Here is a 576,716-nt window from a genome sequence, read left to right as displayed (position 1 = left end):
TGCTAGGCAGCCAAGGAGAAGATAATAGGTATCAGACAAGGTATATTTGTGTTAATTAAAATTGAAAACAGGCAAATTTTCCCCATGGATCACTTTTGAGGATTGAGGCCTGTGTACAGTCATTCTACATTCAGAATTTAGAATATTTTTTAAACAAACACTTAGAATGAACTCTACTAAGTAAGGAACTATCAGCATTAACAGAAGCAATCCTGACAAACAATTATTTTCATTTTAGCACTGACAATTATGTAAATGTGTCTGGAACAGCAATGGGCACCTAATTATGACACCTAATTATGCCAATTTATTTATACACCACCTTGAACAACATTTTATTTATAACTCTCCCACTCATTCAAAGACAAGATAAAGTAAGGGAGAATTTCGTAGATGATTGCTTCATCATTGAAACACAAAACACAATATGAACTATTTGAACTTGTACATCCATATGCGCACCATGTCCACATTGTATTTTGTTTTCTTCCTTTTGCAGGTTGTGAAGGAAGACAATTCATGATGTCTTCACATTTGATATAAATACTACTTTGACTGGCAAATAGCGGGTTCCCCCTTTCAAAATTACCTCTCAAATGTTCTTTTTGTTGAGGGAACACACTGACTGTGGTCCCAAAATTACTTACATTACACTCAAGTTTGATGTCATCTTATTCTTATTGTTGAAAATTATTTACATCAGAAATAAAGAGTCATGAAAGTGAGGTATCAGAGAGAATTACTTATACTAAAGGCACATAGCCCACAGAATTTTAAGTTCTCTGCATGAATACATTTTGTGTCCCTCATCTTGAGTTTTTATCACGTTACGTTCTACATTTGTGCATTGGCAAGTTGAAAGTATGTTTTCACAAACAAAATAGCTGAGGTAATTTCAGCAGCAGACGTTGGTGTAAATGAACTTAATCAGAATGAAGTTTTCTCAAAAAGAGCGTTTCATCAATGTTTTTCAGGAACATTAACATCACTGTGTAGATGCCAAAATCTGCAAAACTTCAACAAGACAAGATGGATAATAACAGTTTTCATAAAGGGTAACTATTCCTTGGTTTCTTTGTGGAAAAAAAAAGGGGGGATGAATAATGAGTAAATAGCCTTTTAGGCACTGTTCTTCACTATGCAGTTCAGCAAAGAGCTGGGAGAAGGTCAACTATGATTGTAGTGATCACATCAAGGCTAATGATGGGGAAGTCTTAGGCAGTTCAGGGGTTGGGTTTGGTGAATCATTGAAAAATGTGGATGTCATTTCAAAGTTTTTTCTCTACTTCTCTGGTTTGGATTAGGTTGGGATTCTAGAACTTTAAATTAAAATTTCTTAGAAAATTCCCAGTATTTCCCTCCTACAGCAGGTTGAAATTTCCAGAATTTTGTGATTTTGAAGAATTTTTTTTATCAGAAATTAAATTTTTTACCTCCCCATGAAAATGTTTTATGAAAAATTTCATCAGAAAATTCATAGCTGGATGAAATTTTTCAACAACTAAAAAATTTTAATATTTGATCAAATTTTTGAAAATGTCCTGCAAATGTTTGCTTTCACCAACTCTATTCTTAGCAGTATCCAGGATCCCAACAGACCAGGCGTCTCAAACACGCGGGCCACATGCAGCCTGCAGAGTTATTTCCTGCGGACCGGCAGCCAAGCTCCCCTCCCATGCCCCTCCCCAAGTGTGCCACGCCCCACTCCTCCGCCTACCTCCCAGTGCTTCCCACTGCCAAACAGCTTAGGACTTTTCAGGAGGGAGGGGGAGGAATGGGGGTCTGGCGCGCTCAGGGCAGGAGGAGGAGGAGAAGAGGAAGGGGTTGGAATAGGGGCAGGGAGGGGGCGGAGTTGGGGCGGGGACTTTGGGAAAGGGGTTGGAATGCGGGCAGGGAAGGGGTGGAAGGAGGCTGGGCAAGGGCGGGCCCTCATGGACTAGACGAGCAGTCTGAGGTATGAAGTTCAGCATTTATGATTCTTTGCTGTGAGTAGTTGGGAAGAATGTTTGTTAAAAGTGGCAATGTATTTTGTATGAATAGTTACTTTAAAAAGTTCCTACCATTACAGCTATGTTGATAGACTGTTAGTGTAGATCATCATCAGTGTTACTGACCACATAAGGAATAGTTACAGGTGTTTATATTTTATTAAAATCCCTCTTTGCATTACAGTTTTAAAAAAGTTAATATATTGCCTTTTAATAGCATACTATATTACTCTTCATTTTTTTCATTTTTGACTATACTTTTGTATCATTGTATGAAAAGGTTTCAGAGATGTGGCCCTCGGTACTAGTCCTCATGTGGCCCTTGTGGTGATTTGAGTTTGAGATCCCTGGGTTAAAATATGGCTTATACATAAGGAGATGTATAAAAAGAAAGAAGCAAATGACTTCAATACAGTACTATGATTCTCAACAAAAACTAGAGGGTAATATCCTACAAGTGCCATGCATTCAGAACCCCTCACTGATGTGTCTGAGAGTATACCTACTTTCCAATGGGGAGGTGTATTTCCCAGCTCAGGTGGATGTACGTGCACTAGCTTTGCTTGAGCTAGCATGCTAAAAATAGCACTGTGACCCTGGTAGCATGGGTGTAAGCAAAGGCTATCTCCCCCAGGTACATACCTAGGCGCTCTAGTGGTGGTATACCTGGGGCAGCTAGCCTGAGCCACTGCCCATGCTGCTGTGACCACACAGCTATTTTTAGCACCCTAGCCTGATCAACTCAAGCTGGGAAGTGCACATCCCCACAGCAGTGAAGATGTACCCTGATTCCCACACAACAAAGAAATGTAGAATATACCCAATAATTTCTGCTCTAGAGCTGATATTTTCATAGCTGCCTATGGGGATTGGATGCCGGTGGAAATTGGGTAAACATAACAGGCTTTGGAAAATTCAGCCTATTATTCTAGCCTTATATCCTTTGTCTCACTGAAATATTTATTATTCATTTCACTGATCTGAAAAGGAAAAGACAAATAAAAACAAAATTGCTATCTCCGCTTTAGGAATTCCTTCAGCAACAAGGAATTTTTAAATGTGCATTCATTTGGCTGTGGCATTATCTTAAGACGATTATACAGAGTATGAATGTTTATTGTCTGACTTTAAGATGCACAATGTAAGATTAACAATCACTGTTTTTTCTATAAATGCTTTATTTCTGCTATTGTGTTTGTGGAAACAGCTAGATAATAATTGATTCTGTGACAGGGATTGGCTAATTTGCCGACACTATAGTATAAAACACATTTATACAGTCAATTACTCCCAAGTGCATGGCCTATTTGCTTTATAATTTCATAAACTTGCCAGCAATTTAAATAAAAAAGTTCCATTAAATTATCATATCATGTGATGGAATGATATTGCCAAGTATATTAAACCATGTGTGTTCAGCCAGAATTAATTAAATATTATTACTTTTTTCTTATTAACACATTGAACCTACCCTTCCTACTCGCAACTAGAAATAGAAGGCTATTAGTGAACAAAGTAAACTTAAGGGCAAAGTTTAAACATTTTCCTGAGGGTGTTTCATTAAGATCTCTAGTTCTTTTGTTTAAACATTTGCTCATGGTAAACGTACTTGTATTGTGAAAATATTTTATGTTCCTAGATATGAATACTGGAAAAGTTTAAGGAATAGTTTTAATCATATTATTCAGACATTTAAAACAGATCATATTTGATCTCATTTTTAACCCATCTAGACAGTGCATTATTGAAATAATCCAGAATATATTCAGATTCAGTGTTTGTTTCAGTCTACAGGTTTATTTGTGATCATGATTTGATAGCCTTGTGTGCCCTTGTAGGAAAAAGTAAATATTGAAGATATTGGTATGGCAGCTATCTTAAATGTTCCCTCCCTCCACTGCCAAATAAAATAAAGCAAAGCAGGGGAAATACTGTATATACTCAATCATAAGCTGGTTCATTTATAGGCTGACCCCCCCAAGATGGATAAGTAAAAATGGAAAAATTTTATGACCCATTCATAAGCCGACCCTATAATTCAGGGGTCTGCAAACTTTGGCTCCTGGGCCATCAGGATAAGCCACTGGTGGGCCAGGATGGTTTGTTTACCTTGAGCGTCCGCAGGCACGGAGGTAAACCTAAGTAAACAAAGTGTCCTGGCGTGCCAGCTGCTTACCCTGATGGGCTGGGACAGCAACTGGTGGGGAAATTTTTTGTGGGGGGAGAAGCTGGGGGTCAGGGGAGTAACCCCTGTGACCACCCCCCACATGACCCCACCACTAGCCTGGGACCCCCACACTCTCCCCATCCCATCCCTTCCCACCTTCTCTGGGGAACGCCAGGGAAGGATGTCTCTCGCCTGGCCGGAGCTGCGTGGCCACAGCCTGCTCCGGTGGGCCAGACCGGGCAGTACAGCCTCAGCATGTTCCAGTAGGCTGAGCCAGGTGGCACGGCTGCTCGGGGGGGGTGGGGGGGGCGAGCAGCGCGGCTACAGCCTGCCAGCCCCAGAACTGCAGCTGCTTAGGAGGCTGTGGGGAGAGCAGCGTGGCCAGAAGGGGTGAGACTCTGGCCCTGCCTGTTCCCTTCTGGTTCTGCTGGCTGTGCTGCCTCTCCTTGCCCCCTCCGTTGGGGGGAGGGGCTGTGTCCCACCTCTCCCTCTCTATACCCATTCATAAGCCAACCCCCTTCTCTGTTGCTTCCCTTTTTTACTAAAAAAAATTCGGCTTATGAATGAGTATATACGGTACCTGTTTCATATTGAATAAATTAACAAGATTATCTCATGGGAATTTACTTTAATAATATGGCACTGAACAATAGGCATTAGCCTTTTTTATGGCACCTGTTTCATCTCCTGCAAGGCAGCACATAATGAGGTCAACTGGTTTGCCATCTGCCCACTTATTGAATAACAATATAACAAAAAAAAACCACTACCACACACAAAACTTCTTCTCTTCAGGTGTTATGATTTCACATATTGTCTGCACTCTTGTGGCTTGTAATCACAAGGGATCATTTTAGGGAAAGCTTTATCTTCTCCTTATTTTTGTAAAGACTTTTAGAAAACCCCAAATTTAAAACATGCAGCTTTATAATTACTAGAGTGCATTTAGTTTAATAAGATAGTGTGTTTGAAAGTGGATAAGCATATCTTTAACAGCAGTCTACCAGGAATCAGCAGAAATAATTACCATCAAGATTTAATTATGTCAGACAAGAGTATCTGTCCTGAATAACAGTGTAGACAGTAGAAATTGGCATTGCTGTACATTCTTAGTTGATCCCTGTATATGTCTTTTGAATATAGTGTTAGTTATTCTGCTGTGACTGACTTTAAATTAATGTAACTGAACACATCAAAGCAATGAAGAGAATTATATGTGATAGAGAAAGGAGGAAATATAATGGAACAGAAACTTTTAGACGAATTGGACTTGATTCTTCTCTCAGTACAAAGGTGTAAATCAGGAGAAACTTTCACGGAAGTCAGTGGAGCTATCTTAGTGGAAAAAGTGGAGTAAGTGAGATCAGAATAAGGCCCACTGCATCTGGATATAACCATATCTTCCTTCCCTCTTCACCTTTTTAGTTTTCGTCATGAGATCATCTTTGAGAGTCACTTTTTAAACAATTGAGGTTGTGATGAGATTTTCCCTTTTTAGTAAAACTTTCTCCAAAGCATCTCCACACTCTGGGAATCACTCTAGCTTGTGTAGATGCCAAACTGAAAAATGTGAGGTTTTTGATTATTCAAGTGACTGGTGTTTTTGAGAGAGGCAAATCTGTAATCTGAGTAAATATTACACACTATTATTAAAAAGGGGGGAAAACAAAACAAAATTGTGCTGGAGTTAATTAAGGCTTCAAGAAAAGCTTGCTTTTATTGGCAATTTTAAATTTATTTACTTTTTTACAACAAGAAAACTAAAAATTAAGAGGATGGTTGGCAGCAATATTGATATGCTAATGGATAAACATGCTAATTTAGAAAAAAAACTAATCAGCAAAGACATTACTAATGGAAATGTACTGGAAAATGGCTAATGCTGTATGCAAACCTGGTATCTGCAGAATTAAGAACTCCTCATTTTGTATTTATAATTGTAACTTGAAAGCTAAGCTTTGATCTTCTCTCTGTTTTGCTTCAGTTAAGCTTTAGAGACATTTCAACTGACCTGGCCTGGTACCATGAAACCTGCTCAGTCACTATATAATTACACAACTTAAATTAGTCAATGTTCTGTTGACTAATACAAGAACTAAAATCTTACATGTTTTCTGTTTAATTTACCAATATCTGCAGACAAAGAAGAGCCCCTTCAAATTAAAAATTGTACATGAGAAAGGCGGAAGTCTACTTACCTAATTTAGGGTGTGGTGGAATTTCTCTGTTAAATTCATGTTCTATATCTCAATATTTGAAAGTATGATGAAGCAACATGTGAGCATTAGGGGAATGATGTTCAGAAACACTCAATATTGGCCTGATTCTGCTCCATTGAAGTCAATGGATTTCATTGGGAGCAGTGTTAGGCCAACACGAAACTTTTGAAAATCATACCCCACAGTTGTATTGCATTCTTTTCTAAGGATGACATGAGACTACCCTGCAAACCCTTGGACATCTGATGAATAACACTGAAGTGCCTCCCCTCCTGTAGTGAGGGTGGGGTTAACCACTATTCTGTTGACACAACATGAATAACTCCATGTCCTCCTTGGTGGTTGTATTTTCCAGGGAAGCTGCTACTTTATCCTCCTTCATCTCTCTCCTTTAGACTCAATTCTGTTACAGTTCCAACAAAGCATTACCAGCTGACAGTTAGTGAGTGAAGATTTATGTATGATAATTTACTTGCTTTACTGTTACACTGTCCTTCCTCTCCTTCCCTTCCACCCCCATTTGTTTGTCTCATCCAGTGATAGTATCCTGTCACAACCTGCATGGTTAACTCTTCTCTTTTCACTGTATATCTGTACAATACCTATTAGTGGGGACCTGAGCCTTGACTGGTGCCCCTACGTTCTAATGCAATAGTAGCAATAATAAATGCTGATTCTCCAGGACTGGAACATCACTCTGGAGATAGCATACTCTGGAATTGTGTGGGGGGAGGATGTTTCAGCTAGTGAAACTGGTGAAGTAAAGGGCAAAGCTCAAACAATCAAGGTTTAGTTCAAGTAACGCCACCAAAGTCTATATACTTGTATACCAATCTGAAATTCATCTGAGCTTGGAAATCTTTTCTCCTCTTCCCCGGTACTCCTCCAAACCAAACTATTTCTCTTCTCTACCTCAGTTACCTAACTGCACCATCTCTCCCAGTAATCTCCTCTTCTCTACATCCAGTGACACCCATCCTATCCCTTTTCATTCTTTTCTTTCCTCCTTCAATTTCCAGGAGTTCTGCCTTTCTTTGCTGAATATCCTGCTTTAACTTCATGGAATACTTCATATAAATTCAGTGCTCTATGACTATATAGGTCTTCATGGTTAACACCAGATAGAGAACCTGGATTTCTTCTCCAAAAGCAGAGTTCACTGCCACTTGAGCTAAAGGAGTTGAAAATTTTAATACTACCTGGATTTCAGAGTTTTAAGGCAAATAGAAGACTATACAGTTGCAAAGTATTTGACTAGGTGTGGTATTATGTCTAGTATGGTACACATACTTATTACAGTACCAAATATCCTGCAGGGTCTCAGTGAGTCTAGGCTGGCTGCTGCCATCTTCTGAACACAACAACCCAAGAAATGAGTAGTAGGTCTTGTCCAACACCAGTTTCTTAAATGATCTTTCAAGAGATTTATAGAACAATATTCAGTGCTTGGAGATGTGCAAACTTGTAGGGCTCTGTTCACAATGATGTTCAAAACGAAACCCTGTGATTTTGTTTGTGAGGTGTTGACATTGAAACAACCTTTATGTTCACTAAAAAGGTCTGATTTCTGTGATCCTCAGACTGCAAGGGAACATCCTAATTCCACTTTCTCTGAACCATCTGGTACTATTACCATCTTTAGTGGTCTCCTCCCTGCTCTTCTGCTTCATCAGCCTTTGGGGGTGGGTGGGTGCCAGGTGGCCATTTCCATCTTTCCTTCAGAGTTTTCCAAGCAGTGCAACTGCCCTCTTCAATTCAAAGAGCATGAGGAAGGCTACCACTATGCATCCAGGCATGTAACCTCATGAGAAGGAAATCCTTCCTCTCCCATTGCAACCAGCATGTCTCTAAAGGGATGCCTACGTGAGAGGTTAAAATTTGCAGCACTCAGGTTAAATGTAGTTAAATTGGTGCATAGATCTGTGTGGACATTCTTATTTTAGAGTGAATGTGAGATGAAATTGCCATTGTTGTCCCAAAGAGCTATTTCAGCACTAAGAGAGGGTTACAATAGTAATAGACAATTAATATAATAATAATTGACAGTAAAATAATTACAATAATAATCAAATTAAAATAATCATGTATTTGGACATCCCCAAACAAGGTCATTCCTGCCCATCCTGTATTAATTTAACTCAATGTATGATTTATTAAAAGATGAGCAACACATAAAATCTCCCGTAAACACATGTATACTGTAGTAAATCTGTGGACTAAACTATTCTTTAAGTTTTCTGCTTATCATTTTACCAACACACAACTTTATTCAGTTTAACTTATTCAAACTTTCCTGACTAAAATGGTTTTTGAGACAGACCATTAATCAAACTTGCATCTAGTAGATTAACTGATTTAATATTTTACCAAAGAACATCATATTTCATTTACTGTAATATTATAATAAATTACCCAAATGGTGTGTGGAAAAGTTTTACATTTGGGGGATGAAAACCTCTGCAATGACTATACATAACATTAGAGTTTCTAACTTCTAGATTATTCCTTAACAAGAGCATTTTAAAGAAATCAGTACCTTTTGTCCCTATTATAGAGGGATTACCGTGGTCTAGTTACAGAGAGCTCTTTTTGCATATTATGTAAATAGACACACAATCACAGTTGTAGCTAATGTAGAAGCAGTTTTAAAGTATTATCTTTTCTTTCAGAAAGTAGTCCTAATTAAGAACTGTATGACTAGATCTTCAGGTGGTATGGACCTATATTATTTACTCTAGTTGAGGAATTGGTTCTGAGTTCTATATAACACCTATTCGTTCCTGACTCAGGTTTTGAAAATTCCCATATTGACCAAATGAACCGTGAAAGAGACTAAATGCAATGCTTTAATTCTATAATGCTCTGATTATACTACACCACCTTGGTAAGTGTTTTCCCCATAGAATAGAAGGGAATTGAGGCAGAGAGAGGAAACTTGTTTTTAAAAAATCACCACTGGGTATGGTAAAATTCACCACTCTTCACTGAGGCACAGGAAATCACAACCACTATGACAGTGGATGATGTTAAAATAGGAAGACCTTACGCAGGTGAAGGCAAGGGGATGGAACTAGTTGGTGAAAGGATGGTATCAGTAAGTTCTGGTATGGGGAGCTGGTTGAATTTATTGGGCCAGAGTTTCAAATGGTGGAAATTGGCACAGGTCCATTGAAGTGGCACTGTTGCAATTTACACCAGTTGAGGGCCTGGTCCACTAGCTTACAAGAGTTGGATATTGAACTATGCTTTTAAAAAGAATAGAGTTAGTGAGCCAGTGGGAGGAAAGTAGGCTTCTTCAGCTGGTTTGCCAACAAGTACTGTGAGAGAGGAGAGAAAGTATTTAGAGGAGGTCCTACTGATGCTTGCAGGTGTCTGATGTCATAGTTCGTTATAAGGGAAGGTTAGAGACTGCTGTTTCAACTTGTCCTTTAGCCCTAAAATGTTCCATATTTGATCTCTGCTCAGAGGTGATGTTTTTTTGTTTCCTCTCTCTGCTTCAGTTTCTCATTTTTAAAATGAAGAGGGTCCTTGTTCTAACAGGGAGGTAGAGAGGAATGTGAGGATAAATTCATTAATGTTTGTGGGGTGCTCCTGTGTAACTGTCTCCATTTAACTCTTGGAATAATGGAGTCAGAAAACAATGCACATAATTCTCCCTTTGTTTGACCTGCTTTAGGTGTTATGCAGCTTGCTGTGGTTGAACTTGCACAGACTTTCCTAACATTAAAATATTCTAGGAAGCCTGGTACCTCACACTGGGGAGAGGAGAACCAACATCCAAAGAGACCACATGATCTAGAGGGTTTAGTTCAAAGAAGGGAGAAATAAACTTCTGATTTTATTGCCATCTCTGCTGGTGACTGGCCTTAATACTTTCCACTTTAGGCAAGTACTCATACAATCCTCAGTTGCCCTTATGGGCAAATACTATCTCAGTGTAATAGAAGGAGGCACTGAAACACAAAGAGCTTAACTTAAGACTTGCTCAAGTTCACACAGGAATTAAATCTAACCAGGATGAGAATCCCTCTGCAAGTCTGTGCATCATCTAGTATATCACAATTCCACCTTCACCAAAACAACTACTTAACTTCTTTCTATTTTAGTTATCCAGTCTGTAAAATGGGCATATAGTAATGATGTATAAAGTAAGGGTTGCAAATAAAGTACTTACGGGCAATAATCAGATTTACGCTCACAAATGCTTTTTCCAGGTGAAAAATGTGAGCACAAACTACATATAATGAAAGCCACACTAACTTGTGCTTCATGAGAATGCAGCTCTTCTCCTGTTCACTTCTCACTTCCAGGGTCCCCAGTGTGAGTCTTACTTGTCCCCATGCTCTCCCTATACAATACTACAGTTCCATGATAGTCTCCTCACCCTGCTTTTTTCATGATGGACCAGGGGATCTGAAGAAGGTGAGCAGGGCTATTAGGGAAGTCTAATGGGTCATGAGGAGGAGGCTAGGGGAAGAGGATTTTGGTTGGGAAGGTGCATAGGTAGGGAGGGAGCCAGAGCTGTGCAGACAGTGTGGGGTGTTAGAGATACTTGTGTCTCTGCACAAAGGTGTTAGTGCTCTAAGGTCTCTCCTGATGCTGCTGGCTCTGCTGCTGAATGCACTGAGGCAGCAGCCCCATGGGGAGGCCTTGAGGGACCAGTGCTTCAGTGCAGAGAGACTTGGCTATCCCACTGCTTGTACCTGGTGTGATGGAAAAGCAAGGTTGAGAATCTTTGTGATGAGGCACTAGTGCTTGAAGAACTACACATGGCACTTCTGTTTCAGCACTGGGGAGCCCTTTCAGGCATTAGTGTCTCAGGGCAGAGATGCTGGAGTCCCACCGCCCCTGTCAGGTTTTCCTTCCACAGCTGCAATTCCCACCCCACCATCTGCACACAAGCATCTTCCTCTCCTTGCTACCTTGCTTATCTCCCTGCTCAACCCTATATCTCCCAGCCATTCTGTTTCCCACCACCCCCACATCTCTGATCACCACTCCGTGGCATCCCAGAACTCATCTCTTTATTCCTGCTACGACAAGTGTGTGCACAGCATGGCCCTGGGTCAGGAAGGCAGGCAAGCAAAACAGGAATATGGACATAGCTGACAAATCTGAGCAATCCCATCAGCTAATCTTGGCAAAATTCAAAGAGAGTATCCTGAACAGGGGGGAATAATGCTATGTGTTTAATTTTAAAAGTTCAGAAGTGTCCTGTGACTGAGATATTGTAAGAGAGAGAGAGTGAGCGAGAATTTGGAATTTGTGGGGACTGTGGTGGTTAAGCTGCAAGAAATGTAATATAAACAGTGCAACATGCCAAAAGAGGATCATTTTAAATGTTTCCTGTGCAAAGGTCAGTAAAGATTTCAATGAAAATAATTAAATAGGAAATTTAGTTGTCCTCTAAAGAGTTGTTGTGCCAAGTTTGGAGACGAAATTTCTTTAAAATGTGAGACAGAGGGATTTTATTTTAAGTATTAAGTTTTTATTTTATTTTATGTACAAATCTCAGCACAAACTTAACTGTGGAATTACTACTACTGTTTCCATAACAAATTTCAGTGACATTATAAGGAGAATGATTAAAGAATGAATGGCAGCTAAATGATTGTTAAAGGATTGTTTAACCTAATCAGAGAAAATGAGCATTAGTGTAATAAAGAGTGTTTATAAACAAGCAAAATATCACCCACAAAAATGTTTTCTCAACTCCCTGACACATTTCTGAAGGCTGAGATGACATGGGGCCTGCTCTTGCTCCCACCTGAAAACAGATTTTTGCCATTGGCATCTATGGAATCAGTATTGTGCTCCAGGTTCGGAGTTATGATTTATGACATCTTTCAATGGTACGCTTTTTACAAAACTCTGAGGATCATTTCAGCTGAAAAGATGCTTTTGACTTTATCTCATACTTCGTAAGAGCTGGAAAATGATCAAAGTAATGAGTTATATACCACCTCTTTAAAATGTTAAGAGCGCATGGCTCTCTCTCTAGTCGTATGAGTATTTTAAATAAACATTGCTCTACTCCTTTTTTGGGAGGTAGATTTTCATACGTATAGACATATATCGCTAAAATATATGAAGTACAAATAGCTGTAAGATGTTTATGACTTTTACACTATATTAGGTGTTCTAACCTTTTTAGAAAATGGATATAATTTGAGGAAAAAGTGTGCAGGGAGTGTTTAGTGTTACATTAATTACAGAGAAGGCTCTCTTTCATTCCTCCTTTGGAGACATTCTTTGAAGATTTGTGTGAGATGATGCATATAGTATTGTGGCAATAATGAACTTTATATAACTGGAAACTCTGAGAAGATAGTTTCAGAATTTCAAACATAAACAACACTAGAAAATCATTTGTATGCTTGTTTCTTTGTCTCACATATACTGAAAACATTTTTTCCTTGCCGCTAAGTGGCACTGTGTTATTTGCATTATGCTGTTCAGGTCATATTAAAAGTCCATTGGGCCAAATTTATCCCTAATATAGCTCCAGCAAAGTCAGTGAAGTCGCATGTGAAATAAATTTGTCCCAGAGTTTTACAGGTACCTAAATTCTACAGCATTGTTGTAAATTTCCATTGTGTGGGCCAGTATAAAATAAGAATCAGTTAATGTTTAATCTTGCAAGCAGCTGACCCTTTCATCTTGTATTTAACTGTTTCATTATGATTTTTTCCTACCAAATTAACCTCTATTTAAAAAGGATCATCTTATCTATTTCAGTAGGTCCCTCAGTAAATTCTGATTTAGAAATGGAAGAGCTGTGTGTTCAGCATTTGTTCCCATTATTAAAAGAGAAAAAGGGTGGGGGGGAAGAAGAATAACAACACTACTGTCTGCAATAAGGAATTTGAATTTAAAAAGAAGTGCAAGACAATTGGCGTTTTAAAAATGTTTGAGTTATTCCGGCAAAAATTGTAGACTTGTAAAAAAAATTTCAAAATGTTCATTTTGTCCGGTATCATTGATCAATTATGCCCCGTTTCCCTGCAGTGATAGGAGTTTAAACAAGCGCAGTAGAACTTTAAAACAGCGTTAGTCACTTTTATCTCTGACTCAAACACCTGCAGCCCAAAGCACAGAAATGTTTCTAGTTCTGCAATTACCATGTGCCTTTAAATAGAGCTATCTAGACCAGAGACATAAGGCAACCCTTTCCCTCCTCACATACATATAAAAATTATCACTCAGTTGGATGTTAAAAGAAAACTGCAGCTTGTTTCTGAGCATTTGGAAATTAACGTAGAAAGAAGCATCTTTCAATCCTGTATATGTAAACTGTGAGATTTATCTGAAAATAAAGGGCCAAATTCTGCCTGCAGATCCATGTGCATATCTCTCATTGACTTCTCTGGGATTTAGGCACATGTACATAGGGTCAGAATTAGGCCCAGAAGTTGTTAAGGTAGTTAGGATGACCGTGGCTAAAAGCACTAGCCTGGAAATCAGGAGACCTAAGTCCTATTTTTAGTTATACAAAGGAGGCAAGTCACCTAATCTCTGTTCTTTCCATAAAAACAAAATAACAGCAACCAACACTCAACAATATTCTATAATAATAGGCATTGCCACTGAAGTGTCACAATGATTAGCCATAGTGTTTTGGACCAATATTGTATTTTTTTAAAATACGCATCTGTTTCTATCAGTAAAATGGGAATAACTACTTTCTTGCTGCCCACAGATGTTGTGATGCTTAATTTATTAATGCTTATAAAGTGCTTTGAGATCTTTGGATTATTGATACTGTGGAGATGCAATGTCTTATTATAGTTAGCATCCCTCAGTTTCCTGATGATGATTGTTATATTACTAAATAATTAATTTTTCATTAAAGTTTCTAGTCTCCACCATGGAGTCCTAAATGGCTGATGCCAGAAATGATATCTCCTTAAAAAATAAAAGGTATAATAGTAACTGCTGGAGTCAGTGGATACTGACACTTGTCATGTGATGGGTGTGTGTATATATTTAGTTTTGTAATACTGACTTAGGTCATGTGATTAACCCAGTAACTAATATCTTCCTGGAACTCTGGAATGTTTCCTCTGTGCCAAACACTTATGTTTGCAGCAACTTGTAATAAGACTACCAGTTTTAATGATTTTTTTCCCAAATATTTTTCAAAACTCACATATGAAATGTACTCCCTACGGAATTAACATTCAGAATGCTCTGATAAAAGAGGGGTCACCATTTTTTAACTATTCAGTTATAACTCCAGTAGGGTGAATGGAGGCTGGAGGTAAATGGTGTTTTTAAAAAAAATTTCTGAATGTAGTGCTTCTGAAGAATGCCAAATTGAATCCCTGAAAATGTCTCTTTTGAGCCATAGAACAGATACAGCATAGACAGTGTGGAGTTTTCACACACTACCCCTCCATTGTACCTTTAACTTGGACGCACCAACTTTCGGAATAAGTTCGGTTTCTAGGCCTATTCATACCTGAGCGAGAATCACGAAAGAAGTCTTTTAGTATCAATCATGGTGTGGTGTGTTTGGGGTTTTTTTTTTGGTGATTTATGTATATGTCCATTGGGAACTAGCCTGAGACCACCAAACAAACCACCAACAAAGGATAGTGTTTTTCATTACCAACCTGAGCTGGATTTGAATTGTCAATCAAAATGGGGAAGGCTGTGTAAGTTATTACCATTTCTCTGAGCCCCCAGGCCCCCAAATATTATTATTGCATGTAAGGGTCAAATTCTGCCCAAACATATATACACACAACTCCTATTGATTTCAAACAGAGTTGCATGGTGATATATCATCAAGAAAAAATTGACTGTAGGCATGATAATAGATGAATTAAAGAGTTTCTGAACCAATTTCCAAGAGCCTTGTCTTTTAGTACTATTAGTAGGTAATAATTTTCAGATGTGGATGCCCAGAATTAGGCATCTAAGTCTAAGTTTAAGCATCTGAATGAAAGCAGCCTGAGTTTTAGAAGTACTCTTCAGCCAAGCATGAACATTTTGGCCATAAAATATTAAACTTAATATAATATTGCAAATAGTAAGGGAACAATTAAGTGGCAGGAGCCTAAAGATGACAGTTCACTTTAGAAACACCTTGAAAAAAATTGTTTTTGGTCACTTGGGACATATGGCTTAGCAGCTAAAAGTTGTTCTCAGTTGCATCTGAACAACCCTATGTAAGTTTGTTTAGGAGATTTGCTGATAGAGTGCGAGTTTCATGAAGAATCTTGGTGTCACTTTTGACTGTGCTCTCTCCACGGAAAACCATATGTCAAATGGGGTATGAAAATGTTGTGCTATCTCCAGATGCTGCATCATCATTTACCTCAGGACAACTTTGCAAGAGCAACAGTTCCCTTCATGACCAAGCGGCTCAATTATTGTAATTCTTTCTGCTCAAAGTCTTTCTAGGGTTGCTCCATCACTTACAGCTTGTTCAGAGTGCAGAAGCATATTTGTTCACTGGCTTGAGTTATTGAAATCTTATTATGCCCATCCAGCATTCTTTACATTAGCTGCCTGTATACAGGAACACTGACTCAGAAATTGCACTATAGGTTTTTTAAGTCATTACTAGTGATAGTTGTGCTACATTTTAGACCTGCTCCTTAAGCTTGGAACTGACTGACATCTGTGTTCACACACCACCTGCTATTTAAAGATCCCACCATGCATATGACATTTTCAGTTGATAACCTGTTTGCTGTGGTGAGCCAAAAAATAAGGCTCTCTCTTCCCACTGAAGTCTTTCTCTTTTTTGTGCCTTCCCACTTGTTAAAACACCTTAAGGTTGGTTGGTTGGTCTTAAAGTTGCTGCTAAAATGACCATGATTTATTGCCTTCCCTTCCACTCTCTTTCCCGTTTTAAAATTGTAACCCCTCATTTGTATTTGTGATTATACTTTAGGAGACTGTATTTGCTCTTATTGTGTAGTACAGAACCCCACACTTGCCTGAAAAAGAAATGAGTGTAAGGACTACTGGGTTCGTCCAATAACTTTGTATACTGCTCCCAGCTAAAGACCTTGGGGAGCTGCAAAGCAGAACAAAAGTAAACACAATATAAATAAATGCCATTCTCTTAAAATACTAGCATACAAATGATATAACTTGTCATACATCCCAGCATAGAAATTGTATTATTTTTTCCAGCCTGCCCTCAATATAGCTTCTTAGCTTTGTACTCTCAACTGCAGTGAAAGCAATATCTTTCAGCTTCCATGTGTAAGGACTCTGTAAAAACTGAGAAAGGACCTCTGGATTTGGTCCTTTATTATTATAAATAGTAGCAATAATTGTTAAATAAAAGCAAAATTTGGCTGCTTTACTCCAGACTATACATTTATGCCCATTCACCTAATCACATTTTGCCTTCAGATGCATATATAGGACTGAAGTCATTGGGAGCCATGAGCTTATATCTAGGAGCAAATTTAAATTATTCTAATCAAAAGTCATATAGACAGTACAATGGGGTAAAATGATGGGCCAGATCCTCAGCTTGTGTAAATAAACATAACTCAGAATACTTGAGTTTACACCAGGCGAGGATCTGACCCCATGTGCGAAAAAATAATTCCCATATGTAATTTTTGATAGTTTTTTTAAGAGAAGAAATGTTTCAGCACACAATTGCTGTCATCTTGCAGACAGGAGATGATGCAAGGTATTACTCGAGTTTGTTGAGTGGTAGAGGGTGAACTGGCACACCACACTATCTTCAACATTACATCGTATTTAAAACAAAGAACTTATCCCTCATTGCTTACAGTATTCTGACATGACTGCGTGCCATAGGCATTATCTCACATCTGCGGTACAACATGCACTTATCCCACTGGTTATATGTGGTAACAAGAGTCTTACAGAGAATACATTACTTGTTTGCTGAGATTATATATCTCGGAGTGCAGAACGCTAGGTTGCACCAAGCCTGTGAGGACTCTTGGAGTTATACTCGTGATTTACGCAGGCTGCAGCCTACACACACCTACAGCTCACCCATACTTACAGAGATCACAGAAACCTAAGTAGATAGCGTGGTAACCTAAATATGCAACACCTGGGGTTTTTGCAAGTTTTCTCAAGCCTTTTTTAACCGTGCTGCTATACTTTTTTTCTTCACTTGACAGGTTGGCTGACCAACGTATACATACAACTGCTAGACATATGCTTATCATTTGCATCAGGGCCAATACCTCCTACACACCCCTACATAACCAGCAATGACCTACATAAATCCCCACACATGTTGCTTTTGAATAATCTGTGTCAGTCTGCAGGTGCTTGTGCACTAGTCAATAAAGCCTGGGTTCTTGACAAAACTCATTGTGTTTCAGATCCTTTTAATTTACAAAGCTTGATGAAAAACAGATTTCTCTATATATTCTTGCAGGTACTGAGATCCACTTATACTAGGGGCTGCAGAGAATGTGCACACTCCTGGTCATTAACGGGACTCACTAACTACTTCTGAAACAAAATTAGGGCAGGTCTTTGCTACCAGGAGTGATCCGCTACTAGAGCTTTTCACTACAGTTGGTAGTAGAAAGCTAAGAAGCCATATGCTCGGGTTGTTGAAAAAATAATACATTTCTATACAGAGATGTTTTTCTTTTTTTAAAAAAAACCCCTATTATACAGTTTTGTTAAAATGCTAAGACTTTCTTGCGTACTGAGGATTTTACAGCAATTTTTTAAAAAAATTGTTGTCTAAACTAGTGTTTCACAAAAACATAGGAAGCTATTCACACTGGGCCTGATCCATGTCTGGTGTGAACAGGCATAGCACCACTGATTGTCAATGGAGTTGTATCATTTAAACCAAAGATTGGACCCAAACAAGACAGAAAATTTCTTTCAGTAAAGAAGAAACAACTATCAGTGAACCTTTGCAGCTGTTATAACTGCAGCAATTACATTTGGTTATATGATCTAAATTCTCTCTCTCTCTCTCTGTTTAACCATACTGATTTATCCAGCCCTACTTCTCTAACCACGGTCACTACTAGCGTAGGTCAGATATAATTACTCTGTCACTTCTGGACCTGTGCTTAGAAGGAAGCCCAGACAGTTTCCACTGCTCTCAGTAGATCCCTCAGTGCTAATGGGCTTAATTTTCAGAGCTACTGACCGTCCAAAGCTCCACTAACTTCAAGTGGACTTACAGATGAAAAGCACCTATGAAAATCAGGTCTTATACAAATACTTCATCGCTCCGTGTAGAGGAGAACCAACAGGGGGTGAACTGCTGCATGGTTGCAATGGAGATATAGTGTGGCTGGTGGGGCATGCTGAAGCCAGCAACAGTGAGAGAGGTACCTACTGTTTCTTTCAGCAGCAGCCTTTGGAGTTGGTGAAGCGAAATCATGGAGAAGTGAGGGTGCATAGACAAAATGAAGAAACATCTTTCTTAGTGTGAAAATGTCTTCTTTCAGGCAAGAAATTGTACTCACTCTGGCTATACTAGCAGATTAGACATCCTCTGCATGTTTTATTATTTGAACTTTTCTCAGAGGCTAAATGAAAAAAGAATAAAAAACAATTGTCCAACAGGAGCATAATTTTCACGTGTGCAGAGCTTCATACACAGAAAAAGTGTCAATGACCAAAATATCTCACCACCCATTGGCAGGGCTGAAAATGTTCTAGCCAACGTTCTTTCAGGTGTGCTAGTTAAAAGTGAAAATACAGCAGACTTCATTGCTGTTCCCTTAGGCTGATCTTGAATATCAATGAATTCATGTGCTGTCGTCAAGTTCACTTTATAAAAAAGATTTTTATGATAGGCTCTAGTGGGATTGAGAAACAGAATACAGTTGCCTGGTGCCAAATAATAAGCAAAGAGCTTAAAAATGAAAACATACATTGTTTCAAAAAGAACATTGTTAAGCACAAATTCTTAGCTTCCTGCTCAACAAAAATAAAAAAAACAAAACTGACAGCTAGGGCCAAACCCTGCTCCCACTAAAGTTAATGGGAGTTTGGACCCTATCCTGAATTTCAGCTGTCATATTGCATTTTGTATTGTGTAAGAGATATGGTAAAATAATCTCTGAGTAACCACTAGTAAAATGGAATTATTTTTCTTGTGCACTGAATATTCCCTTATTTAAAATATTTGCTCCATTTTTGTGCTTTAAGATGTCACCCCCTTCATTGTTTCTGTGTCAAACTGTATATACTCAGAGAGCCTTCATCTGATGGACTCTGTGCATTACAGGGAACATATAAAAATGTATCACTTGGCTGTAAATTTGCACATTTTCAGTGACCAATCTCCTCTCTCTACAAATATATTGCATTTTCCCTTACAATAAATATGTTTTATAATGGCAATATGGTGCTGTAACTCAAGAAGGTGGTGTTGCTCAGCTTCTCTTTGTCATGCAACTTGCACTGTATTCTAACGGCATATGTTACATCTCTATCATGAATTATTGTTTGAGTATGGCACATTTGTGTCTATATTTAGAAAACAACCCTCTGCTTTTGCACAGACCCAAGAGCCATGCTAGAATGACCATACTGGATAATGGTTTCTGTATTATGAAACAGTTCCTTATGGTGCTTCATACTTGGGTTTTGCTTCCTAAATTCTTAATTACCAATCCTTAACTTATATTGGTGTCTGAGGAATAGTGCCTCGTTGTGTTGAAATAACTCTTCAAGCTGTTTCAGTCCATAAGGAAAATATTTTAGGTTGAAAATATACAATTCCAGAAAAAAGAATATACAATTCCCCAAACTCCACAAATGGGGAACAGGTGTATGTAAGAATAGGGGACTGTGTACATTTTTAGATTGGCTTTATACAAATCCAATAAAAATATTAAATAAGGAGGAATGAAATAATATACTTGGGACAAAGGAACCCTCAATTTTTTTGACTTCGTTATGTGTTGAATATACTTCTGAAACTCTGACACCTTTTTCTGTGTTATGCACTTTTAAAGAACTCTGCCAGTTTGCATAGACAGCAGGCATTTTCTTTTCAGAATTGCTGTAGCCTGTGCCAAAAAACAAATGCACTGTGCTCTCTCTCGTGGAGACTTTATTTTTGTTCTTTCCTAATCTAAAATGAGATTGGAAGTAGGTAATTGCTCTTTCTTTATGGGGTAAAAACCATAATTTATAGCTTAAATCTTGAATGACATCAATGCTACAACTTTATCTAGACTCAAAAAGTTTATATTAATACATTGTCACCCTTTCAGCAGGACTCTTATCCTTATCCTTGACCAGTGCATATTTTCAGGTTGAAAGTTCTTCTGTGCATTGACTGCATCTTTACTTTTGTGTCTGAATAGTTCTAAGCATTTTGATACGAAGCAAATAATAATTTGAGGTCTCCATAAGCTGGGGTCCCTTAGCCAGCTGCTTGCTGTCTTCAAATATAATAAATTATGGAGCTTCCCTGGACTCTTGGTTAGTGGCATGCATTCTGGAGCATCTCTGATATGGAAGATGTAGAACTCCTGAGAACTGAAGAAATGATGTGCTCAGAACCTAGCGGAGCAAATGAGAGACCGGAGACCTTCCCAATGCAATACTACCAAAAATAAGATTGCCTATTGGCAAAAAGAGATCAAGGGTCAGTTTGGATACAGGGAGGTCTGGGACTTGTTGGGGTTTGTGAAGTTTGAATTGGATTGGAAGATTGGATCAGGGAAGAGTAAAAACATCCAGTTGGGTTGGAAGGGATTCTGGGGAAACAGGAAATTTTTATAAGACCCAGACTTTATAGGATGTACCAGAACTGAACCTTTGTGAGGATCAACATTCACTGAGTATTAAATTCTTTTAAAATCATTCTGAAGTTGAATGAGTTCACCACTCATAGCAATTAAAACCAAAGAATGCAAAAGACTTTGAGCAATAATAATTAATTTCTGAGATACATGGCTAGAGAGAAGATTTTACAACTGGCAAGAAAGAAAATGGTTCCCATTCTAAGTATGGAAATTAGCTATAAATGCTCTGTGTACTAATGAAACTCATCAGTGTGTTCAAAGAAAAGGACACACAATACCCAGGTCAATTAAAGGTTGCCTTTGATAACAAAACAGAAATATTTACAGATTCGAAGAAGCTGGAGAAGTTTATTAAGACTCTGGATAAAATCAGAATAAGCAATGAAAAAAATCCGCTGACAGATGAAATCAGGGAATTATGAAAATTAGCTGAAATAACTGATTTTACACAATGTTGAAAAAATGCTGAAGAATCCAACTGCCTGAATTTGGACTTGGCTCAATGGTTGGAAATAAGAAAGCAGAACTAAAATTCAGAAGCTTTAAGTGCACTGATTATCATAAATTTGGATGGTATCTAAAAGGAGCAAGTCTTTATTGTATACATGGAATTCCAGGAACTTTGAGGTACATGTGAAAGGAATGTTCACCCTCATTCTTTCAAGTCATGGGTGAAGAGCAGGTGTTGGGTGAAGAGAAGGTCATTTTGCTTCATGAGCAATTCAGTAAGGCTTTAAGAAACATCAGTCTTTGTAAACACAGATACAAAACACAGTGATACAAAAGAAATCCCAGAGACATTGGGTTATGTTTTCAGATATAATATAGTGCAGTGTGTACAATACATGTGAAAAAGATAGTTAAACCTTGATATTTGTTGTTGGGAAGCCCTATACTGAATTATTTATTTCTTCATGGGCTTTTCCATGGCACTCATCTTGGCATCATCTGAGTGCTTTGGTACATTAATGGATTTATCCTCACAAAACCCCTGTGAGCTAAAGTGGTACTGTTATTCCCATTTTAACAGATGAACGACTGAGGCAAAGAGAAGTTAACGTCCAAAGCGAACACTAATTTTGAGTTCCCAATTTGAGATGCCTATAATCTGTTTTTTTTTTCAGAGAACTCAACGTTTTATTGCACTTTATTTGTTCAGAGCACAGCTCCTGTTGACTTCAGTTACAGCTGTGAGTGCTTAACACTTTTTAAAATCGGACTCCAGGTGTGTTATCTAGCAGCTCTGTGCTCTTGGGGAACCAGAGCCCAGTACCCAGCCTGTCTGAGTCACAAAAGACCTACCCCCCCAGCCTCTGCTTGAACCAAAGACTTACAAAAAAAACAATGAAAAGGCAGAGGGGGAGACACCTAATCCCCTGGGATAAGGGTGACAAAATTAAGGAAACTCCCCTAACTTCATTTGCATTGAAGATGGGACAGTGAGGCATCTCCATTAGCATACAGAATGGAGAACAGAGATTCCAAGGCAAGAACTGCACAGAACTCTGGGACCAGAAAAACAGGGAAGCACTGCATGATGGGGGATTTCTGCTCCAGATGTTAATGAACCCATGCCTGCACACACCCAGCTCAGTAGTTATCAGACAAATTTTAGTAATAAATCCTTTATTGGTATCCAAAATAGTGAAGCTCCCTAATTGCATTGTGAGCTCCCTCCAAGGAACACTGCCCATAGCTGGTCGTTCCTGGCTATTGTCTAGCCTGAACAAAACAACTTTGTTATACTCCCTTGAGCCATCACATAAACAAAATCTAATGTTCTCCCTTGAACCATTGTTATTTCTCTAAAAAAAACCCTACCCATTCTCAAGTGTTCTGATGCCTGGATCCAAAATCTGCATCAATTCCATTGGGACTTCATCTTCCCCTGACTGATCATGCTGGGGGCTCTGCCTGTCTGCAGCACTCTGGATCCTCAGCTACCACCACCACCTGGGACCTCCGATTGATTCAAGCTTCATGAAGTGGTGAGACCCCAGCTCACTCTCTCTCTAGATATAGCTTTCTGACCCTGACTTGTGTGATCAGTTATAGTTTTCTAAACCTGACCTTTATCATCAAATTTAAGTTAGATTTAATATTATAACTTTTGTTTGTTTGGCTCCCCTATGGTTATTACCTGGCAATAAAAAACTTTCATGGTTAAGCTGGTTGCTTCTCTCTCTCTCTCTATCCCTCCTTTCCTCCTCCTCCCAACCCCCCGGGGTGTGTGTGTGTGTTTTGGTTTCCTCATTCGTTCTGCAGCAACGCTCCTCGTACCTAAGAAAAAAGATCCCTGCAGTGCCCAAAAATCCGGTGGGGTTTGCTCATCAAGTGGGTTACTACCAGAACAATTGTAATGTGAAAGTGAGGATAGAGATGTGCTGAACCTGGGACATATAAGGGTGACAGATTGAAAGTGCTGCTCAACCCAGCCTGCTCATGCGTATTCTATCCCAGTGTGGTATCCATGGCATATGAGGGTGACAGCTTGGAAAGGCTGCTCGACCAGCCTACTGAGTCTAGGGACGATACAAGGGGTCAGCTTGGGAGTGCTGAACCCAGCCCTGGGGAACCTCGGTCCTGCAGAACAGTGCCATTGGGAGGAAACTTGCAGCAAGGAGAAGTAGAGCTCTGTATGAGAACACAAGTGACACAAGCAGTACATTGATAGAATTACAGAACCCCTGTCCCCAGAAGAGTAACCCTAATAAATGAGCATACCCCAAAGTAACGGGCAAATCTGGTGACAGGTGTTTCAAGTTGGGTACCCAGAATCACCACATAGGAATGCTGACAGAGGCAGGGGTAGAATCCAGTTCTTCAAGGCAGCATTCAATTACCTTAACCATGAGACTATCCTTTCTCTTCCTGAAATCCTGTGTGTTATTCACTACACACCTTCCAGCTTCTGCAACAAATGCTCCATTAGCTCTGATACAGTCCCTGACTATAGTCCATCCTGTGCCCAGAATGAGGCATGGGTCCTGTGGAAGGAATAATATGTGATTATGATTTAAAGACTGTATCAGAGTGCACAAAGGCAATCTTAATTCTGAACTCAAAGGTTTTGAGTGCTTGCCTTGCAATCTTAATATTCTTTTAATGTAGTTTTTGTAATTTCCTAGTTTGTTTTTTTAAAAAGCAAATTAAAAAAACAAACACACAGAGAAATTTCATATTGACTCCCAGGGTTCCTCAGCAGGTTTGGAGCCTTTAGGTCCACTGTACAGACCTCTATCACCTGAGCTAACAGAGTAACAGGAGTAATAGGTTAGCACCCTCTATGTGGAAAAGCCACTAGAAGGATACAAAACAAGCATTTTGCCAGTGGGTTTCCACAGCTATTTGCTGACAGCAGAAGGATGTTGAGACTCAGGAATCCAAGGGTCTATTCTAGGTTCTATGAGGTGGTTGTTCTCGTGGTAACAGACACTCCTGCCCCTGGTGCTTCCAGCTTGTCTTCATCCCAGTCCCAGTCCCTCCTTTCCCCACTCCTCTCCCAGTCTTAGTCTCTGTTCCTCATCCCAGTCGTCTAAAGCCATCCCCATTGACCATAACATACCTATAACATTTTAAGTACATTGTGGCACCCATGTGGTCTTGAATGAGCTTATGGAACTACTGTGCTTTGGGCTGGTCTTCACTACAGGGAGATCGATGCTGCTGCAATTGATGATGCAGCAGGGATCGATTTAGCAAGTCTAGTGAAGACCTGCTAAATCTACTCCAGTTGACCCCTGTACTCCACCTCTCCGAGAAGAGTAAGGGAAGTCAACCGGAGAGTGTCTCCCACAACGCAGTGCAGTGAAGACACCGGGCTAAGTCGACCTAAGCTATGTTGACTCCAGCTACATTATTCATGTAACTTAGGTCAATTTACCCCCATAGTGAAGACAAGCTCCAAGATTCAAGCCCTTAAAATATGTCACCTTTAGAAGATAAATAGCGGTGAGATGAGAACAGACTTCTTTTTAATATTACATTTACTATTTAGATGGCTTTGGCAGATGACTGCTTCATGACAGTCAAATATAGTTTTTCTTTTGTTTAAGTAACAATGTAACCTTGAATAAATCATTAAAGTGATACTATTTAAAATACAGCCATTTTACAGGGTGTCATTATTAGCTGACAGAACTCCACCTTTTGCGGTGGCCATACCTGCCTTCAGCATGTTTCTTAGGAAAAATTTGATATGAGAAAACTGAGGACCACTGATAACCCTCATTTCTCCACAGTGGAGGCCTCAGAAGTCTTAATATCGATATAAAAGGCCTGAATGTCTGTGGGGCACTTGTAAATTTGTAAGCTTTTATATAAAAGTATTTGAGGTCCTTTTGGTGACCTTTGGTAGAGAGGTCACATTTCTAAATTGAGACATTTTTGTACTCAGCAACCCATAGTGAATGAGTATTTTTAGCTATTTCAGAACCAGAACTAAATGTAGTTTAAAGTGCTGTAGTCTTTGTGTGAACATTTACTTTTAATTAACAAAGCAAAGTTGTGTGCTACCAGAAGTTATAGTCTAAGCTAGCAGAAACAAGTAACAATTGTTATTGTATTCTTGTATTCCTAGTTAAGTTTCCAAGACACATGGTAACTTTATACCCTGATGCAGAGACAAATTTATTTTATTTGGTTTCAAATGATAAAAGCTCATAAATTTATGTAAAGTGTAATAAAAAGGAAAAGTTGTTGCCATTATCATTAGAAGTAGATTTAACACATTGAGATGAACTGATTGCTTTTGACAGCCCAGAAGATATTTATACTTTCACTGAACTTTTTATGTCAATTTTTCATCACTAAACTATTTACTCTCTGTGGTTCAGCTAGATTTTGACTCCCTTGATTGTTCATATGGGAAGCAGATGATGATGTTCTATTTAATTTTCACTACTCCTGTGTGTGTGGTATATATTTTTGAGTTGCTTGCCAAGACGTATTCTGCTCATATCATATTATTTTAATTCTCTCTTATCCTTAAGTCTGTATTTATTTTTATTAAAAGTAAGAAGCCTTCCCTGAAATACTAAGAACATGGCAGCACAAAAGAAATTCCTTAGAAAAAATAAATAAAAAAAACCATACACACACACACACTGTAAGAAACAAAGACCTGGATAAGTGAAGGTTGTCTCTCCTGCACTGCTTAGTGATTTTAAGGCTTGATCCAGCACTCAAAACTCCCACTGTCTTCTGTGGAGTTCCATAGCACACTGAAGCTCAGACTAAGGAATGTCAAATTGCACACACCTGCCAAATAGACCTGGGAGAATACTGCAGTACATTTTTAGCAAATGTTTGAATTTTTAAATTAATCTGTTTCAGACATCCTTGTGTCTCTTTTGTTTGTTTTCCCACAAAATTAAAAAAATTGAGTTTTACCAGCACTAATATTTATAGAAAGAAAATTTCAAAATGGTGTGAATGCATATTTGCAGAAATCAAATTTTAAAATTGTGCACATAAGTATTTGTGCTAGAAGGGCTTTTATATTCATCCAGACAGGGAGTTCAAACAAAACCACATGATTTTACATGACAATCACAACTAAGCTGGTGGAACACAGGGAGCCTAATGGAACCACAGAGGTATCAGAAGGCTCTGAGAGAGAGTACTGTGTCTTCCAGCTGACCCCACTATTAGCAGTCAGGTGGGGTATTTTGAGGATGCTTTGTCCATAACTATTGTTATAGTAGCTCCTAAATACACTCTTCATAAGCATTGTTGTCACAGGTTACTATGATTTACAGATGACTTGCAAAATAATGAAATGAAATGGAAGACAACCTAGAACAGTAGTGGCAGAAGTCCTGATCTGAGCCCAGTTAATAGTCTTGTTGAATGTGTGGCTATCACAGCATCTGCAAAGTCATGCATGGCAGAAATGCTCTAGGTAGCATGTATCTTAGATACTTTGAGCTGTCTCCACTTGGAGATGGAGACTAGTTTTCTTGCTGTGTGTGATTTGTAGGGGGTTACTTTGCAGATAAAATCATTCAGTCAGACAGTTTGAGTCTGTCGGTTCAGTTCTATCAAAAAAAATCTGAATAATCAGAGGCATTATTTGTAACAAAAAGGGTTTTTCTGCTTGCCATTTGGCCTGTGTTGTTTGCTGGGGTTCTGGAAGTGCTGTGGATGCTTTGTTCTACTCCTCATGAACTGGACCCAAGTCCATCCTGGCTGAGACTAGCAGAGACAGAGTGACCCCTTTACTGACAGAGATTGACTGCACCGCACCTTTAAGCGGGGTGTGTGTGTGTGGGGGGGGAATTTGGCTGGCTGACAGAATGAAGGGAACAGTGCTTTACTGAGGGGAGAGGCCAAACTGCTGCAAAAGGGGACAAGGAGTCAGTGTGGCGTGCTGACTCATCACCTGGGAACTAGAAGGGCAGAAGGGTTTAAAAGGGGCAACCCCATGCGGTGAAGCCACCTTTTACATGAAGCGAGAATGAACTAATTGATAGAACTGGTCAGGAATTTTTCATCTGATTGTTTTTTCACTGAAAAATGCCAACTCACTGAAACCAAAACTGTTTGCAGTAAAGAGTCAATTTGGACAAATTTCCCAACTCAAAAAAAAAAAAAAAAGTGAGGAAAAAAAAGTTTCAAAATTGTCAAAAGGGGAAATTTCAACATTTTCAAAACAAAATATTTTGTTTGAAAAGTCTTATTTCAAAATTTAACTTATTTGTATAAATTAAGTTGGTTTTTTTAAATGAAATGTTTCAAGACTATTGAAACAAAATGTTTTGATTGACCTGAACCAATTTTTTTTCTGCTTAGTTAGATTTTGACTTTTTGTCCTGAGTTGGAATGGGGAAAATTTTCCAAATCTCAAAAATCATCGTAACAGGAAAACCATTTCCAGACCAGCCGTCATTGTGACTATTGGGGATGGTGCAAAGGTGGTGCACAGTGTCCTTTGGAAATGCAAGAGAACATGGCCACATATGGAGGTGACATAAAATCATCTTCTCTCTGCACCTGGCTAGCTACGTTGGCTGTTTCAGAAGGGATGCAGGACCATAGTCTTACCCTCTTGCCAACTACTGTAGAGATACCAGTCTTGTGTAGGCCACAGGGGAGTTCCTTTCTCTTCACTCCTCTGCACATTTTATGCTGGGCCAGGCAGTCTTACCCACCCTGAACAGAGATGTGCTGAATTACCCTATTGAAAATAATGAGCCAGATTTTGATCTCAGGTATAACAGCTTCAATGGAATTACTACAGGTTTACACTGGTAGAAGTGGTACCAGTATCTGGCTCACTGATGTTTTACGATAGGTATGTCTGAAGTAATAGGAATGCATCAACCGTTGACCAAGGAGTGGTTTATTCAACCTGAATTTTCTTTAGAGTATATCCCCTGTTTCTGTTTAAAGAAAGCAAAGTCTAAACTTATGTCATGCAGAAAGCTTCCAGATTAATGAGAAGAATGACATTTTAGATATGATTATATTTAGTAGTGTTTTAGTGTGTAAATGATGTTCCAGTTCGTTTATTTTTCTGCTTGTGAATTTTAACAAAAAATCTGGTGATAGTTTTCGAGTCCATGGTACCTATAGAAATTGGGCACAGGTGATCATAGTATTAGAGGTTTCAGAGTAGCAGCCGTATTAGTCTGTATTCGCAAAAAGAAAAGGGGTACTTGTGGCACCTTAGAGACTAACCAATTTATTTGAGCATAAGCTTTCGTGAGCTACAGCTCACTTCATCGGATGCATTCAGTGAGCTGTAGCTCACGAAAGCTTATGCTCAAGTAAATTGGTTAGTCGCTAAGGTGCCACAAGTACTCCTTTTCTTTTTGCATAGTATTAGAGTTTAGTATTTGAGGTAGTGTTTTTCTACTAACATAAAACTTGCAAATATCACTATAATTTTTCATTAAAATGTGATAGCAAATAACCAGTGAAGAAGAATGCAATTTATTTGTTAGAGCACCACAAATGATAGCTGTTTCCAGTATTACCAACCCCAAACATTCAAAAATCATGATTCCACCTTCCCCCCTCCAAAAAACCCCATGAGATTGGCTTAAAAATCAGTTATGATATTTTTAAAAATATCATAAATGTTGGTACCTTTTTATTTGCTTATGGATTTTGAGCCTTTAGGCTGCACTTCCTTCTCATTTTCAAGCTTTTCTTTATGCATATGAGGGATAGAAACATTTTTATTTTAAAGGATTTTAAAGCTGAGATTTACAAACAATATAATTATTCCAGTGTTTTCCTAAAGCCCCAGATGTTGGAAGTCATGAGACATGCAGTAAAATCACTAGAGTTGTCAGCATTGGTCTCCCTAAACAAAGTCCACTGCACTTCTGGAGCCTGTTGCCGGGCGCAATGTCACTATAAAAACAGACCTGGGCCATTACAGGTCTACTCTGTCATGGCCCCTTTAAAACCTGACTGAGGAAGGTTATGTGATGAAAGGACTATAAAAGAGTTGCCCTGTGGCTCATCTTCCTGAGTCTCTCCTTGGTGGTCCACAGAAGAGGTGTGGGAAGAGACTTATAAGGACAGCTGAAAAGCTGGAGAGAGTACCTCAAGGAATGGTGGTGTTTGACTAAAAAGACAGCAAGAGTGTATGGAAGAAACCCAAGATAAAAGATTATTTGAGTCTTTAGGGCAAAGGGGAGTGAGCTCCATGTCAAGAGGTCAAGGGTTGTTATTTCAGATATAAGCAGATTCAGGATGTGCTCCACCATGACATCTGGTGGTGAGGTGTGGCAAGTTGTGGAAAAGAACTTCAGGGGCTGATCTCATTTGCATAGGCACACCCACCCTGCCTAGAATGAGCCCATAGCTGTCCAAATGGTCACTTTGGCTGCTGTGGGATCCCCAGTGTTTCTGTTATTGGGGCAGGAAGAATAAATTGTTATTATCCTGATTATGGGAATCAAGGACAGTGGAACTGTACTTGGCCTTTTGTTATGATGGAGGGACTTGCCATCAACTAAGTAGCACTCACTAGGCAAGGGACATGGGTTCCAAAACTCTGAATTGAGAGAGGCTAGAGATGGGTACTAGTATCTGGTGGTGTGGGCCCCTTTGTGAGGGCCTGAAACATCAATTGCACCTCTGTCTCTCTCCACTGTGGAACATCAGAGCTAATTTTGGGTCTATTAAGAGTTTAGCTACAGGTGCTGAGCTGAATTCACTTTGGCCTTTTGGTGCACCAGCACTGAGGCCCCCACTACTACAAGCTGAAATCACAGGGGAAATTATGTGTTAAGTAGTGGGGAGCCTGAAGATCTACTGCGGAGCGGAGTGGAGCAGTTTGTGGGACGGCGGGAGCTGCTTGCGGAGTGGAGCGGTTTGTGGGATGGCTGGTGGAGCGGAGCAGCTTATGGGGCAGATCGGAGTGAAGCCCTATGGAGCTGCAGGGCTTCAGATTATGTAAGGTGCCCCTTACCTCTACCCCTCCCCCGCCACACACACAAACATTTTCACCCAGACTGGGGAGTAACACTCTGCAGATGAACTTTTGAACTCTGGGGCTGGACTTTTGGGTTGTTGGACTTCTTGGACTTTGGGTGATTTTTGGGCTGCTGGACTCAAGAGACGTTTGGGTTGTTGGACTCAAGAACCCGAGGGAAAGGACATGGCCCAATTTTCTGGGGTGGGTCTTTGCTCATGGTTTGGTTGATGAACCCTAGTTGTGTTTTCCCAATTTAATGCTGATGTCGTTTACCTCATGTTATTAAAGACTCTCTGCTACACCGAGACTCTGTGCTTGCGAGAGGGGAAGTATTGCCTCTTTGAGGCACCCAGGGGTGTGTGTAAGATTTTCCCAGGTTACTGGGTGGGGGCTCGAGCCAGATTTGCATTTGCTTTGATGAGAGGGAACCCCTGTGTACTGAACCCAGCCCTTGCTGCTATCAACTCGGCCTGGCAGAAGGGGTACACAGGTAAAGACTTAAGGCTGTGGGGAACAGGAGGAGGACTGTTTGGCCTAGGACTGGTGGCCTAGGACAGGTGGTGTTAGCATTAGACCTGGTGAGTACCACTTCTCAGTGTTGCCAACTTTTGAAATTTTAATGAAAGTCATGTGATATCTTGCGTAAAAGTTCAACTTCTGTAGACAAGTGTTTGTGTGAAAAGCTCATCTTTCTTTTTTTAAGTAATTTTCAAACTCTCATAATTGCAGAAGAAAGCTTGAAAATGTGACTGGAGTGTAACCTAAAAATTCAAAAACCAGAAGGCAAATAAAAAATTCCCAAAGATGTTATTTTTATATCTTGTGATGTTTAAGACAATATCTTTATTTTTCAAATTTTATTTAAGGTTCCAAGCTAGAAATTCTTGAAAGTGTGGGAAGCAGCCACCTTTGACTCCCTGTGTCAATGAGGGAAATGAGGTCAGACAAGGGAAGAAAGACAATATTGTCTGGGAAGGCATTGAATCCAGTACCTATGGGGCTGTGTAGGGCTGAAGCAAGTAACCCTTTATAATAGGGAGTAGCCCCAGAGTTGCTTGCCTTTGAAAGCTAATGGAGAATGCAAGGTCCAATAACTATGGAGATAAGCTTGGGTTGGCTAAGGTCCTTAGACTGGGTTTTTAAGGTCAAACTTTTTCCTGACTGGACCCAGTCAGCTGGCATCAGCAGAAGGGGGTGAATATGCAGAAATGAGGCTAAATGTCCTCTACTTATTTACAAAAGAAAAAACTGGTAACAGAATAAAGTAAAATCCTCTTTACTTAATGTGAATCTCTGTCTCTGGTGATCAAGTCCTCTGTGTCCAAAGATAATTAGCACTTTATAATGCTAATTATTATAATTATGTCTGTGAAAAAAATCATTAGGGGGTAGGTCTGTTCAATGATTTTCAATTGCCCCCGCTACTCAGAAATCAGGTCACTTTTCGATTAACTTGCTGTAGGAGCTCAAAGATGAAAACATACTTACAGACAATCGTTGATTGTTTATTCTCTCATTTCTAACATCCTGGAAATTATCTGAAAAGCCAAATAAAGAAAAATAAAATATTAATGTGAGAAAATTACATGAAAACTTTCAGGTTCCAGGGTACTGAGATTAAAGAAATCATTGCATGCTTTGCCATTTCCGCACTTTATGCCAAAATAGTATTAGAAAGCTCCCTTATAGATTTTCTTCTGTCTCGTTTTTATTCATATTACCACAACCAATTGGGAAGGGAGGGTTGAGATAAATTTACGAGCAACTGTAAAAAATATAAATGTGGGCCAGTAATAAAAAATTACAAATGGTGTCACCATACTGACTGGAAATTATCAGTTGTATAGTAATTTCCTTTTTCCTCCATATCACTAGCATGTCTACAAAGGCTGGTTTAGCAGTCCAAATCCTTTCCACATTGACTTGAAATTGTTTTGCAAATTATATTGTGACCAGTTTACAGGTTCTTATATTCTCACATTTGAAATAATTCAGTTTTCACCTGGTCAAATCTTGTGCATTCAGGCTTTAGGGAAACTGAGAAGAGAATCTGGAGTGAGGAAAATTAGATCAGTTTGGTCAGGAACCAGGGAACTGAGGGTAGGGTGTTGCCCCAGGGGTAGAGTTGAGAGGCCATTAGATGAGAAAGTGGGGGAGATTAGAATAGGTGAGCTGGGTTATAGGAGAAGTGGAGGAGAAACTTACTTGGGGAACCCAAGTTTGATCATTTTGGCCTAAATGACCTGCACAAGGCCACACAAGAAGTTAGAGACATAGCCAGGAATTCCTCAATGCTCAATCTATTAGACAAAGTTGTCTCTCCAAAATAGACAATTTTTTAAACTATCTGGAGATTTTATTGAAGCCTATATTATGTTACTGCTTACAGTCAGATAGACACATAGGGGTTAGAAGAAATTTTTTTTTCCTGATTTTATAAGCTAGATCAGAGAATTCAACTAAAACACAGCTCCTCTTTTAAAGAAACAAAATGAATGTTTCTTTTTAAGCTCAGCTGACTGTCCTGGTCAGATGAGATAGGCGCAGCCAATCAAGGACATAAGAGAAATTCCATGGATTTCTGCCATATGACTTAACCCTTGTTTCATAGTCTCATGAACCAGGCTTGACATAAAATATACCACAAACAATAGCCTGACAAATAAACATACAGTAAAAAAAGAGTACAGAAAGTTTTTGTTGACAGTTCTCAAGCATGTACACATTGGAGCAAACAAGTACAGGTTTGCAGAAGCAATTTGAATTTGAATTAAGGCTGATTGAGTACTTTTGCAGCTTGATTCAAAAAGTTCCTACAGCTCAAGAAGCTGGCATAAATAAAGAAAAGTTATTGAAGAAGAAAACATTGCCTTCCCAAGGTTGTGAAGAAAGATCCTCAATGATAAGGTCTCCATATGGAAATTAGCCCTTCACACGTAATTTGACATCTTAAAAGGAAAAGCTTCCCAGGAGAAAGCAAGATCACTGTTACATAGTTTGAGCTCTTCGAAAGGGAAAGACTTTAGTGAATTTTGAGAAGATGGCTATTTCTATGAATTTTCAAAAGATTATATTTCTTTCTCAGAAAGTGTCAAACAAAAATCTTAATGAAATATCTTTGAAGGCCCTCCTTCCAAGAACGTACACCACTGTTTGGTAAAATGTTGTAGTAAAATATGTTGAAACCCAAATATTTATGTTGAAGGGAAAAAAAGTCAGAAGAATGCCAGTCTAGCAGCCAGTTCAGAAAACAGTTTAATTGTCTAAGGTCAGGCTAACCAAGACATAGGATTAACATTACTATACTTCCTTCCTTGTGAATTGGAGGAGGTGGACTGATTTAATTTTGTATTGAGGCCTGTAATAGATTGGGCCTATTTTATAGCACCCTTCTCCTATCAGATCAAGCTTTATTATGCCAGTCTGCTCACTCCCTGAGGCAACCCTCATCTGTGCTTCTCAAGGAATCAGGGAAACTATCTTCAGCTGGGGCAGCTTCTTTAATTGCATCTTCTTAACAAACACAATCCTGCCCCCTACAGACTCTTACTTCCAAGTCTGTGCAAGCATATCAGTCCCTTACCCAAGTCAGTCTCACACACCACACCATAACACCCATGTAATTCCCATAACAAGATTGCTTGGCTAAGAGCCTCAGTCCCCAAGTGCTCCCCAAACAGTCTCCCCTCATGTATGTTTGGTTTTCTTGAGCAGTTCTTTTCAGCAGTAACTCCAGTAGCAGCTCCTTGGGAGCACCACCAAGGAACTTCTGCTTCCTGGAGGAAGTTGTAGTCCCCTCCTGCTTATTCATTCTGCCGTCTTTTATAAAGGACAGCTAATTAAGTTCCAACTCTTTCCTCAGGTTTCATTGCAGTAAAGCACATTAGTATGTGCTTAATTTTAAACAACATTGATGGCAATGGAATTACTCATCTGCTTAAAGTTAAGCATATATTTAAGTGCTTTGTTGGATCAGAAGCCATTCACCTAGGGCAAGTCAAATGACTCTCCTGCAGTACAAATTAGTTGCAATTCCTCACACTATTATCCTGTCGATATTGAGGTCAGAAAGTGATGTAAGTGCATCAGGCAGTCAGCCATTTAAAATTGCCTTGAGCAACCCTGCGATCCGATTCTGCCTTATTTTTAAACAGCAGAAGGAAGCAAAAGTCAGAGGGCTGCTTTTCTGCTTTTTTAAAAAAATGTCTTTTGTAGCTTTGACTAGAGTGAAGTAGCTTGGCTAAGCTAGTCTCTCAGTACAATGGAGTTGATGAACATGAAAGTCATTTGTGTTGTCAATCACAAACATAAATTTGTTAAACATGGTATCACATTTAAGCCATGGAACGGAGAGTGTGAATAAAAGAGTACTATCCCTTTAAAGGACAGGCTGGAGCCTGCAACCTGGGGATAATCAAGGAGCTTTGTCCTACTCTACCCTGGGGGCTAAGTCATATAAACAAGAGCAGAAGTGGAGCGGGAGAGAGGAGTAAAAGTCAGGTGATCTGCAGTGGGTGGCAGTTGCTCTCTTGGGGACCTGCAGCTGCAGACAATCCTAAACTGACTTAGAGAGTTGGATATGGACTGTAAATTTAGGAATCCTGAACCAGGGTCACGATGACCTGTTTGTTATAATTATTCCTGTTCTGGAAACCTGATTAAAAAGGGACATGGCATTATGTTAAAAATGTGCTGTCTTCTTCTTATTTATTGTTGGCCTACAGGAGAAATGAAGTTGTTGGTTGTTGGCCTACCTGGAGAAATGAAGATGGGGTGCAGTGCCACACTGGGCCACAAGGGGAGCACTCAGGGGTGCCTGCATCTTTACAAGTCACCATGGTTTCCAGCTAAAGATGTCTTGGTTCAGCTGGCTCAGCGCCATTTTTGTCTGCTGAAATGATTCTGCTTTTAAGTTCCTGATTCAGAGAAACAAAATGACCAAGAATTCCGTATCTTTCCAATAACTGACAGAAATCTCTATGGCTGTCCTAAGCATAGGCAATTTTTTCCTCTATATATAGGTTTTTACTATGTAGTCCCTTACGAAAGCAAATTCTTAACAGACCGAAATCTTCGCATCCTTAAGGAAAATGAGCATTCAAAAGTATACTTTCTGATAATGAAATGTAATAGACTGTGGGATTCTCATCCTAGAGAATTGATAGGAGCTCAACTGTGATGATTTGGGGAATCTATGTATAGCTTATGAATCCTGTCTGATACTGGGGGCCTTTTATGTGTATCTGTGTCCGACTCAGACTCCATTCTGAATGTGGATCTTGGTGCTTTCTCTGACCTTTTATCTCCATGTCAGACTGAAATCAAGGAATGGTGGCATTAGGCTAACAATAGAGTCATTAAACCATGATGCTGATCTATTCAAATAGAGGCACTCTTGGACAAAGAGTTATCTGCCATCCAGAAGAACCAATCTGTTCAGGTAGGCTGACAGCTAAACAATGGATCAGATGCTGATGGATTTTGATCACCTGATGAGGCTGTACAGAGGTGTCAAGTATCAGGGGGCAGCCGTGTTAGTCTGTATCCCCAAAAACAACAAAGAGTCCGGTGGAAACTTAAAGATTAACAGATTTATGTGGGTATAAGCTTTTGTGCGTAAAAAACCACTTCTTCAGATGCATGGAGTGAAAATTACAGATGCAGGCATTATATAATGACACATGAAGAGAAGGGAGTTACCTCACAAGTGGAGAACCGGTGTTGACTGGGCCAATTAGATCAGGGTGGATGTAGTCCACTTCCAGTCTCTGTAGCAAACCTCGTTGCCTACTCTGTCCCCACATCTACTCTAGCGACACCATCAGAGGACCCAACACATCAGCCACACCATCAGAGGCTCATTCACCTGCATGTCTACTAATGTTATATATGCCATCATGTGCCAGCAGTGCCTCTCTGCTATGTACATTGGCCAAACCTGGACAATCCCTACGTAAAAGAATAAATGGACACAAATCGGACATCAGGAATGGTAACTACAAAAGCCAGTAGGAGAACCCTTCAATTTTCTTGGACATTCTATAACAGATTTAAAAGTAGCTACTTGAACAAAAAAAGGCAGTAACAAAATTTAAAGAGAAACAGCAGAACTAAAATTCATTTGCAAATTTAACACCATTAATTTGGGCTTGAATAGGGACTGGGAGTGGCTTGCTCACTACAAAAGCAGCTTTGCCTCTCCTGGAATTGACACCTCCTCATCTATTATTGGGAGTGGACTACATCCACCCTGATCAAATTGGCCTGTCAACACCGGTTCTCCACTTGTGACGTAACTCCCTTCTCTTCATGTGTCATTATATAATGCCTGCATCTGTAATTTTCACTCCATGCACTTGAAGAAGTAGTTTTTTACCCACGAAAGCTTATGCCCACATAAATCTGTTAGTCTTTAAGGTGCCACCGGACTCGTTGTTGTTGTTGCTGTACAGGTGGTTACCTGACAAAGGAGATGGAGATGGGAGATTATAAAAGAAAGGGTTTATCTCCAGACATTTGGAGAAGAGACAAGAAGCTTGAGCAGGGGAATAGAAGGGCACTGATTCCAGAGGTCAGAATCCATGAGAGAGTCTACAGTACTACTCAGAGGACTCTGTCCTTGCCCAGAGAACTTTCCAGAGTGGTGAGGAAATGCATATAGGTATATTCATGGAGACCTGGGAGAAGGATTGGAATTTGGGGGGAGCCTGGGCTGTTATAGCAGGGATAAAGGAGAGACAAGGCAGAACCTACCTAGGGAGGAATCAAATCAATATCTTAGATGTCTGTATACTAATGCAAGAAGGATGGGGAATAAGCGGGAAGAATTAAAAATGCTCGTAAATAAACACAACTGTGACATAATTGGCATCACAGAGACTTGGTGGGATAATACACATGACTGGAATATTGGTATAGAAGGGTACCGCTTGCTCAGGAAAGTCAGGCAGGGAAAAAAGGGAGGAGGTGTTGCCTTATATATTAAAAATATATACACTTGGATTGAGGTTGAGATGGAAATAGGAGACAGATTTGTTGAAAGTCTCTGGGTAAGGATAAAAGAGGGTAAAAAACAAGTGTGATGTCATGGTAGGGGTCTACTACAGACCACCTCACCAGGAAGAAGAGGTCGATGAGGCTTTTTTTAAACCACTAACAAAATCATCCAAAGCACAGGACTTGGTGGTGATGGGGGACTTCAACTACTCAAACATCAGTTGGGAAAATAACACAGCAGGGCACAGACTATCCAATGAGTTCTTGGAATGTATTGGAGACCATTTTTTATTTCAGAAGGTGGAGAAAGCTACTAGGGGAGAGGCTGTTCTAGACATCATTTTGACAAATAGGAAGGAACTAGTTGAGAATTTGAAAGTGGAAGGCAGCTTGGGTGAAAGTGATCATGAAATGCTAGAGTTCATGATTCTCAAGAATGGTAGGAGGGAGAACAGCAAAATAAAGACAATGGATTCCAAGGAGGCAAACTTTAGCAAACTCATGGAGTTGGTAAGATCCCATGGGAAGCAAGTCTAAGGGGAAAAACCATTGAAGACAGTTGGCAGTTTTTCAAAGACACATTATTTAGGGTACAAGAGCAAAGTATCCCATTGCGTAGGAAAGATAGGAAGTATGGAAAGAGACCAGTCCCTGGCTTAACCAGGAGATCTTCAATGATCTAAAAATCAAAAAAGAGTCCTACAAAAAGTGGATAAACAAACTAGGGAAATGCAACCTAGATGGAGCTACTATAAGGTGGGTGCAAAACTGTTTGGAAAACCATTCCCAGAGAGTAGTTATCAGTGGTTCACGGTCATGCTGGAAGGGCATAACGAGTAGGGTCCCGCAAGGGTCAGTTCTGGGTCCAGTTTTTTCAATATCTTCATCGATGATTTAGATAATGGTATAGAGAGTACACTTATAAAGTTTGCAGCTGATACCAAGCTGCAAGGGGTTGCAAGTGCTTTGGAGGATAGGATTAAAATTCAAAATGGTCTGGACAAAGTGGAGAAATGGTCTGAAGTAAATAGGATGAAATTCAATAAGGACAAATGCAAAGTACTCCATTTAGGAAGGAACAATTAGTTGCACAAATACAAAATGGGAAATGACTCCCTAGGAAGAAGTACTGCGGAAAGGAATCTGGGGGTCATAGTAGACCATAAGCTAAATATGAGTCAACAGTAACACTGTTTCAAAAAAAGCGAATATCATTCTGGGATGTATTAGCAGGAGTGTTGCAACTAAGACATGAGAAGACTGGACTAAATGACCTCTCGAGGTCCCTTCCAGTCCTATCATTCTGTAATTATTTTGCCTAGATCTGTGCATTTTCCATGCTATACAGATAGCATAGAAGTAATTGTGTTTAGAATCCTGTGCAAAGTCTATATGTGTGTCTGTTTGCTTTCACTATGGCATATCCCTGAAGAGTTAAACTATAATCACTGAGCACCTATATGTCTGGAGATCTGGGAAGGGGTGTGCTTAACTTATAATGGACTCAGCATTAGTCCCCAGGGCTAGGCAGTTGGACCATAGAGTCTCCACTCTCGGAAGAAGGTGCGAGACAGAGGAGCTGCACCCTGAGAGTGTGACTAGAGATCTCAGCCAGGGGAAGAGCCTGGATTCTGTTAAGACTCGAGACTTAAAGCACATCACATCCAGTCAGGTGGGCCCCAAACACAATAGCCTGGGGAGTGTCTGGCCAGGGGGAGCTCTACTAGGGCTGTGTGTGTGTGTAACACCATCAGTTCAGATATAGACAAAGCATTAGAAAACATACAGTTGATTCAGAACCAATCTTCCTTTATAAGGAGTGTGAACTAGATGATGTGATAAGTCATTTTCATTTCTAACAGATATGGAGGAGCATGAGGTTTGGACAGAAACATCCCGCAGGAGAGGATCTATTAACTGGGATTCTCTATATCCTAGTAAAGAGGAAAGGATAGAAGTTGATAAAGTATAGGTTGGAACTGAAGAGAAACAGTCAAATGAAAAAGAGTCCCATTCAATTACATCACATGAAGGCAGATAACTAAAAAGTGACAAATTTTATAAGTGCTTGTCTACAAATGCGAGAAGTCTAAATACTATGATGGGTGAACTTGAGTGCCTGGTATTAAATGAGGATATTGATATAATAGGCATCACTGAAACTTGGTTGAATGATGACAATCAATTGGACTCTGTAATACCAAGGTACAAAATATATAGGAATGACAGATCATGCTTGTGTGGGAGTGGCACTATGTGTGAAAGAAAGCATAGAGTCAAACATGGTAAAAATCTTAAAGGAATCAAACTGTACCATAGAATTGCTATGGATAGAAATTCTATGCTTGAACAATAATAGTTTAGCAGTAGGACTATACTACTGACCACCTGGTGGTCAGTGATGGTGATTGTGAAATGCTTAAGGAGATTAGAGAAACTATAAAAATAGAAAAAGAAAAGGAGTACTTGTGGCACCTTAGAGACTAACCAATTTATTTGAGCATAAGCTTTCGTGAGCTACAGCTCACTTCATCGTGAACTGTAGCTCACGAAAGCTTATGCTCAAATAAATTGGTTAGTCTCTAAGGTGCCACAAGTACTCCTTTTCTTTTTGCAAATACAGACTAACACGACTGTTACTCTGAAACCTATAAAAATAGAAGACTCAATAATAATGGGGGATTTCAAGAATCCCCATGTTAATTGGGTTCATGTCACCTCAGGTTGGGATGCAGAAATAAAGTTTCTATTTACCATTAGTGACTGCTTTTTTGAGCAGCTAATCCTGGAACCCACAAGGGGAGAGGCAATTCTTGCTTTAAACCTAAAGGGAGCACGGGATCTGGCCCAAGAGGTGAATATAGCTGAACCACTCGGAAATAGTGACCATACTGTAATTAAATTTAACATCCTTCTGGAGGAAGGAAATACCAAAGAAACCCAGCACAGTAGCATTTAACTTCAAAAAGGGGGACTACACAATGAGGAAGCTAGTTAAATGGAAATTAAAAGAAACAATCACAAGAGTGAAACACCTGCAAGCTGCATGGAAACTTTTTGAAAAACACTATATTAGAGGCTCAAATTAAATATATTTGATTTAAATTAAAAAGAATTGTAAGAGGACCAAAACAATGCTACCGTGGCGAAACAGAGTAAAAAAAAAAGTGGTTACAGGCAAAAAGGCCTCCTTTAAAAATTGGAAGCAAATACTACTAAGAAAAATAGAAAGTAGCATAAACTCTGGCAAGCCAAGTGTAAAAGTATAATTAGGCAGGCCAAAAAAGAACTTGATAAGAGGGAAGGTCCTCTCGTAGATCTGTAACTGGTTAAAAGACAGGAAACAAAGGGTAGGAATAAATGGTCAGTTTTCAGAATGGTGAGGGGTAAATAGCTGTGTCCCCCAGGGGTCTGTATTAGGACCACTGCTGTTCAACATATTCAAAAATGATCTGGAGAAAGGAGTAAACAGTGAGGAAGCAAAGTTTGCAGATGATATAAAATTACTCAAGATATTTAAATCCAAAGCTGGACTTCGAAGAGTTATAAAGGGATCTCACAAAACTGGGTGACTGGGCAACAAAATGGCAGATGAAATTCAATGGTGATAGATGCATGCATATTGGAAAACATAATCTCAACTACACATATAAAATGATGGGGTCTAAATTAGCTATTACCATTCAAGAAAGACATTTTGGAATAATTGTGGTTAGGTCTCTGAAAATATCCTCTCAACCCACAGCGGCAGTCAGAAAAGCTAACAGAATGTTAGAAACCATTACAAAAGATTAGATAATAAGAGTAAATATCATACTGCCACTATTTAAATCCATGGTATGCCCACACCTTGAATACTGCATGCAGATCTGGTCATCCCATCTCAAAAAAGATCAATTAGAAATGGAAAAGGTACAGAGAATGTCAACAAAAATGATTAAGGGTACAGAACATCTCCCATGTGAGGAGAGATTAAAGAGATTGGACTGTTCAGCTTGGAAAAGAGACAACCAAGGGGGGGCAGTATGATAGAGGTCTATAAAATCATGACTGGTGTGGAGAAAGTAAATAAGGAACTGTTATTTACCCCCTTCACATAACACAAGAACCAGGGGTCATCCAATGAAATTAAGAGGCAGCAGGTTTAAAACAAACAAAAGGAAGTACTTCTTCATACAACACAGTCAACCTGTGGAACTCATTGACGGGATTGTTGTGAAGGCAAAAAAAACTATAAGTGGCTATTAGCCAAGATGGTCAGGAATGCAGTCTATGCTCTGGGTGTCCCTAACTTTTGACTGCCAGATGTTGTGACTGGATGACAGGGGATGGATCACTTAATGATTGCCTGATTCTATTGATTCCCTTTGAAGCATTGGCTTTGGCACTGGCCACTGTCTACTGGGCTAGATGGACCATTGGTCTGACCCAGTATGGCCATTCTTATATTCTTATGTTTTTAAGTTCGGTTGGCCAAATCGGTTCCCATCAACATCAAAAGGATCTATAGTGCTCAGCATCACTTAGCAGCTGACCCTTAAGTTCTGAGTATGTGGTTCTAAAAGTTATGGCTCTGGTGACACACGAACAAATATGACACAAGACTATGAGCTGTCTTGTGGTAAGCCTTATATTGGTGCACAGTTTAAGACATGGGGAACAAGGAGCAGTGGCTATCCAAAATCTCAGTTCTTGTAGTCACTTCATGCAAGTAGTGGAAACATTTAGCAACTGTAGCAACCCAAGAGGGATTGGTTAAGTGTGGGATACGAACAGGTCCCCACCTTATTCCACACTCACCAGAATTGCTGAGCCAGCATTGGGGAAGGAGATAGGAAGTGTATACTGCCTCAGTTACTGCAACTCCCTTTGTGTGCTTCCCTTCCACTTTGAAGAATATACATGTGTCAAGGTTCCTTCACCACTCTGAACTCCAGGGTACAGATGTGGGGACCTGCATGAAAACCTCCTAAGCTTACTTTTACCAGCTTAGGTTAAAACTTCCCCAAGGTACAAATTATTTTACCCTTGGATTTCCACTGCCACCACCAAACTTTATCTGGGTTCGTGGAAAAAAAACGTAGTTTGGACGCGTCTTTCCCCCCAAAATCCTCCCAACCCTTGCACCCCACTTCCTGGGGAAGGTTTGGTAAAAATCCTCACCAATTTGCATAGGTGACCACAGACCCAAACCCTTGGATCTTAGAAAAAGCATTCAGTTTTCTTACAAGAAGACTTTTAATAGAAGTAAAAAGAAATCACCTCTGTAAAATCAGGATGGTAGATACCTTGCAGAGTTATTAGATTCAAACATAGAGAATCCCTCCAGGCAAAACCTTAAGTTACAAAGAAGACACACAGACAAGAATATTCATTCTATTCAGCACAGCTATTTTCTCAGCCATTTAAAGAAATCATAATCTAACACATACCTAGCTAGATTACTTACTAAGTTCTAAGACTCCATTCCTGGTCTGTCCCTGGCAAAAGCATCAGATAGACAGACACAGACCCTTTGTTTTTTTCCCCCTCCCAGCTTTTGAAAGTATCTTGTCTCCTCATTGGTCATTTTGGTCAGGTGCCAGCGAGGTTACCTTTAGCTTCTTAACCCTTTACAGGTGAGAGGATTTTTCCTCTGGCCAGGAGAGATTTTAAAGGGGTTTTCCCTTCCCTTTATATTTATGACAACATGCATCAGGTACGATGCCTTTGGGAGCAGATGCTGGGAAAACAGAAGCACCCTTGTGCCTTCCACCACAGCATGTGGATAGTGTATCGAAGTAAAATAACTCTAAATGATGAGGTAAAACTTCTAGTGAAGGCAGATGGTAGCCAATCTAAAGAAAGAATTGCTTTTTCTATTCTCATTTGCTTCATTGAATGATTCTGCTGTTTCAGACTGGGTGCCCGTAGTTCAGGGAATGGACTCACTGCACATGAAAATAATGAGGTATTTGTTTTGTTTATATTTTCCTTAAAATGGAAGGAAAGTTGAAATTAGGCAATAATGCTCTTGTTGTTGCTCTAACTTCTTAAAACTTCCTTGTACTAATCTGTTAGTTAAATTAATCTCTTGGTTCCAGTGGTGCAAGATGGGTGGTTCGCAGGTGCAAGATGTGAGACTTCTAGCCCAAGAAATTAATAAATCTGCTAATTGTGTCATGTCTGTGATTTAGATTGGAATATATTTTGCCATTTGTTTAATAAACGTGTGTGCCTAAATACCATGTGGTTGTGGGATGGTCCCCTGAGATTCATCTTGAAGGTTGCCCAAATGTATCTCCTCTTCAACAGTGACCTACGTAGGAAGTGACATGAGACGTGTGGTGGTTTAATTAGAAAAATGTTGGCATCAGATTAATAATGTAGAATACCCTTTTCTTCAGCTTCTGTTTCATATAAATATCCCTCTTCAGAGCTCTAGTTCCATATGGCAATTAGAAATACTTGTTCACATGCTGAACCAGTTCTGCAGCTTTGTGAACAGTGAAAATGTTTTTTCTATGAGCCTGTAAGAATTAGCGATGGATAAACTTCTTCAGATAAAATACTACTTGCCCTACCCACCCAAGAATGTTCATCTATTTTTAGACCCAAACTGAGATAAAACTTTTTTGAAGTTCTGACATTTTTGTATAGCTTTGTATTTTTAATTCCAGTTTTTGTGAGCCTGTAAACATCTGGATACATGCCGGGAATGGAAGTGGCAATGGCCTGAAAAATCTCACGGGGTGTGCAGCCAACTTTGGCAGATTCAGTAAATCTAGATAATTTGAATGATAGTATTTAAAAGAATAGCAAATGATTTACAGTAAATTATTTATTCAACAAAATAATCTCTTTTGTCTGCTGTTGGAACATCCACAACCAAATAGTGATTTCCTTGAATTTTCTTATTGTTCAGAGAATTTTTGAGTGAGTTTTTGTTACTCTGTAGATTGATTGCAAACAATTCACAGTATTTGATACTCCAGTATTCAAAATGTTAGCTATATTGATTGGTCATGATTGGTCACATAAATCACACTGAGAAAAGGATAGTTAATATGTTGGTGGCCTTTACATGAGCACTAAGTGTTGCTACGTAAGGCTGGTGAACCTGCAAGGGTGGAAACTTTTTAATTCTACATCAGGATTGCCTACATTGTTAACATGGGGCATCTTTACAGGATCTTCCTGCTTTGCCAAAAACAAGTTATTCAGCCTATTTAAGTGGAAAAAATATATGGATGTCACCTCCCTTTACAGCAACATCCCTCACAATGATGGTATAGTTGCCTGCCTCTCGTATTTACAAGACAATGGAAAATCCTCAGATATCCACCCCAAATACGTAGCCAAACTCCTCCATTTCATCCTCACCCATAACAACTTTACATTCAATAACATACACTTTGTCCAAACCATGGGAACAGCCAGGGGTAATAGGATGGCTGTCCAATACTCCAACCTCTTCAAGGTGGCCAATGAAGAATAATTTCTGGACAAATGCACCATGAAACCAATGACATACCTGAGATACATTGATGATATTTTCATCCTCTGGATAGGTGACTTATACTCCCTGTCATGGATCCACAGGGCCAGTGTTCTTGAATAGCTCTGGAACAGTCCAGTGTGTCAACTCCCTTAGGGTCACACTGTTTCAGTGGGGTTGGTTTCACAACCTCCTGGGACCAAACCTCAGTGCCTTCAGCACTTCTGCTTCACACCATGAGCTCCTTTCCAACCAGCTCTAGTTGCAACCTTACCATCTAGCCCAGAACAGTTCAAGGTATAGCTAATCATAGAATATCAGGGTTAGAAGGGACCTCAGGAGGTCATCTAGTCCAACCCCCTGCTCAAAGCAGGACCAATCCCCAATTTTTGCCCCAGATCCCTAAATGGCCCCTCAAGGATTGAACTCACAACCCTGGGTTTAGCAGGCCAATGCTCAAACCACTGAGCTATCCCTCCTTGAGCAAGTCCACTTGAATTGGACACCTGAGAGACTTACACACCCAAAAGAAGCAATGCACCACCACGTATTCACAGAAGCCACAGCATCTTTTCCATTTCCTTGGCAGTTGTTCTACCAGGCACTTCCAAGATTCCTTTAGTACTCTTGCTAATCCATCACACGTACAGTTTACAGTACACAGTTCAGAGCAGTTTCACACACTCCCTTAGGTCTGGGCAGTTCGATTAAACTAGTGGGGTGCACATGGGGCATTCTCGTATGGCTCCCACGCCCTTTTGCCACCCCAAAACTTTTGGTTTTGAAACTGAGATGGGGGTCCTACTACTACCTCCTTCTCCTCCTCATCTTCCAGGGAGTGAGGAGGGTAGTGAGCTCACATTTCTCCATGTGTCAACTGTCTTGACTGCAATCTGGGGTTGTGATTTGGGCTGTCTTGGTTAAGAGAACCCACCATGGTCATCCTCTGTCTAGGTGACTCTGATACCAGCAACATCTTTCCAGCTGCTTCCCCTTTCCCGGGGGCCTTTCTCACCTCTGGACAAGTAAGTCATCCTGTCCTGCCTATGTCTACCCATGCTCAGCTGAGTTCTCAGCTACCACCATGCTCAGCTCTGCCTTTGCTTTGCCAGTGAGGGTAGACAGTGAGCTCACTGCTTCGGTCATAGCATCAGGGCCAGTGTGATTCACATCTCACATATGGAGATGTGTGGGGGCCGTCCCTCTGTCCCACTCAGCTACAGGGGTCTCATTACAGATAGGCAAGTATCTTGAGCGTAGCAGCTCTTCCTCTGTGTTACTAGTCAGGGAAAATCCTCTCCTTCCTGCTAGCCAAGCTATTGCCTGTTCTCTGACACCTGCATTCTCAGCCTTCTGGCTCCCTGGATTCAAATCTTTGGCCATTACAGAAGCAGGGACTGGATCCTGTCTTAAAGAGATACAGTCATTTCCCAAAAGGACCCCAACTACCAGCCACCCCAATCCCTCCTGTTTTTGCACAGGGATCTGAGTTGTAGGCAGGGTGAATGACTTCATATTCACCCAAGTTACACAGCCCTTCAGCATTTGATGAGGTTGCACCACACAGGGTCTGACAAAGATTCTCTCTGTTCCAGAGTCTCTCCACCACCATAAATGTCTTACCATTAACTACCACCTTCCTCTCCTGCTGGGGATCCGATGTGTCTGAGCCCCATAGAGTACAAGGGGACATGTACACTGGGGCCTGGAGTGGGAGCCCATCTGCCCCAACCCCATGTTCCCTGGAGGAGCTGGCTGTGTGACTGCTTTCCTCTGAAAAGTCGGTCGCACATTTCAGTCTCTGATCCTGAGTTACAGGCTGCCTTCATGGGTGGACAGAGGCTGGGTTAGCTCCCCTGTCCTGGGCATTCACCAAATTAACTCTTCAAGGATTCTATTTGGCCACCCTTTCCTTGATTTTGAGGCATTGTGCTCACTTGTGCCTTTTTTTCCCGCAGGTCTGTGCCCCATCGGCCCCTCCCCCAACTCTGGATATAGCTGAATCCCACTTCTTGGATGCCTCCATGGGTTCCCTTTCCCCAGACCCATACTTAGGCCAGTCCCCTTTGGGTCTCTTTTCATACCCTGTCCACAAACTCATTGACCAACCTGCCTGCACTCCACTAACTAGGCGTCCGATCCACTAACCACATTTTCAGGTTCTGAGGACAGATCTCATACAGCTGCTCCAACCCAACCAGATTATACATATACTCCAGTGTAGTGACCCCTGCACCCTTACCCCATTTGCAGAGATACTCTCCCATTAGGATGGTGACTTACATGTAGGTGACACCTAGGGTCTTTTGTACATCCTGAAATCTTGTCCTATACACCTCAGGGGTCAATTTGAACTTGAGCTCCAAAGTTTTTTTGAACAGTTCATAGTCATGAGTATCCACTCCATCTGGCTGTATGCCTCTAAGGCTTTGGGTCCAAGTAAGAAGTGATGACACAGTGGAGCCAATCCACAGGATCAACCTGGTTCAAATCACAAGTCTTTTCAAAGTCAGTGAGGTATGCATCAATATTTCTTCCCTCTTTCCTTAAACTGGGGCAATTATTTGGTATCTAGCTTCTCTGTGGAATTGGCATCCCAGGGCCTTTCCCCACTTACCTCCCAGTGAGTCCTCTTTCCCCTCAGCTTCTCTATCTCCAGTTCATGTTTTTGCTGGTTCTCCAGTTGTTCTGACTCATGCTTTTGCTGCTCCACAGTCAGCTCATTCCCTCTCCCAGTCCTCTGTCTATCTCCTTTGCTGTCTATCAATGGGGAACCAGGTTGTAAAGACCCGCTTCTGCACTGTGAACCAGATGTGGTGAACACCCTGCTGCTGCACCATCTGCTGCCTCTGCTATTCCCAGACTCTCTAGAAGCCCCATGTGGGTCTCAAACCTGCTTCCTGGACTGGTCGTCCTTCTCCAGATATGTGATCAACTGTTCCTTGTTGAGCTTCCCAACACCTAACCCTCTCTCTCTGCACAGGTTTGCAATGTTATATGCCATTTCCTTGCTGTTTCCTTTATCTTCCCTTGTTTTACCACTGCCAGTCACTTATTGTAAGGCATTTCTGGTACCTTCACTACCCACCCTCTGCTACCACCTATCATGGGCTGCTGCTCCCTAACATAATAGTACCTGGGGGCACCCCTTCAGTGTGCAACCCTCTTAGGGTCAAACTATTTCAGAGGAGTAAGTATCTTGGCTTCACCACCTCCTGGGACTGAAAGTAGGAGCCCTCAGCACCCCTCCTTCATGCCATGAGCTCCCCTCAATGAGTCCACTTGAATTGGACACCTGGGGAAGACTTACACACCCAAAGGGAGCAATGTATCCCCGGCTTCCTGACTCTGGAGTGACTCTCAGCCAGCCTTGTAAAAAGAGAAGGGTTTATTAGATGTCTAGCACACAGTGTAGAAAGTCCTTAGTCAACACAGAGAAATAGAAAGTTACAGCAAAATCCATCTGGGTCGGCCCCGAGCCCAGTCTCTGATGCCAGTCCAGTAGCGTCTCCTCTTCCATGAGCCCACAGTAACAACTACCAGGGGTCTCTCCTTAGTCCTTTGTCCTTCTTCCCAGGAAATATGGTCACCTGGCCATCTTCCTTAGTCCTTTTGTTTGCCAGCTGGTTTCCTGCAGAGAGTGGGCTCCTTGGTGGTTAGTTGCTAAGGACCCAATGTACAGGCAGTTATCTGGCCCCAGGCCCCAGACATCTAGGCATCAATCATGCCTGGACCTCTAGGTCTCTGCAAAGAATAAACAGCCTTTTCCCACCAGCTAGCTAACCATGCACCACATAGAGGAAACTGAGGCATGCACAATATTCACCTAAAATATTATGAAAAATTCCCACTTTGTCTCATTCCCTCATAGATTTTCACCACAACTTCACCAACCACCACCCACTCATTAACCTCTCTCTGGAACACTTCCAAACCAGCATCAGATTCCTGGACACCACAGTCAGCTTCAGCGTTGGAACCCTGCAGACAACTACATACAAGAAACCCATGGATCACCACACCTACCTTCCTAAACCATCCCAAACACACCAAGAAATCTGTTATCGATACCCAGGCACTCAGATACCATGGTATGAGGAGAAAATCCATTATATATCCCTTCACACACTCAAAACCACCTTCACCAAACAAGGACACTCCACTAGAGAAGAAGATTGCACCATGGAATGGGCCGCCCTGATAGATACCCTGATAGAACCTTCTTCAATACAGAAATAAATCCCACTCCGACTGCACTCACTTAGTTATCATATATCCCCTCACACTGGAACCCATATGGGGTATCATCAAACAACTACAACCCATGTTCGATGGGGACGCCATCCTGAAAGAAATCTTTCCTGAACTCACACTGCAGGCCTTCAAACACCGTCCCCCCCATCATCAGGGCCATCCCTAGCTATTTTGGTGCCCTATGCAGCCCCGCAGGGGGAGCAGTGTGGAGCCCCAGGCCTCCATGGTGGGGGGGCTGTGTTTGGGGTTGGCCCCAGGCCTCCGTGAGGGATGGGGGCTGGCCATGTGGTGCAGGAAGTGGAATGACTGAGCCCCAGCCTGCTCCACTCCCCGGCTCCCAGCCGTGCCACCAGCGAGTGCTGGGGGGCTGTTCCCCCCTCCCACCAAGCCTGGGAGCCAGGAGAGCGGAGCAGGCTGCCAGGTCACTCCACTTACCACGCGGTGAGTACAGGGTCAGGCCTGGCTGCAATCTTCAAGGGAGTGGGGGTGGGGCTGGGGACGGAGCAGGGTCGGGAAAGACACAGGGCTGCGGAAGAGCCAGAGCAGGGGCTGGAGCAGCATGCAGCTGCGCGGGGCATCAGGAAATTTGCTGCCCCAAATTTCCTGGTGCCCTACCTAGCTGCATACTTTGCATATGGGTAAGGACAGCCCTGCCCATCATCTATAAGCTTATCTTCAGAAGTAAGCTCCCCACAGACCAGGACGAACCAGCTCAAAATGGCACCAGACTCTGCCAAAACAACAGTTGCAAAACCTGCAAGGATGTCTCCACTGCTACAATGATCTACACGCCCCACAACAAACTCTTTCAAGATCCAGGCATTCTACATGTCCATATCACAACGTGTAACAAACCTTCCGCCCCCTGCTGCTTTTTCCTCCCTATGACTGGAGGTATTAATGGTCCACTTCACCTTGAAGGGTCCCTTGAAATGTGTTAAACAATCTGTTCCACCTTGTATTTAGCAGTGACACTTTGGGTTAGTTTCCCAGACCTGAAGAAGAGCTCTGTGTAAGCTTGAAAGCTTGTCTTTCTCACCAACAGGAGTTGATCCCCTAAAAGATATTACCTCACCCACTTTGTCTCTGGAAAAATATAGTCATATGCAGTATAACCTTAACAAAATCTGGCAGGGTAAAGGGCAATGAAGGTGAAACTGTGATGACATTCTTCATCTCTCATTAGGCTAGAGGTAAAGTTTGGGAGTATTCCAATTCTCAGTCCATTAAGCTTTAAATTTTCCTTTGCTCTTGCTTTTGTTCAGAATATGCGTTATCATTTTTTTACTCATTCACGTGGGCAAAGAACAGTTCTGAGGTTTCTTCAAGCCTCTTCCAAAGAGGAATGCTCTTGGTAGAATGAATTGTATAGGTTCGTGGAGACACTTCACTGCATTTCGCTGCTGAGGCTGCCACGAATTGGCTTGTCAAGCTCTGCATCCATTAAGAAGTGGGGACATGTATTCCATATCCCTCCTAAAGTCACCTGCTGAGAAATGCTGTGATACCTTCCTCACTCTGTTTGAGAATTTTTAGTGTTCATGAGCAAACTCTTGATTCTTGCATGATTCTCAAGTGAATAAACCTTGCTTAATTTTGCTTTGTATTGCTTCAGGACTTCATTTGAGAATTAAGTTCTATCTTTGAATTTTCAACCTCAGTAACCTGATTATCGATCAGAACTTATTTAGTTTGAGAGTTTCCCTTCAATTTTTTTGTTAAAGAAGTTAAATGTCTCTTGTAGAGTTTCAGATATGGTTCTCTTGTAGCATTCCACATATGGTTTAACTGCCATTTTGAAATCCATAACTATTGCCTGTAATGAAGCTGTTTCACCCTGCAGGGAGCTGCTCTCAAGAGGGGGAGAAAGATGGCAGCCTGCTGTCAGTGTTTATCAGTGTGCACAATTTAGAGAAAGTACCCCACAAAGGATTTTGTGTAGGTTGTTTGGTCATCTGTAAACACCTCGTAGTATTTGCAGCATCTTGAAAAGTTTTTGCAACAGGATCAGGTCTCATTCTAAAGTAAAAAACCATTAACTCTAACAGCAACAGAGCTGCAGGAATAGATCTTGCAGAAAACAGTCAGTTAGCTGATTCATAATTGTGAGTCCATAAATGGACATTTAAAATATTGTTGTGTACATTTAATATGGGGCATACTAAAGGGCCACTAGCTCCATATTAATATGGTCAAGCCCGGGGCAGGTTTCCATATAACAGGTTCTGCACCTTAGTCCTGACCTGCTGCATCTTTGTTAAACCAGTGCTGAGCCTCTGGAACAGAGGCTGTCACACATCCTGAACTGTATGTATCAAGTGGCACCAAACCATTGTTGTCATGTGGGAAGAAGAGAACACTAAGAAAGTAGGAAAGTCATTTCTTGTTACCATAAATCCATGCTCAAACCCATCTTTCAGGAGCTGAAAGGTTAGCAACTTGATCCTTTTAATCAGATTTGCATGAGCAGACCTTTGTGCCCAAACTGAGTTCTGTTGACATCGATGGGGCTGGCTATGCACAAGCATGAAGATGTACCTCTATAGATCTGATAGCAGAATCAGGGCCTGGGGGTATTAATGCATTTGTCCCTTTAGTTTCTCTCCTTATATTAAAAATGACAACAGAAAGCACCTTTTCTGCTTTATCCTAGCCACTAGTCTCAAAATCCTGGTACCTTTTTAAATAGACAAAGAGGGAAAAAAACTGGGATTCATTCTAACTCAGCTTTATGACTGAATGAATAGGAATTCAACTAATGTATAATCTTCTTTCTGGAAAGTGAGAAATATTTACAGTATATAATGAGATTTCATGTCAAAATGATGGTGTTGTGTTTTAATAAAGGCAGATTTGAAAATATTAGTTTTATTAAACAAAAAACAACATATTGTTAAAAATATTTCCATTTTCATATTTGCTTTTTCTATGGAGACCTTATATGAAAAGGCAGATTTTGAGCTAACTGTATTACTATGGAAATCAGTTCCAGCAGAGTAGAAATAGTACAAAATAATGAAAACATTAATACATCTTTACACATTGTATTATTCATCTATCAATTACTTTCCTTCTTGTGGTGTTCGCCATCCCAGGCTCACTTGTTATGATAGTCAGAAGGTTCCCCTCCCCCATCTTTACTCACTATTTCTTTCCTTGAGCTGAATGCCCCAGAATTAGGAATGAAAGAACATTTAAAAGGTTGTGTCATGCTTTCCAGAACAAATCTGGAGGTTAACGGTTTTGCTGCTGAACTTTGTCATGTATAAATAAATGTTGCATAAAGTACTATGGTTCTCATCTGGGAAACTTTCTTTATAAATAAGTCTCATTGTCTAGAAAGAGTCTCTGTTCTCCACTTTCAGTGTTCCGTCTGGTCTTCAGTAACTTCCAAACTGACTGACATAACTCCCGTTATGGAATCAGCTAAGACTACAAAAGTCATCTTTCTTAGTGCCTTAAGAGAGATTTTACTCAGGATCTCAATATGCAAATGTTAAGCGCTGGAAAACATCTCAGCGGTTCATTCTATTTGTATCAAACATTTGATCACTCAATGCCTTCATTAGAAAAGGAAGTGGGCAGTCAGAGTTGCTTTTAAAAAGGCTAGAAACTCTAGGTGGACTCCAAACAATCCCCATATTTAGCTTCCCCAGGTTTTTGTGACTCTCAGAACCTTTCTGGCTGGCTATTTCGTCCCTTGTTAGGCAACCTTATTCACGATGTTGATGAACAGTTTTTATTTTTTTTAAATTAATAATTAAAAACAAAAAAATTCTGTCAAAGAAAAAAAGGAGAGAGTGAGCTATGAAGTCAGTCAACCTGGCACTCACAAAGTAATAAATAGGTGGTGTGCATATGTATACTATTTTCTTTAGTTCAACATTTTTTTTGCTGCAGGCAGTCAGATAGAAACTGCTTATAGGACCCCTTTCATTGGCATGAAGCCAATCTTGTTCATTTTCTGCAGCTGGCATGAAAATAAACTCATTTTTTCAGAAGTGACCCCCATTATTTCAATTTTGTTAGCTCCCAACTAGTTGATGAGCTATAATACAAAGCAATGTAATTAATTTTTATATGGCATCTTTGTTAGATGGGTAATGGTGATCAGTGGTTGGGGAGGAGGAGTCAGTCATAAGCTAATGATGAAATAAAGATTTTCTGGAGAATAAATGGGGAAAGGAAATGGCTTCTGCTAGAGGGTATGTACCGTGCAGTAGGATACGGGAAAGAAAGAATGGCCCTAAACTGTGGCGAATCATGGGCCAAAATTGGAAGAGCAAAGTGAGTGAGAAAAGGAAGAGGTGTCTATGAAATCTGTGAGGTAGTGTAGCTCAAGCCAGTGGAGAATCTGGAAAAGGGAGAGTTCTTCTAAATGAGATGCAGAAATGTGCAAAAGGTGGTGAAGGGGATGGGTGTGAAAGGGTGCCATTTCTGGAGTGAGAAGGTGAGAAATTTTACTGTAGTATGCTGAATCCCCTGACGCTTAGCACAGGTATTGAGGGAGAAATGATTTAAGGAGACCGTTAAAGAGGAATTTGTAGAAGTCAAGATGAGATGATTAAGGCCTGCATGTTCCTCTCCACTAATGCAAAGAGTGGAAGCTGGCAGAACTAGGCTGTGGTTGTGGAAAATAGTTCCCTGGTTCAGTGGAAACCCCATTGCCTTAAGTCCATGGTTGGGGGTTACCCAGAGGGCATGTGCAGAAAGGGGAGAGCCAGGGGAAGTAGTGATATTTCATTACATAGTCCCCATCTAATATCACAATTCAAACACCTATCTGCATAGGAGTTAACCCTGCTTCAAACAGAACTAACTTCCACTCTGTACTCCTATGCAGAGGGATTTGTGCAGGGGTGGAAAAAAGGGCCACTTCACTCTTGATGACTTAGAGATCTATGAGTGCTAAGCACTTCTGAAACTCAGGCCATTTATTAACTGCCTAATTTTAGGTGTCCAAGTTTGGAAATGTTGGCTTTATTATTTTTATGAAACACTGAAAATTAACTTAAAATCTGCAAAATTAGGGTTTTTTAAAATAGAAAATGATCTTTCTGTGTCTGCTGATACTTCTGAAAGTTGACAAGTTGACAGACCTAGTGAATAATGTCCTTTCGTTATCTCCGGAACAGGTAGCAATACAAACTTCCCACACTGCCTCACAAATATATCTCAAACTTGATCCAGCTGTAGGAGGGAAGGTCGGTAGTTTGGTCTCTGGGCACGTTCAAGCAGTGGCCTCTCTGAGACTGGTGATTGTTAACAGATATGGCTCTCTATTCTGCTATCAGTTCTCCATGTACTGATGTATGTAATTTGCAGTGCTGCAGAAACAGAAATGATCAAAGCAAGGAGAATTCCAATAACAACACCAAACTTGTGAAGGTGAACCATATAAGCATCAAGCAAGTGATCTCCACTCCGTCTTGGGTCCTTATCATAACATAGGAACAAACACTGGTTTGAACTACAGACACAGACAAAAAGACTGACCTGTGACAGAAACAATCATTCAATCAATCATTCATTCTTCCCTGATGTCATAGAGTGCATCAGGGAATGACCTCTAAACAGAATGAAGAGAAGGAGAGAAGAGAAGCAACAGTACTGAAAGCAACAACTATTAGGGAGAATACCCATAACAGATGGAGAGGTAAGCTGGGTGACTGTCCCTTTGATGTGATTCCTCTAGAAATTTTGGCCATGTCCTTCAACCTGAAAGTCAAAAGGAGAAGAACCCCTCTTTAGCGTGCGGTATGAACTCTTAAGAAAAAGAGCACTCATTAGAGTCATTCCATTTAATACTAATATAGCATGATAGAGGTATATGGCACTTCATAAAGTTATTAAAGTCAGAGTTCCTGCCTCAGGGACTTACAGTATAAGGCCCTGATCCTGAAAATATTTATTCAGAAGAGTAACTTCATGCATATGAGTAGTCCCAATGAAATCTTTCACAAGAGTGAAACTTATGATTAATCTTTAATTAAAGATTATGTCATGTGATGAAATCTCCACGATTATGTCCAACCAAAATTGCCAACCTTAGTATGAAAATGTGCTCACTTAAGGGAGTGAAGCATGCATCTTGAGGGTTACGCTGTATGTAATATAAGATAAATTAATATCTACTGATCCTTGTGACATCCTGATTGTCACAGTCCTAAAAGAAGACCACATTTTGAAGAGACAACACAGACAAAAACAGCCTAAATAAATTTTTCGTAAACTCTCCAAAATATTTCCACGATAGATTTTCTGTAATTTATATGGCAAATGTATAATGGCATTCATCGGGTGATGTAAAGGTTTATTGAAACTTGTTTGTATATATTACTTTGCTACTCATAAATAATGAATCCATCCCAAACTCAGGTGGAAAAGTTATGAGTGAGTCATGGAAGCACCCCAAAGTATAAAGCCTTTACATTACCAATGAGGTAGGTGGCCTAGCCTCCCGTATTATTACAGTGAGTTTTGTTTACCATGTTATCAGTACAAGATTTACCACCAGATTAGATCATTGATCCACCAAGTATATAATCTTTTACCTGTGGGAATAGCTAATACCTGATATATCAGACGTTAAAACCAAACTTACCAAACAAAAATCCATAATGCATTTAGTAATGTTGTATGTGGTGATTCTGTCCTGACCTCTCCTGGTCATCTTATCTTAGTATGGATAGCTACATGGTTTAGGCCTGATTTTGATCTCACGTTGGTGTAAATCATGAGTAAATTCTATTCAAGTCCCTGGAATTACACTGGTGTAAAATTAGTGTGAGTGAGAACAAAATAAGAGCCTAGATAGATATAGATCTAGAACAAAAGTCTCAGCTGGTGTAGATAACTATTCATCAGAATCAAACCCCCAAGACAGGAAAAGAGGCAGAAAGTGATGAAAAGAGGGAGGCCAAAATTATGCAGGACAGAAACGCACAAAAATCCCCTTCCCCTATCACTGATTACAAATTATTATACAAGCTGAGTCCCATATTGTATACTTCATTTACAATAATTGTACAACAGCTGTGTAATAGGTGTAGTTTAGGTATGAGTGTTGCTCAGAGTGTAGCTTAAATGTCCACAGTGAGATGTTAATATGAATATGAATAGTCCTGACTGCATGGTAATTGGTAGCATTACCAGAGTGAATGGGAAAGCTACATATGGATGAATGGGTGGGGCGAGGAAAGGGTGCTGCACAAGAGACTAATGGTAGATTTTATTTTCGTATATAGATGCCTTTTTCTTTAAATAATTAGCTAGCGGCAGTAAAAGCAAATGGAAAAGAGGAAAGAGGAAGACCAGTTTCACACAATGAAGCTATATACTCATTGTATTAAATCATTCCAATTTCCCTCTATCCACCCCTATCTATCGATTCACCCCTATTCTATTTATAACGTGAACAATAAAAAGTTCCTATCAGAGTTAAAAATAAGGATTAAGGAATATCATAAAAATAAGACATGATTATACAAAATGCAGAGATATCAGTCAGAGATATCCATACTAGCTCTTCTTTTGCATGCACATTTCTGGTATGTGTGTTTGCAGTTAAGGTGTAACAAAATAGAAGGTGACAGCTCCCATGAGGAAATAATTTGTTAGGACTCCAGAGTCAGGACAATTGCATCTTAGACTTTCTCTGTTTTATTCTTCAGTTACAGTAATATATGGAAATTTTTCTTTTCTGTTCCTTATTTATCTGACTTTTATATATGCTCACGTACACAATAATCGGTCCATTCTGTAAAGTTGGATGTATAGTTATTAGAAAAATGATGGGGTCTAGATTACTTGTGTGCTTTGTATAATTTGTAAGTGAAAAAGCATGAATCAAACTTCAGGGAAGCAAAATGACTTAAAAAGCATTGAGAATAAATTGTAGAATGTTGTAATCAAACAATTGCATTGACACTTCATGCAGACTAAGAGCCTGATCGTGTAAATTCTTGCGCTTGTGAATAACTTTACTTCAGTAGAATTACTTAGATGAGTAAAGATACTAACATCCATCAGTGTTTGTAAGGTCAGGCCCTAAGTCATGATAATCACCTGATGTTGCTTTACTCCGTGCAGTTTACTTCTCTGCACTAGAAAGTGGCAAAAGATAAAACTGACCACCTACAACATTTAAACAATTATATTTGGTGTGAGTTACTTGGATGTACCTTATTTTATGTGTATCAAAATCTTTGTGTATCATGTTCATTGTCATTTCTTGTTTTACGAGAGATAATTTTCTATAGTACACACTTAAAATAACAAGCAGAATATACCAACATCATGTATCTATTTATAAATTCTAAGGAATAAATGCAGCAAAATCAATTACAATTATTCATGTTCTTGAAAATGACAGTATATGACAAGAAAAAGGGGTCACTACTTACTCACTCTCCTTTTCTAAGACAGTCTTTGTTTACCTAGTCCCCAAGTGTTAAGAGATTGCATGGTACATTTGCATAGGATAACTAACATATACCACACCATTTGCACGTCTGCAAGTACACGTGAGTAACCATAATTACACGTGACACCAATTACTCTATTACTTTGTATTAAATTATAATGGAAAATTCCACTAGAGAATTGAAGCCTAATTGCATCTTAATTTGCATAATTTTGCATATTAATTACATCTCAGATGAATAATAAATTTCAGCAGATTTTTAATTTATGCATAGACACAAAAACAAGTGAAGAAATAATTTAGAAAAAAAATAGCAACTATTACTTAGGGCATTCAACTAATTTTGCTTAGTTTAGCAAAACAAAACTTGGTTTGTTTAATATAGCATCTTTAGGCTGATTGCTGTTTATTGCACAATATGTCAGTCTTTAAGCAAAGAGAGAAGCCAAGCCTTTTCTTAATAATAATAAAAAAATGTTAATTCACAGCATTTTAAGTTTAGGGATTTTAAATTTTGAACAAAATGTTTCGAGGACAATGCTATTTAGCTAATTTGAGAATGTGTGTGAGAATTGTGGTAGATTTTTTTTTTACTTACTAAGCATCTTATTTCAGTTGCAGTTTTAAAATATGAAGGATTAAAAACAATATTAGAGAAAAATCTCATTGAGGAGGTTTCTCTGTTAATCAAATGCAAAATGTTTTCTTATTTAGAGACCGGGGTTAAGCAACTGCAATTTTTGTGACTATTAATTTGAGACAAAGGGCACAATTAAGGCCAGGAAATGTGTGGGTTTTTAAAACAACATATATTTAAATAATTGTAGCGGCATTGTGTAGATTCTAGAACAGTTTTATTGGCTAGACAAATATCTACATAATCAAGCCTGCAAAACACATGCAAACTATACCCCCAATCCTGGAAAAAATATTACATTCAGTGGGACTACTCATTTGTCAAGTTAAGCATATGAGTAAGTGTTTGTGGACTCAGTGACTATATGCCCCATTTTTTGGCTATCCGTTTCCACGCCCACATTAGCTTTTTTTTTTTTCTTAAATTAATTTTTAAAATTGTACTGTAGCAGTATAGGTGAAAAAGCCTACATATTTGGTTTACTTAATAAAACCATTACAGTCCATGGATATTTCACACTGACAAAATTGCTCCCATGAACTGAAGTCATAATTATCAGTCCACTTATTGTTCTTCAACCTAGTCTATGAAACTAAAGTCCCATTTCACTGTTAATTCACCTAAAACCCTAATCTAGTATTATTCCTTTTATACCTGCTGCCACAGTCAATCTGAAACTGCCTGCACCAAGGATAATTCTATTGAACACTTGCCAAATTATACAAAAGGAGTGGATATCAACACTCTAATAAATCAGGAGAGTGTCAAGATCAATAAATGTATTCCTCATCTCTATTGCTTAAAAAGGAGGCGGGGGGAACTACAAGAAGCATATATTTACCAACTCATTGTGTAGTTCTGTCAGTGAAACTGCTGGACAGAATCCAGAAGGAAGCTGTGTAATCTCCAAGAGGCCATTCTATATATCTTTTATCACATTAGTCTGGATTTTGCCAATTGTAATGGTCCAGGAGGTTGTAAACAAGAACACTTCATAGCATATGTTTCTGCTGCTCTTGTTACAGATCATCATTTTTACTTGCTAGGAAACAATTTGATCTGATGACTACTGGGCTGTTTTTATTTTACAGTAAAATATTTTAAATTGATGTCTCTCTGGAAAGTTCTCCTTCTCTTTAGAAAGTACTAAACACAGTGAATGCTTTCTTTTGTGATGTCCACTGCTATCGTGTCTGGTTCTGGTATCAGGCTTCTGTCACTTGGCTCCATCCATACATCACACTAAATCCCATTAGTAGCACCGTCTTTAGTACCCTTCTTGTTAAAAGTTGAAACAGTTTAGCTTTCAAAAATAGCATTCTAATGAGGATTGAGACTGTCCTTTTACTTTCTGAACATCCCATTTGGCAGGGTTCAGATAAGCAGGGGGAAATTGCATTGAATGAACTGAATTGTGGAACCAAATCCTCAACTGTGAAACAATGATTCCCTCTCATGGCCATTGCTAGCTACTGCAATTTGGGGAATTAATCTGACAGTTTTGAGATACTTTAAAAGAAAAATCGTTCATCATTCTTCATACCAAACAATATATAAATATATGCTATGTAATTCTAACTGAAACTTTCCCAAATCCCTTTGCAATGGATTTTAATCATATTGTGGGCATTTCTTGCTTGCTTGCTTGCTCAAAAAAAAGTGTTTAAACTTGAGATTTATTTAATCATACAGTTTTCAGAGCACTGTGTATTGATTAAAATACTCACCTTCACTTCAAGATGCATGTTCCAACTGAAATTCCTAATGTTTTATTAGTTTGAGGGATACATTAAGATAAGTAAATTGGGCAAATAAGATTGACAAGATTCTCCTTTCCTTTGTAGCTTTGCTCATTCCTGGCCTTAGGGTTCTAGTGATTGTGTTTAATCCTGCAAGACGGAAAAAGACAACTTAAATTTCTGGGATTTGAAGTGGAAATTAGGCTGCACCCACAGTATAGAAATAGTAATAAATATGGACAATTTTAACAATTTCAATTAATTTAAATAAATTAAAACCTCCATATTTGACAAGCAGTTTTCAAGCTGCTAAAAATCCAGTCCAATAACTACTGCTGGTCACAAAATGTGGAGGGAAAACTCTATTACAATTATTGCAGCATGTTTTTTTTTAATTGTCTGACCATCTGGAAAAAGGAAAAAGTCTGTGAAAGATTTCATGAATTTTTTTTAGGAATTTGTAATGAAAATGTTAAAATGATCCACCCTGCTCTACCAATAAGATTATGGGTAAAATGTTCTTTAAAAATAAAAAAAAAAGTTAAAGTGAAAATTTATTGCATATGGAAAATGTGAAATTAACATTCCAAGACCCCAGTCCTGCAAATTATCTCACTATTGCTCTACACATGTGTGAGGGTTGCATGCTACAACTTACTGGCTCAGAGATCTAGAGAGTATTTTCTACAGTTTGTCCACAGTACACAACAGCAGGTGTAAGTGCTTCTCAGACTGCCCTAGCAGTGTGCCTTATCTTTGTTCTGGAGGTACCACAACAAGGGGTGAGTCAGTAGTTAACTCATGGCCCCTGTGCAAAGAGTGACATTACAAGTATCAATTACTATCAGTTCTGAGGGTGCTTTTGTGATGAAGATGCCTCGCTACCCAGAAATGGGCTGGCCTGCCAACTCATTTCACATAAGCAAATCATGCTTAGTAGTGGATTATAATTTCCCTCTCTTTATATCGTAGTTCATTGGCTCTATTTCATTGTAGTACAAACCGTTATATCACAAACTATACAAGATAGACAGTCTCCAATATTACAGTAATGTTCTTTTTTACCATATTAAAACCATACTGAGACCATCATGTCTGTTGCCTCCTAGTGAAAAAGCCCCAAGATTAGTCAAAAACTTGATTCGATTATGCTTCAGTTGGGACATGATCTTACTGCCATAAATTGACTTCAATTAGACTTTTAGTTGGGGATTTGTCTGTTTTGTTTTGTTTTTAAGCTGTTACTTTGCTCTTCTCTCAATGCCATTAGACTCCAAAAACAGGGTTAGTCAGTGAGATTTGCCATGCATGTCATAACTTCCCTTGAAAGGTAGTATTTAAATGTATTATTTAAAACACTATATAGTGTTTACAACATAGTGTTTCATAAATGCTAGAGAAGCAGTGCGTGAAGTACAGAGACAAGGAGTTAGATGCCCTACAAAACAGTAAACAGTAGTGTAACTACAGGTATGGGGAATGAAAGCCGTGACCTGATATTCAAAAGATGCTAGTTGGCAGTCTGAAGAAAAGGAGTTCGTTTCTTATGTGGCGCTCGTAGAGTTTAGCTGTGCTGTAGTCTTTTTCTGACTTATGTAAAACCATTTTTGTTTCCCTTGTTTTAGCCATTGCACAAGAAATCTTGGAAATAAAAGTGGGCAGAAGAAGAAGAGCTGTTGACTAAAAATGTATTTGTTCATTTTTTCTTACCAGGCCAACTGAACTACTTCTCCAGGTTGCAGATTTGGAGAACCTAATCTATGACTTGAAACAATTAGCATAGTCACCGTATATTTTTCCTTTACTCTGTTTCACTTATTTTGACATTACAACCCTTACCTAACATTTAGTTCTGCCACATTTATAAAATGGAAAGGACATACAATATATCAGTAGGATCATATGCATATCTCTTGGCTGGCTGGATGTTTCTGTATATCTCCAGAGACCCTATAGGGTTAAGTTAACATAGTGAGACAAATTGGTCCACTGCTCTTATTTAAAGCAGTCCATGATTACTAATTCATGAGTGTGCTGTTTTCCATGCCTATTTCTGCTTTCCAATCTCTGCTTTGGACTGGCAAGATTTGCTGAGTAAGTCAACTGAACTGAACTGAATAGGTATTCTCATTTTTCTTCTACCTTCTTTTTAATATATAGCAACCCTGAATGTCAATCAAGAAGGTAAAGTATTGGGGCGGGAGGGGGAACCCTGGCCTTCATGAGACCAGCAAAGAAGCATTAGCCATAGAAAAGTGAGAACACCACAAGCTGATTCATAACTAGCAAAAATATTGTCTGGGATACTAAGCTGCTCACTAGACTCTTTGTCTCCCATCTTGTAGAAAAAGAGAGTTTAAAATCTGTGCTAAATTTTCAAAAACACCTTTAAAAGATTCCATTACTTAAAGTGATTTGGATAATTGTGTTCAGTGTTAGCCATTATTTAAAAATATAATTAGTTGCTGAACTCAGAGAAGGAGGGAAATTTCTGCAGGTGTTTCTCATTATTTGCTATGCATACAAAATATCTGCATAAATTACCATTATTATTCCAATGTATACTAAGAGACAATAAAGCATTAGCAAGCAAAGAAAAATGTTGTTGACCCACAATCTGTGATAGCAGCATGGATGTACAGTAGTTTTGGCCTTCAGTGCTTTTGATGCACATGTGCAATTGCATTCAAGATTAAAATTATAGTTTTGCACCTGTAACAATATTAAGCATGTAACAAAAGGTGCATCTGAAAGATACTGAAAATGCAGAAGACAATGTGAGAAAGATATCAGTATTTGCCTGAAAATGTTTTATGTGCCTGTATGCATAAATAGTAATGGTAGGCAGAGATTTCCTTTTTTGTTTGGTGTTTTATCCAAAGTAAGCTTCCCCCTGCACGTCCCAGCCCACTCCCCCATCTGCCTTTTACCGTGATGGAAATATCCAAGTTTCTCCCTTTTAATATCCCTCTGATGTAAGGGAAAGGTCTGGGCACTATTTACATGCATCAGACTCAGAGCCAGAAGTTCCTGAGGTCTAGTTCTGGTTTAGAGAATGAATTGCTCTGGAGCCTTGGGCAATTTTCTATTTCTAAGTCTGTAAGTGGGGATAATAATAATAATCAGAAGTGAGCAAACAGAGGTAAACTCCAATTATCTATATATTTTGCAGGCATTCAGATAATCCATTTCAGATAAATGAATTTTGGTTCCACCATGAATATCAAATATGAGGTTCAGAAACTATTTTCAGACAACCTGAAATTTTCATGAAAACTCAACCAAATAAAAAACTCTGAGGTTGTTCATTGCATTTTAAATTTCTTTTCCCATAAACACTCATACAAATGATAATTTGTTTGCTAGAATATTTGTAGAAAGAGAACTCATAAGAATTCAGCGTATATATTGTGCAATGAGAAATTTCTGTTATGAATCTCTTTGATTTCCCTCCTCAAGTTTGCAAAAGTTTATCAATCAGAGGGGTGAAACAATAGCATGTGACTTATGTAGTGAATAATGAAAAATAAATAGTCAAAGAACAGTTGAACACTAGGCCAGGTGGAAATATGTCTGCATAGGGTGTTCGCACAATATTAACTAATGAACAAATTATTAAATATCCTAGTTTTTGTGATTAATTTGTGAACAATAAAAGGGCAAGATTTTGCAGATTTTTTTGTAAATACGTGATTTATTTATACAAGCACCTCACCCCCCTCTCTTCATACTTACTTGCTTACTGACTTCACAGGGTGAGGATTAATAAATGTTTGTAAATCAGTTCAAAGTTGCCAAATAGCAAATTAAAAAAGACAAAAGTAGTTGTGTTTATATAAGGGCCAAGAATCAAGACTTTAAAAATTGGAGACTAAGGCTAGGTTCCTAAATCCATATGTGAATATCTAAATAATAATAGTTAATGTCATCATCATCTCTTTTCATCTTTAGACCTGAATGTGCTTCACAAGGGAGGTCAGTATCATTATTCCCATTTTACAGATGGGGAAACTGAGGCATAGGGTGAGGAAGTGACTTGCCAAAAGTCAGCCAGCAGCCTATTGGTGAGCTGGGAATTGAACCCAGGTGTCCTCAGTCCCAGTCCACTATTCCATATGCTTATAATGCCTCCATGGGTGATTGGCATTGTGGTCGGTTGTGGCCACCGAGGGGGCAGACCTCCTTGCAGAGCCCCTGCCACACAACCCCCATCTTTGTGTGCAGGTAGTGGAGTCCCCCTCGGTGCACCGGAGGCTTGTCCTGGTAGAAAGCACAATAACCAGACACCTTCTGGACTATGACAGGGGACTGGGTGGATCCCAAAGCGTTCGGCCAGCGCATGGGACTCTCCACCCTTCATACCTCCCTGCGTGTACTCCAGGAGGTGAGGGCAGCCTTGTCGCCCACCCTCTTGGGTTTTCCTTGAGCAGGTCTACAAGATGCCCACCCCCCATCCCAAATGCCCCCCCCTTCAACAACCTGAGCCGGCTGCGTGCTCTGCAGCTGGTTCGCTTCCAAACCGCATCAAGGGAACAACTGTACACGCTCATGCTCCACATATTTCACTTCCTCACCCTCGTGTCCTGCCCCGATACCAAGTGGCGGGACTATCTACCACCAGTAGAGGGTGAGGCACCCCAGTGGGTCTGCCTCTATTCCACCCTGGTCCCACAGCCCACCAAAGATGTTGGTTGGCAGCTCCTTCATAGAGCCATGAGCACAGGCGTGTACCTGGCGTGAGTCACCCACATCCCTGACACCAGCCTCTTTCGCGGCGACTTGGTGCATGCTATCTCCAATGCGCCAGGTTGCAGTCCCTATTCCGGCTCCTCCAGAACCTCCTGTTGAGGTTCTGGCTGCACTTTTCCCCACACGTGTTTATATGCTCATACCCTGTCCGTGGCCTCACGAAGTCACGAGACCTCCTTGTCAACCTCCTCCTGGCACTGGCCAAAGTGGCCATCTACAACACCAGGAGGAGGAGGATGGACAAGGAGGTGCTCTGCGACTGTGGGGCCTATTTCCGTTCTTCTCTTGTCTCACGCATCTGGGCAGAGTTCCTCTGGGCAGCGTCTTCTAGCTCCCTAGACAGCTTTGAGGAGCAGTGGGTGCTGTCCAGGGTTCTCTGCTTGGTGTCCCTCTCCAGATCCCTAGTTTTGAACCTCTGACCTCCACTCCCGTCCCTGTTATTTCTTAGTTGTCCACTGTGTTTAGTTAGATCCCAGATCCAGTGGTCCCTCCCGCAAGGCTGCAGAAGAGGCCTTTAGCCACGCAGCCACTGTGCCTGCCCGCCTCCTGGACATTCAATACGGCCCTGGGTGCCTGGCACTTTTGAAATAAAATCACTTATTTAGGCTCCTATAAAGATGAAGACACCCCTACTTTTTGTCCTACATTTTTGAAAATCCTCGCCAAGATTTTAAAAAAACAAGTGGCTAAACTTAGCTTGGTATATTCTTATTTAGACCTCTAAATAAATGGACTGGTTTTTATAAGTGTTGAGTATCCAGCAGCTTTCATTAACGCAGGCAGGAGGGTACATGTTAGGTGAAAGGACTGAGCAAATCTACACCTAGATTATCCACTTCAAGTTTGTTCATTCTTAAGAGGTTTACAATAACGTGCTTGGCATTCAAACAATACCATACACTTGATGTTTGTATATTGGGCCAAATCATAGCTGTTGGTAGATAACTTCTGTTACAACCACATGAAAATCACAGAGCTCACAAAAGATCTAAACCTTTCATTCACTGTTCACTAACATCTCCTGTGGCCATTGTGTCCCTTTCTCTTGACTTTAACCTGATAGAAGGGAATGAATAATTATTTCTTGAAAGCAAGCAGTTACTCAGAACAAAGAGTTACTCATGTCTGTTCACTTCTTATGTTACATTCCTATTCAGTTCATTGTTTCTTACACACACCCACTCACGTAAATGCACAGCTTATGATGTAGGAACAACCCCCTCCCCTCCCAAATAGAAGGGAGCTCTTTTAGGTCTCAAAATTCACAATAAGAAAAACAATTGGTTAAATACTGGAATTTATCCTGATTTGACAGTCAGACATGGAAGAGAGCTGCACAGATAGGACAACAGCATTTTAAAATTAGGTATATTTTTGTTTTGTTTTTCAGTTTTTAGCTTTCATGTGTCCGAGACTACTGTGCTTACTAATTGATGCAAAAACACCTCACTCTACTGTTACCTTGACCTCTCTTTTCTCTGCCCCATTTGCCTGTTTATTCACGTGGGTCTTGATCCAAAGCCAACTGATGTAAATGAAAAGACTCCCATTGACTTCAGTATTATATGTGCTATATAATCAAAAGCTGTCTCTTTTTGCAGCGAGTTCAGTCGAAGGTGCTAAATTAGCAGTTCTGGTGACTGAAGTCCTTTATCCACAGAATAGGAATGGCACAGACAAAGGCATACAGTCTTTTTCGTGCTGTAATGTGGCTTAGCCTGGAGATAGAAAGACTGCCTATGGGGGTAGGAAATTAGTTCATTCTCCAAGACCATCCTATTTGCATTGTTACAGTGGCTTTTCACTACTTTACATATGTTCATTGGGAACTGGACTGATACCAAGAATGTCTTTCATTCAGGTCAGTCATATACTTATCAGATGTAAACATTTTTTATGATTGCTAGTATAGGTCAAATTCAGATCAGTGATCTAAAAGAGAGAGAGTCCATATCAATTTACCAGTACCTGGAGCTATCATAGAATATCAGGGTTGGAAGGGACCTCAGGAGGTCATCTAGTCCACCCCCTGCTCAAAGCAGGACCAATCCCCAACTAAATCATCCCAGCCAGGGCCTTGTCAAGCCTGACCTTGAAAACGTCTAAGGAAGGAGATTCCACCACCTCCCTAGATAACCCATTCCAGTGCCTATCCAAACAAGGCACTTGTGGTCTCCAATGTTGCTAATTTCCTACAGTTTCCTATTAGAAGAGTACAAAAGTCTACTCACTGTCTTAAAACCAGTATTAAAATAAAAGTAAACATCATAATGAATCTTTATCATAGGAACACAGGAATTGTTATACTGGATCAGAATTAAGATCCACCTAGGTCATCATCCTGCCTCCAACAGTGGCCAGTACCAGATACTTCAGAGGAAGGTGTAAGAACTAGAACTGGGCAAAATGGTTTCACCAGAATTTTTTTCAATGAAACATGCCAATTTACACTGACTGAAACATTTTTCAAATTTGTGTCAAAATGTTTTGACTTTTTCATTCAAAATTTGAAAATTTTCTTTAATTTAATTTTATTTAAAAAACTTTTTAAAAGCTTCAAATCTAGATGAAACATTTAGTTTCAGATCAAACCAAATGTTTTGTTCAACCTGAAAATATATACAGCAAAAATTTCTAAAAATTTAGTTTTCAGGCTAACCTGAAATTAAAACCCTCTTTTCTCCACCCCTCTGCCCCCAGTATTATTAGCAATCCAAAAATCCATTATTTATATAGACAAATGTGGGATAATCTGCTGACCACATTAGATCTTTGCTCATATCTAATAATTACAGATTGGTTTAAGCCCTGAAGCATGAGGTTTAATATCTCTTCCAAAATTGTTATAATTAAGTATAACAGCTCTGGATATTCTTGTTATCCATATAAATGAGAACAGGCAAGAAAACAAGGAGAAAAGAGTTTATTCAAACTCCAGGGGAAAAAATATATCTTTCTTTCACCAACGTTTTTCCTAGTTCATTTATTTCTGTTTCTACATTTAAGGTAGACATTTGTCTTTCAGCGTTCTCTGACATCACTCTGGTTATCCATTGAAACATAATTTACTCCATTCAAAACCAGGCAAACTTTAGCTAAACACAGTGCTCCTGCTTCTACTCCCAAGTGGGCAAATTTCTTAAAGCATTTAATTTGCATATTTGGGCTTTATGGCCTGAGATACATCCAGAAACATTATAAACTACTTTTCAAATGGAAAATCTGTATTTCATTTTTCATGTCTAGAAAGACAGGGTTCCAATTCTGGACTGAGGAAAATGATATAATGAACTCTCTGATCTGCATTCAGAGGAGTCAGTTCATTTTTTAATTTGTCATGTGCATTTAGTTTGTTTAAAGTTTTTTTAATTGACAGTCCTAGTACAGCAAAGGCACTGAAAACATCAGCATACCCATCTCTGGTGGTGAGGGAACAGGTTTGACTCCTTAGCCTTTCAGTCCTTGGTCTCTTTGCTAACAAGGAGTCCAATTAGGATGTGTCAACACAGCAATTAAAAGCCCATGGATGGCCTGTGTTAGCTGATTGAGACTCGTGGGGCTCAGGCTGCGGGGCTGTTTCATTGTAGTGTAGACTTCCATGCTCAAGCTGCAGCCCAAGCTCTGGAACCCTTCCATCTTGTAGGGTTCTAGAGCCAGGGTTGCAGCCACATAGTTTTATGGAGGTTTAATAGAATGTTAATTAAGTATAATAGAATGTTAAGATACGGTATTCATCTTTAATTTTGTGATCTGAAATAAATGTGCCGTAGGGATGTGGGGGGCTATAATCTGATTATATGTAGGAACTTCATCTAATCTCAGGAAGTGCTTGATGAGAGAGAACAGTGTGTGTGGAGGAAGGAATAAAGCTTGAATGCTGCACGGTCTTGGCTCTCGCTTTTTATGCTCTTCCATGCAGGGCTACTATCCCATAAAACCTGAGAATATTCTCAGGGAGCCAGCAAGTGACCTGATTTTCCCCTTTTGCAACAGCTCCTGATTAAATTACAAGGTCAGGAAGTGCCCCCAGATACATGGCATAGAAGCTAGAGGTCCCTAGATAGGGGATGCTTAGAGGAGAAGGGTAAGGGCGAAATTTGGTCCCTCCAAGACAGCAGTGATGTGGGTCTATTGTAATCTGGTCCTGAGGGGTCAGTCTGAGACTATTAGTTTAAACCTAATCCTTCAAGGTTCATACTATATTAATTACAAGGTGCCATGATGTAACCTGCCCGGGGACTCCATGTTGCAGCCCAGTGACTCAGCAAGAGGGGAGACCAAGTGGGCTGGTAGTGGTGTTTTATGTCTGCATACCAACTACACACTGACAGTCGGGGCTAAAGAAAAGAGGATCAGTTTAGAAATGGAGAGGAAGAAAAGTGTTCGAGAAAGAGCAAAATAAGCTAAACAAAATCCGTATCTCACTCTAGCACTGAACAATCTTTATCCAACACCACACAAATCTCCCTCAAGCCCCTGGCAGAAATGTGGCAGGTCTGCACTTTTGCCATTCCTATCCTTGCTGACAGAACGAGAAGCGGTCATCAGAATCCTCTTTGCCCACAGAACTCCTGAGGCACTGCTTTATTGTTGTAGAGCATGTGAAGCAAAATGCCAAAAAAGCCTGATCCGGTGCCAGTGAAGTCAATGTCAAAATCTTTCCATTGACATTAATGAGCACTTCTTCAGGCCCAAGGTGCACAGCTACACAAGTCCGCAACATTCTTATACATTTTAAAATATATGGAATTCATTTAAAAGGAAATGAGAGAGGGTGACATTTTTTATATTAGTTGAGTAGTGACACTGTTACATTTGATGTGAAAATATTCTGGATGCAGCAGGTTTATGAATCGTACAATTTTCCTACACTTCTAGATCTACTTATGATGTTTAGAATGTAATACTACCAAAGAAGCATGAATGTAATTGCTATATTTTCCCTCTTACTTATTAGTGGAATACCTCAGATCAGTACATGGTATTTGGTATAGGTGACATTCATTTTGTGGGCTTCACTGGGATTTAAGTGATTCATCAGTCTTCTGCTGGCCGACTACACAGGAGTAAATTTCACCCCAAATTCATCCTTGTGCTACTTATGCAGGGACTGACGGGAAGTGACTTGTACCTCTCCAGTTCTGGGTTTGCCAGGGGGCAGTACAAAGTGGCGTCAGCAGGGTGAATTATTGGAGCTGGTACAAAGGCTATTGAAGCTGGTGGAAAGATTCCCTTTGACTTTAATGGGCTTTGTATCCAGTCCAAAAGGAATAATGTAAAACCTAATGGGCCAATGTTCCGCCATGTGATCCAAAGCATTTTGCTTATAAAAAGCTGCATTAGAAAAAGAACAGTTAAGCTATATGAAACTGAGTTAAAAGAATCAGTCATATTAGAAAATAATAAGTCATTTAAATGGTCACCTTTAAATAATTTGGGCCAGATCCTCAGCAGGTGTAAATGAACATAGCTTCACTGACTTCTGTGTCCCCTGGAACTACCCTAATTTATATCAGCTGAGGATCTGGCCCCATGTTTTTTTTCTAACCTGCCTTTATTAAATGTAAAATATTTTCAGTTACGGTTTTGGAGGGTTGAGTTGCCCCCCCCCCACAGAAAACTTTAAGAAGTTTCCTATTATCAAGTAAATTATATACATTTTTTAAAAAGTACAATCTTAGTAGGATTTAAATATGGAGGGCCAGATCTTCAGACTGCAGTGGGGAGTTTGAGCTGCTTTGGCAAAGCCAAGCAGCCATAATGCTGGCTTAACCAGCTGGTGGAAGAATCCTCCTGTGTGGGAGAATCCCAGATGGTATATTACTGCTGTAGCTGAGGGTGCACATAGGAGGACAGTGGGCATAACTCTGTTGCATGGTCCCTCAGTGTTAAAGATAGAATGCACATTGTGCTCTCCAAACTAGTTGTCTAGAAAAGGACTTTGTTTAAAGTATTGTGATTAACAAAAGAAATATTTGTCCTCTTCAAAAGAAAAAAATCCTTATAGTTTAAATTTGTATGTGGTATTTTAATCCTTGAGTAGTTCAAACATCATAGCTTGATGGCAGCATTGAAATCTATAATCTATAAAGAAATTGTGATCTTCTGAGTATTTTGGTGGCTTATCAGAGAACATAGAAGAACTGATGTATTTATTCTTTCTTCTGAGATTAAATGTAATTGGTTTAAAAAGATAATCATTCTTTTGTTTGAGTTTTATGCATTTCTTATGAAGAGCTAACATATTTTCCTGTAGGCTGACAAAGTGTACAGTCTTTTATCCTCATTTCCCAGTGGATATATACTTTATTAATTAACAAAGTATTATACTAGCACTTATTGTCTGCATTTAACTGTAGAAGGATTTTCTTCAGATTATGTTAATAGATTGTCTGCTTTATTTTATTTTTTTTTGCGTTAATTACAAACTTTTCTGTGATGTTGTCATAAGAGAATTGTTGCTATGAGTACAGGGGCCTTTTCGGGATTATTTTTTGTTTGACTGTTCTGAAATAATGTTGGCAACGTATTGTTACATACTATATATTAGACCTGGACTGAATTATTTACTGAGAATTATATTAATTGCAAATTCAGTCATTATTCCTGCTTCCTAACTGTTAGCGAACTTAACCTAATATGTATGAATCTACTCATTATTTATAAATACTCACTAAATAGTGCAAATCAGTTATCAGATCATTGCTTGTGAACTGTTCTGAGCTGCTATTTGCTGCTCATTATTTGTAATTTTTAATTGCCCACCTATGCCACAGGGTATCGTTATTGTTCCTGGACAAGATGACTGACTTTTTAAAAAAGAAGGCTGACAAATGGAGAAATAACTGTATATTAATTATGCAAGTCAGATTGCAGAAAATTGCATTTGTGAATTAAATAATTATATTTAACTATACAGTTACGGGTCAATAACTGTACAGCATTACTGAATTATTATTGGCTGAGACAACTCTATTTCAGTGTAACTTCTAGTGAAGTGAGGATTTTTGTTAATTTTTCTCATGTAATGATTTATTTGTTATATATCGTCTGGGGTAGAAGGGAGGGTTATGTTCATTATTTTGCTGCAATCCCCCCTACTTAGTATCTGGAGAGGTGTATCAAGGTGTTTAATTTTTGGCCAAACTTCCTTTGTAACAGGAAATAACTGACCTTGCCACTTCCTGACAGAGTGCATTCTATTCATTATTATTTTTGTGCACAGATAGATATAGTGAATGATCAGGTACTAATAGAGGCACCAGTCCTGCATGAGGAATCTCATTGGCTTCTATGGGACTCTGGTTGTATCAGTGTGTGCAGATCAGGATCCAGGATTAGAGCTAAAATAATAATGGAATTGCATTTTAAAACAAAACTTGTCTATTGCAACATTTCAATTCATATCCACATCCCAATTTTTCCCATGTCTTTCCGTTACAAAAACATAGCAGAAATGTAAATATTGGAACTGAACAAACAGTTGGGTTTTTTAGACTAACATTCTGAATCCAACATCTTGTGTATTTTCAACTAAAAATGTTATCTAAAAGCACAGGTTTTTTTTTAAACTTATCAAGAGCAGTGGCAGTTATATACCTCATAAAATAGATCTTTGCTTGGATCAAGATATATTAGTAGGCTGTTAAAATAAATCTTTCTTACATACCTCAGAGGGCAAAAAATTACTGAAGGGGTGTTGTTCCACCAACCATGGACTGCTATCCTTCCAAATACCTCTCTGTGACCTCTTCTTTTTTTTATTGCTTCAATTTCCATTTTTCCTGAATTATAAACATGCTAACATGCACTTCACTGCTGTCAGTCCATACAGAATGAGCTGCTAATGGAGCATTGCTCTGAGTAGCCCTAATTGTGTCACATAATGAAAACATCATAGACCAGTTAGCAATTTCTGATGAAGAGATGTCCAATGCTGGGATAGCTGAGGTGTTGGATGTCAGAATTGAGGTGTACGGGCACAGCTGTCTGGAAAAGCTTGTATAGCACTTGCCCACAGTAGGCCTGGCTCTCGTTGGTGCTATCTGTTTCTCCTTTTTCTATGCATTCATTTAATGCACACAGAAAAATATGGTGAAAATGGGAAAAATATGGATACACTGGCAACCATATGCATTATATAAACCAAAGTATTCCAGCTAAAGTATATTCAAATATAATGGTCCTTATTTGGTTTTTAGTGTCCTCATTCAGGCAAAACTCCCATTGAGTTCAGTGGATGTTGTTCTTCAGTAAAGCCAGTATAAATTAAGTCTCAAAATATCCTCTCTTGTGTGTATGTAAATGATCTCTCTCTCTCTCTCTCTCTCTCTCTCTCTCTGTGTATGGAGGTGATCTCTCTCCCTCTTTCTTTCTCTCTTTCTCTGTATGGGTGGATTTCACTCAGACCATGTGCCAGTGTGGAAGACAGAGGAAATTATTATATCACTATGTATATAACCATTTTGTATCCTGTTGAATCCTGATACAGTTTGTGTCACCTAAAAAAATTCAATTTATAAAGAAGCTTCCCAAGAGAGCAAACCAAGGGATCCACAAACTTTAAGCATTTTAACTGGTAAGGACACCAACAGTCCAGCCTAATGGAAGGTCAAGATTACAAAATAATCACTTGAGGACAATGAACCCTTCTTCCTCCTGGAGATTAGCAGGCCTTAAGGGACTGGAATATATGATGGATCCCTTGGACTCCAGGAGATGCAGTTTAGCATGTAAGACCACACATTCTCGCCCTGAAGATATCTCTTTAGAGAGTGATGGAAAGAGATGTGCCAAGTCACCAACTGAAAACACCATGTAAGGGAGAAAGTGAGATTGGCCCTACCAGACTGTTCTCTGAAGAAACTAGAAGCGGGGCCTTGCTAGCCCAGAGGACAATGCAGCCTGGGCCTCGGGCAAAGTGATTATGAAAATGCATTTTTTTAAAGCAAAAATACCTGGGATATTAAAAAAGCACTCATTGTTGGCTTAACTTTTTTCTACTGAATGCATCCGATGAAGTGAGCTATAGGTCACGAAAGCTTATGCTCAAATAAATTTGTTAGTCTCTAAGATGCCACAAGTACTCCTTTTCTTTCTGCTTTCATTGTAAGTCATTGAGAGTTTTACAGTTGAATTCAAAGGAAGGAAAGTTAAGGCAACTTTCAGCACTTTTGCAAATTGCACCCAGAAAAGAGTAATTGTGATCAACTTCTTCAGTCCTGATTTTTTTAATGAGTGGAGAGGAAGAGATAAGTATTAGTTGAAGTTAAGGGTTAGGTGGATACTTTGGGGCGCAGAAGTGTAGGGCAGGACAGGAAATGCAGGCAAGAGAGGATAGGCACTTACAAGAATGGATGTCAAACTCAAGAAACAACTGATCAGAGTTCTTCTACAGGAGGTAATTAGTGTATGAAAGTGGTGAGTAATGGTAACAATTTTCTCAAGTTTGTGTTTTATAAAAGAGATTTGTGTTTAAAGGAAAAATACTAACACTACAAAGAAGGAAAGAACCTAGATAAGGATGCCTGATGGATTTTGGTTTTGTTCTTAAACAAAAACCCAGAAAACAATTTTTTTTAGTTTGTTTCCCATTCTGAAATTTTAGAGTAAGTAATAGACCAAGATTAGCATCTGACCTGCCTCTAAATAACCAGGAACCTTTGTCACACTACATATCTAAAATTTAGTCCAGGCAATCCTTTAATAGGGAAGATTTGACTGTATAAGCCTCTTAGTATTGTGACAGCACACTGTTGTCATTTAGTTAAAGAACGGTGATGTAATGTGACTGGACTTTCTGAGCAAAACTGCAGATACTATTATTATCTATGGATAGCCTTTATAAAAATAGATTTGGAGGCATTCCAGTTCATGTTGTCAGTATAGACATAAGATGGGCAGTACCAGTTGACTGTTTTTGATAATGCAGTTTAATAGTTTGTTTGAAAGGCCCTCGGCAATTTGATTAGTGCCATTTGATGCTGCAGTGTCATCAGCATGAAGTGGAACAGTTCTGCCTGTAAGTGTCTGGCAGGAGATCCGAATTTCTGTGCATCAGATGGGCATAAGCATCAAACAGCATGCTATTGTACATTCCAGTTTAGATTTTTTTTTATAGCTTAAGAAAATTAATAATGCATGAGCATCCAATAGGCTTCCATAAGACTTTGCCTTCAAAATAAAAATACAAAATACAATTTGTAATAGTTTAAAAGTCTCTTCTGCATATTTCCGGGCATGTTTTCTGTTTCTTGAGGTGATAAGAGCCTGGGATGTAATCTTGGCCCCTTTGAAGACAGAACTCCACTTGACTTCTCTAGGGCCCCCATTTCACCTGTGCTTTGTAGGATGAAAAGTTGTAATGATGTTACTATTCCGGACGTTTCATAAGGTGCTGCTGGTAGATGGCATAGATTGTTGTGGTAAAAGAAGTTCTTTCTCTCCCTCAGGTTTTCTTCTGTTCCAAACATTAGGGATATAGTTCAGGTGGCTGTGGATTTATGAGACTTCAGTATCAGGTACACTGTTTATCATAAATAAAGACTTCTGTTACTCCATGGTCAGATATTATTATTACACTTATTTGTTGCTTCTGAAGAACAAGCTGATTGCGTGCATAAGCAGGATCTGAATGAGCTCTCCTTGGACATCTAGTGATGAGCTAGGGAAGAGGACATCAGGAACTGACCTTGTTTTCATGGGCACACCCACTCTGCATAGGTGCTCAGCATGATGGGACTGCTTTGCCAAAATGATCACTTTTGGCTGGTGTTGGATCACAAGTCTCTTTTATTGGGGCAGAGGTAATAAAGGGTTGTTATCCTTGTTGTATGAATGAAGGGCAGCAGAACTGTGCTTGGCATACCCTGATTGAGGGACTCACCCTCAACTAAACTGCACTCACTCGGCTGGGGACATGGGTGCCAAAGCCCAGTGAGCTGAAATCACTGAGAGCTGTGTTAAATGGTGGGACCTGAAAGCAGAGCAGTGAGTGGCTGGCAGGGTGGCCAGCAGATAGGAGCAGCGAGTGGACAGCAGGGAAGCTGGCAGAAAGGAGCAGCCAGCGGAGATGAGAAGCAAGCAAGCACCCGGACAGTGGAGCAAGCAAGGTGCCTTCTTGCCTCCCAAGCCTGGGTGGGAGGTGAACTCTCCTTTGCACCTCTGAATTCGGGGTCTGCACTGACCAAGGACAACAACTGTGAGTGGGATGTGGAGAAGGAAGGGGCACATTAAAGGAACTTTTGTTTGTTGGATTTAAGAACCTGAGGCAAAAGAACACTGCCCAACATACTCTGGGGTGGGTCTTTTGCTCATGGTTTTATGTTTATCAATCCTGCTTGCGGCATTTTCCCAAATTAATGTTGGGTTACTTCCCTCCTTTTATTACAAATTTCTTTTCTACACTCAGACTCTGTGCTTGTGAGAGGGGAAGTATTGCCTCTTAGAGGTGCCCAGGGGGTGGTATGTAATTGTCCCAGGTTACTGAGTGAGGGCTCGAGCCAGTCTTGTGATGTATTGTCGAAAAGAAACCCCTAGATCTTGAACCATGAACCTCTCCACATTTTCACCTTGCAATCACTATGCTGTGGCTGATCTGGGGTCAGTGCCACAAACCTAACCCTGTGAGTGACCAACTTTAAGTTGGGAGCGAGGGAGAAGAAACGATTCCTTCTCATGGATGATCACAGAGCTTTGTTTGAGTATAAAGAGTGAACCTAAAGACTGTGCCTTGAAAAACATATAATAATAGATTCATAGATTTTAAGGCCAGCAGGGGCCATTATGATAATCTAGTCTGATCTCCTTTTTAACACAGGCCATAGCATTTCACCAAGTGTATCATGCATCAAGCCCAAAATGTGTGGCTGAGTGAAAGCATATATTTTAGAAAGATGTACAGGCTTGATTTAAAGACTTCAAATGATGGAGAATCTACAGTCCCTTTGTAAGTTAAAATGTTTAATTACCTTCACTGTTAAAAATCTGCACCCTATTTCTGGGCTGAATTTGTCTAGCTTCCACTTCCAGACATTGGATAATGTTAAATGCAGTAATTGTCCTCCTGGAAGTTTGGACTTCAGAATGGTCCTGTCAGGAGAGGATCTCTCAGGGTAGAGATCATCTTCATATAAGAAGCTGTGTAGGTGGACTTCTTAAACCTGACGTAATTACAACAGTGGGTAGGTGGAACTAAGACTGTGTGATAGAGTGAGGGTAGTAGTGCTAGGTTGACATTGTCCCATATAATCAAATTCAGATAAAATATTGCATTAATATTTATGGAAACAGATTCAGTCTATGTGGTTGCACAACCAAGGAAATGTGGGGAGATTGTTTTCTAGTGAGTTAGAGCCCTTCATAAGTAATACACTTATTACCAGCTGTGAGATACCAGGGTACAGTCCACACTAATGAGGAGCTGTGTCACCCCTGCCCTCTAACTTGCTGTGCCCTTTATACTGCTTTGCTGCTGTAGCCTCCAGCCTGAACTGCTCACAAAAAGCCTCCAGTTGTGTCTGTGTGTGTGTGTCAGCCAGCCAGCCCAATCTTGGTCCTTACTAGTCTCAGTTATACTGAAGGGTGACCCCAACACACTCCCAGTCTTACATTCTCCCGCAGAAATGAGTATCCTGTACTGCCCAGAAGTCTCCTGAACAATACAAGTTTCACATAAAGTCTATTATTTCTTTAATAGAAATAATATGCACACAACATGCCATTTTAAATGGAGTTTCCCAAACACTTCCATTTAAACACACTGGATTAGATAAAACAATGAAAGAAGTCTATTAACTACACAGAGATAGATTATAAGAGAGTTCAAGTAATGAGGCATAAAAGTCAGAAATGTCTACAAGAAAGATAAAATGTAACCGGTGCCTAACTTAACAAACTACATTAAATTCAAAGTAAAGTTTTCTCACCACATGCTTTCAGAAGTCTTACTGACTGGGTCAAGACGCCTTCCTCCAGAATCCAACTTGTCGTGTTAAGTGCCATGAGAGAGAGAGAGTGGGGTGCCTTGGAGTGTTTGTCCTTCATTTTTATTGTTTCAGTGCCCCTCTGGAAAAGCACTTCTAGCTGGGTACCAAGAGACAAAAAGTCTATGGGGAAAGATGTTCCCTGCTGCTTTTTTTTTCACCTATTTGAGCTTCCTTTGTTTCCTTCCTGCTTGATGACTCTCTTTACTGCTTAAATGCAAATTTCAGCAGAGCACATATTGCTGTTTGAGATAGACCTGTGTCATAAATATAAAGGGAAGAGTAAACCCCTTTGAAATCCCTCCTGGCCAGGGGAAAGCTCCTCTCACCTGTAAAGGGTTAAGAAGCTAAAGGTAACCTCGCTGGCACCTGACCAAAATGACCAATGAGGAGACAAGATACTTTCAAAAGCTGGGAGGAGGGAGAGAAACAAAGGGTCTCTGTCTGTCTATATGCTGTTTCTGCCGGGGATAGACCAGGAATGGAGTCTTAGAACTTTTAGTAAGTAATCTAGCTAGGTACGTGTTAGATTATGATTTCTTTAAATGGCTGAGAAAAGAATTGTGCTGAATAGAATAACTATTTCTGTCTGTGTATCTTTTTTGTAACTTAAGCTTTTGCCTAGAGGGGTTCTCTATGTTTTGAATCTAATTACCCTGTAAGGTATCTACCATCCTGATTTTACAGAGGTGATTTCTTTACTTCTATTTACTTCTATTTCTATTAAAAGTCTTCTTGTAAGAAAACTGAATGCTTTTTCATTGTTCTCAGATCCAAGGGTTTGGGTCTGTAGTCACCTATGCAAATTGGTGAGGCTTTTTATCCAACATTTCCTAGGAAAGGGGGGGTGCAAGTGTTGGGAGGATTGTTCATTGTTCTTAAGATCCAAAGGTCTGGGTCTGTAGTCACCTAGGCAAATTGGTGAGGCTTTTTACCAAACCTTGTCCAGGAAGTGGGGTGCAAGGTTTTGGGAAGTATTTTGAGGGGAAAGACGTTTCCAAACAGCTCTTCCCCAGTAACCAGTATTTGTTTGGTGGTGGTAGCGGCCAATCCAAGGACAAAGGGTGGAATATTTTGTACCTTGGGGAAGTTTTGACCTAAGCTGGTAAAGATAAGCTTAGGAGGTTTTTCATGCAGGTCCCCACATCTGTACCCTAGCGTTCAGAGTGGGGAAGGAACTTGACAACCTGTTTGCCACCCTCAGTTTGGAACATGTGTTAATAACACCATTCAGTGGAATCTTATAACTTATATGAGGTTGCCACATATTTTATCAGGACAATACTGACCAGCAAATTATGAATTTTCAAATGATACGTTATAAGTGTAGTACTGTATTGTACAAAGATTATTACAATAGTGTGTGGGGTATGGACACAAGGGTACATTCTGTCACACCTGCATACTGTGGGCAGGGAGCTTAGCTAGCACAGGCAGGAAGGGGAGAAATAGAGAATCAGAATAAAACAGTGAGTGTAAAATGTGAGTAATATATTTTCTGGGGAAAGAAGCTGGAAATTTATGTGACTAATAAGGTAGCTAATTCCTAGCTTATAGGTTTATTAGTATCAATACTACTTATAAAATAAAAATATAAAAATATTTTTAATATTAAACATAGTAATTTTATTGCCCTTTTGGATTGTTTTCAAAAATACAGACAGGACACCAGAGTAGCTGGAATTTAGGAATCTATAAATATAACCTGTAGATCTAACCTGGAAGTATTTAGCCAGCAGTTATTCCTCTTCTTTGGCATGTTCCAGTGTAATAGTGAGGAGGAGTTAATAAAGTGATCACTTTGTCCCTAAATTGTAATGTCAGTTTGTGGATTGGGTAAAAGTGTTATGTTGTTCTAGTGGATAATTTCATGTCATTTATAATTTCTCTCTATAAATAACTGAAGAAGCAGTTTTGAGTCAATATGTAGATCTGCCAGGGTTTCATGGATTTAGATCACTTAAAAAATTAACCCCAAGCAAGATTAAAAATATCAGGGACAATGCAGAGCAGAGTGCCTTACAAAAAGGCTGCCTTTATAGCTCATCAGTGTAAATTTCTTATCAAAAAGCTCCCTGAGCTAAGTAAAGCTTACTTATTCATATGAACACCTGACTTATAAAATCAATCAAGCCCTGATATCAAAGATGTCTGGTTCTTGCATCTATTCAGGTTGATGCTTCCATTAACTGAACTTCATATCCTAAAAAGGTATTTCATTTTTAAATCTGCTATGCATAACTCATTAACATCATAGCCCCTCACAGTAATTGCCTGAAACTGAGTCAAGAAAATTGAGAAAGATGAAGAGCTGAATTAGCACTTAATGAAAGGAAAAAAGACAGACTATTTAAATTGGCTCCCTGGCTGCCATGCAGCAGCTATTCCCTGCTTTATGGAAAATGTACATTAAAAGTGTTTCTAGTTTCTAGGTGGTATTTACAGTTTGTAGAGAAGCTTTTATAGTGGGATGTCAAAAAGTGAAAAGCAGTGTTAAACATTTGTTTTAAACTGCAGTGCACAATATGCTACAAGCATAAAGAAAATTTCTAAGAAATATACATGTTGGCAATCATCTAATATCACACAAGATGTTTTTAAAAGTTTTCAAATATTTCTAGAGGACAGAACAGTAGCTCTTGGTAACTATTATTAACTATAGAGTTAACCTCCCGATTTTCTGAAGGTTTGAGATACCAAAAGACTTCTGAAGGTTTCCTAGAAGCAGAAGTGCAATGCGTAGCTTACATTGCCTGACTGGACTTCAGTTAATGTGGAGTGTCAATTAGTTCAAGGTTGGAATAATTAAGATAATATTATATTAACCTTTGTTCTTACTTTTTCTGGATTTCACCTGCAGTATGAGGGTGGGACCAGATCCTCAGCTGATGTAAGTCAGTATAGCTCCATTGAAAGTAACGGAGCTTTGGAGATATATACCAGGTGAGGATCTGGTCTGGTGTGTTTAGAGAGATCATTTGGGAAACAGACTAATAAAAGCTAAAAATCTTTTAACATCATGGGGAAAAGTGAAGGTGAGGAAAAGTTTTCTTCAGTATTACAAGATAAATGGGCCACTCCACAGGCATGGCTAAGCAAGAGGGTGCCCATTGGGAGCTAGTGGAAACTGTATGTGAAAGGCTTTATGAAAAACATTAGGTCATGTATGAGGTACAGCTACATCAGGATCATAAAGCTGTTTTTTGTCATGTATAATAAAGGCCTGAAAGGTTTTTTATTATTTAGAAGTTCAAGGCTTGTCTAGGCAGGAATACTCCATGATCACTGGAGATCTAGACTGAGATCCTCATCTCTGCTCCAACTCCTGTATAGCCACAAAATGGGCTCAAGTGGCATGAAGGAGGCCGTCCTTTTAGAGCCCCTTTATGCCACTTGGGTACAGGAACTGTGGAAGGCAGACCATAAGCACCCTGGAGCAAAACAAGACCAGAAGGGTGCAAAGGTGATTTAAAACCACGATAGCCTTCCTTCCCTGGGTAGAGGCACATCTTTGAATCTCACCATTCGTCAAATATGATGTCACACTAACAATGGTGATGTCACACTAACAAATTTTGGAAAATTGGAGAAATTCTAAGAGACTGGAGGACTGCCAAGATAGTTCCAATATTTAAAAAGCATGACTCAGGGAGCTAGAGACAGGTTAGCCTGGCATCAGCCCTGGTAAAATAATGGAACGGTTAATTTGATATCCACCAACAAAAAATTTTAGGCTAAAAATATAATTAATGCCAGTCAAAATATCCTATTTCTTTAAGAAGATTGCAGGTCTAGTTGGTATAGTATACTGTACTTGGATTTCTCCAAGGCATGTGACTTAGAACCGTATAACAGTTATGAAGGATTCATGCAGGGTTCATGCACTTGGCAACATTCAGGGCACACCCTGAGTGTTGTGGAGGAGCAGTGCACACATGGCTCCTCTCAAGGGCATGAACCTTGGAAACTCGCCCAGAGGACATGAACCATGGGAAGCCTCCCAGGACTGGGCTCAAGGCCCGAGAGCAAGGAATGCGGTAGATAGAAATTGGTAAATAAGAATATTAAACAAAGCCAGTGTATTCCTTTTATGTGTTAGAGTATGTAATGCGCAGGAGGAGGGAGAGAATAAAAGAGAGGGTGGAAAGCTGACAAGGCAGATCAGCCTGCTTGCTTGCTTAAAGCCTTGTTCTGTCTTGTATTTGGACCGCAACAACTGGCGCCCAACGTGGGGGCCTCAGCACTCACCTCACCCGGCAAGGGTTTCAGACGCGTCACTCATCCGCTTCGCGGATCCCGGTGAGTATTTTTCATCGTGGTAAGTATGGGAAGCTCCCTCTCTGCTTTGAAAGTGCAGCACCGCAGTGAGCTACAATATTTGCTGCGTAAGGCTCAGCATGACTGCCCCACTCAAGAACTCACTCTCCTGCTACAGGAGGTGAGTGCCCAATGCCCGTGGTACCCTGAAGCCGGAACCCTTAAGTTAGCGGACTGGGAGCGGTTGGGCCAGACATTGCACAAAGAGCCTCAGGCGCCCGTGCAGGCTTTACATGCCTGGCACCTCTGCTGTGACGCGATACAGCATGTCGCCTCGGAAAGGCCCTCCCTCGCACCAATAGAGAGGCTGGTGATCTCGCCACTCCCATCCGCTCCTGCAGCCATCCCCCTCCTGGCGATGCGACACAGCGTGTCGCCTCGGAAAGACCCTCTCCCGTGCCAATAGAGGGGCTGCCGATCTCGCCACCCCCGTCCGCTCCTGCAGCCATCCCTCCCCCTGCTTCGCCCCCAGTGCCTCAATTACTGCCGCCTCCTTTGTCTTCCCCTCTGGAGCCGGTGAATGGTCACCGTCCCCCCGTGGGGCCCCATGCTCTGGGGCCCCCCGGTGGGTCATCCGCATCTGCTCAGGAGCTTTCGCTGGTGCAACAAATGGTTCACGCAGTGAAGACTCGCCCAGATCTTATAGCAGAGGAATTAGCTGATCTGGTCTGTTTGCCTGGTGACCTGGCAGGATGATGGCCAGGGCAACCAGCTCGCAAACTGGGTCAGTTTGCCTTACTCAGTGATCAGAGAGGTAAAGAAAGCGATTCGCGAGTTCGGCCTCACTAGCACGTATGTACATGGTCTCCTTGAAGGACTAGGTACTGGGTACACCCTGGTCCCTGAAGATTGGAAGGCGCTGTTGTGCATGATGCTGACGCCCAGTCAGTGTGTTATTTGGCTTAGTGAGTATCGGCAGATGGCGGAACGCCAAGCCCAGATATATATAGCGCAAGGTGTCACTTATGAGCAGTTAGCAGGGGAGGGCCCATTTGCTACCGTTCAGATGCAGTCTCAACTCCAGCAGGCTGTCTTCCCCATTATTTCTGCCTGCGCCCAGCATGCTTTCCGGAAGGTCCCGGATTCAGGCAAGCCTACCAAAAGCTTTGCCAGTATCCGTCAGGGTGCATCAGAGTCCTTTATGGATTTTACCAACAGATTGCAGGAGGCTATCCTCCGACAGGTGGATAACCCTGCGGCAGCTCAGGAGATTCTATTAAAAATGGTGGTTGAAAATGCGAACGAGGTTTGCCGCCGTGCTCTCCAGGCGGCACAAGCCTCTGGAATTCTAGAGCTGTCGGACATGCTGCGGGCGTGCCAAAACATCGGCACACAAGCACATAAAGCTGGGGTTCTGGCCGCCGCCCTACGGAAAAGCGGGAAGGAAGGGAAGCGTTGTTATCGCTGTGGTGAGGAGGGTCACTTTCAGCGGGAGTGCCGCTTATTGACGGCGCCCGCCCGCCCCTCAAAGAAGTGCCCCAAGTGTCAGAAGGGCTGTCACTGGGCTAATCAGTGTCGTAGCGGGTCGGGAAATCGCACGACGGGTCCCCCCCGAACCCAAGGCCAAACGGGGGTGTTCTCCACTCAGACAACTGTTCCTCTGCCTTAAAATCCATTGACTCCATGAGGGCGGCAACTGCCGGAAGTGCAGGGCTTGATTTGATTATGCAGGAGGACGCTGATTTTCAGTTGCCAGGGGAGGTTTGTGCCATACCTACACAGGTGACGGGACCTCTCCCTGCCGGATTTGTGGGTCTGGTTCTCCCTCGCTCACACGCTGAGAAACAGGGTTTTTTTGTCATCCCAGGGGTCATTGACGCCGATTACACCGACGTTATTAAGGTTCAGGTGTGGACCCATCTTCCGCAGTCGCTCCCACGTGGACAGTCAATTGCACAATTGATTTTAGTCTCCTATCAGGTGTCAGCTGCAGAGGATCGAGCCCGGGGCAGAGGCGGCTTTGGATCGACGCTGTCTCAGTCGCCGCCTCACGACACGTCCTCTCAATTTGTTGCTCTAACAATGTTGCTCCGCCCCTTGAAACCTCAGTTAACACTTCTTTTAAATAATTTTCCTTTTACAGGGCTGGTGGACACTGGAGCTGACGTTACGGTGATTTGTGATCAGGACTGGCCGGTCAGTTGGCCAACAGTTCCTTCTAAAGAGTTGTGGGGGATCGGGGGTAGCAAACCCGGGCGCCAAAGTTTGTCTTGGGTCATGGTCTCTAAACCAGGAGGCCGTGCCCTTGCTATGATCTGCCCTTTTGTGCTCCCTGTCCACCTCAATATTTGGGGCCGTGACTTACTTGTAAAGCTGGATACCACCCTCGATATTAATATATAATGGCCCAAAACCCTCCCCCACCCACCTTGCCCTCCACATTACCATTGGTATGGCAATCCTTAGAGCCCGTATGGATTGACCAGTGGCCCCTCCCCCTAGAAAAGCTGAAAGTGCTTCATTCACTTGTACAACAACATTTGCATGCACAGCGCTTGGAGAGCTTTACTAGTCCTTGGAACTAGCTGCTGTTATTTTGGCCTTTCAATTTTTTGCTGATTGTCCCTTTAATTTGATTGTGGACACGCGTTATGTTTATCAGGTAATCGATCATTTACCCCTTGCCCTCATTACCCTTCAGATTGATGCGGACCTCCTCCACCTGTTTTTGTCCTTACAGTATCTCCTCACCACTCATAATTTCCCTTATTTTGTTGCTCATATTCGCAGTCATACCCCTCTGCCTGGGCTACTCACTGAAGGCAATGCATGCGCTGATCGCACGTTACGTGGTCAGGTAAATTTCCTTTTTTCTGACCCCATCGAAAGCCATTCCTTTTTTCATCAGTCTGCCTCTGTTTTGGCCCGACAGTTTTACATTCCTGCTGATCATGCACGTTCTATTGTTCGTTCCTGCGCCTACTGTGCTGCTGCTGTCCCTACCTTTTCTTATGCCGTTAACCCCAGAGGTACCGCAGCGAATCAGCTGTGGCAAATGGATGTCACTCACGTGCCACAATTCTGCCCCTATTCGTTTTTACATGTTTCCATTGATACCTATTCGGGATTCCTCTGGGCCACCCCACAGCATGGGGAAGCCAATCCCAAAGTTATTCACCATTTGCTAGCCTGTTTTGCTCTTATGGGTTGCCCGAGCCAGATAAAAACGGATAATGCCCCAGCCTATTGCTCCACAGCCCTCTCCACCTTTTGTGCCCAATGGGACATCCGTCTCAAACACGGGATCCCTTATAATTCCACAGGCCAAGCTATTGTTAAATGTGCAAATTGCACGCTAAAAACTTTGCTTGACACACAATTAAAACAAGGGGAGCTGCGTCTCCGAACCTTAGGAGACATTCAGCAATAATTGCATGTCCTTTTGTTTTCTTTAAATAATTTAACACTGAATACAGATCAGCAGACCCCCGCGGATTGGCATTTTCATAAGTCTGAGGTACTGGAAAGACAGCGTGTCTATTACCGTCAGCTGCCCGATCCGCAGTGGTTGGGCCCAGTACCTTCAATTTCTTGGGGTCGGGGATATGCTGCTGCGTCTCTCCCTGCAGGACCATTGTGGGTTCCGGCCCAGTGTGTGCGACCGGCACTGAAACAGCATGGCATGGCACCAGGGGCTGTCGAACCCCTTACCGGAGTTTCAGCTGACCTTGGAGGAGAATGCAGTGCCTCCCGGGTCGACAATGGCGGGACGGAGACGGAGGAGACGTAGTGTCCCAAGCCAGCCCGTGACATGGGGAGCAGTGAAAGCATTGGTCGCCGCGGCTCAACGAAGACTGGCAGCAAACCAACAGCCAGAGACTCCTGAGGCTCTGTTTGTGGCCATTGACATATAACCTATGGGAAAGATTGGCTTCAGTAGCAAATGTTACCCACTTTTGTTTATCTGATTTTGTAGCAGCTGAAGAATTGTTAGGTACGTGCCTTGTTCCAGTATGTCATCACCCTGAGGAAATAGGGAATGAGACAATGCTCGCTGCTTGTGCAAAACTCTCTTCCCAGTACTCTAGCATGGCTAATTGGGGCCCGGCCAACTACACTTTACCTTCTTGGGCTTATTTCTTGCAGTTGCTGTGTGCAATGTATTTCGTTTTTGTTAAGGCTTTGTCGAGACCCGCCCTGGCAGGCTCCACGAGTTATGACCTTCTCTGTCCGGGAGTTAATGGCTTGTAAAAGCAAATTGATGGCTACCATGAGATGGCCGAGCACAAATAAACAAAAAAGGAGGGGATGAAGGATTCATACAGGGTTCATGCACTTGGCAACATTCAGGGCACACCCTGAGTGTTGTGGAGGAGCAGTGCACACATGGCTCCTCTCAAGGGCATGAACCTTGTAAACTCGCCCAGAGGACATGAACCGTGGGAAGCCTCCCAGGACTGGGCTCAAGGCCCGAGAAGAAGGAATGTGGTAGACAGAAATTGGTAAATAAGAATATTAAACAAAGCCAGTGTATTCCTTTTATGTGTTGGAGTATGTAATGCGCAGGAGGAGGGAGAGAATAAAAGAGAGGGTGGAAAGCTGACAAGGCAGACCAGCCTGCTTGCTTGCTTAAAGCCTTGTTCTGTCTTGTATTTGGACCGCAACACAGCTAGATTAATATATTTACGTAATATGTAATTCACAGGACACACATTAGATGGATTAAAAACTACGTTACTTACACACAGCTCTCAAAATGTACTTGGCAATGGGGAGATATCAATGGGTGTTTTGAGCAGTATTCCCCATGGATATTGGTCCAAAGATATTCAATATTTTTATTAAGTTAGATGATGATATAAAATCTTTGCTGGCACAGTGTGCAGATAACACAAAGATTGGTGGGGTAGTAAATAATGAGGAGGACAGGATACAGAAACAGACTAATCTGAATCAGCTGGTTAAATGGTCACAATCCAACAAAAAGAAAAGGAGTACTAGTGGCACCTTAGAGACTAACCAATTTATTTGAGCATAAGCTTTCGTGAGCTACAGCTCACTTCATCAGATGTAGCTCACGAAAGCTTATGCTCAAATAAGTTGGTTAGTTTCTAAGGTGCCACTAGTACTCCTTTTCTTTTTACGAATACAGACTAACATGGCTTCTACTCTGAATCCAACAAAAGACTTTTTTAAGATAGCCAAATGCAAGGTAGTACATCTGGAAACCAAGAATACATGTTATACCTACAGGATGGGAGAGATTGTCTTGGAAAGCAGTGAATCAAAAAAGGATTTAGAGGTCACTGCAGATAACCGCAGTGTAGTACTGTGGCTAAAGGGGCTAATGCGATTCTTGGGTGTTCAAAAAGGGGAGTGCCACATAGAAGTAGGGAAGTAATCTTGCCTCTGTACACAGCATTGTTAAGACTGCTACTAGAATATTGTGTACAGCTGTGGTGTCCACACTTCAAGAAGAATGCAGAAATCATAGAGATAGTTCAAAGGAGAGCCACATAAATGATCCACCCTCTGAAAAACCAGCCTCATCATATGATGCTGAGGGAACTCAGTCTATTCTGCTTATTGAAGAGAAGGATGAGAGAGGACTTGATCACTGTGTCTAGGTACTTACACATGGAAAAGATGCCAGAGGTCCTCAGAGAAAGCCAGGAAAGCACAAACTTGAAATCCTGATGTTTCTAGGGTAGAAAAAAAACAAGCAAAATGTTTATTTAAAAATCATTTCAGACTTCTTTATAATCATAAATGAGGTAAAATGGGCACAAGCTCAATTTTTAAAAAATCCTGTACAGGTCACCTATAAAGCAGCTGCCATTAAAATCTTTGTAGTGAGAGAGAGAATTTGAAATACTGCCAAACAGCTAAACAAAAAATATGAGGTCCTGAACATACGTGCATATGAGCAAACCCTAGCCCAATTATTTCTCACAAAAAGGGAGAAAATAGCCCTGATTCTGATCTTACTTCATCAATGACTTTCCATTTATTTCAGTGGAATTACTTCTGATTTACACCAGTGTGAAATCCTTTATGTTGTGAATTATATAAAAATAATTATATTATTTTCAAGCCAGGTAAGTTTGCTACATTTCTTATTCAGATTGTATTCTTGTGCTGGAAACTAATGTATTGATTTAATAAATGGTGTAGATTTGCCAAGGTCTGCTTAAAAACAAATATAATCTAGACCATTGCATAGTCCAGGTAGGTATAATATCTAAATATTTAAAAGTATATGTGTGTAAAGTATCAATGAAGTCTGTGTAGAGGAAAGCTGCTGCAGAAATAACAAAGTGAGCAAACATTCATGTCTGACCTGCGGCTGTAGTTTGGCTTAGGTACAGTGAACTAATAGTATTGGGTTTATTTTAAAATACTTAGCGTTATTTGTGAGCCAGAGAGACTCTGACAAATTTGATCACAAATGTGCCTTATTACATCTGAGTACTAGCAAACAGAAGTCCCATGGCTGAAGTGTTTAAAGAGCTTCTCTTCTCCCTGAATCTTTTGCAGGCTCCCATCCAGTGCTTCCAAAGGCTATTTCAGATAACACTTGATAACGCTTCAGACTTTTTTTTATTTCTCTTAGGTAAACTGAATTATGAGCTTTGGCCATCACTATCACTGACCAGAGCTCTGAAAAGCTCCTGGAAAAATCAGCAACATAAACAATTTTTTAAAAATTTTTGGTGAAAGCTGCCTTCACAACTTAGCAATGAACCATGAGGCCTAGGTATTCTTCTGTTCTATTCAGATTAGTATACTCTACCTATCACCATGGTACCTGAGTGCCTTCCGACAGCAAAATAAGCATCATGACTAATATTTGTTGCATGTGGTTCTCTCACTCTTATTTTCTCCAGGGCAAATACTGCATATACATATTTTTTTTCTTTAAAAATATGTGTATGCTAATAATATACAATGTACTTTCATAAGGGAAGGCAAGGCAAGATCAATGAAGTTCACCTTGCACTTGAAATGGAATGTTGGCTAGGCTTTTTGTGGTTCTTTGATCCTGCAGTTCATTCCACAGTTTTGAATCAGCCCTTGAAAGTGCTCCGTCTCCTGCATGGACATGTTTTACCCTTGTCACAGCCAGTTCCATTGCACACAAGAGCAGTTTTTGGTCATCCTGGAGCTTCAGACAATCTTCTAGGCAATCCTGGACCCAGATAATTAAGTATCTTGAAGACAACTGAGGTCTTGAAGTTGTCACCTTCTGTGAGGAGCCAGTGTAGCGCGCAAAGGATAGGTTGGGTGTGCTTATGGTAACCCATGCTGCTGGGTCTTGGAGTAGTTTCAGTTTTGAGAGCCTATGGTTTCATGCCTGGGTAGATTGCATTGCTGTAGTTCATTCAGGAGGCAGGTCAGGCCAGGTCATCCTCTGCCAAGATGGGATGCAGTTTCCTAGCCAGACAAAGATGGTAAAATGTGATGCTTGTGGATGGTATGTGGAAGCTCAGTGAAATCAAGGAATCCAAGTGCACTCCTAAACTATGTTCCGACTTGACCAGTTCTGAGTATGCATCTTCAACCAGTAAGGATTACACCATGGCTGAGACCTCATCAAAAGTTTTTCCTCTGCCAGCCTGCATAACCTCCACCTTACTCAGGTTTAGCTTTAACTGGCTGTTCTTCAGCTATGAACTGATCTCAGATGAGCATCGGGCTAGCTTGGTGATGGTAGGTTGTGAAAAATAAATAGTGCTGTTTGTCTTCTGCATATTTTTGGCAATTCAGTCCATGATGTCTGATCAGCTTTCTTAGAGGTTGCATGTAAATGTTAAATATACTAGAGTGACTTGATCATTGTATGATTCCAACAGTGAGGAGTATGGTGAGGAAGTCACATTTCCCATCACTAATCATTGGGTGAGTCCCTCCAGGAAAGACTCAAGACATTCTGCTTCATCTGCTGGACTCCTGACACCTTCCTCAGACCGCACAGCAATATTTTTTTTTATCATCTATGTTGAGTGCTGTAGAGAGGTTCAGGAATGTAAGGATGGATGTCTGTCCATCATCCATCAGCACCACTCATGCTGTTTCTGTTCCTTGTCCTGGACAGACTCCAGATTGTCCAGAGGTTAGACAATTGGCTTTAGCTAGTTGAACATGAAAGAGGCTTTTTGATAGTGTCCCAGTGAGGAATGGAAGGCTTGATACTGAGTGTCAGTTAGCTAGGTCTGACACACCCAGGATGGGTTTTGTCAGTTTTGGTCTCACTGTGTTTTTGAAGAAGCAAGGGAAGATTACTTCCCTGAGTGAGGCATTTCTTGTCCTGTGGACCTTTTGGAACCCAAGCCCAAAGAAATTACATAAAAATTCCTTAGATTATATTTTGTTCTTCCTTCCTGGACCATATTTGATTTTCTGAAATTCCCAATTCACTTGTTGCCCCACATGTCTTCTCAGCGAGTGATCTGCCAAGATGGAGTTGTAGCATGACTCATAGCAGACATTGAAACCAATTATGACAATTTTTCAAAGGCTGAAATTTCACCCATACAATGAATACTTTTCTCTGTAAATACCCATTTTGCAGTTCAGTGAGTAAATTTGTGTCTAAAAATTTTGAGGATGCAACTTAAATGCCTGCTCTGAAAATATGCCCCTTTAATTTTTGTTAAGACACAATGGATTTCTTCATAGAGAAAAAGAAAAGCCCAAACTGAATGTAACTGAACAAACTAAGCAGTTTTTTGGAGTGGATAAAATATTGCCAAATAATTTTAAAAAATTTTGGAGCTTTGATTTCTTGAATCCCATATGAATCTCCATTAATACTAAATAAAATTGTGGACCCCAAATGTAAGTTACGGCTACTGTTTAGGGGGTCCCTGGGTTGGAACCCAGAGTAGTGGGTGGGACTGGATTCTCCCACTGGCAAAGTGGCCTAATCCCCAAGAAGGGGACAAGGCTCCTTTAGAAGCCCAAGCAAAAGGCTTAGATTTAAAGGGCCCCGAGATGGGGCTGAAGACCCTAATGAGGACAGACAGTTTGTTGAACTCTTTGCTACCCTGGAAGGGGTTTATTTTTCCCCTGTGTGACTTGGCTGGAGGGCTAAGCCATTCAAGACCTGCCTAGTGAGGTTGGCAACCTACAGGGGGTGCCAGGAGTAGGGGAAATAATTGCAGTGACAGACCCAGCTGCGAGGAGGCACTCAGGAGGTGAGTGCCCCATTGCACTACCTCAGAGAGCTTACAGTTGAAGTATAAGGTGTGACCACATGCAATACAGCAGGCCAAGCTAAGCCTAGCTAATGATGAGACAACGTGGTCAGCATGATAAGCAATGGTCGTAGCACACCAGCTGCTTAACCACTGAGTTTTTTGTAGGCCACACATCAGAAGGAGAGGCTTGAAGGGGACAAAGAGCCTATCCCTAGGCTTGGAGGATATATTTGAGACCACCTTCCATGCATAATGGCAGAGTGGAAGGAAGCAGTGTCCCAGAAAGGGCCATTGCAGATGAGTGTCAATGAGAACAGGCTGTGGGTCTGCTTTATCTTATACCAGGAACTTCTCTGTTCCCTGGCCACCTGCAGATCTGGCAACAGCCTTTGCCCAACACTTCCTGGCTCCTATGTTGAGCTCAGCTCATTTGGCACTGAGAACTGGGGCCATGGTTTTCAGTTTTGCCCATTTTCAGTTTAGAGCAAGATATTAAGGAGGAGATGTCAGAGACAGGCTGAAATATAGGCTTGAAAGGCCCCAGACAAATTAAGATGGGAAAAGCTGACATACAAATCAGCATAAAGGTGTTAATTGAAGCCATATTCTAGTTCTGTGTCAAAATTATGCTGCTTTCTCCTGTGTCCTGAACTTGATAAAGCAGGAGATTAAAATAGCTTTCCTTTCCCTGTGTAATCTTTGTTGTCCTCTTTGTAATGATGCATATGTATATGTGCTGTGATATCAGCATATCTTAGATTTATATGGAGGCATGAAAGGTTTTATGAAGAACTGGCTCCTTAACTCAGTCTGATTACCAAACTGAGATTCATTACTCTGAGTGATCCTGAAAGAAGGACTTTCCACAAGGTACCCCTCACGCTCAAAATAGTTAAATCACACTGGTCTTCTGAATTTTTGGACCCTAAGCACACAAGGTTGTGATAAGAGTGGTGTGTATGTGTGCATGCAAAAAGAGAGAATTAAACCTATATGAGTGGCAGCAAAAGTAAACTGAAATGCACATGCATTATGAAAACTATTATCATGTCCCCTCTTAGACATCTCTTCTCCAGACTAAACAAAACCAGTTTTTTCCAGTCTTCCCTCATAGGTCATGTTTTCTAGACCTTTAATCATTTTTGTTGCTCTTCTCTGAACTTTCTCCAATTTGTCCACATCTGTCCTGAAATGTGGCACCCAGAGCTGGACACAATACTCCAGTTGAGGCCTAATCAGCATGGAGTAGAACAGAAGATTTACTTCTCATGTCTTGCTTACGATACTCCTGCTAACACATTCCAGAAAGATGTTCACTTTTTTTGCAACAGTGTTACACTATTGACTCATATTTAGCTTATGGTCCACTGTGACCCCCAGATCCCTTTCTGCAGGACTTTTCCCTAGGTAGCCATTTCCCATTTTGTATGTATGCAACTGATTGTTCCTTCCTAAATGGAGTACTTTGCATTTATCCTTACTGAATTTCATCCTATTTACTTCAGACCATTTCTCCAGTTTGGTCAGATCATTTTGAATTTTAATCCTATCCTACAAAGCATTTGCAACCCTTCCCAACTTGGTATCATCCACAAACTTTATTAGTGCTGCGACAGACCCAGACCAGTGGGGTGCAGGAGTCTGGTAGAAGGCAAATATACTGGCCACTAGATGAACAGTTTTCTGTTCCCTGAGTGACCGGAGCAGGAGCTGCACTAGAGCAATCAAGAACCTGCTAGAATCAATTAAGACAGGGAAGTTAATTAAGACCCCTGAACCAATTAAGAACATACTAGAATCAATTATGGCAGGCAGACTAATCAGGACACTTGGTTTAAAAAGGACGTCCCATCAGTTAGGGGTGTGTGGGCAAGGAGTGAGAAGGCATGCTGCTGGAGGACTGAGAAGTACAAGTGTGATCAGGCTTCAGGAGGAAGATCCTGCGGTGAGGGTAAAGAAGGTGTTGGGAGGAGGCCCTGGGGAAGTAGCCCAGGGAGTTGTAGCTATCACACAGCTGTTACAAGAGACACTGTAGACAGTTGTAATCCACAAGACCCTGGGCTGGAACCCAGAGTAGAGGGTGGGCCCAGTTTCCCCCCATCCCCCTCAACTCCCTATTTGAGACAAGAGAAGGTGACCTGGACTGTGGGTCCCACCAGAGGGGAAGGTCCCTTGCCTATCCCCCGACCCACTAGGTGGGTCAGCAGAGACTGTGGGGATTGTTCTCTTCCCTTTCCCCATGCTGGCCAGTGATGAGGTTAGCTGAGTGAATGGCAGGTTTGAGCCACTAGCAAAAGTGGCCAAACTGAGGGCAGCCATGAGTCTCTGAGGCAAGCAAATCCACCAATAAGCGCAGGACCCACCAAGGCAGAGGAGGAACTTCGTCACAGTGCAGTCTCTATACCATTATCTACATCATTGAAGAAGATATTAAACAGAACCAGACCCAGAACTGATCCCTGCGGGACTCCACTCATTATGCCCTTCCAGCATGACTGTGAACCACTGATAACTACTCTCTGGGAATGGTTTTCCAACCAGTTTTTAACCCCCCTGATAGTAGCTTCATTTAGGTTGCATTTCCCTAGTACGTGGGTGTACACATCAGGAAGTGATCACTCCATATCAGATTTCTCAGTTCTTGTCCTCAAAGAAAACCTGTCCAACACCTTCAAAAGACAAGCCTGGGAACTTAAATTAATAACTCTTCTAGACACAAAATATCATGGGCTCAACTGAGATATTGTTTATGTTTATGGCTTGTTACAACAATCTGTAACCTACTAAGACTTATCTGCCCTATGACTGCAGAAGTGTTAACCGCCCACTTCATTTTTAACTGGACTCCTGCAATACGTGTTAACTCTTTTATGCTTAACCCTCTGTCCCATCTTGTATTTTGTTTTATAACTCTGATTTCCTTTTCCAGACCTGAAGAAGAGCTCTGCGTAGCTCAAAATCTTGTCTCTTTCAGTTCATCCAATAGAAGATATTACCGCTCTTACATATGTGTATGGGATTTAGCAAGGGGAACACACATGCTTCAGTTTTTTTCTAGGCTTCACATAGACCATGTCTATACTAGAGAGTTTACAGTAGCACAGCTATACGGATGCTTTGTAAGTGCCTCTGTAAGATCTCCCATGTAGCTGCTCTATGCTGAGGGGAGAGAGCTCCCCCGTTGACATAATTGTTGACTCTCCCCAAAGAGTAGTGGTAGCTATGATGGCAGGAGAGCATCTTCTGCGAACATAGTGCTGTCCACACCGGCACTTCTGTCAGTTTAACTTATGTCACACAGAGGAGAGTTTTTTCACAGCCCTGAGTGGCATAAATTATACTGACAAAAGTGCTGGTGTAGACATAGTCACAGAAAAAGGGTAGAGAAGCTGGTCTAATATAGAAATTGGAGTTATTTACCCATGAGAAAGGTTTGCCTTTTTTCACATAAAAGAAAAACCTGTCAGTATGCCAGTTTGTAAAGTGCTGTAGTGAGCTAAGTTTTTAACATTGATACTACAGGTCCTGGGTGTAATGTAGTATAAGGCACACTAGATGGTGTTCTTGCCACATCAGTGTCCAGCTAAGGAAAATGTTTTATCTAATATGCTGTGGAAAATCCCATTTTGAAAATAGCACTTCATTTTCATGAAAGAAGTATGACAAACATAATGTACTGAAAATCTTCACTGTGGGCTGGAAGAACAATGCATTCCATTTTTGTAATTACAAATCTGCAGTAGGGTTGTCAACACTCCAGGATTGTCCTGGAGTCTCCAGGAATTAAAGATTAATCTTTAATTAAAGATTATGTCATGAGATGAAACCTCCAGGAATACATCCAACCAAAAGTGGCCACCCTAATCTACAAGCAGTTGATTTTCCTGAACCTCATAAATCTTACTTAAATGGCAATCATTACAGCAATTTGTTCTTCTCTGTTTTCCTGTTTTTCTAACAATGTGTTTTAGGTGTGTGAGGCGGAGTTAATAATGGCTTCCTAGTTGAAATACATGACTCGCATTTTTCAGATGGAACATTTACATTTGTATTATATTGAGCAACTCTTGTTTCACATCTTGCTTGTCTTTACTGGTTTGTTTATACTGCACTTTCATTGCCATGATAAGACCATGCAGGGATGCTGCACATTATTCAAAATTTAAAACCAGTTGTGGGCACAGATAATGCCTAGTTAAGACCACTGTTGCATAATCCTTGTTTCAGACATGATGCTTGCACTTTTCCAAATATCAATATTTCTGTAAAGAGTGTGTCTGTGTGTGTACACAGATATGCCCCTTTAAAAAAAGTCTCTACAGGAGTTCCTGGTAATTACAGGCCAGTGAGTCTAACTTCAGTACCAGGCAAATTGGTTGGTTGAAACTATAGCAAAGAACAGGATTATCAGGTGCATAGAATAACACTATTTGTTGGGGAAGTCAGCACAGCGTTTATAAAGGGAAATCATGTCTCACAAATCTATTAGAATTCTTGGGGGCGGGGGGGTTAACAAACCCATGTGGACAAGGGCAATTCAGTGGATACAGTGTTCTTGGACTTTCAAAAGCCTTTGACAAGGTCTCTCACCAAAGACTCTTAAGCAAACTAAGCTGTGATGGGATAAGGGGGAAGGTCCTCTAATGGTCAGTAACTGGTAAATAAATAAAGAGGAAAAAAGGTGTACGAATAGCTGGTCGATTTTCAGAATGGAGAGAGGTAAAAAGTGGCATCCCCATGGATCTATGTGGGACCAGTGCTATTCAACATATTCATAAATGATCTAGAAAAGGAGTAAACAGGGAGGTCGCAAAGTTTGCAGATGATACAAAATTGCTCAAGATAATTAAGTCCAAAGCAGATTGTGAAGAATTACAAAAGGATCTTACAAAACTGAATGGCAGAGCAACCATTCAAAGCAAAATAGCAGAAGAAATTCAGTGTTGATAAATTAAAAGTAATGCACATTGGCAAACATAATCACAACTACACATACAAAAAGATGGGGTCTAAATTAGCTGTTCCCCCCTCCAGAAAGAGATCTTGGGGTCATTGTGGATAGTTCCCTGAAAATATCCGCTTAATGTGCAGCAGCAGTCAAAAAAGCTAGCAGAATGTTAGGAACCATTAGGAAATGGGTAAATAAGAAGACAGTCAATATCATAATGCTGCTATATAAATCCATGATATATCTGTACCTTGAATATTGTGTACCGCTCTGGTTGCCCCATTTCAAAGATATATTAGAATTGGAAAAGGTATAGAGAAGGGCAGCAAAAATGGTTAAGGGTATGTAACAGTTTCCATAGGAAGAGAGATAAATAAGACTGGGACTTTTCAGCTTAGAAAAGAGACAACTAAGGGAGGATATGATAGAGGTCTATAAAATCATGAATGGTTTGGAGAAAGTGAATAAGGACATGTTATGTACCCATTCACATAACACAAAAAACAAGGGTCACCCAATGAAATGAATAGGCAGCAGGTTTAAAACAAATAAAAGGAAGTACTGCTTCATACAATGCACAGTCAACCTGTGGAAGTGGTTGCCAACGAATGTTGTGAAGGACTGAACTATAACTGGGTTCAAGGAAGAATTAGACAAGTTCATGGAGGATAGGTCCAATGGTGACTAGGCCAGATAGTCAAGGACACAACCTCATGATCTGGGTGTCCCTAAGCCTTTGACAGCCAGATGTGGGACTGGACAACAGGGAATGGATCACTTGATAATTGCCCTGTTCTGTTCATTCTCTTTGAAGAATTTGGCACTGCTCACAGTCAAAAGACAAGATACTGGTCTAGATGGACCATTGGTCTGGCCCAGTATGGCCATTTGTGTGGGTGTGTATATGTACATAGATAAGAATGGCCGTGTGTGTGTGTGTGTGTGTGTTTATGTAAATGCTTATGTAAATACTTGTAGGTGTACCATCAGATATACACCCACAAGTATTTGAAAGCAAAGAACAAAACAATCATAGCAGCAATCTAGAGATGTTCCTGCTCCAGCAACCTAGCTCCAAGCTTTGCTGTACTTTGGGGAAGTTTAAATTCACACTTCACAGCTGGGCCTTATCTCTAGAATGGTTGAAACCAAAACCCTGGATCTGAATACCCCCATACTTGGGGAAGTTCAGATCCAGATTTAGATATGAATTCTGGTATATAGGGCCACCTCCATTCCTTCACTGAGAAGCAAACATGAAACATCTTAATAAGTAAAAATAGAAAAAAAGCAAATGAAAAGAAAAAGAATGGAGGAAAGGATTGATATTTGTCTCAACTGCACACACCTGAGAGACAGGCGGCAAGAGGGTTAAGAGAGAGATTTTTTCAAAGGCACAAATGGCAGTTAAGTACCCAACTGCCACTGACAGTCAGTTCCTTTGAAAATCTCTTCCCATACCCCTTATTAAGTGATGATGACCAAGAGAGCTGAAGATCAGAGCCCCACCACCTGTAAAGGCGGAGATCATGTCGTATCATTGATGGAGATACCAGGAAATATTAACGTAAGTCCATGTGAGTTAGAGACTTTAATGAGAAGAAGGTATGAAGATCCTTCTGTAGAGCAATTCAAGGGTGCTTAAACCACTCCAACACCCACTAGAGTATGTGTATATGTGTGTGTCTCTTTGTGTGTTACTGGTTGTTCCCCCAAGTAGACTACACCCTTTAAGTATATTGTTGAAACAGTGAGGGATCCCAGGGTTAAACCCGTGTCCTTCTAAAGCTGCTATAAATTTGGAGTTTTAGAAATCATTTTGTGTTCGTGCCAGACTGTCAAAAAACTACAGGCATTTTGTAAAGTGGGGAGGAAAATATATTTGACAAATCGAGCTTAATGCAATCTTCGTGAACAGCAAAGCTTAATGGGAGAAAGGTAGCCAAAAAGAAGCTCCCAGGAAATTGTACTGAGGGGTGTCTTCCTTAAAATCAAGATGAAGTAATAGCTGTTGTTTTCAGCAGACTTTGAGTTAAATTAGTCAAGTTAATAAAGGAAAAGGGATTCTCCCATCAATCTTTCCATAAAACCTTAGGAAAGATTATTTTTCTTAACTTACTCAATATGATTTAATTTCCAGTTATGGTAATTGGTGATTCAGATAAATCAAACCATTGACTTATTGATTGTATTCCAACTGTAATATTAATTAGATCATTGTAATGTACTCTTGTAAATTAAGTCAAGAGAAAGTTCACCTAGCTAACAGTATATTTCACTTAAACCTATATTCGTTTTATAACTCCTTGCTTAATCTTTTAATACATTTATAAAACACACACTGAACTGTTTATTTTCCAAATCTTCAATGGAAACAAAGTAACTTATGTAGGAGAAAAAAGGTATATTCCTTAACAGTCATTTCTGAGCTCATTCTATATTTCAGGACCATAAAATATAGCCCTATTATTCCTATAACGTGTATATGTGAGGTCAGACCAATGTGAGAACTGCAAACATGTGGGACAGACAAGATTGTCTAGACCTTTGCTGACTGTTGTATCCTTGCTTATGTTTTTTACATAAGGTTTTAAAGTGCTTGGCTTCAAAGTGGCTAACAGTGACAGGACAAATGTGCCACCACCTTGCTCTGTCATGGGCTGTTGCTTCCTAGTTGCTGGAGTCAATCTGATGTGCTTTCAAGTTTGACTTCAGTGCATCTTCATATTGTTTTTACTGGCCAGCATGAGAATGGGTGCCTTGCATTAGCTGACCATAGAATACGGTCTTGGGTATCCCCAAGTTGGTCATATAAAAGAGATGCCCAGACCATTACAGCTGAATTTTTTATTACCATGCTTTAAATGCCAGATATCTGACAATGATTAAGGATTTTGATATGGGGAATCTTGTCCCACCATTTTACCCTGCAGACAGACCACAAACAGTGCATAAGGATCTGATCAAGTTTGCTGCTGTGACAGCAATATTGTCCATGTTTTAGAACCGTATAGAAGCCTTGTGAGCACAACTGCCAAATAGATATTGAGCTTAGTGTTAATCTGACACCCCTGTCATTCCACAAGCAGTGTGAGAGCTTTCCAAATGCAGAGCTGGCCTTGGCTATCTGATGGGTAATTTGATCATCAATTGTGGCATTGTGTCATAGCATACTCCCTAGGTAGAAAAAATTCTCTCCAGGCTTGAGAGGAACATTGTTGATTTTAATAATTGGGTTGACAGGTGTGTCCCCAGCACAGGTTGGCACAGAGCTTCCCTTTTTTTTAAGGCTGATTGTGAAATCAAAATGATTGACTGCACAGTCAAAGCGAGCAGTTATACACTGAATCTCATCAATCGAGTGAGCAACCAGTGCAGTCATCAGCAAAAAAAAAAAAAAGAAAAGCTCCTTACTGAGTAAATCTGCCACTTTCATGCTAGCACTGAAGAGTTGCCTGTTGAATAACTTCACATCATGCAGAACTGGATAAATGCTACTCTATGAATGCCATGAAATGCATCCATAAGCATATGGAAAATGCAAAAAAGGATGGAAAAGAGTGCTGGGTGCCACTGGAAACAAGAAAGGGGTCTGATATCTCACCATTTTCCACCACTGTGGCCATCATCCTGTCATGGAAGGACTGAATAACAGACCTAACTTTTCAGGGCATTCAAAGATGAACAAAAGTTTCCAGCATCCCTCATGATTTACAGAGTCAAAAGCTTAAACTTAGTTGACAAACACCATATAAAGACTACAGTTTGCTCCTGGCACCTTTCCTGAAGCTGACAGGCTGCGATAATCATGTCTTGAGTGCCCCATCTAGACCAAAATCTACACTGAGACTCAGGGAGGATGGTTTCAATAAGGCAGATGTTAAGTTCAATGTGACCAGTGCAATAATTTCCCCAGCAATAGAGAGTAGTGAAATGTTGTGGTGATTATCACAGTTTGCCCTCTCACCCTGATGTTTACAAAGGTGGACAATGTTGGCATCACTGAAATTCTGTGGCACTGACTCTTCCTCCCAGATAATGTGGAAGAGCCATATGAGGTACCTCGAAGTGTGAGTAGTACACACCCTGCTTATAGCTCTTTGGTGGAATGCCATCTAGTCCAGAAGTTTTCCCTTGTGACGTTTGCTTGCTTGCTGTCATCTCATGATGAGCATTAGTGCAAGTTCTTCTTTTAATGGGCTTTGTGGAAAAGCATTAATTGCTTCCTCAGTAATGTCGGAAGGGTGGTTGAGAAGTGAACTGGAATATTCCATCCATCGGTCAAGTATTTCTTTTTTCAATCAGTTACATTATAAATGGAAGGTAGGTCTATAAATTTTCCAGTACATGCATTACATTTAGCCATGTACAGAAAGGTGTTAATTAGAGCTAAATATCTGTAATTTTTTTTCAATTAAAATGGTTATTCTGAGGCCATGAAGAGTTCATGCAGAGGAAGCAAATCTTTAAATATTCCAGATTTTTTAAAAAAATCTTGAGGGAAAAAAATCTCTGCTATGAGAAGAAGGCTTCATTTCTTGTTTGAGAGTGAACATTTCACACTGTATAGAGTGTTTCGTATTACAGATCTGAGCGATTGGGATTGGATGCACAAGCCACATGGTTATGTTTCTGATCCCTCATTAGATGAGAATAACTCTCCAGTGCAAATACTCACAAATTCAGAATTCTTCCTGCAATATTCTCTTAAAATTCACCATTTTGGTAAGCACTTCCAATATTCTGCTCACTTGCTAAAGTATTTGTGGAAAGCTAATGCACAGGTGGCATACACAAAGTTGAAGTTAATTTAAAATCTGTAATGAATATTTGCAGAAACATCTTTGCTATTTTTGAGCAGTTCTAACTTACATATATGTATAGTTTGTGGCAAGGCTGGTTCACAGTGTTCTTTAACATATAGGATACATCCGCACTGCATAATCCTTATGGAGGTGCGCTGGAGGGGCATAGAGTATATGTACTCTACACGGCCCACTAGCATGCGTATAATTAGCAATGTAGATGTTGATGCCCTGCTTAGATTAGTGGAGAAAAGACATGCCTGAAGCTTTAGGGTACATACCCTAATCCCTGCATGGCTCTCTACATGCCCACTCTGTGCCTCTCATGTCTACACTACACTTTTTAGCAGTGTAGTGTCCTGCTACCTCCCTAGTGCCGGAGACTTTTCCTGCTTCAGTGAAGACTTGGGCAGTGGGGAAAGGCTCCAGCTGCAGGGAACTGCTGGAGCCTTTCTCTGCTGCCTCCCCCCGCCAGAGCCTTTCATTGATGCAAGTAATGACACATTGAAGTGTGTACACAACCTGCTTTTCACTGCAGTGTGTAACTACTTATACCCTACACACTGCTGCCAGTGGTGTGCAGTGTAGCCATAGATGGGCTATATCAATACTGGCCTTTATGCATGTTGTTGTTGTTTTGGTTTTGTTTTAAAATAATAAATTTCCCCTTGAAGTCACATCGCAAGAATAAGTAATACTTTGGATGGACTTCTGAGGAAACACTGATGGCCTGGTGGGAAATTGGCTGATTTGCGTATCTGTAGCCTGATCTTATAAACTACTGAGCAATCTGCCCCCATTCTAGCAAAGCACTTAAGCTAGTTCTGAAATTTAAACATGAGTAGTCCCATTGACCTGTGAATAGTCTCATCATGGTTAAAATTAATCATGTGTTTAAATACTGCCCGGGTGCGGGCAGATCGCTCACTCAGCACCTTGCAGGATCAAGTCTTACGTTTTCAACCTCTGATTTGCTTCCCCCCTTCTGGCTGGCCATAATTCTAATTTGAGATCATGCGTGTACTTTACTGAAAAATGCAGACCCTGTGGTGGATCCTCTGTCACTGCTGGAAGTAGAACCTGAGTATGGACATTCCAGGCCAGTTACATCCCTACTTGATGTGGTTGGGACAGCAAGGGTGTCTGTTTACACTACATAAATGTGTGTGTGACTTTCTGTTTTAGGTATTGCTCTAACCCTCCTTGTCTCTCTTACCATTAGTCAGAATTTCAAAAGATGGTTGCTATTACAATATCACTGACATTTGAATATGCAAAATGTGAATTTGTGATATTTTTGAGCCATTCCAGAAGGGAATTCCACAAGCCAATCTGCAGGGAAAAAATGGATCCTTGAAATTTCACAGGAAACAAAATCTTGAGGCGTGGTAAACTACCTAAAATGAACTGGCTAAATATTCTTAATGTGAAATTTGATCAGTTTTCAACCAGTCCTAGTATTACTCCATGCTTCAATGCATGAAATGGCTTCACTTTTCAAAGAATTTAATGTTGATTTTTCAATAAATCTTGGAGCACGGGGGAAGTTCCAGAAGACTGGAAGAAAGCTAATGTTGTGCCAGTTTTTAAAACAGGTAAACAGGATGACCCAGGTAATTATAGCCTGATGTCAGTGTCAGACAAAATGAAGGAGCAGCTGATAGGGTACTCAATAATAAAGAACTAAAGGAGGGTAATGTAATTAATGCAAATCAACATGGTTTTAAGGGAAATCCTATCAAGCTAACTTAATATCTTTTGAAGAGATTACAAGTTTGGTTGATAAAGATAATAGTGTTGACATAATAGACTTCTGTAAGGCATTTGACTTGGCACTACTTGACATTTAAATTATAAAATTAACATGGCACACATTACGTGGATTAAAAACTGACTAACTGATAGGTCTCAAAATTTGATTGTAAACAGGGAATCCTCATTGGACAGGTCTGTTTCCAGTGGGGCGGTACAGGCAGGGGTGAAAGTAAAATGGAGTTCTTACTGGTATGGGGCCACCTCTGGCCCCCCCACCCCCGGATGGGGCGGGGCCTCAGGAGGAAGGGGCAGGGCTGGGGTCAGCATCCCCCAGCCAGTCCATTTGTGCTGGCTGACCCGCACCGCCCAGGGTTCCAGCGACAATTTAAAGGGCTCGGTGCTCTGGCTGCTGCTGCCACAGTAGCAGCCCTTTTAAATTGCAGTCCCGGGGCAATTACTTCTTTTGCCCACCCCTCCCCCACACCCGTCGGCGGCCGGGGGGCACAAAAGGAGCAACAACATTAAAGTGCTGCTGAGGCAATGCTTTAAGGACCCTGCTTAAAGCGCTGCCACGGCAGCACTTTAACGTTGCTGCCCCTTTTGTGCCTCCCCATCGGCGGCCCTGCTGGTAGGGACCCGGCAGGGCCACTGATGGAGGGCGCAAAAGGGGCAGCGACGTGGCAGTGTTTTAAAGTCAGCAGTATGGGCTGGTACTGGTGGCTACATTTTACCAGTACACCGTACTGGCCCGTACCGCCTTACTTTCACCCTTGCTTGCAGGGATTGTTTCTTGGCCCTATGCTATTTAACATCTTTATTAGTGAGCTGGAAGACAACATAAAATCATCACTGATAATTTTTGCAGATGATACAAACATAATGAAGAGAAGAGGCCACTGATTCAGAGCAATCTGGATTGCTGGGTAAACTGGGCATAAGCAAACAATATGTGTTTCAACATGGCTAAATGTAAATGTATACATCTAGGAACAAAGAATGTAGGCCATACTTACAGGATGGAGGACTCTATCCTGGGAAGTAGTGACTCTGAAAAAGATTTAGGAGTCATGGTGGATAATCAACTGATCAGAGCTCCCAGTGTGAGACTATGGCCAAAAGAACCAATGGGATCCTGGGATGCATAAATAGGGGAATCTTAATAGGAGTGTAGAGGTTTTTTACCTCTGTGTTTGGCACTGGGATGACTGTTGCTGGAATACTGTGTCCAGTTCTGCAGCCCACGATTTGAGAAGGATACTTATAAATTGGAGATAGTTCAGAGAAGAGCCACTAGAATGATTCAAGGATTTGAAAACATGCCTGATAGTGATAGACTCCAGGAGCTCAATCTATTTAGCATAATAAATAGAAAGGTAAGGGGTGACTTGATTACAGTCTATAAGTACCCACATTTGGTAAACAAATAATGGGCTCTTCAATCTAGTAGAGAAAGGTATAACATGATCCAATGGCTGGAAGTTGAAGCTAGACAAACTGAGACCGCAAATAAGGCATAACTTTATAATGGTGAGGGTAGTTAACCACTGGAACATTTTTTACCAAGGGTCATGGTGGATTCTCCATCACTGACCATTTTTAAATCAAGATTGGATGTTTTTCTCTGGGAATTATTTCTGGGGACATTCTATGGCCTGTGTTATACAGGTGGTCAAATTAGATGATCACAATGGTCCTTTCTGGATTTATAGTATATGAATCTATGAAAAACTGTTCTCTTATCACTGTGACACTTCCCAGAGGAATGGAGGGTTGTGAAGCACTTTGTTACCCCTGGCCATTAGCGTGAGTGTCTGTGCCAGCTGTGTATCAGCTTCCTGATTCCATCAGTTTCTGGCAACACAGGCGCTATAGAATCATAGAACATCAGGGTTGGAAGGGACCTCAGGAGGTCATCTAGTCCCACCCCCTGCTCAAAGCAGGGCCAATCCCCAACTAAATCATCCCAGCCAGGGCTTTGTCAAGCCTGACCTTAAAAACCTCTAAGGAAGGAGATTCTACCACCTCCCTAGGTAACGCATTCCAGTGTTTCACCATCCTCCTAGTGAAAAAGTTTTTCCTAATATCCAACCTAAACCTCCCCCACTGCGACTTGAGACCATTACTCCTTGTTCTGTCATCTGCTACCATTGAGAACAGTCTAGATCCATCCTCTTTGGAACCCCCTTTCAGGTAGTTGAAAGCAGCTATCAAATCCCCCCTCATTCTTCTCTTCTGCAGACTAAACAATCCCAGCTCCCTCAGCCTCTCCTCATAAGTCATGTGTTCTAGACCCCTAATCATTTTTGTTGCCCTTCGCTGGACTCTCTCCAATTTATCCACATCCTTCTTGTAGTATGGGGCCCAAAATTGGATACAGTACTCCAGATGAGGCCTCACCAATGTCGAATAGAGGGGAACGATCACGTCCCTCGATCTGCTCGCTATGCCCCTACTTATACATCCCAAAATGCCATTGGCCTTCTTGGCAACAAGGGCACACTGCTGACTCATATCCAGCTTCTCGTCCACTGTCACCCCTAGGTCCTTTTCCGCAGAACTGCTGCCTAGCCATTCGGCCCCTAGTCTGTAGCGGTGCATTGGATTCTTTTGTCCTAAGTGCAGGACACTATCTTTCAGGCCTCCACAGACCTCACTTTCTCTGTACAGGTTAGTAATAGGTACACACCAACCCTGAATCCTCCAAGTATCCCTCTGGAGCGCTCAGCCCCTGATCTACTGAACACTCTCACAGAACTCTCTGATCCTCTGTACCTGAAGGACCCCCACCACTCCCACGCAAACACCCACAGCAGTTTACAAGAATCATCTCAGGATCACCACTCGGCTGAAAACACGGCACACAGGTATATTTATAGTGAAAATGAGAATGTTTATTATCAAAGAACAGAGATTCAAGTGACAGTAAGAAAGAACATTGGAAACAAATGGTTACATATAAAACTAAATCATGACACACTTTCTAAAGCCTAATCCTAACACACAAAATATTCCCCTGTTTCTTACAAGATACCTTACTCCAAGTCCTTTTCCCAGCATTTTCAGATAGGATGGCTGGGATCCCCCTTTCATTAGATCGAGCCTCCTGGTAGCTTTTCTTCACAGATTGAAGGATGCCAGAGCAATTCTCTCCATCCCCAAGTATAGCAGAACAGACATTTGATCAATACCTGAAAAGAGGATTCCTTCCTGCCACTGTTTCCCTCTTTTTGTTAATTTCCTTCTGAAGTCTCCATAAGCTCTTCATTAGCCTCAGTATGATAATAGATTCTATTCTGAGATACACAATGGTCTACCACGGAGAGAAATATCTCCCGCCTGCTGTCTCAAGGCATGCTAACTTTGATTGACCTGGGTTTAATTACAAGCCCTAGAGAACACAATTTTCTGCATATATACATACATTTTGCAATGATTATGATGTGATTAGAAGTGTGACAGGCTTTCATTAGAGACCTTACATAATATCTTTTGGTGAACCCAGGGGATCCCCTGTGCCCTCTGCTACTTGGCATCCAGAGATCCTTGGTTCACAAGTATCCCTTATAGTTCTTAAACAAATGACATCCTCTCCCTTGGTTAGTGTAAGGTGAATATTTTGTTGATTTATGGCAAGAGATTTTTTTTAAGGTATCTTTACTTTTTCATATTAGAGCTAATATAAAGCAGGTTGTACTCTAAATGTTATTTAATATTTAAGGGAAATTAAGGAAGTGTTCTAACTTTATGATCATTATATTCATCCTATTACGATTATGAATCCAAAGCCCCTTGAAGTCAAAGGCAAAATCCCATTTTTTAAACTCTAATAAAAGGAATGTACGAAATCTTGAAAAGTAGTACCAGAATGATTTAAGATTTCAAGTGGCAGTGTGGACTAGTGGATAGAGCACTGGAATGGGACTCAAAAGACCTGCATTCTATTCCCAGCTCTGTCCCTGGCCTGCTTAGGTAAATCTGTTCAGCTCTCTGTGCCTCAGTTTCCCCATGTGCAGCGTGGAGATAATGCTATTGACTTCTTTTGTAAAGCACTTTGAGCTCTATTGATGAAAAGTGCTATATAGAAGCTAGGTATCATTATTATGATCTCACTTGCCCTTCTAATCTGAACATCCTTTTTTTTTTCTGTAGATGGTTAAGAAACCTGACAAATCCTACACATATTGTGCAATAAAACCTACAGAAAAAAATCAGAAATGGAAATATGTCAGTCTAAAATGCATTCCGTATGCATTCTGGTTAACTCTGGACTCTCATGTGGCAGATGCAGAGTAATTGTGCCCATGTTCAATTAGGTTCAAAGAGTCTTTGTCTTCCCTTGGAGAAGTGATCAAGTTTAGCTAACATGTGATAGACTACTTTTCCTAGTCAGTACAAAACTTTAGACCTTATGCTCACTTTTCATCTGTAGAAAATAGATTTTTTTGCAAGACAATTATTGATGAAAAAGGAAATTTGAGGAGGGAAGTTACAAAGTTAAAGACTGAGGGAATATTGTGCAGTAAGTATGTTTAACGCATGTTCATGCAAACGACCAGAAATACAGTATCACGTAGCTAAGTTTTGAAGCTTACAGAGCAGGTAGTTTAGACTGAGGTGTGAATTTTCCTGGCTTCTTCATCTTAATCGTATGGGATTTATAAACGTCATTGACTTTCTGTAAGGGTCTGATATAAAACCTGTTGAAGTCAATGGTTGTGTTTCCACTGACTTGAGTGAGCTTTGGATCTGGCCCTAGATTTGCAATAGTCTCGGGTCTAAACTTTGTTCACTTTGTCACAAGATAAAGATGCTCTCCACCAGGATGATAGATAGGCAAACAAAACATAACTTTTTGGGGACTTGTAGAATTTTAAGAATACATTCATTTCATAGTAAAACCCATGAATTTCTAATTTTTAACTTGTTTATACTGGATATTTTTGACCTCCAATGAGGAACTGCGCTAGTGTAACAATATGTTAGATTCTCTAGTCTGGGTTTAATTTTAGATTTATATGCTTAAAGTTCTTTGCTGATCTGATGTGTGTTTTAAACAGTAGGTGGCGCTTACCCTTTACATTAACATTAAATTGTAGGCTTGTTAGCATGTGCTATTGTTCGTGTAGGAAGTTCTTGGAGTTTTTTTCAGCCTGTGTGCATAACAATGATGTGCAATATTATCAAAGAATATTTTTTTCAAATTAGAAAAGTATATGTGAGGAGTACAGAACATTGTTTTTAAAACGTCTGAGTGCTGTATAATGAAAATATTAGAAAGAATCTGTGGGATTTGGAATTTGTCCCATAAAATTGAAAGCAGAACTCATGAATCAGGAAGGTTAAGTGAAATTAAATTATGGAGGCCTTTCCTTCAGAGTTGGATTTGTTCCAGATCTCTCAGACGGTCATTATGTGTTCTGTGTACAGTACCATGGGGAAGCAAAAATAATTAAACCTGAAAATTAGATTTAAATACTGTTAAAGGTATGACTCAAACCAATAAAAGCAGGGAAAGTCAAAGTTAAAATTGACACACCATCCTTAAATTGTCCTGTTCAATATCACAAAGTGTAAGGCTATCCACTTAGTGAGAACAAATGAAAAAATCAGGTACTTGCTTAATGGACTGGAGCTGAAGGAAACTTGAAATAGAAAGCAAGGGAGTGTAACTGATTAATTAATAGTATGAAAGTGGGTGGGAAAAGGACTGCATGGCAGTGCAAGGAGAGCAGAGACAGTATTTTGATTGTATTTATATGTCAAATATGCACAGTAGTTAATTGTGTAACTAAGGAGATACTGATTTGACTGCCAACCTGACTGAATTACTCTTGAAATACACTTTTCACCACTGTATTTGAAAAAGGGGCTTAAAGGGACTATGTGAGCCCCAAGGTTCATTTAGCAGTGCCCTCAGAAGAGGTGAACTTTAAAAGAGGTGACAAACATCTTTTGAATTTGTTGTTAGAATTTTAGTATAGGATTCTTAAAAGCTTTGAAGAGCCTCCTCTGAGGTATTGCTGCCAGCTAGGCCTGGTCTACATTAGAAAATTAGGTCGGTTTAACTACATTCACCTGGGGTGTGAAAAATCCACATCCCTGAGCAGAGTTGGCCCAAGTCCCCATGTACACAGCACTTTGAAATTTTCCATCAACCTAGTTACTGCCTCTCAGGGAGGTGGATTACCTACTCCTGTGGGAGAACCTATGTCAGCATAGGTTGTGTCTACACTGAAGTTCTAGAGTGGTGCAGCTGTGCCACTGTAGCATTTTAAGTATAGACAAGCCCTTAGAGTTTGAAGTCTACACTTTACTGAGGTGAGTGAAGCTAAAGAGGGGGCAGCGTACAAACCTCAATGACTTGAAGTGGAACTAGATTTGTTCCAGATATCTCAGACGCTATTTTTGCTAGGAATCAGTTTTGCTGCATGGATGGTTTTACTTAGCAGGAGCACATCTGTTTCCACTGTGATGACTATATCTTGCCAACAGAAAAAGAAAGGGACTAAGGCCTAGATTTTTTTAAAAAGATATTTAGGCACCGAAAGATGAAGATAGGTACTTAAGTGTCTCACTTCGTTAGGTGCTTAAATATATTTAAGAATCTGACTCCTAAGTTTGCTGCTGGTTTCAGATGACTGCTTAGATGTTCCACACTAATTAACCAATATATTTAAAAGCAGATTAAAAAAACAGTTTGTTAAATGTAACATGGAAACACAAATGGGTGCTAAGGCTCTGAGGCTCCAGATTCAAAGGATACTTAATCGTGCCTAACTTTAAGCACACAAGTAGTTCCATTAAAGTGAATGGGACTACTTGCATGCTTAAAGTCACCCAAGTGCTTAAATAAACTCCTGAATCAGGGCCAGACACGGTGAGTTTTATTGAAGTATTGGTATGACATTTCCAATTTATTGTAGCATTTATATTTCCAAAAGGAAACCCCTGTGTATTTCACTTACAATTACAGACCAAGTCCAAATTTGATCAAAGTCATTAGGAGTCGTTCTGCGGACCTCAGTGGCCTTTAGATCAGGTTTTCTCTCTTGAACTACTTGTTTTCACCTCGATTGCTTGTGCCTTCTTGATAATACATTATATGCACATTCAACAATAACACCAAATACAATATTACACTGTATTTCAAATGAAGCTTAGCTAATGCCATAAATAGTGGTTGGTGAATGGGAACAGTGCCGCTCAAATGAAATAAAACCTTCCTGTTCATGTTTAGTTTATATTCATTTATCATACATAATATAATCAGGAAATAAGAAAAAATAGTTCAAGAAGGGAGATACTGGAATAACAGCTTGCCAGGGCAGTATAAATATAGACAAAAAACAGATTGTGATAGAGCAAAACAAAAAGCAAATGAAAGAAAAGCAAAAATGGCACATTCAAAGGAATTACTAGGGTAATGCTGCATATTTCATATGAAATGAAACTATTTGGTACATGATGACAAATATTCTGCTCCAGATTACTAAACTTTTAAGCAAATAAAATGTATTGTGCAACAACTGGTTTAGGTTTTACCCCCAAACATTAAGGGTAGTTACAAAACATCTAAATTAAAAAATGGAAAATATCTGTTAAAATGTTTCATTTTTCTTTAACAGAAACAAATTCCACTACTTTTAAGTGTTATTGATTTGGAGAAGCACCTAAATGACTGACCGATTTAAGTATCACAGTGACTACCTGTTAAAATAAAATGAAATGTTTAGATAGGTTAGTAAAGTTTAAACTTTATGACATGAGCACACTATCCTAAGCAAGCACTAGACACTTGTATTTTTTTCTCTCCTGGGTTTTCAGAGTCAAAACCAAAAGCTCACTGAGGGTGTGTGTACACTCCAATGTAAACCCAGGATTAGTGGAATTTGACACAGCTGACCTGTGTCAGGGAGCTCTGGGCTTGAACGTCTACATTGCATTTTAATCCTAGGTTAAAATGTTTTTTGACCCATGCTTGAACCTAGGGCTGTGGCATCCACGCTGCGGTGCACAGACCCGAGTCTAAGTAACCACATCCCAGAGTCTCTACCTCCTTCCCTCCCCCTGAAATGTTGCCACTCTAGCCATAGAAACATGGTACAATATGAGAAAACTCTACTGCCCACACTGCACATTTCAGGAAGTTTGAACAGCCTGCCAACACAGCCTGCCAAGCAGTCATTTTGTTCTGTGCACTCCCAGCTACAAGAGCCAACAACATGAAGGAGGCGCCTTTTGATGGACGTCTCTTGCTTGTGCTTCCACTCCTGTATCAGGAAACTGACAGAGCATCCATGAGGTGCTGGTGGACTTTTCAGCAGTATTTTCTGTTTCACCAAAGGTACCTGATAGATTTCCTGATGGATCTGCAGGAGAAGGCAGCAGAGGAGGAGGAGTACCCTGGCACTGCAGACTCTCACTGGCAGATGCTGATGGCATAGCCGCTGATGACCCCTGCGTAGTCTGGTGCTTCTGGTGCAGGGCCACAAGTACAGACAGGTGGGACCATATCATCATGCAGACATATCATCATGTCACTGTATTTGTGACAGTTCTGCCACGGTTCCAAATGGAACTCGGGGAATACTCAGACAAGTAAGTGTTTGTTGCTCAGCAGAAGGGTTGCAGCATCAATTCATATTGTCAAGTAAGCTGATGAATACACCAGCAGGACTGGGTATGAAATGACTTTCCAATCTTTTCTATTCTGTTGGTGTGAAATTATTCAAGAGGTATACCTGATAATGATCTGCAATTGTTCTGCTTGCATTTTCATGTGGGAGACAGACCGAGTTTGGGGTAGAGCACCTGAGTGGTGTACAGAATGTTTATTTAACAAACCACTCAAATTTAGTTTTTGAACAGCATTAATTTCCTGTATCGCTCATTCATCAATAAGATTTTCTGTAGTATTTATTGTGGTATAATGGGTCTTCTCACATTGGTAAATGTCGAAGAAATGGGCCCCAATCAGCTAAGGTCTTGGGGCCAGATTTACAAAGATAGTTAGGCACCTACTGATATAGACTGCTGCCTAGCGGGATTTACAAACATATTTAAGTAGGTTAGGCACCTGAGTCCTATTGAAATCAATGGCAGTTAGGCACTTAACTTGCTTAGTCACTTTTGAAAATCCTACTAATCACCTACCTGGATCTTTAGCCACCCAAATACATTTGCAAATCTTGCCCCTAGTCCTTCTCCTGTTGAAGTCAGTGGTAGTTTTGCCATTGACTTCACCGAAAGTGGAATCAGGTTCTTGTACATTAGTATTTATTGACTGCAATAAAATCCGATTAATGGGAAAAAATAAATTCATTTTCTACTCTGTCATCCACAAAGAGCTGTATTAAATAAAGAAGGTACAAATATCAAGGGCTATCAAGGACTGAAGTTCAATACACAAGTGTTGGCTGCTGAAATTATTGCAGACACTGATTATGTTAAGAAAGGAGGTGGAGTGAAAATTTAACCCCAAATTTACATCAAACATTTCATGATTTTCTGAGTATTAATATAATGCATCTTAATGCTCAAGCAGAACTCAATGTTTGAGAGGTTGTATGTCAGTGCTCTATTATGGCTGTGGCTCTTCATTTTTAATAGTTGAATTACTGAACGTACAGCTTATAGAAATATAACAAACCACCCAGGAAAGCATCTTCACCAACTATCACAAAAATGTAAACAAAATAAAAATACTATACAATAAAATACCTGAAAGCCACAATCATATTGCTTATGAATATCTTCAGTCATATCCAGAACAGTTTGCAATATAGTGCTGTGTGTCTATAATAATATGTCTTTCGGTACAATCCCAGAGAGTATGCATAGCAATTCAAAATACCAACCCTAATGATTTTCTATTCACTAGTTTGAATTATAAATGCCCCTACCTCCTTTACAGCCATCATAGTCAGATGCACCCAAAATGGTGTTCATAAGCATCAGCACATATTCTACAAATATTTGTGACTATTTTAAAATGAATTGGCTTTAATTGTGTTTGTAAGTTTTTCGTTGTCACTTTCTATGAATAGTCTAGTAAACAAGCTTTACTAGCACAAATAATCTGCTCAAATTTTGAATTTTAATTTTAAACTCAAATGTATAATATGAAATTTGTGTTCTTGCTAGCTAGTTACACAAGTTAACCAAACAGGGATATGGCACTATACTATGTGACTTACAGCTGGTCAACACAATGTGATTTTTTTGCATATTCATAGTAAGCTGAGTGTGATCTACCTGCAGGCCGAGAACTACCTCCTGAAGAAATTCAGGAATAATTGAGCATGGGGGTGAAGCATAAATTAGAGAATTCCTTCATGTGTTCATGGACAATTCATGATCAGAACCCCACACGCAAACTCATTAAAAATCATGTTGTTAATTAATTCACTGAGCTCTACAGTATATAAAATAGGAGCTAAGTTTCAGAATGACTCCTTTGTTTATTCAGAAGAGCCCTGAGGTTTGACCATCCACCCTTTCTGCACACCTTCAAATTCTTTACAGAGAGGTTCTTGCCTGTTAAATGTATTATGATTCATTGTCTTCATCTCTAGTGATTTTCCTCACAACTACAGTAGCATTCAGCATTACTAACACGAAACGACATGTGGATCTAAGCCTTGACTCTGAAAGGTGCTGAGGACTTTGCCCCTGATCCATCAAGCACTCAAGCAGAAGCCTAACTTTAAACCTGAGTAGTGTCTCATTAACTTCAGTGAAATTACCCACACGCTTACTGTTATACATAGAATATCAAGGTTGGAAGGGACCTCAAGAGGTCATCTTGTCCAACCCCCCTGCTCAAAGGAGGTCCAATCCCCAATTTTTTCCCTAGATCCCTAAATGGCCCCCCTCAGGGACTGAACTTATAACCCTGGGTTTAGCAGGCTAATGCCCAAACCACTGAGCTACCCCTTCACCTGTGTGCTTAGCTGCATCAGATCCTGATAGCTCAACACCTTACAGGATCCAGCTAATGTTGACCATTTTCCCATTAGAACTTAAAATAAAGGCTAAGAGCCAGAATGTCCAGTACAATGCAGTTGCTTTGCACTGCAACCCTGGCAACTTTGGAGTGATGTGTCTGACTCTGTGAGGATCACTCCAGTGTAAGGGGGACCCTCCAATGATATAGACATGGTATGGAGGCTCCTTCACCCCACCCACTCCATGCTGCCAGCATAGATGTTATGGTTGGGACACTCCTATTTTGCGCTGTTCCCTGACTGAAGTTTTGTCCACAGGGGTTGTTTGCAGTCAGGGTATTTTAGAGTAGCTTCAAGGCACACAGTGGCAGCAGGTTTGAAGGAGCACAAAGTAAAGCTTTAGGTGGCTTTTGCAGCACACTGCCCCACAGCTGCATAGTATACAGTGCAGCTGGACCTCATGACCTAGGCCTAAAATAACATTGCATTGCCAGAAACTGAGCAGTAATACCTCTTCTTTCTATTTACAGTCAGATAATCCAAAGATGACCATGCATTTCTGTCAATTTTTGAAAAACAGATTAGGGTGGGCGTTGAAATCTTGTAAACAGCTCTAGCCCAAGAAAAATGTCAAGCTCTGAATTCCTGGAGTATAGTCTCTATAATGGAAATGCTGACAGATTCTTAATTACAAGACAAGGCCACACAAATGATGTGGCAAACTGGCAATGTGCTCTGTGCTATCATTTATTGCTTCTCTGGGAGAAAGCATCAGGATGCTGGCTGCTGGTGTTCTGAGGACAATGGCTTGTATAAAGGCTATTTTATTACTTTAATTTTAGTCTTCCTTTGGACTAGAAATGCTGGAGTACGCACATTTTCTGAAGTAAATTCTGTAGTAACCCCAAAACTGGCTATGTGACAGTAAATGTCATCATAAGTAAGAGATTCTTCTTGAGACCCATACCAAGAATATACAAGCTGATGTGCAATTAATAAAATGAAATAATAAAATACCCCCCGCACCCACCCCCACACCATTGGTAATTAATGTAACATGGCTAGGAAGCAGATTGTACATTATAAATAAGAATCTACAAGACTTTGCATTTACTGCAATGTTTGATGTATCATGTAGAATAGACTCTACATATATTGGTCCTGATTCTGCAAGCAGATGCTGGGCTGATACTTTCACGTATATGACACCATATTGTCTTCACTGAGGCTTTGTGTATAGGCAAGGGTCTGCTTGCATAGATCCAATTGTAGGATTGGGGCCATTATCTATAGAAATAATTGGAGAACTATAAAATGAAGGTTTCAGAGTAACAGCCGTGTTAGTCTGTATTCTCAAAAAGAAAAGGAGTACTTGTGGTACCTTAGAGACTAACCAATTTATTTGAGCTTGAGCTTTCGTGAGCTACAGCTCACTTCATCCGAAAGTAGCTCACGAAAGCTCATGCTCAAATAAATTGGTTAGTCTCTAAGGTGCCACAAGTACTCCTTTTCTTTTTATAAAATGAAGTGTTTTGTGGAAATAATTCTGCAGTAACTAATATAGTGGTGATACAACTTCATTTCATTTGGAATCCCATGATATTACAATTCATGGAAATAATACAATAGTCAATGTTATAAATAAGAATTAGAAATGTTGTCCTGGTCACAAGCATTCTCTTTTGTGTCATCACATACCAGCAAAGTGAATTGATACATTTCAGTCCTGTGGGCCTGATCCTCAGGTCTTCCTTAGATTTACTCAGCACAGAACCTAAGGAATGGAGGCTGAAACGGCATAAAGTCACCTCTGGGATCCCTGATCTTAGCGGTAGCCAGAGTGCAAGGCACTCCATGCCCCTTACTGCTGCTGCCAAGCCCCTAGCACACCCTCTTGCCTCTGTACCCTGTGAAGGGTGAGTCCGGAGAGGACTGCATACAGCCTGTTAAAGCCAACAAGAGTTGGATCAGGCTCTAAGTGCTCACCTGTATCCTATTCTTCCCATTTATGTAATGAAAACCATCTTGATGGTTTTTTCCTTATGTAAATAGACTCTTCACATTTTTTGCTTATCTTTGAGCTCCCTGAATCTCCTTTTGTTCCTTATCTTCACCCGTGTGCTTGGTTCACTTTTTTCACCTATGTGCTCTCATTTGTTACCTCTTCCCTTTACACTTTTCTGTCTTTTCCCCCTGACTGTTCCCAAGACCTGGAATGACAGATTCCTGTGCCAAATTCGTCCATTACATCCTCCCTCCAAACTTACTTTTTCCACCTTGCTTTCTTTTGTTGACTTCTCCTCCTGTGATATCTCCTCCTGCATTATTTCTCTTCTTAAAAAATCTGAATTCATGTTACTCCCTATATAATATGGCTCATTTTTGTTTCTTTGAAACCTTATCCCTTCTTTCCCCAACACGATCATTTGTCTCTCAGTCTATCCCTGTGTAATTTAGATTGTAAACTCAAGGCGTGTGTGTTTTAATCTTTATAAAGCATCATACAAAATATTGGTGGTATATGATTATTAATAATAATCAGAGTCAGAACAAAAGAGATTTATTTAAGTCACTTGAAAAGTATATTATGCCTACCAAATAGAAGGGTGGTAAGAGGTATGTCTGCTAATGTATCCAAATGAGTTCCTCTATTTTAATAGCCTCATGAGAGAGAGAAACTAATGAAGCTGTTATTAAGAAAGGAAGGTAGTTGAGTTGGGGAACACTAAGAAGCAGATGAATCAATATTAAGGTGATCTGTTATACTCTTGCTGAGCTCAGGTTACTCTGCAGTTCCTTAATTAACTAGAGTCTATCTTTTCTCTTTTGCAGCACTTGTACCTCAGTTGTATTTGTATTATACACCAAAAGTTGTTTGTGACATCTAATAAGTAAGTGTTTGAGAAAAGTATAATGATGAATTAATACAAAAGGGAAACACAAATATCCTAAAATGTGCATTCACACAGCCTGATCCAAAGCCCATGGAAGTCATTGGAAAGAATCCAAATGACTTCCCTGAGTTTTGGATAGGCCCCATCATGCACAATATGCATATTCACATGGTCTGTTGTACTCCACATGTGATGGGTGAAATCGTGGACTGTGACAGGGTGCTTGGCAAGAACTGCTGACTCAGCCCTCTGTCACGCCAACTCCCATTAAGGGAAGTAAATTGGAGCTGGCTAGAGAAAACCTGCGCCTAATTGGTGAAAGGGAGACAGCTGCCTGCCCAATTAGCCTGGGAGGAAGGGAATGGAAGCAGAGGGATAGCTCTTCCCTCCTGGGTGCAGATGCTACAACCCAATCTGTGTATGGAGAAAAGGTGGTGGGAGCACAAACTGTAAATAAATAGCACCAGTGGTTACTGAACGCCAGTGTCTCTGAGTGACTTTGTCAGCACAGCAGGGATAGGAGCAGGAGCCAAGAGGGCCCAGCAGCACCACCCTGCTACATGGACTCATTGACTTTAGTGGAAGTTTTAACATTGACTTCAATGGAAGCCAGGATGTGATCTCGTAACTTCTGGAGAATAACCTTTGCTTCAGGACATTCAGAAAAGGGTCTCTCTCTTTATTTTACTTCTGTCAGCCAGGAGGTATATCTTAGTAACTCCACCTTAAGGCACTGATACTGAGATATTGATATTGACATTCCTCTTGACTAACTATTTTTAACTGGTAACCTCTTCTCTTCTTCCTTTCCTATTCTCCCAAGTCCCTAGTTCTCCTTTCTCTAAATGTATTCTTTAAGAAAAAATAAAATCTGGCTCCCTCAGAGCTGATGACAAATTTCATATTTCTAAAATGATTCAAATGAATACTGTACAAATGGTTTCTTTCAAGCAGTTATACATAAGCTATAGCTGAATATGTAATACAAGGATCATCATCTACTGGTATATAAGAACATGTTTTACTATTTCTAAATATGTAGGTCCAATAAAGTTGTTGCACATTTTAAATGGCTGTTGGTATACTGCTTTTAACACAGGGTACTTAATCCCTTCTGGAAAGACAGTGTGGTCTGTCTCTTTCTTCATCATATACTCATCACCACAGTTTCTAGGCATTCTGCAATTAATTAATTGTACCCTGTTCTCATTAATCTTAAAGCTGTTCATGAAGATGGTATAAACACATTCTATACTATTCTTTATAATAAGCATATAACTTTTCCCATACTAATGCTAAAAATAATTCAAGGAATTGTTTAAGTAGGGATAACACTGTTTTATTTAAAGCAGGTCGAAAAATGCGGTTTTAAGTCTTAACATTTTTTAAGTTTTTATTTTCTTCAAAATATTTTATGGGAAATTTGATTTTTTTCAACAAAATTCTACATGAAATGAACATTTTCATTTAATTGACATTTTGTTTTGATTTTCTAAACCAAAACATAATTTTTTTAATCAATACTTCTTGCCCTTTTTCCTTTGCTCAGGGATGTTTAAAATGGAAGAGAAAGAAAGGAGAGGGATTTTTTTTTTTCATTTTTGAAAATCAGAACTAAATGAAAGCTTCAGTTAGAAACTAAACACATTTTTGTTTAATTTCTATTGTTTCACTGAGCAGCTGAAAATTTTGTCAAAATTGGTCTGTGAAACATTTGGACAAGGCTTCATTTTTCCATAAAAATAGATTTAATAAAATTTCATATTTTTCTACATTTTAGAATCTACCAGATGATGTATTTGTGTTACAATAATCAATATTTTAAAAAGGAAGAGAAAGACATTACATCTGCCAATACCTCATTGACGTGTTTAGGGCTCTCGGAGGTGAAATTTTAATAAGATACCAAGCACAAACCCAACATAGTTTTAAATTTGGTGATCAGCACACATACAGTCCACTTTGTCAATGATCAAATGCTTCATTACACCTTTTAAGGCATGTACATTTAAGTTAGTGAGATGTAAATTGTGTTTGACATACTGAGAATAATAGTGACAAAAATGTATTTGAAACACAAATGCTTCAAGAGCTAGCATTCACAACTTATTTACAGTAGGCAAACAATTTATTTACACAATATGAGTGAAACTAAAGACATTGATTACAAATGTATAATGGAAACAAGCTCAATTTTATGTTAGGAGCTTCCTTCAGTGAGATGTATACTATGTACCAGATCCTCAGCTGGCATAAATCAGTATTTTCACCAGGTATGGATCTGGTTCAACATCTTCTTACTATTAGTTGTGCCTCTCTGGCAAACCATCTCATCAGTTAGGATCTACATGTGTTTTACTGCAATAGTTACATAATTTCAAAATGTGATTTTTGTTGTTGCTAGTGGTTTTCTTGCAATAGAGAGAAATATTCTATTCAGTTTTTTTGTTAATCATATTATATGCCTATCAAGACATACATGCTTCATGGGACAATACTTGTTTCTGTATCATTACTGTTCATGAATATAAAAAGAAGGAAATATATTAGAAAATATAAATGGAATTGCCAGTGTCACTGCTTTGGATGGATTGCACCTTTGACCCCTCTTGGTCTCTCCAAGTGCACCCCTTCTAGGTCTCAGGCTGTCACAGGAGTCCCTCACTTTCCATCCAGGTGTTGGTTGGCAGTTCCATGTGTCTTAACTATGATCACCTTTGCACATGTGACTTGAGCTCATTTCTGTTTCCTCCAAGACTGACAGTGGTAATTCGTGACCAAACAGCTTCCTTAAAGTAAAGTGTTGTTTATTTAGAACAAAAGCATTTTAGAGAAAGCGTATCTCAAAACCAATAGAACGTACTGTATCTGTATCTATTCTTCCCTAAGGCTTACCATTCCTTGGATGTGGGAGGCACAATTCTTTCAGATTCCTCAACAGTGCCAGCCTGTGCCTGCTTGTCTGCCTAGACAGCTGCTCACAAGTGAACCCCTTGCTATTCTCCCTCTCCGAGAATCTTTTTAACTCTTTAGTCTTCTTTTGCTTTCTAGTCCCCCACCTGGCAAAACAAGGTTTACAGCTTTTGGAGACAAGATACAGAAACTTTTAATCTAACAGCTGGCTGCTATTGTCTTTCTAAGGTGTACCTACATATTCTTATCTGGGAAGCTTTCCTGTATAGTTCCCATTGAAATCAAGCACTATTGGCATATAAAAAACATCCACTAACCCCCATACAAGTGAGATCAGTACATTCACACTGGAAAATATTATAACCCAGAATAGAATAACTTCCCCTCACTGACCTGGTCACTGTACAATGTACATCCTATTATTGCATATTACTAGCCATAGATTAACCCATAGCAATTCCTACCATATTCATAACCCTATTACATTTCAGCTCCATTTTTTTCACAACCAGTAAATAAATCTGTATGTAACCATGCAAGACTGAAACACATTACAGGGCTTTCATGGGTTCAGTTGCTAATCTCATATTTTAATGTGAGACCTAAATTTCACATTTACAAATAAAACAAAATCTAAAATAGCAGAAGTAATAAACATCACTAATGTTATCCTGGGTTTCTCTTAATGAGACCTCCAAAGAGGTGATCACATTGCAAACTATGTTGAAGATAGCATCACAGTGGAAGGCTAATCTTTTTTATAGCTTTCTCCCCATCTTATAGCCTGCAGTAACTGACATGCCTCTGCTTATCAGAATCAGTCTGGGAAATCTTTAGTGTTCTCTTGATGAGTACAAGAATGGCCATTAAAATGTTAAAACAAATTAGCATTACCATAGTATTATAGATATTCCCTATACTTAGTACACTTTTCACACCAGAAATACTGATAAGTGGGTCTTATTCTGCCCTTTTTACACCAGTGGAAATCTGCAGTAATTCCACCAAATTCATCTGAGTTACATTGGTGTCAAACTGGTATACCTGATACAGAATCAGGCCCTGTATCGGTTGTATGCTAAAAATATTAGAAAAAAGAACAAATAATTAGTCCTAGTATTTGTTATCATGTAGCCAACTGAATCACTCAAAAATAGGCTCAGGCGGACTATGTTATGAACTACGATTCGAAGGCTGGTGTTTGGAAAGTGATCACACCTAAAGGTTAAATCCTGTGGTCAGGGAAGTTTTCATGCTTACTTCCCAATGTTCAGTGGATCTCTGCACACAAGCAGGGCAGCACAATTTCTAACAAATTCCTATGGATCTGGCTGTGAGAGGGACAGTTTTACAGATCTGCACTTCAGAAACACGTGTTTAGGGCTTAACAGCTAATCCTGTATCTAGGGGGATACTTAAGTATGATATCTTTGTTCAAGGTGTTTTATTGTGTCTGCTAAATATGGAATATGCTTGATGTCACTACCTGAAGTCATAGTGACAGATTCTGCTCCCCTACTCCCACTGAGTTGTACCTTACTCTGCTACCCCTTCATTTTAATTGGACAACTTCTGGAGAGAGGGTGGCAGAACTAACACATAATAATCTTCCTTATTTGGAACAGCATTTTTAAGCAGATTTTTTTCCTTTTTGCTGAAATTTCAGGATTCCAGCAGATAACTAGAAAGGATTATTCCTTGATCCCAAATAATATATTAAAAATATAGCACAAATAAGACAACATGCAGGATACTTCTCTGGATAGCCATGTTTATGTTCACCAGGTATTAGAAGGAAAGCACTGGGAACACTTCTAGCATTTATTGAACAGAAAGCATGGCATATTTTTAGCTGTGTGGAATGCAACAAGATCCTCCATGTCAGTGCTATCTTGTTGTATGCCACCATAGAACAGGTAAGTGTTGTGTGACATGCCTTTCATGTCAAGGAAATGCATGCCATAGGTCACTAAATGCACCACCCACTTCTGACCCTTCAGAAAAGCATTTTGTATTTTGTTCTTTTCTCTGATATACAGTTTGTTTTTCATAATCTGTTCCCATTTTTGCAACCTACACTTTGACCTCATCATGGCCACTATAAGTGTTTTCTTCTGATCTAAACTCGACCTGATTCTAGCTGAGTGTTGCTTCTTGTCTGTGCATTGCTGTGCTGTTGAAGATTGCTGAGTTCTGGTTTGAGGCACAGAAGTGCAATTTCCCTTTTAAACAGGCGGATCCTCATGGGAGCTGTGACAAGTTGTAGGTGGTTGTTTGTTGGTTGTTTTTTTTTTAGAATGATCTCCATTAAGAGGTTGCTCAGAATGATCATCAGATGCTTAGCTGCAGATATTTCATTAAGACATTTGCTTTCAAACATAAACTTATATACAAAAAACTATGTTAAAAGAACATGGAAGAAATAGAATTTGGTCATGTAGTTAAAGACTTTATGAAAATGCATATGCACAAGAGGGCTAACTTAAGGTTGTACAGGCAACTTTAATTCTCACATTTGCTAACTTTCGAGTGTTTGACTTGCCATCTTAATGATCTTTTAGTGCAGTGAAATTTAATTCTCTTGTGTGTCTAATTTCCTAGGTTTTTAGAAGAGCAAACTGAAAAATCAGAAATTCTATCATGTGGCAGCATATTGACATCCACTTTGTTCATCAGCAGGGTAGAAATCTTTAGGTCCACTGCACAGACCTCTGCAACTGGAGCTAACAGTTACTGATTGCAGCAGTAGGTTGAAATCATCTATGTGGCTCAGCTCTAGAAGGGAATGAGACACAGCCAGAGTGTTTCACAAATATTTGCTGACAGCAGAGGAATGGTGGGACTCTGGAATCTTGGGTTCTATTCCAAGCTGTGGATGGGAGTGTGCTCTCAGGGGCATGGACTCTTCCACCTATTTCCCCCATTCTTATAGTGGGAATTGTCGGGCAAAGGTGGTGGAGTAGCATTGTACATCAATGATAGGTAGAATGTAAAGAAATAAGAAGGGATGGAATGAATAAGACAGAGTCTGTCTGGGCAAAAATTACATTGGGGAAGAAAACTACTAGAGCCTCTCCTGTGATAGTGCTTGGGGTGTGCTATAGACTGCCAGGATCTAATCTGGATATGGCTAGAGCCCTCTTTAATGTTTTTATTGAAGTAAAAACTAATGGAAACTGCGTGATCATGGTAGACTTTAACTTCCCAGATACAGACTGGAGGACAAGTGCTAGTAATAATAATAGGGCTCAGATTTTCCTAGATGCAATAGCTGATGGATTCCTTCATCAAATAGTTGCTGAACCGACAAGAGGGGATGCTGTTTTAGATTTGGTTTTGGTGAGTAGTGACGACCTCATAGAAGAAATGGTTGCAGGGGACAACCTTGGTTCAAGTGATCATGAGCTAATTCAGTTCAAATTGAATGGAAGGATAAACAAAAATAAATCTGCAACTAGGGTTTTTTATTTCAAAAGGGCTGACTTTCAAAAATTGAGGAAATTAGTTAGGGAAGTGGATTGGACTGAAGAACTTATGGATCTAAAAAGGTAGAGGAGGCCTGGGATTACTTTAAATCAAAGCTGCAGAAGCTATCGGAAGCCTGCATCCCAAGAAAGGGGAAAAAAATCTCACAGGCAGGGGTTGTAGACCAAGCTGGATGAGCAAGCATCTCAGAGAGGTGATTAAAAAAAGCAGAAAGCATACAGGGAGTGGAAGATAGGAGGGATCAGCAAGGAAAGCTACCTTATCCCAGAACACGTAGGGATAAAGTGAGACAGGCTAAAAGTCAAGTAGAGTTGTACCTTGCAAAGGGAATTAAAACCAATAGTAAAAGGTTCTAGAGCCATATAAAGAAGAAAACAAAGAAAGAAGAAGTGGGACAGCTAAACACTGAGGATGGAGTGGAGGTCAAGGATAATCTAGGCATGGCCCAGTAGCTAAACAAATACTTTGCCTCAGTCTTTAATGAGGATCTTAGAGATAATGGTAGCATGACAAATGGGAATGAGGATATGGAAGTAGATATTATCATATCTGAGGTAGAAGCAAAACTCATACAGCTTAATGGGACTAAATCGGGGCCCCAGATAATCTTCATCCAAGAATATTAAAGGAATTGGCATATGAAATTGCAAGCCCATTAGCGGGAATTTTTAATGAATCTGTAAACTCAGGAGTTGTACCGTATGATTGAAGAATTGCTAACATAGTTCCTATTTTTAAGAAAGGAAAAAGAAGTGATCCGAGTAGCTATAGACCTGTTAGTTTGACATCTATAGTATGCAAGGTCTTGGAAAAAATTTTGAAGGAGAAAGTAGTTAAGGACATTGAGGTCACTGGGACAAAATACAAGATGGTTTTACAAAAGGTAGATCATTCCAAACCAACCTGATCTCCTCCTTTGAGAAGGTAACAGATTTTTTAGACAAAGGAAACGCAGTGGATCTAATTTACCTAGATTTCAGTAAGGCGTTTGATACTGTGCCACATGGAGAATTATTAGTTAAATTGGAAAAGATGGGGATCAATATGAAAATTGAAAGGTGGATAAGGAATTGGTTAAAGGGGAGACTACAGCGGGTCATACTGAAAGTTGAACTGTCAGGCTGGAGGGAGGTTACCAGTGGAGTTCCTCAGGGATCAGTTTTGGGACCAATCTTATTTAATCTTTTTATTACTGACCTCGGCAAAAAAAGTGGGAATGTGCTAATAAAGTCTGCGGATGATACAAACCTGGGAGGTATTGCCAATTTAGAGAAGGACCGGGATATCATATAGGAGGATCTGGATGACCTTGTAAAATGGACTAATAGCAATAGGATGAAATTTAATAATGAGAAGTGTAAGGTCATGCATTTAGGGATTAATAACAAGAATTTTAGTTGTAAGCTGGGGACGCATCAATTAGAAGTAACGGAGAAGGAGAAGGACCTTGGAGTATTGGTTGATCATAGGATGAGTATGAGCCGCCAATGTGATTTGGCTGTGAAAAAAGCTAATGCGGTCTTGTGATGCATCAGGCGAGGTATTTCCAATAGAGATAAGGAGGTGTTAGTACTGTTATACAAGGCACTGGTGAGACCTCACCTGGAATACTGTGTGCAGTTCTGGTCTCCCATGTTTAAGAAGGATGAATTCAAACTGGGACAGATACAGAGAAGGGCTACTAGGATGATCCAAGGAATGGAAAACCTGTCCTATGAAAGGAGACTCAAGGAGCTTGGCTTGTTTAACCTAACCAAAAGAAGGCTGAGGGGAGATATGATTGCTCTCTGTAATTATATCAGAGAGATAAATACCAGAGAGGGAGAGGAATTATTTAAGCTCAGTACCAATGTGGACACAAGCACAAATGGATATAAACTGGCCATCAGGAAGTTTAGACTTGAAATTAGACGAAGGTTTCTAAGCACCGGAGGAGTAAAGTACTGGAACAGCCTTCCAAGGAGAGCAGTGGGGGCAAAAGACCTGTCTGGTTTCAAGATTAAACTGGATACGTTTATGAAGGAGATGGTATGATGGGATAACATGATTTTGACAATGAATTGATCTTTAACTATTCATGGTAAATAGGCCCAATGGCCTGTGATGGAATGTTAGATGGGGTGGGATCTGAGTTACTACAGAGAATTCTTTCCTGGGTATCTGGCTGGTGAATCTTGCCCACATGCTCAGGGTTCAGCTGTTCGCCATATTTGGGGTCAGGAAGGAATTTTCTTCCAGGGCAGACTGGAAGAGGCCCTGGGGGTTTTTCGCCTTCCTCTGCAGCATGGGGCACGGGTCACTTGCTGGAGGATTCTCTGCACCTTGAAGTCTTTAAACCACGATTTGAGGACTTCAATAGCTCAGACATAGGTGAGAGGTTTATTGCAGGAGTGGGTGGGTGAGATTTGATGGCCTGCATTGTGCAGGAGTTCAAACTAGATGATCATAATGGTTCCTTCTGACCTTAATATCTGTGAATCTATGAAAACCTTAGTGTTACCGGCCCAGCTTCTAACAAGGATGTGTGAACTCCCCATTATTAAATATGCTACTGAAAGGGGTGTCCTTTAACTACCTGGGCCAAATCTTCAGCTTGTGTAAATTGGCATAACTCCATTAATTTCACTGGAACTACACTGATTTACACCAGTTAAGGATCTTAGTGGATCTAATTCTGCACCAGTTTACAAAATGTGGTTTACATGGGATATAAATCTAGATAAACTTTGGCTCAGATTGTCCCTCATTTGATAGATGTTTAATTGCAAGATGATCAGATGGATAAAATGTAAAGTATATTTATTATTATACATGTTCTATTGATATATTTAATTACAAATAAAAAAGTTCAGTGTTGGTAAAGAGCAGTGGTCACAGAAGTTTGCTTAGTGCTTCCCTGTGATACAGTAATGCTCCTGACAGGCACTATTTCAGATTACATTAGCTATTTCATTGCAGAAGAACAGCAGGTTGCCACTTCCTTGGCCTTTTCTAATATTTTCAGATTCTTACCTAGTGTTCTCTCTCCTCTTGGGGGGCCCATGTCAGGAAACAAGTAAGCAGGTGGAAAATTCAAGCACAAAAGGATGATGTAGGCAGACCTTTTCGATGAGTAATTAGATTTTTTTTTTTGTTAATTATTTTCAGTTGCATGGTTGGAGCAGTAGGTAGAGTCAAATGTTTGTGCTGTGAAAGCAGAAAGCAGCTCCTAAGTTGTTACACTGCAAGATGATTCATAATCATTCACAATATTCGTCAAGGAATTTGAGAAGGAAATATGGTTCATATCCAGCATGGGTTATTTTCTGTGGATCCAGACCTGGAGGAATAAGCAATATACCTGTAAAATTGTTTTGATCTTGTGAAACTGTGATCAAACATAAGGAAGGTTTCCTTGATCCCACCATGTACTCAGGGACCAGAGCAGCTGCACAGCCAGATTACTGTTTCTGGGTATGGTGATTTACCTCATGCGGCCCTCTGCTACTTCATACCAGTCTTGTGCAAGACTCGCTCATCATACCCCTGTTTCTGGGTAGTCAGTATTGCTTAATAGAAAAATATGTATGCATTAAATATAACACTTGTATTAAATTAGTGAATAGCTTATCTCTAAGCTTACATTTTGTATACCTTTGAACAATCTAAAGCAGTGGTTTTCAACATTTTTTCATCTGTGGACGACTAAAAAATTGCAAAAGGAGGTGCAGACCCCTTTGGAAATCTTAGACATAATTTGGGGACCCCTAGGTGTCCACGGACCACAAGTTGAAAACCACCGTTCTATGGTAATGACAGTCTTTTGCAGACCCCTTAGACATAGGCCACATCTACACTTTCCAGTAGAATCGCACTGCTGCAATCGATGCAGCAGGTGTCAATTTAGCGGGCCTGGTGAAGACATGCTAAATTGATGGGAGAGCGCTCTCCCATCAATTTGTGTACTCCACCTCCCCAAGAAGAGTAAGGGAAGTTGGCGGGAGAGCGTCTCCCATCAACCCTACACAGTGTAGACGCCGCGGTAAGTGGATCTAGCTACGTCGACTTCAGTTACATTATTCACATAACTGAAGTAGTGTAACTTAGATTGATTTACTGTGGTAGTATAGACCAGCCTCTCAGAGGTCTGCGGAGCACAGGTTGAAAACCACTGATCTAAAGCAACAAACTTTGCTTGCTTGAATTATACTTGTAGTCCAAATTGTAAACACCTGGTTAACCTGTGTTTACAGTGGGGAGACACTGATGAACCTAAAGTATAGCAATCTTATCTGACCCTAGTATATTATTTTTGGTGTAATCTTTCTTTAAGTATCTGCTTACACTATGAACTCAGTAAAATGCTCAATGGCACTAATATAAATAAAGAGAGAAAGGAATGGAATGAACTGTTTACCCAAAATAGTGATAGAAGCATATAAACAGAAATGAAAATCAACTCTCCGGTTACTCTTATTTTGCTATCTTTGATAGCAATATAAGTGAATGATCTTGTAAAATCAGCATCTAAGGATGTTTTCTACTCAACTTTAAATTTAATATAACAAAATGTAAAGTGAATTTGCTGATGGATAAGAATAAGATATAAATCCTTCCTTTGGGATTTTGTCTTTTCATGTACCCAGGAAAGTAAACAAGAAAAGAGGCTAAATATCTGAATACCTAGTATGTGCAAACAACCAAAGGTTTATATTTTAACTAAAGCAAAAGAGGTAATTCTCCAGGACCTGACAGCGGACTTTCATTTGTCTGCCCATCACATTCAACTCCCTTTTAAATATTCTAGGCCTCTTAGGGGCATGTCCACACTGCAACTGGGATGTGTGATTCCCAGTGCGGGTAAACGGACTTGTGCTAGCTCTGCTCAAGCTAGTACACTAAAAATAACAGGGTGCTAGCTCGACATATGGCATAAGTGGTGCCTCAGGCTAGTTGCCTGAGCTTGGACTTGGGGGGGCTTGGGCTTGGGCTACTAGCCACAATGTCCACACTGATGTTTTTAGTATGCTAGCTCAAACAGATCAAGTGTGAGTCTGTCTACCTATGCTGGGAATCACAGTGTAGACATACACTACTCTTTGCTTTCTTGACCTTCCTATTCTCAGCACACTACTGTTTCAAGCTGCTAATTTATCTCATTTGAGCTATTCCATACTTACTGCTTTCCTATCCTTTTGAAACCTTTTGCATTTTAAACTCCCATGTAAGTATCAGATTGACTTCACTGGGACGACTCTTGTTAGTAACAGGTTGTGGAATCAGCCCCAGTTGATTTCAGCCCAATGTGCAAAATAGAATGCCAGTGCCAGCATTAATGCATCTCCACCTCTTACCTGTTCTTTCCTGTATTCTACTACCCTCTAGTAGTTCAATGTCTATTTTTCATGTGTATCTACATTTTTAACTATTTGATCAGCTCGAGCAGTAACTGAAAGTTCTAATGGCTGTTCTGAGGCACATGAAATGAGTTTGTGGTCTAAGTCCAGTTCCTAGTTGTCCACCCTATAAAAGTCACGGTCATAATTGGCACTATTTTTATTACTGGTATACTACTATTTATATTATGGTAGCATCCACAATGTGCTATGCACTGATCAAGCATAAAGTGTGATACGCTATCTGCCTATATTCCCTGTCCTCTGCCCTGAAGGACTCATCATCCAGGAGACCTTTGTCATTTTCAGCTGAGAGGCCAAAGAATGAATGATATTAAAGATGAAATATTCTCTCTCCTTCATATGTAGTCTTTCTAAAACAGGGCAAAGGCACATAGATGATGCAGTTTGCATTGCAACTGCCAATGCTATTCCTCTAGCTAGTTGCTAGAGGGACTTCAGTCACCATGACACTCAGTCCTTCACCTTTCACCAGAAATGAATTCATGTTTGAAGCATGCAGGAGAGGTTGCCTGGCAGGTGTTAGTAACGTCTGTATTTTCATGTCAATATAGATTTTTTTTTAAAGTGACTTGGTTAGGCTTTTCAATGACATGATTTGTTTTTTTTTTATTTTTTCCCCTCGTTTTCATTATGCAATCATTGTGGATTATTTAGGGATCTCTGCTACCCTTCACTGAACGGGGCTGGTTCAGAAGATGCTGTGAAACCTACAGTTGCCCAGGCCCCACAGGTCATGGAGACCCTAAAACTAGCACAGTATTTACTGTTCCAGTGCCATGTGATGTGAAATACCATATGAGACACTATGAGCTGGAAGTGTTCTCTAATTATGACAACTTGACTTTTCTAGATAATCAAGACATCTGCCTGTCATGGTGCTGGCTGGGGCAAAATGTAGGAAACTGCCATTCATTATATTCTAACTCTCTCCACAAACACACACACAAGTTGTGGACAAATTACTTTGTCTCTCTCCTGACACCCCTTCTTCTCCACTGTACCCTGACTTGCCCGATACAGGAGTTTGGGGCAGATGGAGGGAGAAAGTGACAGACTGAATCTTTCCTCTTACAAACACAACTTGATGTGAGCTATTTCACAAATTGCAAGGGCCTCACATTTACCTCTACTTTAGCAAAGGGGCCTTTCTGGTGCCCATGGTAAGTATGTGAAACCTAGTTTGGACTGAGATCTGCACCTGACTTGGGAGACAATATTCAGCGATTAAGAGAAATGAAATGTTACTTTCAGTGTAACACCTATTTAAGTTGGAGTATATAGGCATAGTCTATGAGACCTTGGATACTTTCATCTTAGGGGCCAAAGAAACAATTTTGACACAGGGAAGTAACAATGGCTCAAATTTTCAGTTTGCATAGTTTTTAATACTAAGGTACCCTGCTTCTGCCTGGTGCGAATGAGAATCTACACTAATCTACCATCCAACTGAAGTTCAGTCAGTCAACTATTGTAGCTAATGATTCATCAGAATGTTGGAGGCTTTTAAGGTGACAGCAGGTAACTGTAGGACAGGGAGTCCCTCTGCTCCCATGTTCCATTTGAAAAATAAGCTGGGAGCTCCCTGTTGCTGAGCCCCAGCAGCACAGCTGGGACCCACCAGTGTTTCCCATGGGCTTCCAATACAAGGAGGATTGGACAGCTTAATGTAATCTCTGCAAAATACTGCTGTATTTGCAATGCCAAGGTGAGGTTGCCATGGGCAGGCTTTATGCTGTGCAATAAAATCAATGCATCAGCATCCTCTCACCCCATGAATCTTCCTCATCAATCCTCCTGCAAAGAACATTTTTGACCCTTTTGTGCTCCCACCCATGGTACTTCTCTTAGGGAGTAAGAAACCAGATCTTATCTGCATTGTCAAAAGGAAGGGGAGCCACAAAGAATTAGGAAATGACAGAAATAAAAATAGATGATGCGAGAGAAACACTGAAATGAAAGCCAGGGACCCTCTGTTTAATGCACAGGGATTTGAAAACCTACCCTTGCCTACCTCCTGGTCAACCTCTTTGGGGACTGAAAGAACAGAGAGATGTTTTGCCACCACAGCTGCTACAGTAAATGCAATGACTTTACTCTGGGGAGTAATACTAGGCAACAATCAAACAGCAGCACAGCCTGAGCAAATCACTAGTCTCCACACAAGAGTGGCTTTCATGCATGCCAATATCACTCCCTTCACTCCCCTTTTCTCTGTAGCACATAAACTTGTCTTTCTGTGCTATGACATGCATCTCCACAGTTTCTTTCCTTTTGTTATTAAAAGGGTTTTTTTTTCAGGTTAGGCAGAACTCCTGAATCATGGGTTGGGAGATTTTCAAAAAGAATCTAAAAACACTATATAGGAAAACAAAACCAACCTCTAGGGTCTAGAGTAGTCCCAAAATGCATACAACTCATTTGAGACTGTACTGCTGTTAGAATGTGGATAAACTCCTGATCCTATGGACCAGGGAGCATCCATAGTTTCATTTATTTATACATAAAAATCTTAAATGTTTATTCTTTCATCTAAATAGGATCCTGTGCTTTGTCTTGCAAAGTTACTTCCCACAAAATTATGGTTCAAACTATTCAGTGTGACACAAACCAAGGAAACAACATTTTTAAAAAAACCTTCACAATTATTTAAAAATGCAGTGTATAGGGAACTAAAATGCATTTCTTACAAGGCAGTAAGTGAGGTGTGCAACAGCAACAAGGAAGTCACTCTCTTTTTAAGAGACCAATAAGGCAAATTAAAGGAGAAGGGGGGTCTTGGTAAAAGGCAGACCTTTCCAAATCTTCCCAGTTTTTGGACCCAGCCCACAAATTGCACTACCTAAATGGAGAACCAGTCTAGCTTCTCCTATTGGTCTAAAGTGATTCACACTATGAGGCACCTAAGTGCAACAGTCCTGCAAAAGTGACAGTCCAGAACCCAGATCCTCCTAGATTCTACCAATTTTTAGCCCATCTCCCCAACTCTTCTACAGAAAAAGAGAAGAAATATAGACACCTCTCACGGTGGGGACAGGACAGGGGAGGGAAATTCAGGTGCCCAGTGCATATTGGTTCAATAGAACCACAGTTAGCTGGATCCTGTCAGCTTTTGCCTACGCCACCCAAGTACCATGGTTATCTATTTCCACTGCACCTGGCTCTGATGTCCTTGGAGCAACAGCACCACAGAACTCAGATCCAGTGTCCCAGGTGGACCCAGCTGGATTCAATTTCTGGATACACATTTTTGCAACATTGCTATATCACAATACATTGGGATTGAGACTACTCTCGTGGAGTAAGAGAAACTGCATACCCATTAAGTTTAGACAGTAAAACCAGAAGGGATGCAGCAAAAAATAGCTGGATCCAGCAGGTACTGTTGCCAAATTAGAGGTTTTGCAGCTTTCTGTGCTAGACTGTGTACAGGAGGAGGGAGTCAGACGTTTTAGGAGGAATAGTAGCAGCAACACTTATTCTCTCTTTTAATGGTACAATTTGTAGGTTTTGGCCAAAATTTAGCAGGCTTCCGATGCCGGGTTTTTGCAATACTGTTGCTCCTAGACCCATAAGTGTCTGCGTTTTTAAGGTGTAGTTTGGAATTGGGAGCCAGAAAATGGAAGGATTCAGGTATGTGTAACAATATTATTTTGGGGGAAATCTGGATTTTTGGGGTTGAAATGGAGCCTGTATTCTCGTGTTCTATTTAGGCAACAGAACTAAGAGGATCGAGGCCAAAAAAGCGCCTGGAAGCAGGTTTTTGCAGCTGTATTGTGTTAGGGTTCATTACAGCCTGGATTTTATTGGTGAGCTTGTTCTTTAAGCATTAGATTTTTTTTTTTTGACTGGGGGAGGGGTGTGACCGGCTGGCTCAGCTGTTACCTTTCCGCTAGAAGGTGGAGTATTGTCAGATGAACGCACACTCAACGTTCACCCCAGTCATTTGCAATCTGGTGCCCTTCGCATCTTCCTGACCCCCAGCCCACCTTTCCTCCTGGGACTACGCCCCCTCTGCCCAGGTGGCCCGCCACACACGCCAGCCCCCGGGGCTCCCCCCTCTGAGGAAGGGCTGAACAAAGCGCCTTGTGGGCAAACAAACAACCCCCGAGCCACGCGGCCGCGGCTCCCACACGCCGTGCCAGGAACGTCCCCCGCCCCCGCGCGCACACACTCACCGCCCCCCCCCGGGTCTCTCTCGCCAGCCAATCACGTGGAGGGGCATGGAGCGCGCGGCGGCTGCTCGCGGGCGCAGCCGGCGGGCGGGAGCTGGGGAGCTCCGGCAGCTGGTGGAAGAGGGGAGCCGCCGAGCTCTCTCGCTAGCCTGCGTGCGGCCGGGGGGACGGGCGCGTCCCGGGTTCGGCGAAGTCGCGGCGGCCCGCGCTCTCCCACCTGCCCAGCCCCCTTTGCACTTTCTTTGCGAGCCGCCCTCCCGGGACAAAGTTTGATGGAGAATTTCGCACCGCGCTGGAAAGATGCCGGTGATGAAAGGACTGCTGGCCCCGCAGAACACCTTCCTCGACACCATCGCCACCCGCTTCGACGGCACGCGTGAGTCGGGGGCTTGGGCAGCGGGGAGCGCTCCTTGGGCCGGGTGTCGGTCCGGCATTGCACGCACCCCTCTCCCCTGGTTGTGGCTGGGCAGCGGCGGGGGCTCCCAGCCCCTGGTGGGGTGGTCCCTGGTGTGCTGGGGCAGCTCGCCCGTTGCAAGGAGAGCGGGCTGCGCTTGGCGCCTCTTTGGGAACTTGCGGGGTTATTCCCGGACTGCGGTCCTGGCCGCTCCCCGCTGTTCTCTGCATGGAAGTTGTAGGCTCAGGCTACTGCTTCTTCCCGGGGCTTTCTGCCCCTCGCAGCCGCCCTCGTGCCGGCTGCGTGTTGCCGTGCAGCCGGTGCAGCCCCCCTGAGAGCAGGGGGAGCGCGGAGAGATGCAGGCTTCAGACTCCGGACGTGGCCTTGAAAGTCTTTTTTTTTTTTTTTTTTAAATCTCTTTGACAAGATTTAAGCTTTTAATCAGGTTTTGCGTTAGCCAGACAGCTGTGCAGGGGGGTTGTTGAATGAATGTCTGCGGCGGTTTAATGAATGGGTTTGGTGTCGGAGTTGTCATTTCAGGACCCTGGCTAGGTCCTGCTCCTCTCCCTTTGCGCGTAACTGACCCTCCAGCTGTTCCTGACTTAGTCTTTCCACTTAGCACCCAATTTCCTGCCCCCTTCCCTCCCCCTGGCTCTTACTGCTGCTCGGTCAAGCCCCGCTCAGCGGTTCCCTTGCGATGCGCTGCATCAATGTGTGGAGTTTGTTCAGGTGCGCGGAAATAATTTGCGACTGCAGGTGCTAGGCTGTAGTTTCGAGGCTGCCTGTGCCCAATAAGATGTTTAAATACACGATATGGGGGGAGAAAACTTTTCGCTAGCGTAATTTTTTTTTTATTGGGAGTGGGGGGAAATCCGAAATGATTCATGCTGGTGTGAAAATAAACTCTTTAAACTCATTTAACTTAGTTTTTCATTTTCTGTCAAGCATTTTGATATTTATATACCTTTAATCTTGTATCCATTGGCGTATTTTTATTACTATTTTGGTGTTAGTGTGAGATGATACAGTAATTGAGCTCAGTTCTCTTCAATAAATTGTAAAATCTCAAGACAGGATATAGTCACACAGATCAACTGCAGGGAAACATAAAATCGCGTTACAACTGTCTCTGTAGTCTGAGGGTAGCCTGAAAACATGATTAAAGGCTGCCTTAAATCTATATTTCATTATAAAGTAATTCTTAGAGTAGCTGTGCCTTAAAGAGCTATATCTATTTTGTTACTGTATACATCACAATATTCCAAGTCGCTTTTTTTTTCAGTTAGAGAGTTTACAATCAACTATCCAGGTGTTGTTTATTGGAGGTTAATTCTTGCAGATTTAATGTTGTAAGGTTTTTGAGATGATACGTTCACTTACTGAAAAAAAATAATTCCCCATTGCTGCCTGCTTAGAAACTCCCTACAATGGCTTCCAGTTCAAAGGACTGAACACACTATGTGGGGAATTTACTAAAAAAAAAAAAACCACTTTAGAGACCATTTATTTTGGGAGGTTCAAATTGGTTAAACTCCCTACTAGTGATATTTAGGTTTTTAATTATTTAAACATTGCTATAAGAATAATTTTATTGTGTGTTTTAAGAATGACACCTTAGTGTTTGGGATGTTTATTGGATTAGTTGAATTTTAAGACTAAGCACAATTTCTCATTAATTTACGTAGATTAAAAGAATTGCTGCTTAAATTTAGCTGTTCTGTTCAATCCCCTATACTCTCTTGCAGCAACATGTAAAACAAAAGCATTCAAAGACCTATATCTGGCAGTTATTTGAGTGTATAAGAGGTTGTTAAGTTTTGTATGAGACCTGAAGAAGAGCTGTGTGTTGCTCCAAAGCTTGTCTTTCTTGCCAACAGAAGTTGGTCCAATAAAAGATATTACCTCACCCTCCTTGTCTCACTAATGTTTTTGGAAGGCTTTTAATAAATACATTAAGTATGACATGTTAGTGAATACATTATGAAGTTATTATCAAGGGGAAAAAATCTACATGACTAACTTATTTTAAAATGTTTAATATTAGCAATTAATAAACTTTCACACACAGTAATACACTTTTGCACAAAGTAATGGGAAACATTTTATTGATGCCTCTATAGAGGAAAATCCCCATTGGTTTCAATGGAAGTTTTGCCTTGAAACAGGACTTCAGGATTTGGCTTCAATACCTGATAAACAGGCTTTATTTAGAAGACATTATCATGGACAAATATATTTCTGTCTTTTAAATGCTCCCAAAAATTCACAACAGAAAGTCTTATAGGCTGTGTATTACTGAGTGGGACTGACTGGGATGGGACTGTGTGTGGAGAATGGTACTATTTGGTGTAAGGGGGGCAGCATCTGGCTCTTAATTTACAGATCTGTAGTTCTCAACCTTTCCAGACTACTGTACTCCTTTCCGGAGCCTGATTTGTCTTGTACCCCAAGTTTCACCTCACTTAAAAACTACTTACTTACAAAATCAGGCATAAAAATACAAAAGTGTCAGAGCCACACTATTACTGAAAAATTGCTTACTTTCTCCCTTTGTCTGTATAAAATTTTAGTTTGTACTGACTTTGCTTGTGCTTTTTATGTAGCCAGTTGTAAAACTAGCTAAATATCTAGATGAGTTGATGTACCCCCTGGAAGATCTCTGCATACGCCCAGGGGTGCTCCTGGTTGAGAACCACTGAGGTAGAGAATACATTTTTGTGTTATTCAAATATATCAATTAAAACAAATGTCAGTTATTAAACTATATCTTTCCTTGAAGAATGATCATATAGCTCAAGTGCATAACATTATGCAATTTTTAAATCTGCAAAATAATTTTTCTCTTTGAGGCTAATTTGACATGATCTAGTTGGCTTTTTTAAATTTAAAATTAATTTGCAAAATACTTATTTCTGTGGTAGTTTGACATTTTTTTAAGCTATATGGGAAAAAATGCAGTTTTTATAAAGTCTAGGGCAAGCTCTGGGCCCAAATCTGCAATCTCTTAAGCAAGTGAGTAAGAACTCACCTGAGCATTGTAGTAATGTCAATGATACTGCTAGATTAATAAAAGTTACTTATGTGTAACTCTTCACAGGATCAGGCCCTGTGTTTTTAAATATGATTATACATTTTATTTTGGGGTTGGCATTCAATATTAAACACAGGATATGTTACATAAACTAATTTGATTTCAGAGGTGATGATCTTCTGTTATATTTTCCTGCGTGTTTTGATACAGTAATGTCTGTAGTTAACAGACCTCCTTTTATTTTAAGCCTTTGGGAAGGATATATTTTTGTTGTCATCAATGATAGACTAATCCACCAATGCATCTTTAATCCAGAGGAGAATTAATTCCAATTCTGGGCAACAGTGCAGAAAAGGATTCCAGAAAACACTGGAGAATATGCTTCACTTTGCATAAACTTTATGAATGAGTTTTCAACACAATATGTCTCTTGATTTTAATGTTGTACCAACTTACCCATATCATGAAATACACTGCGGGGGGGAAAAACCAAGAATCTAGAATATCTGTAGATAATGTGCCCCCACAAACATGAATGTTTAGTTTCATTATGTACTTTAGATACTCAGAACTTTCATGGTCATCATAATTTTAGTTGTATTATAATACCTGTGTTAGACTGAAATATAGACAATGATCATCAAACTATTGAATACATGTCAGTCACAGGGAGTCAGGGCAACATAGGAACTGCTTCATCCATGATCCCCTGACAAAACATTTATGCCCTCCTGCTACTTCACACACAAAGCAGGGCTTGCACGCCTGGAGAAATAAGCTGCACCCCTTCATGTGTGTAGTAGCGGGCATGCTCCCACTGCATGCCAGAAACCTCCTGATGTTTCCAATGTGGTGCTGTCTCTTCATATTGCCACTGTCTTGAGGCTTTGCTGAGTGGGCACATAAAAATGGCCATATTGGATCAGACCAATGGTCCATTTGGCCCAGTAACCTGTCTTCCGACAGTGGCCAATGCCAGGTGCTTCAGAGGCAATGTACAGAACAGGTAATCATCAAGTGATCCATCCTATCACCCATTCCCAGCTTTGGCAAACAGAGGTTAGGGGCGTTTCAGAGCATGGTTTTGCATCCTTGCCCACCCTCGCTAATAGCCATTGATGGACCTGTCCTCCATGAACTTATCTAGTTCTTTTTTGAACCCTGTTCAAAACCCACAATTTGAACCCCACAATCTAGTAACGCTCTCGGGAATTTCTCCATAAAATGCTTTTTTAAATTTGAAAATGCTGATTCATCAAAACCAAAACTTTTTGTGGGAAAGAGAGGGTTAGTTTTGACAAATGTTTTTAGGAAAAAAAAATAAGTTGAAAAAGAAAGCTTTGATATTTTCAAAACATGTAATTTTTGATATTTTCAACAAGAAAAATTCCAGTTTTCTGGTTCAAAATCTTTCAAATTTTAAGCTTATTATAGTTTGTTTAGTAATGGTTGACATCAAAACAAAACACTTAGATTTTTTTTTTCCAGATTTTTATCTTTGCACTCTTTTCAGATTTTTTTTTTTTGTCCTGTCTAGGATGGGATTTCTTCCCCCTCCTTCCCCATTTCAATTTTTCACTAATTTCAAAAACTGTTTCCCAGAAGCTCTACAATCTAGACTATATATTGGGAAAAAATTTCCACATCAGAGTGTGATGTAAACTGCCACTTTCCTGCGGAGCAAGGTTAAACTACATTCTAGTAAGTGGACATGCCTAACTAAATTGTGCAGAAAACACACTGCTATTTCTCAGTGTGATTTTACTCCCTAAAACCTCTCTCTAAAGATGAAAATCTGGAATTTTATAGTTGTTTTTCAGTGCCTTCTATATCCAATGTTCTCAAATTCCAAATTAAATGATTTCCCCCTGATTGCTAGCCCTGTAAACTGAATCTAGGATCTGAGACAAGCTTGCTCACCATTAACTGTGATAATGACCTCTGTAGGAGAACATACACCTTCAGTTACACTGTTTTCCACTTACAACTTGATTGACACGCATGCAGACTCATTATTGTCAACGTGTTTGTAAAAGTGTTACACATTGGAAATTGATAAACAAGGAAGAATAGGCTCCAAGGAAACAAGGAAATTGGTAAACAAGGAATAGGTTAGGTTTTGAATTGTTAGCAGGAATAAATTTTTTTTTCACTAAATGAGGCTACTAGGTGTATTATTTTTACAAATCTCCTATGCCACGCAAGAGGCTAAGGGAGAAAGGTTAAGGTTAAGGGAGAAGGTTAAGGTTAAGGTTAAGGGAGAAACCCACAGGCAAATGAAACTATGGCAAATATAAGAATCCTTGTGGAAAGGTGGCTGGGCTGTTAATGAGGAAGAAATTACCTGTCTGCTAGAATGGTTTACTGTTCCCAAGCCTGAAACCTGTTATCAAAGAGGATCTAAACCCTCAAAGATGTTAGAAGGGGCTGCCTAGTCGTGTCTCAGGCTGGCAAAGTCATATGAAGTGAGATAGAAAATGCAGCTGGGGCAGTCTGTTTCTCTCCCCTAGGTATAGGGTTAGCTGGCTGAGGGGAGCTTGCAAGGGTGTAAATCGTATCCATGTGAGTAGGCTTTTTATTGTGTTAACACATTTAGGAAAATGGGTTACTTTTGAAGAATTAATAAATGATGCTTTGTTTTGAAGATGCTATTTCTGCATCACTGCAAAGTATACTATCAGAGGCTTCTCAAGGAAAACTATTATGTACCAAAGTTGAGTTGGGCCTGTGTCATTAACATGGCAGGAAACCAGGTCTGTCACTGCAGGAGTGCCCTTGGGAGGGACTAAAAGGGGTCTTTGCCACAATTCACCCTGTAGCCATGATGTGAAAATCAATACACAGGATTTTGAATATAGAGAAAAGGCCAGATCTTGGCCCCAAGTCTGGCTGCTTGTGCTACTCTGGCACTGATAGCTGAGATGCCAGCTTAACCAGCTACCTGTGCATCCTCACAGTGCAGGTGAGTTGCTTGATGGCATAGGGTTGCTATGTTTGGCTAATTCCTGGCTGCTGTTGTCAGCAAACATAACTTCGAGCAACATTTAGTCTGACCTAAACTGTTGCTTGACGCCAGCCTGGATGCTTCAGGATCAAAAGGGTGTAAAGGTGACTTAAAACCACCTTTGCTCCCTTTTTGCTGAGCTGCACCAGCTACAGAAGGGCTAGTCCTGAGGATCTGGTGCAAGAAGCATATCTGTTACATAAAAATCACACTTGTTGCCTTTCAAAATAGAGCTGTGCTTTAAAGAAGGCTCTTTCATTTACATTAGATTCTGAGGTGATTTTTCTTAGAATATTTATTTGAATTAAGTTAATTTTTTTGTCGTGTTTTGTCTGGAACTAGAATTAATTTAGGAGAGTCATTCAGCAACTGACTAATTTTGCGGAATTTTATAATTTGGGGCCCAATCCTCAGAAGTGACCAGGTGACACCACACAACTGAAGGGGTGCCAAAGTGTCTCTAAGGTGGTACCTATCCCAACTCAGTCTAGGAGCATCTCCTTTGATCAGGTTCCCTGGTAGAAGGTACAGCAGCCTCGTGCACCAGGAGCCAATGATCTCAGGAGGTTATCATGGCAGACAGGGATGATCAGTGTGTACAGAAGCTCCAGCTATAACTATAGGTCTTTGCACTTCTAAAGCATCTCTCAAAGAGTTTTACAAACAATAACAAGTGAAACCTTACAGCATCACAGGGAGGAAGTAAATAATATTGTCCCTATTTAACGGATAATTGGAGAAAAGAAGCAATTTGAGTAAGATCCAGTAAAAAGTGAGTGGGAGAGTTCAGACTAAGAGAGTCCTGACTCCCACTTGTGTACTCGGACTGTTAGTCCACACTAGCATAAGAATGCCCATGCTGGGTCAGAGCAGTGGTCCATCTAGCCCAGTATCCTGTCGTCGGACAGTGGCCAATGCCAGGTGCTTCAGAGAGAATGAAGAGAACAGAGCAATTATTGAGTGATCCATTTCCTGTCATCCAGTCCTGGCTTCTGGAAATCTGAGACTTGGGTATGGGGTTGTGTCCCTGACCATCTTGGCTAATAGCCATTGAAGTTTTCTTATTCATTCTTGAATCCAGTTATATTTTTGGTATTCAAAACATCCTCTGGCGATGAGTTCCACAGGTTGACTGTGCATTATGTGACGAAGTTCTTCCTTATATTGGTTTTATACTTGTTGCCTATTATTTTAATTGCGTGATGCTTGGTTCTTGTGTTATGTGAAGGGGTCTCTCGAGTGGCAACAGCTAATTTAAACTCCATCATTTTGTATGTATAGTTGGTATTGTTTCCCAATATGCATTACTTTGCATTTATCAACATTGAATTTCATCTGCCATTTTGTTGCCCAGTCACTCAGTTTTTGTGAGATCCCTTTATAACTCTTCATGGTCTGTTTTGGACTTAACTATCTTGAGTAGTTTTGCATCTTCTCCAGACTTTGCTACCTCACTGTTCACCCCCTTTTCCAGATCATTTATGAACATGTTGAAGAGCACTGGTCCCAATTCAGGTCCCTGGGGGACCCCACTACTTACCTCTTTCCATTTTGAAAACTAACCATTTATTCTACCCTTTATTTCCTATCTTTTAACTAGTTACTGATCCATGAGAAGACCTTCCCTCTTATCCCATGACTGCTTGCTTTGCTTAAGAGCCTTTGGTGAGGGACCTTGTAAAAGACTTCTGAAAGTCCAAGTATACTATATCAACTGGATCACCTTTTTCCACATACTTGTTTACTCCCTCAAGGAATTCTAATAGATTGGTGAGGCATGATTTCCCTTTACAAAAGCAGTGTTAATGCTTTCCCAAAAAGTCATGTTATTCTATGTATCTGATAATTCTGTTCTTTACTTTAGTTTTAACCAATTTGTCTGGTACTGAAGTTAGGCTTACTGACCTGTAATTGCCAGGATCATCTCTGGAGCTTTTATTAAAAATGGGTGTTGCATTAGCTATTCTCCAGTCATCTATTGCAGAGGCTGATTTGAGTGATAGGTTATATATCACAGGAAGAGTTCTAAAATTTTGTATTTAAGTTCCTTCAGAATTCTTGGGTCCTAGTGATTTATTACCATTCAGTTTATCCACTTGGTCTAAAACCTCCCCTACTAACACATCAATCTGGGACAGTTCCTCAGATTTGGCACTTAAAAAGAATGGCTCAGGTTTGGGAATCTCCTTCATATCCTCTGCAGTGAAGACCCATACCAAAAATTAACTCAGGCCTTGTCTACACTATGGAGTTTTGTTGACAAGTTATGTAGACCCTCAAAAACATGCTATAATAAAGAATTGATATTGCATGTTCATACCTGCTCTCTCTGTCAGCAGAGAATGCCCACAGTTGGGACCCCATCATCAGCAGTGTGAGCAATGCACTGCGGGTATGTATCACACAGTGCAGTTCAACACCTTCTGCCGCTAGGTCTTGTGGGAAGGTGGAGTGGATTGTTGCGCATCTTGGGACCCAGGATCAATGTTCCATGATTCATTGTTTTCCATCCCAGTATTCCATGGGCTTCTGGCTTTCTTTCGCTGCATTTTTCAAGGTCCTTGTTTGCTGTGCACCCCAGCATTTTTGTGTGAAGGGATAGATCCCATACTGCTTTCCTATGCTCTGATAACTGTCATTAAAACATTGCAAATGGCATTGCAGTTAATCATGAACTGCCTAACTGAACAAGACTCCCAGATGCCTCACATGGTGTGTGTGATATGGATAGGAGCAACTTAGATTTCTTTTGACATTCACAGAACAGCCACACATGGTGGACCGTCACTTCTGGGCTCGGGAAACAAGCACTAAATGGTGGGAGGATTGTATTGTCATGCAGGTCTGGGATGACAAGCAGCGGCTACAGAACTTTTGGATGTGGAAAACCACCTTCCTGGAACTGAGTGCGGAGCTTGCCCCTGCACCGTGGTGGAAGGCCACCAGAATGAGACCTGACTTATCAGTAGAGAAACACATGGCAACCACAATGTGGAAGCTGGTGACTCCAGACTGCTACTGTCAGCCACAAATCAGTCTGGAGTTGGGAAGTTGACCCTTGGGGCTGTGTTAATGCAAGTGTGCAAGGCAATTATCACATCCTGCTACAAAGGACCGTGACTCTGGGAAATGTGCGTGAAATAGTGGATGGCTTTGCAGAATGGGTTTCTCTAACTGTGAAAGGGCGATAGATGGCACACATGTTCCAATTTTGGCACCAGACCACCTTGCGATGGAGTACATCAGTAGGAAGGGGTACTTGTCCACAGTGTTGCAGGTGCTTGTGGATCACCATGGGTGTTTCACTGACATCAGTCGGGGGTGGTCTGGGAAGGTGCATGACGCATACATCTTCAGAAACACTGGTCTATATAGAAAGCTGCAAGCAGGGACTTTCTTTCCAGACCAGAAGATTACAGTAGAGGACGTTGAAATGCCCATCATGATCCTGGGAGACCCGGCATACCACTTACAGCCATGGCTCATTAAACCTTACACAGGAAACCTGGATAGCAGTAAGGAGTGGTTCAACAGGCAGAGTAGGTGCTGGATGACAGTGGAATGTGCCTTTGGCAGATTAAAGGCGTGCTGTCAATGCCTTTATGGCAGGTTAGACCTCAATGAGGCTAATATACACATGGTGATAGGCATGTGTTGTACATAGCTTCACAAATAGCATGCAGAGGATGAAAGGTTTGCTCAGGGGTGGAGTGCTGAGGCAGCTAGATACCAGGGCTATCAGAGGGGCGCAGAAGGGGGCAGTTTTAATCAGGGAGGCTTTGAGGCAACACTTTGAAAATGAGAACTAGTAATTGGTACTGCAATGTTACATTACATCTAGTTTTCCGAGGAAACAATTGTGAAATTTGGGGCCTTAAAATCCAGTAAGCAAATGATGAAACTGCATGTGTATGTCTTGGTAGTGCCTGCTATCTCAATCTGTAGGACAAAAATAAAGATTTGTTATTCAAAAACTTTGCTTTTATTGCACAAAAAACACACACACGCACACACACATAAGCAGGGTTGGTGGGAAAGGAGGTAGCAGGGAAGGGCAGATTTTCAGAGTTGTGTAGGTCCAGCTAGCATTTTGGAAGTTGTCTGCCGGGGTGGAGTGAACGGGGAAGCAGAAGAGTCTGGGAAAGCAGAAAGGAATGTGCGGGTGGAGTTGGGGGAAGGGTGCATGGAAAAAAGTTCTGAATGTGTTGCAGAGGAGGGTGGGCATGCATCTGCTCAGTCTGCAGCATTTTTAAGAACTTCAGCATCTGTGTTCGCGCCTCCATGACTTTAATCATCTGCACAGTAGCGTCCTTAACAAACGCCTGATTTTCTTTTCTGTCTTGTCTTTTGGCTTCCCTCCACTCCCTGCATTCCCTTTTCTGTGCATTGGAGAACTACAGTATCTCCCAGAACATGTTGTCTTGCTCCATCTTGGCCACTTTCTTATCTGGTGGAGACGCTTGGCCAGTGTGCAGGCCACATCTGCAGAGGCACAAGAAACAATGCGCAGAAACATGATTAAGTTCACGCGCAGCATTGAAGCATAATCACTTTTCCTCACTCATCCTTGGCAAGCACACATCTCGGCAAACACCCAACTCATGGTGAGTGTTGGCTGTGGGCGAGGGGAACTCTACATAGGGAAAAGAGCACCCTGGAAGGGTTCTGGTGCAGCCAACTAGGGAAAAAAAATCTAAATTCTCCCACACTTTTCCAGAGGCAGGGGTCATTGTAGCAGGTCTCTCACTCCTGAGGGTAAGCGGGGAAGCAAGGGCACATCTACTACATGCTTGTGTCGTCTGCCCTGATCCCTATGCTGCTTGCCTGTGTGCCGCTTTGGTCGCTGCGCAAATCATTGCTGAATGGTGTGGGAAAGCTTCCTACAATAGGGGAAGGAACAAAACAGCTCTGCCAAGGAACCTTTGGCAGAAGATTGCCGAGTACCTCCAGGAAAGTTTCCAAGAGATCTCTGTGGAAGATTCCTGTGAGATCATGGCATGCATCAACAACCTCTTTCGCCATACTTATTAGTTGCACCAGGAACACAGAAACACAGCTAGCCTTGTACATTTCTATACCCTGAACCCACCTCCACACTACACAAACTACTTAACAGGCATCTCTTCTCCTGCTTCTTGCTCACTGGAGAGCAACTGCTGAGACCAGCTAGACCCCGCTGGAGTGGTAAACAGATCCTGGCTGCCTGCACTACTGAGCAACCCTGCTCTGAGCTCCACCTCTTCATCAAGGACTTTGTCCTTCAGGTTAGGTCCTCTTTCCACTGCCTCCAGGCCCACTGAAGTATCCACAGGGCTCTTGGGGGTGAGGTGGTGGTGCCACTGAAGATAGTGTCCAGCTACTTATGGAACTGGTAGGTCTTGGGTGCAGCACCAGAGCGACTGTTTGCCTCATCTTATGGTACACCTGCCTCAGCTCTTTTATCTTTGCTCTGCACTGCACTGTCTCCTGGTCATCCCCCTTTTTGCACAAGCCTCAAGAAATCTGCCAAAATTCCTATGGCTGAAGCCAAGATGGGACTGTATAGCCTCCTCCCCTCAAATACTGAGCAGATCCCAGCTGCTCTGCAGTGGTCCAAATGGGAGAGCATTTGCTGCGTGAAGCCACCTTGGTCACCTGGGAAGATGCAATGAGATCTCTCCACACTGAGCAAACAGGAAATGGAATTTCAAAAATTCCCCAGGGCTTTAAAGGGGGAGGTTGTTTACCTGGCTGCAGGGCAGTGGAGTTCAAACTGCTGACCAGAGCGGTCAGGATGGGCATTGTGGGACACCTCCCGGAGGCCAATTAAAGAGAGAAAATCAAGCACAGTGTCCGCACTGGCACTTTGTCGACAAAACTTTTGCGCAAAGAGCCCTACGTCTCTCATTGGGGTGGTTTTACTTTGTTGCCAAAACAGGGCTTTTTTGCCGCCAGTAGTCGCATCGTAGTATGTATGCATCTACTGTTTTGTCGACCAGAAGCTGCCTTTTGGCAACAAAACTCTGCAGTGTAGACAAAGCTTTAGTTTTTCCACAATGGTCTTGTTATCCTTGAATGGTCTTTTAGCACCTTGATTGTTCAGTGGCCCCACTGATGGTTTGTTTGGCAGGCTTTTAGCTTCTGATGTACTTAATTTATGCTGTTTGTTTTTGTGTCTTTTGCTAGTTGTTCTTAAAACTCTTTTTTTGGCCTGACTAATTGTACCTTTACACTTGCCAGTGTTAATACTCCTTTCTGTTTTCCTAAATAGGATTTGACTTCCAGTTTTTAAAGGATGACTTTTTGCTTTCACCCACTTCTTTTAATATGTTTAGCCATGGTGGAATTTTTTTGATCCTCTGACTTTTTTTAAAAATTTTATTATTTAGTTTGAGCCTCTATTAGGGCTTTTTAAATAGCTTCCATGTAGCTTGCAGGCTTTTCACTCTTGTGACTGTTCCTTTTAATTACCTTTGAACTAGCTTCCTCATTTTTGTGTAGTTTCCCTTTTTGAAGTTAAATGCTACCGCAATGGGCATTTCCCCCCCCCCACAAGGATGTTTAAATTTAATTACATTATGATTGCTATTACTGAGTGTTTCCGCTATATTTATCTCTCAGACCAGATCCAGTGCTCTGCTTAGGACTAAATCAAGAACTGCTTATCCTCTTGTGGGTTCAGGAGTAGCTGCTCCAAGAAGCAATCACTGATGGAGTCTAGAAATTTTATCTCTGCATTCCGTCTTGTGGTGATGTGTACCCAGTCAATATGGGGCTAGTTGAAATTCCCCATTAATATTGGATTTTCCATTTACAATCATTAGCATTTCACAATCACTGCCACCATCCTAGTCCGGCTATTCTTATTGTTCAAGCCTGGAATTTCTGTCCATAGTGATTCTATGGTACAGTTTGAGTCATTTAAAATTTTTACTATATTTGACTCTATGCTTTTTCCCGCACTTATAGTGTTACCCCACACCAGCGCAACCTACTCTGTCATTCCTATATATTTTGTATCCTAGTATTACTGTGTGCCATTGACTATCATCATTCCATCAAGTCTCTGTGATGCCTCTTATATCAATATTCCCATTTAATACCAGACACTCAAGTTCTGTGTATTTAGACTTACTTCTTGCATTTGTATACAAGCACTTGTAAGACTTGTCAATATTTAATTGTCTTCCTTAATGTGATGTAATTGAATGGTACCTTTGTTCATTTGACTGTTTCTCTTCAGTTCCTACCTGTACTTTATCAACTTAGATTCTCCCCTCTTTTACTAGGATATGGAGTATCATCTTTAATCCTCTCCTAAGGGATGTGAGTCTTCAAATCATGTGCTCCTCAGCACCTATTCACTTTTCCCCAGTCCTTAGTTATTTTTTAAAAACTGCCTCTTGTATGTTTTAAATTAAGTTTGCTGTACCTTATTCAGTTGATCACAATAGGAACACTCTATGTAGATATTCTAAATTGAATAGAATGATCAGAGTTCTTTACTACTCATAGTGGTTTTGCTGTAGAAGAATAAAGAATGATGTAGATTTCCAAATGGATGATGTCATGTTTGTTCCTGATACAAGTTCACTGAAGTAAATGGAGTTACTGTAGGGGTGGGGCTGGCCCATTATTTGCTTTGGAAGTTCTGGAGCAGATTTAAAAAATAGTTGTATTTCTAAATTACTGTTTTAACCTAACTTCTTGCTGTGAGTACTTGTAATAATTTTATAAATCTCATTCCTTTCACATGCAAAACAGATGTGCTTAGGGTACTGACCAACATAACAAAATGATTAAAATATGATAAAAACATCATAGTGCCTTCAGTACACATTTTAAAAAAATCCATGTTTGTGTGAGGTTATGTTGTGCAATTATAACTAATTTGAGACTGAGAGAGCATAATTTAAGTGTGCCCTGCTTTCATTTGCAGTACAGCACTACCTTGCCCTGCTGCTGAAAAAGAAAAGGGGGATGGGGAAGAGAAGTCAAATTAAAGTCTCCCTCTGTAAATCTCAAAGCTTGCTCTCAAACTGCAGACAAGGGGGAAAAGTTCCTTAATAGAAGGACAATTTCTGTTTTGTGGAGCTTCTCTACGCCAAGAAACGGTTGGCTGCTTTTGCGTTCCAGGACCTTGTAATATGACTCAAAGGCTTTAGAACAGCTGTTATACTTAAAAAAACAAAAAAAAGCTAGTATGTTCAGAGATGGCATTGACTGTCCCTTGAACACTCCTAAAATTTTAATCTAGCCTGTCAATCACTGCACAGAGAGTTAAAACAGATTGCAGTGTGGGAAAACTCCCTGTCTTCTCTTGTTGACCTTACACTCGGCTGGTATTTTTAACAAAAATCTAGTGTCTTGTGATCTTGCAATGAAATATGCCTTCTAAAATCTGGCTGATAGTAAGTTTCTGCAAGCTGTCTGTCCTATTTTTGGTGGCTGTTCAGGGCTGGAGTTAAGAAATCTTTAGGTCCTTTTATGAGAGTGCCCCCCCCCCACCATAAGCCTTTTAAGAAGAGCTAACTATCTGTCTTCAAAACTCTCTTCAGTAGTATTTTCAAGGATTTTCCAGGAATGTTTTCCATCTGACATTCTAAGAATAATAATAGTTCACAATAATCCCCAGGGTATAATTTGAATAGCCATCTCCTTAATGGAAGCATTATTTCTTTTTTTCTCAACACAAACTGAATCTGATAGGCATATATTTTATATAAAAGAAGAAAACCGCAGATAATAGGGAATGTCAAAAGAGTTGCCTTTATATTACACAACTTCCAGGTAAATTTCTCTCCAGTGGGATAAAAAGGCATAACTATTTCTATAGCTTTTTTTCTCTTCCTCAGAGGAACTTGGGAAATGTAATGAAAATTATAGGAAGAAAACTACTATCTGTTAATACAAAATGCCATGAAAACCCTGGGTCTTGGTCAATTTCCTAACTTGTTCATCATAATGGCAAATCCAAAAGGATGTGGCCTTCTTTTCTAGTGAGCTCCATCTGGATTGAGCTCTGGCAAGGTGCTTAAAATGGTCTGATTGCCAGTGACGGACAAACTGAAGATACAATCTTGTCACATCATTAAAGCTTTTGGTGCCCATGTGATCATCTGATGTGTAGGAACATTCTCTGGTATACACATGCACTTCAGAATTCATCGCCCTTCCATTTTTATATGTCCATACCAAGAAAGTTTCAGAAACTGAGCCCCTGATAATAGAGGTGCTCGCTGTGTTCAGCTTCGAATGGCTTAATTTCTGATCTTCTCCTGCCACTTGATATGGAGCCAGCTGATGGAGAAGATGAGAACTGAAAATGTCAATCCAGTGTTCTTCAGCCTTCCTTAGTGCCCATGTGTCACTTACATGCAACAGAGTTGGATAACTGGTTCTATAGATCCTCAGTTTTGTAGGAAGCTTGATGTCACAACATCCCTATGAAGGCCGCTGAAGTGCCTGAAACATAGCTGCAGTTTCTGCTATACCAGCGTCCATATCTTTCAAGCATTCTCCAGCACAGCGTATGACGCTGCCCAAATATTCATCAGCTACAACCTGCTGAATATCCCATCTAGACAGGCGAATACTGAGCTGGTTGTAATCTGGAGCTGGAGGCTGTTTGATGGCAATGACTTTGGTCTGCTGATTAATCCTGATAAAACCATGCATGCCACTTCTTGACCAACCAGACTGGCCATCAGCTGCAGTGATACACCAAACTGAGCCAACCAGAAAATGACAAACAATGGTGGTCAGCTCAATGTTGCTGATAGCTGCCTCTTCAAGGTAATCCGTCACCCAAACCATGCCAATATTGATGGTGACCGGTCATGGTCTTGCTAAACTCTCAAGGAGATAGGAAACCATGCTTTAGATCTGCCAATGACTCAACCACCACTTTTAGTTCCATTATAGAGATTTTCTGTCGATGACCCTACTGTCCTATGGATGTCAAAATGCTTCATCAGATCCCAGAAACTTGCTCAATGTACTGAGTCAAAGGCCTGAGGGAAGTTTATAAAAGTGCTGTGAGCAACTTATTAAATCCATCCATCTTCTCCAAATATTGTCTGGTCAGTAATGGAACAACCAGGGTCTAAAGCTACACTCAGCATCCCAGCCTTTGCCATAAAGGGTGTTGCTGATTTGAGATATTAATATGGAAGCAAGCACTTTTCCTGGGACTGATAATAGTATAAGCCTTCTGTAGTTGCTACATTTGACTTTGCAAAAAGAAAAGGAGTACTTGTGGCACCTTAGAGACTAACCAATTTATTTGAGCATGAGCTTTCGTGAGCTACAGCTCACTTCATCGGATGCATACCGTGGAAACATTTGACTTTATTGCCCTTTTGAACAGAGGCAGAATAACCGCCTTCTTCCAGTCATTGGGGATATTAGTATACCAGATGGCTTGGAAGAACCTATTGCAGCCATGAAATAATACTCTCACCTGTCTTCAGCAACTCAGGGGTAATGTTACAAACCACTGGTGCCTTTCCAGGCTTCATCTTGTGGACTGAAGTCCAGACCTCTTCTTGGTTGAAGCAAGATGGATTTACTGGAATTTCCTGCCCTTTTTTTCAAGTAGAAGAGGGACTGAAAGTGACAGACAATTGAGGAGCATCTTGAAATGATCTTCCCACTGATGCAAATGAGCCTGCAGATTATGGCTGATGCTGCCATCGTGATTCTGTACAGGAAAAGCTGATGCCACCTTCTCTGAAAACACCATGATGTTGAGTAAAGGGTGTGGAGATCATGCCTGGCAGCAGCCTGTTCTAAACTGGCTGTCTGGATTCCGTCTCTTCCCCCCCCCCCCCACCCCACCATGACTTGACAATGTTCCCAAGTCAAACCCATTCATCCTTTGCTTTTGTGCTCTACTAACATGTCTTTGAAGACTCAAATTGTAACTTCACTATTTCCTTCACTCCAACTATTGTGAGCATCTCCAGACTGATCCATGGATGACATTTGAAGGGCAGGCCCTAGCACCGAGCTCACAGCAGTCAGCACTGATGACTTGAAACTGCACCATTTTTCATCAGACTGAGGGAGAGAGACTTCAGTCCCTAATGTTTCAATGTGTTTATGCAATTCAGAACAGCCATCTGATAGCTTGGTTGTAATAAGAGCTTTTGGTTGAATCAGATTAATTTCAGCCCATTAACTGGCTGTCTTCAAAGTGCACTTCTGTCAGCAGAAACCAGTGTTAACATGGCAAATTACAAAGCTGATATGTAGGCAACATTTATTGTCCAAATAGCAAACTTTCTAGGAAAAGGGTTTTCAAATATGCCCAGTATAGACCTAACTCTGCTACCATTTGAAGTTAACAAGAATTTGACTTCCATTAAAGTTGAACTCTAGTAGGCCAATATTGAAGAAATTTGAAAATTTCCCTCTGAAAGCATTAACCATTAACAAAGGAACACTGTGTTTTCTGTTACATTTAGTGTGAATCATCTGGGATTACTCTGAGGTCATTTCTGATTTGCTCCAGACCCACATTGTAGTAAACGAGACCAGAATCTAACCCTAAGAAGTAAGAATGTGCAAAATTATCTGTTAACCTATTCATGTAACTTTTTTTCATTTTGCAAATTCTATGTATTGCTCCCCTTGTTTTTGGAAAGTTCTTTACCTAGTTCTGAATACAAAGCGATACCATCTTCAAAAATTAGAATAGTGAAATTTGGTAGCTAAATTAATCTTCCAGTGAACAGTACAGTGGGTATTGGTGTCTCCTTTGGTAGCAAAATATGTAATATTCAAACAATGCAAATCTAACACACTTCCAGTACATTCAGAATAGTTGATGGAAGAGGTGAACATAGATTTAATGTAGAAAATAACTTTATCAGGTGTTTTATTTTGGTTTCCCTTCAAGATGAACCTACTGAAATGCACAGATCTCCGAGGCTTGTGTGGCACTGAAATGTCTTATTGCTACATTGTTTGTTTTTCTTGTCTTTTTGAGCTTTCTGGAGAGACATCCTTATTCATGTCAAAATGTCCCTTCTTACCCAGTTCAGTGCGTGCGTGCGCGCGCGCTCTCTCTCTCTCTCGCGCTCGCTCTCTCAGATCCTTGAGGTATCTTATCATTTTGTTAGATTTTTTCCCCCCCTTCCCCCCAAGACAGGTTGATCCATTGAATTGGACTAGAATTTATCTAAATATCTGGTCTGATGAGAGAAACTTGCACTAATAGTGTTTTTTCTCTTCTCTTCTCTCTTCCCCTCCCTCCCCTGCCCCCCGAAACCCTGGAATTAACAAAGGTAGAGAACAGAAAGAGTATAATGTATTGACAGCTTTATATTTTAAGAGTGAGAAATTCTTAGAAATATGAACTTTTTAGTGAAGGATTCATATCTTCATTGGCTAAAGCACCTTTAGCCAACCATTAATGACCGTATTGTTTCAGAAGTCAGTTTAAATATAATGTCCCAGATTAAAATACAAAAGTATTGTTGATCATAGCTTTTCTTTTGCAGTCATGGACTGGTGCATATACATATGAAGTAATACCTAATGGTTTGAGATAACAGGATATGATGGTTCTAACATTTCTGTATCAACTATTTTCCTTATTCAAGTGTTGTGTAATAAGTCGGCTGAACTGTGATTCTTGAAACAAGTTTATCTGTGGCCAATACGAATAACTAAAAGTTTAGGATGGTTGTTTTTTGTTTGTTGTTCTTTTCACCTGTGAATAGGAGAAAAGAAAATAATAGTTTGAGAGACTAAGGTTATTGACTAGAGTATTGTATGTTTCAATAAATGAAAGTTCCAAGTAGGAAAGGATAGTTAAATATTAAAGTAAGAAAATAAGTTGTATACGTACAAAGATCCAAAAAACCTAACGGGATCACTGATCATTCTTGATCATACTTATTCCTGCCTTGAGTTCAAGGGACTGCCCTAGAAGACCTCTTGAGGTCCCTTCCAGTCCTACAATTCTATGAACTCGGAAGAAAATGTGTGGAGCCTGATTCTCAGTTACTCTATTCCAGCACTTGGGGCATGGGCAAATGTGGCATGAAGCCACTTCTGTGCTCCACGTATTATGGGGCTGTTCATGGGTCCTATTGTAAGTTAGAGTAGCCCAAAGGCTGCCCTAACTTATGCTCTGGCCCCCATGGCCACTTATGCAAACAATATCCATAGTACTCGGTATTCCTGCCGTGCTCCTTCCCTAGCCCTCCCTCAACACTCCCCTTACATGTGGGGCTGAAAGCAGGGTATGTACTGAATAAATGTATCTCTTTAATTTCTTCTTGTGCTTTTAAATAAATATCAATTTAAAACATGTTTAAATGACTGAACTTGGAGGAAATACTTGCAAACTATTCAATAGCCTTTGAATATCTTCATTTAGTTCTTATTGCTTACTCTCTTTGTGAAAGTGATTTTTCACTTGCAATTCAGTTACAGGCACAAATAATAGTTTGAACATTTACTACCTGATTTTGCACCCACAATCAAGTAGATGAAAGTGCAACTAGTGGAGGTGTGAATTATGCCTGTAGAAGGGAGGTCACCCTTCTCAAATTAACTACTTACTGTGCTCAAAAGTGAGAGGGATATTTTATTGGAATCTGAGCAAGATGTATTGAAGAATCAGTTCTGTATATATTGGATGATTAGTTAGAGGAATGATTGATTTGCAGAAGAGGGTGCTGTGGTCAGATGTGGTAATGTGTACAAAACATGTTTGTCCAAGTAGCAGAGGAAGGGTGCACCAGCTGGTAACAAGATGTGAATCACTAATCAAATTGCGGAGTGAGCAGTGGGCAGTGGCTTGGAATGAGCTAAAGAGGAATAACAATGTCAGAAGTCTCTCTCATGGAATATTAAGTTATAGTCTTCTAAGAAGTCAATTACAAGTTAGTGGCTGATTTGCTGGAGAAGCCAGCTAATGTTCCACTGTTAACAATTGCAAAGAGAACAAATGATTTTTTCTCAAACGTGACTAGTAGTGAGTTAGAGAAACAGGGTCCATAGGTATTGACTGATATTTCTATCACCTGTGCTCAAGATAAATCTTGATTTTGTTTTTTTCACATATTCATGCTTAAGCACTCATCTAATCAGTAAAAAGAAAATTCTTTGCAAAAAAATACTGTGCATTTGATATAATGTCCAACTCCAGTGACTTTGCACCAGTCTCTTGGAAGGACTAGTCTAAAAATGTGTTAATTGAGCACATCTGAATGATATTTCAAATATGCACCTGAAAAGTTCCTTTTAGTCCTGGTCAGGATCTCTGTACAGCCATGTCTCTTCAGTCCAAGACCATATATCCTTCCTGCACTAAAGTAGTGGACTGTGACCTGGGAAACATGGTCTCCTTTCCCAGCTATGTCACAGACTTCCTCTGTAGCTATAAGCAAATTATTTAGTGTTTCTGGGCCTCAGTTCCTCATGTGTAAAAAGAGGATAATAATACTTTGTACTTCCTTGTCTGTGTGTCATATCCATCTGTTCTCTCTCTCTCTCTCTCTCTCTCTCTCAACTAAAACTTATGTGAACCCCTTAGGGCAGGGACTGTCTTTTTTGTGTGTATTTTTGTACAATGTCTCATACATTGGAACTGGGACCTCCTAAGTGCTACTGTAATTCAAATTAATAATAATCTTTTCCCTCCAACCACAGGAGAGATCCGAAGGGCAATCAGGGAGTGTGAGAGAGGGTTGTAGGTTGTGGTGATGTTGATGACCTATTGAGACTATTCAGCTGGAAGTAAATCCATATCCAGGTGATTCACTTCCTGGTGTCAGGCAAATATCGCAAGCTGTTCTTGTGATATTTGAACCCCCTTTTGAAGAGGAATCAAAATGGGCTCCGGAGGGCTTTGGTTCTGGCTAGAACGCAGTCCCAAGAATTAGTACGCATAACTGAATCACCAACACTTAAGAAATATTCAGAGAGGAAAAACATTCTGATAAGTTTTTTAGTTTTGTCCATTTCTATCATGAACTAGTTGAGTCACTAATTTTTTATTGTGGGTAAACAGAGTTGTTGAAGTAAATGGTTTTTCTTACATAAGCACTAACACAGAGGGAATTTTACTGGGCCTGTGGAGCTGATATTTGAAGCTGACAGTAAATTAGTTTCCTCTTGACCCTAACAGTATCCTAACAAAAAAACAAATACTCCCCCCCTCCCCCTTTGCAATCATCTGCATTTGGTGCATTTTTATAGAGTGAAAAATGATTTGTTTTAATTATGAAAGAAAACATGCTTTAGTCTAAAAAGGAGAAATTGTTCATATACATTTCTTCCTCCTGAATAGATTCCCCTAATAATGGTTGCACAGACTATATGCTGTATTAGTTACTGTTATCAACAGGAAATCAGGTGGAGACTTTCTCTTGTGCTTTTGATTCAGAATATTTTGCTAATTTTCTTTTTATTTAATTACCTAAATGAATGTGGTGAGCATTACATCATCCAAAATGGAAGCAACAAATATACTTTTTTCCTATGTAACATGTTTAACCAATGACAATCATTATACAATTGTGGAAATGAATTTCTTCATGATGAACATCAGGAAAAAAAAGCAACTACTATATACAACAAAATTGTAGATGTACAGAAAAGGTAGGTTTGCCCAACAACCAGCTCTGGAAGTGGCAGGTGAATAGTAAAATTTTATCTTCCCAGTGAAATAGGGTCATTCCTGTATCATCACTTCTCACTCCCATTCTGCTTTAAAGCCTATTTTGTCTTTGACTCCCGTGTGGACAGGGTCCTTCCGCTGAAAGGAAGAAAGGGGATAGCAAGACAATTCTCTCTCCATAGGCTACTAAAGTACTGTTTATGACCTATATACCATATTGTATATATCTTGAGCTGAATTTTAAGATTTGTCTGAAACAATTACAAGTAAAACAACAGTTTGGAGATAATTCTGGGGCATTCTTGTAGGGATATGTTTGCTAATATGGCTGACGTGATTTTCCATGATCTGCTATTTGGAAAACACTTTCAGGGTTACAGTTAAAAATGTTGAGACATATTTTGGTGCCTTATTGTGTAGGAGCTGACTTCGAGACCTACCAATGATTTCAATAGGACTGTAGGAGAACAGAGTGTGAGTAATGCTGGCAGAACTTAAGCCATATTTAGTTGCTTTCACTTTGGCTTGACTTCTTTCTCTCCCTTACTTGCACAGCAGGTGCCCTCTGTGTGCCAGCTTGGTATGGATCTCCACGGAAGGCACAGGGTTTTCTGCTGGAATGGCAGGGTCTTGTACCCTTCCAGGGGTGCTCTATGGGTCTGAAGAATTGAGGAGGAACCAGAGCTTGGGCTGCTCAGGGAAGGAGTGGATGACCCAGGGCAGGGGAAGGAGACTGACACATCAACCCCAGATTTGTGGAGATGCCCAAAAAATCATATCTTATCATGCTGTATAATTTTTTCCACAAAGTCCCCCTCTCCCTCCACCAGCCTCCATGTGCATTTTCAGGGATTGTGTTGGGCTGCCATGGTGTGATAGGGTGAATTAGCAAGGGTTAACAAGCTATTGTGGACTCAGTCAGCCCCTCCCCGCTATACCTGAGTGCACTTTCAGGCTTGGAGAGGGAAGTTGCAAGGGAGAAGGGCCAGCTCAGTAGCTGCCTGGTTGGAAAGAGGAGCAGATTTTCTGTTCTCTTAGGGAGCAAGAAGGACTGGGTGGGCACGAGGCCAGGCCAGAGCCTTCCTCAGGGAAGATAGGTCTGGCACAGGACTATTGTGTGCTTTTCTACCAGAGACTGACTGACTGACTTTTGATCTGGGTAAGATTGCTGCAGGTGGCACCCTCTGAGGGGAGCGGCCGCTCTCCCTACCCCAAAAAACCCCCCTCAACCCTGTGGATTTTTGCTCCCCACTGGAGTCCACACTGATTTGTCCCAAGCCCAGAAGTGTCCTGATCAAATGAGGCAGAAAATGTGGGCAGCAAACTAGCTCCTGTAGACGAGAGAGGCCTGAGTGGTATGGGTCTTCAAACATACCGAGGCTGAGAGGTGGAGCAGATGCTAAAATGGATGATAGAAAACCAGCAGCAACTTCTGCAACAGATGGTGGGCAAACAGCAGCAGCTAGTTTGGAAGCTAGGTGCTCAGCATCAGGAGTAGCAGGCACAACAAGGGATGACTGTCTTGCAAACACTGTCCTGGGGTGTAAAATGCCATGCTGGCTTAGCAAGGGTTAATAAGCAGCTGTGGGCTCCATTAGCCCCTCCCTACTAATCCTGCATGTACTGTCAGGCATGGTAGGGGGTGGTTAAAGGGGGCCCCCTGATCTGTTGCTGCTGGGCTGGCAAGAAAAGAAGTTTTCCTATTCCAGCTCCTGGAGATAAGGGCTAGTGGGGACCAGCACCCACTCAGACTGCTAGCGTCTACAACCTCCCTGAGGGAAGGTAGGCTCAGCACAGGATTATTGTATTTGTTTTTCTGCATGGGATTACTGTGTGTGGTTTTTTCTAGCTGGACTGGCTTCTAGTCCAAACAAGACTGCTGAAGGTCGCACCCATATGAGAGGGATGACCTCCCTTAAGAACACTCTGTGGACTTTTGCATGCTACTGGAGTCCACACCATAATTTGTCCTGGTCCCAGAAATTCCCTGGCCACAAATGGCCATAGGTAGATCCTGACACTAATGCAGCTCCAACCCCCCATGCAATAAGTTCAATGGTTACTAGATTTCCAGCGATTAAGGTTTAACATTATTGTTGAGCAGAACATAGTGATTTCCTTTTATTTTCTCCTTTTAATGTTCAAATTATTGCACTAGTTTACATGACACTTCAATTCTTTGTGGTTCATTTATCATGGCTAACTTGTAGCTTCTAGCAACAGTTTGTGAATGGCACAATAAACTAAATACAAGAATAGAATGATTTTCTCTGAGGATTGGCTGTCTGCCGATTGTTACTCAAGCTTGGGAAACAGACAGTGCAAAATACATTGAAGTGAGTTTTTTTCGAAAAGCTTTTTACATCTATGAACAAGCTGAATCCCTACCCCATCTGTAGCAGAGCATGAAGATCCTGATCTAGGGCTAGATTAGAATTCAGAGTAGAGGTAGTCTTTCATGAGCACCGCAGAGAAGCACAATTGTCCCCCTTGTTCCAACAGATGATCTACTACTGGCCGTTATCAATAGCAGATTGGTTAGTGCATTTTGGGGCAAGGGGAAGAGCCAGATCTCTGGCCCCTATTAGTCCCTCACCATCCATCTGCTAAGCATGTGAAGAAGAATATAAAAGGGCTGGGCATTCCCCTTTTGGGTAAGGGAATTGTGGAACTAGGCCACAGGAGGCCCTAGAGGAAAGCCCTAGTTAAAGGATAGGTGCTTAGGCAAAAATTTTATATTTAATATAAAAAATATTTATATATTTATATTTTATACTGATAAAGCCAAACTGGAGGAGGTTTGTGATGGCCTTCAAATTGGTAGTATTAGTAGGAAAGGGGTGAGAGATTCCCCAAGGAGGGGGGTTGCAGCATCTGCTTATACATAGGCACCCAGAGCAAGGTCCAGGTACTCTGTGCGTGGGTTTTCATTTTCCCATATTCCGTGCATGGATATGCAGTCAAAGTCACAGTCTAGCCCGTATTGTTAGTAAGAAAAATATAATGGAATTGAATGAGCTCCTTGTTTTCCGACTCTCTGAAAATCTGGATCAATCTCAGTTTTAGAGTTAAGTTAGTCTAAACTCTTACAAATCTCATTCCGACATCTTTGGCAAAGGTATATGAAAAAGGGCATGAAGTACAAAATAGTGATTGGATCATCTGAATGTTTTAGGTGGTCAGGAACTATGGTAATAGATGTGATTATTTTAAAAGAAACATAAAACTAGATAGGACATTTCTCAATTACACAAGTGCAGACTAAATCTTTCATTTACTTATGAAAACACCTGGCAGGGCTTGTGCAATAAAAAACCACAAGTGTCAAAGCCATAAGTTATTTTGCACTAGTCACATTTGTTGGAATTATTATTTATGAGCACTAACAATATAGGACACCACTAGACTTAACTTAATCATATATTCCTTTATTAAGTCCAAAGGCCAAATGGTAGTCATACAATTGATCTAAACGTCTGTAAATGCCTAAACATTAAACATTTACAACACTCATGTAGTAACAAGCATTTATAAATATACAATCAACTTATATTCACAAGTGGACCAGACCAGAGACGAGTCCTCTCATCCTGCTTCGCCCCAGCATGATTGGACTGTTAAAAATTGTCAGATTCATAGCTGTCTCTATATACTTCAGCGAACAACTGAGATCACTGCCAATTGCTAGATTCAGTTAAAATCCAGTTTAGGGTAGTTTATCCTTGTTACTTTTCTCTTGCCAAGGCTTTCCCTTCTTATGTCCTTCCCCCTCCTACCTCACCAAGTTTTTTTCGCTTCCATTGCTCTTGTTTTCACAGGCCTTAGGCATTGTCTAGACTAGAACTTTTGTTGGTCAGGTGTGAAAAAACGCACCCTGACCAATGTTAGTAGGAATCCGTGTTTGCTAAGTATCATGCACTGACTTGCAGTGCCTGTTGCTTTCCTGGGCTACGGTATTTTTTACTTAATGGAATAATAAAGAAAGTTTTCAAAGCCAAAAAGTTCGTTTATTGAAAAGAAACACAACTGCTTGGGAAACAGAAAGGGCATGACACATCTGTGCTCTGTGGGACGAGGGAAAGGGGTGGGGTGGGGAATGGGACAATCGGAGATTTGCATATGTCCTGTTATCATACTCAGCCTTCCTATTTGGAGTGCCGTTCAATGAGTGCTGCACTTCAGGCTAGCTAAAATGAATGGCGATGGGGGTTGAGTGCAGTGGGTAAGGGTTGTAGTTTGCAGGGCTGGGTGGTGAAACTACAGGTGTTGGAAGCAGCTGGTGGTGATAAGAACCCAGATGTTGGGAAAAATGGGTTGGTGGTGACATGGGGGCACAAGGGAAAGCATTTTGGGACGAGGGTTGTGTGGGGGTGGGGCGGGCGCGGAAGTACTCTGCCTGCATTGCTATGAGCGCCTGTGTCAAGTCCGCTTGACTCCATGATGCTTAGCAACTGCTCCGTGCTCTGGTGCCGGCAAACCCTCCTTTCACTCTCCCATCACTCCTGCACTTTTTTGATTTTCATTAAGGGACTGCTGCGTGACTTCATGCAGCATGTCCTCTTTTTGCTTCTTCGTGGATGTTTCCTGATTCTTTCGCCCATTGCGGCTGGGATCTCAGGGTTTCATCTGTAAAGGCAAAATGCAACACTTAACAGAGGTAGCATTGTTGACACCAGACAGAGCAATGATTCACCCGTACTTAAAGACAAGCACAGTCTATACAATAGCAGAAATTACCCATCCCAAAGCGAGCACACACAACCCACAGGAGCCCCAAAATGGTGAGTAAGCACAGGGACAAGGGGGACTGATTGTTCAAGGCCGTACTGTCCTCTGGGGTTCTGTGCCTTGGGGAGAGCCAACGGCTGCAGGGGGCCCCTATATTGAACGCTATCCCCACATTTTCCACAGGAAGAGTTCATCCTGGAAGATATCTTGCTGCTGAGGGTGACCTGGGAAGCAAGGGAGGGTCTTCTCTTCCCCACATGCAGCTTGCCTGTGTGCAGCAATGGTCCCCCTGCCCGTCACGGCACAGTGGCACAGACATGTTAGCCTTACTAGGACAAGGAGTACAGTAGCTCTGACAAGGAACCTGCACAAGCGGATTGCCCAGCTTCTGCATGACACCTTTGAAGAGATCATTGAGGCCGATTACCGCGATGTGAGAGAGCACATCAATGCCCTATTCTGCATCTAGATATGCATGCAGCCCTAACCCTCCTCGCCCCAAGAGCCCGAACCGAACAACTGCCTTCCCAAAATAAGCTGGGTACCTCCTCTGCTGTTTGTTCTTCCGCAAGCACTGTCTGCTGCGACTGGCTATCTTCCTCCTGGCTTGAAAACAGTTCCTGGCTGCATGCATCTAGGGATGCTGGGCTGTCCCCCTCCTCCTCAGCACCCTTGCTCCCGCTTTCCTCCTCCTGCCTTGTTGAACTGGGCTCTGAAGTGTCCATGGTGGACTTTGGAGTGGAGGTGGGGTCGCCCCAAGTATCGCATCCAGCTCTTTGTAGAAATGGCATGTTGCAGGGCTGGCTCTAGAATTTTTGCCACCCCTGGCTCTGCCCCAAATCCCTGGCCCCTCCTCCTCCCCTGGGCGTGCCGCATATCCTCTTCCCCCCGCCCCCCCTTGCTTCCTGCAGCTCCCTCCCCCCCGCAACCCCCTGCCTTAGCTCACCTCCGCTCCGCCTGCTCCCCTGAACACGCTGCTGCTCTGATTCTCCCCCCGTCCATCTCAGGAGAGGGAGAGGCAGCGCGTTCAGGGGAGCAGGTGGAGCAGAGGCGAGCTGGGGCGGCAGGGGCATGCTTCTAGGGGCGGCGTGGCCAGCACCAGAATGCTGCCCCTAGAAATGTGCCGCCCCAACCACCTGCTTGTTTTGCTGGTGCCTAGAGCCAGTCCTGACCGGAGCGGCTGTTTACCTCCCACACTTTGTGGTAGGCATTCCACAGCTCCTTCACTTTAATCCTGCGCTGCAGTGCGTCCTGGTCATGGCCCCTTTCCATCATGTCCCTTGATATCTGCCCAAAGGTATCATAATTCCTATGGCTGGAGTGCAGCTGGGACTGGACAGCTTCCTCCCCCCAAACACTGATGAGATCCAGCACCTCGCCATTGCTCCATACTGGGGATTGCCTGGCGCATGGAGGTATGGTCACCTGGAAAGATTTGCTGAGAGCACTCCACGCCTGGCTGAGAAAACAGGAAGGGGATTTTCAAAATTCCCAGAGAATTTAAAGGGCGGGTCTGACGGTTGGTCACCTGAGGGCAGGGCAGTAGAGGTCAAAGTGATGACCAGAGTGGCTAGCACAGGCATTGTGGGACACTTCTGGAGGCCGATCAGAGCGCACTAAAGGACCAGGGCGTCCACACGGGTGCTGCTGCGCTCCAGCCGAGGCATAGCAAGTGTTCTGGTTCTCGCAGAGGTGGATTACAAGGAGTGCTCCAGCCGTGGAGTCTGGGCGCTGTACGTGCCTTGCCAGTGTAGACACCTCAGGGGTTAGGGTGCCCCGGGCTGCTTTAATGCGCTGTAATTCGCAAGTGTAGGCAAGCCCTTACAGCGGGTACACTAAAGCGCTTACAGCAGCGAAGCTGCATTGGTACAGCTGCGCTGCCGTAGGGTCTCTAGTGTAGCCATAGCCCTAAATCACTATAACTACGTCTCTCAGGGTGGATGTCGCCCCTAAGCAATGCAGTTACACTGACATAACCCCTGCTGTGGACAGCGCTATGTCGATGGGAGAGCTTCTCCACTGAAGCGCTACAGTGGCGCAGCTGCGCTGTGGCAGCCTTTTAAGTGTAGACCTGCCCTCAGTGTCCCAGTTAAAAACGAGGTGGAGCAGACTGTTTAGCATAAGTAGCTAACGCACATTGTAAGAGACAATTCAAGGAGAAGTGGCTGATTAACACCACCTGCCCAAAAAATAAAAAAAGGTGAACACTTTTCACAAAGCAATCACTCTATATCTGACATCTCAGCCCTCATCCACAAAGGAAACCTACACAACATCTTCCCAAGACGAGCCTGGGAGCTTAAATTCATAACTTTTGCTAGCCACTAAATATCACGGACTTAATAAAGACACTTTTATAGTCTGTTATAACAATCTTGAGACTTTTACTGTAAATGATACACACTTAATATTAGTTTATAGCAACTATAATGTGAGCCAGAGTTCTCCAGCGTTACTTGAACATAACGACTTTGGCAAGAGACATGAACCTTTAGGGCCTAATCTTGCATTGGTAGTTCTGAGCATGCAGCGAAGCTATAGGTGAACTTGGCAAATATCTTTGTTCTTCTTTGCTTTTTCCTTGGATACAAAACAGCCATCACTTTAAAAATTGAATACATGTCCTTTCTTTAACTTCCCCATGACTCCCACAGCAAATTAAGCAAGAGAAAAGTCCCAATGGAATATAGCAGACTCTGCAGGGGCTTGAATACTGGACACGTATAACTGAAAGCACCCCTGTATTCATACCCGACATGTAATTGTAATAATACTTATGCCTTGTGAGGTATTTGAAAACTAATAATTGCTGGTCATTGAATATCATGGTGAAATGTGTGTAGCAATGCAGTATTTAAAGTTATGACTCCACCTGTATGATGATAGTCTGTGCTCAAAATTTCATAGCCTTGGTTAGGCAAAAGGTTGTTAAGCAGCTCTATTCTAAACAAAGGCATGTGTATTTACCTCCTTTTTCATATAAGTAGTAAACAGGGACCTCGAGACAGTATGGGGAGGAGGAGATGGCAAGAGACTCAGCAAATTGGCCTTTCAGTAAAGGCAGGTGAGGAAAAAAGGCATGGAACCTCATGGAACAGAATTCTTGAAGATCACTCTTTAAAAATTTAACAAACTTGTATGGGAATTTATCACATAGAATTGTAAAGACCTCTCTGACGTTTACTGGTTTGACTACTTTCTGTCAGATATTTCTGAGGGCTGTATGTGCAGAGAATCTGGGAGGATGGTGTATGCTACCCTTTCTCCTAAAGGATGTTCTGAAAGGTTGTGGAAATTTGACAATTAAGGATAGGAAAACAGAGACTGACCCTCTGCTTGAACTGAAAAAACTGAACATTGCATAACCCAGGAGTCGGCAACCTTCGGCATGTGGCCCGTCAGGGTAATCCGCTGGCGGGCTGTGAGACATTTTTGTCTGTTGACCATCTGTAGGCTTCCAGAGGCTGCGTTTTGCCATTCCTGGCTAACGGGAGCTGTGGGAAGTGCCACAGGCTGCAGGAATGTGCTGCCTGCTGCTTCTTGCAGCTCCCATTGGCCGGGAACGGTAAACCATGGCCGCTGGGGGTGGGAGGGACATGCCTGCGGATGGTCAACATAAACAAAACATGTCTCAGCTTGCCAGCGGATTACCCTGATGGGCCGCGTGCTGAAGGTTGCTGACCCCTAGCAAAACCTGAAACTTCTGGTGGTAGGAATCTGCCTGTATCTCTAAATATTGGGACAAATTGTATTGCCATTCATCAAAAAGGTTGTCTCCATAAGCACATGTATTTTGATCACGTGATTTGTTAATGCTGAAAAAGGGTATAGAGTGGTGAAAAGCTAGCCGCCTTTGTCAAATCCTTAAGTTTTTTGGTTTTTTTTTAATGCATCTGTCTAAAACAGATGGATTTTGGGCTAATTTCATCGTATTAATTACTGCTGAATTTAACTGGAATAGTTTGTGCTTGAGGCTGCTTGCAGATAAATGATACTTAAGGAGTTATCTAGGTAATGAGTTATTACACAAATTTCAGTTAAATCAGAGATCCACGCTCAAAATGAAACAGGTAGGGATAGCATGTAGATTTGTAATACTTGGGTGGGGGCAGGGGGAATTTGCATCCATAAACCAACTTTATCTATCATCTTCTGTTTTACACAGAAATGGATGATAATTTAATCTATAATATTTGTTTAATTTTAAACAAATTCCTAATATATGGCCGGCTTATAATACTCTGACTGTCGTTGAATAGTACCTTACACCATAAGTATACTTGCAAAGTAAGAGACCCTCATTTACACTAAGTATTTAAATCAATCCATTTTTAATTTTATTTAATAGTTTCAGAATATTCCAAGTATACAACTGAAGGGTAGTTAAGTGATATGATGCAGTGGTTCTCAACCTTTCCAGACTACTGTACCCCTTTCAGGATTCTGATTTGTCTTGTATACTCCCATGTTTCACCTCACTTAAAAACTACTTGCTTACAAAATCAGACCTAAAAATACAAAAGTGTCACAGTACACTATTACTGAAAAATTGCTTATTTTCTCATTTTGTCTGTATGAAATATTAGTTTGTACTGACTTTGCTAGTGCTTTTTATGTAGCCTGTTGTAAAACTAGGCAAATATCTAGATGAGTTGATGTATCGCCTGGAAGGCTTCTATGTATCCCCCAGGGATACACACATTCCTGATATAATGCATTGATCAAGTACATTTTATTGCTTTTATATATTTTATGATTTTAAACAGAAATGGAAGAAATTCTGTATGTATAGATATCTTTCCACCCCCTTAGACACGGAAGAGCTGTCAGAGTTTATCATACATATACAAATGCAATTATTTCAGCACCACCAAACACCATACATTACCCCACTGCTCCTCATACTTGCTTCCCACAAGTAAACTGGAACAAGTACTTCAGAGAAGAGAAAGCAGAGCATCCCTGCTGTGTATTGACCTGTCACAACGGTTTTAAAAATGCCAAACACAAGAGAGCCTCACATTTTGCTATATTGCACATTTTGCAATTCTCACCAAAAAAAGGAGTTTTCTCCACTCTGTCAGCAAAGAGTTTTATAGCAGAGTGCTGCAGGGAAGCCTCATATTGCTAGGAATTCATTATTTTTTCCAAAAGATACTACAGTACATTTGCTAGCATACTATGGTGTACTATACTAAATAATTAAAACTATACTACAAAGTAAATCGTCTCTTTTTGTGATTCCTTATGTTTGGTGTTTGTGGGTTCACTTGCTTTCTAAGGTCCTGATGCAAAGCCAATTGTGGAAAGACTCTTATTGTGTACAGCATGTTTTGCATCTGGTCTTAAAGTTAAGTACATGTTTTCAATGTTTTGGTGGCTCAAAACCTAATCTGCTAAATTATATAATTCACAATAGGTCTCCCAATCGTTAGTGCAAATTTGCAAGGTACTATTGTAGTATTGTTGTAGCTATTACACATGTTCCTGTACACACTATAAATATATAACAACTATAAAGACAAGTAACGTAATACTTAACTTCTGTCACTATAGACTAAAATAGTCAAACCTATAGTTTAAAGTATGTAGAAATCCAGAGTTCATAGCTGGTCAGGTCTGTTACTTGAGTACCTCTGTGTCAATAACTTATTCTGAAATGATTGTCATTTAGAAAAAAAAAGAGTTGCTGTAAAATACCTAGACATCTGAGCTACATTCCTTCAGAATTGCCCTAAACTGTTAAAAATATTGTTTAGTTTTAGGTATTAAACTTGTCTTTTGGGCCACACTTTAAAAGAACAGATGCCTAAATTGTACATGCAAAACATGCACATATTGGTGCAAACATGAAACTGTGCATGTAAAATATGCTGCTATTCATGGAAAAGAGCTATTCTCTGAACAACTACCTATTTTTCTGAGTGCAATTACTTGTTCGACCTCTTGTGTGCATAGGGCTCAATCCTGCCATCTGTGAGGTGCTGAGCATTGTTAATTTTTTTTTGACTTCAGAATCTGATCAAACTCATAATTTAAAGGTGAAATGTCATCATTGGGGCCAGGAATTTCAAAGGAGCTTAGGGGAGCTACGTGCCTTCTCTCCTCCCCACCATTGGACTAACTCCCCTTAGGCTTCTTAAATCCTAGCCTTATTTATGTGAGTGATATTCTAGATGGGCTATTTTAATAACTTCAGATTTTGTTTATATCCTTGTCCGAAGATATGGGACATTTTTTTCTTTCAGTTTCTGTATTGAGATCCTTAACTCCCTCTGTATCTCAAATACCCAGAAAGAGGAGTGCATGTTTTCTAGGAGTCTACACCCTGAAACTTGTGCAAGAAGCATTCTTGTTCCTAATAACCATTTTAAATGGAGCTTGCAGTGAAGTAGCAAGATACTTGGAATCACATTCCACAGTCTTTGCTCAGGTTTCAGAGTAACAGCCGTGTTAGTCTGTATTCGCAAAAAGAAAAGGAGTACTTGTGGCACCTTAGAGACTAACCAATTTATTTGAACATAAGCTTTCGTGAGCTTTCACATCCGATGAAGTGAGCTATAGCTCACGAAAGCTTATGCTCAAATAAATTGGTTAGTCTCTAAGGTGCCACAAGTACTCCTAGTCTTTACTCAGTTTTTAATCATATAAAACTCTCTCATTGACAACAATGGCAGTTTTGTCTGAATAAACATAATGGGGTTTGTTTTGCAATGGCAGAGTGCTCTCTTCTCATTAGACTCTGCTGTACCATGTGGTATTTAAAGATTTTTGCATATAAACAGTTAGGTTTTTAAAAATAATTATATTTTTATCAATGATTAAAAAGGTGAATGATTGAATGTATTTGTATTCTAAAAGCTACAGCTGCCTCAAAAGTGACACTCTGTTTATACAACAGCTGGGAGCGAATCTCATTAGCAGGGCTTGAGTGAGGGTGCTAAAAATAGCAGTGTGGAAGTTGCAGCATCAGCGAGACACTTGAGTTAGGACCCTCCTTACCTCCAGGGTCCATGCTTGGGTGGCTAGCCTGAGCCTCCACAGGTTCCACATTCTGCACATCAGTAGTTTTAGCTCACTGGGGTGATCCCCACTAATATAAGCCTGTCTGCTTGGGGTGAAAGGCTCTCTCCCAGCTGCAGTGTAGACATACCCTAGAGATACAAATATAGATATATTTTAGGAATGTAGATTCATATTTTTCTTTCAGAATTATTCATAGAGGAAAATAGAGTTTTTTGGGGTAAGGCTGCATTTGTATTTAGTGCATGTGAAAGTTGAGTAATGAGAAATAAGGCCTCTCATGGCATTTTTCAGTACATTGATAAGAAATTAGATTATAGCTAGTGATTCATCATTGATGAATCAGCAAGTGATTTATAATTTATCACATCTTTTTCTATATACAACTTTAGTCTTATGACTAATATCAGAGATTTATTAACATGAATGACTTACTTCTACAGAGCAGAGTATGTAAAGTACTTGGCCAAATTCAAAATTGGGATAAAATTCAGATTTAGGTTAAAAGGAATGGAGCTGACCCATAAGGGAATTGCTGTGGCTCTACTGTGGAGGAGGTATACCATCGGGACTTGGGCTTTCCGAGTTGGGATGGGATATGATAGGTGCAATAGTGATCTGGGGGAGAGCTGCAGTCTACATCATAGGCCTCCTCAGTCCCATGGGGATCTGGCAATGTGAGATAATCTTGACCCTGTAGTAGTAATAGCAATTTATTTTTCCTTTCACCTCAACACACTGAAACTGAAGGAGCTACAGGTCAAAACCTGATGAGAGCATAGTTCTTGAGAGAACTCTTCCGCTATAGAGAGCGGAGGTGGAGTATGGAGTATCCTCCAAAATGCTCCAGCCCTCTGCAGATTAAGACCTATCCTATCCCAGGTGCTAAATGCTTACTGTGAGCTGCTGAACAACCCCAGTCTGATTGCTTAGACTCTTATGAGCCTGGGCTTTAAGGAATAAGAGTTCTGAAGATGTTATCATACTAACACAGAGATAACAATTTTTCAAATTATGATATTTCAGTGGGAAATGAAAGTCTTTGGTCCCTGGATAAAATCTGTCTACTTCGGGGTGGGCAAACTACAGCCTGTGGGCCAGATCCGGCCTGGCAGCCATTTTGATCCTGCCCTCGAGCTCCCTCTGGGGAGCAGGGTCTGGGGCTTGCCCCGCTCTGGCGCTCCAACTGGGGAGTAGGTGGGGGGTGCTCCATGCAGCTCCTGGAAGCAGTTACTGAAGTGAATTAATATTTTTCTGTTAGAGAATTGCAATTAAACTGTCAGAAGCCTGAAAGCTACATTTTTTCCACCCTAATAAAACCGAAGATTTCTGATTTAACTCTTTGATTACCTTCAGTGGCACTAGCCACCCAATTTGTAAAATTGTCACTGGGGCTCTGATTCAGCAATCATCGCCATTCAGCAAAGCACTTGGGCATGTCACTCAAGTCCCAAAGACTTGAAGCGGACTGAAGCTGGTGTTTGCTTTGCTTTACTTTTTATGTTTGCTTCTGAAAGACATGTAGGTCAGAATTTTCAAGCAAAGCAGCACCTACAATCAGGACCCTTTCAAAGGAGCACATCAGATGGGGGTGTGAGCACATTTGAAAAATGTAGGTGTGATGTCACAAGGGGAGCTGTTAGGGGCTAAGAACTTCCTGTCAGGAGCATCTCACTCCCTATCTAACACTTGCCAAAGAAATGCATGCAGTAGAAAAGCCTTAGTCAGCTGCTTCATTCTAACTAAGATGGTATCTGCAGGAGTCTCCTTGGATTTAAGGTCAGTTGGCTTTGGGTTGAAGGATACCTGTTTTATTAGGGCTGCCAGATCCTCCTCCTAGGAAAGTCTTGCTTTAGAGAATCTGGGCTGATTTATTTAGGGGAGATAAAAATTGGACCTTTATGTCTGGGTGTAAGAGGATGCAGTCAAATCCAGTCCAAAAAAAAAAAAAATCCCTCCCCACCCCAATTATGGTGTGGAGGGTTTTTAAGAAGTTGCATTGTTTCTAACATACCCATGTTATCTTCAATGGGTATTGTCAACATAATTAAAATAAAGGTTTTGAGAGGGAATCCCTTTCACCTGTATTTTTAATCGTTTCACTCTTGTTTAACTCTTTCTCACCATTTGTTGTTTTGCTTCTTTTTTCTCCATATACTTGGTTTTTCTTCTAAGTGAACATTATTCTATGTTTCTATCTGCAAAAATACAAAATGTATTTTTGAAAAAACTACTCACAGAAGGAAACATACTGTACTATTGTAATGAAAATACAAAGATACTATTTCCACATATCTCAATGAATGAAAAAAGTGTGTAGGATTGTGCTCTCTTGCTCTCATGTGGCCTGTTATATCTTTGAGGGAATCCTCCCCTCTTGAGAGTATTAAGTTTTTCCACTCCCTCTGCTGGAGATGGATAGTGGATTGAGATAATAAAGGCCCTAGTCCTTCAACTATCCCATTTGTTGCTTGGACACATGCTCCTAACTTAAAGCAAATCTATATATCCCATTCTGCCAACTGGGCAATGCAGGGCACTTCCAAAACATGGGACATGGAAGTATGCTGATCTCTGAAATATTAATTTTATTTCTTTCTGTCTCTGCTTTGATTGTTTACCCTTCCTCTTTCTTTATCACTTACTCCTCCATCTGCCCTTCCCTGAGCATTAAGCTTAGCCCTTCTATATAGATTTCAATTGGACTACTCAGAGAGCATAGAGTTAAACTTGTGTGTAAGCTGTTGCACAACTGGGGGTTTTAGTGTCACCCTTAAGAGTAAAATTCACTAAAAAAAAGGAGTTCAAAAATCTGTAAAAGTTGCATAAAAAGCAAATGTTTATCCACAGTATAGCCACACCTGCAAAAAAGTCCCAAAGGGAATAATTGTTTTACTAAAAGGAACTTCTGCTGTTCATGTTTGTTTACATATAAAACTTTAAACCCTCTGGGGAACCTTAAGTAGCCTCAGAGTATTGCAGCTTAGCAGCAAAGCTAGCTGTTCAAATACAAGTGGGTTCAAAATATTTAACGTGTGCTATCGAAGTTAATACTACAATTATAATTAAACGTCAGTAGTTGACAGCCACCAAATGAAAAATACAGGTTAAAGCCTGAGCCTCCTGCGATTTTTAACTGTTGGATTCCTGCCCAAGAGCAGCACTTTCCTACTGCCTCACAATTCCCAGTCAGATATTTCTGTTTAAAATCTTTAATACCAAAGAACATGTTTGGCATCCATTTTTAATAATAGGGTTGTGTGGTAAGTGTGCTGATTTCTGCTATTTCTTATGCACTTTGGTCGCAGCTTTTAGAACAAGCGCCATAAATATCAGAATATAAATAATCTATCACTATTCAGCTAATTCATAAATAATACATAAATCATATGTGAAAGTGCACGTCTCAGTAGACTTTCCAATTGTTGACAAACAACCACAACAAAACTTTGTCAATATAGTTCTCAGCTTTGCAATATTTAAAAGCTGTCAAGTAGATAAAACAAACGTTTGTATGGCGCGTGAAAACAAAAGTGCACCCTCAGGGATTACCTGCTGTAAATGCACGTCATGGTTATTGTGTTGATCTAACACTGCACAGGATCAGCATATTACTGTACTATTAGTAAATTAACTTAAGGAAGAGGCACTTGGAATATGTGCAGCTTCTCATTGTAGGACATGTACAGGTTTGCAGATGCCATTGCTGGTTAGCTTGTGTAAATATGTAACATATTTTAAATGCATTATGCCAGATGATTCATACAAGATTAGCAAAGTAGTATTTAGAAAGAAATATTGTACCATTTTAATATTGGTTGCAAATGTTCTACCCACTTCATTTTATTATACAACAGTTTATTGATTTATCATATAAGCATTTTTGTTCTGGTGTGGGACTATGGATTTTGATCGCTACTTAGTCAATATGTATTTTGATTCCTATACATGTTTTAGGTTACTTATTCTGAAATTTTCTTAATGAAAACAACCTCTTTGCCTATTTTCTCTTTATAGTACTACTACATTCTGCTTATTCCTGCTGCTGCATAATCGTGAATAATTGCAAAATGCTGTTCCTTTGAAAATAGGATGATGATTTCAAAGAGCATATTTTCATGTTCACATTTGTAACTAAAAGTTTTATAAATATTAACAAGAAGCAGAGAGAAAATGTGCATAACAAACTCAGGGGAGGGATAGCTCAATGGCTTGAGCACTGGCCTGTTAAACTGAGGGTTGTGAGCTCAATCCTTGAGGAGGCCATTCAGGGATCTGGGGCAAAAATTGGGGATTGGTCCTGCTTTGAGCAGGGGGTTGGACTAGATGACCTCTTGAGGTCCCTTCCAACCCTATGATTCCATGATATCCATGAAATGCAGAAAATATAATAAAAGCAGAAGATGGATCAAATTCTACCAAATCATATTATAGGATTTAGGACAAAATGATATATTACAGAATTATTTAGGGAAAATATACAGATAATGGCTGGGCAGGTATACAGACTATGGGATGAAAATAAAACAGAAACCAAAAGGTAGGATAACCTATAACGAAAAAAAAATCTATTGTTATGGGATTGTTTGGGTTTATCTCCTGATATTGCATTGATCGCTGCATGAAAGGATAGCTTCAAAACAATCCCTTGGTCCCCAGTGCCCCACTCCCCCATTCCCATGTACACACACTTATAATTCCTAATATGTGAATTGGGTTAATGAAAGGTCATAGGCATGGTGGGTGGGACTGCATTTCAGAAACGCCTGATTAGAGTTTAAACAACATCTAACTCATTATTTGGGATGACACTTCAGTGATGATTCCTGTTGATTTATTCAGTCTGCCAACACAAAACAGGCACCCATCCACATGGCATTTTGTTTCCTAACATTAGGATAGCCGTTCTAATTTGGAATAACATAATCTGAAGAACATTTATGATTCTGCTGATCAACCAGGGTCCCAACTGATAGTATGAAAGTTGTTGCACAACCCTGGATCATAATTTCCCAAATCATTACATATTACGTATTGGGCTCTCTTAGTTAGCTCTGTTAACTGACATTGAAAAAAATGGTTTCCAGAAGAGAGCAAGAAATGTTGAGTCATCTTGTAGCACACACATAATTAAGCAGGTATATGACATGCCTTTTATTCTGTCAACTGTGATATGCCACCAAATTATGCCATGTCTAATTTATGATGTGCCACTGCTGAAAACCAGAGCTGTAACATACCTTTTGCTTCAATGACATGCATGCCTCAAAATACTCCAACTACCTATCACATTTGGGTAATTCTTTCATTTTCACACGTGGTGTTCATAAACTGCTGTGAGAGAGAGCTATATCCATTTTAGATGATCCCTGCATTCTAAAATGTAACGATATGATCCCAAACTATTTTTCATATGTATTTAGAACTTTATTCATATGAAGTAGTAATTCTTACTGTTTTGAGATCCTGGATTAGATTCATAGATACGAAGGTCAGAAGGGACCATTATGATCATCTAGTCTGACCTCCTGCACAACACAGGCCACAGAATTTCACCCACCCACCCCTGCGAAAAACCTTTCACCTATGTCTGAGTTATTGAAGTCCTCAAATCGTGGTTTAAAGACTTCAAGGAGCAGAGAATCCTCCAGGAAGTGACCCATGCCCCATGCTACAGAGGAAGGTGAAAAACCTCCAGGGCCTCTTCCAATCTGCCCTGGAGGAAAATTCCTTCCCGACCCCAAATATGGCAATCAGCTAAACCCTGAGCATATGGGCAAGATTCACCAGCCAGATACTACAGAAAATTCTTTCCTGGCTACCCCCGCTCTCCTGCTGGTAATAGCTCACCTTAAGTGATCACTCTCTTGTTACAGTGTGTACGATAACACCCATTGTTTCATGTTCTCTATGTATATAAATCTCCCCACTGTATTTTCCACTGAATACATCCGATGAAGTGAGCTGTAGCTCACGAAAGCTTATGCTCAGATAAGTTGGTTAGTCTCTAAGGTGCCACAAGTACTCCTTTTCTTTTTGCGAATACAGACTAACCCGGCTGCTACTCTGAAACCTGTCTTTATGCGGGGTACTGAAAGCTTCTTTAATCAAGTGGAAAAAGGCATAACAAGAACCAATGACTGAAAACCATCAATGAGACCACAGTTGGACCCCAAACCTTTCACAAAATTGGCAGTACAATTTTAATTTCCCGAATTCATATGAGGTTCTTGAATACAAAAGCATTCTTATGCAGCAGATTTATTGTTATGAGTATTGCAGCTATCAGTATTGTAGTTTCATGCATGTCCAAATGAATGAGGTGAAGCCATGATGTTTTTAATTCAAAATCCTTTAATGCAACCAGATCCATCCAACAGACTTACCTGTCTCCCCTGGGATAGACTACAGGCAGCACACGCTTCAAGACATTTTCTTTAATTTTCCATTTTCCCCAACATCACTCTTTTACCCACCCACAGCCTAGCTAGTTTGCATACCTGTCAACCTGCCAGGGCCCAAATGTGAGACACAATGAGTAATAAGCAAAAAAGGGTGAGGGGTGCAAGAAAAAATTTCCTACAAAAATGTAAACTGTTGTGGGATTCATTCCATTGGTGCAAATAAGTTGTCTTCTCTACCCACCCCCACCCCCCATATCAGTTTCAGTATTCTTTTTCTGAGGTAAATAATCTTCAGCAATAAAAGTGGACATCAAATTTGGGTGGAATGTGAATAACTTTGGGACTAAAATGAATAACTTTTTTCTAAATGTGGTGCATGTGAGGGAGATGCTAGCGTTGGAGAAGAACCCCATTACAATATGTTACTAGCTAACTCTTTCACCACATTAGAAAGACTATTGAGAATATTGTTTTGTCTCATGTACTTGCACTCTATATATAGACTGAATTTAAGTGAGTCCAAATTAGTGTTGTAAATGGGGAGGGGTGAGGGGGAACTTGAACGCATTGTGCTGTACTAAGAGTGCTTCCTTTTGGCCAAATTGCATCTCTTTCTAGAGCTCCAGCTTCTGAAACATAATAAACATGTGCCTGGAGTCAAACACTCTGTGAAGCATGGAAGAATTTTGAAGAACATATGTTAAGCATTTCAGGCCATGAAGGGATCCAACTCTAATTTTAGGAAAAACATACATGACTCTGATAGAATTTTGTTCAGAAAGCCACAAGTCAAATGTTTATCATTTATTGAAGATATTGCCATTTTAAAATATATTGAGACATAATATTTTAAAATAGAGCAATTTGCTACAAAGATTTTTGCAAAAAAAAAAAAACACCCCAACCTTTGGTAAAATGCACATAATCTTATTACTTTGATAATGACAAGCTGTTGAAATATTCACTGGAATACAAATCTTATATTGCTGGCACTCAAAAAGTCAGCTAATTTAAGAAGTGATTCTGTTCCTGAAAAGTTTTGAATATTAAAGCTTCTTGTGACTCTTATTAGTAGGTGTCAGGGTTCCCTCCCCACTCTGAACTCTAGGGTACAGACGTGGGGACCCGCATGAAAGACCCCCTAAACTTATTTCTACCAGCTTTAGATTAAAAACTCCCCAAGGCACAAATTGTCTTTTGTACCTTGGATTAGGTAACACTGCCACCACCAAGTGATTTAGACAAACACAGGGAAAGGACCACTTGGCGTTCCTACTCCGCCCCCAATATCCCCCAAGCACCCGCCCCCCTTTCCTGGGGAGGCTTGACAATAAACAAGATGAGCACAGACCAACTTTGTTGTTTTTAGGACACACACACACACAAAAACCCAATCAGATTCTAAAAGAAACAGAACTTTATTAGAAAGAAAAAAAGTAAAAGAAGCACCTCTCTAAAATTAGAATGGAAGATAATCTTATAGGGCAATCTGATTCAAAAACAGAGGATTTGTCTCTGGGCCAAACTTTAGTTACAAAAAGAAAACCAGGAATACACCTTCCTCTCAGCACAGAGAAAATCACAAGCCAAAACAAGAATAAGCTAACACATTCCCTTGCTAGTACTGACTAATGGAGTTTGATTGCTTGCTTCCTTGATCTGTGTCCAGCAAACACACAGAACAGACAGACCAAAACCTTCCCTTCTCCCCACCCCAAGATTTGAAAGTATCTTGTCCCCTTATTGGTGCTTTTGGTCAGGTGCCAGCCAGGTTACCTGAGCTTCTTAACCCTTTGCAGGTAAAAGGATTTTGCCATGAGGGGTTTTATAGTACTGTATACAGGAAGGTTGTTAACATAGTGTCATAAATATAAAGGGATGGATATCAGTCTGAGTGGTTCCAAATATCACCTATGTTGTCATCAGCGCCCTTCTCCTCCTTGGTCTGCATGCATTCTTCTTTGTGTCTGACTACATTCCTCATGACATACCATCTGGGATAGAACCTGATCTCTTTGCTCTGTGCCTTTTTTGATTGAGACCTCTGAGTCCATATTCACTTTATCCTTCACTACCTCTCCTTGGATGTTTGAAGAGTTTTACATATTTTTAGGCTGCATGCATGATATCCATGCAGCAGTCCATAATACAGTTGTGTTTAAAGCAGGATTTATTAAGAGAGAACCATAAAAACAAAACAAATGGTTTTGCATATTAGACCTCATCTGAATGCCTTGCAAAGCAAAATGGGGTAACATGACCTGAGTTTACTTTCCACATAAGCAGGAATTTTCTTTAGTTACATTTAAAAACAGTCACTTTCTGACCATTTTTGTCAGAGATCTCTCCCTTCCCTGTCCTCTGTATCTCAAGAGCTGTTGTTCAAGTTCCTGGTCAGTGTTTTGGTTCCTTTGATAAGTATGCATTAACATCATCTCTCTCCCCCTTATAGAACAACATATAGTTGTTCTGGTTTATTATCATACCAAGCATTCTCCACTCATCCCTCTGTGGGTATTTTGGTTCATCAGGAAAGGAAGAAGAAAGTATTCAGGAATGCTAATAACCTTTCAAATAGTTAATTTCCTCCTCATAGCCCTGATACAGGAAAGCTCTTCAGCACATGCTTCAAGTCAAGCCGCTGCAGAAGTGTCATCTCTAAGAATTATCCCCTCCCTTAGGTGGTGTGTGGGGGAGAGGAGAGAAGTGGGAGGGGGAGAATTCTAGGGGACAATGGGATTTCAGCATATGTTTATGTGCCCTTTTGAATAGGTATGCTTTTCAAATTTGTGGCCCAAGCTTCTGGTCTGCCATGTGAGAGCCATTCCATTCAACTTTGTCTTTAGAAATGTAGCCTATAGACCTTCGTAACACATTCTCAACATAATTCTTCATATTATAGATCTCTTATTGACTGATATCAGAGCCTTTGTCACACCAAAATTGAGTTCACAGTAAGACGATCGTTAGAATTCTTTCTACCTTAAACAGTTCAATCAACTAAAATTAGGTTTACTTGTGTTAAACCATACATTTGGAATTGCCCAGAATGAAAATGTGTACACAAGTTAGCCCGATTGTGCAACTGGCTGTGTATTCTACTCTTATGTAGCCACAGCTCTGGATTTTGTATACTGTAAATGTGTACTGTATTTTGTACTAGTATTCTCTAAAGGCAAAATAACACTACTGCAGTTATGGTACTAATAGACTAAAATATCTGCACTCCAGATATTATCAAATGAAATTTTGCAAAATTGCTTTCCTTGCTATTTTCCCATTAATATTTTTTCCTATGTGGACTACATAGATTCCAATTCATCTCAGTGTGGGAGAAAGAGTGAATCTTTCTATTTGGCCTAGAAGGAGTTGGAAGGTAAGGTGGAGGGAAGAGATTTCTGTACGAGTCCCATGGGCTGTTTTGTGGTTGCAGAGGGTTTCTGAAGTACTTTCACAATCATTTTGATTTGGTGTGGTAGGAGGAGAGGTGTGGTCTGAATAGGTTTTAACCAAACTAGTTTTGTTTCTGAGAATTGTTTAGACTTAAACTTAAAGCAGAACAATGTGAAGACTTCTCTATTATGCCAGTTGCCATCTGCCCCATAGTGCTGTTTCAGCAGTTGAGGTTTGGCAGGGTATAGAGCCAAATACAACAAAAGCTTTTTTTCTCAGTCTTACTCCTATAGTAACTGCAGTGGAAAATGGTGCATGAACCACTCTAACATGTCTGCATCACCTGAAAATTTCTTTATACTGGGTGTATTCTCTTTTGGCTAGATAAGCCATTTCCACATAACTTTACATTGCTGGAGAAATGTAAAGATGTCTTCTGCACCATATAATCTGTTCTGATGACTCTTTAGTACCAAAGAAAAGTGAAACAATGGGAGATGATGATTAATACTTCCATTAAAAACACAAGCAAAGAAATCCTCTACCTTACAGATTAGGTGACCAATATGTGATTGGTGTACACAAATGCAGAACAGGTTTTTTTGTTAAGAAATAAGTTATACCTTCAGTAAGAGATCTCCAGAAAAGGAAAAATTAAGTTCTAACAGTTTTTGGTTGGGTGAGATTGGATGTCTTTTGGCATCAGCATCGACAAGAATTACTTAAAGGTTTATCTGTTGGCTATTGGAGAGCACTAAAAGAATATCTCATTCATCATAAATTCATGAGTGAATTTTGGTATGTACAGTTAGTCATTAGAAATCTGTCCTAAATTAGATGATTTTCTTGACTACTGTAATACCACACAAAGAGGATATGCACTCATTAAAGTTAGTCTTGTTCAAAAAAGAGAATTGGTAAATGTTTTTAAAAAGTGATTGAGATATAAAAGGTAATTTCATACTTTCGTCTTATCTGAGCTCCGATGTACTTGAAATTTTGGGGCAAGGTTCTCGTCTCCAGTTTTACAAGTGCAAATTCTGAATGACTCATTGACTTGTAAACTTCACTGTTTAGTGGAATTACTCGGGATTTACATTAGCGTAACTGATATAAAGTGTTCCATTCTTACAACGTGGGCATATAAGTATGAATCTAATTAGGAATTTGCCACCGTAGTTTGAAATATACAGGTTTTCACAGCATGGACCACATCCCAGGATTGTCTGGATTATATCTTCTCTCAGTGATAAAGGATAACATCTCTGTGGCAACTACAGCAATTACTTGTGAGGAAAAGTTGTGTTAAGAAAGTGTGCATTCATGCATTCTTAACTATTTTAATGGAGTTTCGCAGGTGGAAACAAGGAGGAAGAGTCTACCATCTGATTAACCAGCTCTCTGTGGTAACCTGTAAATTCTCCGAAGATCATTGGCAGCTGAGCCGCTATAGCTATTGGACTCAGTACATGGGGTAACTAGGTGGAATGTAATGGTCTGTGATATACAGGAAGGAGGTCAGACTAGATGATCAAATGGTCCATTCTGGCCTTAAACTCTATGAATCTATGAATACTCTGGGAACTACTGATAAACAAAAACTCACATCTGTGTGAGTTTTTCTGTGTACATTTTTTTTAAATGGTATGTGTGTGTACAAAGATATATTTAGAAAGGTGTATGTACAGTCATGAACCTGTATATTATGTAGCTAGTCTTAAATTGTTGTGTGTGTATATATTTTTTCTGCAAATCTAATATAAAATTTACCTCTGCTGGTAAATTTTTGAGTGCAGGTTCTAGGGGCTATGATTATTAATGATATAACCTAGTTTCAATTCAAACAAATGATAAATTAGCAGAATTGTATGAGTACTGAACACTAATGGAGACCAACGTACTTTTCTTTACATAAAATGTTAACGTAATTGCTATGGATCTCTATTTTGGAACACATGGAATTCAGTACAAGCAGTTCTCGTCCTCTGTATGACTCGTCCTCTATGATATATAAAACATACAGCATAATACTGTATTTACTTAAAGAAAACTGGTACTTAATATAGGAAACACCATTGTTTCCCCCATGGATTTCGTTTTTCAAAGAATGCAGCAGAATTTATTGTAGTGTATTTAATTACTGTCTTTTCTCTGCTACGTGTTCTAGACTGTCAGACACTAGATGCCATTGTAATTAATTACTTTGGTATTCAGGCTAGTTATTAAATGCTTTCTTATGAACTTTCCTTGGCAGTGTACACAGGCAGGAGCTATCTCAGAATGCAGCCAGTTGCCAGTTAGCGAGTTCAATAATACACTCTAGCCAATAAAGAAACACTTCATTCTCTTGAATTACTGTAAGAACAACACAGATGACTATAGCTGAGGAATAACTTATGGCAAATAATTTATTCAACAGTTTTAGCTCTTTTCTGCATATGAAATGTTCACAGTGAGATCAACAACAAATACATTCAAGGAAATCATGGTGTGTGTTTTTTGTTACAGATAAATATTTTTATACATTGATTTTTTTCCATTGTTTTTCCTCTATGGATTGATAACTAATAGTTTGCTATGAGTATTTCATACTCTGTGTTAGGCACCAGTCCTGCCATTGTTTATAGACACGACTAGCTTTAGGCATGTAAGTAGTCCCCTGGATTTCAGTAGAACTACTCATGTTTAAAGTTAAATGCATTTGTAAGCATTGGCAGGATTGGGGCCCAACATAGCTAAAATGTTGACCAATCCTAATGTGGAAACGCTTATCTGAGAAACTGCTCATCACTGTGAGTAAGGGATTAACTATCTGGTGCACAGTAATTTATGTGCATGGTACTAGCTATGAAGGCTGCTAAATGAGTTCCTTATCTGACTTCAGTGGCATCTGTGCCATTGTTTTAGAAAAGGGTTTTGGGAAGCCTCACCCCTTCTATGTCAAGAAGTGCTCCATCCCATATATAATTCCAAATCTTTTCTAAATTTGTTTTACTTGAACATTCATCTGAATAAAACTCAGTTACAAAAGGAGTAGGAGCATGGTCAAAACAATTTGGGCCAGATTTTGCCACCCATACTCTCATTCAGTAGTACCTTAGACCATGAATACTTGCATTAATTTCATTGGAACTCCAAGCAAAGCAAGCCACATGCTGGCTCTGCTAGGAGATTAATGATCTGTACGGAGCCCTCTGACTCACATCCCTAGACTCCTGTATTGTGGGTAAAAACCTGGGGGAAGGAAAGCAATTGTTGCTGGGTTGCTGCTATTTCTCCTGTGCAGATAGGCTGGTAGTGGGCCAGAAGTAGCAGAGAGTGGGTAGAGCGTTGACTTCACCTCTCTCTCTCCAGCCCCTGCATCTGAGTATCTACAGCCAGGGACATAAGATGTATCAGGAGAAGGGCTGACATAGCTTACTTTCCCACCACAACCCCACCCCAGGGGGAAAGCAGAAACCATATTTTGTGTCTGAGGTGCAACTCGTTCCACTTACTGCCTGGGGACAGTACAGCTACTGCTGCCTCTTACTCAGGATGGATTGAAGGGGCAAATCATCCTAATATGAATAAGGGTGGCAGAATCTGGGCCACTTGTTTTAAATTTGAACAAGCTGGTTACGGAAAACTTGTTGGGTTTTCATCAGTTACAACACAGAAAACTTCAGATGCAATTATTACCACATCTATTTTGTCTATTCAGTGAAAAATAAAATAATCATACTAATTCTCTGTCAAGATATATGTAGAACAATAATAAAGTAGATGAAATACAGTACTGATTTTCTCACTTTAGCTGATATGTTGCCTCCAAATGGCTTGTTATGATCCTAGAATTGATGTTGGAAAATACATAGGTCTGACTTAAGCATTACTTTGATAGTTGTGACTGGTAGGAAGCTACGTATAATTTTTCTTCATACCTCCATTGGTCTTGAATAGAAATGAACATAATCTGTAAACCATCATTGTTATCAGTAATATTAGAGGCAGCTATTAAAGAAGCTGGGTTTCTCAGAAGGTGATATTCACAGCATATTTCAAGGATATTTCTTTGTCTGAAGTCTCTTTTTATAGAGGCTGCAAAAATGTGAAATTCATGTCTTCATGAGGAACAGCTTCTTTTTAGAAAGATAAGCACAAATAAGTGGAGGAATAACTAAGTTTTCTTTTAACCAGCATGAACAAGATAGGCCAGCAGTGGAGAATATGAATATAGGAAATTACTAGAACAACCAAACAACAACTCCATCCACAGTCTTCACATTATTAAACAAAGTTCATCATTCAATGATAATTAAAAGACAAACGCAAGATAAAATAAAAATAGTTAAGGCAAGGCATTATTAGAAATTAAACTGATGTAATAAAAGCAAAGCCAGTAATCATATGACATTTTCAATTTAGTAAAGCTCATTCTTTACAGAATTACTCCACCTATTGTTAAACATCCATATTTTCCCATAAGTACAGTTCATTGTAGTTTATTTTTATAGGCTACCCTGATTCATCTTCCTCTGCCCTTACTCCACTCCACCTCCTCTTTAAAAAAAAAAATGGATAGTAAGTTTTTCAGAATTGTACATAGTATGATTTAGAATGAAATTCAGATTCACCCAGCTCTTCTGTCTGTCCTGGAATTGCTTCAAATTGAGATTTTGGATAGAGTGACTTAAGGTTGTTACTGCCTCCTAAAGAATGCTGGGAATAAAGGAAATTGCCATGTATACAAAAATGGTATCAATTAAGTAGATAACTCCTACTGAGATAACCAAAGATGTAACCTTTTTTGGCTTTACACTGGTATAACTTCAATGGAGGTCTGATTTATAAAAGGGTGAGATAAGAATCAGGCCCCATAACTTTGAACTTTCACTTAATCACAATTCAAAAGCCCAGACCTGCAAAGTTTTACTAATAAGAGTCAAGTCTGCTCATATGAGTAAGAGTTTGCAGGGTTAGGCTGCAAATGAAGTGACTAAACTAGTAGTCTCAATAAAATATCTTTCTAGATATTCTGAGATTTCTGGATTTGTTTTCTGACTTTGAAATTTTAGCGGATATTGTATATCAAGTATAATGAATCTGAGCATTGGGCCAGATCCTCATCAGATGTAAATTAATATAATACCAATGAAGTCAATGGAATTATGCCAGTTGACACTAGCAGAGGATCTGGCCCAAGTTTCTGCTTGATTTCCAGGGAGCGCTTTGGAAGCAGTCATTTACTTGTAACTTTCTGTGGCATATTCAGACTAAACAAGGTCACTGAGGTTTAGGACCTATGAAGAGTCATTGGATTAATCGAGAAACAAATTATAGTAGAATCAAACCCTTTTAAAATTCTCAGTATTCAATGTTTGGTAAATCTACTGGTATTGCCTTTTTGATGAGGAACGTAAAAGCCTCTCATTTTGGAAGCAATTATCCCTGCCCCACCACCCTGGGCAGGGCAAAGCCAAAGCCCAAAGGCTTCAGCCCCAGGCAGTTGGCTTGTAACCTGAGCCCTGCCACCCAGGCCTTCAGCCCTCAGCCTTCAGCTTTGGCCCCGGGTGGTGGGGCTCGAGCTTTGGTTTCGGCCCCAGCAAGTCTAAGCCAGCCTTAGCGAACCCGTTAAGATTGAGAACTGCTGATGTAGACTATTCCCACATCTACCATTCTCACTTCCTGAGTCTGTGGGTGTTGATGACAGTTTCACTGTGGGATTATGCTAAAATGTGGATCTACAAGCCTAACTTTAAGGACCCATTTTTGAATATTTTGGCCAAAATGAAGTAAATATTTTAAGAAATTACACAGCAGGTGAAGAAAATTTTTCTCTCCTCCCCCAAACCGAGTTATGTATTCGCTTCCCATTCTTTGTCCTACCTATTTCTCTGTCTTAGGTATCTCACTTTATCTAACTCTGTGTTATTGGCAACTCTAGGCTGTGGGATCCTGATGGTAGACAGGTCAGGAAGACCAACAGACCTGAATGATATACCACATTTGTCCAGCTATTGTACATGCATTGATGGCAGAATGTGCTTGTGTGTGTATGGGAAGGGAAGTGGTTGTGTTAAGGTGAGTAACAGTGGTGTGGGGCATGAAGGAAAGAGGTGGGTGGGAAGAGATTCCTCTTTTCTCAGAGGGAATGGGTCAGTCGACTTTTGTAAGTCAGATTTTGCTGAAGTTGAGTGTGTGTCAGGAGAGGGAAAATAAAGCATGGACAGATAGCAGTGAATCCTTAAAGTCTGTACTAAAATACAATTAATAGTAATAATGATACTCAAATCACACACACGTAAATAAAATTGCGGAGTCCCTTGCTCCTATAACTGTATAATTATTGGCCTAATTAAACACCTTATGCTATAGATTAAACAACAGTTTTAAAAAGTATTGATTTAGGAAAAAAGAATGGGATTAAGGTGTAATATCTCCTGGTTTTTCATCCTCCAACATAACGGGTTTACACATTGGTTGCCCTTATTTGTCTTTGGTTTCTTATTGTCTCTCTTATACATTTCTGAACTGATCTCATTGCTGAAATTAGTTTGATATTTTTGTCATCTCCTTCTGCAATAATACATGCTGCAGAACTACAATAAACAGTCCACGAAATTACCTTATTTTCCTTTTCTTTCCTGTAACTGAGTGCCAATAAGGCAAGAATATAAATGCACAGCTGATGCCACATAATCATGAATTCCACCTTTTCCCTGAGGCAGAAACTGCCCAGCTCAAAAGAGGGAGGGGAGAGAGAAGGCAAAGAGGAGTGATAGGAAAAATCTAATCCCTTGTTACTGTTTCACTTAGCACTATTCTGCAATTACTTTTTTAAAGTTAAGTATCACAACAGGAGTACCTTGAGGCCCCAACCAAGACTGAGGCACTACTGTGCTAGGCACTATGTAAGCATCTAGTAAGAGACAAGGCCTATCCTAAGAGGTTTCAGTCTAACTACACTGAACAAAAGGTGGGAGAGGGAACAGAGACAGAGATAAAGTGACTTGTCCATTGTTGTTCAGCAAGTTAATAGCAGAGCCAGAAATGGAACCTTGGTCTCTTCAGTTCCAGTTCATTGCCCTGACCACACTATTCCAGATAATCAATTTCCATGTCCAGAATTTATAGAGTAATTATTTAGAAAATGTGGGATGGGAGTCTACTTCAGATTAGATGCTTCCTTACCCTTTCAAAATTTCTCCTCACATTACCTAAACTCTGCAATTCTATTACTCGGATGAATAAAATGGGATTATTTTCTTTCCAATTCTGCTCCTTAAATGCATTTCTGACCTTTCTAATTATCACACAGATGTTTTGTAGGAAAATGTTATAACATTGAATACCTGTTTCCGCACAGCCCATTTGAAATGGACGGATTAAAAATAATACCTTTTTGAGCATATCCATCTGAATGCATTAGTTTCTTTTCTAAGTTACTCTTTGTTTTTTGAAGTTTTTTCTTTTCAAGATAAAGTTTCCACATTACTTAAATACTATTATGCATGCAAACCTGTCACTTTTGTAAAATGTTTCTTTACTTGCATGACTGCTATCTGAGTTCTCACTAGTCAGTGAAGTGGGACCAAGAAAATTTGTTTAAGGAAAGCTACCTGCAGACTTTTCTCCTAATCAGGAGCATTGTACATGCTCTAATTTAAAACCATAGGGCCTGATGCTGTTCCCACAGAAGTTAGTGGCACAACTCCCACTAGACGCATTTTAATAGTTCACACCAAATGTGCTTTGAGCTTATTCGTCAGGGAAGGAATTGACAGTAATTCAAACATTGTTACAACATTCGTGTGTGACTTTTCTGTACTTTATGTTTATGCAAAATGTTTGATCTCCTGATTTACACTGCCGTTGGGACAGAATGGAAAATTCTACTGAAAGCTTTTTAGTTTCTGAGGCATTTAAGGTTGGGAGTCCCATGATCAGTTTTCAATATGTTGATTCTAGTGCCGTTTGTCCTGGTTTCATAACAATTTGTGCTAGTTTAATCATAGAACTGGAAGGGTCCTCAAGAGGTCATCTAGTCCGGTCCCCTGCACTCATGGCAGGACAAATTATCTCAACCATTCCCGACAGGTTTTTGTCTAACTTGATCTTAAAAATCTCCAGTGATGGAGATTCCACAACCTCTCTAGGCAATTTATTTCAGTGCTTTAACCACCCTGACAGTTGAAGTTTTTTCCTAATGTCCAACCTAAACCTCCCTTGCTGCAATTTAAGCCCATTGCTTCTTGTCCTGTCCATATTTAGCTTGTGATCCACTATGACCCGCAAATCCCTTTCCATAGTACTGTTTTCTAGGCCAGGGGTGGGCAAACCTTTTGGCCTGAGGGGCACGTCAGGGTGCAAAACTGTATGGAGGGCCGGGTAGGGAAGGCTGTGCCCCCCAAACAGCCTGGCCTCTGCCCCCTGACCACCCCCACCCACTTCCCACCCCCCTCAGAACCTCCCACTCATCCAACCTCCCCCCCGACCCCCAGCTCCTTGTCCTCCTGACTGCCGTCCCGGGATCCCACTCCCATCTAACTCCCCTGTTCCCTGACCCCTGACTGCCCCGCCCCAGAATCTTTGCTCATAGCCCTGCTGCCTTGACGGAGCCAGCCATGCTGCCCGCGCGGTGGCATAACTGCAGGGGAGGGGGGATAGCGGGGGAGGGACCGGGGACTAGCTTCCTTGGCCAGGAGCTCAAGGACCGGGCAGGATGGTGCCGCAGGTTGGATGGGGCCCGCGGGCCGTAGTTTGCCCACCTCTGTTCTAGGCAGTCATTTCCCACTTTGTATGTGTGCAACTGATGGTTCCTTCGTAAGTGGAGTACTTTGCATTTATCCTTATTGAATTTCATCCTATTTACTTCAGTTTGTCCATATCATTTTGAATTTTAATCCTATCCTCCAAAGCAACCTAAGTTTCCTCTAGGCTGTGCGGCCACGTAGCTGCCTATTAAGCCCCATGCAGGGGCTCAGGGCTGCAGTGGGGAGAGGCACCTCTTCTCCAGCCCTGAGCTGCTGCAGCGAAAGAGGTCTGGGGAGAGTCATCTCTCTCCACTGCAGCCCTGGGGCAGCCTGAACCCCAAACCTCTCATCACTGGCTGCACCCTAGAGTCCACCTTCCCCTGCACCCAACCCTCTGCCCCAGCTCTGAGCTCCCTCCCACACTCCAAAGCTAAAGGAGTAACTCCATTAGATGTGAGTAAGCAGCAGACTCATGTTTGATTCAGGCCAGCATCTGAAGGGAAACGTGTTCCCTGTATTAAGCCAGTGTACTACACTAGCATAATAGGGTTCCTGTTGTTACCTATCCATTGTTGCTCTTTCCTGTGGTTCACTCCAAATTCCACTGAGGTTAATGCCAACTTTGATTGACTTCAGTAGGGGTTGCATTGGGCCCCTCGCTTGCATTGTCTTCATACTTTTTCAAGCTGCTGTAAATCTTGCCGAAACATCTTTTATTAAACTACTTCTTAAAGTGCTCTCTTTGCAATTTGCTCTTTGGGGAAAGTAATAAAATTGAGCCATACAGATCTCATTTTTTTTGTTTGTTTTTAGTGAACACATTGCCCTTTAATGTTTGCAGAAATCATTTAAAGTGACTGCATCAATGTAAATGTTAAAAAGGAAACATACTCACACTCAAAATCTGTCTTTAAAGTATCAGGCATTCAGTGAATCTAACTGTAAAATCTTCATTTGTGAATACAGAGAAATTGAGAGGCAGATTCTGTACTACTTCAGCAAGATGTAGTCAGCACAGGAGAGAGCAACCAGAGAGCCATTTATAGCTCCCTAATTCTGAAGCTACTGCCATTTGGCCATGGTCTAAATTAGAGCAGCCTAAGGGTTGCTGCGATTTATGCTATCTGGATATGATCCCTAAGGGTATTTCTATACAGCAATTAAACACCCATGGCTGGTCCAGATCAGCTGACTCAGGCTTGCAGGGCTGTAAAATTGTGGTGTAGACATTTGGGCTTGGGCTAAAGCCAGGGCTCTGGGACTCTCTCCCCCCCTCCACAGGATCACAGAGCACGGGTTCCCACCAAATAGCCCCTTAGCCCAAGCCCAGAGAGCCTGAGTCAGCTGATACGAGCCACAGCAGTGTAGACATTTAATTGCAGTGTAGACATACCCTTAGGAACCACACAAAAGCTGAGAATTAACAGAGTGAAAATATGGGCTGCCCTATTGCTAATGCACCTGTTTTTCCTCTCCATCGTGCTCCCTATGCCCGACTTTATTAAGAAAATAGGAACTGGCTTCCCTGGCTTTACACTAGCTGTGAGGTCACTAAGCCTTGGGGAAGCTTTAACTGGGCAGTTGTGGCCAGATTCGGTATAGCCTGAATGGTGCTAAGAGATCAGTTCAGGAAGGCGAACTCTAGCCCAAGATCTGACTAGATGAGGTTCTTTTTGTGTAAGTACTTTGCTAAGAAAAGAATGTTTGCAATTCGGTGATTCTGATTTTTAAAACTTAAATCTCTTTCTGTGCAGGGACTTTTCAATTACTCGTAGGAATCTTTCCTACAGTTCTTATCTAGTGAGTTCCTCAGTTAAACTATCACTTCTGAGACATGTCAATAAAAAACTAGAATGTTAGTGGTCACGTTTTTAACATTTAGGGCTAACAGGCAAACCCACAACAATACTTTTAACATGGATTTTTGTGTTTAATTTCTTTTGTATATTTTACAATAATATAGCCTACATTGACTTTTAATTTTATTGTAGTGGGTTCTTTAGACTTACACTGGAATGTGCAACTATTGTGTACTCAGATCACAACTGGCATTATCAGAAGTGTAGATTTGCATGTAATTAATTTTCCTATAATAAATCTCATATCATGGTGATGTTGTGGTGTTGGCACATAATGGTCAAGATTTGCACTGGAATTTTCATTGTAATCTCATGTTAACTGTATCTATTGGACTTGCATTGAAATTGATTTCCTACGTGGTCCCAACAGACTTGGAATAGCACATTAATGAAATTGTTGATATAACATGAACTCCCTAATTTAAGTGACTGGGACATTTTATTTTATTTTCAAAACACCAAAAAATGTTTGTCTATATTCCAGATGATGATTGTTGTCTTCATCGTTGTTATACTTTTAGTTACTACATTTGAACTCCATTTGCTCCACAGTTGTTAATCTTACTCATTATTTTCTTGGTCATGGTAAGAGTTTATAGAGGGTGATGAATACAAAATATGGGAATACAGTAGAATTGAGGCAGTATAGCTTGTAAATTATGGTTGATATAATTACATATTTTTAAATTAACTGTTTATAGCCATGGCTCAGCGTTCCACTAGACACACACACATTTTTACCTCTGTCTTAAATATATAGCTAGAATGCCAACAGAAATTTCCAAAAAAAATTCATTTGCTGTTGAGTGCTGGAGGAATGTGGGGTACCTTCCTGCTCCCCCAGTAGTTGGGCCATTGAGGTACTGGTCTTATTCTCAATGTAAATCAGAACATCCTTCAGGATACTCTAATTTATGCTGATGGCCAATAGTTACCTGGGACCATTTGGGCAATCCAGGATCAACCAGACTCAAGAGAACTATGATCACAACCTCTTTTCCCTGAATCAGCTGTCTGGAAAATGATGTAAGCTACCCTTCATCCTCCAAAGCTCCCCCCACACTGGAGAAATCCTCTAGTTACTGTGTATGCCAGCTTTAAGACTGGTCTGTGGCACTGGAGCATTGGCAGTCTCCCCTCGTGGATAGCAGAATTGAGCCCATAAAGTCCGCTACTGTAAAGGAAAAAGTCAGCTGAAAAATCATTCAAAATGAAATTAGTTATAATATTGAAAATACCATTCATAGAGGTTTTTTATTAGTCTGTTAAGGATCATTAGTGTGTTGAGTGCCCACAGATTCACCGTAGGCATCTGCTTTAAGCTCCCATTACCGGTCCTTACGGTTTTTAAATTATTTCGCTGTTAGCATTTTTAATATTGTATTTAGTGATGGTGAATTTGAGACTTAATCCGCTCACACACCTCTTGTGTACTATTGGAATTAAGTGGTGGCAGAAACAGTGAAGGGGCAACCAGGTTAGTAAGTCCTCAGTGGATGCTCTGGGTTCTAGAATGCTGGCATAAGAGAGATGTGGCCAGTGCAGTCTCACATGTGATATAGTACACCCATTGGAACATAGTGAAATGTTAACAAACAAACCTAGACATGCACTACAGGTGGAATGATGCATTACTAAATGCTTCACCATTGCATTAAGTACAACCAGGTTATTATAAATCCTGTCAAATAGTCCATTTTTCTTTTTATTTTGAAGTTTGAAGAAAAAATGTACCATTAATCAAATGATTCCACAGATCAGCAATTACACATGTAATTGCTAAATACACAGATCTATCCATTATACCCTATCTCATTCTCTTTGCTGTATCTAAGATGCCTATGTATCTTTTTCATTTGTACTCCCTTCCCTTTCATCCATGTTGCCGCTTACATTTGGAACAGTCTCTCACTATTTATTTATGAACCAATCAACCTTGCTACGGTTGTTGCCTATATAGGGAGAGTGTAAACAAATTAACGTTGTATTGAAGAGGTGTCTAAGAAATGACTTTCATGTAAAAATCAAATTGAGCAAGAGCAAATTTTCTTTCTGTGGTATGTATTGTCAGAAAATACATGTATCACTAACAGGCACATTTTTCATGGAACTTCATTTTCAAAGTTCTGAAGTTTATAGTAATTTCTAGTGACAAAAATTCATAAGACATATTTGTGGATCCAGGCCTTTATGAAGTTATTGGTGATTAACTTATTGGTATTGATATCGGATGCTTAAACAAAGTTAGTTTCTTAAATTTGCCCCAACGCTTTTGTCTGTGATTGTCATTGTGAACTCTTTTTTTCTGGATTGAGATCTGATGTCTATCATTCATAGGAAACCTGGACAATGTAGCCAAAGAATAAAAGCAGTGAGTTCAAGGGATAGATTCTGAAAAATTAGATTGCTGTGGTACATGGGAACTAGATTACTCTGGGCCAATGTGACAAATGTACATTTAGGTAAGTATGGTATAAACAATATTCTCAAATGAAGCGTCCAGAAACTGCTTTTTCTTGTGTAAAACCATGGGAGCAATTGTTATCACAATAATAATCTGAACAATTGTCTCAATGTTTTGTCTTTGCTATACGAATCCTGTCAAATCATACTGTGCTGTGAATGGCTAAGTCTTGGAACACTCAAGTTACCATTTCAAGCAGCACTACTTAGTTCATAGTGCAGAAGATGGAAATCTGACCATCAGTTTTGAAGTAAATACTTATTGTTGCTGTTTTGGTTCTTGCAACTTGTTTATTTATATCTTCTGCCACTGCTGTCAAGTGTGAAATGGATACATTTCTTAAGAGCTACTTAGTGATTTAGGAGGGTTTAAAGAGGATGGAAAACTTGGTGGGCCAGTCATCAGAGATAGTTGAGCTGACTCAAAATGAAGACCGCATCTTCCAATAAGCTTGTTTTTACTTTCAAGACATGAAATGAAGTAAAAGGTGCCAGAATTTTCCAAAACATGTAATGATTCATTTTCTCTGCCTCGTGACTGAGAGTAATTCTTTTAGACTGCTGAATTTTTACTCCCCAAATCCCTAGCAATTTAATACACTTCTTTAAAAAATATTTGTGGAATAGGTTGAATATATTTTAGAAACTAGTAATAATTGCTTAAACTTATTTAATCCTAAAGAAGCTATAGAATGCTTTTATGCATAAACATGCTCTGTAATTTGTCTGTTATCTTTGCATAATGATTTATGATGACTAGAGGCAATCTATGATGGTCCAAAAATGTGACTTCTGAAAGCTGAGTTGGCAAAATTATTTCTGCTTCCAGATGAAGTAAAGCAATATCTAACTCTGGGGCTCCTTAATATGTAACTGAAGTAGTGGGGATTATATCCTGTCCCCACAGAATGTCTCCATCTGTAGCTGCAAATGAAAATGCACCTTTGAGACAGCATAGCACAATTGGGAATTCAGAAACTGTGACAAAGTTCCTCCTCTGCCTTGGTGGGTCCTGCGCTTATTGGAAGATTTGCTCACCTCAGAGGTTCACAGCGGCCCTCAGTTTGGCCACTTTCGTGGCTCAAATCTGCTGTTCACTCAGTTAGCCTCATCACTGGCCAGCAAGGGGAAAAGGAAGAACAACAATCCCCGCAGTCTCTGCTGATCCACCTAGTGGATCGGGGAACAGGCCAGGGACCTTCCCCTCTGGTGGAACCCACGGTCCAGGTCAACTCCTCTGGTATCAAGTAGGGAGTTTGGGGGATGGAGGGATGGGGGGAACCTGGGCCCGCCCTCTACTCCAGGTTCCAGCCCAGGGCCTTGTGGATTGCAGCTGTCTGCAGTGGCTCCTGTAACAGCTGCGTGACAGTTACAACTCCCTGGGCTACTTCCCCATGGCATCTTCCCAACAGCATCTTTATTCTCACCACAGGACCTTCCTCCTGATGTCTGATAATTCTTGTACTTCTCAGTCTTCCAGTAATACGCCTTCTCACTCTCAGCTTCTTGTGCCTCTTGCTCCCACCTCCTCTCACGCACAGCACAAACTGAAGTGAGCTCCTTTTTAAACCCAGGTGCCCTGATTAGCCTGCCTGTCTTAATTGATTCTAGCAGCTTCTTGCTTGGCTGCAGGCCTTCTAATCAGCCTGTCTGCCTTAATTGTTTCCAGATAGTTCCTGATTGTTCTGGAACCTTCCCTGTTACCTTACCCAGGGAAAAGGGACCTACTTAACCTGGGGCTAATATATCTGCCCTCTGTCACTCTCCTGTAGCCATTTGGCCTGACCCTGTCACAAAACTGAACAATAGGCATGTTTGAAATTAAATATTCATGGTCTATTGACAACTTTAAATTAGCGGTTTAATGCTATTTGTCCGTACTTATTTTTACGGGCTAGGTAAATCAACAGTAGTGCAGTTTTACCACTTTATGAAATCACTTTTTCACTACTATGCTGAAATTATTGGCGTTAGTGTATAAAACAGAACAAATATGACCAGACACAAATGCGAAATACTACCAAGGGACTGTTCTTGAAATTCAAAAACAGTGATTTCATCAGGAGATAAGCAAAAAGTTTTTCCCTACCATTAGGAAAGCTATTAAATAAACAACACTTCAGATGATGTGAAAATCATTGTCATCATTGGTCAGGACATACCTTAATGTGACAATATAGTGCATTTCCACTGGCTTGAAAGGAATCAGAAAAGGCTTTTTATGTGTTTATATAAGGTAATATGCATTGCCATGTTTTTATTAAAGGATCTCTAATAGAATCTCCAACTGTGAAGTATGCAGTGAGTTTCTAATCCAGAATTTCCAAGACTTGGTTTAAGTCTGAAAAAAAAAAAGAATAATGCACTTTGTGTTTCTTCTGGCGTTTATCTAGAATTTCTGTGTTAAATCCTGGCCCCACTGAAGGTAATACAAAAACTCCCACTAACTCCAATGGAACCAGGATATTTCTTTCTTTTTCTTCTTTCCCCTCCTCCCCCCTGGTTTTATATTGCCACCCATCACAATAATATCTGAATGCCTTCCATGTAAAATCAGTGACAATAGTGAAGTCCCTACTGGATTTCATGGAGTCCTTAGCACTTCCCTTTTTGGGGTCAAAACTCTGCTTGAGGTAGTGGGGGGGTTTGGGTGGGGAGGAGTTGCTAGGTATGTGGGAATAAAATGGGTATTCACTTATAGTGGAAAGGCTTTCTCAAAGAAGATCTTACAACATTTCCAAAGACGGTCAGACTCTAGATTTGTCTGATAGTCTATGAAACAGGTTTCCAGGGAGGTACCCCTTGCAAAGCATGCTTCCTCCCTCTCATGTGCTTCATCGTGGGATATGAGTTCTGCATTGTACCAAGGGAATGCAGCTGTGGCAGTGGTTAAGACCAAAATATCTTTGTAGCCAGGGCTTGATCTGTTCCTTACTATGAAAATAAGGAACAAGGCCTTAAAATGACATGGGAAGCTGACTAGTAGCCAATAGAGGGACTTGAGTACTGGCCATACGTGCGCAAGAAAAAGTCAGAAGGAGCTTGTGCATAGTCTTCACATTCAGCTTCGGCGACAATGAGTCATTGTAATCCAGCCTGGTGGTGACAAGTGTGTGGATTACTATGGCCAGGGAGAAAGTTTCCTAACAAGCTGGAGGAGAAAGAAGTGTTCTGTGACCATATGGTTGTCGTCTTGATGATGGATCAGTACAAGCAGGCGGAATCCCTGGAACGATAACACAGGCATGCGCTCAGTAACAACAGAAGATGTGTTACTTACTGTAAGAGGGCACAGAGGCAGCTTCCCTCCTGAAGCTGTGGCTGCTGATGTTCCTTCCCTTAGACAGCAAACACCTGCCCCCCCCGCCAAGCTTCCTGAGTCAGGATGTCCTTCCTCTCTGGGAGGAGCCGATGGCCTTTAGGGTCTGTCTGTGGATGTGCCACACACCCAGACCCAGCCAGCACAGTAACCGTTACAGAGGACATTTCTGAAAACTGATGCTACCTGGTCATCCAGGCTTATCTTGATGTCAGACCCTGAGGATTCACACACCTTTGCAAATAGGGGCTGTAAGCCTTTGATAGAAAGTGGAAACACTGAGTTGGCCATCTCTTTGCAGCATTTCTCCTTTCCAACCAGCATCACTTGGTCTTGCTTGGCTCAGCCTGAGCCAGCTGCTCTTCATCCAGGAGCTGATTTCCTGTCAGCATTGTGACATTTTAATAATGTCTAATAGTGTTTAATAGTGGTTGTATCAGTTGAGAATGAGATGTATAGTTGAGTGCTAATGGCATGCTGATGGAAGCCAAACCCATGGCATCTCGTTAGATCTCCCAATGACCACAGGTAGATATTAAAAAGAAGGGGGATAGTATGGATCCATGTGGAACCCTGCAGGAGGGCCCCTCAGAGAGGAGGAGAAGTTACCCATCATTAGTCTGAGTTCTGCTGGAGAGGAATAATTGGTGCCACTGTAGTGCTGAGCCATCTACTCCTGCTTGGTCATATAGTGTTAGTAGCACCTTTGTTCCACTTTGTCAAAGGCTACAGAGAGATCTGGCAGTATGTGCATGGGAGATCTTACCTGTGTCATGGCCATGAGGAGGTTATCTTTTAATGCCACTGGGGCTGTCTGTACTGTGCCCACCCAGTGAGGCATCCAGGATGTTGGCTCATAGATTCATAGATACTAAGGTCAGAAGGGACCATTATGATCATCTAGTCCAGCCTCCTGCACAACGCAGGCCACAGAATCTCACCCACCCACTCCTGTGAAAAACCTCTCCCCTATGTCTGAGCTATTGAAGTCCTCAAATCGTGGTTTAAAGACTTCGAGGAGCAGAGAATCCTCCAGCAAGTGATCTGTGCCCTATGCTACAGAAGAAAGCGAAAAACCCCCAGGGCCTCTTCCAGTCTGCCCTGGAGGAAAATTGCCATATTTGGGGTTGGGAAGGAATCAGCTAAACCCTGAGCATATGGGCAAGATTCACCAGCCAGATACTACAGAAAATTCTTTCCTGGGTAACTCAGATCCCACCCCATCTAACATCCCATCACAGGCCATTAGGCCTATTTACCATGAATATTTAAAGATCAATTAATTACAAAAATCATGTTATCCCATCATACCATCTCCTCCATAAACTTATCGACTTTAATCTTAAAGCCAGATAGATCTTTTGCCCCCACTGCTTCCCTTGGAAGGCTATTCCAAAACTTCACTCCTCTGATGATTAGAAACCTTCGTCTAATTTCAAGTCTAAACTTCCTGGTGGCCAGTTTATATCCATTTGTGCTTGTCTCCACATTGGTACTGAGCTTAAATAATTCCTCTCCCTCTCTGATATATTTAAATAGAGCAATCATATCTCCCCTCAACCTTTTTATTTGAGCTAAACAAGCCAAGCTCCTTGAGTCTCCTTTCATAAGACAAGTTTTCCATTCCTCGGATCATCCTAGTAGCCCTTCTCTGTATCTGTCCCAGTTTGAATTCATCCTTCTTAAACATGGGAGACCAGAACTGCACACAGTATTCCAGGTGAGGTCTCACCAGTGCCTTGTATAATGGTACTAAAACCTCCTTATCCCTACTGGAAATACCTCGCCTGATGCATCACAAGACCGCATTAGCTTTTTTCACAGCCATATCACATTGACGGCTCATAGTCATCCTATGATCAACCAATACTCCAAGGTCCTTCTCCTCTTCCGTTACTTCTAATTGATGCGTCCCCAGCTTATAACTAACGTTCTTGTTATTAATCCCTAAATGCATAACCTTACACTATTCACTATTAAATTTCATCCTATTACTATTAGTCCAGTTTACAAGGTCATCCAGATCCTCCTGTATGATATCCCGGTCCTTCTCTAAATTAGCAATACCTCCCAGCTTTGTATCATCTGCAAATTTTATTAGCACACTCCCACTTCTTTTGCCAAGGTCAGTAATAAAAAGATTGGTCCCAAAACTGATCCTTGAGGAACTCCACTGGTAACCACCCTCCAGCCTGACAGTTCAACTTTCAGTATGACCCGCTGTAGTCTCCCCTTTAACCAATTCCTTATCCACCTTTCAGTTTTCATATTGATCCCCATCTTTTCCAATTTAACTAATAATTCCCCATGTGGCACGGTATCAAACGCCTTACTGAAATCTAGGTAAATTAGATCCACTGTGTTTCCTTTGTCTAAAAAATCTGTTACTTTCTCAAAGAAGGAGATCAGGTTGGTTTGGCACAATCTACCTTTTGTAAAACCATGTTGTATTTTGTCCCATTTACCATTGACTTCAATATCCTTAACTACTTCAAAATTTTTTCCAAGACCTTGCATACTACAGATGTCAAACTAGCAGGCCTGTAGTTACCCGGATCACTTTTTTTTCCCTTTCTTAAAAATAGGAACTATGTTAGTAATTCTCCAATCTTAACAGTACAACTCCTGAGTTTACAGATTCATTAAAAATTCTTGCTAATGGGCTTGCAATTTCGGGTGCCAATTCCTTTAATATTCTTGGATGAAGATTATCTGGGCCCCCCGATTTAGTCCCATTAAGCTATATGAGTTTCGCTTCTACCTCAGATATGGTAACATCTACCTCCCATATCCTCATTCCCATTTGTCCTGCTACCATTATCCCTAAGATCCTCTTTAGCCTTATTAAAGACTGAGGCAAAGTATTTGTTTAGATATTGGGCCATGCCTAGATTATCCTTGACCTCCACTCCATCCTCAGTGTTTAGCTGTCCCACTTCTTTTCTCTTTGTTTTCTTCTTCTTTATATGGCTATAGAACCTTTTACTATTGGTTTTAATTCCCTTTGCAAGGTCCAACTCTACTTGACTTAGCCTGTCTCACTTTATCCCTACATGTTCTGACCTCAATGAGGCAGCTTTCCTTGCTGATCCCTCCCATCTTCCACTCCCTGTACGCTTTCTGCTTTTTTTAATCACCTCTCTGAGATGCTTGCGCATCCAGCTTGGTCTACAACCCCTGCCTGTGAGTTTTTTTCCCCTTTCTTGGGATGCAGGCTTCCGATAGCTTCTGCAGCTTTGATTTAAAGTAATCCCAGGCCTCCTCTACCTTTCAGATCCATAAGTTCCTCAGTGCAATCCACTTCCCTAACTAATTTCCTCAATTTTTGAAAGCTGGCCCTTTTGAAATCAAAAACCCTAGTTGCAGATTTATTTTTGTTTATCCTTCCATTCAATTTGAACTGAATTAGCTCGTGATCACTTGAACCAAGGGTGTCCCCTACAACCATTTCTTCTATGAGGTCCTCACTACTCACCAAAACCAAATCTAAAATGGCATCCCCTCTTGTTGGTTCAGCAACTATTTGATGAAGGAATCCATCAGCTATCACATCTAGGAAAATCTGAGCCCTATTATTATTATTAGCACTCGTCCTCCAGTCTATATCTGGGAAGTTAGTCTCCCATGATCACGCTGTTTCCATTAGTATTTACTTTATTAAAAACATTAGAGGGCTCTATCCATATCCAAATTAGATCCCAGCAGTCTATAGCACACCCCAAGCACTATCCCAGGGGAGGCTCTAATAGTTTTCTTCCCCAGTGTAATTTTTGCCAAGACGGACTCTGTCTTATCCATTCCATCGCTTCTTATTTCTTTACATTCTACCTCATCATTGATATACAATGCTACTTCACCACCTTAACCTTTATTTCGTCTTTCCTAAACAGCACATACCCTTCAATACCTGTACTTCAGTCATGACTACTATTCCACCATGTTTCTGTTATCCCTATAATATCTGGTTTCACTACCTGCACCAGTAGCTGTAGTTCCTCCATTTTGTTACCTAGGCTCCTCGCATTGGTGTACAAACATCTTAATTTTTGCTGTATGGCCTCGCTCACATTCTGTACCCTATTAGGCATGGTCATTCTACAGCCAGTATCACCTATTAGACTAGTATCCACACTGCCCTTCCTCCTTATATACATTCTGCTACCCACGGCTGTATCCTTTCTTACTTCGTTTTCTTCCCTCTCAATGCTAAAATCCGGCATGGAGATTACCTGGACATCTCCCCCAAATTCCTAGTTTAAAGCTCTCTTGATCAGTTGTGCCAGCCTCCATCCTACAAGTCTATTTCCTTCCCTACTCAGATGAAGTCCATCCCGAGAGAACTGTCCTCTGTCCATCAATGCCTCCCAGTGGCCATACATCCCAAAGCCCTCCTTATAGCACCACTGCCTAAGTCATCTGTTGATAGTCATAATCTTGTCACATATTTGTTGCCCTTCTCTAGGAACAGGCAGAATCCCACTAAAGATCACCTGAGCCTTGATTTCCTTAAGCGTCTTCCCTAGCCTAGCATAGTCTCCCTTAATATTTTCCAGCGAGAATCTAGCCGTATCATTTGTTCCTACATGAAGGATAATTAGGGGATTCTTTCTTGCTCCGTTTAGGATCCTTTTCAACCTCAGGTCTACATCCCGTATCTTAGCACCTGGAAGACAGCACACCGTCTGTTCTCTGGATCAGCTCTGGTTACAGGCCTGTCTAGTCCTCTCAATAAAGAGTCCCCAATCACATAGACCTGCCTTTTCCTGGTGACAGTGCTATTCTCCAGTCTATCCCCTGTTCCCTCTGGCTGCAAGTTCTTTCCATTCCTATTCTCCCTTGTAATCCTCTTCAACCCATCCTGTATCCTCTTGGGGCTCATATTGACTTTCCCTTTTCCTATAGGACTAGCCGCTTTTCTCTTCTTCCTTGTCCTTCCACCTTCAGTGACTACCTGCTGAGCCCCTTCTTCATTTTCCCACTCTGCAAACCTGTTCTTGAGCTCTTTTTCCTTCACTAGCCTGTCTTTTCCTCTGCCTGTTTCTTTTAGTCACATGCTTCCACTGACCACTTTCCTCACCCAGTCTCCCCTCAGAATTCCCCAGTCCTGCTTCCATCTGCAAGTCTGAGCTTTTCCCTTCAGATACCTCATGTCTTTGCTCCATAATCTGCTCAAACCCCTTCCTAAACTCAACCAAACTTTCCACCTGCATCTCCAAACCTTGGATCTTTTCCTCGATCAGCTCTATCAGACGGCATTTCATGCAGACAAAACTCTTACCAGGTACCCCCTCCAGGATCATATACATACCGCAGCTTCCACACCCAATCATCTTCATTATGTCATATGGTGTCAGAGCTTGGAAGTTAACACTTGTGTGTTTTCCCCCACAAATGGGAGGTTAGAGATGGGATGGTAGTTGAGGAAATTTGGAGAGCAGGGTGTTAGCCTCTTGAGGATTGGGTGAACTTACATTTTTCAAGGAGTTTGATAGGTGTGCCTCTCTGAAAGAGGTTAAACAGGGTGGTCTTTCGCCTTTGAAGGGTATGGGCCTGGGGCAAGCCCACCCTATTCTGTTATCAGGCCTATTTGGGAAGGGGTCAGGTGATGATGATAATAAATGAGATTAGAGAGTTAGCAGGAGCTGCAGGAGGGAGGTGTAGGGGGGATTGAAAGGCAGACACACTCTTCCCTTCAGCAGTGAGAGAAATAAGGGGAAATGCATATGAGAGCTGTAGCCCATGGTGGGCTAAGGAAGTGTTTTTGTTTTGATTTTTTTCCCTAAATTTTATCTTTAAAACTGTCCTTTGAATGAAGTATGTGGAGAAAGAGTGGGGCATGGTACAGAGTTCTTTTTGGGGTGGAGAGGGATTCCACGAGTCTACAGAAACACTGTTTCCATTAGTAGTGGGCATCATTGTTCTTCCATGCCCCTCCAGGCTGGTAAAACCAGTGATCTGTTTCACAGGTTGTGGCTCTAATGTTTCAGGGCTTCTAGAAATCTGGTAGGTCTGATGAGGCCAAACTCAGTCAGGGATGGTTGGGTGGATAATCCATCTGGTCAAGGAGTTTCTATCACTCCCTAAATTCACTCATTGACTCACTCTCTTGTTTAAAAATATTATTTGCAAAATACATATCTGATTATGATGAACTATATATATATATATATATATATATATATATATATATATAATATAATGGCAAATATAATATGCAAAGTGTATATCCTCAGATGGAATAAATTATCAGAGCTCCATGGAAATTAATGGTGCTGTGACCATTAATTCCAGCTGAGGAGCTGTCTCCTTGTGAACAATATATTAGATCCCACAGATACACAGTAGAAGGACAGACAGTTGATAGGATAATTAAGAAAATAAGTCTTGGCAATAACTTCTGAGCACTGTTGACTGCTTGATAGTTGTTAGTAGTAATACTGTTGCTAATATTTGGCTCTGATTTAAGGAAAGAACTTAAGCATGTGCATAACTGTAAGCACATTTAAATGAAACGAGCACAGAAACAGTTTCCTTGTCAAATCTCTTTTAAACTTGCCCTTTTATATTTTTAGTAGTTTACATTTAACACAGTACTATACAGTATTTGCCTTTTTGGATGTGTGTGTGTGTGGGTCTCCACTGCTGCCTGACTGCCTACTTCCAGTTCCAAATGAAGTGTGTGCTTAACCAGTCAGTTCATAACTCTGGTGTTTATAACTCTGAGGTTCTACTGTATTGCTGTTTTTTTTAAGCCATTGTCTATTAAATCTATAGAGACACTGACCTATAGCTGTGGAAGAAAAGACCTAGAAAATGTAAGCAATAAATCTGCCTACTTTGCTTAAAAAAAAACAAAAACACTCATTCTCTGCAATGCAAACAAGCTCTTGAGAACTACAGTAACATGTCAGGAAATTAACTCCAGACCCTAACAAAGATTTTTTTTCAATTAACAATTCTTCTTAAAATTAGCATATATATAATGCTTTCTATCTTCAATGCACTGTACAAGCATTAGCTAATTTAATTTAAGAATCTACTATAATTATCTCCTTGCATTCACAAAACTTGGAGGGGCTTAGACTATGCAGGATACACATGGGCTTAAATATTTATAAATAATAGCCATGATAAAAGTTACAGGGTAGATATTACCAAAAACATTAAGCCTAAACTGATTATTTTATGTACAAAGTGCCTTCTTTCAGAGCCCTTAATGCAACATAATAATATAGTAACATAAGAACCACCTTGTTGAAATTTCCATTCAAAGGATTCAGTATAAAAATGCAGAAAAGGCAAGGTAATAAATATAAAGGTAAAAAACCCACCACCAACAAAATTGTCTCGTGACAAGCCTGAAAAGCAGGAAGAGACAGAGCCTGGGAGAATGACTTTATATCACAATAAAGCAAAAATATGATCACCTGCCAACCTAACTCGCCATGTTTGGATCCATAAAAGGTAAGAGTTGTCCTTGTGGGTATCTGCTTTGTGATAACACTTGCTTTGGTGGTCTTCACCACCAGGGCTTACTTGGAGCTTTGAAACCTCACAGAGACAACATCAGGGCATGATGTAGTGCCTTGTTGTTTGTAAAACCTTTTATTTGTGGGTTTGGCATGGAAGCGATTGAAATTTCATTTGTTTTAAGTGGTAAGAATTTTGTTTGTCAGTTTGGATTTTGGTTATTTAATTGGCTCATTTCAGTTTTGTCGATGTGTTTAAAGGAATGCAATAAGTTCATTTTGTAAGCTTAAGCTAACTTTAGCAAGGGGTTCTGCTTTTGTTGTTCATCTTAAAACTGAGTATGCTGTCGGTGTCATCTGAGGTAGCTTGAAGCAGACAATTAATTTAGGTCAGTGTTTTCCATCCTGGGGCATTATTCTGGTGTAGACCTCTCCGGGAGTCCCAGACTAGTTAAGAGGGGTAGAGAAGAGGGTCAGTCTGAGCAGGAAAAACTGTAGGGGCCTAGATTCACCCTGCACATGTGCAAAGCAAACCTCCTATTTTACTGGCAAAAAAAGCACCATTTGGCTCCTAGAAGGCTACTCACATATGCTCCTGTTTTACCATCTGGTATAACTGGCTGCAGTAGCAGCTAATGTATAGTGGAAGCTCACCAGCCCAAGCTTCTCTCCTTTGTCCACGGCCTCCAGCTCCGTTTCAGGTGGCACCAGTAGATGCCCTTCTACTGGTGCTCCTCAGAGCCAGTAATGAGGAGTGGGGTCAGAATTATCAGAGAGTAGAGCGGAGCACAGAGGAGAAGAGTTACAAGAACACTTGTATAAGAGTAACAAAGGAAAAGGATGAAAAAGGGGAGGTGAGGGGAGGAAGGGAATGTCAACGTGGAGCAGGAAAAAGAGTCCAGAAACAAACACAAAAAAAGTTAGAGAGAATAAAGTAGAGATGGCAGCAACTACTTCACGTCTGAGGGGACCTGAATATGGTGGGAGTCGAGGGTGGGAAAGCACCCATCCATCAGCCCATCCCAAGATGGGCTTTAACAACAACAAGAAGTTGGGAACTTCTGATTTGAGCCTTTTAACAGGTTGAGACCCACTGTAATGTGCTTTTATGCTGAAAGCTGATGCAAGATCACCAGGACTAATAACCTCTACTAGGTTATTTTATTTGGTGGAAACTAACAAGGTTGCTTTTTTTAGAGTGTGTGTGTGTGTGTGGCAACATCATGTTAAAATCTTGGAATAATGAAGCAGGACTATCCATCAATACAGTGGACTTCTGTAGGCAGGATGTATATGGGATGTGTCCTCAGAAAAGTGAGCAATGTGGCCACAATTCTGCTTCTTTAATAATTTGGGTCCAGTGATTCTCCTCTAGTGGAGGATGTCAAATCACAGACATCAGAACAAGTTCATCCCAGGGTTTATGCCAAATTCACTGGTGTATACCCAGACATAGGTTTCTAGTGAGGCAAATCTGCCGGGGCGCAGCTGCAACTTTCCATGTGTTGAATGCACAGGAAGCTAGCACAGCCTAAGAAGCAACTGAGCTAAGATGTATACATTATTTCCTGCATTACTTCCTCTGTTGGGGTTCCTGTGGATACCAGTGAAACTGATGATCCCCTCCCTGACCCCACACACCTGGTAGAAAACCTAAAGTAGGGCAGCAGAATAACACAACTGTCCTCTATTCTGAGTGAAGGCCACCTGGTGTTAAGAGGGATTACCTGTTACATGGTGGTGCACCAGGTTCAATGAATCTGGTCCAAGGTCTGAACTGATTAAGATGAAATTTGGAACTATATTACATCACATTGCAAAAAGATAGGACTCTCCCCAAAATTAAACACACATGGTTAACAATATTCTTCATCTGCTCAAGAAAAATTGTACATTCTACTTCAGCCTATCCTGATTCTATAGTTGTCTCACAAGTATAGTGTACATGTCATTATCTAATGACTGGAAGATGAAGCTAGACAAATTCAAACAGGAAATAAGGCGCAAATTTTTAACAATGAGGAGCAATTAATTGTTGGAACAATTTAAGGGTTGTGGTGGATTCTCCATCACTGGCAACTTTTAAATGAAGATTGGATGTTTCTCTAATAGGTATACATTCTAGTTCAAATAGGAGTTACTTTGAAAAGTTCTGTGGCCTATGCTAGACAGGAGGTCAGACTAGATGATCACAGTGGTCCCTTCTGGACTTCGCATCTATGAATTATATCTGAGTTGCAGGCACCTTTATACTGAGAACAGATGAAACAGGTGCAGTGGAAGAACTGCTGTGTTATGTGGCTATTGGGCAAAAAAGTTCTCCATTCATTTGAATCTTACGTTCTGTGACAATTCCGTCTCCACCATTGCCTTGCCCTGTGCTGTTACTGATGAATGAAAATGCTGAGTGCTCTCTCAAGTCTTTCTTTATTCTGCTACATACACTTGGCAGGATTTATATAACATGAAGCACGCTAGGTTTGACACTAATAAGAGAGAGGGGAAGAAGAGATGACCGTTTCAGCCATGACCATTTCAAGTCTATTGTTAAAGAATCTTATTGATTTGGTTAATGATGTGTGGTAGGGATCTGTTGTTTTAACAAACTGAACCAAAAGAATAATTATTCAGTAGATGATTGATATTGTGAGATCTGAACAGTTTCAGGTGTTTCAACCTGAAATTCTTCCAGAGCAGGAAGAGAGCACCAGTAATTCCCAATGGATCTTGGTTGCAAAAAAGTTTTTGCCTGCTTTTCCTAGTGTATTGCCATCTCTGTGGTGAAGCACAGAGGTTAAGCAAGGAAGTAGGGTTAGCTCAATAACATACAGATTGGAAGAAAAGATGCAAAATTACCTTTTTAAAATAGTCTCAAATATCTTGTGTTAGAAAATTTGCATCTTATTCCTCGACAGTTTAGGAGGTTGGAATTAAAATTTCAAACAACTGTGTGAAATATCTCCTCATTGAAAAGTCTGTTGGCAAATCTCTCAATCTTTTGCTTTGGAGCTACTACTGCTGTGGTTTTATTACTTCTAAACTTTCAAAGCTTATTAGCTTAACAAGCAATTTCCCCACAGAATAATCATGCACTCCCTACAGACACAGATGCACTAGATGACGAGAGACAAACTGTGAAGGAATAGAAACACATTTTTGAGATTGTCAAATATTTTCCAGACTGACATGTTGAAAGTTGTTCTGTGCCATCCTTTGCAGAGGGAAGGAACTAAAAAAACCCAAATTCAGCAAGAGAATAAATAGTGCGACATCTGTTCAAGGAGAAGCTATATGATTATGATAGAAGAGGAGGGGATCTAGGGGTCTGGAAACAAACTACATTAGCTGGCACTAAAATCAACAGCAACCTAAAATGCTTACATCCTTATTTACCATTTCACCATGACTTTGTGATTAAAAAACAATTATCTTTTAGTTAAAATGGTGAAAACCATTATTCCCTCTCCCTTAGTAAATATTTTCTGAAAGGCAGAAGAATATTATTTAAATCAGAGCATAATTTGCCAGCTGCTGGGGGGAAAAGCATCTATTTAACTGAAACATTTTTCAAAAGAAGTGAAATCTAATCTGTATTACCAGATTCCTATCTGTTACATTAAGGTAACTCCATTAAAGTCAATTGAGTTACTTTGGATTTACACTGGTGTAATAGAGAGCATGGAAAATTCTGATGATTTTTATTTGTAAGGAGGGTCACAATAGATCTGTTTCTGAAGATGGAAAAATTATGCTGTGACTAAAATGGCATTCATTCCGCCTCATTAAGAACATAATTCCTAAGGAGTTCAGGGAGAGGAAATTGTGATGAAGTTCAGGGAATATGTTTATTTTCTGCTGCTCCCTACTTTTTCATTACTTTTGCATGATAAGAGAAGAAAGGAAATTATTTAAGTTTTGTTCTTAAGCCTGGATGCACAAAAGGTGTTAGACACCTAAACCCTGGTCTGCACTACAAACTTATGTCTAGGTAGCTGTCACTCAAAGGTGTGAATTTTCGACACCCCTGAGTGACCCAATTATATCCCTCTAACTCCCGATGTGGACAGTGCTATGTTCCCAGGAGAGCTTCTCCCATTGACATAGCTACTGACTCTTGGAGAAGTGGATTAACTGTGCTGACAGGAGAAGCTGCAGTGTTGTAAGTGCAAACAAGCCCTTAGTTCCTCCTGCTGAAGACCCTCTAGGTGCCTAAATTCACTTGGTGCCACGGTTTTTTGCAGTACAGATCTGCTAGGCACCTATGTTTCTGGCTCTGAGCCTGTGCATTGCTGCTTCCCTTTAGGCACCCAGGTACCTCTATCTCCCACTTAAGGCCCCAAGCAGTTTACAAACCAGGGGAAGATGTGTGTTTGGCCACCTTACTCGCACGCATTGCCTGATCTGGTAGGTGTGCTCAGAGAGCACCCTCTGAGTCAGGCCCCACAGCCAAGTTCACACAAAACAGATGGAGGTGGAAGGGAGGGTAAAGTAATTCATTTAGGAGTCATTCCCTCATAATTTTTAGCCCAGCGGTCAGGGTACTCCTCCGGTTATGGGAGACCCCCAGTTCAAGTCCTACCCCCACCCCTGAAGTGGAGAAGGGATTTGAACAAGGATCTTCTAACTCTGAATGCAATAAACACTGTTCTGTGGGCTGTTCTGGTGGGAGGGGGGCAGTTCATCAATCTCTCCTGTCATAACAAGAAAACCAAGCCAGAAAATACCTGAGCATCTTGTCTTCTCAGAAGCTGGATGCTGCTGACTTAAGTCTGTTTTGTACAAAGTGGTTCATAAAAGTTTTGGATCTTCATCTAGCTGGGAAAACAGATCTACCTAATAATTACTTATCAGCAATTATTTGAAGGAAAAAAAACTTAATTCAATTTCTTTTCCCCCTTCATATTAATTGAGACTGATGCTATGAGAAATTAATCAAGGGGCTGCAGGGTTAATGGCATATTTAGAATGGCATGGCTGTCATTAGGACTCCATTTGAAATGAACAGATGTATTGGTTAAAAGGAGCAAGTGCTTGTTTCCAAATAAGCACAGATGCCAACAACTGGGCATTGAATCTGTTGTAACTAACTGCACTGAATCTGGAATGAGGTACAGGCTGGTGAAGAAAGTCAGCTAGCTCAGCAGTTAAACAAAATCTTTCATCAAGAGAGATATGTATCCAAGACTTTTCTTGAGCCTTAGCTACAGCAAAAGTTATTGCTAAAAATAGAACGGAAGGGACTTTGGGTTGCAACATGCCTGAAGAAGCTTCTTTTGACTTCACTTGTATCAAGTGAGAGACGTAATTTCAAAACTTTGTGGATTTGGCATTTGAACACTTGGGAAAGGATTGAAGTTGATGGACAATGGGTGTCTGATTTTCCACTGCCTTGGACCATATCCTCCTGCGCCTTTGTGATTATCGGAGGATTATCCCGGGGGGGGGGGGGCATAATCAGGTGGTAGAGAACCAGCTGGCTCTGTGCTGCCACCTCTTTCCTGGCACAAGGGACATGGCCAGGAAATAGGGGCTTGACATGGAGCCCTTGGCCTGATGGCTTTGCTGTAGCTGCGGAAATTCTCTCCTGGGGCTATGGGCAGCAGGGCTTGATCTCGAGCAATCCAGTGTAAGTTAGAGGAAAAATTGGGTCCAGTATTCACTTTTAACTGGAAGAAACACAATGTTTGGAACAGCTAAGATGGACAGGTTGATAAAACAAAAATCTAAAGCAAAAGGCATGTTAGTGGCCACACCATATGGATGGGTGTTCTGATGAGTACAATAGCAAACAACAATGTAGGGATGTGTATACTATACACTTACTGAAAATTGCTGTACTGTGGTGAATCAGTAAATACACAATTCCTTCCATCTGATTGGCTAAGATTACTTCATTTTAGCAAAACTGTAGAGCAAATTGATTTGTATTAATGGATGTTTCTGTAATGATTGCTACCATGTTACATATTCATAGATATAATTACTGCATAAAACTTAAATCAAGAAAATTCAGTTCACCTAAGAGTTCTGCCATTTTTTTTTGTTGTTAAGCCAACACTTGTGGGTATTATGCTATACAGCGGGACCCCATTGTAATGGGATCGCCAAGCCAGGGCTGGCTTAGATTTGCTGGGGCCCAAGACCAACCACCCAAAGCTGAAGCCTGAGGCCCACCACCTGAGGCCGAAGCCCGAGAGCTTTAGCCCTGGGTGACCGGGCTCAGCTTACAGGCTTGCTGCTGGGGCTGAGGCCCTTGAGCTTTGGCCTCTCGGCCCGGGTGGTGGGGCTCGGGATTTGGCTTTGGCCTCCCCACCCGGATGGTGGGGCTCAGGCTTCGGTCCCCACTCCTGTGGTCCTGTAGTAATTTTTGTTGTCAGGAGGGGGTCGTGATGCAATGAAGTTTGAGAACCCCTGTGCTATGATAGTTATGTGAGTAGCAGTCAGACAAAGCAGGTGGTTTGTTGCAATTGCTTTTTAAGATGCTGAAACAATGGGTCTGTACAGTAGCTCCTCACTTAGTCGTCCCGGTTAACGTTGTTTCATTGTTACATTGCTGATCAATTAGGGAACATGCTTGTTTAAAGTTGCGCAATGCTCCCTTATAACATTGTTTGGCAGCCACCTGCTTTGTCCGCTGCTTGCAGAAAAAGCATCCCATTAGAGCTAGCTGTGGGGGCTTGGAATCAGGGTGGACTGGCAGTTCCCCGCTCCCCTAAGTTCCCTGTGTGGCAGCTGCCTAGCAGGCTATCAATTGCCGGCAGTTCAGCTGTCCCTCCCCCGCACTGCCGTGTGCTGCTCCTGCCTTCTGCCTTGGAACTGCTCCTGGAAGCCTCCTGCTTGCTGTGCAGGGGGTGTGTGTCCATCCCCCTCTCCCCACCTCAGCTCCTGCCCCTTACTTACCCCATTTCCATAGAGCAGGAGGGGGACACGACAGGGCTCAGGATGGAGGGAGCGTGCTGGCAGCAGGGACTGTCTCAACTTGCTGATCTGCTTAAAAAGGCAATGTACTTAGAGTGGAGTCAGCATACTTAAAGGGGCAATGTGCATCTCTATCACACACACAGGGTGTGTCTCTGTCTACCATGCTGTCTCCCTCACCTCCATTTGTGCTGCCTTGTAGAGCTTGAGGCTACATTAACAGCAATGTGTTAACCCTTGAGGGCTCAGCCAAGTGCTAGTTCATCATTTAGCAGCAAGGCATTCCCTGGGAAATATCCCACCCTTTTCCACCCTCTGACTTCACCTCAACCAAGCTTCGCAATCATCGTTGCTGTGTACAGTATTACATTGTTTAAAACTTATACTCTGTGTGTAATATAATCTTTTGTCTGGTGAAAAAAATTTCCCTGGAACCTAACCACCCCCATTTACATTCATTCTTATGGGAAAATTGGATTTGCTTAACATTGTTTAGCTTAAAGTCGCATTTTTCAGGAACATAACTACAACGTTAAGTGAGGAGTTATTGTATTTAATAAGGGGAAGGCCTTTATACATCATATGATCTTTTCCTGGTTCTGAATGCACTTTATGTTCTTAAACCAAATATAGACTATGCAAATTAGGGCCTTAGGAGGTATTCGCAGTCACCACCAAGACAACAAGCCCAGATGCACTGCACTGTGCTTGACACACTGACAACATCATTGCTTTAGGCAAAAGTATCAGCCAATATGTTGTTAACAAGGTTGCTTAACTACCAACAATCCTGTGTCCTAGGAAATGTGCTGATTAACAAAATTAAAACACCAATAGAATGCAGCTGTCGCATGGCTGAGGCACAGGTACTTGGCTCTTCTTGGATAACAGAATTCTTGGAATGCTACATAATTTGCATATTCATTCTGTTACAGTCCTGGCTTCTGTTTAACATTTTACAGGGAAAAAAACTCATCCCAGTATGACCTTCTAGCATACAGCATCTTGTAAAGGTATAAATATTCTACCAGAAATATTGTTTTCAAATAAGAAAGCATATTGGATTTGAAGATGAGAAAATAGGTCATTTGACTCCTTCAATCTGATTCCAATTAGAGAAAGCAATTTAAGAAGGAAGATTTAGTCATTTAGCTTTAGAAGCTGTAAATGATTGGATCAATTAATATTGGCTCCCAGTTTTTAAAGTACAACTAGCAGTACTAAGTGTAACAATGAAAGATTAATGTGGAAAATTGGGAAATGTAACAATCATCTATTTACCAAAGTTAACCAGCCCATCTATTTTATAAATAATATAATGAAGAACATAGGCGTGCGTTTGGGGTGTGCCCAGGCACACGCTAATGTCTCAAAGAAAAAAAAAAAGTAGCTTTGCATTTTAATTTAATCGCATGATACTCTCTTTTAGTTTTAGAGTATGGATTGTTGTATTATGCAATAAGCACCGAATTGCATAATATAGATGTTGTAGAAATGTATAGAAAGCCCTCATTCGCTCGCAGCATGCGTCCCCACTACTGCTGCACCGCATTACCATTGGTCCTCCCTTCCCCCTCAGATTACTATTCTAGAGAATTCTTTGACCTATATAAGCGGCTTCGTCAGGTGTGCCCAGCGCAGTGTCTACAGTGTTTGTAATCTTTGTCACGTATACTCTACTGAAATAGCATAACAAGCCCGTGGCCTTACGTTTTAATTCAATCTTATGATACCCCCTTTAATTTTAAAATATGGATCTGTCCGTTCTTAAGATAAGAAAAGGAGCAGACAAACTGAATTATAATAAATGTGCTGATAGTAGTGCAAATACCTTGGACTGCTCGGTTAAGAACTTACATGAAGATAATGTCGCCACCAGTTCTAGTGCGTGCAATAAACTGAGTAATGACCAACAAACAGACTTTGTCTTTTAGTTCAGGTCAGTGTAGTTCCTATTCAAAGCTATCAAAAACATTCCATCTGATGACCTGGTCTGTGATAATCCAAAAAATAGATTAGAACGCCGCTCTCGATTATCTAGAGGTCCTTATCAGTCTAGATTGAGCATGTTTCCTAGAAGTAAAATAGGGAATAAAACAAAAGTTTTCTGTGCGATTGGAATGAAAAAGTATAGGTGGTTAGAATATAGCCCATCAAAGGACGCAGCATTTTGCTTTTATTGCCATTTTTTCTCCTAAATATGCAGCAAACAAAGGTCATACTGATCCAGCATTTATTGATAAGGGATTCAGAAACTGGCATAGGGCTAACAAATGTTTTAAAAACCACCAACTGTCAAAATCTCATGTGTTGAGCTGTTCTTCATGGTCAAGTTTTAATGACGGGAAACCTACTAATGTATTGTTGGATGAGAGCAAGCAGGCTTATCTGTCTAAACAAGAAGAACAGTGCCATAACCGAAGTGTAATGGAGCAACTGATTGATATTCTGTGTTTGGCAAAAGGTAGGAGACCATTCAGGGGTCACAATGAAAAAGCTGACAGTTCTGAGAGAGGTTTATTTCTAAATCTTGTCACTATGCTCCAAAAATATGATCCCATAATGGGAAAGCATGTGCAACAATCTCCTCGAAACACTACCTATCTGAGTAATAGCATCCAAAATGATTTAAATGTGGCCTTGCACAATGCTGTGCAACAAAAGACTGTCTTCACGAAATGGAAAAATGATCTCAATAATTGCCGATGACACTACTGACTGTGGACACCATGAACAGATGTCCGTTGTGGTGCGGTATTTTGAAAATGGAAAAACATAGTCCATTTGCACATTTTGTATCTGTTCAGAGACTTTTAACAGTTGATGCTCAGTCTGTTTTTGACCAGTTAAATGACGTCTTTGGCATTCTTAAAATTGACCATCAGTGATGTCTGTCTGTTTTGATGGCGCATCTACTATGTCTGGATGTACTGCGGGAGTTCAAATGAAATGTAAAGCAAGAAATAGTGAAATACTGTATGTACACTGCTATGCGCATTATTTGAACCTTGTCCTAGTAGATGCATGCACTTCAAGTAAACAAAACAGAACTGTCTTTTTTTTGGTGTTATTCAGACTCTTTATGCCTGCATGGAGGGGAGTCCTGTGCGACATGCAGTAATGGAGAGGATTTCACAAGAAGTAGGATCCCAGTTGAAGACTTTGAAGTCCCTGTCAAACACAAGATGGGCATGCAGAGCAGAAGCAATGACTGCTGTAAAACAAAACTACTCCATCATTTTACAAGCTTTACAAGAGATTATCGAAACAACTCGCCTTGCTGTCACTAAAACAAAAGCCAGGGGCCTTATCCATGAACTAAATTAATTAAAGTTCATCTTTGCCCTTCACATGGTGCACCCTATTCTCCAGATGGTGGTAAAAGTGAGTAAGGCTCTTCAAGCTCCAGATCTCAACTTACTTACTGCAATGACAGGGGTGAAAAGCTTGTGCAACTCTTTGGCTGCGATGAGAAGTGGCCCAGAATATTTTCAATCTATTTTCAACGACAGTGTGAAAATGCGTGTAGAGAATGATATATCAATTCCTTCAGTTAAGAAGAGAAAAATGTCCACTCGTATTGATGACACATTTGAGTCCCAGCATCACTTTGATACAAAAGAGGAGCAGGAGAGAATAACTTCATTTTACCAACTCCTAGACTCAGTGATTACTGGCATTGACCAGCGATTTGAACAGGAGACTTGTGAAAATTGTGACTGCAATGGGAAAACTGCTGAGCTTAGACATTGGCAGGGACAATATGACAATCATTGCCAAAATTTAAAGTGTCCTTGGATGAGTTGGAAGCTGAAGTCAGATTGCTTCGGGGTTATGACGGATCTGTTCCTAAAGGTAGCACTACGAACACCACCAGAGAGTGGCTTGATTGGCTAAAGGAATCGGATCAGTCTTCCATGTTCCAGGCCTTTTACAAATCTATTCAATGCTTTGCAGTCTTACCTGTTACAAGCTGTTCCTGTGAAAGAGCCTTTTCGAAACTAGCACATGTAAAAGACAAACTAAGTAGTACAATGTCCCAACAGCATCTCGACTCACTCATGATTTTGTACATTGAACAAGAATTGGCTTTGTCAGTTAATTACAATGATTGAGAATTTAAGTCCATAACACCTGATGAGCAACGTCTCATCCTCTAGGACAGGAAGATGAAGAAACCTTAATCTGTTTTGGTCAATTTGAGTTGGCTCATTATCTGGTTAAAGATAAAGATCATGAAAATTGACTGTATCTTTGTATACGCCTGGTTATCACTACAGCAAAAATTTGGTATTTTTTGTCTCATTTTTTAAGTTTGTATTTTTAAGTAAAGTTTTTAGTTGTTAACTAAACTAAACTTTATTTTTTTTAAATTAAGTTTTAGTTTCTTTAGTTTGATGAATAATGTCCTTTATGATTGAGAATTCAATAAATGTTCGCCTTTAAAAAATAAATAAATAAAATTTCCTGGGTGCACACCTTAATGAAATGTGCTTTGCATGCCTGTGATAAAGAATGTGAAAGTTAAATGTGCTTTAATCAAAATTTGCGATTAAATTTGTAGAGAAAAAAGTATGTAACAGAAAATCCTAGGGTCCTCAGTGTAACCAGGACTGTTGGATTTATGCTGTATTTTGCTCTCCACTTTTTATGGAAATTTGAATTTTGCATAGGCTGTTACCTAGGGTTTCAAATCTATGCTATTGGCGCAGATCTGATTGCACTCATGTGCTGATCACATCACCACAAGACTTGTATGGGGGTCATTGGTCCAAACTGAAAGAACCTGCTGCGGGCCACAAGGCCTTTCCCAAGGACAATAGAAGTAAATAAACGGGGGAGGGATCCTTGAGACTTGAGGAGGAAGGATGGCTGCTGGTTGGAGGAAGACTGTGCTGAGAGGGGGTTGTGTGAACAACCTCAGTCCATGATGAACTTGTATTGACAAACTGAGGTTCAAGAATAGGATGAAGCTCAAAATCATGATGATCTCAATTGGTTCAGGGTTTGGTGCAAATGTTTTACCTTGTCTGCTTAATTAGTTCCCTGTTTACTGAAGCAATCCAAAGACGACTATCATAAATGCACAGCACCCTTTTTCCAAAAATTAATTCTGCTCAAACAAGAGGTGGTTCTGGAAATGATAATGGCAATTTGGTTCACCACAGACCACTCTGATACATAATCTTTTTAGTTGCTTAAAGACAGTAGAGAATTTGAATGACCTCTACCACCAACAGTGATTGCTGAGAAGGAAACCTACATCCCACTCCCAAACCATGCAGTAGTTTGAGTGGTACTTAGGTAATCATTTCTCATTGTAGCAGACATCACAAACTGCCTCTCTTCCAGAGTAAAACGAGAACCTACTAGAGAGCTGACTCCAATTTCAGCTGCTGGTACCTTGGATCTCTCCCAATCAGATTTCAATGCCAGGATGTGGAGCTGAGACAGAACTGGTTATGCTGATGGATCACCTCCTCTTGTCCATGGACGTGGGGCGGACACACACACACACACACACACACACACACATATATATATATATATATATATATATATATATATATATATATATATATATATATATATATATATATATGTCCACCTCTGTCTCTGAAGCATTTGAAACTACTCATCAAATATCACTTTCCTCATGTTTGAGAAATGTCCAAGGTGACTGGAAATGTGCTGCATTTGGTCCACTCCTTTCTCTTGGGCTGTCTTCTCAAACTTGGAATGAGGCATAATAAGCAAGTGCACCTCCTCATCCAAAGCCCTCAGCTATGGAATTCCTCAAGGCTCTACCTTTCCCCTCATCTAATTCAATATCTTTATGAAGCTACCAGAGGGAGATTGTGTAACATAGGAAACAAGACCAGCAGCATGCCATCAACATGCATCTCTAAATCTTTTTCATCAAACATAAACAGCACCATCACCCAGTTTTCTCAGTGCCTGGCTAAAATAAACACCTGGATGAAGAGCAGCTGGCTAAAGATGAGCCTAGGCTAGGCTGCTTCCAGGATAAAGTGCCAAACTAATGTGCTTGACTTTAACTTCTGTACAATCATTTATTTTTTGAAAAAATGATTCAAAACAAATTATTACTACCTGTGGGAAGGAAAAGAGAAGGGACAGACACTATTATTGCATATTTTTTGTGATTTTTTTTGAGTGATTAGATACCATAGTAATGGGTGTAGTAAAGCACCTAATTAGCGTATAAAATATTAAAACAAATTCCTTCCTGTAAAGTCTAAAGTAATGTCAAAAGATACTGAAAGACTTCAAAAATAAATATACGTGATGTGATATAGACTCATTCCTTGATCTTACCTAGTCCCATTTCCTGGTGAATAATTATAATTGTAGTAACAATTATTATCTTTACAGTATGTCCTCAGTCAGAGGAGATTTAAAGAATAATACTTGGTAACAAACGTCTCACTAGTTGAAAAGCTAGTAAAAACAAAATCTTTATTTTTCCATTCATATTAACTTATTTCATTCCATTTTCATTTTAAATAATTTTTAAAATACAAATTTTTCTTACCATACTCTGGAATCAACTATGCTCAGTGGATTATCTTAAGATCTCTGTTTCAAATGGTAGTATAAGGAAAACATATGTAAATTATATTCATTTTTGTCTCCTTTTTACATCTGGTAAGATGCAGGTGAAGGAGGAACAATATAGCATATTAAAACGTAGATCTGGAAACCAACATTACTGGAAAATGGTAAAGTACCTCCAAATCAGCCGTATGGTAGATGAATTGATCTCTGCCCCTGTAATGCACAAGTTATGCCAAATTCTGAAGCTCTGGAGAGGAGAGCTGAATCAAGCTCTAGAACTGGATGGAGAAAGAGATTCTTTGATATAGATGAGAAATAAAGATTGGCATAGTCAAATAAGTTTTCAGAAATCAATTATTCTATTTTTGCTACTAGTCAATGTCTTGCAAGATATATTTCTACCAAAAAAATCAAATTTGACATTACCTATCTATGTGTATATTATAACCATCTTTGAAAAGCTATCTGAAATGTAACCACATAAATCTAAAAAGAGCTTATTTTGGAAACTGGATGGAGAGATACTAATGCAAAGCGTGGGACACCTTCAGCTCTGTTATCCCAACTTCCACTAGTATAACTAAGGCCTGGAGTACACTACAAAGTTAGGTGGAGGCACAGCAGCTTACGTTGAGCTAACTGTAAGTTTCGACACTAAACTGTCGTTCTCACCAATGTAACTCACCCACTACACCAACTTAACTCCTTCTCTGCGAGAGGCATAACACTTAGGTCAATGTAGTTAGGGTGATGCAGTGTCCGTATAGACACTGCATTACTTACGTTAACTTTAGTGGCCTCTTGTAGGTGTTCCACAATGCCCCACCATGACTGCTCTGGTCACCATTTTAAACTCTGCTGCACACCGGCCAGGTACACATGCCTCCCCTTTTAAACCTGCAATTTTTTGAATTCCATTTCCTGTTTGCTCAGCAAGGAGACCTCGCCTAGCAACTGCCCAGCTGACCACGTCGGCGCCACGCTGCTGACAGACTCCTGCCTGGAGTACACAGGAAGTATTGGATCTCCTGGGTCTGTGGGGAGAAGAGGCTGTGCACGCACAGCTCCAATCCAGCCACAGAAGCAAATTGCGATATCTACAAGCGGATTGCTCAGGGCTTGGGTGAAAAGGGCTAAAGGAGAGAGACACAGCAGTGCCACGTGAAAGTCAAGGAGCTTTGCCAGGTGTACCAGATGGCAAGGGAGGCTAACAGTCGCTCCAGTGTGGAACAGCAGACATGCTACTTTTACAAAGAGCTGTGTGCCGTCCTTGGTGGAGAGCCCACTATCAACCGCATGGATACTTCAGGGGAACTGGACTCAGTGGCCCCCAGAGGGAACATTTTAAGGAGAAGGTGTTGGGACGAGGAGGAGTATAAGGGACGGGTGGGATCTAGTGATGCAGAGAGCCAGGACCTGTTTTTTGACTCCAGAGCAATTGAGCCAGTCCCTACAGTCCAGTACGGGCGAGCCTGATGCAGGGGAAGGAACCTCTAGTAAGTAGGCAGTTTGATATTGCAGGGACACATCTGTTCATTTACTCTCTTTAATCATGCTAGAAGAGGTAGTGAAATCATCAGTAGCGGTAGAGTTGTGATCTGCTTCTCATTCCCCTATACAGTTAGACAGAGGAGGCCCTGAAGAACAGCTTATGTGCACTGGGATGTCATGTGAATCCTTCATAGAAATCTTGAGGAAACTTTCCTGAAGATAGTCTCAATCCTCTGCTGAAGGTTTCTGAGGAGGGCTGCCTTATTTCTTCCTCCATGGTAGGACACTTTCCAATGCTACTCCATAGTTACTTCATCAGGCACCATTACGGCACACAAGCTAGCAGCATATAGACCCGGTCCATAGCTGGATGCCTGCAGGAGCTGTTCCCTTTCAGCCTCTATGGAATGAGATTGGCTAAAATCACCACAACCTGTGGAAAACACTGCAAGTATTCAGTTCAGTTGCCCTATCTGCATATACTCATGCCCGAGAGCTGCACCCCCCGCATATTGCCCTGACTGCCCCCTGGGACATACTCACCATGGCTGAGACTGCCACTGTGCTCTATGAATCCCAAGGAGAAGTAAGAATGCAGTGCTTGCAACTTGTGCGGATCAAGGGGAGTGAGTTCAGTTTACCAAATTTCCATTTACCCTGTGAATACATTCACAATAGTACCTCTGTGTAGCTTTTGCAGCTGGAAATGTGGGCTTGAAGGTCTCTCCATCCACACCAGCAGAGCGGCTCAGCCACGTAAGGAGGAGAAGAAAGAGGATGCAGAGTTAACCTGATTTTTAGAGGGTTATATATTATAGGCTTGCCAATGATCTGACTAGAAGATAATCAAGTTCTTGTCCTGGAAATCAGGCTATACAGAATTAAATGTAGAGAGGTCAATACTTTTTGTAAGGACCCTTGGAGTGTGGGGCAAGAACAGTCATGCTAAGAACAAAGCCAAGCTTTAGAGATTTTTACTAAAATAAAGGGAAAAGTTATCAAAGCTCCAAACCACAGAATCAAGCAGAAATAATACAGTTCTGGGGGTACCTATGGTATCATTTGTTACAAAGTCTACTTAGACTAGCATACTCACATACTTTCTTGGGGACCTGGTGATAAGAGACAAAGGACCATCCTCATCTCTGGGATGCCAAATGAGTCCAATGGTCCAGGTTCCTCAATATCCGAGATTGATGGTTGGAGAAAAGGGTCAAATGTTGAGTAGTGTGACAGGGTCAGGTCAGATGGCTACCAGGAGAGTGATAGAAGGCAGATATATCAGCCCCAGGTTAAGTAGGTCCCTTTTCCCTGGGTAAGGTAACAGGGAAGGTTCCAGAACAATCAGGAACTTTCTGGAAACAATTAAGGCAGACAGGCTGATTAGAACACCTGCAGCCAATCAAGAAGCTGCTAGAATCAATTAAGGCAGGCTAATCAGGGCACCTGGGTTTAAAAAGCTCACTTCAGTTTATGGCGTATGTGAGGAGTTGGGAGCAAGAGGCACTAGGAGCTGAGAGTGAGAACGCATACTGTTGGAGGATTGAGGAGTACAAGCATTATCAGACACCAGGAGGAAAGTCCTATGGTGAGGATAAAGGTGTTGGGAGGAGGCCATGGGGAAGTAGCCCAGGGAGTTGTAGCTGTTGCACAGCTGTTCCAGGAGGCACTCTAGGCAGCTGCATTCCACAGGGCCCTGGGCTGGAACCCAGAGTAGAGGGCCGTCCCGGGTTCCCCCCAAACCTCCCAAGTCCTGGTCAGACACAGGAGGAGTTGACTTGGACTGTGGGTTCACAAAAATGGGCAAACTGAGGGGTGCCGTGAATCTCCGAGGCGAGCAAATCCACAAATAAGTGCAAGACCCACCAAGGTAGAGGAGGAACTTTGTCACAGTAGCTAATTTGTGATGAAAAGCTAAGCTAAAAATTAAAAGGAAGAAAAAAAAGGGGGGGAACTAAAGATTCACTCCACATGGTAGTTTGCCCTCTGATAGGGTCTTGGCGCTATCCTGAATATTCATGTCAGTGCCCAACCTTCCAGGCCCAAATCTAATTTCCTCACCCACATAACCTTACAATACACTTACTCTGTAGGCTAGCATATTCATAAATATTAATCCTAGTTATCTCCTTCTCAAAACCAGTTACCTTTGGTCTGAACCATTACTTCCATATTCTTGCAGTGTACCTTGTGGTTACCAGCAGGTCCCAAAATTCTGGTGAACTTTCAGTTCCGTAAAATCTAAAAGATAAATGGCCTATTAGATACCTATGCCAAAGATTACAACCACTCATGTTAAGACTAAGGCCTTGTTTTTTGTTAGCATCCTTTTCTCCACAAAAGACTGTGGGAATTGCGGCCTATGATGTAGATGGTTTGTAATGCCTCATGTGACTGGATAGTCCAATCTGAGATTTGCATCATCTTTGGCAGTTGTTGCAAATGTTTGTATCTTGGTTCGGAGCTGCTTGCTTCCTACAGGCTCTTTTCTCTTCAAACTGTAGGAGCCAGCTCCTGTCATGGACTTTGATACCCTCATGGAGACAATGGCGTCACTTGTTACAATCACTTGCTAAGATTTCCTGTTGGTCAGGATCAATTCCAAATTCCTTCATATCTTGCATGTGTCTTTATAGTAAAGCTTGGGAGATCCTGTTGTCATGTTCCCTCTGATAGCTCCCCATATAGCATGTCCTTGGGTATGTATCTGTCTTCCAACCTACTCAGGTGGCCCAGCCAGCGCAGTTGTCTTTGCTTGAGCAGGGCTGTCACGCTTAGTGTAAAGAACCTCTGCACTGGCGACTTTATCTTGCCATCTTGGTGTTGAGTATGCAGCATAAACAGCGCAGATGGAAACTCTTGCTGCTAAGAGAGCAGCGACATCAGTGAATAGAAGTTCCCTGATTGCTTTAGCTAATCATACAGACCTGTAGATTTCTTGCATTACTTTATATTTGGCTGTAATGTCTACTGAAATTATTCAGTACAAAAAATATAAGCCTAATATAACCAATCAAACCAGTAAATAAAGACGGTATGATATAACAAGCTAGCAGGCTAGCCCTATAGGCTAGAGAACATATTCCAAGTGATCCCCAAGCCTTTGGTGTTTAAGATATCGAATACAGGGTTTGGAGGATCACCCTCATGTACAGGGATAAAGCGGAGAAGAGAAAAGCACAGGAAAAGGTGAGAGATGTGCAGCAGGGGATGCCAGTGCTTCTCAAGCAGCAAACAGACATGCTGGAGACTCATGTTGACCTTCAGGTTCAATAGACCCATGCTTGCCTCCCTTTTCAGCCCATAGAGAACTGCATTCTGGGACCTCCCTACACCCCTTCTCCCGATATTACATAGGTCGCGTCTGGGGCCTCTGCGCTACCTCCCACCACTCTGCCCTTGGGGAGAGTACAGACCATCTCAACCACACATACTCTGATCTGTGAGCGATGCAGTTGATGTATGTTTGTGAAATGAAAATGACTGTTCTTTTCCATGTGTTCATAAAGTGTCATTCAGTTACAAATATGTCTGTGTTCATGGGTTTGGAATAAAAGTCTATTTATGGAAACTTAATTAATCTTTATTAGTTAAGTTTATTAGCTGGATGGGGCTGACATCATTCACAGATGATAGCAATAGGTGCATTTGCAATGTTACATTACTATACTCTCAGCACTCATTACAAGTTCATTCTGGGGTACAAAAAAGATGCCAGGCAGAGCACACTACAGCAACAAACATTACTGTGGCTCACTATTAAAATGGTCTTTCAAAGCCTCCCTGAGCCATATAGCTCCCTGTTGAGCTCTTCTTATAGCCCTGGTATGTGGCTGCTCGAAATCAGCAGACAGCTGTTCCACCTCTGCCCTCCTCCTTCCTCATCCCCTGCGGAAACTTTCCCCCTTTGATTCACAGATATTATAAAGCACACAGCAGCTAGCTATAACCATTGGGAAATTCTTTTCGCTGTGGTCTAATCTCATGAGTAGACAGCGCTAGCAGTCTTTCAAATGGCCAAAGGCACATTCAACTGTCATTCTGCACCTGCTGCTGTCGAGGTGGCTGGTGTACAACTTCATGAGCCACGATAGCGAGGGGTAGGCTAGGTCTCCCAGGATCACTATTGGCATTTCAGCATCCCCAGTGGTAACCAGTGGTTGGACAAGCTTGAAGCTTTCTGAACAGGCCTGTGTTCTTAAAGATGCATGTGTCATGCACCTTCCCTAACCGTCCTGCGCTGATGTTGGTAAAATGTCCCTGATCATCCACCAGAGCTTGCAATACCTTAGAAAAGTAGACCTTTCTGTTGATGTACTCTGTGGCAAGGTCATCTGGTGCCAAAATAGGGATATGTGTGCCATATATCTCCCCACCGCAGTTAGGAATCCCCATTGCTGCAAAATCATCCACTATGTTCTACAAATTGCCCAGAGTCAGTCCTTCACAGCAGGATGTGACTAATGGCTCTGCACATTTGCATTACAATAGCCCCCACAGTGGATTTCCCAACTCCAAACTGATTCCCGACTGATCGGTAGCAATCTGGCATTGCAAGCTGCCACACAGCGATAGCCACTTGCTTCTCCATGGTCAGTGCAGCTCTCATTTTGTTGTCTCTCCGCTGGATGGCTGGACGAGCGCCACACACGCTTCCAGGAATGTGTCTTTGTGCATCATCTGAAAGTTCTGCAGCCACTGCTCATCATCCCATATCTGCATAAGGATGTGATCCCACCAGTCACTGCTTGTTTCTTGGGCCCAGAACCAGCACTCCACCATTTGTGGCTGCTCCATGAATGCCCGTAACAACCTTGAATTGTTTCTTTCTATGTCCCACAGCAAGCTAGCCTGCAAAGAATCATCATGTTCCCCATGCCTCTTCTGGTGGGTCTGCAAATACTGCAGGATCAGGTGCATTGTGCTTACAACAGTCATGACAATAATGCAGAGCTGTGCAGGATCCATGCTTCTTGCAGAGAGGGTGTACACGTGGGTTTGCGGCGCTTTTGAAAAGAGCAATGAAACATGGGATAAAGAAAACTGCATCAAGGCACATTGAAACCATATTTCCAGTCACCCCTGCATGACTTGTTTGCCCCATGAGGCATTGCAAACCCTTTCCAATACACCTGCGCTAGATGGTGGCAAGTTGCACAGTGGGATAGCTATCCAGGGTGCCCTGCTCTCTGCGTCCACACAGGCACTGCTAGAGAAGACGTGCATCACCGACACAAGGAGTATTGTGTGCACATGCAAAAGCGATTTAATTACTGCGGAGTCAGTATGTCAACATAACTTAGGTCAACTTAATTTTGTAGTTTAGACTTGCCCTTGGGGCACAGGATCCATATTGTGGGAAAGTCTTCCTAAAGTGGTTTGGCAAGACACAGTGCTCCCAGGCCCACTCCACTTTGGGCTATGGAGTCGCCACCATCAAATGTCGGTGGCTCTTGCTGAGGATGAGGTGCCACTAAAAAATGGGCTAGTTGAATATATCTCCTGAGCAGTCTATCGAATCCCACCCAAAAGATGCCCTGCGCTGCCCCAGTAGTGGTATGAATCCCTAACCAAAGAGAAAAATGATTCTTTAAAGTTTCTTTTTTTCTATGAAGACTGCTTGGTACCAGGAACTGTAGCCCTTTGCCACTGTGAGAGAAGTGGTCTAAATAACAACAGTTACTATCCTCTCATTTAAAAAAAAAACTCGGTAGAAAATAAAGATTGAGTACTCTAGAGCTGATTGGAATAGACTTTTTCCAATTTAATGAAGATCGATCTCACACTTTCTCAATAGTTCTTTAGTCCTAAAGGGACCAAGGCATTCACTATTTGGATGTCAAAATCACAGGTATCTGTCTCACTTTACTCTTGATCTGTTCCTTCTCCTTTTCTACATAAATAGATTAATGATCCATTAGTGCCTAATGTACTTACTTACACAGTAGACTCTGCCTATCTTTCTCAATTTCATTGTAATTCTCTTTATTCCTTGCAATGCTTTATAGAATTGTCCTCCTAAAAGACACAACAGCAACTAAAACGCATCAGAACAGTTTCCCCAAAACTAATCAGGCAAAAATGAATTCTTTTGAACGAAATTGCATTTGATATCTTCTGTATTAGTATTGCTAAATGTAATTATTGAGGTGCCTGGGATGGTGTTTCCAAAACACCAATGGCAGGCACCCAGCTTTGAAAATCCACCCCCCACAATCATTACATTTAGAATGTCAATAGACAGAACTATTGGCTATGTAACTGCTATTTGAAGGCTTCTCCTTTGCTCATTTCAAGATACATTTAAAAAAATCTTTATTGAAATATCATCAGTGTATTACAATGCACACAGCTACATAATTTCTTTTTCTCATGTGTTGCAACAGCCATTTCATTTCCATTGTTGTTACATTATGGAGAATATATCCCAAGTATAAGATGACTATTGGGAGAACCAGTATCCATCCTCTCCCATGTGCTCCTTTTACACTGTCATGATCTCATATGAAACACAAATTTGTTGTTTGTTAGAGAGAAAATTACATAGCATTGCTGTGTGAGGTTCATCTTTGTAACTGGGTGGTCTGACCCTTAAGGGCCAGCTGAAGCTAGCTGGGCCAGTTAGATTATCAGACCCAGCTAGGAAGGGATCAATTAATTATAAAAGCCAGAAAGTGGCTCAGGGAAGAGAGCGGCAGGAATGAGGATGACTCCTCTGATTGGCTTTTGGAGCAGAGAGAGAGAGGTATAGAGTGAAAGGTGCAGCCTATGTTGGTCAGGGGCATTAGCTTTGTTGAGTGTTACTGCTTGAGTTCTTGACTGAATTAATAAATTGTGGCCTAAGAAAAGGGCCTGAAAGATTCTGGGGAAGACAGGTCAACAGCCCTACTTTGGCTTGTCAGTTTACTTCAGTGTCAGTTTCATTTCACATATATCGATTGCAGAGCATGCCTATATAGGGACACTCAGGAAAATGAAGGTAAATCAGCTAACGGTGTGAAGTAAATGTGTGTAAGCCAAAGCAAGTTAAATTAGGGTGACTAGATCGCGAGGGTGAAAAATTGGGGCTGGGCGGAGTAATAGGATCCTATAGAAATCTCTAATATCAGGACAATCTCGATAAAATAGGTCCATCTGGTCACCCTAAATTAAACCCTCATGTGGATGCCTCATTAAAGAGTAAAGAGGCCTTTAACTCATGGACATTAATTTTACACCTGGTTGATTAGCCTTGACTTTCCTCAGCGTGCCCATGAAGACAAGCTCTTACTGTTGGATTACCATCTTCTTGGAAGATGGATCCTTCTGAAGCCAAAGTTGTTTGGTTTTCTAAAGTATCTTTTTCAAACTGAATGAGTTAATTAGCACAGTTATAGTAACAATTAGTGCCTCTTGTAGTTTTGAAATGTCCTTTAGAGTATGGTGGTTGTTGGTATTTTTTGAAAAAATAATGAATCTCTTTCTCTGGGGCAAATTCTATACCAACTTCATGAAGACCAAAACCTAGTTCTTATTGAAGTCACGAAAATTTTTCAATTTACTTACAAAGAACCAGGATTTGGCCTAACCAAGAAAATGGAATTTTGCCATTTTTCTTTGTAAACACTATGTTAGTAGAAAGAGTTACATTTTGCTCAGGTTCATACAACTATCAACTGGGCATTGCAGCCTCTGCAACCCATAAGAATTCAGTTCATCCCAAGAATTCCTCAAATCCTATTTCATAAATTACTGGACTAATACAATTATATTTATGAAGATGCATAAGCTATGTGCGGCTCACTTTCCATGTAATAGTCACACAGGGGTCTTTTTTACAAACTCGACACTGGGCCAGGACAGGAAGAGGTTAATGCTTTGACCTGCAGCAGGGGCTGATGTGATGTGCAACTGACAACACTTCTCAGAAATGGCAAGCTTATTTCATAGATCACAGTAGTCTCTCTGTCCTTGTGTTCACCTCTCCATCTATTTATTGTATTCACCTGTTGTTTCTTGCCCCATACTAAGGGCTGGTCTACACAGTGAGTTACTGCATGGCAAGCCAAGGTGTGAAACTACAACACATCATGAGGACGCTGCAACAGCACAGTGAAGCACTGCCATGCGGCTTAGCATAACACTACTTGAAAGCAAAATATGAGAAGTTCAGGCTAAGGATTGTTCATCCATCCGTTCAGAGACTGAGAAGGTTGGCCAAGTTTCCCTGAGGCAAGGGAAAGCCTGGGGAACAACAGTATGGGGGAGGGCTTTTCCCTCTGAGTTGAGGTTATAAATTGTTTTGAAATCCTAGTGAATGGGAGAAATGGAGGGAAAAGGAAGTCTGGGAATAGTCTAGAGGTGGTGAATATTTTTTCCCCCTCTTGAAGGAATCCTCATTTATTCCTAGTTAGGATGACCTGTTATTGAGTATTTGGAATAATTATTTTGATTAAAGAGTTGTTCTCCTGTTTTATCCTACAGCATGCTTTCTTTTCCGCTCCTGGTGTGGCGAGTCAGCTTTCTCATGACATGGCTCCCACACTGGCTTACATATTTACCTGAAACACAACACAGTAGCATTCAAGTTCCAGTCTCTTTATTAAACTGTGCAGTTTCATCATCTTGTGTGTGATGAGAGAGTGGATCAAAAGAAACTGATTATAGAAAATTGTTTAACTGAGAGGTATGAAATGCAATTGTGCATTTTCTTTGTTTCAAAATGCTACAGCCATTGTGATACTCAGTTGTTCATATCTATTCTAAAACAAAGTGTCATGCTGAGCATAAAAATAGCTCTTACATCAGTTTTTTTGAAAATGCTCTTATGTAGTTAAGAACTGCAAAACAAGACAGATATAATGTAAGAGCTAAAAATCAAGCAGAATACAGACAAGTATACAGTTTGTCTACCTTATAAAACTACAGGTGAAGAGGATGAATGTAGAAAGGGGGTTAATAAGTGTCACAGAGCAGCTGGCAGTATGCATGTTACAATGTCAGCAGATTGAACAAAAGCATTTCACTCTTACAAGGCTGAGATGAAGGAAAGAGCTGAGTGACAAGTACAGCAATACCAGTTTTGAAGATTAAAGGTCACGGCCAGAAGGTATCCATCATCACAGAAAACTCTCAGCATAAGCCCTTTTTTAGTTTTCTTTTATTCATACTAAAGCTTAATTGTGTGTAGTTTATTTAATGTACATTTTGGATGCATATGACTTAGTGGAGATGGAATATAATTAGATTTCTTTACTCCTGTCATGTTGAGTTTAGCTTACACTTTCTCTCTTTTCCTTGGGGAGCCAATATTTAATAATGGTCTCTTCAATCCAGTAGAGAAACATATAATGCAACTAAATGGTTGGAGTTTGTAGCTAGCCAAATTTAGACTGGAAATAAGGCGTAAATTTTTAACAGTGTGTAATTAACCATTGGAACAATTTACCAAGGGTCATTGTAGATTCTCCATCACTAACAATTTTAAAGTCAAGATTGGATGTTTTTCTAAATGGTATGTTCTAGGAACTATTTGGGGGAAGAATAATTATCACAACAGTCCCTTCTGCCTTGGAATCTGTGAATCTATTAAACCTCTGAGCTTACTGGTCAACAGAAGATGATTTGCTACTTGGATAGCTTTCCTCGGCATACAATTATCAGCAAAGTTTCAGAGGTGCTCATGTATCTTTTGACCCTGACAAAAGCAAAGGACGAGTGTGAAGCCTGTGGGAGAGAGAAAATTGTACTGTTCTCCAGCCTAATCACTTTAGGATAATATAAAGAGGAGGAGCTGGGATGATTTCCCTTCCAATCTATCTTATTAGGCATTGTTTTCCTTTTTATTTGTGAGCAGTGTACAAATATAGGACCCGATCCTGAAAGGTACTGAACTAAAACTCCAGTTGACTTCAATGTGTGTTGGGGAATCGCAGCACAAGACTCTGTGAACTTTACTGATATACAGTTCATCTCACTTATGCTTGTTTATTAACTGACTTGTTTAATATCACTAAATGTTCTTACATAGAAAGGGTTTGATTGTTGGCTGGCCAATACACTGGCGTGTGGGATGTGGGCAGGGGAGAAGAGGGCAGGAGGAGCCTTCTCTACTCATTACATGGCTAGCATATGTGCCAGTCACAATTGCAATCCTTGCACTCAAGGGAGGAAGGCTTATCTGTGGCATTAGCAGAGGGGCAGGGGTCAGACAGCCTCATCCTATAGGGAGAAAGCAGCAACATTTCCCTGCACACTGGCCTGCTCAGAGAGAATTGTGCCTTCCTGAAGCATAGCTCCACCCAAGGTCTTAATGTGTTAGTCCAGCTCCCTCCTCTCTGCCCCTAACACAGACCAGTGGCTCAATGATACAGTTGTGGCATTGAGTTACTGGCTTGCATTTATTGGGCAGCTCTGCTGGCTGAGGTGTATCGGGGCGATGGGGACAACTCCATTCCAGGAGACAGGAAGTAAATTCTGTAAGCTGATGAGCACTCTTGTCAAATCATGAAGCCCCTCATTCAATCTCATTTCTAAAGAGGAATGTATGAAGTGATGAGAGTGCCACTATGTTCTTGTTCTTTTCTACAGCTTTTCATTTTATTGACAAAAACATCTTTTTAAAGGCATACATTGTATGCCTAAGAATGATTTGTTCTGTAGAGTCCTGTCTACAGCTAAGGGCAATATGATGAATGAAAGTAGGTGGAAGTCCCCAGGAATACTGGATCATCCATTCTGTGAAATATGTATCTCCTGCAATATTCATCACAGAGTAGTGAGGTTCTACAGATAGCACAAAGAAGGCTTTGATATAAGCTAAATCACTGAGAACAGGAAGATTACAAGTACTCCCCTCCTAAATATTATCAGCATTTGCAGAGACATATACATGAAAGGACAGAGATAAAGCCTGAGAGCTGTTTGTTAATGTAATGGTATGCAGTGTCTGTGTGGGTGAGAGAGTGGCCTTCCAATTCACCGTAGGACAATGGTTTGCTTCTAAGGGAGACCAAACTTCAGATTGTGATGTCTGGCTCACTAATCAAAAATCCAAATTTACAGCAAAAAACAGACACCCTGATCAGGAGTTCTTTGGATAAACTGGCTAAATCCCAAAATAAATCTGTTCTCAAAACCAGTCAGAATATAGGACACTAAGGGTATGTCTACACTATGAAATTAGGTTGATTTTATAGAAGTCGAACTTTAGAAAGTGATTTTATACAGTCGATTGTGTATGTCCCTACTAAGTGCATTAAGTCGGCTGAGTGCATCCTCAATACTGTGGCTAGCATCAACTCACGGAGCGTGCACTGTGGGTAGCTATCCCACAGTTTCCACAGGTTCTGCTGCCCATTGGAATTCTGGGTTAAGCTCCCAGAGCCTGATGGGGCAAAAACATTGTCGCAGGTGATTTTGGGTAGATGTCGTCAGTCTCCCCTCCCTCCGTGAAGGCAACAGCAGACAATTGTTTTGTGCCCTTTTTTCCTGGGTTACCCATGCAGGCACCATAGCATGGCAAGCATGGAGCCTGCTCAGCTCACCGCGGCTGTTTGTGAGCATTGTAAACACCTCGTGCATTATCCTGCAGTATGTGCAGAACCATGCTAGGAGACATCAGGACGAGGACAGTTGTGAGGAGGACATGGACACAAACATTCCTGAAAACATGGGCTGTGTCATTTGGGACATCATGGTGGCAGTGGGGCAGGTTGATACAGTGGAACGCCGATTCTGGGCCTGGCAAACAAGCACAGACTGGTGGGACTGCATAGTGTTGCAGGTATGGTATGATTCCCAATGGCTGCAAAACTTTTGCATGCATAAGGCCACTTTCCTGGAACTTTGTGAGTTGCTTTCCCCCGCCCTGAAGTGCAGGAATGCCAAGATGAGAGCTGCCCTGACAGTTGAGAAGCGAGTGGCAATAGCCCTGTGGAAGCTTGCTTACTGGTCAGTCAGGAATCAGTTTGGAGTGGGCAAATCTACTCTGATACAAGTCGCCAATGCAATCACTGACCTTCTACTAGCAAGGGTAGTGACTCTGGGAAATGTGCAGGTCATACTGGATGGCTTTGCTGCAATGGAGTTCCCTAACTGTGGTGGGGCAATAGACGGAATGCATATCCCTATCTTGGCACTGGACCACCTTGCCAACCGGTATGTAAACCGCAAGTGGTACTTCTCAATGGTGCTGCAAGCACTGGTGGATCACAAGGGATGTTTCACCAACATCAAAGTGACATGGCCGGGAAAGGGCATGATGCTCGCATCTTTAGGAACTCCGGGCTGTTCGAGCAGCTGCAAGAAGGGACTTACTTCCCACACCAAAAAATTACTGTTGGGGATGCTGAAATGCCAATAGTTATCCTTGGGGACCCAGCCTACCCCTTGCTTCTATGGCTAACAAAGCTGTACACAGGCAGCCTGGACAGTAGTAAGGAGCAGTTCAACTATAGGCTGGGCAAGTGCAGAATGGTGGTAGAATGTGCCTTTGGACATTTAAAAGCTTGCTGGCACCGTTTGCTGACTAGGTTAGACCTCAACACAACCAACATTCCCATTGTTATTGCTGCTTGCTGTGTGCTCCATAATATCTGTGAGAGTAAGAAGGAGATGTTTATGGCTGGGTGGAAGGTGGAGGCAAATCGCCTGGCAGCTGATTTTGAGCAGCCAAACACTAGGGCAATTAAAAGAGCACAACAGGGTGTGCTGCGCATCAGAGAGGCTTTGAAAACCAATTTCATGACTGGCTAGGCTACGGTGTGACAGTTGTGTGTTTCTCCTTGCTGTAAACCCGCCCCCTTTGTTGATTTTAATTCCCTGTAAGCCAACTACCCTTCCCCCTTTGATCACAGCTGGCAAAGGAAATAAAGTCACTCTTGTTTTGAAACCATGCATTCTTTATTAATGGAAAAAAAAGTGAGATAATGGACAAGGTAGTCCCGGTGGGGTGGAGGAGGAGGGAAGGACAAGGCCACATTGCTTATTATAGCCACCCTATAAATCAAAACTGTTTGAATGACAGCCTTCTGTTGCTTGGGCCATCCTCTGGAGTGGAGTGGCTGGGTGCCTGGAGCCTGCCTCCCCACGTTTTTGGGCGTCTGGTGAGGGGGATATGGAACTTGGGGAGAAGAGCAGGGAGTTATATAGTGGCAGTCTGTGCTCGTTTCCTTTCCTGCAGCTCCACCAGACACCTGAGCATGGCCGTTTGCTCCCCCATTAGCCTCAGCATTGCCTTCTGCCTCTTCTCATTGTGCTCACCTAATGCTTTCCTGGCCTCTGACACTGAATACCTCCATGCATTCAGCTGTGCCCTATCAGTGTGGGAGGACTGCATGAGCTCGGAAAACATGTCATCGCCAGTGTGTTTTTGTTCGCCTTCTGATCTGCGATAACCTCACGAACGAAGATGATAGGGGGAGCATAGAAACCTTTGCACCTGCAGGGCGGATAAAAAGGGAGAGTAAAATTTAAGATGCTACATTTCTGAGAACGAAAAGGAGACTTTCACAGAGAATCAAGCAATTCATAGCGGACAGCACATGTGCTTTAGGTACAAGGTCGCATTTTGCCTTTTATATTGAGCGCCTGCCAGTATGGTGACATCACACATGGCTGGGCAACAGAATTCGGTTTCCAGGCAGCCATAGTAAACCAAAGGGTACGCGGGGTTGGCTTCTTCCACCTTCAGAACATGTGGGAATGGTTTCAAACGGCAGCGCCCTCCTTTCCCATAGCAAATAATGCCGGTTGGGTTTGCCATTTAAAAAGAGGGGCTGTAGTTTTCAGGTGGATGTGCAGCACACACCTCCCCCCACCGCATGATCCTTTTCAGGCAAGCGCAAAGAGCCCAGCACGAACGGGGTACTTTTACTATTCCCTTACAAAAATTCCCCTATTTCAACCAGGTGACCATGAATGATATCACTCTCCTGAGGCTAACGCAGAAAAATATGGACTGAATGTTGCTTGAATGCGACCAAAAGCCAGGACCATTCACTGCTTTGTGCTGCAATGATTCCAGACTACGTGGTGCTGGCTTGGAGCAGTAAAGTGTTTTGCCGTGGAGGACTAAATAAGGCAGCCCTCCCCAGAAACCTCCTGCAAAGGCTTTCAGAGTACCTCCAGGAGAGCTTCATAGAGATGTCCCTGGAGGATTGCCGCTCCATTCCCAGACACGTTAAGGCTTTTCCAGTAGCTGTACTGGTCGCAAATGCATCCCAATTCTTCAGGGCAAATCAAACATTAAACAATATTGCTTTTAAACCCTATACTGTAGTTACAAATATGCACTCACCAGAGGTGCCTTCTCCAACTTCAGGGTCCAGGATCCTGCCTTGGGAAGGTATTGGGTCCAGGGTGATGAAAAGGTCCTGGCTGCCAGGGAGAACGGATTCACCACTTGTCTGCTGCACATTCTCCACCTCCTCCTCATCCACAAAATCCTCCTCCCTGTTGCATGAGACTCCCCCTCTTGCAGGTGTCCACAGACAGTGGTGGGGTAGTGGTAGGGTCCCCCCACCCTAGAATGCCATACAGCTGATCATAGAAGTGGCATGTATGGGGCTCTGACCCAGAGCAACCATTGGCCTCCTTTGTCTTTTGGTAGGCTTGCCTGAGCTCCTTAACTTTCACACGACACTGCTGTGTGTCCCTGTTGTAGCGTCTCTCCACCATGCCCTGTGCGATTTTGTCATATATATTAGCATTTCTTCTTTTTGATCGGAGTTCGGCCTGCACAGATTCTTCTCCCCATACAGCAATCAGATCCAGTGTCTCCCGTTCAGTCCATGCTGGAGCTCGCTTGCGATTCTGGGGGGATTGCATGGTCACCTGTGCTGCTGAGCTCCCACGCTGACCAAATGGGAAATGAAATTCAAAATTTTCCAGGGCTTTTCCTGTGTACCTGGCTAGTGCATTGGAGTTGAAAGCGCTGTCCAGAGCGGTCACATTGGAGCACTCTGGGATAGCTCCCAGAGGCCAATATCGTAGAATTGCATCTGCACTACCCCAATTTCGACCCAGTAAGGTCTATTTTAACACTACTCCCCTCGCTGGGGAGGAGTACAGAAGCCTATTTTAAGAGCCCTTTAGGTCAACGGAACAGGGTTGGTTGTGGAGACGCATTGCTTATAAATTTGACCTAACCTCATAGTGTAGACGAGGGCTAATACTGAATCAACTTCCATAAAAAACAAAAACTTCTTGGGTGGGAGTAGTATATTGTAATTTAACAATAGAAAATTAATATAGTCATGTAGAAAATGAATATTTTGGGCGTACCTCAACATATTGGGCTCAAAAGGATGTGCTAGTTGAGGGAACAGTGGATGAGTATACGCCGGTAGCAGGAGTTCCTTGAGCCAGTGGAACTCAGACCAACACAATGCCTTCCAGAACACAGGAAGAACACAGCTACCACACCAGTCTGAGAGATTGCTTCAGTGGTAGAGGGGTAGATAAACCTCTCTTGGAAACTGTAACAAGGCCATAACGTTGCCCTTTCCCCTTCCTGGCCTCTATGGGGAGACTAGCCCTGGAGTCCCTGTTAGCCTGGAGTAGTCATTGTGCTCCCATTGTGCCTGACTCCTATACAGAGATACAAAGTGGGGAGGACTTCTATGAATGCAAGTATGAACAAATGGGCTTATAGGTAGCAGCAGGAGGCCTTTATTCTTGTAGCATCTTTTTTTCCTTGATAAATGCTCCTAATAGAGCTTCTTTGCTGTCACAAGCTGAAGTAAATGTAGTCCCAGCTCAAAATATTGTTATGGTTCAAATAGGTCTACCTTTTGGCTTATTATTAATCATAGTTTTGGAATATTGCTTACCTACATTTAATTATATCAATTGAAACTATTATTCACAATAGTAATCATCTGTGTCAAATAGTTGATCTACTCTACCTGTTTTGAGAATGTTGGATACTTTTCTGGAAGAGAAAGGAACAAGGATCATTTGTTTTGTAAATTGTTTTAATTTAGCTGTTATTGGACCATTGGAGCCTAATGCTGTACAAATACAGAAGTAGATATGATCCCTGCCTCAAAGCATTCACATTCTACTTATCTATTTGGGGAACTGAAATGCGCTTTCCCCTCTATTTCTGATGGTGGTTAAATTTGAATGAGTAACACAATTACTGACCTTTTCAGAGTAATCTCCTCCTGAGGAAGAGTCAAAGGAATACTGCTGCTAATAGAATTTGAACTTGAAGAATTTACATAATAAGGCATCTGTTATCAAATAATGTAATTATGGGTGATGCCAGATATGCATTTCACTTTTCTTGGACATTGTACTTTTGATTGACCACAGAGCACGAATTTTTATTCCCAAAGAATGTTAAATACCTTGTACAAAAAAAAAAACCAAAAAATCCCAACCTCCCAGAAACACATAGCAAAATTGTGTAAATTCATTATCACCTATTTTCTCTCCCCCACAGACATCATTCCTTTTTTTTCTTGTCACATATGCATATTACATCTCATCTCAAATTATGCTAATGCTCCTCAAGGTGGGAACTGTATCCATCTGTTGGTCTCTTTCTCATAATTTTGTACTACCACCAATCACTGTAGTATCTGAGCACCTTCCGTGTAAAATAGAGTGGCAATGACAAAGTTGCCAGTGGACTTCATGGAGTTTGACTCTTCTCCCTTTTTGGGTTATAGAAACTTCTGCTGTGGTTTGTTTTTGTTTTAAAATTATTTTTAAAGCATAGTGGTAAATGTCATAAATGGGATTTTGGTGAGAAACTTTATTAAATAGGAAGGTTAACAATGTTTCCCAAAGGTGGCCAGAGTCTGACTTCATCTAATCTCCCTTGGAAGTCCATTCCACTATCAGATCCCCGGAGCTGAAAATGTTTAACTCCTGATGCACTTCATTGTGGACTTTATGCTTTGCATTATCCCAGAGGTCAGCAACTTCCATGCTGTTCATGGAGGGAGATGTGGCTTCCAGTCTACTCATGACCTGATCAATTAGTGGCTTTGAAGATTGACCAATGTCCTGAACTGGCAGTGGATGAGAAGTGGGAGCCAACTGAGTGACCAGGGCACAAACCCAGTGTGCTTACTTGAGCAAAACTGGGATGGATATAGACAGCTGTCATTTGCTCCAGACTTTGCATTGTCGTCTTATTCATCTTCAGATACAATGCATTGTAGTGCTCCAATATGGTGGTGACAAATGCATGGATCGCTGTGGCCGGGGCTTCATCTAGCAGAAAGGGATGGTGTTCCTTAGCAAGTTGGAGGTAAAAGGAAGCGTTTCTAGCCAGGTCTGCTCATCCAAGTTCAAGTCCAAGTCCTCTGTTTGTGTAGCATCTAGCACAATATGGAGCTCCAATTTTGAGTGTAGTCTTTAGGCACTACCACACTATAAATACAGTAACTGCTAGAGGCTCATCTAGGATATTAGTTACATGACATGCATTACTGCATAGTTGGTAAAAATCAGCGCTGTGATACAGCTACACACAATACCTGAGATCAGAGTCAGACCACTAGATGGTGCTAAAGATACTAATGGTGAATTAAATAGTGCAAATTAAAGACGGGGAAGTCCCGTACAAGATTAACCCATTTCTACTAGTATTTTAAGTTATATTGGCCAATAATCCCAAACCTGTAATACACCTAATTAATTATTCAATGTTTTATTTGGTAGGTCTGAAGGAAAATTCCATACTAACTTCCACAAAATTACTGTGGCAAAATTACTCAAGGCAAAAGATTTGACTATATAAATTTTGGGCCAACATTTTCGAACACAAGTGCCTAAATTAGGCAGCAAACCCAAATTTGATAGTTTTAGACTTTTTTGTGGGGTGACGGTGTGGAGGGTGGAGAGAGAAGGGGTAGAGGCAGAAAAATATATAGTGCAGACTTTTCTATCGAAAATAAGACTGTACTGAGAAGTGAGATTTTCTTAAAATAAGGAATTTTTTTTAAAATTAGAGCCAAGGGAATAATTCATAATTAATCATTTATTTGATATATTTTGTCTCCACACAGATTGCAATTTTCTCAAGTTTACTCATTATCTTGAGAGAATTATTTGAATGTAAGATCACGTGTGAGCAATTTTATATGAGTATCTGGTATATGAAGTCTGAGATTTGAGCTGTGTAAAATTAGATAAGTCATGAGGTACATTTCTGTTCCTTGATGAGAACTTTTAGAATCAGGTTTTCCAGTGTGTGTGTTCATGGCAGGTGAATTTTAAATTTGGCATTTGGGGATATTCTCCAGTATGTTCTTAAAAATTGCTGTTTCTGTGAGCATTAATTCTTAGTCAATATTTGCTGAAAGTATTTTGCAGTGTCTGCCTAACTTTACATAAAAGCAACCCAGTGCCCACCATTCTGCAAACACTACTAGACATCGTACTTACTACAGTAAGTAATCTCATTGAAGGCTCATTAAATTTACTCATGGTAATAAGTATTACACTATTTTCAGTATCAGTCCTAGTTTTGTGGCTATTCGAGTGGAAAAAGTATGTTTTCCACCCACGTTTTGGGACTGCAATCCCCAAAACTTCTCCTACCTAGAGTCACATCCTGTGGGGCATCTGAGTCACGTAGCACATGGATTTCAGTGGGAGTTGAGGTAGCTCAGCCTCTCACTAGATGGGCCCCATTGTTGGTTCTAGTTCTGGGTTGTTATAGGGTCCCACACAAGAGCAAGCCACACATTCACAGAAGCAACTCACCAGGCAACACCCCCTTGTGGCTAGGTGAAGGGCCTTTCCCTTGGTAGGTTCCTCCTGTTGGATCTCTCTCTGGGCCTTCGGTGGCCGCCTCCTCTGGCCAGGTCAGTTAAAAGTTCAGTCCCCTCCAGAGGTATTAAACTTTCCAAACTGAGTATCACTTTCAACTACGGTCCCAAGATCCCACAAACAAAAGGTCCTTCACTCCTCCTAGGCTCAACTCGCTGTTCTCACTCTTATCAGCCTGCTGACTCCCTAGGTGTCAAGGTTCCTCTCCCACTCTGAACTCTAGGGTACAGATGTGGGGACCTGCATGAAAACCTCCTAAGCTTACTTTTACCAGCTTAGGTTAAAACTTTCCCAAGGTACAAATTAATTTTACTCTTTTGTCCTTGGAATTTCCACTGCCACCACCAATCTTTAACTGGGTGTACTGGAAAACGTAGTTTGGACACTTCTTTCCCCCCAGAATCCTCCCAACCCTTGCACCCCACTTCCTGGGGAAGGTTTGGTAAAAATCCTCACCAATTTGCATAGGTGACCACAGACGCAAACACTTGGATCTTAGAACAATGAAAAAGCATTCAGTTTTCTTACAAGAAGACTGTTAATAGAAGTAAAGGAATCACCTCTGTAAAATCAGGATGGTAGATACCTTATAGGATAATTAGATTCAAAACACAGAGAATCCCTCTGGGCAAAACCTTAAGTTACAAAAAAGACACACAGACAGGGATAGTCATTCTATTCAGCGCAGTTCTTTTCTCAGCCATTTAAAGAAAACATAATCTAACACATACCTAGCTAGATTACTTACTAAAAGTTCTAAGACTCCATTCCTGTTCTATCCCTGGCAACAGCAGCATACAGACAGACACAGACCCTTTGTTTTTCTCCCTCCTCCCAGCTTTTGAAAGTATCTTGTCTCCTCATTGGTCATTTTGGTCAGGTGCCAGCGAGGTTACCTTTAGTTTCTTAACCCTTTACAGGTGAGAGGATTTTTCCTCTGGCCAGGAGGGATTTTAAAGGGGTTTACCCTTCCCTTTATATTTATGACACTAGGCTTTTCACTATTGGGTGTCCAAGTATATCATAAACCAAAATAGTCTCCTTCCCCTATAGCTTCTCTTCAGATGCCTCTTCCTTATGGAATGCTGGCCTCAGAATCACATTCCAGGGGCCTACCACAGGAGTTCATGCTAGTCTACTTTACAGCTAGCTCCAAGCTAACAGTCTTCCTCCCTACATACACCACAGTTGTTGCAGGGTGGGGCTAATTAAACAGGGTTGGTCAGCCCCAGGCCCCCTGGCCTATAAAGGGGCTGGTCACCCTGTTTCATGGACACTTTAGAACTACTTGACTGGGTTGAGCAAAGGTATGTTTGTACCCTGCATTTGTAAATGTTGCCTAACTATGAACACATTTATGCAATGAACTAAATCAATGTCAGCCTTCACTTGGAGAGACTTGGCCAATTAATTCAATTGTAGAGTTTACAGTGATGGGTCCTGTATTCATGAGAAAGTACAGACTTGCACTTCGTTATGTAACATTTCTATCTTCTTCAGTGCCACTCGAAATGCATTTAAAGATATAATATTCCCATAACCCAGAATGGGGAGAGGTACTAGTTAACTATCTGCTTTATTGCAGTTCACTTAAGTGTAAGTAAATCCTTGTCTCCTTATTCAGATGAGTAGTCTGATAGTCTTCAATGGGCCATATTCATCTGAGGAAGAGTTGGCCCTCAGAGTGTTTGAGTTATAAAATGCTCCCATCCTCAAGTCCACTATGGAGACAATTTATGTTTGTTGAAAATACGTCTCAGATTAAAGCAGTTTCTGTTACATTTGTTGGCCTTAATATTTTCAGCTGCTATTTTAGTCATTCAATATACTCATATTTATTATTGTTACTTATTAGGACCCATTCTTGCAGCCCTAACTTGGGCAAAACTGCCATTAACTGACTCCCATTGTGAGTTGCCTGAGCAGGAACTGCTGGATTAGGCCTAAATATCATAGCTCCTCTGATTTGGAAGGATTCTGAAGCACCCTCCAATCTATATATTAGCATTATGTAAATTATTTACTCAATTAATTTAGCCTCTTTGTCTTCTCTAGAGGTTTGAGTTATATATTGTTTTTTTCCACTCTGATCATGAACAGTTTGCTGAAAAGTATTTAATACTTAGTATGTGTGGTTAGATGGTGATAGATGTTTAGCTGCATGTGTGTGTTTAAACTTAACACTGTGATAGTCAATGGTGATTGGTCACGTAAGTAATAAGGTATAGTTTCTGTTCCCTGACTGGAAAAAGAGGACAACAGATTGCAGAAACCATTAGAGCTCTGACTCTAAGGGAGAGATACCAAGTTAGACAAAGATAGAAGCACAATTGTGGTATTTTTTTAAAATGGTAGATCATTTTCCTTCTGGGCTTTATCCAGATCCACTGCAGGATTGTTCCTAGAAAAAATTAGGCTACTGTAAGATTTATTGGCTGGGTGTCAAATTTGTTGTGTGTATTTTGTTTGGTTCTAGTTATGAAAGGTATAATTAGAATTATTCTTGTTCAACTTGTTCAATTGACTGAGTCTTTGCCAAGGGTCTGGTGCAGGTTTCTGGAATTCCTGTTAGCTTTCTGTGCTTCATAATGCTTTCTGTAGGCATTCATGACAGTAAAACTGAATTATTTGGAAGTTCACAGAAAAGGAATGCAAAGGAGCATAAACATAGCTGAAACAATTTTACTTTTAAATCTAGGTGAATACTTGTGTAATGTTTTTTATAGCATGCACTCAATTCTGCTATATATCTACAGGAATTGCTTCATGAAAAATTTGTTTTTCTAAGTTTATTGCCTTTTCTTTGGCATACAAATTTCCAAAAATGTCCTTCAAACTTGGCCTGCAAATTTGCATTCACAACTAGTTTTTTTCATCCAAAGTTCACACTTGCATGCACTTGGAAATAAATTATGAAGTATCCAGCATGCCTGTTAGGTACCCATCATTTGAGTTGGGATGAATTGGGCTATTCACACATTGCTCAGAAGTATCGTTTCAGGGTGTCTGCGGACACAAGGAAGCATCACTTACATGTGGCCCACATTCCAAAGCTTACGTTCACCACCTTAAGCACTAGAGATTTAAACTTTTTAAAGGAAATCTGGAGCACAGTTGTGCAGCAAGTCCTCCCTCCCCCCCCCCCCCCCCCGAAGCTGTATTTAAGTGGCCATTAGCGGGGGCTCTCACGATTTCTAATCATTCAATTTTTTAAAGCATTATCAGATTGCCATACTTGACCACTGTACCCCTTCATCCTTTACTCGTGAGCTGTTCAGCAAGTGACACTTGACTTGAGACGGCGCACAGAAGGATTTTCATTGAGTGAAACAACTAAATGGGAATTAAGACCTGTGGCCTTTTACCAATTTTATTTTAAGAGAAATATGATCAGTGATTTCTACACACATGCGGAAACAAATGCGCCAGTGAACTGTTTTGTATTGCCCACAGTAACCCTTCTACTGTAAATTACAATATAAACCAGTGGTACCAAAACTTTCCCTGTCATAGTCTTCCCCCCCCGACCCCCAGTAATGGAATCTGTCCATAACCTCCCTACGTTACTGCACAGTTGGCACAGCAGAGGAGTTTGGGCTGAAGGTGTAGTTGTGGGCAGAACTGGAGCTAGTGATGAAGGTAGGCTGGGCTGGGCGCGGAGCAGAGCTATGGCTGGGGGAAGAGCGGAGATTGGGATGGGGTGTAGCTGTACTCCCTCCCTACCCCCTGGGGGGGGCTGGCCCAGGCACCACCGCACACTATCCATCCATTCCTCTGCTCCCCCCCGCCCCCCAAGGGTGGTGCACCCCACAGTCTGGGGACCACTGACGTAACTCCTTCTTCCTCAGCTTCCAGCCTACAGATTTCTAATTTGTATACTAATTCATTCTTTCTACTTTTGTATTTTACGATATGACTGGTTTTCAGTAAAGCCCATTGACTTTAATGCCAAAGCTTTTTTTGTGTCACCTTAAACCTGATGGATCTGTTGTTTCTATGGTCCATTTGTGGAATATTGCTGCAGAATGTATGCACAAAACAAGAGTGTGATTTTATTTCAAGTTTCAAAATTGTGGAAATAAACCACTATTAAATCATTTAGTTGCAAAGAAATGTTATGCCAGTATACATTTAAAATAGTATCTAACAGTATTTCTTTTTTGGAATCTTTTAAATTAATGAAAAGATCAATTTTTGTTTAGAATCCACTGGGCCTACATATAAACTATTTTTTGCACAAGTGTTGAAGCAACTCTTACAACTGTTAATTGCTGAGGCAGTGGAATGTTTATTCTCTCTTTTGGTCTTTGTTTATCTCATAGGTAACTATGATTTATACTTTAAGTAGAATTATAACTTCATAATTTGTAGTTAATTTAAGCAGAATTTGCAAATCAGGAAATAGAGACTATGGCCCTGATCCTGCACCATTAAAGTCAGTAGGAGTTTTGCCATTGACTTCAATGAGTGTATGATCAAGCCCTAGAAACCTGATCCAACATATTTTAAAGACAGTGGAAAGACTCTGTAGTGAAGCGAGACTCACCGGCATGGCGCCTCCTGCTGGTAGTCTCAGGAATTAGCCCTTTTCCAACTTTGGAGTGCCCTCTGCTGGCCGATATCCTGTGTCCCTTCCGGACCCCGGTGCCTCTTTACCTTGGGGTGTTGCCCCATGGCAATGCCACCACACTCTGGGTCTCCCCTCCCAGGGGAACCCCCAACCTTCTAAACCCACCTTGCCTCAGTGGCTACTGCCAGTCCTCATCAAGCCCCTGCCCACTGGGGCAGACTGCAGTCTGTAAAACCCTCATTGGCAAGTGAGGGGGTTGGACCTGCTGCCTCTGCCTACCCCGGGCTGCACCTTTGCAACCCCAATACCTGTTTTGGCCTTTGACCAGGCCTGCAGCCTGGGGATTTGCCAGGCTGGAGCTACCCAACACCTGCTCCTCCTCCTCCTCCCTTTCCCCAGCACTGCTCTGTCTCAAGTACTCTTCTTTCCCAGGTAGCCAGGTCCTACTCTCTCAAGACCTAGAGAGAGACTGACCCAACTTCTCCCTGAGCCCAGGTGTGGCCTGATTGGGGCATGGCCCCAGCTGTGACTGCTTTCCCAATCAGCCTGGTCTTTTCTCTAGGAGCGAAGTAACTGCCCCGCTACAGACTCCAATTGAGTTCAGTGGGCTTTGGATCATGCTCTTTGAGCATTTTTTTTCTCTGATTTATGCAGTAGCACTGATGTCAATGGACCAACCCCAATGTACTTACTTCATTGTAACTGCTGGTAGAATTTGCCCCTATTCCATGATTTACAAGTTCTTGGTATATTTGTTATTTTCTAATTTATTCCTGTATCTAAAAACACATTCAAGCTCTCCTACGATTAGGTAGCATTCTCTAGAACCCTTTTTGTCCATTCAGTGTTCCAGTCAGCTTCGTGCATCTGATATTGAATTAGATAGAAAGAGATACATGACTTTGCAGTGGATAATTGTAATTTAAACAATAAGAAACCCAGAAATAAATTAAGTTTATAACTATAGTTGCTTTTGGGATGTGAGATCCATCACTTTTATATTGTTGCACTGCAACTTAATGATGGTGCTAGCATATGATTTTAATTCTTTTGGCAGTATGGGGATTTGATTTTGTGTTGACAGCAGGAGCAGTATGCCAATGTAGAATTGGTAATATTTATTCCTTAGTTAGGCAAATAAAAATGACAGGCTGAGGAGTTAAACAATACATTGAAATGATGTAGATTTTTTTAAAAAAATAGATATGTGGCGGACAAATAGTATCTATTTGAATTTCATAAACAATTTTGGAAAGATCTTTAATTAGATAGGAGCAAAGAGTGAGTAATTGAACCCAGACATGTGAAGTGTAAACCCCGAAGGCAAACCTATCCTAAGAAAACTCTGCATTGTCCTAAAAATACTGGAGTCCCAGCAAATATCAGCCAACATTTCTCACTATGGTGTAAATAAGGAGTAACTCAGTTGAAGTCAGTGGGGGGAGGGATAGCTCAGTGGTTTGAGCATTGGCCTAGGATCGGGGGCAAAAATTGGGGATTGGTCCTGCTTTGAGCAGGGTGTTGGACTAGATGACCTCTTGAGGTCCCTTCCAACCCTGATACTCTATGATTTCACTGATCTAAAACCTACTTATGAGGAGAATCAAGCCAACTGTTTCTTCCTGTAGGTTTATAAACTGTCTCCCCAACAAACAGCTATGAATACTTTATTGTTTACATATTTAGATTTATACATTGTGCAGACTGACCCAAGCCATTATTGGCTTATGAATATTTATCAAGGGATGCATTTTATTCAGCATCTTCCCCCTCACCACACAAACAGTTCTAAACAATGAAAGATGTCTGCTTTGGGAGAAAGCTGCACCTGAGTCCCCTTTAGGATGCTGTAGGGTAAACACACATTAATGAGCAGAGTACAAGAAAAATACTGGCTTTTGGCATTCAGGATGAAGTTTGGACAGATGACGAAAGGCCCCCTACAACACTGAAGCCCTGCATTTTACCTTGATGGTAGGAGAAGCACAGGCAAAAAGGCTGTGTAACTGACCTATACACCATATGGAGGGGGTGCCATACTAGTCCAAAAGAGACCAGAACAGAGGGGGCTGCTGAGTTAGGGTGATTGTGTGGTCCTAGTGAGCCAAAAACCCCAAAAGGAGTTTCAGTCGCTTTCAGATTTGTCCACCGGGGACTGAAGTGAACTGTTGCCTGCAATTTGAAAGGTTTAAACTGGATTCATTTGAACCTCCAATCAAAAACTCCAATAGCCAGCCCCTCTTTATTTCCATGCCACAACAGCAGCTCGCAGGACCACCACCCGCTTCTTCAGTGTCTCTAATGTGATTCCTTTTGCCTATTAAAATGTTTGGAGAGGAGCAGAATTTGCCAGCTTTTCAGATGGACAAACAATTTCAGGCCATGATTCTGAAATTTCACATGAATAGTAGAAGTTTGCAAACACATTGAACTTTGAAACCAAGACTGAGTTTGAGTGGGCTTGTGATTTAATATCACTGTTGATATTAAACAACAGCTTCAGTCTCTAGATAAGTCATGATTCAGATGTGGTACATAACTAAATGATTGGAAATTTACCTCTATTTCATGTGATTTTTGTCTTTGTTGTAAACTACCATTATATTCTGAACCGTGGTTCTCTGTGACATTATACCAAAGATCACTAAACATTAGGAATTATCAAATAAAATTTGATTGTAAGTACCCCCTAACCAGTATAACTGTTATTCTTCAAGTAATGTTATATGGAGCCTACCATGAGTTCTAGGCCCAGCCGCTGCAACAAGAGAACTAAGATACAGATTAATGTATGCAGTGGTTGCGATTCACCTTCCTGTGAGTTCTACAGTATTCCTGTCTCTGCTGATATGGGGCCAAAGCTAAAATCATTAGAACATTAGCTCATTAGCATGCACTTTTAAGAAATGTGTTTAGAAAAATGCACTGCTCGTTTCTTACACACGTTCCAAATTAACTTCTTTGTAATGTATATTAAATGCTTCATCAGCTTGGCTGGAGACAAGGCACAAAGTTGTTGTTTTTTAATTAGGTGAGCAGCAGCTTAGACTTCTGGAAACAAGTTTGAAATATTTGAGAAGCAACAATGAGGGATTGAGAAAGATTCAGGAGAATGGTGATTGAAATTAGGATCTCTCTCTTATGGTGTGGTCTCAAGAATGAAGAAGTTGAAGCACTAATATAGGGCCTGATTTTCAAAGGTATTAGGTTCATGAAGATACAGATGGTCACCAAATGAGATGTTCAAAGGCACCTGCACAGATTAGATATGTTAGGAAACTAGGGTCTCATCATTGGCTAATTTTTCCTTAAAGATTTTTTAGACGCTCTTCTGAGCTACTCCGCTATTAATTTTTAAGTTACCATTGCCTTAGTAACATAAAGGTTAGTCCTTTTGTTTTCCTTCTTAAAATCAATTTGCATGAAATGACTATTGCTCACATTTTAAAAACACATCGCAAATAAAACTATGCGGTTTAATAAGAATGCTAATATTAAAGGGGGCAAATTCTGTGGTTCTTAATTGAGCAAAACTCTCATTCACTTCAATGGGAGGCTTGCTCGATTAAGAGTTTTGTCCCAGAAGTGTTTTTTTTTAAATCATCATATAATATATGTTATAGACCTTTTTAAATAATTCTGTTTTTTAAGTGAATTTAGTGCTTGTGAAAAGCATTTGTATGACAGCTTTTTAGACTGAAATCTTCTGCATCCCCAAAGAGGAGATACATCCTGAGAAGTAAGAGGGCAGCGTTCTCCAAAATGCTTCACCAGCATGCCTCAATCCCACCTTCAGGCATGCCTCAAGAGATACTGTTAAGGGGTATTTAAGTTCTTCTCATTCAGGCTTCTCTGCTAGGGTGCTCAGTTGTGGTTGTTTTGATATATTGACAGCAGTCCACTAAAAAGTGCTCTGAGATCATTAACTTATTTTAAAAATACCACACTGATCATGAAGAGCCATTTGAATGGTAATGTCTTTTGGCCACTGGACTTAATCTAAATTCAGTCTAGTGAGTGAGAAATGGAAGTTTCAGTCTGATCCCTCTCTCCCACAACCCCTGAGTCATGGGATAGGTAAAGTTGGGAGCATTGGTTTCTTACTATTCTCCTTATTTCAACCCAATAACATACTTCTGTTGTACACAGGCTGGCTTTATGTATTAATGCACAGTTGTGGCTTCTATCATAGCTATACAAAGGACTATGATAGACGTGCTGTAATTCCGTCTGTAATTAATGTTTTACTTCTGTGTTCCTCTACAGATAGTAACTTCATCCTTGCAAATGCTCAGGTGGCTAAGGGATTCCCTATAGTTTACTGTTCAGATGGCTTCTGTGAGCTTGCTGGATTTGCGCGAACTGAAGTCATGCAGAAGAGCTGCAGCTGTAAATTTTTACTTGGTGCTGAAACAAATGAGCAGATGATTCTTCAAATTGAAAAGTCACTGGAAGATAAAGTGGAATTCAAAGGAGAAGTCATGTTTTATAAGAAGAACGGTGAGTTTTATTGCTTTCATCAGTGTTCTATTAGTTCCAGACAAGCTGAAATTTACCATTATTTAGCATAGTAGTTATATATCCACTGTATTTAACGACACTGCATGTGAATGTTCAGAAGGCTACAGAAATTGATTTGAATTAAGGCAGGGCTGTTATGGTGGTAGAAGTGCAAATATATAGGTAGAAGTGGTAATATCTATGTGATAAGTTGCAGGGTATTGTGAAAAGCTGAAGAAACATTGTGGAGCACTGACTTATTCAGTGTAGAAGGTGCACCATATAAAGTTGTCTACTCATCTTGTAATCAAACATTGACCTGGTATCGTTGAAACTTCAAAACAAAAATTAAATTAAAACTCACCTATAGACAGAGACTAAGCATGGAAAATTTCAGCCTGATAGAGATGGTTGGAAAATTTACAGTGAAACTGTTTTTCCTTGAGGAAATTCCATTTTGACCAAAAAAAAAAAAAAACAAACCCCACGTTTTTTTCACAAAATAGCTTAATTTTGAGAAAATTTCCCACAAAATTTGTTCAGAATTGGAACGAACGAGTTGGAACATCAAAATATTTTGCCAAATGGAAATTCCAAGTTTCAACCAGCTCTACTGATGCTGAAATTTTCAGAAAGTTTTGAATGTCTTACAGAAGCTAGAGAAAGAGAGCACTCTAATACATGTAATAACCAAGGTTTAAAAAAAACAACAACAAAAAAAACAGGTGCCTAGAGTTAGTTCAGTGGGTATTTGATTGGGACCCAAAAGCACAAGCCCCTACTTACTTACAGCTAAAGGAGTTCATATTTGCATGAAGAGGTAGAGGCTTGTGTGTTTTGTGCTGAAGGCCCCAAGTTTGATCCCCATTTATGACTGTGATATCTGTATGTGTCTGCACAGAAGATATATCAGCAATGATACCACAAAGGGGAAAAAAGAGACTTGGGTTTGCAGCAGCATGCCTGTAGCCGAGTGGTATAGACCATTCTTCCACCCATTCTATTGATGGCAGGCTCCTTTACTCCACCTCTTAGAACTCCTCTCTCACTCGTTGCTAAGTGTTTTGATTGTGTTGCCTTTAAAGTGAAGTACTGGCCATATGTGATGCTCAAGCACAAGGAACCAATGGGAGAGCAAACCTGATATAATGCCGTGAGAATGGTCTGAAACAATTAAAAAATATTTACGGCTTGAAGCTGTAGTTCACTGTGTATCAGCTTTTGTTTTTATTTTTTAAGCTTAGAATTTGTGAACAAATGTTCTGGCTAGGTGTCGTCTTCACAATTCTTGCTTAATATTTATGTGCTGTTGAAATGTTTTTCTGTAGAATTATATTACTTTGGTATTCTACATTTTTACAGATAAGCATTTTAAAATAATGGATATACTCTGAGGAAAGGAAAGACAATGTATTGAAAATACTAGGAGAAAAATTGTCCCCTTTTCTGACTGCAATATGAGAGGGAAAAGGGTCGCTTAGTCTATAGGCTCACAAACCTCAGGCTAATACACACTCCATATTTAAAGTGTCATATTATGTAAAAACATTTTGAAGATGCAATAAAATGCTTCCCTCTCCTACTTCGAGCATTTAAAAGAAAACGTTGCAGTGTGTCTGGGGCACATGTTCTATGAATCAGCTTCATAGAAGTTAATTACTGATTTACTAATCTTTCTTGGATATGAAAAATGTTCCAGAAATTTCAAGGGCCACTTTTTTTCCCCGTTGTTGGATGGTGGTGACTAAACAACGTCATAAGAGAGAAGATTTAAGATTAGGTGAATGGAAGGATTAGGGCCAGTTGTACGCACTGGCTTTTACTTGGGATGTAAATTGAATTCTCACTGCACCATCAGGAATGAATATTGCCTGTAGCACTTACGGTGATAACAAAGGCAGAAAGAAATGATCATGGAATTGTAGGTAGAGTTCCTTAGCAATTAAGGAGTTGGATCACAGATTAGTTGGGATGGACAAACTGGTTTGGATAAAAAAATTTCCCACCTACTCTCACCTCTTAAACGTTTGTGTATAATTTGAATCAAACTCATCAAATCATTTTCAAAGTACAAACAAATTCCTCTTACTACCCATTATATTTTATTTTCAAGTTTTTATGCACCATCTGGAAGTGCTGAAATATCATAGGACCGTTTTTGCATTAAAAGCAAAAAAGGCAAGAAATCTCACAAGAAAGGTTATTCTTGTGATTTTTCAATTCAGTGTTGCAGACCCAGAAAATTTGGCAAAGCATCCATAATTTATGTATCTGAACAAAATGGAATTACTGAAACTCTGAGGTTTGCCCAGAAATTGCAGACATAAGACAGTATGTGGATTTTTTTATTTTATTTGAGCTCTTTAAAGGCATCTATGGAATACAAAAAAAGTGTTTTTTTTTTTAATTTAAAAAACAAAAGAAAAATTGAAACCCTTTCATTGAAAGCAGTCCTTTTATTAAGCCCTGTCCTGGCTGTCCCGACTTTTTTGACAGAACTGTTGGCAAGAGCAAATGGGACAAATCCCCCCCCCCTTTTTTTTGACAAAAGAGGTGCGGAGGAACGTGCTGGGGGGGAAAGGGGGAGAGGGTAAGTGGCGATGCCAGCCCCGTGCAGTGTCCTGTTTTTCCCTTTGGGAAATATGGTCACCCTAATCATCAGTCATATGAATATTCACATGACTATCTGGGTTTAGGACACTGTTCACAGGTGCAGACTCACCGTGGGTGCTAGACCAATTGGGATTCATTGCACATAGTAGTATACATGACTAAGAGTCTGCTTAATTAAAGAAAGTGATAGAAAAAGGGAGAGTAATAAGGTTCTGTTGGGAGAAACCCTAAAACAGTCTGCACAGGCTAAGCCTCTGCTGGGTAAGATTTATGTTGTAAGAATAGTCAAGCCTCAGGCTTCAGACGCATGACCTAAAAATAAAAATCTAACCCAGGAAGGAGGTGAGTTTAGATCATAAACCCTTGTACGTGTTCCTTGTGGGAAGCAGAGCTTTCTCCCATTTGCAACATGTTTAAGCACAGAAGTTATTAAAAATCATTATAACTTTTCTTTTAAAAGTGATCTTCATGCTGAGAACTTACCAAATTTCTTATTAGATTTGTACAGCTTCAAAAACCACTCTGTTAAAAATCCAGTAGATTTGTCCAGCTCTTCTCAGTATGACGCTTCACTTTCTTCAGTATGTCCTTTTAGCATGGTTATTTGCTTATTTTTTAGCTCTCCATCTGATACTAGGCATGCATCTCTCCATGTATTGTGGTTCAGCTTTTAGCTTCTACTTCATATTTCTGACAAATATCGTTATTAAGTTATAACTCATAGGGACACAGCATCAGTGTGCCCCCTGAACTTAGTTGCTTTATACAGCAATATGATTGGGCTGGAAGTCTGAGAGTTTTGCTCTGGGAATGGGTTGGCTATCGGATAGCTGTATCCATGATCCAGCTAGTGAGGAACGTACCTCCCTGCAACCTATGTTGCCCAGATGGTTCTTTTGCCTATCCTGCATGAGGAGTCATGTAACATAGAATAAATTCTCAAAGTTCTGACCTGTCATGCAATGGTCTCACTTTAAAATGTGAGATAGAACTGTCCCAGATAATCTAAAGTCCTGGTCAGTAATGTGAAGAGATGTCCTCAATCAGGACAGCACAGTAGGAAAAGCTGTTACTGTAATATATTACAGTCCTTTAATTTGCTTGTGTTTTAGAATTGCAGAGAATTGCAATTTTACACATAAGCATAGGCAGAGAATATGGAGTAACTTTGGGACTGAGGTAGCTATCCTGCAAAAGCCAACATGGAAAGTCATGGGGACATACTTTGAAATGTGGGCACCTGCAGTAATTTCAATCTGCAAAAACAGGAATGTACCCATTTGAACCTGCTAACCTAATGTTTGAATATGTAAGGCATTTCCGACTCATTAAAAGGATATAGAACATCCTAATTGCTGTAGTTAGGTGAACAACAACATTATATCAGTGCTTCAGCTGCAAATCTCAGTACATCAAATATGGACTTAACTGCTGAGCCACTAACATACTTAAATGCATACACTAGATCTGGCTTCAATGAAATTGTTGTAGTATGGGGGCTTGTTTATTTTAATAAGCCCTTTAGATAAAATACACTATCTAGATAAGACACATTAACCAGATAGGAGTGCTGAATTAATGAAGATGTCCACAAAAATTTGTCTGAGCCATGTATTTATTGCACTCAGTGTCAGGTTTTGCATTGTTGTGGTCCTGTGTTCATACAGTCCTGGGAAACAAACCAGTGGTCAAATTCTTAGGCCTAAATTCAGCACTCAGACACCTAAGTATGGCTCCCGATTTAGTTAACAGAAGTGTTATGTGCGCACTCAATAGACTTATCAGACAAACGGCCAAATTTAAGCCTGGTGTGAGCAGGGGCAACCCCACTGACTTCACCTACTTGACTTATGGCAACTGCTCACACCAGATCTAAATTTGGCCCACAGCAAGTGTGCAAAGTTATAGAAAGTTGTCTGACTTATAAATGTGAGAACAGGCTTGTTCCCTCTGAGTAGTTATTTTTTTGTTTTGGAAGGTACAGAAAGCCTTGATACATACCAGCAAAAAAAAAAAAATGTTGGATTATTCTGTAAGTGGCAGGTCTGACATACCCACTAGGCCGGCTTGTCTTGCTACCTCAAGAGCTGCCCCAGGCACCGTTCTGAGTTCAGAGTACAGACTGGAATGTCCTCTCAGCACTTATTTAAAAGCTTCATAATGATCCCTGATCTATGATGATCAGAGGACACCGTGTCTGTGAAAACACGATATCGGGTATTTTTTGGTGTACTTTCTCTCTGTATTTGATATAAAATGTAGGGCTAGTATTTTGTAACCATTTAGTAGTAATTTATTTTATGCCTTATCATGTTGGCAAGACACAGGCCCAAGCTGCAAAATCTGAATACAAGTTCAGTGTGGGAGTTTTTGAATGTGCACAAACTTGTTCAGTGTTTTTATCTGAGGTTCCAGTTTGGCATATTATGGAGAGAAACTATTATGAAATTTGAAATCAAGATTAGGTTTGGATGTTGAATCCAAACACCCTAAACCGTGTAGTGACTCAAGTTTCTATTTCAATCCCATCTCTAATGCTAGCCTAAATTTAATGGGTTTGATTCTTGCCCCCAGCACCCTACCCGCTTCATAATTAATTTTTTTCCCCTATCACTTAAATGTTTCAGTGGTAGTTCAGCTCAGGAATATAATTGTCAGCAAAACAAATTACAGGAGCGGTCCTTCTAATTAAAACAACCCCACTAACTCTCAGAACAAGTTCAATGGAAGTTTCAGCGAAAGTCCTGCTTTAAACTGACCTCAGCAGAAAGTAAAACTAGCTCATAGGCATTGAACTGAGAGCTGCATGAAGTGTATGAGCTGTATGTGGAAAGATGTGGCATACCAGAGTTGCACTGTACATCTTTGTCTTTGAAATTATTTTATTCTGCTCCATGATTAGAGTTAGCAAAAAATTTTTGCCCAAAACTTTATTTTTGCCGAAAGATGCAGTTTGGGTTCACTTACCAAATATATATTGATGTCAGCAAATTGATTTTTTTTTCTTTTTTACCAAAACAGTTTCAATATTTCCAGCAATGAAAGTTAGATTCACCAGGGATTCACAAAATGGAGGAGGACAAGGTGGTGATGCCCCCTGTCCTTACACTCAATAGCTCAGTGGACAGGGCACTCAGCTCGATGGGGGAGACCCCGGTTTGAATACCCACTCTGGAGGAGGGATTTAAGTGCAGGTCTCACTCCTCCCGGATAAGCGCCCTAGCCATCAGGTTATACGTGTTCTCTCTCTCTTTCTCCTGTTGAAGCTGTTCCACTTTGTATACATATTTCTATATTCTTTGGGCTAGGGAGAGTGAGTGAGAATGACTCCATAGCCCAGTGGTTAAAGCATTAATTTGGGAGGGCGGCCCCCGTCCCTACATGAGCACCTAAGTGCTTGGGTGCTTTTAAAAATCCCACCCTATATTGAATTTTATCATATATCTCAGTGTTTATGTGGCTCCTGTCAGCTTCTAGCCTCTTATTTCACAACATCTTGAGTAGAAGTATGGTGACACAGAAATAAACAAAGCAATTTATCATGGTGTTTTCTACTTCAGAGGGCTTTACAGAAAGCAGTACTTCGGCAGGATATTTTCATAAATCTTTTCCAAGTAGACCTTTGCTTTACCACAGATGCTGGGCCAAATTCTGATCTCCGTTACAGAAATGTTAATTCAGAGTAACTCCACTGAAGTAAAGGGACTTACTGTGGATTTATACCAGTGCAACTGAGAACAGAACCTCACTGGATCCCCATTGCTCGAATATTCTGCAACCAGAAAAATACAGCATTGATGAACTATATTTAGACAATTCTCATAAAGTTAAATCAGGTCTTCGGGAGCCCCAGAAGTAGACCAGTAACCAGTAGTATATTGGACTTTTTCCTACATTTGTGTCTGTCTAAGAAGATGCTACAATGAGCCGTGTAACTGTTGAGGTAGTCAAATGTAACATCTCTACACTGAACTTGAATTGCTAGTGAGGTCACAGACTAATTCCCTAAATCTATCTCAGAACTTGAACAGACTAATCACTTTCTTATTAAAGAAAATTTTCCCGTTTTTGGCCAGCTACTTTACTTTTCTCGCTAAAATGATGACTACTTAAAACTTTTTGTTTTATTGTGATATTTCTCCATTCAAGACTCAATGAAATAGAACGCAGCTGTTCTGAAGAGCTCTTTCCTTCCTCTGTCAGTATAGGTGAATACACTTCAGCAGTTGTATGATACTGAAGGAGTAAGATATTGCTCAGTGGGATGCTGGGAGCATTAGCCCTGATAACAAATTAAAACCAAACAAAAAAGAAAGCTAGCAAAACTAAACAGCTTTATTATACAATTACTGAATACCATTTAAGAACTGGCCAAAGTGGGCAGCTGATTAGGAAGTTTAGGGCAGATCCATCTTCTGTGATGATGACCAGACCTGGCAGCACATTTCTGGCTCACTCAGCCTGTGACCCTGGCAGCCAGGCCCAGGCAGGGAGTGAAAGGGGCAGGACCACCCACTTCTCACGCTGGCCACTCCGCTCTGGATCAGCGTGAGAGCCTACCAGTCGGCTGCCTGGGAGAGAGAGAGAGCCTGGTTGCAGGAGGCAGCAGGCAGCAGTGGGAGAAGGACAGAGTCCCACCCACCCCCAGCAGACAGCTCTGGGGAGCATTTGCACCTGTATGCCCCTCCTACACATTGCTCCTGCAGGTGACAACCAGACTTTTGATGTCCAGTCAGTGTTTCTGACCGGACACTGTCAGGTGTCCTTTTTCAACGAGACTTTCAGGTCAAAAACCGGACACTTGGCAGCCCTAGCCTCCGTAACAGAAGGAGAAATCTCTTGTTAGCAAATTAACAATAGAAGCTATCAACATTTTTTAAACATAGAGTGCAATATCTAAACACAGTAACATGAAAAGGGGGTTGAGGGGAAGTAAAAAAGAACAACCAAGCACTAGCAATGAAAGTCTGATAATATTGTCCAACTGAAATTACATATCCCTTTGACCACAGAGTCCATCTTTTTAATTTATAAAGCTAGCTTTACCATTATTCCCACTGGCCTGTTTTACTTATAGCTCAATAGTTCCAGCTCCCTGGTGCTCTACAAATTACATTTAGCTGTCATTTTAAAAACCTTGTATATTAATGTAAGTAGATAGGGAGGAATGCTTTGATGAGAGAGGAAGTTATATCCTATTAACAGTTACTGATAAGAAACACTTTCATACCTTCAGCGCCTTTTTTCTCTCTTTCCTCCAAATAGTTGACCTTATCAACTTGTGGCCACTGATTATCATTTGAATTACTGTGGTGCCTGAAGGCCCTATTGAAGGCCTTATTGTGCCGGGTATCACACAAATACATAGTAAGAGAGAACCCCCTCTGCCCTGAAAAGTTTACAGTTTAAAAAGACAAGACACAGAAGGGATGGGAAATAGGAAGTAGTGTTGTTCCAGCTTTTATGGTGGGGAACCGAGGCACAGAGACATTAAGGGCCAGATATTCAAAAGAGCTCCACACCCATTTGGCACCTCCATGAAGTGGCCAGGCTGAGCTTAATGAAAGAGATTAAAAAAAAGGGGACAAAGCTAATATTTAAAAATAGAAATGGCAGTAAAATAGCCTGTTAGTAATGTGATCTGAAACATTCATGATCTCTCACTGTAACTTAATGATATTTAAACAGAAATATTGCTGACTGACTGGAGTTGATACTGTTCTTACATTGTTGGCATTGAAGTTGACACAACCCACTAACTCCTTTGAACAGCAACATGATTTAATTCTGCCATAATCCAGTGAAAATGGATTTGTTCCAATAATTTCAAACTGTGATAGTACTTAACCTAATCCATACATGAGTTTTACTACTGATGGCACTGTTAGAGAGAGAAACAGACTTTTTTCTTATTTATAGCAATGTTTGCAAGTGACTGATGTTCACACATATATGTTTATAGTTTATAGTTTGCAAGTGACTGTTTACACATATGTGTTTATAGTTTATAGTTTGCAAGTGATGTTCACACATATAAGTTTATAGATGCATTTGGGACAATCAGATGTAAGATGTTTCATGCATTTTCTTATTTTTGATCAGGTTTTTTTACTGCTTTTTTAAGTACATTGAGATAAGAGTGATGCTCCAGCTCTTTTTCCCCAAGTGGTTACAGTTAAATTCACACTCAGCAGTGTGTATGAGTAGTTCATATAATTAAGTTCCAGTATGCATGACCAGGCATTTTTGAACAATGATTTTCACATTTCACAGGTTGCCCATTGACTTAGCATAGTTAGGTTAGCGTTCCTCATGCTCTTCCCCAGTCCCTATCCTAATGTTATGCCTTCTGTAACTTTTGTCACCTTTCTAATCACCCCTCATTTGGAGTTCATTAATAAATCTACGAAACAACACTGGTCCTTGTACTGATCCTTGGAGCACCCCAGTGTTAAACTGAATGCTGAAAATAGTGACCATTTATTTCTGCTCACTGTCTTCCATTTCTTAGCCATTTTCTATTCCATGACAGCACTTTGTCGAGTTCAGACACTTTTCAATATCCTCTGAGTAAGTGGGAGCCTCAGGGAGTCACATTTCAGCCCCTGGTTCCCCCCTTGTCTGTAATCTGCTCCAGCCTTGTACCACTAGGAAATCACTTCTCCCTCCATAGTGGCTTAGCTGTGCTGGCCAGTATGTTGGAGTGTAGTCCAGTCTCCACCTGTTCCCACCCATACCCTACTCTCTCTTCACTGACCTGCACAAGAGGGTGAGTCATGGCCTCCACACTGCTGCTGCCCTTCCCCTCACAGTATGACCTACAATGTGGGTAGCCCACACAAGCAAATAAGGGGGATACCTTCTTGCCCTTTGTGATGACTTAGTTTCTTTACTACCATCTGTAAAGTGTTTTGTTTAAGACTTTTTGAATATCCAAATGAATTATATGAACTGATTATCCACATATTTTTATAGACAGACTTTCGAAGAAGATTAGTAGATTATCGGAGAACAATTTTCCTTAATTAATTTAATAGAAGTGATGCTGTTTTGTCTCTATCCTGTCAAGTTCATTCAGGTGCTTTGTATTTCTATATTTAATCTTTGACTATTGGCTCTTCACATAATGTATTCATTCTGGTTCCTCCTAATTCCCATTTTATGCTATTACCTGCCTTAGTCTGTGTTCCTTGGTGTTGGCTTCATGTAGGCTGGATTTCCATATTCTGAAGGATTCCTATGTTGGAATAACTTCTTGAACTTTGTCTTCCAATTCCTCTCTTCTAAAGGGGAATGAATAACTGTCTCTCCTGCTTCAGTAGCCTCTATGCTGAATGTAAGGATGCCAGTTTTTCTCATTGTTAACTTTAGAGTCGTCTTTACCAAGGCTTCGTCTTGTGCAGAATGGACCTACTCATCTTATCTATGGGTTAGGCTACCTTAAGCAAATCAGATCTGTGCTTCGGTCCCTCCTCTGGCTCTGTCTGTTTCCATGACCATTGGCAGCCTTGGTCCTGACCTTCAAAACCATTAAGGAATCATGCCTCAGCTACATTAGATACTATATCTCTAGCTGTGAATCACCAAGACAGTTGCTCTTCTCTGGAACAATTCAATTCACAAAGCTTGTGGAAGAACACGTGAAAGACAGTGATGAGATGTTCTTAGACAAGGGGATCCTGCTGTTGAATGAACTTCCAGAATAGATTACACAAATCCAGAGTCTGACCACCATTAGCTCATGCTGCAAGACATTGTTCTTTTGATAAAGCTTCCTCCACCTGTCTAGAATGACATTTACAACAACCACTACCCCATTTAGAAAAACCATTCCCCAACATTATCTCAAGAAGCAGTATCTTGTACCTGAGAAGGAAAAAATTCAAAGGAATCTGTGAAGTACACTAGGGGTCTTGTTATACCAATTTAAGTAATGTGGGACATGCTTAGATCCCATGATTGTAGACTGTGGAAGGAAAGGGATGGGGATGAACCATTGCTTCCCTGATATGTAAAGCAGAATCACAGGAGGGACAGCGGTTACTGCAGGCTCTGGGCTGTTCTGGCAGCTGCGACAGCCCGACTGTGGAACTCAACTTTTCTTAGACCTACTTGGAAAATTTCCGACAAAAGTTTTTCATTAGAATTTGCTCATTTGTTCAAATCGAAACCTTCTGCAGAGACTGTTCGAATTTGACGAAGTTCCTCAGGAAACCAGGGCTGATAGTGCTCCATGAAAGAATGTTGAGGCCCTGTGCACTAAGGCAGTTGGGAGACCCCCACCTTCCCTGTCCCTGGGAGAGAGAGGTCCCAGGGCTGTGTATCAGGTCCTGCCTCTGGGGGGCATCAGGGGGAGGCTCCAGGATGAAAGGGAGTTGTGGGGTGGGGGGTGGGGATTTGTGAGAGGCCCTAGGCGTGGGTGTTAGAGACCAGTCCCAACCTGGACTTATCGTGCAGTGGTTCCTGTCCTGTGGGGCTGACCCAGCTTCCCACTCCAGCTCCCATTGGTTCTCATCACATTGTGCAGGCAGGGCCCTCCTGCTGCAATGCCCAGCCACCTTCCTGGCCTTCATGATTTTTGTTGGCGCGTGTGTGTGTGTGGGGGGGGATAGTTCTGACCCCCTCAGCCAGTGATTCCCCCCTCCCCCAAGATGCACCAAGTCATCTTGGTTAAACTGAGCCTGCTGATGGAGCTTTCAAAATCACTTCCACAGTCTGTGGCTCTGAGGCAGCCACTGCCCTGGAGGCAGATACCCTGTTTACAGGATTCATGACTCAGGAGCAGCCAGCCAGGCAGACTGCCAATGATTCAGGCATCCCAGGGCTTACAAAGTCAATAGTTGGGGGACAGCTAGCCATGGAGACGCTCTCCTTTTTGCTGTGGATTTCAACGGTTTTGGTTTTCATTCTGAATAGTTCCCTAGGTTTTGTTCCTATTTTTCTCTGCACACCTCTAATTGTGCTAACCCCTGGACTTGGTGTAGGGAGTAGATCTGGCCCAAAACATTATACTACATTGTGTGCTTTTATATAAAATTTCAGCAGTGAAAAGGTTAAACGCTACAATTTTCCAACTCACAGGGTTACTATAATTCTCTTCCATGAGCAAGCTCACTCTGTGTACAGCATGTGCTCATGCAGATTCAAATGATGAATTGGGAAGACTAATCCGCTGTACAGCCTTGTGTAATTCCACCGCATGTGCTGTAAAATCCTATTATGCAACGAACGTAACCTGGCAGAAAGGGCAATGACATCAAGCCCAAATCGTGTCCTCTGTGACATGTGAACTCTGAGAACTCTTTCTCAGGATCCAGCTTTAGGAGCTTTTCCAAAAAAGTGTCAGGCAGCACAACTTCAAATGCAAGTGACAACTCTGTGAGAATGTATTTATATGCTGGACACCTCTTAACTTAGGTTGTAACTCTTGATAGATGTGAAGAGAATTTTTTAAAAATATTAATTAACATAAACTGATGATGATTTGTGGTCCCTCAATTTTGAATATGATCTCTACCACAGATTTACATATAGGTCCTGAGATGACTCAAGAATCTGATCCTGGAACCGCAAATCTGCCTGCAGTAGGTACAGGCATTTTTGTGTCAGGCCAGTGGCCTGCTGGGAGAAGGTTATTTCTTTTTTCTTCCTCCTCTGTTTTCATCTTTGAGGGCAAGGCGCTTCTCCTTCTCCTCCTGTCTGATGGAGGATATGGCACCTTTGGGGTAGGTTGGCGGCTTGCTGTTCCCAGCTTGTGATGTCCACATCCTTTTTTCTTAAGATATACTTTGAGTGCGTCTTTGTAGCATTTCCTCTGACCACCACCGGATCTCTGAGCATGGGTGAGCTGAGAGTAGAGGGCTTGTTTTGGGAGATGAGTCTGGCATCCGCACACAATGTCCAGCCCAGCAAAGTTGGTGCAGGAGGATCATTGCTTCAATGCTGATGACATTGGCTTCAGCGAGGATGCTGACGTTAGTGCGGTGATTTTACCACTTGATGCGAAGGATCTTCTGGAGGCATCGTTGGCGATACCGCTCCAAACTTTTGAGTTGCTGTTGATAGGTCACCCAGGTTTCGCATCCACAGAGGAGCGTAGGAACAATTGTCTTACAGACCTGGATCTTGGTGTCCTGCTGTAGGTCATGGTCCATGAAAATGTGTTGGAGCAATTTCCCAAAGGAAGCACTTGCGCACTGAATCCTGTGCTGGATCTCACTATTGATTTTTGCATTTTGAGAAAGTTAGCTACCAAGGTAACACAAGTTCTCAACTGTCTCCAAAGTCTGACCCTCGGTGGTGATTTGTGATGGGACATGTGCAAGGCCTGAAGCAGGTTGATAAAGCACTTTAGTCTTCTCAATATTGAGTGAGAGTCCTAGGCTTTGGTAAGCTTGTGCGAGACAATCCCGTATGGACTGAAGGTCATTCTCAGTGTGCCCAAGGATGACACAGTCATCAGCATACTGAAGATCAGTAATGGACGCTTTGAAGACTTCAGAGTTCGGGCAGAGATATTGAAGATTAAAGAGCTGCCCATCCATTCTGTATTGAATGTCAACTCCATTGGAGAGGTGGTCTTTAACAAGGCCCAAAATGACTGCTAAATAAATGGAAAACAGGGTTGGGGCAATAATGCATCCTTGCTTAACCCCAGTTTTTATTACGAAAGGTTCTGTCTCAAGGCCATTACAGAGAACCATGGCAGTCATCTGATCACTGAGAAGCCTTAGGATCTTAATAAATTTTGGACGGCAGCCAAATCTAGCCAGCACCTTCCACGGGGCTTTGCGATTGACAGAGTCAAAGGCCTTTGTCAAATAGATGAAAGCCATGTAAAGGTACTGATTTTGCTCCTGAGACATTTCCTGGATTTGGCGGGCAATGAAGATCATGTCAGTTGTCTAGCAGGATGATCTAAAACAGTCAGTATTTCCTCAGAAAGGGGAACTAATCGGTTTAAGAGGACACAGGCATGAATTTTCCTCGCTGTAGATAGCGAGACAATGTCTCAATAGTTTCCACACTCCGACTTATCTCCTTTCTTAAAGATTGTAACAATGTTAGCATTTCTTAAGTCTTCTGGAATCTTCTCATTATACCAGATATGAAGAAAAAGTTTGTGGAGCTTCCCTACCAGTTCTTCACCTCCAAACTTGTAGACTTCAGCTGGTATGCCATCTGGCCCTGCTGCCTTGTTCTTAGTTTGCATAATTGCTCGTGTTATTTCTTTGAAGGTGGGAGGGGTCAGCAAGAGATTCTCTTTCATGTCATTGAGGTATAGATTCAATAGTGGCATCAGAGACAGTTGATTCATGGTTCAGGAGTAACTCAAAATGCTCCTTCCATCTGGTTTTGCTGTCCTTAAAATACGTTGACCTGTCTTGGGCTCAGAGTGGTGTGGGTCCATGGGAGCATGGGCCATATATGGCCCTTCTTGCCTGAAAGAAACTCCTCATGTCATGTTTATCAGCATATAAAGCTCAATCTCCTTGGCCTTTTCTCGCCACCACTTATTTTTGATGTCATGGGTTTTCTTTTGGGTTTCAGCCTTGAGTGGCCTGTATGACTTTCTTCTGTTGGTGTGATATGTCATTTTGCCACATTCAGTGAGCTTTTCTTTTCTGGTCAAGCTGGCCCCGAATCTCAGCATCGTTCTCATCAAGCCAATCTTGGTGATGGTGAGTAATACAGCCAGTGGACTCGGCACATGCCGAGAGAACAGCAGTCTTTAATCCTTTCCAGAAATTTTCATTGTCATCATCAGCTGTAGGAATAGTGGCAAACTTCTCTTGGAGATGCTGCTGAAGTTTCTCCCGAATCACTATATCTTCAAGGGACTTGACGTTGAATTTCTTTTGTACTGATTTTGCCTGCTTGCGATGCCTTGAGGCAATCTGGAAATTCATGATTGATCTAACAAGGCGATGGTCTGTCCAACAGTCATCGATTCCATGCATGGCCCTTGTGATGCGGACATCCTTCCAATCTTGAGCTTTAACAATAACATGGTCAAGAAAGTGCCAATGCCTGGAGTGAGGGTCTCTCCAGATGGTCGTATACATCTCACTTTGTCTAAAGAGGGATTTTGTGATGATCAGGCCATATCCTACACACTTGTTCAGGAGGAGGATGCTGTTGGAGTTGGCCTTTCCTACCCCTTCTTTTCCGATAGTGCCATTCCAGAGATCCGACTCCTGCCCGACTCTAGAGTTAAAATCTCCAAGGAGAATTATCTTGTCCTCCTTGGGAATGTTGGTCAAGATTCTGTCAAGATCTGTATAGAATTGTTCCTTGATATCCTCAATAGAATCAAGCATTGGGGCATACGCACTGATGACAGCAGCAGACTGGTTGTTGCTAAGCTCAAGACGAAGAGTCTTAAGACATTCATTGATTCCTACAGAAAATTCTATAAACTGACTGACAGACTTATTGACAGACTTTCCTAATTGTAAAACTGACACCATGAATGCACTTGTCCTCTGCAGATTTTCCTTTCCAGGAAAGTAGCCTCCACCTTCTTCTCTGTTGACCTTCATGTGGGCACCTTATCTGACTCCGGGCAGCATCGTTGATATTATATTTCACAAGTTCCCTGGTGGCGAGAGCAGTTCTTCTTGCTGGCTGTACATTATCTCTGTTTTCTATCAGGGTGCGAACTTTCCATGTAGCAAAAGTCACTGTCTTTTTATAGGTTTAACTACAGGCAGAGTTATCCCACTGGATGCAGTAATCCAGCCAGGATCGTATGAGACAGCCTAGGTTTAGGGCACCTTTTCTATCCCTCTCCCCATGAAGGGTGAGCAGAGGGGATCCTAAAGAGGACTGCTGAGTCACAATAGTAGCTACCTGTCTCAGTCCAGGTGCCAGATGACCATCTAACTACCACTGCCTACATGCAGATTCATGGCTAGGGACTGCCAGGTTCACTAATCCTGTCCCTGTCACCACTAGTCTGTTGCTGCAGGGCTTGGAAGGATGTAAAGATGTTATTTCCCATGGTAGAATCCAACACATGATTTCTTTTAATGTAGGGAAGCTGGTGCACCTACCGTGACCACACTGTCATGACAAACTGGAGGTCTGAGGCCCAATGGTAGGGAAAGTCCTAGATGACTGGAGATCTCCACTTGCTGCAGCCTTCATCCACTTTCACGGCCTTGAAATCTGAGGACCCTCTTCCACTGATCCACAACTGAGGACTCCGGGAATTGGACCGTGCTTTGTCTGGGACCTCCTCTGTATTCTGGTGATGAATACATTAGATAATGTTTTTGGATCAGACAGACAAGGCAACAAGGAACAAACAAAAGACTGAAATAAAACTCATTATATATACTGGATATTTCATTAACTTATAAAAATGAACTGTTTGGGGGGAGGGGTAGCTCAGTGGTTTGAGCATTGGCCTTCTAAACCCAGGGTTGTGAGTTCAATCCTTGAGGGGGCCATTTCGGGATCTGGGGCAAAAATTGGGGATTGGCCCTGCTTTGAGCAGGGCGTTGGACTGATGACCTCCTGAGGTCCCTTCCAACCCTGATAGTCTATGATTCCATGATTTTTAAGAGTAAAAATTCCTTTTAGTCCAGTTTTCAGGGACTACAGTACATTCTCAGTTACCTGAAAAAAATACATTCACTAGTGTGATTTCTTGCTTATTCTGAACTTGGAGTTATTAGCATCCAGCAGCATTAGGCACCAAGTATGTGACTATGGTCCTTAATGATAGGATACAGCAATGCTGGTGATCAAGGGGAAGTAAACATTGCCTGCTGGTTGATGACTGGCAAATAAAGGGAAATAACAGAGGTTGACAGAAGGAAATATGTTGAGAACAAAACAGTGGAGGGGTTGGAATGTTGAGAAGGGGAATGATCTGGAGAGGATCTTTCTCTAACAAATTATTCCACGGAGACAAAAGTTGGAGGACCACCATTGTAAATGATCCAAATACATGTAACTCATTGCGGTGGGTGTTTGTTTTCAATTACAGTATACTAGGGAATAATTATATCACTAGAGTTACAACAGCCACTAAGTACTACAGCTAGAAAAAAACTATTGAACCTGTCTATCGTTAAATAAATGGAGATCTGACACTGAATAGCTAACCAAACCCTTTCTAGATTAGTGCTCTATAAGGGCTGTATAGGTCAACCTGCCACCACTAATGTAATTGGTACATTGTAATGCCCTTGGAAAATAATTGGGGGAACTGCAGACAACTTTGATCCAAAAACTATTCACGTCAGTGGGAATCTTTCTGTTGACTTCAGTGGTGTTTGGATCAGACCCTAAAAGAATAATTTTGTTGTTTCCCTAACTGTTGGATATGTAATCTGGTAAACTCATGACACTGGGAGGTTACTGTCTTTTTAAATGGAGTCTCCTCTTAATCTGTTGTAGGAGACAGGAAAAAGGAAATTATAGCAGAGTAAAAGTAAGCAGTGCACATAAGGACAAAGGAAGAAGTCAAGTGGCTACACCAAGGACTGCTTAGCTTTTTAGTTTTTGTTCAGTGAAGTTCAAGGAAGTGTAATTGAAGGATTTCAAAATTGTGAGTTTTATAACTGCAACATCCTTTTCAGTCGGTGAATGGAGAGAGGGGAAAAGTGTGAGTAAACAAAGAATGTAAATGTGGATATATACTGCTCTATGTATGCTAGAGTCCATAAGTTATCTACTAGTATATGAAAACTACACTGTATATTATGCCTTAAACATACTAATATATTGTATTAAAAATTAAAAGAACATTAAGGTTGCAGAGTCAAACACTCCAAAGTTACGAAATGACAGAATTAAGGTTGCCTGTGCCATCTTAATTCAGCCCCCTCCTACATGTGCATTATATTACTGTGACTTTATGTGACACTGAAAGTTTGTGGCAGAGCTAAGAATGGAACTCAGCTCTCTTGGGTACCAGTCCAAAGCCTTAAACACAGAAACATCTCCTTGTTGTTCTTACAACCCTCTGTCTTATTCACTGTCCATTCCATGCATCTACAGAATCCTGTAGATCATGCAATTATAGACTGCATCATAATGTGTATATACACAAGAGGTCTGAATTTTTTAATAGAATTTCCGATTTTGCTGCAGCCAGGAATCTGACATTTTGTTTTGTCCTCTTGCCCTGCTAAAATCTACCTGCAGCTGTCTTTAACTCTCCAGCTTTTCCCGTGAACAGAACGGAGTTAAAGCACTGCTGGTCCTGGCCCCAAGCATACCCCTGCTCTTATTTGCCATGGCAACTGGGAATGAAGGATATTTAATGCAGATACAATAAGTTAGACTTACCACCTAATTTAGGAGGTGCTTGCTACAGAATTTGGTACTACTATGCAGCAAAATACTCAGAACCCTGATTACACCTTATCAACAAATAGCCAGTATATGTAGCCTCAGTACCATCTCTATATTCTAATGCCATTATAATACCCTGGAGACGTCCCCTCTAGGTCCCTGTCCAAAATTTTGGACCAGCCAAAGAAGAGACTGCCCCCAAGAGAGTCTGTTGCTGGTTTTACTTTGATCCTTGTGTATGTTGGGACAAGATTTAGAGAGTTTAGCTTGTGCTCTGTGCCCTTTCAATGCTCATGCAGTACAGGTGCTATCAACAAAGCTCATGATTGTATGTCTCACAACTGAGACTTAAGCAGATCTCAGTAGTTGGAGGGGGAAACGCATCATTTTGTAGTGGTCGGAATACTTATCTTTTAAAGTTTCTGGCATTATAAAGGTAGAGTGCTGCTTGAAACCTTAAAGTTGTTTGGTTTTTTGAAGAAAGGTTAGTATCTCAGTTTCCGCACAGACTCCCAGCTGAAGGCAATTTGTGTTTATTTTGATAGAGGGAGTGGAGAATAGGTAGAAGTAGCTGTGAATGAGAGGGTGACCATAAAATAGTCACCTCTGTGTTGCTGAGAACAGCTATTGGGCTAGTTGGATTGCTCTATGATGAGATTTTTCTTTTGTTCTGCCTCTCCCTCCTGTCCTTGATGTGCTATTCTCTGCCTGAAGGATATTAAAATATATTTTGAGACTTTGGATCTTACTGTAAGGGAAAGAAAGGAAGCTTTCTGATAGAGAAGTAGCCAGGGGCAATAAAGAAAGCCCATAAAAATAAAGCTACAAAGGAAATCTTTTTGGTAGACAATGATTTGTTGACAATGGCAATGCCCTTCTAGCTGAAGCTGGAAAGGAATTCTCAGAATCAAATTAATCATTTCAGATAAAGTTACCAATAGAAAATGGAAAGTAATGCACATTGGAAAACATAATTCCAACAACACATATAAAATGATGGGATCTAAATTAGCTGTTACCACTCAAGAAAGAGATCTTGGGGTAAATCTCTGAAAACATCCACTCAATGTGCAGCGGCAGTCAAAAAAGCAAACAGAATGTTGGGAACCATTAAGAAAGGGATAGATTATAAACAGTAAATATCATATTGCCTCTATATAAATCCATGGTACACCCACATCTTGAATAGTGCATGCATATGTGGTCACCCCATCTGAAAAAAGATATATTGGAATTGGAAAAAGTTCAGAAAAGGGCAACAAAAATTATTAGGGGTATGGAACGGCTTGCATGTAAGGAGCAATTAATAAGACTGGGACTTTTCAGCCTGGAAAAGAGACAACTAAGGGGGGACAGAGGTCTATAAAATCATGACTGGAGTGGAGAAAGTAAATGAGGAAGTGTTATTTACTCCATCATAACACAAGAGCTAGAGGTCACCAAATGATGTTAATCAGCAGAGGTTTTCTTCACACATCACACAGTCAACCTGTGGAACTCCTTGAGCCAGAGGATCTTGTGAAGGCCAAGACTATAACAGGGTTCAAAAAAGAACTAGAGAAGTTCATGGAGGATAGGTCCATCAATGGCTATTAGCTAGGATGAACAGGCATGGTGTCCCTAGCCTCTGTTTGCCAAAAGTTGGGAATTGGCGATAGTGGATGGATCACTTGATGATTACCTGTTCTGTTCATTCCCTCTGGGGCACCTGGCATTGGCCACTGTTGGAAGACAGGATACTGGGCTAGATGGACCTTTGGTCTGACCCAGTATGGCCGTTCTTACACCAAATGTATTTGCTAGAATGTATTAATATATATTTTTTAAAATGTCTGATGCCTGTAACATTATTGCCACTAATTCAGTGCTTTAATGGCTGTTTCTGTATTGTTAATGCTAAAACTATAACAAAACAATAAAAAAGAGAAAAGAAATTCAGCTACTTCTAGAGTGGATAATAATAGCTGTTTAAAAAAGCATAGCGGCCAGAAACAACAGTTTTGCAGAAGAAGTGAAGAGTAACATTGTATCCAATTGAAACTATGGGAGAAATTTAGCTAGGCAGAATGTAATTTTAAAAAATGGAATTTGGCCAAGTGATATGAGTTACAGTAATATTCTTTAGAGGCTTGCAATTCTCTCTTTCAATCAGAAAACTAAAAAATTTTACTGATGCTCTTCATTTTGGATACGCCAGTATAGACTGATGTATTGGTTGCTTTTCAACAAATGAGTGACAGGAAGTAGGACCAATCAGATTTTCCCAAAGGTTTTGATAAAGGAGATAACAGTAGTCCTACCCTCTCTCTCTCTGCTTCTTGCTTTGTCTTGCTCAAAGATGCTCACAAAAAAATGTGCTTGCTTCATCATGTCTGCATGAAAAGGAATAAGAAATTCAGGATGGGAAAAAAGAGGGAATAAGCAGGCAGAAATCTCTTGCTTCTGATCTCCCATTTCTACCCTCTTTTATGCTGGTATCTTTGCTTGCACTGTCTTCACAGCTTACAAAATAGGGTGTTTAAAACCCAGGGTAGACCCATTTTGTTTCATCTGCCCTATCCTTCTTTCCTCCCTTTCTCACTTTCCTGTTTTCCTTCAAACTGGGAGCCTTGTCCCAGCTGCAGGTTAAATTTACTAACCTACCTAAATGCTGCCCAACTGCCTCCAGAGAGCTGTGACTGAGTTGGGAGAGGAACAATTGGTTTTCCTTTGAAGCATCCTACTGGAACTTCAACTACAATAACACTTCAAGGGTAACAGCTACATCCCCTGCTAGGCTCAGCCTCCGCTCTCAAGAGGCCGTCAAGTTGATTTTACATTAAAATTTAGATTAGACAGCTGAATTGTAAGCAAATTTGCAGTGCCCGGTACCATTTTTTTAACTGCAGAGTTGAGAAGAGAGAAAATAGGGGGACAAGGACAAGAGCGCCAAAAGCAAGCAGCTGTAATCTGCTCTTCCAATCCATCTTTTCTGAGCTCTCCCATATTTATATACGTATTAGCTATGCATTTTTAACGATAGCTAGTGGCCCAGGGACCATGTTTAGTTTTATTTCATGAGAACTGGAAGTAGCCTTTGAGTATTAAATTGTTGCCAAAAGAGCAGTGAGATGGATAGGATATAGGAGTCTCAGGGTCAGGCATTCCCAAAAACAAATTTCAAATGAAAAAGACTTAATCCAATAACAATGATCCATCCCACTGCGAACATTAGTGGTCTGTTGGTATGCTTGAAGTGGCTGAAGGTAATTGTTTTTGCCTTTGTGACTTACAGAGATGGGCCCAAGCTGCATACTACAATTAGAATCTAGACTGATTTACCCCAAAATCGGTGGGGTTTGGATCCAGGGTTTTGGTGTGAGCTCAGCTTTACTCACAATGTGCTTGAACTATGCAGCAGTACAACACCAACACACTGGCAATAATTAGTTCCTATGCTGAATTATCTGGGTGAATTACAACCCCAGTGCTTAAGACCATCAGACTGAATGTCCTATTTTCCAAGGATGGTGTGACTTTAAAAAACAAAAAAACAAAACAAAAAACTTTCTATTTACATAACGTAATTATTAAGTGACAATTTGACACTAAATAGGCAAGTTGAGTTTTACATTTTAAAAAAAGTATTTTTTACCCAGGCTACTAACCGGTATTATTGCAGTTAACATGTAAAAGGGAAGATCTTTATTGTCATTAATTTTCACAGATAAAATGTAAGTATTATAATACTCATCTTATCTGAAATACAAGGACTTAGAGTTTTCACTTGCCTAAGTTTAACACCTCAGATTTGAATAACTGTACTTTAATTTCTATTTTAAGTCACAAGTCTGATTAGTTTAAATATCTTTGAATTAGTGAAGTGATACACTAGCTACTGGGTCTTCTGCTAAGGGATGATGAGAAAGCCAAGTCTGATGATGAATCTAAGGTAAAGATATTTCATAGTAAACATGGAAGCTTCAGATATCAGAGTTAACATAGTGGCAGATACTCCATTAAAATAGGAAGTGCCAGCATCAGTTAAGATTTCAAAGGAAAAGATGGTTTGAGAGAAGTAAGAAGCTTCATTAAACTCCATTAATGTTCCCAGTAGATAAATTTTGCATCTAAATTAATTCCTTGATTCCACAGAATGCAGCACTACTGAGCTTCGACCAATGATGCGAAGAGATTTACATGAGCTGAACATCTGTGATTTCCTGACTGACCTTCTAAATACGATTTTTTGTTAGAATTACGTTAGTTGCAGCTTTAATAGTTTGAATTTTTTCAGTAAAAAGACAGCTGTTTGAATTTAATTCATTCTGTATCCTTACAGGGTCTTCATTCTGGTGCCTACTGGACATTGTTCCTATAAAGAACGAGAAAGGAGATGTAGTACTGTTTCTGGCCTCTTTCAAAGATATAACAGATACAAAGGTGAAGATTGCTCCAGAAGATAAAAAAGAAGGTCTGTATAGTTTCCAACAAACACTGATAAATACTATTGATTTTCACGTTTTGAGATATAGTCACCATTAAATAAAGGAGTTGGGGTGGAAATTCTTTTGAAGTTCCCTTTTAAAAGTCAAAAGAATACATTTATGTAGGACTTATGGGGCTAGAAATGTAACCAAAATCAAAGAACTAATGATATGGAAAATGCAATTTTGTTCCGTTTTATATTCGTTTTAATTTAGATCTTGCTCCACATTCTACAAGTTAAGTATCAGGGGATAGCCGTGTTAGTCTGTGTCAAGGTTCCTTCCCCACTCTGAACTCTAGGGTACAGATGTGGGGACCTGCATGAAAAAACCCCCTAAGCTTATTTTTACCAACTTACGTTAAAACTTCCCCAAGGTACAAACTATTTTACCTTTTGCCGCTGGACTTTATTGCTGCCACCACCAAGCGTCTAACAAATATATAACAGGGAAAGAGCCCGCTTGGAAATGTCTTTCCCCCCAAAATCCTCCCAAACCCCTTTCCTGGGGAAGGCTTGATAAAAATCCTCACCAATTTGCATAGGTGAACACGGGCCCAAACCTTTGGATCTTAAGAACAATGAAAAAGCAATCCGGTTCTTAAAAGAAGAATTTTAATTAAAGAAAAAGTAAAGGAATCACCTCTGTAATCAGGATGGTAAATACCTTACAGGGTAATCAGATTCAAAGCATAGAGAATCCCTCTAGGGAAAATCTTAAGTTACAAAAAGACACAAAAACAGGAATATACATCCCATTCAGCACAACTTATTTTATCAGCCATTTAAACAAAACAGAATCTAACATATATCTAACTAGATTGCTTATTAGCCCTTTACAGGAGTTCTGACCTGTATTCCTACTCTGGTCCCGGCAAAAGCAACACACACCCCACCCGCTCCAGCTTTGAAAGTATCACCCCCACCCCACCCGCTCCAGCTTTGAAAGTATCTTGTCTCCTCATTGGTCATTTTGGTCAGGTGCCAGCGAGGTTGTCTTTAGCTTCTTAACCCTTTACATGTGAAAGAGTTTTTTCCTCTGGCCAGGAGGGATTTAAAGGTGGTTAGCCTTCCCTTTATATTTATGACAGTCTGTATCCACAAAAACAACAAGGAGTCCGGTGGCACCTTAAAGACTAACAGATTTATTTGGGCATAAGCTTTTGTAGGTAAAAAACCCCACTTCTTTAGATGCATGGAGTGAAAATTACAGATGCAGGCATTATTATTCTGACACATGAAGAAAAGGGAGTTACCTCACAAGTGGCAAACCAGTGTTGACAGGGCCAATTCGATCAGGGTGCATGTAGTCCACTCCCAATAATAGATGAGGAGGTGTCCATTCCAGGAGAGGCAAAGCTGGTTTTGTAATGAGCCAGCCATTCCCAGTCCCTATTCAGGCCCAAATTGATGATAAATTTGCAAATAAATTTTAGTTCTGCTGTTTCTCTTTGAAGTCTGGTAAGCTAAAACCTCTCCAGCACATTATCAATGATCTACAACCTATCCTGGAAGATGATCCCTCACTCACAGAGCTTGGGAGGCAGGTCAGTCCTCACTTACAGACAGCCCCCCAACCTGAAGCAAATACTCACTAGCAACTACAGACAACACCACAGAAGCACTAACCCAGGAACCAATCGTTTCCTACTCTGTCCCCATATCTACTTTAGCAACACCATCAGAGGACCAACCACATCAGCCACACCATGAGAGGCTCATTCACCTGCACATCTACTAATGTGATATATGCCATCATGTGCCAGCAATGCCCCTCTGCTATGTACATTGGCCAAACAATATAATGATTGGACATGTCTGCATAAAGATGTTTACTAATAGGATTTTCTTTCAACCTTTGCTGTCTTCTCTCTGTCCTATATGGAAAAGACCTTCCACCAGCTATTCATTGGACATAATCAAGGAGGGCATAGCAAAACTTACTGATTTCTAAACTATTGAGCATGTCATTTGCAACCACTGCCTTGAGTTCCTGTCATCTATTCTATCCTGAATCCCTCAAAACCCCACTGAAACTACTCTTGCCAAGATCCTTAATGATTTCTTAATGGTCACATCTCAGGATATCTATTCCAACCTCATCCTCCTTAACTGCTCTGCTAATTTTGATGCTGTTAATCATACCTTCCTTCCTGAAATCTTGTCCTCCCTGGGCTTTCATGATGACGTTCTTCCCCTGGTATTCTCCTATCTCTCTGGCTGCTCTTTTGGCATCTCTTCCACTAGGTTGTCATTCTGCTTCCATAGGATCCCATTCTTGGCACCCTCCTCTTCTTGCTCTAGACTGTTTATTTGGGTGATCTCATTTGCTTACACAGCTTCAATTACTATATTTATACTAGTTGATTGCCAAACTAGCTGCCCATTCTTGACTAATTTCACTTCATCTTGGCTCAAATCTCAGATTCTGTCTCTGACCTTCCCTTCTGAATGTCTCGGCAGCAACTCAAACTTAACATACCCAAAAAAGAACTCCTCATGATGCCATCCTTGAAATTGCCACTCATCTTGTGCTCTCTCAAACAGCTGAGTTTTCTTCCACACTGCTCCTATGTATGTAAAGTTCTCCTTGAATTAATCTGTATGTAAACCACTACCTTCTCCCAAAAATCCACTGCTGCTATGAAGCCGACAAGAAATCATCCAAGCAATGATGGCTAGGTTGTACAATAGCTTACCAATGGAACCACATGATGTTAACTTCATTTCCTAGGTCATCTCTCTACCCTTCAGTCTTGTTGTTTGTCACCCTTGCTTGTTGCTTCTTCTTTCAAATCAGACAGTAAGTTCTTTGGGCCAGGAACCAGATCTACTTGTATGTTTGCACAGATTCTAGCACAATGCATTCCCAATTGCTATATGCTTCCCCAATATAAATAATAGTGACTGGTAGTAATGGAGTCTACAAATCCCATACTGAGCAGAGGCAGAAGGAGGAGGGGAGCTTCTCCTGCCTGCAGGCAAGCAGTTTGACCACACTCCCATGCAGCTGCCACAACTGCCAGTCATGGAGGGAGGCACCTCACCTGCAACCAATGAGAGTGGGGGAAGGCCTGCTATAAGAGGAGGATGATCAGAGAGGGAGGAAAGGCAGAAAGGCCTGGGACAGGGAAGGGACAACACCCCTGCACCAGGCTGCCTCCAGGAATAAGGCCCAAATTGACACAAGCAGACCCCGGGCCTAATTAGAGGCCACAGTCCAAGAAGTGCCCTGATCGGGGACTAACCAAAGGAAACCAACAGGGAGCAGTAGGGACCCCCTGCAAAATCACACCAAGGACCGGTGACACAGGCGTTAGAGGGCAATGAACAGTCTCAGGCTAAAATGACAGGCTTGAAACGGCCTATATAACATAGCCAGAAATTTGTAATATTTACTCCTTGGCCTGATTCGGATTTATATTAAGATTATTTCACACCGCTCTGGCAGTGTACAGGGGATTGAAAGTGGCTGTAAATATATATAATAAATTCCCACTGACTTTAATGGCTGCATGATCATTAATACTTAAGGATACTTTATAACAGCATGTTATATACTAAAGATCAGTTCCTGCTATTATTCTGCCTAAAAGCTCCCACTGAAGTCAATCTTGACAGACAATGGCAGGATAAGGCCCTACTGCTTCAATTCTGCACTCATATATGCACATGCATACCACCAAAAGTTGGGAAAAAGTGCATTTAAGGGATTGTAGTAGTCTCTCTGTCAGACAGCTGCTATGGCAATCTGCTACTGTCCTTCAAAAGTAACTGTTATCCATTTAGTGCCGCTGTTTCTTTTTTTTAATTAACAAGTTCTTTTGCTGGATAGTAAGCATGTTGTAACTTTCCACCGTTTACACTGTTAATTTGCCTTTACAAAAATAGATTGTTTTCCCAACCCAGTAATATATCAGAGAAATCCCACCATCCTCCTTGTTTCTTTAAAAATACCTATAATCAAGCACTGTTGTAAAAGATAGCTTTTCAACACCCTCTTTGCCAGATTTGGAATTCTGTAACAAAATTGATGGTCTTTTCTTTCCAACGTACAGAAAGTCTCTTATTTTAGAAAAGCAATTGTTCCCATCAGAAAGGAGGGGAAAACAGTAGTTGTTTTGCAGGGCAAAAGTTATTTCAGTGCTATGTACTAAGTTGGGAAGCCTATTGGCTAAATTCTGATTGTGCTTACATCTTTTTAAATCTGAAAGCAAGCAGATTTAAACTGGAGTTACTGAGATTAGAATCTGGCCCTCAGTGTTGGAAAGTTTAGGCCTCTATTCTGCTTTCGTATACACACAGTAATGTTCTTTGACTTCTCTGGCGGTTACAGTTGTGTTTCTTAGAGAATAATTGGCCAAACAAGTAAAACTTGAGTCCTGATTATCAATGCTTAATCTGAAATCCTGTAAAAAAAATTTATGGTGGAGGAAATTAGGCTTCGGTAAGAGGGGCAATATTCATTGTGACAGTATTCAACCCCCTAAAGTACCTTATGGAGACCATTGTATTAAATTTATGAATGTTTTCTGTATGATTGAGTTCTATTCCATGGGGGAGGTATACCATAGCTCCTCCAGGAACTAAAAATAACAGGGGATGATTACCTTTGGTAATCTGATTAGGGGTGGGGAGGAGTTAAGGCTGAACAGCCTCCCAGAGAAACTAAATGAATCGTTTGCATTGTTCTTAATGGCTGAGGATGTGAGGGAGATTCCCACACCTGAGCCGTTCTTTTTAGGTGACAAATCTGAGGTATTGTCACACACTGAGGTGTCATTAGAGGAGGTTTTGGAGCAAACTGATAAATTAAACAGTAATAAGTCACCAGGACTAGATGGCATTCACCCAAGAGTTCTAAAGGAACTCAAAAGTGAAATTGCAGAACTACTTACTGTAGTTTGTAACTTATCATTTGAATCAGCTTCTGAACCAGATGACTGGAGGATAGCTAATGTGACCCTAATTTTTAAAGGGCTCCAGAGGTGATCCCGGCAATTACAGACCAGTAGGTCTGTCTTCAATATTGGGCAAATTGGTTGAAACTATAGTAAAAAAACAGAATTGTCAGACACACAGATGAATGTAATTTGTTGGGAAAAAGTCAAAATGATTTTTGTGACAAGAAATCATGTCTCCCCAATCTACTAGAATTCTTTGAGGGGGTCAACAAGCATTTGGACAAGGGGGATCCAGTGGATATAGTGTACTTAGATATTCAGAAAGCCTTTGACAAGGTCTCTCACCAAAGTCTCTTAAACAAAGTAAACTGTCATGGGATAAGAGGGAAGGTCCTCTCATGGATCGGTGACTGGTTAAAAGATAGGAAACAAAGGGTAGGAATAAATGGTCAGTTTTCAGAATGGAGAGAGGTAAACAGTCATGTCCCTGAGGTTTCTGTACTGGGACCAGTACTATGCAATTTATTCATAAATGATCTGGAAAAAGGGGTAAACAGTGAGGTGGCAAAATTTGCAGATGATACAAAACTTCTCAAGATAGTTAAATCCAAAGCACGCTACAAAGAGATCTCACAAAACTGGGTAACTGGGCAACAAAATGGCAGATGAAATTCAATGTTTATTAAATGCAAAGTAATGCACATTAGGAAAACATAATCCCAACTATACGTATAAAATGCTGGGGTCTAAATTAGTTAGAGATCTTGGAGTCATTGTGGATAGTTCTCTGAAAACATCCATTCAATTTGTAGCAGCAGTCAAAAAAGCTACCAGAATGTTGGTAATCATTAAGAAAGGGATAGATAATAAACAGTAAATATCATATTGCCACTATATAAATCCATGGTACCCCCACATCTTGAATAGTGCATGCAGATGGATCGCTCCATCTCAAAAAAGATATATTGGAATCTGAAAAGGTTCAGAAAAGGGAAACAAAAATGATTAGGGGTATGGAACAGCTTCTATTTGAGGGGAGATTAATAAGATTGTGACTTTTCAGCTTGGAAAAGAGATGACTGCGTGGGATATGATAGAGGTCTATAAAATTGACTGGTTTGGAGAAAGTAAATAAGGACGTGTTGTTTACTCATTCTCATAACACAAGAACTAGGGGTCACCAGGCAGCAGGTTTAAAACAAAAGGAAGTATTTTTTCACAATGCACAGTCGGTCTGGAACTCTTTGCTAGAGGATGTTGTGAAGACCAAGACTATAACAGAATTCAAAAGAGAACTAGATAAGTTCATGGAGGATAGGTCCATCAATGGCTATAAGAAAGGATGAGCAGGGATGGTGTCCCTAGCCTCTGTTTGCCAGAAGCTAGGAATGGGCGATGAGGGGGTGGATCATTTGATGACTACCTGTTCTGTTCATTCCCTGTGGGGCACCTGGCATTGGCCACTGGCAGAAGACTGGATACTAGGCTAGATGGCCGTTCTTATGTTCATACATTGTGATATCCCCAGCAAGCCAGTCTGCCTAATGGCCAGCTCCTGTGCCTTATTTTCTCTTCAAGGACAAGAAGTAGTGCAATGACCAGCAGTTACCACACTGCACTTGGTCAGCACAGTGCATTTATTTTTAAGATAATAGCCATACAGAGAGAACATACAAACACAATAGACGTTCCTACCTACTCATTAAACATGCCAGAAATCGCCCATCTTCCACGTGGGGAGTCCGGTAGGCCAGTGACTATTAGTTGACATTAGTACCTGAGGTCTGATCCAGCTCCCACTGAAGAATGGAAAAACTCTGTCACAGGCTGTCTGGCCTTTTAATACAAGTCAAGCTCAGCCTTTCCTGAAACCTAGCAGCCAGCCCAAAGCTGATAGTGATTTGGCAACTGAAGGCTCATTAGTGACCTTACCTGTGAATGGGTTAGGAAAAGACTATACAAGTATGCGGTGGTGTGGGGAGACTGCAGAGAAGGCAGGACTCTCCTGCAAGTAGGAGAACCCACAGAGTAAAGCTCCTGTGGGGCGGGAGCCATGAGCTAGATCCTACAAGGACTGAGGAGATCCCATGTGGAAGCTGCCAGAGTTCCTGGGGAAGGGAGGGAAAACCTGCAAAGATAAGAAATTACTAAAGAAGAACTCTGCAGGAGCAGGATAGGCTCTTGTGGAGGAGGACCCGAGGGAAGGATAGTAAAAGCATTTGAGTGGAGCCTGAGAGGGCCAGAAAACTAATTAGTTCAGCATAGAAGGAAGAAGCCAGAGGCATGAGAACCAAGGGGCGGCTGTGTTGAGCACAGGCTATGGGGAAGCAGCACAGTGGGGCTTGAAGTCGCCCAGGAAAACAGAAGCAGTCTGAAGAAGCAGTGCTTCATACAGGGTCCCTGGGCCAGGACACAGAGTAGAGAATGGGCCTGTGTTCCCCTAGTAGCCCCTGAGGAAGGGGCATGCTAGCTCAACCACAGGAGCGGGTTAGGCTCCTGGGAGGGAGGCCCAGTACAGATCCTCCAGCAAGCAACAGAGAAGGAAATCTGAAGAAACAAATTAGGCTTCTGTGTGGAGAGACCCTGATGAAGGCGACTAAGAACGCTTCAGTGGAGACCCAGAGGGGTGGAAGAGTTATTTTGGTCATTTAGCTTGGACTTTCAGTTGGACCTTTAGTAACCCTGAAAGGGTACTGAACTTTAGATTACTTGGCTGGAGGTGAGAGGCAGACAGCCTGCAGGAGATGTTGGAGATGAGGACCCTTTGCAGTATCATGCTCTAACAGAAGGGGGTACTGAAGGTGGTGAGTACACTACCTTACGAACTCCTTCATACTTCAGTGGGAATTGGATTAGCTCCTTAGATACTACACTAATATACGTTATATAAAAGCTCTAGGCCCTGATCCAACACCAATGGAAGGTTTCCCAGATTTAAACAGAAGCTGTGAAATGGAACAGAAGCAGTGAAATATGACCACCAGGGTTAACTAAGATCTGAGGATTCTTAGAAAAGGTGTGAACAATAACTTCCTTGAAACTGCCTCCTTTTGCTCATGACCTATGGATAAATACCAAATAAAAGACTTTACCATCTCACAGGGACGGGAGTTCATTGAAGGATATACAAATAGTCTCAGAAAAGAAAGGTCACATAACAAACAGACCAAAACATAAGTGGTAAACTAGCTGTAAATTTAGGCCAGATTCTGGTCTGTAACAGCTCATGCCAAGACTAAGTTCACTTAAGTAAATGTCCTTGCTCCAAATTCATGACCACATAACTGAGAGCAGAATTTGGCCCACAGTGAGGTACCTCACTAAACACAGTGTAAATGGTAACATACGGCTTCCCAAACAAAACACTTCTGTGCAGCTTGCGTTTGATATTATCTTGAAGTCAGAACAGCTTACCTCATTATGGGAGATTGTGTACCTTTTCAAAGTACAGCCTGAGAAAAAACGTCAGGAAGGCGCAATAATTTAAAATCAATCTATTTTCCAAAACTGATTCTTATCCTGGATCTCAACTTTGGTTTTACAAGCAATTTAAGCGATACTGTCAACTTAATGGGTTTTATATATATCTATATGAGGGCTGTTGATTAATCGTCATTAACACGTGATTAACTCAAAAATGAATCGCGATTAAAAAAATTTAATCACGATTAATCGCAGTTTTAATTGCACTGTTAATAGAATACTGATTGAAATTTATTAAATATTTTGGATGCTTTTCTACATTTTCAAATGTATTGATTTCTGTTACAGCACAGAATACAAAAGTGTGCAGTTCTTACTTTACATTATTTTTATTACAAATATTTGCATAGTAAAAATGACAGACAAAAGAAACAGTATTTTTCAATTCACCACATACAAGTACTGTAGTGCAATCTCTTTATTGGGAAAGTGCAACTTACAAATGTAGATTTTTTTTTATTTCATAACTGCACTCAAAACAAAACAATGCACAACTTTAGAGCCTACAAGTCCACTCAGTCTTACTTTTCCTTCAGCCAATAGCTAAAACAAACAAGGTTGTTTACATTTACAGGAGATAATGCTGCCCACTTCTTATTTACAATGTCAACAGAAAGTGAGAACAGGCGTTCGCACGGGACTTGTGTAGCTGGCATCGCAAGGTATTTACCTGCCAGATATGCTAGACATTCGTATGCCCCTTCATGCTTTGGCCACCATTCCAGAGGACATACTTCCATGCTGATGATGCTCGTATACAGAAATGCGTTAATTACATTTGTGACTGAACTCCTTGAGGTAGAATTGTATGTCTCCGGCTCTATTTTACCTACATTCTGCCATACGTTTCATGTATTAATAGTCTTTGATGATGACTCAACACATCTTCATTTTAAGAACACTTTAGCTGTGGATTTGACAAAATGCAAAGACGGTACCAATATGAGATTTCTAAAGATAGCAACAGCACTCGACTGAAGATTTAAGAATCTGAAGTGCCTTCCAAAATCTGAGAGGGATGAGGTGTGCATCATGCTTTCAGAAGTCTTAAAAGAGCAACACTCTGATGTGGAAACTACAGAACCCGAACCACTAAAAAGAAAATCAACCTTCTGCTGGTGGCATCTGACTCAGATTATGAAAATGAACATGTATCAGCCCACACTGCTTTGGATTGTTATCTAGCAGAACCCATCATCATCATGGATGCATGTCCTCTAGAATGGTGGTTGTAGCATGAAGGGACATATGAATCTTTAGCGCATCAGACATGTAAATATCTTGCGACACTGGCTACAATGGTGTCATGAGAACACCTGTTCTCACTTTCAGGTGACATTGTGAACAAGAAGTGGGCAACATTATCTCCTGCAAATGTAAACATTTGAGCTCCTCTGAGCGATTGGCTGAACAAGAAGTAGGACTGAGTGGGCTTGTAGGCTCTAAAGTTTTATATTGTTTTATTTTTGAATGCAGTTATTTTTGTACATAATTCTACCTTTTGTAAGTTCAACTTTCATGATAGCGATTTCACCATAGTACCTGTATTAGGTGAATTAAAAATACTATTTCTTTTGTTTTTTACAGTGCAAATATTTGTAAAATGTGAGAAAATGTAGAAAATATCCAAAAATATTTAAATGATCTTCTATTATTGTTTAACAGTGTGATTAATCATGTGATTAATTTTTAAAATATCTTGACAGCCCTAATCTGTATCATGTGTATCTATCTATCTATCTGAGAGGTTTTATTTTCCCCTGTTGGCATTTTGTGTGGGTTTTTTTCTAATACTGGAGCAAAAAGGGTCACAAAATAACACTACAAAATGTCCATAGAGACGCTGCATCTCCTCTACCAAAGTGTATATGAACTTTGTCCTTTTCCAAGTACTACCAGCAGCAATAGATTCTGCTGCTGCTTTCCCCTGCCTGCTCTGAGCCTCTAGCTACATGCTACTCAGACACAATTTGGAATGACAAAGTAAGCAATCAATTTTGGGTGCAAAATTAGTCCAATTAAAAAATAAATCCTTATTGCAGTTTGAATGTGCCATGTGTGAGAGAGAATTTAGCTTCTTATTTAAGTATTTTTATAAGATACAGTAAAAAGAGGTTATAGGGTAGGTAAATCTTTTTTGGATTCACCGTCATGTCAATAGTTCTGTAATGACTTGGCTGAGTTTGATAGAAAGATCATAATACACGCTCAGAGACTATCAGAATGGCGTCCCCCAAGAGCCCTGCAGCACGTCCATAGTGATACTATCTCTCTTCTGTCATTCACGCACAAGCAGGATCACATCAGTTTTCTCCTTCTTTAATGTGCATATGTATAAAATATATGACATGTTTCAATGATGGTGGCTATAATTAAGCAGCAGGTATGCTCTCCAATGGTCACGATTGCGTTTATTTTTTATAAAATATGGGATATTCCTATGCAAAAAAGATTTGTATTACATAAATATATTCTGCACTACAGCCTTCTTTCCCTTTCAATGAAAATTGAGGGTTTATCAATATTTATACTAGGGGGGAAGACTAATTGCCCTTAAAGGATTAATAGGTGTTTTAATGAATGGTTAATCAATTGCTGTAGCACCCGACAGGCCAGTATTTTGCTTATTATCATGGCTTATAAACATAGTACCTTCTACTGATGATCTGATAACCAAATATAAATCTTCTATTCATGTTACAATGAACATTATACTAGCCCTTTATAAAACATTTTATAAATGGAATCTTAATATAAAATATGGCTGACTATTCTGTACCTTCCTTACTGTCTTTCCTTCCACCATTTTTTGCTCTCCTGTGCTGGTGCTGTGCCAGGCTCCCGGCGGCTATGGCACACTCAGGACTAGGCTCCTCCTGGGCAAAGCCCTGTGCAGAAAGATCTTGGGCTTTCTTGGGGCACCAGCCCAGCCAGAGGCAGTGAGGGAGGAAGGAGCCCACCAGCCAGCCTGCAGGTGTGCTGAGTGTTCCCGCCAGGGGTTGGTTCTCCACACAGCCTGGGGGGGGGGATGTTCCCCACCAGGGTTTATGGAGGAGCAGCGGAGCTGGGGTGGGGGGTGAAGGGGTAAAGTGAGGAGAGGAGCTGGGGAAGGAGGCAGCAAAGAGGGGAGCATGCAAAGGGCTGGTGGTTGGGCAGCAGAGGCGATGCATGGGGCGGTCAGGTGCTCCTCCACTATCAAGTTACATGTTCTCCCTGCAAAAAATTACTCTTCTAGCATGGAGATGTTGAACAGGACCCTCGTTATCCTGCAAAGAGACAGTGGATGAGTGAAATGAGGTGTGGGTGGGGTTTTTTTCTATTGTATCTGGGGGAGGAAGTATAACAGCTGCCATTTTGGAAAGGTCAGACAAACAAAGGAGTATGGTAGCCGCCATCTTTAGAAAGGCACAACAAGCAAGGAGAAAAGATAAGATTTAGATGTCTGAAAAAGGAAATAAATCCTCCAATACAAAAATCTGTTCCCCTGGCCATGAAAGAGAGTAACTCCCACTCCAGCAAAGTATAGAAGCTGATGGAGAAGCACCCATCGTTAAGGCTGACTTGAATGACATGCTCGTAGAAATCAGAAAGATTAATAGGAGATGGGGGAAGAGTTCCAGGCTTTCATTAAAAATATAAAAGGATTAATGGGAAAAATCAGATGTGGAAACAGAATTAAATGAGCATTACTAATCTAGATGACCTAATCCAAATAATTGGGGAGAAAAAGAATTAAATCTGGAGGATGTGGAATATAGAGAACATATGAATAACGGAAGCTTTAAAGGTATTCCGGAGGAGACTGAAGGAAGAAATCTGCTGGACACATTGGACGATATTTTCCATGACACACTAAGACTGGGCAATAAAGATCTCATTCATACAGAGAGGGTTCACAGATCCCTTTTCTCCAAGCCCCCAGAAAGCTCCGGACCAATGGGTGTGATTGGCTATCTGTACTGCTATCAAGACAAGAATAAAATACGGAGGGCAATGAGGAAGAGAGGTGAAACACTGATGATTTTTAACCACCCTATACAATTTTTCCTAAATCCGGCAACCTCAATCCTTAGCAAGCAAAGAGAGCAATGCCAGGTGACCTCTATTCCTAGAGAAAACAGTATAAAATACAAATGGGGTTCCCATTTAGACTGTGATTTAAATGTAATGACAGAGGTGCGTCTGTGTGAGATACAGAAGAGGGGAAGCTGGTACTTATAGACCTGGGAATAGGCAAATCCATTCAAGAATAATTTGAATGAGATCATAGGCATCAGTCCTACAGGTCACCAAGAAATCATTAAAAGAAAAGGAGTACTTGTGGCACCTTAGAGACTAACCAATTTCTTTGAGCATAAGCTTTCGTGAGCTACAGCTCACTTCATCGGATGCATACTGTGGAAAGTGTAGAAGATCTTTTTATATACACACAAAGCATGAAAAAATACCACCCCCCACCCCACTCTCCTGCTGGTACTGGCTTATCTAAAGTGATCACTCTCCTTACAATGTGTATGATAATCAAGTTGGGCCATTTCCAGCACAAATCCAGGTTTTCTCCCCCCTCCCCCCCACAAAAACCCACTCTCCTGCTGGTAATAGCTTATCTAAAGTGACCACACTAGGTATCCACGAGATCTCAGAGAGCCTGAACATCTCAAAAAGATGCATAATCACAACAACATGGACAGACATGAGAGCAGAAGAAACAGTCCAGATCCAGAAGAACAAGATGAGTGTATAGGCTAAGATACTACAAGAAATAATGAATCTAATCATTAGGTTATAATGATAAAGGGATCTAGTTAAATGGAAGCTGAGATGTATAGCATCCAGATGATTTACTCTGTGTGGATACAGTATACTTATGGGTATAGCATAGTTTATTGTTATGATTTATATCAGTGTTACACAATTAGATCTATCCGTGGGCCAATTTCAAAATTTTATGACAAGAGGCGGGCCATTTGCACAGAAGGCTGACCAAAAAAAATCCAAACCCACATCTTCAGCTACCAATAAATAAAGACCTTGATTGCAACATAAGTATTAGTACTTCTATCTTTTAACAAAGTTTATAAATCAACATTATTACCTTGTGTTTGTGGCAATCTCTAATGAGAGAGGTAACACTCAGAATCTCTGGCAAGCTTTGTGAAGAGTGGTTTGCAGAAGGTCAGGGCATGACACATGCACTGAAGATGCTCATGTGTCAGATGATTGGAGTTTTGGTTTTTTATAACGTTCATGGTAGAAAACCCAGTTTTACAGACGTATGTTGATCTGAACATCATTAAAAGATAGATGGCTATATTATGGCTATTCTGAAACTGGTCAGCATATTGAGTCCAGAAATCAGTGTTCCACATCTCTGAATTTTGCCTTCAAGACATCTGAGCTTTGGAGCCTTACAATTTCTAATTGAAAGACACCTTCATTAACTGAGTCAAGAATATTCTTTGCTTCAGAAGGGCAAGGGCCATTGGTAGAAACAACAAATGTTTCGCAAACAAAAGCAAATCCTTGGAATTCTAAAATTCTCAAATCACGTTTTAAAAGTTTTGATCAGAATGTTTAGGAATTCTTGCATAGTTTTTTATCAAAGTTTCATCTGAAGCAACAACATGCAATGTGGGAAAGTGTTACATTATTCCTGTTAAGTCTGTTTGAAAGATTTCAAGATTCCTCTGAAAGACGCATACTTTTTCAAACAGATCCTCAACTCTGCTTGAACAGCCTTGCAGCTGCAATTAGGGAATTCAAGTGACCAGTAATATCACTCAGAGAAGCTACCTATAAGATAAATTCCAGGAACTCGCAAGTCTTGCTGGTCTTGTGGTTTGAAAGAAATTCTAGCATTTCTTTTTGAAGCATACTAAACCTCTCTAACACGTGCCCCCTACTTAACCAGCGAGCATTGTGCTTCAACAAGTCACTGTATTTGGCTGAAACATCTTGTAAAAGAGCTTTAAAAGACCATGTTGCAAGCTAGAGGTTGAGTCTAAGTACTTCACTAATCTCATTGCAATACCCATTGTTTTTTTAAGTCCCCAGACAACTTACCCCACAGGATGGTTTGGTGAATGATGCAGTGAAGTGTGTATCACTGCTGTCATAAATATAAAGGGAAGGGTAAACACCTTTACATTCCTCCTGGCCAGAGGAAAAACCTTTTCACCTGTAAAGGGTTAAGAAGCTAAGATAACCTCGCTGGCACCTGACCAAAATGACCAATGAGGAGACAAGATGCTTTCAAAGCTGGGAACGGGGGGAGACAAAGGTTTCTCTCTGACTGTGTGATGCTTTTACCGGGACCAGAGCAGGAATGCAGGTCAGAACTCCTGTAAAAAGTCAGTAAGCAATCTAGTTAGATATGCGTTAGATTCTGTTTTGTTTAAATGGTTGATAAAATAAGTTGTGCTGAATGGAATGTATATTTCTGTTTTTGTGTCTTTTTGTAAACTTAAGGTTTTGCCTAGAGGGATTCTCTATGTTTTGAATCTGATTACCCTGTGGGGTATTTACCATCCTGATCTTACAGAGGTGATTCTTTTACTTTTTCTTTAATTAAAATTCTTCTTTTAAGAATCTGATTGCTTTTTCATTGTTCTTAAGATCCAAGGGTTTGGGTCTGTGTTCACCTATGCAAATTGGTGAGGATTTTTATCAAGTCTTCCCCAGGAAAGGGGGTGTAGTGCTGGGGTGGGGGGAGACGTTTCCAAGTGGGCACTTCCCCTGTTCTTTGTGTAACACTTTGGTGGTGGCAGCGTTTAACCTAAGAATAGGCTTAGGAGGTCTTCCATGCAGGTCCCCACATCTGTACCCTAGGGTTCAGAGTGGGAAAGGAACCTTGACAGCTGCTAAACGTGAAGCAAAGCCCTTTTCTTTCCCTGTCCTGGAGGGATGACAATCAGTACAAAGCAAATTTACTTTCTGGAGAGCTAAACCATTCTCTCCCCCCACCACCACCCAAAAAAGCCTGTTACCTTTTCAAAAATGATCGCTCCTGTGGTGTAGGTATTAGGCACAAAATTGGAGAAGTTTCACCTATGGTGGAAAATTTTAACAATAAATGAATTTAAAGATGGTATATTTTAATATTGCTGGATGTTCTAAAGATAGTTTGAGATTAGACAAGGCTTGATTCTTAAAGTGTGATTATATAGATATAAAAAGAAAGAAGAAACCCCCCCTGCAGCAGAGAACGAACATGCCCATGAAGAAAGTAAGGGGAGCCTAGGCTAAAAGGGACACGTGACAATGGTGGAATGTATGGGGAGTGAGAGGATAAGAGAACAAAAACAGATGTTAAATATTATGTTTTAATATTGTTTATTAATTTAAAAGTCAGGGCTCAGAATTTAAAAATCTATGGTAAGTGAGACTCAGGATCAGGATACAACAATATAGGTGTTAAAGAAAGGAAAAGCAACATATGTGGGAGTTTTAAAATTATTCTGTGTGTGATGTGAGCTGTATCTTAAATGTCTTATTTAAAGAGGAGGTGCAAATGTAATGGAGACCTGACAACTTTCTGGTGGGGGTGGGAAGAAGCTGTCTGACTATTTTTAACGATGGGTAATATACTGGGTGAGAGCAGACTTAGTCCTCGTGGGTGAGTTTATTAATGTCATGACTGGTAATGTTAAGGGATGAACAATCCAACAAAAAAGAAAAGGATACTTTGTTCACTGAAAAAGGATTTTCCTAGTCTAATCTAGGTACAGGAAACACTTGAAGGAAAATGATGATAAATATCTCAGTGCTTCTTGGACACAGCTGCCATATCTCTCTCCAGGGCAATCTAATAGAAGAGGGATGGCAATACTGTTTGCTAAACACTTCCTTTTTATTGTTTCAGCAAAATTCATAGATACAGAGGGCAGATATATTTTAATTAAGGATATTTTTGAAAGGTAAATTTTTCACCTTAGCTAGTGTATATGCTCCCAATCAAGGAGAATCTTATTTTTTTATCATTTTTTGGGGGATTCAGGAGATTTTAGGGAAGGGAATATTATTCTTAGGGTGATTTTTAATGAGGTGTTTAATCCTATTTTGAATCAATGCAATATACACAGAGGGCATTTAGGAGGAGGAAGTGTAAATTTGGTGCATCATGTAGAAAATGAGGATCTGGTTGATGTCTGGTGGGAGATGAATCTAGATGTCAGGGACTATACATGTTAATCTGCTACTCGTGGATCTTATTTCAGATTGACATGATTTTTGTTTCTATGACCATGGCTAATTTGGTCTAAAAAAGATAATCTGAATTATAACTTGGTCTGATCATGCCTCTGCATAGGTCAGAATAAAAGATTCATACTCAGTGGAAAAACAAAGGGCCTGGCAGTTGAATAGAGCTTTGTTATATGACTCCCTTAGAATTCAAGACCTGGAAGAAATTTTTTCAGAAATGTACAGAAGAAAATGAAGGAAGGGATCCATAAGTGTTTTCTGAGATGCTGGAAAGGTGGTAATGAGGAATCTCTTTATAAATAAAGCATTGTACATGAAAAAGATGAGAGCTCTTGAAGGAAAGAGTTGTTTAACTAACTTTGTGTTTGGAAAGGTAGATATTGTTCTACAGGATCTAAAAGTGTATAAGAAAATAAATGAGATGAGAGGGAAGATTAACCTATTTAAAAACAGGTAAGATGTGCAGACACTTAGATGTAAAAAATAGTATGAAAAGGGCAATAAGCCCGATAGGCTTTTAGCCATAAAGTTAAAAAAAGAAACAGGAAAATCAGCCATCCCTCTGATTAGAAATAAAAAGGGAGATTTAGTAAGTCGCTCCATATAGTAAGTCGCTTCAGATTTCTGAAACATTTGCTAACTTTCTCCATATTTTGTATGCTTTGAACCATCCAAATCCTGAACTTATAAATAGATATTTGAGAAGTGTGAAAATACCCAGGGGTGAAAGTAAGGCGGTACAGGCCAGAATGGCATACTGGTAAAAAGTGGCCACTGGTACTGGCCCTTACCGCCGACTTTAAACTGCTGGGGCAGCGCTTTAAGGACCCTGCTTTAACGTTGTGGTATGCCGCTTTAACGTCGCTGCCCCTTGTGCTCCCCCCATCGGCAGCTCTTCCGGGTCCCTACCTGCAGGGCCGCCAATGGGGGTTAAGGGGCATAAAAGGGGCAGCGACAGCTGGAGCCCCAGGCCCTTTAAATCGCTGCTGGAGCCCCAGCAGCGCAGGCCAGGTAGTGCAGATGGGCTGGTTGGGGGTTGCTGACCCCTAGCCCTGCCCCTTCCACCAGAGGCCCCACCCCGGTAAGAGCTCAATTTTACTTTCACCCCTGAAATTACCTCAGTTCTCAGAGGGTGATGATAGGCCAGTTTCCTCAGAGGAAGTTGAAGTTGTAATTTAAAATCCAGTAAAGCTCCAGGTCCAAATGGGTTATCTGGAAAGTATTATAGAGCTCTAATGCAAGTGTTTGTTCCTATTTTAACTGATTTTTTTAATGGTATATTTCAGGGGTATGAGATTCCAGATTCATGGAAAGAGGCAAAAATTGTGGTCATTCCTAAAGAAGGAAAATATCTTACTAATTGCACATCATACAGACCTATTTATTTAATGTTGATTCTAAAATTTATGCTAAGTGCTAGCAGACAGATTGAGTGTCGTCTTGCTCAAATATGTTCACCCTGACAAATCTGGATTTGTTGCTGGCAGGCATCTATCTGACAATATCCGTAGAACTCTGAATATAGTCTATAATGCTAATTCTAGCAATTCTTCCTTTATACTGCTTGCTTTGGATACTGAAAGAGCCTTCGACTGCCTTGAGTGGGAGTACCTCAGACAGAATTTGGTTAGGTTTTAAAAATCAGTTTTCTAGGGGCATATCAGCCCTTTTTGCTCATCCTCAACTGTCTGCTTTGGTTAATGGTCATCAATCCCCTCCTTTTAATTTGTCTAAGAGTAGGATAGTTGCCTGTTAGTCCTCCTATTTGCTTTGGCAATGGAGTTATTTGCATTAAATGTGAGAAACAACCCCTTGGTAAAAGACATTGAAATGCCTTCTATATTAGAACACAAAATAGCTTTCTATACTGACAATGTCTTGTAATACTTGCAGGATCCAGAAGCCTCATTAAAACTTCTAGAACAATTGACTTTGGAATTTGGGCAGGTATCAGGCTTGAAAATAAACTATGATAAATCTGAACTTTAGGCATTAATATTCCTGAAAGGGTCAAAGCAAAGTGTTGTCAGCTACATACATTTAAACGTGCAAATGAATCTTTGAAATAGGTAGGAATAAATATTGTGGAAAATTGTAAAAAAAAAATAAAAAATGTACAGGCAGATTGAAGGGTAATGTGCAGTAAAATAATAGGACTCAGAGGAAACTTCTTGGCCTCAGTAAAGATGAATGTCCTCCCAAAGTTGTTGTTTTTGTTTCAGTGCATCCCTGTTTCTGTCCCTGACATGACATTAAAAATGTGGCAGGATGTTCTATTAGCATTCATATGGAAACATAAAAGACAAAGGGTGAGTTTTAAAGTTCTGTATAAGCGTGGAAATTGGGGTGGGCTAGCTTTCCTTAATTTGGCTTATTATTATGCATCACAATTAAAAGACGTGATCAATTGGGTTATCAATAGATTATTCACATACTGGGTAAAACTCGAACAAGAGTGAAGCCCAGATATAGCTATTGCTAGTAATTGTTGGGGTAAAAAGAAACACGTTCAATAATAACTGGAAATGTATCCCTAGGAAATATCAAAGTGACTATTGGTTCTGAATAAGGGCTAAGATTATTTGGATAGCTGTTCCTGAGTCCTGATGTGAAATCATACCAAGAGATATGTAGTAATGTAAATTTTGTACAAAGATTCTGTAGTTTCAGTATTTACAAGTCAAACATTTTATTGTGAAATTGGGATACAAAGTGGCTCTCTCTAGAATTTTAACCATCTTTGAACAATTGACCCAGGACAAAGCTGGAACAAAAAGTTAAATTTCTAAGATATATACAATTTTGGTTGAAAAAGCTGTTAAGAAACAACAATCCAGATGAAAAGTTGGGAGAGGACTTTTGACAAATAAATTGACCTGGATAAGTGTAAGGGAAACGGGAATATACATCTTCAATTTGTGTAGCTCATGAAGAATTTTTTATGAATTAACATATAGCTGGCATTTGACAGGCTAACATCTACATCCCAGCATTTGGCCTGAATAACTGGGGCAGGCACTAGACAAATGCACAGGTGCAGAATTGTTCTCCATCCTATCTGTGGGTATGTCTACACTACAAAATTAGGTCGATTTTATAGAAGTCGATTTTTAGAAACCAGTTTTATACAGTTGATTGTGTATGTCCACACTAAGCACATTAAGTTGGTGAAGTGCATCCTCACTACTGTGGTGAGCGTTAACTTACAGAGTGGTGCACTGTAGGTAGCTATCCCACAGTTCCCGCAGTCTCCGCTGTCCATTGGAACTCTGGGTTAAGCTCCCAATACCTGATGGGGCAAAAACATTGTCATGGGTGGTTTTGGGTAAATGTCATCAGGCCCCCTTCCCTTCCTTCGTCCGTGAAAGCAACAGCAGACAATCGGTTTGCACCTTTTTTCCTGGGTTACCCGTGCAGATGCCATACCATGGCAAGCATGGAGCCCACTCAGCTCACCGTCACTGTATGTCTCCTGGGTGTTGCTGGCAGATGCAGTACTGCATTGCTACACAGCAGCAGCTCCTTGCCTTTGCGGCAGACGGTGGAGTAGGACTGATAGCCATCAAAAGTGTCCTGGGTGCTCCTGGCAGACCTCTGTGAGGTTGATCGGGGTGCCTGGACAGACATGGCTATTCTCCTCTTAGAGCACCGAATGGGAGCCAGAGGCTCAAGGTCATTCTCTTCTTTAAGTTTCATCTCTTGGAGATTCAGTCCTGCCTGGAATATCATGCGAGCTGGAGGCTTCTGCCTCAGGCTTCTCTCCCAGCCAGTAGCACCGTGCGGTCGCACCTACCCCATCCTACCCCTTGCTCCCATGGCTCATGAAGCCTGGACAGCACTAAGGAGCAGTTCAACTATAGGCTGGGCAAGTGCAGAATGGTGGTAGAATGCGCTTTTGGACATTTAAAAGCTCGCTGGCGCTGTATGCTGACTAGGTCAGACCTCAGCGCAACCAACATTCCCATTGTTATTCCTGCTTGCTGTGTGCTCCATAATATCTGAGAGAGTAAGGAGGAGATGTTTATGATGGGGTGAGAGGTTGAGGCAAATCGCCTGGCGTCCGATTTTGAACAGCCAGACAGCAGGGTGTCTAGAAGAGCACAACAAGGCACGCTGCGCATCAGAGAGGCTTTGAAAACCAGTTTCATGGCTGGCCAGGCTTCGGCGTGACAGTTGTATGTGTTCCTCCTAGCTGGAAACCCGCCCCCTTCTTGATTTTAATTCCCAGTAAGTCAGGGACCCTCCCCCTTCGAAATAAAGTAACTATTGTTTTGAAACCGTGCATTCTTTCTTTATTAATTTTAAAAAAAAAAGTGAGTTAACGGACAAGGTAGTCCAGGTGGGGTGGGGGAGGAAGGAAAGATAAGGCCACATTGTTTATTTTAGTCACACTAAAAATCAAACTGTGTTTGAATGACAGCCTTCTGTTGCTTGGGCCATCCTCTGGAGTGGAGTGGCTGAGTGCCCGGAGCCTCCCAACCACCTCCCGCCACGTTCTTGGGTGTCTGGGTGAGGAGGCTATGGAACATAGGGAGGAGGGTAGGCAGTCATACAGTGGATGCAGAGGGGGTCTGTGCTCTTGTTGGCTTTCCTGCAGCTCCAACAGACACTTCATCATGTCCATTTGCTCCCCCATTAGCCTCAGCATCACGTCCTCCCTCCACTCTTCACGCTCACTTAATTCTTTCCTGGCCTCTGCCACTGAATGCCTCCATGAATTAAGCTGTGCCCTATCAGTGCGGGAGGACTGCATGAGCTTGCAAAACATATCGTCATGGTTTTTTTCGCTCTACAATTCTGGGGGGACTGCATGGTCACCATTGCTGCTGAGTTTGCTACACTGACCAAACAGGAAATGAAATTCAAAAGTTCCCAGGGCTTTTTCTGTGTACCTGGCTAGTGCATCGGAGTTCAAAGAGCTGTCCAGATTGGTCACAATGGAGTACTCTGGGATAGCTGCTGGAGGCCAATACTGTCGATTTGCGTCTGCACTACCCCAAATTCGACCCAGCAAGGTCAATTTTAGCGCTACTTCCCTCATTAGGGAGGAGTACAGAAGTCGATTTTAAGAGCCATTTAGGTTGACAGAACTGGGTTGGTTGTGTGACGCAGTCATTTTTAAATTGACCTAACACTGCTAAATTCAACCTAACCCTGTAGTGTAGACCAGTCCTCAGTCATAAAGCACTAGAGAGCCTATGTGGGCCACTTGCATGTCCCTCTCACTGTTTTTTGGTGGTGATGGAAGGATCCATCCAGATATGGAACCCTAGGTCCTGTACCCATCCTCCCATTGGTGTGTTTATTCCCTATTCCTTCCCACCCTCTTTGGGTTAGCATTCAGGGGTTTGCGGGACTTCCCTATCACATAATAGAAGATGCCACACACAATCCACACATCCAGCCACTCCTTGAGCAGAACGACATTAGTTCTACACTATGGGATTCTCCTCAACCATGGAACAAAGGGCCCAGTCTGACCCACCCAGCTCTCATTTACTTTATTGGGAATCTTACTCATGCATCCAATGGCAGAATTTGTCCTTTAGACAGTCTTTGCTTAGCTATTATTTGACTACTTGAAAATTGCCTTGTATTTTGGCTAACTAACTTTACTGTACAGATTTTTTTTAAATAAAAAGAACCTCAGTTAAACTAACCTATTAAGCTATCTGATGCCCCAAGAGAATAATAAAAGAACAGAAATTCATAAAGTGGCGAACATGAAAATGGTAAGACAAATGCTCCGCACTCCCAGGTCCTAATTCATTAATGATTGCATGCATTATTCATGCAAAACTTGAACTAGCTTTTATCAGGAAAAATTGCTTAAAAGTACATATAGTTAGGAAAGCAGGCACTATTGCCATTTTTAAATCATGTTTTTTTTCTCCTGTCTGTTTCTCTCTCCATTAGGCATCAGTGATGCAGGCAAGCAAAATCATGATGCCCCATTGCATTGTGATTAATAAGTGAATTTACAAAGGGGAGCCAAAAGAAGTATTCCAGTTAACTCATTTGGTTCTTGCTCTATGGTATCTCTAAGAGTAGGTCTACACTTATGGCGGTGAGTAGAGTACTGACGCTACATGCCCCACTGGCATGGGTATAAATAACATTGTAGACATTGAGGTAGTCCTTACGAGGGTAGAGTTCCCTATATGCCTGAACATTAGGGTATATACCCTACATGGCTCTTTCCATGCCCAATCAGGGTCTTCCAAGTCTGCACAGCAGTTTTTAGCCGCGTAGTTTCCTGCTGTCTCCCTGTCATAGGGAAAGGCTCTGGCAGTCAGGAGGCAGCACAGAGAGTTTGAGTATTTTGAGTAATTTTGAGTATTCTAACTATTTTGAGTAATTTTGTATCATCTGCAAATTTTGCCACCTCACTGTTCACTCCTTTTTCCAGATCATTTATGAATATGTTGAACAGCAGTGGTCCCAGTATATTTCCCTGGGAGATCCTTTCATTTACCTCTCTCTTTTGTGAAAACTGATAATTTATTCCTATCCTTTGTTTCCTATGTTTCAACAAGTTACTGATCCATGAGAGGACCTTCCCTCTTAGCCCCGCTTACTTTGCTTAAAAGACTTTTCTGTGGGACCTTGGCAAAAGCTTTCTTAAAGTCCAAGTACACTGTCAACTGGATTGTCCTTGTCCACGTGCTTGTTGACTCCCTTAAAGAATTGTAATAGATTGGTGAGGCACGATTTCCCTTACAAAAGCCATGTTGACTTTTTCAAACAAATCGTGTTCATCTGAGAGTCTGATTATTCTGTTTTTGGTATAGTTTTAACCAGTTTGGCTGGTACTTAAGTTAGGCTTACTGGCCTGTAATTGCCGAGATTTCCTTTGGAGCCTTTTTTAAAAATAGGTGTTACGTTAGCTGCCTTCAGTCATCTGGTACAGAGGCTGTTTTAAGAGACAGGTTACATACTAGTTAGTTATTCTGCAATGTCTTATGTGAGTTCCTTCAGAACTCTTGAGTGAATATCATCTGGTCCTGATGACAACTTCTTCTTTAGTTTATCAATTTGTTCCAAACCTCCACTGTAGATACCTGCATCTGGGGCAATGCTTCAGATATCTCACCTAAAAATAATGGCTCAAGTATGGGGATCTCCCTCTTATTCTCTACAGTGAAGACCAATACAAAGAATTCATTTAGCTTCTCCACAATGGCCGTATCTTCCTTTAGTATTTCGTTAGCACCTTGATTGTACAGTGGCCCCAATGACTGTTTGGAAAGCTCCCTGCTTCAGATGTAGCTTTTTATTATTTTATTTGAAATGATGTCTTTTTGTCTCTAACTGCTTCTTTTACTCTGCTGTTTAACCATGGTGGCATTTTTTGGTTCTTTTGCTGTCTATTATTTGGGGTATACATTTAGTTTGAGCCTCTGTTATGGTTTTTTTTAAAGTTTCCATGCAATTTGCAAACTTTTCACTCTTGTGACTGTTCCTTTTAATCTGTTTAACTAGCTTCCTTATTTTTGTGTAGTTCCCCCTTTTTAAGTTTCTTTGTCTTTTCCTCCTACAAGGATGTTAAATTTAATTATATTATGGTTGCTATTGCTGAGCAGTTCAGCTATATTCACGTCTTGGGCCAGATCCTGTGCTCCACTAAGAACTAAGTCAAGAATTGCTTCTCGCCTTGTGGAGTCCAAGACAAGCTGCTCCAAGAAGCAGTCTTGATGGTGTCTAGAAATGTTATCTCTGCATCCCTCCCTGAGGCCACATATACCCAGTCAATATGAGGATAGTTGAAATCCCCCCCATTATTATTGCATTTTCTGCCTTTGTAGCCTCTCTAATCTCTCTGAGCGTTTCACCATCACTGTCACCATCCTGGTCAGGGGGTCGATAGTATATTCCTTCTGCTGTACTCTTATTGTTCAAGCACAGAATTTGTGGCCATTGAGATTCTGTGGTATAGCTCGATTCATTTAAGATTTTTACATCATGGTTTTAAGACACAGGCCCACGTCAGAGCTGCACCAACCCAGGAGCTACCCAGAGTTTGAGGGAGTGTGCACATACTACCACACTTTAGGAGGATAAAACATCTCTCCTCCCTGCTGCCAACCTGTTCCACTGGTATTATGACTTTTTAAACTGGTTTGCACTACATGGTGTACTAGGAGGCAGCAGTCCTATGCTGCAGCTGTGCCTGGCCGTAGGGATGGGTGCCAAACCACAAAACCCTATTTATTCCTTCTCCCTGCTTGCTCACACTCACAACGGCTGAAAAAAAAATAGTCCCGTGTCATTGACACCAGACTTGGCCATTGATATACGATAGTTTAAAATAGGGGTTTGCCAGCAAATGGGCTTTGCAGGTTGAATATCCATTGTAAGCCAATAATTGTCCAGCTGTAGTCCATCACTTGTCGTCAGAGCTCTTCCTTGTGGTCTGCGGAATTAGACACTTTCAAACCCAAGAAATGGAGGACTGAGGTGTTGCCCATTGTGGTAGAGTCCATAAGGTTTTTCCTTCTGATTAGGGCCATACCAAATTCGTGGCCATGAAAAACGTGTCCTGGACCGTGAAATCTGGTCTCTTCCCAGTGAAATCTGGTCTTTTGGGTGCTTTAACCCTATACTATACAGATTTCATGGAGGAGACCAGTGTTTCTCAAATTGGAGGTCCTGACCCAAAAGGGAATTACAGGGGGGTCACAAGGTTATTTTAAGGGGGTTGCGGTATTGCCACACTTAGTGCTGCACTGCCTTCAGAGCCAAGTACCCGGACAGCAGTAGCTGTGAACCGGGCACCCAGCTCTGAAGGCAGCATCCCGCCAGCAACAGCACAGAAGTAAGGATGGCAATATCATACCATGCCACCCTTAGTTCTGCGCAGCTGCCTTCAGAGCTGGGCAGCCGGAGATGGCAGCTGCTGACGGAGGGCCCAGCTCTGCAGGCAGCAGTGCAGAAGTAAGGGTGACAATAGCATAACATACCATCCTTCCTTCTGCGCTGCTGCTGGTGGTGGCTCTGCCTTCAGAGCTGGGCTCCCGGCCCGCAGCTGCTGCTCTCCAGCTCCCCAGCTCTGCCTGCAGTGCCGCTGCCAGCAGCAGCTCAAAAGTAAGGGTAGGAGTACCACAACCCCCCTCAATAACCTTGTGACCCCCCCAACTCCTTTTTGGGTCAGGACTCCTACAATTACAACACTGTAAAATTTCAGATTTAAGTAGCTGAAATCATGAAATTTATGATTTTTTATATCCTATGGCTCTGAAATTGACCAAAATGGACCATGAATTTGGTAGGGCCCTACTTATGATAAAGTGGCCCGTTGACTAAAAAGAGTTGCATAACTTCTTTTTATGGGCCCTGTGCAGTAGGCACTTACGCACTTGAGTAAGTTTACTCACATAAGTGATTCTGCTGAAGACAGTGGGGTTACTCCCAAGAGTAACTTACCTAATCATTTAAATGTTTGTAGGATTAGACCCTAAACATTTTATGTATCTTCTCCCTCTGCTCCCACTGTCATTTCTAAGTTGTGAAATAAATCATTTTCCTAGTGATTAAAAGGGATGGTTGTGTGCACTTGCTGTTTTTCTGCTTTCTGACTTTGTGGCTGCTACATCAATGTGACACAGTATGTGACCTAAATAAAAAATTATTAAATAATCATTGGAATATACTTGATCTAGGCGAGTACGGTTATTTTTAAGATAATTAGTTTTATTTACCTATGCTTTTAGATTTCTCTGGCACTTGTCAGGGCTGCAGGCACACGCGTGTGTGCACACTGAATGGGTCCCCTGCTTGTTCCTCTTTGTACTCCACCCTGCATTTTGTTCTACATAAATAAGGGTTCTTCTTTCGGTCTCTAAAGCATCCTCTTATGAGTTTATTTGGTTGAAGTGTGTGTCTAGACTACTATTGTATATTGAAATGCCGCTCATGTGATTATTTACATCAAACATAAATCTTCAGGATTTTTCTGTGTACTGTGAATGAAAAATACTGTACAAAGGCTGGGTATTAATCTTCTCTCACACACATGCGCATGTGTACACGCGCACACACACACACGCATGACAGCTTCTGTAATAATTATCCATGACTAGACCAGGAACATGATGCCATGCAAGGGACTCTGGGGGATCCTAGTGAGAAGAGAAGGTTCTTGTTCGGGAAACTTCAGGGATTTCTAAGTAACACATCCAGTTGGTGGATAATGTTTAATTAGCAGAGGAAGTGAAAGGAGTGTTATAAAGAGACATTATGGCTGTAACCACCACGTAAGGTCAATATTGAATCAGTGGTATAACTTTTATCTCTCACTTGATGAACAAACATTTCATTTTATAGTTCAGATTTTTAAGAATCACACTTCATTTAGGGAATAAGAATATTATAAACAAATAGTGTTCTGTACCATATCCACTGCTTTGCCCTACTCTGATGATGCAATGTATGGCTCAGTCAGCCATATAAGCTGAGCTTATGGGTCTTTTACATTGCGAGAGCAGCACAAAGCCACTGGAGCATGCCAATGAATCTGTCTTCTGATTTATGAATAAGGGGGAGATTTTCAAAGGTACAAAAGGGAATTTAGGCACCCAAAAGCCATTAACGTTCAGTGGGAGTAACAAATGTGGAAGACATTTGGGGCTTGATCTGGCATACACTTTTTCCACTGTCAACGTTGGCAGAAAGGATGCAGGATCATGCCTTTACTTTATATTTGGCAGTTTATTAGCAGGCAGTGCCATAGGCCTAATATTAAGATTTACCATTCTTACCAAATCTTATGTTTCTTGTGACATAATTTTCAATCTTAATACATGTGATTCTGTAGATGACCATGTATAAAAGAAAGAGTGTAGAGGGCAGCATGAAGAGATGAAAAATGAATGATCGCTTCTGTCACAGGTGAAGAGGTGGAGTGAAAACTAAACTGGAAAACAGCCTTTCTAAGTGCTATTTTTTAGGGTTTTTATCACACAGGAAGGGGCATCTGAACAGATTTTCAGCCCCAAAATGGAGCTTTTTTTGGACCATTAATCTGTCACAGTACGTGGCGAGATGAGAAATCCTTTCAATTTTAAACACAGGATAAAAATAAAAGGAGTACTTTATTATGCTGCTTTTTATTCCAAACCGGCCATGTAGAAAGGAAGTTTTCTGTGCATTTTTTGTAATTTTTTGAAAACTGGGTAGTAACCAACTCTGTATTTTAAAAATTATGAAGCAAATTCCTTTGTTCTAAGGAGTGATTTGCAGACCTGGTACAATAGGAAATGATCAGGAGTTGCAATACTTCATTAAAAAAAATATACAGAGATTTCAAAAACACAATCAGTGAACAAGGAAGCTGAGAAGGAAATCAGGATTGACTCCTTCAGTGGTTGCATATGCAAGTTCACGGGGAGAAAAAGGAGATTTCAGAAACTTCCCTCATCCAGTATATATGTTACAAGTGATGGTTTAAATAGACCAACAGCCTCATTAACTTAGCTCTTCTTTTTTCACAAGCAGATCCTTTTCATTGTCATCACTAACTTCTACTCTAGGATGGGAATTTTCTGTCTCATTTCTGTAGTATTTTTCCCAAATGTGTTCTACATTCCTTTTCCCTCCTCCTAGTGATCACTGGGACTTCTGTTGCTAGTACTCCTACTGATACAGTCTCTAACAAATAATGGAATCATCAGGCTCTGACTGGAGTCAAGTGCCGTGGGAAAGCTACACAAACATGCAAACTTTGTAATTCTAACTGCCACATCAAGCTATAGAGCCTGACTCTGATATTGAAGCACTGAAAAAGATGCTAGAATTGGAGAGGGATGAAGATTCTGGAAAGAAAAAGAGTAAAACAAACCTAAAATAAGTTTTGAAAAAATTCCACAGAAATCACAAGTGCTCTCACACTAGAGCAGCAGTTGGGCCCCGATTCAGCAAAGTACTGAAGCACATGCTAAAGTGCATCCCTGTTTGGCGAAGCACTTAATCACATGCTGAGTGTTTCAGTGAAACGAAGTAAAACAGACTTAAATGAATGCTTAAAATGAAACGTGTTTATGTATTTTGCTGAATCGGAGCCTTTGGCTGTGTCTACACTACAGGGCTTGCAGCGGTACAGCTGTGCCACTGTAACTGCGCCGCGGTAAGGTCTCCTGTGCAGCCGCTCTATGCCGACGGGAGATTATGCCTATGTCAGCATAATTAAACCACCCCCAATGAGCGGCCCTCCAAACCGCTGCTTTTGTCGGTGAAACTTATGTTGGTCGGGGTGTGTTTTTCCACACCACCGACTGACAGAAGTTTTATCGAGAGAAGTGCTAGTGTAGACAAAGCCTTAGTTATGACAAGGAAAAAGAACTACATGTGAAGATGAACACCGAGGTTAGTGGTGCTGTTGGTGTGTTCAAAAGTTCATATGCATCAGTCTTGCCTTGCAACATATCTCACTGTTATAACCTTGGTTTTGCTGAGAAGAGACTGCCATTTGGGCTAAATTATGTTGTGGATTATTTTATGTGAAAAAGTGTTCACTAAGGAATGGATGAAACTGTGACCAGAATGGGATTTGAACTCTGACAACAAAGGTTTGCTACCAAATCTTAGGTTCACATTAGGAAACACATATGGTCTGACTTTCAGAGGTGCTGACTACCAGGAGCTCCTATTGATGTTTGTACAGCTGCTCATCTTCCTTAAATGTCAGGATAATGCAATTGAACAGTTTACAATCCAGTCACCTGGCCCTACAAACATTTTACTTAGTTACATTACTCATATGTAACTTTGTTCAGATCTGCTTAATAATCCATAAGTTTGGAGTCTAAATGGTGGCCATAACTGATATGTGAACATGCCACAAAGGCAAAAGGGCAAGGATGGATATGGGGTACAGAGGTATAATTACCTGGCTATTCAGTGGGTGCAACAGCTTTCTGGGTTTTTTTTAACTGAAGTATAAATACACTCCTTTTTGGTTGGCTCTGTTGCATGAGATAAATGTAACATTCTTCAGTAAGAGGATGGGGAGGTTGGCTCCCTCCACATTGCCTCATTAATGGTCTCATTCTGCATATTATGCTTCACATCAGTTCAGTAGATATCAAGGCTTCCTAACTTCTCCTGGGCAGACTTCAAGATGCGCAGCTTTTGGCTATTAATTTCTGACTGTGCTAATTGTACATTCTCAACTGTACATTCTGCATTGATTTTAATTAGACTTGCTTGACAGATTCTTCCTATACTCCCACAATTCCTTTTCTCAATTGTGGTGGTACTGTTATTCTTGACATTTTGTAGAATATGGGGCAAACTCTGCTCTCCTTTACTCCAGCATCAATCCAAGGTAATTCCACTGACTTCAGTGGAGATACTCTTAACTTGCTACATTATAAGTGAGACCTGAATTTGCTTATATAATTGACAGTTGCATATATCTGAATGGGGGTGGCTGGGAGGAATCACAGACATTTCCAAAAACAATGTTTGATCCTTGTCCTTAATGGATTTTATGTCCATTAAAGAATGCATCAAGTGATGACTATGTGATAGGAAAAGTACAATTCTAAAGACATGGAAATGAGAATGGGACATTTGTAACAATCACACTTGCTGACAAGCATATATTGTCATTGTGGAAATCTAATGAGTTACGGCGGGGGTTGGTTTTCTTTTTCATCTTTTGTTTTTTATTACACCTCAACAGGGGGAATTCTAACTTTACATTTCCAACATTTTTTCTTTTTTTAAACAAAAAGTAGTTGATGGAATTTTGATGAAGTGGTGATTAATCTCAGGCACTGTTGCCTTTTGTCAGTGATCAGTTGCAATTTATTTTCTGAAAACGAAAAGGGAGAAAAAAATCTGTATTTTCCTATGTCTGAAGCCATGAGTTATAATGAATTGTTTTTCATTTGAGCAACGGCATTTGCCTTTTTATAGGAAAGTGGGTCTTGCTTCCCTGTCCTCTGAAATGGGGATATTTTGAGGTATACAACACTTACATGTATTCTTATTTGTATCAAACTCTAAAATGTCAGTAGTTCAGCTCTCGCAGGTTAAAGTGACACCAGCTGTTGTTTAATGGGCTCTCACTTTTATTCTACAGAAAAATGCAAAGGAAGAGGAAGAGCAGGTTCACATTTTGATTCAGCTCGGAGACGGAGTAGAGCTGTCCTTTATCATATCTCCGGACACCTGCAAAGAAGAGAAAAGAACAAATTAAAAATTAATAATGTAGGTGTAATGCATATGTTTCATTTTCCCTCCTCTTTTTGGCATATATGTTCCCTTGCTGCTGAAAGAGCAGCAGATGCACTCACTAGCTTTACTAATTATTTTTTGTTTTCTTTGACATACATATTTGCAGTTTCTTTTAACGAATACACTGAAAAAGATCAGCACATACATAAGAGAAATCCCTAATCACAGTGTTGTCATAGCAAGAAGATTAAGGTATATGGCAGTGCAGTGCAGAGCAGCAGGTAGATAGCTTTGGCTGTGGTATTTCATTTGCAGTTTATGAACCAGGACAGTGTGTTTAGTCAGATTATAAGTACAGATATTTTTATCAAAGGAAAAGGCCTTATGAAATTTCTCAAAACTTAATTTTAGCTTCCAGTTTTCCCTATATAATTGCTTTTAATACCTTTTGCTAGAAGATCCATGAATAGATTAAAGTAATAAAAACCTACATGTTACAAGAAATCGAGAAGGCGATTTCTCTGAGAAAACATTTGATTTGAATGTATCGAACTTGGTGCAGTACATAACCTGATGTGCTTGTAATTTAATTGCAGTAGAACTTTCTCTGTATTAAGAAAATCCTGGTGTTTATCTCAAAGTAACAGTAACTGACAAGTAAGTTAATAGAATACTCTGTGGATGTTGTATTTTTTTTTAACTTTGTCAGTTTTGTTCAGCATCAGCCTTCTATTGTTATACTCCTGACTCCCCCTCCCAGAAGGCACAAAATAAAATAACTAAGTTCTGGGGAAAGCCCTTAGGCTTTTTTTAATATAAATTTTAACCAGTAAATAAAATAGCTAATTGTTACCATGATGCCCTAAATATCTACAATCTCCTTCCTATCAGTCAATCCCAAAGCATGTCTATATGCTACACTGTGACAGCCGTTTGCCAAAGTGGTACTCAGAACCTCAAGAGCCAAATCCTCAGCTTCAGTAGACCAGCATCACACCATTGACACTGATGCTATTTACTCCAGCTGAGGCTTTGGACCCAAGTCTCTGACACCTTTTGAACTTTAACCCCATATGAGGGACTCCTTTGTTTCCCCACCTCCAAAGAGGTGAGTATTTAGAATCTTAGAGAGAATAGTCTTTCTGGGAATCTTAAAGCAATAGTACTAGTTATGCTTGTCCCACAACACTCCATGATGCCATATCAGCACATTTAGTCTCTGCTGCCATTAAGCAGGACTCGTGGGCTCTGTCTCTGCCTCCTCAGCCCAGTGAATAAGACTGACTGCCAATTAAACCTTTACAAAGGAATCCAATGTACGTGATCCTAAGGGTATGTCTACACTACAAAATTAAGTCGAATTTATAGAAGGCGATTTTTTAGAAGGCTATTTTATACAGTCGTTTCTGTGTGTCCCCACACTAATGCACTAAGCGTATTAAGTCGGCGGCGTGCATCCACAGTACCGAGGCTAGCGTTGCACTGTGGGTAGCTGTCCCAAGTTCCCGCAGTCTCTGCCGCCCATTGGAATTCTGGGTTAAGCTCCTAATGCCTGATAGGGCAAAAACATTGTTGTGGGTGGTTTTGGGTGCACGTCATCAGTCGCCCCTCCCTCTGTGAAAGCAACGGCAGACAATCGTTTAGCGCCTTTTTTCCATGCAGGCACCATACTGCTTTCAGCAGACGGTACAGTAGGACTGCTAACCGTCGTCATCAAACCACTGCTTCCACTGTCACTCTGCTCTTCTGATACTATGAATCCACCTCGCAGGTCCTCTATATGACTGTTGTCATCCACAGCTTACTCTGGCACTCTGCTCTCCTGGTGGTCTCGCAGGGCCACTTCTGCTGCAACTCTGCTCAGCTGCTCTTGTCTCGCCATACCGCGGCAAGCGTGCAGCCTGCTCAGGTGTTGTGTCCTAGCAGCAGACGATGCAGTGTGTCTGCAACACTGGTCATCCAACCACCGCTTCCTCTGGCACCCTGCTCTCCTGCAGATGCCATACCACAGCAAGCATGGAGCCCGCTCAGATCACTGCGGCAGTTATGAGCATTGTAAACACCTCATGCATTATCATGCAGTATATGCAGAACCTGCAAAAGCAGGAGAGGAGGCGATGGCAGCACGGTGACAAGAGTGATGAGGACATGGACACAGACTTCTCTCAAAGCACGGGCTCCGACAATTTGGCCATCCTGGTGGCAATGGGGCAGGCTTATGCAGTGGGATGCCGATTCTGGGCCTGGGAAACAAACACAGACCGGTGGGAACGCATAATGTTGCAGGTCTGGGATGATTCCCAGTGGCTGCAAAACTTTCGCACGCGTGAGGGCACTTTCATGGAACTTTGTGACTTGCTTTCCCCTGCCCTGAAGCGCGAGAATACCAAGATGAGAGCAGCCCTCACAGTTCACAAGTGAATGGCGATAGCCCTCTGGAAGCTTGCAACACCAGACAGCTACCAGTCAGTCAGGAATCAATTTGGAGTAGGCAAATCTACTGTGGGGGCTGCTGTGATGCAAGTAGTCAACGCAATCACTGAGCTGCTGCTATAAAGGGTAGTGACTCTGGGAAATGTGCAGCTCATAGTGGATGGGTTTGCTGCAATGGGATTCCCTAACTGTGGTGGGGCAATAGATGGAACGCATATCCCTATCTTGGGACCGGACCACCAAGTCAGCCAGTACATAAACTGCAAGGGGTACTTTTCAATGGCGCTGCAAGCACTGGTGGATCATAAGGGACGTTTCACCAACATCCATGTGGGATGGCCGTAAAGGTACATGATGCTCGCATCTTCAGGAACTCTGGTCTGTTTGAACAGCTGCGGCAAGGGACTTACTTTCCAGACCAGAAAATAACCGTTGGGGATGTTGAAATGCCTATAGTTATCCTTGGGGACCCAGCCTACCCCTTAATGCCATGGCTCATGAAGCCATACACAGGCACCCTGGACAGTAGTCAGGCGCTATTCAACTATAGGCTGAGCAAGTGCAGAATGGTGGTAGAATGTGCATTTGGATGTTTAAAAGCACGCTGGCGCAGTTTACTGACTAGGTTAGACCTCAGCAAAACCAATATTTCCATTGTTGTTACTGCTTGCTGTGTGCTCCACAAGATCTGTGAGAGTAAGGGGGAGATGTTTATGGCAGGGTGGGAAGTTCAGGAAAATCGCCTGGCCGCTGATTACGCGCACCCAGACACCAGGGCGGTTAGAAGAGCACAGCAGGGTGCGCATCAGAGAAGCTTTGAAAACCAGTTTCATGGCTGAGCAGGCTGTGGTGTGACAGTTCTGTTTGTTTCTCCTTGATGAAAACCCACCCCCTTGGTTGACTCTACTTCCCTGTAAGCCAACCTCCCTCCCCTTCCCCCTTCGATCACCGCTTGCAGAGGCAATAAAGTCATTTTTGTTTCAAATTCATGCATTCTTTATTAATTCGTCACACAAATAGGGGGATAAATGCCAAGGTAGCCCGGGAAGGGTGGGGTGGTGGATGAGGGGAGGAGGGAAGGGCAAGGCTACACTGCACTTCAAAACTTATTCAATACCAGCCTTCTGTTGCTTGGGCATTCCTCTGGGGTGGAGTGATTGGGTGCCCAGAGCTGGCCCCCACCCCCGCATTCTTGGGCATTTGGGTGAGGAGGCTATGGCACTTGGGGAGGAGGGCAGTTGGTTACACAGGGGCTACAGTGTCAGTCTGTGCTTTTCCTGCACCTCAACCATATGCCGGAGCATATCAGTTAGATCCTCCATTCGCCTCAGCATTGCATTCTGCCTCCTTTCATCACGCTGCTGCCACCTCTCCTGTTGCTCCAGCCATCTATCCTCTCGTGTGTCCCTCCTGTCCTTGTGTTCATTTTGTGGTTTCCTGGACTCTGCCATTGCCTGCCTCCACGCATTCTGTTGGGCTCTTTCAGTTTGGGTGGACTGCATGAGCTCAGAGAACGTTTCATCACGAGTGCTTTTTTTTTTGCCTTCTTATCTGCGCTAGCCTCTGGGATGGAGTTGCTAGTTGCAGCGTTGAAACATTTGCAGCTGCGGGAGGGAAAAAAGGGAGCTTAAAATTGAAGAAGACACATTGCCCATTTAAAAGGAGGGGCTGATGTTTTCAGGTTATCATGCAGCATAAACCCAACTAACCCCCACACACACCCAATTCTCTGGGATGATCGCTTCACCCCTCCCCACACCGCATGGCTAACAGCGGGGATGATTTCTTTTCAACCACAGGCAAACAGCCCAGCAGGAATGGCCACCTCTGATGTCCCCTTAATAAAATTCCCCTATTTCAATCAGGTGACCATGAATGATATCGCTCTCCTGAGGATAACAGAGAGAGATAAAGAACGAATGTTGCTTGAATGCCAGCAAACACTGGGACCACATGCTGCCATGGTTTCGTATGTAATCATTCCAGACTACATGCTACTGGCCTGCCATGGTAAAGCGTCCTACCATGGAGGACTCAATAAGGCTACGCTCCCCAGAAACCTTTTGCAAAGGCTTTGGGAGTACCTCCAGGACAGCTTCATTGAGATGTCCCTGGAGGATTTCCACCCAATCCCCAGACAGGTTAACAGACTTTTCCAGTAGCTATACTGGCCACGAATGCATCCCAAGTCTTCAGGGCAAATTAATCATTAAACACGCTTGCTTTTAAACTGTGTATTATATTTACAAAGGTACGCTCACCAGAGCTGCCTTCTCCTCCTTCAAGGTCCAGGAGCCTGGGTTGGGAGGGTATTGGATCCTGGGTGATAAACAATTCCTGGTTGTCGGGGAGAACGGATTCTCTGCTTGCCTGATGTATGCTATCTTCAACCTCCCCCTCCTCATCACCTGTTGTGTGAGATTGTACAGGGGTGGGGCAGTGGTAGGGGCACCGCCTACAATTGCATTCAGCTCATCATAGAAGTGGCATGTCTGAGGCTCTGACCCAGAGTGGGCATTTGCCTCTTGGGTTTTTTGGTAGGCTTGCCTAAGCTCCTTAAATTTCAAGCAGCACTGCTGCGGGTCCCTGTGATAGCTTTTGTCCTTCGTGCCCTTGGAGATTTTTTCAAATATTTGGCATTTTGTCTTTTGGAATGGAGTTCTGATAGCATGGATTCCTTTACCCATACAGCGATCAGATCCCGTACCTCCCATTCGGTTCGATTCTGGGACTCCATGGTCACTTCTGCTGATGAGCTCTGCATGGTCACCTGTGCTGATGAGCTCGCCACACTGGCCAAACAGGAAATGAAATTCAAAAGTTCCTGGGGCTTTTCATGTCTACCTGGTCAGTGCATCCAAGTTGAGAGTGCTGTCCAGAGAGGTCAAATTGGAGCACTTTGGGATAGCTCCCGGAGGCCAATACCATTGAATTGCGTCCACACTAACCCAAATTTGACCCGGCATTGTCGATTTCAGCGCTAATCCTCTTGTCGGGGAGGAGTACAGAAATCGATTTTAAGAGCCCATTAAGTCGACAAAAATGGCTTCATTGTGTGGACGGGTGCAGGGTTAAATCGATCTAACTCTGCTAAATTCGACCTAAACTGGTAGTGTAGACCAGGGCTAAAAGAAACAGAAACAAGACTAATTACTTAATTTTATGTGTCGAGCCCTGTTATTTCTCATAATTCCTTAAACCTGAGGGGCAATGACACATCACTGACCATAATAATATCACTGATATCTGGGAAATAGATGGATGGCTAAGTGTGAAGATTGCAGTGTTGTGGGCAGGGAATAAGGAGCTTACATAAACGCTTGACCAAAGTGTGGTCCTTGCACTCATGGAAACTCAGACTGCTCCTGTAACAACTCCCTTTGGAGCACCGCAAAGGGCACAGGAAAAGGTGAAGAGTTAATAGAGCCATCCCACCCAAACTTGCTGGGTAGCAAATCTGTCTGGCCATAGAAGGGGGAGTGTGCCTCACCTTTTAAAATGGCTTCTTGATGTATGAGCAAATTCTGAGAGGCATACTCAGAGGCTCTACTGGTGCAATGATAGGTTTCAGAGTAGCAGCCATGTTAGTCTGTATCCGCAAAAAGAAAAGGAGTACTTGTGGCACCTTAGAGACTAACAAATTTATTTGAGCATAAGCTTTCGGGAGCTACAGATCACTTCATCAGATGTATGTAGTGGAAAATACAGTGGGGAGATGTTATATACACAGAGAACATGAAACAATGGGTGTCACCATACACAAGAGTATGTAACAAGAGTGATCAGGTAAGGTGAGCTTTAGGGCCTAATAACATCAGCCACACTATCAGAGGCTCGTTCACTTGCACATCTACTAATGTGATATATGCTGTCATGTGCCAGGAATGCCCCTCTGCCATGTGCATTGGCCAAAATGGACAGTCTCTGCGTAAAAGAATAAATGGACACAAATCAGACGTCAAGAATGATAACATTCAAAAACCAGTCGGAGAATGCTTCAATCTCTTTGGTCACTGGATTACAGACCTAAAAGTGGCAATTCTTCAACAAAGAAACTTCAGAAACAGACTCCAACGAGAAACTGCTGAATTGGAATTAATTTGCAAACTGGATACAATTAACTTAGGCTTGAATAAAGATTGGGAGTGGATGGGTCATTACACAAAGTAAAACTATTTCCCCATGTTTATTCCCTCCCCACACACGCACACTGTTCCTCACATGTTCTTGTCAACTGCTGGAAATGGCCCACTCTGATTATCACTACAAAAGGTCCCCCGCACACCCCCCGCTGTCCTGCTGGTAATAGCTCACCTTACCTGATCACTCTTGTTACATACTCTTGTGTATGGTAACACCCATTGTTTCATGTTCTCTGTGTATATAACATCTCCCCACTGTATTTTCCGTTACATGTATCCGATGAAGTGAGCAGTAGCTCCCAAAAGCTTATGCTCAAATAAATTTGTTAGTCTCTAAGGTGCCACAAAGTACTCCTTTTTCTTTTTGCGGATACAGACTAACATGGCTGCTACTCTGAAACCTATCATTGCACCAGTAGAGCCTCTGAGTATGCCTCTCAGAATTTGCTCATACATCAGGAAGCCATTTTAAAAGGTGAGGCACACTCCCCCTTCTATGGCCAGACAGATTTCCTACCTAGCAAGTTTGGGTGGGTGGGTGGGATGGCTCTCTGGGAGCCAGGGGAGGTGGATGTAGACAGATCAGGCAAGGATGGGTGGAACTTGGACTTGCTGACAAAGAGACTGGGGACAGGAGCTGGGGGGAACTGGGAATGACTGGACAAGTAGACTGGGAGTGGAGGATGCAGCCTGGGACAGAGCAGCCAGAGGTGGAGATTAGGACTGACTGGGTAAGGAGACTGGTGCCAGGCTGAAAAGCCTGAGGATTGGAGACTGGGACTGACTAGATGAGGACAGTAGGACAGGACTAAGGATCAGGATGGTGAAAAGACATAACTGAGAGAGAGTCAAGTAGGAGGGAATGGGACACAAAGAGTCAAGTTTGAGGAGAACAGGCAGAAGAGTCTGTGCCCACAAGAGAATCTCCGCCCTTCTAGAGCCTGGGTTGGAACCCAAGATTCACAAATTTCACCATTCCTCTGCTGTCAGCAAATATCTATGAAACTACTGTCAAAGTGTCTTGTCACTCTCGAGTGCTGGTTCACATCTAGGATGACAACCGCGTACTGCTATCAGTAGGATACTCTGTTAGCTCAAATGACCTTGGTCTGTGTGGAGGATATAAAGATTTCAACCCTGCTGATTCATGAGTGTCAATATGATTCCACATGATGGAATTTTACTTTTTCTACTTTTTTAAACAAGTAGAAAATTGCATACACTAAAATATGTTAAAAGAATGTTAAGGTTGCAAAGTCGAGCACTAAAATTAGGAAATGTCAGAATTAAGTTGGCTGTTTTACCTTAATTCACTCCCCTTGCGTGTATGCAATTATGATCCAGTCTTTAATTACATGATCCTGTGCTGTTTTTTTCTACAGGATCCCTCATTCCATGCATGTGATGAACCTGCTCTGGGAATTGGTAAGGGTGGTGTAGTGAAGGAGGCTGTTGTCTGTAGGACTCTTGCTTCATTTGTTGCAGTAGTTGGAAGGTGTATAGTGAATGAGGCAGGGCATTGGAGGAAGAGACTGGAGGGTCTCATGGTTAAAGCAGTGAATGCTGCCCTGGAGAACTGGATTCTATCCCTGCCTCTGCCACAGAGTTGCTCTGATGCTGGGCAAGTGGCTTAAAGCAAACCTCTCACAGGTGGTCACTGATTGTGTTCTATGTTTTCTGCATCCCTGACTTGAGACCTAGGGGTCAGATTTGCAGAACTGTTGGGCACTCACAACAGCAACTGAAGTCAATGGGAACTGATTTGAATATATTGGTGCTATATAATGCTATATACTCTGAAAAATCAGGTCCAAGGTAGCTCAGATTGGGCATGCCAAATTAATGCAGGGGTACTGGAATAATTTGTATAGTGGGCTGCTGAGCCATTGAACCAAAATGTAAACCGTGTATATGGTGGAAACCACTTCAAGCCAGCGGGTGCGGCAGCACTCCCAGCACCACTACTTTCCAGCACCTGTGAACTAATGGATACTTTTGGCCTTAATTCGTCAGCCTTAGTTCCCCATCTATAAAATGGGGATTATACTATCCCCTCACCTTTACAGAGTGTTATGAAAATAAAGTAATGTTTGTGAAGCACTCATTAATTAGTGACGGTTGACCTAGATAGGCCCATGAGGAAACTAGTCATTCTTTTTTCAGAGCAGGGTACAAATAGTGTGCAAATAATAAATAAAGGTCTGGGATCATAAATTCAATAATAGGGAGGAAAAAATATTGAACAGCAGCTAATTAAGTGAGCACCGTGCACTGAATGAGGCAGGGGTCATGTGGAAAAAATAGTATGTGACCATTTAATTAAAGACTGTATTGTAATGAATACACACAACTAAAGTTGCACAGGTGAGATTAAGTCTGGCATTTGCTCACTTTGGGGAGCTTGACTGCAACCATAATGTTCTTTTAATGTATTTTTGTGTTTGTAACATAATATTCAATTTGAAAACAGAACAAAACTATTAAAGTTAATTTATAAAAATAATTTAGAAACAGATTTTGAATTTTATCAGCTGTTATTTTGCAGCAACTGAAAGTTCTTGTTGTGGAAGTAAGGTGACATTAAATGAAAAATATGGCTTTGGAAGTGGAGGGAAAAAAATACTTTTTCATCGGACTTGGTCTCTAGAAAACGAAAGATATAGTTCACTTGACTGAAGTCCTAAAATAGCTGTATATTAATGATCTCTAGTTTAATATATGGCCAAAGAGCCAAAATATTCTCATCAAAGCTTTCAGTCTGCACGCTGAGGTTGATTTTTAACATGAACAAAACAATGTTAAAATAACCAAAGTCAATTGTGTATACACTGGGTGCTTAATCCAGCATCTTCTTCACACTCAGAACAGGTATCTAAAAGAATGTACCCAAGGTGTAGATTCATAGGTTATAAAACCAGAATGGACAACTGTGATCATCTGTTCAGACTTCTTGTGTAGCACAGGCCAAAGAACTTCTCTGAATTAATTTTCTGTTTGAAATAGAGCATATGTTTTAGAAAAACATCTAATCTTGATTTTTAAATGTCCAGTGATGGAGAATCTGCCACAAGCCTTGGTATATTGTTACAGTGGTTAATTACCCTCATAATTAAACAAGTTTGCCTTATTTATAGTCTGAATTTGTCTAGCTTCAGCTTCCAGCCATTGCATCAGGTTATACCTTTGCTACATTGAAGAGCTTTCTATTATAATTTTTTTGTTCCCCATGTAGGTATTTATTGACTGTAATCAAATCACCCTTTACCCTTCTCTTTGCTAATCTAAACATGCCAAGTTCCTTGAGTCTTTCACTATGAGATGTTTTTGAATCGTTTAATCATTGCTTTGGTTATTCTCTGAATCCTGCTCCAATTGATCAACATCCTTCTTGAATTGTGTACACGGGCTCTGGTCACATTGTTCCAATAGCAGTTGCACCAGTACCAGATACAAAGACATATAACTTGCCTGCTTCTACTTGATATTCCTTGTTTATCATAGAATCATAGAATATCAGGGTTGGAAGGGACCTCAGGAGGTCATCTAGTCCAACCCCCTGCTCAAAGCAGGACCGATCCCCAACTAAATCATCCCAGCCAGGGCTTTGTCAAGCCTGACCTTAAAAACGTCTAGGGAAGGAGATTCCACCACCTCCCTAGGTAACGCATTCCAGTGTTTCACCACCCTCCTAGTGAAAAAGTTTTTCCTAATATCCAACCTAAATCGCCCCCACTGCAACTTGAGATCATTACTCCTTGTTCTGTCATCTGCTACCACTGAGAACAGTCTAGAGCCATCCTCTTTGGAACCGCCTTTCAGGTAGTTGAAAGCAGCTATCAAATCCCCTCTCATTCTTCTCTTCTGAAGACTAAACATCCCCAGTTCCCTCAGCCTCTCCTCATAAGTCATGTGTTCCAGTCCCCTAATCATTTTTCTTGCCCTCCGCTGGGCTGTTTCCAATTTTTCCACATCCTTCTTGTAGTGTGGGGCCCAAAACTGGACACAGTACTCCAGATGAGGCCTCACCAATGTCGAATAGAAGGGAACGATCACGTCCCTCGATCTGCTGGCAATGCCCCTACTTATACATCCCAAAATTCCATTGGTCTTCTTGGCAACAAGGGCACACTGTTGACTCATATCCAACTTCTCGTCCACTGTAACCCCTAGGTCCTTTTCTGCAGAACTGCTGCCTAGCCATTCGGTCCCTAGTCTGTAGCGGTGCATTGGATTCTTCCATCCTAAGTGCAGGACTCTGCACTTGTCCTTGTTGAACCTCATCAGATTTCTTTTGGCGCAATCCTCCAATTTGTCTTAGTCCCTCTGTATCCTATCCCTACCCTCCAGCGTATCTACCACTCCTCCCAGTTTAGTGTCATCTGCAAACTTGCTGAGGGTGCAATCCACACCATCCTACAGATCATTTATGAAGATATTGAACAAAACCGGCCCCAGGCCCGACCCCTGGGGCACTCCACTTGATACCGGCTGCCAACTAGACATGGAGCCATTGATCACTACCCATTGAGCCCGACAATCTAGCCAGCTTTCTATCCACCTTGTAGACCATTCATCGAGCCCATACTTCTTTAACTTGCTGGCAAGAATACTGTGGGAGACTGTGTCAAAAGCTTTGCTAAAGTCAAAGAACAACACGTCCACTGCTTTCTCTTCTTCCACAGAGCCAGTTATCTCGTCATAGAAGTCAATTAGATTAGTCAGGCATAACTTGCCCTTGGTGAATCCATGCTGACTGTTCCTGATCACTTTCCTCTCCTCTAAGTGCTTCAGAATTGATTCCTTGAGGACCTGCTCCATGATTTTTCCAGGGACTGAGGTGAGGCTGACTGGCCTGTAGTTCCCAGGATCCTCCTCCTTCCCTTTTTTAAAGATGGGCACTACATTAGCCTTTTTCCAGTCATCTGGAACCTCCCCCGATCGCCATGAGTTTTCAAAGATAATGGCCAATGGCTCTGCAATCACATCCGCCAACTCCTTTAGCACTCTCGGATGCAACGCATCCGGCCCCATGGACTTGTGCTCATCCAGCTTTTCTAAATAGTCCCGAACCACTTCTTTCTCCACAGAGAGCTGGTCACCTTCTCCCCATGCTGTGCTGCCCAGTGCAGTAGTCTGGGAGCTGACCTTGTTCGTGAAGACAGAGGCAAAAAAAGCATTGAGTGCATTAGCTTTTTCCACATCCTCTGTCACTAGGTTGGCTCCCTCATTCAGTAAGGGGCCCACGCTTTCCTTGACTTTCTTCTTGTTGCTAACATACCTGAAGAAGCCCTTCTTGTTACTCTTAACATCTCTTGCTAGCTGCAACTCCAGGTGTGATTTGGCCTTCCTGATTTCACTCCTGCAAGCCCGAGCAATATTTTTATACTCACCCCTGGTCATTTGTCCAATCTTCCACTTCTTGTAAGCTTCTTTTTTGTATTTAAGAGCAGCAAGGATTTCAGTGTTAAGTCAAGCTGGTCGCCTGCCATATTTACTATTCTTTCTACACATCGGGATGGTTTGTCCCTGTAATCTCAATAAGGATTCTTTAAAATACAGCCAGCTCTCCTGGACTCCTTTCCCCCTCATGTTATTCTCCCAGGGGATCTTGCCCATCAGTTCTCTGAGGGAGTCAGTCTGCTTTTCTGAAGTCCAGGGTCTGTATTCTGCTGCTCTCCTTTCTTCCTTGTGTTAGGATCCTGAACTCGACCATTTCATGGTCACTGCCTCCCAGGTTCCCATGCACTTTTGCTTCTCCTACTAATTCTTCCCGGTTTGTGAGCAGCAGGTCAAGAAGAGCTCTGCCCCTAGTTGGTTCCTCCAGCACTTGCACCAGGAAATTGTCCCCTACATTTTCCAAAAACTTCCTGGATTGCCTGTGCACCGCTGTATTGCTTTCCCAGCAGATATCAGGGTGATTGAAGTCTCCCCTGAGAACCAGGGCCTGCGATCTAGTAACTTCTGCGAGTTGCCGGAAGAAAGCCTCGTCCACCTCATCCCCTTGGTCTGGTGGTCTATAGTAGACTCCCACCACGACATCACCCTTTATACATCCCAGGATCACAATAGTCATTTAGGCATCACATGGGAGCTCCCATTCAGATGATTATCCACATGACTTGCAAGTCTTTTTCAGTCCATCATGTTGAAAGTAAGGCCTACATACTTATGGTTGACGGTAGAAAAGAAGGAAAAGGCACCAATTGTTAAGCCTCTACAGTCTAAAGCATAGTTAGTTCGGTTTGGTATTTTTATACACATGGAAGGACCCAACTACCCTTGTAACCAATCAGTTTAAGAAATCAAGTTTCAGAGTAGCAGCCGTGTTAGTTTGCATCCGCAAAAAGAACAGGAGTACGTGTGGCTCCTTGGAGACTAACAAATTTATTTGAGCATAAGCTTTCGTGGGCTAAAACCCACTTCATCGGATGCATGCAGTGGAAAATATAGTAGGAAGATATATACATAGAAACATGAAACAATGGGTGTTATACACACTATAACATATAACACCCATTGTTTCATGTTCTCTGTGTGTGTGTGTGTGTGTGTGTGTGTGTGTGTATATATATATATATCTCTTCTTACTGTATTTTCCACTGCATGCATCCGATGAAGTGGGTTTTAGCCCACGAAAGCTTATGCTCAAATATATTTGTTATTCTCTAAGGTGCCACAAGCCCTCCTGTTCTTTTTAAGAAATCAAGAGGCTGCAGTGAAAACATCAGAAGTGTATGTAGCTAAATGGAAAATTCTAGCGCATATGGATAACGTATTTGAGAAGTAGCAGAATGTCAAATGCCTTAGGATTTATGCTATATTAGCCATTTTTGGACACTGTCCCTCTGTTCAATAGGTTAGTATTGAGGTTGGTGTTTTAGGCACAGGCAGTGCTTCCGTTCCTCCCACATTATTTTTGACTCACTGAAATTAAATATATTATAGTACCATTTTAATTACAAAGGATCATTACACTGAGCTATGGAGCTGTAAAATTGCAGTGTAGATCCTAGAGCTTGGGCCCGAACATCTACATTGCAAATTTTACAGCCCCAGAGCCCGAGCCCCGCATGTCCAAGTCAGCTGACTTGGGCCAGGCCTGGGTGTTTAATTGCAGTGCAGACTACCCCCTGTGCACTGCAGAGCTTGGGGGAGATATTGTGGTCTGCACTATCCCATGCTCAGGGCTGTGCTTTAAAGGCACATCCTTGCCCTGAATGAGAAAGCACATTTGTGTATCAATAGAAGGACTTAACTGACTATATTCAAAACTAGAATTGTCCTAGAGCCTGACTTGTCAAACCTGTGATTTTTCCCCGCAAGCTACAGTAACTCTGGTGTTCTCAGCAATATTACAATGGTAGCTCTAAGGCACTGCTGATCACATTAGACATGCTGCATTGTCCCTTGTCTTTCCCATTGCTTTGTCAGTTCCTAAGAGAAAAAAATAATAATTCAGGAACTTAAACGTGAACTAAGATTTGTGAAAAGATGAAGATAAGAACTATAGAAGTTATAATCAAGAACTTAAAGCAGAGGAACAAACTTAGTTCTTCCTGCTTAGGGAAAATAATTTCAACAGCTGTACTGCAATATAATTAAACTCACCCAGGCCTATGACAAGGACAAACAAGAAACCACCGAGAGCTGTGAAAAAGCATAACAGAAGAAAGACTTTTTTAGAGCAGTATATTTAGGAGAAAGAACAACTCTTTTAGGTTTATGAAACTCTGTCATGAGTATAGGATGACCTAGAGGAGTCTAACAAAGAGACTGCTCTCAAGAATGATATGGAGTATCAACCTGTAAAGAATATTCACTGGAATATTCTTTGAGCGAGAACTTTGAGAAAATGAGAGAGAAAACATGAAGATTCAGTTAGAAAAAAAAAAAGATTTTCTCTTTGTGTGTGTGTGTGTGTGTGTGTGTGTGTGTGTGTAATTACAATTTTTATTTTGTTAGCATCTAAAGGCCAAAGTGAGATTGGGATCCCAATACACTAGGTGCTATACACACATGTAAAAGATAGTCCCTGCCATGAAGAGCTGATAATCTAAATAAACAAATCAGACAAAAGGTGGAAAGGGAAATGGAGGGATTGATCAAAAGGTCATACAGCAGGTCAGTGGGAAGAGAAACCTAGTCCTCTGACTTAGTGGGCTAGTGCACTATCTTAAGGATCATACTGCCTCTCAAGTACAATTACGAATGTTTACTAGTTTTCCCTAGAAATTTCCCTGGGATCGGGCTAGCGCAAAATAATCCAGAAAGAATTGCAGAGATCAAGTATTCCAGGCCAGTGGAAGCAGCTGTGTTAACACGTTATTCTGCTGGGGAGGCACTTCGATTACATCTTTTTGCCCACCAGGGGCAGCTGTGGTGTCAGAAGAAAGGGCAGCTGGCTCACCGCGGGATCAGCCAGCTGTGGAGAGGGAGGGGGAATTTTGGCCTTGCCGCCCCACTCCTCCCCCCCACTTCTACAAAGATTCCAGCACCCTTGCTGTGATCCTTCCTCTGAAGCATCAAGAATTACTGCTGTTGGAGATAGGCCACTGGGCATGGGGGACCAGTACTCTGAGATGAGGCTGAGCATTCTCTCTCTTGGGTGCTTGACTGGCTGGTTCTTGCTCACATGCTCAGGAAGATGATTTCCTCCTAGGTCAGACTGGCAGTGACCTTGTTTTTCTGGTTGTTTGTTTGGTTTGTTTGCCTTCCTCTGCAATGGCAGGTGCAGTTCTTATGGGTATATCTCAATCAATTTCCTCACACTACAAGGGCCTTTGGGCATCAGTGCACTTCAGTCCCTCCTCTTTTCTGCCTGTGACACATAATAGTTTAGTCTTGTGCAGGCTGTAATACCTTCGTCTAATTCAGATTGGTGGGTGTAGCATGAGGGTTGTTGGGCGGTGTTGGTGGCCTGTGATATATCCGAGGTCAGACTGGATGATCTGAAGGTCCCTTCTTTGGACTTAAACTATATTTGGTAAGTGGGGGGAAAAAAACCCCACAGGTTCAGCAGCTGCAAAAATGGATTACTGTTGCAGAGTACAAAGCTAACCTAGCAAGATCTATGAAGTAATTTGAGTAATTGTAGGAAAAAGAGAGAGCCAGTGTTTGCCACTGCAGAAGAGAAGTGGGAGAAAGGTCATGGAAAAATGGTGAATTTTAAGTTCGCTTCAGTAAACATAAAACAAAAGGAGCTGGAAGAGAAGATACTTCTCAAAGGAGAACTAGAACTAATACAAAGAGGAACACTTTAAACTGTCTGATTAAAAATTAACTGACAGCAGCCTGGACTTAGTGGAACTTAGGAAAACAGGATGAATCTGTTGAAAACCAGAACAAGGCAAAAGCTTAGATTAGTGCAACATGAAACAGTCCATGAAATAGATGCTGCTGTTCAGCGGAGAAGACTTTTTTTTTTTAAACTGAAAGATGAAGGGACCGAAAATGAGGGAATTGGGAGATGTATTTGAATCTGAAATTTGTATTTGCAGGGACCCCTGCAAATTATAAGGATTCAAACAAGTTGTTCCTCTGGGGAACAAGACTATCCAGTGCACCATATGTATTCTCTAATGTCTATTGGGTCATGTTAAGTATATGTGTGAGGCAAGATCTGGTCTTAAAGTAATTATAAATACAGTTAACTTTCATATAGCAGGCGTCAAAGGGCAAATAGTTTATCTTAAGATAAAATGAAACAGACTGCTTAAGAGGTAAAAGTGTAGAGGGAACCCTGGGATAAATCCTTAGGAAGAGTCCGTACCGGAGCCTTAAAGTCTACCTGTCCTCCAGAAAAGGAGAGTCCATTAAAAGGAACTCAGTGGCATTTAATGGGATTCACCTAGCAGAAAAGAAAATAGTCAGTTCCTGGCCAATCCTATTCTCTATTAATTCTCATATCTTGTGGATTGATGGGGGGATTAACATTCACAGTTATCAGCACCACCTAGCCACATCCACATGTCTATTAGGGAAAGAATAATTTTGTAAAAACATTCCCTGTCAATATAGAGGGGAAAATAAAGAATATGATCATTTTCTCAAAATGTATTTCTGCCTTGTTTGGGGAATGTGCTTCATTAAAATAGAGCTCTTTGCCTTGTAGGATATGTCTATGCTACAGCTGGGAGGTGTGATTCCCAGTTCAGGCAGACATATGCACACTAGCTCTGCTCAAGCTAGTGTGCTAAAAATGTCCGTGTTCCCTGAGGTAGCCCAGGCAGCGGCTTGGGCCAGCTGCCTGAGTACATACCCAGGCTCCATACAGGTTTGTACTAAAGCAGCTAGCCAAGGATATTACCTGTGCTATTACTGGCTACACGGCTATTTTTAGCTTGCTAGCTCCAGCAGAGCTAATGCATTTCTGTCTACCTTAACTGGGAAACACACCTCCCAGATGTAGTGTAGACATGTCCATAGATATTATACTGAAAGCGTATGGCTATTTGAGTAATTATTGCTGAATATAAGAGACTTGGATAACATGTCCCTAAACTATGCATGCTGTATATAACCATGGACAAGCTTAAAATATGGTAGCTTTAAGTGTCGGATGAACGTGGTACTTGAGCAATCCTATTTTTTCATGCTCTTTTCTTTTCAAAACAAATGTGGTGTTTTTGTAGCCGGTTTTCATGATGTCTGTTCCAACTTAATTGTATGTTTAAAAGGAATGCTACTTTCACCCTGGGGATGGGCAGAAGGAGAAAAATTTGGGGACAAAATCTGATCTCGAATACACTGGTGTGAATCCAGAGTAATGTCAGTAGACTGATGTAACTAAGATCAGAGTCTGTCCATTTCTGAAATGCAAATTGCTTTTTCTGGAAAGGTGAGCTCTGTGCTTTGCTAAATTAACTTAATGAAGATTCTTTGCACTTAGGGTCCAACCATGCCCCCATAGGAGTTTATTGGAAGGGACCATGCATATCTTAGTTCAGTTTCATATATGGTAGAGCCAGCATTAGTCAGCATTTTGTTCAGCTCTTTTACAGACTGCTTATCTGTGGGCTAAGGCATATCTTCCACCAGAAGCTTTCAATGATTCACATCAATCAAAAGCACAGACCCAAACCTAAATTCAAAATCGGTGTACTTGAGGAACAGGATGTTTCCTGAGTCATGACATTAATGTATACATTCCATAAATGCTGCTTACTGCAGTTAGAATTGATGCTTTTAATTTTTGAACTGTACGTTGTAGTAATAATATCCAGTACTCCAAACTTCTTTGGTGCAAATACGGAATGTGCATTAGTTCTGCTAGCCTCCCCCCCCACTCCCAGGAAAATATTCACCAGCAAAAGAACTGAAATAAAAAAATATTCATTAGCAAATTATTGCCTTTGTGGTGCAGTTCACTTAAAACTTGTGTAATGATCTTGGAAATCTTTATGTAAGAAATGAGACCACTACAGAAGTCAAGGTTTCTTGGATCAGACCAATTATAAAGTTGGTGTGAAATCCCCTTTTTGTATAATGCAAGAAAAATCTTGGCACTACTTTGTCAGGCCTAAATTTTTTATCAGTTTAAACTACTTCACATCATGCTAAAGTGAAATACAATATGTGTGTGTGTGCCTGTCTGTCTCGTGTAAATTGAAACAAACTTTCCTTCTCTTACAAGAAGGTAGTATGATTAATTCATAAAAATTGAGTGAATTTCACTTCTTTTTCTCTTTATGAATGATCTGCAAACAGATTTTTCCCCAAATTTGTTTTTGAAAATTGTTTGCCAGATAAATTATTCAAATAATTCTGTGTCTGTAGTTTGTTCACAGGTGGTTCATTGTGAAAATTGGTATATTAAGCTGAAGTAGTTTTGATTGGCTGTGTAGGTCATGTTATGTATTTCTGTTCCCCAACTGAATGAATGTAACTCTCAAGGTCAAATTCCAGTGATGTTTGCTATAGCTTATGAATGGAAAATCCACTTTCCTTTGATATTCTGCTATATTTGCTTAACTTTCACTGTTTGGGAAAATATTCTAACAAACAAAATCATTTGCTAGGAGTATTCATAGAGTGAACACAAAAGGGTTTACAAATACACTCAAAGTGAATCTGTTTGTAAATTTGAATGATTATTTGACAAAAAAACGTTTTGCAGTATTTGCCCAACTGTAAGTGTCACCCATATTTCTTGGCTCTTTTTATAACATGAAAGATCAAATTCATTGAAATATAATCTGAGGTCAGATATTTTTTCCTAACTTCTCCCATTCTTTCTTTCAGAATGTTTTTGTAGATAAACCAGCATTTCCGGAATACAAAGTTTCAGATGCAAAAAAGTCCAAATTCATACTGTTGCATTTTAGCACTTTTAAAGCTGGCTGGGACTGGCTTATTTTACTGGCAACGTTTTATGTTGCTGTGACTGTACCTTATAATGTTTGCTTTATTGGCAATGATGAGCTATCTACAACTCGAAGCACAACTGTCAGTGACATTGCAGTGGAAATTCTTTTTATCATAGGTAAGATATATTGTTCTGCTTTCTGAATTTTATTTTTTATAGAATATCTAAATTTAATGTAAAAAGATGCAGTAATGATCAGACAATTATATCACTTTTTAAAATATTCAATTTCTCAGCAGCATGTCCTAACAGGGTTCTTTTTTAACAGATATTTGGTGGTTTCTTTGTTCTGTGATACAGCATGGCCAGAAGGCTGCAGGAGAGTGATATAGGAGAGATATGTAAGTCCCAGGATGAGGAGAAGCCTTATTGCCTGTAGAGGGAAGAAAGGTTTCTTTTGATTAATTAAAAGCACCTGAAGCCAATTAGAGCACCTGAAGCTAGTCACCTGATAAAACCTCCTTGTGTCAATCAGTCAGGAGAAGGAGTTGGAGCAGAGAGCAGTTTGGAGAAGTGCCATAGCTGGCTAGAAGGCCAAGCCCCTAGGTAAAGAGACACCTGGTTTGTGCAGAGAGAGAGGGCAGGAAGCCCCACAAGCTGAAGAGCAGGAGAGGGAAATAGCCCAGGGGAAGTTCAAGTGGTTTACCACTATCCCTAGGGCCTCTGGGCTGGGACCCAGAGTAGAGGGCGGGCCTGGGTCCCTCCCTCTCCACTACCCTTCTCTGTGTTACTAGTGGGACAGTAGATACCCTAGTTCAGGGGCAGGAAACCATGCCCTGAACTCCCCCAAGAAGAGGAAGCATGGGACCCATCACAATTGTACCGGCAGTTTGCCACAGTTCTTATATATTAATCATGCCACTTACCAAAATGTGGTTTCTAGTTAGGCTTGTTATTATAGTTTCAGTGGGAGATCTGCTTAAAAAAAGTGGTGCAATATGATTTTCATATTGGAAATTATCTCCCTGTTTCATTACCATACAGGCCACGTTAGTACTGTTGATTATGTTCTGTAATCCACCTGAATGTTGGTATTTGAAGTGTAAATTTTGCTTTTTTGCTCGTCCCCTCTCATATTCTTAACTGATTTTTGTTTTATGAATCCTCTAGTAATTATATCTCCAAAACACTGAGGTAAAAATATAATATATTGGGAAATAGGATTACTCCTGCTGGCTCTTTAGTGGTGCACAGAATTTCCCTTTTTAAGAGATTCATTCCTTTTCTTTATGAACACAGAAAAACTGATCATAGGCCTTTGAGTATAACAGGAAGGGTCTTTGAACTTTTTGTAGTTCCAATACTGTTCTATATCTATTGTTTAAAAAATATGTAGCTACACTGCATAAACAGTATAAGTACAATTCTGGTGCCAATACATAGCTGTAAGGCCTTTTTTTTTTTTTTTGGAGAAACATGGAAAGTTTAATAGGATTTTATTTAACCCACAGAGACATGGGAATGTGATATGGTAGAAAGGAAAGGATGTGGAGGAGGGAATAAAATTATCAGCAGAGTAGAGGAATCTTAAAAGAAAATATCTAAAGTACAAAATAAAATGGGAATTTTTTTTTTAACAGAAAAAGTACGGTGATTTGGAATGAGGGGTTAGCTCATGCATGAGAAATAAGAACAAAATCCAAACTACTTATACACCAAATATAGGCTATTTTTAAAGAAGAAAATGGGGGAAAGGGGGAGTTTTTCTTAAGATCATCTTGAAAAATGTTTCTTCGGCTTTAATGATAGAAATTTAACTAAATTTAATATAAGAATAGCTAGCAGAAATGATGCTTAATGGAAGACTTTGAAATATTTGTCTCTTCACCTTTGGAAGTAGAGTTCAAATGCAGATTTAAGGTAAAATTCTTCTCCCTGATACTCATGGTGGTTCTCCACTGACTATTATTCTTTATTTATTCCCTGTTAATTGCTCACATTATCCACAACCATTGTAGAATATGCAATAGAGATATACGTTCTGTGATGCAAATCAGACAGAATTTTTGTCCTTTGTAAAATGTGTGAGGTTTTCGCTAATCAGTTATGAAGTGACTACAGATTACATTATAAAAAGTGCAAAAACAAATCAATTCCATTAGAGAGAGAGAGTGTAAAAATAATGTAGATTTAAGGTTAAAATAACCGGATGATCACAGGTTCCCTTACCATACAGAATGCAGATAACTGGTTGATGTTATGACTGAGTAATTGGAATCTGAGTATGAGAAAACATACACTGCGTCTATCTGATTTATGTGTAGTGTTCTTCATATGTAGCAAGACAGAAGATTTATGGCCCAGCACTCCCTTTTTCTTTCAGTTCCTGGGTAGAAATACACAACTTTGATATCAGTACATCAACAATGATGTATCCATGATGCATGTACCAAATGTTCTTTTTATTTTTCCTGACTTCTCTGATCTTTGCCTGCTATTTTTTGTGCCAGCTTTTGGCTTTGTGATATAGTGAGTAAAGAAAGTAAAATCATGAATAAACATATATGGGTAAAATATTTGGTGCACTAAAAGGGATTTATCTGTCCAATTTCAATTAACAGTAATGAGAATCACAAGCATCACATTGAAAATGTACCCAATACCACATTTACTCTTTTTTTCACACATTTTCTTTGGTAATTGTTTTATTTATCCCCTTTGCTCTCCTCTCTCTCCCTCTCTCCCTCCTACCCCCATCGTTTATTTTTTTTAACATAGAGGCTGGATTTTCTAATTTTTTGACCTCTTGTTCTGGAGACAGTTTGTTCAGATCTTTTAGTGTTTCTATTTATTGTGTGTAAGAACTGGTTCTTTCATATTTTTGTGGGAGTGGAAAATGTTAATGTTAATGCTTAATGTTCAGTTCTGCGCCAGTCTAGCAAAACCCTTAAGCGTGGACTTAACTTTCGAAACATGAGTAAGCACACTGAAATCAATGGGATTAGTCATGTACTCAAGGTAAAGCACAAGATTGTGGGCTTTGTTGGCCTTGACAAGGATACTTTTAATGGATAATTTGTGCAATTTTAGGGAAACATTGAAAAAGTTTCGAAAATTTCTCAAGATTTCCAAAGTGAGAGAACTGATTGTAATCAGTTTGTTGTACATGAACTACTGCATCACTGTGTTAGAGAGCTTATTCCTTCACTCTCCCACTTCCCTGGTCCTTCTCGCATGAACAGAGAGCAACAATACCCGAAGTCCGAAGGTGCAAACAATTCAATGTTTGTTGGGGTGAACTTCCAGCAAGCTTAAATACAAGTTCCTTTTTCCTTATTTTCGAATCCCAACTTACTTCCTGTTTGCCCCTAATTTATATAGCAATATTCTTAGCTATACCTTAACCAGTCATTCTACTGAAATTTAACTAACCAATCCTAACATATTGTAACATGATTAGCTAACCAATTATATCCCACCACCTTAATTAGTTTACACTCAGCAAAATTGTTTGTCTGCTGTATAATTAATCACAGAACCAGACAGAGACCATGCCAATAAACAATAGCAAAGTGGGAACTATAATGACAAAACAATACAGAAGTGAGGATTTCACAACTACCTCCATAAAGACATAAGAGTTTCCCAGCTATGTCTATTGATAAGTGAGTTCTTACCAGACAGAAAACTATCAACCTCAATTTCCTTTTACATCTTCTAGGCACTTCCCTTTCTCTGGAGGTGATAGGCACTATCAGGACAGGACTGTATTCCTAACAGCCCAATAGCACCTTCTTTCAATGTGACTATTTTGGAATGTGAGGATGTGACTGGTCGCTTCCCAGTTTGACTGCCTCTGTCGCTTAGCCAAAGGCCTTAGCCTAAGAACAGGGCCTCAGACTGTCACAGTAAGAGAAGTACCTTACACTGATAGACAGTGATTTTGATTCTTTCTTTTATACCTCTAACTAGCCAAGTGATAAGAATACACCTAAATTCTTAAAGTACAGGCCTTTGCAGACAGGCCTGAATATCATATCTATATCCTAACACACTGTACTTGCAGATACTGAAAAATCTTGTATCTGTTTTAAATCTCTCTTGGATATCTCAGAATTTTTGATAATTCTTATTCACACATAATTTTGATGAACTGTTTTATTTTGAGGTAAGATACGCTCTCATTTTTAGCAGTATCATTGATAAGGGTAAGGCACTTACAACAAGAGGGAAAAATACCTCTTGAATTTTCTAGAAGCATGTGAAGTTTAATGAGCAAGAAGAATAGAATACTGTGCCTGCTGCATACCAGTTACCAAGAAAATTAATAGGATGTGGACTGTTGCTTTCCTCTGAGAAAAGAAATGTCTGTTAAAGTGCTTTGGGTGAATCCTTTTCCTTGAGTGGAAGACAACTGCCAGGCTCATCTGAGCTGCAATTCAGGAAAGCATTCCTAGCAAACTACTTGAGCACATGCCTAAATCCCATTTAAGCACATTGTTAAAATTAAGGGCATGCTTAAGTGCTTTCCTGAATCAGTACCCTGGTGAGTGGAGTGAAGTGTTCAGATTAAATGTCTCTCCTAAAGAGTGAATAGTAGGTCAAGCTGTGGGTTTAACTGCTGTGTCTTTTAAAATTCTCAAAAGCAAAGATGGGGGTGAGAACGCATTTTATTATTTCTAGAGGGGGGCATAGTTATCTTTCACAATTCAACCTAATTTTAATTTGTTAAATCCTGTACATACTAGAATGTTCTTTTAGTAATTTGTTTTCATGTAGCTATTATTTCAAGACTTTTTTCTAGTCTCCTTTCCAGTTTTGTATATACTTCTTATTTAGTGTTAGGCTCTATAAACAAATATTTATTTTTCATCTGTTTCTCCAGCTTGATGAGGAATGCTTTATTTTAACTAACAGGACTACCTAAAAAGCTGCTTAAAAGTTCTTTTAAAATAATAATAGATGGACCCAGAGAGAAATCCTTAACTCTAGTGAATTTAAACTCTTTCACACACAAGTTTTTAAAGGGTTTCATTGGTGACTAAGAAAAACACATTTATTTTACCATTTATTTCAAAGTTCTTGCAAATGATATTGTACAGGCAGCTAATTGGATAGGATTTGTTATGCAATATATGTGCTAAAGACCTCAATCTATCCCTATGCTATTCTTTTCCAGTATGCTTGAAGGTTTGACATATCCAGTTGTCTCACAATATATTCTATTTGATACAATCAGCAACCATCTTACACACTTAACCCCAACTCGCACCTCCTGAGCTCGAAGCCACAAAGCCAGGATCAAAATCTGGCCTTGCTTAGGCAGACAAAAACAGCTGAAAGCTGAAGTTTTACTGACTGGGATAGATAAAGTAAAAGGACAGATTAATGAGAAGGAGGGTGGAAATGTGGAAAACTGATCTTGATTCTGATTGTCTGTGTTAAAGTTTTTTGCTGAAGCTGCTTTTCTGATAAGGAAAATAATGCATTGTTATTGGCTGTTGCTAAAGAAATTGTTAACCTGTTAGCATATAACTAAGATTGCTCCTTTGTTTGAAGAAAATTTATAAAAAGTTTAGTTAGCGTGCTTTGAAGCTTTTATTTGGGCAAGGATGTGGCACCTAAGCTCCCTTCCAAGTGGAAGCAAAGAGGGCCCCAGAAGGCTGGTTGCTGATTCCTCATACCAACTCAGACTTGGGGTAAATGTAAATGTTTGGCATGCTCTGAACCTACTGCAACAGCATATGTGTGTGCCTGAGACCTCATAAAAAATATTTTTAGGGAACAGCACACTTGTTTGTACCAATCATTTATCAGATGGAGGTCCTGTGTCCTCATTGATTTACTCCTGACACTGTCTGGAGAAAAACAGTTAAGTTACCACAGCTTTGTTTTCTGAAAACCCTGGGTAACATATAGTATAAGGGACTTTGGGTTATTTGGCATGCTCTCCTTTCCTTCTGGATGATCTATTGGACTAATCTATCTGGGGAAATTATTTCTTTTCTCTCTCTCCATTTTGTTGGTCACACCATTGTTGGCATGTGACTTTTACCCTTATATAAATCTCCAGTCTCATGTTTTTGTTTCTACGAATTGCTTCATTCTGACTTTCAGACAAAGAACCATCTCTTTCATTTCTTTATCTAAAAAAGCATTGATCACCTTCCTAATTGTAAGTGGTATTACCTGAAAAATCATTGTTCGATTGTAGAGTCCTATCATTATTACTAAATAAAATAATATGATCAGAATTTATCCTAAAGAGAAGTTGGAAATCTTTTCAGGCACATAACACTTTTTTGGTAGATTAGCCATTGGAACTTTGAAGTTTCAGCAGAATAATGATGATTCTCCATATAAGGCTGTTCAAAGCTACTAAGATGCATCCGATGAAGTGAGCTGAAGCTCACAAAAGCTTATGCTCAAATAAATTGGTTAGTCTCTAAGGTGCCACAAGTACTCTTCTTTTTACTAAGATGGCAGAAGGCCTTGTTGGCAAGCTTTTCTCATGTTGAATACCATTTCACAAACAAAACTGAAATGTTTTGTAGGTAACTTTTTTTTAATGAGCTACAAGGAAATGTAGAGATCGGTGATATTCACATCCCAACAACTCCGGAACCAACACACCCCGTATGTTGCCATGAAATGCAATGCATCATTTGTTAATTATTATATCCTAATCTTTTGAGTTCAAAATAAGCGTATCACAGTCATACAACACACTGTACGTAGCACATCAATTAGAACATTTTCATAAGACACTTCCTTTCTGATGTTTTCTGTTGCATGTTGTGTTAGAACAAGGAAAATAATTGGATCATTAATGTATCTTTCATAAATTAAATACCAGATGAATGGATCTAAGCCATGGACCTCAAATCTTCCAAGCATTGCCATAAATCCACATGAATTCCCTGAGTCTTACATTTTGCATATGAATATATGAATAATTATAGTACAATAATAAAGTACAAGCATGTATCTCACTATTGGTTATGCATAAATGATTCAAATATAAACATTATTCCATAAAAGGTCAATTATAATATACACTTACAAAATTTGGCCTACATCAGCTGTAAAAAGATGGTGGTAGCGTTTTAATAACTCACTCCATTATTAACAAAAATGCACGTTGCTTCATATTTTTTCCCAGTGAAAATGATTAGTTATTACTTACATAGCATCATAGGTGCATTGTAGTGCTTTACAAGTAATGTTCTTGCCTGGAAGAGCTAACAATGTAAATAACACAAACACTGACGAGTAGATCAGAAGACTTGTGTATTTGTGAGGGCAACAGAGTTCCTGTGGATAAACAGGGAGGCTTCAAAGCTCCAGTTGCTAAACTTGTTGCAAAAAAACCCAAGAAAGGATATATAGTGATGATCTGATAGCAGAATTTGTCCCTAAGTACTGAATGGTTTCACTTCGTAATGGCAAAATATGAAAAGAATAGAATGTGACTTCTCATAGAATTTATTCCATTGAAGGAATATTGTAATAATAACCATGAGTTGTGGATTAGTTAGTAATGTAAATCAACTACCCAGTAAGTTGTTTTGTGTTAGAAGTTTGAGGTATTTTATCTATAATTTTCATGTCAAAATAACAAAGTGAAACTGGCAAGAGCAAGGAGTTACTTGCTGACAATTTTTCAAATAGATTCCATTAGCATGCCCACAAAACTTACGAGCACAGCCATTTGTCTCTCTCAAATCTCGGTTTGCATTCGTAAAGTATATCTGTCTGAAAATAGAGTAGATAGGCATAAAGTATCCGATTTTTCTATGTACACACGCCTGTTTGTGTGGGAGTGTTTCTGTGTGTCTAAATGGGTGCAGGCACATTTTACGTTAATGGAGGCAACTTGAAAATGCCATAGTTCAGGATGCCTCTCCACCTGTTTGTCATCTTGTTTCTGTGTTGCTATTTAAAAGAAGCTCAGAGCAGCTTGTCTTTCAGGGTATAGGCCAGCTGGTGTAAATTGATGTAGCTCTACCCTTGACTTCAGGAGAGCTGTGGTGATGTACAGCAGATGAAGCTTCTAATCCCATATCTGAGGCTTCATTTCTTAAAACAACAAAAAAAAATGTTGTTGACTGTAGAGGCATAAGTGTGTGGATACTGGGTCGGCCCTAGATCATATGGCGCCCCAGTTGAGGAGTGTCTTTGGCACCCCCTCCCCCCATTTTTACCTTATTGTTTTGTTGCCTCTGTAGCCCATTTCACGACTTTGATACACGATTTGCATGCATGATTTATCCCTGTCATATGATACATTTACATGTTAGGATCTGTAAATCTGTATTTATTCATGTCATATATAAACAAATAAGAAAATCATTTCCTCTAAGCTTATAGAAACTTTTCTTAATTTTAAGAATAACTGAAATGTACTAACATCAGGAAATTGAACTGAGCACCAACCTTAGGTGGACCAGTATTAAATAGTGTTACAGCAGGTGACCACCTTAAAACGTTAACCCTAGTCCTTTAGTTCAAAAGGTTGCTTTTGTCCTTGCAAACTGAAGCACAGCGTCAGAGAATCCAAAAACTGGCCAATGGCATTTTCAAGTGATAAACTAGCAAGCAATGTCAGTCTCTCGTCAGCCATCATCGATCGAAGATATGTTTAATGAGCCTGAGCTTTGAAAATCTGTGCTCACAACTCATGACTGCGACTGGCAATGTGAGCAGAATCCTCAAAGCTATCCAGATATTAGGAAAAGTGCCCTTCGGCTTTGGATCATGAATGAATTGGAAAACATGAACTAGAGAGTGCCTCCCATGTTGCAAAGTGTGACGGATGTTGTCCAATTTGATATAAAGGTCTTATCATTGATGTCCAAACATTCCCCATGTTGTCTGGTGAAGGCCCAGTACAATTGTTCAAGTATTTCCTGTCTGCCAGCAGCTTACTAAAATCATACAAGAATCCCCAGGTCTTTTTGTGGTGCTTCATTTATCCAAACCTTTCTTCGATGGGCACTTGAGCAGGGTAAATGGGTGAGCAAAAAAGTCCCTCTTAAGTTGATGGGAAGCTTGGAAGAAAAATTCATCTCTGCCCTCGTAACCAAACTGTCTCTTCTTCCGATGAATACATGTTTCCTTGAAGGCAGGCTCAACTCTGAAGTTTTCCACCATTTCTTTGGCAGCAACGACAGCATCTTCAAATCTGTTGTCTCTGTAGGCCACAACGAAATCAAGGCAGCTTCTCATCAAAAGTAGTAGTGGTTGTGATGTCTATCAACTGAGTTTGTAATGCCTTTCTTACAGTGTTTACTTGTTTACTTGTCATATCATGCCAAACCACAAGTGAGACCAGAAATTTGAAATCCGTGATCTGGTTTGTCAGGATTTGCACTTTGGTGTAGGATTTTGGCCTTGTCTTTACTTTATTGTGCCAGTTCAATCAGCACATGGTACCTCACTGGCCTTACACTTTCAATGCGGCTCTCCCAGCAAGTGTTACAAATTTGACCATGAAGTCTATGATCTTCCACTTGATGATTCATGCTGAAAACAGGATGTATATCCTTTTCAGCATTCCAAAAGAGATATTGAATCTAAAGAAGATAATGCTACATTTGACACAACCAGGTTGAGGGAATGGCAGCTACAAGGCGTGAAGAAAGCTCTTGGATTCGGTGCAAGGCCCCTTGCCTGCACACCACTGTTTCTTCCTTTCATGTTCATTCTGTTGTCATAGCTCAGGCCACAGCAGTCTTGAAGCTTTATTTTATTATCATTCAAAATATTCATAAACTGTTCTGTTAGGTCTTTTCCAATAGAGTTGTCTGCAGACCGGAAACAGATAAAGTGTTCCTTTACTTGGATACAGCCACCGTTGCTATCAACAAATCAGTAAATGACATCTTTTCACCGTGACTGTCAGGAGTGCAGTCCATTATTGTGGCATAGTCCTTTGCTTTGCCAAGTCACATCAATATGTTATTAAGCACCTTCCTTGCCATGAGAACAATCAATTCATTCTGAATTCTTTTGCTGCAGTAATGGTCCATTGCTTCTTTATGAACTATTAAATGTAGGTGCTCACACATGACATTGTCGTATTTCATCTTTTATTTTCTATGGGGGGGAAAGACACCGTACTAGGGAGAGCAAGTCTATGTTCCACAGTCTTAGAAAGTCATCTAACGTTACATATTAAGCATGGCACAAGAAGTAACAGTATTTCCTTTATATTGTTGCATAGATAGGGTTTGATATCTCTGACGTCTCATTAAATATGTCCTTTATTAGTCGCTACTTACACTCTTCAAGTCTTAAGACACAAGTACATTTTCACAATTACACAATAAAACAAGGTTCACAATATCGCAGTTGGGCTCTCATTTTGTTCTTATCTCACTGACTGACTGGTGATGCCCCACCCCATATATACCCAAGAGCACATGGCTGACAACATTCTGGGAGTTTCAAGGCAAATGTAGTTCTCAGAAAGTCTGGGAGGCTCCATGAGATTCTACAAAGGTCCAGAACATTCTAGGAGGTTAGTGAAAAATGAATCCACATATGAAATACCTGAAATGTTTTATTCAAACGTTCTATTTTTTTTCTTGCTAACAACAAAAACAGCACCCCAAGCCTGGTGTCCAAGGAGGTCGCCTGCCCCTAAATCCAGCCCTGTGTGGAGACACACATTGGCATGAAAATTAGAATCTGTCTGCATAAGTGCTACAGCAGAGTTAGGGATGGAATGTTCAAGTTAGAACAATTTAAAATAAATTTTAGTAAATGTAATGTATTTGTTGATGTAAAATAAATTAATCTTCTAGTGTTGTCATAATGATAATTAAATTAAAATCCGCTCCTAACAGCTCTTTACAGCCATTATTATTGTGTCAGTTCAAGAGTGTAAAAACCTTTCATTATAAAAATACCCATTGTATCAAAATTGCTGGCCTTTTGGACTGGCCATGATGCAAATGGAGTAGCTGATGACTCCTATATTATATTTATACTTTTAAAAGACATAGTGAGTACACACATCCTTTGATCCATGATCAGAGGAATCAGGTCAGTTCTATTGTGACTTGTTAGTGATGTTCAGCACATTTATTCAAAACATTAAAAAAAAGTCATCTGAAGGGCTGTAATGATATAAATGGACTTCTCGGGATGTTTGCGAAGAAGAAAAAGTAGACAGTAGAAAAGAACAAGAGAACTGGATATAAGAGGCCATCTTCTGTATCTCACACTAAAGTCCATAGAACAAAATTCTGTTTTGTAAGAAAATATTAATTAATATTTAATTAATTGACAAAGTGAACATTGACCATATTTAGCAGAAGCACAGATGCAGATCTGGACATAGTTACAGCTGCCTACACAGTTCTGCCAAAAATAGCAACTCAGTATAAGGTCTATGTTGTGCTGCTCTTCTTGCCTGACCCAATCAAACTCCCATTGATTTAAATGCATTTTGGAGCAGGCCTTTTTAACATACCAGCTTTGTTCTAGGTATTCCCATTTCTAACTTTTTTGAAGTTCAGAATTAAGCCCTTTGAAAATTAATATGTAAATAATTGAAATTAGCATCACATAACAATACAAAATCTTTGGCTGAAGCAATTATTTCTTATCCCCTTACTGTGACTTCTACGATCACTAATTTCTTGCACTTTAGCAATTAAGTACATTTGATCAGTATGCATTAGAATCATTTTGCAATCAGAATTGCAGCATTCTAGTAATATGTGACATGGCTCTGGCAGTATGTTTACACTGCAATTCACTAACTAAGGCTTGCGGGGCTTTGGCTAACTGACTGTTTAATTCCAGTATAGATGTTAGGGCTCTGACTAGGAAGTTGGTCCAATAAACGATATTACCTCACCCACCTTGTCACTCTAATATCCTGGGACCAATATGGCTACAATACTGCATATCATAAAAAGACACCGTTTTCTGAACACACTATGCTTTTATAAAGTCTCAACATATTTAAGACATTTTGTTTTTTAAAATGGTTTAAGGTAAAAACAAATGCCAAGCCCAGAGTTGCCAGCTTTCATAGTTTTATCATGAGTTTCAACAACAGACTGGACTTCTACATAGAGTGCTTCCGCTGACGTGCACGGGCTGAAATTGTGGAAAAGCAGCATCACTTGCCCCATAACCTCAGCCGTACAGAACACAATGCCATCCACAGCCTCAGAAACAACTCCGACATCATAATCAAAAAGGCTGACAAAGGAGGTGCTGTTGTCATCATGAATAGGTCGGAATATGAACGAGAGCTGCTAGGCAGCTCTCTAACACCACATTCTACAAGCCATTACCCTCTAATCCCACCGAGGGTTACCAAAAGAAACTACACCATCTGCTTAAAAAACTCCCTGAAAAAGCACAAGAACAAATCTACACAGACACACCCCTAGAACTCTGAGCAGAGGTATTCTGTCTGCTACCCAAGATCCATAAACCTGGAAATCCTGGATGCCCCATCATCTCAGGCATTGACACCCTTATAGCAGGATTGTCTGGCTATGTAGACTCCCGCCTCAGGCCCTACACTACCAGCACTCCCAGCTATCTTCGAGACACCACTGACTTCCTGAGGAAACTACAGTCCATTCCAGAAAACACCATCCTGGCCACTATGGATGTAGAAGCCCTCTACACCAACATTCCACACAAAGATTGACTACAAGCCATCAGGAACAGTATTCCCGATAATGTCACAGCAAACCTGGTGGCTGAACTTTGTGACTTTGTCCGCACCCATAACTATTTCACATTTGGGGACAATATATACCTTCAGATCAGCAGCACTGCTACGGGTACCCGCATGGCCCCACAGTATGCCAACATTTTTATGGCTGACTTAGAACAACACTTCCTCATCTCTCGTCCCCTAATGCCCCTACTTTACTTGAGCTACATTGATGACATCTTCATCATCTGGACCCATGGAAAAGAAGCCCTTGAGGAATTCCACCATGATTTCAACAATTTCCATCCCACCATCAACCTCAGCCTGGACCAGTCCACACAAGAGATCCACTTCCTGGACACAAAAAGAAAAGGAGTACTTTTGGCACCTTAGAGACTAACCTATTTATCTGAGCATAAGCTTTCGTGAGCTACAGCTCACTTCTACACTTTCCACAGTATGCATCCGATGAAGATCTTTTTATATACACACAAAGCATGAAAAAATTTCTCCTCCCACCCCACTCTCCTGCTGGTAATAGCTTATCTAAAGTGATCACTCTCCTTACAATGTGTATGATAATCAAGGTGGGCCATTTCCAGCACAAATCCAGGGTTTAACAAGAACGTCGGGGGGGGGGGGTAGGAAAAAACAAGGGGAAATAGGTTACCTTGCATAATGACTTAGCCACTCCCAGTCTCTATTCAAGCCTAAGTTAATTGTATCCAATTTGCAAATGAATTCCAATTCAACAATTTCTCGCTGGAGTCTGGATTTGAAGTTTTTTTATTGTAATATAGCAACTTTCATGTCTGTAATCGCGTTACCAGAGAGATTGAAGTGTTCTCCGACTGGCTTATGAATGTTATAATTCTTGACATCTGATTTGTGTCCATTTATTCTTTTACGTAGAGACTGTCCAGTTTGACCAATGTAAATGGCAGAGGGGCATTGCTGGCACATTATGGCATATATCACATTGGTGGATGTGCAGGTGAACGAGCCTCTGATAGTGTGGCTGATGTTATTAGGCCCTGTGATGGTGTCCCCTGAATAGATATGTGGACACAGTTAGCAACGGGCTTTGTTGCAAGGATAGGTTCCTGGGTTAGTGGTTCTGTTGTGTGGTATGTGGTTGCTGGTGAGTATTTGCTTCAGGTTGTGGGGCTGTCTGTAGGCAAGGACTAGCCCGTCTCCTAAGATTTGTGAGAGTGTTGGGTCATCTTTCAGGATAGGTTGTAGATCCTTAATAATGCGTTGGAGGGGTTTTAGTTGTGGGCTGAAGGTGACGGCTAGTGGCGTTCTGTTATTTTCTTTTTTAGGCCTGTCCTGTAGTAGGTGACTTCTGGGAACTCTTCTGGCTCTATCAATCTGTTTCTTCACTTCCGCAGGTGGGTATTGTAGTTGTAAGAATGCTTGATAGAGATCTTGTAGGTGTTTGTCTCTGTCTGAGGGGTTGGAGCAAATGCGGTTGTATCGCAGAGCTTGGCTGTAGACGATGGATCGTATGGTGTGGTCAGGGTGAAAGCTGGAGGCATGTAGGTAGGAATAGCGGTCAGTAGGTTTCCGGTATAGGGTGGTGTTTATGTGACCATCGTTTATTAGCACTGTAGTGTCCAGGAAGTGGATCTCTTGTGTGGACTGGACCAGGCTGAGGTTGATGGTGGAATGGAAATTGTTGAAATCATGGTGGAATTCCTCAAGGGCTTCTTTTCCTTGGGTCCAGATGATGAAGATGTAGCTCAAGTAGAGTAGGGGCATTAGGGGACGAGAGCTGAGGAAGCGTTGTTCTAAGTCAGCCATAAAAATGTTGGCATACTGTGGGGCCATGCGGGTACCCGTAGCAGTGCTGCTGACTTGAAGGTATATATTGTCCCCAAATGTGAAATAGTTATGGGTGCGGACAAAGTCACAAAGTTCAGCCACCAGGTTTGCTGTGACATTATCGGGAATAGAAAAGGAGTACTTGTGGCACCTTAGAGACAAACCAATTTATTTGAGCATGAGCTTTCGTGAGCTACAGCTCACTTCATCGGATGTAGCTCACGAAAGCTCATGCTCAAATAAATTGGTTAGTCTCTAAGATGCCACAAGTACTCCTTTTCTTTTTGCGAATACAGACTAACACACTGTTACTCTGAAACCTGTCATTATCGGGAATACTGTTCCTGATGGCTTGTAGTCCATCTTTGTGTGGAATGTTGGTGTAGAGGGCTTCTACATCCATAGTGGCCAGGATGGTGTTATCAGGAAGATCACCGATGGACTGTAGTTTCCTCAGGAAGTCAGTGGTGTCTCGAAGGTAGCTGGAAGTGCTGGTAGCGTAGGGCCTGAGGAGGGAGTCTACATAGCCAGACAATCCTGCTGTCAGGGTGCCAATGCCTGAGATGATGGGGCGCCCAGGGTTTCCAGGTTTATGGATCTTGGGTAGTAGATAGAATATCCTAGGTCGGAGTTCCAGGGGTGTGTCTGTGCGGACACACCTGGACACTACAGTGCTAATAAGCAGTGGTCACATAAACACCAACCTATACCGGAAACCTATTGACCGCTATACTTACCTACATGCCTCCAGCTTTCATCCAGACCACACCACATGATCCATTGTCTACAGCCAAACCCTAAGATACAACCGCATTTGCTCCAACCCCTCAGACAGAGACAAACACCTACAAGATCGCTATCAAGCATTGCTACAATTACAATACCCACCTGCTGAAGTGAAGAAACAGATTGACAGAGCCAGAAGAGTACCCAGAAGTCACCTACTACAGGACAGGCCCAACAAAGAAAGTAACAGAATGCCACTAGCTGTCACCGTCAGCCCCCAACTAAAACCTCTCCAGTGCATCATCCAAGATCTACAGCCTATCCTGAAGGACGATCCCTCACTCTCACAGATCTTGGGAGACAGGCCCACAAACCTTGCTTACAGACAGCCCCACAAACCTGAAGCAAATACTCACCAGCAACCACACAACAAAAACACTAACCCAGGAACCTATCCTTGTAACAAAGCCCATTGCCAACTGTGTCCACATATCTATTCAGGGGACACCATCATAGGACCTAATCACATCAGTCACACTATCAGAGGCTCGTTCACCTGCACATCTACCAATGTAATATATGCCGTTATGTGCCAGCAATGCCCCTCTGCCATGTACATTGGCCAAACTGGACAGCCTCTACGTAAAAGAATAAATGGACACAAATCAGACGTCAAGAATTATAACATTCAAAAACCAGTCAGAGAACACTTCAGTCTTCCTGGTCACTCGATTACAGATCTAAAAGTGGCAATACTACAACAAAAAAAACTTCAAAAACAGACTCCAAAGAGAAACTGCTGAACTGGAATTAATTTGCAAACTGGACACCATTACATTAGGCTTGAATAAAGATTGGGAGTGGATGGGTCATTACACAAAGTAAAACTATTTCCCCATGCTTATTTTTCCCCCTACTGTTACTCACATGTTCTTGTCAACTGTTGGAAATGGGCCATCCTGATTATCACTACAAAAGGTTTTTTTTTTCTCCTGCTGATAATAGCTCACTTTAACTGATCACTCTCATTATAGTGGGGATGGGAACACCCATTTTTTCATTTTCTGTGTGTGTGTGTTTATATATATATATATATATATAATCTTCATATTGTATTTTCCACTGCATGCATCCGATGAAGTGGGTTTTAGCCCACGAAAGCTTATGCTCACATAACTTCGTTAGTCTCTAAGGTGCCACAAGTACTCCTGTTCTTTTTGCTGATACAGACTAACACGGCTACCACAAGTACTCCTTTTCTTTTTGTTTAAAAGTTGATATTTCTAAGTCTTCTAAAATGGAATAGCTTAGTTGGCTTCCTTTGAAATTTGGTGTGCCTTAGAGTGGTGGGTAGGGTCAGTGACCCATATTTGGGGTTATTTGAGCAAGGGGTTGTGGCCACGGAAACCTTGAACAAAATTGCCATTTTCAAAATGTTTCTAAGTGGTGGGGTTTTTTTTTATTTGATTGGGGGGTTTTTTTTGTGCACAGAACTAGAGATCAAACTATGATGTGATGTAGGTCGATATGGTCTCAATCTGTCAAGTTTTACCCAAGGTGGTTCATGGCACCAATAAATCTTTGAGGCACCCAAATTGAGAATGGTCTTTATAAAAAATGTTCACTTTTCTACATGGATAGATGTGCAGTCTAGAAGGATTACAGTATGCAAGTGCCAATAAAGAAAAAAATCATGAGGGAGTTTCTATGTAGCCCCTCCATGCTAGCTAGTTTGATGGAATATGCTAAAGCCATTGCTTGTGATGAACACCTCACAAGTGACTTTTCTAGTCTTAGCCTTTGTACACCTGTGCAGTAAAGATTTGGTAACTCATGTTGCTTGCTACAAGTTTTATCTGATAATATAACGTGTTTTTATTTTATAGGGAAGTTTACTGTGAGTGCAACAGAATAGTCAGCAGCTGGTCTAACCAAAATTTTTGTTGTATCCGGTGGGGAGGAGCCAGACTCAAAGGACATTGTTAGTCTGTAAAGTGGGAGGTAAGGAGTGGGAGGTTAGGGACAGGGAGAGGGGTTGTGTCTGTGGGAGGGGGCAGGAAATGTGAACAGGTAGTAGGCAAGCTGTGAATTGGTTGTTTGAGAGAACCTGTTTAACTAGCCCTTGGGAGGGAAGAGAAGGCGTGTGGTTACTTCCTGATCTTGGAGCAGGTTAATGTGGTATTTCCAAAGACACCCAGAGCAGAGGTTTTGGAACTGACAGCACAGGTATCTTTACCGTTGGGGGAAAAGAAATAAATGCGCTGATAGGGTTGCCAAGGTGTGGATTCTGGGTGATTTCTGTATCATGAAAAGTTTGCAGGAGAGCAAGGAGAACACCATGGTATGGTAAGGGCTAAATATAGACTGATTTGTGTGGAAAGAGGTGACCTGCATTGGCATCGTGTTTTGCCCAATTTGCAACGCCTAACTGGTAACTTGAGAGGTTGTGATCTATTCTGCTAGACATTGTGGTGATTCACTTGGATGGAAGTGATCTGGGCCTTATTCTTGGTGTTACCTTGGTGTTCACCTCATGTATGAGAGCAGATTTGGACTGCATCAGAGATTGAAGTCTGGAAGTTCTGATAATTTTCTCTGATTTGGCGGAGAATCTGAATAATCGCTACGGTAACAATATGAAAATTAATAATGTTGATAGAACATTGATCAGAAAATGTGTTTTGTGCGGTGCAGCATAGAAATGTTGCAAGTTCTGACACTTCACTGTTTTCAGAGATGGGGTACAGATATTGGATGAGGTCATAAGGTCTTTCTCTCAAACATAACACTCTCAATATTTTGGAACAGAAACCCTTCCCCTTATATGTAAGTCTGTGATTTCTCTCAGCAGCCCAGCCACAAACTCCACCCTTCAACCATTCTGAAACACGACCAGGAACACCATTCCACTATAAAACAGTTCTCCTTTGCTCCAGCAACTGCATGTGAGTAGGGTTATAGTGGGTAGGGAAGTAACAGCAAAAGAAATGTATGTAACAGGAAGTGAATATTCAGGGATTAATTTGAGGTGTGTGACAGAGCTGTGATTGTGCTATGAAGAGAAATATATTTTGCACCCTCTCGTGAGGAAAGGGAAGAGGTGTATGTGTGCCTTGAGGATGCAGTATGCATGATATCTGTGCAGAATTGTGTGGGTTATGTCAGAAGCAAGATATAAGGCTTTTATTACAAAGGACGTTATCAGCCATGAGGTGGAATGTGAAAGGATTATAATGCTTTAGTGATGGTTAAGTGAAAGTGCAGATTGATATTGTATCCTGTGAATATGTGTAAATGAGCTGTAAAAGGCTGTGAAGTGGTTCTTAAATTGTACATGTGTGGTATTCTTTATGGGGAGTTGGCTAAGTGTGTGAAGGTATGCCAGGAGCTGGAACCTCCTTATCGTGCCAAGGGTGATTATGTGATGCATGCTTATTGAGACAGTGCTGAAAGGGGATAGAGGAGAAGTGTCATAGACAACTTCTTTTCCCCCTTTTTGTCCTTTGATAGTGTTTAGATGAAATGGGTGAGAGTGAATAGGTTATAAAAGGAGGTGAAGAGCTTGTACATTTCAGCAACTGTGGTTTTGGCAGAGCAAATGTATGTGTGTTAACAGGACACTGCTGAGACAGGGCAAAGTTGAAGTTGCATGGGCAGCCTTAACTTCATTTAATTTCATGGTTTTCAGAAGTTTTGTTTTGCTGAACTCAATATTTTGCAAGAGGATGACAGGCCACCAAGCAACCTTAACTCTGCATTAACACACTTTTTTGCATTGATTTTTTCTGAAAGTCCTAGCTCTTAGACTCATATGATTATGTGAAAATCTTCTTTACCAAATTAAAGCTGTTTCTAGCCCTTATGGTTGCATAGAAAATACTAAAATAATGACTCTTAATCGTTCAAAACACACGACAAATAAGAACCTGGAATTTATTTATTTTAAAATCTCCTGTTTTTAAGCCACTTTCATTATACAATATTTGGAGTCTGATTGATTGATTTTTTAGAAGCTTAGGGTTAGCAGCTCTGCAAGCCATAAATCCTTCCCTCAAAATCAAACTCTTTTGTGTAACAGAAATGGCATATTAGTCTTAATATAGGCAATTTTAAGAGTCACAGAATCACTACTGTAATACTTATAGAAATTTAATTATTACATTTGGTATTATATACCGTAATGTTGCATTAAAACTGGTCAGGTCACAGTGCCAGCAGACATTAACCTTTGCTGTCATAGGAGCCCTTTAGGCCACTATATGTCTTTAAATTTGCAGATTGTATTTTATAGAACAATAAAATGCTTTACTCTTGGCTATAATTTTAACATCTCATTAGACTCTATTGAAGAAACAAATAGTGAGACAAAGAAATTCATCTTTTTCACAATGGCCCTTCAGCTAACCTACTGATGTGTTTTTGGAATGTTCTGTCATGGTGCGACTTAAGACTTGAACTTACTCCCACTGAAGTCATTGAGCATTTTGCCATAAACATCGGTGGGAGCAGGATTGAGCCTGTATATTGTAGCACCTCCTTAGGGCAAGGATCATTTCCTCCTGTAGGCACTGTACAATACACAATACTGTCATGCTCAGTAAATAGTAGAAATAAACTGTCTCCTTGGGGAGAATTTAGCTGGCAAATTACCCTGGTGCATGCAATAATTATTTTAAGAAAATCAAGCCTACATATTAAATTAATTCTGCATTCTTAGAAAACATCTTGGGTTTTTTGTTTAAAGTTATTTCCAACTACATGATATTTCCTTGTGCTGAGGATTTTAAGAATTCATGGAAGAAAATAGCTTACACTGGTGCTTTTCATTATTCATCCGAACATTAAGCACCCAACTAATTCTGTTAAACCATTTGAAATGGGCTCCTTTGAACTAACATGTAATACTTAGCTGAAATGAAGTGCCTAATCTTTGTGCCCAGCCATCCAAACTAGGCTGGAATGTCTCCAGAATATTCTGGAGCGCTGACGCTCTCTTGAAAATGGGATTAAGGATTGTGCGAAGGGGAAATAAAAGAGAAAATATGTTTGTTAAAAGGGGTTTTGCCTTTTCTCCTGTTCTAAGATGTTATTTTGCACAGGAACTAATTCTAATCCTTTTAAGTTAATCTTTTCTAAACTATAGTGCTCCCAAGTAAGAGTAATATTTTTTTTTAAAAAAGTGAAATCCGTAAGCTCTGAAAGAGAATAAATTTTTCTGTTTGACAAAATGATAGAGCTGTACAGCTCAGTGGTGCAGCAACAGCTTGTAGAGCGGAAGTCTGTTTGGGTAGTGCTTTATTAACAACAAACACACACAAACAAAAATATTGTCAAGATTTTCAGACCCCAGACTTATGTTTAACTTGTGTTTTAACTGTCTTTATGATCCAGTATAAGCCTTCCTTGCAACTGAGAGAGAGTGCCCCATAGCTAACATCTTGACATGCGCTGTGTAGCATACAGGCAGGTTGCTGACCCTACTTAAGTTCTTCTTCCAAGAAGAATCATCAGTGTGCCTATGCACTGCTGTCAAGGTTCCTTCCCCACTCTGAACTCTAGGGTACAGATGTGGGGACCTGCATGAAAGACCCCCTAAGCTTATTCTTACCAGTTTAGGTAAAAAACTTCCCCAAGGTACAAACTTTGCCTTGTCCTTGAATCGTATGCTGCCATCACCAACTCTTTTAAACAAAGAACAGGGAAAGTGCCCACTTGGAGACTTCTTCCCCCGAAATATCCCCCAAAACCCTTACACCCCCTTTCCTGGGGAGGGCTTGATAAGAATCCTCACGAATTTGTACAGGTGAACACAGACCCAAACCTTTGGATCTTAAGAACAATGAAAAATCAATCAGGTTCTTAAAAGAAGAGTTTTAATTAAAGAAAAGGTAAAAGAATCACCTCTGTAAAATCAGGATGGTAAATACCTTACAGGGTAATCAGATTCATAACATAGAGAATCCCTCTAGGCAAAACCTTAAGTTACATAAAGACTCAAAAACAGGAATATACATTCCCTCCAGCACAGCTTATTCTACCAGCCATTAAACAAAAGGAAATCTAACACATTTCTAACTAGATTACTTACTAACTTTACAGGAGTTGTAAGGCTGCATGCCTGATCTGTTCCTGGCAAAAGCGTCACACAGAGAGACAACCCCTTTGTTTCTCGCATTTGAAAGTATCTTGTCCCCTCATTGGTCGTTTTGGTCAGGTGCCAGCCAGGGTACCTGAGCTTTTTAACCCTTTACAGGTGAAAGGGTTTTGCCTCTGGCCAGGAGGGATTTTATAGCACTATATACAGAAAGGTGGTTACCCTTCCCTTTATTTTTATGACAACTGCACATTGCAGGGTTGGGGCCATAAAGGCCATCATCTTATCAGGTAAGTGACCTGTTGACAATAATCACAGGGGATCGAAATATCTTTGGAAAGTTTGGTGTGCATGGGCATGGATCATCTGTCAGACTTTTCCTTGGGCATAGGCAAGTTATTGAAATAGAGAAGTTGTCTAGTTTATTCTTTATTTATTTAACATGTATATTGTGTTAGTACCTAGAATCTAACAAAATCAAAATGCCATTGTGTCTAAGGATAAGATTATGGACTCTTGAAACAAATATATGCATAAAAGAAGAGTTTTGGAATATTTTTGTGCATTCCTAGGACTTTGGGATTTATATTTTGTGTTTTAGGTTTTTTGTTTTTGTCCTTAAGTTGTTGCAGATATAAAAATGTAGGAAGACTTCTTCCTTCATGTTGACAGGTTTGAGTAGCAGCCGTGTTAGTCTGTATTCGCAAAAAGAAAAGGAGGACTTGTGGCAGCTTAGAGACTAACAAATTTATTTGAGCATAAGCTTTCGTGTGCTACAGCTCACTTCATCGGATGCATTCCTTCATGTTGTTGCCTTTGTCAGACAAATATGGCGCCCCTCACTTTGTCATCATATGGCTCCCTCAATTCATAGATTCATAGAGTTTAAGGCTAAAAGAGGATCATTAGATCATAGAGTCTGACCTCCTGTATATTAAATTTCACCCTGGTACCACTGTATTGGGCCCCAAAAGTTGTGTTTTGCTAAAGCCACACCATCCAGAAAGGCATCCAGTCTTGATTTTAAGACATCAAGAGACACAGAATCCACCACTTCCCTTGGTAGTTTGTTCCAATGGTTAATCAACCTCACTGTTAAAAATGTGTGTATAACTTGAATTTCACTGGCTTCAGTTTCCAGCCGTTGGTTCTTCTTATGCCTTTCTCATTTAGATTAAAGAGCCCTTTAGTACAAGGTATTTCCTTCCCATGAAGGTACTTACACTCTGCAATCAAGTCAACTCTCAGTCTTCTTTTTGATACTTAAAGATCTCAATCAGTTTAGTTTATCTCCCTGTACAGCATTTTCCCAATCCTTCAAATAATTTTTGTGGCTCTTTTCTGCACTCTCTCCAATTTTTGACATCCATTTAAAAATGTGGACACCATGGCTGTACAAAGTATTCCACACTCAATATCACCATTGCCACATGCAGAGGTAAAATCACCTCACTTCTCATACTCACTACTCCCCTGCTTATCAATCTAAGGGTCACATTAGCCATTTTAGTCACAGTATCACTCTGGGAGCTCGTGTTATGTTGTTTGTCCACCAAGACACACAAATCCTTTTTCATGTAGGTATGGCCTCCATTCCTTGTTCCCTAGATGTATAGCTTTTCATTTGGCTGTATTAAAATGCATTTTTTTCAGAATGGGCCAAGCTTACCAAGTAATCAGGTTTGCTCTGCATGACTGTCCTATCCTCATCATTATTGTGATAAATAAAGTGGGGGGATAGTTCCCTTTGATGGACAGCCAGTTAGCTGTAAAATTCCTCTTGGCACCTGTTCTTTATTTGCTTTACCTGTAAAGGGTTAAAACGTCCCCCAGGTAAAGGGGGAAAAAAACTGAGCACCTGACCAAAAGAGCCAGTGGGAAGGCTAGAACTTTTAAAATGGGGAAGGAAACTTTCCCTTTGTCTGTTGTTCTCCGGAGAAGGAGACACGGAGCAGCAATGCTATGTAAGGCTTGAATCAGGTATGAAAATTCATCTTCCATACTTAGAAGAAATTATTTGGATAGGGAATATTTAGTTAGACACAATCAGGATTATTTTTTATTTTGGCTTGTGGATCTCCTCTGTGCTAACCTCTGATGCTTTTATTTGCTTGTAACCTTTAAGCTGAACCCCCTAGAAAGCTAGTTTGGGTGCTTAATTTTTGGAATTGCTCTTTTAAAATCTAGCAAAAGCCTAAGTTCCAAATGTGCATTTTCCTTTTTGTTTTGAATAAAATTTACCTTTTTTAAGAACAGGATTGGATTTTTGGTGTCCTAAGAGGTTTGTGCATATCCTGTTTGATTAGCTGGTGGCAACAACTAATTTCCTTTGTTTTCTTTCTCAGCTCTTCCCTGGAGAGGGAGGGGATGAAAGAGCTTGAGGGTACCCCACAGGGAGGAATTCCCAAGTGCTCCTTCCTGTGTTCAAAGGGTTTTTTTTTTTTGCAGTTGGGTGGTGGCAGCATTTACCAAGCCAAGGTCAGAAAGAAGCTGTAACCTTGGAAGTGTAATACAAGCCTGGAATGGCCAGTATTAATTTTAAAAATCCTTGTGAGCCCCACCTTCTGGAGTGGGGATTCAGTCTTGATAGTTATTTACCACTCCTGAGTCCCAGACAAGTGTTCTACCCACTAGGCAACACAGCCTCCCCATCTCTGTCTGTTCTGTGTCTCTTGTCTTACCCTAGATTGTAAGATCTCTACGGATCATCTGTTTGTTGTGTTTGTGCTGTGCCTTGGGCAATGGGTCCCTGATCTATGACTGTGGCCCGTAGGCAAGTCCACAATTCAAAGAATGCAGAATAATTGCTGTTAAGCTGTCCTGCAGTGACTCGAGAGTGAGTGCCAACCCCAAAGCAGACTTTTAGGAAGCAAAGCGCAAATGCCAAATTGGCTTTGAGTTCTATACTTACATTTCACCAACCATTTACTGTTAATCTCCTCAGGCACAATAACAGCCTGAACATGGAGTCACAAGCAGTTCCCTTGGGTACTCTAGTCTATCTTGTCACCCAGATAAGTCTGCCTTTGTGGTAGGTGGTCCTTTACACCAAAACTCTCAACAATAGTCAGGTTGCTTCCAGTGACTTACCCCATGTCAACTGCACCTTAGATTTCACACCAAACACAATGTCTGTAGCCAATCCTATAATAAACAATCTAAAGATTTATCAACTAGGAAAAGAAAACCAAGTTATTTACAAGATTAAAGCAGGTAAACATATACACACACAAATGAGTTGCAGTCTTGAGTTTCAAAGAGTAATAAAAGCTTCTATAATAAGCAAATTCTATATGTCCCATAGGGCTAACCTGGGCTAACCACTGGGAATATCTTTCTTATGCCTACAAAATCTTGCCCTCAAGAGCCCAAGCAGCACAGAAATATAGTTTCTCCTCCGTGGGGATTTTTATTCCCTTTTCCTTTTTTCTGAGCTTCTATTTCAACTGAAGGGAGGAATTCACTTGCATATCTTCCCTTCATGGGGGTGAAGAGCAATCAACAAAGGCTGTGCAACATCAGAGGACAAAATAGTTCACCTGGTACTGATGGGCCTTCTCTGTTGGGCAGGAGATAACACCACCTGTAGGAGACTAGTATTTTACACTAGTTAATATTTCTGTCGTGTTTTGGTGTTAATAACAGAGGCTTACAATTCAAATGCTCAGCTATTAACTTATGACATCTGTGTCCCATATTGTAAGGAAGATTAATTCATGCAGCAATTTACAATCATTCAAATCTCTTTATAAAAGCTATTACCTCACCCACCTTGTGTTTCTAATGTCCTCAGACTGATATGGCTACAACTACAGTGCTTATTTTAACAATACGAACACACAGGTGAGCCAGACTAATTCCAGCTATGTATGTGTCAGTATCCAAGTGAGGCATGGAAACTTGGGCATAGGCTGGTACCTGGTTGGCCGGCATCACAATTGCTACACAAGTAAACTCAATAAATGTGCTAGTTACACTGGAATGGTGGTATCAGAATCTAGCCCTTAATTTTGCTGATAAATTGGCATGCCCAAAATAAATAGGCTATTTCAAAGAGTTTTATTTTGCATCATTGATTGTCAGAAAGACAGATGAATGCCTTGTACATTTTCTCATCTGTGTCATGGGAGATGAAGATCTATGGCACTAATGATATGCAGCCTAACTCCAGATGAGAACAATGGGCATGAAACAGTTTAAAATAACTACTTCATCTACATTTATTGGGAAAACCAAAAATCCCTACAGAACATAAAAAGCGAAATAGTAGGATGCAAATTTTGGTGTAATGAGTTTGAACTGAAAAACTGAAAAGGAAACATAAAGCACAAAAACCTGAGCAACTACAACAGCAAACTTTGGATACAGGTAATGGAGAACAGAAAGCTGCATGCAGACGATGTGGGAAGATACCCTAGCTTTCCTAGAAAGCACACCTAACTTGAGAAGCTGAAATTGCATATTATGCAGAAGAGGAAGAGGAAATGGTCACAGAACACAGTTACACAGCGGAGACAAAAGACATCCACAGTAGATATGATTACAAAGCTACTGATGTTTGATCATGACCATGCTGAAGAAGGAGTATCCTATTCCTCTGTTACCACATCCCAGTGAGGAGCAATTTGTCTTTGTAGTTTTCATGTGAGCTAGACTATAGGGGAGTCTGTTTTACCTTGACTAGTTATCTTGTGTGAGAAGTGAACAGGCTTATCTTCATTAGGATGTTTTTACCTTGTTATTAACTTGAGTTATACATGAACCATTTTTTTCCTAGTGAAGACAAGGCCATAGAGAGAAGCCCACCTTAAAACAAAAACATTTTAGAGTTTATGCTGACATTTCAGATGTCTTTGTACAGAGTGTGGTGAATGGACATATTTATGAACCTTAAAAAGACTATTGTTTGCTCCCGCTGCTGTTTCTGTAGTTTCAGTTAATTTTTTCAGGGCATTGTTCATAAGAGCCATTATTTATTTATCCTGTTCTGCTTTTCTGAGCATGTGGCATGATTTATGGAACTTGAACTTTGATTTACAATGACGTTGATTCAATTTACACTGATTCCCCAGAGAGAAGTTTCCCAAGGGATATAAAACTGTATCACTGTCAAAGTTTGTCTACAGCTTTTTAGAAATAAAAGGTTTTTTTAGAGTTACCATTAGAATTATTATTCATTATTTACTGAGCTCCAGTACTGTTCTCAGCACTGCAAAAATATATGACAAAAGACAGGCCTTCCCTAGGGGATTATAGTCTCAATCAGTCCCACCCAATACTGCCTGGGCACCCTGGATGCACACACTGAAGGTTCAGTCTTGAAGCAGTGTAGATATGTTTGGATGACTGTGGTTCAGTGTTTTGCCCAAGAAATGTGTTTTTAAAATATGGTTATGAATATGCCATATTAACTTGCTAAATAATTACATGTCCTTAACTGTTTTGTAGCTGCAAATCTACTGTAAAACTCCTATCCTTCCTTTTATAGAAAATATATCTAAATATAATTTTTAAACGCCAGTGCAATCGGTACATTTTGGACACAAATTTCCAACCTGTCAGCATTTTTGGCAGTCATAATAAAGAAATAATTACCACTTCTGGAAAGTCCATAAGTCTTGCATTGCTGCCACTGACTTTATATTTGATCAGCTCACACTTTGATATTGAAGATGTAGTATCATTCAGCTTTAATGCCTACTCTCTCCCTTATTAGCAGCAACTTAGTTCCCAGTCTAGCTGCTTTGGATTTTAATCATGGGGAAAATCTTTATTTAAAGAGTCAAAATGCTTAATCTTTCATTTCCCCGAGTAACCATGTCAGTTAGGTTCTGGACCGTGAGGTTGTGATGGGTTGGATCACAGAAACCCTCTGGGAGTTGCCACCTGATGTGCCAAGACTACTTCTGCTCCTGCTTTCGTGCCCTGGCAGCTTAGGACTTCAGTGCCCTGCCTGGTATGAGCCAGACCCACTAGCCTGCTGCAAACCCAGATCCAGGTCTGAACCATGTACCCTAACAGCTGTAGGCTTAACTGAGAACATCTTACAGAAGTTTTCCTGTCTTTGACACTCAGATGCCCAACTCCCAATGGGGTCCAAACCCTAAATAAATCCGTTTTACCCTGTATAAAGTTTATACAGGGTAAACTCATAAATTGTTCGCCCTCTATAACACTGATAGAGAGATATGCACAGCTGTTCTCTTCTCCTTCCCCCTTCCCCCCGCCCCCCCCCCCCCCGTATCAGTACATACTTTGGGTTAATTAATAAGTAAAAAGTGATTTTATTAAATAGAGAAAGTAGGATTTAAGTGGTTCCAAGTAGTAACAGATAGAACAAAGTGAATTACCAAGCAAAATAAAAAACAAAACATGCAAATCTATGTCTAATCAAACTGAATACAGATAAAAACCTCACCCGTTCCAGTAAGCTCTCTTTTACAGACTAGTCTCCTTCTAGTCTGGGTCCAGCAATCACTCACGCCCCCTGTAGTTATTCTCCTTTGTTGCAGTTGCTTTCAGGTATCTTTGGGGGTGGAGAGGCTCTCTGTTTAGCCAGCTGGATACAAAATGGAGGGGTTTCCCAGGAGTTTAAATAGACTTTCTCTTGTGGGTGGAGACCCCCTTCTCTCTCCTATGCAAAGTCCAGCTACAAAATGGAGTTTTGGAGTCACCTGGGCAAGTCACATGTCCATGCATGACTGAGTTCCTTACCAGCCAAGCCACATTCCTGGCAAAGACCAGATGCGGATTGGCGTCTCCAAATTCATTGTTGGCTTAAGGGCTTTTTGATTGGGCACTTACAGAGAACAGTCTTTTTTCAGGAAGCTGATCAACTGCTTCACTAAAACCTACTCAGATTCAAACAAGTATGCAGCCAATATTCATAATTTTGAATACAAAAATGATTCATGCATATAAATAGGATTAATAGATTCAACAGATCGTAACCTTTACAGAGATATGTTACGTGGCATATGTAGCATAAAACACACTCTAGTTATGTCATATATACATTCATAAGTATATTTTCATAAAGCCGTATGGGGCGCAGTGTCACAGAGGTGACTATGTAATTCCTGGAAATAATGAAGTCTCTGAGGAAAATGACTATCTCTTGTTGACAAAATTTTACAAAAAATGTTTGTTGCTTGAGTAGTTCCTGTTTCCTTTTCAGCATTCCCGACAAATTCATTAACATGGTAGTTAGGCTGTAAAAAAAAGTTGCCCAGATGAAGATGTTCTAGGCCCCCCAAAAGTTCAGAAAGCTGTCAAGAAATGAAAGATGGACCACCATCATCCAACTCACTTTGAATTTCTATATACCACGTAGGGTACAAGAAGATGCTGTTGCCAGTATCTCTCCTCCTTTTCACAACTGCTGCTTCCCCTTTGTCACCTTTTCCTAGTCAGTTTAAAAAAAAAAAAAATCTGTACCTGTTGCCCTAATCTGGTTTGAAGAAATTAGCAAAAGATGGTGAAGTGCTAAAGGAAACTGCCATCTCTGAAATCTTGTATGTGGGATGCTGCATGCAAAATTGTAAGCCTTCGGTGTCCTGGCAGCTCCAGGGAAATTTAGGCCAAGCACCTAACTCCTTTTCAGTTAAGTCTTTAGCTGTCTGTCTGCTATTAATGTGTAGTGAGTGAACAAATAATTTTTACTTCAATACCTTCTCACCTGAGGCGTTCGAGCCAAGTGAGGATGAGCAGTTTTGTCATATTTCAGGTCTCCTGTCCAACACACTGGAGAAACGGTGGCATGTTTCTACATTGGGTATTTTGTAAAAATCATAGCCAGAATTGAAATTGTGATTCACACTGGGAAACTGGTTTACATATGAAAGCAAAAAACTCTCTCTCACCAAAAACTTCTCCACTGATTAGTCTTTATTTGGCTTGTGACCACAGCATAGGAAATTAATGTGAATAGCATCCACTAAGGTCCAGATATTCATGGAGACTGGATGATATTTGTGGTCAGAACAGAACTGCAGAAAACCATGTTGGTTTCAGGTTCTGATGATAAAGGGCTTTATTTTCAATAGTGGTGTCTATTTTATTTATTTATTTATTAGGTACAAGTTGTCCCTACAAATATTGCATCTGCACTTTTTTGTGTCTGCGCTTCTCTGCAAACACAAAACTGTACCCACACAAATAATGTTAGGTTGAAATCTAGTTGAAAATCAAACCTTAAGTGTTATGATGATAATTTGAACTTCCTCATGAAAAACTTTAAAAAACCAAACACATAAACAAAATCAATGATGGGCTGTAAAGTGAAATTATTAGGATTATTTACAGTATAATTCCTGGAGGTTACATCAGAATCATCCCTTATGTGAATTTATGCAAAGAAGATACAAATGGCAATGGAGACCATTAAATATCCAATTGTCCAAAAGTTGAAAAGTAAAGCCTAATTAATCTTTTGTGAAAGTGAATGTATCCAAATAATGACTCCCCAATGACAGTTCAAAAAATGTAAAGGGAAGAACTCTTGGAGAAGAAAAGTTTGAAATTTACTTGGATCACCTCACTGACAGGAAAAGTCAAATGGATGTAGGAAAATGTGCATATTGTTAATGTGTTTCAGGACTTAGATGGCTTTTCATCTTAAACTTCTTTAATGGAAAGAATATGATGCAATAATAGACATTCACAAAGGAACTATGTATATTTATAGGCAATTCAGGTAGTAGAATTGAGCAGAAACAATTATAAAATTGACATCCTTGTGATACAGTGTATTAGTATTAGGTGGTGCTTTTTATACACATTCTTACACCTCCCTCCACAGAAAGCCTTTTGTGGCTATCATCACCATAGTATCTGAGTATCACACTTCAACAAACATTATCCTCACAATAGCCTCATGAAGTAAAGAAATCTTATTCTAACTTTAAAGAAAGGGATGAATTGAGATTCAGAAAATTAGGGACTTATCCAGGGTTATGAACTAAGTCTGTGCCAATCAGTACTTGATCTTACTGCCAACCTAGAACTTTATCCTCAAGACAAAATTCAGGAAACAAGACACATTTGAAAGGTGGGTAGAATTCATCTCCGAAGTCCATTGTAAGTATGTAGCAACTTAGGGTTTGTTACAGTCCTTGAACTGAAATATTATCTGTGACAGGAGCCAACACATGCTAATACCATATTTGTATGAAACCACAAACATTTATTTATTCTGTCCAAATAACAAAGAAATAAATTCACTTCTCAGTCTTTCCACGAGTATCCCACATACACTGCAAAGCCATTTTGTCCCAACATAACTCCTTGATGCACCTATCTCATTCTTGAAAGTTTTACTCACTTGTTTCCTGCCCTTCTTGGTTCTCCTTACTCTCCTGCAACAACTTGATCCTTTCCCACTTCCTCTCAATGTTTCCTCCTCTTCTTTCCCACTCCCCTCTACAAAACACACCTCTTGGCTCTTTTCCCCTTCCATTGGTCTTCTCTCCATCAGTCTGTGTTCCCTTTCCCCTTTTTACTTTTTCTTCCTGGCTGTCACCACCTCCTGAGTCCTTCTGCTCTCTCCAGATCCTTCCCTCGTATCTTTGTCCACTCTGTCTCATCCCTTGGATCCTTCTCCCCTCTTGCCCTACAGCTTTCTCCACCACCCCTGGATCCTACCTCCTGCCTGGGGCCTTGAAGTCTGGTGCTTCCTCTGCTTCCCTGGAGCCCACTTTTTCCCCTTTGAATCCTTCTGCTGATCCTGCTCTGTCACAGCCTAAGTTTCTTTCCACTGGCGGCTGCACTGAGGAGAACAGGGAGCTGGATAGCTAAGCAGAAAAAGGAATGGAAACATCTTAACCCAACAAGTATAAACTTTATCTACAAATATTGGGAAAAGTTTTTCTAAATGTGTAAAATAAATAAATGAATAACCTTACAAAACTATAAAAACATAACATGTAAGAAACTTCCCCCAAAACATTCTCATTTTCCTATCATGGAAGACTCTTGTGTCTTCTCTGTGAGGTGACTTGAGTAACTCTTCAGCTTCTGTTTTCTTCTGGGTATTCTGGATGCCTTGTGGGGTGCTGCTACTCAGATGAGAGGTGAATCCCAAATAGAGCTCAAATGGGCCCTGTATTCATATCAGATGCATTTAGTTTCTGTGGGTCCCCTGCAAAATTAGTGGGTTTCATGTTCTCATGCCTTCTGCAATTTACAGAGAGGGGATCATGTCATTCAGTTCCCTTCCTTGTAAAATATATTTTTAACAATCTTAATACTTACGCTGGTCTGCAGAGACTGTTTTCAGACTGTCCCTCTGAGATGAATGGGGGAAGAGTTCACACCTCTCTGACAGTTACTGTTTTCAATTCTCCCCCTCTCTCTCTCTCTCTCTCTCTCTGGAGCCCACTCAGTACAGGGGCAGTTGGCCTTCAGGTTTGAAAGGATTTCTTCAGAACCATAAAAGCTAGAAACTTCTTTTACTTTAATTTAAACTTTAGATTTTGCAGATGCTGATGAACTTTGGGGGTGGGGAGAGCAGATGACTGTTTTGCCCCATCCCCTTCTAAAACTGGCATTGTACTATATGTTCTTATTTGTGATTGTGGTTCTCCAGAATTAGCAAGTTTTGCTCAACAATTGGCAAAATTATACTGAAATTAATTGTATAGCTTCCATCTATCCTAAGCCATTGTTGGATACATTTAGGAATTTACAGGTGGCCTTGGAAGGAATAACTTTCCTTTTGAAACTTCTCTGTTGATTAGAAAATAGTCTCCATACATATCTGTTTTTATCCCGTCCTCTTTTGAGGTTTTAGATAGGAGTTAATCAGTCTCCATGTGAAAAATGGTTGTGCATACTGACATCTTATGTAATAGCTTTAAAATGTATTATTCAGTACTCCAATAAATTCAGAGTTTCAGCTGTCGGATAGCTACTCTTGATCATCTAATCTCTCGGTCTCTCTCCTTCAACATAAAAATATATAAATTGCCATACTGGATCAGAGCAGTGGTCCACCTGGTTCGGTGTCCTGTAACTTAGTTATAGTGTGTCTCTGGCAGTATTAACACAGTCTGCAATTAGAAATGGCTTCAGAGATTGTTCTAATACATTTTTGGATCAGGGATATTGCATCACTTACTTTAATTTTTGCTCAAACTGACATGAGAGAAAAGAGTAAAGGAACTTTGCTTGTTTAGCCTTGGAAAATGAAGACAGAGAGGATATGATTGCTTGCTGTAAATACATCAAGGGGTAAACACCAGGGAGGGAGAAGAGCTATTTCAACTAAAGGCCAACATTGGCACAAGAATCAGTGGGTTTGAACTGTCTATGAGTAAATTTAGGCTGGAAATTTGAAGGGTTCTAATCAGCAAAAGAATTAGGTTCTAGAACACCCTTCAGTAGTTGAGGGCAAACAATCTGACTAGTTTTAAAATGGAGCTTTATACATTTATGGAAGGGATTCTAAAAGGCAGTTGGCTGTGATAGCAGGGGACTTGACTCGAGGAACAAGGAGATCCTGCACAGTCCTATGTTACCAAAAGAAATAAGAGCACATTTTAATTTTAGCATTTCTAAATGTGTTTAGAAAGTGAGGATTATGTTACAAATGCATGTTCTCCAAGTTCCTTGTAGTGTCACTGAAATATTTCTCATTTAAAGAAATGTGCATACTTGCTATGTTATCTCAGGCAATAAATATTGACTTGCACTCGCATTGACAATGACAATATTGCTAACTGAATCATTGTTTAAACCTAAGTGTCCCAATTGCTAATTTCTTTACTATTACTGGGCAGAGTACTAGATGGAGAACTATGGACTGGATTTACTAGATGTCTGTCTGTGTGTGTGTGTGTGTGTGTGTGTCTGTCTGTCTGAATTATTTATATTGCTTAAACATGAATTTATTTACTTTATGTAGTTTTTAATTAAATGCAAAATACTACACTAAGGCTTCTCTTTCAGTTGGCTTTCTGTGGGCAGGCACCTGTGTCCAGGTGGAGCCTCATTTATTTCAGAGGGGTTCGGTGTAAGCATGGGAGCCAGTTGTAGAATCTGAGTCTACAAATGTACAGTCAGGGATTAAGTCAGGGATTGAAGAATGTCAAACTTAAGGTTGGAATCTCAACCCTAGCTGCTCTTTTTTTATAGATGAATTATAATGTCTTTACTATGTGAGCACATCAGAGTGTTCAAATAGTGCATAGTAATAGAAAACAATGTTTACAACCTGACATACAAATGTGTTTCTTAAATTACAAATGATCAAAAAATTAAATACTGTATGCCTGAGGGTGCAGAGTTAATGTTGTGTGATGTACTTTAAATTTAAAGCATTTTCTGATTGCATGCTTAGCTTTGTAACCTAAACGTTATCATAATATAGTATTACATTTCATTTCCCACATTTATTTTTTAGGGTTTTTTTAAAAGAACAGATTAAAATATGTATAAAATATTTATGCTGATGTTTCTTCAAAAATTGAAGACAATAAATACATTTTAAACAATTTAAATATATTCACTGCATCTCCCATAAAAACAACGTACAGGACAGCCTCTGATGCCATAGGGTTCAATTCTAAGATGGTATTCTGGGTACAAGAGGTGACATTTCAGTAGACTAAATCCCAGAACATGTACAGCTGAGCTTTTAAAAGAAACACAGATGACAAGCTGCTTTATTCTTTTGAGAGATAATCTGTTCAGGTAAAGGCTGAGATAGTTAATGGTGCCACTTTACATAGCAGCTGTGCACTGGAATGAATTGTTACTGTAATGCATAAAGTTCTGAGGTAATCAGGAAAGTACTGTATCAACTGTTTCTCCTTGTTTTCTTCGACACAAATATTGATTGATTGATTAATTGATTTTTTTTAAAATGTCCACGAGGCAGTAATATATTGAAGGGAAGAGCATTTTGTCTGAAACCAAACATGATTTGATTACAGTGAAGGAGAAATCAGTTAGAAGCAAGAACCATCTTTCAGAGAGAGGAATGTTATTGAGGTACATGATTAAAAACACGAATGAAGAGGGAGGACAGAGAAATATTTATAATATAAAATCAGCAAAAGCACTTGACAAAGGAGTGAATAATTTAACACAGGGATGTTTGGAGCTCCATGCTGGGGCCTGTATTTTGAATACAAGGGGCTAGACTGTTCTTTCACTGATTCCAATCTTACATCAGTGTAAGCTCCACTGGAATTCTCCTAATTTTCAGTGATGTGAGTGGAGGCCCAGGATATTTCACAAGAGTCAGTTTCTCCTCGACATAACACAAGCTGCGATGCTGCTCTCAAAAATTCTGTTTTCAAGTGACACTCTTTGGAGTGATGTAATTGTGACCGATGCCTAGAATGGACCATGCTAAGAATACCACACTCCGGGCAGACTGCAAGATACAAGGCAGGCACACCCCCAAAACAGGTGTTGTATTCTATAATTAGATTTACCAAACCAGTAACAAAAGAGATTGGGTGGGAGGGGTAGCTCAGTGGTTTGAGCATTGGCCTGCTAAACCCAGGGTTGAGAGTTCAATCCTTGAGGGGGCCATTTAGGAATCTGGGGCAAAAATTGGGGATTGGTCCTGCTTTGAGCAGGGGGTTGGACTAGATGACCTCCTGAGGTCCCTTCCAACCCTGATATTCTATGATTCTAGCTGAATTTAGATTCTGTAGCATCACACTGGTTAACAAGAAGCCAAAATCCAGTCCCCATTAAGCATTCCAGCCCTTGGTTCCCATTCAGACAAACTGGTCTTATATGATAAGTTATTGAAAACCCAATTAGCCATACATGAGGTTCTACCAATCCCAAAGGATCAGACACTTGCCCCAAGGTCGAGCTATATTTCAGATCTTATCCAAATATCATGTTGTCAGCCAATCGGTAAACTAACTAAAGATTTTATTAATAATAAAAAAAGAAAAGAAGAGAGTTATGGAATGTTTAAAAGATCATATACATTACAAATGATTGCAATGTCCTTAGATAAAATTTGTAGCAGTGATGGATGAGTCTGCTGGCTTGCAAAAGTCTCTCGGGGAAACTTCCAAAAGCCACTTATGGCTGTATGTAGAATACAGACACTGCATGGATCTGTATCAATAGGTATAAATATCAGTGTAGATAGTGAGGCATAGCTTAGGTAAGTAGAGTAGAGTTCCCTACACACCTGAAGTCCCAGAGTATGTATACTCTCATGGCTTTCTACATGCCCAAGCAGTGAGGTAGGGTGAACATGTGTCCCGATTTTATAGGGACAGTCCTGATATTTGGGGCTTTGTTTTATATAGGCACCTATTACACCCCACCCTCTGTCCCGATTTTTCACACTTGCTATCTGGTCACCCTAAAGCAGTGCCTCCTACATCTCCACGGCTATTATTGGCAATGTAGTGTCCTGCTTTCTCCCCATTTTTGTAGACTTTCCCTGCCACAGATCAAGGCTTTGGTGGCAAGGAGCTGCTGGATCTTTTCCCCGCTTTTAGAGCCTTTCACTGCTGCATGTAGCTACACACAGCCTGCCTTTCACTGTGGTGTATAGAAACAACTGCAGTGTCTGTACTCTACACACTGGCATTTTGTAGACATAGCCAAAAATTCAGGATGGTTACACTTGCAGCAATCACACCATCTTTAGATCCAGGGGACTGGTTTGCAGCTCTCTACCTCCAAGGTGCATGTTTTCATATTGCAATCTATCCAGCCCACAGATGCGTTCGTATGGTTTATAGTTGGTCAGGACCATTTTCAATATCAAGCCCTCCCCTTTGGACTTTTCACCTCTCCCAGGATCTTCACAAAGGTCATGGTGGCAGTAGGAGCCCAGCTTCACCATTCCAGAGTAGTCATCTTTCCATACCTAGATGTCTGGTTTCTCAAAGGCGGATCTTATGAAGAAATTCACTCTGCAGTATTAAAGCCCTTAAATCTATTCAACAGGATAGACCTACAACTCAATGGGAAAAAAAAAAAAAAGCCCATTGTCACCCATTCAGAGAATAGATTTTATATGAGCTACCCTGATGTTCAGGGCTTGCTTACCAGAGGACAGATTTGTTACTGTAAACAAACCTAATTTCCTAAGTTCAGATGAGACCACAAACTTCAGCAATAATGTTCCTGGATCTTCTGGGCCAGCTGGAAGCCTGTGCCTTTGGGGCACTGCACTCCTATTTATATCTTGGTTGCTGGGACGGAGTCCCTCTCCACTCATGGTGCCTCCTGCTGATTGCTCTGGGGATTAGCTCAGTCTCTTAGCTGCGCCCTCCTTAGCAGTCCCTCTACTTGTCTTCTCTTTGTATGCGGCCTTCTCCACTCCCTCTTTTCAAGGAGTCTGTGCAGCCTTCCTTCCTGCAGCCTCAAACACTCCTCCCCCTTTCCAGGGAGTGACTCTTCGGCCCTAGTTGCTGCCCTCTACTCTGTGGCCAGCTACCTGACTTTCTACAGGCCCTACCTGTTCCTGCCCAGGGGAGCCTATTCCTCCTCAATTAGCTCCCTGGCTTGCAGCCTAACTAGTAGCTTGGATCCATCTGGCCCCACTCAGTTCTTGCCAGGCCAGTGTGGGGTGCACACACCATCACCATTGCTTCCAGCTGTGATTTAGAACAGTCTACACTCCCAATAGACACAGTCTAGACAAAATAGTGTCCATTCCACCAAAGATTTTGGAATCACTCAACTGGTGGTCAAACCTAGATAAAGTGTGTTCAGGAGTTCCCTTCATGCCAACTCCCTTCATTGTGATCACAGAAGTATCCCTGATAGGATGGCGAGTTCATTTACTAGATCACACACTTTGCACAGAAGCTCTAAGCTGTGAATCTGGTGCTTATTCCATTAAGCCCTCAGACCTACCAGGATTTCCAAAGATGATAGCAAATAACCTAAGCAGACACTTCTGCCAGGTTTACAAAGTGGGAGTACAACAATTTGACACTGAAGAAGGTATTTCTTACTGGGATTATCCAGATGTGAACTTCTTCACCACCATCACCAACAGAAAATGCCAGCGGTTCTGTTTGAGGGCAGGTCTGGGTCCTCATTTGTTAGACACCTTCCTTATTCTTTGGTCAAGAAACCTTCTATATGCCTATCGAACTCAGTTACTTCTCAAAACCATTACCAAAATCAGACAAGACACAGTCAGAATCATCCTAATAACACCAGCCTGGCTGAGACAAGTTTGGTTCCTTTATTGAGTTTGCCTCTCATCTCACCCATCACTTTGTCTGCTACTAATACACGACCTTCTGACCCAAGACTCGGGGAAGGTCCTTTATCCCAACCTTGTTGCTCTGCATCTCTAGGCTTGGCTCCTAGATGGCTGTCAGGAATAGAATGTACTGTTCAAGTGAAGTGCCAGAAGTATTACTGAATAGCAGGAAGTCACCTACTGGAAAATCATACCTACAAAAATGGAAGCGATTCCACCACTGGTACACACAGCAGGGTCTCTCCCCCGTATCACATATTTTGGACTACCTCTTTGCTCTGAAGAACTCTGGACTGCCCTTCAACCCCCACAGTACAAGGATTTTCAGTACTTGCTCACACTGCTATGTCTTGATTCATTAACGGATTAACAAATCTCTTCCCACATGTCAGGGAGGACCTGCACCTTGTCTTCAGCTCCCTCATGAAACTTCTTTTAGAGCCATTAACCTAATTTAAAGACTGAGTCCCCCAATACTGTCTTTTATAGGGAAAGGTATCTCTTAGACCACATCCTTTTTTTCCACCTAACGTAATCCCAGATTTCCATAATAATCAGGAAATTTAACTCCCAGTCTTTTACCCTAACCTCACCAGTCCAGGGGGGGAGCTGCTCTTCATACCTTAGACACCAGGAAAGCTTTGGCTTTCTATCTAAAGAAAACCAAACCCTTTAGGGCTTCCCTCAGATTGTTTCCTTTGAAGACACAATTAAAGGAGCTCCAAGGACTCTGCAAATGGGTCTCTGGCTGTGTTCTATCTTGTTATGAGATTGCTAAATTCCAAGCTCCCTTGTAGAGTTATGGCCCGTTGTACCCAGTCACAGTCTAAATCAGTAGCCCTGTTGAGGAATGTTCCAATAGCAGAAATCTGTAGATAGTGGCTTTGGCTCACATTTTCTCACAACACTATGCTCTCATTCGCACCTCTAGGACAGATTCTGCCTTTGGAATTGCTATTCTTCAAACAGTCTTAGTCCAAGTTTCTAAGGGGATACTGCTTGGGAGTCACCTGAAGTGGAAATTACTCCAGAGAGGTTACTTACCTTGTATAGTAATTGGAGTTCTTTTGAGATGTTTATGCCCAAGAGTGCTCCTGTTCATTCCCTCCTTCCCCTCTGCTTTGGAGTCTTGGCTTGAGGAGACTTTGCAGTAGAGAAGGGACTGAGAACAGCTTATCCAACGTTCCCCTATATACCCTTATTATGGCACATGAGGATAGCTACAGTGCATGTGTGGACTGAACAGGCACTGCTACCAAATATCTCTGATCAAAGGTGCATGGGACACGTGCACCTGAAGTGAAGTATCCATAGGGCAGACATGTGGAAGAACTCCAGTTATTGTACAAAGTGAGCAACCTCTCCTTTTCAGATTGCAGGCATAGGTTAGTCACAAATAGGCCTCTGCCACTGGACCATGACTCTTTTCCCTGGTGTAAGATGACATCTAGTTAGTATGTTGTGGCTTCCTCCTCTGTTCTCCTTCGTACTGGAACAAAGCTACTTACACTGTCTCAACCTGTTGTGCTGGTTATAGAAATAACATTATGGAACTACGTTTGCAGTATTGTTGTAGCACTATTGGTCACAGGAGATATGAGAGGCTAGTTGCGAGAGGTAATACTTTTTATTGGACTAACTTTTTTGGTGGAAGGGACAAACTTTTGAGCTTCACAGGGTTTGACCTGAGGAAAAGCTCTGTGAAGCTTGAAAGCTTGTCTCTCATGCCAAAAGAAGTTGGTCTAATAAAAGATATTACCTCACCCATCTTGTTATAGAACTATGTCACTTGCAAAGCTGGCCAAGCTTGGAAACGATTAAACAGAAGACACAGAGACACAAATCAGAAAGAGAGAGAAAATAGGATGGGACGGAAAGACACAGTGGAGGAGGGTAGCAGGAATTGCAAACTTTACATCCTGAAGGTTGCCTAGGATACAGTCAGTCTTGGAGTTATGGTCTGATTTCTCATGGTTCCAGGTCTGATCTTTAGATTCCTTGTGAATTGTTTATGGTCTGGATGTATGAGAAAATTTCCTCAAAGTTCAAATGCTAAAATATTGTCTTCTCAATTATGAGAAAGAGCTTGTGAGTATCTCTAAAATGTCTAGAAAGAGCATGATCAATTGTCACTGTCTCATTAAAGTGTACAGTCAAGATAGTGTCTGGTAGGAATTTCTTACCATTTCAAGAAATGGTAAGTCCATTGCCATTCTAATTTGTAAACTTATAAAAACCCTAGGAGATCATCTAACTGATGCGTATTTGTCTACACAAACTCAATACATACTCTTTGTTTTGGGCTTGCTTTCGTCAACAATTCTTATATGAATTTTGTTTTAGGTTAGAACAATCCCCTGCCATTTTTTTTACCCACTTTGGGTCAGCAAAGATATTAAAACTCTGTCAAATATCTTACAGTCTCTGTGGAGGGGCAGCCCCTCACCCAGTCAAGAGGGGGCTAAAGAGCTCTTCTGGACTCAGTGAGCCTCAGCCCACAGCACCTGAAGGGCTTATCAATCCTGAGAAGTGTGGGCACTTAAAAAGTTGGGATCCTGGCTTAGTCTGGGCAGTACTCCTGAGCAAACACAGCTACTGCATGGAGCTCCCTGACTCTAGGCAATGAACTTCCTACTGGGGGAAGCAGCTTGAGAGCACCAGCTGCCTGAGCCCTCTGGAGAAACAGAGGGACTCGCTTTTTTTTTTGTTTTGTTTTTAACTCTTCTTTTTGGAGCCCTGGGACTCAGCCTTGGTTGTCTGGAGATACAAGAGATAAGGAGGCCAGACCTTCCTCGCAAGGACTACTGGCCTTTTATCCTGTATGAGACCATGGAGGCCCAGACTTTTTTATAGGCTGTGGAAGTGTTTTACCTTTTTCTTTTGGACTACTTTGACCCAACTCCAGTCCCCTCTCCCTAAGAGGTACAGCCAGAGAGCTGTACCCCAAGTCTGGAACCCAGACGACAGTCATGATGCCATCCAGAGAAGAACGTTCAGGGCAAGAGTGTCTTCTACACACATCCCGCACAGGTGACTCCAGAGAGGTACAACCTATATCAGTCCCCCTTAAATTACAGATTTTAATATAATGGTTAGTAGCTGTTTGGCTCAAATATTTCCCTGCTACCTATTGGTTATATTTTGATGTATTTAAATAGAAACCTCTAACACCACATAAATGTTTAATTATTTTGCCTCTGCACAGATTTCTAATTATATTTTGATGTATTTAAAGAAGAAACATTTAAGCTAATATAAATGTTTAATTATTTCCCCTTTGGCACTCACGTTAGTGAAAAGCAGATCTACCTACTAATTCCTCAGCAGTCAGATATAATCATTCTTGATTTTCTAATTGCAGAGCTTTCAAATAAATCAAAGCATGGGGGAAAAACTTTTAACTGTCCAGTTTTGCTTTTCTGTTGTCCATGTTATATGAAAGCCCACAGATAAATACATGTTGGGGTAAAGCTCACCTGGTACTCTTTTATAGCTTTGCGGGTAATGCTGCTTTATGCATTGAGCGTTGGAAATCTACACTTCAACTTTGATATCCGAGAAGAGCTTGTTTTTGTCTGTTTGCTCAAGCATGCCGGACATTGCATACATCTGTGATGGACTGAATTAAAAAGGCAGAGATAAACAGTTTATCAAGATTAGGAATTACAAACACCTGATGCTCCATGTGCATGCTGTGGAGAAAAAGTGTTTAATTCCTGAAAGCTCCCTATAAAACAAGAGAGCCAACTACAGAACAATCCTCCAAATGGGAGCTAAGAAAAATAAAAGTTAAAATATTGGGGGAAGAGGGAGTATGAGGTGTGGGAGTGTGTGTGGGGGAGAGTACTGAGTATGTAAGTATGAACCATAAAATTCGAGACATACTTACAGCCTACCTTGTAACTTTTTCATATCATTTATTTGGTTGGTGCAATTTTGTTTCACAACTACCCTACCCAATACACAAGCTACATGTACATAGGGAAAGGAAATATTGATATTTCAGAGCAAAACTGCCTGATAATTCAAGATGCTAAACACTGGTATTTTGGTGGGGTTTTTTTTGCCTTGACAATAAAAGTGAGCATACCTGTGTAATTTAGTCTGTTCATAGTGGACTGACATATGGACATTGTCTATGGAACCTAAACATCCAAGAAAACCCACTGAGGTCTAGCATACCAGGCCACAGAGATAAGCCACCCTATATCCCTTTGTCTTCACAGGGAGAAAGCCAGCCCTGCCACTGTCCCTTTCTACCTGGGGCCACACACTTCTCTTTTATGGGAGGCTTCTCAGAATTCTTAAAGAACCATGCACATTTCTGGTGCTGTAAAAATAAAATAATAATAATACTCTAAATCTGTGGCAGTGCTCCTTTGAGATCAGTAGAAGTTATACCAGTAGCTCTCGTTGGCACCAGTAGAAGCTATGTGCATAGCTTAAGGGCAAGATATGGCCTTTGTCTTTTGGGAAGTGAAAATAATTGAGACTGAACTGTCAAGATCTGAACTTTTATTTGAAATGGAACGTGTTTTAGCATGCCATGTCAAAAGAATCTGTGTTGACCAACATGCAGCCTTAAACAATGAAAAGGAAACACACAAAGTGCGCAAGCCATCAAATAATTCATATTTCTTCTGATATCTCTCCAACGTACCCCACCAGTCAGTTCTTTTCAGATGGCTCAGCACTTTCTATTTTAAACAAGTGTTTACTGTTGAAGAGGATATTTCTTTTGGAATCCTGTGTTGAGCTGTTATAGCAGAAAGTTGTAATAAATTAGTTTTTTTAATTAAAAAGAATTGTTTTTCCCCTGTAATTAATAAAAGAATATTTTAAAGTAATTGAATTACATGCATTGTGGCTTCATTTTTCTCAGTGACAGCCTTGTTGTAATAGCTGTGCCTATGTGATTTATTAAAGAAAAATGTTAGGTTTGGTTTCAGAGGCTTTTAAAAAAAATTTATTCAATAAAAGCTCCCTTTGAAATCGATGCAAATAATTCCCTAGGGCCCATTCATTTATACACTGACACATGAGTAACTTTACACCTGTGACTGGTTCAATGAGACTAGGCAGGTGTGTAAAGTACATAAGTGTTTGTAGGAACAGACCCTTAGTAAGAATTAAAGGAAAACTGAGTAAGGACTTCAAAATATGACCCTATGTCTTTCTTTCCAAGCATTTGGAAAATAGACTTACTGTCCTGTTGACACTGCAGTTCATTTGAAGCAGGAAGTACCTATGTCTAATTCTGTTTCTTCTCTTTGTCACGCAGATATTATTTTAAATTTCCGAACAACCTATGTCAGCAAGTCTGGCCAAGTTATATTTGAAGCAAGATCTATTTGTATCCACTATGTGACTACCTGGTTCATCATTGATTTAATTGCTGCACTTCCCTTTGATCTCCTTTATGCTTTTAATGTCACTGTGGTGAGTACTACACTTGCATTCTATTAACGGTGTTTCTCTCAAGGGCTCATTTTTGCAGATCAGCTTTTTTTTTGGTGGGGAGGGAGAACTGTTCTGTGAACAGAAAGCAAATAAATTACAATCTCTTTGTTCTTGTATTCTCATAAACAAACTAGGGAAATGTGGTTTAGATTAAATTAATATAAGGAGGGTGCACAACTACTTGAAAGAACTGGTTGAAAGAGTAGTCATCAACAGTTGGCTGTCAAACTTGGAGGGTGTATTTAGTAGGGTCCCTCAAGGGTCAGTCCTGGGTCTGGTACTGTTCAATACTTTCATTAATGACTTGGATAATGGAGTGGAGAGTGTGCTTATAACATTTGCAGACGTCATCAAGCTGAGAGGGGTTGCAAGCACTTTGGCAGACAGGATTAGAATTCAAAGTAACCTTAACAAATTAGAGAATTGATCTGAAATTGACACGATGAAATTCAGTAAAGACGTGTAAAATACTTACAGAGGTCTGCACATGTTTTCAAATCCAATTCTTTTTCTTGGAGAGCTTAACTTGTGTGCTAAAAGTGTTGTAAAATTCATTCCACATGGTCAACATGAATACAAACTCTAGTTCTTGCATCTTATTTGCAATGTTTTCTGCCTCTCGAATAGTTTCTCCCTTTTGTGATTGGTCTTCAGCTATACTTTCTAATGCATCCACAATCTTTGAGTAAGACTCCAGAATTTCACTTGTTGCCACTGCATGTGCCTCCCAGCAAGTATCAGAGATTTCAACACATGATCATTGCCCAAATATGTTTTAAGAACTGCCCATCGGTGTGTTGAGGCAGAGAAAAATGTATAAAGTAACTGGACTGTTGAGAAAAAACTTACTGCCACCGGACAACAATCAACAGCACTGCGGCCAACAAGACTGAGAGAGTGTGCAGCACATGGTATGAATATGGCATATTTGTTCTGTTCTAAAAGCTTCTTCTGCATTCCTTGATAATGCCCTGACATGTTGGCAGTGTTGTCATAAGATTGACCTCTGCACTTTGAGAAATCTATTTTGCAAACTTGGCACAGATAATGCAGTACTTGATTTGCCATTTCTTCACTAGTGTGGCTTTTCAAATTGAGGAGTGTTATAAATCGTTCAACTGGTTTTCCATCTGTGGGAGACACATATCTTAGTACAATACTCAATTGATCAATATGTGAAAGATCAGATGTAGAGTTGACAGATAAACTGAAGTACCCAGCAGTACTTATTTCATCCACAACAGCTGAACGAACTTTGTCACTCATTAGACCAATGAGTTCATCACATATCGTCTTGGATAAGCATAATGGGTTACCTTTGCCAGCATTCCCATATTTTGAGATATGGTCTGCTAAAAATGGGTCAAACTGAACCACAACACATGACAGGATCTGATTTCCTTGCATTATTTCAATCTACGTTAGTAAAATGCCCCCCTGGTTTAGGTGGGGATAAGTAATAAAAAAAGAACAGAAAAACGGGGGAAGAGTGTATAGTAGAGTGTAAGGAAGTCTAACAAAGTTCTGATTTTTCCTATGGTGACTACTCCAATGCTTTTTAAAAAAAATATCAAACATCAATTTTTTAAAAAAAAACAACTCATTTTTTTTGGTGCCCTCTTCTTTGCTGGTACCCTAAGCATGTGCTTAGTCTGCCTATTGGGTAATCCAGCCCTGCACAACTACAAAATGGGGACTAACTAGTAGTGCTGAAAACGGTCTGGGTTTATAGACCATAAATTGAATGAGAGTCAACAATCTGATGCAGCTGCAAAAAAGGCTAATATTCTGGGAGTATTAACAGTAGTGTCATCTGTAAGACACAGAAGGTAATTGTTCCACTATACTCAGCACTGGTGAGGCCTCAGCTGGACTACTGTGTCTAGTTCTGGGGCCACGCTTAGGAAAGATGGGGACAAACTGGAGAGGAAAGCAACAATGATAAAAGGTTTAGAAAACCTGACCTATGAGAAAAGGAAAAAAACTGCACGTTTAGTCTTGAGAGACAAAAAGACCTGAAAACTGTCTTCAAATATCAAGGGATATTAAAAGAGGACAGAGATCAATTGTTCTCCATGGCCACTGAATGTAGAACAAGAAGTAATGGACTTAATTTGCAGCAAGGAAGATTTAGGTTAAATATTAGGAATAACTTTCTGGAATAGGCTTCCAGAGGAGGTTGTGGAATCCACATAACTGGAGGATTTTAAGAACAGGTTGGACAAACACCTCTCAGGATGGTCTATGTTCACTCGGTCCTGCCTCAGCACAGGAGGTGGACTTGATGACCTCTTGAGATCCTTCCCAGTTTTACATTTCTATGATTTCTATTCTTTGAAATTTGTTTTCTCTTTCAGCACTGTGAAATGTTTTGGCCTAAGGTACTAAAGGGAGAAATCAAATACAGTTGTTGAAACGTATTTAACAGCTAAGCCATAGGCATCAAATTGACAAGAAGCCTGTCAGTGGTGCAGTGGCCCTATTGAATTCAGTGGGACTTGTGGGGGCGCAAGGTGCTACTAAAGCAGAGTAAAGAGATCAGAATTTGACCCATAAGAAATTACTAAGCAGAGCCAAAGTGTCCTCTGACAATATAACTGTGAGTTGGACTCTTACCCAAGTGACAAAATGTCAGCTAGATGAAGAAGAATTTTGAACAGTATTAAAGATAGAATGTCAAGACAAAATAAATTGAGCTTGTGCCTTTTTTGCTTCTTTGTAATGTATAAAGAGAGTGTAAAAATGGTCTTTTCTGAGATTTTTTTTCCTGTTCATTTTTAAATGAGAAATCTCTGTAGCCTTACCAACTTTAGCAAAATTAACCAGTGCTGGCAACTGGGATCAGCAATGGATACGTCTGAACTGGGTGCTGAAAATACCTTACTTATCAATGTAGCCAAGGGCAAACTGGGTTCATCATCATTTCAGGAGTCCACATGGAAGTTAATGCTCTTCAGATCATCAATTTCTGCTCAGTACCTCTTCCCCTATTTCTTTGAGAAGGTGTGTTCTGTACAGATGGAGAGGCCCAGGGAGGAGAAGAGAGCTTGACAGGATCAGGGAGAGGGCCATATCCTCGGGAGAGGGCCTGGTTTCCATAGAATTTGCCTACACTTCTTGTGGCAGAATTAGACTCTTTCCTTCGTACGTGGTTATAAACTTTTATGCTTTGAATGGAGCATTCAGCAGAAACTCAATATCTAACTTCGGAAAGATTTTAGTAGAGATTTTCCATTCCTGTGGGTTTTTCACATAAGAGGGCTGGGTGTTTAATGCTTAGTATTTTGTAGTTCTTAGGATTTTGTCCTCCCAGGAATGGGCACACACATCTCTTTTTAGTACTGAGAATTACACACGTAGGTTGAGGGTAGAATAGACCCCCTAGATTAGAGAGCAAAACTAGCCAAACTCTTGAAATTAATTTAATTTAATTAATGCATATATTTGCATGAACAAAAATTAAAATATAATTATATAATATATTAATTCACATATTAATTCATCAACAAAATTATAATGCACTGAGCATCCTGAGCTACCAGTCCAGTTTAGCTCAGTGCATTGTAATTGTGCCAACCAACATGAATGTCAGTGAATTTTATTTCCAGTCAGAAATTTACATTGCAACTTCTTTATGAATGAGCCATTCCAAAGCCTTTTCTTCAAGGATTATTTTAAAAATAGTCTATTTTAGTTTGTACCATAATCTGAATAAAATGTTTCCTTTAAAACTAGTACTGTTGGAATCGGGGCGGGGACAGGGGGGATCTTTATCATAATGAATTCTGTAGGGGAGAACCATTTTCCAACAATTACTTTTTCTGTTAAAGAAGACACAGCAATACAAATGCTATAATAATTTGATTAGTTCAGATCAGTCCTTCCTATCATACCTTTTATCATTGTTCGCTGTGGACAATATTGTAGTAACTAATTACTTAGTAGGCCCCTGAAATAGTGATTCTCCATAAGATACATAGTGAGCCATAGCTCTGAGCCCTGGGTAAGGGACAGTGTATAGCTGTGTTGCCCCAGTAAGTAATTGTGACTCTGGTCACCCTAGGTATCCCCAGCAGGGGAGTTATGGGAGGTTTCACTCCCTCTGTACCACCTCAGCTGAGCAAAGGGAGCATACCATGGCAGAGGATTGGCCAGCCTTATCTTCTCATTTAAGTCAGTCCATTCACAGCCTAATCATATTTGTAGCTGTTCTCTGAATTCTCTCTATTATGCAGTGGCCTTTCTTGTTTTCAGAGGCCTAGGACTTTTTAATCTTGTGCACTCACTGTCTCCCCAAATACCTACATGTTTTTATCCAAGAGCATAAATGCTGCACTGCTTTGCACTTCGTATTGTTATTTACCTCTCTGCAAAATTGGTGTTAAGTGTTACCAAACCAAAAATCTCAATATTACACCACTAGTAGTTTTCTACACTCATTTTGCACATGATTTGTTCTAATGTAAATGACTATCTCTGGTGTAAGGCGAACAGCTAACAGAGTTTCTATGGGAGTTTGGCCTGAAAGGAGAGTGGTGGTTTTGTGTTCAGTGCTGGAGGTGCAGTCTTGGTTGGGTTTTTTTTGTTTTGTTTTGTTTTGGGTTTTTTGGGGTTTTTTTTTTTTTTTTTTGAATAGGGTCTAGGAAAAGAATACAATGATGGCTACTGAGGCAGTAAAAAGTGAACAGAGTGAACTAAAAAGTGAACAGAGGAGATACAGAAAATGATTGGATGCAGAAGCTCTATTATGTATGTTATCCTTGAGTGGGTATCTGATGGAAGCTACTTATTGATGAAATATCACCTGATAGAGCTTATGAGAGAAGACCCAAAATAGCTAGTGGTGGTGATATCTAGTTGAGTAAAAGATTTGTTGCACTGGGGAATGAGGAGGGGAAAAAGGCAGAAGATGGGATATCGAGGAAGAAAAGAAGGGAAGCAAGTCCCTGAAGAAGAGATGATAGAGACAGCCAAGGACTTCAGTCTAAATGAGCCTGATGTATGGGGGCTGCAAGTTTGGAGAGAACATAAAACAAATTCATACCAGCACCTGAAAGAGACAGGTCTTTGTGATCAGGGACTCCATACTCTGAATTGACTGGCCTGTCCCCAGACCAGATCCACAGAACAGAAGAGTGTGCTGTCTTCCAGGAGCTGGGATTCAAGATATGTGCATGAGGCTGAAGAGGATCCTGATGGGAGTGAGGAAAAAAATCCATCAATTGTGCTGCATGTTAGGATAAATCACACTGCTAGATTCTCACTGGAATGGACCAAGGATGACTACACTTGGTTTGGAAAGACACACAAAGAAGTGGAAGCTCAGGTGATTTTCAGTGGAATACTTATGGTCCCTAGAAAAAGAGGGCAAAAGTGAGTAAGATAATGAAGATGAATAGATGGCTCAAGGCTTGGGGCTATATGAGGAATGTTTGGGGATTATTGACCATTGAGAGGCATTTATGGAGAGAGGATTTTTCTCAACTGATGGACTTCACTTAGATGCCTGGGGTATTGAGTCCAGAAGGTTAAGACTGCCATGACTGATAAGAAGGGCTTTAAAGTAGGAGATAAGGGGAGGAGGTTGGGAGCGACTCATGAAATCTCCACTCCTGGCTTTCAATGCATAGGAGCAGGAAAATCAGTTAAATGAAGATATAGTAAGAGATAATGGAATACCACAAAGTAAGAATATGGACAGAAAGGAGAAAGAAAATACAAATATTGATTAGAGTAATAGTCAGGTAGGTATTACATTTACTGAAAGGACTATATCTAATCCAGCTAGAAAACTGAGATGCTTATACTTGAGTGCAGTGAGTCGGGAAAATAAAATAGAAGAATTGGAACTACTGGTGCAGTAGGTCAAACCAGAGATTCTAGAGCAGTGGTGGGCAACTGTGGGCAAAATGTGGAGGACCCTGGGAATTTTTTTAAATCAACTATACAAAAACTATCTGAAATTTGCATCCAAAGCAAGGGGAGAAAACCTATAGGGAAAGGCTCCACCCCCAGATGGATGAATAACCACCTTAAAAATGTTCTTAGGTATAAGCAGAGAGTCTGTGTGAAATGGAAAGAGGGGTTGAGCACAAAGAAAGCACAATTATGGAGCTTAGAAAATGTAGGAACAAAGTGAGATTTGCTAAAAATCAAGATAAATTAGCTCTTGATAAGAAAATTAAAATAGAGATTTTTTTTTAGCTATAGAAATAAAAAGAGAATAAGGAAGGATAAGGTTTGGCCATTAAGCAGTGTGCATGGGAAGGAGATTGATGATACTGTAGGTATGTCCCAAAACCTAAATGAATACTTTACCTTTCAGTAAGGATGATCATATGTCATATGTGCATGAAGGCAGTACTTCTAATGGAAATGAGCATCTAGAAGTGGAAATTACCACATCTGAGGTGTAAGAAAAGCATAAGAAGCTCAATGTGCTCAAACTGGAGGGAATGGATAATTTCAGATAAGAATACTGAAAAAACTGTCATGTGAGATTGCTAGACTGATAGCAAGGATTTTTAATAGATCTATCTCTGTGGGTGTACTACCATATGAGTACTTTCATTTAAGAAAAGCAAAAAGTGATCTGGGCATTATAGACATATTAGTCATTACAGACTTCAGTAGTATGCCGGGCTTTAGAGCAAATTGTGAAGGAAAGAATAATTAAATTCATGGAGGCAAATAGTAAAGGGGATGTAATGTAATGAGTTTACCGATGGTAGATCATACCAGGCTAACCTGATTTCCTTCTTTGAGAAAATAACTGATCTTTTTAGATAAAGGAAGTGCAGTAGATCTAATATATTTGGACTTCAGTAAAGCATTGTACCACATGGGAAATTCTTACTTAAATTAGGGAAGATGTGGATCAGTACAAGAATTGTAAGGTGGCTAAGGAACTGGTTAAGAGGGAGGAGGCAGCAGGTTGTGCTGAAATGTATTATTGGACTTCAGGGAGGTTACTAGCAGAGTTCAAGGATTGGTCTTGAGACCAACCTTGTTCAATATTTTTACTAATGACTAACACAAAAAGTAGGAGTATGCTCATGAAATTTGCCGGTGATACAAAAGTGGGAGCCATCACCGATATAGAGGAGGATGGAAATATTATACAGGTGGGTGACCTTGAAGCCTAGAATGACAGAAATGGGTTGAAATTCAACAATATTAAGTGCAAGGCTATGCAGTTAGGGTCTAATAAGAATTTCTGCTTCAAGTTGGGGGCTTACCAGTTGGCAGCCAGAGAGGGAGAGAGATACCTGAGTGTGTGGGCCAGCTACAGGATGACTGAGTCACCAGTGTGATGTTTATGTGAAAAAGGCAAATACTGTATGATCTGAGGATGTAGCCCATGAGGCATTTCCAGTTGAGATAGAGAAATATTACTGCTATTGTGCAAGACCTCATTTGGAATACTGTGTACAGTTCTGGTCACCTATGTTCAAGAAAGATGATCTTAAACTGGCGTAGATGCAGGTACTAGGATGATCAGAGGAATGGACGGCCTGTCTTAGGACAGGAGACTTGAAGAGCCTAGCTTGCTTAGTCTGTGAAAATGAAGGCTGAGAGGGGATATGATTGCTCTCTACAAATACATTAGGGGGATAAATACCAGAAATGGTGGAGAGCTGTTAAGCTAAAGGACAATGCTGGCACAAATGGGTATAAACTGGCCATGAACAAATTCAGACTGGAAATTAGAAGAAGGTTTCTAACCATCAGAAGGGTTAGGTTCTGAAACAGACTCCCAATAGGAGTTGTGGGGGGAAACAGCGTAATTCGTTTTAGAAAGAGCTAGACAAATTTGATTGTGGTTGTCTGAGGGGGTTACTGATGATGGTAGGGAGCAGGGCTCAGCAGCCCTGAGGCTCATTTCTAGTTTGTCCAATGTTCCTAAAAGCTCATGCTTCTGTGTTTCGGCCAGCCACCTGCAGCAGTCAGGAAGAGATCTTCTCCATTGCCAACCCAGTGTATTGTGGGCTGTATTTCTTTTTATAAACCTCCTTCTTCTGAAGCATCAGGGATTGCCACAGTTGAAGACAGGCCATCAGGTGGGATGGGTTGGGACTGTGAAGGCACCCAGCATTCTCTCTGAGGTGCTTGGGTGGCTGGCTTTTGCTCACATGCTCAGGGTCTAACTGATTTTGCTTTATCTGGGGTTGGGAAAGTCTTTTCCACCTGGTCAGATTGGGTAGTGACCACCTTCATCTTCCTCTGCAGCGTGTGGGTGTGGGACACTTGCCAGGACTATTTGGGTATATCTCGCTTAATCATTTCCTTGCCATCATGGGGGGCACTGGTGCAGCTCGGTCCCACCTATTCTCTTCCTGTGGCACATAAGTCTGGTCTTCTGTGGGCTGTAATACTTTGGTTTCATTTCAGATGTTGGGTTTAGTATGCAGATTCTGTTGGTGGCCTGTGATATACAGGAGGCCAGACTAGATGATCTGGTGTCCCTTCTGGCCTTAAATTCTGACTCTAAGGCAACAGAGAATCAAGCCCAAAGAGTCAAGAGAATTCCTTTCCAACTTTGTATGAAATTTAGCAATTTCATTTCTGATCCCTAACCGCCTCAGTAGTTCAAGGCACTGAAGGCTGCTATTATTTCAGCTTATACTGCCTTTTGCTAAACTCTCGTCTTTATGTCATTTCCACAGGAAAGGTTAACCCAGCTAGTCTAAATTGATTAACTGAATGTAGAAATTCAGCTAGCGTTGTATTTATGGACAAAGCAAATCTACACTGGCACAAGTATGAGTGCTGATTCTTCACTTTGTCTTTCTAAATTTATTATAGAGAAAATAAAGCTGCCTGCTTTCATCTGAGATCTTTCAATGACAGATTGAACACAATAGAAGAAAAAAACTGGGAATAACTAATGAGAAAATTCAGTGTAATTATCTAAGATTTATTATGCTAATGTGCAAATTTATTTTCACATAATTTCAAGATGTGGGGCTTTTTAGCCCAAGTAGAAAAATGAAATATTTTTCTAGACCTCATAAAATGAAATGTTGCATTGTTTCAACTATTGTTTAATATCCAGTAGTGTTCTCCCTTTTTTACCAAAACAAATTGGTCAAAGTTCAGAATGTAGTCACAATTTACCTATGAATGAACATGGAAATCAGCATTTTTTTTTTACCAACATGACTTATGCCTGGGGATTTTTTTTAATCTTAACAGTACTTGCCATGCGGTAGTTATGGCTATATCTGAATTTAAACATTTATATCTCAGCTATATCTGAATTTAAGCATTTATAAGTCATTATTTGCTTGTATTATGGTAGTGCCTACAGGCCCAAATTAGAGGTGAGGGTTCTATTGTGCTAGGCACTGTACATACATATAACAAAAAAGATTGCCCCAAAGATTTTTACAGCTGTCAGCCACAGTCCTACAGACTTACTCACATGGTTAACTTTACAAATATGACAGGTTTCAGAGTAACAGCCATGTTAGTCTGTATTCGCAAAAAGAAAAGGAGTACTTGTGGCACCTTAGAGACTAACCAATTTATTTGAGCATGAGCTCTAAGGTGCCACAAGTACTCCTTTTCTTTTTACAAATATGAGTAATCCCCCTGACTCCTTAGCAGATGACAAGAGATGGCTAAAACAAGCAAATGCAAGGAAGGGAGGAGGACAAGGGGACAGTGAAAGGTTTGTTTGGTATAATAAACAGCAGTCTCCGCATGCAGACAGACTGCCTAGCCGTTGTCAGTTATTATTGATTGCAGTGCCGTGTCCTTAAGGAAGGATTTTAAAGGAGAATACTGTAGCGGTTTTGTGGATTTTTTTCCTCAATTGTATTGGGGGCAGCATGGGAGAAAGCACGAAGGTTCTTGAGAAATAATTAAAATAATGGGCAATGAAGGCACTGGTAAAAAGTTCAGGGGATAATGAGGCCTGCAGTATAAATCGATATCAAGGATTAGTTGTTAATGTTTTATAGTGGTGTCACATCAGTCTATTGGGCCATATTCTGTTGTCAGTAACACCAGGTAAATTTAAATAGCTTCATTGATGTCAATGGATTTGCACAGGTGTAACTGGGAACAGAATAAAGCCCATGGCTGGTTTGGGGTTTCATTCGTCATTCCGAACTCAGCTCAGGTTGTGAACTTTATCAGCCAAACTAGGCGTAGTTTTGAGTGAACAGAGCCATTTTATTTAAACTTTTAGAATGTCAACTTTTGATAATGGAAACAAAAAGCCTTCAATTCATACTGGGATTAATATAAGAAAACAATGGTCAAAAATGAAAAGATTTGCTCATGTTTTTTATAGCACCCATTGCTGTAATATCCACATGTTCTGGAAGTACTAGAGGGAAATATGCAGTTTGATTTGTGTTTTTCAGCCAACACAAGACAGACACAGAATGAGTCTTTAAAAATGTATAGATTCCTATGACTATATGAAATGAATGTAAATAGTGATGACAAATGACAGTAAAATGTAAGCAGGAGACCTGGAATAGCCTCTGGGTTTGGCAGGAGATTTAAAAGTTTGAATCAAATTTTCACAATTTCTGGAAGCTGTTTGGTTTCTGCATCCATTGAAAAATACAAAATCAGATTAATGCACATTGCATTCTCTGTAGCAAGAAGCTGTATCATGTGGAAATACTGCAAGGACCTTCTCTGAGGCATAATCCCTTATGGAGCTCTCCTTTGCAATGGAGCAATAACTCCTCCCTTCACTGCTCTCTCCCCCTACAAAATAGTGTGCTTGAATGACATATCAGAGCCTGTAATGTTCTATCTGGTCTCTGTCCTGCAAAATATCTGTAGCGTGCTCTTGCTTCCAATGCACAAACTACATGCCATGTTTTTTATCTAATATCCACCTTGGGAGAAACCGCTCACCCGCTTTTTTCCCAGGCTTTAGTTACTGAATCATTTTTATCCCACATGTAACGCTATTGACTTTGGCCCAGTGTGGTTTATTTAATCATACTGTTTGGCCCTTTGTTAGCAGTAATCAAAAACTATTACAAAAATGGGGCAGTTTGTTTCTTCATGTTGGAGCCACGTGAAATTTGGTCAGTTTGGCTCATTTTGTTTTTTGGTTGAGGGGTGTGCCTAAATGCAATACTTAAGTGAAACCCGAGGCCTCGGGCTGCACACAAAACAAGGCCAAAGATCAAGACTGTCTGTGTTTTGAAATCAGTTTGGCTGCAGTCAAATATATATATACATACTTAGATTTTTAAAAATGTACTGGCTTTGCCTCTGTTTGAACTTGTGAGTCTAAATCTTAGCTTAATGCATGCACTGAGTAACTAAGTTGTGTGTGCGTCTGGCAAGGAAATTTTATAGAACTTGAGAGGAGAGAGGACTTTTTCTTTCTTCCACTAAACCAGGACTTTGTTTAGTATATTTCAACAGTGCTGAAAATTCTATTTCCCTAGGTGTCCCTTGTCCACCTCCTAAAGACTGTCCGATTGCTGCGTCTTTTACGTCTTCTTCAGAAGCTGGATCGTTATTCCCAGCACAGCACAATTGTCCTCACACTTCTTATGTCTATGTTTGCATTGCTTGCTCACTGGATGGCATGCATTTGGTATGTCATTGGAAAAAAGGAGATGGAAGAGAATAATCCCGTTACTTGGGATGTAGGTAAGAGTCTGTTTTTTGCCATATATAAATCACCCAGTGTTTCCTTTCTTGTTGTTAAAGTTTATAATACTGTACCATATTGCTCTGTAGGATATAAAAGCTAAAACTACACAGTATATTTTATTAACCAGGGCATATTTAATACATGTAAATATTTAAAATGAATTGCCTGATGATTAAGGGATGGGTAATCCCACTGAAATTTGACCCAAATGTCCATTCCTCAACCCCACATTTGTGTACCTACAAAGTGAACATGATTTATATATTAAACAAGGTTTTGCATATTTGATTCTAAGAGGCTAAGTTCTTTTGAGTTTACCTAATCGTAAATTTCTATCTACCTACCTTCAACACAAGAAAAGACTGTCATTCCTTTAACTGTCTCCTTTTCTTTTTAAAACATAGTCTATACTTTAATATGTTTTCCATGTATGATGTTTTAAATAATCAATTTTGTTTAGTTTTTCTAGTAATGTTTATTTAAGCATTTATTATTTTTCTCGAAGTGCATTAAACCAGTGGCAAGGGTTTGTTGCCCAAATCATATATGTCTGCTGATGGTATTTAAAACATTCAGTAAAAGATCAACAGTTTACGGACAATAACATTTTATAGGTACTGGTCCATCTTCATCCCTATAATAACCAGATTGAAATCAGTGAGTCACCAGGGATGATTTGGCCCAGTTTCTGTCATTTAAAGCTGTTATCTTTCCTGAGCTGAAAATGTGAACTCTACTAGCACACAAGAAGGTACAGGAGAGCGTGTGAAGAACTGATCATTTCATCACTAGGATTGGGGAAATGCTTTCTGCCTAAATTTGAACCCACTTGAGGTCAAGCATTTGCAAGTTTGGTGCATATTTCATTGTTTTTGAGTTCCTGTTTCACTTGGAATTGAGAAGAGATCCAATTTTTCAAAAAGGATTAAACTGGAGCACAGAGTAAGAGGAGTGAAAAACAAAGATTTTGAAAAATTAGCAGAGAGGAAGACTCAATAGAAAAATTCTGATGAAAAGATAAATACCATATACAGGCTTTCCTTTAGTCAGATTTTTTGTCAAAAAAGTTGGAGAATGAGGAGGTGAGCAAAGATTTTCAATTATAGATGTGGTGGGAGATCTGAAATGCAAACTACTTTAGTGAATCTCGCAAACCAAAACAATAGCTCATGAGGTTTGCAAATCATGGAAAGTCAGGAGAGGCTTCCAGTTCTTAGTAGCTTCACAATGTAATGGGTAGAACCTGAACTGGCTTCTTTTCTAAAATCCTCCAGTGAACGGCCTTGTTTGTTTGGGAAGGGTGTGGAAGGGGGAAAACATGTTAATGGGGAAGGTCTGTACTTTTCAGGTTAAACCTAAGGGCCAGTTTCTTCAACTAAAAGAAAAGGAGTACTTATGGCACCTTATAGATGCATCTGATGAAGTGAGCTGCTCACGAAAGCTTATGCTCAAATAAATTTGTTAGTCTCTAAGGTGCCACAAGTACTCCTTTTCTTTTTGCGAATACAGACTAACACGGCTGCTACTCTGAAACCTTTCTTCAACTAGTTATCTTGTGTTTCTTCTGAGTGATGTTCAAGACTTCTGGAGCTTTCAAAGTTGTATTGGATGGGAACTCCTCCCTCCCTCCCTCCCTCCCTCCCCCCAATTATATTTAGTTATAAGGGTTTGCATCTATAAACTGGGAGATGAATTGACTGTTATATGTGAACAGGAAGGGGTTTGGTAGTGATTGGGTATTACTGCAACTACATCACTTTTTCTTTAAAAGCAGTAACTATCACCCTGCAGCTTTCAGAGTCATTCTAACTTCACTCTGAATGAAGAACAAAGAAGAATTTCTTCTGTCTTTTTCTTTGCTGGCCAACCATGAGTCACCCCTTTTCTTCACTTTCTTTTTTTTTTTCTTCCTAGTTGTCTTTTCCTTTGACTTTACATAAAATCTTTTGTTCTTGTCTAGGTGAATAGAAAGAGGTCAAGGACAATGGTAAAATTGGTTGGGTCTTGTAAACTCTGTTGATTTTCTTTGTTCTGTAAAATACAAAAGGGCTGAATAGAAACATGCGAGTATTTTAGGTGTGTTTTTGTTGCTTTTAAGAAAGGCCTGTTGCCTACTCAACACTGTAATCATACCTGATAGAGGAATATAGGACTCATTCCCTTTCAGATGCCTGCTCAGGAAAATGTTTGGTGAGGGAAGTATACAAACAGCAGGGACTAAGTGTACAGAGAAGTTGGCTCTAGCTAAAACATCAGGTCCTTTTCTTGCCTCCTTGAATCCCCCCCCCCATACACACACCCTTCTTTAAAAGTTGCTGCAAGAGGAATGACTGATGGGAAAACTAGTGGGAAGGTTAAAAGTGCCTGACCTGGAACTAACTGAGGAAGTCGGAGGGAGAAAGTCAGGGAGAGGGACACCTAATCAATGCATCTCTCCAGCTTACCGTGAGGCTACCAAAATCCTGTCTGATTCTCTGTCATGCATGTCTATTGTTCATGTTTTCTTCCTCTTTGTCATGAATTTGTTTGTACAAAACAGTTCCTGGGGCTGGCTGATGAGCTCCTCACAAAGTGCAGTGCAGAAACCTCACAAAGCTGTAGCAGAAGAGGGGGAGATACAAAGAAAGCCCAGTGCTTGAATTGGTCACACGTTCACGAGCAGAAACAAAATAAGGAAAAAAGTTGTGCTCAACAGGCATATTAAACAGCCTTCAAAGGACATTGTCAGCGGGTTTAGGCTCTGAAAGTTAGTTTATTCAAACACGCTTAGCACTGTCTCAGTTACCCGGCAAACTGGCCCTCTGATTCCCATTGAGAGCACACACCCCCTACAGTCTCAGGCCATGGGCCATCACATCCTATCAATTATGTGATTCTCAGACTCTGACTGGGCCCTAGGTGGCAGTGCCCAGGTACTAACCATGATTGCCTCAGCAGGCCTGACGAAAGGTATATCTACACTTAGGGCGGCATGTGCGCACACTGCACAGCCAGCTCGCGCTGCGATAAATAGACTGTGAGGCACAATGTAGGTGAGCAGAGTGCCCTGTACTCCTGTACCCCCAGGGTATATACTCCATACGGCTCTCTACACACCCAGGCAGTCCCTCCCATGTCTATGCTGTTGCAGTGTAGTGTCCTGCTGTGTCCTCCAGTGAAGAGCTACTGGAGCCTTTCACTGGAGTGTGTAGCAACACACCACGGTAACAAGTGTGGATGCAGCCTGTGGCACGTACCTACATGTGTAGCGCCTGTCGTCTACATGCTGCCATAAGTGTAGGCATAGCTTTAGGCTCAGGCCCTGCAGTTCTGTGCTCTCTGGGGGCAGTGACCGTGGTAATTAGAGACCAAACAGCCTCCTTAAAGTAAAATAGCATTTATTTAGAACAGAAGCATTTCTAGAAAACATATCATAAAAACAATGTAACACGCTACACATGTGTCTGGCTTAGCAGGTGTTTAACCATCTTCCACGTGGGGACAGAGGAAGAAATAGCTTCCTATACACTGTTCCACAGAGCCTCTTTCTGTCAGCTTGTCTCCTTGTCAAAGCTCACTGATGCTCCCAGGACAGCTCCTGGTGACTCACCACCCTTTGCAGGGATCAAGACAACTTTTTAACTCTTTATAACCCATTTGATCTCTAGACTCCCAGCCTGACAAAAGAGCTGTGTCACTTCCCCCTACAGCCTGGAAGGATGCCACTGTATTTTAAGTGTGTGCTTCCATGTTCTTATCTGGGAAGCTATTTTGTTGTCTTTCTGTACCGACCCCATTGAATTCAAGTATTACAGGCTGCCCTTTTTAGAGCTAGTGAGCCTGGGGCTAGCCAGCACTGTTCTGAGGCAGAGTGCCATTAAGGACCAGTGTTTGGGCCTGGTAGAGAGGATAATCAGACCCAGCAGGGAAGAGGTCAGGTGATACCTGTAAAGGTTGAAAGAGTTGAACTGAGAAGGCTTGCTACAAGGAAGCAGTTTGGCTCAGGGAGTGGGGCAGAGGGGGCGGGGGGAGAGATTTGCAGGCAGACAGCCTCTCCGGGGACTGCGGAAGAGCTGCCAGGGGCATGTAAGCTCTGGCAAAGAAGCCCTGGATCAGGAGAATTGTGCAGCTGTTGGATTAATGTTGAACTGTTTATTTTGGGGATTTTGCTGAAGATTGTAGCACCACCAGTAAATGAAGCCCCGAGGGAAAAAGGCCTGATCCAGACTCTGGGCATAGAGACCGTTCAGCAGCTTACACGTAATAATAAACATTCCATTATCCCTTCTAGACAATAACTTCCCCTTGCAGACCCGGTCACATACAGCGTTCATAACATTATTACATATCAGCTTCACATCTGTCACCAGCAGCATTGCCAACCTTCTCTCCATATGTTATATGTAATAATTTAGTACAGGGGTTTTTAAAAGGAAAACAATTGAAAATATTGAAAGTATTAGAATAGTTGGAAAACAACGGGCTCAGAAAGTCTGAAACAAGGACTAAGTCACCTTCCATAAAATGTACATCAAATTTCTACCTGAGCATATGCACTCTCCATATATTAGAACAGTGGGCTATATTCTGCCCTCAGCCAGATTTGTGTAACCACATTGGTTTTTTTCACATGCAAGTTATTTGCTGGTAAGACATAATGCTAGATTTTGAGCTCCCTGTGAAATCTGATTAGTGCTACTGTGGCAATGTAGTGCGTTAGCAGTGGTCCTCCCCCTCTGGTTCAGTGGGAGGCTGCCCTGCCTCACTACATAAATGGACATCACCCACAGTCAGGGAATTAGCAGAGCACTGAACAATCTATGGCTCTGGCCTGTAGTCAGGGCAGCGCAGCAAAAGTGTCTCTGAGCCCAGGCCCTCAGGCAGGGCGGGGCAACAAACAGTCTGGCTCTGGCCTGTAATCAGGATAGAGCAGCAAAGGGTCAGGCGTTCTAGCTTCAGAAGATGGCCAACAAACGTGGGCCTTTTGGCTTAGAGACGGGAGGCTGCCACCCCAGGGGTGGGATGGCAGGGGGTAGATGGACCTGGGCCTACCTGACTCCACCAAGCCCCAGGCCAGGGCCCTAACAGTGGTGGGGTTAGGGGTCAGTGGGGAATCCAGCTGCAACGTGCTAACTGCAGTTTAGGTAGCGATGCAGCCAGACTGAGGTCAGCTACCCCTGGGCCACTTCCTACCCTCCTCTCAGGTTGCACTGGATCCATTGAGTGTCCTCCGACTCCTCAGGATTGGTAGCCAGTGGCCGTTCCAGCAACTCCTCAATGTCTCGATCTACTGGCGACCCCAGCCACTTTGGCTAGTCCTCAGCTTAGCGTAGCTCCCCTTCGGTCTCCAGGCTCGGGAGTGGGCAGAAGGTGTCTGTTTCCTCTGGCGGCTGCAGCCCAACTGAGCTCCAGGACTTGCCCTTTATACTTCCAAGCATGGCCTGGCTCTGCCCACCTGGGTTCAGAAAGTGGTCCTTCCCCCTGTGCCTCAGTGGGAGGCACTCCACCTCACTACAGACAGTATAAAGCTGATTCAAGCTGGCTAAAATTACCCATAATGCAAGGGAATCCTCAAGTGTGGTAGAAGCAGCTCATCCAGCCTTATGCCATCCCATCTCCCCGGATAAGGGACGTATGTGGAGGAGGTGGAGAGAGTTTGGCTGGTGTGCTGCAGCACACTGGCGATCTCCAGATGCCACTTGGAACCATAACCTGGAACAATCTTAAGGCTGCTTTACTTTACACCTGGGGCAACACTTGCCCCTGGAAGCCCCAAGGATTGGGAGAGGATAAAGATGTCATAGACACACCTTCTTCCTGAGAGTACATCTGAGCTGAACCCAAGGACTGGAACCATAGAATGTCACAAACCAGTAATATTGTATGAATTTCTGTTCATGTTTATGTAGCCTCTTCTTTGTCATTGAGTTACCCTGTGAATAGTCGGGTAATTATTATAAGCATAGTAGAGTTGGGTCCAAGGTAAATAGGAGTCACTAGTGAAATAGAGTTTGTCCTGTTAATTTATTCATCTGCATCATATTTTACCTCAAAACATATTAGGATTTAAATACAATCAATGAGACCACTCTCTAAGTAGGATACAACTGAGCATAAGTACAAGTCACAAGAGCAGGTCCTTAATAATGAGGAGCTTCTCCTCCTGTTTTATAAAGGATGAGAGTCCACATTTATTTAGAGCCCAATTCTGACACTTGCTCACATTAACTAATACCGTACTCCATTAAGAGTTCCACTGATTTCAGAAGGATTACTTGCTAAGTAAGGTACCGCTTAATGCAGGTAAGGGTGGCAGAACCTGGCCTTAGTTTTTGTACCTAATCTGCCAATTGCATTTTACCATTACCTTTTTATTCAATATAGTTAAAACCACAACTAGACACTCAGTTTTTAAAGATGGCTGTGATCCAAAGCCCACTGAAGGCAATGAAAGTCTTTCTATGGACTCTAGTGGGCTTTAGATCAGGCCCTAAGCCAGTATTTTGAGAAAGATGTATATGTATCTTTATTCTGCTGTTTGGTTACAAAAGAACATGTCTCCTCCTTAGAAGCAGATTTTTTCTTCTCCTGTTAGCTGTGGTAGTAAGTGCCTTATAGCTGAAAAGCTCTTCTGGATTAACGGTATTGCCACGACAGTGCATCTAGCAGCTGAAAGAAAAAGATGTCTTTGGCTGGAGGAGGGACAAAAATTAGTGATTCTTTGTTTTTATAGATAGACTTGTTTCAGATCCTATTTTTTTATCAACTTCCTTACCATGTTTAGTGTTTCCTCAGAAAGCTTTCAACACAGAATAAAGTCTGAGGTTTTGCTGATGCTCTAAAATTTTTAGGCTGTAATATTGTAACTATTACTTAGGACCTAGTTGTGCTAACAGATATACATCATAACCCTGATCCCATACCATTGACTTGGGGACATGCATGGGGCCCATGTATCTGTTTCTTTGGCTAATTTAAACAAACCAGGTACTTAGTTTGCATGTGGATTAGGGAGAGGGGAATGATAAAGTGCTTCTAATGAAAATACACAAAGCAGAAAAGTGTGTGTGCTGTGTTCTTATTGAGCCAAATCATGAAGTTCTTCCTCAGTTCTTTGTCCCACTGTAAAGAATTTAAAATAATAAATTCAAGAATGTTGCCATTCAGTTATGAAAAGAAAAGGAGGTGATTTTTCATTAGGGGGTAAGCTGTGGTTCCTGTCTGCAGACAGGGAAGCAGTTATAGGAGTAGACTGACCTCTGTTGTCGTCAGTGTGAGTAATTGTCACCTGTATTGATTCATATTTAAGTTCAGCTTGTTTCAGATGTATTTAGATAGGTTGTTTCTGTGTGCAGGCTTGTCTATTTACACACAATGATGTAAACATGACAAAATGCTAATGAATCAGCTGTTGTTATATTGTGTTGAAGCAGGCTGTGGACCTTACGAAATGCTCTGATGGGCCATGTATGGCTCATGGATCATAGGTTGGGCACTCTTGATCTAGACCATCCCTGACAGGTGTTTTGTCTGATGTGTTCTTAAAAATCTCCAGTGGTGGAGATTCCACAAACTCTCTAGGTAACTTGTTCCTAACTGTAATGGTGGTTAAGAACAGGAAGTTTTTTCCTAATGTCTAACTTAAATTTTCCTTGCTGCAATTTCAGCCCGTTACTGCTTGTCCTGTCCTCAGTGGTTAAGGAGAACGATTTATCACCTTCCTCTTTATAACAACCTTTTACGTACTTGAAGACTGTTATTGTGTCCCCCTTCCGTCTTCTCTTCTCTGGACTAAACAAACTCAATTTTTTTCAATCTTTCTATGTCAGTCAAGTTTTCTAGACCTTTAATCATTATGTTGCTCTTCTCTTAACTTTCTCAACATCTTCCTCAAGTGTGGTGCCCAGTACTCCAGTTGAGGCCTTATCAGTGCTGAGTAAAGTGAAGAATTACTTTTAGTGTCTTGCTTACAACGCTCCTGCTAATACATCCCAGAATGATGTTCATTTTTTTGCAACAGCATTATATTGTTGACACACTTGGTTTATGATCTACTGTACCCCCTAGACCATTTTCTGCAGTACTTCTTCCTAGACAGTCATTTCCCATTTTGTATTTGTGCAATTGATTATTCCTTCCTGAGTGTAGTTGTAATTGTCCTTATGGAATTTCATCCTATTTATTTCAGACCATTTCGCCAGTTTGTCACAATCATTTTGAATTCTAATCCTGTCCTCCAAAGCCCTTGCTATCCCTCCCAGCTTGATGTCATCCGCAGAATTTATAAGTGCACTCTCTGCGCCATTATCCAAATGGTTTACGTAGATACTGAATAGAATTGGACCAGGACAGATCCCTGCGGGATCCCACTCAATATGGGATATGAGAAGGTGATGCAACCTGAGCCGCCTTGTCTAGGACTTGAGACCCTCACCTGAGCAAGTCTTGCAGCCTTCACCAGCCAAGAAAGCAGTTGTTGTTTAGTCATTGTGCAGTTTGACTTTATTGTCTGATAAAGCATAGCTACTGGGCTGATCATTTACAGTCCAGTTAGCACTTGAGATAGTGTTATGTTCCTTTTTCCTCTTTTCATTCTGACTTTTTAAATTCCTTGCTTTTTCCTTTTGTATTGTTCCCATAATTCAATCCCTTTGGTGAGGCAGCCATCTCCGTGACACATGGCATGATTTTCTGCAAAAATAAGATTTTCAGTTAGCTGGCACAGAATAGAGGCTCTGATTCTGATCTCACTTACACCAGTGTAATTCCACTGACTTCACTGGCATTGCTTCTCATTTCCACAGGTTTAACTGAGATCAGAATAAGGCACAGAGTCTTTATTGCCTGTTTTGAATTAGTCCATGCTGAGTTAGCCCCCTTCATGTTCTTACCAGCTATGAGAAGTGTCTCTTAGATCTGGCTGTACAAGAAACAGACAGTACTGAAAATGTTTCTTGTTGCTAAATGCATTCACCCTATGAGAACTGTATGATCTGTTGAAACTGGACTACCGTGAATATGTAGTGAGCAGATTAGTAGGCAGCCAAGAGTCGGGATGCTGCTTCTCTTAGCTAGTCAAAGCTGTCAAGTATAATTTTATGTAACAGTCTTGAGCAGTTCTCCCTCCTGTCAGCCATAACTTCAGCAACAACTTTTTATTAGGTCACCTATAGTAACACTTACAATACTGTAGTTATGGAGGACTTATTATCAGCACCAACTTAGAACACCTATTTTTAAATAGAAAAAATGTCAAATTTGCCTCCTTTGGAAAGGATTCAAAAAACCTTTTTCATTTAAACTTATTTAATTATTCACATGTTTCTTTCAAAAAATTATCTTTATTCTCTTTTCTGATTTATACTTGGTAAGTAGTTTTTATTACTTTTGTGACCATTATGTTTGACTCAGTAACAGTAAAGCTCTGCAAGCTTTTGGACCATTCTACTTGCACTTATGTTACAAGGTTGCAGTATAAAACTGTCCACGCTGAACTTACTCTTTGCATAGTTTGTCTAAATTCTGTCAGTATATCTGAAGTCAGCTGTGAAGCTGGAATCTTCATCATGATACTTATCAAATATCATATCCAGAGTTTAGTGGCTTAGATAGTTTTTAATGCTAGGAAGGTTTTTCCAGGCTGATGCAAAGAAACTTAAAGCATTCATCATTCTTTTCATTAGTTCTTTTGCAGTCACCAGCAATCTTGTCAGAAGCTCTGGGGATATGTTTTGAATATATCCTTGTGAGTCACTTGCACACCTATCTAGGTTAAACTCAACTTACACTTCTTTCAGAGGAAAGGCTATTTTTTAGGTGTTTGCAAAACCGGAGATATTCAAAGCTGCTAGTTTTTCACTTTTATGATGAGTTTTAGCATATTAATTAACATCTCCTAGTAATCTGAGATATGACACAGCAGGCTCAGTGGTAAGATAAAAGCCAAGTTAGAAAAACAGCAGTGCTCTGTACATGACCAAAGTAATGAGGAAGCTGGGACAACAATTAATACTTAACATTTCTTAAACCTTCACTGTGCTGTACAAATTTTAATTAATCCTCACAACATTGTATAATGAAGTAAATAACATACTTCCCAATGTATGTAACAAAACTGAAGCAGAGAAGTTAAATGGCTTGCCAGAGACCACAGAGGGGAGCATGTACCAGAGCTCAGATTAGATCTCAGGATTTGTTGGCTCCCATGCTTATCCTTAGGTAGTGCCCTAATGAATAACTATTAATTATTATTCATGCTGATTATTCCAGCTGTGTTTCGGTACAGACTTAGGCCCTCATCCTGCTGTTGGTTACTTATTAAAATTATTTTCCGGAAGTGACATTAGCAGTATTGGCAACTCCAAGCTTTTGAAAAGCATGAGCCAGTCCCCCATCAGGAGATTTTTAAAATACAGTTCTGTGGGAGTGGGGTGGGGGGTTTAATCCTTTAAAATTCATGTTTTCAAGCTTTTCTTAACAACTATTAGGGCTAGAAACTAACTTTTTTAAAAAGAAAGAAAGAAACAAAATACTGAAGCTCTCATGGAATCTTAGGACTCCAGGTAATGGGGTTTTAAGAAAAATACAAACTGTTACAAGACTTGTGATAAAACCAAGATAGTTGACAAAACTACACTTGTTAGACCCTGATCTTGTATGGACAGACCCTTTCACCCAACTCCCATAGACATGGGATCTGCCGTCAGTCTAATTGCAGGATTGGGGCCTATACAAAAATTTAGTTTTAATTTAGTTTTAGTAAGTATCCAATTTATGAAGTGTGTGTGTGTGTGTGTGTGTGTATATATATATATATATATATGTGTATATATATATATGTATATAGGATATATATATATATATATAGGATAATGCTTCAGGCTAGATTATGACCAACTCTTACCCCTGAGTATGAGGCAATGCGTAGCTACATCCCCCTAGGAGAAGCCCTAGGAAGAAATTGTGATTGACTCTCAGTCCTACCCTGGTTCTCCACCCTTGCTCCCATGAGGAAGTAAATTACTGTTGCCCTGAAAAGATTGTAACTTACTGCCTCCATCACACTGTCAGGCATGATGGAGAGGCAAAGCCAAGGCGTCACTCATTCCCTGCCTTATCATGATCATTTTACTCTGAGTGGGAATAGAAGCTATGGGGAGCTTGCTCTCCCTAACCCTGTGCCCTGTCACAATCCAGGCAGGCCACACAGGGCATTGTGAGGAGTTTTACACCCCTGCTGTCCTGTCTGACCACATAAGTGTAACTGACAATCTTGCCCTTCATTTGTTTGGTATAGAAGCAAAACACACACCAAACTAAGCCTGAAGTTGATGAAATATCGCACGTGTGGATCAGTCATTGTTCTAGTTTTGCAGCTTCAGGTTTTTTATATTTTTTTCTCTTCAATATTTCTCAAAATATTCTTGATTACATTTATTGAACTAAATGGGTTCTCTCTTATGCCAACAAGAGCAACTTTGAATGCCCAAGACTCTCCACCCATAAATGTGTATTCTAATTAAGATTTGGGGCCAAATCCTTGGCTGTGGGACTCACTGGGCTTGGGCAGGGTGCGAGTCAGTGCAGAATTTGGCCAACTCAGTTTAAATCATGGTGTAGCTATAGTTTTATGGCAACATCTGTAAATGTCTCTTCATACCAGTGTGATTATGGACTGAATGATTTCTAAAAAGAGGGGAAGCATGATCAAGCTCATACAAAGTTACTGAAGGAGTACTTCAGCCATTTCAAAGTGGGATATTTTGAAAAGCTTAGAAGAGGTCAGCTCTTTAAATACTCAGGTTAAACAAGCCACAATTAGAGCGGACTCGACTCCCCCATGTGCGCACACACACCAATTTAGAGTTAGCATGTGTAGGATTATGACTTCTAACAGGAGAAGAACTACACTGTTGAATGACATACTGTATATTTAGTCATTAGCCATTGTCAGAACTTTAGCTCAGTCTATGATCTCTGCCTCTGAATTCTTAATTTAAATCTCTGCTCCAGTGCGTTTATTGTATTTAATTTTAAATTCACCATTATCTTACCAGTGACAATAATACCTGTTACTTTGAAACTGCAGTCTTGTCTAATTTTTGTGAAGCAGTTTTAAGAAGAGGAATAAAAGATATAATTATATCTCACTTGAGCAGTGGCTTCTTCAATTGAAGAAAATGTATCAAGGCTCTAGTAACTTGGGGTGATCCCATTGAAGGTCCTTCGTTGTGTGGTATGTACATACATCTCCTTGCTTGTCTATTTCTGATGTCTAGGAAAAGAAAAGGGTGAGTTCATCTGACTGCAAGTTCTTTTCCCAGTTAATGTATGAAAGAAACATTTGCCAGTTCCAATTCTTGTGAAATTTTTTGGGACTCCAGTTGCTTACAGATTTAACCAACCAGTTCAGATTATCCTCTTCAGAATTTATAGCAAATTGGTTAGCCCCCATATGCTGATATGTGAATAACTGGTGGTACTTAAATGGTTAGAATAAAAGACAATCATCTCAAAACTTAACCAATCACAAATCATTCTTAAGGTTTGTAAGCCTTTGGCAACACCCATTTCAATATTTTTACATTCTATTTAGTGGGTTTCAAAAATGTTAGGGGGAAGAAAAGAAAGTATCATAATACCATGATAAAGGCTATTTTTGAGACATTTCCGAGATGATTGGAACAGGAAGTGCTGGAAATTTCATAAGAACATCTATTCTGGAGAATTTTCCAGCACAGCTATCAAACAAAGGAAGTTTGGGTAATCATCATCTGAACTGGATCTCCAACCCTGTTGTGTTTCGCCCATAGTAAATAGTTAGTATTTCAATATATTGGATATTGTGCACCTAATGCACTGACTGGAAATACATTGTTAATTCAGGAAAAATCCACACTCCATTCCCAGTCCTTCAGTCATTGAAATCAGTGCCATGGTAAATAATATTTTATTTTTTTTCCACTCAGTCAGTTGCTTTGAAATGTTGTCAAATGTCAGTTCTGGATTACCAAATCATTTTTGCAAAGAAAAGTTCTCACAAAAGAGGAAATTAATTTCTGTTGATATTTCTTCCAAATATCTGCCTACAAATATAGGGCTTGATTCTGCCACACTTACTCAGGTTGAGAAGTACTGGCTCATATGAATAATTCCATTGAAGTTGACTGGACTACACTTTTTAGTAAATACTGCAAGGAAGGGGAAGTTCCTCTGATTCTTTCATCAACATCCATCCTCTACTTAATTTTACAGAATCTATCACTTATGTGCCACACTGCTAGAATTCACACACACAAATCTTAATAGAAACAAATGGATTTTACATGTGCAGATCCACTCACCAGTGGGTGCAGCTGCTAGTATATAGGTGAGTTTTGAATGCACAAAGTTCTATGTTCTTAAATGCGGGCCATGTTGAGGCCCACTTGAAAGTTTGGATCCAAACTTCTACTTTCCTTGTATCTGACACATCCTACTCATAAAAGGTTTTTAAAAACCATCATAGTTCTCAAAGTGTTGCTGCAAATGAAAAATGGACAGGAATTTTCCATCCATTTTTTTTGACCAATAATTCAATTTCTGGAAAATCAAAAATTTCTGTGGAGAAATTTTGATTTTTGCTGAAATTTTTTGAATCTCCATTGGGAAAATTGAAATGAAATATTTCATTGTGGGTGGGGTTGACCTGAATCAAAATATTTCCTTTTGTTGAACCCAGTAGAAACATTTAATTCTGGGTGAGTTCAGTATTTAAGCTATGAAAGTTTGAACTACCCTGGTCCATCATGAGAGTTAAAGTTCAAGTGTTTCATGCTCCCATTCTCCTTTTTCTCCTGTCATCTGGCTGGACTGTATCTCCCATTATGCATCATAGTCTCCTCTCTGGTTGAACCACTGCAAGGAATCATGGGAGTTCCATGACTGAGCTACATCCTCTGAGATCTAGTCCACCCAGCTAGCCCAGCCCCTAGAGGAGAAAGGGGACATGAAGCATCTGAATTACAGCTCCCATGAGGCACCACTGTGGTTCAAATGGACAGAGTTCAGTGTTAAACCAAGCTGAATTGTTACATTTCCAAACCAAAGAAATTTTAGAGCTTTCCATTATGCAAAATATATAGATGTAGATGTTTTGAGTTTTCAAGATGAAAACACATGTTGAAATGTCGGCATTTCCTATGGGATGGAAATTCCAGTTTTGGACCAGCTGTATTGCTTGCATACATTACACGAAATGTTTTTCTTCACATGTAGTGCTATATAAAAATGCTTATCCCAAAAGTAAAATGAGCAAGTATTCTACTGTTCGTCGTTCCCTGTTAAGTCTGAAAAATTATAGGGTTTTGTGCTAATAGAAAGCAGTTTTCACAGCTGAAAAATGTTTCTTCCTAGTTGTGGAAAGGGCCTTTTGTCCAAGGGTTAAAACTACATACGGTAGGAAAAACTTGGACCATGTTGGCCTTTTTGACACAGGCTGAATCTATGCTAAATATGACAATACGTTGGATGGCAACTGTTGAGGCTGCATCACCAGTTTCTTAAGCAAATTTTAATGCACTTTACTGCCCTACTCACGTCTGGGCAGACAATTCAGATACTGCAATGTTAACGCTCCAGTAGTCCAGCAGGGAGGAAAAGCATGCAAGATAAGTAAAAATAGGACTTGGAAGAAATGAAGACAAGTGAAACCATCTTGGATACTTTTCCTTTTAAATTTTATTTGAGCTAGGCCTATGCATTTTTAGCAGACTCAGGGAACCTGTGATTTCTGCTCTGTGGTGGGAGGACATATATACATAATGTTAACCAAAGCTATTTTATTTTGGGGAAATGTAAAAGAAAATAATGCAGAGTTCTAGTGAGATATAGTGTGATCTATAGATACAGTCTGTAGAATTTCAAAGTTGTTGATCACTTTCCAGAGCTCAATGAATCATTGAAGCTTAGGTTGAGAGTAGAAAGGTCAGTACCGCCAATGCAGAGGGGCTGAGCCGTAAAGAACTTAGAGAAAAGCTTTCAGACTTTTTATGTAGTTGCTAACATTTTTTCAGAAGAAATCATGGTACCTGGATGTAGTCTCTGTCTTTGGTGATATGCATCACAATTAAAAATCATGTGTGATGTGAACTGCAGATGACTTGCATGTTTGTCTGTTCATGCCACAAAGCAATCACTGTTGACATCAGTGGAAATACCTTGTTTGGAACGATTTCTGCACAGGTAATAGAGAGCCTCAGTGCAAACTGGAGTGAAGAATTAAGAACATAAGGACACCCATACAGGGTCAGACTAATGGTCCATCTAGCCCAGCGGTGGGCAAACTTTTTGGCCTGAGGGCTGGATAGGGGAGGCTGTGCCTCACCAGACAGCCAGGCGTGGCCTGTCCCCTAACCGACCTCCCCCCCCCCGCTTCTCGCCCCCTGACGGCCCCTCCTGGGACTCCTGCCCCATCCAACCTGCCCTGTTCCCTGTCCCCTGATGGCCCCTGCCCCATCCAACCCGCCCTGTCCCCTGACCACCCCTGGACCCCCCATCCAACACCCACTCCTTCTTGACTGCCCCCCAGAACCCTTGCCCCCATTCAACCCCCCTGTTCCCCACCCTCTGACCACCCCAACCCCTATCCACACTCAAGCCCCTGACCACCACCCGAACTCCACTGCCCTCTATCCAACCCCCCCCGCTCCCTGCCCCTTTGCCGCACTGCCTGGGGCATCAGTGGCTGGCAGCTCTACCGCCGCGCTACCCAGAGCACTAGGACGGGCAGCCGTGCCACCTAGCTGGAGCCAGCCACGCCAGCATGCAGCACAGAGCACCAGGTCAGGCCTCCGCTCTGCAGCTGTGCTGCCCGGCAAGAGCTTGCCACCCAGAGCATTGCGCTGGTGGCGCAGTGAGCTGAGGCTGCAGGGGAGAGGGAACAGCAGGGGAGGGGCCGGGGTTTAGCCTCCTGGGCCGGGAGCTCAGGGACCAGGCCTTAGATTGCCCACCTCTGATCTAGCCCATTATCCTGTCTTCCGACAGTGGTTTGTGCCAGAAAGGAGTGAACAGAACAGGGCAGTTTATCAAGTGATCCATCCCCTGTCATCCAGGACCATCTTCAGAGGTTTAGGGCCACCCAGCGCATGGGGCTGCATCCCTGGCAATCTTTGCTAATAGCCATTGATGGACCTATCTTCCATGAACTTATCAAATTCTTTTTTGAACCCAGTTATACTTTGGGCCCATCCCCTGGCAATGAGTTCCACAGGTTGTCACTGTACATTGTATGGGAAGAAGGACTTATATTTGTGTTAAACCTGCTGCCCATGAATTTAATTGTCACCCCAGGTTCTCGTGTTATGAGAAGGCATAAATAGCACTTTCCTATTGACTTCCTCCACACCATTCATGATTTTAGAGATGTCTATCAGATCGTCCCTCCATCGTCTCTTTTCCAGCTGAACAGTCTCAGTATTTTTTTTAATCTCTCCTCATATGGAAGCTGTTCTGCACCCCTCATCATTTTTTTTGTCCTTCTCTGTACTTTTCCCAATTCTAATATATCTTTTTTTGTGGTGGGGGAACCAAAACTGAATGCGTGCATTCAAGGTGTGGGAGTACCATGGATTTATATAGTGACATTATGAATTTTCTGTCTTATCTGTCCCTTTCCTAATGGTTCCTAACATTCTGTTAACTTGACTGCCATTGCACATTTAGCAGATGTTTTCAGAGAGCTATTCTCAATGATTCCAAAATCTTTCATCAGCTTTCACCTGTCATTTTGGTGCCCCATCACTCAGTTTTGTGAAATCTCTTTGTAATTCTTCACAGTCAGCTTTGGACTTAACTATCTTGAGTAATTTTGTATCATCTGCAAACTTTGAAATCTCATTGTTGAGCTATTTTTCCGGATCACTTATGAATATGTTGAACAGCACTGGTCCCAGCACAGATATTTGAGGGACCCTCACAATTTACCTGTCTTCACTGTGAAAACTGACCATTTATTCCTACCCTATTTCCTGTCTTTTAACCAGTTACTGATCTGCGAGAGGACCTTCCGTCTTACCCCATGACTCCTTACTTTGCTTAAGACCCTTTGGTGTGGGACTTCGTCAAAGGCTTTCTTTGAAAGTCCAAGTATACAATATTGACTGGTTTCAGAGTAGCAGCCGTGTCTGTATTCACAAAAAGAAAAGGAGTACTTGTGTCACTTTAGAGACTAACCAATTTATTTGAGCCCAAATGCTTATTGACTCCCTTAAAGAATTCTAGTAGATTTGTGAGGGATGATTTCCCTTTACAAAAGCTGTGTTGACTTTTCCCCAGTATATTGTATTCCTCTATGTGTCTGATAATTCTGTTCTTTACTATAGTTTCAACCAATTTGCCTGGTACTGATGTTAGGCTTACTGGCCTGCAATTGCCAGGATTGCCTCTGCTGGAGCCTTTTTTAAAAAATCAGCATCCCATTAGCTATCCTGAAGTCATCTGGTATAGAGGCTGACTTAAGCAATCAGTTACATACCACAGTTAGTAGTTCTGCAATTTAAAATTTGAGTTCCTTCAGAACTCTTGAGTAAATACCATCTGGTCTTGGTAACTTATCTGTTTAATTTATGAATTTGTTCCTAAACGTCCTCTATTGACACCTCTATCTGGGACAGTTCCTCAAATTTGTTACCTAAAAAGAATGGCTCAGGTGTGGGAATTTTTCTCTGCAATGAAGATCAATGCAAAGAATTCATTTAGCTTCTCTGCAATGGTCTTGTCTTTTTTGAATGCTCCTTTAGCCTCTTGATCATCCATTGGCCCCAGTGCCCATTTGACAGGCTTCCTGCTTCTGATGTACTTCAAAAGGTTTTTCCTGTTTAGTTTTTGTGTATATTGCTAGTTGCTCTTCAGATTCTTTTTTTGGCCTGTGTAATTTTACACTTGACTCTTACACTTGACTTGCCAGAGTGTGTTGCTTTCTATTTTCCTCAGTAGGCTCTGATTTCCAGTTTTTTAAAAATGTCTTTTTGCCTCAAACCGCCTTTTACTCTGTCTAGTCATGGTGGCATTTTTTTATCCTGTTAGTGGTTTTTTTATTATTATTATTAGAGGTATACATCTAGTTGGAGCCTCTAAATTATATTTTTATTATATTTGACTCTATGCTTTCTTTCGAATGTCGTGCCACTCCCGCACCAGCATGACCTACTCTGTCATTCCTATATATTTCATACACTGGTATTATCGTGTTTCATTGGTTATCTGTTTCTGTGATGCCTATTATATCAATATCCTCATTTAATATCAGGCACTCAAGTTCACCCATTTTAGTATTTAGACTTCTTGCATTTGTATACAAGCACTTATAAAATTTATCAGTATTTAGCTGTCTGCCTTCATGTGATGTAATTGGATGGGATTCTTTTTCATTTGACTGTTTCTCTTCAGTTCCTACTTGTACTTTACCAACCTCTGTCCTCTCCTTTTTACCAGACTATCGAGTATCCCCTTTTAATAAATCCTTCCCTAAAGTATGTATCTGTCTGAAACTTGTGCTCCTCCATATGTCCCCACCACCACCACCACCGCCCCAGCCCTTAAATTAAAAACTCCTCTACAACCTTTTTTATTTTACATGCCAGCAATCTGGTTCTGTGATGGTTTAGGTGGAGTCCATCCTTGCTTTATAGGCTTCACCTTTCCTAAAAGGTTCCCCAGTTACTAATAAATTTAAATCCTTCCTCCAAACACCATTGTCTCATTTATGGGTTGATGCCCTGTGGTTCTGCCTGTCTAACTGGCAAAATACATTTTGCACCATTGGTTGTGTTACGAATTACACCTGGTAGGTCACGCACACAACTGCTGCGAATTACGCCTGGTAGGTCACGCACAGTTCAAATCTAGCCTGAGGCACATAAACAAAGTCCACAACTGCAGAGTTCCCAAAAAACACCAGGTTTATTACGCCCAAGCGTGGTGCCCTCCTGCTAGCCAGGAGGGGACCCCGAATACAGATTATACAAAGGTTATATACTTTTTAGCAAAGCATGTTGCCTTCGTGCATCGGAAACCTTAGCCAATAAACAAACGCTTTTCTTATCTACCTCCTATCCCTGCTTGGTGCATTCCTCCTGCTAAACCAGTATGATAATTACACAGCATGGTCCTAAAGCCATGCATCAGTAACTTTTATTATCAGGATGGGAGGCCTCACATCAAAGGCCAGGAGATAGGGAGTTAGGGACTGACAAAAAACCAGATACTGGGAGTCAAGGCAGGCTGGAGACAAGGAGAAGGATTTTTACAGGAATGCAGTACCTAAGGAACACGCCTCCTGGTGCATGATGTGCTTGCTTTTAGACAATGGTGGGCCCCAAACCAAAATGGAGTCACATGTGCTAACTTTTCCTTAACAGTTGGAGAAGGAACAAGAGCTAACATAGCCCTGTGATTTCTCCTGTTCTCTTCTGTAATAGTTACACTGCAGGGGTTTATACTGAACACTTGGGGATTTATTAAAACTTGCAGATAGAGTGCAAAAGGCTGCTCAGTGAGTGAAAAATCACATCAGACACTCTTCACCCCTCAAGCACTGTAGCTTTGAGAATATTGTACAGTTCTACGAACACCTCAGTGTAATGGAAGGTTGTGCTGGGATTGGGAATTTGCCAACAGTATATTGCCTTAGTTGTCATAACTCTTGGTCTGGCCCCTACATGTTAAAAGGTTTCAAGTCCAGCACAAGTCTGGGAAGACCACAGCATGGTTTTTTTTCTGTATTTTGCAACCTTTTCATATGCTTCTTCAATAGTAGGTTGTATTGTCTCATAGGCCATCTGCTCGCTTGCCTCCTGAGATATCAGTTGGAGTGCCCCTCAGTGGAGCACCTGTTTCTGACCACCTTCCAGTCTCTGTCCTTTCCTACCTCGCTACAGGTAGTCTGCTGCATATGGTATGGACCAGTGCCCATATTCACACATTTTTTTCCTAACTGAATTTTTAGAATAGACATGTGCCTTATACATCTGCTTTCTTGCCATTTATTCATCCTTCTCTCTGCCTCTCTCGTCTCTTATTGTACCAGATACTTGGTAAAGGAAGAAGTGTTCCTGCTGACAAAATGGAAAATCTTTAATGTAGTAAAGTAGAATCAAATGATATTCTGCAGTATTTTTCAGAAATCTGTTCATTGCCCATAGGCCACAGAAAATGCTCAAGCTTTTTTCTTACATCTATTTTGATTGCTAATAGTTATATCAGGATGTTAATTAGATTTTCTGTTTGCAAAGCTATTATCATTTGTTTCTGTGACAAATTAGATATAGTTAGGGTTGTAATGGTGCGGCACTGCAGAAAACTCCTACGCTACAATAACAACATAACAACAACAACAACAACAGCAATATCTTGCTGTTATAAATCACCATTCATCAGTAGATCTCAAAGCACTCAAATGTCTTACAGAAGTTTGTGCAGTTTGAAACAGTCATGCCTTTATTTTCATTATACTGTACCTTCTAAGTTTTAAAGAACATTGTCAAGCCTGAAAATACAATGGTTATTTTATGCTCAGAATTGCAGCTTTAAACATACACTGTGATTTCTTATGGGCGCTTTAATTTTATTTGTTCTTTTTCTGTTTGTGTGTTTTTCTTGTTTTGTTTTCCTTAAGTTTAAATAAAGTCTTCCTTTACAATGACCGTACCCATTTTACTCTTGGGTTATGAAGATATAACACACCGTGAAAAGTCACGTGCTACTGATTTTCAAAAAAAGGCCAATGTTTTTCAGCCTTGTCTTATTTATTTAAAGCGGCACACACAAAACTACATTATAATAGTTATTTAGGTTGCAAAGTCCAGCACTAAAATGTTAGGAAGTGCAACACTGCATGGGGCAGGAGTCCTGTGGAAAAATAGTATGTGATCATGAAACTAAAGACTGTAACATAATGTACAAACCGGCAGAATGAAGGTTGTGGAGTCAACCATAAATCTGGCATTTGCTAACTTCCAAGTACTTGACTCTGCAATCTAAACAACTTTATTTCATGTAGTCTTTTTAAAAACAAAGTATCTCTACAAATTTACATAAAATAAAAAGGTAAAAACAATCTATTATGCACAGCTGTGAAGACTGCCCACCATCATTAGGGTTTGAACCCTCTCAGCACTGCAGCACAGATTTCTACCATATGATCTATAGGATTAGGTTGACAGCATGAGAAGACTGCTGTCCCACATTGTGGGATTGCCCACCGGCGCCATTTGCATTGGCCATTGTCAGAAGAGAGGATACTGGGCTAGATGGACCTTTGGTCTGACCCAGTATGGCTGTTCTTATGTTATGTTGTACGGGCTTTGCTGATGGTCAAATTCCATGTACCTTTAGGTGGTAATTTATGAATAACAGACCAAACCACTAATATTTGTAATGGAAATTATTTTGAACATCAGAGAGGAAAATCATTATCCAGTTCATAATCATCATCTTTATTATTATTATTATTTCTATTGGTGCCTAGAAGTCCCCATCATGGAGCCCCAACATATTGTGCTAGGCACTGTACAAACACACAACAAAAAGTCGGTCCCTGCCCCAAGGAGTTTAGTCTATGTATAAAACAAGACACAGCAGATCTATACAGACAGAATGAAACAATATTGGTCAGCAATATAGACAGTTGTCTCATCACACCAGTGTCTGTATCATGTCAGTAATCTACAAAGAAACTATCTATTGCTAATCATCTGTCCATAGTCTCACTTCCTTGATTATTTGTATGATTAGGCCAGTAGTATGATTAGGCCAGTAGCAATCTAAAGCTTATATGAATTATATGAGGTAACATAAAAATAGTGAACTTTTTAAAGTTAATAATTTCTTCTCATTTATAGAAACAAAACAGAAACAAAACTCCACATGGGCAAAATGGGATAAATAATTTTTAAAAATTTCCAACACCAAAAGGAAACTTGTGCCCATACCAACCAATTATTTATGTTGGAAGCATATATAAACCATTTTTCGTTGATAAAACTTTGTAAATATGCTTACTACTTATATAACACTTTACAATAACTAACTACTATATTCCTAGAAAGGTGGCATTATAATTATCCCAATCTTACAGATGCGGGGACAGAGAGAAATCAAGTGACTTGTTAAAGTAAGTGGAAGAGCCAGGACTAGAATCCTGATCTCTTGAGTGTCCTAAATATACATAGCTGACTAATTACTGTTGAAAAGAGTCATGTATTCCCCTTAGAGAGAGGAAGACTTTCTGGTACATCTCTCTTCTATATTTATCTACTTCTTGATAAATGAGACTGATAGGACTTGTAGACTAGTTTTGCAAGGATGTGTATGCACTTGTCATTCATACTGTAGCTGCTACCGGTAAGCATAGGACATTATAAAATATCAATAGAAAAGTATTTCATAGACCTGCTGAGATGGCTTTTAGGACGCATGAAATCCATACATTATAGACTGTCTCCCCATTATGGGACAGCCCCCAATTTAGTGTGGAGCTCTGTTGTTGGACAATTGAGAGGATGTTTTGCTTCTTTGTCTTTAATATAACCAAAAGAGCTAGAAGGCTGTTTGGATTCCTTGTGTTTAATATTGAAAATTAGTTGCGTGCCTGTCAACAGACTCCCCCTTCAGCTCTTGGAAACTCTGATAAGCCCTCTGGGTGAATTAACCAGTATACACAGTCCACCGGAGTCCACCGGATACTTCATCAAGTATCTTTATTGTCATTTCTGCCCCAGGTACATCGGAAACATAGCAGCAATTATGTAGATCTCCCTCCTTGCTCCCTAGTTTAACCTTTTATACTGCCTGCTTTCCTTCCTGGGTTCTCCAGCTGGTGAGCTAATTACCTCATTAGCCTTGTCAGGCTACCGGCAGGCGTAAGTGATCTCTTCTACCTTAACCACACCCAGTGCCCTGGGTGTTCTAAGTGACCAGAGTGCTGGCTTCCATAGGGCCCAAGTTGAAGCTTATCAGGGTTCCCTCCCTAATCTGAACTCTGGGGTACAGATGTGGGGACCCGCATGAAAGACCCCCTAAGCTTATATTCCACCATCTTAGGTTAAAAACTTCCCCAAGGCACAAATTCCTTTTTGTCCTTGGACGGTATTGCTGCCACCACCAAGTGATTTAAACATTCAGGGAGGGGCCACTTGGAGCCCTCTCCCCCCAAGTCCCTTCACCCCTTTCCAGAGGAAGCTTGAGAATAATATACTAACCAATTGGTTACAATGTGAGCACAGACCACATCCCTGGTTTTTAGGACACTGAAAATCAAACAGGTTCTTAAAAGAAGAATGTTGTTTAAAAAAAAAAATCACACCTGCAAAATCAGGATGGAAGGTAACTTTACAGGGTAAATAAAAAGATTTAAAACACAGAGGATTCCCCTCTGACTCTGCTTCCCAGTTACAAAACGGGAATAAAATTACCTCTTATCATAGAGAAAATACACAAGCTAAAACAAAAGATAATCTAACGCATTTTCTTGCTTTACTTACAATTTTTGTAATCTTAGATGCTCATTTCAGTTATGTTTTTAGGAGATGTTTTTCCTGTCCTGGTCTCTCTCTCTGTACAAGAGGAATCAAACAAAGAGAGCACAAACAAAACCTCCTGCCTCCACAGATTTGGAAGTATCTTATTTTCCCATTGGTCCTTCTGGTCAGGTGCCAACTAGGTTAATTGAACTGATTAACCCCTTCCAGGTAAGGGGATTCTGTATCTCTGGCCAGGAGGGATTTTATGTTACTACATACATAAGGGTTGTTACCCTTCCCTTTATATTTGTGACAAAGCTGATAACAGCACTCACACAGTGCCATAACACTGAATTTTCAGTCCTATATGTCAGTGTGGGAGTGACTCCTCAAAGGAGATGGAATGAGCAAAACAACCCACAGCTTGTACAGCTGGTCCGTAGTCCCAAAAAGCAGCTGTCCGCCAAGATGGGCCCATCTAGGCCTGAGCTCCTCTACCACAGAGTAATGGTGAGGGGAAGGAACCAAAGTGACATTAGAGACTTTGAGCCCTGTGGTCAAGGGTCAAGCTCCTGAGACTGCCACAAATCTCCACTCTTAAGGGATATTTTCCTCCCAACCCAATTTCCTCCTCTTCCCCATGGCAAATTCATGAGGATAAAGATAGCCTTGTGGGAGAAAGAGAGAGGATCTGTGCCAGGTAGAGAGAGGGCAAAATCTGTGAGTATCTCATTTACATAAACTCTCCATCACCTCCAGAAGCATTACAGGTCCAGACCTTGGAGCAACTGCAGAGCCAGCCCTCATAAGATTGGTCAAGCTGGTGCAAAGTCACCATACACACAAGTAAGGTACAAAACTTTCCCTTATGCCCAAGCACAAGAGGGTCAGGATTTAGACTAATAATAATAATAAAGTTCACCAGCTGGGAATGTGATCCTAATGATGAAAGAAGCAAAATGATTAGTCCTGACATAAATCTTCTTGGACTTGCCCTCACAGGAAATAAGGGCAGCAGTTGGTAATTCCTTTGCCTTGATGCTATAATCCATTGGGTTAGGTGGAGAAGTAGCAAAAATCCATCTTGACTAATCAGATGTTCAAACAAATTTCTCTTTTTTCATTCTTTTTCTAGTGAAATGTTACTGTGTTAACAGAAACATATCAGACTAGCACAACTGCTTTGACTCTCCTTAGAAGCACCTAACATACCACTACCCAACATAAAGGAATTACTATTGCACCTCGTTGACTTCGCTCATGAGGATTCCAGGTCTCTTACATGATAAACAGTAGCTCTCCCTATGGATGAATCATTTGTCCTTCCAAAGTAAACACCTCAATTATTATCAAGCCCCCATCCTGTTAAATACAGGAAGTGAAATCCAGGCCCCATTGAAATTGATGGGAGTTTTGCCATTAACTTCAGCAGGACTTGGGGATTTAGAAACTTTGTTTGTTTCTTACAGTCAGTGATATTTGCAAACTTCTTAGTGTCCTTCGAGAGTTCAGTTTTGTGCCTGTAAGGCTTAACTGTTATCAGGTTTTTGGCATTGCTGTAGATTCAGCTGTCTTTATCACCAACATTAGAATAGGAGCTTAGAATTTTTCCTGTTTTAAGATTCCCTTGAGCACCTCTTTTTTTTGAAACCAATATGATGATTAAATATTTGTTTGCCAGGAAATCTGCATTTCCAGTCAGCACATAGAATCAATAATTTTGTTATGACTTGGTCTATCTGTGAGCTTACAGAATTATTTTTATAATGGTTTTGAGACTATATTTATTTCCAAGAGATAATGTTAATGCTCAGAGAATAAAGGTACCTTCTCTCAGAAGAATTCTCCTTATTCCAACCAGTTACTTTTCTCTGTCTTTATGACCACTTGCTAACCTTTCTTTTATTATGCGTTGTGTAAAATTCTTCATTGTCTCTAATTGGTACCTGGATTACAAAGATAGCTTAATTCATTACTGAATTACTTCTATTGTCTACTTAAATGTTGCTAACTAGGATCTTGCCCTTGGGATCAAACTGTAACTAATTTTATTCTCTGAAAATAAATGGCTCTTTGCTGATGTAGTGGGAAGATGTGGTTTAAAGCCTATTGCAACCTTTGCATAGCATTTTCATTTCTATATTTCAGTACAGTTGAATGGTTCTCAAATTCTTCACAAATATGTTGTATTGATACAAACCTACTTGATAGTTTAGATTGTTTAGCCTTCATATAGCTGCGTGTAGGTGTAATATATACATGTTGGTCCAGTACTATGCTGTTTCAGGAACCATACTTGTGGGGGACAGGTGAACTGAGAGGCAGTTTGGGAAAACTGCTGGTTCTGTTTTTAGGGCCAAAAACCTAAATTCTATGAAGCAGATGCACTGGAACTCCACTGTGCCTTTAATAGTGAGGGACAAAGCTGGATCCAGTTACTTCCCAGTCAAGTCTCTCATGGAGGTGCAGGAGAGTAGGGTTTGTGTAGCCTGTGGCAAAGTATGCTGGGATTTAAGGGGTTATATAAGCAGCACCCCTCCAACACACTACAGAAAGTCTTGGAAGAGGCCAAGAAGTTATGGGCAAGTAACCCAGTTTTGTTTTGCTTTTGTTTCTTATGCAACTGTGTTTTACTTACTACTGAGACACGGGCTGAGCCAGTTTCAAAAGATGCAGAAATAAAGCTCCAGCCAGAGGTAGGTGTGTGGGTGGTTTTTTGGAAAACACCCTGAGAAATTGGGGGTTTTTTAATCTGGCCTACCACCCATGCAAGCTGTAAAGTTCAGATATGAATGAAGAGCCACATTTCCTCAAGTCTGAGGATGAAATCATGGCCCCATTGAAGTCAATGGCAAAACTCTCATTGACTTCAGTGGGGCCCAGTTTTGATTTGGCACATCATAGAGAAATGAGCTGGAAGCAAAGTTTGGGTCCAGATATCTGCAGCATTAGTAGCTGCTTGAACTTTGAGTTTTGGCTCAGGCCCACCTCTTGTTTCAGTTGCTACTTTGGGAAGAAAGTCAATAAAAATTCTATCCAACTTCTGTACTGTGGAAGCCAAATGGCACTATTATTGAATCTAGTCCTTTGTAGGGTACACTTAACTTCCATTATAACAATAATAATTGTAGCATTTGCTGCTGATAAATCCTCATTTGTAATTTTGGAAAGAAGGCATTCTCATCGAACTCTGTTTCTGACAAGTTTGTTCTGAACCAATAACTACAGAGCCTCCATTTTTAATTTTTAATTTAAAAAATGTTGTTAAATGATGGCAGTGACAAGATCCATAACAACTCCCTGAAGCATGCTGTTTGTAATGTCAGATAGAGTTGGTAATGACATATGGCGTTTGTAGTTCAGATGATTTGAGGTTTTATTTTAGTGTATGCACTGGCATTTAAATGCACATCTTAAATCTAAAATACCAAACTTCTTGTGATTTGCTGTTTTTTTTTCAGAATTTTAGCTACTTAATAGAAAAGTAACACAAAATATTTACATGTAGGAAAAAAGATCATATTCCGTTCTTCATTCCATAACAAAGGATTTGTGTGTTGCTTTTATTTACAATATGGAGACCCATCCAGCAAATTTGTCCAGTGTTAGTTTTCTGAATCATCCTTCACATTGGTATCTAAGTGCTGCACTTACAACTGCACTTGAAATGTCTAGTGAAAGCCCTTTGTGCAGGGTAGAGGATCTGGGCAAGAGTGGGATTCCTTTTCTACACCCCACTTTTTTCTGGGCCATCCCCACCACTCCCTCCGTGGCTTCCTTATATTGAGTCTTCTCCTTCGTTGGCTCCACTTCTTGACAGACATCTGTATCCATGGAGGTCAGGAGTGCATTTGCATAGTTGTGTATATTTAGAATTTATGGAATGTATATGGTTGAAAGCCCTAGAGAGGCGAAGCAAGTTTTCCCATAGCGCCAGACCAGTGTGCCTCAACATTTGAGCGGGGAGGAGTACTTCTAGGAATGATACAGGGTGTGTGTGTGTGTGTGTGTGTGTGTGTGGTAGGTTGTTTTGCTGAGATGTCAACAAGGTGCCAATTAACGTTTATTGCAATGGTAACTTTTGGTGATGTGGACACATATCATTGAGAACTGGACCACTCATTCCACATAGGGCTGCCAAAATTTTACACCCGAACTGGTCTGAGTGCCATTGACAATGTAAGTATAAAAGGCTCATATCCATTTCTTAAAGTCATCACCAGTCCCCTAAGTCATCAGCTGCCTCCTGTATGACATATTTTGAATGTACACTTTAAGCTATTTACATGTCTCTAAAATACACACAACTGTGAATAAGCCTATTGTTATCATAAACTCTATTATAAATGGATTTAATATACTTTAACAGGATTTTTTTTAATACTTAAAGAAAACTGAGGGCTTGTCTACACCAGTAATGCGTTCTTCAGGGATGTGATTTCTAAAGCACTAATGTGTTGTACATTAACTCATACCACAGCACTATAGTAAAGTGCACAAGCGAATCTTTAGCATGCACCTGCAAAGTCTACATGGACTGATTTATGCAAACCACATTAGAGTGGTTTAGAATCACACCTCCACAGTGTGCATTACCCCGCCACATAGACAAGCCCTTCAGATGTCTTCCCTTTTTCAGTTTTTTTTCTGTAGTTAAAAAATTGTGTCTAGAAATTGGGTTAGCAGAATAAAGACAGATGGGAATAGATTAATTCTAACCCTACTTTATTGCAATGAAGCCTTTACAGATGTGTCTGCTACATTTATACTAAAGTTTCTCCAGTTTAACTTTCCCTCTAAATCATCCTTGCACTATGTAGTGATTGAAAAAGGAACTGCCATGTACCTTTTATTTATTATGCATGCCAACTGACTCCTTGCCTCATGTTCAGTCCTTTTAAATTACTCTCTCCCAGTGCATCCATTTGTGATGTAATTATATAAATGATGTGCCTGATCTGCAATACAATGTTCAGTTCTGGTCACCCCACCTCAAACTAGATATAGCACAAGTAAAGGTGAGAGTTATAAACAAATGGTTTATGGTAATGATTGGGACATAGAATGTCCCAATCATTACCATATGACAAGAGATTGAAAAGATTGGAACTGTTTATCTTGCTAAGAGCTGACTGTTACAGAAGTGGAGCCCAGCTGGGTATTCCTTTCCATCTTAGCAAATGTTTTGCATTGGAGTTTATTTTTTCAAGGCAAACTTTGCACAGAAAGAGGCTAAAGATATAAGGTGAAATTTTGGCCCCATAAAAGTGAATGGGAGTTTTGCCCTTGACTTCAGTTGGACCAGGATTTCATCCACACTCTCTTTTTAAATAATGAAAGCTGTGGTTCTTCTTTACAGGGCCCAGCAGGCAGCTCTGTTAACAAGGGGATCCTACAAGCCCCAGTGAGCTCCCTTCAGCTCATCAGTGTCCTTCAGTAGATCTAAATTGGAGGTAGGAAGCAGGCCTACAACAGTGATCGTAGGTTGTGACAGTGGGAGCCCAGCACTGCTCTCAGGAATTAAATTTAATTCCATTAAAAAATGCAGTCCGGTTCTGCAGGGTCCATTTTCTCTCAGCTAGTCTTATTTTGTCCTGATGACCTCAAACTGTCTGCTTCTTACACGTCAGCAGACATACAGCACCTTCTGTATTACTACTGTAAAGTATTTTTATGAGGTGACTAACACTTAATTCCTATTTTTCTAGTATTTTTGCTTTTGGGTTTTTTTAGGGTTTTTTGTTTTTGTTTGCCATTAGTTCTCCATAATTTCCAGTTGTATAATATTAATTGATGTTTCATAACCTAAACTACTAAGATTTGTGACTGATCCATGGGAGAGTGAGAGGTTAAAGAGAAGTATAAGGGAAGGGAAGGGTTGAGACAGAGTGTGAGGGAGATCAGGAGATGGATGGGGTCATCTGAGCAAGTGGAGGTGTTAGAGAAGGACAGCGTATGAGAAACTTCTGCATCTGTAACATGGGAGAAAGAGGCAAGAGTTGTAAGAGAGGAAGGGTAACTGAGTGTTCAGAAAAAGGGACTGCTGAGGCTGGGAACTTGTAGAGGAGAGCTGGTCAGGAATTTTTTGACGAAACAGCTTTTCATCAGAACATGCTGATTCATCAAAACCAAAACTTTTTGCAGGAATGTCCCAATTTTGATGAAACTTTTGTCAGGAAATATTTCGTGGGCCCAGGATGTAATTGCTAGTCAAAGTGAGTCCAAAAGTGATCTTGCATATTGGAGATATGGATTGAAGTCCCTGCTCTGCCTGATGTGAAGATGGGCCTCAAACCAGGGTGACAGCATGCGCTTGCTCTCTCTCTCTCACTGACTCATTTTTTTATGAAATATTTTCAAACATCTTGATTTTGTCCCAATGCAAAATGGTATTTATTTATTTATTTATTTATTTTAAATCTCAAATGCTCGTGGACTGGGAAACCTGTTTTCCAGCTAGTTTTGCTGTACAGTTTATAATATTCTCAGGAAAGAGATTTTTCTCCTACAGCATTATCCCTGATTGTATTTGCATATATGATTATGGGGAAGTACTGTTTTTTAGATAAACTTGCCAGCATATGTGGAATAGCCACTCTGTTATTCAGTGTGTGTATGTACAATGTAACTATTATTATCCACATATATAAAATCATACATAGATTCACAGATTACAACACCAGAAGGTGTCATTGTGATCATCTATGACACAGGTCATAGAACTTCCCCCAGATAATTCCTAGAATGTATCTTTTAGAAAAACACCTAATCTTGATTTTAAATTGCCAGTGATGGAGACTCCACCATGAGCGTAAATTGTTCCAATGGTTAACTACTCTCACTGTTAAAAATGTGCACCTGATTTTCACTCTAAATTTGTCTAGTTTCAGCTTCCAGCCAGTGGATCATAGTTTTCTCTGCTAGACTGAAGAGCCCATTATCAAATATTTGTTCCTGATGTAGGTACTTACAGACTGTAATCAAGTCAGCCCTTAACTTTCTCTTTAAAATAGATAGACTGAGATTCGTGAGTCAGTCAATATGTCATGTTTTCTAATCCATTAATCATTCTCGTGGCTCCAACTTATCAACATCCTTCTTGAATTGTGGACACCAGAACTGGAAGCAGTATTCCAGCATTCGTCGCGCCAGTGCATAATACTTAGGTAAAATAACCTCTCTACTCCTGCTAGAGATTCTCATGTTTAAGCATCCCGGACTGTATTAACTCTTTTGGCCACAGCATTGCACTGGAAACTCATTCTCCTGATTATACACGACAACCCCCAGTATTTTTTCAGTCACTGCTTTTCAGAATAGAGTGCATCTTCCTATAAGTATGGCCTACATTATTTGTTCCTAGATGTGTACATTTACATTAAGCCATATTAAAAACACATATTGCTTGCTTGTGCCAGTTTATCAAGAGATCCACATCTCTCTGTATCATCCTCTTCACTCTTTACCATTCTCCCAATTTTTGTCATCTGCAAATTTTATCAGTGATGATTTTGTTTTCTCCCAGGTCATTGATACAAGTGTTACATAGCATAGGACCAAGAAACAATTTCTGCGGGATCCCAATAGAAACATACCCACTCAGTGTTGATTCCCCATTTACAATTAAACGTTTCCCTGTTTACAATTTTGAGACCTATCATTTAGCCAGCTTTTAATCTATTTAATGTGTGCCATGTTAATTTTATATTGTTCTAGTTTTTTAATCAAAATGTTGTGTTGTACTAAGTCAAATGCTTTAAAGAAGTCTAAGTATATTACATCAATCCTTTTACCTTTATCAACCAAACTTGCAATTTCACCAAACAGAGATATCAAGTTAGTCTGTCAGGATCTATGTTTCCATAAACCCATGTTGATTGGCATTAATTATATTACCCTCCTTTAATTCTTTATTAATCAAGTCCGCTCCATTATCTTGCCTGGAATCAACGTCAGACTGACATGCCTATAATTACCCACATCATTACATGATGGTGTTGTGAAAGAGAGAGAGAGAGACACATCCACATTGATGCAAAAATAAGATAAATAAAATTACTATAACTTTTATTATTGTTCTTAGGTTGTTACATATTTTTGTCTTTCCTGAATATTAAGATATAGCTACAAGTATGTTTTCTCCAGGATGCTGGAAAATGTAACAATGCATATCATGTTTAGCTAGTTACGTTACAAAATGTTCAAACTCATCAAAGAAATACCAAAGGCTCTGCTTTTTGTCTCCCAAGGACAAGCAAATATCAGAAAGATAACCTCTTTTTAGTTATAGATCCAAGTTTATTACTTCCAAGTGTGTTTACATAGTCTATGGAATGCAACTTTATAATTTCTATTTTGCTTTAACATTCTATACTATTTTCTTTAATATTATGTTTTGAAAGTTGTATATAAGAGATATTCTGTTTCATGCTTTGTACAGAATATTTGATAAGTCTGGAATTAGAAATTGTGAATATACTGCAAATGGTAGGTTGTGAATCTAGAAACCATTTGTTCAAAACAAACAAACAAATCCATCAGAGTGCCTCATTAAAGAACAGGACAAATCCCTCTTGTATAAGATATCAATATGATCTTTTTTTTCAAGAAAACGGACTTTGTAAGATATTTTATGTTTGAGAGAGAGTACTGGTTGTGTAAAAGATGGGAGGGTGTTTTCATTCAGAAATTCCAAAAAGAAGTAATGCTTAGGATGTGTTATCAGAACTATAAATCAAGTAGTAAAAGTAAGTAAAAAGTAAACGTGGATCTTTTAGCCCTCTTTTTTGGAAAGAACCACCTTAGGTTAAACCCACACAATGAATTTTAGAAATATGCTTATTGAAATGATTTCTTTGTAAATACACTAAGAATCCGTTCTTTCAATCTGGAGAACATTTATGGTGGGATATGTTTTACAGATTATGTTGGTTACTTAAAGGTGAAAACCTCTGTTGTTTCTCAAATGCATAAGATGGCATGAGTTTCTTTTCAGTTGTATATTTGCAAATATTTTGTTTCTAAACAGAAACCTTCATATGATAACTGCCTGATATTGTTATATGAATAGTAAGATGTTTTATGTATAAATATATCAAAGCCATATGATGCTATAATGGATTACAGATATAAGTAGCCATTTGACTGTAGATATATTTATATTAATTAGGAAATTAGTTCAGCAACCCCTCACCAAACTCATGAAGATAAGAAAAACCTCTCTAAAGATTGGTAAAAAGAAAAGACAATACCTTTTTTGATGACCATTCAAGCTTAACAACTCTTTTTAAGAATTTAATTTCAAAAAGGTTATTTTGACAGCTGATTTTAAAGAGAGTATGACGGGTTCCCCCTGGGGTGCCACTGAGCCTGCCTGACCCACCAGCCTGGGCTCCATTTCACGCTGTGGTGCTGTGATAAGTTGCCAAGCTCTCCAGACTTGCTCTTTCACCAGCATACACACAAATAGTGACACACCCAGCTGCAGCTTCACACACATGCTGAGATCAGCTGTGCATGGGAAAGCTCAGCTAAAGACCTGCTCAGTTACTCAAGTGCACACATCTCTCTGGAGTGTAAACCCAGAAATTATACCATCTTGTGCTGCACAGGGAACTGTACGGCATAAGCTCATAAAATTTGCCCCCTCCCTCAATGTGGAGAGAGAGATGCAACCGCTTTCCGCCCGAAGTTATAATTTTCATACACTGGTTTTAGACAAAATAAAAACAAGTTCATTAACTACAAAAGATAGATTTTAAGTGATTATACATGATAGCAAACATATCGAAGCAGATTCCCTTAGTAAATAAACAACACCGCAAACTGAGCTTAACACGCTAGATACGTAAGATATAAATTAGCAAATTTTCACCCTGAGTGATAAACAGGCTGGCAGATTCTTAAGGCACAAGTTGCCTTGGCTTTCCCACGTTTTCATACACAGTATAAAAATCCCTCTAGCCTGGGATCATCTCTTCCCACAGTTCAGTCCTTGCCCCTCTGGTGTTTCCAGGTGTGCTGTTGTACAGAGAGTGAGGTACCATCATGCTGTCATTGTCCCCCTTTTAGATCTTCTCCCCACTTGCTGGAAAGCTCTTTTTCTGTGACCTGGGTCAAACAGTTCCCATTGTGTGGTGTTATCTCTGAGAGGTTTCTATTGTACACAGTTCCTGGGGTAATCCTTGTGCTTGTGTGAATTCCTTCAATAAACTATTAACATTGTATGGCCTTTTTACTGTTGTACCTGAAAGGCTGCTTGTGGGTGTTTTTCAACCTCACAACATGTTTTAATAACACAGACACAGCCAAACTTCAAAGCTTCCCATACAACAATAGCACATACAATCCAATGAGATATTAATGTCTAGCAGATGAAGACTTTTAGAATGATACCTCATAAGGCATACTTCGTACAAAACATATCCTAATTACATGGCAGTGATGAATATTGGGGTGCCAAAGTGTCACAGAGAACAGGATTGTTTGGATTCATATGAAACATCATTTCAGCTCCTCTTAAACCCTGAAGGAATGAAAGGGATATCTCAGAAAATTAACTGAATCAAAGAGTTAAAACTTTAAATGTGAAGATGTTCTGAGAATCACCCTTCACAAAGACAAAGGAAATGCAACTGTCAAGAAAGAATTACAACCCTAATACATATATGCATTAACACTGTGGCTCTGAAACTTTGCAGACTACTGTATCCCTGCCAAGAGTCTGATTTGTCTTGCGTACCCCCAAGTTTCACCTCACTTAAAAAATACTTGCTTACAAAATCAGACATAAAAATAAGTGTCACAGCCACACTATTACTGAAAAATTGCTTATGTTCTCATTTTTACCATATAATTGTAAAATAAATCAATTGGAATATAAATATTGTACTTACATTTCAGTGTATAGTATACAGAGCAGTATAAACAAATCATTGTACTGACTTCACTTGTGCTTTTATGTAGCCTGTTGTAAAACCAGGCAAATATGTAGGTGAGTTGATGCACTCCCTGGAAGTCCTCTGAGTACCCCCAGGGGTACACGTAATCCTGGTTGAGAACCACTGCATTAACGGACTAAACATTCATAAGATGAAGAGGCTCCTAAGGATTTCCTGTGAAGCCATAGAGCCAGTGAAAGAATAACAGCATCCAGCTTTGAATCTAAACAAGCCTGAAGAGGTGTGTTTTCCTATGATTTCATGGAAACAGGAAGGAGAAAAGTATAAAACTATGAAGTGAGCACCCCCCTTTCTCTCACATATGCCCTCTGCTTAGATAGCAAGCACTCCACAATTCATCCTGTCCATCTCCACAAGTAAGCTGCCACAGACAGCTAAGAAAAACACAAAGACTCAAGAAGAAACAAATCCAAGGAACATCTTCCAAAGACTTCAACATGGTTTGGTGAGAGGAAGTTAATGAAGACACTGCCCAGGGATTAGATTTTCAAACTCTTGTAATGGTTTTATTGGGATATGGGACTGTGGTAACCTAAAATGCTAACAGTTTCTTCTGTTAATCTCCAGATGGCTAAATTGTGTATTCGTGGAGACCAGGGCAAAACACTGGTAAACAGAGAAATAATTGGATTTAAGATTCTTAATATTTGTAACTGACTTGTGTTAAGTCAGATCTTTAAATGGCTTCTTCTAAGTAACGGATTAAAATATTTTGTTTCAATTTCATAGGATTTAGTTAAGATTGCTACTTTTGCCAACTATAAACTGTCTGGTTATTTATTAACCCCTGGCTCTTAAACAAATTATTTTGCCCAATCATAAATAGTGTTAAAATACCTAAGAAGATACTGGATTCAAAATAATTCTGGGAAACAATATACTTTGGTCTTAATTTACCAAATGAAGAACATCCCCAAAAGCAGTCCACTCTCCAAAGTATAATCTCTATTAAATGCTCTCCATATAGAGACATACAGAAGAGCTTGTAACAGAAGTAATCAGTTTATCATGTGTTTGTTTTGTTTAATGTTTTAGTTTGCCTTTTTTTTTCTTTTTGGCTAATCTAGTGGCCATGGTTAATAATTGTGATTATTTTGCTTGGTCTTGCTCCTGGTCTCCCCTAAGGTAAAAGAATTCCTATGACTAAAATAATGGAAATTACATCCTCTGAGATAGTCTAATTAATAGCCTGTATCAATAATTCCATCTTTTAATTTTGGTTTCCCCTGATTTGGCAGTAAAAGAAACAAGTACCAAGAGTTGGCCTACCATTTCTTGTTTCTAGTCACTAAATGTTGCTCTGCATATTTGTTTCAGAGTTCACAAGGATCTAGGAAGTGGGAAGTGACTTTGATAGATCTCCTTTCTACATGCCAACTTTCTTAGCTGAACAGCAAGATTTCCTTCTCAAGACACCTTTTTGGTTTTTGTGAGGTGCTACATTTCTCTCCACTGCCTTGCTTTCTAAATCTGCAAAAGGTTATGAATTTAAGCTCTGAGGCTCGGGTATTGGAAGCGTTGTGTAGCTAAGGACTGATAGGTCAGATATCGAGTGACTGCTCATCCTCCATGGAAGCCCGCAAAGCACTTTCAAAAGACGAATCAGGGAGTTTAAATTCATAACTTTGTTAGGCACCAAAAATCATGGACTGAATAGACACACTGGATTTATGGCTTATAACAACAATGTATAACCCACTAACTACCTCCCCCAGTTGCCTTTCCCTCCTCCCCTATCTCCCCCCCTTCACCCCCAAGACTGGCGGGGAGTAAACAGGCCACTTCACCTTGAATGGTCCCTGGAAATGTGTGTGAACTACTCATGCTAAACAATCTGTTCCACCTTGTACTTAACTGTGACAATTCTGAGTACATTTCCCAGACCTGAAGAAGAGCTCTGTGTAAACTCAACAGCTTGTCTCTCTCATCAACAGAAGTTGTCCAATAAAAGATATTACTTCACCTACATTGTATCTCTAATATCCTGGGACCAACAGCTACAACAACACTGCATATTTCATTAGTATATCATTTACTATTATTATTTTATTATTAGCAGCAACATTAAGCCAGTGGATGGTTGGACTGAGTAAGGGCTGCAAGATTTAACATATGAGTTTCGTTACTGTGCTGCTTCTGGCATCTTTGACTTTCTTTGGCCTTCCTAGATCCTCCATCCAACTCACCCGAATGCTCCCTGTAGTGCAGTGTACAAAACCCTTGAACCAGGAAAGGATTAATGGGCTGCTGGGGGCCCAATCAGCCCCACCCTGCAACATCTGAAACTGTGTTTGACTTCAATGGAGAAGCTAAAAAAGGAGAGACCAGCTCAGTTGCTGCTTGGCCTGGAGGGAGAGCAGCCCCTGAGTTCTCCTTGTGAGAGAAAAGGCTCACTGGGGTCAGGAACTGAGGAAGACTGTTGCCTGTCCCTAAGGAAAGAGAAAAGTTTGTTGTGTTTATTTTGGACTTTGGGTACCCTGGAAGGGGGGTGGCTTATATGTGATCTAGCCAGAGGACGAAGTCTCCTCAGCCTGGAAGATGTTGGAGGCTGGATTATCAGCTGAAAGTCCAGAAAAAAACTGAGACAGAGCCACTGCCCTATCGATCCACGCCATGGGGGAGGGAGGGTGCATGCTGGGAGAACACATGGTCACACTCCTCTACCACCCTGATTGCTTCTCACTCCTTTGCTGATGTTGCCACTTTTTGACGCTTCTCACTTCTGCAGTAATAACTTGGCTGCACCTAGCCCTCTCAGTGCTTTCTTATACTCCTCAAGGCCAATATTGCAACCTCCCCAAGCCTTATTTGTCACCTAAAGATCTTTATATGATTTTTGTGCACACTCTCTGTACTTACTATATTTCACACCCAATCAAGCTATCAGATAAAGTTAGTTAAGTGTTTTTAAAAAGCACGACTTCGATGAATCAGAGTAAGCTATTTTAAGGGACAAATGCTGACTCCCCAAAGTCTATGTTTAATTCAATGACTGTTACATTCACAGTTAACTTGAGTTACTGCACATTAATATAGCCCCATAAACTGCTGGATGCTGAATAAAACTAAGACCACGCACAAAATATTTTATCTGATGTCCTACTAATATTAATTACTAATGGCACTAATAACTTACATTTGTTGTAATAGGACAATGTAGAGATTTTATTATTTAACTTACTTTAATGTGTTAATGTGAAAAAGTAAGTAAATATACTTTTGCAATTTTTTTGTTTCTACAACCACACAGTTTATTTGCTATATGAACTTAATGTATCCATATCTCCTTTGTGCACTTATTAAGGGACTGATACTGTGCCTGCAAGTAAGGGCTCCAGGATCTGATCCTAAGTGTGATACAAAAGTTCACTATAATGAATGTGATTTTCTAAGATTCTGTTCTATCAGTTTCATTAAGTAACTTGTATAGCACTGATAAAGCACACTATCTAACGTACACACATGATAGTATTGCTTTTGGAGATTGGAGTGTGATTTAGGAAACATCCAGCTGGGTCCGCTAGAGCCTGGAAAGATGCCTCAGAGATGTCATTTTGGCGGTGATACACTTTCTCAGTATTATTTTTTATTTTCTGGGCTAGCTAATCATAGATTCACTGGAAGGCAGGATAGTGGGGATGAGAGGTGTTTGATGTGCTTTGACTTTTTGGATTCTGGAAGGAGTATTTGGAGAAATCTAGGAAAGCCTGAATAGCAGTGTTTGAAAAGGTTTGGCATTCTACGGCCTTCGCCAAGCATGAGTCCTAATAATGACAAGGTGGATGAGCTGAAAGTTGCTCACCAAAGAATACGAAGGACATGTCTACACTATACAATTACGTCAACCTAAGTTACATTGCCATACTGCCACTGCAGTTGTTACAGCGCTTGTGCATGTGACCACCATGCTCCTTTTGTCAGCGGTGCGTGTCCTCACCAGCAGTGCTTGTATCAGTGCAGAGTGCAGTGCCCTGTGGGTAGGTATCCTACTGTGAAACTCGCCACCATCCAGTGCAGGGTGTTTTGGAAAGTTTTTGCAATGCCTCATGGGGCTGAAATGAGTCCTGCTGGCATGACTGGGATCCTGGGGTCAACTTCCATAATGCAGTGCTTTCCATCCCATAATTTCATCTGCATCTCATAATACTTTGCACCTCTTTTCAAAATCCCTGCAAACTCCTGCATCCCTTCTTGCTGTCCACCATCTGTGACAGACACATGGAGCCTGCACAGCTCTGTACTACTGTCGTGAGCATTGCAAGCCTGGGGTGCCTGATCCTGAAGCATTTGCAGAGGTGCAAGAGGAGCCACAGGGAATATGACAATTCCTTGGAGGCTAGATCGCTGTGGGACAGAGAAACAATTCGAGGTTGCTGGTGTGGCACTCAAGGAGCAGCTGGAGATGGTGGAGCGCCAGTTCTGGGCCCAAGAAACAGGCATCAGCTGGTGGGATCGCATTGCCATGCGGGTATGGGGTGATGAGCAGTGGCTGCAGAACTTTTCGATGTGCAAGGGCACATTCCTGGATCTGTGTGCAGAACCCGCCCCAGCCCTCCAGCACAGGGACACCAAAATGAGAGCCTCAATGACAGTGGAGAAGTGAATGGATTGCTACCGGTCAGTCAGGAATCAATTTGGAGTTGGGAAATCCAGCATAGGAGCCATTTTCATGCAAGTGTGCAGGGCCGTTAATCACTTCCTGCTATGCAGCACTGTGACTCTGAGCAATGTGCAAAACATCGTGGATGGTTTTGCAGCAATGGGCTTCCTGATCATGACATCACCCAGAAAGTCCTCTTTAGTTTTTCGTAGCCGCTTTCTAATTCTGTGCAGCTGTTCAGCCGGCAATAACAAAGGAGGAGGCTGGGCTCCCAAGGTCCTATCTGTGAAGCCAAAATGCAACATTTTACAGAAGCAGTATTGTTTGCAACGCACAGACCACTGATTCAGTGATTTAAAATACAGCCACTATTCACATACCTGTCACTAACTGGCTACCCAGGCAAGCACAAGACCCCCAAAAGGGTGAGAAACCACAGGGGCAGGGGAAATCAGTGTTCCAGGATTGTACTGTCCACTGGGCACGTGGCTCTTAGGGAGAGCCAGCACTGTAGAGGGTTCCTTAAAATCATTGCTGTCCTGACATTTTCCACAGGCTGTGTTCATTATGGAAGATATCTTGCTGCTGAGAGTGAGCAGAGAATCAAGGGAGGGTCTTCCTCAAGCCTGCAGCTTCTATCCTGGTCCTTATGTGGCTCGCCTGTGTGCAGCAATGGTCGTCCCCCTGCCAGTGACGGCAGAGTGGTGTGGGAAAGTTACCCTTAATAGGGAAAGAAACAAAGCAGTTCTGCCAAAGAACCTGCAGCAGCAGATTGTCCTGTATCTGCATGAGAGTTTCGTGGAGATCGCTGAGGCAGATTCACATGAAGTGAGGGAGTCAATCAACACCCTGTTCTGGCGCTCAGACTAGGCATGTGGTGGTACGCACATCATACAGACATAAGCCTGCCTTCTGCAACCCTCCTGCCCACAAAAACTCGCTTCATCAATTCCCAAAATCAAAGCCACTTCCAAATTCCTCTCCTGTTTGTCCTTCGCCAACCTCTGACAGCTGTGACTGGCTAGCCTCCTCCGGGGTAGAGAAGAGCTCCTGGCTGCATGCATCTCTGACCTCCAATTGATCCTCTGCCTCTGGGTCCCCTCCCCCTCCACATCCTTGTCCAAGATTTCCTCCTCCTCGCTCAGGCCACTCTCAACTGGCATGCGAGCCACTGAAGTATCCACGGTGGCCTTTGCAGTGGAGGTGGGGTCGCCACCAAGTATTGCATCCAGCTCTTTGTAGAACTGGCAGCTCATGGGCGCAGCATCAGAGCGGTGATTTGCCTCCCGCACCTTCTGGTAGGCGTTCCATAGCTCCTTCACTTTGACCTGCACTGCAGTGTGTCCCAGTCATGGCCCCTTTCTGTCATGCATTGTGAAATCTGTCCATAGGTATCATAATTCCTATGGCTGGTGCACAGCTGGGACTGCACAGCCTCCTCTCCCCAAATGCTGATGAGGTCCAGCAGCTCGGCATTGCTCCAAGTGGGGGATCGTCTGGTTCATGGAGCAGACATGGTCACCTGGAAAGATGCACTGAGACCACTGCACACATCACTGAGCACACAGGAAGGAGACTTTCAAAATTCCCAAGGAATGTAAGGGGTAGGGGCTCCTTAAATTTAAGTTTGGTCACCTGAGGGCAATTCAGTACAGCTCAAACCGATGACCAGAGAGGCAAGAATATGCATTGTGGGACACCTCCTGGAGGCCAATTGCAGGGCTGTAATCGATCAGGGTGTCTACACTGGCCTATCGTGGTGCTGTAAGGCCAGCGCAGAAAGCTCTACGCCTCTCGTCAGGGTGCTTTTTTAACTGTACTGCAACTGTGCAGTTTTTGCGCACTAAGTGGCTTGGCAGTGTGTGCACCTCGTGAGTTACAGCACAGAAAGCTGCTTTACTGCCCAGAATCTTGCCAGTGTAGACAAGGCTTAAGTCGTTCTGCACTGCCACCTTATGAAGGTGCAGCATGCTTTCCACCTATGCATCCTGATAATCCTGCTAGGTTATGTAGAGGTGGTAGCAGGGCCGAAAGTAAGTCTAGGGACTTACTGGTACGGGCCTGGGCTGGGGCCGGCTCTGGCCCCCGGAAGGGGCGGGGCCTTGGGCAGAAGGGGTGGGGCTGGGGAAGGTCAGAGCCAGCCCCGGCCCACCCTGTACCGGCAAGTGCCTCCTTCCCCCTCCCCAAGGTAACAGCGGCAGCCAGGGGCTCTGGCAGCGGGCTAAAAGGCCCTGGGCAGTAGCGGTGGCCGGAGCCCTGGGCCCTTTAAATTGTCCCCGGAGCCCCGCTACTGCTTCCCCATAGTTCCGGGGACAGGGCTCCAGGGACAGGGCTCCGGCCGCTACTACCCTGCCAGGCCCTTTAAATCGTCCCCGGAGCCTGCCAGAGCCCTGGGGAAGTGGTGGCGGGGCTCCGGGGACGATTTAAAGGGCTATGGGCTCGGCCATCGCTACCACCCCAGGCCCTTTAAATCGCCGCCCCAGCCCTGCTACCGCTACCCCAGGGCTCTGGCAGGGGGCTCCCTTTAAATTGCGCCTGGGGAAGCCGATCCACCCCGGTAGGGCTCACCGGCTCTTGCCGGTACACCATACCGGGGCATACCGGCTTACTTTCACCTCTGTGTGGTGGCAAGGCTACACGTATGCTTCTCCCTGCCTCTCCCCTCCCTCTATTTGGAGTAGCTAGCATCCTACAGGCAATGAGGAGGCAGTAGCACAAGAAAACAGAGACTGCAGTTGTGGCTGGTCCAGTGTATGAGTAGTAATGACCCTCAATAGTCTGTTTTCAGAGACTTGATTGAATTGTTTTGCAAGATACCAATACAAAGTCACAAAACAGTCACAAAATGTTATCACAAGTGTTAGAATTCATGCTTAAAGCTTATTGCCTATTTTGTAATTTTTCAGCCTAAAGGAATTTCTCCAGATCCTAATTTTACTGATCTGTATGGAGTGGAGCAGATAGATGTTTCCGTCTTTCAAACAGTCAGTACGTGCATAGAACATAATTATCTAAACACCTTGTAAGTGTTTGCAGTATTGGAGCTTTAATCTTCATTTTATTCTTGGAATCATATGTAGAATCCAGTGCCCTAAATCTTAAAAAGTATGACATTTATCTCACAGAATCTGTGGCTTTCGTTATGCTGTTTCTCACTGGACTTTTTTTCTTTACTTTTCAGGTTGGCTTCATGAGCTGGGGAAACGTATAGAGTCTCCTTACTATGGCAATAATACATTAGGAGGCCCGTCAATCAGAAGTGCCTATATAGCTGCCCTCTATTTCACTCTCAGCAGTCTCACCAGTGTTGGGTTTGGAAATGTTTCAGCCAATACTGATGCAGAAAAGATTTTCTCCATTTGCACAATGCTGATTGGGGGTAAGTAAAAATGTTTTGCAAAAAGTCAAATTTGAACGGGGAAAAAAGGCAATTTTAAACTATAATTTGAAATGAATTCAAGTAAAACACTCATCCTAAAATGCCATGTCCTTGATTAAATTTGAAATTTGTGAGCCATGATGTGGTACATTTTCATTAGCACAATAGCAAATTCAATGAATCTGAAACCTTTTTTTGGTATAGTAAACCAACAAACAATTGTCTGCAGGTCTCAATTTTTAATTGCAAGGGCAACAATAATATTGAATAAAATATGCCTGGTCACTGTTGTAGATTAATATCAAAGCTGGAAGGGTTTTTGTTATATTTGGTCTTCTTATTGTTACCTGCTTTTGATTTATCTTGATAAAGGTTTGTTATTGTTGAAAAAATATTTGCTCATTGCAACGGCTTTATTTCTGTTGAGTCAAATTCCCGCATCTCGCTCCAAGATTCCAAACTGGTTTCATCTTCAAAATGTGGTATACCTGGATCAGGATAAGTAACAGTAATAGAGAAAAGTGGAGAGAGAGTTCTGCAGGTTTTTATACATTTACTTTCATCTCTTCTCCAAAAATATTGGCATTAAAGCATAATACATATTTCACACAAATCAAAGGTAATGTTTGGCATAAGTGGAGGGAAGTAAAGTGAGTCACCATTAGACCTCTGTGCACCACATTGTTTTTCTGGCTGCTTAATTGTCCCGGATTTAGTGGTTAGTATTTTCACCAATGAAGTTTCACTCCATGCCTAGTCTTCATGACTCTTCTTGTCAGTTCAGCAATGTAAATTTCCACAGTATAAACTTGACAACTTGACACCAGAGACTATGGTACATGCTGAATACCACTGTAAATTATGAATTCACAGCATTCAGCAATGACATATAAAAATATAAAAAGCCTGATGAATTATCAGCTCTTTTTCATTGGCCTGGCAATAAGTAGCTGTGATTATAATGAGTCAGACAAGGAACAGTGTCTTATTAATTCCAGCAGTTTCATGAATGCTACAGTTAGTACAGTAATTAATTTTATTGATAACATACAATTTCAATGCTGAATAATAGTGAAAAGGTTAAATATTTAACCTTCAAGTGTTCCACATGCATTCAAGGTAGTCAAACAAAACTTTTTGTCGTGGAATACGTGGGGGGGGGGGATTGTTTTTATTGAGGTAATCAAGAAATATCCATGAAGGGATGATGAAGATGGCAAGACTTCCAAAAACGTACCTTGGTAAAATATAAAGAAACCCTGTAACTGCCATTTATTTCCTAGATAAAAGAATATTACTTATTTTCATTTCAAATATCAGTTCAGATGCTGGGGGGCAGTAGAGGGGGGGTGTTTGTGTGTGTGTGTGTGTGTTTGTTTTTGGTTTAATTTGCAGACTTTATAATAATCAGAAGTTTATTTTTCATGTTAAGAGAAAAAGAGACTTAATTCTCCCTGCAGCTCATGGCTGTCTTTCGCTGAAGTCAGAGAGATTCATTTGGACTCTGTATGGTGCGGCACAAGGAATCAGGCCTCCAAACAGTTATTAGCTCTCAGAACACTACAACGAGTTAGTAACTAATTGGTGTGAGATGCAGATCTTGTGTTTAACTTTGAGAGATGTTTTCTTACACCTGGGTAGTGGGTCCACTGTGTGCATGTGGAGGGGGGAGTGTTGAGGAAATGCAGAGGGACTGTCAGATTCTATCAGGACTGTAATGCAGATGCAACAGAAGAAAACTGGTAGCTGAAACACAGATTGAGTCAAGGGTATGTTGGAAGAATAGGGAATGAGCTTAAATTCGGGAAGGGGCTGGATGGCAGCATATGTCAAGAAGAGAAGGAAGAAGAGGTTGATTTAGAGCACTTTTGACTGAAGGTTTGTGGAAATTTAAGTATGTGGGACATTATTTAGGGGACTCAGCAGAGAGGGTAAAGAGAGGCAGTGGAGTTGTCATGGGGCAGTGGGAGGTAACAAACATGGTAGACAAAGGAACTTATCTTCACCTCAGTAGAATTTGTTGGGGACAAGAATATTCATCTACATTGTTTCAAGGCTTAAGGTATTTTTGTCTGATAAATGCGGTTCTTAGTGTGCCTTTGGTGTATAATTTTCCCAGATCTTATATTTTACTATACATTAATATGACTAAAGTCTTGAAAATTAATACTTTATTTATTTTGCAAGATACTTACCCTGGTGAGGCATTAATTAATACATCTGTTGGCTTCATATGGAGTGGATAGTATTTTTTTTTAAAGTAGAAGGAATAATGTTTTCTGGGTGTCACTGCAGGGTAGGTAGGTTGGAAAAGTATATATCATTGACTAAAGTGTGAATTTATTACATCATTAAGAAAAGAATGATCTAGCCTTTATTAATAAAGTTCTGTAGGCTGGCAGATAAAGGAAAGGAGTACATTCAGGACAGAAAGAGCCTGTAATTTTTTCCTCTAAGAACTTTTCAAGCATGACCTCAAGAATTGGGGAGAAAAAATATTTATTGATTATATGAGATGCTTCCTTATCTTAGGTTTATGAAACTTTGGTTGATGCTTATGAATTTTAAGTAATGTCTGTACTTCAAAAGTAGCCCTTATTTGCTGTGTATTGATTTTTATTTTATTGTACTGTGAAGTGGTATTCTTGTTTTATTATATCTGTTTGCTAGTTTTGATGTACTGATTTTGTATGAATTTTTCAATTATGGTGTAAGACAGATAAATAATCCTAGGAAAGAGAAAAATATCTTACTCTGTGCAATACGTGGTCCCAGAGCTGGGGGAGAAAGTAAGTGGATCATGCACAGATAGAATTTTCAAGATAAGTAAGATTGTTAGACTTTAGTAGATCCATCTTTCTGCTCTTGACAGGTGAACTTGCTTTCAGCAGCTGAGTCCAGATATATTACAGATTGCATTGCGATATTACTGTATTTGTTCAGCAGAACACTGCAATAGAGCAGCCAATATTACTGGACACTTTTGGCAACTGTGGGCTTAATCTTTCTGCCTCTGTTGCTCGTGTAAAATTGGGATAATACCACCCTCTCACTTCACAGGGGTGGTGTGAAGGTAAATTGATTCATATTTGGGAAGCTTTCCAATACTATACTGATAGTCCATTAGTCACATAGAAAAGTCCATTAAAAAATTAGTCATTCTGAATTCAGAGAAGGGTTTGAATAGCATGCAGCAAATAAGGCCTGAGGCCACACATTGAATGACGATAAAAAAAAATGTTTAAATAACTACCCAGTTAGAGAACATCGTAGCCACTGGAGATGGCCACGGTGGGGAAAGTGTCATTGCCCCCCCCACTTTTTAAATAGGGGAGCATGTCCCCCCACTTTTGAAAACCTGAACTCAACAGGGATGCAACAAGGGGGGGGGGCATAACAGTGGATCACCTACCCAGCTGGCAAGGTGGAGGGGCAGCTGGGCCATATTTGAGTGAGTGGCATTGCAACCTGGTGTACAAGGTTGCAACACCACTGAAATCTGGCCCATTTTGATTGATTGCCCATTCCCACTTTTCCCAATGCCCATGGTGAACATTGTCCATCCTGTGCACTGAATGAGGGTCCCGTGGAAATAAATATTATGTGATCATGGAATTAAAGACACCCAGAAGGCATACACACGACTGTATGCATGGATAATCTGAGTCTGGCATTTCCTAACTGTTAGCTGCTTGACTTTGCAACAGCCATGTTCTTTTACCATAGGTTTTTTTAATGGGGTGTGTGTGTTTAGATATTATGTATACACACACACACCATGTTCTCTCACTGTGCAGTCTCTCTCTTTCCATTGCAACATACTCATCCCGTTTTACTGATTTGCTTGTATTGCCCTGATTTCATCTCAGATCACCTCTGAAACATTACAAATTTTATTGTCATAAATATAAAGGGAAGGGTAACCACCTTTCTGTATACAGTGCTATAAAATCCCTCTTGGCCAGAGGCAAAATCCTTTCACCTGTACAGGGTCAAGAAGCTAAGGTAACCCCCCTGGCACCTGACCCAAAATGGCCAATGAGGGGACAAGATTCTTTCAAATCTGGAGCGGGGACAAAAGGTTTTGTGTCTGTGCTATACCTTTGCCGGGAACAGATTAAGGATGCAATCCTTCCAACTCCTGTAAAGTTAGTAAGTAATCTAGCTAGAAAATGCATTAGATTTTCTTTTGTTTAATGGCTTGTAAAATTCGCTGTGCTGGAGGAATGTGTATTCCTGTTTTTGTGTCTTAAGGTTTTGCCTAGAGGGATTCTCTATGTTTTGAATCTGCCTGCCTGTGAGATTATCTTCCATTCTAATCTTAGAGTGTTTCTTTTATCTTTGTTTTGTTCTTCTAATAAAGTTCTGTTTTTTAAGAATCTGATTGGGTTCTTAGGGTCCTAAGAAACCCAAGTTGGTCTGTGTTCAACTTGTTTATTCTCAAGCCTCCCAGGAAAGGGGGTGTGTTGGGCTTGGGGGGATATTTTGCGGGAAGACGTCTCCAACTGGTCTCTTTCCCTGTTTTTTGTTTAAATCGCTTGGTGGCGGCAGCATACTGTTCAAGGACAAGGCAAAGTTTGTACCTTGGGGAAGTGTTTAACCCAAGCTGGTAAGAATAAGTTAAGGGGGTCTTTCATGCAGGTCCCCACATCTGTACCCTAGAGTTCAGAGTGGGGAAGGAACCTTGACAGGTACTGTGCTTTGTTTAATTCTCTAATCTCCTTTCACAACAAAGGAGCTACTGGTTCCTTTATTGTGCTCTTCTGAACTTATAACAGTTTTCAAAACTTTTCTAAACTAGAGAATGTGTTGTCTGTCTCTAGCTTGTGACCTACAGGAAACATCCCTTCTTTCTCACATTCCCCTTGTCTTTCTCTTTACCCATGGAATCTGTTTACGTTGCCACTTAAGGTCATTACCATGTTAGTCTTGTTTATAAACTGACATGTTCAGTATTCTGGGGAGCCTTTCTTTGCTTCCTTTCAAGTGCTATGAAGACAGATACCCTATAAGAGTCTATTCTTAAGGTATATGTCTACACTACGAAATTAGGTCGATTTTATAGAAGTCAATTTTTAGAAACCGATTTTATATAGTCGATTGTGTATGTCCCCACTAAGTGCATTAACTCGGCAGAGTATGTCCTCACTACCGTGCTAGCATCAGCTACCCACACAGTGCACCACTCCGTAAGTCATCCAACAGTTCCCGCAGTTTCTGCCGCCCATTGGAATGCTGGGTTAAGCTCCCAATGCCTGATGGGGCAAAAACATTGTCGAGGGTGGTTCTGGGTACACGTGATCATGTTATACCAATAAAATAAAAACCAGCAGGATCTTATCAAAGGGGAAAAGGCAAAATGCCACATTTATTGTGAATACAGAAAGAATCATAGTAAGCAGTTAGTTATAGCTGTAACATTCCATTCAATTTCATATTTATTCACACATTCATTCATACACACACACACACACAGGTTCTGCAAGGTTGTTGTCATAGTTACCGGCCTTAGAGTTGCTCATGCCAAGCCACTGGCCAGGTGGCTTGGACGTGAGGAAGGAGCAGGGCCTTGTCAGATGCACATCTGATGCTCCTGGAAGTTGGTTTGCAGAATCAGACCCCAAAGTTCTCACTTTCTAGAGTCCATTTTTATAGGAATTTCTTCCTATGCCAGTCTATGGGAATTGCTTCATCATGCTGTTGCTTAATCAAGTAACAGATGGCACATTCCTGACGGCTCTGTGCTGCCAGATGTTATCTTGTTCTTTGGTTCTCCCATCCTTGAGGCAATTGGGTGGATTCCAGTCTGCCCTCCGGGGGTCCTCTGGTTATTTCCACTTGACGCCTTCTTCAGCTGATGGACACTGGATTCTTATGCTGGCACCTCCCTGATCATTCAATTATTATCCACACCAAGCATCCATTCACATACATCCTCTATCTCTATTTTAATCACAATTGTTAACAAAGCGAGATGAATATAACAAAAGGGCGGGGAGTCTCTGGGTGCTGTTTCTGTTACAGAGTGTTGCTTTGAATCTCTCTCTTTGTGAGTAGTTGTTGTTACAAAGACTTGCTTTGAGAACAGATTCTGTCTTAGAATGTACTAACATAATTAGCAGCTTGCAAGTTTCACACAGAGAGAGAGAGAGAGAAACAGTACCAAAAACCAAGAGACCTCTTAATACCCTGGAATTTAAACTATGGGGAATCAAACTCATTTGTGATTTTAATACAGAACTTCTTTAATATGATCCAACAATCAGTCGCCCCTCCCTCCATGAAAGGAACGGCAGACAATCGTTTCGCACCTTTTTTCCGTGCATATGCCATACCACGGCAAGCATGGAGCCCGCTCAGCTTAGCTCACAGTCACTGCTGCTGTTGTGTCCTGGGTGCTGCCGTCAGCAGACGGTGCAGTACGACTGCTAACCGTCATCATCCACTGCAACTCTGCTCTCCTGGTGCCATGACTCCACCTCTCAGGTCCTCTCGTTGTTCTGTATAAATATTTATTCTCGTGGCATCCATCGTCATCCACCGCTTCCGCTGCAACTCTGCTCTCCTGCTGTCCTGCAGATGCCATACCACAGCAAGCATGGAGCCCACTCATCTCACCACTGCTCTTGTGAGCATTGTAAACACCTCGCGCATTATCCTGCAGTATGTGCAGAACCTGCAAAAGCAGGCGAGGGGGCGACAACAGCATGATCATGACTGTGATGAGGACATGGACACAGACTTCTCTCAAAGCACAGGCCCTGGCAATTTGGACATCATGGTGGTAATGGGGCAGGTTCCTGCTGTGGAACACCGATTCTGGGCCTGGGAAACAAGCACAGACTGGTGGGACCACATAGTGTTGCAGGTCTGGGATGATTCCCAGTGGCTGTGAAACTTTCGCATGCATGAGGGCACTTTCATGGAACTTTGTGACTTGCTTTCCCTGCCCTGAAGCACAAGAATACCAAGATGAGAGCAGCCCTCACAGTTGAGAAGCGAGTGGTGATAGCCCTGTGGAAGCTTGCAATGCCAGACAGCTACCGGTCAGGAATCAATTTGGAGTGGACAAATCTACTGTGGGGGCTGCTGTGATCCAAGTAGCCAATGCAGTCACTGAGCTGCTGCTATCAAGGGTAGCGACTCTGGGAAATGTGCAGGTCATAGTGGATAGCTTTGCTGCAACGGGGTTCCCTAACTGTGGTGGGGCGATAGACGGAACGCATATCCCTATCTTGGGCCTGGACCACCTTGGCAGCCAGTACGTAAACCGCAAGGGGTATTTTTCAATGGTGCTGCACTGGTGGATCACAAGGGACGTTTCGCCGACATCAACGTGGGATGGCCGGGAAAGGTGCATGACGCTTGCATCTTCAGGAACTCTGGTCTGTTTGAACAGCTGCAGGAAGGAACTTACTTCCCAGACCATAAAATTACAGTTGGGGATGTTGAAATGCCGATAGTTATCCTTGGGGACCCAGCCTACCCCTTAATGCCATGGCTCATGAAGCCATACACAGGCATCCTGGATAATAGTAAGGAGCTGTTCAACTACAGGCTGAGCAAATGCAGAATGGTGGTAGAATGTGCATTTGGACATTTAAAAGCTTGCTGGCGCAGTTTACTGACTAGGTTAGAACTCAGCGAAACCAATATTCCCATTGTTATTGCTGCTTGCTATGTGCTTCACAATATTTCTGAGAGTAAAGGGGAGACATTTATGGCGGGGTGGGAGGTTGAGGCAAATCACCTGGTGGCCGATCACGCTCAGTCAGACACCAGGGCAATTAGAAGAGCACAGCTGGGTGCCCTACGCATCAGAAAAGCTTTGAAAAACAGTTTCATGACTGGCCAGGCTACGGTGTGACACTTCTGTTTGTTTCTCCTTGATGAAAACCCACCCCCTTGGTTGACTCTACTTCCCTGTAAGCCAACTGACCTCCCACCCCTTTGATCACCACTTTCAGAGGCAATAAAGTCATTATTGTTTCAAAATCATGCATTCTTTATTAATTCATCACACAAATAGGGGGAAAACTCGCAAGGTAGCCCGGGAGGGGTGGGTGAGGAGGGAAGCACCGGGTGGGGTGGTGGATGAGGGGAGGAGAGAAGGACAAGGCCACACTACAGTTCAAAACTTATTGAATGCCAGCCTTCTGTTGCTGGGCAATCCTTAGTGGTGGAGTAGCTAGGTGCTTGTAGCCTCTCCCCCCAGCCCCAGCCATTCTTGGGTGTCTGGGTGAGGAGGATATAGAACTTGGGGGAGCAGGTGGTTATACAGGGGCTGCAGCAGCGGTCTGTGCTCCTCTGCCTTTCCTGCAGCTTCGCCAGATGCCTGAGCATCTCAGTTTGCTCCCACATTAGCCTCAGCATTGCATCCTGTCTCCTCTCATCGGGCTCCTCCCTCCTCTCATCTCATTCATTTAACGCTTTTCTGGACTCTGCCATTGTTTGCCTCCCTGCATTCTGCTGAGCTCTTTCAGTGCTGGAGGACTGCATGAGCTCTGAGAACATGTCATCGCGAGTGCATTTTTTTCGCCTTCTCATCTGCGCTAGCCTCTGGAACGGAGATGATAGAGGGAGCGTAGAAACATTTGCAGCTGCAGGAGGAAAAAAAGGGAGAGTAGTATTTAAAAAGATACATTTTAGAGAATAAAGGGAAGACTATTTCACACTGAATCAAGCGATTCACATTACATAGCACATGTGCTTTTGGTACAATTTTGAAGTAGAGTCAACCAAGGGGGCGGGTTTTTGGTCACATTTTGCCTCTTATATTGAGTGCCTGCCGGTTTGGTGTGAGACATCACACACGCTCGGCTGGACAACAGAATTTGGCTTGCAGGCAGCCATGGTAAGGCAAAGGGTTTCGGCTTCGTCAACCTTCATAACATGTGGGAATGGTTTCAAATAGCAGCGCCCTCCTTTCCCATACCAAGCAAAGCCCGTTGGGTTGGCCATTTAAAAGGAGGAGCTGCGGTTTTAGGGTGAATGTGCAGCGCAACCCAACCCCCCTCTCTCCAATGCTCTGGGATGATCGCTTCACACACACACCACCGCATGGCTAGTATCAGGGAAGATCCCTGTCAGCCAAATGCAAATGACTCAGCATGAATGGGCCTCCCCCCACTGCATGGCTAACAGCAGGGATGGTTTCTTTTCATCCAAAGGCAAACAGCCCAGCAGGAACGGGCACCTCTGAATGTCCCCTTAAACAAATTTCCCATATTTCAACCAGGTGACCATGAATGATATCACTCTCCTGAGGCTAACACAGAGAGATAAAGAACAGATGTTGCTTGAATGCCACCAAAGCCGGGGCCCATTCGCTGCAATCCTTTGTTCTGCAATGATTCCAGACTACTTGGTACTGGCTTGGCATGGTAAAGTGTCCTATCATGGAGGACGGAATAAGGCTGCCCTCCCCAGAAACCTTCTGCAAAGGCTTTTAGAGTACCTCCAGGAGTGCTTCATGGAGATGTCCCTGGAGGATTTCTGCTCCATCCCCAGACACGTTAACAGACTTTTCCAGTAGCTATACTGGCTGCGAATGCATCACAAGTCTTCAGGGAAAATTAATCATTAAACACGCTGCTTTTAAACCCTTTATTATATTTACAAAGGTACACTCACCAGAGGTGCCTTCTCCGGCTTCATGGTCCGGGAGCCCGCCTTGGGAAGGTTGGGAGGATTTTGGCTCCAGGGTGATGAACAGTTCCTGGCTGCCAGGGAGAAGGGATTCTCCACTTGCCTGCTGTGCACTATCCTCAACTACCTCCTGCTCCTCATCTTCCTCATCCCTGTTGTGTGAGGGTCCCCCCTTGCAGGTGTCCATGAACAGTGGTGGGGTAGTAGTAGGGCCCCTCCCCCCCCCCGAACTGCATGCAGCTCATCATGGAAGTGGCATGTATGGGTTTCTGACCCAAAGCGATTGTTTGCCTCCTTTGTTTTTTGATAGGCTTGCTTGAGCTCCTTAAGTTTCACGCGGCACTGCTGTGTCCCCCCATTGTAGCCTCTGTCCATCATGCCCTTGGAGATTTTGGCATATATATTGGCATTTCGTCTTTTGGAACGGAGTTCTGCCTGCATGGATTCTTCTCCCCATACAGCAATCAGATCCAGTACCTCACGTTCGGTCCATGCTGGAGCTCTTTTGCAATTCTGGGACTGCATGGTCACCTGTGTTGATGAGCTCTGCATGGTCACCTGTGCTGATCAGCTCACCATTCTGACCAAACAGGAAATGAAATTCAAAAGTTCCCGGGGCTTTTCCTATCTACCTGGCCAGTGCATCTAAGTTGAGAGCGCTGTCCAGAGCGGTCACAATGAAGCACTCTGGGATAGCTCCCAGAGGCCAATACTGTCGAATTGTGTCCACACTACCCGAAATTCGACCCATCGAGGTCGATTTTAACACTAACTCCCTTGCTGGGGAGGAGAACAGAAAACGATTTTAAGAGCCCTTTAATTCGACAAAACAGGCTTGTTCGTGTGGACGGATCGACCTAACGCTGCTAAATTCGACCTAAACTCATCATGTAGACCAGGGCATAGAGTAATGAAACTCTTAAATAGTTTTTTCAATAAACAATTTATAAATAGGTACATTTTGTATCACACTGTAGATGCAATCTAGAACTAAATACTTCCACTCACAACAGACAAGCACGCTGCACACCTAAACATGGACAGATTATGTCTGTGGGCATGCCTTCAATTTTGCCTCAGGTCTTTTTATTCCCAAGCCACTTCCTAATTGCAAGTAAAACTCTGTGTCAGACCTGTTGGGATAATTGGGCCTACACATTTTCCGTAATTGTGAGCGCAACTGTAAAAAGTGAATGAAAATGTATAAAAGGTCACAATAACCAATCATAAATCTTGATGGGAAAAAGATACAAAAGAGACTCAGACTGAGTTCATCCAAACAAAGGTTATGTTTAACTGGCAGGCCTACTTGGTTACTGGACCATGTATGTGTTCATGTGTGCTTCCCATACAAGCACCGAGTGTCCACATATGCTGTGCTGGACACAGGTCTAACGCTGTGTACACACGTATACATATATCCACGCTATCAACGTCAGTGATACCATTTTAGGGGTGGTATCCCAGGTTCTGTGCAGATAGGGAGACACCCTGGGAATCTCTTTGCTTTGTGTTCTGGGTGTTTGTCCCCTGCCTTCACACATTTGTCAATAGCAGTTCATGATCACATCTCCCCTCACTCTTATTCCTTGCAACACTGGGGTGGGAGACATGGAGCAATGGGATGATGATGTGGCTCTGCTCCTGCTCCTTATCGCAGGAAAATGTTTATGCAGTGGAGTAAGCAATCAGTGAGATGCTGGATGGAATTTGGGCAGAACTTTCTGACACGTCGAAGACAGCTGACCTTCAGTGTCTGACAATTCACTCCCGTGGAATAAGATGTGGTGAATGCCTCTATTGCCATGGATGCCCCTGAATGGACTGTCGGTTCTGGTGCAGGAGAACCAGCCCAGTGTGGTGGGATCACATTGTTTTAGAAACCTGGGAGGACCAGCAGTGATTTCAGAACTTCGAATGAGAAAACAGACCTCCATGGAGCTGTGTGAGGATCTTGCACCAACCCTCCAGTGCCAGAACACTCGATTCAGGAAAGCCATACCAGTGCAGCAGTGGGTATTGCCCTGTGGAAGCTGGCAACACCAGACACCTATAAGTCCCCTGCAAACCACTTTGGGGATGGAAAGTCCATTGTTGGGGTCATGGTTTTGCAGATTTGTGAGGCAACTAACACTGTAATCTACCTACGGAAGGTTGCCATAAGAAGAGTTCCAGAAATAGCTGGATTTGAGAGAATGGGGTTTCCAAACTCTGCCAAATGGGCCATTGGCGGTATCCATATTCCAAAAGGGGCGCATGAGTATATGAACCCAAAAGGTTACTCTTCATTTGTTCTTCAAAGCTTAGTGGACAACAGAAGCAGATACAAATGTGGGAAACCCTGGAAAAGTATATGATGCCAGGATGCTGTGGAGATTGGGAATTGTACGTGAAGAGGAAAGAAGGGACTTTATTTCCAAGAAATGGTATGGCTGTCTATGGTGTGTCTGTGCTTTGAGGCTGGCAGACCAGATGCCAGCTCATGTCAAGGCCCCAGGTCTCACTGAACACTAACAAATGCATAGCTAAAAAACAGTCTTGCTTACTTGTGTGTTAGTGTTATCAAAATAAATATTAGATGTTAAATTGATAAGAATGTGTTTAGTGTTTTATAAAATGCTTGTGGGATGCTGCATGTATTGTTCTCACTTAGCTATCCCCCATATTATACATAGCAAGCATTTGTATTGTAAACCTCTGTGACTGTGACTCGTCAAACAGAAATAAGCCTTGTATAATGCAAATGATGGTCTCTGACAAGAAGTTATTAAATCATGTTCATTACATGCAAATGAACTGTTATGTGAGATTAAGGATCAAATGCTCTTAAGTGCATTCCCTCCCACCCCCACCCCTCGATGAAGAAGGGACCTGCATGGAAACTGTTGCTATCAGCTTGATTTCTGAGGGAAGAAGATACAAAAATGCCTCACAAGAAAAATTATCATCTTTTTGCTGTTTGAACTTTCACAGAGACAAAGACACTAAACTAAAGGAGAGAATCCCCAGGGTCAGTCCAGGTCTGCCCTGAAAGACCTTTTGAATGGACAGATTACTATATCTCTGTCATCTTTAGGAGTCATAAATGGCAACTCATTTGTGTATATATGTTTTCCTGTTTTAACCTGTAAATAACTCTTGTTTCTTTTGCCTAGTTAATAAACCTTTAGATAGTTTATGACAAGTATTGTATTTGGTGTAAGATCTAGGGTACCAATTGACCTAGGGTAATTGACTGGTCTATTGGGACTGGAAGCAACCTGAATATATATATTCCACCAGTTTGGGGTGTCTACCCTGTTTTTAACAGTCTGCCCTGAGGTAGTTTTTAACAGTCTGCCCTGCATTCACAGTCACGAGCCGCTGCAGACAGCATAACATGTGCCAACTGTTATACTGGGGGGACACTGCATACCTGCTTCTAACTTGATTCATGAAATTATACCATGCCATCAGTGATTCTGGAAAAAGGGAAATCAGTTACAAACTCAGTAGCTGCAGAGTGATCATGGAGTGCACGTTTGAGAGGCTGAAATCTCATTGGTGCTATACACCTGTCTGGAGGCCAATATGGTGAACATTGTTGATAAAACTGTCACCCGTTGCACACGCCATAACATTTGTGAGGGTAAAGAGAAGTGCTTCCATCCTGAGTATGCTCAGGAAAAGTCTGCTTTACCGACTGTGTACAAGCAGCTGGATCCCACCCACATGCACACTGGTCCTGTTTCCCAGCAGATGAGGAAAATTAGGGATGCCATGTGTGCACATACCTTGGAACAGGAGGCACAGGATGACATCTGCTTTTGCTGAAGGACACCTTCACACCCAGTGCAGTTGTTGGAAAAGCATAGGGGGGAATAGTGGCACATACTTGTGGGGCTGCATATCTTTGTGAGGGTTTGTTCCCCTACAGTCAAAGATCATTAGTCATTTGTTCCTGTGACAATTCACACATTACAAACCATTATAACAGCAGTGTGATGGGGTGTTCGCCCCACACTGGCAGGGACAAGATTAATAAAGCCCTAAGGAGGCTGGCCAAGAAGGAGCCAATAGGAGAGACACAGCACAGAGCAGCCAATCAGGCCCAGTGGACTCACTGAAAAGGAGCTATGGGGCCAGTCAGTCACTGCTGGGAGCTTGAGGAGATAAGAGTGTATCCCAAATAGGCTGCAACCCTGTAGCACCTTGGACAGTGCAGGCCAGGGACCTGGGGAGTAAAGATGGAGCTCTGTTTGTTGAGATTGAGTAGGGGAAGTGGCCCAGAGAAATGCAGTGGTAGTCGAGACAAAGGAATGCAGTAGGTGACTGTGGTTTAGGGGTTCCCAGGTCTGGGATCTGGAGCAGTGGGTGGTCCCTGGTTCCCCACCACACACACTCACCCTGGGGGAAGTGGCTGGACAGTTGGACTGCAGTACTATCCCCCAGAAGGATGAGAAGGCCAGAGGGCTGTGTTGTGAAGCAGATGCCTTGCAGTGATGTGGGTCCGAGAGCAGATGTGACAGCGGGCAAGCCACCATCAGGAGAGGGCATACCGACCTGCAGAGCTAATCCCCAGGACAGCCAGCAGGAGGCGCCACTGTGATGAGTCACGCCCTGTCATAGTCACCTCCACTGGTTTTCACCTTAGGGTATGTCTACACTATAGAATTATGTCGACCTAAATTACATTGATGTACAGCCACCACAGTAATTAAATCACTTTTGCATGTCCACACTATTCTCCTTGTGTCAGTGGTGTACATCTTCACCAGGAGCACTTGCACCGATTTAATTGTCAGTGTGGGGCATTGTGGCATGGCTTCTGAAAGGCAGCAATATTTGATCTAAACAATGCAGTGTCTATACTGACACTTGTGTCAACCTAACTACATCGAAATTGACTCTACACCTCTTGTGGAGATGGAGTTAAGTCAGTGTAGTGTGCAAGTTACATTGACGGGAGAGACATTTTAGCATAGATGCTTGCAGAGTTAGGTCGATTTAAGCTGCCTTACCTTGACCTAACTCTGTACCATAGACCAGGCCTGAGCATTTGGTTTGTGCTGTAGAGGGTGGCTGCTGAGTTGTAATGCTTCTGAATTCACTATTCACACTTGTTTACAAACCTCTGTTTGGAGCCGTGAATCTCTCTTAATGACCTCATTAACATTTGCTTTGTGGGTGTGCAAGCATTCTTTTTTCCTTTAACCATTCTTTGTCAGCATTGCTACCTGCATATAGCAGTTGTTTATGGAGCTACTAAGGTTAAAAATGCTCAAGGCTGGGGGGAGGTGGTCAGAGAAGAGGTCATTTAAGCATTGGGTAATGGCAGATGCTTGAGTTGTGTTTTGATTTTCTGCATGTGAACCAAGCCCTAAAGACATTTATCTATCCATTTTCTGTGTTGTGAGTTCTGTTGCGTTTAGAAGAAGTAGTGCTTTCTGTAAGCACATAACACTGACGGCACTTTCCCCATTCCTCGTGTGTATCCTCAGGATTTGGATTTTTCTGAACCTGGTGGGGGGAGTGGTTGTGGCTGATGGCTCTGCACAAGTCTCCTTGCCCTCCCTTTGAAAAGAGGTAACAACAGGGAAAAGCTGTTGGTGGGGCAATTGGTGGAATCCAGGGAGTCCTACAGATTCATCTTTCCCCTCCTGGATGCTCAGGGGACCCCCTGTGAGGGGTTTCAGGAGCCAGTGGGGAGGGTATGGTCCTAGGAGTTCTGCAGGCTCCTCCTGGTTACTCAGGGAATGGGGGTTACTCAGGGAATGGGGGAAAGGGTTGGGTCCTACGCCTCGGTAGCATCCGGAGTGGTAGTCAGAGGAAGCAATGATTCAAGGACAGATGCAGTGGCCATGGAAACAGGCAGACCACAAACTCATTTGGCCACCAGTTCTATGAACCTCACCATTAGGGAATGCTCCCATCCTCTAATGCAGAGGAAGCCAACTGTGAAATCTTTTTATTTAGTTATTATTAACATTATTGTTATTATTTTTGTATTTTCTTCTCTGAAGTCCAGACCTTGACTATACCTGGACCAAGAAATGTGGATCTTGACAAAAAAAAAAATTGGTTACCCCTACCGTAATGCATGCTTCCTGTTCCATGACTCAGTTAATTAATGCAACTTCCTACAGAAGAGCCTGATCCTCCCCTGCCCTAAGGAACTCAATCTGCTCCTCAGAGTAACAGCCGTGTTAGTCTGTATTCGCAAAAAGAAAAGGAATACTTGTGGCACCTTAGAGACTAACCAATTTATTTGAGCATGAGCTTTTGTGAGCTACAGCTCACTTCATCGGATGCATCCGATGAAGTGAGCTGTAGCTCACGAAAGCTCATGCTCAAATAAATTGGTTAGTCTCTAAGGTGCCACAAGTACTCCTTTTCAATCTGCCCCTCGTTCCTCCCATCCAGGCCAATAAAGCAGTCCTCCAGCATCCTCCTCCATTTGCCTTCGATGTCTCTGGGGTGCTGCTCCTGCCTCCTAGTGCAATGGTTTTCCTCTCAGGAGTTGAAGGTCGTGCCAGTTCAAAGACAAGGATAGCATTATATTTGTTTCCTTTGGAAGATGCCAAGAAATCTCCCCAGATAACATAACTTAGCTGTAGAAAGCCACAACTTTGATACTTTTCAGCATTCCAGTAATGTGACTGTTAGACTGTCCTTGGTTCTCAGACAACTTTTGCAGCCCATAAGAATATAGCAGAGGCTCCGAATGGTAAGATACATCTTCTAATGTTTTTTTTTAAATGATAAAATTTTCATAGGATCTCAAGGAGAGGTGGGTGGCAGTTCATTTTGAGGGCTATGTTACCAGTTTGAAATTTCTTCTTTAAAGGCTGGCCAACGTTTGGAGAACATAGCAGTTTTCAAGGTAACAGAATGGAAAAGAGAGGTGGCTTTCTAGTCCTGTGGAGGAAATCCAACAGTTTATGCAAGCAAGATGTTTCTGCTAATGGTCACTCCCTACATATTGCTGAATGGATGGGCTTGGTTAACTACAAAGGTTGACCAAGCAGATTTACACTGCCATTGAACCTCAAACTCCAGCTGGAGTTTCTGCTACACCAGAAATTTGCTTAAATGCGATTAAAAGACTCAGAGGCAGTTCAACTGGAAATTCATTATATATTCAGCTAACATACAGAGGTTCCATGCAAAAGGAGATGTGAACCACAAACACTGCCCCTCCCCTGCCAGCATCACCAGAAAATCCTGCCCCTGTGCCTGCCTAACAACAAAGACATGAACAGGGAAAGAGAGCGCACCTCAATCCCCTTGCTTCTCCACTGCGGAGGGACACCTCACTGTATTTATACAAGCGTCAGACTAGATCTTTCAGGGGGGAAGGACAGCTCAGTGGCTTGAGCATTGGCCTGCTAAACCCAGGGTTATGAGTTCAATCCTTAAGGCGTCCATTTAGGGATCTTGGGCAAAAATTGGGGATTGGTCCTGCTTTGAGCAGGGGGTTGGACTAGATGGCCTCCTGACATCTCTTCCAAGCTGTATATTCTATGATTCTCCCATTCCCATTTCCCTGGCTTGTGCAACATGACTCAGTGCGAGGAGAGGGCAGATGCCATAGACAGGGACGGTGAAAATTTTGTAATCTTCCAAATGTAAGGGGACTGTTCTCCTCTTTCTAAAACTCAGTGGGGGTGTTTTGGTTAGCTAGCTCCCAGTACCAAAAGAAAGGGGAAGGGTTCGATGGGAAATCAGGACCCTGAGACTGAGAGTCCCCAGGAACAATGGGAAGAGGCCAATGCTCCTAGTCAGCCTGATTGACAGGGCAGGCAGGCTAATCAGGGAGTCAAGAGGCCAGGGGGGTCCCATCCTCCATGTAACCTGGAATTGCCTGGGTCAGACAGAGTGGGGCTGACCTGAGGCGAAAGCAGGGGCTCACACTGAGCTGGGGAGCAGAGCCGTGCCAGTCAGAGGGGCCAGAAAAGCAGCTCGGGAAGCAGGTCAGTGCTGGGATTAGAGTCGCAGAAGCAGCTCACAAAGCAGACCTGTGCTAGGAGCAGAGCTGTAGCAACCAGAGCCAGAGGGGCCAGAGAGACAGCCCAGGGAGCTGGGGGCAGAGCAGCAGCAGCAGCCGTGCTGAGGCAGAGTGGTAGAGCCGGAGCTGAGGCTGAAGCAGTCCAGAGCCGAGTGCGGTGAGCAGCTGGGGAGAGCGAGGGGGACCCTGGGCCACGGGCCCAGTGCAGTGAGATGCCTCCAGCCAAGAGGCCCTGCAGGCTATTACTTGGAGTGGGATTGTAACCCCGACGGGGCGGGGGCGACACTGGGAAAAAGGGTCCTGCCACGTAGAGCCTGAGAGCGTGTGGCCCCTTCCAGAGCAAGTGTCCGACTCGCAGCATTCCTGCAGCACACCCAGGGCCTGAGAAGGGGCCTGAAATTTGTGAGGAACAGACTGAACTTCCCTTACAGTCCAGAGACACTGGTTGTGATGTCCCCATGCCACAGAGCAGGGTGACATGTTTCCCTTTAATCTTTCCCATTTTTTCCTTATTATTTTAAATCGATTGCTGTTTGAGAAATTGTATTTGCTTTGAACTGTATGTAATGATCAGTGGGTCAGGGAAGCATCCAGTGCAGAGAGAGTACCCCAGAGTGGGGACACCCTCGCCCCTGTCCGAAGTTACCACAACAAGGTTGGGGGTCAAGTCCCCCAGGAATCCTGGGCCCAGCCTTGCTGGGGTTACGAGGACTCTGCGACACAGGAGTGTGGAAGGGGAGTCCTTGAGGTCAGGCAGGCCTCCGGGTAAAGGAAGTGGGAGCGAGGCCTCAGATCCTTTCGCTAGCCCACTTCACCGGGGTAGTGTATAAGCCAGGAAATTTCCCCATAATAGCGGGACCATTCCCCTGCTTACACAAAGAAGAAAGGGCTACTGTGATTACTTTTTCCACAGATAGCCGGAATGTTCCCTTCCTGGACCTAACACTTTCTCTACCACCAGTCCTCTGTTCCACACAGCTCCTGTTTCTAAGGGAAAGATAAGATCAGGCGGAGAGAGGTGATAAAAACACTAAAACAGTTATCTTCCAAGGGATGAAAGACAGCTGTTACTAACTTCAGACAAACAACTATAGGTTTTCTACAGTTGTTGTCACATCCCCAACCAGGACCTTTATAAACCGCCCCCTCCCTTCTCCTGGTCTGCATCCTTAGGACCATCGCTGCCTGTGTGCCGGCCAAGAAATGCACAGACAACGGGTACAATGATTTTTCTTTAATAATCTGGTTTTTTTTTCAGATATAGCTTCTGTCAAATGTACAATAGTGGTTTATCGGAAATCAGTAAAACCAGTTATTTGTAGATTTTCCATGCTTGAGAACCATGTAAGTGTCAAAGCAGAGTGGGGGCCAGGCTTAAAATCAGGAATTTAGCACCAGAGCAAGAGGAGATATTGATGGGGAGGACTCGTTACTTGTCAGCCTTGGGTTCTGGTTCCTGCTGCAGCTCGAGGCCTTCCTCAGAATCATTGCCGGGGGGGGCCTTCCTTAATTGGCTACTCCCGGTAGAGGTGCAAAACCACATGCACCTCATCCTCTGGTTCTTCCAGAGCATTCTCTGTGTTCCCTGCTGCCTCCTCACCCTGGCCTCCTGTTGAATGATAAGGCTGATGGAGTTGAGGAGGGGGTCTTGAGCCACTGAAGCTTTGTACTGGGAACCCTTGACAACGCCTGGGCCAGTTTGTTGTAGAAAGAGCATGTACAAGTCCATCTGGAGCAATTACTGGAGGAGTTTGCCTTTTTGTACAGGATCCTTAAGTGTTTGATGCATTCCCGTTACTAGGACAGAGCCCGCTCAATGCCCACCTGCTCCAGCCTCTTTGAAACTTAACCAATAAAGTTGTATGTTCCTACTGCTCCAGGAAGTCATGGAGGATGGTGTACTCTGACCACACATTGGTCAGCATGCAGGTGTGGTTGGCAGGGTAGGCAGCTGCTCTCAGAGCAGGATCCATATTCACTTATACTGGTCAAAACAGTGCAGCTGAAAGCTGTTCTGATGTGGTCAGTGCGGCTCACTATTACCCAAGAAAATGGGGGGACTGGGATCTTTGTAGTTTGGGTAAAGGTGAGGACTAAAAGAGTTCAGTGCATTGTGGGAATGGGGGTGGAGGATTACTGAAACTGGAGACCTAGTACATGCCCCTTACTCCTGACCACAGCGCAGACTGGCATGGATATGAGGCCATGCCACAGCCTGAAGTGTGTACTTTACCCACACCCCACAGGCATGGTAGCTTATTCATCCTCCACTTGCCTTCAGACATGTGGTTCTGAAGTTTAGATATGAACAATACGGAGGTTATTGCACAACCATGTGCATGGACATGTGTAGACATAGCTAGAATGGCCTACTGATAAAACTCAATGACTGTGTTGAGAGCATGCCTGGTAAACAAGAGAAGTGTGGGACCAGAAATCAATGAGCCAAAAAGTGGTGTGTTGGAAATTAGACCTAACTGGTGGACAACATAATGAGGAGCTGGTCAGTCCATTTTGAGGTCCTTAAAGAATGAGAAAAATTGGCTACTGACGTCAGCTTCACCATCATGTCTGCTACTTCCACCATCTCCTGGGACCCCAAACCTTCTTTGTCCTAGTCTTGCGAGATGTCCCAGCCAGAGAGGGACCCAGATGACATTGCCACCTCCACCAGCTCCAGTTGAATCACGAACACCACAGGCGTTCGCACCAAAGATTTCACACCAAGTAGCTACACAAGGGAAGTGCCAAAAAGAGGATAGATACAAAGAAATTTGGTCACCCTTTTAAATCATACTCAGAGTAGAAGGGCTCCCCACCCAGCAAGCCAGAGTCTTTAGCCCACGTTCTTTTAATATTAATGTGATCCTGATTAAGTAATGTACAATGTAATATGGTAATATTTTATTGCAACTTTGCCTTAATAGAAAGTTTCTAAATGGCTTTCAAAACAAATTTATTTCCTGAGTTTGGTTTTAATCTCTAGTCAGATAACAGCACATGTCAGCATTCATTCTGACATAATTTTATATTTTTTTTTGTACAAAAGTTCTGATATGCCATGTCTATCTCCTCTCTGGTTTGGTTAACGTGCCATCAGAGTAGCCATATTTACTGAAGAGTTTTATTATTGAAGTGCTGCTCTATATTTCAGAAGGTGTTGCGTTCTCTAAAACTTCATTTTGCCTATTTATAAGTGAAAGTTTGGATTCTGGGGAAATTATCATAATATTTTCTATATTGTATTTTAACCATAATCTGCAAAGTCACTGCATCCCGTTGTACATAATTTCTGTTCTCCCCAGCTTTGATGCATGCCTTGGTGTTCGGAAATGTGACTGCTATAATTCAGAGGATGTACTCCAGATGGTCCCTTTATCACACAAGAACCAAGGATCTAAAGGACTTTATACGGGTCCATCACCTGCCACAGCAGTTAAAGCAGAGGATGCTTGAATATTTCCAAACCACCTGGTCTGTCAATAATGGAATCGATTCCAATGAGGTAATAATCAAAGAGTGGCTTTCATTGGTTTCTTAGATTTGTTCTAATTGTTTTTTTTTTTGTGAAGATGGTTTTATTCTGAAATTTTATGTGAAGTCACACATCGGAAAGAATGTGTATAAGGAATAAAGTTGAGTTTGTTATCCCAGAGGGAATATGTAGGTTGTTTAACTATCTGTTTGGGAATATCAGACTCCCTGAAACTACAAATTCAAATTTCAGCAGGGCCACCTATGCCCACCATTATTTGGAAGCATTGAAGTACCATTCAGCAGGGGTCTTTTTGATGATGCCCTGAAACAGAGGTGTTTCTGTCCTGCACCAAATGTTAAAGTATCCATGGCACTTTTCCTAAGAGTAGGGATTTCTTCCCTGTTCTTGCCCAGAATTACTACTTCCTTCATCATTACCCTCTCTTCACTGTTTGCAACCTTTTGTACATAGGTGTCTGCATTTCATGGATGTTGTCTGTACAGAGGTTATGAAACATGGTTGGATCCTTTAGGCTGAAAGGAACTATTTGAATCTAAAATATACTTATTACTACTTACATATTTTTGAATGTTAACTAATTACTGAAGAAGAGTAATATGAGTGTGAAAGTTAGAGAGAGAATTCTGGTGGTTTCTTTAAATATGACTTAACTAAATTGTTTATTATTTTACTCCATAGGATATAATGACTTTCCTTGGCCTAATGCTTGTTTGAACAAACCATTCCTGTTGGACATTTCATTGTCATTAGAACATGTGTCCTTACAAAACTCAATAGCCTCCAAAAACAATATAGAAATAAATGTGAAGATTTTGGTTTCAGAACATTCCTTATGAAGTTTTCTTCAAAACACAAGGGGTGGGATTTTCACCAGTGCTGAGTGACTTAGGTAAATACTGGGAGATTTTCAGAGGAACAAATGCTAGTTACTTCTTCCTATTGACTTTCAAAAAGTTACTTTAGCACTTTTTCGAAGTCTCTTCATTCCCTCCCCTCCCCCCACCCACAAAAAAAATATCTTGTGGTACGTTGGTAGAAGAAAGGAGAACATTTCATCAATTTTTATGCCACCCCTATATGAAAAAAAACATCTGAGCAGAAACATGTACTAATTAATTTTCCTCTGCTACACTAGATCTGTTGAGAAACTGATGTAAGTGACGACAGAACCAGACTCAAAACTACAGTGGGAGCTTGCCTGAATTAGGACTGAGGAAAAACTAGGAAGAAGTATCCACCCTTTGTCTTCACCAGGGTTTTGCACCTCATTCCACCTCATCACTATCCCCCTTTCCACCAAACGCCCAATATAACATCATAGAGGGAACTCTGCAAGGGGGAACCTTATGGAAGTTTGATCCCTCATAACCACTGCCATGGGTTTTACCACAGAAGTGGGCAATATAGGCCTGAATAAGGGTTAATTAAGGATCTCAGGATCTGGACCACAGTAACACTTTTTGCAGTTAGGGTTCCTTGGGCTGGGTGGGTGTGATATTCAGGGTAAAAATCCATGATTAAAACAGCAAACACAGTTTAAATGGAAATACATTAATCGACCTTTCCCTTCCTTTGCAGCTATGATTTGCAGCTTCCTATTTAAAATGCCTATCTCCCATTCACACGATACATGATATGAACATTTTAAGAGGACTCTATTGCAGCTCAACAAAATTATCCCTTTTTTCTGCTAATGCCATATAGGCCTGGCATGAATTATTTGTTGTTTTATTTCTAGTTGGAGTCATTGTGCCTGGCATTGTTGCCACGAAGAACACACAAGCTCTACAAAATAGCCAATTTTCTTCTATCAAAAAGCTGCAAGAATTGTGTGTGGGTTTTGTGCAAAAGATAAACTTGTAGTACAAATATATTTTTAATTACCAAAAAAGCCCTTGATATATTATAAATTATCCCTGAAATCAATGGGTGTAAAGACTCAGTGAGAGCTAACTAAGGACTGCAAGATTTGGCCCTCCATAATGTGTATTTTACTTTAAACATATATACATAAGAGAAAACCTAAGAATAAAGGCTTTGTGTATATTGCCAGTAACTCAGATCATTTATGCAAAAAGGTAAAATAAATTATTTTACACTTAACATCAATCTCATTTTCCCTTTTTGGACAGCTTTTAAAAGACTTTCCAGATGAGCTGCGCTCAGACATCACCATGCACTTGAACAAGGAGATTCTGCAGCTGTCCCTTTTTGAGTGTGCCAGCCGTGGTTGCCTCAGGTCTCTGTCTCTGCATATCAAAACCTCCTTTTGTGCTCCTGGGGAGTACCTCCTCCGGCAGGGAGATGCCTTGCAGGCTATCTATTTTGTGTGCTCAGGTTCCATGGAAGTACTGAAAGATAGCATGGTGCTGGCAATTCTTGGTAGGTTGATGTTTAACATCTTCAAAGAAAATGAATGGTCCTCTAATGCAGACAATACTGTAAAGGTAAATGTTAACAAAGATAAACAATCATCTCCAGATAACACTTAGACCACTGCTAACTGATAAATGAGTGTGTCCTAGCAATATTGATGAGAGATGAGGCAAAACCAGGTCCCTAGATCTGCTGTACATGCAACACAAATATCCCTAAGGTTTTCATTCTGAGTTAGATACAAGACTAGAAGGAACCTATTTTTGGTTCAGAAGAGGCCCAAGTCGCATGAGTGGTGATCTTACAATAATTCATTATTCGAGGCAAAAATCTCAAGAAAATAGCTCTCAAGATGTTGGCGCCATTAAATCTAATCCCAACCCACAGGCATAATTCAGCTTTAAACCCAAACCTAAAGTCATGGCCTAACCCTAACCCAAATCAATGTAGCACTATATATCCTGATCCATCTCTAGTAAGGCTATAGAGTTAAAAACAGTCTTATTTTTTAAGCTTATCTTTGCTATCAGCTTTCAAGGGAGCTAATAGCTAGAGCAGAGAGTGGAAATAGGTTCTATTATGGGATCAGCCACTGGTTTGCTGTATGTTCATGGACAAGTCACCTGTTAACTTCCCCATGTCTCAAGTAATTACAGTAATAGGGCCCAATCCAATACCCATTAAAGTCAATGAAAAGACTCCCATTGACTCGTGTGGATTTTGGATCAGACCCATCAGACTTATATAGTTCAGTGTTTGTAAAGCACTTTGATATCTCCAGATGAAAAGTGCTATAAGTGCAAAGTATTATTTAATGTGAGTTGTTAAACCTCTTTTGTAATTTCAGAATGTATTTAGAATGTAAGTGTCACAGCCTTGAATAGTCATACAATATAGAGACAAAACAAATATTTACTTTCTGCTTTACTTCCTATTTTTGTAGGCCTGTGTTAGACCCTTGACATTACTGATCTCTAGTCTTTATAATTGAATTTCCTTTATTTTTTTTATTATTGTATATTTAGGGGTTAGTTTTTTTAAGAAAATAACTATAATACATCTTTTGTTTGTTTTATAACCCTTTAATTCCATTAAATTGACAATCCAAGCCACTCCAGACCATTACTCATTTGTAATTAGGAAGTTTAAAAATGGCTAGCATTTATTGGATCAGCTAAACCAATGCTATAAAATAGGGTGTAGAGAAATGATAAGGTTAAATATAACAAAAGGTCAGGAGTTGCCCAGAGTGGAATTAAGGTTTCATTAATGCTTCCGTTCTTAGGAATTTCTGAAAACGTTAATCAAAACATTGCACAATAGAGACAACAACAAAGGATTAGAGGATTTCTGCATGAAATTAATGAAATCATAATTAGAAAACAGAGTTATAACAGTGTGGATTAAAGTTTTATCACAGTGAATGGGAACTTCCTCAATTAAGTCTGATTAACACTTATAGCAGATGTATATACATCAAACCTATACTGCCCTCATGAGACTATACTGTCAATGTGAAGTAATCCAGGAGATAAATTCATCATTAAAACAGTGGATTATTGTCTGGTCTAATTTATAAATTATGGCCTATAATTTTATAATTTATATTCTACTTGTAATTCCAATAGAGTGGTCTTTGAGTTTGTTGATATGTTTTCATTAGCAATACAGTACAATACAGCTAATACAACATTAGATAATTTAATACAATATAGCTATTTATTTTGGTTCCGCTTGATATAATCAGTTTGATTTATAGTTTGAATATGGGGTCTTTAAGTAAAGAAATATATTTTAATGCTGAAAGGACATGCTATATAAATATACATATTCGATTTATGTTTTAAAAGGTTAGCCAGAAATGTTTGGGGAATCATTCCATCAACCAAATGAATTTGTGAATAAGGCTGCAATGACAGAGAGATACTATCAAACAGATGTCTCCACATAAATCCACACAAGCAATTCTGTTCTCCAATCAGAAAAGAGAAGAGCTGCTTAGACTGACTTACATGATGACATCTGTTTAAATGGCAAATGTTGGTGTACCCTGCACTTGCTCATTTTATTTTTGTGATAGTTGTGTCTTCCGCATTCTATCTACAATGTTTACTCTTTAAGGTTTCACTTGAAAAGGAATATACGGTAATCTTGTAACATAAATTGTATTTTTTTCCCAGCTGGTATTATTGAATTTAAAAGTCCTAAACTTTGAGATCTAGTCCAGATGGTTTACAGATTCATCATAGTAAATGTTCACACACCTGAGGAATTTCTGATTAGTATATTTGAAAGCAGTTTTGGTAAATTCAGAATAGCTTTTTAACTAGCGTCCTTGTTTATATATACTGGGACAACCTTGCCTGCCCTCTCAGGAATATAATCAGGAAAATCTAGTCTAAAAAGCTGGTGATATCAGTCACAAAGTCAACATATCATTTTGCTTAGTTTTATATTGCTTTTGATTGAGTTGCCATTAGAACATAATGCAGTGAAATCATAGCAAAATATTTGTGTTGGTGTGGTGTTGTATCTTCTATTATGTTTACCATTCGGATCATAAACACAATTGGTCCTGATTACCATTTACACTAAGGGCACTTTACTCCATTCTTAAAATACATTTAGGTTCCTTTTATGCTGTCAGAGCAGAGTAATGTAATCTTATGTAAATGTGGATCAGTCCCTACTGGGTTTACTGTAGGAACTTGTGAAAACAGAATGTTGTAACATCTCGATCTTTATAGCAAATATGCAGGAGCAATAGAAAGCAAAACTGATCTGCTTTAAGCAACTTCTGGTTGGGGGTTGTTGTTTTTTTAAACTCTTTTAAGTTAAGCATTCCAGTGCAATATCCATTTGGAATTACCAACTAAATGGAATTTCATATTTGAAATACTGTCTTTTACTTATATGTACAAATATTTCTGAACATTTCACCATAAAATTTCCATGCTCTCAGGATCAGTTGTGCCCTTTAATATGTGTGTGACTCAAAGGCAGTTGTGCCTATATCTGAAGGTATAATGGCTTGAGAATCAATTCGTTTTTTTTATTGACAGTCAGGAATTTTGTTCAACTAAATTCCTTGTTTTGCAACAGTACACTGGTAAGGTATACAATGACACATAGTACATTGCAAATCATTCACCAGGCAAATTCTAAGTAAAAAAAAATTACTTAAAAGAGCCCCTTCCTTTTTGATTATAAATACCTTTGTCAATTTTCCTCCTTTCTGACAGAGGGTCTATGCATGAGCCTCTACTTTTGCAGACACAAAATTGCACCTGTCACTAATTGCTGGTGCAAACACTTATATTTGTATAGCTAATTACTATATTGCTCCCTTCAAGAAGGTAGTTACACATCTGGAGATTAGCATTTGTACCTTCCACCAATTGTAGATGCAGATGTAATATTGCACCTGCAAAAATCGAGAAAGCTTTTAAATATCAGATCATGGATGTCTTTAAAATGTTAGGAATGAAATTGTGTAGTAGCAGCAGCAGGCTTTTAAGTTTTAGCAGTTAATGTTAAATGGCCCTCTGTTTCAACAGAAGAGTCAAGTATTTATTCTTTTGAAATAACTTGCATATTTTCCTTTAGGTAAAGGAGATTTAATTGGAGCAAACCTCTCAATTAAGGACCAAGTTATTAAAACAAATGCAGATGTTAAAGCTCTAACCTACTGTGATCTCCAATGCATTATCCTCAAAGGACTCTTTGAAGTGCTCGATCTTTACCCGGAGTATGCTCACAAATTTGTAGAAGACATTCAGCATGATCTCACATACAATCTGCGAGAAGGCCATGAAAGTGATGTAAGTATCGTTAAGCTATCTGCAGTGTTGGTTAGCTTTAAAGATGATTCTCGTACTTAGGTGGTTTAGATTATTACAGTAAAATAAGGGTTTATTGTTCATTTTAAAATGACTACTCGTTATGCTTGACGTGATAATTCAGTCATTAACCACATGAATTATTGATTGGGTAATCCCAACATGACCTCTTTTCCTCACTTGTCTTTGTGAAAACATTATTTATGAATGATTCCTTTTGAGTGGATTTTGTCCTCTTCTGCTTACATTTAACACTTATTTGCTATCGTATAAAATATGTATCCAAAGATGTACTCGAGTTACAGCTCCTATAGATCCTGAAATGCCAGGTTAATGAACATTAAATTCATAGCTCACTGAATTCTCCATTTCACATTTAAAAATTTTCAGTGCTACCCAGGCTTGAAATGAGCTCTTATGTGAACGACTATTTTTCAAAGCAGTGCAAATAAATATATTTTGCTGTTTAATCCAGGACTTCATAGGTATGTGACTATGCAGAAAATCAGTATGTTGTACAACCTGTGCTTGCAAGGAAGAAGCTTAGGACATTGCTAGGGACCACAAAATGGATTGACCAAAACCCTTTATAGTTTGCTACACAATTTCAGTTATACTAACAGTTTAATAATTAAAACATTTGGAGACAACTCACCTTTTGTGGTTCAACATATAAGTGTATAAAATCTCCTAGGTAAGAGGAAGTGTTTATCTGAGTCTAAATAACCACAAAACCAAGTACACTCGGTAGAAAATAGTGATGGACAACGTTCAAGAGATTCAAAGGTTTCGTTCACTTAAGCGTTCATAAAGTTAGGTGTTTATCTGAATTTCTCTGATTTTGTGAGGCTTCACAGTGACTCCATAGAATGAAGCCTGAGGTAACCTAAAGCACGTGACTCAGGATCAGGAGATCTGGGCCTTAGTCCAAATATTTCCATAGATATCTGCATGAACTATACTATGTGGACAAACAGACTCATCCACCCAATCCCATAGCAGCTCTCAGGCATGTGGATTGTGGCAGCTATTGCACAGTACAGGGGAAGAAGGGGATGTGGCCTACTGCTCAACTATTTCATGGGGCCAGGGACCAATGGATGCACAGTGTATGGACCCAAACAGTATCATGTCCTCATCCTGCCCATATCCACTGCCTGCACAGAAAGTCCCTGTGGAGCTCAGTTCTGCAGCATGTTAGCCTGTGCATGGCATAGCCTGCGATAAGACAGCTTTATGCCCTAAAGCAAGGGAGAACTTTGGACCAGGGTTTCTCTCTATCAGTGCTGATTGTCAATGTTGTATTTTGACAATATTTAAACTTAATATCTAGGCATGCCCAAGATCTTGTGCCCTAAAATGCATTGTGCTCTCTCATCCCTGCAGCTCCTGGGAAGCCCCAGAACTCATTGTGACTAAGACAGCAACTGAGCCAGCATATTATGGCCAAATGTTTGCTGCAAATGGTAGAAGAATGTTAGCAAAGTGAAGCCAACAGGCCTCTTGAGGGTTGGGGAGGAGTTTGAGATACCATCTCAATCTAGAAAAGGGAATTGGGTTCACTTCAAGATTGTGGCTGAAATTTGGGCTTTCCTCTTTCTTGTACGGGTTCACACATCCCTATATAAAAAATATTTCACACTTTTCAGTATACTGGCAAGTTTGTAAATTATTATACATATTGTATCCATATAAACCTATTAAAGCCCTATCAAATTAGGCACAATCCATTTCTCCTTTGAGGTGATGGGGTGGTAGACAGGTTCTTCTTCCCACCCCCGTCCTCACCTGGCCCCCACTGAAAGCCAGCACACCCTCTCACCCCCTTCTGGGTGATGTGTTTTCCCTCAGTATACTCAGTAGGAGCATCCAAGAGCAGTGCTTATAGGCATGATCTCACAGCCTCAACCAATTGGTGTTTTCTGTGCTACAATGTCATTGCAAGAGTAATGCTTATGATAATGGAATTCAACGCATTGTAGGATGTATCAAGATTTCTTTTCTGTCCTTCTAAATAAATACTGTTTTCCAAGCAGGTTTAAAATGTAATGATACCTCCAGAACTTTATGGGAAATTTTAGTTTTGCAGGATTTTCTCCTTCTTTGTTTAGAGGATCCTTAATTTATTTGAACCAGTCACTTTTTTTGTTACCTTATTATTTTCTCTTTCTCTCTCTTCCCCTATGTTTTACATGATGGAAAATCTGGTACTCATAAAAACTGAGTTTGATGCTCATGAAAGTGGATTAATAGGAGTACTTAGAGCCAGGCATACTGCTGGCAAGAGTAGCCTGACTTTTCCCATGATGACTTGCCAGTGTATCTCAATCCTGACTGACAACATATGCACCATCACGAAGCACACCTGAAGAAAAGTCCACCAATTCTCTCAGATGACTGAACTTACTTTTACTTATAACTAGAATTGGGTGAATTTTTTTTTTAGCACTGTAAATTTGCCATAAATGTATTTTTTAGGAATTTGGGTTAAATTTGGCAAAGACTTTCAGCTGGGGGAAAAAAAGTCAGAAATGCCGGGTTGGGTTTGGTTTTTTTCAACATTTTCAGATAAACCGTTTTGACATATCCTTTCAAAATGACATTTTGCAAATGAAATGTCAATTTGAAACATTTGTTCAGAAAATGTCCATTTGAAACAACTTTTGAAATGTTTCGTTCACTCGAACAAATTTTTTTTTGTCATTTTGGCAAGGAAAAACCAAAACAAATTCAGTTCCAGTTTGCAAGGAACCAGGTTTTTTTTTTCTGGTTTGGCCACTGAAAAATCTGTTAGCTTGATCCCTTAGGGAATTAGACCTGTGGGGAAATCTTTCAGTCTGTACCAGGAAGCCAGGTGGGATGGATCCCAAGAGGAGGAGATGGGTGGTGGTGGTCGGGGACTCCCTCCTAAGGGGGATGGAGTCATCCATCTGCCATCCAGACCAGGAAACTCGAGAAGTGTGCTGTTTGCCTGAAGCTAGAATTCAGGATGTGATGGAGTTTCTGCTGAGACTCATCAAGCCCTTCCAAGAATGACCTGGAGCAGGTCACTGCAGACTACATGGCTCTGGGAAGAAGGATAAAGAAGTTTGAGGCGCAAGTCGTGTTCTCATCCATCCTCCCTGTTGAAGGAAAAGGTCCAGGTAGGGACCATCAAATTGTGGAGGTAAATGCGTAGTTGCACAGGTAGTGTTGGAGACCGGGCTTTGGATTCTTCAACCAGGTGATGCTGTTCCAGGAAGGAGGATTGCTAGGAAGACATGGAATCCACCTAACAAAGAGAGGGAAGAGCATCTTTGCAGGCAGGCTTGCTAACCTAGTGAGGAGGGCTTTAAACTAGTTTTGCCGGGGGATGGAGACCTAAGCCCAGAGGTAAGTGGGGAAGTGGGATACTAGGAGGAAACAGAAGGAGGAGGGTGCAACTTGGAAGGCCTCCTGATTCATACTGAGAAATTAGGGCAATCGGCTAGTTATCTTAGGTGCCTGTACAGAAACGCAGGAACAAGCAGGAAGAATTGGAGGTCCTGGCACAGTTGAGGAACTATGATGTGATTGAAATAACAGAGACTTGGTGGGGTAACTCACATGACTGGAGCACTGTCATGGATGGCTATAAACTGTTCAGGAAGGACAGGTGGGAGAGAAAAGGTGGAGGAGTTGCACTGTACGTAAGAGAGCAGTATGATTGCTCAGAGCTCCAGTATGAAACTGTTGAGTGTCTTTGGGTTAAGTTTAAAGGCGAAAGCAATGAGGGTGATATTGTGGTGGGCGTCTGCTGTAGACCACCAGACCAGGAGGATGAGGTAGACTAGGCTTTCTTCAGACAGCTAACAGAAGTTTCCAGATTACAGGCCCTGGTTCTCATGGGGGACTTCAATCACCCTGACGTCTGCTGGGAGAGCAATACAGCAGACAATCCAGGAAGTTTTTGGAGAGTGTTGGGGACAAATTCCTGGTGCAAGTGCTGGAGGAACCAACTAAGGGCCATGCTTCTCTTGGCCACCTGCTCACAAACAGGGAATAATTGGTAGGGGACATAGAAGTGGGTGGCAACCTGAGCAGCAGTGACCATGAGATGGACGAGTTCAGGATTGTGACAAAAGGAAGAAAGGAGAGCAGCAGAATACAGATCCTGGACTTCAGAAAAGCAGACTTTGAGTCCCTCAGGGAACTGATGGGCAGGATCCCCTGGGAGGCTAATATGAGGGGGAAAGGAGTCCAGGAGAGCTGGCTCTATTTTAAAGAAGCCTTATTGAGGGTGCAGGAACAAACTTTCCCGATGTGCAGAAAGAATAGCAAATATGGTAGGCAACTAGCTTAGCTTAACAGAGAAATCTTCGGTGAGCTTAAACACAAAAAGGAAACTTACAAGAAATGGAAACTTGGACAGATGGCTAGGGAGGAGTATAAAAATATTGCTTGAGTATGCAGGGGTGTAATCAGGAAGGCCAAAGGACAATCGGAGTTGCAGCTAGCAAGAGATGTGAAGGGCAACAAGAAGGGTTTCTACAGGTATGTTAGCAACCAGAAGGAGGTCAGAGAAAGTGTGGGACCCTTAGTGAATGGGGGAGGCAACCTAGTGACAAATGATGTGGAAAAAGCTGAAGTACTCAATGCTCTTTTTTGCCTCGGTCTTCACAGACAAGGTCAGTTCCCAGACTGCTGCACTGAGCAGCACAGTATGGGGAGGAGGTGAGAAGCCCTCAGTGGTGAAAGAACAGGTTAATGACTATTTAGAAAAGCTGGACATACACAAGTCTATGGAGCCGGATGCAATGCATCCGAGAGTCCTGAGGGAGTTGGCTGATGTGATTGCAGAGCCATTGGCCATTATCTTTGTAAACCCATGGTGAGGGAAGGTCCTGGATGATTGGAAAAGGGCAAATCTAGTGCCCATCTTTAAAAAAGAGAAGAAGGAGAATCTCAGCTTCACCTCAGTCCCTGGAAAAATCATGGAGCAGGTATTCAAGAAAGCATTTGGAGGAGAGGAAGGTGATCGAGAACAGTCAACGTGGATTCACCAAGGGAAAGTCATGCCTGACCAACCTGATCGCCTTCTATGATGAGATAACTGGCTCTGTGGATATGGGAAAAGTGGTGAACGTGATATACCTTGACTTTAGTAAAGCTTTTGATATGGTCTCCCACAGTATTCTTGCCAGCAAGTTAAATTAGTATGGGTTGGATGAATGGAGTGTAAGGTGATAGAAAGCTGGCCAGGTTGTCAGGCTCAACAGGTAGTGATTAATGGCTTGATGTCTAGTTGGCAGCTAGTATCAAGCGGAGTGCCCCAGGAGTTGGTTCTGGGGCCGGTTTTGTTCAACATCTTCATTAATGGATGATGGAATGGATTGCACCCTCAGCAAGATCATGGATGACACTAAGCTGGAGGAGAGGTAGCTTTGCTTCAGGGTAAGGATAGGGTCCAGAGTTACCTAGACAAATTGGAGGATTGGGCCAAAAGAAATCTGATGAGGTTCAACAAGGATAAGTGCAGAGTCCTGCACTTACGACAGAAGAATCCCATGCACTGCTACAGGCTCGGGACTGACTGGCTAAATGCCAGTTCTTCAGAAAAGAACCTGGGGATTACAGTGGACGAGAAGCTGGATATGAGTCAACAGTGTGCCCCTGTTGCCAAGAAGGCTAATGGCATATTGGGCTGCATTAGTAGGAGTGTTGCCAGTAGATGGAGGGAAGTGATTATTCCAATTTTATTTGGCACTGATGAGGCCACATCTGGAGTACTGCATCCAGTTTTGGGCCCCCCACTAGAGAAAGTATGTGGACAAATTGGAGAGAGTCCAGTGGAGGGCAACAAAAATTATTAGGGGGCTGGGGCACATGACTTACGAGGAGAGGCTGAGGGAAATGGGCTTATGTAGTCTACAGAAAAGAAGGGTGAGGAGGGATTTGATAGCAGTCTTCAACTACCTGAAGGGGGGTTACAAAGAGAATGGAGCTAGGCTGTTCTCAGTGGTGGCACATGACAGAACAAGGAGCAATGGTCTCAAGTTGTAGTAGGGGAGGTCTAGGTTGGATATTAGGAAAAATTATTTCACTAGGAGGGTGGTGAAGCACTGGAATGGATTACCTAGGGAGGTGGTGGAATCTCCATCCTTAGAGGTTTTTGACAAAGCCCTGGGTGGGATGATTTAGTTAGGGTTAGTCCTGCTTTGAGCAGGGGGTTGGACTAGATGATCTCCTGAGGTCTCTTCCAACCCTAATCTTCTATGATTCTATGGGTCTACAGAAAGTCCTAGCCAGATGCTCTTCAGTGAGGCAGAGAGAAAGTAGCATTAGGGGTAATTCTGCTTATTTAGAATTAGAAGAAAGTGACTCTCCTTGTCATGTAACAGTGATAAAAAAAATTTTGAGACAAAGCAGCACCAGTATGACCCTCTAAATGATTCATACTGCATGGAGATATTTTAATTATGCTTAAGTTTTGTGTAGTGCAATAGGTACCATGGAAAACTTCTTACCCTCTGACTGTGCACAATATGTTTGTTTAAAGGGGATCATCTAAATTTGGATCCACATCTCCTGAGATAGAAAGCTAGTGCATTAAACGAGTACCTTGAAGATTAACAGGTTGTAGATATTTTTTGGATGTAACTATGAGCTGTGATAATCAATAAGGAGTGCTGCCAGGAAACCTTTAAAATTAGCCAGGAGTAATAATTCCCAAGAAATGTTAATTTATCAGAAACTAATTTGCTTTTTAAAAAAAGGCTTGATATACTGTAAATATTTAGATAAGCAAAGTCAAACCAGTTGCAGTCTTGAATCTCATGTGGAAATTGATAAGAATGGGCAAAATATTTTTGCAACTCTGAAGATAAATCAGTCATCACTCTGACTCTGTAATAATTCTGTGCTTTCAGGAAATTATCACATTTAATAACACTTTATGCTTGCTTAGTGCTCGTGGGTGGCCCTACTAAGAAAATGATTACGCTCTACCCATTTAGCTACTTGAAATCAAAGTGTTGTTTCACTGTGTACCTAAGTAAATAAACTTTCCAGGGTTACTTTTACTCATCCAATGTTGGTCTTGCTGTCCATCTGTTTTTCTTGCACCCAACATCAGATGTAGCAAGAGAGAGCAGTTGAGAACTCCGGAGCCATCTCAGTGCACAGAGAAGAGAATTTGGTTTCAAAGACTGCCTTTAATACTCAAGGCTGAATGATGTTCTCACAGAAAATCTGAGGCTAGGGAGTACCAGTGGATTGTCCAAATGACCAGTCAGGCTTTTAACTGGCTCAATTTAGGTACCATACATCCCATCTCACTAGTGGGATACTTAAGGGCAAACCCTTGCCCTTGTACACAGCCCCATTGACTTCGGTGGGATTCCACAAAGGTATAAGCAGTTGCAGGGTTGTGGTCCAAGCAAGGAGTTTGCATGAGCGTGCCTCAATAGTGGAATGGACCAGACTACCAAGTAGTGAATATCTCTATTAGAGAAGACCAATAAACAGGAAAGATAAATTTGTCCTGTTCATGGTATTCTGTAGACTGAGTGTTCCATGTTAGGTTTGTTTGGCCATTCTCATCTTAATGGTGTATTTTTATCCCGTGTAAATCTCCTATATAATTTTAATTGTATTCTTTATCATTCCAAATTTCCCAAGCACTGCTTTTGACCCTGGCAAAGAGGGGTGTATGTGCTTCTGTTCATAAGTTTTTATCATTACAAATAGACCCAATCCAATCCTCACTTTTACACGTGAAGCCCTTTGGTGTGATTGCTGAAACTAAGGGCTGAATTTGGTCTAGTAAGTGGAGAGCAGTTTTAATGCATCTCATAACTATTTTATTGTTAATGACTCTTCACTGGTCTTGCTTTATCACATAATTCCATATATCTGCATACAACCGAAATCATGAACTAAGGGAATTATTTATTTAGTAAAACCTGCTCTATTAAATTTGGTTAAAAATGACTTTGGGCAAGATTTCCAAAAGGGACTGGTGATTTTTGGTGCCTTGGTTTCCACCTGAGACACTTTAAGTAGGTTTAATTTTCAGAGGGTGGGTGATTGGCACGTTCAGAAAACCAGGCCATTTTAAAGTCACTCTAGCCCAGGGATCAGCAGCCTTTGGCATGCGGCCTGCCAGGGTAAGCCTCTGGTGGGCCGGGCCAGTTTGTTTACCTGCCATGTCTGCAGGTTCAGCAGATCGCGGCTCCCACTGGCTCCAGGCCAATGGGGGCTGCAGGAAGTGGCACGGGCCGAGGGATGTGCTGGCCGCTGCTTCCTGCAGCCCCATTGGCCTGGGACGGTGAACCACAGCCAGTCGGAGCCGCGATCGGCCGAACCTGCAAACGCAGCAGGTAAACAAACATTCCTGGACTTCCAGCGGCTTTCCCTGGCGGGCCGCGTGCCAAAGGTTGCCGATCCCTGCTCTAGCTGGGTCATAAAAATTAAGGGAAGAGTAACCAGCTTTCTGTATACAGTGCTATAAAATCCCTCCTGGCCAGAGGCAAAACCCTTTCACCTGTAAAGGGTTAAGAAGCTAAGATAACCTTGCTGGCACCTGACCAAAATGACCAATGAGGAGACAAGACACTTTCAAATCGGAAGCGGGGGGAACAAAGGGTCTGTCTGTCTGTGTGATGCTTTTGCCAGGAACAGATCAGGAATGCAGTCTCAGAAACTCTGTTAAGTTAGGAAGTAATCTAGCTAGAAATGTGTTAGATTTCCTTTTGTTTAATGGCTGGTAAAATACTCCGTGCTGAATGGAATGTATATTCCTGTTTTTGTGTCTTTTTGTAACTTAAGGTTTTGCCTAGCGGGATTCTCTGTTTTGAATCTGCCTGCCTGTGAGATTATCTTCCATTCTAATCTTACAGAGTGTTTCTTTTATCTTTGTTTTGTTCTTCTAATAAAGTTCTGTTTTTTTAAGAATCTGATTGGGTTCTTAGGGTCCTAAGAAACCCAAGTTGGTCTGTGCTCAACTTGTTTATTCTCAAGCCTCCCAGGAAAGGGGGTGTAAGGGCTTGGGGGAATATTTTGGGGGAAGATGTCTCCGAGTGGGCTCTTTCCCTGTTCTTTGTTTAACACGCTTGGTGGTGGGAGCATAGGGTTCAAGGAAAAGGCAAAGTTTGTACCTTGGGGAAGTTTTTAACCTAAGCTGGAAGAGAAGATTGAAGGTCTGGAGCAACAGATAACGACCCTGCGTTGCATACGAGAAACGGAGGATTTTCTGGACAAAAGTCAAGATATGCTTCTACGGGCACAAAGCTGTAAAGATTTAGAGCAGGTTGCACAGCGGAGCCAAGAGGCCAGTGAAGAAGCTTGGCAACATGTGACCTCCAGAAGAAGGGGGAATGTCCGGGTTCCAGCAACGCGGACACAGGTAACTAACCGCTTTCATGTTCTCTCCACAGGTACCGTTGCGGAGAGTGGACCAGATGATATGTCTGGGGGGAGAAAGCAGAAGGAGACTCCGCTGGTTGGAAGGCATGAGATGCGCTGTCCTGAGATGGGGAGTTCCACGACCACCACTCCCAAGAGAAGGAGGCAGGTGGTGGTGGTCGGGGACTCTCTACTCCGGGGGACTGAGTCATCTATCTGCCGCCCTGACCGGGAAAACCGAGAAGTCTGCTGCTTGCCGGGGGCTAAGATTCGCAATGTGACGGAGAGACTGCCGAGACTCATCGAGCCCTCGGATCGCTACCCCTTCCTGCTTCTCCACGTGGGCACCAATGATACTGCCAAGAATGACCTTGAGCGGATCACTGCGGACTACGTGGCTCTGGGAAGAAGGATAAAGGAGTTTGAGGCGCAAGTGGTGTTCTCGTCCATCCTCCCCGTGGAAGGAAAAGGCCTGGGTAGGGACCGTCGAATCGTGGAAGTCAACGAATGGCTACGCAGGTGGTGTCGGAGAGAAGGCTTTGGATTCTTTGACAATGGGATGGTGTTCCATGAAGGAGGAGTGCTGGGCAGAGACGGGCTCCACCTTACGAAGAGAAGGAAGAGCATCTTTGCGAGCAGGCTGGCTAACCTAGTGAGGAGGGCTTTAAACTAGGTTCACCGGGGGAAGGAGACCAAAGCCCTGAGGTAAGTGGGAAAGCGGGATACCGGGAGGAAGCACAGGCAGGAATGTCTGTGAGGGGTGGGCTCCTGCCTCATACTGAGAATGAGGGGCGATCAGCAGGTTATCTCAAGTGCTTATACGAATGCACAAAGCCTTGGAAACAAGCAGGGAGAACTGGAGGTCCTGGTGACGTCAAGGAATTATGACGTGATTGGAATAACAGAGACTTGGTGGGATAACTCACATGACTGGAGTACTGTCATGGATGGTTATAAACTGTTCAGGAAGGACAGGCAGGGCAGAAAAGGTGGGGGAGTAGCACTGTATGTAAGGGAGCAGTATGACTACTCAGAGTTCCGGTACAAAACTGCAGAAAAACCTGAGTGTCTCTGGATTAAGTTTAGAAGTGTGAGCAACAAGAGTGATGTAGTGGTGGGAGTCTGCTATAGACCACCGGACCAGGGGGATGAGGTGGATGAGGCTTTCTTCCGGCAGCTCGCAGAAGCTACGAGATCGCTGGTTCTCATGGGTGACTTTAATTTTCCTGATATCTGCTGGGAGAGCAATACAGCGGTGCATAGACAATCCAGGAAGTTTTTGGAAAGCGTAGGGGACAATTTCCTGGTGCAAGTGCTAGAGGAGCCAACTAGGGGGGGAGCTTTTCTTGACCTGCTGCTCACAAACCGGGAAGAATTAGTAGGGGAAGCAAAAGTGGATGGGAATCTGGGAGGCAGTGACCATGAGTTGGTTGAGTTCAGGATCCTGACACAGGGAAGAAAGGTAAGCAGCAGGATACGGACCCTGGACTTCAGGAAAGCAGACTTCGACTCCCTCAGGGAACGAATGGGTAGGATCCCCTGGGGGACTAACATGAAGGGGAAAGGAGTCCAGGAGAGCTGGCTGTATTTCAAGGAATCCCTGTTGAGGTTACAGGGACAAACCATCCCGATGTGTCGAAAGAATAGTAAATATGGCAGGCGACCAGCTTGGCTTAACGGTGAAATCCTAGCGGATCTTAAGCATAAAAAAGAAGCTTACAAGAAGTGGAAGGTTGGACATATGACCAGGGAGGAGTATAAAAATATTGCTCGGGCATGTAGGAATGAAATTAGGAGGGTCAAATCGCACCTGGAGCTGCAGCTAGCGAGAGATGTTAAGAGTAACAAGAAGGGTTTCTTCAGGTATGTTGGCAACAAGAAGAAAGCCAAGGAAAGTGTGGGCCCCTTAATGAATGAGGGAGGCAACCTAGTGACAGAGGATGTGGAAAAAGCTAATGTACTCAATGCTTTTTTTGCCTCTGTCTTCACGAACAAGGTCAGCTCCCAGTCTGCTGCGCTGGGCATCACAACATGGGGAATAGATGGCCAGCCCTCTGTGGAGAAAGAGGTGGTTAGGGACTATTTAGAAAAGCTGGACGTGCACAAGTCCATGGGGCCGGACGAGTTGCATCCGAGAGTGCTAAAGGAACTGGCGGCTGTGATTGCAGAGCCATTGGCCATTATCTTTGAAAACTCGTGGCGAACGGGGGAAGTCCCGGATGACTGGAAAAAGGCTAATGTAGTGCCAATCTTTAAAAAAGGGAAGAAGGAGGATCCTGGGAACTACAGGCCAGTCAGCCTCACCTCAGTCCCCGAAAAAATCATGGAGCAGGTCCTCAAAGAATCAATCCTGAAGCACTTACATGAGAGGAAAGTGATCAGGAACAGTCAGCATGGATTCACCAAGGGAAGGTCATGCCTGACTAATCTAATCGCCTTCTATGATGAGATTACTGGTTCTGTGGATGAAGGGAAAGCAGTGGATGTATTGTATCTTGACTTTAGCAAAGCTTTTGACACGGTCTCCCACAGTATTCTTGTCAGCAAGTTAAAGAAGTACGGGCTGGATGAATGCACTATAAGGTGGGTAGAAAGTTGGCTAGATTGTTGGGCTCAACGGGTAGTGATCAATGGCTCCATGTCTAGTTGGCAGCCGGTGTCAAGTGGAGTGCCCCAGGGGTCGGTCCTGGGGCCGGTTTTGTTCAATATCTTCATAAATGATCTGGAGGATGGTGTGGATTGCACTCACAGCAAATTTGCGGATGATACTAAACTGGGAGGAGTGGTAGATACGCTGGAGGGCAGGGATAGGATACAGAGGGACCTAGACAAATTGGAGGATTGGGCCAAAAGAAATCTGATGAGGTTCAATAAGGATAAGTGCAGGGTCCTGCACTTAGGACGGAAGAACCCAATGCACAGCTACAGACTAGGGACCGAATGGCTAGGCAGCAGTTCTGCGGAAAAGGACCTAGGGGTGACAGTGGATGAGAAGCTGGATATGAGTCAGCAGTGTGCCCTTGTTGCCAAGAAGACCAATGGCATTTTGGGATGTATAAGTAGGGGCATAGCGAGCAGATCGAGGGACGTGATCGTCCCCCTCTATTCGACATTGGTGAGGCCTCATCTGGAGTACTGTGTCCAGTTTTGGGCCCCACACTACAAGAAGGATGTGGATAAATTGGAAAGAGTCCAGCGAAGGGCAACAAAAATGATTAGGGGACTGGAACACATGACTTATGAGGAGAGGCTGAGGGAACTGGGATTGTTTAGTCTGCGGAAGAAAAGAAAGAGGGGGGATTTGATAGCTGCTTTCAACTACCTGAGAGGTGGTTCCAGAGAGGATGGTTCTAGACTATTCTCAGTGGTAGAAGAGGACAGGACAAGGAGTAATGATCTCAAGTTGCAGTGGGGGAGGTTTAGGTTGGATATTAGGAAAAACTTTTTCACTAGGAGGGTGGTGAAACACTGGAATGTGTTGCCTAGGGAGGTGGTGGAATCTCCTTCCTTAGAAGTTTTTAAGGTCAGGCTTGACAAAGCCCTGGCTGGGATGATTTAATTGGGGATGGGTCCTGCTTTTGAGCAGGGGGTTGGACTAGATGACCTCCTCAGGTCCCTTCCAACCCTGATATTCTATGATTCTATGATTAATAAGCTTAGGGGGTCTTTCATGCAGATCCCCACATCTGTACCCTAGAGTTCAGAATGGGGAAGGAACTTTGACAAGCTGGATAACCAAAAATTGGAGGCACCCAACACCATTAGTCTATTATGAAAATCTTGGTCTTTTTACCTGTCAGAACTATCCTCCATGTATTATAATATATGTGGCTGACAGTCTTATGGACAAAATAACTCTTAATCCATGAGAGTGATTTTCATGATTTTAGGATATTTAGAATGGGGAACAATAAAGCTAAGCATCCTGTTCTCCCCCTCCCCCCATGCCCATACCCTCACAGAACCACACTAGATGAAAATATAATCAAGAAAAGAGGATGGCTGAGATAAAAACAGAAAATAATCTGAAAACCAAGTGTACCAACCAGCATGAAATAAAATTCAGCAAAGAAACTTCTACAACACTCTTTTCCCCCAAGCAGCTGGTGCTAATGACCAAAAGATTATTTCCTTCTATGGAAGATAAAAGAGCAGTCATTGAGGAAGCAGCAGAGGATTATCTCTGAGAAATTAAAGATGTATAATAGGATCTCCCACATTTTCAAGTAGAAACTGTAGCCTTCCCATTATGGAAGGGCTGAAAACGTAGCTTGAACAATCCAGGAAGAAAATCCAAAAAAACTCCTAAATACAAGAAATAGAAACCACAACACTATCTCAGCCTCTAAGGAGAGAGAGAGAAATGGAGAGCTATAGAAATGGGGAGATAAAGGCCTCAATGGGTTCTGCTGATATTGCTAGAAACAACAATCCTCAAGTGGCTTGCGATGTTATCAGAACCCAGCCTGTTCTAGCAGGGTCATTGTGTCCTCCTTTTATGTATTCTTGGCAAAGCAAAATTTTAACTAAAAAAGTGTCTTTACAAAAATGGTATATATTCTGCCCCTCTGTTTTCTTTGCTAGATTATTAGGTATTTGCTAGTGAAAGAGAAACTTGTAAATGTTTTTAAGCATATGTAATAATTTTAAGACAGGTAGGAACTTCTCATTGGCTAGCGGGAACTGTGGCATTAGACATAAATCAGGCCATCATTCACTTCAGTTAAATTATTTCATAGCTAAAATCAAATTGTCATGTGACAGAGATTTTCTGTGTCTTCTATGTACTGTCCATAGACTTTATATAGAGCAGAGTACTATCTAAGTCAGATACTTGGCCATTTCTCAAGCTTTAATGAAGTCCCAAAGGAAAATAAGAACCAGTTTGGAAAGCATGTGTTCTCTGTCTTTGATTCAGCAGGGCATTATCAATATGTGTCACATTGTGAAGGGAAAGATGGCTTGCTTGAGGACTTAGAAATCTATTTTTGCAGACAGGATATTTAATTAATATGAATCCATTTCTTTTGTAGCACTAAAAATACCATCCTGTCTTTCATGGAGAGCTTTTTCCTCAAGATTGGCAGAGTTTACTGTTTAAAACGAAAATTCTGGGCCTGTGAAAAAGAGAGAAGGATTGGGGCTGTACAGTGCTACCACAAAATATATTATACACAATAATAAAGATTGTAGATTCAGAATAGAAAAGCAGTAGATTCCTTCTCTGGCAGGAACATCACATCTCAGTGTAGTAAAGTTAGTAAAGTTTGCCAGTGGCATAAAGAAATCAGAATCTGAGAAGGAGTAAAGCAACGTATTTATGCAGAAAAGAAAAATAACTATAAGATGTGCATAGCCAGTGCTCTTAGAAAGAATGCCTAATTCTCTGCTTTCTGAGAAACTGGCATCTTATTTGTAGGGCACGTTAACCTTTCACGGTTAGTTTCCCCAAAGTATCAAGTTCCAGTGGTATTCTTTTGTCATAAACTTCAACCTCCTGAAAATTTAAAAGCTCTTTCAGAACTGAGAGTGGTGGACGGGTAGGCAGGCAATCATTTTATTTATCATGTAACCAAACATGTTGGTCAAATTATTGTTCTTTGAAAATCAGTATGGCAAAGGATCTGCTTTGTGCTACTGTTGTGTTCTTCCAACACAATTATCCACCATAGTAATTGAAGATTGTGCAGCTCTTCCCACTTTCTGATATTTCAGTTTCACTTAATAAGCTTAATAGAATGATTGTCATCAGAGTCATTAGTGTTTCTGTTCACTTGATCTGCTGATCTCCCTGCCCGTGTGATCAATATGGAAGAAGTTAGATGGTACAACATTGCTTTTCTGGAAGAACTGAAAACATCAAAACCTACAGTTCAAAATAAAACTGCTTATGAGCCACATCTCTGTAGTGTAAAACAGATGTCTTATCTTGGAAATTAAAGCCTTGAGGTCTCTCCTCTCGAACACACCAGTCCAATCCAGCAAAGCACTTGAGCACGTATTTAAATTTAAGCACAAGTGGTACCTGCTGGCCACCAATGCCTTATCCATATGCCGGGTCGCCTCCTTGGGATGCTCCTCATTCCTTGAGGTCTCATTCCTTGACCTGCTGTGGGGCAAGATCACCAATCCCAACAGTGGCTCCCACTCCCAAACCATCTCAACTGCAAGCAACCACTGAACTCGTTTGTCCTGGACCTCCAGGGCCGTTCTGACTAGATCCTGTGGTGCAAGAACGGGACCCATTGTTGGTGCAGCAAACTGCCTCCTCATCCTGCCAATTGATTCTACTGTACTGGAATCTCCCTCTCCTTTAGAGGCCTTTAAGGCTTACCGAGATCTCTTAAGGCATATGGCTGCTACCTTGGGTATCCAGGCAGAATTCCCGCAGAAGAATACACATAAGCTGTTGGACATTCTCCACTTATCAGCGCCAGGGACAGAAGCCCTCCCACATAAAAGCCCTCCAGCAGATTCAGTCTCTACTAGTTCTGGAGGTTGTAGAGGAGGTCCCCGGGCAGCGTCAGGGTCAGCGGTTCTATTCCCAGTATTTCCTGGTTCCCAAGCCCAAGGGAGAGATGGTGCTTTTCTGGAACATGCAAAGGCCCTCTGGAATACTCCAGCTTAATTGCCTCCCACATAAATGTTCAGAGAAACAGTACTTCATTCCCAAGCAAGGTATTGAGGACTTCTGCTCCCACCCGGCCCCTAATTCTCTGGTGGTTACTGCAGCAAATGACAGGGCATGGCAGGGAAAGTATCAGACCACCTCTATGGACAAAGAGTCCAAGAAAATGGACTTTATGGGGAGGAAGGTTTATACCTCTTCTTCCCTGCCAATGTGCGTGTTAAACTAGCAGGTGTTGCGCTCTACATATGACTTTTTGTTAATTGGGTGGCCATGTCTGAGTTCGCAAACAAGCTGCCAGAACACTCCAAGGAAGAGTTTTTGGCATTCATTGTGGAAGGCCATAAAGTGGCCAAGATTTCATTGCAGTTAGCTTTGGACATGGCGGATGCTATGTCCAGAATAATGGCATCTGCTGTGACCATGAGGAGGGGCCTCGGGGCTGCAGAATTAAGGGATTGTACCAGCTGTGCAGCAGATCATTGAGGATTTACTGTTTGATAGATGGGTTTTGTTTTCAGAAAAAAATGATGAAAACCAGCACATTTTAAGAGACTCCTGATTTACATTACATTCTTTGGGAGTGTATACTCCGGCTGCGAAGAGATTCCACTACAGCAGTCAGCAGCAATACTGCCCACGGCATTTTTTTTTTACAGTTCTCCTGTCCTGTAAGGCAATGGTACTACTCACAGACACCACACAGTTCCTAGAGAAGAAGGTCCTCTGGTTCTGGGTTTAACCTATCAGCTTCCCCCTTTCCCTCTCCCCTCCTCCCCCGGCATCCAGCAAGCACCCATTTTAACTCATGTTTCCAGGACAGTGGCCAGTGATGACCTCTCCTTCCCTATCCCCTCTGTTTGGGGGACAGGCTGGCTCCTTTTTACAGTGTTTGGGACTCAATTACCATGGACAACAGTGTCCTAAGCACCATCAGATTTAGTTATGCCATACAGTTCCTCTCCATCCCTGCTCCCCACCCCTTTACTCCCCCCACACTTCAGGGATCCCTCTCATGAGACACTGATCTTTAAGTAGATTCAGTCTCTACTGGTTCTGGAAGCTGTAGAGGAGATCCCCCTGCAGCATGAGGGGCAGGGGTTCAACTCCCAGTACTTCCTGGTTCCCAAGCCCAAGGGAGGGATGAGATCTATTCTACACCTCCGTGATCTCAACAAATACTTCAGATACTTGAGATTCCATATGGTTGCCCTAGCAACCATCCTCCCTGACTTAAATCACAATGACTGGTTTCTGCCCTGGACCTGTAGGATACTTATATCCATGTAGCAATCCTCCTGAGCCACAGAAGGTTCCTCAGGCTTGTTGTAGCTGGCCACCACTACCAGTACACCATGGTGCCTTCAGCCTGTCTTCCATTCCCCAACTCCCTAACAAATTCATGATGATGGTAATAGTGTATCTCAGGAAGAGAGAACTTCATATCTTCCCATAACTGAATGATTGGTTACTGAGGGGCAAGTCCAGAGAAGAAGTCCTCTCTCATGTCCGCTTCACACTACACCTACTTGGTCATCTAGGTCTCATCCTAGACAGCTCAAAGAATCAAGTTCATTGGGGTCCTGATAGACTCTGTCAGTTCAAGAGTGTTTCAGTTGACTGAGCAATTCCAGGTGATTAGCCACCTATGTCTGGAGCTGCAGTCTCAACACTCAGCCACAGCCTGAGTATGCCTAAGGTTGCTAGGCCATATGGCTGCATACACAGAGGTAGTCCAACATGCCAGGCTGGGTCTACGTCCTCTTCAGATGTGGCTGAAATTAGTCCATTATCTGAATTGTCATCCCTTGTACAGACTGGTCCGAATTCATCTGCCAATTATGGGCTCCATATGGTGGTGGATGGTTCCGGGCAAGGTGTGTCAGGGTGTTCCCTTCACTCGGTCCCTGTTGTCGCTGATGCCACCTTAATAGGTTGGGGAGAGATGAACTGAAAGATCAAGCCTGTGGTCAGAACAGGAAGCTTCTCTATATATCAATATCCTGGAGCTTCGTGCCATTTACAATGCCTGTCAGGCCTTTCAAGATCACATCAGGCACTTGGCAATGCTCAGCCTTACTGATGATACCACTATGATGTATTATGTGAACAGACCAGGGATCACGCTCCAATGTGCTATGTCAGGAAGCGATCAGGCTCTGGCAGTTTTTCATTGAGGAAAATATTAATCCCGTGGCCCATCACTTACCTGGGATCCAGAATCACCTGGTGGATTACTGCAACAAAAATTACTCCCTGAATCATGAATGCTCCCTGAACCCCAGCATCTTGCGGTCCATTTTTGCAGTTTGGGGCATCCTGACAATCAACTTGTTCACCCATGGGAGACCACAAGAAATGCCAGCTGTTTTGCCCCTGAAAGGATCTCAGTCTGGGCTCCATGACTAATGCTTTTCACCTGAGCTGGAAATCGGCACTTTTCCTCCAATTCCAATCATCCCAGGAACAAATTTTGAAAAAGAAGGTAGTTACAGAGAGAAAAGTAAATGCAAATTGGGATAAAATACAACATGGTTTTTCAAACGGAAGATCATGCCAGACCAACCTGATTTCCTTCTTTGAGAAGATAACTGATTTTTTTAGACAAAGGAAATGCAGTAGATCTACTCTACCTGGATTTCAGTAAGACATTTGATACAGTTTTGCAGGGGAAAGTATTAATTAAATTGGAGAAGATGGGGATTAAAATGAGAATTGAAAGGTGGATAAGGAACTGGTTAAAGAGGAGACTACAGCGGGTCATACTGAAAGGTGAACTGTCAAGCTGGAGTGAGGTTAATAGAGTTCCTCAGGGGTTGATTTTGGGATTGATCTTTAACTTTTTTATTAATGATCTTGGCACAAAAAGTGGGAGTGTGCTGATAAAATTTGCATATGACACAGAATTAAGAGGTATTGTCAATACAGAGGAGCACTGGAATATCATACAAGAAGATCTGGACAATCTTGAAAACTGGAGTAATAGAAATGGGATGAAATTTAATAGTGCAAAGTATAAGGTCATGCATTTAGGGATTAATAAAATGAATTTTTGCTATTTGCTGGGGACTTATCAATTAGATGTGACAGAGGAGGAAAAAGACCTGGGTGTATAGGTTGATCACAGAATGACTATGAGCCACCAATGTGATGCAGCCGTAAAAAAGGCCAATGCGATCCTAGGATGCATCAGGCAAGGTATTGCAAGTAGAGATAGGAAAGCTTATGCCCAAATAAATCTGTTGGTCTTTGAGGTGCCACCAGACTCCTTGTTGTTTTTGTGAATCTATGAGGTCGTTCTCAAGCTGAAACTGGACTGTGCCAAGCTCATTCTCATTGCTCCAGTGTTGCTAAGGGAATGTTAGTTCTATGACCTCCTCATGTTACAGATTTGGTCTCCCAGATCCTTTTCTCTTCATCCTGACTTCCTGACTCAGCATCGTAGTTAGGTTTTGCATCCACTGCTCAAGTCACTGCATCTCACAGCATGGATGCTGCATGGTTAGATGAGGAGGAGGAAAAATGTTTGGAAGTGGTGTGGCAACTCCTGCCCAATAGTAGGAAGACATCCACCAGAGTGACCTATTGGGCCAACTGGAAATGGTTCTTCATATTGGTGTTAGCCTGGGAACTTCATCCAAAACTGCCTTGTATCCAGGACATATTGGAGTACCTGTTACATCTTCAGTCTTCTGATCTTGTGTTTTGTTCATTGAGAGTCCACCTGGTAGCAAGCATTTCATCCACCCATCCACGAGAAGTCAGTGTTTTCAAGCTCCATGGTAGTGAGGTTCTTGAAAGGAGTCACTTGTCTCCCCCCGCAGGATAAAGAGCTGATTGCTTTGTGGGACCTTAATACTGTCTTAGTGGCTCTTATGAGGCATCCGTTCAAGCTTCTGGCAACTTCTTCTCTCTTCCTTCTGTGTCAGAAAATGACCTTCCTTGTGGTGATAATGTCTGCAAGGACAGTGGGTGAATTTCAGGCTTTGCTGGTGGAGCCCCCTTACATTCAGTTTTCTAAAGAGTTAGTAACCCTGTGGCCACACACTAAGTTTTTATCCAAAGTGGTTTTCAAGTTTCACTTGAACAAAGCTATATGTTGATGAGTGTTCTTCACCTAAGGAACAGCATCTTCACCAACTGGATGTCGGATGATATTCAGTTTTTTATCTAGATAGGACCAAACCTTTCCTCATTTGTTTGTCTCATATGCAGCCCAAATGAAGGGTCAAGTAGTCTTTCTCACAGATAATCTCCAGGTGGATAACCTTCTGTATCATGACAGCATATGTCATAACCCAGGCTACACCTTCTCAAAAGGTGCGAGCCCATTCCACAAGAGCCTAGGCAACATCAACAGCATTCCTAAGTGACATTCCTATATTGAACATTGGCAGGGCTGCCACTTGGTTTTCAGTGCATAGTTTTACAAACCATTATGCCATTACAGCTGCTTCCAGATCAAATGTGGACTTTGGGATCAGATGCAGTCTTTGTTTAAATAGTCTCTGAGCCCTGCCACCTGTGAGTACTACTTCTGAATCACCTAAGCAGAATACATGGCTGCATCTACTCAAAAAAAAAAAAACCTTTACCTGCCTGTAACTGTTGTTCTTCAAGATCTGATGCAGACATGTATTCCACGGCCCACCCTGTATCCCAGTGATGGGCAACCTGCACCCTGTGCCACTTCCCGCAGCTCCCATGGGCTGGGAGCGGCGAACCATGGCCACTGGGAGCTGCGGGTGTCTGTGCCTGCAGCCGGTCAATGTAAACACTGTCTCGTGGATTACCCTGATGGGCCACATGCAGCTTGCAGGCCACTGGTTGCCCACCACTGATCTATCCCCTCTGCATCAGAGTCTGTACCTCTGACGTTTAGTGCGAAGGAGCTGAGGAGGTCGGATAGACACTACCCTTATATGGCCGGGGGGGGGCTAGTGCCACAGGAGGTGAGTACCACCCTAGGGGTACTGCCACCCTCTGGCTCCAGTGTGCTGGGTGTGCACACACCTAAGTAGAATACACATCTGCATTGCATTTCAAAGAACAGTTACGGGTAGGTAACCATTTTTTCCAGATTAAATTTTCACCTATCAGTTTATATGCATTTAGCAGCACCATAGAATGGCTCACCATTGCTCTGATAAGAGATCCCAAGCAGCTGATGGTGTGTGCCTTCTGCTTGCCAGATACAGTATTACCAGTCTTTCCTCTTCACATCTTACATGTGAGGTCTGTCCACATCTGAACTTCCTGGTTGCTATCCTGTAATAATGAGCATGCACCAAAAACACCTTTTAAGCATAAAAACACTTCAATGGATTTGAATTGTGACTTGCACTGTGGTTCACCACTGAATCAATAAACCCATAACCAGCATAACTCCTGTATTCGAATAGCACTACTCAACAAAATGGGATTCCTCCAGCTATTCCTGAGCGCTCTGGCTCAATCCAGCAAAGCACTTGAATAGTCCTGTTGGACTTCAAGTTAAGCCTATACTTAAATACTTTGCTGGATCAGACTGAGAGCACCCAGCATATGGCAGTATCAAGCCCATAGCAAAGGTGGGTTTGGCAGATTTTCTGGGAGCAAATTTCTTAGCTGCTTGTGTGCATGGCCTATTTAGCAGCCACTGCTAATGTGAAGTACTGCTCAGTGCTCCCTTGCATAGCTTATTTACAAGCCTTTTTCAGGTTTAATTTTTCTTACACACTTCTGGGGCTGTCTGGCTCCTGTTTTCAGATTAAATAACCCTGCTGCTGAACGAGACACCACCCACGCAACCACCCACATAGCCTCCCTGTGCTTCTATTTAATGGCTAGCAACAGGGGTTGTTCTTCTTCTGTAAAACTGCATAACCATATTGGCAAAATATAGTCAGAGAACAGTCTCTCTCAGGTGCTTTCTATGACACTTTTAATTTTAAACCAGAGAGAAACACTGTGAGAATAGCGTCTGTCCTACATTTCCTTGCAGGATATTTCATAGACATCTCCTGTCTATTCGAGGCATCCATGCATCAACGAAGCAAATTGTGATGAAGCTCCAGCCATGAATTTTTGGAACCACTTTTGGATAATTGATTCCACCACCACTGCTGCCCGCAAACTCAATACTACTTCTTTCACATATGTGCAACCAACCCTTCCCCTCCCCTCACCCCGCCCCACACACACTTCAGCTTCCTCTGCCTGGTGAGTATTCACCTTGCCAGGAATGGTGGAAGGGAGAGATCTGGAGGAGTAGTTCTTCCCCAAAACCCAAGGAGGGTCTCTGATTAAGACTTTTGGAAAAATAGTGACCTATTTTTCCTTTTTTCTTCTCTTCTTGATATAGATTATTATATCCATCAATACCGACATTCATCCCACCCTGTTTCACTAACCACCATTAGATCATAATCTCCACTTTTTAGGATCATTTCCAATTCTTTTTACTTGTTTCCCAAGATCCTTGCATTTTACTACATTTACACATTATTTTTAATAATGAGATGCCCTATCACAAGGGGTCCTGCAGTGACACCCCAAGGGACCAAAACTGAAGAAATCTGATGTCTTTAAAAATCACTTTAATTTGCGGCACCACAAATACTAATATTCATTAATCATAATTGTGCAGTTATTGTATGGTGTCACTACAGATCAGAAATAAGGTGGTTTGGGTACCTTAACTTGCATTTCCATATCTTAAAAAGTTTGGATTTCTTTTCAATTTAATTCTGAATTTTCTGAATTATAATGCTTGTTATGGGGATAATTGCAAAATATCTGTTGTCTTTTATCCTAAATTACTTGTATGTAACTTTAACTCCATCTTAATGTAGTTTTTTAAAATCTGGGATTATCTATACATAAAATAGGACCCCATTATGCAACCCTCACTCCTGTGAGTAGCCCCATGGACTGGGTTTCCACAATTGAACCCATAATACTTTTTGATAAACCGTCCTATACAAAGGCAAACTGTTTTTATTGTTATTAATTATTATTATTGTAATTACAATGCTGAGATTGAATAAGTGACCATGCTTAACTACTAATTTTAGCTTTGAATCATTTTGAACTCTTGCCATCCTCATTCACCTCACTTCCCAGGATTATTGCATTCTGCAGAAGATTATAAAGCTTAACCAGAAGGTTACATGTAGAAAAATCCAGAGTCTAGAAAAGCAGCTTATCTATGTTTTTAAAATGTGTACGAGAAGGGTATAAAACACAGTTTCACCCAGGAAAAACTCTTGGCTTTCAGTGGAGTATTTGCCTAGTAATCTAACCATATTTCTGTTGCAGGTATATTAGGGATGTTATGTAATCTTTTTCCAGTATGTATCATTGTGCCAGGGAACATTGTGCATATATTGATTTGCAAATATTAACATGTTGTTTGTGTGTCTGCAACAGAAAAGCAGAAAAATATAATATAAAGGCCAAATTCTGTTCTCAGTTACACTGATATAAGTTCAGACTGATTTATTTTGATCTACTTTAAATTTACACTGGTGTAATGGAGAGTAAAATTTGGCCCTAAATTTGGAAGAATTCTTACACTAAACAGTGCTATTATTCAGTGTGAAGTAAAATTGAATTATGTGGATTTATTTAAAAATTGTTGTACAGGTACAGTAGTAGTGAAATCTTAAAATACTTCTGAATCTTCACTGTCATCTTAAATACATGTTTATACTTGTTGGAAATCATACATATCAAGATGTATATTGAAACACAGGAATGCAGTAATATGTAAGAATATTTGTATAAACTGCATATAATCAATAATTCATGCACTCAATAGATAGGCATTATTTCTATATTTCAGCTTTCAGTTTCATTAGGTATTGAGTAGATAACATAACATTTTTGTTAAGCATATAAAGAAACTAAAGAGGTATTTCATGAGCAAACAAAAAATGCTCTGTGGAACCCCTAGAGAAAGAGAAATAAATAAAATGTAATGTGTTCAACAAAGAAAACACATGGATTATTTTCTAGATTTAAAGTTTCTGTAAGTAGATTTCTAAATTAATCCGTTAGAACAGTTCCCTTAGTGTACATCTAGATCTCCATTTTGGGGAGAATAGACTCAGCAACCAACCCACACGAGTGCCACCAGAATCTTTATGAATTATTAGTTGTTACCTGATATGTGTGGGTTATGTACTGGGTACCACAAGAAATTACAAAAAAGACTGCACCGACTAATGGCGCAGACATAGGATGAAGTGGAGATCAGAGTGGGGAGAAAAGAGAAAAAAAAGACTAGTGGAAAGGAAAATAAGTTTAATTTTTTAAAACTATGCTTTGGACTCTCCCTCCCTCTTTCTTTACTGCATACCCTCCCAAAAATCCATATGTTAAACAACTGGCATGCAGCATGCCCTATAAATAGAGCAAAAACATCACCTGCATGGATGTGTTTTTCAGTGGAAAATTGTGAGCTGGCTAATCAACATGTCTGTCAGATTTTTTTGGTGGGAGTGAGGAAAAGAGAGAGGCAAGACACCAGCTATGTAGAAATAGGCTTTCTTACTGTGTCTCTGGTCACCTGCAACCTGTGAAGCATGTATTAAAGAAGCAACTTTGTAGTATGATGTAAGGCGTTTTCTAGTTTATTTATTTACTTTTTAGCTGATGGTTCGAACATTTCCTGCCTAAAAAAAGAGACTAAAATGCCACCTTGCATAGGATTGTAGCACACTGATGGGGCAGGGCATATGCAGTAGCTAGCTCTACTGCTAGCTCGTTGCTCAAAATCAAACTTAGATGTCTGTGACTAGTGTTTGGGAGTCAGAGAGGTCTTAAATGAGAGAGAGCTTTCTCTAGAAAGGGAATACTTTTCTTGTATGTTAAATTGTTCCAGGGTCAGTTTAGAAGAGTGATCAAGACTACCAGACCCATCCTGGACAAGCACAATATTTGGTGTGAAGGACCTTGAACCTTATGTGAGGAACAGGTGGCAAACCCTGTTGCTGGCGTGATCAGAATCCCATCTCTAGCTCATACAGTGCATAAGTTGATATTTTAGGGAGGGACAAGCTTTCAGCTAAACTGTTGTCTGGAGCAGTGAAATATATAGCCACAGGTTAGTTAATTTAATAATGGTAGCAAGCCTGTGTTTTAAAAATAGTTACACTGATATTTTAATGGATGATTGTACTGTGGTCTCATCAGATAAGTAGGGCTGGCCAAGACTGTGATGGGAGCCCTCCAAGCAAAGCCAGATGTAAGAAATGGATTGGATTTTCAGTTTGTGGCATTCTTCCTTCCAAGTAAGTACTGAACTAATATCCCACATGATATCAGGTGGAACTGTGCTGCTGCAGGTAGGCTGTGATATGAAACAGCGATAATCTCTGCTTATAGCATCATAGAAATGCAGGGCTGGAAGGGGCCTAAGAATGGTCATCTAGTCCATGCCCCTGATGTTGAGGAAAGATTAAATATACTTGGACTGTCCCTGAGAGGTGTTTGTCTAAGCTGTACTTAAAAACCTCCAATGGTGGTCATTGCAAAATACAGGGGTGCTAACCTGAGGGGTGTTTTTTTTTTTACCAAATTCCAAATTGAGTGCTGGGGAGGGGAGAAGAGGGAGTGAACTTTGCCAATTTAAACTTCAGAATGAATTTAGATATGCAAACACTAATCACTCAGGGTGAAATTTGGTTAATATAATATCCCTCCTGAAAGCTATCACTTATAGAATAGCTATAGGATGCTGGCATAGAATGGCTGCAATTTATCATTTGTGAGTCATGTAAGCTCTGTATAGTATGTGTAGTCTGAAAGGCACTGTGAGACACTTGCTATGAATTAGGGATTATTATTTTCAACTAATCATTTTCTGTTCTGCTTTCCCTTTCTGAATTTATTGTTTTTGTTATGTTTGCTTTGGCATTCATGTTTGCTGGTCCAGGGCCACATGGTGAATTTGGTTATTAACCAAACTGCTCCTTGCACAGATGGTACAATCCATTAAACATACTCAAGACCTATTGCTGGATCATTCCCTGATTTTTTTGGCTTTGGAAGCCTTCTGAAGAAGCTTTGTCATGAAATAACTAATCTGGGGCAATGCCAGCAGTAATAGTATTGTAATGACTCCTGTTTGAATCACATTTCTCTTGCCTTTTCTTTCAGTCTTTTCTAAGCTGTTCACATCAGTTTCTTTATTATGATCACATACAGTGATAGGCAAGATAACCTTAGCATCTGTTCCCAAACTCTTTCCCCTGCTTCTCATTTGTTTCAGACAAAATTAACAGGCACCCCAGCCAGTTGAAAGTAAAGAGTGGCATTCTGTTGAGTCGGCAGAAGTCCCAAGGCAGATATGAATTGAGGTGTATGTAGGATAAGACATAATCTGGGGGCAATGGAATCATACAAGCCTACAGGGATCAAACAGTTAATGGCGTGGGACCCAGAGGATAACAGAATTCAGGGCTGGGAGAAGTGCCATGTAGATTTTAAAAAGGAGTGAGGGGTTTCTAAAGCCTAAATAATTTTGGACCACAGACATTTTTGTGTCTCATCAAAAGGACTAAAAAGTTTCTGGCAAATTTAGTATTTTCTAGTATTTGTAAATTTGATAGTGGGGTTTTTTTTTTGTTTGTTTTTTGTTTGGTTGGATGGTTGGGTTTTTTTGCAAAGGTGCAAACACATGGCCCTTTTAAGGCTAAGGGCTGTACTCTGCCAGTGTGCAAAGCTTCTATTAATACAAATCATAGCACCCATTCTTGTCTCAAATATTTCTCCAACTTTCACTAACCTGTTGCAAATCCTCTTCAATGATGTGCAGCTGCAGGACTCAACATTCTTTTGCTGGTCCTGCTCCTACTTTCTTCATGTGGTTATCTTTAGAGTTCAGTATAAAATTTAGCCCTGTATGCATACTGTTTCACATCACGGTTGTCTTAGTGCAGTTGATTATGTAAATATTGAGTTGGTTTTCATTTTTGTACTACTTTGAGAATACTTTACTGATTCAGATTCCAAGCTACACAGGAGTCCATGAAATAACCAAGCGCTTAAGAATTAAAAAATGGTATAAGTAGATTCATAGAGTTTAAAGTCAGAATGGCGCATTAGATCATCTAGTCTGACCTTCTGTATATCCCAGGCCATTAAATTTCACTCAGTTAGCTTGTATTTGACCCACTTAGAGTGAAATTATGTACTGTACCTCTAAGAGGCATAACACAGAACTTATACTCCCAGAGAAAAGGGGCTATGGTGGCTGTCCCAAGCTAATGGTATTTCTGACCCCTTCTGGTCTTTGTTGGGATTCCCTCCAAGATCTTTTTCCACTTGGCTTCCCAAGAACTCAGTTAGACTCCAGCCTTCGTCACTCAGGTATCTTTATTTGGCATACGGCAGTGTTACGCTGAGTTGATCAGACTCAAAGGCAGCGGGGATGGATGCAGGATACATCACAACTTCAAAGTTACACAGAAACCTTCTCCCTTTATATACATGATAGTAAACGCAATGAGATGTGTACATTGCATCACACATTTTTGGATTGGCTTGGTTACTTTGCAGGAACCAATCCCTGTGCAAAATATGCCGTCCAAGCACTGTCCATGGTTTGATTTCCTCTTTACCTCATCTCTACATTCCTAACTTATTTTGTCCCTTGTTATCTAGTTCATAGAAAATAGTTCCCTGTGTATTCTCCCTCTTATCTTAGTTGGCTCAAACATTCCCTTTTCTTAGCCTACTCACCTATTTACTTATCTTATTTAGCACAAACATTCTGTTTTCAACCTGATGATTCGTTTATGTCCGTAATTCTATCTTCCAGAAAATGAGGCCTCCCTCCATGTGATAATTACTCATGTCAGGCTAGGCCAGTGCTACAGTCTTATCAAGTGTATTTCCCTCTCAGGTCTTAGGCAGTCACCATTCTCGTGTGGAATCACATGATTCTCCCACTCTCAGACCAGACTTTGAGTGCCATCCCTAGTTGATAACCATGATTCCCACAGCAGGCCTGAGGTGTGTCCAGTACCTGCAGTTCTGTGCCCTCTAGAGCAGTGACCAAATAGCCTTTCAAAGAAAAGTATTATTTATTTAGAACAAAAGCATTTCAGAAAAAATATCTTCAAACAGGAAAATGGATTATATACATACTGCCTCTTTCTAAGGCTACACAGTCTCTGGAAGTCAGGGATGGCCCAACTTCCTCAGACATTTCTGCAGGACCTGTCCCTGTCAGAGCTCACTGACAACTCTCCCCCCACCTATCTCTCCAGAGAGCCCTTTTATCTGTTTTGTGTCCCTTTGATCCCTAGGTTCCCAGAAATGGCAAAACAGCTGTGTAACTTCAGGCTGGAGCTTAGAAGTAGGCACTGTCCTATAATTGCCCCCCAAATGTTTGTTGGGGCATTATTTATCAAGATCTATTGTGATGCTTTCCTGCAAAAACTCCTTATTAAGCTAGATCATACATTCATATAGATCATAGGAAAGTCTAATAAACCCATGTAGTTAGACAGTAACTTTGCCTCACTGACGAAGTTGCCTGCAGTATTCATAAATTACATTGCAGCATTCCTAGATTATTACATAGAAACTCCACATCCACCACAGCAGCTTTACATCATCTCTGCACCCTCCTGATCCTGGGCTGCTTTGGGGGCTGGAGACAGCTCCAGCTTAACTAGACAGCCCTGAGAGTCTGTCTGAACTACGGCAGGCTCACTGGGCTGCCCTATGGGCTGCACCACTTCCTGGAGTCACTGCAGCCCTGTGTATAGCAGCCCTGCCCCTGACACACATACATACAGACCTATCCTTTACCTGCCCCCTGCAGCAGGGCTTGTGACAGAGTTCTCGAACAACCATATTGCAGCTGACTTCCATAGTTCCAGGGGAATCCTGCCCCAGGTAGACATGAGGCTTTTAGGGCCCTTTTCCCATGGCATAAAGAAGCTGGAGCAGGGCTGGTGATCTCATCCTTAAATTCCTCTCTTACCCAAGATTGCTCATATAGGCACTGAACATTTCTAATCAGATTTCCTCCTGTTCAGGGCCCCAGTCTGGCAAATACTTATGCATATACTTCACTGTACTCACCTCAGGAAAATTAAGGGTGTTCATAAGTGTTTGCAGGACCAGGGCTTTGGAGTGTTACTGTTCTTAAGGCTTTCAGTGTTAGCTGTAATGTTTACAAACATACCGTAAATCTGCATCAAAATGTCCCCTCTACAATTACTGTAACTAAGTAGGAAAGATATCTGAAGTGTTCTTTCCATTATATCTTTTTGTTTGTAATAACCTGGAAGCCACCTCAAAAGTATTATCCGCTAGAGCAGCATGCTGTAGGTGCAAAGGTCTATTGCCATCTCTTTTAACAATTGCTTCTTCTGTCTCATTTTGACCTAATTGACTGCCTCTTTTCTTGTGATGGTGTTCTTTTCACTGGTGTAGGATTTACTACATAAATAAAAGGTGTCTTTCTTAATTCATGATTTCGAAGTTGCACAAAATCCTCAGGAATAGTGTTTTGTTTGTTTTAATGAAAGAGAAGAGTGCACACAGAAACAGAATTAAAAAATGAAACTAGCCCTTTTTTTGTTGTTGTTGTTGCCATTATTATGGTTCCTGTATTTCTACCTTTTAAGCAGAAGTACTATAAGTTCTGTGTTAAGGTGTACAACCATCACAGTCTAGATGGAAGGTGAGTGAATACTTCACTACTAATAATTTATTCATTGAACTTAGCGTCTCTTTTCTGCGTGTTCACTTTATAGAATATTTATGGAAAGTGAATTTCAAACTTGTAAACGTGAGTGTTGGCACCAGAAATCTAAATCTAAACATTATATGTATCCAATCAGAGAAAAGAAACTCTGTGACCTACATGTCCAATAAAAACTAACCAACACAACTCACATTTTAAATACTCACACAAAATCAACAGAATTACAATTATTATGAAATGAATTAATGGGAGAAAGTTATATGTTGCTTGTGGACAATTCACAATCAGAAGCTAAACTCCAGAATAAGGTACTCAATACAGATTATTCACTCAGCTCTTGCTGCTTACACAGCATACTGTACAAACCCAGAGTGCTGAAGACATCAGTTTCTAGGGAATTTATTTATTCTCCATTCAGCCAGAGGCAGTGTGAAAGGTGTGTGTGAGAGAGAGAGCGGATAAACCAAAAAATTAAAATGCAGAAGATATTGGGACAGGAGACATTTCCAAATGCCCATGAAAATAGGCTTTTAAATTATGGAGTGTAGTTACAGTAACAATTACAGCTAACCTAAGACCTCCTGTAGAATGTATTTCTGTCAATCGGCTGTGATTTAAGGGATTTATTATATTTCATTGAGGAACTTCCTGATTAAGGAAAACTGAGGGGATGAAACTGAGCTTTTCAGTGATATGGTAATCCCTTGTTATGTGCTCCTATATTTTCCATTAACAGTCAGTAAAATCCCTACGAATTGAGCATATGGCATTTGATCTATATTTTTACATATTGCCAACATCCTTAAACAGTTTTGTGTACTTCTTAATACTAACTAAGCATTTCAATATTCCAGTTTGTGCTTCCAAATCTTTTTCTGACAGTGTTTTAGCCTTTTGTTCCCTAAAATACAAAATGTTATTAACATATTCTAGGAACCCAGACTTACAAAGAACTCAGTAATCTATATGCATGCTTTCTTCCTAAAGCTCAGACTCAAGCCCTGCTATGAAGAATATTGAACCTTCAAAGCCAGAACAAGACAACATGATCCATCAAACCCTATCCTTTCAAGCCCAGCAATTATTAGCAATGCAAATCTACATACTCTACTGTTTAGCTCATTATCCCTAAAATTTGAATAGTGGCTGTACCTCTACATTCATTCTTTTTCCAAAATATGACTTAAAATCTCTCTTGAACAGATTGTGTATATATATTATTTACATTTTCACTGGCTTACCCCTGAAAATCCCCATAGATGATCTAACAGATATCTATACCACTGGGGGGTTACCATTTTATAACCTCAGTCCAGAAAAAAATCATCTCCAGATGATTAAAATATGTGGATTGACTTCCTGCATTGAATAATCAGCTTTTTCTGATGTGGAAGTACCATTCTTAGCCTTATAATTAAGGATAGGAGTTTGTCATGGAGGTCACAGATTCTGTGATTTTTGGTGACTTCAGCCCCGGGCGGGGGGGCTTGGGCTGTCAGCCCTGGGTGGCAGGGTAAGCCCTGGGTTGTGAGGCTTGGGCTCTCAACCCTGGACAGCGAGTCAGTCACCCCGCCCCCCTGGGTAGGGGACTCGGGCTGTCAGCCTTCCCCCCACCCCAGCTCCTGGGCAGCAGGACTTGGGCTTCTGTGAATTATTGCTTATTGACTGTGACCAGTCCGTGACTTTTATTAAAAATAACCGTGACAAAATCTTAACCTTAATTACAATGAACATCGATAGAAGAGAATACAACTGTTGCACCGTCTGTACCAAATTCCAAAATGTATATGTTAAGATACTATACAATCCTAGGGAAACATCATACTGAGACTTTGAGCTTGATTCTGATCTTGGTACTTAGTCTATTACCACAGTATCTTGTGAAATCAGTTACTGCGTTGTGTACAAGGTTTTACAAGATACAAAAGGATACATGTACTGTATTTGAAATCTGAATCAGATCATCTGAGTATCTTCAGCATGACTCACATTAACATTAGTGACATTTTCCTAATGTGTCTATTTGGGAAATACCTCTTCAACTTTGTTTTCAAAATGTGTTTATAACCTTAACCTTATTTCTCTTTTAAATCCAGTATACAGTTTGTACAATTGTGTCCTCTTTCTTTTCATGGAAGCCACAGAACACTTTAAAGAAATCTGTGTATTGTCCTAAAGCAAAAAAATGTTTTAGTAGATTGGAAATTAGGACAGTTCCTTGGTTCCTGTGATAATTCCTCTGATACTAAAGTTTATGCAGTCAGAGGCAGAAAGGTGAAACCCTGGGTATGTGGATACTGCAGTTTTTAAATTTCCTGCTCTTAGTTCATGCCCTTGTACATTTTTATTCTTTTTCTCTTTGAGAATTATAGTTTTGGAGAGGAGAGAGAGTCAGAAGAGACTTAGAATGCCTCTTTTTCAGAGAACTCTGCCCACTTTAAGGTTGATCTATTATGTGTAAAAAGAAAAGGAGTACTTGTGGCACCTTAGAGACTAACAAATTTATTTGAGCATAAGCTTTAGCTCATGAAAGCTTATGCTCAAATAAATTTGTTAGTTTCTAAGGTGCCACAAGTACTCCTTTTCTTTTTGCGAATACAGATTAACATGGCTGCTACTCTGAAATCTGTCTATTATGTGTGTGGGTTTCAAAAACGTTTACCATCGAGCATTATTTCTGTCAAGGCAAATGAGCTCAGGCACCACCTGTATGTGAAATGGATACAATATTTATCTTTGTCCACTATTAATGAAGTATTAGAATACTAGAGATATGCAATTATAATGTTCTTTACTTTGGCATGCTTCAGTGAAATGGATAAGCTTGTTCCTGGGCACATAGCTTATCCAAATGTGTTGATTCAGACTGAAACTGCCCACCTATGGGGCCAGGGACAAAAGAGAGAACAGGCTTTATGGACAGAATAAGGGGAACCAATGGGAGGAGAGGATTGGGGACAGGCTCTCAACAGGGAACCTGTCACCACCGATCTGCTCCCCCTTGAACCTCTGTCCCTCCCTTTAGCTACCTTTCACCAGCCTGTACCTCCATAAATCTTCTGATCCCCCATTATTTTCCTTTCCCGATTAGCAATGCTCTGAGGCAGCTGGTTGCTCTCTCCTCCTCCTCCTCCCTCAGGCAAATCTACAGTAGCTGGGTTACCAGCAGGATACAGTGAGAATGGTGAGGAAAGGTTCAATGCACTCATTGCTGGCACAGCATTAATCCCTGGCAGTCAGGTAGAGTCCCTGCAGGGGAAATGCTGTTCAGCCCCTATAGCCCACCTGAATGCATGCATAAAATCTCTAATAAATTTGTTAGTCTCTAAGGTGCCATAAGTACTCCTGTTCTTTTTGTAGATACAGACTAACACGGCTGCTACTCTGAAATAAAATCTAAAGCCATTCCATGCAGAAATTTTTGGATTTCCTTATTTTCAAGGCTGCACATATAACTCTCCTTTATACTCCAGGAAGAAAGTTCAAAAGAGAAGATTTTTGCTCACATTTAACAATGCGCGCCCACACACAAGTCCTTTCTTGGTAAAACCCAAACAAGATTCTGGCAGGCAAATTAATATTTTCATATTTCTGTTTGTTAAACTGCTAATTCATGTGGCTGGTTTTGTAGATCTTAATTAATATTATATCAATATATATTTAACCCTTATACTGCAGTGGTGTCTAGAGGCCCCAAAGTGCTAGGCACTATACACACCTATATTAAATGAATCTAATTAATACCAGGTGTGTCTGGGTGCAGGTGTGCATGCAAGTCAGGCCTTTAGTATCACATTAAACTGATCTTTTATAAACTGTAGTATTTAGCACACTGAATGTTTCTATTGCTCCAAACTATCTAGGGCCCAGGTGCCGAGTTCCTTCCGCTGACATTGATTACAATCAGAGCTTGACATCTGACCATATCAGAGCTTTTACTGCTTAGACAAAATTAAACATTGGGGAAGCATACATTTGTGTGGCAATAATATGACTTCATTTTTATGAGTAATTACAAAACTATTCACCTAATAGCCTTATAAACTGCAAGAGCTCTGATCTGATGACAAAACAACCAAGATTTTAAGAAATGGGTTACCAAAATTAATCTGCTGAAGTAAAATATTCAAAAGCACTTAAGTTATTTATGCTCTGAAGATCCCTTGACTTTCAATGTGACTTAGGCTCCTAAGTTACTTTTGAATTGGTGACTTAGGCCCAAATCCTCTATTTAGGTGCTTAAATCCCATTGAAGTCAAATAATTTTGAGGATCTGGGCTTGAGGGCTAGATTTACAAAGATTAAAAGTAAATGGGCCTTAGGTGCCTACCTCACGTAGGCGCTTCTGTAAATCCTACTAGCCTCCTATCTGCATTTTTAGACACAGTAAATACCTTTGTAAATCTGGCCCTTAAGCTTTGAAAATGTTACCTAGAGTTTGTATGTAGACATCTACGTAAATAGTATAATTTTTCAGAAGTGCTGAGCATCTCTCAGATCCCTCTGATTTCGAAGGGAGATGCTGGGTAGTCAGCACTTTTGAAAATCAGGACACTTATTTTGGAGCCTAAGGGGAGATTTTCAAAGGCACAGATGGTAGTTTGACTTTCTGTGGGAGTTAGGAGCCTAACTTTAGGGATCCATTTTTGAAAATTGTTGGCCTACCTGTCACTGTTCTAGATTCCTACATTATTTAAGGACCGATCATACAACGAACTCTGTGCCTACGTGGAGACCTATCAAAGTCATTGGAGCTCCCTGTACAGAGATCCATCCATGTATGTCCAGTGCAGGTTCATGTCCCTAGTCTTGTTTTACTTTGGAGTAAAATGTTAATTTTGCAGGAACTCCCTATTTCTTTAAAATGGAAGGTACGTTTTCTGGTCAACAACTTGGTCCTGACAGAGTCTATTTCAAAGATGTTTCACTATCAGTGGCCTTTTGAATTTAATTTGTGGAATATACATTTGTTTTATTATGAGATTTCCTTGCTGTTCCATCATATAAAATTGCCCTTGGAAGCCAAAACTGTGCAGATTCACTTATTTTCTGCTACTACTACATTTTTTCCCTCCTCAGGTAATATCAAGATTATCAAACAAGTCTACGCCATCTCAGGTATGATTGTCTGCTTTTAAATATGATGAGCTTAACTCTGAAACGTAAGTGCCTAGGGCCTGATCCAAAGCCCTTTTAAGTCAATGGAAAGGCTCCCACTGACGTCGGTGGGTTTTGAATCAGGCCCTTAAATAGGATCCTGCATTTGAATGCTGAAAACTGCTGTTAGGTGTACCTTATAAATGACAATTTTCTATGCCTAAATGCTCAGGCATCTTAGCATCCAGATGCTGAATTTGGATGTTCCATTAATGCATATTCATTTTAAAGCTGATCCTGGAATGTTTACTCAACCCAAATGATAGACATGGAAAGTTCAATTTACATAAAATTCTTTCTCATATCAGAGTTCTGTATAGTTTGCTCATCAGACTTCTATATAGCAGGGAAGCCATTATTATCTTCTTGACAGACAGGCCTTTGCTATTACATTTTATATTCTTGACTTTTTAGACATATCAGATTGAAAAGATCTGGCTCAGTGTATCTGCATTAACAATAATAATTGTATAATGTTTACTCAGTAAACTGATAGTACAAGTAGAATAGCAAAGTTAAACTCCTGCTTCAAAATATGAGGACAAGGAGTGATGGGCAAATCTCAAAAGATTGTTCACCCAAAATTTGTATCTTTACCCAAACTATCCAAACTGATATGATTGTGGACAATTGGACCTGAAATCTCTTCAGAACAGACTCCCACGTTTTTAATCACGCTGAAAATGCTCCAGAAAAGGTTTCTTTTGGGCTCAGTTGAATTTGGCTGTCCCATTTATTTGAGATGTGTGGAGTTTGTAAGAATGACTTAGGATCTGATTCTGCTACTCATAGTGATAATATCTTGCCTCACAAGTTGTAGCGTGCGACTAAATGGGACTACTTGTGAAGCAAGGCCCTGACTCGGAAATAAGCTCCATGTGGGCAGACCTCTGCAACTCACTGCACTGGTATTTTGTTTCCAAGAAATAATAATAATAATAATAAATTAATAATGCATAACTCTTATATAGCCATTTTCATTAGCAGATATTAAAGTGATTTACAAAGGCATACCATTATTCCTATTTTACAATTGGGGAGCTGAGGCACAGAGACATGATTTCCCTAAGGTCACCCAGCAGTAGAGTGGCAGGTCTTCGAAGTCTATTAGGCCCCTCTGCCTCCTAAAATAAGCACCTACAGACCATCCTACAATCTGTATTCTTTAATAAATTCATCTCTATATTTTAATGAGTTAGTTCTTCAGAAGGTAATCCTGTTACACTGTTTTGCATTAATAGGGCTCTGTGGGAGGTCAGGGGTCTGGCTATAAGGTAGCCAGATCAGAGTGTAAGGTCCCACTCAGTGTGACTAAGAGGAGGAACCAGGATGCATTCAGGTCCTAAGTGAACTGTATCACTCCTTATAACTGACTGTACTGGCCATATACTGGACTGTGGGTATATATGTCACTTACTTAAAACTCATTCCTTAACGCATCAACAGTCTGACAGCATTAACTTCAGAAGAACTAACTCCTCAAAAGACAGAGAGAAACCTATTAAAGTATATGTACTCTGGGTGGCTTGTAAGAACTAAAGTCAAGCAACATTTTTCAGTAACAAAATATATTTGCAGTGAGTTCACTGGCTATGTTCCTAGAGGGCTTTTCTATATTTACGTGAGGGTCTAAAGAGAGAGAGAGCGAGATAAACAACAGGTGGGTCCCAAAATAACATTTGTTCTAATGAAAAATAAAAGCTCTAAAGGATTTGGTTTTATTCAAGTATGAACATCAGAGCAAATCACCTGTCCCTGCAGTGCTGGGCTTTGAAGTTTATATTAATATGAATTATCCACTATTTTAGACAGAGCCCAAGGGAAATGGCAGCATAAACAAGAGACTCCCATCAATTGTGGAAGACGAAGAAGACGAGGATGAAGGAGAAGAAGAGGAGAATGCTATCCTTTCTCCAATCTACACTAGGAGCACAACCTCATCCCAAGAGAAGAAGGCTGGAAGCAATAAAAGCTATCTAGGGATAAACTTGAAACAGTTGGCCTCAGGAACGGTGCCCTTTCACTCCCCTATCCGAGTTTGCAGTTCAAACCCTGCAAGAACGAGACATGAAACTGAACTCCACTACTACTCCAGAAAGAGAGAGAAAAACCTAAAACTGCACCTTTCAACACTGAACACCATTGGTCCCCCTGACCTCAGCCCAAGGTAATAGCTCTAAACATTTATCTTTATTTATTCCCCATCACATAAGTCTGCTTTTAAGTATCAGGTCATGAATTTTTTTCTTAATGCTGTAAAATTCTTGTTTTTCTTTAATGTTAGCATCTAACCTTCCTGGAGTCTTCCTATCCCAGCCATCCTGCATGAACAGGGGGAATTCTTTATTAACAAGAATGTTATTTAGCCCCTGGCAGGGGAAATTTTAGGACTTCACGGCTGTATTACAAGATAAGGATGATGATACAACAGTGGAAGTTACATGTGCTCAGCATATATGAAAATGAGATGAAATATTTAGATGAGGAGCTACTGATTTCAGTGCCTAACTTGAGGCACCCAGATTTTAAATGTTGGCCTTAACCCCTCTATGCATCAATATACCCTCTGTAGAACAAGTATGAAAATACATACCTTGCAGGAGCACTATGAGGCTTAATTTTGTAAACCATTTTGAGTCCCTCAGAGGAAAGGCTATATCCAGAGTGATCACTGTCAGCGCATAGCCACGTATACACAAAGTGACTGGAGTTAGGTTATAGTTTACAGTTTTCAAAAAGTGACAGATTGTATAATGGCAACCTGGCTTTACATGTTGGATGGGAAGTAACTATGAAGTTTTTAAGATCAGCTTTTCTCTAAAAATGTGTGGCGAAACAAAATACATGATGGTGTGTGGTTGTATAAAAGTATGATTAGTACAAGTGTGGAATGACCTCATTAATGGCAACGCTGCTTATGTAGGTTATTCAGAAATCATAAGCTTTTATTAGCAAAAACTATAGCCTTGAGGACAGATCCTCAGCTCATGTAAGTCACCATAGGGAGCTGTACCAGTTGAGTATTTGGCCCTTCATATGTCTTGGTTTGGGCGTTTTAATTCACATCCTCCAACAGTTTTGAAGTATTGTATATTTTCAAAAGTTTTCTCTGTTCACTAGTGATAGACAAGCTAACGTAAAAATCTCTTTCTCCTCTCAGGGTTATGGTAGTGGTAAAGTAAACATGAAAACCACCGACTCAGCATCACAAATATACAATAGGTCTAGCTGGGTCAAAATTTATTTAGGAAATCATGCAATAAACTCAGTATAGCCAAAATTCACATAGTTACATGCAGCAAACCAACCCCTTGTGGTGTTAGTATATCTGTGGAAGCATGTGATAGGTCAGCTTCAGTGTTAGAAAAAGTCTTTCATCTCTACGATAGGTCACACATTTGATTTGGTTCAAGTAAGTTATGACTGAAAGTCATTACCATTTGATGGCCTGTGGAAAATGAGTAGTAGTTCAGTAAATCCTTGATTCATGGTGCCTCTTAAAAATTGTCCATTACAATCAGACATGGCTAGACACTGGCCTCCAATTTTGTGGGAGCAAACTGCAGGTGTATTGTTACACACTATTATTTCCATACATACTTTTGCATATGCAAAATTAGAGTCCTGTTTATAGTTAGGCTGGAAATGTAGCCCATAACATACACGATTTGAGACTTCTTATCCTGCCAGCCAAAATCCCTTTCTCTGTAATTTCCCAACTACATTTGCAATATCAGAACATGTTGAACAAAATAAAAAAGAAAGTCAGAAACCTGGAGCAAGTGTTTTTTCCAGTTAGTATTAAAATGCAAATAGGACCCTAACCAGTGGCTAAATGTTGGCCTACTTTTGGGCAGGAGTGTAAGAATGAGGGGGAGATGTGCAAGAAACCACCTCAACTTGTGATCCCTCTAGAAGGAGCAGCCACAGTGTTGCTGAGGAAATGTATGCCGTCCTCTCTCCCAGCATTCTGCATTGATATTATCCACCTGAAGAAAGGCAGAATGAGGGCAGGGCCATGACCCCAACCTGCCAGGGTGGCTCCAGTGTGCATTCTCAAGGAATCCCTAGGGGAAAGTCCGGCTGGACCAACCAGAATTCCACCTGGGGGCTGCAGCTGTATCTCCAGTGCAGGCCTCTGCAGCCCTGAGACTACCGTAGTGGCCGCATTACAGATTAGAGGAAAGGGGTACAATTCCCCTTTACCGCAAACAGATGATCAAGCACGCCACCTGAGTAGTTAGGCACTGCACATGTTTCAGACTTTGGGCCATAGTCATATCATTTTGTGGAGAATAAACACTTCCCTGTCAGATGGCCCCACTGTATAGATAATTGAGGTAGTGTTATATATTTTTCCCCTGTAAATCAATATCAGTATTTTTTGAACATAGGGCAATAGCCTCAGCTAATGTTAACTGGTGTAGCTCTATTGACTTCAATGGAGCTAGGTAGATTTACTCTACATGAGAGTTTTGCCCATAGTCTGTGAATTGTGTTTCCTTATGTGTTTGCACAGCACCTAGCAAAATTAGCGCCCCAACCCAGACTGGAACCGAAGGGCACTACTGCAATAGTGTTAATATGTATTAATAATAATCAAATAACTCTCCTCGGTCCTACAACCTATTAAATAGGTGTCCAACTCATAGGAAGCCACTTACATTTGGAGCACTATCCATTCAGCCTTCATCAGAACAGCCTTACCTTATTTCTGAAAATATTTTGCTTTGCTGCTATCACAACAACTATCAACCAAGACTGTTTGTTTGTTTGTTTGTTTGTAGGAAATGCTTCCAAGACCATATCTATTCTAGTATTTACAATACTCACAGCTGGCATGGCCAGTATATTCATATAAAAATGGCATTCATCCTCCTCTACACTCAATAGGAAAAGCACATTGGTAAAATCCTATATGAGACAGACATGGGTGCACTGATTACACTACCAGACTCTGGGAGTCTTAATTTTCCTTAAAAGAAAATCAGTCTCCTTCTGGGTTCACTAAAGGTCCCAAGAAGTCTGCAATATCATCGATACTAGAAGAGACAATGGTTGTAAAGGATTTCTGGTTGTACTCTGGGGAAATTCCTTCCACAACTTCATCAGAAGGAACAATTAAGGCCTGATTCCAAGCCCGTTAATGTCAGTGGGAGTCTTTCCACTGACTTAATGGGCTGTTAGTCAGGCCCTTGATGTCTACATGTAAGTCTATACATACCTCACTTTTGACATTACCTTTCAGTTCACCTTTAATCCTGAAGTAACACTACAACCCCTCCATATATTAGTAAGGTCTCTTGTTAGTTTAAACTATGGATCTGCTGTAATTTTCAGTGCATATCTAATAGTTTTTTACCATGCTTATTTCCCATATGGGTTTTAAATGCAATGAAGATATTAATGTTTTAATCCATGAATAACCTCTACGAAGTGGATATTTAATGTGAGTTAAATCTTAGTCTTTGAAGGCGTGAGACCAAATCGTATCACTCGGCTTTTGTACTGAATTTCCAAACAAATTAATCATCTGAATTTCCAGCTGCAGGAAACACCATAGTCCTGAGTAGGTCATCTTTTCATGAGTCCCATCTTCTTCTCTGTCACCCTTACACAAGTTTTCTAGTGACGATAATTTTTTGTATGCACCTAATACAGTAAAGTGTAATCACTTCCAATTGAAATCCTGATCCTGCCAACAGATGCACTAGTACAGAGTCTTGCGCCCACTGAGTCCAGTAACACTCTGCATGTGCACAGTGAATTAGGAGGATCAAGACTATAATACATATTTTGCTGCAAGCACATCTCTCAACTCAAACCCACCACCAATCCCACTGTGTTCTCTGTTTTCCAGATTTGCCCAGCCATGAGGTTTTTGCAAAGTTTAGTTCCTGTTGTACAGGTGTCCCCTTATCACAAAAACCACCCTCACAATTAGCTGTGTAAGAAGAGAGGCCAAGAACTGGCTGAGCATAAAACTGACTTCTCTTCTAGAAGTCACCCCTCTGTGTCAGTGTTGAGGCAATGTTAGCGAAGACTGTACCAGTTCCCATGCTATGCCTGTTGTGTGGACAAAGTGAGGATTTCATTGTCCACTGTTGTCAGCTGAGCACCTTTTACAAGCACTTGGGTTCGCTTTAAAACATTATGGGATAAAGACTTATATTCATATTACAAAACATGAATACATCAAAATAAGAAATAGTCAAACATATATTAAGGCCTATGCGTCTAATTTTTCCATTCTTCATCTTCATGGGCTTGATTCAGATATTACTTATACGGAAGTGAAACAGGGGAGTAGCTTCATGGGACTCAAATGGTGCAAAACTGGTGCAAGTGAAAGAAAAATCTGCCCTTTTGTCTCAAATGCTTTTCTACAAAGTGAGCGTTTATATGTTAATGTGTGTTTCTGTATACACAAATGGATGGTTCTGTAGACACAGTGTCTGGAGGCCCCGTTGAAAAGGTCTGTTTCATAGATCAATCTTTTATTTGTTGGTTTGGTTGATTGGTTTAAGGTTTTTGATATGATGTGCACTCTCCCCTTTCTCTCTGTCTGACAAACACATAAATACAGCTTTGAGCTATGCTTGCATACCACAATAAAAACCCATCCGATTCAAAATAAGGTTCTGATACAGTGATCTTATTCTCAATAGTATTTTGCATCTCAGGAGCTCCATTGACTGTGATTCTTAGAGCAGCTTGAGTTTCACCTTAGCTTAGTGAAGCAATTTTAACCCTGTGTTTAGCCGTACGTATGCAAACTCAAAAGAAAGAACAATCCCATAGGAGGACTGAATAGCTGAAGAGCTTGGGGAAGTTTTCCTGAATTTGGTATGGCATTTGTTACTCTGATTAGATGTTTGCCCATGTGTTGGGAAGATCTAAGGAACCACAAGTGGAATTGCAGCCTGATCATTGCAGTGCATTGAAACAATCTGGATTTCCATTCTACTTCCTTATAAACAGAGTTTCACCAGAGCCAAGTTTGCTGTGGGTCAAATTACTGTTTCTACTTTCAGGGTTGCAAAAGATGGGTTTGTAAAGTGGCTTGAGTTGGGGTGAGTCAGGGCAGGATCTATACTGATCTTTTAGTTACAGTCTTCTACACCCCCATGGAGGGGGGCATGCTAGGGCTACTGTCAGCCATGCCTGAGTAAGAACTAAGTACAGACTTCAGGATTTGGCTCTTAATACAGCTTATATAGGTACACCTATAAAGAGCATGCAGTGTAATTCATAATGTCACCAATAAAAAAGCACCTTGAAGTCACTGGGAGCCCTTCCTGGGACTTCAGTGGGCATTGGTTTAGGCCCAGTATCGGTACTGGCAAGCAGCAAACCTTATTTGCAGGAAAGATGGTAGACTGATATTGGCAGGGCTGGATAAACAGAACAGTGGAACTGTCAAAGCTAGCTGTTACTATTGTGTTTGCCTGCACAGAGTAGACAGAGCTTTTGACCTGGCACTGCTAACTCCGTGGCCGACACCATGTTACCCGTGGAACTCCTGGGGGTTCACACAACCTTCCCAGGTTGCCCAATCAGTGCCGGGAGCCTCACAGAGGCCAGTGGCCTCAGTATCCCATCCTTCTCCGGTGCTTGAGGCTTCTGGGGGTCAGACCCCACAGGTCCAGGAGAACCCAGGGGAGCAAGCTGCTGAACCACCAATGGAAGTACAGGTTCTCACGGCACCGGCATCATCTTCCTCATCACCAGACGAGGCTATCACGGGGCCCCCTCACCCATTCCTCAGAATGACGCCAAGGCACACCAGGAACTTTTGAAGAGGGTCGCTTCTAACCTGGGGCTTCAGGCGGAGGAACTGGAAGAGCCCTTGGATCTCTGATGTCCTCTGCTCCTCGGCTCCTGCCAGGGGGGCTCTACCCCTTCATGAAGGGATCTCCAAAATCACTAATGCCCTGTGTCAGACCCCCTCTTCCCTGGCCCTATCTCTAAAAGGGCCAAATGCAAGTACTTTGTGCCAACCAAGGGGCATGAATACTTATACTCCCACCCAGCTGCCAATTCCCTTGTGGTCGAGGTGGTTAACCACAAGGAGAGGCAGGGACAACCCGGGGCCACCCCCAAAAATAAAGACTCAAGGAGGCAGGATCTTTCTGGACGTAAAGTTTATTTGTCTTCCAGCCTTCAGCTGAGAGTAGCCAACCACCAAGACCTCCTTGGCCAATAAGACTTCAATATGTGGCAAGCCATGTCCAGGTTCGAAGGGTCACTCCCTGAGGCTTCCGAGAGATCCTCGACGAGGGCGGCGTCAGACATTGCTGATGCTGTTGCCCACGCTATGGCTTCCGCTATCTCCAGGCAGTGAGTCTCTTGGCTGCTTCTCTCTGGGTTGTCCACCGAGGCTCAGCAGTCATTGCAGGACCTGCCCTTCGATGGTGGGGCCCTAGGCAAACAGCCTCAAGGACTCCTGCACCACCCTGAAAACCCTGGGTCTCTCCGTCCCAGCCCCAGTGCATAAGCAGTTCAAACCACAGCAGCCTCAGGGCCAGGGGAGTCAGCCTCGGCAGGACCAGCCCCATAAATGAGCTAACAGTTACAAGCGCCACCTGAGCCACCCACCTCCACCCTCTGCCAGTTGGGCTTGACCCGTAATAAGCAGGGGGCCAAACGGTCATTTTGAGGGTGCGCCCGTGGGCAACCTACCAGATTATTCCCTGGATCCATCTTTCCCAGTGCTCTCAGACCACCTTTCCCCTTTCCTCCCGACTAGGACTGCTATAACTTCGGACCACTGGGTCCTCAGCACAGTGGAATGGGGTTATACCTTCCAGTTCCTTTCTACCCCCCTTCCCACCCACCTTCCCCATCCCTCTTCAGGGACCCCTCTCATGAGAGTCTCCTCATGCACGAAGTACTAATACAGCTGGGTGCGGTGGAAGAAGAGTACGGGAACAAGAGGTTCTATTCCCGGTTCTTTTTAATCCCAAACGCCAAGGGCAGTCTACGGCCCATCCTGGATCTGCAAGATCTCAACAAGTACCTACAGAAGCTAAAGTTCCACGTGGTCTCTCTGGCTTCTATTATCCCCTCCCTGGATCCAGGAGACTGGTATGCTGCTCTCGACTTGAAGGACGCATACTTCCACACAACTATCTTTCAAGGACACAGACACTTTCTCCAGTTTACGGTGGGTCCCCATCACTACCACTTTATGGTCCTCCCGTTCGGCCTGGTGACAGCACCACAGGTGTTTACCAAGTGCAAGTCGGTGGTAGCAGGTTACCTCAGGTGCCAGGGTATCCAGATCTACCCGTACCTTGGTGAGTGGCTCATCACGGGTGGTTCCAGATCTCAAGTCCGAAGGGATGTCGCGGTGCTTCAAGCCACGTGCCACTCTCTGGGCCTACTGGTAAACAACAAAATGTTGATGTTAGTGCCGGTGCAAAGGACAAAGTTCTTCAGCGCGGTCCGCAACTCTGTCCGCGCCAGAGTGTTCCTGCCTCTGGAAAGACTCCACACGTTGGCAAACCTCATTGAAGAAGTCTCCACATTCCCTCTGACTACAACCAGGGTCTGTCTGTGCCTGCTGGGCTGCATGGCAGCATGAACTTATGTGGTCCACCATGCCAGGCTCCGAATGCAGCCCCTGCAACAATGACTAGCGATGGTCTATTCCCAGTCCCGAGACCCCCCTGGAGAAGATAGTTACCATTCCCCAGGTGATACTTACCTCGCTGAGATGGTGCACTGACCACAGGACAGTCCTGGAAGGGGTTACATTCAACAACCCTCCTCACTCCATCAAGTTGGTGTTGGACACCTCGGACCTCAGCTGGGGGGCACATCTCGGCAACCTCCAGACACAGGGAATGTGGTCCCCAGAGGAGGTGCGGTTACACATAAACATCAAAGAGCTCTGAGCAGTCCGGCTGCCATGTGGAGTCGTCTTGCCCCACCTGTCAGGCAAGGTGATACGAGTCCTGACGGACAACACAGCCTCAATGTTCTACATCAACCAGCAATGAGGAGCGTGCTCGTCAGCTCTCTGTCAGGAGGCGCTCTGTCTGTGGGATTTCTGCATCAGCCACAAAATCCACCTGGAAGCTTTTCACCTTCCCGGCATCAGGAATATGCTGGCAAACCAGCTCAGCAGGGACTTCTCCTCTCACCACAAGTGGTTACTCCATACAGAGGTAGCCTGCATGACCTTCCAAAGGTGGGGAACTCCCCAAGTGGACTGTTCACTACCAGACAGAACAGGAAATGCCACCGGTTTTGTTCTCGACAGGGTCTGAGCAAGGATTCCCTCTCCAATGCCTTCTCTCCTATTGTGGTCAGGGAGCCTGATTTACCTGTTCTCTTCTATTCAACTCATCAGCAGGGCCCTGGCAAAGAGCAAGAGAGACAAGGCACAGGTTATCATGATCGCCCTGGCGTGGCCTTGCCAGCATTGGTTCGGCACACTCATGAGCCTGTCAGTGGCCCCTCCCTGGCCCGTGCCCAACCGACCGGACCTGCTGTTGCAAGACCACGGTTGGCTCTCACACTCCAACCTCAGGTCCCTCCATCTCTTGGCATGGATGCTGCGCGGCTGAACCTGGAGGAGCAGACCTGTTTGGAGGATTCGAACAGGTCCTCCTGGAAAGTAGGAATCCCTCAACTAGACTGACTTATGTGGCCAAGTGGACGAGGTTTTCCCACTGTGCGTCCAAACAGGGCATCTTTCCCTCGTGTTCCTCCATATAGGCTGTCCTGGACTACCTGCTCTATTTGAGGAACCAGGGCCGTGAACTCCTACCCATCTCCAAGGTACTGCTTTGGAGTCACCTAATATGGAATGGACAAGAGCAAGCGCTCAAAGAAGAAAAGACAGTTATCTTTTCCATAACTAGTGTTCTTCTTCTTCTGATGTGTTGCTCATGTCTATTCCCCACTGTCGGAGTTTCCGGCAAGAAGGAACTTAGGGTCGGGGGGAGCCGGCGGTGCCCCTTATACCGCGCCATGCAGGCACCACTCCAGGAGGTGCCAGAGCCAGTCCCCTATGGATACTGCTGAGGGAAAAACTTCCAGCACTGCTGCATGTGGCGATCACACACACCTAATATGGAATGGACATGAGCAACACATCTCAAAGAATACCAGTTACGGGAAAGGTAACTGTCTTTTTCACTGATGGTCCTAACAGTTTATAATTATTACAAATGGCATAGGGAATGCAAGTAGACTAGACTAAAGGCCCTATCACAGCCTGTAAAAGTAATGATAGTTTCAAAATGATCAGTTAAGATGAACGGCCTGATTCTCCTCTCTTTACTCAAGGTTTAAACAAGTGGCAACTCAGTTGGTCACACCTGTGTAATGGCCTTTATATTTCTCTAAGATTAGTGTTATTCAGAATTCACCATTGCTTAAGACGGTGCCTTTCAGTAATATTGATAATTACATTATGAAGTGTGAGGTCTATACACTCTATATTCAAATACAATGTCTTTAACAGGATTGTCGATGGGATTGAAGATGGAAACCATAATGAGGGAAGCCAGACTTTTGACTTTGGCTCTGATCAACTCAGGCAGGAATCCCGGGTATCTCCTACAATTGTGGGTAAGTGCTATATCTAGCCACTCATTGTAGTAGACACTTTGATGACTTGTCTTTTGTGCATCTATACTTGCATGTTTCTTAATAAAATAAACCTTTGAGTTACATGAATGGGTTTAACATGCAGCTAAAGTTAGCGTCATTTGCATTGACCAGAAATCATGACAGAAAGGTACAACTGGATACCATCAGTGTGTCTGGGCCAGTTGTCCTGCTCCTTCCTATTACAAGTCAAGATAAATGGCTTGTCAGGAGTTTGATTTCCACTACATTTTTACTAATATAAGGGCTGATTCTATGAGGAGCTGAGTGCCCTGCTGAACACAACACACTTCAAGATTGGGTCCCACGGGGACATACCTGGAAAAATAATTGAAGAAGAACCATTCTGGAACTTTGCTGCTATTTTACTATTAACCCTTGGCTTTTTAGGGAGTTAAGAGTGTGTCAGAAATGAACAGGGTGAAAGCCGTGAGTAGCATGAAATGCTGGGCAGTCTTCTGAAAGGACTAATGAAATAAAGCAGCAGGCAGGAACACAAATATAAGAGCCCAGCCATTATTGCAAAAGCAATGGGCTAGTGTTGAAATGTCATAACCAGTTGAACTCAGATGGTTTCCCATTTTCCCCTCCTAGATGACGAAACTGTTCCCACATAATTATGTATCTCTTGCCTAAATGCCACTGTGAAACTAATGCTTTTTGAAGGCAAAAACAACTGCATAATAGGGGTGTGGCAGTTACATACATGATTTTTTTAAATTGCTGAATTAACAGATGTAAAGCCTTGACAGAAGTTCTGTATCTTCCCACAGAGTAGGCAGACAGAGCAGTGCAATCTTCCCATAATACTTCATTTACATCCTTACTATACATTTTTACACTGACCATAGAAAGCCATTAAATGCTAATTTCATTTGCTCCCAAGCAAACCTGGGGTCAGATTTAAAGCAGAGAACAAGTGAGAGAGTCACCTTACTAACTCCCTAAACGACCTGATAATGTATTTCTATAATTTACATATATGCATGGATTTACAGACTCTGAAGTTGGTGCTGCAGTGCTAGTTATCAAAGCAGAAGAAACCAAACAACAGATCAGCAGGCTTAACCATGAGGTACGGAGATTTGTTTTATTCTGATTAACAACACTTTGATTAACAGGAACATGAGAAGAGATGGGCAAAACCCATGATGTTTGGGAATTTCACAAAGTTTTGAATTTGCTAAATTAGGAAGAGGTTCCCAAACCACCTTACCTGTAATTTAAATACATTGTTTAATTCCTTTCAAGAGTAATTCAAACAAACAAACATACTTTATCTAGTCTGTGCTATGTATTAGAATTAGGCTTCTATCACCAGGAAGCAGCCTCTATATGGGGGGTGGGAGGGTGGGTGTGTGTGTGTGTATAATATATATATAATACACACACACACACACAGATTTTTTTCCATAATAGCTCTCTCCCTTCCCATGCTTCTTTTGTTTGTCTCTCTGTTTCACTATGCGTACTCTTATTACACGCATCTCTATGCTTTTTTTATTACAATCTTCTTTGAGCAAAATGCAAATCTAGTAATATTTAAATTCATATAAAAATGTAACCCATATTATCTGAGTAGATTCAAAATTAGGCAGGAAGCATTTGCCCATTCCTGCTCAAGCCATTAGTCCTGTGGAATGTAGGAATTATATAACATTTTGCTTTTTCAGATTATGACTTCGTGTTAAAGAAAGTAGTTCCTTATATCTGCCTGGCTTCCACCTATTCTGAATGCTCCACTAATACTGATATGTCTTCACTTGGTTATAGGGAAAAATGAAAAGCGTTAGAAAAATGATTCCCAGCAGGTATATGATACTGTGTCTTCACTGTGGTGTTTTTAAAAATTCATGTCCATTATGTTTTCAGTCAAATAAAGTACTTCAGGTCATACGATGGAGGCATCAGTAGCAATTCCACGGTTTAAGTTGCACTGAGATTTGCACTTAAAGCAAGACTGTTTTACAATGAAATGGTTGCTTTTAGTTTCCCATTTACAGTTGAATTTTCTGTAATATCTTTTTTTCTGAAAGATGTTATAACATTTGGTAAAGGAAACATTTAAGAATGAGCCCTTTTTTGAAATTTGGCCATAAACTGTGCCTTTCTCTTCTTTTCTCTCTCTCTCTCTGTCTCTGACTAACCAACCACTGTCACCACACATGGTAAATTTCTCTCTCTGACCCCACCCCTCCAATCTCACTGATTGGCCACTTCTCAAATTTTCAGGCTTAAACCTCATATCCAGCTCAGCTGAATTCAGTTTAGGACCAGCAAAAGGGGACAAAAGGGGTTTTATACACCTTTATCACCACCCCTAGGCCCTGTTTTGGGACAGCTGGATGCAATTATGATGGAGATCTACATTTAAGCAGCTTCAGGAAAATGACTAGATATACCACAACTGGGACTGTGAAGAGGGGCCTAGAAACAGTTGAGTTCCAAATGTGCCTTACAAGTTCCTAGAGCCTCCTCCATAAACAGACTGGAGAATCCCATGGTTTGAGACAAGGCTGGCATGACCATCACTGGTCAGAGCTTTCTAGAAAGCTTGATGCAGAGAGCTCATACGTATCCCAAGAGTGAGCATATATACTGACAATACTCAAAGGAGAAATGTCGCTTACTAGCATATTAGCAATGCTTTTGAAACTTTACCATCGCAGAAGTTAGGAAAGTAGTATTGACTCATTCGTTAACCTTGAGGAGCACAGATATTTTTCAGATCTGAGGCTATAAATAAGTATTGTATGATTATCATCAACAAGCAATTGAAAATATAGTACTATGTCAAGAACCTTTCAAGCAGAAACCTAGTGGAATAAACAAACATTTTATCTGCAGTGGCTTTGTGCTTATTGCTTTTCCAGTGTAGTTATAGAAATCTTTTAGCACTATGATACATTTAAACAGTAGAAAAGATATTTTTTTCTAACACAAAATTAGTTTTCCCTGTTAGCACCATGAAAAAAAACAAAACAGTTTTGGTGCTGATCCTCTTCTCACACTGCTGTGAAAAGGGAGTGAGTCCCTTAAAGTCAATGGGGTTACAGAGTGGGGAGAGAATTGTAACTAAACAAGGAATCCTTTACGCCTAATCCAGTTTCTAATTCTATATTATTAAAATACAGATTAAATAAGTCTCCCAAATGGTCTGAAGTAAATAGGATGAAATTCAATAAGGACAAATGCAAAGTACTTCATTTAGGAAGGGACAATCAGTTGCACACACAAAAAATGGGAAATGACTGCCTAGGAAGGAGTACTGCGGAAAGGGATCTGGGGGTCATAATGGACCATAAACTGAATATGAGTCAACAGTGTAACACTGTTACAAAAAAAAGCGAACGTCATTCTGGGATGTATTAGCAGGAGTATTTTAAGTAAGACACGAGAAGTAATTCTTCTGCTCTATTCCGCGCTGATTAGACCTCAACGGGAATACTGTGTCCAGTTCTGGATGCCACATTTTAGGAAGGATATGGACAAATTGGAGAAAGTCCAGAGACAAGCAACAAAAATTATTAAAAGTCTAGAAAACACGACCTATGAGGGAAGATTGAAAAACTTGGGTTTGTTTAGTCTGGAAAAGAGAAGACTGAAATAACATAAGTTTTCAAGTATGTAAAAGGTTGTTACAGGAGGAGGGAGAAAAACTGTCCTCCTTAAACTCTGAGGATAGGACAAGAAGAGATTGCACCAAGGAAGGTTTAGGTTGGACATTAGGAAAAACTTTCTAACTGTCAGGGTGGTTAAGCACTGAAATAACTTGCCTAGGGAGGTTGTGGAATCTCCATCATTGCAGATTTTTAAGAGCAGGTTAAACAAACACCTGTCAGGAATGGTCTAGATAATACTTAGTCCTACCATGAGTGTAAGTGACTGGACTTGATGACCACTTGAGGTACCTTCCAGTTCTATGTTTCAAAGATGTTGTTGCCCATAGCAATACCCTGTGCCATGATCCTGTCAGAACTCACCATTTCGGCACATCAGTAGGAGACCTTTTAAGGTGTTGCAGCAGTGTTCCAGGTGATTCAGAAAGTCGAGGAATTCTTTCCTTTCAGTCACTACTGAGCTAATGACATCATGTCGTCAAGGGACAATCTATGACAACCGGTGCCCGCTTTTGGGAAGAGATGTAAAACCAAGGATCTAAACGTATGTCATTAAAAAGTGACATAGGATTTGTCAGAGAAGGGATGTTAAAACCACTGTAGCCAAATTCCAGTTTAGTTCATTATATTCTGCCTCTCCAGTTCATTTTAATTGGATATGGAATTCTTCTTCACTTCCTGTCCTGTTGTGCAGTGCTCTTACATCTTTGCTTATTACTGGAGATGACTGAATTTGAATGATAACTGTTAGTTACAAATATATGTACTACTATCGATTTGATTTTACTACAGATGAAAGGCACAAATTAATAAATTGAGTGTGACCTTGCATTAACTTAATTTTTTAAATATATCTATACACACAAAAATATATTTAATACAAACATTTTACATGTAGAAAAATAAATTTGTTAATGCAAGGTCATTCTCATCACTTATCGAAGAGCTGCTCAGACAGCAGTAGAAAGGCAGAATTAAGAGAAACCTAGAAAACTGCAGGAGTAAGAGACAGTGATGTGGGAGGAATGGTCTAAAATCTGGGTAGAGGAAAAGCTTTTTAGTAGAGAAAGGTTACAGATACACAGAAAGTAGCCAAAAAAGGCAAATTAGTATGGATAGAAAATGTCCTGGAGCTAGTAACAAGGTAAGAAAAAACTGTGAATTTGGAAAAATAGGAGACAGGAAATAAAAGGAAAAAGCACTAAAAACTTTGAGATGAAACTTGATAGTTATTAAAAATAACTACAGGCAAGGGGCACAGAGATAGAAAGCAATCTGTGGTAATAAAAGAGCAGGTTTATTGTTTAATCTATTTTGCAAATAAGTGCCAAAATTCATATTATAATTTTACTTCAGTATTTTGAAAACATGATAATTGTCTCAAGTCTCCTGTAATCCAGTTATACCCTACCTGGACATGCTAAGAACACAGAGACAGTCTGGTTTCAGAGTAGCAGCCGTGTTCATCTGTATCCACAAAAAGAAAAGGAGTACTAGTGGCACCTCAGAGACTAACAAATTTATCTGAGCATAAGCTTTCGTGAGCTACAGCTGTAGCTCACGAAAGCTTATGCTCAGATAAATTTGTTAGTCTCTGAGGTGCCACAAGTACGCCTAGTCTAGTATCTGTTTCTTCTCTAGGGTCCCCACCTTGCAGAGCCATGCATAATTTTATTCACATGGGTAATCCCATTGGCTCAATGTTGCAAAGATTTATGCACATAGTTAAATTTTGGAACCAAATGAAAGACATTAAAAAACAAATTAAGTATATAACCAACAGCTACTGTAGATATTAACATTAACAATGAAGATGAAGGTTTCCTAATACAGTCAAGAAAATATTACAGCACCATTCTTCATTCTTTGCTTCCCAACATCATACGTATGTAGTAGGGGTGTTTTTTTCTGAGCAGCTACCTAAGAAAAAACTGTTCTGTGCCCAAATTGATCTAAGTACCTAAGAACAAGCCTAACTTTTATGCCTGTGAGCAGGCAGACTGAAGTCAACAAGATTGACCACATGCTTAAAATTATGCACATACTTAAGAACCTTGTTGAATACTGCATAAGAGAATATTTTAAGGTGGCACAATTTAGATTTAGTTACGCAGGTAACGTTCTGAGACGTATATATTCACTAACAGTAGATCCTTGCTATAACGCCCTTTGCAGTGGTGAACCTTGGGCTATAGCAAATGTGGTCCCTGGATTCCACCTCCAGCCCTGCGCGCTGTGGTGGGGGGCTGAGAGTTCCTTCGGCCCCAGGACTACAAGGGTTTGGGGGACTTGACAGCTCCTCCAGCCTGGGGCCATGGCGGGAGGCTGACAGGTCCTCCGGCCCCGGGGCTACCACTGGGGCAGAGACGCTCACCGCTCGTGGAGCTGGTTTTATTATGTCAATGGGAGAGCTCTCTCCCCTGTCAACATAACACGGCTACATGAGCGCTCTTACAGTGGCACAGCTCTATTGGTACAGATATGCCACTGTAAGCTTTAGTGTAGACATGGCCTAAGGCAGGGTGACAACTCCCTTCTGCTGAATGGGCCATCACTGAGACGTATGATTTCATGATGACTACATTTTATTCCAAGTCCATAAAGCAGCCTTTCACCATAAATACATGATTCCTTAAAACATATATCTCACAGTGATTATGAATCCTGACAAGTTACATGCTTTCTTTTGAAACCATAACAGGGTTCAAAAAAGAACTAGATAAATTCATGGAGGATAGGTCCATCAATGGCTATTAGCCAGGATGGGCAGGAATGGTGTCCTTAGCCTCTGTTTGCCAGAAGCTGGGAATGGGCAACAGGGGATGGATCACTTGATGATGACCTGTTCTGTTCATTCCCTCTGGGGCACCTGGCATTGGCCACTGTCGGAAGACAGGATACTGGGCTAGATGGACCTTTGGTCTGACCCAGTCAGGGCCATTCTTATGTACCTTCCATGTTAAAATATCCTGTAAGACGTGTCTGGTGTTGTGAGTTTGTCAGGTCTGAGGTGAAAGTAGTTTGCAAAGAACAGAGGACCCTTTGGCAAGGCACCTACATGTCATAACACTTCACCCCAATTAAAATATAAATAAAATATATATATATATATATACACACACACACATATACACACACACACATTGCTGCTGGCTACCAGTAACCCTTTACCATCAGCATAAAATATGTATTTTTGCATCAAGATCAAAAGTAAGTCAGCAACTAAGAAAATAACTGCTTTTATAGAAGGTAATTGCATTACAACAGTTCACTAGTGAAATTAAACTACTCTTACTTTTTGTATGAGGAATAGAGAAAAAAATCCCTCAAGCAAATGTTCACTACAGCCAGCTGTTAGTGAAGAAAAAAAGCAATCGTACAGTGATAGTTCTATTTTTTGTCTAGGTTACAAGTTGGAAAGAGAATGGAAGTATTTTAATTTAGATCTCCACAAAATGAAACCCGCTTAGGCAGAATGGATAAAACTGGAGCATACAGAGGTTATTCCTCAATTAGTTATTGCTTTTGTATGCCATTTATGTAGATCCCGCCGTTTTAATGTAAAGTACAAAAACTACTGAAAATCTCCATTTAATGATCTTGCCCCATTTAAAATTTAAGGGCCTGATTATTTTATTAACACTTGGCCTTTTTATATTCATAATTTGAGGAAGAAAATACTTGCAGAAGTTTGTCATTTAGATGTCTCAGTACATGGTTCACAGGCGCAGATATTTAGATGCCAAATGACCTCAAGAATCTTGTATTCGTAACTGCAAGTGCAAAGAGTGAGGGCCTGCTGAAAACCAGGCCCCAAATGCCCACTTCAATTTACAAGAGATAGATACATCACCTCTTCTGTATGTCATGTAAGTAAAGTACCTAACCAATATCATCACTTCCAAGCGCACACTTCTCTCACTGAACTGAAAGACAATAACCAGGATGATGTGTTGCAGTCAAAAAAGTATTATCTATCTGCTTAAGGAGCACTTACTAGAAGTATTCCTAGCTGTTTTTAATTTTCAGTTTTCTTGCTATACAAGTTTAAAATATTGTAGCCAGTCATGCATTTTGAGTTCACATCATGAAAATACATTCACAGGACTATGTCACTGCTTTGTTTACTCCGGACATTGAATTAAGATTGTTCATTGCATCAGATGAATCATGTTTGGAGTTTAAAACAAACATGTTTACATCTGGCGGCAACATTATACATGTATCAATAAATAAATAAATAATGGGGGGCAGGGAGAATGTACATTTTAAAACAAAACAAATGGATATCAGGCTGAAAAAATGCATATACTTGGTGTGTTAAATCAGGGATTGGCAACCTTTGGCATGTGGCTGGTCAGAGAAATCCGCTGGTGGGCTGGGATGGTTTGTTTACCTGCAGCATCCACAGGTTCAGCCGATTGCAGCTCCCACTGGCCCCGGTTTGCCATTCCAGGCCAATGGGGGCTGCAGGAAGCGGCAGCCAGCACATCCCTCGGCCCGCACCGCTTCCTGCAGCCCCCATTGGCCGGGGACAGCGAACTGCGGCCAGTGGGAACTGCGATAGGCTGAACCTGCAGATGCTGCAGGCAAATAAACCATCTGGGCCTGCCACCAGATTTTCCTGAAAGGCCACATGCCAAAGGTTGCCAATCCCGGTGTTAAATCTTTGTAAATTGGAATGTTCTGACTGGAACCCATGAAGATAAAAATGGTAAACCAATACTTTGTTTCTAATAACTTCTGTACTTCTGCAAGCAGTATGTAGTGTACTGTGAAAGTTCAATTTGTAGCTTGAAAACTCATCTGGTTTAAAACAAAATCTCTTCAATGAGCCAGACAAAAAGAAAAGTTATTTAGCACCATGATAGACACCCAAACAGTTTAGTTTTGGCATCCCTTATCCTTGAATTAAAATGTTTTCTAAAACAAATTAGGATTTTTTGAATTAATAATGGGAATTATTCAGTGCAAAAAAGTTACATGAATGCAATACTAAGTTTGCATAATTAAAGTCACAAAGTCAAGAAATACAAAACCTTATATTTTGTAGAGCATTAACTTTGTGCATAATGGGACAGATTATCAGCGGGTGTAACATCGGCATAAATCTATTTGAAGTCTCAGAATCTCTCCTTGTGTTATGGTGTACATTTTACAACAGAAATATATTTTAACCAGCATACCAACAATAGAAATACTACTATTTATCTGAAGGACAGTCAAGTTCATAACAATGTTGGGGTTCATTAAACAACAAATCTGTGAATGAGAAAGGAATAAAACTTTAATAAAACAAACTGGAGAGTGTGTCTGGTGAACTGCTGCACACTGCCATGCAGTGTTCTCAACCCCCTGCCTCCAGGGCACATCTCCAAATTCCTATGTCCATTATACTGTCCCTTATGTGAAGGAGTCTCCCTAAATTATAATCTTTTATAAACATTTCTCTACAAAGTTAACGTTTTTATAACCTTAAATGCTGCATTTCAGTGATGCAACCACTTTTGGGGAATTTAATCATAAAACCCTAGGTTACTTAAATTTTTGTTTTGCCTTTAGTTTCCTTGGTTTTTAAACAAAAAAGGAAAAACAGAGGTACTTGTGCTAAATAAATATTAGTATTTATATATATGAAGTTCACATCTCACTTATGAAAATGAAGTGTTTCTACCCTTGCTGCTGTTGGTCTGGAGATGGTTTTCTACCATTTCCCATTTTGATAGGCATAGACTACTGTCACAAAGACATTTGTTCTTTAACCATAGCTTAGTATTTGCAGGATATTAGAGAATGCAACAAAAGTAGCAAACACTCTAAAATCTCAGCCCCTTTCCATGCTGATTTCCTGTGAAGCCAGGCAGGGGAGACGTGGCAAAATCTGGACATGAGGGCCTGGATGCCACAGGAAAAATGGGGTTCTTTTGCATCATGGAAGAGGATTCCTGGACTTCATGCAGAGAGTCCCCACGGGTATTCACAGGGAAGTAAAGCCACAGGAGTGAGTCTGACTATAACTGGATCTGCGGGCCAGTCCCTCCACACACAGTTTTCTCTCTTTTGAAAAAGTAGAAATACAGGAGAACAGCAGCAAATTTCCGCTATCAAATTTGCTTCAGAAAGAGAGAACGCAGTGATATGCAGACCTGAGTGGAATGAAGCCTGAGGGAGAAAATTAGGCTAAATGTGAGTTTGGCACTGAAGGGGAGGGGGGACTCAATGGTGAGGGGAGTACAGCTATAAGGATAGTGTGGTTGGAAATGGCTCTGAACTGGCTGCCCCAATCCTCTGGCTCAGCACTGGTGGAGACCAGAGTGGAATAGAGGGACATAGTCCCCTCAGCTGGGAGTCCCCTTCCTGTCAGAGGAAGCTGATTGTACCTCATGCATCCATGAGTTGTAGGACATAGGGGTGAGACAGGCTATAGTGACAGGTGATTCATTCATTAAAACTGTCAATAGCTGGGTATGTGATGACCATTTGGCAATTTACCTATCAAGTGTGAATGAGGTAGATCTCACGAGACATCTCACCAAACCTTTAGGTAAGTCGGGGTGGAGTTCATGGTCACAGGACATGCTGGTAGCTAGCATAGGGAAGTGTAGGAAAGAGGTCCTGGAAGCTAAACTTAGAATAATGGGGAGGGGAGCATAAGTCCAGGACATCTCTAGTAGATTCCTCTGATGTGATTTGGCTCCATATGCAGAGCCAACTCTATAGGGAACCCCAAGCTCTCAATTGTAGATGACAAGATGGTTGAGCAAGGAAAAGGGTGTTAAATTTATTAGAAACTGAAGAGCTTTGAGTGGGCTGGGGGGCAGGTGAAGCTGAGCCAAAAGAGATTAGCTCAACCTTAACCAAAGAGGAATAAGACCGTTGCATGGAGATTTCCAGTTTCATGACTTATTTCATCTAAGAGCTGGCACAAAATTGCCAGATGAGGAGGAGCACACAGGTCATCTACAGACATTGGCTAGAGAGGTCAGTGATGCAAAGGTCACTCTGTATTTGGTAAAAAGTTAGGATAGAAATTACAGCTGATCCTGAGGAGGGACAGATTGAGATCTTATAGGTACATTCTAGGAAAATACCTGTAAGTAATTAAAAACCATCAGGATTATGTTTTGGTAAACAGGGTGCTCATGAAAGGGCCAGACAGGCAGATAGCCACTGAACAGGCATAGCAGAGGCAGGATCAATGACAGCATTCCCACACTGAACTGCCACTATGCTTTATTATAAGTTGGAGTAGCCACTAGTTCCGTTTACACCTCATTCAACCATTGCCTTATCAGCTGAAACTACTAAAAGGGGAGACAATTAACACTACGTGCGGTTTTGTTTTTTGTGATGGATACACATTGACCATAAGAGGAAAAGAACTGAAATGAGATGACAGTTTCAGTGGGCTACTCCACAGAACTGTATGGTGAAAGTCTTCCATGAAAGGGAATTATCTTAGGTATTTGGATTTGTTCTGACTCAGAACAAAAAGCAAATATTTCAAAAATTTTCAAAAGGGACATTCCCAGGGGCCCTGACTCAGAGACAGTCTGCCTGGCTAGCTGCCCTGGCAGCCCCAGTCTTGGAGCCAGTCCACTTAGTTGACTGCCCTGGGACCATGGACCCTAGAAGCCAAGGCTTGTGAGTGGGCAAGAAATGAGGCAAATTTCAAAATATTCTGTCAGAACCCAGCCTGGTTTCCAGAGACGACAGGGGCTGCATTTCTGGAACAGTGCCGCCAACTTCTCTGCTTTGTCAAACGCTAAGCTAACTTCTTTATTTTCTTTGGTGTTCAGAAGGGAGGAATGGGAGACAGATGCTAGGGCGAGATATACATCTCACAAGGGTGATAAAATACTGAAGGGAAATCAGAATTATACCAGAACATTTGATCAAGAAATTGGAAGCTAACAAGACTCAAGGGCCAGACAGGAATGTACCCCAGGCCCCTCAAGGAAGTGCTAATAGAGACAGGGAGTTTTAGCAGAGAAATTTAAAACTTTAAAGCTTTACATTTCTCTGCTAAAAATTCCTCTCTAAAGTTTCAGAGTAGCAGTCATATTAGTCTGTATTCGCAAAAAGAAAAGGAGTACTTGTGACACCTTAGAGACTAACAAATTTATTTGAACATAAGCTTTCATGAGCTACAGCTCACTTCATCTCTCTAGGGACTTCCTTGACAGATCCTTTATTGCCCTTAAGTCTTGTCTGATTTTCTAATCAAATCCACTCACGTGCTGTGTGTGTGTGTGAGAGAGAGAGAGAGAATGAGCAAGGGCATTACTCATGAACTAGAAAAGCTAATTTGGCTATTAACATTTAAAAGTGGTAGTAATAATTGTCAGCTGACATTTATATAGAGCTGTTCAACAAAAGTGCATCTGAATTTTCCATAACGAAATGAATTCACTTGCTGTTGAAGTGCAGGGTCAAACAAGCCATTGTTACCCCCAAAATCAGACCTAAGGCACCCCACTTTCCTTGCTGCAGATAATGGTGACGGATCAGCACTACTGATGCTGGACAGCGCCTAGTGCTGAACAGCTTTTTCAACACATAGAACAGCTGGAAAACCTTTTGTGTCAGCATAGAACAGTACACACATCGACAGTTTAGTACTAGCAGTAGTGAAAAGCTCTCTAGCCAATTGTAGTTGCGGGAGCAATGTGGATAATTACACTCAGCCCCATCCAAACTTGAGGTTGGCCATGACACCAGAAACACTCATGGAATCTATAAAAGCCACAAATGGCCAAAGCCTCGTGTATTACATCTCATCTGAAAGACAGGAAACACTGTTATGTTGGCAGATACTAATGCCATGCGAGAGCATTGCTGCAGAACTGTCTCAAACAGAAAGTTGCCACTCACTCACACCATTTCTGCTGCACTCTTGTGTTCCTCTTGGTGATTCCCCATATCAGAAAACATTGCAGAATTCTGCAGTAACTATTCCAAATTCTGCATCTTATAGTAGATTTACAGCTTTTAGGTGGTTTGTTGCTGTAGATGCTCTTTTTATAAAGGTCTCCCATCCAAACTCTGATCAGGCCCAACCTTCTGTAGTTTGTGGAATCCAATAATTTTAGCAGCCCAGTATTACATGACAACAGGGAAGATCCAAAAAATGACAGACCTACCGTGTAAACTTGATGTCAGCAGTGAGCAAATTACAAATTCCTAATTTACTCAAGGAGTGTCTGCTCAGATTTTACCAAAGGGAGATTATGCCTAACGAAATTTGTTGCAGAAGTAATACCCAAAAGCTCTGAAACTACTTATGCTACAGAGACCTATTTAGAAGCACATACAAGGCTAATCTATCAATGAATGTTGCAGTATAGGGAACAAGCTACTTACCAATAAATGTAGAAAGAAGTGGCTCATATATCAAAGATACTTGTGTTCCGGAACAGCTTGTTATGCTAGGTCAGACCTGTCACAAGGATTAATATTAGGACTGACTTTTTTCCCCCTTTATTTCAATGAACTGGAAGGAGGGACATGCTAGAGAATAATAAAATAAAAAATGCTGTTGGAAGGGGAAGAGGAAAATTTGAAACCAAGATTAAGAAGAAATATAATTCTAGATGTTGTCTTACAGCCTCTGAAGTTCAAGCAACCTATGTTCACATAAGGGGAAATTAATCTTACCGTTAGCCATGAACTGGGAACTCCGCAGAGTAAAAGGAGCAAAATCCACCCCTGAACAGGGAAGAGAGTAGGTGCTGACCCTACCTCCCCCTCAATGGCTGCTACCACTACCCACCAGCTAAAGTAGAGGACCCATGACCCCCTTACCCACCACTTCCCAGTATTCCCTGCCATGCCCACATATTTGGAAGCAGGTTGTGTACCAGCTCATGGTTGCAAAAGAAGTGCAGGAGCCACTGAATGGCTGCTTCGTTCCAGTTCTACAGAAAACCCAGACACCCCTTTGGAGTTCTGCAGCACAAAGGGGCTTTCTATGGGTGAGCTTTTCACAGGTGAATGTGACTCATTAACTTAGTTCAACCACATTTCCTGTGGGCTTTCATCCTTCACATTATCTCTGAAATTTAAGCAAATCTGCTTTATACCTGAGCATCCTGTCAACTGTCTGTTGAACCTTGTTATAAGCTGATATAAAGCTGACAGAGAAGCCATTTGCAGTGCATGCTAAGTTTTTAATTGGTTGTACAAAACTCAATTAGATTACATATCCTTGAGTTTTAGCTACTAGTACCTTATTTAACTACATATATATTATACACACACACACGCACAGACATACAATTAGATCATTCATTTAACAAATCTGACAGCTGTCAGACTTGACTCTCCTCTACTTCTGACCAGTTCCTCCTACTTCCTATTAAGCAGAATCATAAAAGCAAAGAGCCTCCCTTTTAAAAGGGAAATGTGATCACTATAAAAAAAAATACAAAATGCAGAGGAAGGAATGAACCTAAATGTGCTTTGTACTTTCCTTCCAAATTTCCTCTGTTCCTGCTCTTATAGCTGTAGAAAAAAATACAGTGGATGATCCTAATACTGCCAAACCCAGGCTCCAGTGCCCTCTTCAATGGATTTCCTGTAACTGTCTTCACAATAGTGAAGATTGTATTTCTGGTTATAAAAAAGTTAAGTTACATAAGTCACCTAACTATTCCTGGTCTCTTTAGTTTGGGGCAAAGCAAGTACTGCTAGGTTATCCTTTTCTATTTTTGAAAGTGGATGTATCCTTCTGAAAAGAAATGTGCAGTCATGTCTTGCTTTTGACAGATTACTTCCACTAACATCATCATATTTGCCAAAAGAAGCTTATTAACCTGTAGGCTTGATTCTGCTCACAATGGGAGTTTTGGAGGGATGCGACCTATATTTCTATTACAGGTTATCTAGTAATATTAATTTGTTGTTAACTTCAGTAATGTGCATAACCTCTTAATGAGTGGAAAAGAAACGTTACATTGAAAACATGATTAACACTTGGTGATGCCCTAGAATAATCTCTCTCATCAGTTGCCATCTCTGGCAAAGGCCCCCTTTGCATCAACATTTCCCAAACAAAAGCTGTGACTACAGCTGTGCAAACATTTCCAGTGAAACATGCAGCTACACTAAACCCACTTTTGGAGTTTGGATTCCAATTTGTAACTCAGGCTTAACTTCATTTAAAAAAATGTTAAACTTCCTGAACCTTTATCTCAAATTTGGGCACAGTCTATAGCAAACCTAGGCCTGATATATATAGCAAGTCACTTCTTAGAGACAGGCCTAATTTTTTTTAGAAGTAACTAGTGGTTTTCAATGCCTCTATTTTTTGGTTACCAATTTGAGCTACCTTAAAGAAGAGGTCTAATTTTCAGAGATCCAGGTACTCAGCCTTTTCTAAAGCTCAAGGAACCTTTAAGGCATCTGAAATTGGGGATGAAATAACTGACACTTAAAATCATTAGTCACTGCTTAAAATTTACATGGATTTCTTTACTATTAACACCATTTCTTGCATAGGTCTTTGTATACATTTTCAAAAGGATGCATCCTTCATCAGTATTAATATTTCCATATCATTCATGTCTATCTTTCAGACTTTTTCTCTTCCTTTTTTTTTAAAAAATGTAACCAGGAATGTTTTAATCTTTGTTGTTAGAAGAATATTGTTGCCATAGGAAATCCCCTCCTCCCCCTTCCGGGTTTGAACCTGCAGCCATTTTTATGTGTGGAACTTGTTTAAAAGCAATTGGAGTTATCAGTGTGATAGGTTTCCAGAACCTGCTTTTATTGGGTTTGTCTATTTTAAGCTAGGTCTGTTTTTCACCTGATCTCACTGTTACATTTTATGTTTCAGTATTAGTGAAGGAAGGAAGTAACACACATGATTAAATGTATGTGTATAATGTAAGGAGATACAAATGTAAATGGCAGGACTGTTTCTGATACATCACTTCTCTGCTTAGTTAAATGATATTTCTTTCTAAGCAAAGATACTGTATGATACTAGGCTGATACCTTTATAAAAAAAGGTGCCTTTCATCAAGCAAGAAAAGGAAATTACAGTGTATTTCGGATGTGTCTGTAAACCATTTATCTCTACATACTATATACTTTATTTCATGTAACTGTTGCTTTTTTGCCTGGCCTTGGCAGGTCACTACTTTAACTCAAGAGGTCTCACAATTAAGAAAGGACATGAAGAACGTGATGCATCTTCTGGAAAACTTATTGACATCACAGAAGCCTCCAAGGTTCTGTGCAGTGCATGGCACATCTATGAGTCCTACACTGGAAAGCTTACAGACTAGAATGACTTGGACTACACATCAACCGTGTATGTATATGCAAGCTGGGAATATTACTTGCACCAAAGCACAACTTTGCCATGGTAACACGACTCCTGACATTTGGAACAGGGATCCATCTTCTGTAGGGAGCAGTCCCCAAAGTACTGAATCCCATGTTCAAAATTCTATGGACAGTGAATTTTATTACACTTCAGGCCTTGAATATTCACCTTCCTGCTATCAGGTAAATCAGAAAGATAATTTGCAGTTTTTAAGATGCACCTCTCCATATTCGGATACTACCTTGACTCCTCTTCAGTCTATTTCAGCAACTCTTTCTTCCTCAGCGTCCTCCTCCTCAGAGACTTCATTGCACCTTGTGCTCCCCAGCAGATCCGAGGAAAGTAGCTTTAGCCCAGGAGCAGTCAGTTCACTAAGCTTTGAGAACTTGCCAGGATCTTGGAACCTTGAAGGAACAACAGGAGCAGTTTCTGCACAAACTTCTGAAGATTTCCCACTAGATGTTGTGACAAGCACAATGGATATTAAAGATAAGCAAGCCATAAATGTATAATGATAGACCAATAAGTGGTATTCAAAGCATGTTCCACAGCTGCCAGTTTAAAACTTAACCAGTACTGCATGAGTGCTTTGTATTGCCTTTTCTCTGGTCATCATGGAGACTTGCTAACGTGAAAAATCGGATTTTTAGAAAGCAAGTGGCTATGATAAGATATAACCAGTTCATACAGTAAGAAACAATTTCTAGATTCTAGAAGCATGTCGAAAAGCATTTTGTATACACAGATATAAACTTACGGTCTGTTTGGCAGACTTTTGTGATCGTCCAAAAGACCCTGAGGGTCAGAGCAGCTGGAAGTCTAGGACAAAAGAACTGTCATAGGAGGTTTTTGTTGCTTGAAGCAAAGGCTTTTCCTGAGTGCCTGATTGTTGTTCTCAAACAATATCCGTGGCACTGTTTGCTTCAGGTGATCATGGCTCCTGCTGGTTTATTTGTCAGTTCCGTGAAGGCAAAGGGGCAATTATCGCTGCATGTCATCTCCTAGACAATCAACCAAATAGAATTGATAGAGAGTGGTTAGTTGTCGCACATTATTTGTCATGTAAATGAAACCTCTTTATTTATCAAAAAATACTATTTTTATATACTTATATGAAATCTGTACCTAAAACTATTTAAAATATTTATAAGAATAAGGGTTTCTTTTCATTTGGTAAAAGCTTGCAGTTTTAACAAGAAATGCACTATCATCATGTAGTAGCTCAAACTATTTATTGATAAGACTATGTAGTTTAAAACTGGATCCCCTTTTATCTGCATGCTGTTTGCAATGAATGTATCCATGCTGGAGGAATACAAATAAAAGGTCGTATTTTATTTAAAAAAATAAAAACCTGGCATGTCAAGTCAGATATTAGTATTTTAGCATGTGAACTGTGCTATGCTAATGATATTCGAAGCCCTAGTTTTGTCCTATAGTATTGTATTACCGCCTCTCTTGTTAAAGCTGGTCCAGTGCTTCAATAGAATTTCTGTTTTCAGGGGGCTAATACCTTTTGGTCAACAAAATTCAATGAGAACTGAAAATTGGCAGGTAAAATTGTAAATTAAAAGCAATATTTTTAAACAAATTAAAAAAATATTTAAACTATTTTAATCAGCAAGAAAAGAAGGAATAATTAATCTTGAACTGTTTGTTTATCTATTGGTTTGTATTTGTACACCGAAAAATAGCTTTGATCTTTAGAAAAAGTTAAATTTGTCTAGTGATTTTTGTTCACAAAATTGTTTAATTGCTTTTGGTATTTTCAAACCATATTTTTTTAATGCTCTACATATTAACACTTTGAATAGTGACCGTGCATGCATAGCAACTCCTTTCCATGGAGATTTTTATATGAAATTTTAAGATGAATAGTGTAGATCATAAATACATGTTCATAGCAAATCTACATAATTATACACCCTTTATAACCTTTGATTATTTTAAATAAGGAAAAAAATCCTGTGAAATTATGTTTAAATAATGCATCAAATCCAGCAATGAAACTCCCACTGACTTCATGTGTAATCACTATTTTGATTTCACTGGGATTTTTATTTGAGTAAGAACCTCAGGACTGAGTCTAGTGTTATGGTTCTGATGCACTAGAGAGCACAAATTCACGCCAATACTGTGTTTAACTCACATCATTCCACATTATTATTCTCACTGGTGCAAATTCAGAACAAAGTGTCAGCATTTAATTTTGAACAGCTTGATTTTTGTCAGTGTGTCAGATCTTTAACATGATTCTTTCTAAGTAGTTTTTTCTATTGAAATATGTTAATTTGAAGTTAAATACAAAAGCAAGTATGAAATGAGCTACATATAGAAGAGATTAGAGAGAGAGAGAGAATAAGGTAATTGGTAGAATGTACAACAATGTATGTCTACAGCATTTTATAGGACTAGATTATCCCATTCTTTGACAATGCCCACGGAAAGGTAACTTACTTTAAAAATTCTTTGAGGCTTTTGTGCAGAGGAAGGAAAGGGGAGAGACTGAGACTGCAATCCCACAACAGACTGATAGTAGCATGAGCCAGTGCTATTTAGATCAGCCTTAACATCAGCAGAAATTTGCTACTACTTTAATTCACCCCCACCTCCCTCCAGCCAGCCATACATTTGATTTGTAGCAGAGTCTTTAGCATACACTGTTCACACAGAGCAGCTATCACTGACTTAAGATGTGGGGCAGCTATGCTGCGAGCTCCTAATTCTTCACTCCTTTGTTCCCCTTCATGGTGCGTAAGGAGAACAGAGCAGTAGGCCCACTGTTCAGAATAGGCACATTTCATTTCTACAATAGTTTGTCCAGTATTTGGAAAATTCCGTTCATCTTGTACTCTGGTCACTGATTCACGGCGTAGATACATTGCTTTTGCAGTTCCTATCAGCATCACCTGAGTCCAATTACAGATTCAGGACAGTCTTGCCTCTTTCATTTTATAAGCATAAATATATATATTATGTAGAATACAATGTCGAGGAGCTCTGAATAATTAGCCATGGTTTCACTGTGCATTGGACTCCAGCAAAATAAGGGAATGCAAGTGCAACAACTTCTACATTAAGGAGTTCAGATGATGGCATTTGCTCCATTTTTGCTAAAGATTTTAATTTTTTGTCTGACACCATATCTTAAAAAAATGCAGTAAACGACTGGTGTTTTCTTTTTTTCTGCCTTGCGGAGAGAAGGTCACATAGTAGAGGTCACTGACTGCAGCAGCTATGGTCACACTCACTTTAAACTCAATTTTCCCTCTCAAACAAAGTCCCCCAACACAGGAAGTGATCTACCCCAAACAAATCAAACAATCCCTCCTAATTAGATCTCCCCTAAAAGAAGCAAGTGCCCCCAAAACAAAGGATCACTCCCAAATTAAGTGAACAATCCCTCAAACAAACCAAAATATCAGTCTAATCCCACCAAAGCAAAACTCAATTTAAAAAATCCTGAAACAAAAATCATTCTCTCCTCCCCCACAATCAACTACTTCGACTTCCTCTGTACTTTGTTGCAGACTTCTCTTCACAGTCCGCTTGCATTCTGCCTACCAGATAGCCCTCCAACCAGCCTTGTTTGCTAATGAAGAGGTGTGCTGGTTAGAGCTGTGCCAGGACCAGATGTTTCAGGTTGCTCTCCAATCCAGCGGGGAGGGGGACATGTTTTGGATCGAACAAAATATTTTATTCAACCCAAAACAAATTCTTTCATTTAGTTTAAGCTTTATGCTTTTTCAATAAAATTGAAGCAGATTTACAAACAGTCATTTTGAATTGAAAAAGAAAATCAAAACATTTGGTTTTGAAAAATGTCAGAACACAATATTTTGGTTGTTTTGGAATCTGTGGGTTTGTTTTTCCAACTGAAACAATTTGGCAAATCCCAGAAGTTTTGCTTCACCTGAATCTGCATTTTTCAGCAAAAGAAAGTTTTGTCCAAAACAATTTCACCCATCTCTAATGCTGGTGGCTGCCCTCCTCCTAAATCCTTCAGATCAGACGAGTCCTCTGTCCCACTACTGTGACCTCAGATGAGCCAATGACAGCACCACTCTGTAGTGAAAGAGGGTGGCAGCTTTCTGCTTCAAAGACACAGAGATAGCTGCAAGGGAGCACCAAGCAGAGGGGAGAGCCTGTCCGTTTCAAGGGCGTAGGGTTGCCAGTTTTGCTTGGATGTATTCCTGGAGGTTTCCTCACGTGACAATCTCTAACTCCTGGAGACTGCAGGACAACCCTAGGCACATGCCATTCATCAACAGCACAAGAGGATTTTATTTTGGTAACTTTATTTTGTGCTTCGGTTGGCCAGGGATCTCCCAGGAGACTTCCCAGTATCTCTACAGGCCAGTCTGATTATTTAAAATAGCCAGAAGACTGGTTTCAATCAGAAGTAACCACCATTTAGGACAATGGAATTAAACTGCTGTCAAACTGGTGTGAGAGGAGAATCAGGCCTTTGTGCTTAAGGCATTTTGCTGTTTAAGATTTAGAGCCTAATCTGACTCTAGCCTGTATATCTGAGGGTATACACAACAGCATGCCACTTAAGTGGGCCGTCCTCTCACACAGGATCCTAACGTTTGTGAATTCTACATCGGAGAGTCATACCGGTTACTTAAGATAGGTGGAAAGCTTAGCACAGCAGGGTGGGTTAACAAAGAAAAAAGGAGCAAATAAATTATTTCTTTGGTACCCTCTAGCTGTACAAGTTGCCCTTTGAAACAGCCAGTTGCTAGTATTAAAAGTAAACTAGCTGTGGCCATACGTGCTGAATGTTCCCAGTAACTAGGCTGTGAGGAACATTTGGAGAGAGATAAGTTTTCATTTACAGATTTCAGAGTAACAGCCGTGTTAGTCTGTAGTCGCAAAAAGAAAAGGAGGACTTGTGGCACCTTAGAGACTAACCAATTTATTTGAGCATGAGCTTTCGTGAGCTACAGCTCACTTCATCAGCTTTCCACCTATCTTAAGTAACCGTTGTGACTCTCCGATGTAGAATTCACAAACGTTAGGATCCTGTGTGAGAGGACGGCCCACTTAAGTGGCATGCTGTTGTGTATACCCTCAGATATACAGGCTAGAGTCAGATTAGGCTCTAAATCTTAAACAGCAAAATGCCTTAAGCACAAAGGCCTGATTCTCCTCTCCCACCAGTTTGACAGCAGTTTAATTCCATTGTCCTAAATGGTGGTTACTTCTGATTGAAAAGTGAGCTGTAGCTCACGAAAGCTCATGCTCAAATAAATTGGTTAGTCTCTAAGGTGCCACAAGTACTCCTTTTCTGTTTTCATTTACGTGTCTTTCCAATTCTTTTCTTGCCGTCTGTTAAATCCTCTGACGCTACCTTGATCAGATTGTGCGTAGATTCAGTAGTAACAACCCCATCCATTCAAAGATTGCAAGGCAGGCCCCCAAAAGTGCTGACTGGCTTAAAAATCAGCAAATTTAAAAAACAACAATGAATAGTTTCTTTTGATTTGTGTTTTGGTTTCTGAGCATTTAGGTGTCGTGTTTCTAAGCTTTTCTCCCCAACCATGAAGGCTCTAAAAGGGGAGAATCTGATATAAACACAGCTTCAGGAGCTGGGGCTTTAAGACAAAACACCCAGTCTTATTACAGATTTCAGAGTGGCAGCTGTGTTAGTCTCTATCCGCAAAAAGAACAGAAGTACTTTTGGCACCTTAGAGACAAACACATTTATTTGGGCATAAGCTTTTGTGGGCTAGAACCCACTTCATCAGATGCGTGGAGTGGAAAATACAGGAGCAGGTATAAATACACGAAAAGATGTGACTTGCCTTACCAAGTGTGAGGTCAGTCTAACAAGACAAATTCAATTGACAGCAGGATACCAAGGGAGGAAAAATAACTTTTCAAATGGGTCACTCTCATTGCCACTTCAAAAGTTATTTTTCCTCCCTTGGTATCCTGCTGTCAACTGAATTGGTCTTGTTAGACTGACCTCACACTTGGTAAGGCAAGTCACATCTTTTCATGTATTTATACCTGCTCCTGTATTTTCCACTCCACGCATCGGCTGAAGTGGGTTCTAGCCCACGAAAGCTTATGCCCAAATAAATGTGTTCGTCTCTAAGGTGCCACAAGGACTCCTTGTTGCTTTTCCAATCTTATGAGACTCACAGGGGAACGCTCTAGTTCATGCAGACTGGAATGCTAAGATGTTACCAATTAATGTGGGGTGTTTTAAGTGAGTTAAGGAGTGCCAGAAGATTTCCCAGAGAGAGGGGGCATAGAGGGAACACATGGGAACTTTTTTCCTCTGCTTGAATGGCCCACACTTCCTGATTAGTGGGAGCATTCAGTACAATTACCAAATATAACTCTAATTTGACCTTAAACTTCAGCTATAATCACACCAAAGGCAGCACACGTTTGAACTTCAGTCCTTTATTTCAAATATGACTTTAAAAAAACAAAACCAACCCACAACCTTTCTGTACATTGTGTTTTATTTCAGCCCTAATAAAATAGGAAAATAGAAGCTCATGGCTGCTGAAAATCCTTGAGTTAGAGAATTGAGAAAGCCTTTAGCAGGTATCCAACAGATTCTGCTTTGTGCCATAAAATCTAAGCTTTCATTTAGAAAAAGACAAAAACAAAAGAAGTTTCTAGCTCTTCTGTTTACAAACAATCAAACCCTATGCACCATTTTCCTTTTAAGTCTGCATACAACGAAAAACAAAAGACAAACTGCTACATTGGATTAGTAGTCAGGGCTAACTTTGTACGCTGTAGGTCTACTTAAAGGCCAGCATTGTCAGACATTTCAACTTAACATATTCATCTCATTTGTCAGGATCTGTTTTGCACAGTTTGATGTTAGGTTTGGGTAGATGGTCCCTAGAAATCAAGGTGCACATTTTTAATATGCAAATAGTTGAACATTATTTGATACAGTGCTTAAAAATCAGAGTAAAAGCAGCAGGTGAACAAAAACATATTACATTACTTACAGGAAGTGGAAGGGATAAAGTTTACCTCCAGTCTAAAATTCTCTTCAAGTGGCAAAGCTCCCTTTTATCGCTTTACTTGTTACCAGTATTTGATGCCATTGAAGACAGCCGTCGAATGACAAGCCTTTCTCCCTTTAAAGGCAATTAAAACTGTTGTTGGACCATGTTTGCCAAATAGTTATCAATGTCATTGCCTGCTTATATTTTCCCGAAGAAAAACCATGAGCTTGCACTATACATTATTCAACAGAATCTTAGTTAACTGTAGACCAGGGGTGGGCAAACTTTTTGGCCTGAAGGCCACATCTGGGTATGGAAATTGTACGGCGAGTCATGAATGCTCATGAAATTGGGGGTTGGGATGTGGGAGGGGGTGAGGGCTCTGGGGTGGGTCCAGAAATTAGGAGTTCAGGGTATGGGACAGGGCTCCAGGCTGGGGAAGGGGTTTGGGGGCGGGGTGGAGGGGGAGCTCCGGCTGGGGATGCGGGCTCTGGGGTGGGGCTGGGTATGAAGGGTTGGGGGTGCGGGAGGGTGCTCAAGGCTGGGACCGAGGGGTTTGTAAGGCAGGAGGGGGATCTGGGCTGGGGCAGGGGGTTGGGGTGCGGGAGGGGGTCAGGTGTGCAGACTCTGGGTAGCGCTTACCTCAAGCAGCTCCTGGAAGCAGTGGCATGTCCCTCCTCCGGCTCCTCTGCAGAGGCGCAGCCAGGCGAAACTGTGCGCTCCCCTGTCCGCAGGTGCCGTACCTGCAGCTCCCATTGGCCTTGGTTCCCAGGCAATAGGAGCTGCAGGGGCAGCACGCAGAACCCCCTGGCTGCCTCAACATGTAGGAGCCAGAGTGGGGACATGCTGCTGCTTCCGGGAGCCCTGGCACACAAAGAGTGGGGCAAGCCCCCTACCCCACTCTCTGGCTGAAGTGCCAGACAGGGGCAAGCCCTGGACCTCATTCCCTGGTGGGAGCTCGGGGCTGGATTAAAACCTCTGAAGGGCCGGATGCAGCCCCTGGGCCGTAGTTTGCCCACCCCTGCTGTGGACAGAATAAGAGCTAAGGAATTCCAGTTTGACAGCTTCATCGTGCCAAATGCTAGAGCATCTGGTTTCCTATTCCAAAGCCTTTGCACAGTGGGCTTAGGTTGATTACAAACCCCCCCAATAATTCTTGTGTAAAAGAAAAATTACCATGGCTATTTAGAAGAAGGTGCGATGTAAGCCATTTTAGGATTAAACTAGCTTTTTTCCCCCCACTTGCAGAGCAGCCAGTGAGAAAAGCAATGAACTGGGCTGCAAACATTGATCATTTACGTAAACATATCGATATTCTTCTGACTGAAGGAAGTGTAAAAACAGACCGTAAGAGCACATGCGTGCACGCACACACAAAGCGGGCTGCGGTCACAGGAACCGGGCATGTTTCATTTTCAGTAAAAATGAAATGTAAGAATTTAACAGACTATTGCAGAGTCCAGTGCCTCATTGTGTTATGTGCTGCAAAAATGCATCATAAACAGTCCCTGGCCCAAAGCGCTTTCAGTCAAATTAGACAAGACGCAGAGGACTGAAGAAGAGAGGTACAGAGAGGTGACGTGACTTGCCCAGAGTCACACAGCAGGTCAGAGGCAGAAATAGTGCCCTTGACTCCCAGTCCAGTGCTTGATCCACTAGCCCACAGTGCCTCTCCTTAGCATTGTTGGCACCCTATGCTGCTATACCATGCTGGTTAAAATTAAAGCCAGCTGGGTGCCTAGCTTTTAAAACGTTGGGCCTAAGATTTGCAAATGTGGACTGACCAACAAGCCTTTTGATGAAGTGGAGCACTTGGCTTTACAGTTGGCACCTTTATTTGCCCGTGGGTGTTTCTGTACTGGTGAGTGAGCTATTTCTCAGCTCAGCAGGCGGGCTGGCCTTGGCTGCAGTTAGGGAATGGGTTCAAAATTCAGGTGAAACAAACATCTGGCATGGCCTATGGAACATGCAGCAGGCGGATTTTCTGCTGTCCACAGCAATACGACCAACTTGCCAGAAGACATGCAGCTGAGGCAAGGCCCTGCGTTCTAGAGAAACAGAAAGTGACTCTCAGCCATTAATATCCACCGAGCCCAACGCTGTCCTTTGTGCAAAATAGGCTATTTGTAAGCCAGCCATACAGGAAGATTAGCCCTGCTCAGAACAGTAGCAGCAGCACCTGTTCAGTGACTGTCTGTGGCGGAAAGCAGGTGCCTGCTAATATGCCTGGAAGCGTGACTATTAATTAACCTTTTCAAGATGCCGTCTGAAGCTGGGAAGCTCCGAGGTGGTTTGTACAGGCGGTTCATCGCAGCTGCATGCTGAACGTTAGGCAGGCCCATCCAACCCCCACAGAGACCTAACGACTTGCCTTCTTCAGACGAAACGCACAAAGCTGCCCAATGCCTGTGAAACGGCCTCTAACGTTGCCACGGTCGGGCTTAGCAGCAGCAGCATGACGTGGGCAGCCTCTTCTCGGCAGAGGCTCGGCATTTATTCGCACTTGAAATGTGCTGTGCAATCTGCGGGTCAAACAGCTGCAATTGCCACTGCTCCACACCAGTGGCACAGAAAGGTGAGGCCCGGGTGGCTCCCCCCGGCCATGGAGTCGTGGGGGGGGGGAGGGGGCAACCTAAGCCACGGCTCAAACACTTTTTGGCCTAGCCAAACCTGAGTAGTGCTGTGCCCCCACTCGCGAGGTCGCAATGCCATTCACTCAACCTTGGAGGGGGATAAATATAGGGGCTCCTGGCCACAGGGTTCAGCCTGCTGCTGGGGCACCTAAGAGGGGAAGACAGGGCAGATGTGGGGCAAATCTATGCCCCCCACACACTTTAAATGGTGTGCCGTAGCGTCTGATTCCTATTAAATAAGCATAGCCCACATCCATCCCCTCCTGTCTTCTCCCACGTCCGCTGTCCTGCCCCAGATAGCAGCACAGGGACTCCAGGACCAGGCTTGAACCAGAAAGAGGGAGCTGGCACTTGGAAACATGTGTGTTATAGTTAAAAATGAAACTTTTATTATACCAGCAACTTTTTAAAAAAAATTAAAAGTCTGGAAAAACCCCAACACCACATTCCTCCTCCAGGCCTCTAACGCAGCCTGGCTGTGCGATGTCCTTTAGGGCACTAACGTTAAGGTAGCTGGAAAAAACTGGAATGAGCTTTCACTATCAGCAGTTGCAATGGAGTAAACATGGGTATAACCAAAAAGGAGAATGGGGCCCACCACATGTTTCTCTATTTGAAGGCTGGGTGAAGAACTTCACGTACACTGCAGCAACCTGACTGGAACCTCAAAGGGACATCAGGAAGACAGTCTGCCTGCACATGGCTTGAATGTTAAGTTGCAGTTGTAGCAGGTCTGTAACTAATTGCTGTATTAAAATAATCAGTTTAGCTTTCTAGGAACAAAGTCCTTTCATGTTAATACGCAGCACACAGTATGTGTGTTTCCAGAATGTGAAACATACACAGGCAGAATACAGGAGATGAAGTCACAGAAGCATCAACAGACTTTGTTTTGGACTCTCATGTCTGGTAACTTCATGGCCAGAGCCTCGTTGCTGTACATACAAGTCAGTGCTGTGCAACTAAGATTTTTAACAGTTGGCTTCCTCAAAACTGTGCTGTCTATTAAATAAATTTTCTATGTTCATCGCTGGAGGCTATTATTAATAGTTTGAACTGTCACTCTGTATGAATGATCTCTTCTACCATCTTTTAAAAAAAAACGGCATTCCAAAAGTTTGCTCCTGCAACCAGAAGGAAATGCTCAGCTGATCTACTCTAATACCACATGCAGAAAGCTGTAGAAAAAGAGACAAACAGAACTGGAACTAGCAATCTTGCAGGAGGACATAAAGTTGCAGAGTAATTACTGCTCACTAATCCCGCAAGGTGGATCTGGTTAGATGCAACCAGTGTGTAAAAAAGAGACAGGCACATCTCTCCGAGGCAGAGGGAACTAGGGATTAGGAAACTGGATGGCCTGGCCCAGAAACCCTACAAATAGTTAAGATTGGGCAGAAAGCTTAGGAGGAGGTTTTGGTTCTGCCTTTAACTGATTTAACAATAAAGCCGAACCCAGGGGTAAGCCTGGGCTACCTACAATAAGTGTATGGATGGTGTTTGGAGGAGGGTGGGAACTTCCAAGTCTGATGCTGACAGACCAGGAGCCAGCTAGTAATGCCAAGGCCCCAGGCCTCACTGAACGCTGACAAATGCAAAGCTGGAAACCAGTCTGACTCACCAGTATGTTAGTATTGTTAAGCTAGATATTAGAATTGTAGAAATGTGTTTAGACCTTAGGATGCTGCATGTATTAGACTCACTTATCTGTTCCCCAAGTTATAAAGCGATAGCAAATGTTTGCATTGTAAACCTCTGTAACTGCATAGCTCATCTAACAGGAAAGAAGCCGTTTCTAATGCAATGCTGGCTTCCTCCACAAGGGGTTAGGACCTGCCCAACAAGAAGGCCTTTGAAACTGAAGGTGCCATTGTAAATCCTTAAAAGACTTGTTAACTGCATTCCTCTCCCCCTCCATGAGGAGGAGCCTGTGCAAGAACTCATCCCATCAGCTTGGGCTCTGGGGAGAAGGAGCTGAAAATCCCTGACAAGGAGAAACTTGGTTCTTTTTGCTGCTTGGACTCTGAAGGGACAAGAATCACTAAGCATAAGCAAAAGCCCCCCAGCTGTTTTGCCTGGGTTAGCCCTAAAGGACATATGGAATTTGCTTATTATAGAAGTTTGTTATCTTTTGTGTGTCTATGTTACCAGTTTTAACCTTGGAAATAACTCATTTCTTTTTTCCAGTGAATAAACCTTTAGTTAACCATAGAATTAGCTATAGGTGTTGTATTTGGCTTGATAGCTAGGGTGCAACTGACTTGGGGTAAGTGACTGGTCCTTTGCAACTGGGAGTAAGCTGGAGAATCTCATAAAAAACAAGCCTTCCACACAAACTTCCTTGTGGCTGAACTTTACAAAAACTAGACAAGCCATTTACAACACACACTTTGCTTCTCTACAGAAGAAAAAGAACACTATCTGAACTTCTACATGCCACAAGGGGCCATAACTGTGGTACCCTTAACTCACCCAACAATATTGTTAATCTATACAGCTATACTCTTAGGCCAGCAGAAGAGTAGGTCCTATCTTGGGGCTTCTACTTCTGTCTCACCACACCCACGAACATGATACAGTTCTGTGGTGACCTGGAATCCTACTTTCACTGTCTCCAACTCAAGGACTATTTCCACCACATGACTGAACAGCACACTAACCCAGAGAAACCTTCCTACCAAAGCTAGAAGAAGGAGGATTCTGCATGGACTCCTCCTGATGGTCGAAACAACAGACTGGACTTCTACATAGAGTGCTTCCACTGACGTGCACAGGCTGAAATTGTGGAAAAGCAGCATCACTTGCCCCATAACCTCAGCTGTGCAGAACAGAATGCCATCCACAGCCTCAGAAACAACTCTGACATTGTAATCAAAAAGGCTAACAAAGAAGGTGTTGTAGTCGTCATGAATAGGTCGGAGTATGAATGAGAGGCCACTAGGCAACTCTCTGACACCACATTCTACAGGCCATTACCCTCTGATCCCACCGAGGGGTACCAAAGGAAACGGCACCATCTGCTCAAGAAACTCGCTGAAGAAGCACAGGAACAAGTCTACACAGACACACCCCTAGAGCCCCGACCAGGGGTATTCTATCTGCTACCCAAGATCCATAAACCTGGGAATTCTGGACGCCCCATCATCTCAGGCATTGACACCCTGACAGCAGAACTGTATGGCTACGTGGACGCTCTCCTCAGGCCCTACGCTACCAGCACTACCAGCTAACTTCAAGACACCACTGACTTCCTGAGGAAACTACAATCCATTGGTGATCTTCCAGAAAACACCATCCTAGCCACTATGGATGTAGAAGCCCTCTGCACCAACATTCCACACAAAGATGGACTACAAGCCATCAGGAACAGTATCCCCGATAATGTCACGGCAAACCTGGTGGCTGAGCTTTGTGACTTTGTCCTCACCCACAACTATTTCAGATTTGGGGACAATTTATACCTTTAATTCAGTGGCACTGGTGTGGATACCCACATGGCCCGTGTGACAGGATTGGGACTCGCCACCGTGGCACCTCCTGTTGGTAACTCTGGGAATTAACTCAGTCCATGTGGAGTGCCCTCCACTGGTGGTGTCCCATCCATCTCTTGCCCTCTGTTGGCGCCCAGACCCGCATTGCTCCCTTCTCGCAGCATCCTCTTCAGGACACTGCCCTTTGGCAGTGCCCCCTAATCCATGCTCATCCCTTTCCGGGGCGGGGGAGGGGTTGTTATCAGCAGTTCTTCTCTTCACCCCAGCCACAATGGCCAACCACACCCCCTAAGTCTAACCCCTTTTGGCAAGGGTCTGGTGCAGTACATGATGGCCACTCCTAATGGCCAGGTGTAAGTACAAGGGGGGGACCCAGGCCCGCCCTCTACTCTGGGTCCTGACCCAGGGACCCTTTGGCAGCATCCTTCCTGCCTGCCCTCTTTCTCTCCCTTTGTCCATCTCTCTCCCTGGGCCGTTTCCCCTTCAACCCCTTTGCACTGGCTAGGCCCTTTCCTCAGGGCCTGCAGCCTGGCAGGTGCCACGCTAGAGTTCCCTTCTGCTCCCACAGCCTGCCCAGTACTGCGCTGTCCCTGGTGCTAGTCTCCTCACGCAGGAGACAGACCTTCACCCTTTGAAGGCCCAAAAGAGACTCCCTGCCACTCGCCTGCGTAGCCTTTATGTAGGGCCTAGCCTGGCCCTGATTGGCTGCCTCTTGCTCAGCCCTGATTGGCTTCCCGCAGGCCCTCTCTGATTGGCTGCCTGTCTGCGCAGCCGCTCTGTCCTGCTGTAGCCCAATCTGGCCTGGGGGTGGGGCACTGCCCCACCACAGCCCCACAGTATGCCAACATTTTTATGGCTGACTTAGAACAAAGCTTCCGTGTCCCGGGCTGCAGCATTTTTGACAACCTATTTCTAGTCCAAGACCTTTTGGAACTCGGGCGTAGAGACAGTCTGTCGTTCACCCTCCTGTCTCTTGATAAGGAGAAGGCGTTCGATAGAGTGGACCATGGGTACATCCTGGGCACTCTGCAGGCATTTGGATTCGGACCTCAGTTTGTGAGTTTTCTCCAGGTGCTGTACGCTTCTGCGGAGCGTCTGGTTAGGCTCAACTGGACCCTGACCGAACCAGTCAGCTTCAGGCGAGGAGTACGGCAGGGGTGCCCCCTCTCGGGCCATCTGTATGCTCTGGCGATCGAGCCCTTCCTCTGTCTCCTCCGCAGGAGGTTGACAAGGTTGGTGCTGCGGGAGCCGGAACTGCGGCTGGTCCTGTTGGCGTACACCGATGACGTACTCCTCGTGGTCCAGGACCCGGGCAACTTGGTGCAGGTGGAGGCTTGCCAGGCCATCTATTTGGCAGCCTCCTCCGCCTGAGTCAACTGGGTCAAGAGCTCTGGCTTGGCGGTGGGGGACTGGCGGCAGGTGAGCTCCCTCCCACCCGCGCTTCAGACAATCCGGTGGAGCGCAGGTCCACTGCTCTACCTAGGCATTTACCTTTCTGCCACGCACCCTTCTCCGCCTTGACGCCCGCTGCTCGGGCTTATCTCAACCGAGCCCTGTGTGAACACCCCGCCCACCCTCTACCCCAGGCCCACCGGACCTTTCAATTGGGCCCCTACCACGTAGATCCCAACAAACCCCTCACCCTTTCACTGCGAGCCGGCTGCATGAACTGCAGCCAGTCAGCTTCCAAATCGCGCCACGGAAATATCTATACACACTCACGCTTCACACTCTTCACGCCCACACCCTGGTGTCCCGCCCCCGATAAAAAGTGGCAGGACCTCCTGCCACCTTTGGAGGGTGAGCAACCCCGGTGGGCCAGCCTGTATTCCACCTTGGTCCCGAGGCCCGTCGGGGACATTAGTTGGCGGCTCCTTCACGGAGCTGTGGGCACGGGCATGTTTTTGATGCGGTTCACCCCCATCCCAGACTCCCTTGACGCCTTCGAGGAGCGGTGGGCGCTGTCGAAGGTTCTCTGCTCGGTGACCCCGTCCGGTTCCCTCCGTCTGACCCTTTGATTGAGGGGAAGAGCAAGAGACCCCAGCCCCAGTCGTTGCCGCTGTGGATACCATCATCACTGTCACCTAGGAGGGGTCCTATCACACGTGGGTGTACGTCCCTCCCCACCTCCAAACCGCCCACCCCGCAGCCGTGCCCATCTTGTCGGGCACTCTCAGGAGAGGAATAATCAGTGACACTGGGCGTGCCACTAGGTAACTCGAGGGGGTGGAAGACCATGAGTGTCGAGGAAGCCCCCCCGCTCTAGCCACCAGGTAACTTAGGAGGGTGGAAGACCGCGAGTGTCGAGGAAGCCCCCCGACTCTGGGCCCAGGCTAGCCTGAACACTTCTCCCTTCTGAAGGCTGCTGTGTTATACCTTGTGTTTGCTTTTGTTTTGTTGCATAGTTTTGCTTTATCCTTTTTGGTGATTTCTTGTAAGTGTTACACAAATAAAATTCTTTTCTGCTTTAAAAAAAAAAAAAAAGACTCTTCCCGGGTGCACTTTTCATTACCAGAGACAATCTCCACCTGCTTTATAGACTAGCAAAAACCAGGTTTGCTTCTGGTCCATTGTACTTGTGCAGTTAGGCCTGACTTCTCATCATTAAATTGTTAAGCATTTTTGGATGGCAGTAGCAACTGTGAAATAAAGTAGTATGACACAACGACAAGGAACTGGTTTTATAAAAGCATTTTGCTTACTCAGAGCGGCCTAGATTCAGTTTGAAAAGAAGAGTCCCATTTCCATGTCACAGAACTCCTGAAAAATTGTTCTTTTGTGGGCTTTTGCAAACTGGAAGAGAAGCAATTTATTTTTCTGACATGCTGTCCCAAATTGGAGTTCCACGCAGGCAGTCGCCTTTTGCGAGAATTGCAGTATTAATGGGGCTCTCCAGATAAATGGTGATGCTGCCTCGCTTAAACTTCCCTGGGTGAAATATTAATTTTTAATACCAACATAAATCTGCTCTCACATTGTGCATGCAAGATATTATGTAGCTCAGATCAGACCCCGGTTACTTATAAAGGCTGACACTATGGAAAAAAGCGTTTTTTATCTCCGTTTTTTGCAAATTCTGCCATGTAAGTAACATCAGCATAAAATGGATGGCTTAAAAGTGAGACAAATCATTTTCAATATCCTGTTCAGAACCTCAACCAAACATTGGTGGTGTTGACCCACAAAGAGAGTGTAAATATATTAATTTTTAAATTGATGCCAAGCAAACACTGGGGTTTTTATTATTTATTTTATTCATGCTAAATGTTTTCCGGAGACCTGATTTATGACACAAGTGCAAGCTAGCCCAAAACAACATATGCTGCGAACAGTGATAATGAAAAGGTAGTGTATTTGGGTTTATTACCCTTATTAATAAATGATCGGGCCCACAGAACAGCAGAAAGCAGATCAAAGTAGTGCACGGTGATTCATTGCAAAGAGTTAACAAGAGAAAACTTTAAAACAGTAAAAGACTAGCTGCAGTTAGGATAGCAAGGGAGGCTGAAAACTCACCACCTCCGGAGACAGAGTTATGCAAGGGCAGAGGAACTACAAGGATGCATTAAGAAGCTATATGTTATCCTGGAGCAATTATAAGGGCTTCAAGAGGTATCCATGAGCAAAAAAATGATCCTTAAAATTTACCTTTTACGTGTTCCTCCTGGATCTAGTTGCTTTCCATTCAATGACAGGTTTCAGAGTAACAGCCGTGTTAGTCTGTATTCGCAAAAAGAAAAGGAGTACTTGTGGCACCTTAGAGACTAACCAATTTATTTGAGCATGAGCTTTCGTGAGCTACAGCTCACTTCATCGGATGCATACCGTGGAAACTGCAGCAGACTTTATATACACACAGAGAATATGAAACAATACCTCCTCCCACCCCACTGCCCTGCTGATAATAGCTTATCTAAAGTGATCATCAAGTTGGGCCATTTCCAGCACAAATCCAGGTTTTCTCACCCTCCACCCCCCCACACAAATTCACTCTCCTGCTGGTGATAGCCCATCCAAAGTGACAACTCTCTACACAATGTGCATGATAATCAAGTTGGGCCATTTCCTGCACAAATCCAGGTTCTCTCACCCCCTCACCCCCCTCCCAAAAACCACACACACAAACTCACTATGAGCTATTGCCAGCAGGAGAGTGAGTTTGTGTGTGTGTGTGTCCCTGGGGAGAAAAAAATAAAAGCGGGGGGGGGGGGGGGTGAGAGAGCCTGGATTTGTGCTGGACATGGCCCACCTTGATTTTCTCACACCCCCCCCCGCTTTTTTTTTTTCTCCCCAGGGACACACACACACACACACACAAACTCACTCTCCTGCTGGCAATAGCTCATAGTGAGTTTGTGTGTGTGGTTTTTGGGAGGGGGGTGAGGGGGTGAGAGAACCTGGCTTTGTGCAGGAAATGGCCCAACTTGATTATCATGCACATTGTGTAGAGAGTTGTCACTTTGGATGGGCTATCACCAGCAGGAGAGTGAATTTGTGTGGGGGGGTGGAGGGTGAGAAAACCTGGATTTGTGCTGGAAATGGCCCAACTTGATGATCACTTTAGATAAGCTAGTATCAGCAGGACAGTGGGGTGGGAGGAGGTATTGTTTCATATTCTCTGTGTGTATATAAAGTCTGCTGCAGTTTCCACGGTATGCATCCGATGAAGCGAGCTGTAGCTCACGAAAGCTCATGCTCAAATAAATTGGTTAGTCTCTAAGGTGCCACAAGTACTCCTTTTCTTTTTCCATTCAATAGAATAATGCAAATTAAAGACCTCTTAGCTTTTTTAGAGCTGAATCCTGCTCCCATTGAAGTAATGACAAAAAAAACCTTTGGCTTCAATATTACAAGCATTCCACAGGAAGTGAGGAACACAGGATTGAGTCCATCAGTAGATTTCCTAGCTGTTTGTCTTACATCTGAATTCCCCATACAATGGCACTTCTATCACTTCCCCAGGGATTATTCCACAGCCTAATACAGCTCACTGTCAAGATTCTTTTTCCACGATGCAGCCTATATTTTCTTGATTTAATTTCAGCCAATTCCTATTTACAGCAATTTGGGCCACCCTACATAAATTCTCTCTCTTCCTTATGTTTGCAGCTTTACAGATTTGCAGAATTATGTCCATCTGTACCTGTTAAACTTTTAATCTTTCTTCAGAAACTTCCATACACTGATCAATTTTGCTATTGAAAATCCCACCTATCATGTTTCACCCCCCACCACATTTCTGATTATTTCCCCCCCAGATGGGCTAGCTTGCATTTTTCTAAACTGAGTTTCATTTTGTTGTTTTCTACCTGTCTTTAAAACTCGCTCAGTCCTTTTATTTTTGTTCTCTGCCATCAACGTATTCACACCGTCTCCCAGATCTCCCCTGCCCCATGAAGGAAGAAGAGATCATCTGTCTCTGTTGCATATATTCCACCCTACTACAGATCCATACAGGAGAAAGGTTTAGGCCCACGTTGGTTGCGGGCAGGATAGGGATGGAAGCAATGGAACTATATCATCTATTAGCAGTCCACATGAGTACCTTAGCAAAGCTAACACAGCCCCTGGCTTATAGATAGATGTGGCTGGTGGTCCCATCCTAGTTTCTGCTTGCACTTCTTCATGGGAGGCCCATGCTTAAGCTAGCATGGGAATCAGGAATGAGTTGTATTGACATGGTCACATGGGAGAGGCATCAGTGCACTACTTTTTCATGAGTAAAACAGCAATGGGGCTCAACCTCTGCTCTTGAACTGGGGGCCTAAAGGTTGTATACCAATACCCCAATAAGAGACATCTACATCAGAATCTTTCAGATAATATGACTTACCATAAAAATATTGGGCAGAATCCTGAGGCAAACAGAAATGTTCTAATACTATGATGATGAACGCTATATAAGTTCCCAGATGCCTACACAGGCCCTTACTCAGGTTGCTTGATTTCTTTTAAATGTCTTTTGGCATTTTCCTGGTAATGACCTTTTCAATTAACACTGGTGTAAGACAAGAAATCTTCCTTAGCATTTATACATCCACTTGATCCCTCATAAAAGGGAGTTTATTTAACCCTTTTCCTCCTATGGATAAAGGGGCTTTACTCTGTGTGTTCAATTAATCAGATGTTCAAAGATTCGGAACAAGTTCAATTTGCAAGTGACTTCAGTCTGAAATAAAATTTATTTTTCTTTCCTGTTCAGTTTCCTCTCCAATGTGGAGGATGCACTTATCTCTCACAAAAGTTATCTCTAGGTCAATCCACAGCTTTTTCAAAAGACCTGAAAAAGAAATGGCAACCAGTAGCCTATGTAGAGAAATTGACCGTTCTGTCAGTTCTAACTAAAATATAAGGACTTTCTGCCTCACTCTTAGGCCTCAGAGTGCTATCAATTACAGCTCTGTAATGAATCTTACCTCATTCCTCCATGCACAAGGTCAACACTCTGCCAGTGCTGATGGGCCTATCCATGCTCACGGAACATTTCTAGGTAGACTTCTAACATTTTGGGATCCTATTAGCAGCTTCGTGTTTTCTGTCTACAGGCATGAGCAGTTTTTCTTTGATATCTCCTCATATTTGATTTCTGAGGTAGTGTGGCCAGGGGCTAGGAGCATATATTTAAGTTTTGCAGTTGTTTGTTTCTTTTTCCAATTTATACAGTACTTGTGTCATCAGATGTAATTCCCCCATGAGCTCTGAACCATCAGAGTGTAGGATTTTTATTTGATATAAAGGAGCCAGATTGTTCCTTAGGCAGCCCCATAAGTAACAATATAAGATATACCAGCTTTTATCCCTAAATCCCCCAATGCAATTTACACACTACTCTATGGAGAAGGGAGTTATTTTAACATGAACTGCAGCCATATTCTTGGAGACTTAAAGTTCCTGATGTCCTGCATAGCAGGGTGAATTCCACTGAACAAGACTGAGTTCCCGTAAAGAAGTGACACTCCTTTCCTGCAAGGCAGAGGGGATTTTCAAGATTGGGCCCTATTTACATTTGCGATTGTTAGCTCCTATTAAAGTAGCCAGCATACTCAAAAAGATACCTGTATAATAAAGCAAAGTCAACAGGGCTAATTCAAAAATTTCAGTCAACCTTTTTCAGGGGGAAAAACTGGGTTAGAGACTAACATGTGCATGTGAAAAGGGCCTGCTTTGTGCAGCAAATGAGTTTTTCTGCGAGAAACCTCCACACCCAAAAGCAAAATATTTTGATTTGGAAATTCCGCCATAGTATCTCATCAGAGTTGTAGTTTAGTTAGCTGAAGTCCCCATTTTCCTCTATGAGCCAGGCTCCCTGGTCTGATTACATTTATCATAGTGGTTTTCAACCATTTCTCATTTGCAGACCCTGCAACCATTTCAAATGAAGGTGCAGACCCCTTTGGAAATCTTAGACATAGTCTGCAGACCCTTAGGGTTGAAATTGACTGATCTATCAAATGCACTATGGCCAAAAATCTCAATACAAATCTCTGTAAGTTACACTGAAAGAGAATTGTGTCAGAGTACAGAGATGCTAATATTTAACTTGTAGAGATTAAAATGGGGAAAGAACAAGTTAAAAATTACTTAGACGAGTTAGATGTCTTCATGTCACCAGCGCCTGATGAAATACATTCTAGAATATTAAAGGAGCTGATTGAGAAGATATCTGAGTTATTAACAATTATCTTCTAAAAGTCATGAAAGACAGGAGAGATTCCAGAGGACTGGAAAAGGGCAAATATAGTGCCCATCTATAAAAAGGGAAATAAGGACAACCCAGGGAATTACAAACCAGTCAGCTTAACTTCAGTATCAGGAAAGATAATGGAGCAAATAATTGAGCAATCAACTTGCAAACACCTCAAAGACAAGGTGATAAGTAACAGTCAGCATGGATTTGTCAAGAACAAATCGTGTCAAACCAATCTAATAGTTTTTTTTTATAGGGTAACAAGCCTTGTGGATAGGGGAGAAGCAGTAGATGTAATTTATCTTGACTTTAGTAAGGCTTTTGATACTGTCTCAGACAAACTTCTCATAACCAAACCAGAGAAATACAACCTAGATAGAGCTACTATAAGGTGGATGCAATACTGGTTGGAAAACTGTTCCCAGAGAGTAGTTATCAGTGGTTCACAGTCAAGCTAGAAGGGCATAACGAGTGGGGTCCTGCAGGGATCAGTTCTGGGTCCGGTTCTGTTCAATATCAATGATTTAGGTAATGGCATAGAGCGTACACTTATAAAGTTTGCAAACGATATCAAGCTGGGAGGGGTTGCAAGTGCTTTGGAGGATAGGATTAGAATTTAAAATGATCTGGACAAACTGGAGAATGGTCTGAAGTAAATAGGATGAAATTCAATAAGGACAAATGCAAAGTACGCCACTTAGGAAGGAATAATCAGTTGCACACATACAAAATGGGAAATGACTGCCTAGGAAGAAGTACTGTGGAAAGGGATCTCTGGGTCATAGTGGATCACAAGCTAAATATGAATCAATAGTATAAACACTCTTGCAAAAAAAGCAAATGTCATTCTGGCATGTATTAGCAGGAGTGTTGTAAGCAAGACACGAGCAGTAATTATTCCACTCTACTCCATGCCGACTAGGCCTCAACTGGAATATTGTGTCCAGTTCTGGGTGCCACATTTCAGGAAAGATGCGGACAAACTGGAGACGGTCCAGAGAAGAGCAACAAAAATGATTAAAGGTCTAGAAAACATGACCTATGAGGGAAGATTGAAAAAACTGGGTTTGTTTAGTCTGGAGAAGAGAAGAGTAAGAGGGGACATAACAACAATTTTCAAGTTCATAAAAGGTTGTTACAAGGAGAAGGGAGAAAAATTATTCTCCTGAACCTCTGAGGATAGGACAAGAAGCAATGGGCTTTAAATTGCAGCAAGGGAGGTTTAGGTTGGACATTAGAAAAAACTTTCCGTCAGGGTGGTTAAGAACTGGAATAAATTGCCCAGCGAGCTTGTGGAATCTCCATCATTGGGATTTTTTAAGAGAGGTTAGTGTAGTGGGGCTACTGCCCCACTCCCACAGAACAGGGTTTGTTTGTTTTTTTTTTTGTAAAGCAGAAAAGAATTTTATTTGTGTAACACTTACAAAGAATCACCAAAGAGGATAGAGCAAAACTATGCAACAAAACAAAAGCAAACAGAAGGTATGACACAGCAACCTTCAGGAGGGAGAAGTGTTCAGGCTAGCCTGGGCCCAGAGTGGGGGGGCTTCCTCGACACTCGTGGTCTTCCACCCTCCTGAGTTACCTGGTGGCCTAAAGCGGGGGGGCTTCCTCGACACTCATGGTCTTCCACCCCCTCGAGTTACCTAGTGGCACGCCCAGCGTCACCGATTATTCCTCTCCTGAGAGTGCCTGACAAAATGGGCATGGCTGTGGGGTGGGCGGTTTGGGGTGGGGGGGGATTACACCCACGTGTGATAGGACCCCTCCTAGGTGACAGTGATGATGGTATCCACAGCGGCGACGGCTGGGGCTAGGGTCTCTTGCTCTTCCCCTCAATCAAAGGGTCAGACGGAGGGAACCGGATGGGGTCACCGAGCAGAGAACCTTGGACAGCGTCCACCGCTCCTCGAAGGCGTCAAGGGAGTCGGTGGATGCCGCCCAGAGGAACTCTGCCCGGATACGGGAATGTACTGAGGATCGGAAAACGGCCCTACAATTGCAGGACGCTTCATTAGCCAACCTCCCCTCTCTGGTTTTATAAATGGCTGTTTTAGCTAGGGCTAGGAGGAGGTTAACCAGGAGCTCTCGCGATTTTGTGGGGACACGGATGGGGAGTGTGTAGATAAAAAGATGAGGGGAAAAGTGGAGCCAAAAGCGTAATAAAATATTCGTTAGGAGCCAGAAAAGGGGCTGCAATCTGGCACATGCTAAATATACATGCGCCAGGGTTTCCCTCACACTGCAAAAAGGGCAAGTATACGGGATGGGCACAGAACAGGGGATAAAAGCAGCCCTGGAGAGAGCTGTGGCTGGGAAAAGGAGTGAAAGCAGCTGAGGGAGTAGCCGACCACAGGTGTGGCCAACTCAATCAGGGCCCAGCTGGCCCTGATAAGAGGGCTGGGGTGACAGGAGCTGAGGACAGTCTCACTCTAGCCCTGGAGTGGGAAGGGCTAGCTGCCTGAGAGCAAGGTACCTGAAGCAGAGTAGTACTGGGGAAGGGCAAAGGGAGCTGCAGCCTGGCAACCCCCAGGCTGCAGGCCTTGATGAAGGCATACAAAGGTACTGGGGCTACAGAGGTACAGCCAGGGAATAGGCAGAGGCAGCTGGTCCTAACCCCTTGCCAATGATGAGTAGCCATTACAGACTACAATGTGCCCCTGGGAGCTAGATGATGATTGGCAGTAGCCATGGAGGCAAGGTGGGTTTAGAGGGTGGGGGTTCCCCTGGGAAGGGAAAACCAGAGTAAAGGGGTACTGCTGGGGGCAGAATCCTGAGGTAAAAGGCCATTGGGGTCTGGGAGGGACATGGGGCCTGAAGCAGGCGAGACATCAGCCATCAGAGGTGCTCTGAGGCTGGAAAAGAGGTAATTCGTAGACAACCAGCAGGAGGCACTGCACCGGAGAGTCGTTGATCTGCTACAGTTAGACAAACACCTGTCAGGGATGGTCTAGATAATACTTAGTCCTGCCATGAGTGCAGGGGACTGGACTAGATGACCTCTTGAGGTCCCTTCCAGTTCTGATCGTACAGTTGCTGACTCACAGCCGTCCATTTGGGGTTTTTTCTGTTATGATTCTCTGAGCTGAGGTAGTGGATGTCTGATTTGCATAATCCCTGTATAGATTATTGATCAATAATCTATATAGTGAATATGGCAGTCCCTGTGCTCTGATTGGCTGCTGTGCTCAGAATTTCAAATTGTTGGTTAGAAACAAAGATTCTGTGTTAGCTTCTCCAAAATGTACCCAATAAAGGAAAAGAAAAAAAATCCCAGAGGAAGGCTCCTAGCCTCCAAAATAACTGCTGTACATTTCTGACTGTGACAAGGAAACTGGGTGGATTTTCCTTAAGAATTTCTGACTCTAAGCTAAGGGCTCCTGTCCCAAGTTGCTTTTAAATTTAGTTATGACTTTCAGAGGAAAACTTTGCACTCTGGGAAGTCCCTGTCATGAGAGATTTCATACAGCCCTCTTAGGCTATACTAGAGCTGGAAAGCCTGATTCCCAGCTTGGGCAGACGTACCCACACTGGCTCTGATGGATCTACCATGCTAAACATAAAAGTGAAGTCATGGGGGTATCAGTGGCGGGACGAGCCAGCCACTGGAGTATGTACCTAGGGTGTCAGATGGGATCGGACTTGGGGAAGCGAACCCCTCTCACTGCGTACGCCACCCCAGCTGCACTATGTTTTCAGAGCTAGCATGGGTCTGACAGACTGACAATATCCTGAATGAACTTTATTGAATAAGATTGAATCTTATTGAAATAACAACTTTGACGTACACAGTATTAGATATGTGAATGTTTATGTACCATTGTGAGATTGTACAGCACTTCCTTAGCAGGAAGACAGGATTAATGCAATGTCTAGAAGGCATGAGGAAGTTCAAAGGTCTTTTTGGAACAGTGTGTGTGAAGTACATTTCCTAGGCAGTAGGAGGTGAGGGGAATGCAAATTCTTCCCTTGGAAGCCAAGCTTTTGAAGATACACCCTGGGAGAAGAGGCTCATTGTATACTAATTTGTGCTTCTGGAAACTCCAGACCCCATATCAGTATAAAAGTGTGGACTAAACTTGTCATGAGTCTGCTTGTTCTGAGCTGAAGCTGTGCTGAACTTGTAACTACAATGAACATGCTAGGTTGGGGTGCTGAAAGATTGCTCTTGCCAGAGCCCATGTTAGAGTTAGGATTAACTCTGGTAAGCTTATTAACATGCAAGTAGATTCTTTAATTATTTTTAAATGTTTTCTCTCTAATGCTTTTACCTTAAGAATAAAGTAGCATTGCTTAGAAAACTGTGTATGGTAACTTATATCTGTAGCAATCACTCTGTTATCAGTCTCTGAAGAGAAAGCAAGCAGGTTTTTACGGAGACTCTCTTTGCTGGGAGTAACACAGTGAAGGCAGAGAACTGTTCAGCCTGGAGAGACACTGGTCAGAAGGGAATGAGATGTAGGTCCCACACTGAACAGAGGCAACAGCTAGGAAGCTAGAGGCCTGAGAGTGGGTGCCCTTGCTGGAACACTCAGGGGCAGTACAGGTGCAATTGCCCTGAGCTGTGATAGTAGGGCTGTCTACCCAAGCTGGAAATCACACCTTCCTGCTCCAATGTAGACACAGCCTTAGACAAGCCCCATAACTTTGGCAAGCACAAGAAAAAGTCCCTAGGGGGGAGAAAGCTGGCAGTTTCTTGAGCGGTTTGCAGAGATGGCTTTGGGAGGCACGGGAGGGCAGGCATTTGGCAGGGAACTGTGTGATAAGTGGTAAGAGGCCCAAGGAAAGTGAGACATTTTGGGATGGATGGCTGTAAGCAGCCAGTAGCCTGTGGATGGCAGTGGCTGCAGTGAAAGAATCAAAGTTGGGAATTGTGAAAGAAATTTCAAAGGTTAAGAGTCAGAAAAGCTCATGAAATTTCAGTAATTATTGAAGTAGTATGGTAAAATCTAATGGCCCCATCTGAGAATGGGACCCCATGGAGCTAGGCACTGTTCATTCATATAGTAAGTAACAACCCATAGCCTGAAGAGTTTACAACCTAAACAGACCAGACAGGAAAATGATTCAAGGAGAAAGTGAGATGAAGAGATTTTCCCAAGAGCCAGAAATAGAAACCAGGCCTCCTAAATCATAGGCCAGTTTTCCATCCACTAAATCCCACTGCCCCTCAAGCTTTGATAAGTATTTAAATGATTGGTGCTTACCCAACCTGAATCTCTGAATCTTTCACTTATTAATATTTGTGCTATTATATACATGTTTTACTGCGTGATTTGTAGATCCCTGCACACACAATTCCCCTGTACTTTGCACAAGTTCATTGCACTTTTCAGCTTGATGGCACAGCCCTGGAAAATTCATCACCACAGGTTGTTGTGTTCCAAGTACATCTCAGGACAGATGCTGTGACCTGATGAGTTAAACTCAAGTACAGTAGAACCTCAGAGTTACGAACACCTCTGGAATGGAGGTTGTTCATAACTTTGAAATGTTCGCAACTCTGAACAAAATGTTGTCGTGGTTCTTTCAAAAGTTTACAACTGAACATTTACTTAATTCATCTTTGCAACTTTACTATACAGAAGAAAAATGCTGCTTTCCCTTTATTTTTAGTAGTTTACATTTAACCCAGTACTGTACTGTATTTGCTCTGTGTGTGTCGTCTGCTGCCTGATTGTGTACTTCTGGTTCCAAATGAGGTCTGTGATTGACCAGTCAGTTCGTAACTCTGGTGTTTGTAACTCTGAGGTTCTACGGTAAATTAAGAAATGAATGTGATAGCTTCTACTTCTTTCCAACCAATTTCCACATTTCCCAAAGACTCTTCTGAATGCTATTATCATCCAAAACACATGCCGCCAATGTGCAAGCAGCAAAACAAGGAAAAAGGCGAACACAGTACAAAAACGTGCTGACTAAAATGCGAACAGATCAGCTGTTAGTTTTTCTTTTGAAACAAAATAGAGCAAGCATACAGGTAAAATCAAACAAGATATATGGTTACATAGCAATGACTATCTGTTCAAATAAACAATGAAACTTCACTTCAATGAGTTTCAATCTAAATAGTGCACAGCTTTTTTTAAAATAGCTGATTAACTTCTAAGATGACATGATAGGCTCTGAGGAGAGGCATCTGGTTCAGGGCAAAGGCAGTAAGAAAAGCTCACTCTCGTTGCTCTTGTTACAGACTGTGGCTGGAACCAATTCAAACTACAGCCAAGGCACAGCACCTGGTGACCACATGCTGGTCCCCTAGCTCATTACAACATGGTTTCAATGTGTAATGTAGACTGAACCTTCAGCATGCTGCATAACCAGTATAAAGCCTCTTACTACTTCTTTGGAAGCTATCATTTACCTGTATTACAGGTAACATCCATTCAGATACACGCATGATACAGTCTTTAATTACATGATCATACACTATTTTCCACAAGATCCCTGCCTCATTATGTTACTGGAGGGAACTGGAAGGAACAAGCCAGCTGTATGTGTCTGTCATGTCTCATGAAGGGTTTAAAGACTAATAATAAAACGTAATACTCTTAGTTCTCCTGTTTTCTGCCTATTCTTGGGTACTACTCTGCCATAAATATAAAGGGAAGGGTAAACATCTTTCACCTGTAAAGGGTTAAGAAGCTAAGACAACCTCGCTGGCACCTGAACAAAATGACCAACGAGGAGACAAGGTACTTTCAAAGCTGGAGGGGGGGAAACAAAGGGTTCTCTCTGTCTGTGTATTGCTTTTGCTGGGACCAGAGTAGGAATACAGGTCAGAACTCCTGTAAAGGGGTAATAAGCAATCTAGTTAGATACGCATTAGATTCTGTTTTGTTTAAATGGCTGATAAAAATAAGTTGTGCTGAATGGAATGTGTATTCCTGTTTTTGTGTCTTTTTGTAACTTAAGGTTTTGCCTAGAGGGATTCTCTGTTTTGAATCTGATTACCCTGTAAGGTATTTACCATCCTGATTTTACAGAGGTGATTCTTTTACTTTTTCTTTAATTAAAATTCTTCTTTTAAGAACCTGATTATTTTTTCATTGTTCTTAAGATCCAAGGGTTTGTGTCTGTGTTCACCTATGCAAATTGGTGAGGATTTTTATCAAACCTTCCACAGGAAAGTGGCTGTAGGGCTTTGGGAGATTTGGAAGGGGGGGGAAGACGTTTCCAAGTGGGCTCTTTCCCTGTTATATTTGTTAGACGCTTGGTGGTGGCAACAATAAAGTCCGGGGCAAAAGGTAAAATAGTTTGTACCTTGCGGAAGTTTTAACCTAAGCTGGTAAAAATAAGCTTAGGGGGTTTTCATGCAGGTCCCCACATCTGTACCCTAGAGTTCAGAGTGGGGAAGGAACCTTGACATACTCCTACCCTCATTTTTGCCAATTGCAGATTGATTTTATATCTTTTTAAGTTTTTCAAATCCAAATACCTCTGAATGTTTTTTTGAATAATAGGAGCTACAAATAGGAATAGGCTAAATGTGAATTACACTTTTAGCCCATTTCCCCCATCCCTACTAAGTGGTTTGTAATTATATTGTTCACTGAATCATTTTTCTAAGTTGCTTTCAAAGGAACTTGCTGGTTTGCATCTTTCAGTCTCACTAGGAAATCCTGGATAAGGACTGCCACCTCTCTGAAGCCCTTTGAGGAACAAAGCGATTATTGCGTATACCTTTGACAATTTTAGTCCCCTTTAGTCTGTATCTGAAGATCAACTAAGACTTATCAAGTGGCAAGAGAAAACCCGGGTCCCATCCAATCAATATGCTGAACCAATAATGCAGAGCAGACTGAACATGCATGACATAGTGAAAATAGAGTGGCCAAAGGTGCAGTCAGGTTCCTAAGCATTGGAATGAAATACTCCTGAGACAACGTTATGTCCTCTCCTTCTCTTGTGGCCTACTGTAATTACCTGGGGATGTTCTCAAGTTGAGAAACCCAAGCAGCATCCCCCACAACCCCCTGCCAAGCAATATTGGGGGAAATTACTATTATTGACACCTATAGCTAAGTCCTTTATGAAACACTCCCAGCAGTGAGTCACTTAGGGAACCTGGAGAATTTGGGAAGAAATGTCATGACTATTACAACATTGTACCATCGTTATTTAAACAAACAGCTAAGGGATTCTGTCCAGAGTGACTGATTCCTTTAATGGGAGATAGGTCCAGCCTCACATGTGACTATTAGCTGCCATCCAGCTGAGGCTGTGTAGCTGTAGGTCAGGTGATCGCCTGAAGAATACTTAGGATTAGATTCAGAAAGGAGAATTAGGCATTGCAATGCTGGGCATTGCAACGCCTCACTCCTAGGCACCCTTCCATCCTGTGGAATGCACAGCCCTGAGTTAGGGGCCCATGATCCCGGTGTGATGCATTCACAAAGATATGTGCTTCAGGAAGATTTTCAGAAGCTAGCTGGCTGAGTGAGGAGCCACCTAAGCAAGCTAGAAGTGAAATGCAGAGGGGAGGGGAGGGGCTTAGGGCCCAGAGCCACAAAGGTACTTAAGCACCTAGCTCCTATAAATCTGGGCCTTAGATGCCTCCCTCTGGCCTATCAGGTGTCTATCCCCGCTTGGGTTTCTTGGCCATGAGCCCTTGCTTGGAAATAGGTGTGTAAATTAGGTGTCTAAAACTCCTTTTTCATGAAAAACGAAGGAGGGAGACACAATACATCCATTATACAAATAGCCTAGCAATTAAGACGCTCCTCTGGCATATAGGAGACCTGTTTTCAAACCCCTGCTCAGCCTGATTTGGAGCCCAGCCCTGACTTTCAGGTCTCACACCTCTTAGGTGAGTTCCCTGACCACCAGGCTGTTGGGGATTCTGGGGCAGGTCTCACTCCAGTTGAAGCTGTTCTACTTTGTATAAATAATTAACTCATCATTGAGCCAGACTTTATAGCTCAGTGGCCAGGGCACCCATCTAGGAGTCAGCTTCGACTCCCTGCTCCAAATCAGGCACAGTGAGGATTCAAACCTGGATCTTCCACCTCCCAGAAAAGTGCTATTGGGTGTCTGGTACATGGATAGACACAAACCTTCTCACCCCGGCTGTCTTTCATGCAGGTTAGGCCTGCTCTGAGCACCTCTCCTGGACTGGGCCCTGCAGGTGAGCTAGGCAGGGGGATGCCTCATTTGAGATTCCCATTACACCTTAGGTGTGAACTAGGGCTCTAGGCAGCATCACAACTTGTACACGTCCACTGGCAGAAACTCAGGCGCTTATGGGGATTTAGGTGCCTAGGGGGTAGGCAGCTGCTGAACAGGGGTTTTGTGAATATTAGTCGTGCCTCAGTGTTGGATTTAAGTGTCTAAAGAGGTAGTTAAGCACCAAAGTCCCTTTATGACTCTAACCCTGATCTCTATACAAGCCATCAAATGATCATTTGAGCTAAAGAACTGCAGAGCTACAAGCTCCTGTAGGTGACTCCGAGGCAGCTATCCCAGGGAGTGATAACTGCAGGGAGCAGGTAGATTCCTGCAGGAATCCCTGTATCAAAGCAAGGACCCCAGGGGGCTGAGAGAGGTAGGGAAAAGCTGCTGGGAACTGTAGCCCATATTAGGCAGAGAACTACTTTATTTTGGTATTTTGCCTAAGTTTTTGTTTAGCCAACAAATTATGTTCTGAGGCTGGCATGACAGCAATCCTTCCCTGGGCCACTGGATCACCACTTAATTTGAAAAAAAAAAATCAGGAATACTTGTGGCACCTTAGAAACTAACAAATTTATTAGAGCATAAGCTTTCGTGGGCTGCAGCCCACTTCATCGGATGCATTGAATGGAACATATAGTAAGAAGATATATATATATATACATACAGAGAAGGTGGAATTTGCCATACAAACTGTAAGAGGCTAATTAATTAAGATGAGCTATTATCAGCAGGAGAAAAAAAACTTTTGTAGTGATAATCAAGATGGCCCATTTAGACAGTTGACAAGAAGCTGTGAGGATACTTAACATGTGGAAAGAGATTCAATATGTGTAATGACCCAGCCACTCCCAGTCTCTATTCAAACCCAAGTTAATGGTATCTAGTCTGCATATTAATTCAAGCTCAGTAGTTTCTCGCTGGAGTCTGTTTTTGAAGCTTTTCTGTTGCAGAATTGCCACCCTTAAATCTTTTACTGAGTGGCCAGAGAGGTAGAAGTGTTCTAACAGTTTTTGAATGTTATGGTTCCTGATGTCAGATTTGTGTCCATTTATTCTTTTGCGGTGAGACTGTCCAGTTTGGCCAATGTACATGGCAGAGCAGCATTGCTGGCACATGATGGCATATATCACATTGGTAGATGTGCAGGTGAACGAGCCCCTGATGGCATGGCTAATGTGATTAGGTCCTATGATGGTGTCCCTTGAATAAATATGTGGACAGAGTTGGCATCGGGCTTTGTTGCAAACGAGATACCATTAACTTGGGTTTGAATAGAGACTGGGAGTGGCTGGGTCATTACACATATTGAATCTCTTTCCACATGTTAAGTATCCTCACAGCTTCTTGTCAACTGTCTAAATGGGCCATCTTGATTATCACTACAAAAGTTTTTTTTCTCCTGCTGATAATAGCTCATCTTAATTAATTAGCCTCTTACAGTTTGTATGGTAAATTCCACTTCTCTGTATGTACTGTGACAGGGTCGGGCCAGATGGCTACAGGAGAGTAATAGAAGGCAGATGTATTAGCCCCAGGTTAAGTAGGTCCCTTTTCCCTGGGTAAGGTAACAGGGAAAGTTCCAGAACAATCAGGAACCTTCTGGAGACAATTAAGACAGACAGGCTGATTAGAACACCTGCAGCCAATCAAGAAGCTGCTAGAATCAATTAAGGCAGGCTAATCAGAGCACCTGGGTTTTAAAAAGAGCTAACTTCAGTTTGTGGTGCACGTGTAAGGAGCTGGGAGCAAGAGGCGCTAGGAGTTGAGAGTGAGAATGTGAACTGTTGGAGGACTGAGGAGTCCAAGCATTATCAGACACCAGAAGGAAGGTCCTATGGTGAGGATAAAGAAGGTGTTGGGAGGAGGCCGTGGGGAAGTAGCCCAGGGAGTTGTAGCTGTCGCACAGCTGTTCTAGGAGGCTCTCTAGACAGCTGCATTCCACAGGGCCCTGGGCTGGAACCCGGAGTAGAGGGAGGACCCGGGTTCCCCCCAAACCTCCCAACTCCTGGTCAGACACCTGGACTCTGGGTTCAAGAAAACAGCCAAACTGAGGGCTGCTGTGAAGTCCAAGGCAAGCAAATCCGCCAATAAGCGCAAGACCCACCAAGGTAGAGGAAGAACTTTGTCACAGTATATATATATATATATATATAAAATCTTCTTACTATATGTTCCATACAATGCATCCGATGAAGTGGACTGTAGCCCATGAAAGCTTATGCTCAAATACACGTGTTAGTCTCTAAGGTGCCACAAGGACTCCTGTTCTTTTTGTAGATACAGACTAACATGGCTGCTACTCTGAAACACTTCATTTGTGTCTATTTTGAAAAATAAATACACTCCGCAAGCTGCCTCTTTCTCACGGCTGGGCCAATGCCATCCCTAAGGCTATGGCTACACTATGAGGCTTTTAGCGACACGGCTGTGCCCACTACATCCGTCCCAGCAGCATGTAGTGTAGCTGCTGTTTGTCAGTAGGAGAGAGCTCTCCTGCCAACAAAAAACTTCCACCCCCCACAAGTGGTAGCGTCAGCAGGAGAGCACTCCTGCCAACAAAGCGCTGTTCACACCAGTGCTTTTTATCAGTAAAACTTTTGTCATTGGGGGGGGCGCTTTTTAACACCCCTGAATGACAAAGGTTTTGCAGATGAAGGGCCAGTGTAGACAAACCCTAAAATAACTCCACTTACTTCAGTTGAATTACGTGAAGGATGAGTTAAAGCCATGAATCCAGATTTTTGGGAATCCTCCAACCACATTCACAGGCTTTGTGGGTTACTTGAAGGCATCAGAGCAGTACAAAGCAGCCAGAGATAGGCCAAGAAACTGGTCCATATATGTTAGAACACCCCAGTGTAACCCCAGTTGTCCTAGGGAAATCCTAATAAAATAATCTCTGCAAGGTATGGTCCTGAATGGCCTGAGCACAGGATTGAGTGAGCAACACCTTCATTTCAATCCCCCTTCTGACATCTGAACTTGTTACTGAGCTTCAACTGGCCCCATCCTTACAAAGATGTAGTGAAGATTAGTTAATTAAAATTTAGAAATCGCTTCTCAAGGCCCTGCCTATATCACAGGGCTGGTCTCTCTTCACATCCTCTTCCATTCCTCTCCCCATTGTCAGTGATGCTGCCTTGATTCCCCTCCTGTGTTCTTCTCTCACAAACACCCCTATCTCCTCATGCTGGGAATGTCCCATCCAAACCTACCTGCCAAACTATCTCCCTCTCCACATTCAACTCCTTCCTCAAACCTTGCCTGGGCCAGCTCAGCTGTGGTAAATGACGGAGTGGAAACGTAAGGAGAGAGACATAATCCCTCAAGATGTGCATGCTTCTTAATGTGTGACCTCCTGATCTTATCGTGACATTTGTCCTCCTCCTGTTAGAGTATATTCCTCTAGCATATAAGCACCCCACCAGTGATTGAAGCCTCCCCTGTGCTAGACATGGTACAAATATAGATATACAGTAGTCCCTCCCCATAGACCATATACTGTAAATAGATAAAACAAAATGAAGGAGGGAGAAAGGAAACCAATAAAGGCACTTGCCCAAGGTCCCACAGCAGGTCTGTGGTAGGCAGGAATAGAACCCGATTCTCCTTAGTCCTCTGTTCTAGCTACTGGTCCACACTCCCTTTTGGTTAATTTAGACCTTTCTTTGTTACACCAAGTCAAAGCTAGATTGTGTACTCTTCAGCACCTCTTAATTATTTTGAGCAGTGGCTAGCTAAGATTCTTCAAAACACCTAGAAGGACAGAGGTGTTGATCAGCCACTCTCAGCAATATATTCATTTAAATGCAGGAGATTACAGAATGAAAAGCCACATATACTGATAGATTAGCAAGGCTTTGCCACATGGAGAATTCAAAAAAATTAATTTCAACAGCGCCGAGGGCTGATGTCACTGGAAGGAGATTCCAATGCCATGGATCTTCATTGCATTTTAATGTATCAGACACAGCTATGTGATTTTGAACACTTCTGTCTTCATGACCTAGAATCTTGTTTTGTGTAATAATCTCTGAAGCACCTGCTCTTTTCTTTGCACTGGTTTATCATAAATTATGGCACTGGGATACTTAAAAGCATTAGATTTGCTCCATCTAATTACTGTTTGTGGTAGTAGTTGAACAAAGCTCTTTTCCAGTATTTACAGACTATGCAGCAGATACTCAGATCTCAATTACATCCCATGCACAGAACAAAGGAGCACCATTTATGCTAGTATTTTACCATCTGCATTTAAGCTTAATTCCGGGAAGTTTATCAATGAAGGGGCTCTGAATGGAGTAACTTGTCTTTTACTACACTTGACAGTGTTTACTGTGAAAGGATTATTTGTTGTTATTAATGATGTGTTCGTTATTTACTGTCTCTGTACAGCCTTTGTACATCGTTAGTGCTTTATTATAGAGTAAACATCACAGAAAGTATATTTAGCATCCTTCTGAGGAGATAAGTAGGCAGATGAAATGTGATTTGCAAGTAGAACAGAGTGAAAACATATCCTCCTCGGCACCAGTCTTAGGGGTGGGAAGGTTATTTTTAACTTTAGCAGTACTGTAAGCTAGTGCCATATGGTGGTTGTAATACATCACTCTGCTACACTGAAACTTTCTGATGGGAGAGAAAAAGCTCACTGACTGTGGTATTCCCCATAGCTACTGCCTGACACACAACTAATCTAAGGGCTTGGCTACACTTGCGAGTTACAGCGCAATAAAGAAGCCCCGGGCGGGTAGTGAGCTATCACTACCCGTCCACACTGGCTAGAGCGCTCCTGGTACTCCACCTCAGTGAGTGGAATAACGTTTTGTGTACCCCCGCTGCAGAGCCAGTGTGGACACCTTGGTCGGTTAGTGCACTCTGATCGGCCTCCAGAAGTGTCCCACAATGCCTGTGCTAGCCTCTCTGGTCATCACTTTGAACTCTACTGCCCTGCCCTCAGGTGACCAACCATCAGACCCGCCCTTTAAATTCTCTGGGAATTTTGAAAATCCCCTTCCTGTTTTCTCAGCCAGGCGTGGAGTGCTCTCAGCGAATCTTTCCAGGTGACCATGCTTCCATGCGCCAGGCAATCCCCAGTATGGAGCAATGGCGAGGTGCTGGACCTCATCAGTGTTTGGGGGGAGGAAGCTGTCCAGTCCCAGCTGCGCTCCAGCCGTAGCAATTACGATACCTTCAAGCAGATATCAAGGGACATGATGGAAAAGGGCCATGACCGGGATGCACTGCAGTGCCGGGTTAAAGTGAAGAAGCTGTGGAATGCCTACTGCAAAGCCCACGAGGCAAACAGCCGCTCCGGTGCTGCCCCTGCAACTGCCGTTTCTACAAAGAGCTGGACACGATACTTGGGGCGACCCCACCTCCACTGCGAGTACCACCATGGACACTTCAGAGCCCAGTTCAACAAGGTGGGGGGAGGAGGAGGAGGAGCAAAGCGGGAGCGAGGGTGCTGCGGCTGAGGAAGACACCCCAGAATCCCTAGATGCATGCAGCCAGGAGCTGTTCTCAAGCCAGGAGGAAAGTAGCCAGTCACGGCGGCCGGTGCTTGGGGAAGGACAAACACCAGAGGAGGTTCCCGGTAAGCGACTTTTATTTTGGGAAGAAAGTTGGGATGGTTATGGCTGCATGCATGCCTAGATGCAGAATAGGGCATTGATGTGCTCTCTCACATCGTGGTAATCGGCCTCAGTGATCTCTTCAAAGGTCTCATCCAGAACTTGGAATTGGGCAATGCTCTTGCGCAGGTTTCTCAGAAGAGCCACTGTGTTCCTTGTCCCAGTAAGGCTAATTTGTCCACGCCACTGTGCGGTGGGGGTGGGGGGACCATTGCTGCACACAGGCAAGCTGCATAGGGACCAGGGTGGAATCCACATTGCAGGAGAAGACCCTCCCTTGCTTCCCAGGTCACCCTCAGCAGCGAGATATCTTCCAGGACGAACACTTGTTGAAAATGTGGGGATAGTGTTCAGTATAGGGCCCCCCTGACGCTGTTGGCTCTCCCCAAGGCACAGAAACCCAGAGGACAGTATAGCACAGCTGTGAAACAATCAGTCCCGCTTGACGCTGTGCTTACTCACCATTTTGGGGCTCCTGTGGGTTATGTGTGCTCGCTTTGGGAAGGGCAAATTATGCGATTGTGTAGACTGTTCTTGCCCTTAAGTACGGGGCAATCATTGCTCTGTCTGAGTGAACAATGCTGCCTCTGCTAAGCGTTGCATTTCACCTTTACAGATGCAACCTTGAGATCTCAGCCGTCTGTGTTATCACCGGCCAAAAGACTCCAAAGAATCAGAAAGAGGCCACACAGAAGCGAGGAAGACATGTTGCATGAAGTCATGCAGCATTCAAGTAATGAAAATCAAAAAGTGCAGGAGTGGCGGGACAGTGAAAGGAGGATCTGCCAGCAGAATGAGGAGCGTGGCACAAAAGCGCGGTGCTCTGGCAGAAAAGCACGGATCGGCTGATAAGCATAATGGAGCGCCAAGCAGACTCAATCCAGGCGCTCGTAGCCATGCAGGCGGAACACTATCAAGCCCAACCCCCCCCTGCAGCCCTTGTCCCAAAACTCTTTCCCTTGTGCCCCTATGTCACCTCCAACCCACTTTCCACAACATCCGGGTTCTTATCTCCACCAGCTGCCTCCAACTCCTGTAGCTTCACCACCCAGCCCTGAAAACGACGACCCTTACCCACTGCACTCAACCCCCATCACCATGCGGTATAGCCATCCTGAAGTGCAGCACTCATTGCACAGCACTCCAGACAGGAAAGCTGAATATGATAACAGGACATACACAAATCTGTGATTGTACCGTTCCCCACCCCACCCCCTGGCCCTTTCTGTTTCCCAAGCAGTTGTGTTTCTTTTCAATAAATGGATTTTTGGCTTTGAAAACATTCTTTATTACTGCATAAAGTAAAAGATACCGTAGCCCGGGAAAGAAACAGACACTGCAAGTCAGCGTAGTAAACACAGATTCCTACTAACATTGGAACCACTGCACTTCACTCCCGTGCAGGGCACCAGACATTACTGGTGGCTTTCAGCCTCAAATTGCTCCCTCAAGGTGTCTTTAATCCTTGCAGCCCCACGCTGGGCCCCTCTAATAGCCCTGCTCTCTGGCTGTTCAAATTCAGCCTCCAAGTGTTGAACCTCCGAGTTCCATGCCTGAGTGAATCGTTCACCCTTCCCTTCACAAATGTTATGGAGGGTACAGCACGCGGATATAGCTGTGGGGATGCTGTAAGGTCCAGCTTCCCATACAGAGAGCGCCAGTGGCTCTTTAAACGGCCAAAAGCACACTCCATAGTCATTCTGCACCGACTCAGCCTGTTGTTGAACTGCTCCTTGCTGCTGTCAAGACTCCCTGTGTAGGGTTTCATGAGCCATGGCATTAAAGGGTAAGCGGGGTCTCCAAGGATCACAATGGGCATTTCGACTTCCCCTACAGCGATCTTCTGGTCTGGGAAAAAAGTCCCGGCTTACAGCTTCCTGAACAGACCAGTGTTCCGAAAGATGCATGCGTCATGCACCTTTCCGGGCCAGCCTGCGTTAATGTCAACGAAACGCCCACGGTGATCCACAAGCGTTTGGAGAACCATAGAGAAATACCCCTTCCAATTAACGTACTCGGAGGCTAAGTGGGCTAGTGCCAGAATTGGAATGTGTGTGCCATCTATCACCCCTCAACACTTAGGAAAACCCATTGTGCCATCCACAATGTCATGCACGTTACCCGGAGTCACAGTTCTTCTGAGCAGGATGTGATTAATGGCCCTGCAAACTTGCATCAACACTATTCCAACGGTCGACTTTCCCACTCCAAACTGGTGAGCGGCCAATCGGTAGCTGTCTGGAGTTGCCATCTTCCAGATTGCAATAGCCACCCACTTCTCCACCGTCAGGGCAGCTCTCAATCTCGCGTCCTTGCACCGCAGGGTAGGGGCGAGCTCCTCACGCAGTCCTATGAAAGTGGATTTTCTCATCCGAAAGTTCTGCAGCCACTGCTCGTCATCCCAGACTTGTATGACGATGTGATCCCATCACTCAGTGCTTGTTTCCCGAGCCCAAAAGCGCCGTTCCATGGTGGTGAGCATGTCTGTGAATGCCACAGGCAAACTTGTGTCATATGGGTTACTCTAATGGATATCGTCAGAGCCCTCTCTGTCACTTTGGATCATAAGGAGTAACTCGACTGCCAAACATGACGTGCTGGTGAGACTCGTCAGCATACTCCTCAGCAGTTCAGGCTCCATTCCCGCAGACTGAAAGGGAAGACAGAGCGCGCAGTACAAAAAATGTTGAAAGATGGCGCCACATTCGGACGGAAGCTCAGGGATTGCTGGGATGCGAACCGATGCATCACAGGGCATTGGGACAGGACCCAGAATGCCCCGCACTCCTACCCCTGCCCACAGTGCCAGAATGGGAAGAGGTGCTCTGTGGGATAGCTGCCCATAATGCACCGCTCCCAATGCCACTGTAAGTGGCGCAAATGTGGCCACGCCAGTGCGCTGGTTCCTGTCAGTGTGGACAGACTGCAGCACTTTCCGTATTGTGTTCTCCGAAGGCGGGTTTAACTCAAAGTGCTCTACATCTGGAAGTGTAACCATGCCCTAAGCTCAGCAGCAAAACATTCAATACAGTCAAAGGGACTGCAGCAGAGTTCCTTTTCCCCTGAAGCAACCGTTCTTTGTTGAACAGCAAAATACCTCCCACTATTAGCTCATAATTTCAGATCTCCGCTTGGCTGATAATAGGTTATTAAAATAACCTCCGAATATGCGTGTTGTTGTGCCTTGTTTTGGAAAAATGAGGGCAGCGGTTTCTGAGGTGTTTTTTTTTATTTATTCATTTTGATCTTGTTTTATTCTGTAAAGCACAAGCAAACAGGTAATGGCCATTATTACCTGTTAATCTTTCTGCTTAGCACATCCCATCTAAATCTGACTATTTCACTCTTCCAACTGCAAATTTGGGGCAGAGTATCTGGCCTGATGTGGCCCCTTTGCCTTGTTTGAGTGGCACAGAGGGACACGACTTTCTCATTAATAGAGAACTCCCCTAGCATGGGAGTTCTCAGCTGGCACAGAGTCAGCATAGCTCGCTCTTATACCTCCCTTCTTATGCCTCCCAGTGTGAGAGCTGGGTGAATAACGGATTTTCCCAGTTCACGGGCAGCGCTGGAAGGGGAAAAAAATGTTGGTTCAACCCAAACCAAATTTTTTTCAGAATTTTCAGCAAAACAAGAGTTCGACAAATTTAATTTGGGGTCAAACACAATGTTTTCTTCAACTTGAAACATTTTGTTCTGGGCATTTTTAACCTTTTTCATAAAAGCCAAGGAAATGAAGGATTAGGCTAGACTCATGAAATAAAGAAGGCAGAGGGAAAGCAGATGAAGACAGCCCCACCTCCTCTCAATAACCCAGTGGTTAGGGCTCTCACCAGAGATGTAGGAGACTCAGGTTCAAATTGCTGCTGTGGAGCAGGGCCTTGAACTTAAGACTCCACTCTCTCAAAGGTGTGCCCTCACCACTAATCTCTTGATCTCTCCTGGTGGAGCTGTCCCATTCCATATAAAACACTTGAAAAATCATTGGGCCAAAGAGTGAGAATGAGGCTATAGGCTGATAGTTAGATATGCGGACAGAGCTGGCAGTGGGGTTTCTTGCAGGGATAGGTTCCTGGGTTAGTGTTTTTGTTGTGTGGTATGTAGTTGCTGGTATTTGCTTCAGGTTGGGGGGCTGCCTGTAAGTGAGGAATGGCCTGTCTCCCAAGGTCTGTGAGAGTGAGGGATTGCCCTTCAGGATAGGTTGTAGATAGGTTGTGTATTTATAGCTGCTTACTGCTTTTTCCACTCCGTGCATCTGATGAAGTGGGTTTTAGCCCACGAAAGCTTATGCCCAAATAAATGTGTTAGTCTCTAAGGTGCTACAAGTACTACACGTTGCTTTTGTTATTTTCTGGGTCTCCGCTGTGGGAGCAAATTCTGATGTCAGGTCAAACAACCAGCAAACTGTGGAACTGATAGGCATTGGGTTTTTGCTATTCCACACAAATTTGAATAAAAATTCACTATCTGGGGGAAAATAAATCTTCCAGTAGCTACAAATCTGGTCTTCCGAGCTGCTCAGTTCAAAAAGCATCACCCTAATGGTTCCACAAGTGACACTAGTATAGTATGAAGGAAGCAAAAGGGTTTTTTTTAAAATATCAATTGAAGCTAGTCCTCCATAACAACCGACTCAACTGACTGTCCCAGTACAATAGTAACATCTTCAGATACAGGGAATCCTTTTTGTATGTGGTGTGTAAAAATATGCACGTTAAAAAAGATTAAACAAAATCATAACGTGAGGATGAGCCCAACCCACAAGTTCTGTATTATACCTCAGAAACATAAATTGTATCTGACCAAAGTGTATCATGCTCTTTTTTACTTTGGTTATATGGGTCATTCATTGTTGCTATTGTGCAACATTTTACCCTGTGCAACAATTCATATTCAAGGAATGAAAAATCACCAGTAACATTATGACACAATATATATAACAAGATTTACTACACTGTCTCTCACATCAACTTCTTTTTATTGGTACTCTCTGAGCTTTCTGCCTGCTGTAGCCACAGAGACATCCTCCATAATAAAGTATTAAATACACATAGTTATATAAAACCTCAAAGACAGACAAATGTACTGCAAACACACACTGTCTATAAAAACAGCAGGAGAAACTTACACATATCATTATTATTTACTGTCTTCATAGGAGCCCCAGTCATGGGCCAGAACCCCACTGTGCTAGGCGCTGTACAAATAGACCAGCAAGACAGTCCCCCTTCTCCAAGGCCTTACAATCCAAGTACACGGCAAGAGACCACATATGAAGACAGAGATTATGTCTACACTGCCATTAAAAACCCCATGGCTCCAAGTCGCAGAGCCCAGGTCAGCTGACTTGGGCTTGGGCTGCGGGGCTATAAAATTGCAGTTTGGACTTCTCATTATTTCCTTGTACTCCCTTATTAGTCTTTCTGGGTACGTCTACACTGCAATTTTGTAGCCTCACAGACTGAGCTCCATGAGCCCAAGTCAGCTAACCCAGGTTCTGAGACTCGATGCCACGGGGGTTTTAATCACAATATAGACATACCCAATGGAGGAGTATAAGGAAACACTGAAACAATATTGATTGGCATGATAGGCTGTGATCTGGCCATAGCACCAACCTAACCAATGTCAAGTTTTTTGTGGGCACCTTGGCAAAGGAGAGTTTTAAGGAGGGATCTGAAGGAGGAGTTTTGTAGCTGTTTACAGGGAGCTGTACCTCCTTGTGTGGGACAGCATGGTAGAAAGAACAAAGGTGCTTGTTTGAAAATGTCAACAAGTAGGAAATGGAAGCTAGTATCAGCCAATTGGAGGCAGGAGTCAACCTGTAAGAGAGGAGTGATATGGTCAAAGTAATGAACTAGTAAGATGATCTTTGCAGCTGCATTCTGAATAGATATGAGTGGGGAAGATTGCATTTGTCAAGGCCTGAAAGAAAAATGTCGCAGTAATCAAGACATGTGACAAGGAGCTTTAAGTGTACTCATCCTTCACTCAACCTCAGAGAATACCACATTGCAGATTTAAAGGTTGAAAGGCTCAACAAAGATACAATGTTAGCTAGAAGAGCAGTCTGCAAACCTAGAGCAGTGTCACGGAAAGCACACAGATGAAACTGAGATTGATAAGGAATGATTTTCATGCTGCCCTGATGTGACCTCGCCTCATAGGTCTAATGTGAGAAAACCAGACAGAGAGAGGAAACACAACAGATACCAAACCTTATAAAAATAATAATGATAAGAGTATAGCATCTACTACTGCTCAGTAATCAGGGGGTGGGGGCTCACCAAAGGTTTGGTTCAAAGTACTGATTGCAACCTCCGTTAACCTCTTATTCATCTCTCATCCCTGGACTCCCTTCTTCTCCTGGCCTCCACTTCCTCTTTGCTGACAAACTCATGTCTGACCTCTCTTCTCTTCCTCCCTGCTTCAATCTCTTCCTGACAGGCCGATCACTGCTCAGCAAGAGGTTCACTATGGTAAGTCTACGTAAGAGCTACCACATAAGGTCATAAGAGATATTATTGCTTGGCCATGAGCAATGTAATCTTTAAACATTTAAGTAACTTTAATTATAGTGAGAGTGTGACTCTGAGTCTTCTGTTATTCACAGCACAGGTGCAGCTTCCTCTTCCCCTTACCCACACCAACGAAGTGCTTTGACCCTGAACTGAAGGAAGCAGCTCTCAGGGCAAAATTGCCTCCAATCGCTCATTCATGGGCTTCCGAGTCAGCCACAAGGATGCCAGTTAGTGCCACATGTTATTATGGTTGCTTCTACTCCTCGTGTATGCAGACATCAAAGCTCAGTGCCCAGGTTCTGTAACCAGAGGATAGTTTCTGTATCAAGGGAGGCTAGGCATTGTAAACTATCCTCCAGATTTCAAGCTGTGCACTCATTCACAATAAGTTATTATGACCCACACACCTCCTGGGTGTGGTGCTCTGTCTCACCTAGTGGCACCGAGACTTAGGGTATGTCTACACTACGAAATTAGGTCAAATTTATAGAAGTTGGTTTTTTAGAAATCGTTTTTATATAGTCGATTGTGTGCGTCCCCACACAAAATGCTCTAAGTGCATTAAGTGCATTAACTCGGCGGAGTGCTTCCACAGTACTGAGGCTAGCGTCGACTTCCGGAGTGTTGCACTGTGGGTAGCTCTCCCACAGTTCCCGCAGTCTCTGTCGCCCGTTGGAATTCTGGGTTGAGATCCCAATGCCTGATGGGGCAAAAAACATTGTCGCGGGTGGTTCTGGGTACATGTCGTCAGGCCCTCCCTCCCTCTGTGAAAGCAACGGCAGACAATCGTTTCGCACCTTTTTTCCTGAGTTACCTGTGCAGATGCCATACCACGGCAAGCATGAAGCCCGCTCAGCTCACTGTCACGTATGTCTCCTGGGTGCTGGCAAACACAATACTGCATTGCTTCACAGCAGCAGCAACCCATTGCCTTGTGGCAGCAGATGGTGCAATAGGCCTGAAAACCATCTTCATCATATCCGAGGTGCTCCTGGCCTCCTCGGTAAGGTCGGTCAGGAACGTCTGGGCCAACATGGGCACAGGGACTAAATTAGGAGTGACTCGACCAGGTCGTTCTCTTCAGTCCTGCAGGCAGTCCTATTGCATCACCTTCTGCCGGGCAGCCAGGAGATGTGGATGGCTTGCAGTCCTACTGCACCATCTGCTGCCAGCCAAAGATGTAAAAGATAGATGGAGTGGATCAAAACAAGAAATAGACCAGATTTGTTTTGTATTCATTTGCTCCCCTCTCCCTCTCTCCGTGAAATCAACGGCCAACAATAGTTTTGGTGAGGTCTGTCAGGGGCACCCTGAAAACTTTAATGGAGCTTCAATCCTGCTTGAAATACCAGATGGAGGGATAGCTTAGTGGGTTGAGCATTGGCCTGCTAAACCCAGGGTTTTGAGTTCAATCCTTGAGGGGGCCATTCTGTGTAACAGTTGTTTTTGCTTCTCCTTGATGTAAAGCCACCCCCTTTGTTGATTTTAATTCCCTGTAAGCCAACCCTGTAAGCCATGTTGTCAGTCAGCCCTCCCTCCGTCAGGGCAACGGCAGACAATCGTTCCACGCCTTTTTTCTGTGCAGACGCCATACCATGGCAAGCATGGAGCGCGCTCAGATCACTTTGACAATTAGGAGTACATTAAACACCACACGCATTATCCAGCAGTATATGCAGCACCAGAACCTGGCAAAGCGAAACCGGGCGAGTAGGCGATGTCAGCGTGGTGACGAGAGTGATGAGGACATGGACACAGATTTCTCTCAAAGCACGGGCCCTGGCAATGCGGGCATCATGGTGGTAATGGGGCAGGTTCATGCAGTGGAACGCCGATTCTGGGCCCGGGAATCAAGCACAGACTGGTGGGACCACATAGTGTTGGACGATTCCCAATGGGTGCAAAACTTTCGCATGCGTAAGGGCACTTTCATGGAACTTTGTGACTTGCTTTCCCCTGCCCTGAAGTGCAAGAATACCAAGATGAGAGCAGTCCTCACAGTTGAGAAGTAAGTGGCGATAGCCCTGTGGAAGCTTGCAAAGCCAGACAGCTACCGGTCAGTTGGGAATTAATTTGGAGTGGGCAAATCTACTGTGGGGGCTGCTGTGATGCAAGTAGCCAAAGCAATCAAAGATCTGCTGATATCAAGGGTAGTGACCCTGGGAAATGTGCAGCTCATAGTGGATGGCTTTGCTGCAATGGGATTCCCTAACTGCGGTGGGGCCATAGACGGAACCCATATCCCTATCTTGGAACCGGAGCACCAAGCCGGTGAGTACATAAACCGCAACGGGTACTTTTCAAGCACTGGTGGATCACAAGGGACATTTCACCAACATCAACATGGGATGGCCGGGAAAGGTACATGATGCTCGCATCTTCAGGAACTCTGGTCTGTTTCAAAAGCTGCAGGAAGGGACTTTATTCCGAGACCAGAAAATAAACGTTGGGGATCTTGAAATGCCTATAGTTATCCTTGGGGATCCAGCCTATCCCTTAATCCCATGGCTTATGAAACCATACACAGGCAGCCTGGACAGTAGTCAGGAGCTGTTCAACTACAGGCTGAGCAAGTGCAGAATGGTGGTAGAATGTACCTTTGAACGTTTAAAAGTACGCTGGCGCAGTTTACTGACTCACTTAGACCTCAGCGAAACCAATATTCCCACTGTTATTACTGCTTGCTGTGCGCTCCACAATATCTGTGAGATTAAGGGGAAGACGTTTATGGCAGGGTGGGAGGTTGAGGCAAATCACCTGGCCGCTGGTTACGCACAGCCAGACACCAGGGCGGTTAGAAGAGCACAGGAGGGTGCAGTGTGCATCAGAGAAGCTTTGAAAACCAGTTTCATGACTGGACAGGCTACGGTGTGAAAGTTGTTTGTTTCTCCTTGATGAAACCCTCTCCCCCCTTGGTTCACTCTACTTCCCTGTAAGCTAACCACCCTCCCCTCCTCCCTTCGATCACCGCTTGCAGAGGCAATAAAGTCATTGTTGCTTCACATTCATGCATTCTTTATTAATTCATCACACAGATAGGGGGATAACTGCCAAGGTAGCCTGGGAGGGGTGGTGGAGGAGGGAAGGACAAGACACACAGCACTTTAAAAGTTTAAAACTTATTGAATGCCAGCCTTCTGTTGCTTGGGCAATTCTCTGGGGTGGAGTGGCTGGGTGGCCAGAGGCCCCCCCACCGCGTTCTTGGGCGTCTGGGTGAGGAGGCTATGGAACTTGGGGAGGAGGGCGGTTGGTTACACAGGGGCTGTAGCGGCAGTCTGTGCTCCTGCTGCTTTTCCTGCAGCTCGACCATACGCTGGAGCATATTAGTTTGATCCTCCAGCAGCCTCAGCATTGAATCCTGCCTCCTCTCATCACGCTGCCGCCACCTTTCAGCTTCAGACCTCTCTTCAGCCCGCCACTTACTCTCTTCAGCCTGCCACCTCTCCTCCCGGTCATTTGTGCTTTCCTGCACTCTGACATTGTCTGCCTCCACGCATTCGTCTGTGCTCTGTCAGTGTGGGAGGACAGCATGAGCTCAGAGAACATTTCATCGCAAGTGCATTTTTTTGCCTTCTAATCTTCACTAGCCTCTGCGAAGGAGAAGATCCTATGATCCTTGAAACACATGGAGCTGGTGGAGGGAAAAAAAGGGACAGTGGTATTTAAAAAGACACATTTTATAGAACAATGGGTACACTCTTTCACTTGCTGTTAACATTACATACATAGCACATTTGCTTTCGTTCCAAGGTCACATTTTGCCTCCCCCCACCGCGTGGCTAGCCCCTCCCACTTCCCCTTCCCCGTGGCTAACAGCAGGGAACATTTCTGTTCAGCCACAGGCAAACAGCCCAGCAGGAACGGGCACCTCTGAATGCCCCCTTAAGAAAAGCACCCTATTTCAACCAGGAGACCATGAATGATATCACTCTCCTGAGGATAACACAGAGAGATAAAGAACGGATGTTGTTTGAATGCCAGCAAACATACACTGCAATGCTTTGTTCTACAATGATTCCCGAGTACATGCTACTGGCCTGGAGTGGTAAAGTGTCCTACCATGGACGGTGGTGGACGGAATAAGGCTGCCCTCCCCAGAAACCTTTTGCAAAGGCTTTGGGAGTACATCCAGGAGAGCTGTGAATGTCAGGGCAAATTAATCATTAAACAAGCTTGCTTTTAAACCATGTATACTATTTTAAAAAGGTACACTCACCAGAGGTCCCTTCTCCACCTGGCGGGTGTGGGAGGCAGCCTTGGGTGGGTTCGGGCGGTACTGGCTCCAGGTCCAGGGTGAGAAACAGTTCCTGGCTGTTGGGAAAACCAGTTTCTCCTCTTGCTTGCTGTGAGCTATCATCTTCTTCCTTGTCCCCAAAACCTGCTTCCATGTTGCTTCCATCTCCACTGAAGGAGTCAAACAACACGGTTGGGGTAGTGGTGGCTGAACCCCCTAAAATGGCATGCAGCTCATCATAGAAGCGGCATGTTTGGAGCTCTGACCCAGAGTGGCCGTTTGCCTCTCTGGTTTTCTGGTAGGCTTGCCTCAGCTCCTTAAGTTTCATGCGGCACTGCTTCAGGTCCCTGTTATGGCCTCTGTCCTTCATGCCCTGGGAGATTTTGACAAATGTTTTGGCATTTCGAAAACTGGAATGGAGTTCTGAGAGCATGGATTCCTCTCCCCATACAGTGATCAGATCCCGTACCTCCCGTTCGGTCCATGCTGGAGCTCTTTTGCGATTCTGGGACTCCATCATGGTCACCTCTGCTGATGAGCTCTGCACTCACCTGCAGCTCACCTCGCTGGCCAAACAGGAAATTGAAATTCAAAAGTTCGCTGGCCTTTTCCTGTCTACCTGGCCAGTGCATCTGAGTTGAGAGTGCTGTCCAGAGCGGTCACTATGGAGCACTCTGGGATAGCTCCCGGAGGCCAATACCATCTAATTGCATCCACAGTACCCCAAATTCGACCTGGCAAGGCCGATTTCAGAGTTAATCCCCTTGTCGGGGGTGGAGTAAGGAAATCGATTTTAAGAGTCCTTTAAGTTGAAAAAAAGGGCTTCGTTGTGTGGATGGGTTCAAGGTTAAATCGATTTAACGCTGCTAAATTCAACCTCAACTCCTAGTGTAGACCAGGGCTTAGAAAGAGTTAAATGAGTCTGCTCTACAGCCTTAGCTAACAGCCAGTTGGCTTTTAGCTCATGTGGTAGAGGCTCATGTACTAAGCTCCAGAGGTCCCCAGTTCGATCCAGCCCAGTGACGACTGGGGTCTGTTGGCATTACATTATCATCTGCAAAGCTATCCCACAGTCACAGCATGGAGAGAAAACCGGGGCCAAGCCGATGCATAGTTGTGGGAACTCCAGACGAGCCAGCGAGTAGCCTGTTGAGCCCTTGGTCTAGGATCTACACTCAAATAGACAAGGAGGTAGCTGCAGTGATGGACTCCTGAATTTCCTTGGCATGTTAGACCTTTCCCCTCAGTGCTTCCATTCTATAAGAACGTGGTTTTCCACTCCCTGGCAATGCTGATCGTCCATATATGGACAATTATGGTTGCTGTGAGATGGTCATCTATGCACTAGGAAATGGGCTAAAACCACCAACTCATTTAACACAGGCCACAAGACAGCTATCAGATGGTACTGACCTTTAGCTGTCCAGGGCCAGCTGTGAACTGGTGACCTTCAAGTGTAACGCCTCAGTAAGTTGATTAAAATTACGGCATAAAAGGCCAGGCGAGCAACTTTCCATCAGCAATTCCAAATTAAAAAATCAGAGGGGACATTCATTTTTCCTACATCCCTTTTTTTAAAAAATTCCATAGTAAATACCTTTAACGGATTAAAAAAAATCCTTAGCAGTCATCTAGTTTTGCTGAGAAATAATGTATGACTTTGCACCAGTAGCTGCAACAGCATGTGCTTGGGTCTACAGTTTGATTTATTGCAGTTAGTTTAAAAAAAAGAAGAAGGAGGAAGCTTATTCCAAGTACTTTAGTACATATGTTCATAGAGTTATTTTTAGGCTAGCAGAGACATAATCTAAGAAACAGGCCTGCTTATATTGTGCTGTGTGCATGGTGTAAAAGGCTGATCTGAACATACCTGAAGAGCCTTTAACTATATGATTTCATTATACTACGTAAATTAAATAGTCCTGATACAGTAGGGAAAGGTTCATAATTACTGCTATATTTATAGATATTTGCGTTCTACAGTTCAATAGTCTGAATACCAAGATGGCCCTGATGCCATTAGTGTTAATTACACTTAAATAGTTCTGTGCCATGTTTGGGGAAGATGATTTTCAGTTGCAGTATCAGGTAGTGCAATTTCACAAAAAAGTGGGCTCACGAAAGCTTATGCTCAAATAAATTTGTTAGTCTCTAAGGTGCCACAAGTACTCCTGTTCTTTTTGCAAAAAAAAAAAAATCAACAGATTGTAAATGTGTAATAGAGGCTTGTTTGGCAGCTAAATTCTCAGAAGATTGCCTCTGCACTGGGCATGCTCCAGCCTGGGGCTAAGAAGGACTTTAACTATCATTGCTCCTCCCAGGTGCTGGAGGCTGAGGTGGTGCTGGGCACCAAAACTGAGAACAGTGAGACTGTCTCATGTGCTCTCAATGATCAAAACTGGTGCTCAGCAGAAGGAAGAGTGGGGGAATCGAGGCAGAAAGTCCTGTGGAAAAAATAATCACATGCTATATAATTACAGACATTACCATAAACACAAGGTTAAATTAAGGTTGAACCAGCAACTTTAATTCTGGCATTTCCCAACTTTTGAGTATTGGACTTTGCAACCTTATCTTTCTTTAAAAACAAACAATTATATACAACACCACCACCACCCTGAACTTATTAAAGTGGGATTCTAGTCTGAAAAGTGACTATGTAAAAATGTCAACTTCTTATCCATACCTGTTCCCAGTGTATATTAAGAGGGGTGTCTGCTCATCTTAAGGGAAAAAGATATGTTTTTACTCTGAAGCACAGGCCCTTACCTCTTGAGCTAAATCTAGCTAGCTTAGCTATTACTAAGAGATCTATCACAATTGGCATGATTATCTAAATTCAGCTTCCTGAAATTACACCCACATTACTTCTTTTGCTGTCACTTCCTTGTTTGTGCACCAGTGTCAGGAACAATGTCAGCACAGTCATTACAACAGGACACAGGACTAAACACTGTTTCATTTGGGGTTCCACATACAGAGGTTTGGTTTTGTTTGTTTTTTAAGCTATTTGAAATCCAGGTCATTTCTAGTCAGATTAAAGTCATTTTAAGGATGGATAAATCTGACACTTAAACAATTTAACAATGTATTTAAGTTATTCAATGAGTTATTCATTCTCGTTTTCTGCCAAAAGCTATATTTCTTCTGAAACATGGTAGTCTATAAAGTATTTTTCTAAATATGTTTGTCTCATTTCACTATATTTCTAATAAACTTTTCACAGGTCTTCCTGCCACTCTAATGGCAGTTATACAATTACTGTTGTTACAAACTTGCCTTCTCCCTAGAGCATTCAGTTAAGTTCGAAAGCCCAAATGGATTTTAACCATTTATTGAAAACCACAATAGATTCCAAATGAACGCTCCTAGGCTACAGCATAGCTAGTACTGTAAGCAATCTCTCTCCCTGCTGGGTGGTCTGGCGAGGTGAACTGGGTGCGGGCAGACAAGCCTTCCCCTCTGTCCAGAGTCTGTCACCTCTCCACACAGAGAAGCTCTTAACTCTACCCCTATATAGCTTAAGTTATGTGTGTCCCTTGTGATGATCACATGCACAGCCTGCCCAGACAGGCTCAACCATGGCTCCTCCTACTGGTGAAAAAAGTGGAACCCAAACGTGTATTACAATATTAAACAAAACAGATGCTAAAACGGTGATGAGATGAACATTGAAACAGGAAAGGCAAAGGTGCCTCACTCCGAGGACACAGGAGCGCCTAAGAGTGCACGCAGCATGGGGGCTCTCCAGTCCCCATAAACTGTCCTTCCGTCACTTTATGATTTTAAAGCTTTCAAAAATTGAAGTTTCATAAATGTGATTGTACACACTTAACAAGAAAGCCATCCTGCCTCCCATTCATGTCTCTGATCGGAATGTTTGCCTCAGTGAAACTGGTTAGAGGCCCATCACATAGGTTCGGCTAGGAAGTGTTTTATTGCTGCACAGAATGTTTCCCTTCAGACTATTACCATTCTTCCTGGGTTTCAGACTGAAAATAACACTGAAATGAGCTAAAAGTTTGAATCTCATTTAGAAGTTCATTGGATCTCCAAAACAGTAACCTAAGTGCATGTCTCCTAACTTCCCTTGGTCTTCTACCTCTGGTGAAGAATTTTATTAGTCTGGTAATTGCAATGAAATATTAACCATTACACGCAATTAAAGAATTTTACAAAGGTTGAAAGTTGTACATATTGTTGCCCCTCTGATGAGCAGTAACAGATGTCACGTCAGCTTCCCAAAGGAGGAGACACGAGTGATGCAGATCACCTCTTTTAGGGATCTTACCCTATACACTAATGCCTAGTTCCCAGGGAACAACTCCTCCTCAAGCATTGACTAGTTAGAAAATTTAAGGCAGACATCAATGTCTCTTACTCATAGTTGGCAACTTTCACGTGGTAAATAAGCACTCTGACTTTCACAGTAAGCCAAAAATCAAGCTAATCCCATTTCAAAACAAGCCAATCCCTAAGAACCTCAACACTCTATAAAAAGAAAAGGAGTACTAGTGGCACCTTAGAGACTAACCAATTTATTTGAGCATAAGCTTTTGTGAGCTACAGCTCACTTCATCGGATGCATGGTTAGTCTCTAAGGTGCCACTAGTACTCCTTTTCTTTTTGCAAATACAGACTAACACGGCTGCTACTCTGAAACCTGTCAACACTCTATGTGACTAGATGCCCACAGTGTGTAGTCTGGAACTGTTGTGGGCCCGCTATGCACCCCTGACTCTCTTCCCCCTTGCCCCTTGCCCTGCTTCTGGGAGCCAATCAAAAAAAAAAGAAGCAACAAGCAACAAGCAACAAGCCAAATAAGGAACAAGCTACAAGCCAAAAACTAGCCAACAAGCAACTCACAATCCAATTAAGCCAAAAACAAGCCAAACTTCTGTGTTTTTTCCACGGGTTTGGCATGTCTGCTTACTGCTTGCCACAGCTGCCCAAAAGAAATCTGCATCCAAAAACCCGCATCACAGTATTTTCTTCCAAGACTAAAAACTAGCTCACATACTTAGGAAAAGAACTTGTAAGACTATATGTAATGGCGCCCTCTGGTGACCACTTCCATAGCAATATGTTCTCTCTTTCCCACATCTTGTTTCTAACTAACTATTTTGGTTCTTATCTTGCATCTATCTGAAGCACAGCCACAAGTATACACAGAAAGTTACTAAACCAGAGACTAAATATATATTTTTAAGGTTTCAGAGTAACAGCCGTGTTAGTCTGTATTCGCAAAAAGAAAAGGAGTACTTGTGGCATCTTAGAGACTAACCAATTTATTTGAGCATAAGCTTTCGTGAGCTACAGCTCACTTCATCGGATGCATCCGATGAAGTGAGCTGTAGCTCACGAAAGCTTATGCTCAAATAAATTGGTTAGTCTCTAAGGTGCCACAAGTACTCTTTTTCTTTTTGCATATATTTTTAAAAGGCTGTTCTCATAGAATAGTAAGTTTAGCCAAGCTAAAAACAAGGTGTTCTAGAAATCTTCACATTCAAACCAAGGCCTTGCCTTTACTAGAAAAGTGCACAGGGTTGACTAGACTCATTTTTAAAACTTCTCTAGTTAAAGCCAATGTGAAAACCAGTTTAACCCTTGCTCAGAATCAGTTAGCTTTCATTGGTAAGTTACTGACTTTAGATAAATTGACAGAGTCTCTACTTAGTCTTTTACATGGGTCTATGTCCTGCCCTTTGCATGTCCTGCTTGCTCTTACACAGTCTGAGTGTATACCTGTTTACCAGATGCTGTATAGTGCCCCAGTGGCTCAACGCCGGTATGAGCCTGCCACCAAAGCTGGACAGCAATGTGGGAATGGAGCTATCAGTTGCACCCTACAAATGGATGTAGGAAGAAATGGCATGCCTCTGTGCACCCATGGTGTCCAGCAAGACATTCCTCCTTGCCAAGGCACAATATCCTTCCTGATGCTTCCCCTGGGATGGAGTAGCTTTTCACTGTCCCTTCCTGCAGGCTGATGATAATTAAATAGCACAATCTAGCTCTGAGTTATTTACATAAGAGATAACGGTTGGTCTTTATCTATAATGCTATAATACTGCAAACATGGATTAATTTAAAAATTATACAAGACACTTTAAGAAGTTTTTAAATTAAAAAGTCATCAGCAGAGGTTTGACAAGCCATTATTTGCCCCCGTGCAAATGCTTCTTTTATTAAATCTGAGAACCGTACTATAAATCAGTGCCTTGTGCTCTGTTCAGCAAAACAGAGAGCAGGCTGCAGTTCCTGATTAGCTTCCTTTGCAGTAACCAAGACTGGAGGCTCTGAATGATCTATTTCCATTTTTCCGTTTTCCTGGCTTTCATTTTCATTACTTGTTAGCAGCATTAGCTTTACAATTTCTTCATGAAGCGCAGGTCTCCCCATTGTTTTCTGCATCTTTGACAGTAACAGTCCCTAGCATCAGGGATATTTATCAGATATCAAAAACTGCTTTAACAACTTCCCTGGTTCTCCATTTTCATTTCGCTCACAATTGGGGAAGGCACAAAATCACAACAATTAACAGTAGAGAAAGTAGTAGTCTGCCTTCAGCAGTTTGTTCAGAAATACAGAACATCCTTGATGTTCATATCTAGGAGCTTCCCCTCATAGCGGCAGCAGATCTAGTGCTGCATCTGATGGTTGTGCTAGTCTATTCGGGTGTATTTAATTTTCCTTTTTGCCTTCTTGGTTAATTCTTCTGTGAGTGTTTCACATTAAGGCTGAACAGTAAATCTCCCGAAGAAGTAGACTTGGCAAAATCACCTTTCACTCTGCAACGACTTGTGAAAATTATTCTAAACAATTCTCTTCCTCATAATGTTTAATTTTAATTAATCAAATGGCTTATCCTATAATTCTTCTTCATGTTCATTTTAAAATTACTGCAACCTACCTTAAAACATGTTAATGATATCTTCTTTGCTGTGGTATCCCAGACTTCTGCTTAATGATTTTGGCTGCACTCCAACTGAAATTCTAACTCACTGTGTGCAACTCACTCAAAATCTAGCTTTTGGAGGTGTTCTTAGCTTTGCTTGAGGAATCCAACTTTCAGAGGTGTTTATACACAGAAGTTTTGCTGTACCCCTAAGTTCTTTCCTCCTGGTGCTTTTTCTTCCTATGGTGTGATTTTTGCACAAAACTTAGTCCATGTTTAGGCTTGGGTTTTCAATTACGTGTATCTTTGAGAAATACAGGGGGTCATTAAAGAAGTTAAATCAATGACACTTGGGCCAAAATTTTCAAACACATCTAAAGTTAGTCTCCTAAAGCCTTATTTAGGTCCTTAACAGTGGCTGGATACTGAGCATGCCCAACACACACGGACTTCAGAGGGGACTGTGGGTACGCAGAACTCTGAAAATTAGGCCACTTTGACATGGTGCCTTTAAAATTACTGATAGTTAGACACCTGCATTTGAAAACGTTATTCCTTCTGTTATCTTACCCCTTTAAAATGCCAATGGATATATAATACATCCAGACAAGTGACACACATATTATACAATATTATAGCCATACAGTACCACTTCCCGTTTCATTTCAATGAGCAACACCTCATTAAAGCGTGCACTGAATTCAGACATTCAAGTTTGTGAGTAAAGAATAAAATGGTATTGAAGCCAGTGGTGAGTAAAAGGATCTCACATGGACTGGAGGAGAAAAAGCCTCAACATAATAAAATCTGAACTGTTTCAGTTAATTATAGAACTTATAGAAGAATAACAATCAAATAAGCCACATAGTTCACTCCAAAACTGATCCCAAGATTTCAGGAAATCTATATTTATATTGAATCCATTCTTCTTGCAATGAAAAAAAGTGAGACTATTAAAAGGGCATCTGAAACTCAGTCTTGAGAATGCAGCATGAATCACGCTAACATTAGGGAAGATTGAATTATCAATAGATTTTTCCCCTAATGTCTCCATTAGCTATGAGAACTGTTATACACAAAGGATCAGGAGAACGTCAGCCCCTTCTGTGCTGATTTCGTCTATGTTTCATACACCTGAACTTTCACTTACAGTACAAGTACAATAATGTTAGGTCTTCTAGTCAAAGGAAGAGAGGATAAAGCTCAGCTAAGCATCTTTCAGAAGAAAGTTAACAAAAACAAAGAAACTCATGTGGAAAATTCAGGTCAAAAGGACCACACACAAAAAAATCAACCATACAACAAACCTGATTTGCTTAATTGATAGCAAGAACAAGAAAGCAATTGATTTGTAAATATTGATATTGTAAATCTAATATTGATTTGTAAAAGGGAAAAGGAAATACAGAGATGCTCTTATAAGGCTGTGTCTTCACTACAGACCTTACAGTGGCACAGCCGTACCACTGCAGCTGTGCCACTGTAAGGTCTCCCGTGCAGCCGCTCTATGCCAACGGGAGAGAGCTCTCCCATCGACATAATTAAACCACCCGCAACAAGCGGCTGAAGCATCGTCCACTGATATAGTGCTGTCCACTCCGGTGCTTTTGTTGATGAAGCTTATATCAATCAGCGGGGTGTTTTTTCACACCCTTGACCAACAAAAGTTTTACCGACAAAAGTGCTAGTGTAGACGTAGCCCAAAGTATGTAGAAAAAGGATCTATATTCAAACCAATCCAGTACACAAATACCAATACATGGTAAAACCTAGTGAAGTAAAGCAAATGCAATGTATTGCACCTATGTCTTCCCCTGCAGTATAATAACCAGTAATATCACTGGGATACTAATTAATTTTCTGACGCATGCAGATAAATGCAGTGGAAAATTCCTCTTAGAGCTCAAGATGCAGGCTCCTCCATGGTACTTAAGAAGCCGCAAAATATAACATTTCATTTATATCACAAACTGTGACTAATGCATAGTTTCCTATGGATGACTGTTCTATAGAAATGGTAGAGAACGATTCTTCTGAATTCAGATAGACTAAAAATACACACCTAAATGAGCAATGCAGCAGGCAGAGCAAATATGGCTGCTACAGTTGACAGAGAGGGAAAGAAGAAATATGGGAATGTCTGAGGCTGACTCAAGAAAAAAAAGTCACAAGACAGTCAGACAAGATGATCAGAATGGCAAGGTGGGAAAGATAGAAGGAACGTAGGAACTATAAAAAGGCACAGGCACAGTCAAAGTGCTAAATCAGCACAGAAGCCAAGTCAGAAACTGTATCACTATCAGAGTTGAGTGGGGAAAAGAGTAACACGCCTCCCTCCAAAAAAGCAGAGAAATACAAATCATTTAGTAGTGGCAGGAGAATAGAAAATTGGGAGTAAAAGAGACAATATTGGAGCGTGAAGACTAGCAGGGCAGGAAAGCCATTAAAGCTGAAGCCAGTCACTCATGAGTAAGGTTAAGATTTTGTCACAGTTATTTTTAATAAAAGTCATGGACAATAAACAAAAATTCATGGGAGCCAGTGACCAGTCTGTGACTTTTACTAAAAATAACCAGACGGCAGGTTGGGGAGGGAAGGGGAGAGGAATAACAGCTGGAGCCCCATCGAGAGGGACTGACAGCCCGAGCCCCACTGCCATGGGGGGTGCACAACCCCAGTGCAGCTACTGGGGAAGAGGCACACAGCTCCAGCTCTAGCTGTATCCACAGGGGCGATGGGGAAACAACACAACACACAGCACCAGCTCTGGCCCCAGCTGAAGTTGCGGGGCAGTGGAGCACAATCCTGGCTCCTGCCCCAACCGCAGTCGTGGGTGGGGGGCAGCCCCAGCTCCAGCCATAGGGCAGGGGTGCACGGCCCTTGCTGCAGCCACTGACAGCTGAAGCCGCAGAAGTCACGGAGGTCCGGTAAAGTCACTCACTTCCATGACGTCTGTGACTAAATCACATCCTTACTCATAAGGCAACATCATACAGGATAGGGTCTCAAGTGAATGACGAGACTCAGAACCAAAATACTGGAGCAGATTGGGACAACAGCTTGTGACAGCAGGTGCAGGGATGTGGATTGTAGCAGGTGGAGTGATATAGAATAGAGGAAGAAGAGTGACCTAAAGCTGGAAGATCTAATCACTAAAACAAGGAGAAAAAATGTCCTTATAAAATCTTCATCCTCACTTTCAATTAAAACAAGCATAAAGAATTAAAAATAGGCATTACACACATCAAATGGAAGGCTAAGAAGCTAAAATAAAATCTTAGAATCATAGAATATCCGGGTTGGAAGGGGCCTCGGGAGGTCATCTAGTCCAACCCCCTGCTCAAAGCAGGGCCAATCCCCAATTTTTTCCCCAGATCCCTAAATGGTCCCCTCAAGGATTGAACTCACAACCCTGGGTTTAGCAGGCCAATGCTCAAACCACTGAGCTATCTGATTGCCATTCATTTTAATGTAAGTTCATTGAATAAATATGCATTACTTAGAATATGTACAGACTGAAAACATATGCAGTCTAAGTATAGCTGTGCACCCCTTGGCCAATATGACAATACATAGTTTGATGAATGAGCCAAATTTCTGGCCCTGGAGCGTTGTAGGGATTATACATGGATAATTTCAGTAGTTAGAAAGATATTTTATAAGTGCATGCTGTGAACTTTGCTCATGCTAGACAAATGGCATTACTTCAAGTTATTCCCAAACCCTATAACACTCCAGAATCATACCACAGACAAGTAATCTTACATGGTGCAAATTTACTTTCAGTCATACACTGCTGAAGAAAGGTTGATACATCACGGCAGGGACTATGTTTTACTATATGTTCATTTGGCACCTTGAAAAATGAAGTTCAGGATTCTGATTGAGGGCTTTTTGCACTACCATAATACAAATAAGTGATAGTATTGTAGTAGTGAGGTTTGATAGAACTTGCAAAAGACTTGGGCCAAATCTTCTGCTAGTTTAAATAAACAACGCTCAATTGAAGCCAATAGGGCTATAACAATTTACACCAGCTAGGGACTATGATCCCTTGTCTTCAGTGTAGGCAACTTCAACAAACAGTTGCTGCATTATACAACATTTGGTTCTATAGGTTGTTGGGGGGATGGAGGGGTTGGTTTGTTTTCATACTGATGGAATCAATTTCTTAGAAGCAATCATTGGCGTTCCAAAACAAAGAGTCTTCTATGGAGTTGAGCTACTCAGGTTGCTAGTGTCTGCCGAAATAGCAAAGTTATATACTTGGTTGCAAATCCATCTGTGCAGTTGTGCCAAGATGACCTCCCATTGATTCTCCAAATTCTACATTGTTTGGACACTCCCACATAATGGACCTGATTCTCCTCTCACTTACACTAATGTAAATCAGGAGTAATTCTACTGATGTGAATGAAGTTGCAACCACGCAAAAATCAGTGTAAGCAAGATTCAATATGTTGTGAAAAAGCTCTGTCCTTGTCTTCGTGGGTCCTGCGTTTCCTGGCAGATTTTGCTAGCCTCAGAGGCTCACTGTGACTCTCCACGTAGCCCTTCTCTCTCTAGAGGCAAGGGTCACAGCCTACTGAGCCATTTTCATCATAAGACAGCGAGGGAGGTGAGGAGAAGCTTTATTCCCTTGCACAGTCTCTTTTGTCTCCCAGTCTCAGTGATTAATCAGGGGACAAAGTAGGGAGCCCGGGCCTGCCCTCTATTCCGGGCTCCAGCCCAGGTACCCTAATAGTATCAATTATGGTAGCTGACTTTTTAGAAACAGGATGTTTACAATTCTCTGGGCTACTTCCCCACAGCAGCGCCCGACTTCCTCAAAACCCACTTCACCCTTACCTCAGGGCCTCCTTTCTTGTGCCTGATATGGTGTGTACTGCTCAGTATCTGCAACAGCGCAACTTCCTCCTACAGTTCCTAACATGCGCGCCCACCTGACTAACTGGGAGGCTTTTAACTAGTTTCAGCCAGCCCCTGATTGGCTTCAGGTGTCCCAATCAACCTAGCTGTCCTCCCTGCTTTCTGGAAAGATCTTAATTGGTCCCAGGTGTCTTAATTGACCTGGAGCAGCTGCCATTTGCTTATTCTGGTAACAGGGATTTGTTTAGCCTGTGGCTCATATATCTGTCTCCCATTACTTCACTATAGCTATCTTGCCTTGCCCCGTCATAATGTATAAAACTATGCAGGCTCTCCTATCCTCTAAATGCAATTGGAACTGAAAGGAGGATTGTTCCAGACATTCCAGCATTTCCTATTAATCACCAAAGAGCTATCCAATGTTCAGTCTTATCAAAAAGCTGCTGAGAGATACAACACAACCAAAATCATTAAGTAGCATAGGATCTGTCACAGTTCAGGACAACTGTACTTCTATTTCCTCTTTGTGATCTAGCAAGGGCACCCTCTCATAGGCTTCCGGCTCCCCAGCCATCACCTGTCCCGGGTGAGGTTTGAAGAGACAAACATGTCTTTCTCCCTCCTGACCAGGGTATTTCCAGGCTGACCACTGGGAATTCCACAGCAAAGTCAGACTGCCTAAGCTGGCCAGCTTTACTTTTTGCCCCAGAGAAGGTACACAGTGTAATTGCCACAGTTAAGTTAGAACACAGCTCCTTCTAAGCAAGCACATTTATTCTTAAGGTAAAAGCAATACAGAGAAAACATCATATCAAAACAATAAAAGAACTTACATGCATGCCAATAAGCTTACCAGAGATTGCCCCCTCACTCCAACAAGGGTTCTGGCTGGTGAACAGTCCTTCAAATCCCATCCATCCTGTGTCTACAAGTTTATAACTCCTTTTCCTCAGAACAAGAACCACCAGAAATCTGTGAGTTACTCCTTTATGCCATTTGGGCCTTTTGACCCTGGGAATAGGTAATTCGTAGACTAAGGATCTCTCCCCAGGGCTAAACTTCAAAAGATGAGATCTGGAGATGGGCATTTGGATTCCCCTCCTCCCAGTATTTCCTAGGAAACCTACTCAAATAGCAGTTCATTCTGTCTTAGCTTATTGTTTAACAGTTCTTCAAAACTCATAACACTTGCCAAGGTTTACATTAGTTATGTCTCCTAGACAAGTTACATACAGTCCCACAATAACACATAAACATTTGTATTATTAATACAATGAGCTCCTAAAGTGCATAAACTTAATTCAGTCAGGTTTGTCCAGGAAATTTCCACACCTGTCATAAGATCTCTTAAGCGCTGACTAGGGTTATCATGTGATCCCAACTCCAAAGGGAGGCCTGAACCCAGAATGGAACCTATGCACCTGGAGTTAAAAAAACATGAGCTTCTTGGGTACCATTTCTGCCTTTCTCTAGTTCTTGCTCTCCTTCCCACATTTTTCTGTCTCACCTCTTCCCATTATCTCCTTTAACTCCAGCTCTTATTCGTCTCTTCCAGAGTTCCCCTTCTTCACTCCAGCCCCAGCTTCCCCAGCCCCTAAAAAGTCCCTGTTCCCCTCTTCCCTTGCCCACCAGAACTCCAAATAGTTGGAGTTGGTACAATAAAATTCATTGCCTCAGCTATCTTCTTTCCACTAGGACTCCAAATAGGCTTGTGTTCCTGCGAGACCAGACCCTAGAAAGGCAGGAACCCCAGAAGCAAGATGGGAAAGGAGGGAAAAGTTCTGTCAACTTAGGACGGAAGGGCTGGGATAGGAAAAGCAGTTGGAGGTATTGGCTGGAGCAGGCCTACCTGGTATGGTCTGTATTCACTGGGAGTAGGCAATGGGAAAAAAAAAACAGAACAAAGACCACACACAGATGATTAAGAAAAAAAAAGAAATTATTATGATTAGCATTACTTTCTTCAGGAAGTGGGAGGTCATTCTTTGGCAGAGTTCTTGTAGGTTCCCCACATATCCACCCACTCAGTTAAACCACAGACGGTCAACCTACACTGTCTAGCCTAGCACAGGCACCTCTGTTGCAAAGGCATTTTTATTCTAAACCCATATTTTCAATGGATTATATCTTTCCAAAAGCCTCTGAGAGGAAATATTTCATACTTGTTCTCAGCCTAGAGTTAAGAGTAAGGAGAAAATCCAACTGGCTATTTTAGTATTACCCAAGTGTAAAACTATGATGTGCTCAGCTGCTAAGAAGGGCTTAGATGCCTTTTTGAACTCATGAGTTGTCACAACTCTAAAATGGTTAGATTTAAGACCTTGTTCTTGGCATGCATGTAGTTCCTGTCAATGCACATCAATCCTGACCCGTAATGCTCTTGTAGAACAAATCCTGTGCCTCTTGTGAACAAAGACAGAGAATTGTGCCAAACTAAACACTGATTTTGTGATATGGACAAGTCTCCAACAGGGACTGCGTGAGACACTGAAACTCAGTGAACTAAGGCAGAATCTAAAATCGGACTGTGAATCTGGTAAACCAAGTACCAGCTCTGACCAAGGTCATAGATGTTAGCTAAGAACTGACAAATGCATAGCTGGAAACCAAACCAGCTCACCTGTATGTTAGTTTTATTCAAAATAGGTATCAGTCTTACAAGAATGTATTTAGTCTCTATGAAAAGCCTGTAAATTGCTGCATGCATTAATCTCACTTGTAATGCCTGTATTCCATGCTATAAGGAAAACATGCAAGTTTTGCTTTATAATTTTAAAAATATTTGCTCTGATGTTCTGAACCTAGGCATGGGAATTGCCCCCCTCACCCATTAAGGATGCCTATCAAGTTTAAACAGGCCACTAAGAAACATCAAAATACAAAGAATTGGTGGATGGCCCTATCACACCTTGGAAATGCTACATGCAAGGGAGCTCATCTCATGGACTGGAAGGCCAAATATAAAAGATAAAACAAAATCAAGATTGTCAAAATCAAATTTGTCACCTGTTTGCTGTTTGAACTCTCACAGGGACATAGACATTCAATTAAGGCAGAAAGCCCCAGAGGTTACCCCTGGGTCTGCCCTGAAGGACATCTTGAATTGACATATTACCACTTCTCTGTCATCTTTAGGACTCATACATGGTAATTCATTTGTGTGTATATGTTTGCTTGCTTTAACCTGCAAATAACTCTTATTTCTTTTTCCTAATTAATAAACCTTTAGACAGTTTTTTTACAGGATTGTCTACAGGTGTTGTGTCTGGTGTAAGATCCCAGATCAGTTTGTATCTTAGATAAGTGACAGGTCTCTTGGGACTGGAAACAACCTGAATATTTTGTGATTTTTGGCGTCAGTGGACATTTATCACTCAGTCCAGTTTGTCTGGGTGGCAAGATAGACTGGGGAGTCTAAGGGGACTGACTGTGACTCATGGCAAGACTGTTCTAGAAATCCAGGAGTTCACATTTGGTACTGGGTTGGTGAAGCCTAATTATAGAACACAACACAAGTGTGGGGTGTCTGCCCTGTTTCTGACAGAGTGCCTGAGGTAGGCACTCATGGTCGTGAGTCACTTGTGACAGTGTGACACAGATCTCCAGGAGTAAAAATTATAGTCATCTAAACGTTGAGATGTTTATCAGAACCTGAACAGTAACCCTTCTGGAGGCTTGCTCAATACAAAGATTCATGAAGACTCAGCATAATGAGAAATGATCAGATGGAGACAGGCCTGGGGGACTGTAAAAGTCTCAGCTTTTCTAATGTTTTCCCCCTCTGTCTCTCTCCTTATGCTGGTAGCAAGGCATCTCAGATGCATCTTTATCTGAAATTCCCATTCCAGTGCAGACAATTTTTCCTGAGAAACCTGTTTGCAGCAATTAAGCCAGCAGGCCACTGGAAACCAGAACACATGGAAGTGGTTGCATAAGAAACAGCTGGTATTGGCATACAGTAGTAGGAAAAACAATATTGGGTTTCTCTTTATACAAATTAAGCTCTGAGCTAAAAGCTCCTCTACAACAGTGATTCTCAGCCTTCTCCACACAGCAGTCCCCTCTGCCATACCGGGAGTCCCCCTTCCATCTAACTGAAACCCACCTTATTAAGCAATATGGGAAAGGTAAGGTGGTCAGACTCTCCTGTCACCTGTGTGTGATCCCTCAGGTCAAGAACCCATGATCAGTTGTACCCATGAGTTGTGTGCTTTGAAGGGCGTTAACTTTAGTATCCTCAGTTTTTGCCCTCTCATCCCTTTTTCTAGCTTGCTCTTTGTTTTCTTCATTACCTGAAGCAGACACACGGACACAAATTGTGAAATCTGACTCACAGATGGAGCCAAAACAACAATGACATCTACTGAGACATACTCTCAGTCTGTCAGCTTTGAACACAACGGATAGTCAACTACTTTAATGCATCATGTATGGAAAACTGAATGATACATTTCAAAAGGGAGAGAGAAAAAACTATAATACCAATCAAACCAGATGCAGACGTGAGTCCAGATGGCCTCTGTTATGTTTGGTGTAATGTTCTTAAGATATCTTAAAAGAAAGGTATCAACAAACAAATATACTCTTCAGACATGATGACTAGACACTGCTCCATCTATTTGTGTTCATCAGAGGAAAAATAATAAGTAATGTCATAAACTGGGAAGCTAGACCATATTCAGGAAAGCCCTTAAACACATTTGAGTGTTTTTCCGACAAGAAATCTTAGTACATACCTTCTCCTTCCTTTTCCCTTACTGAAGATGACAATCCAAAACTCCTATTCCCAAGTTATATCCATCTGAGAGAGGGGCCAAGAGGCAGATTCAGAACATGCACTGTCAAAGAAGAGAAAAAAGAGCAAACTCACAATGGGGAGAGAGAGAGAGAGAGAAACTGAGTATGTCCTGAAGGTAAGGATATTTCCCACATTGCTTTAGGGGAAGAAATAGAGGGAAAGGAAGTAACAAGGGGATGTGTTCTCCCATCCAGTTAGCCAGACACGTTTCAGTCGAGCTCCTGTGCTTAACTCTAAAGAACCAGGATGTCTGGTGGGCACTGTTGCCTGGCCTGTACTGTACTCTCTTCCCACTTGCAACAAGGCTTCCAATAGCTGGGGCAGGACTTATTCCATAGTCTTACTAATCACACACATTTAGGCTGACAGGATTGCAGACAGACTGATTAGTTTTCTGGATAAGGATATAACAGGAGGCAGCACTATCCCAGCAGCTCTTAGTATATGACACACGAAACAGAAAAAGTATCTGGGACTTTTTCAGGTCTAGTCAGACATTAATACAGGTAGCCTATATTTAAAAAAAAAAAAAAAAGTCTAGTCCGCTTGTCCAAGTAAAACCTTAATGATCAACCTTCATATTGCGAAAGAATGGCTCATTCAGCCACTCCTGGACATTACCTTGTCTTATATATCAGTCCTGGAATGGCCCAGAATCACATACTGCCCCACTGCTTCTAACTCAGCATTGACTGCTGTGTAGGTCCTGAGTGGAAACACATGATCCCCAGAGACAGTGCACAGGTGCAGAGCCGTCCCATGGATGATCCTGGCCTCAGGTAATGCTGAAGATCAGGCCCTATAATTTTAAATGTTGCAACTGATGTGGTGATCAGGCTGGGAGGATGTGGGACTGTTTCTTTACCTATACAGCAAAAATTCAGGCAGGAGTGGAGCTGGGGAAGTTCTATGCAGAAGCTGTACAGTGAAGCAGGGCCCAAGTAACTTTAGAGACAATGCTATTTTCTTTACTCTAATAAAGCTCTGAGTTGGAAGAAAGTGATTCTTCTTGTGACTCTAACCTTTTCATGAAACAGTGAGTTAATAATAGAACTAGGCTACCAAACTGCACATATTTTGATGCTAGCTATTGATTTTTTTAAACATTCTAGCAAGTGTACAGGGCGTTTAGAAGAACAGCCTGTCTTAGTTCTTCTGTATTCTTATTTTTTCTATCAGACTCCCTCTTTTACAGCTTACTTAAGACAATTGTTGTACTGTTAACAATTCTGTTTTCCTTGAGGGCTAGAGAATTTTACAGTGCAAACTTGAAACATTTCTAATTAATAGAGCTACTGAAATCTGAAATAATATTGATATGTTACTAGCATATTTTTGTTACAGCAGATGCAGTTATGCCTCTGTAGATTACTTTTCCCCCTTCTGTGATGGATTGTGCTTCCCACATGCTTAACCAATAATGCTGCATGAAGAATATTAGTAAACTAGCCAATGAGAAAAAAGAAAAGGAGTACTTGTGGCACATTAGAGACTAACAAATTTATTTGAGCATAAGCTTTCGTGAGCTACAGCTCACTTCATTGGATGCATTCAGTGGAAAATACAGTGAGGAGATTTATATACACAGAGAACATGAAACAAGGGGTATTACCATACACACTGTAATGAGAGTGATCAGGTAAGGTGAGCTATTACCAGCAGGAGGGCGGGGGGGCGGGGAGGGGAGGGGAACATTTTGTAGTGATAATCAAGGTGGGCCATTTCCAGCAGTTGACAAGAACGTCTGAGGAACAGTGGCCGGGGGGGGGGGGAGGAAATAAACATGGGGAAATAGTTTTACTTTGTGTGATGACCCATCCACTTCAAGAGCAACCCTTTCTGCTTGTGCTTCTGGAATCCTTGATGTAGATCCAAGGAAATGACTGACTGTTAATACTCACTAAATTCAATCCCATTTTTAAAAGAAATTTGCTGCAGCTACCATACAAACTGCTTACTTTCATACTTACTCAAATACCAGGACCCCTGGTGCAACTGTCCAGATGGGACAATAGTTTAGAGGCATATTGAACATCTTCAGGTGCATTTTTCCCCATCAATAGATTATGCACAAATGAGGCTCTGTGCTTGTTTATTATCTCTAGATGATCTCCACCTACTTCTGAGTCCTGTTTTAGTGTAAGTGGACTCAACAGGGTATTTTTATTGCTTGTCATTTCTGCCAATGGCGATTTTTCATGTGGCAGTTGTGAGTCTATTGATGGCTTGATAGTGTACTTAATTGAAATTGAACAAGCATTTACAGTGAAAAGGTCAACATCCTTGACTTAAATGGAATAGTGCAGCATGTGGTTGTGTTCATTTGACACTCATGACAGCAGTGCATTCAAAGATAGTCATGGATAATTAAAACAGAGAATGCAAGGAAATAATCAGATCACAGGGAACAGAATGAAGTTTTTAAACCCCTAAATACAGTCCTAGAATGCAATGGTAATGGTGAGTAACCCCTATGATGCAGTTCGTTAGCTTGTCAGTCATATAAACAGCAACTCTCATTTTCTGTCATCATCTGTATATTTATCCGATAGCAAATATTAGCACAGTCACATTTATTTAGCCTTAACTATGGTAAATGGAAATGCATGGGCGAGACTGTGAAATCATGTGTTCATCTACAGAATTGTCTTGTTTTTAGTGGATGCCCAATATTTATTTTATCTTTGTCCAATAGATATTCCAAAATTCTGAAAAATTATAAAGGATTAAGCAATAGAGGTTAGTAATCAGGAAAAGGTTGCAGAGGAGAAAACGTAACCCGGTGGTCCACTGTAAGAAAGGAATTTCAAAATTCATTACCTAAAAGAACCATTATATTTATGATTCTCTGAGATCTGATTTGCCACTGTCTTGCTTCTTATGTAGTTATTTATACACGGGCAATGTGGGTGTAAAATGTGACTATAGCAGCATTTTACACCCACTTCATACGAAATGTGAATAGCTACACAAGGTGCATGCCAGGGGAATCAGGCCAGATATAAGGAAGCTTTCCCTTCTTCAGCAGGAATAAAATTGCTGTTGAAGGCAGCTGCCAGAAGATCAAATTCATTAACAGAACTCTTCTCCTATCAGGATTCCCTGGCCTGAGAAACATGAGGGAATATATTAAAAATTCTGTGACTGTGAAAAAAAACCTATACACAAAATCAAGACATCATTTCCCTCCCCACCCCAACTGCAGCATATTTCATTATTCTCTTTCCATTCAAAAAGTGTTAACAGAGTTATATTAATGCTTATGGAAAAGGTCCTACAGAGTTTACAAGAAAATTGTGTTACTATATTATCCTTGCACCATACATTATGAGAAAGTTATATTCCCCCCCCACACAGCGTAACAGAATTCTTTTTTTGACCCAACCTGTAAGCCAGTGTTAGAACACTGTACAAACAAGCTGAAGTTCTTATTGTGGCAGATGCAGTTCATTAGCTCTACCCCAGATATACGGGAAGTGAGTTGCTTTCTAGGGAGAGGCAATTAGATCAGAGGAGATATAGGAAGGAAACCCTAGGGGCTGCCAAGCCCAGGAATGAAGCTTAAGAAGACGTTTGTGTTGTGTTACTGTTTTAGTCATCAATAAAGCCAAACCCCCAGGGTCATGTGTGATTTTTATTATATTTTTTGAGGACAGGTTAAGGGCTCAGCTCTTGATTCAGGCCCTACTTGAGGTTTCAATGAGCTGATGGGTGCTCCTCACATTTGGAAAAATCAGGCCATTGTTTTGCTCTTCTGAATACCTAGAACAGTGGTTCTTAACCCTTGACCCACAGGCAGCCCAATTAGCATACAGCTGCGGCCCAGCTGTGTGCTAAAGGGCAGCGGGGTCCAGGGCCAGGGCTGCCACACTGTGGTGTCTGGTGGTTGGGCTTGGGGCTGCCACCCAGCCCCCACACAGCAGGGGCTGGGGTTGGGGCTACCGGCCGGCACAGCACGGCGGGGGCCAGGGTTGGTGGCGGAGTTGGGTCGGGGTTGCTGCCCAACCCTGCACAACAGCGTACGGGGTCCCTGCCACCCAGACCCGCAAAATGGGTTCCGGCTTCGGGGTTGACACAGCAGGGGCCGGGGTCAGGGCTGCCGGCCGGCCCCACACAGTGCGGGTCGGGGCTGCCATCCAGTCCTGCACAACAGCATATGGGGTCCCTGCCATCTGCCACCACTGGAGCTCCACTCCTGGCCCCACTCTGTGAAGGGGTCTCTGGGCTAGGGGCACTGGGCATAGCAGTGGGGGGGGAGAGCTTGGGGAGTGCTGTGATTCTCAACCTGCGGCCCAGGTAACACATTGTGGGCCGCATATGAGTGCTTCAGAAACACAGACATAATAGATTAGATGTTGTTTGAGGGTATTAACATAGGATTGGGCACCAGGAAAAATGCAAGTACCAGGACTGAAGTGATAATTTTATGACTTTTTATCCTACAGAAGCTTTGTTGCTCTAATTTTAGACTGAATTCCAGCATGCTCATATTTTATGTAAGACATTTTGTAGGCTGATGCATGAAAACCATTCGTCTGCAGCTGAACTACACCCAGGGGAGTTCGTTTTATTTTGAACACAGCTCAGGGGATAATTTTCCAATTACAGATCAGTGGAATAAGTTGGACACCACTTTTTTCTATGTTATTCTTTTGTAGAAAAGCAAATTATTAATAAATTATGCAGGTGTCAATTTCACAATCTTCAGATGGTGGGGAATATTTAATCAAATTTTAAATGCTTCCTATTACTTTAATTCCGACAGGCTGATATTTAAGTCAGCCATAGGAAAGATTGTAAATGAAGAGCTTTACCAGACTCTTCCATTAAGAGAGTTTACATTTACAAGCATATTAAATGGCTTTTTACAATCATATATTTCAAAGTGTGACTTCAAACACTAATGGTAAACTGGTTTTACAGAAGATGATGCCACACTCAGAATGTAAACCCTAAATTTCCACAGCGCACAGTGATTTGGTAATGACTCTGAGCATCAGGCAGATAATTACGACACGCTGCTTTGGAAACTGACGACTGGAAGTTTTAAAGAATTTGTGCTCCTATGTTATGCTGCAGCAAAACCTCTTCAAAAAGAATCCAGATTTAATATTCCTCATGAAAAAAGGTATTTGGTGAAGAACAACAGAAGATTAAACTAAAGTTTTTCTTTTCCAGAACACCAATATCGAGCTCTTGGTTTAACAACAGAAAGCCAAAATTCCGCTCACAGTTACACACATGCAACCTGGCTCAAGAATCCCTGCTTTAATTTTAGTTGAACTGTCTATGAAAGTTTGCTTTCATGTTTGATGCTAATTTGTTCTCCCAACCAGAAAGGCAGGAATAGCATGTTATCCAGGTAACAAACAGAAATAAAGACCAATAGATTCTAGATTGTCTCGAACAAAGCCTTTCATAGGCAGGATCCTTTCATTCTGACTTCAGCACAGATAATTCGAAGGCCACTGATGAGGAGTACCATATTGAAAAAAATCCCCAACCCCAATCCAACCCTAATTAGTATAAATCCAGACAAAGACTTCACTAAAATTTGAAAGTGGAGAAAGACCCAAAAGAAAAATCAGTTGACTCTCCAACTGATGAGTGTTGAGAAATTTAGAATAATGATTTGACCTTCTGTTTTATGAATGAAGACAATAAAATTTTTTTAAAATTAGTACATTCCAGTCAACTACACAGAGAAACAGGGAATTAAGTGGAGATGAAAGAGATTATCAGTCAGGCATTTAAAAAGTAAAAAACAGAAATCAGACTTTAAGACAAGAAGGTGAAGATGTACTATTTGAGAAGGCATACATGTTTGCAGTGTTGTTTTAGCCATGTTGATCCCAGGATATTAGAGAGACAAGGTAGGTGAGGTAATATCTTTTATTGGACCAACTTGTGTAGGTCCAATAAACTTCCATCTTCTCAAAAGCTTGTCTCTTTCACCAGCAGAAGTTGATCCAATAAAAGATATCACCTCACCCACCAAGATGGCTTAACTCAAACACCTACCAGAGTCATAGTCATAGAGTTTAGTGCCAGAAGAGAACTCCTCTCCCAGATCATCCAGTCTGACCTTCTGCACATTACAGGCCACTAAAACCCACCCAGTTACCTCTGTGTGACTGAATGCACACCCAACACACTACTGTAATAATCTTTGTACAAAATATGCCTTGTGCGGTATCATTTGAAAATTAATAACCCACTGGTCAATAACATCATGGTGAAATGTGTATAGAAACATTATATGTAAAGTTATGAACATAAGCTGAAATTATGATTGAAATGTGGTTACCAGACAAATCTGTGGAGTGGATAAACCTGTTTCTCAAAGACAAAGGACAAACCGATACCTTTAGCCTGGTGTCATCAAAGTGGATTGGCAACTTGATAGGTAATTGCCCTTCTGTGGCAAAGAAGGGGGCAGTAACGATCAATTTACATTTTAGCAAACAACAGCATGGAACCTCTTTCACCAGGAGACTCCATGAGTCCAACCTCACAGCGGGAAGGAACTTTATCTAGGGGTAGCCCTCAGGAACATGCATTTCAAAGAGTGACTGGACTATAAAAATGAGAGGCAAAAAGAACCCCACGGTATCTTTCCCTATCCATCTCTCTCTCTCTCTCTCTCTTTTTCAACTAAGACAACAAAAAGAAACTTTAGACTTTGGGGGCAGATCCTCACTTAAGAATTTGGTTAGCAGTGTTGCTGGGAACATGTGGTAAGAATTTCAGCTTGAACCATATGCGCCGACTCCATGGCTGCTCTGGGGCTGAAGCACCCAGCTCCCCACCCCAGCTCACCTCCACCTCCTCTCCTGAGCACGTCGCCGCATCCTGCTTCTCCCCCTGGCTCCCAGCGCTTCCACCACAAACCAGCTGTTTTGCAAGGCAAGTGCTGGGAGGGGGGAGGAGGAGGAACGCTGCGCACTCGGGGAAGAGACGGGGCCGGGGCAGGGATTTGGGGAGGGGTCCAATAGGGGTAGGGAGCAGGCGGGGCCCCACTGGCACCAACAAAAGATATGTTTCAGAGTAACAGCCGTGTTAGTCTGTATTCGCAAAAAGAAAAGGAGTACTTGAAGTGAGCTGTAGCTCACGAAAGCTCATGCTCAAATAAATTGGTTAGTCTCTAAGGTGCCACAAGTACTCCTTTTCTTTTAACAAAAGATATATTATCTGAGCTACACAGGTACAATATAAATTGGCATACAAAGTTAACATGCAACATTCCACAAAAAGAAACAGATATTATGAAACTTGGCTTACATTTTCTAGTCTCAAGATCCTCTTCTTGGGGGAGGGATAGCTCAGTGGTTTGAGCATTGGCCTGCTAAACCCAGGGTTGCGAGTTCAATCCTTGAAGGGGCCATTTAGGGATCTGGGGCAAAAATTGGGGATTGGTCCTGCTTTGAGCAGGGGGTTGGACTAGATGACCTCCTGAGGTCCCTTCCAACCCTGATATTCTATGATTCTTTCATTAGCTCAGCCAGAGAAACAATCATCACTAAAACCAGCCCAAATAAAGAGACCAGGAACTGCAAGTACCATGTCCTTCTTTTCAAATTAACTCAACAAGAATTTTAACCCAGAACAATCCATCTGGAACTCACTAATAAAACAAAGGAGGAGAGTTTGGAGAAGTGCTGCGGTGGGCTAAGAAGACCAAGACCCTAGGTAAAGGGACACCTGGTTTGTGTAGAGGGAGGGCAGGAAGCCCCACAAGCTGAAGGGCAGGAGAGGGAAGTAGCCCGGGGAAGGAAGCACGAGTTCAAGTGGTTTACCACTATCCCTAGGGCCCCTGGGCTGGGACCCAGAGTAGAGGGCAGGCCCAGGTCCCTCCCTCTCCACTCCCCTCCTCTAGGACACTAGTGGGGCAGTTAATACCTCAGTTCAGGGTCAAGAAACTGTGCCCTCAACCCACCCCCCCAAGAAGAGAAAGTGCAAGACCCATCATAGTAGTGCCGGCAATTTGCCACAATTGACACAAATCATCTATGTCAGTGGTGAGCAACCTGTGGCCCATCAGGGTAATCTGCTGGTGGGCTGCCAGATAGTTTGTTTACATTTGCATGGCCACCCACAGCTCTCATTGGCCGGGAACAGCTAATGGCAGCCACTGGGAGCTGTGGGCGGCCATGCAAATGTAAACAAACTGTCAGGTGGCCCGCCAGTGGATTACCCTGACAGCCGCGTGTAGCCTGTGGGCAGCAGGTTGCCCACCGCTGATCTATGTTCTTGCTCAGATATTTAAATCACTTAGTCTGCTGCTGGGTGAATTTTGACAGAGTTGTCATTTCGAGACAGTGTTTCAAACAAAAGTGGCACAGTTCTGCACTGAAACTAACAACTCAGGCTTCACGGTGGGGTTGTGTACTGAGTTTCATCTGTTGGCTTCCTCTAATGGGTTCACCTCTCATCAGGCTGTGGAAGTGTAATGCCAGGAATTGAGGGTAATAGCCATGGCCTACCTGGGTTACAGTGATGTGGGGAAATTACTTTACTGCTAGAATTCTCACAGGGACACTGGATCACCATTCCACTTACTAAGATGACAGCTTTAACAAAGAAATAAGTCTAAATTAGAGCTAGTCAGAAGTTTTCCTGGTGGAAATGTTTTCTGTCAAAAAATGTCAATTCATCAAAAGTGAAATGTTCCGGGGGAATGGGTCACTGTGATAAATCTTTCAGAGGTGGTTGGTTTCCTGCCATCTCACTTTTTTTTTTTTTTTTTTTTTTTACACACACACACACACACACACACTCCCTCAGAAGCCTACCGGGTGGGCTCCCTGGCCAGCTGCAGAGCGGAGTCTTCCAGGGATGAGTCTTCTACAGGGGTGTATCAGTCTTTTAACAAGGAGTTTTTCCATGAACTGATTGTTAAGAGACTTTGAGTTAATTGGTGTTGAAAACAAACAGAAAGAAACCCCATAAATCAAAGATTTAATCAGCCGGACTGAAGTTATCCTTACCCTCTCAATCGCTCAGCTTTCTAGCTGCTGTACTTTGTGCCCATTCTACCTACAGAAGTTGCACCTTATATCAGTTCAAAATTATTCATAGCAGTTTAGCTTGTATCAGCATGAATACAAACTAAATAAATATAAGCCAGTTCCTAACCCTTAAAAGAGTTTCAGAGTGGTAGCTTTCAGAGTAGCAGCCGTGTTAGTCTGTATTCGCAAAAAGAAAAGGCGTACTAGTGGCACCTTAGAGACTAACCAATTTATCTGAGCATAAGCTGTAGCTGTGTTAGTCTGTATCAGCAAAGACAACAAGGAGTCCTTGTGGCACCTTAGTGACTAACACATTTATTTTAAAAAAAGAGTGTTCACACAGGAATTTTGGACCAGTTTAACTACATTGTTTTTTTAATGAATTGTAGTTAAACAGGTTCAACTTCTGTGTTTAGACTAGGCCTACACCTAGTTCTCCAGTTGACTATGGAGTTTTCCATACCCAAAAGTTTTAAGAGGAAGCGCAGAAAAACTTTTTTAAAGAAAAAAAGCACACTACAAAGTGGCAGGGGGGAAAATGGGTAAAAATGTCCCTCCCATCCCCTATGTAGATCACCTATGGAAGTAAGGAAATGCCAGTCCTTTCCTTATGGGGATGCAATCAAGATTTTAATGTTTATCCTTGGGGTCGGGAGTATACTGTCCAGAATGTAAAGGAACATTTGCAACAGAGAAACAAATATGGTGGTATGGCAACACTGATCCCATTAGTACCTCCACTCCTCATTCTTCACCTCCTTGTCACTTACAGTTGTGCAAAATTGGTGTAAAAAACTCTACCAGAGAAGAATGATTTGGTTTTATGCCCACTTTTCCCAGGGGTAAGTGACTACAAACACTGTAAAAAAGTAGAGAACTGGAACGAGTTCCTGTAAGCAGGGAGGCCAGGTCTACAAAAGCTATTTAGGCTCCTAACTTCCACTGAAATCATAATGGCGGGGTTTTCTACACTTTTTCGATCCATTCTATACTAAAGAACATTTGTAAAAACTCAAGTGACTTCTAGGTAAGCTACACATGCAAATATTTCTATTTATTTGAGCGCTTCATATTGAGGAATATTGACTTCCAGTTTATCAGTCTCCATTCTGATTCCCTCTATTTCTTACTAGGTTGGCCAGGGTGAAGGAATATGCAATATGAGGTCTTCATAGCATCCAGCTGGCTATTGTAGTTCTGCTGCTAAAGATTCTGCAGCTGATGCTGCGGCTGGGAGGCCGTTCCTCCTTACTGTCTCGGAACTTCTGCGTATTCCATTCTTAACTTAGAAAACTTTAATAAAATATAGTATTTTCCTTGCTGTCTCTTGGTTCCTTCATTTTATACCAGTCCCAAACAAATGGTGGTGCCTCTCCCATCTATTAACTTTAAGGATGTTTAAATCTCATTGGCTTTGAACTTTGAACTAAAGCAGGTGCTCAGGCACTTGATTGAACATGCACATGCTTACACAAAGAGGGACCACCTGAGACAGGGATCATCAATCCCCTCTGAATTCACAGCAGTGCAGCCCCTGTGCCTTCCCAGACAGCAATTTGATTTTGGGGGTTTGTTTGTTTAGTGGTGGTGGTTTTGCAAGGCTAATGTGAAGGAATATAACAAAGAAGAAACATGGGGTACTTCCCACTGCTTTCAGCTCATTAGCTACAACCTTAAATGAAGCAAAATATGTATTAGAAGATGAAACTACCACCCTTCAGAGCATTAAGACTCCAATCTTGGAACAGGATCCATACATGCAGATCCTTATGTTCATACAAATCCTGTTCCATGATTGCAGCCTCCGTCACCGTGCATGCCATTTTGTTCTATTACAATGCCTATGTAACACAGGAAAGTATAAGAAACCCAACGGGGGATATCCTCGCCCCCACTCCAGTCCTTTTACACCAGGAAGAAGGGCCAGGGCAGCATAAAGGGGGGCCTGAAAGCACCAGTTCCAACCAGGATTCCTTGGCATAGGCACCATGGAAGAGAAGCCACAAGGCTGCATGAGGAAAGGACCCCCTTGCAAGTCCAGGAGGTTTACCAGAGGCAGGAGCAGAAGGGATGAATCAGAATGGAGCTTCAGCACTGCTGAGATTCTCGGCAGCACAGCAGCCCACCCCATTACTGTAACTTAGACAACCCTAAGGACTTAGGGGCACAGAACAAAAATCTCACCCAAGGTTAATGATACAAAAAAATGACTGTACTTTCTGTATGAGCTTACAGTCACCTGTTGATACCACAGGTTTAAAGAATATTTTCTTACTTTAAGGTAGTCTAGATTCTTATGATGCAGACAACTATATTGCCTTTCCAGGTGCTCTCAGAAATAGGCCAAATGTATTTTCCCAGTTAAGAGCAAGATTTTGTGCTTGCCCAATCCCAGACAAATCTCCACAACTATTTGTGTTAGACAAAGATGATGTAGTGAAGGAGGTGTGCAGAAGGAAGGCTGAGAAGTAGTCCAAAGTATATGGCAGGTGTAGTTTGGAAAAGGTCATACTGAAAAGCAGGAGCAAAGTTTCTGAGCTCAATCTCATTGCTGGTTTAAATCCACAGAAGTTCTTCATTGGCGTTATCCATGAGGTGGTTTAGTGGTTGTTTTTATGAAAATACTTCTATTTATGATGGGCCTGATTCTCCTTTTATTTACTGTATATGGGTTTGCACCAGTGGAACCTGGATAACTCCACTGAAGCTATTGCAGATTTACACTCGGATAAACGAGCGGAGAATGAGGCCCAACAGATTGTGCAAACCTGTTATGACGGTTTAGGTTTTTGGAGAATGCAGACTCCTTGCATGCACCTCACTGATGTAAGAACCAAATGCAGCACTGCTCTTTGCTAATGTAAATATAGCACATGCTTTATTCAAACACAAATATACCGACTGATAAAGAAGTCCATGATCATTTTCCTAAGAAAAATAAATATTTTTCCTGAGATAAATAAATATTACTTTCATGAGAAACCTGTAGTACCCAGATTTCTGAGCTACTGGGCCATAGTCTGACTTCAGTCATACCAGTGTAAATCCACAGTGCCAAGTCCT

At 41.4% G+C, this 576,716-nt stretch overlaps 1 protein-coding gene across 1 annotated transcript; it reads left to right on the top strand.

Moving 5' to 3' along the window:
• The first annotated feature begins 132,892 nt into the window (after positions 1-132,892).
• KCNH8 (potassium voltage-gated channel subfamily H member 8) lies at positions 132,893-502,233 on the top strand. Its single transcript, XM_077809313.1, has 16 exons — positions 132,893-132,968; positions 242,626-242,859; positions 265,103-265,234; positions 295,919-296,046; positions 314,829-315,069; positions 357,710-357,867; positions 369,315-369,522; positions 411,746-411,943; positions 432,884-433,083; positions 435,210-435,459; positions 439,060-439,274; positions 474,071-474,109; positions 475,957-476,315; positions 485,625-485,731; positions 486,769-486,845; positions 501,526-502,233. The coding sequence occupies exons 1-16, from the start codon at positions 132,893-132,895 to the stop codon at positions 502,231-502,233; spliced, it is 3,330 nt and encodes a 1,109-aa protein (XP_077665439.1).
• The last annotated feature ends 74,483 nt before the right edge of the window (positions 502,234-576,716 follow it).

The sequence above is a fragment of the Eretmochelys imbricata genome, chromosome 2 (assembly GCF_965152235.1).
Source record: "Eretmochelys imbricata isolate rEreImb1 chromosome 2, rEreImb1.hap1, whole genome shotgun sequence".
Classification (NCBI taxonomy): domain Eukaryota; kingdom Metazoa; phylum Chordata; order Testudines; family Cheloniidae; genus Eretmochelys; species Eretmochelys imbricata.
Note: the sequence above shows the minus strand (reverse complement) of the source record. Positions and strands in the feature narration are given on the sequence as shown.

What these genes read in the sequence shown, in the direction of transcription:
- KCNH8 (XM_077809313.1), top strand. Translation starts at nt 132,893, where the DNA reads ATGCCGGTGATGAAAGGACTGCTGGCCCCGCAGAACACCTTCCTCGAC. An exon ending in GAGAAGGCCATGAAAGTGAT is followed by an intron (nt 439,275 to 474,070) that starts GTAAGTATCGTT and finishes TTCCCTCCTCAG; the next exon opens with GTAATATCAAGATTATCAAA. An exon ending in TCAGCAGGCTTAACCATGAG is followed by an intron (nt 486,846 to 501,525) that starts GTACGGAGATTT and finishes TGGCCTTGGCAG; the next exon opens with GTCACTACTTTAACTCAAGA.